The sequence below is a fragment of the Mustela nivalis genome (assembly GCF_964662115.1).
Source record: "Mustela nivalis genome assembly, chromosome: 2".
NCBI lineage: Eukaryota > Metazoa > Chordata > Mammalia > Carnivora > Mustelidae > Mustela > Mustela nivalis.
Genome location: NC_139021.1, coordinates 100,406,046 through 100,906,346, shown reverse-complemented (window position 1 = coordinate 100,906,346; position 500,301 = coordinate 100,406,046). Strand labels below are relative to the sequence as shown.

The window sequence follows — 500,301 nt, the reverse complement described above, 5'->3', positions numbered from 1 at the left end:
CACTGTAGCAGGACTGCTAATGACCAGAACCTTCTGAAATGAAGCACAGGAAGGAAGGTTTGAGTCACTTCACCAGGGAAGGAATCACAATTAGCAGAAGGGTTTGTTGAAGGCAAAAGGAATTCGGAATGAGTAGTAAAAAAAGATGGTCTTAAATGCCAGCTGTGGCCATGTGACCAATTATAGACATGAAGACTGCAAAGGTCTGAGCATTCTTTCTTTCTTTTAATATATGTGCATTAACCATGTCTTCTTCATCTCTTCTATTCCCCTACTATCTAATTTAAGTCTCCATAGGGGTTAACCCTGTTCTCAGCACTAGTTACAGGATACGTGAGGGCCTGGGAGGCCCGGCTAGAACAAGATGACCACAGAAAGGTGAATAAAGTGTTAGCATACCCTCCTTTGTTTCCATCTCACTAGGAATTGCTAAATCACACTAAGCAGATTCCTGAGCTCCCAATTATCTTGACTTGGAGCTCACATCTGGCAAAGCCCTGTGCATGTAGATGCCAGGATTACATGGGGTAGACTGCAATGACTTTGGGCTGTGTCCCCTTAACTAAGCTGTAATTCCATTTTCCAGAATTCCCAGTTCTTGTCTATTTTTATGGGTTAGCTTTGGCCTCCGGAAGCATCTCAGGAAGAAAGGAGAAGTAAAGCAGCAGCTGTGTGTTTCACCCACCAAGAGACAGTTCACAGCCCCAGACATGAGGTTAGCTATACATGTTGTCACTGATCTAACAGCTCCCCCTGTGGCTGGGCGCACAGCCAGGCCATTGTCTCCCCTGGCTCCAAGGGTCTGAGGGTATGGCTCCAAGGCAAAGGCTCCTTCCTCTGTCACCCATACCACCGAGGCTGGAGGTGGTGAGAAGCAGTGTGCCCTTGCCCTTGTCTTTGTCCAGTTTCTCTTCCCGACATCAGTCAAAGTGACCTTTAGGGATGTCAGGCTGAACACCAGGAGCAGAGGCAAACTGGCTCTTTACAGGCTCTAACTTATCCCCTTACTCTATGTCACCCACAGAAGCTTGGTTTCTTTGACCAAACTATATCTGATCCAGAAGTTGACATTATTAACGGGGTCATCTTTAAATAGAGAAGATAGAATTTGCTAGAAGAGGAAACATGCATGAGGGAACAAGAACAGTAATTGTGTGGCAGTGAGAGGTTCCCTCAAGGCCACAGAGAAAAGCATTGAGTAAGGATCTTTGTGTCAGCTGGGCCCTCAGTGAGAGTGGGTGAGAGTGTGCAAGTTCATGTGTGAGTGTGTGTGTGTGTGTGTGTGTGTGTGTGTGAGTGAAAGGTCCTTCACAAAAGGGCACAGGAAGACCATTTGCCTCTGGCCTGAAATGATCTCCTAGTACACAGCCACAGCAACACACTGGTAGGACTTGATGAAGACAGACACCATAATGGCCAACTTGAAATCATTAGCAGTCCACATCATGTGCCATGATGGTTAATGTTATATGTCAAAGTAGCTGGGCCATCGGGCCCATATATTTGGCCAAATGTTATTCTGGATGTTTTTGTGAGGGTGGTTTAAGGGCTGAGATTAACATTTAAACCAGTGGACTTTGAGGAAAAGCCAGATTCTCCTTCATAATGTGGGTGGGCCTCATCCAATCAGTTGAAGGCCTGACTAGAACAAAAAAATGAGGTACATTAAGTAAGATGGATTTCTCCAGCCTGGAGTCCTTTGGACTAGAACTGTAATACTGGCTTTTCCCTGGATCTCCAGTCTGGTGGACTACCCAGAAGATTTTTTAACTTGTTAGTCCCTCTAATGTGATTTTCTTCTGTTTCTCTGGAGAACCCTGACCAATAAACCCCTGGTGAAGTAAGGATTAATTTTGAAAAATTATTGTGATTATTTTGTGAAAAGAAGCACAGTTACATTACATTACATTTCTGTTTGAAAATTTGATTTGTTACATGTCAGTACTCTTTTATATTACATAATGTTTTATAATCCTGTTCTAATATTCTCTCTCTAGATTACTCTGGTCTAGCCATGCTAGCCTCCTCCCACTCTTCAAATATGTCCCCAAAGACTTCGCATTTGCTATTCCTTCTACTGGAAATGCTTTTCCCTCAGATACCTGCATGGCTTGCACCCTTGCTTTCTTCAGAGCATTGCTCAGATGCATGTACAGAGGCTTTCCTTACCCTCCACTCATCTGAAATAACACCCTCCCTGCCACTGGCTCCTCTGGATTCACAAAGACATCCAGAAGGCCTGCTGCTTACCATAGACATACTTTCTGCAGGTGGAAAATGACAGCAAGTGTGACTGATCATGAGATCTCGTAAAAACCAGAAGAGAAAGAATTGGCCCCAAAATGAGGATTTATCTCTCAATAATAGAATTTCCAATTCTCAATCTGTTTCATAGAGTTGCTATTTTAGAATTTAATTTTAAACACATATTAGATTAGATTTTAAACACGTATTAACTGGTTTCTACATCGATACCTGTGTAGAGCTACCTTCTATTTCTTGTCAAAGAGTTCTCCACTTGTAGAATGTCAATATTGTCTGATTAGAAAAGTGACACATTTAAAGGGCACCTGAGTAGCTCAGTTGGTTCAGCTTCCAAGTCAAGGTGGTGGGTTCCAGCCCTCAGTGGGCTCCAAGAGCAGCGCAGGGTCTGCTGGGTACGGATTTCTCTCTCTCTCCCACTCTCTCCCTCTGACCCTCCTCACTCTCTAAAAAAATAAATAGCATCTTTTTAAAAAAAGTAATATATTCAAGCCCACTTAGGGACACTGAAAAAAAAAGTGATGCATGATTTTGTAGAAAACAGGAAGATACAGTGAGAAAAATCAGTCATTGAAAATCCCAAGTATCCAGAGATAAGCAATACCAAGATTTTAATCATTCACCTTTTATTTATTTATGTTTTATTTATTTATTTCTAGACATATGTAATATGTACAGCTATCCTTTAGATTTTGTGTAGTTTTGTTCCTTTATTTTAAAAGTTTAACATGTTTTCTTAGGCTCATTAAAATTCTTCATAAGCAGGAATTTTTCCTGGTTACATGACACAGAATATTCTATATGATTCTGTCATAACATATCTAACAATACCTTTATTTTAGGAGATTTAAATCATTTCCACTTTTTCATCATAACCGATAACAATAAGGTGAGCGATTTGTTCATAAATATTTGACATGAATCCCCTTTATTTGTTTATATTTTGGCACAAGCCTCTTTAATATTTGAATACTAACCTTGCCTTTTTACCTGAAGCTAAGCCTACAAATGTAAAGAGAATTATGAAAAGAGAAAATGTCAGTGTATAGTTTGGTACTGTAGAAATATTAGCTAAATTTCCTGTCACAATGTGTCATTTTTTTCTTTTTCTTTCTTTTTTTTTCCTTCTTCTTTTTTTGCCTTTATAGATATTCTAAGCCTCAGGTTTTGCTTTTCCTCCTCCTAACAGTATTTCAGAAACAGAATTTGAGAGCCAAGGACTCCCATAGAGGCTTTCTGGTTGGACTTCCTCATGCTGCCAGTGAGAGGGGGAGGGAGGGGACACTCATCAGACCACAGTCAGTGTTAGAATTGCCAGGTTTAGCCAAGAAAAATACAGGACACTTCATTTGAATTTCAGAGAAACAATAACTTTTTAGTTTCGTAACATCTCGAATATGAAATGGTTAAAAAACAATATGCCTTGTCTACCTGTGTTTTCTAGCAAATGGGGGTGCGGGTGCATACTGCAAACCCAGGCGTCCTGCTGCCTTGGGTCACGCACTCCACATCCTGCAACACTGCATCCGGAGACACTGACCACCTTTATCCTCCAGCCCCTTCTTCCAATTCTGGGCATCTTTTCCCTAAATTTCTGTAAAGACTACAGAAAACATGGCTTCAGACTCTGTGATTTTTGTTTCCATTGCAATGCTGCTGGGATAAGTGCCCTCACTTTGGGGTTCCCCCAGGAATAATGTGGCAGAGGTGCCAGTCAGGCTTCGGGTCCTCAAGTATTTGCAGAGTCCATGACCAGGTCCTTTTTGAGGAGCTTCTGGTTCTGCAGAGACAGTGCAGTCTGGGGTGGGCGGGGAGGGGGGCGCACGGCACCCCTGGAGTCCAGCCAGGACAGGGAACTGATCTGAGGAGTGGCCATAGCCGCAGCAGAATTTTGACCGTGGTCAGGTCTGCGCGTGGGAACACGTGCCCGCGGTTGCTGCTCCGCATCTCCTCGTGCATCTCCGGTGTCCCTGTAAACTTGCAGCTGCTGTCCCGGGTCACTGCGCAGAGCCCATCTAGACCTTGAAGCCATGCCAAACCCTTCTGTACTAGCCATTTTCAGAGCAGTGACTGCCGCCGCACTGAGTGGGGGATCCAAACACAACACATTTGGATTTCAACGAAGCCCTCACAAATAGGGAAATAAAATCAAATTATCAAGTTATTCATTACAGCAAGCCAGAGGATGTCCTTTCTTCGCCTGATGCAGTGCACTTGTGGGGAATTAGAGCCCTAATTCCTGGCTGTGCCTAAACCCCACAACATTGCCTGTGTTGGTGGGGGTGGGTTGTATATGTGTACATTTTCAAAAACATTATTCATGATTGGGAAAACACCAAATATTGACAAGTATAATGATGGAAATAAACTCATTTTCCCACTTTCATCTTCACCACACCTAATTTTGGATTACTTCTTCCCAGCCATTTTTTCATGCATCCGTTTTGAATTTCATTTCATTTCCGTGTAGTTGTAATCCCATTATACTTGTAATATCCTACACTGTTCCTTTATTTTATATTACTCGGTAGTATCTTTCCATCCTATCAGTGAAAATTTTCCTGATTGCCAATGACTTAAGTGACATGAGGGCTTTACACTCTCATATGCCCTGAGGCAGGGTTGGCTCTGGGTGCCTGTGATTTGGGGGCTCATTACAAGGAGTAGGTTTCTGGTTTCTCTGCTGCAGTCTACAAACCTAGCTTCTTTCTGGCCTCCGCGTGTTCATGGGGGACTCCAGTGGGGGCTCAGGGACGACTCAGGAGGAATCTGACAGAACAGCTGGCCCTCTCTAGCCCCCCAGGCTGCAGCAGAGCAGGAAGTAATCCCCCAGACATGAAAAAGGGTATACATGCTAGGCAGCGAAAATCAGTGTTGAATTCAGGAAAACAAAAAGGGATCATGTCTGTAAGAGTGCAGCTCAGCACCTGGCACATAACACATTTGTTGATGAAATTGTGTGAGGTCTGATATTTTGCTTGGAAAAAAGCCCGAGGAGGGAAAGGCAGGTAGCAGGGGCACAGAAAAAAATCCTATTAGCCATGAGGTGATCGATAATCCCTTAAGCAGGGTTTGGGTCTGCAGGGCCTCTGATTCGACTCTCTCTACATTTTTACGTGTGTGAAATTTTACATGATGACAAATTAGAAAAGCGGGGGTGTGGGGAACAACCCTGGTGTATAAACACAAGTTTAAGAAATGCTTCATGGGGACAGTGCAAGTCCTAAGAGAAAGTGCCAGTTACATACCTAGCATGTTCCCCTTCGGGCAGGTAGGAACCTTGATTGACTTCAGCCTTTGTACAAGCTTCTCTATGAATAATCTCACATCCTTCTTACTGCACATGTGAGTGTCCCGCTGGTCAGGAATTTTATTTTTATTTTTCTGTCATGGACGCCGGGACCCAAAGAACCAGTGAGACACTACGCACCCAGAACTCCTTGGACCCACGAGCTCACACTCCACCATACTAGTCCTATTTTTTCCCACAGCTCCTCCCACCCTGGCTTCCTTGCCTCCCAGTCTGCACGATGGGGAGAATGGTCCTCCAGAGCCCTCTGTCAGCCCTTCAGACTCACTCGGACTTGAGGGAGCTATAAGAAAGGAGCGGAGTCCTGGATCTCCCAGCTGTCTGTGCCGGAAATCTCCAGCAGGAACTGTTTTCTAGGGACAAGGAGGGGACACGCATGTCCTTATCATAACCAGGCCTGGGTCGGTGCAGGGAGGAGGCATCAGAGGGAGGCCCTGGAGCTCTTCCTTTCAAGGATCTTCCCCAGCTTTTAAATTCAGGTACTAGTTTGCCAGGATTCCAGGTACCATGAAAGCCCCCATTGGACAGAAGCTCTGCCCTTGGACATGGGAGTTACTCACAATTAGTGAGGATCTGCCCCTTGGCTTGCGTCCCCTTCCCGTTCTCATCCCGTTGGCGATGTGTCCCCTGCAGTCCCACTCAAAACCCCTTCTCTGACCACCCCAGCCCTTACCAATCTCTTCTCTTTTGCCTGAGTTTCTACATACTGATTTTTTAATAAACTTAATTATGGTCAAATACACATATCACGGGATACACCGTCTTAACCATTTTTAAGTGTGTGGTTCCATGGCACGAAGTACATTCACGGTGTTCTATAACCATGGCCACCACCCATGCACAGAACTCTTTCCATCTTGGAAAGCTCAAACTCTGTTTCTGTTAAAGAGTATCTTCCACCCCCCCCCCAGCTGCTGGCAGTCACCCTTCTACATTTTGTCTCCATGAATCTTCATGAATTTGACTCTTCTAGGGACCTCATGTGAGTGGAATCATACAGTACAGTCATTGCTTGAACAACCTAGAATTGAGCTGTGCAGGCTCACTTATACGTGGATTTTTTATGGTTCAGTATTGTAAATGTATTTTCTTTTCCTTATGATTTTCTTTTTTTTTTTAATATTTTTATTTATTTGAGAGAGAGAAAGAGTATGAGTTGGGGGAGACACAGAAGGAGGAGCAGACACCCTCCTGAGCAAGTAGCAAGATGTGGGGCTCGAGCACAGGACCCCAGGATCATGACCTGAGTGGAGGCTTAACCCACTGAGCCACCCAGGCACCCCCTTATGATTTTCTTAACAACACTTTGTATCCTCCATCTCACTTTATTGTAAGAATACTGTATGCAGTATATGTAACATACAAAGTAAGCGTTAGTGGACTACTTGTGTTTTCAGTCAATAGGAGGCTGTTAGTAGTTAAATTTGGGAGTCAGAAGTCATACATGGGTATGAGTTAGGGGGTTGGTGGGTAGGAGTTAGGGGGTTGGTACCCCTAACTTTTGTGTCATTCAAGGGTGAATTCTGTTTTTCTTTTTATTTTTTCCTTACTTCATACAGCACAACGTCCTTCAGGTTTATCCATGTTCTATCACATGTTGGAATTTCATGCCTTCTGAAGACTCACTAATGTTCCATTTTGCAGACAGACCACATGGTTGATCCATTCATCCATTCGTGGATACTTGAGTTGCTTCCACCGACTCTCTGTTGTGAACAGTGCTACAGTGAACATGGCTGTACAAATCTCTCTTCAAGTCTCTGCTTTCAGTTCCTTTGGATATAAACTGAGAATGGAATTACTGGATTTGGTGGTAATTCTAATTTTTGAAGGAATTGTCATACTGTTTTCTCCAGTGGCTGCCCCATATTGTATTCCCACCAACAGTGCATGAGGGGTCCAGTTTTTCCACATCCTTGCCAACACTTGTTCTTTTCTGTTTTTGTTTGTTTGTTTGTTTGTTTACTAGTAACCACACTAATGTTATAAGGTGTCCATAGTACTGATTTTTGTACAGGTTTCCTTTTTTGTCATTACCTAATTGTGTTGAGTGTGTTGACGTGGTTTCCAAAATAGATTATATATATTTTTAGGTCAAAGAGCCTATTGTATACATGTCACCCTCTGTAAGCAGAGGTGAGAAATACAATTGATGACAATGACATTTTATTTCTTCAAAATGCCATTATGAGCAGTAAGTTGCTACCATTGATTTGTATTTCTTTCCCAAATATCTCTAACAGACATGAAGATTTTCAAAAATATTGCACTGAAAAATAAGTTAGAAACTCATTTATTTATCAAACATTTACTGAACACCTAGATGCTGGGGATAGAGTGGTGAATAAGTCTTATTCAGTCTCCTCTTTCATTTTTATTCCAGCAGAAGAGAAAGTCATTACATTAATTTAAGTAACTAATTATTCAGTTATGACTATGGTCAATGAAATGAACTGGAAGTTCAGGAAGCTAAAGGAACTATAACAGGGGCATTTGGCATGTTCTGGGGGATTGGGAATGAAGAATAAATGCTAGCTAGGGGAAGATGATAAAGGACAGAGAAATACTTTAAAATAGAAGAAATAGCATATGCAAAGGCCCTGTGACAGAGAGCACGTGATTCCTCTGCACATGTGAGAATATTTTGCACCTCCTCCCTACCAAGCAGGAGCTATAGGAAACCCATGGTTGAGTTATTTCCAGGCAGGGAAGCCAAGAAGCCAATTACTCTCAGCTCCTCAAACATGAGGGTCTATGGAACAGTAAACAGGACCAGGCCTTGAGTGCCTTCCCACTAACTCATTACTCTATCTACTCTTGCCTCTGTTTGGAGTATCATCATGAAATAAGGACTAGAGGTAGGGGTCTTCAGGTAGAGTGGGCTCTGTCTGTCCTCATCTGTATGAACATTTGCCCTATCTCACATTGGGTGACCAAAACAAGTATCCAGGATCGTTGTTTCACTAGCCAGTAGGGTGTTATTTATAAGGCGTAAGAACAGAACTTGCCTTAAAATGCCCCCACAATTACTTCTCTGTCACAAACTGACACTTCATACATCCAACCCCACTGGCTTTCAGACCACACAGGGTGTTAGGAAGGGGTGATGGGAAAGGAATCAAGGTACACTGCCCCTCTGGGAAAACGAAAACCCTAGACAAAGTCTGTCATGAAAGTCATTGTGTAACACAGGATGGTTTCAAAGCCACCAAATCTGATTCTGGTCTCACCCTTGGAATCTAAGAGTTTTCTGACTTTGGTTAGGAAAGTCACTCTTTCTCTAAGGCTTGATTTAGCTATAAAGTGAGGGTGTGACAATCTCTGCTTATAGGACATATAAAAATGCAGGGCATTAATATTGATCAAGTGTTTAGTTCATGGGTGGTCAATTTTAAGATAGTTTTAAATACATTCACAAATTCTTTAACAATTATCCAGTTGGAAGGTACAGTCTATGTCCCCCCTATGCCTCCAGGTATAACATGCCAGGACTGAAGCTGGCCTGGAAAGTTCTAGGATGGGGACACAGGTGAGTTCTCACAGTTCCATTGCTGGGTCACAAATCACCACAAATTCAACAATTTACGATCCCACTCCTTTATAAGCTAACATCTCTGGAGACCAAGAATCCAGTCACTAGTGTAGCTGGTTTTTCTGCCCAGAAGGTGTGTGTTGGGGTGAGTTCTCATTTGGGGGCTCTGAGGGAAATCCGCACTCAAACTTATCCTTATTTTCAACAAAATTCAGGGTTTTGAGGTGTGGGAGTGAGGTCACCTTTCCTTTCTGGCTTAGGGTCCACTTAAGGTGATTTCATATAAACTATATACATTGTGGATAGAGTTTGAGGGACAGGGAATTTGGGGGGTTATTTGTCCAACAAGTAGAACTGCCGCTTCTCCCCACACTACATCTGGGAGCTCCTCAGAGCAATTCTTCTAGCCAGTGCACTGGCACTCCCTCCCCCAATCAACCTCTATAATTTCAGGTGACCTTGGCAAAGAGAGGTAGATGGATGTGTTTGACCCTAATGGGGTACTACAGAGCTGTGACTGGGGCTTTCTAGTGGGGCTTTGCTGTCCCAGTACTTAGGGACACTAACCAACCCCATCATCTGTATTAGGATGTGAGTGCCCTGTCCAACTTGGTCACGCAAAATCTTGTGACTACTACAGGGATATTACTACCTGAGCATGACTGGTCAATATTACCTCAATTACACCAACTCTGCAAGACTGGGAAAGCCTGTATGACTCTCCTGCCCCTCTGCCATTGCTCTACTCCTTCCTTGACAGGCTGGTGCTGTCTGTGGGAATGGCATTCTTATTCACTCACTTACACAAAATAAAATAAAATAGAATAGAATAAAATAAAATAAAATAAACCATCTACCAAGCAACTATTTTATGGGTCAGTGAACACATGATCATTTCTCATTTGAATTGTTACAGTAGCCTTCTGACAGTCTCCCTGCTTCCACCCTGCCCATCTGCAGTCTATTTTCCACACAGATGTCTGAGGATCTTCTTCTAAAAATAACTTAGATAATGCTACTCCTCTGTTCAAAACCCTCCAGTGGCTCTCCCACTCTGCTACAGTAAAAGCCAGAGTCCTCACCAAACCCTATAAAGACTGAACGATCTGGGCCCCCACTGCCACTTGGACTTCATCTCTGACCCATCTGTCTCTCCCAGTCTTCTCCAGCCACACTGGCTTTTGCTGTCCCTTCTTCAGCCAAGCACTCGTGCCTCAGGACCTTTGCACACCCTGATCTGTCTTTCTAAACTGCCATCCCCCAGACTCCTTCTACAAGGCTTGCTTCTTTCAGAGCTCTGCTCAGGAAGTATCTTCTCAGGGACATCTTCCTCGATCACCCTCTGTAAAATGCATACACACCCTTAGCATTCCCCATTCTTAAAAATTTTTTTTCCAAGCGCTTACCACCTCATGGCTTTCTGTCTATATATCTTGTCTATTTTTTTGTCTCTCCACACTAGAACATGACTTACACCAGGACAGATTCTGTTTTCTTTACTGCTGTGTCCCCCAGCACCTAGAAGAGTTCCTGGCACTCAGTGGGTGGGGGAATGTGCTAACTACTATATGGCATGTTGTGTATAAAAAGAGATGGATAAGAAATGATCCCACAGGATCTTGCCTTTTAGGTGGAAGGAGAAGAGGCGTATATAAACAGATCCTTGTGGTTTCACGACATGGGGTGCTCAGGGAGCCCTGGTGAGGGGCCAGGTGAATCAGAAAAGCTTTCCCTGAGCAGGGACATTGGAGCCTGTCTTGCACGGTAAGAGTTCACTGCGGAGAGAGGGAGGGGTCCCCAAACCATCCCTTGTCCTTCTGCTTCAGTCACACTGGCTGGTGGCTGTCCTCAATCCTGAGGTCCAGGGAATGACCCGGCTAAAAGGAAGAGGAACACGTCAGGTAAAAGATTTAGGTTTATGTGCCTCTGGGTTAGCTAGGATCATGCGTTTCCTGGAACCAATCACTGAACGAGAAAGATGGAATGCTCTCATTGGCCAGGCCCGAGTCACGTGCCTCTGCCCCACCCTCCCACCTGGTGGGAAAGGGTGGGGAAGGAAATCAACTTTTCAGTCCTGGGGACTGGGCATGCAGAAGCCCTGGTGCCAAGAGGGTAGATCAGGTGCTATTTCCATATGGGGAAATACATGCTGGGCGCAAAACATGGTTACCACTTTTGATTTAACCACTTTGTTCTTTTCACATCCCCGGTAGCCTAATCTGTGTTCTGTTCTCAGTTTTCTTGTGCTCAGGACCCATCACACACTACATGCCGGAACCTTTGTTCTGTATCCAGGCCGGGGAGAGGCCCCTGGACACCAGTGTGAGGGTGTGTGTGTGTGATGTGGGGGAAACATCTGGTCATGCTGGGCAGGGAGAGCGGGTGTTGAGGGTGTAAAGCCGTCCGGGGTCCTTATAGTGAGGAGGCCGGGAGTACCAACAGAGCAGGCTTTACCTACAGACTGTTAAATAGGCTTTTCAGTTATTTACTGACAAGGTAAGTTCTTCTGGAATAGGATCCTATGTTCAGAGCAACTGAACTCTTAAAGAAGAAAACAGCTTGCATAGTGCCTTAGTCTGTTACCTTTGCTATAACATAACACAGACTGGATGACTTATAAATAATAGACACTTCTCACAGTTCTGGAAGCCGAACGTCTGAGATTAGAGTGCCATGATTGGGTGAGGGCGCTCTTCTGGGTGGTAGACTTCTCTAGGGTCCTCAAGAGAGTGAGGGAGGGACTATAGGGGAAGGGACTAAGCATCTCTCCGGGGTCTCATTCACAATCTCATTCACAAGGCCTCCACCTTCATGACCTAATCGCTTCCCAAAGGCCCCACCTCCTAACACCATCACTTTGGACATTAGTTTTCAACATATAAATTTTGGGAGGACACAAGCATTCAACCTTTGCTTTGCCCTTTGCTTTGCTTCTTAAATGCCCCTCTGTCCTTCAGCTGTAGAACAACCAGCCATCCTGGTTTGCCCAGGACAGAAGGGGTTCCAAAAACAGTTTTAAAACTAAGACTGTCTCAGGGCACCTGGGTGGCTCAATGGGTTAAAGCCTCTGCCTTCAGCTCAGGTCATGATCCCAGGGTCCTGGGATCGAGCCCGGAGTCAGGCTCTCTGCTCCACGGGGAGCCTGCTTCCTCCTCTCTCTCTCCCTCTCTCTCTGCCTGCCTCTCTGCCTGCTTGTGATTTCTCTCTGTCCAAAAAAAACACAAACCTAAGACAGTCTTGGAAAAGCAGAGCTATGAAAACAAATAAACAAACAAAAACACCTGTGGTTTTAGGACTTTCAGGATTCTGAAATCATGGAAAATTTAAGCATGTACCTACAAACTGCTTTAATAAAGCACTCTACTGCATCTTGCCAAAAGGGAGACCACTCCTAGGTGTCGCAGGAAGAAAGAATTGAAATCACCTGTTCCTTAAGTAATTATCCCATGATTCAATTGTAAGCAAAAGTTAGGCTCAGCACAATAATCACCTATTTATTCTGAAATATGTTTCTAATTATTCTCTAATATAAATTATTTAATGTTATTGATGTATAACACATAGAGGAAACTGTACAATCAAAAGACTCAAATCAATGGATTATCATGAAGTTAAGACACCATGTAATCACCACCCAAATAAATCGTTTTTAGTGGGGAAGAACCCACATCCAATTACAGAAGAATATTCTTTTTGTTCTCTAAGACATCAATTCTCTACATCTGGAAACTGTATGTTCTTTGAGCTACTGAAACTGATGCCCATTATTAGTTACCAGAATGCCAGGTAGAACAAAAGAAAAATAATCCAACTCTTAGCAATCCTTATGAATTATAAATGGTTTTCCAATGATGGAAATTTTTACATAATTAGCATTTAACATTTAAGTGTTTCTGATTGAATGTTTTTTTATAAAAATGGATGTATTTATGACAGTGTACATGTTTCCTTTCTTTTGGAAACTACTGCTATGGGTTTACTTGGCTACATCAGCTGTTCTTGATTCCAGTTTGCATAGTTTAAAGATAAATGTAGTTGAAAGGCCCTACATTATGAGTGATGCAGCTTTTTAAATGTTGCCAAAATGATGGTAAGAGCTGCACAGTACAATTCTTATTTTTTAGATGATTACTTTTTTAATAGCTAAAAAACTGAGACCATCTAACTGATGTATACAGCAGACTAAGGGGAGCCCTGGAGGGCCTGTGTGGGCACAAACCAATTAAGTTGAGCACTCAGTGAAATTGCTTTCTTGGCCAGGATGGAGAATGATTGATCACAAGTCAAATCGTACACATGTCAGGCTGAAAGAGTTTACAGGTAAATTTGGCCCAAGGCCATTGCCACTTCATTTCTCGGGCTGAAACACTTCAAGTGGTTAAGTGAGTGGGGGGAAAGCCACTTAATTCTTTGTACAGCGAGACCCTCCAGCTGGGTCTTGCGTTGGTTTTCCCTTAAGGTACAGAGGTAAGAAAGACCAACTTCTGGTGTTCATATGCACAACTGAGGTTGGGAAGTCTGCCTGATCAAGTGGTTCTCAACCCCACTGGACTTGAGAAATTGCTGGGGAGTTCGAAACAACGAAAAAGACCCAGATATTCAGGACACACCCAAGATCAAACACTCCAAATTTTAGGGATGTAGAGCTCAGGCATCAAAGCCGTTTAATCGGGTAATTCTACTGGCAGCTGTGGTTGACAGCGCTGGGCAGATTCGAATGGGTAAAAGCCTTTTCCCTTTGAAAGAAGGGTCCTGAGACCAAACTTGTAGAAGGGACTGTCCCCGCAGCCTGGGGGAATTTCAGCTCGCAGGTCTGGAGGTCAGCGGCAAGGGATGGCGCTCAGGTGCCGCAGCACCGCTTAGTGATAGACATTCTCGCGCACGTCTCCTTGGAGTCACCCTGCATGAGCCAGACATTGAGGCTCAAACCCATGAACCGGGAGAGAACGGGATCACCAACCTCCCGATCCTTCTAGGAACCGACATTTGCGCGCGCCAAGACCGAGAACCAAAAGCATTCGGGTAGGATGAGCTCAGCGGAGGTACAGGACCTGACCTAAGCAGGACCCTGAGGCGCATGCGCAGTCGTGAAGGTGTCGCTTCCGGCCTTCGGAGGCGGGGCCTGGGTTCCGCTGGGGGACGGGACCCAGGCCGCGACCCCGACCCCGATCCAGGCCGCGACCCCAGCCCCGACCCCGACCCCGACCCAGGTCGCGACCCCCCTGTGGGCCCACCGCTATGGCCCGGCGAGTGCTCCTGACGGGGCCCCCAAGTAACCCCGCCCAGGTGTTCGCTTCCGGGGGACCGCGGGGGTAGGCACGGGGGGCGCGCGGGGTGGGGGCGACCCGTGCTCTCGGGGAGGCGCGGCGGGCTGCAGGGCTCTGGCTGCGGCCGCTGAAGCTCCCGACCGAAATTACAGGCTCATGAGCGGAAGCCTGCGTGCCGCTTCCCTGAAAGCGCGATTTTCAGTACGGAAGATCGGATTAGAAACGAGGCGGGCGCTGGTTAAGAAGAAAGTTGCGGTTGGGTGGCGGGCGGCCTTCTCCGTGACGGTGTGGGAGAGCGGGCCGCGGCGGCAGGGTCGCCCCGTGGCACCCAACTTGCGGTGGGCGCCAGCGGTGTTTCAGGCCGCCTGCCGCGCCGGCACTGACAGGACAAGGCCCGTCTCTGTCGGTATCGCCGGTGCGCGCTGCAGGTGCTCGGGTCCGGACCCCACTCAGGGAGGGAAGCGCCGGTGTTCCGCTGAAGGGTAGTGAAACCCAAGAGGAGACCTGCCCCCTCCCAGGCTCCTGCAGGGGCGAGGCTGCAGGGTGAGAAGCCCGTCTCAGATCCTGTGTCCGTGCCAGGCCCTCCTGATGCCAGTCTTTGGCAAAGCCCTCAACCCTGCGGGGCTGCGAGTGGATGGCATTGTGTTCCTGCAGAGGAGCCTGGAGGAGGAGGTCATTCCGGGCCTGGAATTGTCTTTCACGTGATTTTAATGGTTACGTTTTGCCTTAAGCAGGAAAGGCCACACTTAATAATATCATAGACTTTGGAATTTTATTGTTACAAGCGGAGGGGAAGCCGTGAGGAGTGCGGTGGTGGTTGGAGGAATGGCTGACATCCAAAGGACTCCCTGACCTGGCACAGGACTGTCTTTCGACTTATTTGTCGGTCCTTTATTTGAAACTGGGAATGGCATTTGCTCAGCAGGCTGGCCCCAAGACACCTACGTGTTTCATAACAAAAGTGATCTGTTACTGTGTTAGCACCTGCCCTGGGTCCTGCAAGTGACTGGGGACAGAGGTTGGCCAGGTCAACGTTGGCTCTTCCTGTTTCCTTTTTTTATAAAAGCCTCGTGTGCACACAGTTGAAAGACTCAAGTAATTCCACAGTATAGCTCTCCTGAGCCTGTGTTAAAACCTGGTCACCCTCTCCATCTTCCTAGTGCAGTTATTTTGTAATCTTTATTAGCCCAGTACATGTAAAAGCTAATCCCAGAAAAGCCATGTGGAGAGTAATCTGTAGTTTTCTTTTCCTTTTATGTACAACTTTTTTCCCCCTTTGGAGTTACTGTCAGGTTTTTTTTGTTTGTTTGTTTGTTTTTTAAGATTTTTATTTATTTATTTATTTGACAGACAGATCACAAGTAGGCAGAGAGGCAGGCAGAGAGAGAGAGAGAGAGAGGAAGCAGGCTCCCTGCTGAGCAGAGAGCCTGATGTGGGGCTCAATCCCAGGACCCTAGGATCATGACCTGAGGCAGAGGCTTTAACGCACTGAGCCACCCAGGTGCCCCACTGTCAGGCTTTTTAAAATAGTTTCTATCACCAGCTCCCTCTCAGCCTCTGCCTGCTGTCTAAATCGAATCTGTACACTCAGATCATTAGATAATGTATGTTCTCAAAGTGGCCTCTTTTCTCTATGTTGTCAGTGCCCCACCAGTGTATCCTTAGCACTTAGCATTCTTTCCCAACTTCCAGCTGTCCAACTTGTGACCAATCTTGGAGGACTTTCTCTGGTCACTAGATTCTGCTATACCAGTGCACAGAGCAGGCCTGAAGGGCCAGGGAATTCCTGTCCCCTAGGAGCAGCCTCGAACCCATGACAGATGGAAGTTGGTGGCTGAACTCCCTACTTCCTCCATCCTCGGGAGAACTGAGTCCTGCATTTAAACTGCAGTATCCCCCAGTGGGATTAGCTACCCACATGGGTAACTTGCTTGATAATGCAGTTACTTCCCTTAGGGTCATGGGGTCACTTTCCAAATTAAACTTCCTGCAGTTGAATCTTTATCTCACGGTCACTCTTCTGAGAGAACTAGAGCAAAAAGGGTTCTAGAGCTGTCCAACCTGCTCGTCTTGCCTGTGTGGTGTGTGGAACTGTCATTTTGGGGTTTCCTTCAGCATCGGTTACCTCTTAGTGTAGACAGTGCGAGGGTAGCGGCTGAATGGATGGAGATGAAAAATTAACTGAAAGAAGATTCTAGAGCTTAGGAGGAAGGGTCTTGAGCCAGTGCCTCCTCTTACTTCCCCGTGTCCTAGCCAATATGCAGGACATGCAGAGCCTTTTTTATTACAGCTGCTCTGGTTACCACCTTCAAAATGCAGTAACTTTCTTTCGGTTTTTGTTTTTGTTTTTGTTTTTGTTTTTGTTTTTTTTTACATTTAGAGTAAAATCCACTCTAAGACCAAAAAAAAAAAAAAAAGAAAGAAAAAGTTTGACAGAAGAATGTGAAAATCACATGGAATTGCTATGTACAGAAATAAGTGCTGTGACCCTTTCCAATTCCTTCTCGACATTTCCTTGTGTAGATACATATACTTTACTTTTTTTTTAAGCTTAATGGATTACCACTGTATATGCCTGCTGTGTCTTAACCTGCTCTTTCTCCATCTGCCCACATATTGTGGTCTACTTTCTGTGCTGATACACATAGGTTAAACAATATCTCTTTAATGGCTGCTTGGCTTTCCTGTGTGTTTTATGCATGTAGTACCATAATTTAACACTCCCTTACTGATCAGCATATAGATTGCTTTCTGTATCTTGCCATTACAGTGAATACTGACATAAATACCCTTTCAAATATCTTTGTGCTGTGGTCAAATGTTTGTGGAGGGAATTCACAACGATACAATTGCTGTGTGCTGTGGAAGACATATTGAAGCTGCCGTTCAGAAAAGTACGAGCTTACTTACCCACCAGTGCCACTGGCCGGCATTAACCAGGTTCTTCAGGGACTTTCCAAAGGCAGCAGTTACTGGGGGATGGAGCTGGGATGAAAAACCTACACCATTCTCTTCCAACCCCAGGGAGCATGTGGCTGGGTTACTGTTCATGTTCCAGAAGGTCAGCCACCATTGTCTGCTGGTTTGAAGTTGAGAAGAGAGATTTATTAAAGAACAGATCATCATTTATCTCAAGGAAGCTTAAAAGGGTCCTTGAGGAACCCTGATGACTGTGTTGGCAGACGTAGAAATAACATGATTTACAACTTTGTGGTGTCTCAAAATAGTCTCTTGCAGACTTGCCAGAGGTTTCCCCTTTATCTGTGTTGGGTCATCATGATGCCATTGCCTTCAGTGTGGATGGAACAAGGCTCATGGAAACGAAGCCATGGGGACACTCCAAGGTTCCTGTTAACATGCATGATCCTTACTAGTTGTGTAAGCCTGGATAAGTTACCTAGCCTCTCTGGGCCTCATCTATAATCCAGGAACAAGAATGGTGACTGCCTGAGAGGGGGAGTTGTGAGGATTTAACCAAGGAAATGCTTGTGGAGTGCGCTAGAACAGTGCCCGGCTCCTCAAGTCTGGGTTACTTTATCAGCTCGCACCTGTTGGTGCTTGTGAACACATAGCAAGAGCCGGTCAGAGTAGTTAACAGGCCAGGTGGATGAGGGGGTGAAGGTGCAGAAGCTGTAATTTGGGGAAGGTTGGGGGGCAGGCCAGGGGAATGCTTAGGGTCGCTGGCGGAGGTCATAGATGGGGTTGCCAACCTGCTAGGATTGCTCTTGTGAGAAAGTTTAAAACTGCTGTTTCTTGTGGTGTTTGTGGTATTTAAGAGACACTTTTTTGGGAGACAGAGTAATTTAAGTCCATGAAGGAGTGTAGGGATCTTCCCACAATTAAATATAGGCCCAGGGCCTCCTGGGTGGCTCAGTGGGTTAAGCCTCTGCCTTCGGCAGAGGTCATGATCTCAGGGTCCAGGGATTGAGCTTGGCATCTGGCTCTCTGCTCAGCGGGGAGCCTGCTTCCCTTCCTCTCTCTCTACCTGCCTCTCTGCCTACTTGTGATCTCTCTCTGTCAAATAAATAAATAAAATCTTAAAAAAAAATAAATATAATAAAATCTTTCAATATAAATAAGTATAGGTCCAGAGTGTTCCAAAGGTTGAAATCCCAACTTAAGGTGCCCAGCATTTGACCCAAGTATGACCATGTTTACCTCCTCGTGAATGAGTGTGGCCACCCATGGAGGCAAGTAAACCTAGTTCTAGAAGCTTGTCTCAGAGGATGCAAATTTTGCCTGTCACCACAGAGCTACTTAGTTGGTCCTGGTATCATATATGTGACAAAATTAACAGTGTCTCGGAGGAATTTTAAAATCAGACTTTAAGATCCCATTCATATTTTTATTATGCTTGAAATTAAAAAGTTTTAACACTCTGGAACAATCAGAATTGAAGTGCAGTTAATACTCCTAAAACTCAGGTGCAGCCCGTTTCACTCCCCGCCAGGAAGGCTCTTGGAGTTGGTGAGTGCTGTGTGTCCTCTGGCCAAGGAGTGGTTCCTAATGCGCTATTGTTTTTTTTTTGTTTGTTTTTTTGTTTGTTTGTTTGTTTGTTTTTTAGGAGTTGGAAAAACAGTGCAGATCCAGAAAGCCAGTGAGGTGTTAAAATCTTCCCGAGTGCCTGTGGTTGGATTTTACACAGAAGAAGTCAGTCAGGGAGGGAGAAGAACAGGATTCGATGTTGTCACGTTATCTGGTCTGCGGGGAGTTTTGTCCAGAATTGGGTACTGATATTTCCGTTCTGTAGTGTTTTATTCCCCCTGGGTACAAGATTAAGCCAAATGATACCTTCTATCTTGAAGAATCTGGGGCCTTTACAGATTTCTCAGAGAAAGAAAACAGAGATTGAAACCATCACATGAAAAACAAAGTATAAAAATAGCATATTTCACTTAAAACTCATTCCGCCAAGTAATAAGTGTTTAGCATTTTGTAATTCATAGTCCTGTTTCCTGTGAGCTGCTTTTCTGTGGCGCAGCCCCCCTGCAGCTTCAGGATTGGCCTCCAAGGTCCCTGCCAGGCCTGGTGGTGGCGGTGGTAGTACGCACTCCAGTTGCTAGCCCTGATGTCAGGCATCAGGTTACATGGCATCAGGTTAGCTTAGTGTACCTGGGTGATTTTTAAAGGTGATTTAACCTACGTGGAGGGCCAGAGGCCCACTGGAGTAGCTACAAACCAGAAATCAGTACGGGGGTCTTTCAGCAGAGAACCCTCTCTTTTCATTCAGGTCAGAGCCTCCACCTGGAAAACGTGAATGCCGGCTGGAGAGTACATGGTGGATATGACTTCCTTCGAGCACTTGGCACTCCAGTCTTGAGGAATGTAAGTATGTGATTTCTGCCTCTTGAGCCCATCTCTTCTTAGTGCATTGGGGGAATTGCTTGCCCTGGGAACAGATTGGTTTCACTCCAAAGGAGTGGCCAGTTTTGCATTTGACAATTGGAAGGTTTTCAAGTGATTGAGCCTTATAAAGGATGTATGCACCATAATTTGATGTCACTCTGAACTACACAGAAATTCCTTGTTACACATATTCAGCTCATGAAAATAATTTTATTCTGGGAGGGCTCTGATGCTCAGCTACGAAGACTCCAAAAGTTAAATCTTTCCTCTGCCTTCCTCTCTTTTATATTTTACCCTGTTTTCACAGCACAACAAATAAACATTTAGGAAGGCAAATGTCATTATATAAATATAATGGTAAGCACCTCACATATTACAGATATTCCTCAACTGACTGTGGGTTTACCTCCTGATAAAGCCATCGTAAGTGGAAAGTCTGGTAAGTGGAAAACACATGTAATACACCTAACCTACACACCATTACCCCTCAGCCCAGCTGACCTTCAGCGTGCTCAGAACACTGTACGATTGGGCAAGATCATCTCACACAAAGTGTATTTGATAATAAAGTGTTGAGGATCTTATGCAGTGTACTGAACGCTGTACTGAAAGGGAAACACGTAATGGTTGTGTGGGTGCAGAATGGTTATTAATGTATTGGTTGTTTACTTCCATGATCTCATGGCTGCCTCAGACCTGGGACTCCAGCTCCTGCCAGCGTTGTGAGAGATCATCCTGCATGCTGCACCTAGTCCAGGAAAAGGTCAAAATTAAAAATCTGACCTATGATTTCTATAGAATCTGTATTGCTTTCGCACCGTCGTAAAATTGAAAAATCATCAGTTGAACCATTGTAAGGCACAGACCATCTGTGATATATCGTATATCACTGTATTACCTGCTGTTGTTGTTTTTTTAACAGCTTATTGAGGTATAATTCACATACTGTACACCTCACCCATTTGAAATACACAGTTTAACTTTTTCTAGTATATTCACAGGAATGTGCAATCATTTGTCACAAGCTAATTTTAGAACATCTCCATCCTTGCAGAAGGAAGCCCCATACATACTTCATTCTTCTGTCCCTCCCCACACTTGGCAACCACTACTCTACCTTCTTTGCCTGTCAATTTGCCCATTCTGAGCATTTCCTGAAAAGGGAATCATATAAAATGGGGTCTTTTGTAACTAGCTTATTTCACTTGGCACAGTGTTTTCAAGGTTTATCCACACTTCAGTACGTATCATTCTTTTTCATGGTTGAATAATATTCCTTTGACTGGATACAACACATTTTGTTGATCAGCGGATCAGCTGATGGACATTTGTATTGTTTCTACTTTTTGGTTATTGTAAGTAATACTGCTCTGAACATTTCTGTGCAAGTTTTTGGGAAGATGTCTGTTTTCATTTCTCTTGGGTTACACCTAGGAGTAGAGATGCTAGGTCATAATGGGAATTCTGCATAGATCTTTTTGAGGAATCACCAGACTGTTTTCTAGACCAGCTGCATATTTCCACCAGCAGTGGATGAGGATTCCAGTTTCTTCACATCTTTGCCAGCACCAGTTACGGTCTTTCTATTTTCATCCATTCTAGGAGGTGTGAAGCATTATATGAATTTGATTTTGATTTCCCTGATGACTAGTGATGCTGAGTGTCTCTTCATGTCCTTATTGGGCGTCTGTATATCTTCTCTGGAGAAATGTTTATTCATTTGCTTTGCCCATTTTTAAATTGGCTTAGTTGTGTTTTTATTACTGGGTTATGAGATGTCTTCATAAGATCTGGATACCAGTCTGTAATTAGATACATGATTTGCCAGTATATTCTTCTGTTCTGTAGATGTGGTCACTTTCTTCATGGTATCCCTGAAGTTTGAACATTTTTGAGAAATCCAGCTTATCTGTTTTTCTTTTGTTGTTTGTGCTTTTTGGTATTGTATCAGAGAAGACTTTGCTGACCTAATTTCATAAAGATCAACTCCTGTGTGTTTTTCTAGGAGTTTTACGGTTTCACTGTTACATATAGGTCTATAGCCTAAAATAATTTTTGTGTGTGCTGTTAGATATGAATCCAAATTCTTACTTTCACAGATAAGTATCCAGTTCTTTCAATACCATTTGTTGAAGACTCTTCTCTTTCCATATAATTTCCTTGGGACTGCTCTTGAAGTCATTTGAACATAAAATACAAGGATAATTTGGATTCTGAATTCTGTTCCATTTATCCTTATGTCAGTTCCATCTGTTCTTAGGTCAGTACCTCACTGTCTTTATTACCAAAATTAGGATTTTGATAGGGACTATATTAGGGAATATTGCCAGTATTAAGTTTTTTGCAGAATATTGCAGTAGGAAGTCTTTTGATCCATGAATACAAGATGTCTCTCCATGTACCTAGGTCGTCATCATATTTTTTTTAAAGATTTATTTACTTAAGAAAGTGAATGTCCACGTGTGAGTACAGAGGAAGAGGGAGAGAATCCAAGTGGACTCCCTGCTGAGTTCAGAGTAAGATGTGGGCTCAGTCTCAGGACCCTGAGATCATGTCCTGAGCGGAAATCAAGAGTTGGACACTTAAATGACTAAGCCACCAAGGCGCTCCTACCTAGATCTTCTTTAATTCTTTTTTTTTTCTTTTTAAGATTTATTTATTTTAGAGGGAGAGCACACACAAGTGGAAGGGGCAAAGGGAGAGGAAGAGAAACTGAGAGTCGGAGGTGCCCCTTCTTTAAATTTTTTTCAACAATATTATTTTGTAGTTTCTAGTCTCTACATTTTACAATTTAAAAAAAAATTATACCTTAGCATTTTATACTTTTTGACACTATTGTAAATGGAATTGTTTCCTTTATTTGACTTTGGAATTTATCATTATGAATGTATGGAAACACAAGTGGTTTTTATTTGAAGATCTTGTATCCTGTAACCTTGCTAAATTTGTTTATTTGTTCTAAGAGTTTTTCAGTGAATTCTTTAGGGTTTTCTGTGTACAAAATTGTATCATCTAAAAATGGATATAGTTTTACTTTCTTTCTTTAGACTTTGGATCCCGTTTACTTCATTTTCTTGCCTAATTTCCTCGGTTAGAACTTTTAATTCAGTGTTGAATAGAAATGGTAAGAGTGGACGTCGTCATCTTGTTCCTTATTGTAGGGAGAAAGCATTCAGTCTTCTACCAAAAAGTATGACATTGACTGTGAGTTTACGATAACCATTACCAGGTTGAGGAAGTTCCTTTTGTTCCTAGTTTGTTGAGTGTTTTACAATGAGGAGGTGTTGGAATTCGTGAAATCCTTTTCCTGCATCTATAGCGGTGATTATGTGATTGTTATCTTTCATCATATTAATGTAGTATATTATGTTAATTGATTTTTGGATGTTAAACCAACCTTGGTTCTTGGACTAAATCCCTCTTGGTCATGGTGTATGATTATTTTTATATATTGATGGATTCAAAAGGATCATATGCAGATCCTTTTATGTATGTATTGCTGGATTTTGTAAAAATAAATAAAAAATTGTTTGCAAGTATTTTGTTGAAGATTTCCACATCTGTATTCCTAAGGGACATAGTCTGTAGCTTGCTTGTGTTATATTTGTCTGATTTTGGTAGCAGGGTAATATTGGTCTCAGAATAAGTTGGGAAGTGCCGCATCCTCTTTTGATTTTTGGAAGTTTGTGACATATTGGCATTTATTTTTTCTTTGTCTTTGTTTTTCTTTGTTTGATTTACCAGTGAAGCCCTGTGGCCTGGGCTTTTCTTCACAAGAAGCTTTTTAGTTATGAATTTAATTTCTTTGCTTGTATAGGTCTGCTAATTTTTTTGTTGTTGTTGTGACACTTGTGGTAACCTCTCTCTTTTTTAAAAAAAAAGATTTTATTTATTTATTTGACAGAGGTCACAAGTAGGCAGAGAGGCAGGCAAAGAGAGAGAGAGGAGGAAGCAGGCTTCCTGCTGAATAGAGAGCCCATTGCGGGACTCAATCCCAGGATGCTGAGATCATGACTTGAGCCGAAGGCAGTGGCTTAACCCATTGAGCCACCCAGGTGCCCTGGTAACCTCTCTTTTAGTAATTTGTCTGTTTTATTTATCTCATCTGTTGGCATACAGTTCTTCATATATTCCCCTATAATCCTTCTTATTGTGGAGGTCAGTGGTGTTTTCCCTTCTTTTATGTCTTATCTTAATCATTTAAGTTCTCCCCCCTGCCTTTTTTTAAGCCAGAAGAAGGGAGAGGAAAATAGGAAAAAGTTTGTCAATTTAGTCAATCTTTTCAAAAAACCAACTTTTGCATTTAGATTATAAATATATAATTTTTTATGTTCATTCATCAAATATTTATCAGATCCTAGATATGTAGTTGTAAACAAAACAGACATGTTTTCTCCTCTCTCGAGACCCTCGGTCAAGGGGGAGATGTAGATATTAAGCAAGTAAGTGTATGTCATAAGCGCTGTGAAGGAGACCACTGGGGTGCTGTGAGAGGTGTGGAAAGCTGACTTTAGATCAGATGGCTGGGAAGGAGCTCTGGGGAGGTGGTGTGTAGCTGAAATGGGAGGATGAGAGGGCACCTTCACTTCAGAGAGTCAGTACTGGGTGTGTGTGTGTGTTGGGGGGAGTGGGGGTGGATTCTGTGGACAACATTATAGATGAGGGGAACAGATAAACTGTGGCCCCAGGGTCCTGGGGCAGAACATGAGGAAGAAGGTGTGGCTTGTAGGGTGGGTGGGGCACGTGGTCACGGTCTCCTGGACTGTATTAAGTACTCTGAGTGCCTTTAATCTGTGATAGATGTACTACTTGGATTAATTTTTGTAGAAATCCATTGGTGACAACCTATCTCACAAGACAGGTCTAAACCTTCCAGAGAATCTGTTCCACCAGTAGGAAGGTCCAGGGTTTTTCTCATGGCCTGGTGGGCCCGATGCAGTCTGGCCCGCTAACTTCTGGCCGCCTGTCACCATTCCCCAGTCTTGCTAGCTCAGATGCATTCCCCACAACATTGCAGAGCTGGTGCCGTACCAGCCGTTGGCTCACAGCCCTGGCGGTTTTCTTTGGTGGGTGTACTGTTATCTTTGCCTCTCTGTTCTTCTTTGACATTCGGGGCTGAGCAGAATGGTGTTGTTGAGGGCTTTGGTAGCTGCCCAGGTGTGCTGGAAATTTAACCACAGCCCGGGGAGGGCGGTTGCTGACTTCAGAGGGCAGGCAGGGTCTTGCGTTCTGTTCTTTGCGGGCTGCTGCTTGCCAGAGCCCACCTCCTCCTTTGCTTCCTCCCGGTTGCCTGCTACTCCCACCTCTTGCCTCTTAGAATGTTCCCTCCATCCCGTGCTGGGTCTGTTGTGGCCATTGTTTTGGTGTGAGCAGTCAGAGCACATGATGTTTTTCTCTCTGTTTTTTTCCCATCAAATGCTTAACTTTCTACTTAACTGTTCAAAGGGCAGGTGAAATACTTTAAATGAAACTCCAGGTGAAGACTCTGGCTTTGGGCCCTGGATCAATACAAAGAATTTATTTTTACTCACTTGGCTCAGAACAGACGGAATCCTGGGGGAGCAGTGCGTACATACATGCATGCTGTCTGTCTGCGAAATTATGCAAGAAGTCATACATTGACTAGAATAGAGCTTAACTCTCTTTTTAATTAAAAGATAGAGGAAAGCAGAACTTCCCCCAATTTCTTATACTTTGGATACCAAACCCAGACACACCCATATTTTAGGAAGAGTTCCCAGGCCATAGGTTCTTACATAGTCCAGGTCACAGACTTTTTTTTTTTTTTTCCCTGAAGAACAAATCTTTCTCCCATCTCTTACTGGAATGAAGAGAAGTAAAGGAATTAGTGTTTTGCCTTTAGAAAGAAAAAATGGTGAAGTAGCTACACAACGAAAACAGAGGAATATGAAGAGACAGTTGTTATTACTGACAAGTAAACAGAAAGCTCCAGCAACCACATCTAGGCAGAGGAGAACCTTGGTGCAGGTAGCATGTTAGGGTCTCATGCCCAGGATGTCTGAAAACGCTCTCTAACTTTAAGTTCAGAAATATATATTAAGTGCCTCCTATGTGTAAGGTATTTCACCATGGATGAAAAACACTGTGAGTCATAAGATGGAAGGGAGCTAATCCTTGGGTCAAACAGGGCCAGCAGGGGTGTGGGCCTGTGGTGAGCTAGGTCAGAGCCCACGGGACTGGAGCCCAGAAGGGGCTGGAGGCCAAGGCAGGGCTAGAGGAGAAGTTGCAGTAAGGTTCTTAGAAAGTCCTTTCATAGGGTTGACTGCAGTGGACTTTTTTCATTCTACTGGTGATGACTTCCCTTATTTGACAATGTTTTTATTGTTTTTCTGAGTATGGACACTCTCTACTCAAGGTAGTGAATTTGTAAAAAATATGAATAAAAATGGAGGACAAAGGGAGATGGAGAGGAGAAGGAAGTTGAGGGAAATTGGAAGGGGAGGTGAACCATGAGAGACTATGAACTCTGAAAAACAGTCTGAGGGTTTTGAAGTGGCAGGGGTGTGGGAGGTTGGAGTACCAGGTGGTGGGTATTATAAAGGGCATGGATTGCATGGAGCACTGGGTGTGCTGAAAAAATAATGAATATTCTTATGCTAAAAAAATAAAAAATTAAAAGAAAAACAAAAAAAATGAATAAAAACAAAGAAGAAAATAGGAAAAAACTCATAATCTTATCACTGGGTTAACCACTGTTAGTGTGTTTGTTCCCTCTTTCTGCTTTGATTCCCTCATTCCAAAATGGGGACAAATACTGCATCTGGTTTTATAGGTTTGGCTTTTCCTGTTAATATGATCCAGTGACATGGGAATGGCCTACTAGGGGATGATCATCACAACTGTGATAATGTAGTGATTGCACAGTGTTTCCTGGCATGGGTTTTAAACTCAGACTCAGTGGTGGGTGTTTATCACCATCACAAGGACCCTCATAGCGAACCCCCTTTGCACAGCCAGCCTTTCTCCCCAGTGGTGGAGCTTTCCTGGGGGATGATCTGAGAGTGAGTTCCTAGGTGAAGAGCTGACCTGGGTTATCGCTGGGTGCTGTTGAGGTGCTTCTGTGACTAGTCTGCCAGGTGAGGGCATGTTCCTCTCCCTGCACTGTGGCCAGCAGGATCCCTATACCCTATACCCGTCTTCTATAGGGAAACGGGCTTCTTCGCTTTGACTCCTGCTTTTAAGTTGCTAATGAGGTTAAATGTTTTTTAGCTTGAGTATTTTTTGATCTAATTATTTCTGTTTATCCCTTTTCCCATTTTTTCCCCTTTTGGCTTAAAAAGATCTTTTATAAGACAAGTGACCTTTTTGTATTTATTGATTGCACTTTTCTCAATTTGTCCCTTTGGTGATTTCTGTCCGTCCGTCCTTCCTTCCTTCCTTCCAAACTTCCTTCTATCCTTCTTTCCTCTTAACATTGACGCAGTCTCTGTATTCCACGTTAACACAGAATTTCATTCTTCTTCTATAGTACTGTAGTACCTTTTTTTCCCCTTTTAACATGTTTTTAATCCATCTGGATTTATTTTGACTATAATATACAATGAGACTATGAGTTGATTTCTTTCCAAATACTTAGCAAGTTTGCCAAAGGCATTTGTTAAATAACCCATTTCTCATTGGTTTGTTATGCTTTATTAATTATAAGAAATATGTGGATGTATAATGTTCTAGGGTTGTCTGTTCTCACCCATTTGAATCTCATGTCAGTACCATGCCATGTTAATTGCCATGTTATCTTCTTTTTTTTTTTTTTAAGATTTTATTTATTTATTTGACAGACAGAGATTACAAGTAAGCAGAGAGAGAGGAGGAAGCAGGCTCCCTGCTGAGCAGAGAGCCTGATGTGGGGCTCGATCCCAGGATGCTGGGATCATGACCTGAGCCGAAGGCAGAGGCTTTAACCCACTGAGCCACCCAGGCGCCCCGCCATGTTATCTTCTATTTTAAAAGTTGTCTTACCCATTCTTGTTTGTTTTTCCACACTGTAGTGGTATTGGGGGTAACAGTGCTAGGGGTAGGGACAGTAGTGCAGGTTGTCAACAGCGATCCAGTGCGAACTGTGCTATGCACAGGCACACTTAGTCCTCAGAGTGATTGTAGCACTCTCTTCCTGGTTTATAGAGGAGGAAACTGAGCTATAGACTAGAGGTTAAATTGCCCAAAGGCCCACAGCCTATAAGTGGCAGAGCTGGCATGAACTGTAGAATCAAGACTCTATTATCCACCACAGAAGTCTTACTTGGAGGGATTGGAACCATATAAAATTACAGTTATTTAGATTCAAGGAGCATCTTAATTTTTCAGCTCATAGTCTTCATAGCCAAAACCCCGATTATCTCTGCTTGCTTGCTTGCTTGCTTTCTTTCTTTCTTTCTTTCTTTTTTTAAATTATTTTTTTGGCAGGGTTATTTATAGGTCTCTTCTACTTTCTGATTCTCCTGTAATTAGGATTATTTTTCCAGTTTTTTAGTGACCAGGGCTGGCAGGGTAACACTGTCCTTTTTCCTAATGGTCTTTTTGACTGCTTTATTAGAATTTGTTGCAGTATGGGATTAAACGTTTTGTTGGCACCCCACCTCATGTATCTCCTACTTACACAGAAAGATAACAATAGATTATAATTTTTTAAGAACAAAAAGTGTCTACTCCAAGCTGTTTTTTCTAGACTCACCCATGTCATTTTTAATTAAGATCCATGAAAAGAATAGGCAGCTGGAACCAGGACGTCTGATGAAAATCAACACAGTAGTACCTCATTTTGATCAAAAGAAGGCTTTTGGTGTATATTTGTTTTCAAGAGCAGGATCTGCATTTGATTCTGAAATGAGATTCTGCTTCAGATCTTTGAAACTTCATTTGAAGGTGAGAGGATTCCTGGCTGGGGAAAGTTCATCTGTTACCACTTGACCTGGAATTGCTATTTCATATTTCGGGCCACTAGGCTTGAGAGAGAATTTGGAAAAATCAATTTCTAGTCAGGATCCATTCTTGAAAGGTTGACAGGAGCCCAAGCATTGCTTTTGAGTTTCCTTCATCGTTAGCAAATGTGACATTTTTTTTTTCTTTGTTCCTCCTCACTTCCTATTTCTGGACCTCACGATCATATATATGCACTGAAAGATCGGCCAGGGAAACAAAAAGCTGTCTGGTGCAAACATAAGAATTAATTTAGAGATTGTCAGTGGAAACATTTCTGCAGTGAATCAGAAGAGAAAAATGAATGGAGAGTTCCATGTAGGGTTGAAGCTGCCCGTTATCATGTAGGATTTCTGGGTCTGCAACCTTGTCAGGAGCTTCCAGGTGAAATGCAAAACCAGCCCCCGCTTTGTTGGGAGGGCGGAGGGAGACCAGAAAGAGGCAGGCCACTCCAGGCTGGGAGGTGGCAGTTGTACTAAGCAGCAGGAACTTACGTGTTGGATACAGCAAGATGAATGGGGCCACCTCCTGCCCACCAAATCTTAAGTCTGTATGGAGAGAGGTCTTAACTGTTTTTTTTTTTTTAAGATTTCTTTATTTATTTGACAGACAGAGATCACAAGTAGTCAGAGAAGCAGGCAGAGAGAGAGGAGGAAGCAGGCTCCCTGCCAAGCAGAGAGCCTGATGCGGGGCTTGATCCCAGGACCCTGGGATCACGACCTGAGCTGAAGGCAGAGGCTTTAACCCACTGAGCCACCCAGGTGCCCTGCCTTAACTGGTTTTAGTCACATAGGCCATGTCATTGTTCTCAGCACCAGGTCATTATCGCGAGGCTGTGTCCTGAGAGCAGTCTCTGGGGATTAGAAAGGCAAGTGGAACCCACACGCCAAGGGGTTGGGATGGGCAGTGAGAAACCTCTGATTGCCGGGGTCCAGCTCATGGAGCAGCTGGTGGTCTGTCTTTTCGGTGACATTCCCCAGGAGTCCCCCTCATTGCCCTGGCAGGTCTGATGCTCTGTTACTTCTCCCTGCTGGCCTGTGGTTCTGTGATTTAGAGGCTGAGCTGGCCTCTGCCTTGGGTTCTTTACCTTCCTGCCATTCTCACAGCCCACTCCCCGGAGGCCTCGTGGAGGCATGTGCTCTGTGAGTGGGGCTGGGGTAGAATCTGTGTCATCTGCTCCTTCCTCCCCGTTACGCTTCTGCTCTGTCCCATTTCCAACATGTGCCATGGGCTGCCTCTCCCCGGACATGGCAGTCCAGGACCTGCTCCTTCGGAAGCAAGCTCACACGTTCGTGATGAGCTGGTGGTTTTTTCAAACCTTACACCAAGAAAATGTGTATGGGTTGTTCTTTTTTTGTATTGATTCTAGTTTTTTGAACTTTATTTGGATACACTTTGACTCTTAGAGAAAACAGGAATAAGAATAATGCCAGACCACCCATATACGTGTTACCCAGAATCATCTGTTTTTCCTGTTTGCCCTGTTGTTTGTCTATCCTCTCTCTCTGTGCGTGCATGTGTGTGTCTGTTCGTAACAACATACCAGTTTAAAGAGGGAGCCATTTGAGTATATTGCAGTCACTGGGGTTTTATTCAGTATATTTTTCAGTATATTTATATATATACTGAATGTTTATATTCAGTTATTTATAAACATAAGTGTATATATTAAACATATGTATTTATATAAAATAAAAGTATATTGTAAGTAAAATATATTCAGTGTATTTATATATAAAGTTCAGTATATTTTTCCAAAGAATAATCATATGCTCTTATGTAATTGGTACAGTTCTGAACCTCAGTACATTTTTACACCAAGAAAATACTATTGGGGGCACTTGGGTGGCTTAGTCAGTTAAGCATCTGCCTTTGGCTCAGGTCATGATCCCAAGGTCCTGGGCTTGAGTCCCATGGCTGGGTCCCTGCTCAGTGGGGAGTCTGCTTCTCCCTCTGACGCAGCTCTCTCAAATAAATAAATACAATCTTAAAAAAATAAAAAAGAAATACTAATAATCTTCCATTCCCAGGCCTGTTTTGTCAGTTGACTGGACGATGTCCCTTGTAGCAGGTTCAGGGTCAAGTGTTGGGTGTAGCTGCCATATCTCCACAGACTTCTTCAATCTGGAACATTTCCTTAGCCATCCTTTGTCCTTTGTGACCTTGACATCTTTGAGAAATACAGTTCTACTCTAATGGAACTTTCCTTTTGAAAACTTTTCTGCTTGTTTGCGGTAACTTCAGTCAGAATGCTACATAAGCCGTGACACATGTTTCTTGGGCATCTCATCCAGAGGCACTCTGTTTGCTGATGTTTGTTTTGATTACCTGAGCGAAGAATTGTCGTGTCCCCACTGTGCATTTACTCTTCTTTCCTTTGAAATTCATAAGCAATGAGTGGGGAGACACTTTACGACCATGGACATCTTTGTCATGAAAATTCTCCTGGTTCTCCTTCTTTTTTAGCATTCTTAGATTATTTGGAAGTAATACTTTTCATGGAGGCTTTATCTGGAAAGCCAGTATAACTACTGCCTTTTGGAATACTTCCTGGAACAGGGTGAGTAGTAGCTAAGAGTAGGATGGCTGTGCATCGGAAAGGCAAACTACAAGAGCCATAATGGTTGATTTTTCCTCATCAGAGCTGTGCCTGCTTATTTGTCTCCAGCCTCCTTGTTAGTTAGACAAGAAGTCATCACTGTTTTCCTGTAGCTAAAACATTCAACCTTCTCTCTTCTGAGCAGTATGTAATAAAAGGATATCAGACCTCAAAAATAACTTGAATGAAAAGTTTAGGGGTACCTGAGTGGCTCAGTGGGTTAAAGCCTCTGCCTTTCGCTCAGGCCATGCTCTCAAGGTCCTAGGATTGAGCCCGGCATCAGGCTGTTCACTTGGTGGGGAGCCTGCTTCTCTCTCTCTCTCTGCCTGCCTCTCTGCATACTTGTGATCCCTGTCAAATAAATAAGAAAATCTTCAAAAAAAAAAAGTTTAAATACTGAGTGAGATTTTTACTCAGTAAGAGGAATTATTATAAGCGCAGCTACTGTTAACACCGCTAGCTGATAAGGAAGTGGCAGGAGTGAGCACCCCTGGAGGTGCCTGGTCCTGTCTCGCTGTGTGTAAAGGAGGGAGGCCTGCTCCTGTGGTGGGGTTGGGTGGGGGGAAGTCACATCTGCCTACTAAAGCAGGCCATACTCTGTCCTGGATAAAATGATGTCGATGACATGAATTGTTCTGCTACCCCAACTATGTCATCCTTTTTGAGAAATTAAAATAATGTGGTTCCTCCAGAAACAGATGAGGGTATTTGTGGCTCTGCCTCCATAGCCCCTAGAAACTGAAGTGCTCCTGCTTCTCATTGGAGAGAAAAGTCCTTACAGGACTTACTGTCCTGTAATGAATTCCTTCATTTCTTTCTTTAAGCATCTTGGATCCTTTCCTTCCCTTTCTTTCCTTCCTTGGCTTGACAATGTGCAGGCGGTATCGCATGTGGGGATGGAAGGGAGCTCTGGCATCAGGTGATCTTGGCTTTGACTCTGAGCTCTCACTTGGGAGCTCAGTGACTTTGTCTGAATCCATTGTGCTCCTCCGTAAACCAGGCAGATAGCTGTGGGGTGGAGTTATTAGGACTGAAAGCAACACTGTTAGTAAAGCGTGTGTGTCCCGGGCGGCTAGGGGGTGCAGATAGGGACAGGTGTACTTATCTCTCTTGAGAAGGTGAGCAAAGTGATGGGTAGGAGTACCTTAGGAGGAGCCTCACATTAGCAGTTTGCCACAAAGCCCCCCGGGGGCCAGAGCAAGCCGTAGGTCTGTCACAGAGACCCACAAGCTCAGATGTCCAGGCTGGTCCCAAGGTGCTGGGATCTCAAGGGGTAGTGGGTTCTCCATGCACAGGGCTGACTTTCAGCCAGCAGATGCTGTTTCAGTCCTGGGATAGTTCTCGTAGCTTGCAAGATAGCATCGGTGCCATCTGGTGCTCTATGATCAGGTGCTCACGTGGGTGAGCCCCAGGGAGGCCAGTTAGGACATTCGGGCAGAGCCTCAGCCCTGGTCTGCTGGGCCCTGGGGTAGGAATCTCTGGCATTTGGGTGGGCACAGCTCCTGCCCAGAGCACGCCCAAGGGGAGAAGGGCTGGGCTGCAGGGTGCGGGAGGCCATCTAGACAACTCACCCTGGCTACCAACTGGTGCCTTCATCCCTGGGGACACGAGATCCACATGCCACCAAACTGCTAAGGGGATCTGAAACTTGAGGTTTGAAATAAGCACACAGAGAGGTCTAATTGGAGCCCTTCACTTTTACTTCCTAACTTCAGACGGTTGAGCAGTTGTGGGCTTGACGGTGGCCGCTGTTCCCACCACATGCTTTCCTGGCCTCCCAGAACCGGTGCGTTTGCGGGGAAGGGCCCTAGTTCTGCTGCCAGACTTCTGGCAGATGCTCCCCAGTTCTTCCCCATGACTTTTGATACCTGTTGTCCTAGATAGGCCAGCTCAGAAGCTGGTCCATGTGTGTGATACTTAAAAAAAAAAAAAAAAAAAAAAACTAAGACTACCAGAAATATTTATTAAGTAAATAATTCACAATAAGGCAAAAGCCACTTTAAATAGCTTTTCCTTGGATCAGTATTTTGGTTAAATGAAATTGCCTCCATTCAGTATTTCGTTAAATGAATTGACCACTTTGGTTAAATGAAATTACCTTTTCTTTCGTGTTCTTAAAAGTACATGTGAAGATTAAACAAAAACAAAATCACAGTTTTCAGGTCTCTGGCATAATTGGTACACAGATAATTTGTTGTTGCGCTAAATCGATTTAATCTTTTCAGAAAGCAAACTAGCTGAGTATAAGCAAAGCTATAAAATTATTCATAGCTTCCCTTACCCCTGGCTGGTCAGTTTTAAGACCATATCCTGAAGAAATCTCTTCTCCCTCAGAACAAACAGAAGAGGTAAAATCTGCTTTGCCCCAAGTGTTTCTCCCTTTCCGAGACTGTGATAGTGGATGGATAGTCCTGTGACCTGAAGGCCTGGCTGAGGAGTGGTGCGTGATTCGTGCCCTCCCGTTGCCTCATGGTACCCTGCAGAGAGAGGTGGTGCTGTGGAGAAGGGCCACACCCCAGATGTGCACATAGTGATGTTCGCCTGCGGCCCAAGGCAGCTCGAGGTGCTGCACGAGCACCTTACTCCATCCCTTCAATACAGGCTCTCCAGGGTCTCCTTCTGACTTCCCCGCAACCAGCACCCGGGAGTACTGTGGGGCTTCCTGACCGTTTTCAAACCTGGGCCCTGGAGCTGTCAGGTTGCGTCTTTATGAACTGAGAATTTGGAACAATGTAAACATGGTATGTGCTCACTGGCTTGTTTTTTGTTTGCCTGTACAGTTGCTTGACATTCTATAAAAACAATTTTGAATATGATAGTGGTCCGTTTTTATTTCTTTTTTAAGATTTAATTTAACTTTTCTTTTTCTTTTTTCTTTCTTTCTTTCTTTCTTTCTTTTTTTTTTTTTTTTTTGAGAGAGAGAGCAGGAGCAGGGGTATGGCAGAGAGAGAAAGAGAATTGAAAGCAGACTTACTGTTGCACACAGAGTCTGACACAGGGCTCAGTCCCATAACACTGGGCCCATGACCTGAGCAAAAGACAAGAGTTGGACACTCAACTGACTGAGCCTCCCAGGCGCCTCGATACTGGCACTTGTATTTCACTCTTGTATGTATGGTCCTGAGTTATTTAGAAAAACCAGTCTTGACAGGCTTCTCAGTGGCTTAGCATCTGGTATCTGCCTCTTACTCGAGCACCAATAACAAATTTTTCATCAAAAACTCCAGGCTTATTTTTGAGATTCCTACAGTTTCTGGATGATAGAAGTCCCTACTTTTGGACAGAGAGGATTTTATATAAACTAATGTTTTAAAGTGAACATGTCCAATTGGTAGAACAGAACGTATGCATGTGTGTCCAGATATCTTTGTGCAGGTGCTTAATGTTGTGAGCGGTCATGGGTGAATGTTGTAGAGACTCCAAGGAAGGGTGGTTTTGGAGCCTCATGCTTTATGTTTGTATCTACTCGTGTGTATTTACATACATGTCTGCGTTCACTACCTCCCCACATACATAGACCCAAATACATACATATACACAGGCAAACACACGTGATTTTTTTTAATTTTTATTTTTAAATTTTTATTTCATTTCAATGTTCCAAGATTTTGTTCATGCACCACACCCAGTGCTGCATGCAATATGTGCCCTCCTTAATACCCACCACCAGGTTCACCCAACTCCCCAGCCCCCTCCCCTCCAAGACCCTCAGTTTGTTTCTCAGAGTCCACAGTCTCTCATGTTTCATCTCCCCCCTAATTTCTCCCAGCTCACCTCTCTCCTTCTCCCAGTGTCCTCCGTGTTATTTCTTATGTTCCACAAGTAGGTGAAACCATATGTTAATTGACTTTCTCTGCTTGACTTTTTTCACTCAGGATAATCTCTTCCAGTCCCATCCATGTTGATAGAGAAGTTGGGTATTCATCCTTTCTGATGGAGGCACAGCACTCCATAGTGTATATGAACCATATCTTCTTGATCCATTTGTCTATTGAAGAGCGTCTTGGCTCTTTCTGCCGTTTCGCATTTGTGGCCATTGCTGCTATAAACATTGGGGTACAGATAGTCCATCTTTTCACTACATCTGTATCTTTGTGGTAAATACCCAGTTGTGCAATTGCAGGGTCCTAGGGTAGCTCTATTTTTAATTTCTTAAGGAATCTCCACATTGTTTTCCAAAGTGGTGGCACCAACTTGCATTCCCACCAACAGTGTAATAGGATTCCCCTTTCTCCACATATTCTCCAACACATGTTGTTTACGGTCTTGTTGATTTTGGCCATTCTAACTGGTGTACGGTGGTATCTCTGTGTGGTTTTGATTTGAATCTCCCTGATGGCTAGTGATGATGAACATTTTTTCACGTGTCTGATGGCCATTTGTATGTCTTCATTGGAGAAGTGTCTGTTCATGTCTTCTGCCCATTTTTTGACATGATTATCTGTTTTGTGTGTGTTGAGTTTGAGGAGTTTTTTTTATAGATCCCTTTGTCTGTAGTGTCATTTGTGAATATCTTCTCCCATTCTGTGGGTTGCCTCTTTGTTTTGTTGACTGTTTCCTTTGCTGTGCAGAAGCTTTTGACCTTGACAAATTCCCAAAAGTTCATTTTTGCTTTTGTTTCCTTTGCTTTTGGAGACGTGTCTTGAAAGAAGTTGGTGTGGCCAATGTCAAAGAGGTTACTGCCTATGTTCTCCTCAAGGATTTTGATAGATTTCTGCCTCACATTGAGGCCTTTTATCCATTTTGAGTTTACTTTTGCATATGATGCAAGAGAATGGTCGAGTTTCATTCTTCTATATATAGCTGTCCAATTTTCCCAACACCACTTATTGAAGGGACTGTCTTTTTTCCACTGTTTATTTTTTCCTGCTTTGTTGAAGATTAGTTGACTGTAGAACTGTGGGTCCATATCTGGGCCCTCTATTCTTTTCCACTGGTCTATTTGTCTGTTTTTGTGCTAGTATCATACTGTCTTGATGATCACAGCTTTGTAGTAAAGCTTGAAATCAGGCAACGTGATGTCCCCAGTTTTGTTTTTCCTTTTCAACATTTCCTTTACAATTCAGGATCTCTTCTGTTTCCATACCAATTCTAGGATTGTTTGTTCCAGCTCTTTGAAAAATGCTGGTGGAATTTTGATGGTAATGGCATTGAAAGTATAGATTGCTCTAGGCAGTATAGACATTTTAACAATGCTTATTCTTCCAATCTATGAGCATGGAATGGTCTTCCATCTTTTTGTGTCTTCTCTGATTTCTTTAATGAGTATTCTGTAGCTCCTCAGGTACAGATCCTTTACCTCTTTGGTTAGGTTTATTCCCAGTTATCTTATGGTTCTTTGTGCTATATAAACAATCGATTCTCTAATTTCCCTTTCCGTATTGTCATTGTTAGTGTATACAAAAGCAGCGATTTCTATACATTGACTTCATATCCTTCCACTTTACTGAATTGCTGTATGAGTTCTAGTAGTTTGGGGGTGGAGTCTTTTGGGTTTTCCTTATAAATTATCATGTCATCTGCGAAGAAAGAGAGTTTGAGTTCTTCATTGCCAATTTGAATAGCTTTTATATCTCTTTGTTGTCTGATTGCTGTTGCTAGGACTTCTAGTACTATGTTGAACAAGAGTGGTGAGAGTGGGCATCCTTCCCCTATTCCTGATCTCAGTGGGAAGGCTGTCAGCTTTTCCCCTTGAGGGAAAAACAGCCAAAAATCATGCAACCCCCCCAAAATACCTCTGCAGTTCACAACCATGCCCTTTCCCTAAGATCAGTTATTTGGTGCTGCCTCCGTATTCCGAACCCAGACAGTCACCATTCACCACCGTCTGTGGCAGCTAAAGGGAATTTCTGCAAAGCTGTTTGCCGGGATGACCCAACACCAGAGCCAGCCACTAGGTGGCAAAGTCGACTCGAAGAACAAGTTCTGTGGGCAGGTGAGGAGAGGCAGAGAGTTTCCCCAGACTGGGGACAGGGAACCTCTGCTTAGCTCAGTCACACAGTTCGTGGAGGATATCAAAGAGGGTCAGCAAACCCTCTGCAATCAAACGTGTCTTTTAAGGGAATCCAGCCTTTGCAGACTCGCACAGTCAGAACCAAACTCTGTGAACTGAGCTCTTGTTATTCGTTCGAGCTGCCAGAAGGAAAGATGTGCCCTAATATGGAGCATTTGCTCATGTCACGAACAGAACATTCCAGAATGCCAAAATGGGAATCAAATTCCACTTAAAAAAAAAAAAAAGACAAAGCTTGTTTTTAAAGAATCGATGTATCATGCTGCCTCCCTTGGTTGCTGTCTTTCAGAGGTTTTTATGCAATTTGACCACAGAAATGAAGGACGCTTGTTAAAGTGTTTGCATCTCTGCTGTTTATGCACAACAGTGGCTGTTGACATCACAGGGTTTTACCTCAAAACCAAAAGTCTACATTGGACCCACGCTCTGCATCAGCACTGTCAAGCCCCAAACCTTTTGTTAATAGAATTTCCAGCAAAACAGCAAGAAAGAGAAATCAAATGAGAAGTAGTTCTAATTGAAACACACATCAAGCCTCTTTACCCTGAGGGGCCAACTCCTTACCCCCTTACTGTCCTTACTCTTTTCTCAGGGAAAACGAGGGAAGAAGTGTGGCCGGATCCTGCCCACAGCAGACCTTCAGGATCGAAGATTCACTTATGATTTCTACGATCAATGGGTAAGGAACAGTGCTTGAGAACTGAGATCAAAGCTAATATAATTGCAGAAATAATGCTGATGAATAAAAATCTAGTGAAAGCGGTCATTTGGACTATGTATTTCTAACATGTACACTGCAAGGACAGCTGGCAAAGGACATTCTTTCAGCTTGATATTTATGTTTTAAGATTGCTTGAAGGTAAGCTAGTTATGATTTCTTTTCAAGATCCATATTTATCAGAGTATTTTTATATCAACATATTTCCTATATCTGATCTGCTTTTAGCCTTCAGCCTATTTGCATGTCCCCTTGTGTCCCCCAGTTCCCACACGTACTGAACACTGCAAAGGGGGCAGCAGTCACTAGGAAGGCATGCAGACAAGGGTGCCCCGAGTCTTTCACATCAGAGTCAGGAGACAAGCCCCTTCTGCCCTGTGAGCAGCTGCCTGAGCCCTGGGATCCTGCTTCCTCGTCTATAAAATGAGAATTATCCTAGTTGAGAATTAGATAGAATGTGTAGAAAACACTCAGCATAGCCTGACTGGCCTGGTAAGTTTCTGTGGTTGTTCGCTTGATTTTATAGAACGGCTTTTTCAAGGCTAAACGAGAGCCAAGCTTTGTTGAGTTCTAAACCCAGGGCGAATTTGCCCCCACGGGATACTCGGCAGTGTCTGGAGACATTCTTCTTGTCCCCAGTTGCCGACAATGTGCTCCTGGTGCCTAGGGGGTGGGAGGGAGATCACAGATGCTGATACACCCCCTACAAGGCACCAGATTCTCCCTGCACCCGGGGAGAATTACCCGGCCCAAGAGGCCAGTAGGGATAACAGAGATCCAGAAAACTGGAGCATCCCATTTTCCAAGAAAATCTGGACCCTGTCCTGGCCCTTAACCCAGCGTACTCCCTGGCAAAGTCTCTTCAAGCATCAGATGACGTTTAATTCCTCTGAAAATCACACTCTCCAACCTCCCCTCCCCTGCACCCCACCCCAGCAGGAACCAACCTTGTCCTACTTTGTTCAGCTGTGATCTGAGACAGCCCACACATTTGAGTGCTTACTGCATGCATCAGGCTGGGGACACAGTTCCTGCTCCCCAGAAACCACTGGTTGGAGACACCATCAACTACGCTGTCGTAGCAACAGAAGGACTACTGTCCATGATCATCTTTGCTTGAGGCATCGAGGAGGTGGCCAAGCAGAGGATTTCTGACACATCTCAACAAGTAAAATGCCAGGCTGCCAAGCAGGAGAGAAAGAGCACGGCATTCCAAGTGGTGGGAACAGCCTATGCGAAGTGTTGCAGGCATACACCCACCACATTCCCATCAGAGTGCAAGGTGTTTCAATTTTTCTCTCTCAATACACCTCCTTGGGGGAAGGTTCCATCTTATCTCACTTGAGGTTTTACTCTGAGATCTGCCACAGTTTCTTTCCCCCAGCAGACCCAGAAGTGTTGCCTCCACTCCCACATAACTGGGATGAACACAGTTATACTTAGGGCAGGAGAGCTGGTGACGGGAGGGCTCCAGGAGGGGATCAGGTGCAGGGCAGGCAGGAAGGCAGAGACTGAGGCTGCATGGTGAGCGGCTGCTGGAAGGGAAGGCAAGCGGCGGGCTCTGGAGGCGGTGGCAGGGAAGGCTGAGACAACACTCGGCACTCTCATGGCCACCTCGACCACTCCCAGTTCTGTGCCACTCGGCGGGGATAACCCAACAAGATACACAATCCGTGCAGTCCGGTTTTTGGGGACAGGAAGGAGGTGTGGCTGGGAAAGAGGAGTCCCCATCATCAAGGGGCTGAGCTGCTTCTGCTGTGGAGAAAGAGGAATTCTCAGCCACCCTGTCCCTTCAACTGTCCCTCTGTCATGGGCACAAGGCAAATCCAGTCTCTTGGGAAAGCAAGCACCACAGATCATTTTGTGACTGTCCTTTTGCTGTCCCTGACCATACTCTGGGCCTCACAGAGGTGACATTCCTCACATCCCTTGAAGGCGCTGGGAGGGAGGTGATTGGGTGTGGGTCCTGCCTTGTCATTTCTGAGTGTGGGACCTCCGAAACCCTCAGGAACCACAGCAGGAATAATAACACTGCTTGGTCGTTAAGCACATTCGAGGAGAAAATAAAGCAAGGGATACAACTGCCATCACCCAGCAGGTGTGTAAAAAGGGGGCCTTTCTCTCCGACTACATGGTCACACCCAGACCTGAAGTCCCAGGCACGCACTGGTCACTGATGGCCACTCAAACATTTGATGTGTCGTTTCTTGTATCTATACATCTTCATTTTACTACTAGGTTGTAAATTGTAAATTCTTGGGGGCAACGTGGAAAGACTTTTTTTTTGGTTTCCAAGTCTTAGAATTCATAACCATGATAGAATTGTAAAACGGATCCTCTGTAGGTAACACATTCAGTGGGTCAATATTTGATGCATATGGTCGCATTAATAATATTCGCTTTTTATCATTATTAAAAAGACTTGATTTTATTTTTTTATTAGAGGAAGAGAGATTGAGCAGGGGGAAGGGCAAAGGGAGAGGGAGAGAAAGCCAGACAGAGAAGCAGGCTCCCCGCTGAGCACGGAGTCCAATATGGGGCTCGATCTCAGAAGCCTGGGATCCTGACCTGAGCTGGAGGTAGACACTTAACCAACTGAGTCACCCAGGTGCCTCTCACCTTTTCTTACAAAAGCAGATGAGGCAAGAGAAAGACCTAGCAAAATTGTGATTCCTCTCAGTAACTTGAAAGCAAAAGCCCCTTAAGATCAAATGAATTCTACAAAGCAGAGCAAGAGAACGGAGAACGGGGAGAGTTAATCTCCAGTTACAGGAAAAAAGCGAACACGCTGGCAAGACGGCTCTGGGATGCTCGGTGAAGAGTGCACGCATGGCCGAGACATTCCCAGGCATTGCGGGAGGGAGGAGACAACGGAAAGGAACACAAGACCCCACAATTTTCATTGAATTTCTACTGTCATTTCAGGGACTTGCCTTCTAAATTCTCTCAAGGCTTTAAAGACAAACATCCTAATGACACAGGGGCTGTGGGTTTTTTTTTTTTTAAGATTTTATTTATTTATTTGACAGAGAGAAATTACAAGTACACTGAGAGGCAGACAGAGAGAGAGAGAGAGAAGGAAGCAGACTCCCTGCTGAGCAGAGAGCCCGATGCAGGACTCGATCCCAGGACCCTGAGATCATGACCTGAGCCGAAGGCAGTGGCTTAACCCACTGAGCCACCCAGGCGCCCCGTGGCTGTGGGTTTTGACCTCCATTTCCTCCAACTCCTGCCATGGGGACCGTCTGTCCGTTAGGGGGCCAGGTGCTCCGGCAGGTGTGGGTGTACAAACTCTTGTATCCCTCAGGGTCATCCCAGGGGGGCGGCGGGCCTTTCACCTGAAGCTCGAGGAAGCACATGCACTTGCTGGTGCAAAGACTTGCCCGGGTCCCCCAGCTAATTGCAAGATGCAGATGCGGCCAGACCCCCATCTTTTCCTAGCCTCAACCCTCCTAGTGGGCCTGTTACGAGCAGGCAACTTCCAAATAAGTGTATAAAGCATAAATCTGGTCCTCTTGCCCTTGTCTCTCTTGCTCCCAGACCCTAGAGGTAACGACTTAGGTCACAGTTTATTTAGTAAGTTAGATGAATGAATGTGTCCTTCCAAAATGTGTTCACTTGTGAAACTATAAATATATTTTTTTAAGCATTTACTGTGTGTGAGGCTCTGCTCTCTATGTTTATACATATTTGAAGCCATTTAATCCTCATGACAATCCTGTGAGTTAAGAGTCTTATATTCAGGGGTGCCTGGGCAGCTCAGTCGGTTTGGTGTTTGCCTTCGGCTTGGGTCATGATCCCAGGATCCTGGGATCGAGCCCCGCATCAGGCTACTTGCTCTGTGGGGAGCCTGCTTCTCTCTCTGCCTTTGCCTGCCTGCCTGCTGCTCCCCCTGCTTGTGCTCGCTCTCTCTTACTATCTGTCTCTGTGTCAAATAAATAAAATCTTAAAAAAAAAAACTCTTTTACTTAAAGGCCAGCTGAGAAAATGAGTGTCACAGAGAGGTTAAGTGAGTAGGACAGGGTCACACAGCCTCTAGGTGACAGAGTTAAGATTTGAACCCAGGCAGTCTAACCCAAGATAATGCTCCCAGACCCCCAGTGTGTATTATGTTGTCTGTCTTGCTATTTTTTTCATTTAACAATATGTCATGGATACCTTTCTTGTTCAGTGTAAACGTATCTATGTCACCAGGCTTAAAAGGAGCCCAAGAACATAAAGAGGGACCATCTGGGATTCACTCACACCTATGACCTTGACTCAAATAGAGTTTTCAGAGCAGGAAAGTGCATGAGACACAGTGTCTGCTGAAGATCCTAACTCCTTTTAAGTGAAATGTTGCAGAAAGCAGTGGGAGTGTGGCTAGTGCAAAGCTCTAAGATCCCCTGGGAAAGAACATGGCTGTTTCCAGACTAATTTTCCCCAGTTGCTCCCCTGGAATCCTAGTAAGAAGACAAAGGGCCCTGTGTCCTCGCTTACGGCCCCTGGCCACTGACTGTCCGGCCCGCGTCACAAGGCCATGCAGAAAATCACACTGATGAACAGACACAGGAGGACCCTGATGGTGAAGATGCAGGGGCCTCGGAAACACCGACCCCCAAGAACAGAGGCAGATAATGCTGATGAAAGAAAATGGAAATTAAATTCTTCAAGTACATAAAGCATAGAAAAGGAACTGCTATGTTGAAAGTACTTCCTTTCTGTGAAAATGAAACAAGGGGAACAGAAACTGTGAGAATTAAATAAAGTAGCAAAATGTATATTTTGGCAGAGCCCAGACAATTAAATATTAGAAAACAATGATCTCTTGTTTGGATTTCCTGAAACCAAATGGAAAGTAGAAATCATATCACTATTAATTCTGGGTCTCCGTTGAGCATGGGCCTTGATTCCAGGACCCTGGGATCATGACCAGAGCCAGAGGCTGTCTCTTCACCGACTGAGCCACGCAGGTGCCCCGATTGCAGACTATTTTAAACTGAAAGTCCTCAGTCCCAAGTGCATATTAGGATCCCCCTGTGGGTGTCACCCCCAGACTTTCTGGTTCAATAGGTAGCACCCAGGGACCTGCACTTCTAGCAAGTTCTCAGGCAACGCTGGTGCTGCCAGACCACCCTTGGGAAGCAGAGCTCTGAGATCACAGCTCAGTAGCCTCCATCACTCATTCAGACTGGGCTGTGCTTTCCAGGTTTTATCAGTTCAGTGTTCCCATCCACATGTGACCTCAGAAACCATCTTTGCATTGCTTATGTTTACTAAGACATCCATAAATCTGTCAGGTTTCCTTTTTTTTTTCTTTTTTTCTTTTTGGTCTGAAAATTCCCCTGGCAAGGAAGTAATGAATCATGGAATTGAAAATCAGGTTCATGGACGAACCAGCCGGTCCAGGCACAGTGCCACCGGCTGGGGTAGTCAGTGTGCAGATGCCTGTCCAGCCCCCACCCACCCACCCCAAGATCTGCTGGCCGGTCCCGAGCAGAGCTGGTCAGCCACACGTTCTGCCCGCCTCACACACAGCTTCTTGTCTGCTGGGTCTGCTTCGAGAAAGATCTCTCCTCCCCAGTCTGTGTCTGGGGGCCATGAAAAAAAAAAACGGGTAATTTCAAACATCAGCTTGTTGCTCCTAATTTGTATATGCCTGAGCATTCACTGGAGGAAACCAGAAATCCTAGTTTTCAGCCGAGGCAGCGGAGGGTAAGACACTTAGGAATAATGGCAGCAAGCAAGCACCAGAGAAAGGAGTGGGAACCAGAAGGGAGCTGGTGCTGGTTGATAAAGCTACTGCCAACGGGCCTAACAAGGAAAGTAGGAGAGGGGGGAGGGGGGAGAGGATGAAAAAAAATGGGGGAAATAAACAGACGCATCTCTATTTCGGGCTCCATCCCTAGATACACCATCTTATCCTTGCGGCGATTGTCAGTGCCCTCACCCTGCCCTCGAGGGCATTGTCCCCAAAGCTTCCAACATCCTAAATCAAACAGAAGAATCCACATCTCCAGATTTTACCTTAATATTCCCAGGGTTCTTTCCCAAGCCACTGACTTGGAACTCACACTCAACCATCTGCTTCCTATGACCTTTGAATAACTATTTAAAGTAAGTTGTTTGAGCTTGAGTTGCACCAATGGAAGAAAACCTTTTTATGGTTCTTCCCCTGCAAGGCAGAAGAGCTGGACCATTAGCGGAGCCCAAGAGAAACAGCAGTGAGGAATTTAGAAACAGTTCTACAAAGTTACAGCTAGAGAACAACTCATTACCTCCATTGTCCTCATTTTACCCAGGAGAAACAGAAGCCCAAGGGGGGAAACTACTTGTCTAAATCGTATGCTAATTAGTGCAGAGCAGTTCCTATGTGTGGGTGACCCTTAGTTGTTTTCTTTGCTTCTACTTTGTTGCAAATTAAGTTTTCCTGGTGATATTAGTCATAACTATAATCATTTAATACCTGGTTTTTGCTACAAACTAGACACTGTTCAGAATTCATGTATTAATTCATTCGATCCCAACACAATCGTATGAAATGGGTGCTATTATCTGTCATCTCCTCTTTGCTTCCTGGGAAACTGAGGCACATAGAGATCTGGTAACTTAGTCTTACACATCCATATGTAGGAGAAATGGAGAGGGGCTCAATTGCTACCTGGAATGGGAGCCGTAAGAAGGCAAATTTAAAGGAAAGCCTCATCCATGCTGAATTATAACCGAAATATATCTTTATAATAAATGTGTCTGTGACTACCAGGCCATGTAGCCTAGTGCTTTGTCATAGGCTGTGAGCTGCTAGGAAGCAGGTCCCTGCACCCCTGGTGTGTGGGGCACGTTGGCTACACCCACTAGCAAGAATCTAAGAAACCTGTAATAAGGTGACATTTACTCATGGTTGTGATTTCTGTTCATGGAGACCCCACAGCTCGGAGGCTACTTTGTGCATAGAAAAGATTCTCCTCTTCAAGATTACTGGAGGATGGTCCCGCCACAGCAGTTAAGGAAATAGGTATCCAAGGGTTTCCCTTTTCCTGCTGGCTGAGGAGAATTTCCTGTCTGTTTCCACCCTCTGTAAGGCTACTGTTCAAACATACAAATTATAACAATGAATCAGTTACTCAGGAGAATGAGTGCCCCCCCTTTCAGACCCATCATTGTAAAGTATAAAACAATTAGTCTTATCAAGAAGCAACATCTCAGCCCCTCATGCTGCTTCCCCCCACTTTCTGCGTGGCTCAGCTTGATTGTCAACCTTGGCAGAAAGCAGTGCCCGCCTCATGTTTTCTAAAATAGGACCCCCCCATCCTGTGTATCATTTAACCCACTAAAGAGCCTGTTTATTTCCTTTGCAGGACCTCAGTTGTGTTCAGTTTATTTTTGGAAGGATTCTCTTTTCTCCTGGGATGTAACCTTTTGTTTGTCTTGTTCATCCCAAAAGTCAGCTCAGAACCTGGCACGCTTATTTTCTTTATTTAGCAAATAGTACCTGTTCCCTAGGTACCCGGCATTCTGAGTGCTTTATTAATTTAATCCTCTTTACAATCCCACATTTAGGGACTACATTTTACAGATGAAGACACTAAGGCACAGAGAGATCAAGTAACTTTCCTAAAAGTCACAAAACGGGTACGTGGGTTTGAACCCAACAGGTTCTAGCTCTGGGTTTGTATCCAGCCATTCCTTTTAATAAATACCTACACACTTGATTCTTACTTGTAAGGCATATGAATAATTTAAAGAAATGCAGAGTAAGGAGCAGAGAATGAAATGTCTCCTACTTAACTGTATCTGCTTTCCTGCTGCTTTACTTCTTAACAACTTTATATTTACCCTCCACCTCTAATCTTGTCTTCTTTTCTTCTTGAAGCATTATCGAAAGTGCTCCTCTCCTTGTAAAATCTTTCTAATACAAATGAAAAACCCGCGCTGGCCAAGCTAGAGTTACAAAGGAAATATATGTATCATAGGAAAAGGGAAACCCATTGACAAACCCTCACGTCCTCAGCTCTGCACTTGATCACAGTTCTGTTCTCGGGAGGGCTACCCTTGCCTGTTTTATGTTTGCAGCCGACAGCCCTCACAAGACAGGTCCGCGCCCTCATCTGCCTGAATCTGTGAAATGTTACCTTAGCTGGAAAAAGGGTCTTTGCAGGTGTCATTCAGTTCAGCTTGAGCTGAGACCATCCCGGATGCTCTATGCGGGTCCAGTGACAAGTGTCCTTCATAAGACATTGGAGAAGGTGAGAGAAGGCAGCGTGACCTTCGGGGTAAAGGGACCAGTGCGGCCACGAGCCAAGGAGTGCATGGAATGACTAAAAATGGGAGAAAACATGGGAAGGATCCTCTCTTAGAGGCTCTGGCGGGAGTTCAGCCCTCAAATACCCTTATTTTAAAACATGGAACCACTGGGATAGTGAGAAAATACATTTTTGCTGTTTTAAGCTGCCCTAGTTGTGACTGGTTAAGGCAGGCACCGGAAACTAACGCATGACCGTGTGAAGACTAAGCGCTTCTCAGTTTCATAATGAAGCAATTTGGTTCATCTCTCCCATATAAGCAGATAACAAAGAGTTAAGAAAAATAGCTTACCTCGCACATCTTGACATAACCTTTTTCTTCTCCTTACTCTAGCTTTACTGAGTGTGCCTGGGGATGGATGTAGTGGCAATCCAGCATGTGTGTGGCACTTGCGACTATGTTTTATTTATTTTTTTTTGAAGACTTTATTTATTTGACAGAGAGAGATCACAAGAGAGGGAGCATGAGCAGGGAGAGGGTGAGGCGGAAGGGGGGGGAAGCAGGCTCCCCACTGAGCAAGGAGCCCGACACAGAGCTCGATCCCAGAACCCTGAGATCATGACCTGAGCTGAAGGCAGGTGCTTGCTGACTGAGCCACCCAGGCACCCCACTACTGAGTTTTAAAAATTTCTCTTCCTGGGTTGGCTTGGAGCAGGTCCGTGAAGAAGGTCTGCCCTGGCCCCTCACTGTACTGGGCGTTGCAGAGGGAAAGTCAAGTGGGAGCCTGTCTGTAACTTTAATCTTTTAATTGTTTCCTTCTGCTCAGCTGGACTGTAATTCCTTGAGTTTAAAAACATGCCACGAAGTTTGCTAAATATCCCTCAAAGCCTTGGGAGGCTATATTCGTAGGTGCAGAGTGAATTCTTGCTGAGCGGCTGGTAGAAAACAAGGGTACTATACTTAGCCACCAGCAACAGATGTCTTCCCAGATAAGAGACGTGAATCATGCTGCTGGTCTTGATTCCTTCTCGCTGCCACTGCCAAAGAACTTGCCGTCCGCTATCTGTATAGGATCTGATGGGCAGGAATTGGGGTTGGGGAGGTGAGCAAGACAAATGCCTGAAGAGGATGTTTCGAGATCACTGCAGGAATTGTAACAGGCAGATGTCTTAGTAGAAGTGGAACACAACTGCTGTCCTTGAAACACTGCTAAGCTCCCCAGTAGGTGTCTTGATTCTGCTAACAGATGAGGTAGAAGACACATGCCAGTCGTCCAGGACAATGGTTCTCGAATGTTCACACGCTTTAGAACTACCCGGAAGGCTTGTTAAAACATGGATTTCTCCAGAATTTCTGGTATAGGAGGTCTGCAGTGGGGGCCAAAAATTCACACGTCTAACAAGTTGATGTTGATGCTGCTGGTCCCGGGACCACACTTGGACGACAGCGGTCTAGGAGATGCATGTGGGGGAAGGGTACACTCGTCTAATTAAACTGGCTGGCTTACTGCACGTACTTGGGATCCCTCGTTATTCCCTGAGAGAAATAGCCCTACCTGGTTCGTGCTCCAGCGCTGTCTCCTTTTCACAGCAGATCTGTTTATCTGGTGACGACTCTGGTAGCAAACAATGACTGTGTGATGGAGACTCCAGCGGCCACATCAGGAGAGGGCACAGCTGCTCCCTGCTTCCCACGTACATATGGTGACGAAGCCACAACCGCTACAGGGGCTTTTCCCTCACAGGCCCCCAAGGGTGTCTTGAGCTCGTCCTCGGCCTGTTTCAACAAAGTGCAAGGCCATTCAGCTCAACAGCTGACCGGTCCGAGTGCCCTGGATTAAAATGGTTCCTCCTACCCTGATCTGTCCCACGGAAGCTAACCTCTCTCGGATACCTCCCTAGAGAGTTGAGGGGAATGTGATTCAAAAAGGCTTTCACAGCGATTTCTCAGTGGTCTTGTGGTTATATCTCATCCATCAACAAAATTCTGCTCAGATACTGAGTAGCACGTAAGCTGCTCCCCTAATTTCTCATTGGGTGTGCGTTGTTACTCCTCGCCAGTCACGTGGCATTAACATTTCTGAGGAAGCAAGTAAGACAGGTTTGGCTCCTGATGTTTGTTGAGGCAGAAACTAAGCCTTGACTTCATCTTCTCTGGTGCCCAAACCTTGGTGAAGGCACAGAGTCTTGGGTTTGAACCGTAGGCAACACCCTGCAGCCCCTGAGTGATGGACGGCTGGCAGAATGGGACAGGAGATGTGCCACAGACCAGTGATTTGGGGTATGAGCCTGAGGGTTTCCAACCCTGATGGATATATATTCTAATGTTCACAGCCGTGGAGAACTGGACAACTGAAAGAGAAGTCTAGAAAATCCTCTGATAGAAGAAACACCTTGGAAATACATGGTTTTTGAAGACATAAATAAATCCAATGATTTTATGCTTTATAAAAATATAAGTAAATGAGTAAGATAGTAAAGGTCCAGTTACATATGTCAATCCCTTAGGTTATGGGAAATACTTCTGAAGACATGTTCTTGTCTCAGTTACCAAAATAATTTCCTTTCTTCAAAGACTTGCATTGAAATGTGTATTCCAGCAGTTTTCTGCATGGCCCTGGAATTCTTGTTATCAGAAATCAAAGAGGGAGGCTTCGATCAAACTGAGAAATGGCCATAAATGCATCTGAAGTTATACACTCTGAAAACACCTTAAACATTTGAAACGCTGAAGACAATCTTGAGCTGATGTTGAACTTAAGTGAACCTTGACACCAATGACAAGCTGACTCAGCAACAATAAATTCACAGGTACAACAGAACCACTGCTATATTCACAATAGAGATGTGTTTGTGTAGATACAAACACTGCTTCTTACAAACACAAACATCTGGCAAAATGTGTTCTTTACCAATGTATCTCATGATACATTGGATTTAGAAAATCCAACCACTTGGGGAAAAGCTTTGTTGTTACAATTTTTAGTCTCCTTAAACAAAAGTCAACAAACTCCCAAGTAGTACAACTGTGCTTATCAAGTTTGTCTGGTTTTAGAAATGTACTTTCATTCCCTTGCTTGTAAATCCAATGAGTCATTTGAAAAGTACTTCACTTCTGATTTCCACGTGTTAAAACCAATAACATTGTTGTATTATAACACAGAATACAGAAATAATTTGTGCCTCGCAAAATACTTTAGACATTAAAAAGGAGAAAAAGCTTATCTATTTCCATGCTTTACAATACTTTCTCCTATCTCCCATGCCTGAATCACTAACAGCTTAAAGGGGGAATCACATTAGTATTATGGAAAATACCTAAGAACACCATTTCAGTGGCAATATACAGCAGTAAATAATGAACCTGCTTAAGAGTGGATTGGAACATCAGGGTTTAATTACAATTCTGAAGATTTATTTATACCTTAATGGCAAGTGATGTTAAGTAAGGGTTATAGGTGCTAAGGATTGCTTTTGAACAAGATTATAATCAACCGTGGTAATATGTCAGATGCATTAATGACTTCTGCTTTCCTTGGGCCTGAATGAAGGTCTCTCTATCAGTGGTGTTTCCTGAAAGATTGACACTCTATGTTACCTTACTGGATTCTTCATAGTGTTATTCATCTTTTACCTTGAATCACCCCGGGGTTGTGAACTTTCACTAGTGGTGAAATTCTGAGCCTGATAAAAAAAGTGTATATTCTCTTCAATGAGGTTACAAAGAGGCAAAGAGTTGAAATTGCTATCTTTTGTATATTAGTTGTTTCATAAGTGCACAATTTTAGAGGAATTAGCAGAAATAAGAGAAAAGATAGAAAGCTAGATGTTTGTCTTTGAAAATGGGAGCAGGGAAACGTTTAGGAAAGCTACTGAAATTAATATAGTTGTTACATTTTTAACATAAATTAATAGAGTTTTCCTAGATAATATGGACTCAATATTGAAAATTATAATAGCCTGCTAAACAGATCACAGAATTGATATCAGGAAAATGAAATAAAATATTTGAACTTTATCATTTTTTTAAAGAATGGTCTAAAGTAAGAAATAAATATCAGGCAAATCCAATTATTACTTTGGCTGACACCAAAACAGATTTTAGAAACTAAAGGAGAAATCAAGGCCTTCAGGCATGAGAATGAAGACCAAAACAAAAACAGAAACAAAAAACCTGACAATTTCTGATGAGGAAAAGAAGCAGCAGGTATATTACAGATGAAGAATAAAAATGTTAGTTTCCAGGTCAGTCATGGTAGATCACTTCATACTCAAATAATTGTAAATGGTACATCTTTCTAGACTCGCTATATTTTTGAGAGTAAAAGGGCAAAATCTCTTCAGTGTAATGAAGTTTTCTAAGAGTTTACTTTTCAATGCAGTCATGTCACTATAATGTCCAGGACACTATGGAATATACTGATGTCACATATCAGGGACTACATATATTTTTAATGAAGACATGGTGTGAAGCCTTAATTCAAATCAATGAGCCCCATGTTTTCCAACGAGGCAGATGTTAGAGCAGTGGTATAAAAAATGGATTTAGGCCTTCCAAGGAGAAGAGCTTGTCACAGGGAAGGAAGAGTGGCTTGGTTTCAGAGAACTGATTGAGACTTTTTGAAAGTGAGGAACTGATGAACAGTTAAGAGTTGTTACAAACTAGACCATGCTCAGCCATTGGTGGAAACCCACATTCAAGACGGAGGCTGGGGCTAGTCTAGAGATAGTGTGTAGATGGATGTCTTCCTCACACAGAGCTTTCGAGTATTCTGAATGTGACACACAGAACCAAACCGATTATTTTACATTTCCTCTCTGACCGGTGCCTGGGATAATGAGCTTAATACTTCCTGTGATGTGGAGACGGTTTCCATCAATGGTAGCTTGAAGTTGGGATTTTTAGCTGCTAAAATCCCACAATGGGCTTCTACGGAAGTTTGTGGCCAACCGAATTCTTTAGACCTTTTCATTTTTCATGTTAAGTCAGTGCTTCTCTTGTCTTTTATCTGTAAGATAACATTTTTAACTTAAATATAGGATTTTATGTTTATTCCTGTTATATTTAATCTTTTTGGTTTTGATCCAGCAATTCAAATTCAGCCTGCCAAAAATTCAGATTACTAAATAAGGGATACCAATCAGCAGTTTTCTATCTTCCCTGGAGAAACCAAGGAACTTCAAGTTAAAAATGCATTCTGAAGAATCTGGGTAAGAAATAAAGAATTTCTTAAAGGAAGGTCAGAGAAGCTAGAATAGATACAGGGAAAATTTTTGGCCTCTACTTTGTAAAAACTTATCAGTGCCCTTTTTTTAACTATCAAGTTGCATCTTATTAAAAGTGGTTAAACCATAATGCCTTAAGTCAGCTTTTATCCCTGTCTCCAAGAGTATTGGTTACCCTCTCTCTCTCTCTGTGTCTCCAATGTAGCTCATGTTATATGTAGATCATAATACTGTTAAAGAGCACTGGCCTTCTTTGCCCTCTGGTCTCCTTTTTATGGTCAACTCTGAAGTTCTTGTGGCTAAGAATCATATCTTATTGGTCCTGATATTCCCAGATACATAATGGTCATTTTTAATGGTTTTTAATGATTTTTAATAATTTTTAATGATTGACTTAATAAATAACTGGATGAACTGAAGGTAAAGTATGAAGGTCAAGTAGGGAACACTCAGCATTTACTGTATTTCTGGTTGAGCTAGAGATCCTCATGGACAAGTCACTGCTTGGCTTCCTGAGGAGATGAATGGAGGAAGGGAGTCAGACAGACTAGATGATCTATGAAGGTGACCTTGAGTCTCATGGATTCATCACATCCATAGTTTTAGGTCTAAATCCCTTTACATACAAACATTATAATATGCATCAGAAAGAAATATAAAATAATAGAAGATTTTTTAAAAACGAATAATACTTAAAATGTGGGTTTTCACATAAAAATCAAAGATCCTATTATTTTGTATTTATAACTAAGGCATTCTATGACATTTGTAAATAAATGGTCTTACTTCTAAAGTCATGCATTTAATGGGGATCCCTATAGTCCTTTAGAAGCAAAGTCAGAAATACAGTTTTATGTAATTTTCATGTACTAATATATGATTTTTTTTTTCATGAACAGTGCTTGCATTTGGTACCTTGAATCATCTTTGGCAGAGAGATGTCTCCAAACGTAGGAGGCTATTTTATTCAGCAGAGTGATTTAGTAGATATTCAATTTGGTTCCTCATTGAAATCAGTAGATTACCTATTCATAAGTTATTACATTGTTTGGTTCTTATATAATGCTGCTTCAATAACTCATTAAGAGAACACTTTTGCTTTTTCCTAATACCTGAAGGTCTAAGATGTGCTTATAAACCCACTTCTTTTTCTACAAAATTGTCTGAGCATTTATGAACTATCACATACATGTGCATATATGCATTCCACTTCTTTACCCAGATAAGCCTATTTTTTTTATTATAAAATGTGTATAGGCAGCATTTCTCCCAGCTTGTGCATCCAGAACTGCTCATATTCTAGTTCCTCTGTCACAGAGCAGGACACTAGGGCACAAGACAGCTGGAGATATACATGTACATATATATGCATATGTGTATATGTATATATATAATACATATAAACTTTTTTCAAGGTTGGCTCAGTGTCCTTCCTTTTATTTTCCTTTTGTCTTTCAAAATCATCTTTTGTTCACAAAAGAAAGATGATTGTCTGTTGAAGCACTGCAGTACAACATCTGACAATGGAAAATGAAAAGAACAAGTGAATGTTCCTAGTGGGGGCTTGATTATAGTCACACATTAGTAGATGGTCATTGACTCAGACAACAATTGCTCGTGGAGCTTTCTCATTTGCCATGCACTAGGCTACCTCTTGGAGGTTTGTGAATTATACAGACAAATACTTGGTTAACAATAATACAAATGCCTCCAAATAATAGAGAGACACTCCCAGACATGGGACTTGGTCTCCAAAGACCAATGTCAACTGGACAGTGGGAAGGTTGATGGATATTCCAGATTATAGTTTCATAAATATTATCTCCACGCTCATCTACTCCCTGGGAGCTGCAGGAAGGGTATTTTAACTAGCAAAAGAACCAATCTGCATACATGCTTAAATCAAGTTTGTTTAAAATTAGAAAATGGCATAATGTATTCAAAAGTTTTTGTGCAGTATTCACATAGAATTAAAAATATGCTACATGGTTTGCATTAAGAGAGCAGAGATTTGTAGATCAGCTATGGGTCTAATAGAATGCTCAAAAACCAAACTCAAGAAACCTTTGTGCATGTATAAAAATAGGAGAATAAAAAAGTAGGAAAATAGAATGCACAAGCTTATTTACTGGTCTAATAAAAATATACTTAGCAAGAGAAAGCTACATGGGCTATTCAGATATGTACAATTTAAGTCAATATAAAGCTTCTTTTGTTGCTTAGCACAAGAGAAAGTTTCTTTATAAATGAATCTGAGAAAATGTTTCTCTTTGCCAGAACACGCTTTTGTAACTGTGGCTATAATTCCTGAAATAAGCCCTGGAAAAATGACTTGGTCGCTGTTTAAGGGTTAGAGAAATGGAGGAAGGAAGGCAGTGTAGGACAGAGAGACAGGCCGATAAACAGAAAAATAAAATAAAGACTAGTGTCTGTAGGTAATTTAAACAGTTTTGCCAACCTCACTATTTTAATTGCATAGCTGGCTTAAAATTCCCCAGGGCACTGACTGCGTGGGCCACCCTCTGCTTCCCCATGTCCTAACGTGGCCTATAAACGATGGGATTTCTTGATGAGAAGAAAAGTCCTTTCTGGTTCGTGTGTTGGGGGGTGGGATGAAGTAGGAGGAGGAGATCCTCCTTCTATCTCCCTTCCCACCGTAGTTTCCATCAAAAGGAAAGGAGCTGCGGTCAACTGGTAAGAAACTGGCCTCTCTGGGGTGTGTTATTTACAAGATGGAAGACCGAGCTCTGCTCAGGTGGGAACTAGAGACATGTCATGTCTGTCTGTGGCAAGTGCCACAGCTTTGTAAGAAGAAACCAGGACCCAATGGTTGCTCCATTCAACACATGTGGGCAAGGCTGAGGGCCCACCTGCCAGAGGGAGGTCGGGAGGATCATCCCAAGCTGACTGTTGTCTGCCTGTGACAGAATGTGGGAGATACAGCTGAGGTTACTCCTCTACTAGTTGAGGCAAGAGGACATGCCCCCCGTTTTCTCTACACTGGAAAGGTACAGCCCTGAGAAGTCAGTAGGAGCCCCATTATTGCACACTGGTCATATTTTCAAATCCAACTTTACCAAAAAGATCTGTGTTGAGAGATGCCTCTATCTATCCTAAATGAAAGTGAAACATCATCCCTGCTTTTCCTCCTCATCGCTCCCAGAGGGAACCTAGAAGGAACAAGAGACAATAAACCAGCACCCCAAACTTCCAGCACCAACCCGAGAACTGGCTGGAGCTCATTATGTGTCTCAGAAAGTGCAAGGAAATAATTTTAACTTTCTCCAAAAATTTAAGAAGCCTCCTAGCACATTTTTCCCTTGAGTGCCAAAGTTAAAATCTGCACATAGAAATAAGGAAGCGTGCAACATATCTGCTTTATAACATCCCTAAATATATAATGAAAAGAACTGAAGTGTTTCTCAAAGAACACCTGAATAATTTATAAATAAATTAATGGTGAATTTAAGAATAAGCTCCCTGAGACATTGAAGAATGGGAAGGGGATTATTTTTTAGCCTTTAGTTTTGGGTTTAGGAGGTATCTAAAATTTTATTTCTGTCCGTGTTTTGATTCATGAGTATCCAAAGCCCTGACATTTGCTTTGAGAAACTTCCAGGCTGCCACAAATAGACTGTAGTCCAAGCTGACCTCTGCAGTTTTCACAAAAAGACGTTTATGGCTGCATGGTCCACAGTTATATATTAAAAGGCTTGGTGGAATTCCAGAGCTAAAATCCACTAAGAGACAACAACAAAAAACCTATATAACTTTCCATCAGTCCTGACTCGCCTTGGCCTCAGATACTGTCTTATGAAGAATCTAAACATCTTTATCACATCAGTTCACAGAGATCAGCGTTCTCTGGGGCTGTCTGCTCCCTGGGCAGAGCAGGAAGATAGAAATGTTTCCATCAGAGAGCATGGCAGGCAGACAGAATGCCAACCCATCGGATCAGGATTTGCATCATGATTGATTAGTTGAGTTTCCCTAGAAAGACTACATTCCTGGGCCCAAGTATTCTCATCTCTAAAATGGGAAGGACAAATAAAATCAACATCATAGAGGAAGATTTTTTTTTTTTTTTTTTTTTTTTTAGAGTGGAAGCAGAGAGTTGGGGCAGGAAAAGTGCCCCCAGGAACATCGAGTTCTTTAGCAAGCTGAGCAAAATTTGATGTAAGATGGTGACTGCAGTTTATAGACCACGTTAATCTTGATATGGACATTTAGAATTCCCATTCTGTCTCTTCAACCCTCCAGTGGCTTTCATAACATTCAGCCTGAGAAAGAAAGTAGGGATCTGCCTCCCAAGTATTTACAGCCACACCAAACTGCCATCATCCAACACAGGCGACAGGGGACCCATTCAGCTCAGTGTTTACCCTTGAACACTTCTGTTTTGGGAAAGGCTGATTCGGGGGCTTTTGATGACAGAATGATCAAGCAAGGTGTTTGTCCTCCACACCTTTGAACTACAAAAGGTTACCAGGGTCCCCTTCCATGAATGTATCACATCTTATCTTGCTGTAATCATCCCAAACCTTCTTCTAATGTTAGATACAATGCTCAAAATCATTGCCCAGCTTCAAATATCTCTCTATTATCACCAAATGAAATAACCTGCTCTCCTGACCAGCTGGTTGTCTCTTATGAAGGTCCCGAACATCTTTTTTTTTTCCCCCTAGATAACACATTCCTCTTCCCCCCCCCCCTAGATAACACATTCCTCTTTCAAGAGGAAGGACAACACTTCTTACTCAAATGAAATATCTAGATTATTGTCCTTTTAGTATCAAACTTTTTAGACATCTGCTTATACATATATGTCTGAAAGCTTGTAAAGATTTGTATATGTTCACCATATCTCCAAACAGCCATTTATGTCATTCAAGTTTTATTTTGTTGTATCATGAAGAACTATCACCACTTACCACTGCAAGTCATGGGCCTATTTGAATTATTCCAACCAGAACCGAGTGCACATGTTCACAAAATAATTTGACCTGATAGACTCAAACCCTATGACTCCATTAGATAAAGAAGCCTTCACTAAGAGACAAGATCTTCTTCACCCCTTGACAATGACCTCCTGGCCACAGAGCCCCCTCACCTCCTTCCAGACCAGGCTCAGCCCCAGAATGTCAGTCATGTTGTGTTTTTCTCGGGTTTGATTGGATTAACCCTCTGGATGGCTAAGATACAGGACACAAAAACACAGGTGATTAGTGTCTATTTCAAATTCTTGGGCTCTTAAGGTGTTTTTAAAATAGCCATTATTTTATAGTTTTTTAAAGCTGAATTGAAATATTTTAGAGGTCAAATATTTTAGAGGTCAAATGCTGATATCTCAGTCATGAATTCCAGGTTTTCCTGAGCTTCTAAGTAGCAGGGAAGACAATTTAGATACTACTGGTCAACACAATGTCCACACAACCAACAGATTCTTTTCTAACTGGCATTTTGAAGGAATTATGAGGAATGCATCCTGAGCTGAAGAGAGAAGAGGTCATCACACCTGGCACTTCGTGGAGACTAGATCTGAACAGTAACGAGAATCTTCTAAACCTAGACCTTCCTGACTCTCTTCTCAACACAAGGTTTTAGCCACTCTCAACAGCTCTCAAAGATTTAGTTTATATCATAGCATTTCTTAAGACTATTTCATGTTTACTCTTACTCTCATTTTTCTCTTCTTATATATGCTCTTAAACAATTACTAAAATATTTCAATTCAGCTTTAAAAAACTATAAAATAATGGCTATTTTAAAAACACCTTAAGAGCCCAAGAATTTGAAATAGACACTAATCACCTGTGTTTTTGTGTCCTGTATCTTAGCCATCCAGAGGGTTAATCCAATCAAACCCGAGAAAAACACAACATGACTGACATTCTGGGGCTGAGCCTGGTCTGGAAGGAGGTGAGGGGGCTCTGTGGCCAGGAGGTCATTGTCAAGGGGTGAAGAAGATCTTGTCTCTTAGTGAAGGCTTCTTTATCTAATGGAGTCATAGGGTTTGAGTCTATGGTGTGTTCACTGGGAAGCAGGCTAGAAGAGAACCCATAATTTAAAACAATTTTTTTCTAAATAGTCACAAGATTTTTACAAAACTTCCCCAGCTAGAGTAAATAAAAATGAATGATTAGTAACCATTCTGACAATAAAAATGTGCTGGGTGATAAAAATTAAAACAAAGTCCTCTTATGGTGATTACACTGATGACTTTATACTGTCATGATGCCAAATGAGGGGAATTAAATAAATCTTACATTTCTGCTCAGAAAAGTGGGTGTAAGGGAGGAGAAAAGGGAGAGAAGAGCAAGTCAGAATTAGTGAAATTACTTTCCAAGTAATTCTTAGCTAAGCAATTAACCAGTAAAAATAGATTCTGGAGACCTAGTATCCCCATACTAAATTGACCTACATTACCATAGTCCTTGTGTCTGTGTCCTATCTTCTCAGCTAAATTGTCTTAAACTTCAAAGACACACAGTGTGCCTTATACTTTCTATATTTAGCAGAGTTCCAGACACAGCAGAAACATTTGCTAAGTATTTTTTGGACAAATGCATTCTTTCATGTGCCTATCATTTAGTAAGCACTTAGTAAATACAAGCATTTTTTGAGACTCAAGATGTATTTGACTATTTCCATATTTTATAAACTCAATGAATCATTTACCATTAAGCTATAAACAAATACATATGCACAGTTAATACAAAATACTACAAATAGTGTTAACATACCTGCTTCCCGTATGGTTCATTCATACATGAGACCTGCCCTCCTAAAATTTCACTCTCCGAAAGAAAATAGACACTAAACTGTGAACTAAAGTGTGGTGCGTAGAGGTATGGGATAGTCACATGGTCCAGGGTGAAACTCACTGAATGATTGACGGGGGGATGTCAGCGAGCCTAGTCAGTCAGCTTGAGTGAGGACAAGGGGATGAGTGAACTCTCATCATCAGAGGAGGCCATAGGCACACAGCCTGGTGGGAGGCAGCAAGGAAAGAGAGAGTGGCTAATGATGACTCTGGAGAGGCTTGGAAGAGGTCTTGGAAATCAAATAAAAGCCATCGTACTTGATCCCCATGGAAGACACTCAAGGGTTCTGAGTGAACACGCTACTTGATCCCATCAGAAGGACCCATGTGACCTTGGAAAGTTGCCATTAGTCATTGTGCAGAGAACAGATTCTAGAGGGCCGAATTTCGTTAAGGAGCTTAGTGATGGCTATGGTGCTATTTCAGTAACTCAGATGACAGAGAATGGCGCCATGGATAGGATGGCATTGGAAAGATGACTTTGAGAGGACCGAAGGAAAAGCATATTTAGTTTGAGAAAGGGTGTGTTTGAGATGCCTGAGCACACAAGAGGGGATGTACAATAAAATAAATTAGACAATTTAGATACTACTGGTCAACACAATGTCCAAAAACCAACAGATGCTTTTCCAACTGGCATTTTGAAGGAATTATGAGGAATGCATCCTGAGCTGAGGAGAGAAGAGGTCATCACACCTGGCACTTCATGAAGACTAGATCTGAACAGTAACGAGAATGTCAGATGTGCTGTTCTGGAGCCCGGGACACTTCCGCTGTCCAGAGAAATGGGGAGCAAGGAGTACATGGCTGGTGACGGGAGGCAGAGTGTGTGTGAACTCTTGGGTGGGAGATGTTACCATTCGATGGAACAATGTTGCCATAGGTAGAAAACTGAATTTGTGGTAAAATAACTCAAATGCTCAAAAGGTACGTATTGCAGACTTATTTTACACAGAGATGGTTCATCTTCTTAATAAGGCAATAATATAGATGAAAAGTAAGTATTTTAGCGAAGTCAGTCTGCTAATTCTCTAAGCCGACAGTGCAGCCCAAATCCTCTTCAGTTTGACATTTTCAGGGTAGCGAGAGCACAGAGGAAAATGTCACAAAGGTTAGCAGACTGCATAATTTGTATCGCCCAATAGTATCCCATGCTTGTAGCACGTAAATGGTCTCACTCAGCACACAGTTTAGCTTCCCTGTGCTCTCTTATGAGAAATTCAAAGGTTTAGTTCTTTAAATGGCACCTATTTGCAAAGCACTTGGGCGAAAAAGTCTTGCAAATATCAGACCGTGGTATGTTTTCATTTATATGCATTTTCCTATAGTATTGTCACAACATTACGGCAGAGATGAAGGAGGACAAAAAGAAAGATACCACGAATCATTCATGGAACTTGTTTTCCTCTGCTCTGTCTCTAGCTGAACGTATGAAACTATTTCTAGTAATTTCTTTTCAGAAGAGCGAACAGACATAGAATCCATGTGAAGTCTCTGGAGTAAGGAGATCTAAGTTCATGTCGTGCCTTTTCCATTCACTTGCTAAATGACACTTTCACGTGCCCTTCTAAACTTCAATACCATCATCGGTAATACGGAACATCACCTACGTTTTAGGATTACTTGTGAGCATGAAATGAGCTAACATAACTAAGGCTTTAGAGCAGAGCAGTGCTGGCCACCAATAAATTGCTCAACACGTGGTTCAGCACACTGAATTGTGTTCCCTTAGTGACTGGGCCTTAATCATGGCAGCACCCACAAGGCGACCAGTACAGGGAGTCTGGCTTTGCAGGTCCTCAGTACATATTTGCCCAGTGGAAACTCTGGGAGCATTTGATCCACACACATATGCATAAACAGACAAATCTCAGTAGTAACCTCCCTAGGAAGAGAGAGTGTTGGTATCAGACAGTCCTGGGTTCACATTCTAGCTTTGCCACTTACTAGCCGTGTAAGGTTCAACAATTTCTAACACCCCGCAAGCTTTGATTTCTCTATCTGAAGCAGAAGGATAACAATATCCATCTCTTAACAATGTTTGGGGATTTAAATAACTTTTTTCTTATAAGTCCTTAACATATTCCTCCTCTCCCTTCTCATTACTAATACTCTCAGTGGAGACAAAACCACCCCTGGAAGGGCACACATTTTGTCATGGCTCATACGGTAACTTCCTACCAAAATGTCCTTAGTTAAAATGAACATCAAGAGGTGTATTGATAGGGGTGTCTGGGTGGCTCAGTGGGTTAAACCTCTGCCCTTGGCTTGGGTCACAATCTCAGGGTCCTGGGGCTGAGCCCCACATCAGGCTTTCTGCTCAGTGGGGGCCTGCTTCCCCCTCTCTCTCTGCCTGCTTCTCTGCCTACTTGTGATCTTTGTCTGACAAATAAATAAATAAAATCTTAAAAAAAAAAGAGTTGCATTGATAGGGTTTAAAAAAAGGTGAAAAACGGAGCCTCTGGACTACCTCAAGGTCTATGTAAAGGGCCATGTCCTTGGGTCACTGCCAAGTACTCAGAGTATGACCTAAAGAGCCTATGTTTGGTAGTCAGACGCCCTAGAGGATAACAGTCCTATATTGTATTCCAGCAGTGGAGAGATGTGCTCAAGAAGCAATGTCACTGAAAACTTCTGCATCTTAATATCACATAAAATTTCTTAACTTGTATATAATGAATATGAGTATATATATGTATATATACATATATAAATTTGGCAAAGTGATGTAGCTGAAATCATGTAAAGTAACAAGTGGAGGGAACCCGGGTGGATATTTTGACACTGGGTCTGAAAATCAGAGCAGAAAAAGTAAACTGTACTGTCAGTTTTGATAAATTCTCGATGACCACAAATCAATCACTTAACACTTTTTTCTTTGGTTGAGGGAGAGTAAGAGTGACTTTGCAGCAAGGCATAAACAGTTGCTAAAATTTTGCCAAAATAAAAGATTATATAAATAGTCGAAAAGTGTAAACAGCATAGGGGAATTTTAGTTTCCTTACTTGTTAGATAATAACACCTTAACAATTCAATTAGAAAAGAAAATATGGAAACTGATCATATTACTTAGTTAAACAATATTTAGTCCATTTCTTTTCAACTAACGACGTCTCTGTGTGTGTGCACGTCAGTGTGTGTTTTCTGAAGAGCACACAGTCTGGTTCCAGGACACTTGGGAAAATATGGGGGGAAGTAATGCCATCTATATATTCATAAATCCTCTTGGTGACAGAGGAGGGAGTAGATAACTACAGGGACCATGTGGATGCGTATAGAACTCTTGACTGAATTCCTACAGTACCAAACTACGAACTAAAGATGTGGACAATGGCACGTAACTGAAGACAGCTAAGTAAAGAGGCAATCTGCCATCGTGGTTAAGAATATTAGAGTCAGGCTGCTTGAGTTCAAATACCTTGAGATGTAGGACCCTGAACAAATTACTTAGCTTTTCTGTGCCTTGGTTTCCCCCTCTGTAAAATAATGACAACTGCCACGTGTTCCTGTGAAGATTAATAAATTCAACTATACATAGAAATACTTACAGCAATGCTCGCCATGCTGTGGGGACAAAATATTAACAATTAGGAAAGACTGACAAAAAAAAACATTGTAAAAGATCTAACAGTCAAATAAAGTTAGAGGGCACAACACTGATTAAAGGCAAGAAGGATTATTTCAGGAGTAAAGAAAGCTCACATTGACTGCTTTTGGGCAATTAAGTTTATGTTCCTGGATGAAAAGGGAAAGTGAAAGAGTCAGAAAATTCTCCATGTTTTAACATATTTTTTTGTCTTCTCTGTCAAGAAAAATGAGCTCCTGAGTGCATGGGAAGTTGTTAAAATGAAATCCAAATCCCAGTTACATGAAAGCAGGAATTACACAGGGGCTTCTGGAAGGGAATTCCAATAGCCTTGCCTCCAAAAAAATAGCTTTATAAGGTACTGAAAGAATCCACAAGCAAGACTACTTAGCTCCGACTGGAGACTTTTAAAACCATATACAGATTATGAAGAGTTCCTGTAATTCTGGAAAATGTACCTGATGTCCCAATTTCCCAAAAGCAATGTCATTTCTAGATATTGAGACCAATGTGTTTGATATTTCTGAAAAGATTCTGTAATGGATTAGCATAGTAAAGGACATCAAGAAAAGAGAATGGGGAATCCCTAAGGATCACTACGAGTTTAATAAAACCAGTCTATGTCCAACTAACTTCAACATTTCCTTTGTTAGCATTGGCAGCTTGGTAATTTAGGGAAATGTGAGATATAATAAAACCTGGAGTCAGAAAGACATTGAAGAAGATTTGTCATGATACCTTCATTCATGCACTTTATCACTCATTCAACAGATATTTCAAAAATGCTTAAAATATGCTAGAATAGAATTTGATTCCCTTATTTGAGAGAAGTGGTGAGACTTTCATGCTCATAAATATAATAATGGTACAATGAGAGAATTTAAAATGTAAAGTCGGGGTGTCTGGATAGCTCAGTCCCTTAAGCGGCTGACTCCTGATTTCAGTTCAGGTCATGATCTCAGGGTCCTGGGATGGAGTCCTGCTATAGACCCTCTGCTCAGCAGGGATTCTGCTTGAGGATTCTCTCTCCCTCCCATCCCCCATTTACACTCCCCTCCCAATAAATAAGTTTAAAATGTAAAGTCATTAAGATCTCGTTACTTAATAAAACAGGGATGAAGAACTTTAGAATCACTCCAAGTTTTCTGAACAGGGTAACTGTACATTAACGGTTCTCAATGCTCCCCAATAAGGGTTCACCCGGTTGCATAGAAACCACTTAGGGAGCTAATTACAACTATGCATCTTGTGGGGGAGACCAGGAAATTCTGGGTGAGGTCTCTGGGCAGAGTCCTGGTGATCTCTTAGTGTAAAACGCTTTTGGGGTGGTTTTGATATTCTTCTGGGCTTCGGGACTACTGAAAAAAAAAAGGTAATTAATAAAGGGGTTAACCAAGGATAATGAGATTCATTTTATAAAAACTCAGCACATTCCTCTCTGCCCATTCTGGTAAGTCAGTTCATTTCAGAAGAGTCACAGAAGAGGTTATATACTAATTAAAAAACCAGTATCAGTTGATTAAAACACGATAGAGTGCCTCTTCTAATGCCTTTAAGATTCTGTATGTAGTGTAATCTTCTGAATGTTGATGATAGTGGTAAATTTTGACCTTTATTGATAGATTCGATTTTTGGAAAAAGTCCCATTATCCAGAACTAAATAATATCAGTAAGATGCATAATTAACTTAATTTTCCTGAACAAAGTGATCTCACCAAAAGTTATGTAATATATATCTTAGTAAAACTCAGGAAATATTTCTGGTAAATATAAAAATATGAAATATCACATATGAAATACAAAAATGTACACACACATTTCTTGTGCCAGAAACTGCAAGGCCACAAGACACAGATTCAGAAATGTACTCACTATAATTGCACACGTAAATGGGGCTAGAAATGACTGTAACCTGCAAAAGGTCTAGCTGGCCTTCCGTAAAAACAATCATCTGTGTTATCTGATTTCAGTGGAGTCAAACACGAAAGTCAAAACACAGCCTCCAACACACAAAAGGAAGTCTCATTTCTTTGGTTCACTGTAAATATTCAAAATCTACCTGCAAGTGTGCTATTCCACAGGCTTCAAGCATTGACCATTATAAAAATGTACATGCCCTTGGGAAGAATGACATAATAGACCCTCACAGATATTAATGTCTTCACATTAATAAGTCTGTCATTTCCTTCATGAACAGGGTTTTGCTAGAGCAGTAATGGTTCTCAGGAGGGATCAGAATGCCCATGATGGGCACTTCAGAGAAATGTCATTGACAGGGGAAGTGAGGATGCTGTAAACAGGACCTGCCCCTTCAGGATAATGCACGACTTGGGCATATTGGAAATGGCAACCAATACATAAATCTGACAGGATGCAAGATTTGGGGAAAAAATTAGAATTTTGCATTCAAACATAGTGCATTTTATGCAGGATTTTTATAATGGAATAAGTAGCAATGAAAGATTGTTAAATAGTTTGTACTCAGAGCAATCATTATTCCAAAACCCAACAGCAAGTGCATGCTACTAAGAGTTTCAAGAATTTATATAACCCATCGTTTTGCAACTGTAAGACAGGGGAGGGGGCGATGCGTGTACTGGTAATGACACCTACCGTGTGCCCCATGCCTTACATGAGAAGATCACATGTCAGTCCCAAGTGGGCTGACCTACAGGTTGGCCCATCCTACCCTCCGATGTGAGAACTGCTCTATCATGAATTTTCTCTGAACAACTTGTTTTCCACTACTGTTTTCAAAATGTATATGAACAAAGGATTTCTCATTTTAAAATAAAATTAGAAAGAGATACTGTGAGGGGACTAACATAATAAAAATTATAAAAAATAAGTAAAATCAAACTGAAAGGTCATAACCTAACCTTATCATTGGACAAATATGGAATGAAAGAAAGAAAGAAAAAAGAAAGGGAGGGAAGGAGGAAGGAATGAGAAAGAAAAGGCTACATAAGACAAGACGAGAACAACATCTAATTGGAGATTTATTAGAAGCCTCTGGATTCGAGACCTTTACAAATTTAGAGAAAGAATCACAAACAGATGACATTTCTAATATTTCAGTTTCAATTTAAAGATGTCAAATGATCTTGGAAATTCTGGACTCTGCGATCACTTTTCTCTGGAAATGTTTTTATATGGAGAATAAGTAACTCAGCTTGAAAGCTAAAATCTCTGTGTGTGTGTGTAATCTTTCCCCAGAAAGATGTTGCTCCTGGGTGTTCGTGAGCACAATGGGTGTTTTTCAGAGGGCTGCGATGAGGAGCTGTTGGTTTCTTTGCTGTGAAGAAGCTCTTGAGAGTGGCAGGAAATATGCAGAAGTGGTGAACTTCCATTACTTCCTCAACACGGACCAAATTGCTCACCAGTTACTTCTCTCAAACTTGCTTTAAAATAAGAGTCTTTCTAATATCCTGTCTGATGACCCTTTCTGAGTAATCTCAAGTACCTCTTCTAATCGTGATTATTTCATTTAAAATTGCCATTAGCTGTAATTCCTGGGAGAGGAGCATAGGATGAGGGGCAAGGTCTAGCCTCACGGGATGAATGGATAAACAAAATGTGGTGTATCCACACAATGGAATATTATCTGACTCTAAAAAAGGCAGAAAATTCTGACATGGGCTACCCACGGATGAACCTAATGGCCCTCAAGCTACGTAAAACAAGTCCATCACCAAAAAAGACAAAAACCGCCGCCGCTCGTCGCTCGCCGGCCGGCGGCCTCGCGAGGCCCTCAGCTCCGTGGCGGCGGCGGCGGCGGAAGGCGGCCCGGGCCCTCGCAGGCCCTTGGCGGCGGCCGCGGCGCTCCCGGGCGCGGGCGGGCCTCCCGCGGGCGGCGGGGCCGCGGGCGGCGGGGGCGCGGGCGGCGGGTCCCAGCCGGGCGGCTGGGCCGTGGCGCGCCTCGAGGGCCGCGAGTTCGAGTACCTGATGAAGAAGCGCTCGGTGACCATCGGGCGCAACTCGTCGCAGGGCTCGGTGGACGTGAGCATGGGCCACTCCAGCTTCATCTCGCGGCGCCACCTCGAGATCTTCACGCCCCCGGGCGGCGGCGGTCATGGCGGGGCGGCCCCGGAGCCATCGGCGCAGCCCGGGCCCGACGCGGGCGGCGACTTCTACCTGCGCTGCCTCGGCAAGAATGGCGTGTTCGTGGACGGCGTATTCCAGAGGCGCGGGGCGCTGCCGCTGCAGCTGCCGCGCGTGTGCACGTTTAGGTTCCCGAGCACGAACATCAAGATCACGTTCACTGCCCTGTCCAGTGAGAAGAGGGAGAAGCAGGAGGCTCCTGAGTCCCCGGTGAAGCCTGTGCAGGCCCACATCTCACCCCTGACCATCAACATTCCAGACACCATGGCCCACCTCATCAGTCCCCTTCCCTCCCCGACGGGAACCATCAGTGCTGCAAACTCCTGCCCATCGAGTCCCCGGGGAGCAGGGTCTTCTGGGTACAAAATGGGCCGTGTGATACCAGCTGACCTCAATTTAATGGCCGACAACTCGCAGCCAGAAAATGAAAAAGAAGCTTCTGGTGGAGACAGCCCAAAGGATGATTCAAAGCCACCTTATTCCTATGCACAATTAATCGTACAAGCAATTACGATGGCTCCTGATAAGCAACTTACTCTAAATGGAATTTATACTCACATCACTAAAAATTATCCATACTACAGGACAGCGGACAAGGGCTGGCAGAATTCAATTCGCCACAATCTCTCTCTGAATCGTTATTTCATCAAAGTACCATGTTCCGAGGAAGAACCAGGCAAAGGCTCATTCTGGAGGATAGATCCTGCTTCTGAAAGCAAATTAATAGAGCAGGCTTTTAGGAAAAGACGGCCTAGGGGCGTGCCTTGCTTTAGAACCCCTCTGGGACCGCTCTCCTCTAGAAGTGCCCCAGCCTCTCCCAATCACGCTGGAGTGCTGTCTGCCCACTCCAGTGGTGCCCAGACCCCCGAGAGCCTGTCGAGGGAAGGTTCGCCAGCCCCCCTGGAGCCTGAGCCCAGCGCCTCACAGCCCAAACTGGCCGTCATCCAGGAGGCACGGTTTGCCCAGAGTGCACCAGGCTCACCTCTGTCTAGTCAGCCGGTTCTGATTGCCGTGCAACGGCAGCTGCCGCCGACGATCAAGCCCGTCACCTACACGGTCGCCGCTCCCGTGACCACCTCGACCGCCCAGCAGCCTGTTGTGCAGACCGTGCACGTTGTCCACCAGATCCCTGCGGTGTCCGTCACCAGCGTGGCCGGCCTGGCCCCGGCGAGCACGTACACGGTCGCTGGCCAGGCCGTAGTCGCTCAGGCAGCCGTGCTAGCCCCCCCTAAGGCAGAGCCACAAGAGAACGGCGATCACAAGGAAGTCAAAGTGAAAGTGGAACCTATTCCTGCGATTAGCCACGCCGCGCTGGGTGCTGCCGGCCGGATCATTCAGACGCCACAGACCACGCCTGTCCAGACGGTCACCATAGTACAGCAGGCATCTCTGGGGCAGCACCAGCTGCCAATAAAAACTGTAACACAAAATGGGACTCACGTGGTGCCAGTCCCCGCCGCCGTCCATGGCCAGGTGAACAATGCGGTGGCAAGTCCCCTGCACATGCTGGCCACGCATGCGTCGGCGTCGGCGTCCCTTCCCACCAAGCGCCAGAACGGCGACCAGAGGGAGCCGCCGGAGCGGAAGCGGGTCAAGACGGAAGACAGCGAGAGCATCGTCCTCGCCCTGAGCGTGGACGCGCCGCCAGCCGCCGGCAGGGAGAAGGGCGTCCAAAACTAGCGGCTGGGACGGCTTTGCTTACTTGAGTATCAACTCTGTGGTGCCAAAAGGAGACACTGCCTCTCACCGACACTTGGAGCGCGCGGTCTCGGTGGGTAGAGGGCCCTGCGGTTGGACTTCACCTCAGCACTGAAAACCCGAAACCCAGGTGGCCTTAAAACTCCTAAAAGACAGAAGTCACACCTGAACAAAACCACGTGCAACAAAACCTGCTTCTGGCGGCGCCTCCCCACCCCGAGCTCAGCTTGTCCCTCCACAGCGGAGCTGCCGGCACAGGGCGGGGACCGTCCCTGCCACCCTCCCAGGACCCTTGGGGCCGGCACTGGTAGATGAGACAGTATTTTGTTGTTCACATGTGGAATTAGAATATTTTGAGGTGTCCTTTCTTTATGAAATAACGGGGTCTTTGACATTTCCGATCGCTCCATTTCTACTCTGGAAACTTTGGAATCACACAGGACCTTCCGGGTCGATTTCTTTGGGGAAAAGAAACAATGTAGTTTTGTTTTCGTTGTTTGTTTTCAGCCTATGGAATGATTTCCTTTTTTCTGTCCTGTTACCGTTCAGCCGGAGCCGCAGGATGACGTCTGCGGGTTTTTCCGTGGTAGAGCAAGTGCCGGCTGCATCTAGGATGGATGGACAGACAGGCTAGACAGACGGACGCCCACGCTGGGCCGCATGTTAACCATGACTGAAAGAACTGGTGGACTCACAGAGCTGCACTTAACTGGGTCTCTTTCCTGCTACTTTCTGTTGTTTGTTCCTTTGTGTTGACTTTGTCCCTGGCATAATTTTTCCACTCTAAGTAAAACAAACCTCCTAAGTGTTGTGTGTGTTTAAAATGAAAAAAAAAAAAAAAGACAAAAACCACATGTTTCCACGTACACAGGGTTCTTAGAGGAGTCTGACTGAGCAACGCAGAAAGTGGGGGTGGTGCTGCAGAGGCAGGAAGGAGCGGGGGATGGGGAGTTACTGTTTCATGGGGCAGAGCTTCATTCTTGCAGGATGTAACATTCTGGAAGGGTATGGAATAACACTGCGAGGGTACATAATAACACTCCGAGGGTACATAATAACACTCCATTGTACACGCTGAATGGTTAGGATGGTAACTTTAATGCCATGTGGGTTTTTCATCCTAACAAAGATAATTAAAATATGAGTGTGTGTGTGTTCAAAAAACTGTAAAAGGTACACAGCCCATGGGACTACGCACACATTCCAGGGCCAGGATGTCATCAACCAGCCATCCGGCTCCAGCCCTGACAAGTGGCTGCCTGTGGGTGCTGTCATTGAGGTCGCTGAGCATGGCCACCTGTGCTGGACTGGCCACCTTCCTGGTTCTGACAGCTTCTAGTTCTTCCAGCCTCTAGAAAGCAACCCTAGTTTAGCAGAGAACCCAGAAGATTCACGCTAAACATGAATCCCTTAACAAGACACCACAAACCATTCGGGACTTTCAACCCACACTGATGTCTGCCAGTGACTTAAATCAGGAGTCAGAATGAACTCTATGTCCTGGGCATGATGCAAAGCTAGCATTTACTCTCAAAGGTATTCTACTTTCTCTAAAAAGTGAGAGGTGGTGAGATCCAACAAATTCAGAAACACAGTAAGTCAAAAAAGACTCTGGAACACTGAAAAGAAATACAATAAAATAAAATGGATTAAAAAAACCACTAAAGTATATAACAATTAAAAAAAAAAGACTTAGGCCCTCCTTGGAGATTCTTAGAAGGTATTAGGATTAAAATAGTATGAATTATTTTAGTTGTCCCTGGGCTTTACTAGGATTTTCTGTTTGTCTCTCTTCATTCACAGCAGACGATGATGACTTCAGTTAACCAGAGGTGTAAGAACCTTTCCTGCTTTCTGTTCTTTACTCAAAGAGTTCTGCCTTTTAAAAAGATTAAATGTGAATAGAAAGAGAGAATCTTTGTTTTGAATCTTTGTTTTGAATCCATTTTCATAAAAGGAGAAATTTGGCCACAAAAATAATATCCCAGTTGGAAAAACAAAAACAAAAATTTGGGGCTCCTTAATTAATTTAATTAATTAATTTTTGAAAAGATTTTATTTATTTGCCAGAGAGAGCGAGTGCACACAAGCAGGCAGAGAGGCAGGCAGAGGTAGCGAGAGAAACAGGTTCCCTGCCGAGCAAGGAGCCCAATGTGGGACTCCAATGCGGGACTCGATTCCATGACCCCCGGATTCATGACCTGAGCCGAAGGCAGCAGCTTAACCCACAGAGCAACCCAGGGGCTCCTGGGGCTCCTTAATTTAAATCCCTTAATCCTTTCCTTTGGACATAGAGGTTTAAGGAATTGCACTATACTGACATTTATTTTACATCAGAATCAAGGCATGGCTCCTTCCTTCCTTCCTTTCTCTCATTCATTCATTCATTTTGGTTTCAGAGGTAGATGTCTGTAATTTATCAGTCTCATATACTACCCAGTGCTCAGTACATCCCGTGCCCTCCTTAATGCCCATCACCCAGTTACTCCATCCAACCACCCTTCTCTGGGATGCCAGGAAACCTCAGTTTGTTTCCTATGATTAAATCTCTTACAGTTTCTCTCCCTCTTTGATTTCATCTTGTTTTATTTTTCTCTTCCTTCTCTTAGGATCTTCTATTTTGTTTCTTAAGCTCCACATATGAGTGAGATCATATGATAATTGTCTTTCTCCGATTGACTTATTTTGCTTAGCATAATACCCTCTAGTTTCATCCACATCACTGCAAATGCAAGGCATAGTTTCTGACCCTGTAAGATTAGTACTGGGAATTCGGAAATGGTGTCCTCTATTCTAAGGATAACATGAGGGCCAAGTTGCCCATTGGGTTAGACCATTACTTCTAGTCAACAAATATTTTTGAAGACCCACGATGTGGCAGGTATTGTTCTGGGTGACGATGATGAGAAGCACCATGATCATAGCCACACTATGAAAATCATTTCATCGTGTGGGGGTTTCAGCTCAGGGATATGCTCTGAATGTAAATGATGGCAGAAGGAATAAGACAATAAATAATAAATCCAGTAAAAAAAGTAAATTCCAGAGAATGCTAAAAAATGACATGAATGTGGCAAAAAAAATATGGGGGTGGGGCATAAATAAAGTGAGCTGAGAGTGACAGGAAGTGTCCCAGTAGTGTAGGCATGAGGGACAGCTTGTTCAATTGTGCAGGACAGTCCAGGAGGGCCTGATAAAGGAAGTGAGATTTCGTCAAAGACCTGACGGAAGTGAAGGGGTCGTCCCAGCACGTATCTGGAGAAGAGTGCTCCGGGCCCAGAGCCAGAGTGCGGGCCGCATGGCGGAAGCATGTGTGACACCAGTGAGGACCAGCAGGGACAATGAGCTGGAGAAAGGTGAGAGACAGAAGAGGAGGCCGGGTGGGAGCTGGGCATTCAACCATGCAGCGTCTTTCAGACTCTGTAAAGACTGTGGCTTTGACTCCAGGAAGGGAGGAGCCAGGGAGGGAGATGAGGAGAGAAATAGTGTGTTCTGGCTTATGTTTTACAAAGATCACTCTGGCTGCTCCGCTGAGCACCAGCTGACATGGGGCAAGGAATGGGAAACCGACTATCTCTTCTGCCTACTGAAAGCTCATTGTGTGTGAATAAAGGACTAACTCTTGTTGGACTGTTGGGTGGGTTGGCGTGGACTGCTCTCGGATGTGATGACAGCAGGGTCGTCCCAGCATTCTTCAAAGACCATTCAACCAGGAGACAAGAGACTAGACCCAGCCTCCAGCAGGAACTGAACAACTGGAATCTTTCTCAGGGGTGGTGGGGACCTGGTATGGAAGACGAGGTCCAGAATATTAAAGCTCTTGGAGTTACAGGAAGACTGGGGGGTCTAGAAATGAAAAGTTAATAGAAGAAGGAGATTAATATAACTCCAAAATGGGGGTTTCAGCTCAGGGATATGCTCTGAGCAAAATTTAGAAGAAAGCAGGACAACTGCGGAGTGAGGAGATTTAATGGGGAACCTGATGGCCAGTGAAAGGAGATCCTTGACCAGAAGAGCTGCTACCCACAGAAGAATTAAAGCTGATAAAAAAGCATGGCTTATGGGGACCACTATTGCTTCAGTCTGTGAGATTACAGGCACTCACAATGGGCTGTATTTAATATAGTTATGTGCATTGAATATAGTTTTGTTCTCATCCAATAACCCTTCACCATGTAGTTAAATCATTAAAAGACTTTGGCAATCACCTGGGGAAGAATATGGCTTAAAGAAGAGAATTTCTGGGACACACCAGAGAGCCACGGCCAAGTTTTGACCCTGGGATGGATCAGTGTTAAATTAATCAAGGTAATTTTCTAGAGAATCTTCTTTCCATGATATTTCAATATATTATTACTCAGCAGCCTCACCTTTGTGAGATTAACCTCACAGAAGGGACTTACCAGAACTGCCCAGTGAGGCAATTGGCAGAGCAGAAGGATGAAGGAAGAATTAGAAGGGAAGAGGTAAGTGAAATTCAAAGTTGGGAGCAACTTACATTGAACAGCAGTAGGAGAAGAGGTGATGCCAGATTGTAAGTGTTGTAATGGAAAGGGATATGGAAAGAAGAAAAGATACGGGGGTCTCCGTGCTCTATATGCCTACAGGAGACAAGCATCAGGCCAAACCCCTTGGAATGCCAAAGTACCCCTGGAAGCCTGGCCTGAATGAGAGAACAAGCACCACCTGCTAAGCAAAGCAAAAGGTAAGAATGTTCTGGAGAAGGAGGAGTATTGGAAGTGAAAGTTCAATTCCAAGAGGGATATAAAGAATCGCGAACAAGGGAGGGTTAGGTTTCGGAAGTTTAAAATCTCATTTTCCTCTCTGTGTACTTTGGAAATGTTTTGTGTCATCCTTAATAACATGATTTTATTCCTCTTAAATAAAAATAGTTACTTTAAAAGAAATTTGAGACAATGGATATGTGCAAATAACAAACATCCCAGATCACACCCACGAGGACCTGGGACTCCTTGTCACTTTACTTAACTATTTGGCCAGGAACACATTACATCAAAATGATGCATAAAAATCCAATAATCCTTGAGACCTAAGATTTTATGTATGAAGTACTTAATGGAAATAGAAGGCTTCATTTAAATAAACTGTTTAAAAGAGAAGTGGAGACAAATAAAAATGTATGAATTTGGTCATTGCTGATGATTATTAATTATGATGCACACTTGCGGAAACCATGCACATTATCCTGATACAAGTTTACACTGAATTAGGAAGTCTTATTCAATATGACCTTCATCAGTGTCACATTTCTAACAACAATTTACCGATATATAATCTAGAAAAGAAAAGCTTCTCCATTTCAGACAGAAAATTAGCAGTATCTCTGATCCACCTAAGTGCTTGGAAAAGAGGACTGAATTTTTGAAAACTTATGTATTGGCATCTTTTTTTCATTTCATCAAGGTGGTCCAGGATCTTCAGCATTCACTGCGGGAATCCCCCAGGCCTCAAAATCATTCAGGATGAAGGAATATTACTCCCAGCACCCGCATTGGTACTCCCGTGCACATGTGAAGTCCTAGGGGGCAAATTATAGGAGCTTTTGGAGGCAAAATGGCTAAAAATAGACTTAGGTCAAATCCAAGTTAAAATGTAAAATGTTGTTACTTCCCTATAGGATGCTTGTAAGAGTAATTTGACATTATATGCAAATTACTCAGCATGGTGTCTGGCACATGGTACTTTTTTAAATTAAATGGTAACTGACAGGACAAAGTAGCTGAGGCGGAGCTTGGAAGAAGAAGTCAAAAAAGTCAAGGTCTCCTTCAACACAGTAGATCAGTATCTAGAGATCGAATTCCAGTGGGAAGAAAGGTGCTAATACTCAATGCCCATGTATCTATTTGCATTTATAAGTCAGTACAATGATTACTTGTAAGAGAAACAGAACTGGAGCTTTAGCCACTTCCATTTGGAGCTGGGCATTGCCGAGATTTCTGACATCCTGGGATGGCCCTGATGGAGCAGGAGAGAGTAATAAGATGTGTGGATAGAAATCACTAAGAATAAAAGAAGTCTGAATCCACAGAGCTCACATGGAATGTTACTGTGGGAAGGGACCGCTGGGTGACCATCTTCACCCAGCCATTCTCAAACAGGCATATGTCCATGGTGGTTCCTTGGGAGGTCAGGGAGCACCCGTCTTGGAGATTACTCAACACGGAAGAGCAGGGCTCCAAGATGTTTGAAATTTCATGGTCATGTGCCCCACAGTCAATATTTTTTTTTTCCCCAGAGTCAATCTTAATTCATTCAATTGCAGGCCAATCACAAGCTTCTTCAAGCTGGAGACGTGTGTCCTTCAGTTTTGAGAAATGTTTTTGTACTGTTTGCTTGTTAAAATGTTTCCCTGCGGTTTTCTGGGTACTGTGTTTCTGGAACATTTCTGTTAGAGGCTTTCCTCAAATAGCTTGTGCTCCTTGGTAGTCTGTTCTTAACATGCAAAGCCCTACAAGCTCATGGGAAAGCCTGGTCCATTGGAGAGGTCTGTCCACTTCATGGCAGGGAGACTGCAGGCCTGGTCAGTGGTGGTCCCTTAATTATTACGATCTTTAGGTTATTTCTCAGGGTAGACTCAGTATAGCGAGAGAGAGCTGTCCAGCATCCCTATTCAACAGCTGCTGTCATGTAGAAATTGGCATCATGGTCTCCAATTCCCTGTAAACTTTCACATAAATCCCTGAATTTAATCCAGCACCTGCCCTCTTCCCGTTTTCCTGGAATTTTTTCTACTATCAGAGAAAATGGAGATTGAGTTTCTTTCTTTACTTTAGTGTGCAAGTGATTAGATGAAAAGGAATGGGAACATCTTTACTCCAAGCTAGGGGTTCAGATCATCTGAATCTGCCCCGTGCACTAAAGGGACCTCTAGCCAAGTCACTTGGTTCTCTCCAGAATGTATTTCCAACCCCACATTTCTGAACAAGATACATGATTTAAGGGAACATCTTTTATCCGGTTCACTGTATTTTTTTTTTTTTTTTAGATATTGTTGTCTGTTGATTGTTAGAGTGTTGCCTGCTCAAAAGTTGGATATTTCACAGGTTTTTTTTATTATTACTTTTATTAACATATAATATATTATTTGACCCAGGAGTACAGGTCTATGAATCATCAGACTTACACATTTCACAGCACTCACCATAGCACATACCCTCCCCAATGTCCATAACCCAACCACCCTCTCCCTACCCGCTCCCCCCAGCAACCCTCAGTTTGTTTTGTGAGATTAGGAGTCTCTTATGGTTTGTCTCCCTCCAAGACACTTGAGAATCACTACAGCAGGCCCCTCCCCCAGAAGATCAACAAGAAATCCAGCAGAGACCAAGTTCACCTACCAAGGAGTGCGGTTTCAATACCAAGGAGAGCAGCAGAATTCCAGAGGAGGAGAAAGCAAAGCACGGAACTTAAGGCTTTTTCCCTGTGATTTTTTTTAGTCTTGCAGTTAATTTAATTTTTTTCTTTTTCATTTTTTGCTTTTTTTTCTCGTCTTCTGGTAAAATTTTTTTTTAACTTTTACCTTTTTCTTTTTTAACATTTTTTAAACTAGTTTATCTAATATATATATATTTTTTCTTTTTTATATTTTTCTTTATTTGTTTTCTTTTTTAAATTCTTTTCTTTTCTTTCTTTCTTTCTTTTTTCTTTCTTCCTTTTTGAACCTCTTTTTATCCCCTTTCTACCCACTCACGGTTCACTGTTTTTATTTGAGAAGCACCCTCAACAATCAATTATTTGAAACAATGGACGGATCAAGCAAATACAACTGACCTGCAAGTGTTTAGAGATTTGAGTGTGTAACAATCTGGCCATTCGCAAGTCACCACACCATTTGATTCTGGTAAAATCTCAAAGTAAAGGGAAAAGATTTTCTACCTCTGGGACGGCTCTTCTCCCCTCTCCCAGGGAGAGCAGGAGCTTTTCTGACCTCTCTTTGTTCTGTGGTTGTGTTTTTTAAAGGTAAAGCATGTCCTTTCTGATTTCCTAGGAAGGGAGTAGCTAGACAATTTTAGATGTATCTTCAGAAATCAGTTAAACTGCTAAAATAACACATGGTGGGGGAAATCATAAACCTACAGAAGTATTTAAAATACAAATATCTCAGGGCTAAAGTGAGCTGCCTCTGTGTCCCTCCATTCTTGATGTTCCTATGAACGGATTCCAGCCCTGTGGGGGACACTGGACTCGATCCAACTCTGCTGTCCAGGTCTGTATGATGTTCAGTATTGGGAAACCAGCTTTAACACCCACATAAACCAATGCTTTCCTGCCTTGACTTGATTAACAATAAAGGTGATGTCTTGTTCTTCCCTCTCTCAATTATTCTTTATTTCTCATTAGAACCAGGACTCATGGTATGAAGGGTGGTGGATTTCTTCAACCCCGATGGATATAATCACCTTCCAAAGGCGTAGGTTTGACGAATTGATTAAAAGTACTAACCTACTACCAATACATAAATGTATTTCCTGATAATTTACCTTGCCGTTGTATTTACATTTTTTCTTAGTTTAAAATAATTTCAAAGGCTCCTTTGGTAGACTTCCAAACTTACACAACGAGTTAACTGTGCCTGTTTGTTAAATGACTCTGAGTGCACAATCAAAATCATGAAGACTTCTGTATTGAAGGTTCTTGAAGCCTGTACCTATCATTTCAGCTGCTAAACCCTGTTGGCCATTTTTTAAAAACCACCCTACAAGTGATGTGCTTTTACAGCCCTATCTTAGTTGCAAACCAAGGCTTACAGAATGAAGCTAATTTCTTATTGTCATATAACCGGCAGGTGATGAGATTGTTCTATTTACCTATGTATGGATACACACATCACATCCATAAGTATTAGAGATAACGTGATCATAAATAATAAACCACTATCTTCTATGTTTTCGCCTTTAATGATGTTCCAATGTAGCCCTTCTTTTTTGTCAAGGGTACTAAAATGGAAAGAACCTGGTTCTCTCTAGCAGGGGACAATGAGAGCCAGGCATGATGCGTAGAGAGCAGTCTTGCTGAATTCCTGTTGCTCTCATTTAGTTTGCCAAGAGCTAAGTGGATGAGTACTCGGAGCCCAGATATCCTGGGGAGTAGAGATCATGCCCCTATTTTTCTTAGGGATTAATGGTTAGGCTTTTATCCATAAGAAGTATATGATCCAGGAAAAGCTGCCTTTTATGGGTCCTGGGGAAGAGTGGACTAAGAGGGGAGGCCCAGGAAAAAGGAGAGAAGGGAAAAGGGTAAGGGGTATGCATGTGTTCCTATTTTGTTCTTTCCGCGTTGTACATGGGATGGGTGGGGGACAGGTTATAGTAGAGAATGCAAAGCAAAACAAAGCAGGGCTTTTGTCTCACTTCCCTATCTTGGACTCTGGAAAGAGGCTGCCCACACCAGCCTGGGGTGTAGTCCCATGAACAGGAACTCAGCTGCCCAGCATGACTGGTTAGGGGAGACATGCAAATTCCATTTCCTAGCCTGTCTCCATTCCCAGAGATGGAGACAGGCTCAGAAGTGGCTGAGGGGTGGTCAGCAGACTGGCCAGAGCAGGCCATCACAGCAGGGGGAAGGGATGAAGAGTGTGAGCCCCAGCCAGAGCAGAATGAGATACAGTGCAGACCCCCCAGGGCTTAGTGAGAACCCACCTGCTGGCACAGACTCTGTGCCAAAACAGACCCACCTTGAGGTTACTACTTATGCAGATTTCATCATTAAATGCCAGAGTACAAGCAGGGCAGAGGACATAGGGGCAGCATCCTGGAGCCCTGAGCAGACAGCCTTGTGCCCAGTGATGTGGATCACATGCTCTGTGACATAATGGAAGCCCCGCATTCATCTCCACGTATATAAGTCATCGTCACCAGTAGGAATGGTGGGTGACTTGAAGCAGATTATGTCCCTAAACAATGAGCAGTATCTAAGGCACTGTTTGGATTATTGCTTAAAAATAAATTCTGAAAGTGTTTTAGGGTTAGAATAAAGGAAATGTATTTTTTCTGCATATGTATGTTGTTGCACTGAGAGTGAAAATTTTAACTACAGCACCAAGAGGATGTCAAGTTCTTTTTTTTAAATTAGAGAGAAAGTACCTCAAGAGAGCTTACTGGTTTTAATAAGGTCGCAGGAAGGTTGAAAGCCCCTGGCAATAATTCTTAAATATTTCTTTGATAGGATACTATTACATTGTTTACAATTAAGAAAGGGAAATCATGAAATTGTGGCAAAGAATTAATTTTAAGTTCCTGAGATCCCTAGGAATTATAGGTTACTACATTCAATCCTTCCAGTGCAATTATGTGATTCTTAGAATGCTCTTCTAGCCATCCCCATCTGGTTGATTTCATTCTACACAAATTTGGTACATTTCTGCAAAGAGTTTTAAATGTATCATTGTGAATGAGCTTGCACCTGACACATTGTGAAAGGAATTGTATTTGTTACCAAGTAAGAGTTGCACTGGGTGGGCACCCTTTCTTCTCACACTACCTCTCTGCCACCAGACCTACTGTTCCATAAGGGAGGAGCCTGGAGGTGCTGAAGAACCCGCAACTCGGTAGCTGACCTGCCAATATTTCCCCATGAATGTGGGGTCAAGGGAGAGCAAGCAAGTTTTTTCAAAGTTCCCTTCAAATCTACATTCCTGGGAGAAATTTTCATGCCCCATTAGGAATTCAAGTTCCACTTTATTTGACAGCAATTGAGAACAAAAGGCAAATAATTAACCTGGCCCTGAAGAGTCCCTCAAGGTAATAAACATACACAGAAGAACCTGAATGAAAAGGAACTGAAATCAGGCATCTAAGTCAAGATGAACAACTCTGATATAAAAGATATACTATGTTTTAATAACCACAGCTTCTATTTCCATTAGCAGGTATAATTGCTGCCACTTAGGGAACTAATATGTCTCTCCTGCCTCTTATTGCTATGATAAATTGCTAGTGAAATGCATTCCAAAGTGAGTAATGTCTTGCTGGACATTGGTAATTCACTTAAACTAATTCACATAGTAAAAGATACAATGACATAATCTCCGGATTCATATTAATTGTCTATAGCTTGGTCTGCTGTGGCAGACCTGCAGCTAAATCAAAATTAGGATGCTTGGGATGAAAACAGTGTTTTGTTAACATGGTGTTTTAACACGGATCATTTTCCCAGTTGAACATGCTATAAAAAAAGATCAGATCAAGCTGTTTTTTTTTTTTCATCTTAATTCCTTTACCATGAGAACAAATTTCCTGAATGTGAGGAAACAATCACTAGAAAACAGGAGAGTTCACTTAACTACTATGTTTTAAAATGCCTAATACCAAGTATTCTAATGTACTTTCAATATACATCAACGAGGACCATGTAGGCAAAATGTGGCAAGAAACTTGGGAAAATAAATAAATTGTACTGAAACATTTAAAACTTGATTTCTGTAATATTTAATTAACACAGAATCATAGAGCTTCGTAGGATGAGTTCAGTAATTGATAACAGAATAAGTATTTGGTGTAAAAAGTAATTTAGGTACAAAGCTATTTTTTTTCAGCCCAAATCCCTGCTGTCCTGTACTAATACAGCTATGATAGCTTTGATTAGTTTCATTTAACAGAAAGCTGTAGTTAACACCTATATTTTAAAAAGACTTTTTTTTTTGACAGACAGAGATCACAAGTAGGCAGAGAGGCAGGCAGAGAGAGAGGAGGAGGAAGCAGGCTCCCCATTGAGCAGAGAGCCTGATGTGGGGCTTGATCCCAGGACCCTGGGATCATGATCTGAGCCAAACAAACGCAGAGGTGTTAACCCACTGAGCCACCCAGGCGCCCTGACACCTGTATTTTAATATGTTCCACAATAACATTAGACTTAATAGAGTAGATAAATAATGCCCTTCCAGGAGATGTCAGGCCTTAATCCCCAGAACCTACACATGTCATCCTATTTGGAAAGAGTCTCTGCAGATGTGATTATGTTAAGAATCTTGAGATTGGTAGATTATCCTGGATTATGTAGGTGCCCCTTAACTGTGTTACATGTGTAAGAGGAAGGCCAAGGAGAGCGACCCATATGGCATAGGAGCCGATGTGATGTGAAGATCCAGACAGAGGTAAGAGCGATGAGGCCACAAGCAAGGAATGCAACCAGCAAGAAGTCTCCCTAGAGCCTCCATGGAGGGGAGCAGAACAGCTCTCTCACCGTCTTGATTTTGGACTGATGTCCTCCAGAACTGTGAGCGATTAAACAGTTTGTGGTAATTATTTTTTAAGATTTTATTTATTTATTTAAGAGAAGAGAGAGAGAGAGAGAGAACACAAGCAGGGGCAGTGGGAAAGGAAGAAGCAGGTTTCGTGCTGGAAGCCTGATGCAGGGCTCAAACCCAGGACCCTGGGATCATGACCTAAACTGAAAATTCCTATGAAAAATGCATTTTGTTACTTAAAAATATAGTTAGTTGTGGTGGCTAACCACTGCAGTGAAATCATATATACTAAGATATATATCTCATATATTCACCTTATAACTGCAAGTTTATATCCTTTAACCAGTATCTCCCCATCTTCCCCATCCCCAGCCCCTAGTAAGGGAACTTTTAAAATTCTTTTTGTGTGTGATTTATATAAAGAGATTCCACGCAAATCTCTTGGAATGAATTTTTTAAAAAGATAATCCTACCCTTAGGTTGTTAGTTGCATTAAAATGTTTTTCCAAATACCTGTTTCTTTCTTCATCTACTTAAGCTCTTTGTATTGTTTGGGATTCCAAGTACTATTTATACCAGTCCTACTATGTCCTTATTTGGAACAATTAACAGTAGTTTAATAAAATATTACAAATATTCTACTTTACAGGGGATCTTTGGATCATTTTCTCAATGGTTAGCTAAAATCTTCATTATTCTATGAAACTGATTCTAAGTGTTGAGTTCAATCAAGTACACATTTTATGAATGACATAAGCAGAAATTTGTTTCCTTTTATCCTTACTCTATTTGAAACATCTCCATTCTAGGATAATTTCCGAGTAACTAAAGTTAGAAATATATTCATTGTCTCATTAAAGAATCCCCAAAATGGCTAAGAATTGAGCTTCTAAAACTCATTTTTTGCTATTAAAGTTTTACAGAAATATGTTAGAGGAAAGTCAGCATGCTTTTTGAGTCATTTCCTGTCCTTGTTCCAGTACTCATGAAAAAGAGGAATGTTTTAGATAAACCAGCTGCTGGATTGCCTAGAATAGTAAATTATTCTAACACTCCTATTTGATGTGATCCTGTCACACTTTTTTTCCCAGCAGGATTTCCTCATTTTTCACAACTATTTGTTTCCACTCGAAATTAGCTTCCTACAAATAGCCTCTTGTCAAACGTGTACTGAGCTAAGTGCACAGAGTTACCATAAAAAAAAAAAACTCTAGTTCATTATGCCCACCTTCCTTTAATTTAAAAAAAAAACACACAAAACATACCTTTTTCATTAAAATATTGCCTCCTTATCCCAAAATAGATCACTGCTATATAATAAAAACTTAGAATTCTGTGAACCCATTTGGAATTTTTCACAATTATTGAATTATATTGCTAAATGTTTGGGATGAAAAAAGAACACCATGAAAAAAATGTCATTCATACATCTGAAGAACTAGAATAAAAATGATTCAAACCTCTTATTTATTTTTGGGGGGCCATAAGCTGTTCTTAAGTCTTCTACTTTTTTTTTTAAAGATTTTACTTATTTATTATAAGTCTTCTACGTTTTAAGGACCCAAACATTGGTTATTTTGTGACATTCTGAGCTCTCTTTCTGAAGTTAGCTCTCTGGGGAACTTCAACAATTTCATGCATGCTCTAAACTGACCTCATCTTCCTGATTGAAGCCATTTCTCTGATGATCTACTTATTCTTGGAAACAAATAAATATTCATAATTTTGATTATATAATCTAAAGAAAGGGTTTGCACCTGGATGGATCCCTTCACAGTTTCTTGCCTTTTTGCTCCACATCAACCTTGGAATAAAGGACACACTACCCTTTACGAGAAGGGAGGTAAGTGTCTGCACCTATAAGCATGTCTAGAATATGACATAAATCCCATCTGCACCAATTCTGATGATGTGATTTTATTAATGCATAAATAAAAGGTTTGCTGAAATTTGCAATAGCAGTTTATCCTTTCTTTGCCTGTATAAATGGTGGATTCCAGTATCTTCCATTTCCCTCTCTGCAAAACTTTCCTTTCTAAAGTAAATCAGATACGTTTGAGTCTGTGGAAATGTTCTAAAGGAATGACGCTCGTTTCTTTTAAAAATGCTCTGAATGAACATGAATATCCAGAATCCACACTAAAACTTAATGATTAAGACTCAGAAAGTTTGGAGGATAGACACAAACCATTTGTTTTTATGATGTTGCATTAACGGTTCGGGCATAGGCACCGGCCAGACTTGGGCATACATTTAAGTCCTACAGCCTGCTGGGTCCACGAACCATAATCCTTCAGAGAACATCTATTCACATGGATAAAAGGGATAATTTTCTATTTTTAGGGTTGTCATGAGGATCAAATGACTTATATGTAAATACTTAAATGAAAACAAGTATGGTGCCTAAGAGAATCTCATTAGATGTGTCCCCATTTAAGTTAGGAAGTTAAGGAAGTTAGGGAAGTAGAGTATCCTTTACTTCCAGACATCATCAAATATTGTGGTCTATATGTACTGGGCCAGAAGTGAGGAGGTGCCTGGGTGGCTCAGCTTATTAAGCGAGTCCCCTGGTCTCAGCTCATGATCCCAGGATCTAGGGATCAAGCCTTGCCCTGGGCTCTCTGCTCAGTGGGGAGTCTGTTTCTCACCCTGACCTTACCCTCTCCCCACCAGCTTGAGCTTTCTCTCTAACACAAATAAAATCTTAAAAAATGGGAAAAAAAAAAGAGAAGTGTGTGGACTTCTAATGAGAAGGATTTTCAAATTTCAAACTTTTGGACCCCATCAGTAGAAACTGTCATGAAAATTTTAAAGATGGGTTAAATACTGTATACTGGCAAAGCAAAATTATGTATACACTGTTGGATCTGGGACAGTGCGGTAAATTTAGCCCTGCCATATAATGGGTAATGGGAAAGAAAACTGGTATTTTGGAGGTATGGGGACTAAAAGATTGAGAAGCAAAAAGTTAAAAAGAAATTTTTTACTAAGAAATTCTATTTAATACAAATTACAGTAATACATCTCCATGGATTTGTTCTTTTAGTAAATATTTAGTCTCCACCACACAGTAAGCACTCTTCTTGGTTCTAGGGTTAGGGCTATGGGTGAAGAAGACAGATCTTTTCTTGGCTTCCACGGAGCTTACATTCTGATGAGGAGATGTATAATAAACAGATACATGAGTATTCAAGAAATAATACACAGAGGCAGGAAACAAAATGTGGATGTCTGTTTGAAAGTGGTTGGGGCGCCTTTCCTACGCACTGGGCAGGAAGCCACTGAGGGCCATGGCACGTCCGCTGACCTGTGAGCGAAAAGGAAGAGGCAGCTTGAGTGTGACAGGAGGGGATTTTCTACGAGGCAAAAAGAAGCCAGCGTGGCAGACAAAGAGCCAAAGAGGAAGAGGGTGGTGGAAGATGTGGGGGAGCTCCGGCGGGCGACTGTCATACGAGCTCTGGCTGCTACAGTATTAAGAGTCTGGACTTGATTCAGGTGTTCTGAAAGCTCCTGCAGGACAGTGAGCGGAAGAGAGGTGTGACAGGTGTCGAGAACAGTCACAGGGAGAGCTGCCTGGGAAGTGGCAGGCGACACGGCCCGGGCGTGCCCAGACAGGATGGGCGGTTCTCCTAGAGTGGGAGCACATGCACTGAAGACCAACGTAGTAAGAGGTACTGGTGGGGGCGCCTGGGTGCCTCAGTGGGGTAAGCCGCTGCCTTCGGCTCAGGTCATGATCTCCGGGTCCTGGGATCGAGCCCCGCATCGGGCTCTCTGCTCACCGGGGACCCTGCTTCCCCCTCTTTCTCTCTGCCTACTTGTGATCTCTCTGTGTCAAATAAATAAATAAAATCTTAAAAAAAAAAAAAAAAAGATGTACTGGTGAATTACATGTGGGAAATGAGGAAAGAAGAAAAACAACACCTAGGCTTTGCCTGGTTCTCCTGGGAAAGGAGTAGAATTTGGAAAAGGGAAACAAGACAGATGGGGGAGAAGCACATTTGGGGTGGAATGGGGGAAATCCACAGTCCAATTCCACACGTGTTAATTTAGAATATCTGTTAGGCACTCACGTGATGACAGCATCTTTGTTACATGGAGTCTGATCTTCAGAGAAGGGCTTAGGGCTGTCCTAGGACCCAGACGTAGTCAGACATTTTTATCAATGGATGTTTAAATTTTTTTTTTCAAAAAAGTTTATACATAGAATGAATAAAAATGAATGAAATGATCACTAATATGGAATAAACACATTATGGTACACCCAAAGACACAATGTTATGCATCCTTAACTTATCTTTAAGAATCATATTTAGAAGAAGAAAAATGGGAAAATGGGAATGTATTATTAGATTATAAAGAGGAAAGAGATATGAGTTTTATAATCCCACATTGGTGTAAAAGTAGGTAAATTTTAATAGTCTAGAATATAGGGATGCTTAGCTGGCTCATCAGTGGACTTGTGTGACTCTTGATCTCAGAACTGTAAATTCAAGCCTCCATGTTGGGTGAAAGATTACTTAAAAATACAATTTTAAAAAGTCTAGAAGATAAAAATATTTGAAGTTCCTTCAGAGTTTTTGATTAGAGGTATTCTGTATTACTTTTTTGTATCATTTTTTGTATTTTCAAGTGTATAAAAATACGGAGAAATTAATGACCATAAAAACATCAGTTAGCCTCTGAATTACAATAAAACAGCAGAACATATTAAAGAAAGAGTCAGCAAAAGCAGTTTAACAGTATTTCCTTTCCTAGTATTACTATAGATTTATTAACAGAAGTAGAAGTATTGATACATTTTCTAATTAATGTGCTTATATAAAGGTATTGTTTAATTTTTTTACAACACAGAACATTTCTTAATATTTTTTTCTTGTTCCTTGCATACATAAAGTTTTGGCCCCAGAGAATTGTTGCATACAAGTCACTATACTTTACTATTTGCACCTTTCCTTATGAATAAATGGTATAGAGTTAGTCTATGCATCACTGTTAAATTTACTTGGAAAAATGCAATGTGACATCCACTGCTGTTTATTCCAAAACAAAAGGGCCACGAAATGTTTTGTTTCTCCTTAATGGTCAATTTGGATGACACATTGGAAATGATCAATTGTTTAAGAACTGAGCTCTGCAATGACAAGAAGAGGAAAAATGTGAGTAAGGCACATCACAGTCACTGGAACAGTATACACACACACACACACACACACACTCACACAATTATAAAACCAATGCAATATTTTCCCTTATTAAACTAACACTATCATGGCCATCTAGTGAAATGTATCAATGTCATCAACTCAGGCACAAGAAGTGCTGATTAGCTTCCTGCAACAGAAATGTCTTCTTTACCGAATTAAATCAGGCACTACTCTTGAAATTCTTCCTAACTTTCCCTGAATCTTAAAGAGAAAATCTTATATTTAAAAAACTCAGCCCCTCAAAATTTGATGTTAAAAAATTTGATGCTGTGATCAAACTGTCAGTTGTTGGCATTCAACTAAAAACTTTTCCTTATCACAAAGCAATTGGGGAAAGTGTGTTGTATAACAGTCTTCTAGGTCAAGGTTACAGTCAAGGTTAAGCTGAACCCCAAGATCTGATTTTATTTATATAAAAAAATTTTTTTAAGTTTTTATTTATTTATTTGTGAGAAAGAGCATCTGCAAGAGAGGGGACAGAAGCAGGGGGACTGGGGAGGGGCAAAGGGAGAGGGAGAAACAGGCTCCCTGCTGAGGAGGGAGCTAGATATGGGGCTTGATCTCAGGACCCTGAGATCATGACCTGAGCTGAAGGCAGACACTTAACCTACTGAGCTACCCAAGGCACCCCCTACCAAGATCTGATTTTAAACGCAAGTATTTAAATAAATGTTTGTACCATACTGGAACATATTTTTAGGAAATATACTGTAGGAACATAAACTGGTGAATCCACGTAAAATGATCTCAACCCAGGTCCAGAATATCAAGGTGTTTCCACGGACTGTGAATAATGGAGACATACCTCTTTCCTTATACAACCTTTTCACAGATTATAAAACTCACAGACTTAGGGAAAGTGATGGAGAAGGGTTATTGTGAATATCATTTGGTGTCATACTTATGAGTCTAGCAAGCATGATACCGGTATACAGTGGAGACAAGAGGGTAAGGAAGACCATATCAGCGGAAGAGTTCTGGTGATGTTTCTGGCACAAGAATTCACTCAGTCTATATGGACTGAGTATCCCCTCAGTGCTCAGCACTGTGACAGGTTCTGTCTTGGATTACAAAGGGGAATTGGCAATACAGATGTAAGAGGAGCTCAGAGCCCAATTAGGGACAAGAAGATGAATATAGAGGCAATGAAAGATTTGGTTCCATAAATACTTAATAATTAATGGCAGAGAAGCTGACTCAGGGGACTCAGAATTCTTTTTTTTTTTTTTTAAGATTTTATTTATTTATTTGGCAGAGAGAGAGATCACAAGTATGCAGAGCAGCAAGTAGAGAGAGAAGGGAAAGCAGGCTCCCTGTCAAGCAGAAAGCCTGATGCGGGGCTTGATCCCAGGACCCTGAGGTCATGACCTGAGCCGAAGGCAGAAGTTTAACTCACTGAGCCACCCAGGCACCCGGGACTCAGAATTCTTACATGAGGTCAGAAACTCAGACCAATACGTTAATGGTTGTATAGACATTTTCCAGACATAACAGAAGGTGACGACATTCTAGGCAAAGAGGAGAACATAGGTTAGTTTGATGGCCCAATAAGAAGATTGTAACATGGGCAATAGCTCAGAATACAGACTCACGTTCAAATGTTAGCTGTATGAGTGGGTAGGGCTGGACATTTTTGGAGAATTTCCTGCAGTCAGATACACTAGAGGGCCTCTTCTTCTCACTGAAATGTGTCTGGATTTTAATCTCAAGACAAATGGAGTGTGGCTAAGGGAAATGTTTTCCCAAAGAGTAAAATATTCATATTTGTGTGTTAGAAAGGATTCCAACAGCAAGAGAAATGACCCACCAGAAGGCAGTAATGCTGGAGTGAAGAGTTTATTACAATGTTAATTATAATAGTTTGGGTATAAAATCATAGGACCAAATAGTTGTCATGGCAAGGTGAAGAACAGGGTTGGTTGTGTTTGGTTCTAAAAGAAAGAGAGAGGGAGGGTGCGTGTGCACAGGGGTTTGGGAGGCCCAGGAAAAGGGAGAGAGAGAATCCTAAGCAGGCTCCTCTCGCAACGTGGAGACTGACACCGCGTTCCACCTCAGGAACCTGAGATCATGACCTGAGCCGAACGCTTGCCTGACTGAGCTATCCAGGTGCCCCAAGAACAGGATTGTTTTAAAGGACATTAGGTGATAGAATTGTCTGGATTGATCAGTCACTTTGGTTAAAGAGGCAAGGAAACTGGGAAAACGACTCAAAAATTCCAATGGGCAGTGATGATTACCAGGAGTCATAACAGGGATTAAGGGAAGAGAAAGAGTGGGAATAAAAACTAAGTTCAAATTCAGATGTACAAAATTGTAACTGCTGTTAGAATGCCGTTAACTCATTACTTCAGACGACATTTAGAGAGCAGTCTGGGGGCTCTCTATATGATAGGTCTGCTGTGATGAGGGAGATACTGAGGAACCAAGGAGCTGTCTACAGGGACATAAAGGAGGTACTGAAATGAAGATTTTGAAAATGGATGAACTATAAGGGACAAATTAAGAAGACAGAATTTAGAAAAGTAACAGTGGTTTTCTTTTTTTTGACCATGGCACCTAATCATAAACACACTTTATCTCTGACCTGACACCACTATATACAAATACACATGAAACAAAGGCTTTATAAAAAGTGAGGATGGGAGATACTCTTTCTTTTCTTTTTCTTTTCTTTTTTAATTTTCTCGTGTTTCATTTAAAAATGCTGTTGGCACTCTACTAAGCTGATTTTATGATTGATTCAGAGGTCACCCTTGAAGTTTGAGCAACGCTGACAGGGAACTCCGATGGAAAGACTGGCTTTGTTCAGTGTCAGCTGAATGCAGAAGTCTGAGTGTCAGAAGCAATGTGACTGAGTTGCCCTTCTCATTAGCAGGCTAAAGAGTATCTGAACAAAGCAGAGGCTCTCTACTAAATGGCTTTTCCTTACTCTACGGCAGTCCCCGAGGCTCTCCAAGCCCACAGCATCAAGGAAAGAATGAGATTAAAGTCCATGAGTCAGTTACTTTTCAAAGTTTAAAAAAAATAAACACCTTTGGTAATACAGTCTAAGGGTGTAGTTGATCTCTCAAAGAAATTGGTAAGCAGGGGGATCATTCAACTCAACTAACATTTATTTGTTTCCTCCTCTGTGCCCTCCTTTGTGTTAATTTCCCACTGAGAGTTCTAACAAAACTGAAACAAACAACTTGGAATTTCTATACAATGAGATCTTTCTTGCCTGAGACTTACTGTCTTGCAAACTAATCTTATGTGCTTTTTCCTTGAGAAAGCTAGATATCCACCTTAATTTAAAAAAGCTCTAATATATCTTTTTTTTTATTTTTTAAGATTTTATTTCTTCGAGAGAGAGAGAGAAAGAGAGCACGCACACACATGAGCAGAGGGAGGGGCAGAGGGAGACGTAGAGAGAATTAAGCAGACTGGTCTGAACGTAGAGCCTGAATCAGGGCTCCATCTCATGACCTAAAATCATGACCTGAGCTGAAACCCAGAGTGGGACACTTAACCAACTGAGCCACCCAGCAGTCCCAAGACTGATATTTCTACAACTTGTTTAGTGCATTTTAGTAGACAAACACTAGGAGTATTAGATACGGAAATGCAGCTATAATTTCTCTACTATTAGCATGCTACACCTGGAAGGTTGTTAGTACATAGGATGGGGACTTAATAATAAGTACTTTGTGGGCGCCTGGGTGGCTCAGTGGGTTAAGCCGCTGCCTTCGGCTCAGGTCATGATCTCAGGGTCCTGGGATCGAGTCCCGCATCGGGCTCTCTGCTCAGCAGGGAGCCTGCTTCCCTCTCTCTCTCTCTCTGCCTTCCTCTCTGACTACTTGTGATTTCTCTCTGTCAAATAAATAAATAAAATCTTTAAAAAAAATAATAAGTACTTTGTCAACAATTTTTACTTTGGCAGAAATCCTTTGCTGTTGCACTCTCTATGGAGTAGTGGAAAAAAGCAAAACTAGCCCTGATGAGCTATTCCTGTTCCTCCACCTCAGCCCTGTTTTACTCCATTGTCAAAAAAGCCATTAGATATTATCTTTTGACTACATTATTTTTGAACCTAGGTTATGTTAAAAAGATACATTTAAAAATCCACTATCAAGAAAGGCTGCCAAATATTTTCTGCCCATTTTGTACCAAACATGGACTTTTACATCAGTGGCAGGAAAGATAAATGATCTTGGTTTGGGAACACCACCAAAATCATGTAGTCAGAAAACCTAGAAAGTATGTAAGTTTTCAAACATGAAGCTGTGCTTCAAGAAAAGAAAAGAAATATATTTTTAAAGGAATGCAGAGCTAGGATGTTTCACATCTTCCCCAAAAGGAAAGGGTGGGTTAACTTTCAGCGAACGCTTCAGTCCAAGTAATTGGAATTTAATATCCATTTATTTGTTCAGCTTAAGAGGTCATTATATGGCATACAAAAATCACCAAAAATGATTGAATCATTTTCCACTTGCAAAACTGACTCAACACAGTGTATGGATGACATTTTTTTTTAAAAAAAATATTTTATTTATTTGACAGCCAGAGAGAGACAGCCAGAGAGCGAAAACAAGCAGGGAGAGTACAGAGGGGCAAACAGGCTTTCTGCCTAGCAGGGCGCCTGATGTGGGGCTCGATCCTAGGATGCTGGGATCATGACCTGAGCTGAAGGCAGAGGTTTTAACCAACTGAGCCACCCAGGCACCCCGATGACACTTTGTTTATCTAATTTTTCGCTTGCTCCTTTCCTCACAAATTCTAAGTACACACTCAGTGCTACATTTCTAATTAAGTAATGTCTATGGATCAATGACTCTGGTTCTACAACCAACGCTCACAAGCTTAACCTGTCCATGATACTCCATGCTTCAGCAGAGAGAACTTCAACTTCAATTGAAGAACAAAAAATTGGAATTCCTTCTCTCTTCTCTGTTATTTTTTCGCCCCTTGGGTCTCACGGTGTGTGAGTTTTCTGTCCCCATTAGCCCCTATAATTCCCCTTGGTACTATCGGATGTTGCACAGAATAGCCTTGAAGACTTCTCCTTTAGATTCTGGAGCACCTACGAATCATCTCACAATGAATAAAGAAAACAAGAGTGGAAACACATGAATGATGTTCAAACAAAGACTGATTGTTTATCAAAAATTTCATTTCTGGAAATGATCAAAGTAGGGAGTTTTGATGAGTAAGAATGTCCAACTTTATAATTTAAAACTACACTTTCTAGAAAGTTCAAAGAAAGTTTTTTTTTTTTTCCTGATATAAAAAGCACCTGCTTGGCGTGCCTGGGTGGCTCAGTCATTAAGCGGCTGCCTTTAGTTCAGGTCATGATTCCAGGGTCCTGGGATAGAGCCCAGCATTGGGCTCCCTGCTTGGCCGGAAGCCTGCTTCTCCCCCTCCCACTCCCTCTGCTTGTGTTCCCTCTCCCGCTTTGTCTCTCTCTGTCAAATCAATAAATAAACCTTAAAAAAAAAAAGCACCTGCTTTTATGTAAAGTTAAATTTATTGCTATTTGTATATACATATATTTAATGATATATATCACTATAAATAAGTTATATATAAATAAGTTATACACACACACACACACACACATTCAACTCCCTCCTCCATACCTCCTGCTCCCCACTCCCCACTGGCTACCTAGAAAACTCAACGAGGACAAGAATTTGTTTCTTCTTATCAGGGCCTACTGCATAGAGGCAGGTCCGGAAATATTTGTTGAATGCATAAAGAGAATACTTGAGTTCTCCAGCCTCAAATATTTAACTAATGCAATTTAAATCATGATTTTTCTTTCAGATTATTTAGTCCCCTTAGGTTTTAAATGACTCCAATATATTATAAATATCTTCTCTATTTAAAAGCAAGTGTTAAAACCACTGCTTCTTCAAAACTATCTCTGCTTCCCAAGCTTATCTTTTTTTTAATTACATTTATGTATTCCTTGTTGGGAGAAATAGATCCATTGAGTGCACATCTAAGGGAGAGTGAAGCAGTGTTAATATCTGTCCATCGGAGTGAGAGGCAAAGCATAGACAAATCAACAAAATTCCTTTCAACTGATTGAGTTGAAAAGAGAGAATTAATGTGAGAGCCTTTCGTGAGGTGTACAGAAGGTATTTGTTGAGACCAAGAATTTTAGGCTCAATTTTGTGGAAGCAATCCACTTCTCTATGAAACACATGCTGCTTTCATGGCATTTATACTGACCATTCTTATGGGAAAAAAAAAAAAGACCTAAGAAAATAGGTCAAGTAAGATTTATTTAATTTTAAGGATAAACTGTCCAGTCGTAAATATGCATTTTTCATGCATTTTCTGAAAAACACCTGCTTGTATCTGTCACTGAAAACACATCTCACATAAGTGCAGGTTCTCATTTTTATTCATATCAGTTGTTGCAGAAGGATAAAAGGGGAAAGCTTTTATAATTATAAAATTATAATTTTATAAGCTATTTATTATCAAGAATGTGAAATAGATATGGCCGAAAACCTGAAGTGCAGTCTACTTTCAAAATTAATTTTATTTCAAAAATTAAATTAATTTCCTATATTCATAAAATATGATATTCCTCCATAGGTATGTGGCCATCTTGTATCAAAGAGGCTGTTACAAAGTTTAGATTATGTAAGTTCGCATGTGAATCAGTAATGTACAATGTTTATTATACATTTCCTTTGTAAAAAGAAGGTGATAAGGCTGTCCCTGCATAGGTTTTGTGAAGATGGCCTGATGATGTGGCACAATTTGAGATGAAACCCAATTGCGTAGTCACTGGCTCGGTAGATGGTCATCACCATTATTATTACTCTATTTCAACATACAACAATAAGTTCTTTAGCTAAAAAGAAAATAGTCACTGAGATGTTCTAATCTTCAAATACATAAAATAAAGACTTAAAAAGTTATCTGGAAACAATCTGGAAATCTTCCAAGTGTTACCTTTGGGAATTACAAAAACCCACTTCTTTCAATAATGTATTATTCTTGCTGTATTGTGCTCTGCTTACTGGAGCCTATCAAAGCTTTAATATTGTGATTACATTCATCTTATACTTCTACATTAGTCCTATGTTTCTGCTTACACAACTAGATAAATATTCATCAGTCCTACATTAGTCCTATACTTCTACTTACACAACTGGATGAGTATTCTTGATACATGATTCATTCAAACATTATCCCTTTTTGCTGGAAGCACGTCAATCTAAAATAGCTCATGCATTTTTCTCTCTTAAATACATCTTGACTGGCTTAACGTTTTCCACTTGCCTACCTACAGTCATCTGTGAATGCTGAATGGCTTGAGATACCCTGTGTCACTGAGATCAAGTTTGCCATAGTTAACCTGCACTGACTCCTCTTTATATAACTGATGTACATTAGGAAACAAAGATGAATGTTGAGTGTTAAAATACTGGTTTATAGTAACCAATGGTCTTTCCTGTAAAATGGTACTATTCAAGAATCAACATTAAACTAAATTATTTGAAGTCTGCTTCTAAAATAAGTTTTCAGATAAAATTTCTTATGGCTACATCATGAGGGTTTTGTTTACTGACTTACAGATTATTTTTGTTTGTTTGCTTCCCCTTGTATTTCTTTTCCTATTCTCTCTCTTTTTTTAAAGATTTATTTATTTATTTTAGAAAGATAGAGCATACATGTGCATAGGTAGAAGCAGAGGGAAGGCGAGAAAATCTTCAGGGGACCCCAAGCTGAGTGCAGAGCCTGATGCAAGACTTGATCTCAAGACCCAATATCATGACCTGGGCTTAAACCAAGAGTTAGATGCTTAACCAACTGAGCCATCCAGGCACTCCCATCTCTGTATTTCTTAAAAAAAAAAAAAAAGCTGAAACCTACAGGAATGTTGAATTACTCAATATACAATTCCACCTTCCCCTGTTCTGATTAGTAGTACTTATCTTCCACAGATGTGTATAAAAGGACACTCCTAAAGCCACCCAAAAGTTTTGAGATAGACATCACAAATATATTATGGCTGGGTAAATAAGCAGGACACCATGAGAACCCATTTGTTTAGATGAGCACCTTGACTCTGGTTTTTCTTTTTATTACACCCTAAATCCTAATACAAGACTTCAAGATGTGAATGTTGACCATGATGAAAGATTCAAAGTATGGAGAGATACAGAGCCCTGTGGAAAGAGGTCAGAAGAAGCACCAAGGTCATCTGTCACCCAGGTCCCCAAGCACACATACATGGAACGTGGGCTGTTAGCTAGGAATTCCCCTCCAAAACTTTACACTCAAAAGCCTCCTCCACCCCCAAGACTGTCCTTATCCTGGGAAAACTCTTAAAAGCTAACCCTACTGCAAAAACAAATAGGAAGGATAACAGAAGGGTACAAAGCAAATACTGAGAATATTACAATCTGAATTATAAATAAGTCAGGTTAAATTTATGTATGAAAGACTCTCTGGGTGCTGGGATGGACACAGACCTGGACTGACCAAGCACCATCACTGCTCCAGATGGTTTATAATTAACATGTGAGGCAAGGAGACTTGGCTTTCCATTCTGAGTGCTACACGGCAGTCAGGCAATTAGCTCTTGGCTCAGATCACTGTCCCAAATTATCAGTATTTCTCACCTTGGGGGAAAAAATGATGATTCGTTTGAAATATGCCACCCAGTACAACCACTGAATTTTGTCCAATATGAGCCCAATGGACAATACCTTAAGTTTATTCATAACAAGAATAAGCATAAAATATGGATTAGACACCATGATCATGGAACTGAAAAAGCAAGCCCTTCCTCCCCATCGTTTTGTGACACATGTTCTGCATTTCCACCTCTTTTCTTCTTTTTTCCCTATTTTTCTAGAAAAGAAAATCATTTTAAATACAGTAACAGCCCAATCTTTGTAACAAATTAAACATTGGTTTGATATGCCTGATAGGCCTTAAAAGGCTAATGAGTTTTGTTTATTTTTTAAGTCAGGATGCCATATATAAGCTCTGTTTGCATTGTATGATTCGATTTAAATTATTCGGTTGTCTCTTTTGAAATTCTGGATTTAACAAAGTAAGTCTTATAATTGGGCACATTTCTAAAAGTCCCCTAAATATAACATATGGCAAGAAGGACATTTTCAGAATCAGATAATCTCTGGTTTAAATTACTTCAAAACATTACATAATAATTTGTGATTCTATCTTCACAGGTATTGGCTAACATTCCTTGCCAGATGCCCTGGTAAACCATCCTAACCAGTATGAAGTATATTTTAATTATTTCCTTTCTTCCCCCCAAAAGAATGAGACTTCAAAAGGTTCAGTGACTAGGTTCCACCGTGAATTAATAGTTTTGAACCTAGGGCTTTCTGATTCCAAAATCTGTGGTGGTCACCATAATCCCACACTTTTCCAGTGAATAATCACCATTAAGACTGATTAGTTACTAAGCATCACACAGAGCTCCTAAGCACCTGACTCTACTAACTCATGTAATCCACACAACAACCCTATGAGATAAAAGTTCTTATTATTAGACCCATTCTACAGATGAGCAAACAAAGGCAGATAGAGGTTAAGTGACTTGTCCAATATTGCAAAGCTGAAAAAATTAAAGAATTGGGCTGCAACCCCAGGCTGACTCTAGATAGCCCCCCCCCATACTTAAGGACTATGCTACAATACAACCAAGCGAATATATGCTACCTGTTATTAAGGATTTTGTTTCACCTAAATGCAAACACTTTATTCATGTAATAAATCATTGCCCTTTCAGTAATAATCATCTACAATTTCTGGAGAATAGTTTGGAAACCACTCTCATTGCATTGGACTGGTTATATAACAACTCATTTAATTTTAGTGAAAAAGTCTTTCTCAATCTTACTAAATATATTTGCTGAGATTCTTATTTTCAATCTTTTACTTAAACTGAGTGGCTGTGTTCTGTTAGCAAAAGAGAATAGGCAGATGAAGTAGTGAAGAGATCACAGTGAAAAGGAATTAAATGTAATAAACCAAATGAATAATTCCTGATGGAATTTCTGTATCATTTCCTTAGTATCCTGAAATGAAGCTATACATAAAAAGGATCTAACGTGTCTGTTCTCCTCAAAGTGTAAATACCCCAAATTAAGTCTAATAAGAAAGTATCCTGGAGATCAAGATCAGAAACCCAATTCCTATGGCTGGTGGGGGCTGGTGTTTGCAGTGTGCCTGAGAAACATGTTTCTCAAAATTTAAACATAATTTTCTCAAATATAAGAAATTCATTTTAGTGATGAATTAAAATTAAGTATGAGCTTATCATTTATGATTTAGGGGAATAACACACAAGATATCAAACTGTATTAACCAACTTAAAAGCAGAGTATATGGGGATTAAGGAAGGCACTTCTTTTTTTTTTAAAAGATCTTGTTTGTTTATCTGACAGAGGGAGACATAGTGAGAGAGGGAACAGAAGCAAGGGGAGTGAGAGAGGGAGAAGCAGGCTTCTTGCAGGCAGGTTGACGTGGGGCTTGAACCCAGGACCCCAGGGGATCATGACCTGAGCCAAAGGCAGATGTTTAACTGACTGAGCCACCCAGGCACCCCAAGGAGTGCACTTCTTATGATGAGCAGAAGGTGATGTATGGAAGTGCCGAATCATTACATTGTACACGTGAAACTAATGTTACAATGTATGTTAACATGACTGGAATTTAAATTAAAAAAACTTAAAAAACAAAAAACAAAAACAAAATATGATCACAACTTTTATCCAGTTCCCTAGTTGAAATATGAGTCAACCACAACCATACCATTTTTATGGGGTTTGCAACTAACTAATAATTTTACAGTATTAACTCACTGGACCTATAAAGTAATCTTATGAATTAGGTAAAGCAGAAATTCTCCCTCTCATTTTGCAGATTGAGAAAACTGAAGCCTGGACTATACATGGTTATAGTATATCTTCGTGTTATATGGAACTGGTCAAATAAGAAGATCAAGGTTTTCTAATAGTATAATTCCATTTCCATGGCACCATAAACATCATATGTCAATTACCATATGGCAGTTGGGTAAGCGAAAGCATTATCAGATGTGCTGTTGGTTAAAACTACAATAAAATCGAACCATTTCAAAACATTCTATTTGGTGAAATTGTTATACTGCCAGATTACATGACATTAAAGAACCAAAAGACATTGCAACTTCCCAGTGACATTTTTCACTCAGTTAAAGGAGAGGTAAAGTTCTGTTCTTCTAAACTCTGCTACGGAGATGTGTATGTACTATCTTACTAATAGACATGCACACGTAACAGATACATTTTAACGGGTTCTTTCATTTTGCAATAGGTTGGCACAAACCAGAATAAATCTAGCCATATTCACAACATCAACACGAACATATGTATCTTACACGTTTTTCATTGTAAGTTTATACTCTATTGAAGATCTCATTGTAACCACATAAATGATACTGAATAGAAAATACCTACTAGTGAAGGGTCTTCCAGGTGTACATCACAAGGACCCTCATAGTTCCGTCAATCCACAGCTCACTGAGCAACTCGTAACTGAAATGTGTGCCATCACCGTTCAGATCTAAAAAGAAACACAAAGAGATAGCAAAGTTAATAAATGTTTTTCTATATAATTCATAGAAGAGTAGCTTTCCAACCTACAGTATTAAAAAAAAAAAAGTGTTTGACAATCCAACAGAGGGGCCTTTATTCACCTGTCTCTGCTTTCCTCACAATGCACAGTATAGCTGTGCCTAGCTGCACTGGGCAGTCAATAAATAAGTCCAATTAGGAAGTAGTAAACTTAGTAGTAAATTGGTTTAACATTACTGGAGGGTTATACAATTATCAATAAAGAACAAAACAGGGGCGCCTGGGTGGCTCAGTCAGTTAAGCATCTGACTCTTGATTTTGGCTCAGGTCATGATCTCTGGTTGTGGGATCGAGCCCTGCGTAGGGCTCTTTGCTAAAGGTGGAGCCTGCTTAAGATTCTCTATCTTATCTTATCTCTGTCCCCCACACCCCCACCACTTTCCCTCTTGGGGAAATAAAAAAAGGTACAACGGGGTGCCTGGTGGCTCAGTGGTTGGACCTCTGCCTTCGGCTCAGGTCATGATCTCAGGGTCCTGGGATTGAGCCCCATATTGGGCTCTCTGCCAGGGGGGAACCTGCTTCCCCCTCTCTCTTAGCCTGTCTCTCTGCCTATTTGTGATCTCTGCCTGTCAAATAAATAAATAAAATCTTTTGAAAAAAAAAAGAAAAGAACAAAACAAAGAAAAGGTATATTTGACATCCTTGGATATAGAATTTTTTTAGGGTCTACATGCTGAACATTCTATCAGGCCTGTGTATGGCTTTTTTTCAGTCTTCACAACAAAGCTGCAACACAGTCTTTTTCATTTACAACATTTAAGATCAGAAAGTAGAGCTACTGGCCCCAGATTCTGCCCTCCAGAGCCAGGCTCTTTCACTCCACTTTCACCAGCATGTGGAGTGTACAGGCACAGGCATGGTCTCATGCCTACTTGGATCTTTGGACCCCATATATCCTCCAATATGAGTAACAGATACAAAGAGGACCAAAGGAAGCTGAACCCCCTTGACCTCTGCACCCCTCATGCCCACAGTCCCTGGACAACAAGCATAATACTCTGCTCTTCACTGTGGGGAGAGCTATAAAGTGAGCTTTCATTTTAGGATTCAGGGTTGGCCACATGTAAATACTTGCTGAGTAAGTGAATGAATAAATGGCAAAAACCAGGAATTGGTGTATTTTTTTTGTCTAAACACATATTCGGTTTGATCAATGCTTTCATTTACTTGCCAACGTTATCTTCCTATTTGCAACACAAACTCAAGAGAAGAAAGGTTAGGATCAATGATCTGAAAAATCATGGGAATTAAGGTCAAATACATATACTCAAAGAATTACAAAGTGATGAATAATCAGTTTAATATACTTCATTGCAGAGGTTCCTGAAAACAGCAAAAGGTTAACAAACAAATAAATTTTCCAGAGAAAAAGAATTCGCCTTTTACTCCCAGATCAGATATCAGCTAGTGAACAGAACCTCGCCACCTTCCCTTATGACCAGATCCTATCGTGGGTCTTCCCCCGCACAGAGACAGGAGCAAACAAAAATGACTAAAGGCTCCAGGAAGGAAGTGGCAAAGCAGCTCTGGATTGGAGACTCTCATGAGAGAGCTACATCAGACACTCCAATGGTCAGACCCCAGCTGACCCCAGGGAAGAGGGAGGGAGTGCTGTTGGTGCACTGTCTGTCTAGAGCAGAGACTGACAGACTGCAGCCTGCCGCATGTTTGTGAGCTAAGAGTGGGTCCTACATTTTTAAATCGTTGAAAGGAATCAAAAGAAGTCTGCAAATTATTTGAAATTCAAATTTCGGAGTCTATAAATAAAGTTTTATTGGAACACAGCCACAGGCATTCATTTCCATCTTGTCTCTGGCTGCTTTCATGCTACAATGGCAGAGTTGAGGGGTGGTGACAACTAGCATGACTGGCAAAGTCTAAAATATGGACTATCTGACCTTTTATTGAAATGGCTGGCTGGAAGGATCATCGCCTTTTTGGAGGGGATGCTATTAAGGATACAGGGTGCTTTCGAGCAGACTGGAAGCAGGGGGTGGGAATCTGATCCTCCCAGAAGATGAAGAGTCCCAGAGGCAATGCAACAGCTGCAGGGAGTATGGTCAGGCTTGCTGGGGGACAGCGGGGCTTTTCCCTGGGGGAGGCGCCAGAAAGGTGAGACTCAGCCACACTCAGTGTGGCACACAGGCTGGGCAGTTGAGGATGGATGGAGTGTTGTCCTCCAATAAGCTGAGATGTTCTCACTGGCCATATCTATAGATGGATAAAGGGGTGATAAAGGTAAGCAAAATAGAGCGTAACAGCTATAAAAAAGAATCTGTTGTGATGGGCACTGGGTAGTGTATGTACGTGCTGAGTCACTAAACTCTACACCAGAAACCGGTATTACACTGTATTGTTAACTAGGTGGCATTTAAATAAAAACAAAAAATAACAAATAATTTAAGGATCCTATTAAAAAAAAATCTGTTACATAGCACAAGGAAAACCATGCTGTCTTTATGAAGAGGAAACATTTACGTTTGAAAGACACCAAAGAAAGTGAAAATAAGTTTTGTAGAACATCTATTTTGTACTCTCAATGAATTCTGAGACAACACAAAACACAATCCCAAAGATTTCTCTTCACAGAATTAAACCCAAATAAATGCAAAGCCATTTAAGTGGTTTCCCATTTAACTATTAACTGCATCCTGGTGAAGAGAAGAGGGGTTCTGATTTCAAAGTCTTGGCCCTGAACACCAAATCGACCATGCGCTTGCTGTACGACCTTGAACAACTTTGTATTCAAAGTCTCATTTGCATCATCTCTTTTACAGGGTCATTCTAAAGATTCTAAGAAAAATACACACAAAATGTCCATACTGCTTGTCACATGGGAAGTATGTGATATTTTCACCAGCTTCCTATCTTCTTTCAGGGCTCGCCCTGTTCACCGGCCCACTCTCCTGTACTAATACTCAGCCACCCACCATGCAAATTATAGTTATAGGAGAATGGCTGTTGCATAGGTAGGTCTCTCCTGACTTTGCATTTTCTGCTTTCTTTGGGTAGATTGCAATTTTTAACACTGAGCCCTTTTCTAATCATACTGATAAATTGGTATTCACTTGGAAAAATGTTTAATTCAGTAGTGAATTTTGTAGCCCTCCTTAATCACCTGGGCAGAATTATACAAGCCCAACTTTTTGTGCATAAATCTATTATTATAAGTCATAGTGTATTCTTTTTTTTAAGATTTTTATTTATTTATTTGACAGAGAGAGATCACAAGTAGGCAGAGAGGCAGGCAGAGAGAGGAAGGGAAGCAGGCTCTTTGCTGAGCAGAGAGTCCGATGCGGGACTCAATCCCAGGACCCTGAGATCATGACCTGAGCCAAAGGCAGTGGCTTAACCCACTGAGCCACCCAGGCGCTCAAGTCATAGTGTATTCTCTATTAACATGTGTCTTTCCCAGAAGGCTGTATCTGCAGCATCTTCATTGATAAGGTATGCTGTAATATCAAAAGGACCAACTATAGCCTCATGGAGAAGACAAACAACACTCAGATGACCGTGCGTGTGCATGTGTACACACATGTACACACACACACACACACACACACACACACACACACACACACCCCACATTCACTTCTGCCTATTACTGGCCTAGCAGTGTAGACCACACCCAAGTCTTTTGACTCTTGCTGAACAGACAACATCTCCTTCATGCCAGCTGAAACCTGAGTGTAACGGTGACTTCAGAAATGCTTGGTGCAGAGGGCATCTGTTATTTGTTGAAAGAATAAAGAAGAATGAACACAAGAAGAATGTAAAAGCAAACCCAGTAAGGATCTGGTGTATAAGAAATGAATACTTAGCCTATTCTTGAGGACACCGACTGTTTACACAAAATTTTATACATCTCTTCAGTTTATCAAGTTGGGCAAATCAACTTCAGGAGTACTTCTCAATGATGATCTTCCCCACTTTTTGAACATCTACTATGTGCCCAACTCTAGTGGGTACATCCTCAAGGTCAGCTATTTCCAGGCATTTTTTTTTGAAGATGAGGAACTTAAAGGTGAGCAGTGTAGGAAGTTTTTTCTTGATTAATGTCACACAAAGAGTAGAAACTTAAGTATATCAAATTCTAGGCATTTCCATATAACAAACTAAGCTCAGTGTCTACTTCATTGAAAGAACCTTTTAACAGAATACTCACTGTATAAACAGTCAATAAGTGGTGGTTATTGTTACTACTGTTATTATAACCCAACAAAAGGGAAACAGTTTATCACTATGGAATGGTATACTGTAAAACTTATATTATGCTTTGTTTGCTATAAGAATTATGGAATTTATGCTACCATAAAGATATGTGTCTATAATACAGAATATAAGAAGCTATGATAGACTCATTAAAATCATAGGCAATTTCATGTAAAGGAAATAATAAATATTGGAAGACACTATGGCAAAAATAAGACAGGATTGTAGCTAACTTATTTGAAGTTCATCAATTTATTTGAGAAAAGTGTGAACTTGCTTGAGTTCAAATTTATGTTTTAAAAAAAGCAGACATGACTACATTTTTATGAGTGGTGGTAACATCTCAGACTTCTCCACATTTGAAATCTCACTTTTTCTGTCAGCAAAGGAAATGCTTACTGTAGTTTTACAAAGAGCTATTTGTTTGTCTATTTATTTTGCTGTTGGAGATGGAATCATTTAGAAGCAGATTTAAAACACACACTCACACATACACACACACACACACACACAAATTACTGAAGCTAAGTTCTCTCTGGAATGGATTCATTTAAACCACCTACTCTACTTAAAATAGACAAGTTTACCTTGATATTTGCCAATTAGCATAAGCAATCAACACACTGATGCTGACTCCTGCCCTTGGAGGATGGATGGATGGAAATATATATATATATAGATAGATAGATCTATATATATATATCAATCACATAGAAAGCATGCTGTTTTAGTAAAACCACATCAAACATAATGACAAAAGTCATTGCCCACAAAGGGAGACAATATTTGACAAGAGCAACAGCTGAGACTCAAAACATGTTGATTTGTGCTCAGACAGGATGGGGAAGCTAACTGCCACAGGACACCCCGCTCACAGCTCATCTGTGTCTCAGACTTTGATCTGCAGGCAGTTCTCACCTCTGCCCCTCACTCATGAGGCCACTAATATTATCTTATTCTCATTGCATTCTAAAAGAACAAAGCCAAAACAATGTAAAGAATATTTGTTTAATCAAAAGCATCTTCTATGAAAGAAAGTACCAAAAAGTGACCTTGATTGTATAACAATGAAATTGTGTAACAATGAAATCTGATCATCTGAGAATCAGAAGCAGGTCCTTCTGTGTGAGTAGGTGGCTTTTCTCCCATACAATGATTAGGACCAGAGAGCCAAAGCTGATATATACATGGTTTGAGCACAGTAATGGTTATGCCCAGGTTACACAGTGACCTTCTACATGAAAATACACATTCTAGCTAGGTTTCCCACTATCTAAAGGATAACCTGATGGTTATTTCTCTTTCTCTGTTAAGACTCTAAAGTTAATTTTTGTAAGAATTAACTATTTTAGTAACTGCATTAGACAGCTACAGTGTTAAGGTAGGAAATAATAAATCAAAAAGAATGACAGCCTTGGTGGAAAAGTCTCAGGCATAACCAAAGGAGGAGGTGTATTTCTAAGTTTATTTTAAATTGCTAGTGGGTAGGTTGATACATGTTTACGTCTGTAATGAGACAATTGCCAATCCATCTTTACATTTATTGGCTATTAAACTTTAAAGACAAGTGGTACCCCAAATTAACTTCTATGTTTATGCCACATTTGCTTTCCTGATGTTCCAAGTAGTCTTCTGTATTAATTTTAAGTAAGGACTGTTAAATTGACTAGAAAAAAATCGGGAGATTTTTTTTCATATGTAATTTACAAAGCAGAGACATCAGCTTCTAACTCTTCAATTATAAATCTAACCCCAATATTATCTGATTGGGCTGAGATATCCATTTAGCAGGCTGTGGAGAAAGAGCTCCCTTATGAATCAAGAATGTCATGATGGTAGACAAGTGGCCGAGCCTTTGGATGGAGGGGCACTGTGGAGGTTAGCTAATGCAGAGAGGCAGTCGAAAGATAGGGCAAAGGGCCAGCAGAGATAAGGTGAGAAGCACTTTCTACTGGCATCTTCTTGAAAAGAGAGAGAAGGGAAAAATAAAAAAAGGCTTTTAGAGACTCGCATCACCTTATGTGATCACACTGAAGATGAGAGCTATTACATTCAATGAAGAGAGACTTGGAAAAACCCTCCCCCAAACTATGGTACATTCTAGAATCTCATTACTCCAACCATTCCATGGCCCTCCTCTTCTCTTTCTTCTTTTCCTCCTATGCGTCTCCTCCTCTTCTCTCTCCCTGTCTTTTTTAGCAGAAGCATTATAACAGTTAGCATTACACATGCATCTACTTTGTGTCAGGCTCTTTGATGGGTACTTTACATGTGGATTTGTTTTCTTTCCACAATCTTCCCAAACTGTTGCTACTGGTATTTCAAAGAAGCTGAGGTTCTCACAGACTGAATTTCACAGCCAAATAGCCATGAGTAGGCAGAGGCAGAAACCAAACCCAATCTAACAAATTCTTTTACGAAGAAAAGTTAAGCTTCCTGGGAGTAGAGCTCTGCATAATGCAGAACTCACTGCAACATCACAGACCCTAAGCATATAAGGAATTACGATGTGATTTGGGGTGGGTAAGGATACTGGGAGTTCAATTAAGTTACCCTTCAGAACCTAACTCCATATCACAACCATAGAGTAAGTCCTTAAGGAACAAATGGGATTAATGTTTGAATCCTTATGTTAAAAGGGACCATGATCCATGCTAATGTACCAGGGAATTTATGGATGATAAAAGGGAAGAAAAATAATTGTTATTCAACCAAGAGATGTTTAGACTGGACGAGTAGTTAAAGGGTTATTCCTTTATTGAACTGCAACAAAATTAGCAATCTATGAAATCAGTCATTTGATTGATATCTGCTAGGGATTCCAGAGTGAAGCCCAAGGAAAGCAAACTTAAGAGTCATCTCTGAAGCCTAAGAAACAAAAGGAAAGGGAGGGAAAAAAAAAAAAAGCTCAGTTAGGCTCTTAAAACATAATGGAACCCACTACTGGAATGTGGAAGATTTCTACCAGAATAGATCCACAGAGGCAAAGTATGCATTTATCTCTAAATGGGAACAGCTTCCTTACAAATTCTTACATCGCTAGAGTTCAGGTTCACTTTCCAGTACTGAGAAGCCAGTGCCCCAGAGATTCTGACACCTGGAAAGGCCTTGGTTTCCTGGAAGCACAGTAAGAAAAAAGGCAGCCAAGAGAACACAGAAATTAATGTTGGGGTTTTCTCTTTTCATCTTACCAGCCTGGATATTTAGATGGTTATCTTTGCAAATGCCTTTAGACACTTTCCTAGTTTTGTCTTGAAAGGAAGTGATTTATGACTACCTCCCATGAATATTACAGTTTTCAAAAAAAAGATGATGGTTTACTAGTATTTTGGGTAAAGAGATGTGTCAGGTATACTTTGGAGTCAGAATATTTACAAACCTAACAAATGCCCCTTAGTCTTTGGAAGTGATAACGCTTCTTAATTCCAGGGCCCAGGGCAAGACAAACGGGGAAGCATTCTTTAGTGCTGATATTCAGCATTCTCTGGACTAAGTAAGGAAGACTAGAACAAACATTTAGGGCAATAGGATACTGTGCTCTTGGGGCAGAATGAGGGTGCACTTATGGCTTAAGAGCAGCAGCAAGGTTTGCTTATGGCAAAATGCATTCAGGATCGCAGTGCACAGCTTCACCCAGCTGTCTCTTCGCACAAGGCAGCTCTCCATCCAACACATTTAAGCAAGGAAAGTAGCACTCTAAATGTAGATGAGAGGAAGGAGTTCCACTACATTAGAGAAAGTAGGTTTCCAGGCCACATACAAAGTGAGATCCAGGACAGGATTAAGATACAAAGGACAAGCAGCTGTCTTAGGGTATACAGGTATATGGCTCACATGATTAAGCTGCTCTAGGAGTGTGCATTTTATACAAAGAACACACCCATTCTGATTATTAACCTCTGGACAGGGGTCTCCTGGATTCAAAAAGCATACAGCTTCCTGCTGGACACAGGAACACAGTGGCGGGCAGCCTCTCCACTAACCACCGAGGCCGGTCAGTGGGATGCACCCTCTTCCCTCGGTCATAGCTCCTAGTATTAATCCTGAAACTGTGCTCTCCATCTCAGTAGAGATTGTTTGTCGTAGGAGCACGGTGGCTTTGGCCAAAAGAAAACTAGTTGCCATGTCCTCCAGCTGGAACATCGAAATAAACGGTTGAGATTGAACGGAGAGCACTTGAACCTCATGCTCCTCAAACACCCTGCACTGTGGGAACTGGAAAACCAGAGCCAAAGTGAAAATTTCAATACTTAAACTGAAAACCATGAGGATTAGCCATGTAAGTCCGGTGTTCGTCTCTCTGCCAGGACTCTGAGTGGAGAGTGGAATGGGGAGGAACAGACATAATAGGGCCACACCAAGACTCGGTCCTAAGAGAGTAATGATGGAGTCTCAGCAGTCCTTCATGGGTGCAGCAGGTTTGCAGTTTGAACACCGTGCACACTGTCCATTCAGCATGCTTCTAATAGTCTGCTGCATTAGCAATTCTGGGCTAGGTGGCACCTCTCTGGGTCACGGTCAAACTGCAGCAGTCTGTACCCAAAAGCCCAGGGGACAGCCAGATTTACAGTCCTCATCTCACAGGAGCCTGAAGAACTGCCTGACAAGAACGTGAAAGTGTTTTCACAAGGCAGATCCCACACTCAGTGTGGCTCTGGGGTGCTAGAAACACAGGGCCCAAAGAGGGAAGGAGAGATGTAAAGGACTTAAAATATACACTAGATGGAAAATAAGGGTCTCTTAAGTAAGACCTAGTGATGGTCTGCACTCAGAGTTCTCAGCATGGTAACACAGAAACAACAGGATGAATTCTCCCTTTTGGAGAGAAGAGATAAGATGCATTAAGAGCTTTTTGCCTCAGGTGGGCTGAGAGCATAATTCCAATATTAAACATGACAAGATTGCTCTCAACTGAGCTTAATTTCACAGCATGCAGACGCTAGGTCACTGGCATTGACGAACGGGCATCCTGGGCAATGCCACGTTGAACTCTGTCCATCCTCCTCACCTCAAAAATTCCTCGGTGCTGAATGAATTCCATCACTGAGGTTCTGATAAAGGTACAATCATTTGGTGGAAGAAAGTTGCAGAAGCAGTCCAGGCTGAACATGCTAAGGGAAGCATGTACACAGTGAGCTGAATGAGAGCAGAGGCTCTTTCTCACCTCTGGATCTCCAGTGCCTAGCACAGTGCCTGATGCATACTGGAATAGTTTCCAATGGATGCACATCCTTACGGAAAGATAGGATCTTCCAAATAAGCCATTCCTGAAGCTCAGCAGCCACCAGCATACAAGATCCTTTGATTAACGAGGGCCTTACTACTACTACAGATCATTATTTTTATTATACATGGCTAATTTTTGGACTAGGGCAAATGCTAATTGTTCCCAATATGGACTGTGTCAGTTAATCCTTCTTACTACCTTGAAAAGGTACATTAGCTCCATTTTACAGATGAGGAAACTGGTGATTCATACTTACGTTGTATTATGCCAAATTTCATTTGCCTTCCACCATACGATAACTTAAACTTTTGTTTACTTTCTGTTTCAGGGAATGTCCCTGAAACTGGAAATGATAGGTAGATGTCTACAGTGAAAAGTCGTGCTAATTCTAGCATCAGCATGTAGTTAGGTGACAGTGAGCTAGTTTTGGGATCCATTTCCCAATCTATTACATGGGATAAAATAGAGTAACATACACATGAAAATTCTTTGGAAGTTAAAGACCTATCATTACAAATCAGAGTGAGCGCACATGTGTGTGTTGTGTGTGTGTGTGTGTGTGTGTGTGTGTGTTTGTTTGCCTAAAATGAACACGACCATTCTGACACACATATAATGGTAAGGAAAGGAAGCAGGGGCCTCTGACTACATAGTGGGGCCTGTTGAGTCAACTCACACTCAGTGGAGCAGCAGAGGAGGTGACCAGATTAACCTTATCATGGATGCGCCCATTTCCCATCATGGAAAGTTTGGCTTAGGTATGGGAGCCTTAATATGTTTTATTACCATGTTCACACAAAAATGGAGGGAAAAAAGGATTACAATGCTTTTCTTCCCTAAAAACGTGGAAAAATTTGACCTTTTGTTTCCTCTCCTAACGAAGAATGAGAATAAGAATAGTTCAGAATATGTATTTCTATCAGAGTGCTCAGAATAGTTCAAGGATGCCCCAGAATTATTTAAAGGTTTTAATTAGGGGCACTTTGCAAAAATAAAAAAAAAATTCAGGAAACTAATGAGTTAGAGTAAAAATCGACTTAAAAACATAAATAACATTTTGGGGCACCTGGGTGGCTCAGTAAGTTAAGTGTCTGCCTTGGGCTCAGGCCACGATCCTGGGGGTCCTGCGATTGAACCGCATATCGGGCTCCTGCTCAGCTAGGAGCCTGCTTCTTCTTCTCTCTCTCCTTCTCTTCCCCTTTTGTGCTCTCACTTTCTCTCTTCCTCTAAATAAATAAATAAAATCTTAAAAAACAAAAAACAAAAAAAGTAACGTTTTAACAGAATCTGTTTTGGTCATTTTTGTTCTCATTTTCTTAAGAGGTGATTATGCCTAAATTTGGAGCAAGGATTATATTAAACATTCTTCTCTCTTAATTATTTTCTTTTAACACATTCTTTTTTCTAAGTTTTTATTTTAACTCCAATTAGTTAACATAACAGTGTTATACTACTTTCATGTATATGATATAGTGATTCAACAATTTCCTACTTCATTTGGTTCTCATCACCTATTTCCATCACCTAACCCCAGCCCCCCACCCAACCCCACTTCAATAACCATCAGTTTGTTGGCTACAATTAAGAGTCTATTTCTTTTTTTTTTTTAATATATATATATATATATATTTTTTTTTACAGAAAGAAATCACAAGTAGACGGAGAGGCAGGCAGAGAGAGAGAGAGAGGGAAGCAGGCTCTCTGCTGAGCAGAGAGCCCGATGCGGGACTCGATCCCAGGACCCTGAGATCATGACCTGAGCCGAAGGCAGTGGCTTAACCCACTGAGCCACCCAGGCGCCCAAGAGTCTATTTCTTAATTTGTCTCTCACTCCCTCTCCTTTTCCTTTTGCTTGTTTGATTGGCTTCTTAAATTCCACATGTGAGTGAAATCATATGGTATTTGTCTTTCTCTGACAGACTTATTTAACTAACATAATACACTCTAGCTCCATCTATGTCATTGCAAATGGTGAGATTGCATTCCTTTTCATGGCTGAGTAATGTTCCATTGTATACATATGCCCCATCTTCTTTATTGATCCATTACTCAATAAACACTTGTGTTGCTTTCATATCTTAGCTATTGTAAATAACACTGCTATAAATACAGGAGTGAATGTATCCCTTTGAGTTAGTGTTTTTGTATTCTTTGTGTAAATAGTAATACAACTGCTTGACTGTAATGTAGATCTATTTTTAACTTCTTGAGGATCCTCCACACAGCCTTCCACTGTAGCTGCACAAGTTTGTATTCCTACAAACAATGCAGGATGGTACATTTTTCTCCACATCCTCACCAATATTTGTTGTTTCTTATCCTTTTGATTTTAGCTAATCTGACAGGTGTAGGTGATAACTCGTTGTGGTTTTAATTCGCAACTCCCTGATGATGAGTGATGTTGAACATTTTTCACATGTCTGTTGGCCAATCTGTATGTCTTCTTTGGAGAAGTGTCTATGCACATCTTCTGCCCCTATTTTAATTGGACTATTTTTGGGGTATTGAATTTTGTAAGTTCTTTATACATGTTGGATACTAAACCTTCATTGGATATGTCATTTGAAAATATCTTCTTTCATTCCATAGGTTGACTTTTGGTTTTGTTGATGGTTTCTATTGCTGTAGAAAACCTTTCTATTAGGATATAGTTTATTTTTGCTTTTGTTTCCCTTGCCTCAGGGGGCATATCTAGGAAGAAGTTTCTATGGTTAATGTCAAAGAGGTTACTGCCAGTGTCATAGGATTTTTATGTTTTTAGGTCTCACATAGAGCTCTTTAAACCATTTTGAATTTATTTTTGTGTATGGTGTAAGAAAGTGGTTCAGTTTATCTTTTTTGCAATGTTGCTGTCCAGTTTTACCAACTCCATTTGTTGATGAGACTGTCCTTTTCCCATTGGATATTTTTTCGTGCTCTATTGAAGACTGACCATAAAGTTGCAGGGTTTATTTCTGGGTTTTCTATTCTGTTCAAATGGTGCTGGCATTTGATAAGGATTGCATTAAATATGTAGACTGCATTGGTAGTATAGACATTTAAACAATATTTGTCCTTCCAATCCATGAGCATGGAATGTTTTTCCATTTCTTTGTGTTGTGTTTCATTTCTTCCAACAGCGTTTCATAGTTTTTAGAGTTCAGGTCTTTAATCTCTTTAGTTATGTGTATTCCTAGGTATCTTCTTGTTTTTGGTGCAACTGTAATTAGGACTGATTCCTTAATTTTTCTTTCTGCTATTTCATTATTGGTGTATAGAAATGAAACAGATTTCTGTACATTGATTTTGTATCGTGCCAGTTTACTGAATTCGTGTTTCAGTTCTAGTATTTTTTTTCGGGAGAGTCTTTCATGTTTTCTATGCAGAGTATCATGTCAACTGCAAAAGTGAAGATTTTACTCCTTTCATTACCAATCTAGATTGTCTTTTATTTCTTTTCTTTGTCTGATTGATGTGACTAGGACTTCCAGGACTATATTGAATAGAAGTGGTGAGAAAGGACATCCCTCTCTTGATCCTGAACTTAGTGGAAAAGCACTCGGTTTTTGCCCACAGAGGATGATGTTAGCTGTGGCTTTTTCTTATTTGGCCTTTATTGCATTGAGGTATGTTCCCTCTATACCTACTTTGTTGAGGGTTTTTATCATGAATTGATATTGTATTTTGTCAAATGCTTTGTCCACATCTATTGAAATGAGCATATGGTTCTTTCCATGTCTCTAACTGATATAGTATATCATGTTGATTGATTTGTGAACACTGAAGCACCCTTGTAGCCCAGAGAAAAGTCCCACTTGATCATGATGATGATATTTTTTTTAATGATTGTTGAATTTGGTTTGCTAGTATTTTGTTGAGGATTTCTGCGTTCATGTTCATTAGGAGTATTGGCCTGTAGTTCTCTTTCTTAGTGGTGTCTTAATACCAGGGTAATGCTGGCCTCATAGAATAAATTTGCAAGTTGTCCTTCCTTTTCTATTTTTTGGAATATTTTATTTATTTATTTGTTTGTTTATTTATTTTAAAGATTTTATTTATTTATTTGACAGACAGAGATCACAAGTAGGCAGAGAGACAAGCAGAGAGAGGAGGAAGCAGGCTTCCTGCTGAGCAGAGAGCCTGATGTGGGGCTCAATCTCAGGACCCTGGGATCATGACCTGAGCTGAAGGCAGAGGCTTTAACCCACTGAGCCACCCAGGAACCCCATAGTTTTTGGAATACTTTAAAAAAACACAGACTTAAAAGTTGGTAGAATTCACATGTCAAGTCATCTGGTCCTGGACTTTTTTTTTTTTAAGATTTTATTTATTTTTATTGACAGAGAATCACAAGTAGGCAGAGAGGCAGGCAGAGAGGGAGAGGAGGAAGTAGGCTCCCTGCTGAGCAGAAAGCCCGATGCGGGGTTCGATCCCAGGACACTGGGATCATGACCTGATCTGAAGGCAGAGGCTTTAACCTGCTGAGCCACCCAGGCGCCCCAGGTCCTGGGCTTTTGTTGTGAGTTTTTGATTACTGATTGAATTTCTCTGCTGATTAGTCTGTTCAAGTTTTCTGTTTCTTCCTGATTTAGTTTTGGTAGGTTATATATTTCTAGGAATCTATCCATTTCTTGTAGGTTGTCAATTTGTTGGCATAGAGTTTTCATTAATACTCTCTTATAGTTGTTTATATTTATATTTTTATATTTATATTTTATTTATAATTATATTTTATTATATTATTTATATTTATATTGGTTGTTAGTCCTCCTTTCTCATTTGTGATTTTATTGAGTCCTTTCTCATTTTTTCATGATAAGACTGGCTAGAGTTTTATCAATTCTATTGATTGTTTTCTAAGAACCAGTTCTTGCTTTTATTGATCTGCTCTATTGGTTTTTTAGTTTATAATTTATTTCTGCTCTAATGATCATTATTTCCATTCTTCTGCTGGTTTTAGAGTTTATTTGCTGTTTTATTTTTCTAGCTCCTTTAGGTGCAAGGTTTGGTTTTATATTTGAGATTTTTCTTTCTTCTTGAGGTAGGTATGTATAGGTATATACTTTCCTCTTATGACTGCTTTTGCTGCATCCCAGAGGTTTTAGACCATTGTGTTTTCATTTTCATTTCCATGTAGTTTTTTGTTTCTTCTTTGATTTCCTGGTAGACCCATTTATTGCTAAGTAGCATATTATTTAACTTCCATGTATTTGTGGTCTTTCCAGATTTTTTCTTGTAGTTTATTTCTAGTGTCACACCACTGCAGTCAGAAAAGATGCATGATATGACTTCTGTCTTCATGACTTTGCAGAGGCTTGTCTTATGGGCTAACATGGGATCTATTCTGGAAAATGTTCCATGTGCACTTGAAAAGAATGTCTATTCTGCTGTTTAGGATGGAAGGTTTTAAATGTATCTCTTAAATCTATTTTCCAGTGTGTCAATCAAAGCCATTGTTTCCTTGTTGATTTCCTGTTTTGATGACCTTCCATTGATGTAAGTAGGGTGTTGAAGTCCCCTACTATTATTGTATTATTATCAAAGGGTTCCTTTATGATTGTTATTGTTTTTTTATATCTGGGTGTTCCTATGTTGGGTGCATACATATTTACCTTTATTATACCTTCTTGTTGGATTGTCCCCTTTGTGATTATGTAGTGTTGTCTCTTGTTACACTCCTGGTCTTAAAGTCTGTTTCTTCTGATATAAGTATTGCTATTCTGGCTTTCTATTGACAGCCATTTGCATGACAGATGTTTTTCCATCCCCTCACTTTCAATCTGCAGGTGTCCTTAGGTCTGAATGAGTCTCTTATAGGCAGCATATAGATAGGTCTTTTTTTTTTTTAATACATTCTGTCATCCTATGCCTTTTGATTGGAAAATTTAGTCCATTTACATTTAAAATAATTATTAAAGTTTATTCTGTTGACTAATTTGTGAATACTGAAACACCCTTGTAACCCAGGAATAAATCCTTGAGTGGCTCAGTTGGTTGAGTATCAGACTCTTAATTTTGTTTTGAGTCATGATCTCAGGGCTATGGGATCAAGCCCCCAATCAGAATCTGTGTTCAGCAAGGACCCTGCTTCTCTCCCTCTCCCCTGGCTTTCTCTCTCTCTCTCTTTCAAATAAATACATCTTTTAAAAAATCAAATAACTTTTTTTTTTTTAACTTTTTATTTTTTATAAACATATATTTTTATCCCCAGGGGTACAGGTCTGTGAATCACCAGGTTTACACACTTCACAGCACTCACCAAAGCACATACCCTCCCCAATGTCCATAATACCACCCCCTTCTCCCAAACCCCCTCCCCCCAGCAACCCTCAGTTTGTTTTGTGAGATTAAGAGTCACTTATGGTTTGTCTCCCTCCCAATCCCATCTTGTTTCATTTATTCTATTGAAGATATGTATTTATTGTCATTTTACTACTTGTTTTATGATTGTTTCTGAATATTTTCTCTCCTCCTTTCTTGTCATTCTCTTCCATGGTTTGTGAGTTTTGTTAGTGATATATTTCCTATTTATTTCTCTTTACTCTTTGCATATTTATTAGTGGTTTTTGATATATGGTTACCGTAGGTTTGTACATAACTTCTTCTGCAAATAGTGGTCTGAACCCATGCTTTACTCCTCTCTTTCTCATATTTTAAGTATATGTTGTTACATTTTTATCTTTTTATTTTGTGAGTTCCTTCACTGATTTTTTACAGAAATCTTACTGCTTTTGTGTTTCCTACTTCTATACTGTCATTTGGGGTCTCTCCTTTCAACTCAAAGTGTCCTCTTTAATATCTCTTGCAGAGCTGGTTTAGTAGGCATAAACTCCTTTAGTTTTTGTTTGTCTGGGAAGCTCTTTATCTCTCCCTCTATCCCAAATGACAGCATTTTTTGGATAGAGTATTCCTAGCTGCAAATATTTCTCATTCAGCACTTTGAATATACCATGCCACTCCCTTCTGGCTTAGCATATTCTTATTTTCATACTTATCCTCTCAGTTTTCATTATATTGCTTTTCTTTCAGAAACTACCTTATCAAATGGAACCGAACTCCTACATACCTTGTAAAAAAAAAAATTCTTAATCTTAGAAACCAATTGTGCAGACATTCTTTTCTACAAGACAAAATGAATAATAGACATAGTTTTCCTTAGAATTAACCAAGTTTATGATACCTTAAAATACTTAATTCAGAATAGTTCCATTTTAAGTAGAATTACAGAGTGCTACTCTCTAACATTTTAGGAGTAATGACATGATCTAATTATATGATTTATACTTAATCTCTTAGTACAGTTATTGGCTGTCATTGATCTATTTTTAAAATTTTCTGATCAGATGTTCTCATGATCCTCTAACATTTTTAAATGTAATTTTCCTCATCTAAATTCATCATCTCTATCACATATATAGGCTTTTCTTTATTTTTGTCCTCAAAACTTTAACAGTGTTCAACTGAAATAACACGAAACAAGTTCTGAAATGAGACCTATTCTTTTATTATCACTATCAAACCATTAACATGGTAAGCATAGTACAAAACATAATTCTAGGTGCCATCAAGCTCACATGCTCTGGTTGCAGAAAATCTCACTTCTTCAAGAGTATATTTAGCAATGCAATGAGATAAATCTTGATTTAACCTTATGACATGAATAAGAAGAATAATTCAATATATAAAAGAAATCACATAGGGCGCCTGGGTGGCTCAGTGGGTTAAGCCTCTGCCTTCAGCTCAGGTCATGATCTCAGGGTCCTGGGATCGAGTCCCACATCAGGCTCTCTGCTCAGCAGGGAGCCTGCTTCCTCCCCTCTCTCTCTGCCTGCCTTTCTGCCTACTTGTAATCTCTCTCTCTGTGTCAAATAAATAAATAAAATCTTAAAAAAAAAAAGAAATCACATGTACATAAATTTTTGTACATTTTAACAGGAAGTGTTATTAAAGATAATGTCATGATGTGGATGCCAAACTGGTTTGATTGAGAAAAGCTTCCCACAAAACATCTATCTGAGCTTGGACTGGACAACACAGAAACACAAGAAATTATGGCCTGTTATATGCATGGGCGATAGCTCCTGGTTAGTGATGACAAGTCAACTGGTCTAGTATGGGGAACTAAATCCCGTCCATTAGAGAATAAAGCCTATTTAGCAGAATCAGCAAAGGTCAAAGTAATGCACTTTATTTGAATTTTCCATCTTTGAAATGGCAAAAACAGAAAAGACAAAAACAAAGAGAAATCCACAACTTTCAGTTGATATTTTCAATATTTTAAGATAAAGAATGAAGAAAATTAACACAAAATTATGTGGCAGTCACATAACTGTTTTAAAGATAGTATTTCCAATAATTGAGAACCATATAATACTTATACATGGAAGCTATTGCCACTGCATTAAAAAAATATATTTTATTTTTTTATTTGTCAGAGAGAGAAAATGAGCACAAGCAGGGGGAGTGGCAGGCAGAGGGAGATGCAGACTCCCTGCTGAGCAAGGAGCTCAATGCGGGACTTGATCCCAGGATCCTGGGATCATGATGCAATTTGAAGGCAGACACCCAAGTGACTAAGCTGTCCAGGGGTCCCACCATTGCATTTTAATGAAGAGAAAATGAGTTTTTCAGCTAGTAAGTGGTGGAAACTAAGTTCCCAAACATCACTGTCCTTTGGTTCAAAGGTTTATGCTCTTTTAACTAAATTGGCAGTGTTTACTAACATATTGTTATAAATACATTCAGGATGTTCTTTTTTAAATTTTAAAATTGAATTTGTTTAGAAATAATTTTCATATAGTAAGATTAGCCCCCATTTTAGTGTATGGCTTGTTGAGTTTTTGCAAATGTTCATAATACAATAACCATGCCAAGCATCACAATATACACTCCCATCACCCTAACAAGTACCTATGTCCCTTTGTAGTTAGTGTCCTACTACCCCAGCCCTGGCAACTTCTGCTCTTATTTCTGTTTTTTAAGTTATTTCAGAATGCCATACAAATGAAGTCCTACAAATAGCCCTTCCTATCTGGCTACTCTTAGATATCTATAATCAATGTATCTGTCTTTATGCTATTACACTGTTTTGATTAATGTAGTTTTATATTAAGGTTTAAAGTCAGGAAGTATTAAGTTCTCCAACTTTGATTTTCTGTTTCAAAATCATTTGCTTATTTGGGATGCTGGGAATTCCCAAATAAATTTTTGGATGAGCTTAGCACTTCCTGCAAAGATTCTAGAGAGACATTGATAGGATTTTTTTTAAAGATTTTATTTATTTATTTGTCAGAGAGAGGGAGAGTGAGAAAGCGAGCACAGGCAGGCAGAGGCAGAGGGAGAGGCAGGCTCCCTGCTGAGCAAGGAGCCCGATGAGGGACTTGATCCCAGAACGCTGGGATAATGACCTGAGCTGAAGGCAGCTGCTTAACCAACTGAGCCACCCAGGCGTCCCTTGATAGGATTTTTTGAATCTATTGATGAAGTTGGCAAGAACTGCCATATTAACAATACTGAGTCTTTCCATCCAAGACCATGAAATGTCTCCCTATTTAATTAAATCTTCATTAATTTCTCTCAGCTAACATGTTCTTTCTGTCAGCAGTGCTTTAAATTGTTGATGGTAACTATTGTACTTCTTTTGCTAAATGTATTCCTACATACTTAATTTTTTGTGAATGAAGTTATTTTAATTTTATTTTCAGAAAATTCATTGACAGTATGTACACATGCAATTGACTGTCCTTATTGATATTACATACTCTGGCATTGTTGAAAACTTTTATTAGTTCTAACAGTAAATTGCTTAGGATTTCTACATACAGGATCACATCTGTAAATAAAAACAATCTACTTTTCTTCTAATCCTGTTGCCTTTGTTTAATTAATTTATTTATCTGAAAGATTTTATTTATTTACTGAGAGATACAGAGAGAGAGAGAGAGAAGCACACTTATGGGGGGGATGGGGCAGAGGTGACAGACGGAATCTCAAACAGAATCCACGCTGAGCACGGAGCCTGACACAGGGCCCAATCTCACAACCCTGATCATGAACTGAGCTGAAATCAAGAGGTGGACACCCAACCAACCAAGCCACCCAGGCACCCCTTTATTTACTTTATTTAAATTTAATTTTGGTCTTATTGCAAGCAGTCAGAATGTCCTATACAATGGTGAGAAGAGTAATGAGACTGGATATCCTGACTTGTTCTCTATGATAGGGATAAAATACCACTCTCTCATTCTTTAGTAATGTTGGTTGTACATGTTTCTGTAAATGCCTTTCAACAGACTGAGAAAGTTCTGTTTTATCTGTAGTTTGCTGAAAGTTTTTTGTTTTCGTTTTTGCTTTTAAATCAGGAATGGATATTGGATTTTGCATCTTTTGGGGCTTTTTTGTATCTTTTAAGATGATCCTGTATTTTCCCTTTTATTTTATTAATTTGGTATATTACATTAATTGATTTTTAAATATTAAACTAATTTTGTTATTAAACAAAAAATTATTTAATTTACACATGTTGGTCAATTTACAACATTGACCTGGTTTGCTATTTTGTTGATGTTTTTTGCATTTATATTTATGAGGGATATTGGTTTAGTTTTCTTGTGATGTCTTGTCTGGCTTTGGCATGACAATGATATTGGACTGAAGGAAATATAAAATGTTCTCTCCTCCTCTTAATTTTGAAGAGTTTGTAAAAGAATAGTATTATTTCTTCCTTAAGTATCTGACAATTCATCAAAGAAGCCATGTGGGGCTGGGCTTTCCTTTATCTGGAAATTTTAAATTGCTAATTATATTTTTTTATTTATTGGCCATTCAGATTTTCTTCTTCTTCTTCTTTTTTTTTTTTTTTTGTCAGTTCTGGATTTGTATCTTTCTAGGTATTTGTCTATTTCATCAAAATTGTCAATGCTGGCAAAAAACAGTTCAAAGTATTTCCTTACAATGCCTTTAACTTCTGTAGGATTGGCAGCAATGTCCTCTCATGTTCCTGATTTTGATAATTTGTAACTTTTCTCTCTCTCTTTTTTTTGTGTGTGTGTGGGAGAGGATCAATTGATCTAAAGTTTGTCCATTGTGCTGACCTTTTCAAAGAGCAAACCTTTTGTTTTATGTATTTTCTCTATTTTTTTATTAGTTTTCTCTCCTGTTTTCCCGTTTTCTATTTCATTGATTTCCACTGCAATCCTTATTATTTGCTTCCATATTTTCATTTTTCGTTGTTCCTTTTTTCCAGTATTTTATGATGAAGCTTAGATTATTAATTTAAAATTTCCCTTTATTATATTGTGGGAACTTGAAGATACAAATTTACTGTAGCATTGTGTTAGCTGTACCTCACAAATTTAGGTATGTTATATTTTCTTTTTCATTCATTCAAAATATTTAGAAATTTTCCATGTGATTTCTTCTTGACACATAGGTTGTTTTAGAAGTATTCTGTTCCATGTTTAATACTTAGGGATTTCCTCAATTTTTTTTTTCTTATTGATTTCTAATTTAATTTTGTCATGGTGAGAGAACACGGTTTATGTGAATTGAACATTTCTAAGTTTATTGAATTTTATTGTATGGGCCTAGCATTTAATATATCTTGAAAATGCTCTATCTGCATTTGAAAATAATATATATTTTAGTGTTTGGATGGAGTGTTCCACAGATTTATTTTATTTCAAATTAGTTGATAGTGTTGTTCAAGTCTTTATATCCTTGCTGGTTCTGTCACATTATTCTATCAATTGTTAAGGGTAGAAGTCAAAAACTACTCTTGTTGAATTGTTCCTATTCATTTCAATTTTGTCAGGTTTTGCTTCCAATATTTTGGAGCTCTGTAGTTAGGTGTCTATATGTTTTTAAATTATTTATCTTCCTGATAGATACTTTTAGCATTATAAACATCTTTGTCTCTATTAAATGTCTTTGTCTTTATGTTAGTCTGTTTTAAAAATTTTATCTTTGTTTTGTCTTTCAAAAATTTGACCATGATGTGTCCAAGCATGGATCTCTTTGCATTTATTTAACTTGAAGTTTTTTGTTTTTTGTTTTTTAAGATTTTATTTATTTATTTGACAGACAGAGATCACAAGTAGGCAGAGAGAGAGGAAGGGAAGCAGGCTCCCCACTGAGCAGAAAGCCCCATGCGGGGCTCAATCCCAGGACCCTGGGATCATGACCTGAGCTGAACGAAGGCAGAGGCTTTAATCCACTGAGCCGCTCAGGTGCCCCTGAAGTTTGTTGTGATTCCTAGATATGTAGATTAATATTTTTCATAAAATTTGGAAAGTTTGACCATTAGTTTTGCGAATAGTTTTTGTTTTTTCTGCCTTCTTCTGGAACTCCTCTATGTTGGTACACTTGATGCTCTACCACAGGCCCTGATGCTCTGTTCATTGCCCTTCATTCTTCCTGGTTTCATGAATTATTCCCATTCATAAATCTTCAAGTTCATTGCTTACTACTATCTCAAGTCTACTTTTGAGTTCCCTCTAGTAAGCCTTCTATATATATATATATTTTTTTTTCTTCTTCTTCTTCTTTGTTGATATTCTCTATCTGGTGATATGTCATTCACATACTTTCAATTCTTTAAAGCACAGAATCCTTTAGTTCTCTGAACATACTTATCATAGCTGCACTGAAGTCTCTGTATGTTCAATTTCACAACTGGACCTTCAGATTGATACTTTCTATCAAATGCTTCTTCTTTTTTATTTTTCTTGCGTATGGGTCACACTCCAAAAGTCCAATTTTCTTAAAATTTTTAATTATTAATTTTTACAAGCACACTATTTAGAGCTGTTCACTGTTTTAATGTCAACATAAATTTTACTGGATCAATCAATATAGATAAAAATGTTATATTAGTTTTAGCTCATTTATTGGGATAGAAATTTGAAATTGAGAAATTGGGAAATTAGTAGCTAATTCAATTGTACAATTTAATTTAATCTATTTGTGGAGAAGTTTATTATCAAAAATAATGAGAGACGTGAGAGCTTGCTAGCGTTGGAGACAAGGTTTAAGAAAAGAATTTGTTCATCAAGGGACGCCTGGGTGGCTCAGTGGGTTGAGCTGCTGCCTTCAGCTCAGGTCATGATCCCAGCATCCTGGGATCGAGTCCCACATCGGGCTCCTTGCTCAACAGGCTACTGCTTCTCCGTCTGCCTCTGCCCTCTGCCTACCACTCTGTCTGCCTGTGCTCACGCTGACAAATAAATACATAAATAAAATCTTAAAAAAAAAAAAAGAATTTGTTCATCAATTTAAAGTGTTACTATTAGAAAAACAGGGGTGAGACCAGCACCTGAAGTTACCATTGAACCTGTAAAAGGTAGTCTCTGAAGACGAATGACGGTTGGGTTGATGTAAAGATGAATGATACAGGGACAGAAATGGGAGAATGCATAATTAATCAAGTAAAGCAACAGGTAATTAACAAGACATCTCATAATGTATTAGCTATTTAAATTTAAAAATGAAAGACATCTGAAATTAGCAATTCATGTATTCACTTCTCCGACTACCACATCAAAGCAGCTGATAATCACTAAACTGAAGTATGCTGTATTCTATGACACGGAATATTCTCTGCAAACAAAGCAAGACTTGCAAGTGTTTCTTCAGTGCAATTTTTTAATCGTATTTTCTTTCTTTAAAGGCAACCATTGCCAAAACAATTGTTCAAAAAGACATCATTGTGTTCAGAAGTAAATGGAAGGTTGGAAGGGGGATCCATTAAGTAAAGATTGCTCTTTTAAGACTGAATAAGATGGGCACCTGGGTGGCTCAGTTGGTTGGACGACTGCCTTCAGCTCAGGTCATGATCCTGGAGTCCCGGGATCGAGTCCCACATCGGGCTCCCAGCTCCATGGGGACTCTGCTTCTCCCTCTGACCTTCTCCTCACTCATGCTCTCTCTCACTGTCTTTCTCTCAAATAAATAAATAAAATCTTTAAAAGAAAAAAAAAAAAAGACTGAATAAGAAGGGGCGCCTGGGTGGCTCAGACAGTAAGCGTATGCCTTTGGCTCAGAGCATGATCCCAGGGTCCTGGGACCAAGACCCACATCAAGCCCCACATCGAGCCCCACACAGAGCCCTGCATATGACTCCCAGCTCAGCAGAAAACCTGCTTCTCCTTCTCCCACTTCCCCTGCCTATGTTCCCTCTCTCACTCTCTCTCTCTGTCAAATAAATAAATACAATCTTTAAAAGAAAGAAAGAAAAAAAAACTCAATAAGAAAATAAATCTCCATACTGTTTTGGGGAGATATTCCGGAAAAAAAGATTTTGATATCGTTTTCTCCATCCCAAACTAAATTAATGTCTTTTTATTTCCCTCTCTAACCTCTGCTGGCACAGGATCTTTAGGTTCTACTTGTAACAGAAATTGCCAGGTACCTATTCAAGTCATATTTTGGCATTTACTGTAGATGGATTGCTACAATTTACAGAAGGGCACTTTATTTCCTCTGTCACCATTATATCCTACACCTTCAAACAGATGAAGCCCCATGCAGAATAGAAAGGATCCATGGAAAGTGCTTATCTTATGTCAGCAGAGACATTCATGAAGCAAGACTTACCAGGTCTCTCATTGATCAATAAAATACTCCCTGGATGACAGCATGAGTAAGTCCTGTTGCATATTAATAAGACAAAGTCTCAAGACTCGTCATATCCCATCACACAGAGAGATCTATCTAGGAGGCAGCTGACATGGACAGCTGTGATTTGCCATCATCTCAGTATAATAAATAGAACCAGCAACACGAAAGAGTTTTACTCCTTCCTGAATTCATCCTCCACTTATTCAGACTTATTACATACTGATAGTTGCTGACATTTATTAAGGGATTTCCATGCTAATCGTTTAACATTCTCTCTTAATCCTTATATAACCCTATAGGGTCTTCATTATTGAGAGATGGAGGAGTTCGGTAACTTGCAAGAGCTCCCAAGTCTATTGCGTGTTGAGCACTTTGTATAATGTGGAAATATAAGATATCCATCACTGTTCCCATCCTTATAGAAAATAACTATATAGGGGCACCTGGGTGGCTTAGTGAGTTAGGCCTCTGCCTTTGGCTCAGGTCATGGTCTCAGGGTCCTGGGATCAAGCCCTGCATCGGGCTCTCTGCTCAGCAGGGAGCCTGCTTCCCTTCCTCTCTTCCTGCTGCTCAGCCTACTTTTGATATCCCTCTCTCTCTCTCTCTCTGTTAATAAATAAAATCTTTAAAAAAAGAAAGTAACTATATAGAATGAGAAAACAGATTTTTAAGAAACTGTGTTATGATGAGATGGTAATAAAAATAGTTAATATTTTAAAAAATGCTAATAATGATACAATATGCTGTTAAGTATCTTAAATTCATTATGTCCAATCATCCTCATAAGACTCTGACATGGGATCTCTGATTAACTTTATTTTTGTAGATGAGGAAACTGAGCCTTACAGATGTTAATTAAATCATAAAAAATTATTAACTAGTCAGTGAAGAATGTTATGATTGAGGTATTTACCATATGCTGTAAGAACACGGAGAAAAAGAGCAAATGAACAACTTGGGAGCTCAGTTAAATTTTCACACAAAATCATCTGATATTTGAATTGAGGCTTGAAAATTGTAAATGAGCATTCACCTTGAAAGAGGGAATAAAATGTCTGAGCTAAGGAACAACATGGAAAGACATACCATGGTCACAGTTAGGGGACAACCAGTAAGTCAGAAGGCTTGAGGAAAGGATAGGTAAAGACAACAGTGAGAAAATAAAAGGATATAAACAGAGCTGGACAACAGATGTTTTGAAGGTCTTGCGTATTTTTTAAGAAGTCCAGTTTTTACTAGATCATGGGGAATACCTCAGGCTCTGGGAACCCATCACTCCTAGCTTGGATTCTCTTAGCTCTGTCATTTATCAGATATGATACCTTGCCCAAGAAACTTTATCTCACCCATGGTTTCTTCATCTGAAAATCCGAGTAAGTATAGTAATTATTTCGTAGGCTGTTACAGCAGCAAATGAGATATAAAACTTGTAAAAGAATTTTCAGGATGTGGAGATGTAAAAAGAAACCGATGAAAGTTATTTTCATCATTGTGGTTATTATCATTATGGATGAGACAGACTTGGTTTGCAACTGGTAGAAAATAAGAGTAAGAATAAAAAAAAAAGTAAAAGCCTAATAAATGAAAATGGGCTCTTTTTCCTTACTCTAGGAATTGGTCTTATTAAATACAGCAAAAACTGCTGTATTTCACTTGCACTTAATTGTGGCAAAGGAATAAGAGCAGGAGTGTGTTTGCTGAGACCAGAAAATGTCCTTCTCATTAAAGCTTTGGGAAGGCCAATGCAGCCGGGGGCCTCTAGCAAGTACTGGTTCCCAGGCCAGCAGCATTCATATTTACCACAGAGGTCAATCCAGTATGTCCTTAAATTACTGGGTATGTAATGAGGTATGTCCTAAAATTACTGGGCTGAAAGAGGGTTATTGTGACCCTTCATTAATATAAAAATGTCATAAAATATCAGGTATCCTCTGAGAGAACAATTTCAGATGGGTTTGGAAGTTCAGGAAGCAAGACTTAGCTCTGCAGGGAAAAGCATAAGAAAAAAGCATGCAAGTAGTCAGATGTGGTACCAGTCACACAGAGTAAGGTGGGACTAATATATGGAAGACCTGTCTCATAGGCCATTCCAGTATGAAGAGACTAGACAAGAAAGGATGCAAGCAGTAAGAGGAGATTCAGGGTCAGGTAGGGTTTGCTTCAGCAGACTAGATCCAAGCAGGGCAAGAAACACTACCTAATTCTGACTGACCGAGCTAAGGCTGCTGCCTCTTTCTTCCCAGTCCCCCATCATCCCCAGATGCAACTTCATTACCAGGTTAGCCCAGGGCTTCCCAAATGTGGTTACCCAATGGAATCACTTAAAAAGCTTTAAAATTTACAGAAGCCTGAGTTCCATTCCTGAGGACTCAGATTTAAGTGGAAATGGGGTATTGTGGGCATCAGGGTTTCTAAAAGTTCCCCAAGTTGCTGGTACTATGCAGGCAAGGCGGAGAACCATGGGTCTACAATATGCTGTGAACCATATCTCATTCCCCTTTATTCTGCATAATGATAAAAGAGAAAATTGTACTGTGGAAGAAATGCAAAACCCTGAGTAAGGTTAAAAAGCCACAAATTAAGTCAACTTTTAGGCATTACAACAAAAAATTTAAGCTGTCATGAGATAGTGGATGGGGGAAGTTGAAGTGGTATATACACACATGTTTCCAATTAATTTGTTCTTTTTCTCAAAAAAAAGAGAAGAATCTGGGAATATGTTATAATTTGTATTATTCAACTTCACTTGAACTGTTCGGTGAACCCCAAATAAACAGCCTAATCTGTATATATGTATTTATACTAAATGTGATTTAAAGGTTTTATAAAAGAAGGAGTAAAGGAAACCAAACTGCTTAACAGTCCAATAGCTGATAATCGAGTTAAGATACAGCAACATTGGGGGTGCCTGGGTGGCTCATTGGGTTAAGCCTCTGCGTTTGGCTCTGGTCATGATCCCAGGGTCTTAGGATCGAGCCCCCCATCGGGCTCTCTGCTCGACAGGGAGCCTGCCTCCTCCTCTCTCTCTGCCTGCCTCTCTGCCTACTTGTGGTCTCTGTGAAATAAATAAATAAAATCTTAAAAAAAAAAAAGATACAGCAACATGGGATCATATGGCTAGGAAAGTAAAAATTAGGTGGAGTATCTTAGAACACAAAAACTTGTACAAGAATAATAAAGCAAAATGCATGAGAGTATATTCTGGACAGTATTATGTAACAGATGTGCATGTGAACAGACTGGGATGCTTGAATTCCAAATATATATTTATATACACTATATAAATATCATTACAATAATATAACATAATATAATATTATATAATTCTATAATAAGTATAATATAAAATATACACTTATTTAACATTTATATACAATTTATATTCTATTCCAAATATATATATATTTATATATGTATTATATAAATATAAAATATTTTTTAAAATCTGTGTTTATCCAAATATTGAAAGAGGGGATAATTAAATTTTTTTTCTAGAAGATGATGGATCTAAGAAAAATCAAAGAGTAGTATCTGGAAGCAGACTTTGTTGATCAGGCCTTCTGACCTAAGCCAGACTTAACACAGAAGGATGAAGAAACTGCAGCTCAAAAAATCACTTTGATGTTACCGTTGCCTCCTTTCAAGTTTTTTTTTTAAATATTTTATTTATTTGACAGAGAGAGAGAGATTACAATCAGGCAGAGAGGCAGGCAGACAGAGAGGAGGAAGCAGGCTCCCTGCTGAGCAGAGAGTCCGATGAAGGACTCGATCCCAGGACCCGGAAACCATGACCTGAGCCGAAGGCAGAGGCTCCACTCACTGGGGCACCCAGGTGCCCCGCCTCCTTTCAAGTTTTTTATTTAATCATTTAATTTTCTTTATTTTTATTCCGGAGGTAAGACATGGTTCAGCCTGATTAGAATTCACAAATGGAAGGGAGGGGCACCTGGGTGGCTCAGTCGGTGGAGCATGTAACTCTTGATCTCGGGGTGGTGAGTTTGAGCCCCATATTGGGTGTAGAAATTACTTAAAAATAAAAATAAAATCTCCAGAGAGGGAGACAAGCCATAAGAGACTCTTAATCTCACAAAACAGAGGGTCGTTGGGGGGGTTGTCGGGAAAGGGTGGCTGGGGATGGACACTGGCAAGGGTATGTGCTACGGTGAGTGCTGTGAAGTGTGTAAGCCTGATGATTCACAGACCTGTACCCCTGGGGCAAATAATACATTATATGTTAGTAAAAAATAAAATAAAATAAAATCTTAAAAAATTAAATAGAAATGGAAAAGAAACCTGATTCTCATGCTCAGGGTATGAATTCGGTCTGTGGCATTCATTGATTATATTTAACTGAAAATCCCTTATGGTAACACTTCTCTTAATTACATTTATCACATTTTAGCCAGGTATGCCATGCGCCAAAGTTGCAGATGGGCTTGGCAACAAATAACTGAATGTTCCATCCATGGTTTCAAGAAAACACCAAAGAGATAGAGAGCAATTTCCCTGGGTAGTTACCTCAAGTACTACAAACTGGAGAATAAGTTACTTAAATCAAATGCCAGATTGCTGGAAAGAACAATGACAAGGAACTGTCTTCGTGAAGAGATAAAAATATAGGCTGTCAGTAAAATTTGCAGAAGGCCTGTTTTGGGGGGTAAAAAAACAAACAATATTATGAGAAACTGGTACATACATACTCTTTAAGTCAGTAGGAATCTAGAATTATAAATTGGGTGGGGCTCTTGGGTTTTCACAACTGTTAGAAAGGTTTTGAGTGTGCTTAGTACTTAAAAGCTGAGAAATATGACTTTAAATTTTATCAGTCCTCTAGAACTCACACACTTGGTTCTCAGTTCTCAGTTCCACCCTATAGATCTTACTTTTCTAAACGACTTCATGGATTTGACAGAAAAGGTGTGACACAGAGTCACAAAAAATCCAAACAAAAATGTTTGAGTTGACACTACCACACTGCTTCTTCCCATTACTCTCCATCTTACCTTCTGTCCTCCAAGCTATACTTTACGTCCCTCTGAACATACTGTTCTACCAAAACACACAATAGTTTCTTGCTAATTGTCACTGGAGGACTCGATGGCACCATTTATGTTCCTGGCTCTATTCTGATCAAGGAAATAAAGTGAAATCAGGATTTCCAAATTACAATATGATAATAACAGAGAGACATCAGATGGGAATTAAAAAAACATTTTCACATATGGGGGACAAAGGATTCAGATGCTATTTTTGTTTTAAACCACATCTGTCACCCCGACTATCTACATTCATCAGCTTATCTGTAATTTTTAAATTATATTTTCATTTGCAAAACATCACTGCTCAGAAATTAATTTCCTGTTGCAGCGCTAGCATCTAGAGTAGTGGCGTATGAGCTGGACGCCTAGCTTGGACATATGTCACTAATGTTATGCTAACCTGGGCATTATCTCTAACCTCTAAGATCTGTACCCTTAACTATTAAATGACAGAGCAGAACTCACAAGGTGATAAAGGCTACTTCGGTCTTTAAGATCCTATGATTCAAGAATTCTCTCTATGCTCTATCTTCCCTTAGTGAGAAGGAAGAGGATAAACCAAAAAAAGTGCTTGAATTATTAGAGAATATTGTAAGATGACCAGTTGATGAAACAACAGACTCAAATAAAAGCTAATCATTCATTAATTCACTAAATATTTAATGAGTACCTACTGTGTACCAGGAGCTATGGAGAGATCAGTAAATAAAATGCACAGAGAATGACATATTAGTAGGGAAGGCAGACAATACCCAAGAAAATAAATATATCAACAGGGACTCACACTGTGACACTGTCTAGGAAGGAAATAAATGGGAAGGAGGCAATTAAGCAGTGAGGGATGGATGGGATGGCTTCTGGTGGATAGTTAGGACAGTACTTTCAGGGGTTGGGGTGTGACATCTGGGAAGGATCCTGAGGATGACAGTGAAATGCAGAGGTGGAGGGAAAGCTTTCCAGAAAGGGCAATTTGGTACTTAAGAAAACTGTTAATCAAGATAAAGAGTCATATTGATATGAATACACTAATCGTAGGAGATCTTAACACGCCTCTCTCAGAAATAGACAGATCATCGAAGCAGAAAATCAATAAAGAAACAAGAGCATTGAATGACACATTGGACCAGATGGACCTTATAGATATATACAGAACATTCCACCCTAAAACAACAGAATACTCATTCTTCTCAAGTGCACATGGAACCTTCTCCAGAACAGACCACATACTGGGTCACAAATCAGGACTCAACCGATACCAAAAGACTGAGATTATTCCCTGCATATTCTCAGATAACAATGCTTTGAAACTGGAAATGCTCAATGCTCAATCACAAGGAAAAGTTCAGAAGGAACTCAAACACCTAGAACCTAAAGACCAACTTGCTTAAGAATGCTTGGATCAACCAGGAGATCAAAGAAGAACTGAAACAATTCATGTAAACCAATGAGAATGAAGACACTTTGGTCCAAAACCTATGGGATACAGCAACCTAAGGGAGAAATACATAGCCATCCAATCCTCCCTCAAAAAAAAGGAAAAATCCAGAACACAGCAGCTGTCTCTACACCTTAAAGAACTGGAGAATCAACAACAAATCAAACCAACTCCACACATAAGAAGGGGAATCATCAAGATTAGAGCTGAGATCAATGAGGTAGAAACCAGAGATACAGTAGAACGTATCAATGAAACTAGAAGCTGGTCTTTTGAAAGAAACAATAAGATCGATAAACCATTGGCCACACTAATCCAAAAGAAAAGAGAGAAAGCCCAAATTCATAAAATTATGAATGAAAAGGGAAAGATCACAACTAACACCAAGGAAGTAGAACCAATCATCAGAAGTTATTATCAACAGTTATATGCTAAAAAGCTTAGCAACCTAGATGAAATGGATGCATTCCTGGAAAACTATAAACTACCAAAATTGAACCAGGAAGAAATCGACAACCTGAATAGACCGATATCTAATAACGAGATTGAAGCAGTGATCAAAAACCTCCCAAAAAACAAGAGCCCAGGACCTGACGGATTCCCTGGGGAATTCTACCAAACCTTCAAAGAAGAAATAACACCTATTCTCCTGAAGCTGTTTCAAAAAATTGAAGCAGAAGGAAAACTTCTAGACTTTCTATGAAACCAGCATTACCCTGATCCCCAAACCAGGCAAAGACCCTACCAAAAAGGAGAACTTTAGACTAATATCACTGATGAATATGGATGCTAAGATTCTCAACAAAATCCTAGCCAACAGGATCCAACAGCACATTAAAAAGATTATCCACCATGATCAGGTGGGATTCATCCCTGGGCTACAAGGATGGTTCAACATTCGCAAATCAATCAGTGTGATACAACAAATTAATATGAGAAGAGAGAAGAACCACATGGTCCTCTCAATTGATGCAGAAAAAGCATTTGACAAAATCCAGCATCCATTACTGATTAAAACGCTTCAAAGTATAGGGATAGAGGGAACATTCCTGAACCTCATCAAATCTATCTATGAAAAGATAGACCCACAGCAAATATCATCCTCAATGGGAAAAAGCTTGCAGCCTTCCCGTTGAGAACAGGAACAAGACAAGGATGCCCACTTTCACCACTCTTGTTCAACATAGTATTAGAAGTCCTAGCAACAGCAATCAGACAACAAAAAGAAATAAAAGGTATCCAAATTGGTAATGAAGAAGTCAAAATCTCTCTCTCTTCGCAGATGACATGATTCTTTATATGGAAAACCCAAAAGACTCCACCCCCAAAATACTAGAACTCATACAGCAATTCAGCAACGTGGTAGGATACAAAGCCAATGTGCAGAAATCAGTGGCTTTCTTATACACTAACAATGAAAATACAGAAAGGGAAATTAGAGAATCAATTCCATTTATGATAGCACCAAGAGCCATAAGATACCTGGGAATAAACCTAACCAAAGAGGTAAAGGATCTGTACTCGAGGAACTACAGAACACTCATGAAAGAAATTGAAGAAGACACAAAAAGATGGAAGACCATTCCATGCTCTTGGATCGGAAGAATAAACATTGTTAAAATGTCTATACTGCCTAGAGCAATATATACTTTTAATGCCATTCCGATCAAAATTCCACTGGTATTCTTCAAAGAGCTGGAGCAAATAATCCTAAAATTTGTATGGAATCAGAAGAGACCCCAAATCGCTAAGGAAATGTTAAAAAACAAAAATAAAGCTGGGGGCATCACGTTACCTGATTGCAAGCTTTATTACAAAGCTGTGATCACCAAGACAGCGTGTTACTGGCATAAAAACAGACACATAGACCAGTGGAACAGAGTAGAGAGCCCAGATATGGACCCTCAACTCTATGGTCAATTAATCTTCAACAAAACAGGAAAAAATATACAGTGGAAAAAAGACAGTCTCTTCAATAAATGGCAATGGGAAAACTGGACAGCTATATGTAGAAGAATGAAACTCAACCATTCTCTTACACCATACACAAAGATAAACTCAAAATGGATAAGACCTCAACGTGAAACAGGAATCCATTAGAATCCTAGAGGAGAACATAGGCAGTAATTTCTTCGATATCAGCCACAGAAACTTCTTTCAAGATATGTCTCCAAAGGCAAAGGAAACAAAAGCGAAAATAAACTTTTGGGACTTCATCAAAATCAAAAGCTTCTGCACAGCAAAGGAAACAGTCAAAAAAACAAAGAGGCAACCCACGGAATGGGAGAAGATATTTGCAAATGACAGTACACACAAAAGGTTGATATCCAGGATCTATAATGAACTCCTCAAACTCAACACACATGAAACAGGCAAACATATCAAACAATGGGCAGAAGATATGAACAGACACTTCTCCAATCAAGACATACAAATGGCTATCAGACACATGAAAAAATGTTCATCATCATTAGCCCTCAGGGAGATTCAAATTAAAACCAGATTGAGATATCACCTTACTCCAGTTAGAATGGCCAAAATTAACAAAACAGGAAACAACATTGTTGGAGAACATGTGGAGAAAGAGGAACCCTCTTACACTGTTGGTGGGAATGCAAATTGGTGCAGCCTCTTTGGAGAACAGTGTGGAGATTCCTCAAGAAATTAAAAATAGAACTTCCTTATGACCCTCCAATTGCACTCCTGGGTATTTACCCCAAAGATACAGATGTCATGAAAAGAAGGGACATCTGTACCCCAATGTTTATAGCAGCAATCGCCACGGTCGCCAAACTATGGAAAGAACCAAGATGCCCTTCAACGGACGAATGGATAAGGAAGATGTGGTCCATATACACTATGGAGTATTATGCCTCCATCAGCAAGGATGAATACCCAACTTTTGTAGCAACATGGATGGGAATGAAAGAGATTATGCTGAGTGAAATAAGTCAAGCAGAGAGAGTCAACTATCATATGGTTTCACTTATTTGTGGAGCATAACAAATATCATGGAGGACAAGGGGTGTTACTCGAGGAACTACAGAACACTGTAGGGAGTGGGGGTAAATTGGAAGGGGAGGTGAATCACGAGAGACTATGGACTCTGAAAAACAATCTGAGGGGTTTGAAGTGGTGGGGGTGTGGGAGGTTGGGGTACCATGTGGGGGTTATTATAGAGGGCACGGATTGCATGGAGCACTGGGTGTGGTGAAAAAATAATGAACACTGTTTTTCTGAAAATAAATAAATTGAAAAAATTAAAAAAAAAAAGAAAGGGCAATTTGGACAAGTACACAGGCTCATTTTTCTGTGTCTCTGACCCTACATTCCCACCATTGCCATGGAACTGTCAGATCTCATGGAAGGTCCCAGATTTAAAGTCTCATGAATGTTGGCAAAAATAAGTGGAAAAGGAAAAACAACTGGGTGAGAAGAACTACACATACTTTCTTAGTAGAATGAGCTGATCCCATTTGATTCGCTCCATGTAGAATGGGAGTGAGAGTCTCCAAACAATACGTGTAATGTACAACTCTTAACTTTTCTAAAAGTTATCTTCTAGCACACCTGTGAAGGCCAATTATGAGACTACGAAAAGCAGTGCTGAAACTGCTGGAAAGCAGCCACCATGGTCTTCACATCAAACAGCAAGACACATCGCTCAACAGCACTCCAGTTTTTCAACCACAGAATACACGTGAGGTGAGGTTGCTGTGACAAATTGCTGGGCTGTTTTACCTGCACTGTGTAAAGCTATTATCCTGGGTTTTGCTATTAAAATTTTTTGACAATACTGACTCGCATTTGCAATCACTACAGAATGAAAGGTTTTTGATCAAATAATCCACTAACAGCAAGCGGACATATATAAGAGAGATACCCTATTCTCCAAACAGTAAAACTAAATAACATAAACCCTTTTTGATAATTCTGCATGAACTTCAGGTGACCATTAAGAATGTGTCATTACCGGGGCACCTGAGTAGCTCAGTGGGTTAAAGCCTCTGCCTTCAGCTCAGGTCATGGTCCCAGGATCCTGGGATCGAGCCCCACATTGGCCTCTCTGCTTGGCGGGGAGCCTGCTATCCCGCTCTCTCTGCCTGCCTCTCTGCCTACTTGTGATCTCTGTCTGTCAAATAAATAAATAAATAAATAAGCAAATCTTAAAAAAACAAAAAACAAAACAAAACAAAAAACAAACAAACAAACAAAAAAAACCCACCACCACAACAAAATACCCACCCAGAATATATCATTGCCAATCTCTGCTCAGATAACAGTCATGGCTATGGAATAAGGTGTTGTCTCTATAATTTACCCTCTAAAAGTTAAGCCTAGGTATTGGAATGATTTTGCTACAAAACTTCATTACATATGTTTTGAAATGTAGTCAGCCCTTCCACTGTTATGTTTTGGATGCCTGTTAGGTACTAGGCACATTTATATTATAGAGTTTTTGTTATTAGAAAAACTAATGAACACCATTATTTCCTGATGTTATGTGCTATACATTTCTAAGGCAGAGCCTCCCTGGGCTCAGACACCTGCAGGGGGAGTAACATTTTCTACTCAAGTAAGGATTCTGCCAGGTCTGAGGAGCTCCAATTTTTTGCCAGACCACCATTTTTTCTTCTTCTGTAGGCTTCCATCACCTTTCCAGAGGGACTTAAATTGATAATGTATGAACTCTTTGTAGGGCAATGTGTAGACACATTGAGTTTCTTTTTCTTATATCAAGCTCAGCATCTGCAAGGCCATGTATTTCTTGGAAGTGTGTTCAAAGTTGAAAGGCCTCTGTCCAGACTGTATCTCCCTCCTGATTTTCAGCAGCCAGAAGACTCATTTCCCCAAATGCACAAAAGAACATATAATAAACATGTATGCCTAACCAAAATTAATGCCTGCTATCTGTCACCATAAAGTCATCACCTGAAAACATGGGGGCTCTTCCTCATGCCATTTCTGTTGGACAGGAACTTTGGAAGGTGTGACTGGGTAAGTCTACTTTAAGGTCTTTCATGGCAGTTCTAGTCGTGGGTTGGCTAAATCTGGAGGATCCATTAAGAGTTTGGTTGGGGGACACCTGGGTGGCTCAGTCAGTTAAGTGTCTGCCTTTGGCCCTGGTCACGATTCCAGGGTCCTGGGATTGAGTCCCACACAGGGCTCCTTGCTCGGTGTGGAACCTGCTTCTCCCTCTGCTGCCACTCCCACTGCTTGTGTTCTCTCTCTCTGCATGTGTCTCTGACAAACAAATAAACAAAATCTTAAAGAAAAAAAAAAAAGAGTTTGAGTGGGGATGAGGCATTAGCTTCCCAGGAGGTTTTTCAAAAGTTTAGCAGATTGGTACAGGCTGGGGGTTGAGGGCATCAGCCCCTGTCCACATGGCCGGCTCTCTCCACAGGGTGGCTTCGAACTCTTCATGACAGGGCACCTGCTTCCCTAACTGCAACAATTTAAGACAGCAAGATGGATGCTGTAATATCTTTCATGACATGGCGTGCAAGTCAAACATCTTATTCCAAGCGTTGTCGCAGCAGCAACACTTCTGCCCATGTTCAAGGAATGAGAGCACATTCCCATTTTTGACCAAAAACCTTCAGTGACACACTGTAATACCAGTACTATGAGCAAAACAATATATCTCTTCCATGTATAAAACATATAGTAAACCTGTATGTCCAGGTGTGCAATGAAATTTCACTATCTTCCTGTAAAATTAATGCAATGCTGAAATCCTCTGACAACTCAGCCTAATTCATGTGGTATATTATTTCAATATCAGAAATTGCTTCATTTAGTGAAGAACCACAAAACGCAGAGTGCATAGGCATTCTACCTATGGGGAGCTGTCATTCCTATGTCAACACTTGAGAATTTCAGGGAATTATGTGGAGCACAGATTTTCAGTGAATAATTCTGAAGATGCCTTCCAGGAGCATGACAAAGATCCACTGTCTTGTATCACTCAGAGTCAGTGTCTTCACAAAGACACCCATGGCTTCCTTGGAGCCTTAAATCTAAAGGCTTAATGGCCAGAAAAATTGTTTGTGTGTGTGTCCCAAGGGAAGCAGACATTGGGCCACACTTATATCAGCAATGACCATCTGTTGATCACTGGTGAGCTTCAAAATGCTATGGAATGACTACAAAGGAGGATCTTTAGTCTTTGATAGGTGAAGTCTAGGTTTGATGCTCTGGATGGTACTACAGCAATGTGGGAGGAACACCTAATCCAATTATTTTTAATACAAATCTGAATAATAAAATACATTCTAAAGGATTTCCTGCATGTCTATTTTTGCACTCTTACTGCCAACCTTGATTCCTTCAAGTTCTTCTCGGGTCAAATCTCTGACTTTTCTGTGCTCTATAATTACGTAACTAGAAAGAGACAGGAGTTTTATTAGGATGCATTTGAAAGCCTTCATAAGATTGCACTAACAGTATGCCATGTATGTACAAATGCTTTGGGTTGAAGTTGCCTTTTGAATGCCTCTGCAAATACATGAAAGTGTTCCTAAAAGAAGGTCAATATTAGGTCTGCTCAAAGGAGATGAACGCTGTGAAAGCCCTGAAGAACCAGAAGAACCTGGTCAGGATGTTGTTTTAGTTATTGATTTGACTGGAATTATGCCCTTGCCTTGCTGTTATAAACAAGAGTACTTGAAGATCGTAAAACATTCCCATTCCCCGAATATCCCTGATTTCAACTTATAATACTTGTATGCATTTCTTGGATGCCAGAATATTAATACATTGTGGGAATTTAAAAAAACAGTTTATTTTACCAGCAATAATTGGGCACATTTAGAGTTAAAACATTTGGTATTTGGGGACACCTGGGAGGCTCAGTGGGTTAAAGTCTCTGCCTTTGGCTCATGGTCATGATCCCAGGGTCCTGGGATGGAGCCCGACAGAGAGCCTGCAGAGAGCCTGCTTCCTCCTCTCTTTCTCTCTGCCTATCTCTATGCCTACCTGTGATCTCTATCTGTCACTAAAATCTTAAAAAAAAAAAAGCACTTGAACATGAAACAGTACATTTTGAACTTTAGGAGATAGGGAAAGCGAAAGAATAAGAACCAACTAGCCAGTTTTTTAACCATGTGAAAATGGCAAGTGAGTTCAAATGGCAAGGAGCATGAGAGAATAATTCTTTTATGGAGAAATATTTGAGGAGCCAAAATAAAGTAAATGAACATGGAATATTCTCTCCATTAAAAATCTCTGCTAACAATTTGTTTAGACTTATTTTAAAGTAGGTCTTCTTTGGATGACATTAACCCAATTGATGAACTGCTTAATTTATGAATCACGGAGAACTCACATGGAAAACACAGAAAATTGTTATTTCTAATACCAATGAAAAAATTATTTAAAAAAAAGTTTGCAAGTTAATTTGGGTATGTCTTAAAACATGTAGAAGATGATATATTTCTTAATACTGCTTCACAATGGATGGCTTTATTTGAACTATAATAGACAATGTTAAAATCTGAGTTTAAATTACTACAAAGGAGAATCTGTAACAATTTTATTTATCTAGATACATGTGTGCCACACACTGAATTTTTCTATTCTTTACATTGAAGAATTACGTTCAAAGTCTCCCTAAAATATACTCAAATAAAAATGTAATACACAATGGAATACTATGCAGCCATCAAAAGAAATGAAATCTTGCCATTTGCGACAACATGGATGGAACTAGAGCGTATCATGCTTAGCGAAATAAGTCAAGCAGAGAAAGACAACTATCATGATCTCCCTGATATGAGGAAGTGGTGATGCAACATGGGTGCTTAAGTGGGTACGAGAAGAATCAATGAAACAAGATGGGATTGGGAGGGAGACAAACCATAAGTGACTCTTAATCTCACAAAACAAACTGAGGGTTGCTGGGGGGAGGGGGTTTGGGAGAAGGGGGTGGGATTATGGACATTGGGGAGGGTATGTGTTTTGGTGAGTGCTGTGAAGTGTGTAAACCTGGTGATTCACAGACCTGTACCCCTGGGGATAAAAATATATGTTTTTAAAAAGAAAATATATATATATATATATATATATAAAATGTAAGCTGACAATCTTTCAAAGTCAAATTGTTAGGCTACAAAGACCATGAGTCCATTATTCTGTGGTGACAGGAGCATTTGTAGCAAAAATGCACTGTGCTATAACGAGAAAGAGAAGGAATGAATAGCTCAGATCACTCTAGACAGGAAGGCTGTGTCTGAGCAGCTCAATCATTACCTCTCTGTCTTTTAGACAAGAGGATTCATCTAGAATAGCTACACATAAACTTTCTCCTCATAAATACTAGTGTACAGATTTTCCCTTCATGACCCTAAATCATGCTATTGTCCTCACTGCATTTACAGGTTAAATTCTAACGCCAGTTAACGTCCTGGAAATAGCTTCAGCTTTCTGCGTTCTCCCCTGCTCCATCTAGATTTCTGACTTTGAAAAATGTCAAACCTATAGCAAATTTAAAGAGCCTTCACCCAGGTTGACAGCTTACATTTGGCCATATCTGCTTTCTCCATCACCCACCAAGGGAACACCTCATGGGAAGTCTTTTTTGTAGACCTCAGTGGGTAGACTATATAGCATAATGTCACTGAAATAATATTATCCATCCAGTCCAGTGGTATAGTTGATAATGACTTGGGGTAACAGAAGAGGGGTAGTGGGTTAACTGATCATTGAACTGAGAGAGGTTCAAATCCACATTCACCTGATTCTCTTCTATAAATGGGACAAAGTCTTCATTTGTATTTACTGTTTGCCTGCATATATTTAATGACCTGATTACTTCTGGTTATTACACATAGCTTGGAACATTCATTTGGCTATTTATGCTTCCCTTGTGCTCCCTTTTTAAAATTATTATTTCTTTTAAATATTGTATTTATTTATTTGACACAAAGAGAGAGCACAAACGGGGTGGGGGGTGATGGCAGGCAGAGGAAAAGGGAGAAACAGGCCCCCTGAAGAGCAGGGGGACCCTGATATGGGTCTTGATCCCCAGACCCCAGAATCATGACCTGAGCCAAAGGCAGTTGCTTAACCAACTGAGTCACCCAGGTGTCCCACTTGTGCTCTTTAAAAAGCAATTAAATTAAGGGCTCCTGGATGACTCAGTTGTGGAACATATGACTCTTGATCTCAGGGTTGTGAGTTCAAGTCCCACACTGGGTGTAGAGATTTCTTTAAATACATGAAGATTCTTTAAAAAGGCAATTAAATGAAAACATGTGTAAATTGTCTTTACTATTTATTCCCAGTTTGACGGAGTTAGTTTTAAAGTAGAATATACAAAATGAAGACAATCAAAATAGTGCTTCCTAAAACGTGTCCATTGAAAATGCTCACTCCTAAAGATACAAGTAGTCTCCAGAGAAAAATAAAAAATAATTCATATGTTCCATTTTCTTAAATACATGATTCTGCTGGAAGGTCTGAAAAACATTTTGTATAGCTATCATTGATGCTACTGATAATTGGCCACCTCATGTATTCCACTAAATTCTGGAACAAATTTATAAGGTATATTATATCAATGATAAAATCATGTTGTTTGTTGATGGTCTAAATGCAAAGCACAGCAAAGGCAACAGATGTCAAAGCAATGGGAAGTGGGGAGATCCACATTACTCATCCACTGAGTATCGCCGTCCAGCAGCGATAATAACAACCCTCAGTCCGGTTGGGTTTCAAAAAAGCGGGCTTCTTTTATTTCATATCGCCATCGCTTATATAGGGGAGCCGAGCCAATCAGCATAGACAGCGATATGCATCCACCAATCTTAAGCTTGTTACCAAGTAACCACAGCATAGCAATAGTTCAACAGCCAATAGGTAGTACTTCCTGTTTACAATCAGTCACTCTAGACACACCTTCTGGCAAATCGCCAGGCGCCATTTTGTAAAGCTCTGCGGTTGACGGATCTCCGGGCCCCTGGAGCATCCGCCCTCAACAACTGAGTGAACATGGGCAAGTGATTTGCCTCTTTTTACCTTGCTCTTACAACCAAGGAATACAGAGAAACAACGAATGCTAACCCAAATGCCAAGTTCTGAGCTTTCAAGTGATATATTGTCAAGGCTGTAGACACTACTTGCAAATAGCATAATTCTTTCTGCATAACTACATACAATGCATCCCCTGCTAGGAAGTCCCCTCTTTCATGGGGTAAATTCCCTCAAAAAAGGAGGTGGAAATATTACATTAGAAAGACTAGACTACAAATGGTTGTTGCAAATAAACAAGAAATGAGCTCTCCATTTTCTGGCAATACAGACAGAAGAAAGGGGAAAGCAATGAGTTATCCACCTCTTCATGGCTATTAAAGGGAAGATTACACGGCGTAAGATTCCCATGGTTCTATTCAACAACCAAACCAAAACGCAGCACTCTTAATTTCATAGTTCATGTTCCTAAAATTTCCCCAAAGTTTTTGATGAGGCTTTTAAAAAATAAACAGAAAACTCATAAGAATATAAAAATATAGTGTTATTTTGGGTATCCAGTTATTAATGGAATTATACTTTTACTTATTCATGAAGTACATAAGTCACATCTTGTAATACCTTGACAAAATGATGACAGTTCTGCATATGTCCTCACATTTTACTCATTCCAGATGCAGATTTCTGCCTGCCTAAAAATATGATGCAAGGGGTTAAATACATCGTCACTTTTCATCTCTCAAGATAGTCGTTTGCCTGCCATGTTTTTTAAGTCATGTAGCATGCTTCTAGTTACAGTCCAGAGAAATAATTCTCTCTTTGTTTATGGTGGAAAAAAACAGGTTTGCAACAGACATTGCTCTTCTTCAAGTATAAATATTGTGAAATTCTTCAACCTAAGATAAAGTTTTACCTTACCCCATCCTTATCCCAGAATTTTAAAAGGACAAATGAATGATTCTAAATTATTCTAGATGTCCCATTAAAAGTTTCAATTATATGATGTATTTTCTGCCTTTCAGTCATGTATCTATTTTTAACTTACCCAGTGCTAATTGGTAATATCAATAGAAGATTTAAAAGCCCGAGGGACTCATTCTGGATATTAGAAAAAAAAAATTGTACATATTATTTTACTAAGCATTTTTTTCAAGATTTCCTTTGTTTATTTGACAGATAGAGATCACAACTAGGCAGAGAGGTGAGCAGAGAGAGGGGGAAGCAGGCTACCTGCTGAGCAGAGAGCCCATGTGGGGCTCCATCCCAGGACCCTGAGATCATGACCTGAGCCCGAAGGCAGAGACTTTAACCCACTGAGCCATCCAGGTGCCCCTTTACTAAGCATTTTAAAAAGAGTCTGAATTTAAAGTTTTAGTTAATTTATAGGGAAATATATACAGTTATCAAGCACTGGCAACATTTTAAGCATTAAAAATATGACCAGTAAATACAACTATTGATAAAGAAAATCAGTATTTTTTTTCTTATACGGTTCAGCATTACATTTACCAACATGTATCTTATTTCTATAAATGTAGAGGACATTAACAAATGAAAATATCTTTAAGTTCTTAAATATTCAATGAGGTAATTTTAATTTTTATTTCTATAGTGATGTTTGGATTTAGAGAGGATTTTATGATGAACTGAGTCCTGAAATTTTTAAAAATTTATTTCTGCTGTTGTCCAACACTTAGTAATGAATACTTTCACTTGCAAATTTTCTTGTTAATCAAGTTCAGTAGACAGTAATCAGGATGGAGCACTGAAATAAGTGATGCATGTAAAACACTTAAATTCTGCACAAAGAAAATATTTGAAACAGTAAGCTTAAAAAAGACATCCTTAGGGCACCTGGGTGGCTCAGTGGGTTAAGCCGCTGCCTTTGGCTCAGGTCATGATCTCAGGGTCCTGGGATCGAGTCCCGCATCGGGCTCTCTGCTCCGCAGGGAGCCTGCTTCCTCCTCTCTCTCTCTCTCTTTGCCTGCCTCTCTGCCTACTTGTGGTCTCTCTCTGTCAAATAAATAAATAAAATCATAAAAAAGGGGGCATCCTTAGAAGAAACAAGAAGCTTCCCCAATAAGACAAAGAACAAGGAAAAGATGTTCCCTCCAATCATGCCTTTCAACATTCCACTGGAAGTCTTAGCTAATACAGTAAGTAAAGAAAAGTAAATTAAAACATATACAGATTGGGAAGAAAGAAATAAAATTGTTTTTGTTTGCAGATGACATGACTGTCTATATAAAAAACTAAAATAATAATTTAACTCCTGAACTAATAACTGACTATAATAGGTTAATACAAAAAAAAAAAAAATCAGTTGCTTTTCAGTTTTCCAGCAATGAACAAGTGGAATTTGGAAGTAAAAAACACAGTATCATTTATAATAACACCTCAAAATGAAATTCAGGTATAAATTTACCAGAGAAGTGCAAGATCTACATAAGAAAATTATTTTTAAAAGTCTATAGGTGAATAAAATGAAGAGGAACTAAAGAGAGAGTTACTGCATGTTCAAGGCTAGGAAGAAACAATGCTGTTAATTTGTCAGTTCTTCCAAATTGATCTATAAAGTTGAAGCAATCCTGATCAAAATCTCAGCGAGCTATTTTGTAGATACTGAAAAACGGATTCTAAAGTTCACACATGGAGAAACAAAAGACCTAGAATACCAACTGACTATTGGAGGAGAAGAACAAAGTTGGATGACTGACACTACTGGACTTCAAGATGTATTGTAAAGCCAAAGCAACGAAGACAGTGTGGCTCTGGGGGAAGAAAGGACAGAGAGAGCAAAGGGGCAGAATAAAGAGTCAATAGACCAATATATAGTATGTTGACCTTTGACAAAGTAACAAAGGTAATATAATGGAGCAAAGATGGTCTTTTCAAGAAACAGTGCTGGAACAGCTGGAGAGCTACTTAAAAAATAAATAAATAACATAAAATAAAATTTAAAAATATACACACAGTCCTTACACCCTTCGTGAACTCAAAATGGATCATAGACCTAAATGCAAAATGCAAACCTATAAAACTCTGGAAAGTTAACACAGGAGAAAACCTAGATGACCTTGGGTATGGTGATAATTTTTAGATAAAACATCAACATTTTTTAGATAAAACACCACTTTTTAGATTAAAAAATAACACTTTCAGGCATGAAAGAAATAACTGATATGCAGGACAGTTCATTAAAATTAAAGACTTCTGCTCTGTGAAAGACTGGAAAAGTATGAAAAGACAAGCTACAGACTAGAGAAGATAGTTGAAAAGACTTGTCTGATAACAGATTGATATCTGAAATATATAAAGAACTCTTAAGACTCAACAATAAGAAAATGGTCAATGAAATTTAAAAACAGGCAAAAGATTTTACCAGACACCTCACCAAAGGTGATATACAGATGGCAAATAAGCATTTAAAAAGACACTCAAGAGGTGCCTGGGTAGCTCAGTGGGTTGAGGCCTCTGCCTTCAGCTCAGGTCATGATCCCAGGGTCCTGAGATAGAGTCCCACATCAGGATCCCTGCTCAGCGGGGAACTTGCTTCTCCATCTCTCTCTGCCTGCCTCTCTGCCTACTTGTGATCTCTGTCTGTCAAGTAAATAAATAAAATCTTTAAAAAAAAAAAAGAAAAGAAAAGACACTCAACATCCTATGTGTTAGGAAATCGCAAATCAGAACAATTAGAATAGTCAAAATCCCCAAACACTGACAACACAAACAGACGATAAGGATGTGGAGCAACAGGAACTCTCATTCATTACTGGTGAGAACGTAAAACATAAAATGAACACTCATTCATTACTGGTGAAAAAGTAAAACAGCCACTTTGGAAGACAGTTAAGTAGTTTCTCACAAAACAAGGTACTCATACCATAGAATACCACACAGATGTTTATAGAGGCTTTATCTATAATTGCTAAAATTTGGAAGCAAACAAGATGTCTTTCACTAGGTAAATGGATGAATTAGCCATGATCCATCCTGCCAATAGAATTCAATGATAAAATTCAGTGCTAAAAAGACAAGAGCTATTAAGTCATGAAAATACATGGAAGAACCTAAACTGAATAGTACTGAGTGCAGGAAGCCATCTTATAAAGTTACATGCTATATGGTTCCAACTATATGACATGCTTGAAACAGTGTAACTAAGGAGAGAAAAGATGATTGGCTATCAGTGGTTAATAGAGGAGAATGAAGGATAAACAGGCAAAGCCCAGATTCCCACGTCAGTAAAATTACTCTCTGTGATACCATAATGGTGGATAAATTATACATCTGTCAAAACCCACAGGATGTATAACCCTAGTAGTAAACCCTACTATAAACTAAAGACTTTGGAAGACAATGAAGTGATTCATTGATTATAACAGATATACCTCTCTAGTGGGGGGGTGTGAAAGGGGTAGTGCATATAAGGAGGCTGTATTTTCATTCATTTTTGCTGTGTAAACTTAAAACTTCTCTAAAAATTAATGTCCAACTAAAAACAGGCACATTGTACATAAGCTATAGTTTAAGGCAGTTTCCAACAGTATCATTATTTTCATTCACAAAACAGAATCTCCTTGAAAACAAGTAAATGATGTGTTTGCTCCAGAAGAAAGGAAGTGCTGTGATATCAGGAAGTTCCCTGATAACTAACTTTCCAATGCCTCAGGCAGTATCTGCCCGCTACCATGAATTGGTCATTTGTCAAATAACTAATTATCTGACCAGATTAGTTAATTAATATTTCAAATATTCGTAGCATGGCTTATAAAAAGATAATTCAAAATTTTAGAATTTTGTATATCTCATTTCTACTTCCGATTGTTAGAACATTTATAAAGTTTGTAGAAAACCAGAAAACAATCCAATCAATGTATATATAAATAAATAAAAATGTTATTTAAAAAAAAGGAAAAAATTAAAATCAACAGATTTAAATTAACTGAAACAAAATAAAAAGGGGGGGAGGGATCAGGTTAAGATGCCAAAAGAATAATAGTACCCTTTTGTTATCTTCTATTTTGTTTTTATAGTACCCATAAAAACGTTTAAAACATATTAGGAACCCAGTTGATATTGTACTAATTTCCTAAATCTAGATTTCTGATACCAGAAATAAGACCTAAAACAAAAAAGCCCTTTCTTTCTTTTTTTTTTTAAGAATTTATTTATTTATTTGAGAGAAAGAAAGCATGAGCAGGGGTGGAGGAGCAGAGGGAGAAGGAGAAGCTGGCCCTCTGCTCTTGGAGCCCAATGTGGGGCTCCATCCAAGAACCCTGGGATTATGACATGGGCCAAAGGCAGATGCTTGACAACTGAGCCATCCAGGTGCTCCATAAAAAGCCCTTTCAATATAATAACATTTATCAATGCTAGAGGTGAGGGGGCATGGGAACAGGCATCTCTCAAATGCATGGCATACCCCAAAACATGAGAGAAATCAACAGAGTGAGCCAAGAGAGAAGGGGAAGCTGACAGCTGGACTGGTGAGTTGGCACAGGACCTATAGCTACTTTGGGCTATTTGCCTTTCTGCTCAACCAATGGTCCTGAGTCTTAGAATTTTTCTTAGGGGAAGAGGTTAAGACTGGCACCCACACAAAGTACGGAATTGAAACTTCCACCTACAGCTAGGTTCTTTAGAGGGTTAGAAAGAAGGAAGAAAGGTAGGGAGGGAAAGTGGAAGAGAAGGAGGGAAGGAATTACAAGCTTCCAGATAGAATAAACTGGCCAAGTTCTCCTAAAAAACAATACTCCAAAGTTAATGTCAAACTATGGTGAAATCAACAAAGGAGACTGGGGATAGAGATTCAGGAACACAGTGTGGTGATGCTTGAGTCACTGCTGCCTTCACATGCCTTCACTTTTAGCCACTTGAGATCTCCTATACAGACTAGGCTTTCATTCAGGTAAAATTTCTTGAAAGGAGTTGAAATCCTGTGGCTATCACTAGAGCCCAGATGGCTCCCCCAACTCCCTGAGCACAAACCTGACCAAAGCCCTGAGTTCTACCCGCAGCCTGAACACTCAGACTTGACGATCCCACTTTTCCATACAATGACTGTCTAAGAGTGAATTGGGCATCTCCACCAAAACCGCACGTGCTCTGGACTGCCCTTTTCCTGGATTTGTAGTTCTCTGTTGACTCATACTTCTTCAAAGACAATCCTTCATCTTTCCCACAGCTTCCATAGTCCACTTGCTATGCCAGCGTCCTAGCCCAAACCCTCAACTAGAATAAGTAACTCCTTCCAGCTTTCTTCTTTCAGCCTTAACCCTCCAATCCATGTACATATCATAACCAATTACTATTCCAATAATATCCTTCTCTTTGCACAAATGAATTTAAAATGTACTTGCAATAAAAATATAAAGTGCTCATTCATTACAATTTCAATTACCTTACAAAAAGTGTATTTTGTTTCCTTAATCTACTGATTTGGCAATGGTAGGATTTTCACTTTTGTTCTCTTTCTCTTAATTTCCCATGAAACATGTTTCATTCCAATCAAGAAGTGAATGTGAAAGTAAGTATCAGTCTGTACTTCATGGAATTAAACTTAATCAGAAATAAAGTTTTAATTTGCTACATGTCAGACAAAAAATCTCCAAACTCTTCTCCTAATATAATCTGGGACAACTCCCAAATTAATTGAACCTGATTTGTTTTTTAAATCCCATAGAGTTGAAATCATTTAGCAAAATAATGACAAAAATGGAACAGACATATCTAACCTCTTTGAAAATTTATTTTTAAGGAGAAAAATAGTCAGAGAAATCAATCTTGACACTGCCATTTTTAAAATCTTTTAAAACACTTAATTCTACTGGAAGAAAGTGAACATCTACTTTCAGTTACAGAGTAACAAAATTATAACAAATAATAAATCTCACCTTTATCATACTTTGATCTTAAATACATTTACAAGGTAACAACCATGAGAAAACTGAAAATAATAACCAATAACCACACAACTACAGATAATTTGTTTACTCTGTGTTTAATTAATTTTTTAAAGATACCATTAGTACTGGAAAGTAACACCCACAGTTCTAGATAGTTTTCATAGCCGTTAATAAAATAAAACTCTGCAATTTGATTAATATCTCTCTCTGATTCTTGCATTAATTAGATTGTATAACTTGTAACCACGACATGGGATTGACGAACCTTATTCAGTTCTTCACATCTTTGTTAATTAGCCCTTGGGCACCGCATTCTTTTCTTATATAGAGGTGTTTCTGTCTTACTTTAATATTTTATTTCTCTTTATTGCTATAGTTGCATTTATTTCTTCTGGACAATTCTATTTCACTCCTAGCGTGTATCGATTCTGTATCTTTTCATAAGTAGGTAGGGAAAAAAACTTCAAACAAGCTAAAACTTATTATCTCACGATACAAAAGTCTAGAGGGTTAGCATGGACTTCAGGCACATTCTAATCCAAAGATGCTACTAAAGACAGTTCTTCTATACCACACATATTGAGAAATATTCTTTCTTCTTATGCACTCTCTCCGGATATGTTGTAAAAAGAAATTTTGGGGTTTTGGTGCCATTAGCTTCTCAGAGATGGTCACAGTATGGTGGCTGCATTTTCCTACCTCAATACCCAGAGAAAGAAGACAGATCAATTTGTTCTCATTTCTCTTTCTAATGAACAAGAAAACTGCAGAAGTCCCAAGACTGACTCTGCTCATGTCTCATAGACCTAAATTACTGCACATGCTCTTTTCTAAATCAGTATTTGGTAGGAAAAAAAAATACGAAGACTTTGTTTGGCTTAGACTAACAATCTGGGAGTAGATATATTTTGAGGGGAAAAAAACTCATTAAGAACTACGGCTTCTTTTATGATATCTCAGAATTCTTATGCAGGGTAAATAGTTTTTACCTCTTAAAACTTTTCGGTTGTTGACTAAGAAAATAAAAAACTCATCAACACAATTCCAAAGTCAAATTCAAAATTCATGTTCAAAAGGCACACATAAATATCTTTACACACGGAATTTAGTCTAAAACATGTAAAAATACATAATGTTATTCTTATAGACACACAATAGCAGAAATATAGAAAGCTTAGGACAGCTGTCACTCTTAAAAAAGCATTTCTCTCTGCTACCTACAGCATCAGCATTTCTATGTAAAGAGGCATGGAGGGCTTCACATGATCCCAGAAGCTTGTGATTTGCTGGCTGGAAACAAATCAACCAGATCACATGGAAACCAACTCTGTCTGCACCTTGGGGAAAAAACTCAGCTAGTGTTTTATACACAGATTTTACCAGAGTCAAAAGCATAAATGCTCTTGGACGGGAATTCTAGGTTAATTTCCTCTTTGTATAAAGGGAAAAAGCATATAACTGGGTATTGCCATTGATGGAATTTATTTTAAACATTGTCAAGACCACAAGAGCGCATGCAATTACTTGATAGTAAAAAACAAAAATTTCTTTTTACAACATATCCAGAGACAGTGGATAAGAAGAAAGAATATTTCTCAAGAAAAAAAAAATCAATCAAATATATTTACCAACACCCTGAACATTTTCATTAGATGGTTTATTTAAATCAAGAAAATAAAATATAGGGGAGCCTGGGAAGCTCCATCAGTTAATCACCTGATTCTTGATTTTGGTTCAGGTCTTGATCTAAGAGTCATGAGATGGAGCCCTGCATCAGGCTCTGTGCTGGGCATGGAGCACACTTAGGATTCTCTCTCTCCTCCTCTCCTCTACTTCCCTCTCTTGAAAGAAATAAAAAAAGAGAGAAAGAAAAATACAGACTATGGCCATACCATTCTGAATGTGCCCCATCTCATCTAATCTCAAGCAGAGTCAGATCTGGTTAGTAGTACTTGGACAGAAAAAGTAAAATACCATCTAGATTCTGAAGAACTTCTATTAGGACTAAAGTGAAAAACTCTGTATCTTTATAATACCTGGTTTAGATAATGTAGTAAGTGTTTGCTGGGCTGGAGACACTTGACGCAGTGTAACATGGATACCTAGTCCTTCCTCTTGTATCCAGGATATTTATTTGAAATCATTTCTTTTTGAAATAAAAGTCCTGCTTCCTAGTCTTCTCTATTGCTTACAATTAATGCAAAGCTGATTTTCCCCCCACATTTTCCAAAACATCACTTCACAATATATGGCTAAAAGGGCCTTCAAGAGCACCTAGTTCAAAAGATTTAAAAAGTCTAATTTGAAGGAGGCTGAATGAGTTGTCCCATGTCACAACTTTAGTATCACAGACAGAGCTGAAACTGAACGGTGCTTGCTTGAGACTTGATTCATGGTTCGATTAATCAAAATTATGTGTTGAACACCCACTATGTCAAAAGCATTTTGTTAAGACTTAGGGCTGATTCTAAAACCATCATTCGGGGCTCCGGGATGGCTCAGTCTGTTAAGTGTCCAACTCTCAGTTTCAGCTCAGCTCTCGATCTCATGACCATGAGATCTCAGGACCAAGCCCGTGCTGGGCTCTGTGCTCAGTGGGGAGTCACTTCAGAGTCTTTTCTCTTTCTCCCTCTGCCCCCCACCCTTGTGCATGCTCTCTCTCTCTAAAAATAAGTCTTTTTTAAAAAATTAATAAAGTGGTTGACATAATTCTTATGGCCTTTGTTCATAAGAGGATCCATCTAGCAAGCTCTAGAAATAAGTATCAATATGGGAAGCATTCTAGACTTCTCTGTAAGCATCTAGTCCTTTCCATAATAAGGTTCCCATTATGGAAATTATAAATAGGAGGTTACTGGTGATTATACTTAAAGCAGAATCCTCAGGGCAGAATCAAGACTGCAGTGAGTTGAGAAAGAGAACAGAGAACAAAGATGTAGAGTCATCTGTACCCTAAACCTTTGAAGAGGGAAAGAATATCACAAATAAACATTCATATTTTCATAAGAACTAATTTTTCAAAAAAGATTTTATTTATGTATTTGACAGACAGAAATCACAAGCAGGCAGAGAGGCAGGCAGAGAGAGAGGAGGAAGCAGACTCCCTGACGAGAGGAGAGCCCCATATGGGGCTCAATCCCAGGACTCTGGGATCATGACCTGAGCCAAAGGCAGAGGCTTTAACCCACTGAGCCACCTAGGTGCCCCCATGAGAACTTCTGATATTCATGATAACCGACTGAAATTCCAGAAAATACTGAGGTAAATAGTTTGAGGTCTCATTTCATTATACAGAACTGTGCTTCCATTGTCAACTATCAACTGCTCTTAAATCAAAAATGCATAGTTTCACTTCTCCTTTTTCTCTGAATACTAACTTGGGGAGAGTCAATCTAATCTTTTTCTTTGGAAAATAGATCTGCACATGATTAATGGTCATTTCCAATGACCTCAAGATTTACAGGAGAGGCTTGTCTGGCGCCATCTTCTCTGCAAACTACCCTCCTTCACCCCGCCCGTCTTCCTCGTCAGAAGTAGTATTACCAGTCTCAGGCTCTGTATCATTGTGCTGGAAATGATTACTGCCTTCTGCCTTGGATTCTTATCAGCCATATACCATGGAGATTCTCTCCAATTCTGTCTTGAAATATCACCCAAATCTCTGTTTTTTTTATAAGCACAAAGCTCCTATTTTCAGGGATTTCTATACAAATTTTGGGGATATGCCCCTCACATCCTAAATCCCAGAAGGTCCAAAATAGAATTTTATTTTTTTCACTTGAATGTCTGTTCTTTGGCAGTCCAACAAGCACAGCTGTGCTTGACATACAAAAATAAATGAGACCAGTTCCCTGAACTCAGTGAGTTTTAGTTTTCTGTTCACATAAACAGGCCCATAAATACATAATTGAAAATATAATACAGTAAGCACTTAGCCCACAGAAAGGTGATCTCTGGATGTTTTTGTCCAGCTCATCAGCATTATCAAGAACTACCATCATCTGGGTGTCTGGGAGGCTCAGTAGGTTGAGCCTCTGCCTCTGGCTGAGGTCATGATCCCAGGGTCCTGGGATCGAGTCCTGAATTGGACTCTCTGCTCAGCAGGGAGCCTGCTTCCTCCTTTCTCTCTCTGCCTGCCTCTGCCTACTTGTGATCTCTCTCCTGTCAAATAAATAAATTCTTAAAAAAAAAAGAACTTCCATCATCAGCATCATCCTTATCATCACAGCAAATAACTACTGTGTCCCAATATGTCTCAGGTTTTTTTCTGTATGTTAATTCCACTTACTTCTCACAACAGTACGAGGTAAGTACTTGTAGGATCCCCAGTCTTTAAAGGCTGAAGAAACCAAGGTCAAGGGAGGTCAAAAATTTTTCCAAAATAGTGAATAGTGAGTAGTGAAGTCTTTAGTTATGATTACATTGTAATTTATTAATATTATCAATTATACTACTGTGTAAGCATTAACTATTTATTAATGTTATATAAGAAAAAATTACCCAATATAAATTATAGGTAAAATAAATGCAGGATATAGACTTAGTGATTATATTGATAATATAATAGTCAAAAATAGCTATCAAACTCCACTGTAATATGCAGTTATAAATACCCACAATCTGTATTTTGTCCATAAGTCTGCAGTTTGGACAGGGCTCAGTGGGGTTGCCTCATCCCTGGGGGAGACATCAGATGGAGAAGCTCCACCGTAAGCTGAGAGATCTGCGTTCAAAATACCCATTCACAGGGCTGGCAAGGGGGCTGCTGGCTGCCAGCTGGGAGCATGGCAGGGGGTTTGGGTTCCTGTCCACATGGGCTCCTCCTTAGTCTGCTTTGAGGATTCTTCACAAGATGGTGGCTGAGTTGCTAAAATGTCAAGAGAGCCAGGTGGCAGGGCATGCCATTTTCAGGCATGAAATGCCTCAGAAGTTACTTCAACTTTATCCACTGGTCAAAGCAATGATAAAGGTCTCCCCAGGTTCAGTGGAAGGGGACACAACTCTACTTCTTGATGGTGATGGTGGTGGTGGTGATGGCGGTGGCCCAATTCAAGGAGGGCACATGGAATGGGAGGCACTGTTATTTCACTCTTTTTTTTTTTTACATTTTTTAAATTACTTGACAGACAGAGAGCACAAGTAGACAGAGAGGCAGGCAGAGAGGGAGGGGGAAGCAGGCTCCCTCCTGAGCAGAGAGCCTTGGGCTCGATCCCAAGACCCTGGGATTGAAAGACCCTCGATCCGCACCCAAGAAGCAGACACCAAGCCTCCACTGGATGCAAGTAGCAAGGGGTTTATTGATTACACAGGCGCCTGTGGACGCATCAGCCTTTGTGGGCTGAGCACGCAGGGCTAGGTTGGGGAACAGATTATATAGGGCAAGGGTTGGGGTGGCAGGAAGAGGTCCTACAGAAGCAGATGCATGGTTACAGGGATCTGATTGGTTAATTAGTTAGGCGTTGGGTTTAAGGCAAGGACACAGCCGTTTGTTCTGGCGGGCCTTGCCTCAGCACTCTGGAAAGTCCCAGGTACACTCTACTTCTCATTTGTCTTTTCTTTTGACAGACTGGGTGATCACAGACATCCTGTTTGTGCAGGATATGTGTTGCCATCCGGCTATGGGAATAATAGGTTACTTAAACAGGCCTTTAGCAAGGGGAGAGGGGTCTTTCATTCCCCCCTTTTTCTTTATCATGGATAGAATCCTATATCCATTCGCTTTGTTCATGAAGTAAGTCAGTTTGAGATCGAGTCTGTTTAATTAGTTGATATTGCTGTGTCAGTACCATTGTCTGGATAACTGACAAGCGATCTTTTACAAACTGTACGAGTTTATTTAAGATACAAGGGCTGATTGAAAATTGGGTTATTGATAAGGTAACTTCTTTGTTGTAATTTCAAGGACATTTGCAAACCAAGGGAGGCACCTGTCTTGCAGGATTGTGATCTCAGCAAGTCAACTATTTATCATTTTATGGCAGTCAGGGGTGCCTGAGGAATGCTACACATATGGAGGGGAGATGGTGAGGGTGGAAGGTCTCATCTATAACTTCTTCATGCTGAATAGGGGCGTAGAGCTGTCCCTACCTACTGGGGTTAATATTGATCAGGGTAGGAATGTATAAGGGAGTTTTGAAAGGTGGAGGCAGTTGAATCCAGCGCTGACAGTAAAGAGGTGTCCTTGCGCGCGACAAGGATCGTCTGTCGTGGTGTAGTCATTGTAGTAATGGAGTCTTGGCACCAAGTAGAGAAACATGGAACAAAGCAACATATTAAGGTAAATAAGGCGATAAAAATGAGAAGCCCGAAAAGGAGATTCGGCCATAGTCCTCCTTCAAATCAGGAACTTAACCATTCACTGAGAGGGAGAGGGATCTTGTAGGGCCTTAATTTGGGTATTCATATTTTTTATTAGTCCTGTGACATTTTTGTGATAGTATGGGATGTACATACAACATTCTGTCTTGATAATTGCACATGTGCTACCCTGGGCTGCTGTCAGAACATCTAAGGCCATCCTATTTTGTAGGACTGCCTTGCGTATCTGTGACACTTCAGTATTAAGCTGGGAGATGCTATTTAGTGAATCATTGAGTGCCTTTGTAGTATATTTATTAAGGACTTCTACATGCCACATGACATCCCCTAGTCCCGCAGATGGAACAAAAATGGATTCTAAGTGATTATACCTTTTAAAAACAGATTGTGTTCATCTTTGTTTTAAGTTGGAGAGATTATCTGGAGTTGTAATGGTTTTAGTAATGTGCCCATGATTCCAGGAAAATCCCCTTTCCTTCCAAATAGCTCCATGGGCATGTGGTACCAGGAAGGCATATTTGGAGTCAGTATAAATGTTAATTCTTAGGCTTTGGCAATTGCAAAGTGCTAGTGAGCATTATGGCACATCTAACTTTTCTTCTTCTTTCTATGAAAACTATTTTCATCAGAAAACCAACTGTCATTCGTAATTTTAACAGGGGCATCTTAAACCTGGCCATATAGAATAAGCTAGATTAATAATCTCTGAACATTTTTGCTCTATAGAGAAAGAAGTACAGTGCTCAGGTTCAGGCATACAGGTAACTAGGTTTAAAGTTTGACAAATTTTAAGTTTTATTTCTGGAATCTCTGTTAGTGTAGCCCAGTATTTAATAAGTTGGCCTCCATTATCCATTGGTGGCCTTTGGCTACTAAGACAAATCTGGACCTGATGTGACATTATTACAGTTAGGGACTGTCCCATAGTGAGCTTTGAGGCTCTTTTATGTGGGCTGTTTTAGGTTTTGATAAAGCATCTTTTTGAAGTTGCACCTCAATGGAGGTGGCCTCTAGATAAATATGACTAAGGGATGAAACCAATAAGAAGACCTTTGAGTGGTCCAATCTTAACAATATCCTGATTACAGAGGATCATTGTCAAGTGGGAGAAGAGTGTGGTATGCTGGCATTTAGGCAATTTTATTATTCCAGTTGTTTAATCATGTGCCGTGGGGTCTGCTAATATCCCCACAAAATAATAAGATTGACTAAAGAAGCTATTGTACAACTTCTCTGAAGTTTACCTCAAATTGTTTAGCTTAGGTAAACAAACATTTAAAGACAATCAAATCTAGAATTTAATATCCATAAAGGTGTGTTATTAAAACAGAATTTTTCTCTCTAAAATAACCCTCATTTACAGAGATAGCCAAATCAGGACTAATCCACTTGTGAAACAAGTTCAGTTTTAACAAACTTGGCCTATTATTTACATAAGCTCAGCAAGAACAATGAGTGTGATCAATAGATCTTTTAGCATCTGCTTTGCTGGAACTTTTAATAAGGAATCTCTAGGTTGAACTTTTAGTAGCCTCTCCGGGCCAGAAGCCAAGCCCTGTACTGGCCATCAGGCATGCCTGCAATACCTGTCGATTTGGGTGAATTCCTCAGTGGGCGAATTCCTCTTCTGAGACCGCACCTACCAAGGAGTGACATTCTTTACTCACCTGGTGAGGCTGCTGGGAACTCTGTAAGCAAGGTATCAGGCCAACAGTCCCAAGGGGCTTTATGGCTCAAGGTTTTATAAAGTCAACCTTAGTTCCTTTAAACTGTCTGGTTATATCCGAGTCTTTTCAAATATGACCTTCCAGGGAAAGCCTTGGTAAAATAACCCGTGTTTCCAATTCTTTCCTGTTACAAGTAGATCAGATTCTTATTGGACTTATGCAAATGACTGATTGCCATGGGAGAATGCTTATTTACTGAGACCTTTTGGTTTCAGAGGGTTCAGATAGAGAGAAAAGCTTGAATGCTTTGAGCTCTTTTATAAATGAGCACTTTTACATCTCTATAAGTTACAGATAACTAGGAGGAAGTATCCCTAGTCTGGAAGAGCAAACATTAGAGAGAACCAGAAATTTTTAAAGTAAGACAAAACATTAAGATATATAACATTATAATTTTTTAGTTCATTTAGTCCCATGTTACCAAATCTGGTGAATGCGGCTTTAGTTAGTTTTGGAAATTTTTACCCATTTCAGTTTTAGGATTTTCAAGTATATCAAATATCTGTATTTTTCCTGAAAGTCCTTTATAGGAATCTCCTTGAAAATAAAACTCATTTTACAAGAGAATTAAAACAACTATAAATGACAAAAACTCAGAATGGATATGGTTAAAGCTAAAGAGACACGGGAGTTTACAATTTAATTGCAAGGAAATCAGGTTATTTTTTTGATACATAACATTTCCATAATTATAGTATCAAGCAATGATCTCTCAAAACATTAAAACTTTAGGTAGTGCGTAGAATATCTAGAATAGTTATAGTATTTTCCCAAATGTAATCCAAGGTTTATCATTGGTTCAGTAGTATTTCATGAGCAACTTTATATATCAAGGAAAGTCCTGAGTTAAAGAGATTTTACAATTTAAATCTTGTCAACATTTGCTAATATCATAGAAAGTTTTGAAGCACATGCCTAAATATAATAAGGGATGTTAAACATATGATAAAACAAAACATAGAAACTGGTTTTTCTGGGCAGGCAAAGAGAAAATCATTTACATTTTTGTAACAGGAGATCAATTAATCTAAGAAAACTTTGTCCTTTGAACAGAGAATTTCAGTCTTGTACTAATGTAATGTACCTTTAAAACCCATTCATTTAGTCTATCTTAGTCTGTCCTGACCATCTACAACTTTTCTTTGCATTCAGGTTTTGTCCCAAACCATTTTCTTTTAAACAATCATCTCATTTAGGATAAAATTACCTTCAACAAAATGTATTCCCATTCCTTAAATTTTTCTTACATTTTTCTTATTTTCCTACATACAGAGTTTTCCTTATTTTCATTAGTCTCAGTTATACTAAGCAGAACTTTGTATTCTTAGAAACACCGTTAGTTATTAACTAATTGTGAACTGTTACAACAGAATTCTTCAGGTGGCAAATTTATGAATCAGTTAAGTGGCAAACAAGTTTACCAATATATTTAAATATTCTTAGTTTCTTTGCAGTAAGAAGTCAAAAGCACAAACCTATATCCAGTAATTAATGATCTAGCATTTTATCCTGCTTGGTTAAGACCTATATGTCCATAATTCAATTTTATTTGTCATCCAAGCAAAACTTTAAAGCTTTCAGATTATCAAAGACTTTGAAAGCTACTTCAGCAATTACCCATTAGAACTTTGAGACAGACAATTAACCACCAGTTTAGTTATTTCTTTGCTAACAAATTTTAATAAATAACATGAGTTTATTTGACCTTTAGTAAACTTCGAAGTTTCACATTTACTGCTGATAACTTAAAAGACAGGTCTTATTTTAATTAAACCAACAAACTTAACTTAGTTCCAACATTGATTTACGTTCCACCTGGACCCACTCCACTTTGAATGTTTACCTGAGACATGGTTGGGAAGATCTGGAGTGAGGGGGTGTTAGGTCCAGGGGGTGCTCTTCTTGCTCCTTGACAGTGAAGAGAGAAGGAGCTGTGGTGCATGATCTAGAGGCCAGTCATGCAGGCTGCACACAGGTTGGTACAGAAATAGGAGAAGAGGGAAACAGAAGAAACAAGGTGCTGCCAGGAGGCAGAGAAAGGATTCCCAGTTTTGGAGCTCCTAAGGCCCAATAGAGGAGCAGACATCATGCTTTCCCATTAGCCAGGGGGGAGGGGTTAGGCAGTCTAAGTCAGGCTGGAGAACACAGGGAAACCTCCCCGAAACAAAGAGTTTCAGCAGCTGCTTGGGAATATTCCCTATAGTCTCTGTCTCGAGTTAGACCAACCCCAGTTGGCTCCAGTTATAGCCATTAACACAGGAAGTGAGTGAGGGAGAAGCCCCCACATCTATTAGGAGAAACAGAGAGAAATAGAGTCAGAGTCTCCTTTGCTAGGGATGGCCCAGCAACCTGGGATTACTAAAAGAAGGCTTATTTACATAATTATCATCCAATATGTCAGGAGGAAATTTACTATCTGACTCATTGAATCTGGTTTTAGCTCTTAATACCTATCTCTTATATTCCCTCCCGATATGTACGATGTTGCAGACAAGGGGAGAGGGATCTTTCAGGTGCTGTCCTGCTTGCGTCCCTCGCGGGAACTTAGGAGCATCTTAGCTAAGGTCTATCCGTATAAATCCCGGACCAGGCTACTCCATGGAGTAGATGACCGTTATGCTGTATGACGCTCCGTGAGACTCAGGGTGCAGCCCACTCAGACTCCATAGCCGAAGGCGGTGGAGGCACACAAACATTCATACAGTCAGGCATTCCTCAGATTCAAACAGGTCAGACACCCTCCCTTTAAACAAAATGTAACCTTTATGACCAGTGTAAGTAACATATAACCACATTTAAAGACATTAATAGGATAATTTACACATTAGACATAGGAGACAAAAACAGATAACTGATTCGGACAGTCAGGAGGATCCTTCCTGACTCACAGACGGTCAGGAGGATCACAGAGGCTCCCTCCTGAATCACAGACGGTCAGGAGGAGCACACAGGCTCCTTCCTGACTCACAGATGGTCAGGAGGAGCACAGAGGCTCCTTCCTGACTCACAGACGGCCCAAGATAATGGACCTTCCTAGACCCCCGAGGCGTCCCCCTGGGGTGGCAGGGGAGAAGTCTGAGTTCGTCAACTCCTTCTCCAGCTGCCCACAAACACATATCAACTACGTAGTTGCTGAAAGGTCGCGGTGCAAGAACATAAAAACAGACAAACAGAGAGACAGAGACACAGATGCTGGCCAGCTTACCTCCCAGTGGGGATTGGCCGGGGTCTTGGGTGGGATTCCAAGAGATCTCGGTGGGACCTCCAAATGAAAGACCATCGATCTGCACCCAAGAAGCAGACACCAAGCCTCCACTGGATGCAAGTAGCAAGGGGTTTATTGATTACACAGGCGCCTGTGGACGCATCAGCCTTTATGGGCTGAGCGCGCAGGGCTAGGTTGGGGAACAGATTATATAGGGCAAGGGTTGGGGTGGCAGGAAGAGGTCTTACAGAAGCAGATGCATGGTTACAGGGATCTGATTGGTTAATTAGTCAGGCGTTGGGTTTAAGGCAAGGAAACAGCCGTTTGTTCTGGCGGGCCTTGCCTCAGGACTCTGGAAAGTCCCAGGTACACTCTACTTCTCATTTGTCTTTTCTTTTGACAGACCAGGTGATCACAGACATTCTGTTTGTGCAGGATATGTGTTGCCATCCGGCTATGGGAATAATAGGTTACTTAAACAAGCCTTTAGCAAGGGGAGAGGGGTCTTTCAGGATCATGCCCTGAGCTGAAAGCAGAGGCTTAACCCACTGAGCCACCCAGGTGCCCCTATTTCACTCTTTTTAAAGGTAATAAAGATAATCCTCTTTTGAGAAGTTGTAAAGTTAAAGGCTCCTGAATGCAAGGCTCCTCACGTTTACTAGGGAAGGAGGATCTACATAGGAGAGAGTATGATAAATAAGATGAAATTTGTAGAGCATTCCAGGGAGGAAGCATAGCTCAAAGTATGTCAAAGGTGTAATTGTATAGCAGCTTGTAAACGCCTACAAGCAAGAACTGATCTATTAAAATTTTATTAGCTATCTAGCAGGACAAGTATTTTACATGCAACTCTTGGAAATTAGTTTACACCCAAAAATAGATCAGGTTTTGACAGACACCTACATTTCAGCTTGGTAAGGTGATGTCCATTACAGTGTTGATGAATAAATTCACTTATTAGTGAGAGATGGTATTCTTATAAACTCTGAGAAAGTCTACACTTATGGTTTATGTTTCCTTGTTTTACTTATTAGTAAAGCAAAGTGTTTTTCTTCTGGAGGTCCACCTGCCTCTTAAATAAACTGAGGTTCCACACAGAAAAAGAGATATAGGATTCACCAGGTAGAAACTTAATTTTATTTATATCAAATTCATTTTTTCATTGAACAGTCTATTTCTTGCCATCCCACTTTTGTAATTACTAAGTTATCTTGATAACAAATACAGTGACAACAAAAACCAAGAAAGCATGTGACTAATAATCACATTTAATATGCTAGGTATTTCAAAAATCTCTAAATCATTTGCATCTTTATAAATTGAATTCTTGGGACACCTGTGTGGCTCAGTGGGTTAAAGCCTCTGCCTTCAGTTCTGGTCATGATCCCAGGGTCCTGGGATTGAGTACTGCATCGGGCTCTCTGTTTAGTGGGGAGCCTGCTTCCCCCCCTCTCCCTCTGCCTGCCTCTCTGCCTACTTGTGATCCCTCTTTCTCTCTGTCATATAAATAAATAAAGTCTTAAAAAAATAAAAATAAATTGAATTCTTATGGGTTATAGTAAAAACTCAATCCTTACAAGATTTTTAGTTCTACAAGGCAAATGTCTTGATATGCTCTTATGCATGACTAATGAAAGGTTGAATGACATTGACAGAGAATTCCCCCATATCAACGATGCTCAGTTTCCACATTTGACTAGCAGTTTCCACCCCTGAGACCTCAGGCTTGTTCCACCAGCAGCCGTATGACAGATACTCACAGCAGATCATAAATTATTAAGACTTGTTTGTGTTAGTTGGTGAATAGCTGCAGATGGACTCAAACATCCCCGTTGTCCCCTGGCTGCCCAGAGAGGCCTGGCTCATATCCTAGACACCTTGCACTTTTCCACTGGAGAGCTAGTGAATGGCATGGTAGGCTCCCGGCTCCAGCAACATGGCCACATCCAGTCTGGTTGGCTGCTGCCACTATTCCAGTTGTTTTAAATTGTTCACAGCTCCCTCAGACCCAGTGTCTTCTCCTGGTCTTCTCAAAGCATTGGCCACGGCCTCATGCCCTATTGGGTCCAACAACCATGACTCTGCCCTAGCCTCATACTGCCATTGAACCTTTCTTTTGGCACCTCAAGAAGAAGAAAGAAAGCACAAAAAGTGAGTATCTCTAGTCTTTCGACCTTCTATGATTCTTTAAAAATAGTAACTTCCAGAGAAGCAGAGAAAGACCTAGGACAATGCTATGACTTGCTTCTACTTCATCCAAGTGAAGGGCTAGAGAAATAGTTCATAAGCAAGCAAAGGAGTAAACCCAAAGAATAAGCAAAAATAGGCATTAGAATAATGTCTTCAGTATGTTGTGGGGCTTAGTGACACTCAATTTCTGGTTCCTCTGCCTTTATTACTACTCCAAGGGAAATTATTTACTGATCTGTTTGTTCATTTATTTTCTCCAAAGTCAGCTGAACTTAAATGTACATTAGTCTTTTTATTGTCCTGGGAAAGCACTGAATAAAATGAAATGTAACTGCAAAATTGAGGCATTGAACTCCTATCCCAAAGCATAAAAAGAATGACCATGAGGATCCCCATCATCTTTGCCAACAATCTTCTATAAGTGTGATCCCCATTTCACGTTCCCTGGAATAGCATTTCTCTCTAAAGTTACTCTCCAAAGCCATGACTCTGGTTAGTATCTTCAACAGCCCAGATTTGGGAACTTAGATGAAATGGCCCTTTCTGGGTCTGTCTAGTTATGGTAGCACACATCCAACCCCAAATACCCTCACTAGAAACATAAGAGTCTAGCTCAGGATCTGTGTTTACATACACACATATAAGAAGACTGGTGGGGGAAAGGGGTATTTTCTGAAAGCAAGGGTGAGGCCGAGAGAATGGGATGAGCAGCAGCTTCTCTTCAGCCTGAAACATCGGGAATTCATTAAGACAGGGCCCAGACTGCCCTGTTTATAGGTTAAAAACAAACAAAATGAAATTTTTAAAAACTTTCAGACTGTAGAGGTGCCTAGGTGTTTCAGTCAGTTGAGTTTCTGACACTTGGTTTCAGCTTGCATCATGAACCTTGGATAGAACCCTGCACTGGGCTCATGGAGACTGCTTGGGATTCTCTCTCTGCCTTTCCCTCTGCTCCTTCCTGCACTCCTGTTCTCCCGACACCACACCCCCCAATGCCCAAATAAGTAAATAAATAAATATTTTTTTGGGGGGGAAGAGCCAAACCTTCAGGCTTTAGAATTACAATATACATGTAAAAGTTGTGTGAAATAATGTTCAAAACACATCACCCAAACTGGAGAATTCTAAATATTGACACAAGGAGCTACTTTCAAAGTTCATTTGAGGTGCGATCTGGAGAGATGAGAAAGAGCTGTCAGTGCAGAAAAGTTCATGGTACCCATATTTGTTGAGACTTAGAAAGTTCCACTCATGAAACCAGCATAGGTAGGATTGGAATTTGAATGTAGGTGCTTGGTTCAGTGTCTCTCTCCAAGCCTGGAATCCTCACATATCAGGGGGAGGTAGTATAGTGGTCCTGTGGAGGGCATCTCCTGCTGGCTTGCCCTCTGGTGACACCAACACGCATGCGGTTTTCATCTAGTTTGTCCCTTTGATGATTTCTGTACTATATACCCAAGAAAGAGAGACACAAAGAGGCATCTGAAAATAAAGAGTGGTCAAGGTATTATTGGTACAGAATCCCTCTCCCATACACTATACCCCATTACCCTCTTACTCCGGTGTTTTCATAGGTTGCCAAAAGTGGGAAGAAAAGGTAAGAAATTAAAAGAAAGTCGGTTTTCTTTTGAGTAGAAGGGAATTCTGAGATGGGGTATGCAAGAATGAGCAGTGAAAACAGCAGCAGTGAAAATTAATAATAATAGCTAATATCTATGGAGAGGTTACTTTGTGTTCAAAACTTGATAGATAGTTTCATTTACTCATCAGTATTATAATAGCCATTATAATTATCACCTCCATTTTATACATGATGGTCCTAAGCAGAGCATACTAGTGTGAGGGCTCATGGCTGGTGGAAGGTAGAGCTCTATTCAGAGGGAGGTAGACTGATCTCAAGTGGGACCTGCCTGTTGCTCATGCTGCACCCTCTCCCCCATTCCCCTGTGAGAACAGAGCATGACTCAGACCCCAGAACAGGGATGGAGAGGCACACAGAGGTGTTTCACGGATGGACTGAGAGAGTGGTTCAGAGAAAAGACAGCCAAATTTGCATGGGATCTGGGCTGAGGGGGTCTGGTGGTGGGAAGGCAGGAGGCTAAAAGGAAGGTTAATTAGAGAGGATAGGGAAAGGTCTACAGGTCCACTGCCTGCCTGTTTCTTGGGCTGCTTTCTTGCTCTTCCCTTTTGCCTGACAGTTGATGGTTTAATGTGGAGAAAACCCAAACATCTATATGAATTCCAATGGGTTTAATTCTAAAGACACTGATGGAACCTCATTCTTCTATGACTAACCATTAACTAAGTATGTGATGAGTCTGGGTTCTCATATCTGAATTTCCAAAAATTATAAGCAGGCGCACTAAGAATTGTCTGCATTAGAATGAGACGTGGCCATATAAGGAAGTGAGTGTCCCAATCCAGACAGACATGAGAAATGAAATGCTGAAAAATACTAAATGCTTTAATACGAAGATGATTACAACAGAAGACCCAGAAGAACCCAGACAAAGGTATTATTTTACCTACTTGGGGGAAAAAAAAGTTTTCCCTAGAAAGAAGAAAATGGAGTAAAAATACAAACTATACAAATATTTTTGGCAACTTGTTTAGCTGCCATATATGTAAACATCCACACATATATTCATTATCAATTAACTGTCCATTGAAGTGAACATTAGTATACAGTTTGTATTTAAGAATGCTTTTGTGGGGGAAAGGGGTAGGGAGAGGGTGGTGGGGTTATGGACATTGGGGAAGGTATGTGCTATGATGAGTGCTGTAAAGTGTGTAAACCTGGCGATTCACAGACCTATACCCCTGGGACTAATAATAAATTATATGTTAATAAAAAAATTATAGACACAAAAAAATAACAACAATGAAAACCTAGCTATTACTATCTTTGTTACTGTTTCAGTAAGGGAGCTGAAATCTGATATACATATAAATACATACATGAACCATTAAAAAAAAAACAAATGCTTGTGGGGGCACCTAAGTGGCACAGTCAGTTAAGCACCTGCCTCTTGATTTCTGCTCAGGTGGTGATCTCAGGGTCATGATATCGAGCTCATGCTGGGCTCAGAGCTCAGCTTAGAATCTGCTTAAGACTATCCCTCAAACCCCACCCCTCCCCTCCACCTGTTCTCTCTCTCTCTCTCTCTCTCTCTGTAGAATAAATAAATCTTTTTTTAAAATACTCCTAGACATGATTAAACAGCAGTACCTGGACTAGTGGACTTTAACCAAGCATAAATAACACCCAGGGTCCGAATTCCTGTTCCTCCTTATACACCGTTAGAGAGTTAAACCACATTGCAAGTTGGAAATTTTAATTTTATCCTCAGTGGTAACCTATTAACTAAGTACAAAGCTCTTACATTTATTATTAGCCTACTGCTTTTGAAATCCCTACTGTGTGTTTGGCGTAGTATCCAAATAATTTTTGAAAGCTATTTTTGAACAAAGTTTTCAAGAAACTTTAGCCATAAATATACTTCCATCTTACAAATATGTGATAAGAGCAACTTCCCACAGAGATTAATTTAGCTGAGATATTTTCAGGACAGGAGGGATAGAATTTTTTTAAAAAACTCATCTGATAGGGCTGCATAACTAAAGGGACAACTCGGCAAGCCCAGCGGTGAAATGGAGTTCTTCAGCTAATAACTGGGGTCTCCCAGGTGCACGCTGTAGATCTCACGAGAAACCGCACTGATCAACTTGCATGAATCAACACAAAGTACTAAGACATCTGCAATAGGTAACTCCATCAGTTGAGTATCGCTAAGATTTAATTTCATTAAAATAAACGTAATTCCTAAAGTCTTTGGTTTTTCATATTAGCTTTTCTTCCTTGCAGAATCTTTTGATTACAGGACCAAATCTGCATCCCAGCTTCAGTTCAGCTATTATCTCAAACTGTGCAAGTTTACTTCTTTGAACCTCAGTTTCTTTACCTATAAACTGATTATGCTTGCACTGGTGAGTTCTCAAGATGAATGCAGTTCCTAAACAGTGTGGTATGGAGTTCTGAGCAAACTCCCCTACATCAGCTCTCATCTCAGATGAGTTTTGGACAAAGGAGCTGTAAGACCAAAGAGTCAGCAAATCCCCTTGAGTCTGATGACAGTTGGTCTGGAGAAGGGGCAGACTCAGGTCAACTTCACTCATCTCCCTGGGGGTAGCCCTTAGACAGGCAGGCCCCCTCTGCTAGGTCAGGGACTGAACCCCCATCTTCCCAGCCTGGCCCATGGCAGCAAAGGCCCTGCTCTTTGCAGACTGGCAGAGAAAAGACGGTGCTGCTGATCAGAGCATGCCAGGTTATTCTGTCACCATTTCTGCTACAACATTTTTCCACGCGGAGGAGGGAAGACTGAGGGATTACACCGACACCACCTGTGTTTGGGCAAAAATATCTTCCAGGAAAACAGGAATAGAAAAAGAACATTTCACTTAAAAAAACAAAAAAACAAAAAAACAAAAACTAAAACATGCTTCTTGACACTTCCAGCTCTGAGGCAGGAGGTCCTGAAAATATATAAAGGTTTAGATTACATTCATAACAGGCAGATGAATTTGATACCCAGTAATGAGAAGCTGGGCTGTTACGAACCTACTCAAGCATTTTCCTTGCTCAAAAAAGAGTAGTCAGAAATTGCTTCCTGCCTTTCTCTACCTGCAAAGTATCAGGCAAAACCTGATAATCTTTATTTCCAACCAGATTACAAAAGCAAAACACGAATAAATGGAAAACAGACAGGTACAAATTTAGATGTATTTAATATTCATTCCCATATGATCTCCTAACCTGGTATCTAGAAGAAACTACAGACACTAATTTCTTACCAATTCTTCTAAAATCTCTGTGTGCTTTAGGTGCAAAACAATTCATGGAGGAGAAATGGTAACAGAAACAGCCTACAGCTTGCTTTGTTCCCACCTGTGTTTTGAAGCTTGTCCTACATCTACAAAGGATGTAGATGCTTGTTCTAGCATCTACAAAACTAGGTAACTCATTTTAACAACTACTCAAGGAGTCCAAAATAGGGATTTATCATAATTTGATTGGTAGCCTATCAACGAGCATTTAGGAATGACTGCTGGGATTTCGATAATACTTTTCTTATCTTTACAAGTACCGAAGTAGAAAATTCTTCCTACAAGAGGAATTTGGCTCCTAAGAGTAGTCAAAGAGTATGTGCAATTCACATTTTGAAAGTTTGCCAAATTGCACAGTGACGGTTCTAGACGAGTTACCACTCCCACCCAGAGGACAGGAAGAGTACCCACTTACCAACTTTACTTCACTGAGATTATCTTTTTTATCTTCTATCCTTCTAGGCTAAAAAGTACCCATTTTAATATGCATTTCTCTACTTAGCAAAGAGGTGAGCTTCTTTTTTCCCATATGATAACTGTCTATTCATTTATATCTCTTTGCATAATTTTCTACTACATGGTTTCTATTCATCTGTTTGTATTTTAAGGATATTTCTCCTTTGTCTATCTTTCCATGTTGTGGGATTTTTTTGGGGGGGGGGCGGCAAATATTTAAGCATGTTTCAGTCATTTGGTTTTTTGTATTTAGTAGTACAGATTTTTTTAAGGAATATTTTTCCTTTCTAGATTAAGATTTTTAAATTTGAAAGGATTGATAAATGTGCTATCATCTTAGATCTATTTTTCTCATATGCTTGTAAGCACTCCCAAGATAGTCTTTTGTTATTTTGACTGGAACACAATGTAGTTATAGACTAATTTATGGAGAATTGACATTTTTACACCACCACAACTTCCTATCTAAAAACATGCCATGTGTTCAATTCCATGAATTCAGTCATTCTTTTATGCCAAAAGTGGAGAGGTTTGAAGTTTTTCATGTTGGTCTGACACATTTCTGACTGAATTTCTTCCTAGATAGGTTATTCTTTTTGTTGATATTGTACATGAAGGCTCTTCTTCCAAAATTTAAGTGTTTGTTTGTTGTGTGTATGGAAACTTACTTAGGCCAAGTTATATACAAAGTTTTTTAAAGTAGAACCTTTACTAAATTCTCTTTTTTTTTTTCATTTGTTTTCCCCGAGATCTTCAGGACTATAACAGATAATGTTATCTGAAAATAATAACAACATTATAGTTCATTTGAAAGGCTAACAAGGGGGAGGAGTCAAGATGGCGGAGAAGTAGCAAGCTGAGACTGCTTCAGCTAGCCGGAGATCAGCTAGATAGCTTATCTAAAGGTTGCAAACACCTGAAAATCCATCGGCAGACGGAAGAGAAGAAGAACAGCAATTCTGGAAACAGAAAAACAACCGCTTTCTGAAAGGTAGGACCGGCGGAGAAGTGAATCCAAAGCGACGGGAAGATAGACCCCGGGGGGAGGGGCCGGCTCCCGGCAAGCAGCGGAGCAACCGCGCACGAAATCAGGACTTTTAAAAGTCTGTTCCGCTGAGGGACATCGCTCCAGAGGCTAAACCGGGGCGAAGCCCACGCGGGGTCAGCGTGGCCTCAGGTCCCGCAGGGTCACAGAAGGATCGGGGGTGTCTGAGTGTCGCAGAGCTCGCGGGTATTGGAACGGGAAAGCCGGCTACAGAAACAGAGCCGACAGTAAGCTCACAGCTCGATGTTACCTTGAACCGATCGCAGGCTCGGTGAGCTCGGAGCGCGGCCGGAGGTCAGGCAGACGGGAATAACTGGGCGCTGTTCTCTGAGGGCGCACTGAGGAGTGGGGCCCTGGGCTCTCGGCTCCTCCGGGCCGGAGAACAGGAGGCCGCCATTTGTATTCCCGCCCTCCAGAACTCTACGGAAAGCGCTCAGGGAACAAAAGCTCCTGAAATCGAACCCGAGCGGATTACTCACCCCGGCCCCGGGTAAGGGCGGTGTAATTCCACCTGGGGCAAAGACACTTGAGAATCACTACAACAGGCCCCTCCCCCAGAAGATCAACAAGAAATCCAGCCGAGACCAAGTTCACCTACCAAGGAGTGCGGTTTCAATACCAAGGAGAGCAGCAGAATTCCAGAGGAGGAGAAAGCCAAGCACGGAACTCATGGCTTTTTTCCTGTGATTTTTTTTTAGTCTTGCAGTTAATTTAATTTTTTCTTTTTCATTTTTTTTTTCTTTTTCTTCTCGCCTTCGGGTAAAAATTTTTTTTTTAACTGTTACCTTTTTCTTTTTTAACGATTTTTTACTAGTTTATCTAATATATATATTTTTTCTTTTTTACATTTTTCTCAGGTGTTTTCTTTTTTAAAAAAAAAATTTTTTTTCTTTTCTTTTTTTTTCTTTCTTTCTTTTTGAACCTCTTTTTATCCCCTTTCTCCCCACTCACGATTTTGGATCTCTTCTAATTTAGTTAAAGCATATTTTTCTGGGGTTGTTGCCACCCTTTTAGTATTTTACTTGCCCCTTCATTTACTCTTATCTGGCCAAAATGACAAGACGTAAAAATTCAACGCAAAAAAAAGAACAAGAGGCAGTACCGAAGGCTAGGGACCTAATCAATACAGACATCGGTAATATGTCAGATCTAGAGTTCAGAATGACAATTCTCAAGGTTCTAGCCGGGCTCGAAAAAGGCATGGAAGATATTAGAGAAACCCTCTCGAGAGATATAAAAGCCCTTTCTGGAGAAATAAAAGAACTAAAATCTAACCAAGTTGAAATCAAAAAAGCTATTAATGAGGTGCAATCAAAAATGGAGGCTCTAACTGCTAGGATAAATGAGGCAGAAGAAAGAATTAGTGATATAGAAGACCAAATGACAGAGAATAAAGAAGCTGAGCAAAAGAGGGACAAACAGCTACTGGACCACGAGGGGAGAATTCGAGAATTAAGTGACACCATAAGACGAAACAACATTAGAATAATTGGGATTCCAGAAGAAGAAGAAAGAGAGAGGGGAGCAGAAGGTATACTGGAGAGAATTATTGGGGAGAATTTCCCCAATATGGCAAAGGGAACGAGCATCAAAATTCAGGAGGTTCAGAGAACGCCCCTCAAAATCAATAAGAATAGGCCCACACCCCGTCACCTAATAGTACAATTTACAAGTCTCAGTGACAAAGAGAAAATCCTGAAAGCAGCCCGGGAAAAGAAGTCTGTAACATACAATGGTAAAAATATTAGATTGGCAGCTGACTTATCCACAGAGACCTGGCAGGCCAGAAAGAGCTGGCATGATATTTTTAGAGCACTAAACGAGAAAAACATGCAGCCCAGAATACTATATCCAGCTAGGCTATCATTGAAAATAGAAGGAGAGATTAAAAGCTTCCAGGACAAACAACAACTGAAAGAATTTGCAAATACCAAACCAGCTCTACAGGAAATATTGAAAGGGGTCCTCTAAGCAAAGAGAGAGCCTACAAGTGGTAGATTAGAAAGGAACAGAGACCATATACAATAACAGTCACCTTACAGGCAATACAATGGCACTAAATTCATATCTCTCAATAGTTACCCTGAATGTGAATGGGCTAAATGCCCCTGTCAAAAGACACAGGGTATCAGAATGGATAAAAAAACAAAACCCATCTATATGTTGCCTCCAAGAAACTCATTTTAAGCCCGAAGACACCTCCAGATTTAAAGTGAGGGGGTGGAAAAGAATTTACCATGCTAATGGACATCAGAAGAAAGCAGGAGTGGCAATCCTTATATCAGATCAATTAGATTTTAAGCCAAAGACTATAATAAGAGATGAGGAAGGACACTATATCATACTCAAAGGGTCTGTCCAACAAGAAGATTTAACAATTTTAAATATCTATGCCCCTAACGTGGGAGCAGCCAACTATATAAACCAATTAATAACAAAATCAAAGAAACACATCAACAACAATACAATAATAGTAGGGGACTTTAACACTCCCCTCACTGAAATGGACAGATCATCCAAGCAAAAGATCAGCAAGGAAATAAAGGCCTTAAACGACACACTGGACCAGATTGACATCACAGATATATTCAGAATATTTCATCCCAAAGCAACAGAATACACATTCTTCTCTAGTGCACATGGAACATTCTCCAGAATAGATCACATCCTCGGTCCTAAATCAGGACTCAACCGGTATCAAAAGATTGGGATCATTCCCTGCATATTTTCAGACCACAATGCTCTAAAGCTAGAACTCAACCACAAAAGGAAGTTTGGAAAGAACCCAAATACATGGAGACTAAACAGTATCCTTCTAAAGAATGAATGGGTCAACCGGGAAATTAAAGAAGAATTGAAAAAAATCATGGAAACAAATGATAATGAAAATACAACAGTTCAAAATCTGTGGGACACAATAAAGGCAGTCCTGAGAGGAAAATATATAGCGGTACAAGCCTTTCTCAAGAAACAAGAAAGGTCTAAGGTACACAATCTAACCCTACACCTAAAGGAGCTGGAGAAAGAACAAGAAAGAAACCCTAAGCCCAGCAGGAGAAGAGAAATCATAAAGATCAGAGCAGAAATCAATGAAATAGAAACCAAAAAAACAATAGAACAAATCAACGAAAGTAGGAGCTGGTTCTTTGAAAGAATTAATAAAATTGATAAACCCCTGGCCCGACTTATCAAAAAGAAAAGAGAAAGGACCCAAATAAATAAAATCATGAATGAAAGAGGAGAGATCACAACTAACACCAAAGAAATACAAACTATTATAATAACATACTATGAGCAACTCTACGGCAATAAATTTGACAATGTGGAAGAAATGGATGCATTCCTAGAAACATATAAACTACCACAACTGAACCAGGAAGAAATAGAAAGCCTGAACAGACCCATAACCAGTAAGGAGATTGAAACAGTCATTAAAAATCTCCAAACAAACAAAAGCCCAGGGCCAGATGGCTTCCCGGGGGAATTCTACCAAACATTTAAAGAAGAACTACTTCCTATTCTCCTGAAACTGTTCCAAAAAATAGAAATAGAAGGAAAACTTCCAAACTCATTTTATGAGGCCAGCATCACCTTGATCCCAAAACCAGACAAGGATCCCACCAAAAAAGAGAGCTATAGACCGATATCCTTGATGAACACAGATGCGAAAATACTCAACAAAATACTAGCCAATAGGATTCAACAGTACATTAAAAGGATTATTCACCACGACCAAGTGGGATTTATTCCAGGGCTGCAAGGTTGGTTCAACATCCGCAAATCAGTCAATGTGATACAACACATCAATAAAAGAAAGAACAAGAACCATATGATACTTTCAATAGATGCTGAAAAAGCATTTGACAAAGTACAGCATCCCTTCCTGATCAAAACTCTTCAAAGTGTAGGGATAGAGGGCACATACCTCAATATCATCAAAGCCATCTATGAAAAACCCACCGCAAATATCATTCTCAATGGAGAAAAACTGAAAGCTTTTCCGCTAAGGTCAGGAACACGGCAGGGATGTCCATTATCACCACTGCTATTCAACATAGTACTAGAGGTCCTAGCCTCAGCAATCAGACAACAAAAGGAAATTAAAGGCATCCAAATCAGCAAAGAAGAAGTCAAATTATCACTCTTCGCAGATGATATGATACTATATGTGGAAAACCCAAAAGACTCCACTCCAAAACTGCTAGAACTTATACAGAAATTCAGTAAAGTGTCAGGATATAAAATCAATGCACAGAAATCAGTTGCATTTCTCTACACCAACAGCAAGACAGAAGAAAGAGATATTAAGGAGTCAATCCCATTTACAATTGCATCCAAAATCATAAGATACCTAGGAATAAACCTAACCAAAGAGACACAGAATCTATACTCAGAAAACTATAAAGTACTCATGAAAGAAATTGAGGAAGACACAAAGAAATGGAAAAATGTTCCATGCTCCTGGATTGGAAGAATAAATATTGTGAAAATGTCTATGCTACCTAAAGCAATCTACACATCTAATGCAATTCCTATCAAAGTACCATCCATCTTTTTCAAAGAAATGGAACAAATAATGCTAAAATTTATATGGAACCAGAAAAGACCTCGAATAGCCAAAGGGATATTGAAAAAGAAAGCCAACGTTGGTGGCATCACAATTCCGGACTTCAAGCTCTATTACAAAGCTGTCATCATCAAGACAGCATGGTACTGGCACAAAAACAGACACATAGATCAATGGAACAGAATAGAGAGCCCAGAAATAGACCCTCAAATCTATGGTCAACTCATCTTCGACAAAGCAGGAAAGAATGTCCAATGGAAAAAAGACAGCCTCTTCAATAAATGGTGCTGGGAAAATTGGACAGCCACATGTAGAAAAATGAAATTGGACCATTTCCTTACACCACACACAAAAATAGACTCAAAATGGATGAAGGACCTCAATGTGCGAAAGGAATCCATCAAAATCCTTGAGGAGAACACAGGCAGCAACCTCTTCGACCTCTGCCGCAGCAACATCTTCCTAGGAACAACGCAAAAGGCAAGGGAAGCAAGGGAAAAAATGAACTATTGGGATTTCATCAAGATCAAAAGCTTTTGCACAGCAAAGGAAACAGTTAACAAAATCAAAAGACAACTGACAGAATGGGAGAAGATATTTGCAAACGACATATCAGATAAAGGACTAGTGTCCAGAATCTATAAAGAACTTAGCAAACTCAACACCCAAAGAACAAATAACCCAATCAAGAAATGGGCAGAGGATATGAACAGACATTTCTGCAAAGAAGACATCCAGATGGCCAACAGACACATGAAAAAGTGCTCCATATCACTCGGCATCAGGGAAATACAAATCAAAACAACAATGAGATATCACCTCACACCAGTCCGAATGGCTAAAATCAACAAGTCAGGAAATGACAGATGCTGGCGAGGATGTGGAGAAAGGGGAACCCTCCTACACTGTTGGTGGGAATGCAAGCTGGTGCAGCCACTCTGGAAAACAGCATGGAGGTTCCTCAGAATGTTGAAAATAGAACTGCCCTATGACCCAGCAATTGCACTATTGGGTATTTACCCTAAAGATACAAACGTCGTGATCCAAAGGGGCACATGCACCCGAATGTTTATAGCAGCAATGTCCACAATAGCCAAACTATGGAAAGAACCTAGATGTCCATCCACAGATGAATGGATCAAGAAGATGTGGTATATATACACAATGGAATACTATGCAGCCATCAAAAGAAATGAAGTCTTGCCATTTGCGACAACATGGATGGAACTAGAGCGTATCATGCTTAGCGAAATAAGTCAAGCAGAGAAAGACAACTATCATATGATCTCCCTGATATGAGGAAGTGGTGATGTAACATGGAGGCTTAAGTGGGTAGGAGAAGAATAAATGAAACAAGATGGGATTGGGAGGGAGACAAACCATAAGTGACTCTTAATCTCACAAAACAAACTGAGGGTTGCTGGGGGGAGTGGGTTTGGGGGAAGGGGGTGGGATTATGGACATTGGGGAGGGTATGTGCTTTGGTGAGTGCTGTGAAGTGTGTAAACCTGGTGATTCACAGACCTGTACCCCTGGGGATAAAAATATATGTTTATAAAAAATAAAAAGTTAAAAAAAAAAAAAAAAAGAAAGGCTAACAAGATCATGATTGGGATTCTGAATGTCCTTCACCCTAATAGTTAAAAAAAAAATAGTTCATTCTTTCATACTTCCATGTCTTAAACAAGGCCCTTTTTCTTATATTTACTTCGAGTTTATTGACTTTATAAAGTTCAATATATGGATGGTTTCAATTTACCTTATTGGTTTTCATATTTGAATGGAAGATTAGCACACACATGAAAAGTATTTGGTCTTCCCTGAATTGGTGTTCATTGCTTTTCTCAGTAAGTTCTATCTACAAGTTGGTATTTGCAGTATATAACAAAAGTTTGAAATTTCAGTGACATAGAGCAAATGGTTCTTCATTTTTTCATTTAACCAACATTTGGTACAGAAGATAGAAAGAAGAATGACATCTGGTCCTCTCCCCAGGGCTCTGCTATCTTGTTATGGAGGTAATCAAATTATTACAGCAGACTAGTAGTAGAGGTAAACGCCACAGATCAGAGATCAGAATTCTTTTCTAGTGGTAATAATGAGAAACCATCAGAGCAGAAAGTTGAGGAACACAGAGGTAGGGGAAGAGATTCCAAGTCAGGAGTCAGTAGACTACAGCCTGTTAGTCACTTATTTGTAAATAAAGTTTCACTGCAACATGCTCTCTCTTTTACATATTATCTAGCTGGTTTTACACTACAGTATTTCCACCAGAGATCCTATATAGCCTGCAAAGCCCAAAATACTTACGTTGTGGTCCTTTACAAATAAAATTTGCCAATCCCTTTTCTAAACCATGTCATGACTAAGTTCCCACAGACAGAATGGAACTACATAGTTTCCACGGTTTGTGTATGTGGGTAGGACAGTTGGAAGTAAATGGGACTGAGAGCAGACTGGGTTTATAGAGAAGCAATTTGAGAGCTAAAGCCCATGGCTGCCATGTCTGTAGCAGGCACTGTGATAAACGGAGCCTCAAGTACAGGATAGATCAAAGCTAGACTGAAGAAAGCCTTGAGTGTCGGGCTAAGAAGGTCAGAATGCATTTGGTAGCATTTATAGATGCTAGAAGGTGGGACATGATCAGTATAGATACGGAGAAAGATAAACCGGGTGTCTGTGTCAGAGTATTTGCAAAAAGAGACAGCTGAACAAGAACCACTTCACACGGTGTCCAAGACACAGAGAGGAAACTAAATTTCTCTCCTTGAATGAATAAAAATAGAAAATTTATTGAAATAATTGGAAGAATGGCCCACACTGTGCCCTGTGTATACACGCTAGTGACAAGCAGGAGATGTGCAGGAGGTTCCCCTGACCCCCCAGGTATAAGCATGGCTCCCTAGTATGCCCCGGCCCTGCCACTCCCCCTTGCATCTCAACACTGAGGCCAGATGTGATCTGCAAGCAATCAATGAGCTGGACAAAAATTTTTCTCTTCCCACATCAGAAGAAAGAAAGATTAAGATAGGCCGAGATTGTTACACCTTTCGAGGAAAGAAATGGGAGGTAGCATATTATCTGAGACTGAAAAGACTAGCCTTGCCAATTTAACAGCAACCCCCTGGCCCACTATGTGACTCCTGTAGACATTTGAGCTTTTGTGCACTTGTCCTCTTCATGCAAGACGCAACAAAGAAATGGCCAAGAGCTGGGTTCTCAGGCATTCTAAGACAGCTAAACTAATCTATGAAGTTTTCATAGCTTGATGGGCCAGAGTATTAAGAAAATACTATGGCCCCAGAGGAACCTGAAGGTGATAGTGAATGGAGAACTGTTCTGTAAAAATCAGCTTAATTTCAAGATTGTTATAATGGAGGTATGCACTACTTTCCCCTGTCCAACCAAACTGGATAGCTGAACACAGAGGTTTCTAGAAATAGATAAGTTAGAGTTTATATATTATAGAAGGCTTTGTCATAAGATTCTCTCTAGTTTTTATCTTTGCTTTCTCAGAACACAGTCACCTGAGAATCTATCAGCTTCACACTGTGACCTTCACACAATACCCTTGCCTCCATCAACACAGAATGCCCAGCTCTACAACAGTGTCCACACCTGTCCCCTATTCCCATGTCTGGATTTCTTCCATTCTAATCACTGTGTTCTGCATGGTAGAATTATATCCTAGAAACGACTTATAATGAAGATCTTTTGGAGATCTTGAAGGGCTGATTCAGAGCTAAAACGCCTACACATGTATTTCGTTAATGACATTCTGTTATTCGACAAAGTCCACTGCAGTGAAATCGCTTCCCTTCCTGCACAAAATAAGCATCCGAAGAAAGATAGTTAAACTGATAGCTGTATTTGAAGTAGACCATACCCTGGTTGTATAAAACCTATGTTTGCTGTGATACCAAACCGGCTTTCTAGCCAATTTAAGGGTGGACAAAATGTAAGGACAATGGCTTCCCCATAGCTTACCTGAACAGCCAAAAAGGAGGCATAAGTTGACTCTACTTTATTCAGTCTAACACCACCTTCTGTTGATGTAGACTCTGTCTCTGAGGTGCTCACATAATTTTTCAGACAGTATCCAATTAATCTCTTGCTACGTAGGTGGCAGCATTTCAGATTAAATTATCTTCCAGTCACTCCCTCATTAAAAAAAGAAAAAAGATGTCAAGCATGTGACAAAGCATCTTTTCAAAAACAATTTCACAGTTAAAGAAGCTTTGCAAAAGAAGGGCGAACCACTCCCATTTGCTCCTGCAAAGCCAAGTTTCTGCCACAACTCCATCTACTCGTTTGAGAGCTTTATGGTCTTGGATTACTTGGGCTCCATCTTACTAGGGAGTCCACTGGGGAACAGCCTCTTTCAGGGTGGCATGCAGGAAATGGAGAACCAACACGGGGAACCCCAGCAGCAGCATATGGTTAGTTAATTTTACAAAAGCCTTGGAAGAAACCCTTTAGAGTTATAATGGGAGCCTAGCTTCTCAACAGCTTCTGGGGAAATGCATTTTTCTACTGGGGTAACATTCCTGAGCCTCTTCTCCATCACGATAGCTCGAATACCTTCCTGTATAATGAATATTAGAATAATGAGAATTTATGGGGCGCCTGGGTGGCTCAGTGGGTTAAGCCGCTGCCTTCGGCTCAGGTCATGATCTCAGGGTCCTGGGATCAAGTCCCACATCAGGCTCTCTGCTCAGCAGGGGGCCTGCTTCCCTTCCCCTCTCTCTGCCTGCCTCTCTGCCTACTTGTGATCTCTCTCTGTCAAATCAATAAAATCTTTAAAAAAAAAGAATAATGAGAATTTAGAAAATGTAGAACAGACAAGTAACAGTTGTAGGTTTTTCAAACACTTTGACAAAGCTGTTAATTATTGCTGTGTTAACACTAGCATCTTCGAAACACTCCCTTTACCTCTTTCAAATTTACTTAGAGAGGGCCATACACCAAAAGAGAGACCCTGAAAGATCCATTTGATTCAAACAGTGCCTTCTACCAACATACTTTGAAATTAGTGCGAATATTATGGAGTATCTTTCAAGGTAGGGAGGGGAAACAATGCTTTAGGATGACATGAATACCAAAAATATTGTGGATAGGAAAGAAGTTCTGAAGGAGTTCAGTGTCATGAAAACAATGAAATACCTCCCTATATTTTCTATCATGTGATTCATTCATGCACTGGACAAATATTTACTGAGAGTTTACTAAATTCCAGCTACTAAGCTAGTACTGGCCATAAAAGATGAATATGACAAATACGATACAAAGCAGAACGAAATTTATGGCTCAGAGGATAATATAAACAGGCAACTGCACCTTAGGGTAGTAACAACATTACGAAGCTCAGGGAGCTTTACATGGGCAGCCCCCGGTGGGATGTGGGTGGGATGCCGGGGAAGACTTCCTGCAGAGAGGGCTATCTAATCTGATACATGAAAGATGACCAGGGGTTAGCCGGGTGAATTAAGGGTGAGGGGCCACCCTTTCTAGGCAAAAAAAGTTATCTTGTTTCACAGAGAGGAGAAACTGTCCTTCAGGTAGGGTATGTGCCTTTCCAAGCTCAGACCAGTTATTTTGGGGAACAGAAACATGCAAATGGTCCTTTTGGTCTTCAGCCCTATGGTTGTTTTTCTCCCTGAAAGGGCCAGTGTTTCCCATCACAGTTGCATGTCCATGTGGACAGAGGTTAAGATAAAACAGAGATGCAAAAAAAGAGAAATGCTATAACCAACGGGAATGTGAGAGAATGCTTGCTCTATGAGTCATCCGAGCAGCTCCAAAAAGCGTGAGGGTGTCACCAGGCTGTTACCGCCAAGCCCAAGCTGGCACAGAAGGGCCAGAGGGAGAGAGGAAAGAAAGGGGACGTGTAGCAAAGACACAGCAAGATGGGGCTGAAACAGAAAGAACATGAGACAGTGGAAAAAGAAAGCCCTTATAATGGCAAAGAGGATTGCCTTCACAATTTGCCTGAAAGAAAGACTTCCTCACCAGTTTAACCTTCCTAAAGAACTGTTGTGTCTGAGGTCCAGAACCCACTGATGATTCCCCTACCCCAACCCTTCGCCCCACAGTATGGCACCAATCTATCTTGCTCTCCTCATTATTTCTCAAAAAACACTGCACTTCACCAAAATATATCTGCACTTTTGGCCTTCCCTACCTACGAATCTATCATTCTTGCCTAAGGTGATATATGTGATAGATCTTGTTCTTCAAACCCCAAAATAATGCCCAACCAGTATCTGTTCAAATAGTACCTTCTACAGTATGTGTTATTCTTTTTTTTTAAGATTTTATTTATTTACTTGAGAGAGAGACAGTGATAGAGAGCATGAGCAAGGAGAAGGTCAGAGGGAGAAGCAGACTCCCCATGGAGCTGGGAGCCCGATGCAGGACTCGATCCCGGGACTCCAGGATCATGACCTGAGCCAAAGGCAGTCGTCCAACCAACTGAGCCACCCAGGCATCCCTACAGTATGTGTTATTCTAAGCAGTCCTATTTTTGTGTGTTTGTCTCATACCAGTATTTCAAAGAATATTACTCCAATATTACCAAAATCCTTCTAATTGAAATTTCAACCAATATTGATGCCTATATGCCATGGCATTATACAGGGTAAAAAGGAAAAATGTAGATTAAAAAAAATGACCTCTGTCCCTAATAAGCTCATGTTGTGAGTCTTGCACCTTTAGTGCAGTGAAATGAGCAAAACTCTGATTTGTTTAAAACCTGGGCTTTACAAAACTGAAAAAAAAAATATCCAAGTATGTAGTTAAAAAATATTGCTAAAGATTTATTTATGAGAGAGAGAGAGAGAGAGAGAGAGAGAGAGAGAGAAAGTAAGCAGGAGGAGGGGCAGAGGGAGAGAGAGGGAGAATCCTGAAGCAGACTCCCTGCTGAGCAGGAAGCCCAGCATGGAGCTCAATCCCAGGACACTGAGATGACCTGATTCAAAATTCAGAGTTGGCTGCTTAAATGACTGAGCCACCCAGGGGCTCTGAAGTATGTACTAAAAATTTTAACAATATCAAAAATGAGTAGATCTAAATGTGCTGACCTGGGACGGTATCCATGACATAATGCAAAGTGGGAAAAGTCAGGTTGAATATCACAAGACTGGGTTTTTCCATGTGTATGAATAGGTGTGCATACTTTTATGCTTTTATGTACAAACACGTCTGCACATACATACAGAGAGAAAGACTAGCTTTTAACAATACATAAGAACTGCTGAGAGTTTTTGAATCTTAGAAAGACTTTAGAGGGGCGTCTGGGTGGCTCAGTGGGTTAAGTGTCTGCCTTTGGCCCAGGTCATGGTCTCAGGGTTCTGGGATCAGGCCCTGCCTCTCTGCCTACTTGTACACACACACACACACACACACACACACACACACACACACACACATGCTCTCTCTGTCAAATAAATAAATTAAATCTTAAAAAAAAAAAGAAAGAAAGACTTTAGAATGTATCTCAAAAGAGATACCTCTTTAGTACTCATTTTTGGTATTGTTAAAATTTTTAGTACATACTTCAGGGCCCCTGGGTGGCTCAGTCATTTAAGCAGCCAACTCTGAATTTTGACTCAGGTCATCTCAGTGTCCTGGGATTGAGCCCCACGCTGGGCTTCCTGCTCAGCAGGGAGTCTGCTTCAGGATTCTCCCTCTCTCTCCCTCTGCCCCTCCTCCTGCTTACTTTCTCTCTCTCTCTAGAATAAATAAATCTTTAACAATATTTTTTAACTACATATTTAGATCTACTAACCATTTTAACAGCGATATAATATTCCATTAAATGGAAACACTGTCATTTTGTATCAGTTTCCTTTTAGTAGAATTGAGTTATTTTCTGTGTTCTTTTCATACAAAACATGTTAAAACTTGTTCACGCATTTTGGAATGTATGAGCTCAGTTCTCACCTGGCAGCGGAGTGGCTGGGAGTGTTAGGCAAGTTACTTCAGTCATCTGAGCCTGCATTTCCTAGTTTATAAAAGAAGGGCTCTAAACCTGAGTTTAAATGTATGAAGTATGGTACCTGGCACACAGGATGTATTCAATAAATTATAGCTTTTTATAAGATTGTATTATTATGAGATTTTGCTCAGATGCTTAAACCTCATGGTGTATTCCTATATATAAACTCTGAATAGGTAATAAGTTTTAAAGATAAATGCACAAACACGTGTATGTAAACAAAAACAGTCCTTTGTTTTATCTACAAACTTATCCTTTTTGTTGTTCTTCATTCTTTTGTATAAATCTGAACTTTCATCTGGTATCATAACCGAAACATAAACCTTTCAGCTTAAGTCACACCCTTTAGTATTTCATTTAGGGAAAGTTGCCTGTCATCAAATTATCTTAACATTTGTCCACCTGAAATTTTTTATTTAGTCCTTATGTTGGAAAGATATTTTTTCCGTGATGTAGAATCATAGGTTGACAGATGCTTTTTCCAGGGCTTTGAAGATATTCCATTGTCCCTCCAGCCTCCATCATATCTTACAGGAAGTTAGCTGTTTTTCTTACCTATGTTCTCTTGTAAGTTTTCTATTCTAGCAGCTTTTAAGGTTTCTTTCATATCTTTGGTTACAGCAGTTTGAATGTAGCACATATAAGTATGGTTTTCCTTATATCCACCCCATTTAGGTTTACTCAGTTTATTGGATTTGTAGATGGCAGTCTTTCTTTAATTTGGGGGGAGAGAAGGCCATTATTTAGTCAAATATTTCTTCTGCCACAGTGAGTTTCTCCTCTCCTAGAGGGATTTCAGCTACTATTGTCCCATAGTTCTCAGGTATTTTATTATATTTTTTTCACTTTTTATTTTCTCTTTATGTTTTAATTTACATAATTTCTATTTATCTTTCTTAAAATCCACTGATTCCTTCTTTTGTTTATTAAAGAGTTTAAAAAAAAAACTCTATTGTTAAAATCCATGGAATTAAGCCTTCAAATCTTATATTTTGCAAGTACAGTATTTCCATTGTGTGTCTTTTTTTTTTAATATGTCTCTATTTGCTCTACTAAAATTCCACATATTAATTCACATTGTCTACCTTTTTTTATTATATCTTTTGGAATTTCCTTTACAGGCATTCTAAATTCTTTAACTACTAATGCTAGTATCCATAGCATTTCTTGGTCTGTATCTATTGACTGTTCTACTTTTGACTGTTAGTGACCTTTTCTTACTTCTTAAACATTTTGCCATTGTTCCTTCTATGCTAAATATTACATGCAAAGAACAATCAGGACTGCGGGTAGTAACATCTTCTTCCAGAAGGTAGTAACATATTCTTCCACTGACAGACTGCTAGTGTGGGGATGAGTCAGTCTTATCTGAATTTGACCTTTGTTTGGGCTTTTTATATCTTCATTCAGTTAACCACTGAGGGAAGAAACAGCACTTCCCTTTCAACAGGACTTGAGAATTTAACACCAGAAATAGGCTAGATGTTCAGTTTTGTTTACACACCAGCCACCTGGTTTCCACACTGTGCAAGCTCTTTCTCTGCCTTAATAACCTCCCCTCCAGCTCTTTGTTTCACTGAGGACTTCACCTTCTTTCCGATTCCTGGTGTGCTGTGCTCTGGGAGCTTTCTGTTCCCCCCCAGCTTCACACAGCATCTGCAATGCATGTAATAAAGGCCCAGAGAGCCTCAAGGGAATGTCCTACTCGTTCCAAAGTCTTGAGTGGTCACTACTTGCACTGAAGTGCTTCCAAAAGGATTCTCTCAGCTTTCCTGCTCTTCCACTGCTTTACACTCAACAAAAGACCTCAGTTTTACAAGACCAGTGCTCTAACCCCTGAGCTATAGGGCCAGGAACTCAGTTTTATATTGGTTCCCTCCTCCCTACTTCAGATGTCCCAAGCTTTGCAGCCAAGCTAGGCTTTGTACTTGCAAAGGCTACTATGTAATCAGTGAAGGCCCACAAGAAAAAGTTGAGGTGTGGTAGATACAGACTTGTTCTATAGCTGGAATTCCTCAGAATTCTCAACTACCACATGAGCTCTCATGCAGAGGTTAAAAGTTTATTAAAATTAAGCTGGTTTCTTCTCACTCCCACAATGGCAGACTCTTCTTTCTCTTGCTGCTTCTGTAAGATTAAGAGCAGCTGGAGGCGGGGTCGGAGGGGGGCTGCCTCTCTTTATCGCTTTTTGGATTTTCAGTTCATTTAAGTTTCTTTGCTTCCTCAGCATCTTGGGTGGATTTAAAAACCCTGATTTTATAGCATATCTAGATTGTTCTCATTGCTAGGATGGTAACAGCAGTCTCTTACAATTTTCTAAATCTTTCCTTTATTTGGCAATTCCCCAAGCACACATCTAAGTGCTATTACTCCAATGTTCATGACTTTATGACCCTCAATTTTAGAGTTGGAAACTGAGTCACACAAAGATTAACTTGCTCAATTTACACAGCCAGTTGGTGGTTGAGTCAAGATATTAAGTGAAAGAGACTAATGTAATCTCTTATTCTCTTTGTTTTAACCAGACCTTAAGTTATACAGGATTGGGTGGGGTGGGTAGTTCTGTGGGTTTGCCATGGTACTTTACCCCAGCACCTGTGCACATCTGTTCAAAGCCTACATTGCCCTCCACTGAAGAGCCTGCAGGTCTAACTCCTACTCATCTTTCATTCTTCTTCCAATACCTAAATTCCTCATCTAGTCTTCTGAGTAGCCCTTTATATCCTTTATATCCTCCACTCCTTTGAAAATTGTCCTATTTTTCCCTGTTTCCAGACTTTTTGATTGGTTGGTTCCATGCATATTTTCTCAGCATAACAATAGGACCAATTGCTTTAAGTTTAGAGGTACCTCTCCTGAAAAGAGATCTGGAAGTTGAAAAACCCATATTGAGCATATTATTTGAAAATGTAATCAAGATACTTTAAAAAAGTGATTTGATTCTACATAATGCCAGATCTGTATCCCTTGACCAATATCTCCCATTTCTTCCTCCCCCAAGCCTCAGGAACATAACCACTACTCTCCACGTCTGTGGGTTCGACTATGTTAGAGGCCACATACACACTTCAAGTTTGCTAAGAGAGTTTAGTACTCTCACAACCACCACCACCACCACAACAAGAGAGAAAGAAAGGAAGGACAGAAATGGTAGCAAGTGAGGTGATGAATATACTCATTAGCTTGTTTGTGGTAATCATTTTGCAATGTATACATTTCTTATTACTGTCAATATTAATATAACTAACAACGTTTAAAATTCCTTTTGCACTGACATAGTTCTTATTTTTTCATGTCACTTTCTTACTTCTGTATATCCTTCACAGATACAACATGGATGGGTTTGTCTAACTTAATTAATTCTTAACCACTCTGTATACAATTTGGTCAACTTAGCAGTTAAATCATCCCATTTTCCTAATTGTTTTGTTGTTTTTCACATAACTTCCTCTTAACAGTGTCTATCCGTCTGGTACTTTGGTACTCCAAAATAAATATGTAAGTAAAAATTAATGATTCTATTGAAGTCCTTCCTAATACTATTTTTTCTCTGTTATTTTCTTCAGAGTAACCACTACACTGAATTTGGTATTACCACAAACCATGTATACATAAATAATACATGTGTCTTAACAATACAGAAATAGTATAATACTGTATGTACACTGCTAAAAATTCCTCTTTATTTGACTTGCTTTCACTTAATGTATTTAGGAAATATGTTTATCCATATTGATTTCAAAGCAAGCATGCATTCATTTATGTTATTTATTTTATTCCACTGTATAGGAATACCACGGTTTATTTGTTTTGTTATTGAGTTTCATTTAGATTGTTTGCATTGTCTCATTATTATAAACAATGTTTTCATTAAAATATGAACATCTGCAAATAAAACTGCTTTATTATGTGTTGTCAAATTTTAGTCTAAATTAATTATACATATTCTTCACCCATCAACCCTTCTTCCTTCCTTCCTTCCTTCCTTCCTTCCTTAGGAGAGAGGGTTAGGACAGAGGGAAAGGGAGAGAGAGACTCTTAAGCAGGTTCCATGCTGAGCATGGATAGGGCTTGATCTCACGACACAGAGATTATGACCTGAGCTGAAATCAAGAGTCAGAAGTTCAACCAACTAAGTCATCTGGGGGCCCCTCACTCGCCAACACTTCACAGAGGCTCTGTTTGCTTCACATTGTTGCAACCATTTGGACCATGTCTCATGTGAACTGCCTATTCTTATCTCCATTTTTTTTATTTAGTTAACTTTTTCTTGCTGTATATAAGAATTTTCTGTATACCATAGTTGTAATAACCATCAATGGGTGACGATATGTATAGCAGATGAATTTCCAGAATCTGTGACTTGTTTTTCACTCTTTTGCGTATCTTTTTAAAAATTTTGCTCATGCTTCAATTAATTAAATGTTTCACCCTTTCTGCTTATATGTTTTTGGCATTTCAGAACTTATGGATTTTCCTTCACTCACAAAAAGATTCTTCTATATTATTTTCACATTTTAAAATTAGTGTCTAATGGTCCTGGGATTTACTTTTAAGTTGGTTCATTTGTCCTTACATATACCCATTGATTCCAGCTCCAATTTTTGAAAAGTTATCTGTTGTTTTTAATGTCAATTTATCGTACATCAAGATTTCTTTCAAAAGTGAGGCTTCTTTTTAAAGATTTATTTATTTATTTATTTATTTATTTGGCAGAGAAATCACAAGAGGCAGAGAGGCAGGCAGAGAGAAAGAAGGATGGAGGCTCCCTGCTGAGCGGAGAGCCCGATGCGGGCCTTGATCCCAGGACCCTAAGACCATGACCTGAGCCAAAGGCAGAGGTTTAACCCAGTAAGCCACCCAGGTGCCCTGTGTTATATTTTCTTGATTTATTGTTTATAACTGCACTGATACCATAATATTTTAATTAGTATGGGTTCCTAATTTGGTATCTGTAAAAGGAAACTGTTACCTGCTCTTACTTTTAAAATAAATGTCTCATCTCCCACATTTAAAGAGAATTGACCTATTTTGATACTGCATTTTGCCTGCTGTCAATGAATATGGCCTATCAGTCGGTTCATTCTTTTCAGGAGTTTCTCACAATGAGAGTTTCCTATAGAGGTAGGCTACAAGAAGCAGGAAGAAAAATCACAGAATGTACAATATAAGGTTACCACAAGCACCAAATCCATGGGAAAAATAAAATCGTTATAGAACCAAAATAAGATGAATGACAAGACAAGTTCTCAGTACCCATACCTAAAGATAAGAAAAGGACATCTGGGGTTGTCTATAAGAAGATGGGCCAGAAATGGAGTCATTAGAACAGTAGAGGGATGCCTGGGTGGTTCAGTTGGTGGGGTGTCTGCCTTCAACTCAGGACCCATGATCTTGGATCAAACTCAGGGAGTCTGCTTCTCCCTCTCTCTCTGTCCCGCATTTCAGTTTGTGTGCTCTCTCGCTCTCTCAAACAAATAAAATATTAAAAAAAAAAGGAGAACAGTAGAGATACATAATAAGCTATCTTTACACATGGTGCTCATAAGCTTACTTGTGTTCCTTCCATCTAGGAAGTGATGTTGGACATAGCATAATAAATGCATAGAATTCCAAGAAGCGATTTGAGGAATATTTAGTTATCCTCTTTGACTTACTGGGGTGCCCCTCCTAATGGACATAACAAAACCAAACCACTTGAGGAACTGGGCTTTTGGCTAAAACCTGCGTGTGATTTCTTCAGAACTGACCACAGGCAATTATAAAGGCTTTTCCTGGCAGGTGTCGTGGGGGGTGAAGCTGCCTGCTCCACACCAGACCTGGGCAGAGACAGTGTGCACGGAAAGAGGGAAGGTGCAGTCAAAACTCTGGACCCTCACCCTCCACTCTTCCACCTCCTGTCTCTTGCTTGTCATGCTCTTACATGTTTGCACAACTAGCTCTGGTGCCTTCGTTCCCAGATCTCTTTATCTCAGGTCCTGGGCCGAGGTTTTCTTCAGGGCCCTCTGCACAAGGCCCCCTTAAGGGAAGGCGAGGGGAAACACATGAAGACACCTTTCCCCACCCTGACTCAGTACCTAGTACTTTTCCACTAGGAGCTTTTACCTCCCTTGCTCCCCCCACCCCCGTCCTGCCAGGCTTGATAAATCTGTGGCAGCCTTTTGATCAGGGCTGTCTCTACAGTGAGACTTTTGGGCTGAACCTACCTGACCACCAACCTGGGTACCATTTCATGGGGGCAAATGGAGTGGGGGAGCTTGGCACATCCTCCAGTTTTAGACTGCTGCCTATATCACCTCAGTAAGTAATTAAAGTTTTAACTCTTTCGTTCTTGGCTTGCTGCCTCAATTATTCCACCTCCGCCAACACTTGGCAGCCTGGCTTTCCCTCTCTCTCTCAGCTGAGCTCCTGACACCACTCTTTGGTAGAAAAAGGCAGTCTAGCAACAATGAAATACTAACAAAAATTTAGTCTGGTAAATATGTAAGTTGTTCTGAGATTCTTTAAAGTACAATTAATGACTCATTGACTGACATAATCAATGTAGTGAATTTATACCCATTTCCTAGGACTATGGACTAAAGAATTAAAAAATATATAAACTTTATATCTAATTATAGGAAATCTTACTGTTTATATAAATGATATAGTTGCCTCCAGGCCAGGAATTTGACCCCTTAAGACTGTTTCCCTCAAAGACTATTTCTATTTCACCAAGAATTTTTCAGTAAGTTAATTCAGTAAACAATAAGACTTCTTTCAATTCTTCAACTTAATACAACCAATCTCTTAGCTAAATCTTGTACAAAGCAGGGCCTGAGGCAAGTATTAAAATACTGACACTTTGTGAGGTGCAATTCCACAGTGGTGAGGACGAAGAAAAGAAGGAAGGGAGGAAGGAAGTGTTCCTATAAGAAGAGCAGTCATGAATATAGGGAGATGATCTCATCTCAAGTTCCATAACTAAATTACACCCACAAAGATGCTATTTCCAGATAAGGTCACAACCACAGGTACTAGTGGTTAGAATCTGGACAACACTATTCCATCTCCTCCAGGCTGAATGGTGCAGGTAAAGCTCTGTGGTTGTGGAGCAGAGGCTACACAGCCCCCCGGGCGATGAGCTCAGATTCCAGCCTCTTAAGAGAGCTTGACAAAAGCAGGGGTGGGCACAGTCCCAGGAACAGGTGGTGCTTTTGGAAAGAAGGAGGGCACTGAAGGAATCCAAAAGAGTGCTCAAAGTTTGTGTCCAGGAAATGCACTACATTTACTTAACACCCGGGCTGAAGATTTTCACATCATGGTAATGGTTATGCAAATAGTGCTCATTCCTTCAATCATACATTTACTAAGAATGTTCAGTGTGTCAGCAACTAGAGACACCAAGATGATTCACAAAGAGACCTTAAAGAGCTTACATTCTAACAGGAAGAGAGACATGTAAAATAAAAGGGCAGAATAAACTGCATGTCCCAGCCATGGAAGAAACAGGGGCAGAGCCATAGGTAGAAACAGTCAGGAAGGTGCAAAGCACTTTAACATACTGTGCCCTCCAACACTCCACAGAAATCCTGCAAAACAGGCTTTTTTGAAGGGAGGAAACCCTGAGACCCATGCTGAATAAATTACCCAGATTTCCTTGTAAAGTAGATGAGAAGTATCAACTAACACTCAGGTCTTTTGACTTGGAGTCTAATTTATATTTTTCATTATGCTTGCCTTTCATAGAAAGTAACAACTTCTGGTCTTCCCTTACTAATTTGGGCTTTTAGATTTCCAAAACAATTTTTCCTTCTATAGGAATATGTTAGTAAGGTGATATCATTTACTAATTATGCCCTGTTAGTGAATTTACTGGCCCTATCTTTCCTAATCTTAACACAATAGATGTTTAAGTTTCACTGTTTGCAATCTGTGTCTGAAGAACTGTTTCAATGTATTTTGTGCGTAAGAATATACAGTCATTACACATTGATCATTTAAAGCATATTATGGCACTAAATTCTAAGATAGATACATAGGAATGAGGTCCAGTTCCCCTATTTTCAATTTCAGTATGTCAAAGGTTAAATAGTACAGTGACATTGTTTCAAATACCTGAGTGTGACACCCAAAGCAAAGAATTTAAAAATCCCGACATAAAGATTTTAGTGCTGTTTGTGGGAGCTAACAAAAATCACTCCTAAAACAGCAAATTTTAGTCATATGGAATTGGCACCTATCACTCTCATTTCAGAAATATCATGCCAGACATTAACTTCAATAAGTGTAATTTTCCAAAGAAGGAAAAACTATACTTTAAAATTAGTCCATATTGACTATTTATAGGAAAAAAATATATTTAACATTGGCATAATGGTAGAAATAGACTACAGTACCAAAAGCAGCTGAAGACTTATCCTTGTCGCCAAAAGTCAGAAGAAAACTTAGTAAGAATCTTATAACTTGAAATGCTTCGTTTCCCTTATCAAGAGAGTTACTCTTAGCATGGTCACCTTTTCTAGAAGCCTATTTAATCAGCATTTCTTAGTGACTGATCTGAAATGGACATTTTGCACTCTGGCAAAAGAGCAGTGAGTCAGAATAGGGAGAAGCAAAGATATCTTTATGTGTTACTCAAGAATAGCAAAGTCTATTCCATTACTAAGCCTAAGTTTGGGAGCTTTTTAAAGAAGAAATTATAAGGGGCCATGTGCTTTTTAGCATAATTCCATCTGTTTTACCACTCAGAACTCTTTAACACCCTCAGACTCCAGGAGACAAATGATCACATTTTGTCATCTTTTCTTCTTGGAATAAAGTTGGGAGGGGGTAGGAAACATTGGTGGAGAAAATGATGAGTTCTATTTTAAGGATGGCACTCTGGGACATACAGAAAATAAAAGTGATCCAACCCCCTCAGCGAAAGAAGAGAATGATGTTCATCATAATTCCCTTTAACCCAAGCAAGAAACTATATCAGCAAGTGTCACGTGCTAGTCAATGTTAGCACTAGAGCTGCGTACTTTGAAATGAAGCCAACAGGTGAAGCTTATAATAGATCCAGTGCCGCAGCAATCATCTAGCCCAGATACTTTTTTCTTAAGGTCTGTGTCTGCTCGCTCTGGTTCTAAAGGCATTTAAAGTCATTCACCCATCACTGGAATGTGTCCATCATTGAGAATTTTTTTTAAAAACAAACATTCTTCTTCAAGGCATGCAGTGCGTGTTTGAGGTCCTGAGGGATGTAGTGTTTCAAGTGACAGGGTCACTTTCTTAATTGCTAAGTATGCCACACTGAAGAAAAAAAAAATAAAAAAATAACCAGAAGACAAAATCCAGTATATTTCATCACCTATTTAAAGAGGGCAACAGTAAAACGGTTCTTTATTAACCTTAGAAACTGCATTACTCTTTCTTCAGGATTCCAAGTACCTTTTAGAGGGATGAGAAGAGACAGACAAAGAAAAAGACCCAACCATTATAACATGCGCCTCCGTCCTGCACCCGCTGAGATAAAGGACCATGAGAAGCTGAAAGAAACTGTTCACATCCAGTTTCTTCACGTGTCTAGTACAGATTGTATCATCCTCCTGCCCATATAAGGAGATTTATAGGAACCCAAATAATTGGCATCGAGTTGTAATTTATAATTTCAAATAATAAATGTTACATAATACGAAGCCAAAACTGGAAGCCAAGACTCCTTGTTCTCAGAAACATATCCCAGCAGCCAGACTGGAAGGTCTGGGAATTACACAACACACCTAAGCATTACCTGAATTTAAGGTCCGGGCTTATCCCCGAGGCAGTGGGGGACGCAGAAGAATCAAAAGCGATCCTTAACCTTACACATGTCCTAGCTTGGCCACGGGTGAGAAGACAAGGACGGTTCTACATACCGACAGCCAGCACAGGCAAGAGTCCCCAGAAGGAAACTGAGGAGCAAAGCACCATTGACAGCCCATCGGTCTCCTGCTCAAACACCCTCTTTTCTGTGTCAGAAGCTACTTTGTCTGTGCTCCTTTCCAGATGTTTGCTTTTCTTTATGCCAGCCCAGAAGCCTGGGAGGCTCTCTGTTACCTTGCCTGGCTCCAGACTAGTCCAGAAACATAGATTTCACTAACAGACTGTGAGCTGAGAGACAGGGCTGCACTGTCCCCGCTTCTGTGACAGGGGCACAGAGACGCACCTGGTTCTCATGCGTGATCAGTACTGAATGGTCGCTGGGGGAAGAAAAGAAACTCTGATAACACCAAGTCTCCACTTACACCCTTTGATATTCCTACGAAACTTTTATGGAGAAGAATGTGTAGGCACCTAAAGAAATGGAATTTGATTTGGGGGGGGGGAATAAATCAAATTAGAGGCGTAGCTCTAGAATTCTGCAAGGGGAGGATTTGGCTCACACTTCTTTATTTGTGCATTCTTCACTCCAGGGATTTGCAACACTGCATGGAAGTAAAGGACTGCTCTTCTTTTAGGGTACATATGTATGCAGGTATACACACAGGATGACTTTTATTTTTTTTTAAAGATTTTATTTATTCATTTGACAGAGAGAGATCACAGGTAGGTAGAGAGGCTGGCAGAGAGAGAGAGAGAGAGAGAAGCAGGCTCCCCGCTGAGCAGAGAGCCTGATGCGGGACTCGATCCCAGGACCCTGAGATCATGACCTGAGCCAAAGGCAGCGGCTTAACCCACTGAGCCACCCAGGCGCCCCTATGACTTTTATTTTGATAGACTCCTGGACGTTGAACTTGTTAACAGGGCAATTTTTTTCATTAGAAATATTTATGCATATGCCTCAAATAGGTGTGTATTTATACATAAATCACAGCCACATATGACACATTATATATTGCTAAAATAGAAATGATGCACCAAATAGAAATCTTAAAAATGCAGCAAAATGTAAATGATATTTAATTCCTAGACCCAATAAATTGTCTTTTACACTGTTTCCAGTGGGAATGTCTCCAATAAAAATATAAGTTAGAGTCAAGAACCCATTGCAGTCATTTCTTTAGAACCATCTCAAGGTCGTCAGACTTCTTATAGGGAGGCTTAGGGAGTGGAGAGTGAGCGTTCCAGGAGAAAAGAAAGAGAAGCTGCCCGTCTCTCAAGGCTCTGTACTGGAAGCCAGCAGAGAGTCTCTTCTGACATAATGTGTTGGTCAGAACATTACAGAACCAGCCCATGTTCAAAGGCAGGGGACGCAGATATCACATCTCAGTGGGAAGAATGTGAAATCATTTGCAGTCATCTTTAATCCACTGCAGCCAGAAACAAACCCAAAGGGCAAGTATGCTTACAGTATGGCAGGATAAAGTATCACACAGCTTTGGGGATGAAAAAAGAGCACATTCCAAAGGGAGAAAGTCTCCTGCAGAAAGTGACCCAGGAATGAGTTCACAGGGATGGGAAGTCAAGTCTAGCACAGGAGGAAGATAAGCCAGACGGAAGCAGAGAAGGCGTGCCAGCGAGAAGAGGGGAAGCCAGACACACGGGTCTTGAGACTGTCACTGTAAGAGCAGATAGGTAACAGCTAAACTTCTACTCGCTGAGAAACAGCGTGGTGGGAGTAACAGTTAAGATGGATGAAGGTGGCAGTGACAGACTCAGAAAGCTCAGCTCCGGAGCGAATATGGAATCACAGAGAGGGAAGCAGAGCGCCAGGAAGAGAGCAAAGGAACAGGCAAGGAGGAGCCAGGAGGATCCGAATGGACGGACGTTGTCACAAAAGCCTTTCAGGGCACACCCTTTCAGAACTCACCAGAAGGGATGAAAATCAGACCATATGTGGGAACAAGTTTGACTTGGGCTTGAAAATAGTGTCTCACAAAATTGCGACTCAGCTATAAATCGGCTGTGGCTCATCTCTCTGTGTACTCGCTTCCTGATGACTTCCTGTCCTCTCTCCACACCGGACTCTGTGCCGGGGATGACATGATGTCATCGCGTCACTAAGCCCTCGATATGCTCCACGTCAAATCTATGTTGCTCAAAGCTAGTGAAGGCATCGCACATTAGTGCGGGATAACAAAAAACGTAGTTATGTATTTTAGCTGCAGAAAAGTGAACTCCTTTTTCTAGAAATCATGACTCACATCTTATTCTCTATTCCTCTCATCATATATTTGCTGACTGGTGATCAGAAAATTAATTTTGTCAACCTGATGGAGAAGAAACATAACACTGACTGTCTAAAGCTGATTCCGTCAAATGTCTGAAAAGAAGTTTTTTTCACAGTGTGGAATTTTAAAATCCGACGTTAATGAAATACATCTATCAAGGAATGTTTCTCAACTAAACTTGAGATACAAATTCTAAAGCTCCCAAGATCATTTTTATTTTTTTGCTTTTTAAAAGATTTTATTTATTTATTTGACAGAGAGAGATCACAAGTAGGCAGAAAGGCAGGCAAAGAGAGAAGGGGAAGCAGGCTCCTCGCTGAGCAGAGAGCCCAATGTGGGGTCCATTCCAGGACCCTTGGGATCACGACCTGAACCGAAGGCAGAGGCTTTAACCCAATGTTTTACTGTTTTAAACCACTTTAACACAGGTGTCCCCCAAGATCATTTTTAGTGTCAAACACAATATATGTACATAAAGTTTATTTAAAACTAATTTACATATTTTTAATTATCTCTATTAGAGCATTTGTGAGTAGTTTAACATCAATTATCTATTTTGCTTTCTTAATCTGCCAGAAAAGTGAACTTGTAGTCAAGTTATTTTTAAATATACCCTGCAAGCAGCTGTAAAAGTGTGAACGTACAAAATAAAATTATGTCTGTTTTATATATCCCTGGGATGCATTATATTATAAAAACAAAATCAAAGAAAAGCCTTTATGATCTGGCACAAGAATGTAAGTGGAGAAAAGTTCTTTTTTCTTTTGACCACTGTGGGCTTTCAGAATCATGACTTTTGAAACAGATCAACTTTGGGTCACAAAAACAGCTTTCTGTTAATAGGACTAGTCCGATTTTACCCAAGGTACAGTATTTATATACCCAGTGATATAACAAATGGTAAACACTTCTGCTCCCATAAAACCGCTTGAAGGAAATACAATGAAAGCCCCCCTTCATTCCCAAATTTAGTAACTATCCCTAAGTCCCACCTTTTCCACTTTTAAGCAAATTAAGCATTCATGCATTTTTATGTTTCAGAAAAAAAATCACAATTATTACTTGTTTAAATTCATGCAGAAAACTGAAATTCAACTCAAAACTAAATCAAGCATAATTTTAAAAAGTTAAAATTTCTACTCATCTGTGAAGCAAAGCGATTATTACTTGAGGATAGAGAAGCCAAAGGGCGGGCTCCACAGAAGGTTGTTTTCCTGTGACTCTCCTTTATTTACTTTTGAAAATGGGACATTATTGGGAATGTGAAGGAAAGAGAGCTTGTAGGAACCAACATGGTGAAGAAAATGGAGTGTCAGGGAGTCACAGTGTAGCCCATGATGTCCCCAGGGGAGACAGGAGGAGACAGGATATGCGGGGTCCCAACAGCAATAGGGAGTGAACTGGGGAGTGGGGGTAAGTGGGGAGGGAGTAGAGGAGTGGAGGGAGGTTGGCAAAAATGGTATTAGTTACCTCTCAGGGAAAAGAGCATATGTTTGCTTGTGTTGGGTAGAACCACACTGCCAATCAACCAGAAATACCACTTAAAGAATTCATTCTGTCAAGGGAATGATATTAATTTTTGTGTGTCTACAAGAGACAAGCACATTCTCTAAAGTTTGCTTGTATAGAATCTGCATTAGACAAACACAGAACAAAAGGAACATAAATGTAAAGGAATTGTGACAGGATATAGGAAGCTAATCCTCCCACAGTATAATTTGTTTTAAAAAATCCAATCAAAAAAACAAACAAATAATATCAGCTGTTGCAAATCCTGTCACCTTTGAATTCTTTCTCCCTGAGATGACAAAGGATTCAAACACCATATCTTCTGTGTATACTTTACAAAGAATGCATCAGTTTATACCTCCTCTCAGAAGTTATACACAATTCCTAAATTTTAATGCTTTCATTCTATAGTAAAGAGAAAAAGACCATTTAAGAAGTAAACCGATCAGAACCTATAACCCATCAAGTCACTCCTTGGTTTGCACAGCATATCAATAACAAAGCATTTGTCAAAGAACACAATCTTAAACTTCCTTCTCTATGAATATATTAAATTAGGGGGTGCTGAGGTGGCTCAGTCTGTTAAGTGTCTGACTCTTGATTTCAGCTCAGGTCTCGATTTCACAGTCGTGAGTTCAAGCCCTGACCTGGGTTCCATGCTGAGTGTGGAGCCTATTAAAAAAAAATCATATTAAGTGTTATCTTTGAATCAAGCCAAAATAATAAAGAACTACACACAACGACCACATCACATTTGATCCTTAACAGAACTGCATTGGTTGGAGATTTCTTTGATGTTAGACCACAGACCTAGTGAAGGCCATGTTTACAAATGGCTCGACGATTTCATTTTTGGATTTACTCTCTTGGTATCATAGAGGCTGCTCATCATATCACATGATGTCTCTGCATCAGGAACCATGAATGTCTTCCCTGAAGCACAAGGATCACTACGCTTTTCCTATGAGTCTTTTTTTAACCCAAAGAACACTGCACTTTACTTTTTCTTTTCCTTTTTGTGTTAACTTCCCCAAAACAAAGTACATCTTGTTTCCCAGAGTACCCCTGAATTGATGTTACCTTACTGCTAGTCCACTAAATTTTTTCTGTCACTACTTCCCTTACTGATCTCATTAAATTTTATTGTGCTGTAATCCTAGTATTTTTTAAATAATTTTTAAAATTTTTTATAAACATATAATATATTATTAGCCCCAGGGGTACAGATCTGTGAATCGCCAGGTTTACACACTTCACAGCACTCACCATAGCACATACCTTCCCCAATGTCTGTAACCCCACCCCCCTCTCCTCTCTAAAAAATTGAAATAGAATGTATTTATTAAAATACATACTTTCATTTCAGGTATAATTATAATTCATAATTGAAAAAATACAGCATGGGGCACTTGCATGGCTCAGTGGGTTAAGCCACTGCCTTTAGCTCAGGTCATGATCTCAGGGTCCTGGGTTAGAGCCCCGCCTGCTTCCCCCTCTCTCTCTCTGCTTGCCTCTCTGCCTACTTGTGATCTCTCGCTCTGTTAAATAAATAAATAAAATCATCAAAAAAATGTACAGCATTCAAAGAAATTCATTCAATATTATCCTGGTAATATCCTTCTAAAAATCTAGTGCTTAAGACAAAATAAAGATCATAAGGACAAGAAGAATCTGGAAAATAAATGAAATATTTAAAAAAACCAACAACTTATGTTCTGGGGGAAAATTCCTATACACAGAGTGTAGAAAAAATTAAGAGGATTAAATAAACTCTTATAAACAGTTTCAAAACAATATATTTTATACATATTGTGTTGTAATGTGAATAAATAGAAAAATTCAGTGAAACTAATATAACTATTTTTTCTTGTAAGATTTCTTTCTTTCTTGGTTTTAATTAGGACTATCCTATGGAATTACTGGGATGTAGAAAAGATTCAACTCATGCAATAAAAAACAAAATTCAGGTACTTGAGGAAACAAGAAGAAAATTAATACTCTCTGTTCTCTGAGCCCTATTGCAATCTCTTTGAATAAGCTTCAGTCCATTCAAAAGACTCTTAGTGTTTTTTAAGGCTTTACCCACTTCCAAGAAACTCCTCTTCTGCACCTGACTTGCTGATTAGGTTACAGACCATCCGTTTGGCTAAGTAGAATCTGATAATAGACACAAATCTTTCCTTCTACTAGAAAGATGCCCACCCCTGGCAAGTCCATATGGTGGGGGAGGGGGAATCCCAATCCCTGGGACTTCAACTATATGGTCAACAAGGCTCCTGTAGTGTAGGTTCAAATAACCAGAGGTTGAACAGTTATTTCTTTTAAAAGTATCAGATTAGAAAAAAAAAGTATCAGATTAGTATAGAGGTTCCTCAAAAAGTTAAAAATAGAGTTACCCTAGGACCCAGCAATTGTACCACTAGATATTTACCCAAAGAAGCAATGTCCACAATAGACAAAATATGCAGAGAGCCCAGATACCCATCGATAGATGAATGGATAAAAAAAGATGTGGTGTACACACACACACACACACACACACACACACATACACACAGTGGAATACTACACAGCCACCAAAAAATTGAAATCTTACCATCTGCAACAATGTGCATGGAACCTGAGGGTATCATGCTAAGTAAAATAAGTCACTCACAGAAAGACAATTATATGATCTCACTCATGTGTGGACCTTAAGAAACCAAACAGAGGATCATAGGGGAAGGTTGGGGAAATAAAGCAAGAGGAAATCAGAGAGGGAGAAAACAGTAAGAGAGTCTTAATCATAGGAAACAACTGAGGGTTGCTGAGGGGAGATGAGGGAAGGAATGTGAAACTGAGTGATGGGCATTAAGGAGGGCATGAGATGTAATGATCCCCATGTGTTGTTCTATGCAACTCATGAATCACTGACATTTACCTCTGCAATTAATACTACACTATATGTAAGTTAATTGAATTTAAATAAATTTTTAAAAAATAATAAAATTAAACTTAAACTAAAAAAAATAAATAAATAAAAATACTTGATTCGGGGGGTGCCTGAGTAGCTCAGTCAGTTGAGCATCCATCCGACTCTTGGTTTCAACCCAGCTTATGATCTCGGGGTCCTGGGATAGAGGTCCGCATGGGGGTCTCCATCAGCGGGGAGTCTGCTTGAGGATTCACTGTGCCTCTCTCCCCTATCTCAAAAAGAAGTGAATGGACCTTATTTTTTAAAAAATTAAAATAGAAAAATAGAAACTACCTGATTTCTCCTTTACATTTGTGGTGAGGGAAGGACCCCAGACTCCAGATGATAAATTTCATCCTGCTTCATCAGAAATACCTCTAGCTGCTAGCCAACATTACAAAATCCCAGCTAAATCATTTTGGTATTACAGGAAACCCTGAAGCCCTGATACCTAGCTGGGGAGGACCAGCTAATTGGAGGGGGAGGAAGACACCTAACGACAGTGGAAAACAATTCTTTTAAAGTACCTCCTGGCAGCTCTATTCAGCCTAATATGCCATTTCTGCATGAAGGAGATAAAGAAGGCCACATATCCAAAGCACCAAGTATCCAGAACTGCCCACTGATGGTACTTCTCCTGACTCTTCTTCCTGCCTGCTGATTACCCACAGGGTCTTATTTGATTGATTGATTGATTGATTGATTTTATTGAAGTACAGTTGACACACAATATTATATTAATTTTTTTAAAGATTTTATTTATTTATTTGAGAGAGAGAGACAGTGAGAGAGAGCATGAGCAAGGAGAAGGTCAGAGGGAGAAGCAGACTCCCCATGGAGCTGGGAGCCTGATGTGGGATTTGATCCTGCGATTCCGGGATCATGACCTGAGCCGAAGGCAGTCGTCCAACCAACTGAGCCACCCAGGCATCCCTTATATTAATTTTTTAAAGATTTTATTTATTTATTTGACAGACAGAGATCACAAGTAGGCAGAGAGGCAGGCGGAGGGGGAGGCCGGGGGGAAGCAGGCTCCCCACTGAGCAGAGAAAGCCCAATGCGGGGCTCAATCCCAAGACCCTGGGATCATGACCTGAGCAGAAGGCAGAGGCTTTAACCTGCTGAGCCACCCAGGCACCCAATATTATATTAATTTCAGGTTGTACAATTAAAAATTTTTGAGCCTCTGGTCTGTATTTCCAGAACAGTACCAAGTAATTCCTTACTCTGTGTGATGAGAACCTTGCAAAAAAATAAAATAGTATACAATATCAATACAAGCTAAAAACAGTCACCGTCTAAATCAAGGGTTTGCAAAATTTGGGAATTCCTTCCAAATACATTCAAGAATGATAACCCTTTGCATTTTAAGGCTTGTATATTTATGATATCTTATGGGATTTAGGCATAGTATGTATGCTTATTATTTTAATTATCCTGTTTCACCTTATCTATTTTTGGTCCTGTATTAATTTTAAGTACTATGTATTTAAATTTATTGCTTTAGTACCAGGACAGTAGGGACTTCTGTTTGGGAAGAAGTTAATATATTACTTTTTATCTGCCAGATTGTTGTATTAACTAGAACCACACCAAAAAAGCCTGGATCATGCATTTAGCTTTGCTTCACAGCCCCATACCACATCCCTGTACTCAGCCAGGCATTTTAAAAATACGGGTCTCGAGACCAATGGCTTGAGCATGCCTGGAAAAACAGTCACAGTTGATGGTAAATCTTGTCATCTTAAACCCAAGACCTTCTTCTTAGCTTTATTTTTTCCATAGGTTTATCACCGCCCAACATAATCTATAGTCTCCTCTTTCCTTCTACAGTTTCTTATTATATATATATATTTTCATCTCCCAACTCTAACACAAGCTTCCTGAGAACAGGTTTCTTTTTGAGGTCCCAACACTCGACTGCCTCTGTAGTATGTAATTTCCCAGACAAAACACAAGGGCAGCATAACTGAAACTTAACTGACACCCACAAATTTATACTTTCAAATGAGAAGCAATTTCTGTCCCTGTCAGGAGCAAGTGATAAAACAGTTTCACAAGTCACTTGGTCTGGGTCCACACGAGAAGCTACTGTATTCTATCCTACTCTTTATAGTCTCTTTCTCAATCTATTTTACTTGTCTCGTATCTATCAAGGGTACTCTCAAGCAGTTAATTTTGTGCTGAGCATTTCTCACAAAGCAACCAAAGTAAGGGAAGAGCTGTGTCATTTATTTTTAAAGATTTTATTTATTAATTTGTCAGCGAGAAAGAGAAAGCACAAATGGGGGGAGCAGCAGGCAGAGGGAGACGCAGACCCCCCTGCTGAGAAGAGAGCCTGACTTGGGACTTGATCTCAGGACCCTGGGATCATGACCTGAGCTGAATGAAGGGAGGCACTTAACCAACTGAGCCCCCCAGACCCCCTCCTTTCTTGATGAGTAAACGTAGCACCTCGGAACTGCAGGTATGTTCCTCTTTGTCCAGACAAGGGGCGTGCTTCCTTTTATCCAGAAGCCTTCCAGCCATCAACATTTATTTTTGTTCCCCAGAAATATGAAATCATAGTACTCATCGTGGGCCTCTGATTTTGCTTGCCAATAGACAAAACATCACATTTAAAATCCACCGCACTAGACAAGGCCCCGATTTGGTATTTTATAGATCTCTGACATCATTTCTTCTATATTTTACATTACCCTGAAGGACACAATCAGAGCTTTCAAAACAAAGCTGGTCCACTCAAGTGGAAGTCATATATATAGCAACTCAGATATTTCTGGGTAAGACTATGAAACATATAGATAACAGAAGGATACTCAAAAATTGCAGTCACAATAAAGATCGCTAATGTTTTGGGGCACTTACCATAAGCCAAGCATCATATTAAGTGGTTCATGTGTGTTCTGTCATTAAATCCTTAAGTTCAATACTCCATATTCTTCTACCCAGTTTATAGGGGAGAAAAGTGCGGCTTAACAAATGTAGTAACCTGCCTATGATTGTACAGAAAATGCCAGGTGGACAGCTGAATCTAGACCCCAAAGACTCTCTGGTTTGAACTGAGGAAGCATGACACAGACACCAAAGAAGCAAAGGGTGACCTTTCTGTGGGGTAACGGGAGCAAGCTGGTTAACCTACGGCCAAGTCTTCAGAATCAGGAGGGCTGGAGCTAAGAAAGCAAACCCCAATGTGAAAAGGCATATCTATAAACAGATAAAAAGCCAGTTCGAGGTAGGTAAACTTCCAAGGGCTGCTTGTGTGTCAAGGTGAATTGTTACTTTTTCCGTGGTGGTCGGCAAGATGGCCCCAGCACTCAGCTCTGAGCTCCCTTCAAAGGAACCAGCTTTGGGGAGGGAGGCTGCCTGGCAGCTTCTAGTCGCTGTACCTTCTGATCCACTGTGGTATTTCCAGGGGGCCACATGCCCTTCTGCCAGGCCCAGGCCCAACCACCCCACTCCCGTGGCTCTAAGCCAGGAGTCAAGCAGCCAGAGTCAGCTCTCCTGGCCCAGCACTTAGGTTCGGAGACTTCCTCTGAGCCACTGCCCTCTGAGGCTCCTGTGTCCCGACGTTCCTTCCCTGCTCCCATGAGAGATGCCAGACCCGTACTGTGGTTTGGACACTCTCCCCACCTTGTCCCACTTCCTGCCCCTTCACTATCAAAGGCGTCTCCCCCCGCCCCCAGTGAATCTCTTGTGCACCTAAATCCAGCTTCTGAACTGACACATATTTGCTCATGGGAGTAATAATACCTGCGTCAGAATCTTTGCAGTTATCTCAGATTATCTAACAGAATGCACAATGAGGGTGTTGTCTAATGCGGGGCATAACTTATACCTATGGGCACCCCTCTGTTTTTAATTACAAAACTGGTTGATTTCTTTTGGAATATATCTTTGTTTGTTGTGAGGAAATATACATGAGCAACATCTTGTTTATAACATGACATAGCACGTCTGCACGAAAACTGTGCAAAATTTTACAACGTACCTTTGTCATTTAACATGTGACATGGATGTTATTATAGACATTTGCATATGTTTATATGAAACAGCATTAAGTAATAAATTTCCCAAAGCAGGCATATTAACTTAGCTTTGGCTGCAACACGTGGGATAGCAACAAACCCATCTCCATTTATTATTCTGAATTAGCTGTAGTGACATATTGATAAAAATTGTAAGGTAGGAATAAGAGATTAGTAGTTAAAATTAGATTTTCCTTTTCTCGTTTCTCAGAAGCAATGCTGAAATAAAATGGAGAAGTTAAATTATCTTCATGACAGCATACTGAACTTGAAGTTTTCAGGCTTTTGGGCTGATTCTCCTCCTCTTGGTCTCTTTTATCAACACTACCCCACATCATTTAATTAGAAGCAAGCCTAAATTCAGAAAGAATCTGTTTCATCTTTTTGATTTTCCCTGCTTTCTGGAATAGGAATGGCTTTCTTTTTAAAGTAACTGTCAGATATTAATCTGGAGTTTTGCTACAATTTACACTCCCTTTCGGTAATCTGATACATCGATTAATTCTTTGTTTGCTGACATCAGGAACTGGACTCTGACTGATCCTATGTTATCATGGTGAACTTAACCTTCGTGAAATATCTTGGCTACAGTGGAAATTAGTATTAGAAATATTGGAGCATATTTAGTAGCTCAGTGGTTCTTCTGGCAGAGACTCTTAAAATAGGATGCCACCTTTAAAATCTGGGCTTAATGAGGTAATTAATTTCTAGAATTCCTGAGGTCTTTTTTTGACTTTAGGATCCGACCCCCTGGAAATACCATCAGCCACTTATTGCTATAGCTATTCATGGATGGGGAATGAGAATACTGTCGTCTAATAGTAAGCTATATAAACTTTTTAAAGAAACAGATTATAATTAGCTTCTATGAATGGCCAGTGACTTCTGCTACATTTATGAAATCCAAACCTAGGTTAAAAATAACTCAAACACATGTACTCACAATTATTTTAACATGTGAATTTTCTTTCCTTCATGTGGCCTAAATCAGGGTAGAATGTAAGGTATTTGAATTATAACATGTGGGCAATGGTTTGTGTTACATAGAGATGGGAAATGGATAAACACCATTTTTTAAAGGATGGACATAATATTTTATGGAAACTATATTTAAGCAAGAATGTTGTATAACAACAAAAAAGTACATGTATAGTGTATTTAGATCTCACATTCTCTTTTATTTCAAAATATACTGCATGTTAATCAATTAATGATTTTATTTCTAAAATCTAATAGAAAATAAGTATTCTAAAATATAATATTCAACTTGAAAAGGCAATATAATTTAGGAAAACAAGATCAAATATTTTATGCATTATGTTCATTCTGAACACCTTTCCTCATACATTTTGCATTGTGAAGTGTATTTTATTTTTCCTATCTCTTTGCTGGATGTTTTCCTGCTGGCTACCAAGTTAGGTTTATTAAAAATATCTTCCTGGGTGGTTCAGTTGGTGGAGTATCCAACTCTGGATTTCAGCTCAGGTCATGATCTCAGAGTCCTGGGATGGAGCCCTGTGTCTGGCTCAGCTCTTAGTGCGGAGTCTGCTTGAGATTACCTCTCTCCCTCTGCCCCCGCCCTCTCTCTCTCTCGTAAATACATACATAATCTTAAAAAAAAAAAATCTTCCTGCGGTGCCTGGCTAGCTCAGCAAATAGAGCATGCAACTCTTGATCTCAGGGTCATGAATTTGAGCCCCAAACTGGGTATAGAGATTACGTAAAAATAAATTTTAAATATATATATATATATATATGTCTTCCTGAAGTTCACAATCCTGCTTCAGTAGAAAATCTGATTTAAAAAAAGATGTTCCAGGCACTGTTAAAAGTGCCCCCATACATGTGTGAATTTGTTTAATCTGAATGAGATCTGTGAAGTGGTACTATTCTTATCCCCAAATGCCAGGGAGGAAACAGAGGCACTTTGGAGTAAACTGCCTGTGGCCCCACCCAGTGAGATCTCAATCTGGGTGGTCCATTCCTGAGCCTGTGCTCTCTGAACTCTGAGGGCCAGCCCTCCACATTCTTGACTTAATTGGTCTTTTCTTGCCTAAATACTCATTCTTGGCAACAGTCTTGGTCTTTTCCAATATAACTTACAAATCCAATTCTGCAGAATTTTATAAAAGATAGGCTGCTTTATTTTCATTCAAATTTAGACTATTGTGGTGGGTTTCTTTGACTCAATAAGCACTTCCTGGATCTATACTTAAAATGCCTAAATTTGAAATTGATATTGCTACCTGAATTTTTCATCTATCAATTCACACTAGAATGAGATTTTTAGGATCAGATCCACAAATGTTCTAATTTTGTAAGTAATACTCTGATACTGCCTTGAGGAGAATCCTTAAAAGGATTAAGTAACTAAAGATAAATTTTTACATCTAATTCCACAGGATACAAACCAAATATAGAACCAATGTGGGCATGTGTAAGTCTGAGTTACCTGGGATAATCACAACAGAGCATGAAACTCCCTGCCTTGCCAAGAAAGTCTATACTTTTCTCTCCAAAGATGTTTTTATATCTAGCTTCTAAAGACTTTTCTGCTAAATACTCCTAATCAAAAGTGGACTAGCTACAAACTCACTTTTCATGACCCTATTTATTCTCCACACAACGAAAGCTGTGTAGGAGATGATATCTCCTGTTGCAGGATATAACACAGCCAGCCCTAAATTTAACATCCTGAAATCACAGGGTTGCTCAAGGAAGTGGCAGAAGTGGCAGAAGTGGCAGCATTTCCCATTTTTTAATATCACGGACAATTAGAATCAATGTATAGAAAAAACATGACAATGCAGACACAAAAACTAGAGAAGCATCATTCATTTTACAAATTAAAAAAAATTTAAAGATTTTATTTATTTATTTGACACAGTGAGAGAGATCATAAGTAGGCGGAGAGGCAGGCGGGAGTGGGGGGGGAAGCAGGCTCCCCGCTGAGCAGAGAGCCTGATGCGGGGCTCCATCCCAGGTCCCTGGGATCATGACCTAAAATGAAGGCAGAGGCTTCAACCCACTGAGCCACCCAGGAGCCCCTCATTCTACAAATTTTAATGCTGCACTTCTTTTTCTGTGGCCGGCACGAGGCCCTGGACTCATAATGAGTAAGATACAGCTCCCATCACCTCGAAGTTTGTAGTCCCGGGAGTGAGTGACACAAGTAAATAAATCATTACCATACAGCACGATGAGCACTGCCCTTCCAGGAAGAGCACTGTGAAAATCAGCACCACGGCTCAGAGCTTGCTGGCAGAAGTGCAAAATGATGCAGTCTCCCAGGGGGCCCATTTGGCAGCACATTTTAAAAGTATGAAAAATGTACATACCCAGGAACTCTTGTTCTAGGAATTTGTCCTACAGAAATAATATTAGATGTGCACAAGACTGCTTTGCTTTTAAAGCAAAATATTCTAAACAGGCTCGAAAGACAACAGGAAAGGAACTATTACATTAATTATACTCTCCCTGTATGATAGCCAATTACAAAGGTATTAAAATCATGTTTTCTAAGAATATTTAGACACATGATTGAATATTAAGTGGAAAGGAGAATATAAATTATGTGCATACAAGTTCCTGAGCAGGTTTTGTTGCTATTGTGATTGTCTGTGTTTTGGAGGGGTTAGAGTTAAATATGAGGTGTTTTGGAAGGGTTAAATAGAGTTAGAGGTAAATATGCTAAAATAATACAATATTTGGGGGACTTGACAAGATAAATTGTTTTGTCACAAGCCCTCCTAACCAACTCATTTATTTAAGTGGATTGGCATAAAGTTAAATTGACAAAAAATATATGAAAATACTAGTGGTATTTATCCCTTCATGGAGTTATGGTTCATATTTATTTTCACCTTTTTATTTCTGTATTTTAATGCAATGTGCTTATATTAACTTTAGAAGCTATTAAAGTATTTTTAAAAACATTTTATTTATTTATTTGACAGAGAGATCACAAGTAGGCAGAGGCAGGCAGAGAGAGTGGGGGAAGCAGGCTCCCTGCTGAGCAGAGAGCCAGATACAGGGCTCAATCCCAGGACCCTGGGACCATGACCTGAGCCAAAGGCAGAGGCTTAACCCACTGAGCCACCCAGGTGCCCCGAAGATATAAAAGTTTTTAAAACAAAATAAGAGATAAGTAAAAGTACCCCAGAGAAAAACTTTAGAATGGAGGGGACATTTGAGATGGGCACAGAAGGATGACAAGCTCTCCCCTGGAGGGAAGCAGGAAAGCATTCTTGATAAAGGAAAGAGGTTGTGCAAATGCAGAGCCATGGGGTGCTTAAGACAAGGGGGATCTACCTGACTGGAGGGAAATGTAAAGAACAGTGGCTTGAAAAGGCGCAAAAGGTATAATATGCAAAAGTTCCCATATTACTAATAGGCCCAGAGCACTCATATTTACCATGTAACTCTGAATTAACAGATTAGAGTCTTAACCAAGCCCCCAATAATTTACTTGGCTTAAAGGGTCACCTACAGAAGATGTGGCATGTATACACCATGGGCTATCACTCGGCCATGAAAAAGAATGCAATCTTGCCGCTTTCAATGATATGGATGGAGCTAGAGAGTATAATGCTGAGTGGAATACATCAGTCTGAGAAAGGCAAATACCATAGGATCTCACTCATATGTGGAATGTAAGAAACAAATGAGTAATGAAAAAAAAAAAAAGAGAGAATACAGAGAACACATTGGAGGTCACCAGACGGAGGGGGGTGGGGGGATGGGGCAAACATGTGATGGGGATTAAGGAGGGCGCTTGTGATCATGAGCCCGGGTAAAGTATGGAAGTGTTGAACCACTATACTGTACACCTGAAACTAACATAACAGTGTTTGTTCACTATACTGGAATTAAAATAAAGACAATTAAAAAAAAGTGGCCACCAACCTAACACATGGTTGAGTTACAGACCTGAACTTAGGTCTTCTTACTCCAAATCCATGCCTCTTCCCATTCCATGCTGCTGTTCTGCCTCTCTACCCTAAATTTTACACACACACACACACACACACACACCAGAAAATGACAAGTCATCTTAAATAATAGAGAACTAAGAAAATTAAGTCTGGTTAAGTAAATACTGTAATTAACTCAATTCCTTGTCTTGGTGGCATCTATTCCACTTCCTGTAAAAGAGCACTTGGAGCCGTCTGCATGTTCCACACCACACCCCCTCCAATTCCCTCACTTTGACCTTGGGTCCACACCCAAACTGAGTCCTAGATCGACCTGTAGGAAGGAGCATGAAAAACTATTTTAGTAAATTACACATTTTTCCATTTTTAAAGTCTCCTTCAAGCTCATACAATGACCTTTATATTCACTTATTGTGCATGTTCTAAGTATGTTGAATTGTATTGTTCAGGTTTTCGTGCAGTGATTTTTTTTTTGCTCTTTTTTCCCTAAATAATCAGCTAAAACATACTTTCCTTTACAAAAGAAAATGGTTAAGATTGCATTATTAAATGTGCTAGACTTATACTAATAATGTGTTTGGGGTTTGACCAGATAAACTAAATTGAGCTGTCATAAGCCCTCTTAATTTATTTGCTCAGCAGAATTGTAAATGCAGCAGAAAACAGCTTACTGTAATGTAAACAGAGCTTTCCATGTACTGCGCACAGGACACGTTTATTTAATGTAATATATTACACTCACCCATCATTGCTACCTTTCAGTTTATACTTTTATGGTAACAAACGGTTATAATAAACAGAGCCGTTGTGTTAAAAATCAAATAAAAGGCTCAGGGTTCGTCCTGTAGTTGAAAAGGATTGGATAGTCCTCAAGTTCCTCCTTTGTGATACTAAAGATTCACAGACCAGAGTATTTTGAAACTAGAAAGACCCTCAATTCCTAATATTGATCCATGGGGAATTTTGGTCTGGATTTTTTTTTACAACTAGTGTAATCCTCAGTATCTTTTTTCATGGTTTAGCTGATCTTTAAGCAGATTAGGAAAAAAAAAAAGACTATTTGCCTAAAATAACATTTAATTGTATTAATTGTTACCAATACTTGTGCCTTCCTTTAAAATTATCTTGTTACACCAGTGATATTTTAATCACAACAAAAAAATCTGCTAGTATATCATTTTTAGCCTCTACAAAGGAACACTACTTCCTTTTTAGACAACTTGAGTAACTTTTTCTTGTTTGAGGTAAAATTAGTCTCCCTATTGCTACAAACTTGATAAAGTGTCCATGTTCTAAAAATCCATTAACTTTGATTCACTAAATTTGAGATATCCTTTAATGAAATATATGGTAGGCTCCAACCTAATGTATTAATAATTTACCAAATATGTTATTCTACATATAATACTTTTAAATTAAATCTAATGATTTGACTAAAAAGCCTAAGACTCTGATCTAAGAAGTAAATTACATAGGAACATTGTATCCACTTTCAGAACCCAGAGACAGTAACCCACACTTTGACAGTGGCTGCTTTAGGAAAGATACATTTCACCAACTTTTCTTGAGTGGTAGATGCTTTCTAGATTTTTCCCCATGTTCTTTCATTTAATTCCCCCAAATCACTTTCTAAGGTGGCAGTCTTTGGTTTCAAAACCAAAACAATACAAGAACACAGGGGCTCAGAGAGTTTGACGGATACGCCCAGGATCTGGTAATGGTGAAATGGAAGAAATCAGACTGGAATCTGGATCTGTCTGATCTGAACTGCCACTTTTTTCAAGGACTAGGTGATGGGCTGGGTTTACAACCAATGGTGTGGCTGGGATGGATCTACCATTGAAAAATGACAGGCCAAGCCCTGTCAAAAAACAAAAAGATACTAAAAGGCATGTAGATGCCAAGAAAAACACTCTATGCTGTCGACTGAAACAATGCCTTTCAATAAAAGGATTCCAATTTTAAGGCCCTTCGACCTGGACCCAAAGCTCTTGCTATATCAGCATTTATAAATTGTTTTTTTGTTTGTTTGTTTGTTTTTCCTGGCACTCAGTTGTTTCTGAAGAAAAAAAAATGCATGCATTTTTTTCCCTCCAGAACTTTCTGTACACTTCCTTCTCTCTTACCCCAAATTCTTAGAACAGTCTAAGAAAATAAATAGGTAAACTAAACTTAGGATTTTACTTTCACTTAAATCTTTTCCTTCTACTTTTTTTTTTTTTGTATAAAGATTCTTAAGACTTTTCCCAAAATATTTTTAATATTGGGCAGTCATGAAATCCTCTTTCTTAATCTCTAAAAAGAAAAATATATATTACCTATCTAACAAGTTATTCTGAAAAATCAAAGTGAAATCATTCAGTGAACATTTTAAAATGCTAATTAATTTTAAGTTGGTGATGGAATTGATTGCATACATACATTTCCACAAACTAGACTCTAATTAAAAATAATTTGTAAAATGTGAAAAATATGGAAAAAGTTACTTATAGACTTGTATCCCAAGACCCAATATAACCACAAAAATATATCCTCTCTCTCTATTTTAATGTCTGTACTTTTACATACATTAATTTTTAATCTGCTTTATTTATTTATTTTTGTTATATGGACAATTTCCATGGTGTTAAATTACATTACTAAATATCATTCTAAAAGGTCCCTTAGAACCCCTGTTACCTAATAACTCCCCATGTCTAGATGAACATTTGGATTTCTCCAATTTTGTCTTACTGTATTTTTAAAAATTATTTATTTGAAAGAGATAGAACAAGCAGGGGAAAAGGCAGAGGGAGAGGGAGAAGCAGACTCCCCACTGAGCAGGGAGCCCAATGTGGGGTTCAATCCCAGGACCCTGGAATCATGCCCTGAGCCGAAGGCAGACGCTTATCCCACTGAGCCACCCAGGCGCCCCATCCTACTTTAAATAGTACTGACTTGCTGGGATGAGTGCTGGGTGTTGTACATAAGTGATAAATCACTAAATTCTACACTTGAAAGTAACATTATACTATATGTCAACTAAAAAGTAAAAAAAAAAAATAAAAGCAACATATTTCATCAAGAAAAAAATTTTAAAAATAAACAGTGTTGAAACAAAGATGCACCTTGCTCTGCTCTCACCATACTTAATCATATTTCACTAGAACAGCCCATTCAGGCTCATGCATTGCTAAATTATTTGTTCAAGGGATTATACCACTTATACTGTTGTTGGTAATGCATGAGTTAGCTCATTTTACTGCACATTGACAATTACTGAAATATCCTAAAATTTGGACCTGACAAAGGAATAGTTAGGTCATAAGTTGGTTTTGTTCTTGTTTAGACATGTCAATTATTCTTTAGTAAATGGCTGGTAACTTACATTGATCACCAATCTATGGGGCGTTCACTAATTTCTTAACAGTTTAATTGCTATTATATACCAAAAACAGTTTCTCTTTATTTTGCTACAAGTCACATTCACAGCTGAGTCAGCTCTGAATGTAATTTCTTACTTTGCATAAAGGTTATAAACACTACTGTGTTCAATTCTATTTGCCTTTGCCATTGCTTCCGTCTTCAAACCTTAGTAAGTGTTTACCACTTAAGATGTGTGGTAATTAACTCCACTTTTTTTTTTTCTTTTAATGGATCAGTACCCTCTGTAGTTGGCTGTTTTGCATTCTTCCCTCCACTGGACTGCTTCTTAATGGCAGGTTCTTTCTTTCCTCCCTGAGTTCTCTGGTGCCTAGAAAATAACACTCCATATTTACTGGTTTTATATATGGATGCATGGGTGGATGGGAGAGAACAGTAATAACAATGACTAATGTTATTTGACTTCTTCAGCAGGGTTCCAATCACTTTATAAATATTAACTCCTTGATGCATTAAAGTTTCTATTCTTAACCACATTTATATAACAATCTTAGAAAGAGAGAGAACTCCACCTTCAGTAACCTGCTTTTCTCATGAAGGTGCATTAGAGGATTGTTGTCAGACTTCTCCTTGCATCCAGTCTCTTACACGACGGCTGCACTGTCCACCCGCAGTAAAATAAAGATGACTGCAAAGTGCTACAGAACACTGATGACATCTCCCATCCCTTCCAGCTCCTGGGGTGAATGCATTCTCTCCCTGCTAAGCTCAGATGCCTTGGTCTTTGGAACAAGTCTGTCTTATGGACGATCACTCTCCATTGACTTCCCTATGTCTTTTCTCCTTAATCAGGAGAAAGAACATCAAAATGCAATCTCCTTCTGCTATGAAGAGGAAATGGGAACATACTTAAGGCAGTGCCTGGCACCTGAAGGACCTCAATAACATTTAGCCATTATCAGCAACATCATGATTGTCAGAGCAACCAACATCTCTCAGATTTTCATTCCTTCTCCTCTGCCAAGCTAGTCAAATGTCTGAAAAAGAACTATTTCATACCTTTATAGTTCAACTTCCTCAACTTTCCTATATTCTCCAGCATTACAATTGAATTTCCATTCATGAAGAGACTTACTCCAGCGTCCATCATCTCCTGATTGCTAAGTCTGCTGGTCTACTGCACAAAACAAAATCTATTGCCCTAAAACTTTGAAACCTTCTATCCTCCCTATCACGAATGCCAGAGACCTCAGTATCATTCTCCCCCTCCCCCCGCCCCTACATGTATATAATCATCCACAAATATCCATCAAATCCAATCTCTCTGCCATGGCGAGCCTCCCTTCCTTTCCACTCTCTCTCTCTGAGTGCACATCACTCCTGGAGGCGACTGTTCCCTTTAATTTGTATTTTTCTCTCCCCTAAGACACTCTACATTTTTTTAAATCAGAGTTATCATTCAAGTTCTATCATCCAGTTCATTTTTTCTCTCAAATTCTCTAAAATCCACCAGACTGACACACCATTCCAGGTCACATGATTTATTTCCAACCTCCCTTTCCCATCTTCCCTCTTTCCTCTCTAGTCTCTTCTTCTATGTGAGCTCTCTCCTTGAAAAAGTTCTTTTTCTACCCACCTTTCACATCCCTGCTCATCCAGCAGAGGTCTGTCTTTCTTATTAATTCTAGCACAAATTAAGTGTTTCATCTTTTATAAATTCTTAGAAAGTTTTATATTCCTCAGTGGATCTAAAACATTCTTTTTATTTCAGTTGTGTATGAAATGTCTCTCTCTCCTATCATACTGTAAAATTCCTTATTTATCTTTGCAGGACACGTACCCATTAGAGAGAGAGAGAGAGAGAGGAGAGAGAGATAGGTGTTATTATTTAACTCTTCTGGGTCCTGTTTTCTTTTTTAAAAGGGAAAACAATTTGAAAGACAGAGAGAGAAACTAAGTGGAATAAAATATAATGGGCTTTCATATTTTCACTGGGACATAAATATTATGTGGCTGTTGAGGGAAGGCCCACAACCAGCCTAAGGTGTTGTTTTCTCATCAGCAAAACAAGAATACTGTTGTTTAGCTGAAGGGTTCTCGTAAGAACCAGAGAAAACATATGACGTGCTTGGCGTGGTGCTTGCCTCTTAGTAATCAAGGTCACGATAGCAATTATAAAAAACAAATGCCTCATAAGTTATTTTTTGGTAGGCATTACATAACAATAAATGGAAAAGGATTTTGAAAACTATAAATACGGAGTATTTACAAAAGGGAGCTCAAATAATATAATTAGGAGAAGAGGAAGGTCTCAACAAATGTTTAATAGAATCTTTGTTTACTCTCTCTCAAATTCTCTGTGACGACTGAAGTTTCTTTCACTCAACCAATTCTGGGTATCTCTAACCTCCAGTGAGTCAAAATATTACAATGACTAATGCTCAAGCAAAGAAAATTATTTTTCTTCACATTTTCACTTCCTAAGCATTTCTTCAGATTCTTCATCAAAGTAAGTACTTTCCAACAAAATACTCCAGATTTATTATACACAGCTTCTAACGTGACAGTCACCTTAAACAGCTGGAAAAATCTTATCCTACCCGCGGTTTTTCTTCACAGACACAGATATGATCTTTGCAATTCTGACTTCATTCTTGCTTACATAAGTGTAGTTTATTGGCAACTTTTTTCAGATTTGAGGTTCTCATAATTATTTCTTTTGAAAAACTTATATCAATTTCGTATTAGTCACACTGCAAAAAGCAGCTTTCTTTAGTAAACTGCAGAAGACTTCACCAAGAGACATTCGTTTTAATACCGTATTAGGATACATGACTCACGACAAATTACACAATCATCAATTTACCCCTCAAATACAGGACTATTCCATAAATGACTTTCATCCTCTATGAACACCAAAAACTGCAAGTCATGTATGGGGGGGGAGAAGGATTCTGTAAATTCACTTCAAATATTTTTATAAGTGAGAACAATTACCTCAGACTTCTGTAATTCACTATTAAATGGAATAAAATAAGCTTTGTTATCTCACAATAAATTAAACACATAAAACCACCAAGTAGCCATACTTTGTGCCATCAAATGAAAATGTTAAAGATAGGTGGGCCTATTAAAATTGATATTCTTATCCTTATTTGTAAATACATTTTGAATACCTAAGACTTGATTACAAGGATCTGTGTACCCAAACAGCACAGGTGTCCACCTCCAGGGATAGAAAGGCAACCAGCACAGAGAATTCACCAGAAAAGAAACTAAACAGATTCTAGCTATAAAATGAGTATTTTGATTTTCTCTTCCTACGTCTGTTGGCCTTGGGAGAAAGTTTAAGTCTCTGCCACATCTGGTCCCCTTCTAAAGGAAAAAATAAAACCCGTCACAGGTTTAATCAACTTTAAACACCTCCCTGCTTATAATATTCTTTTTCTACTTCTCTAAGCAGAGCAAAATCAAACGGCACAAGTCTGCACTCAGGGCCACCTCAAAGGGTCCAATCCACAGATGGTCCCCACTTCTCAAGTTTCCCCTAACAGGTAAAGAAATACAACCTGTACCCTGCTCCAGACACATTTGTGTCCAGAGACAGTGCATAATCTCTCAGCCTGAAAAATTCATTACCTAAAGAACACACACACACACACACACACACACACACACACACAAGTTGTCTCTGTCTATGTATCTATCAAGAAGGAGCTCATACTTAATCGGTCTTTAATGCTAAATGACAAAATGTGAGACAACCTGATATTCAACCCTGCTATTTGAAGGGAAGTACTTGAGAAAACACACAATGATATGCCCTTTGAAGATTAACATATGGGCTGTCTCTTTTTAGGTATACAATGAAATATGATTCGCACCATATGCTAAAAAATGATGTAATTTTATCTTAATTTCTGTTAAACATCTCTTTGTTATCAAGGATTTTAAGATTCTTCATCTGGGCATGGCAATAGGAGGCAGTAGTTCAACCAGTAAGAAGTGCATGAATTCTTAACCACGCAAACACCTTTACAAACAAATGGGTCAGGCAAGATCTGAAGAAGAGTTTTGTTTTACTTAAAATTCTTAGTTGTAACCGTGAAAAATTAGCAAAAGCTTTAATCACTTGGGAAGTGTTTCCCAGTCTCTCCTAAGGACTTATCTGAAAGGATATTCACAGCTTTCCTTTATGCCAGGTCACAAACAACTTCACATTGACATTGTCTGTGGACCTTCTCAAAATGTGCTGGCCATTGGTTTGAACCATCCCCCTCGTGTCCATCCTTCTCCCTGACTGAACAAGGCCAGGTTTGCCGAAAGTGTGGCCCAACTATAAATCTGCTAATTCCCGTACCCTCCCTTTGTAGATTCAATTCTGCTCACATGCAGAGAAATACTAGAAGGTCTAAATGAAAAATGAAGCAATGAAAATGTCCACTCACCCCCTTGGACTTTCTAAAGGGACAAGAGATGTTTGAATGTCTTTGTGGATACTGATGGAAGACACAAGTGTCTAAGACCTTACTTAGAATAGCACAGAAAATCACTGGAACTAACTCCCATTTAGGTAGTGGTCGGTTTTGTTTGCTTTTTCGTTTTGTCTTACTTTTGCTTAACTTGGCCAAGAACCAACAGCTCTAATAACTTTTCCAATTATAAATGTTCTTTCACATTTTTGTTCCCATTTTGGATCCATGCACCAGCACGTGCTTACAATAATAATCAATAATTTTGGAAAACTTTGTAAAGCCCTCCACTAGTTAATAACCATTATCAGGAAAATTTACTTTGCACTTTGCTTATTTTTCCATTTCTGTCCTCAATCTGCCAGCTTATGAAATTAGCTGTCAAAGCTAAGAGTACTAAATAGTCAAAAGACTATCAAAGAAAAACACCACCCAGAGTAATGTCTGCCTTACAAAGGAACAGTAAATGCAGATTCAATCACCCAGGGGAGACTGAGCTGTCTATGGAGTTGAACCATAAAGATTTGAGCTAGTATCACAAGTTTCTGGGCAAGGATTAAGAGATTATTTAATTAGGTACAATTCTGGAGCCATCTTTAGTGTGCCATATTAGCATTATTGTAAAGGAAACATCTGTTAATTCACTGAAGAACAAGAGAGCATTGAGACCTGTTCTCTGACAAAAAATAATACACGTCAAATACTGCTGTTGATGAGAACAAAGGGATTTTCTGAGTGACAGAGCTGAACACCACTTTGATGATAAATATGTTCTCCATCCCCCAAACTGGAAGAGCTTCACCCAGAACGCAGGGTTAGCCATGACCTTAATACTAGTATTTCTCATAAATGGGATATAGATACTGTATAAGACCACCAGGTCAGCTTTCTGGTTGGATTTTCTGATCTTTTTTCTCTCGTTTTTTCGCCACTCACTCTCAAGAACTACCTTCTACACTTTTCAGCCATGTCTAGACTTGCCAGCCTCCTGACCCTGCAGTGAGGTCTTTTAAACTTCCTGATATCACCTTCTTGCACATTATTTCCTAAAAGCTAACAGACTGATGCCCTGGCCTAACAAAAGTTACAATGACTGTCTTCTGCTTCTTCCTGACCATGCTCTGTACCGACAGTCCCACTCTATGTCCTAGACCCATTTAGTCTACACCATTCAGGTACAGAGACCTGGCTGGGTACAATGACATTGAAATGACCACAGCAGATCTTAATAAACCAATGAAATCTAAATTGGAAGAGTTCTAACAACTTGTACGTTTATCAACTTTTTGTAGTATGTTGAATGCCTTCTCCATTATTCTAAGAAAACTAACAAAGAGTTAGAATTTGTCCAGCAAGCCCTCTCTGATCCTTCTTTGTGACCTATTTCAATTTCTCTGCTTTATGCCCCTTACACATCTCTAGGTGTCCAGTGTCCTGGTGCTGATCCTGGTGCAGAGTTCAAAGGTGACCTTAGTCTCCCATCAGCTATAGTTCTCAGAAGTACCTCAAATGCCAATATTAGTTCTCTCTCCCTAACACTCTTTACATTTTCCCAGGAGTGACTAAATGTATAAGCTATGGAGTGTTATTATTACTATTTTTTTTTTCAGAAGCTCATCACTACTGAAAAATCCTGTATAATAACTATGTTTTTCATAGATTGCACACAGAATCTGGAAGCCTCAATGTTCTTTAGAAGATATGCATAACTGAAGAAAGGGAACATCACCTCTTCTAACACACACATCGCTTAAAGCTTTTGCAACTCAGGAAAGCTTTTCAAATCTCAAATATTGAGTCATTATTGTGACTGACACAATAGTTCTATCAAGTTTACAGTAACTACGGGTTTACTGGGAGTCCGTGCCATATAGGCAATTAGGAGGAGAAGATTATATAGGAGGCTTTGGTGTATGAACGTAAAACACAGAAACAGACTCCTTCAGGTCACGATGCCAAGATAAAACAATAGAATGCCATGTCTAAAGCTTGGTCAAATCAAAGCAGAATCTTGTCCTTAAATAGTTTATAGAGTACAAGTCCATTTTCAGATGGATATGCGTTTGAAAATACACTCAGAGTTAGCTTTACTTAAATATGTATCCCTATGCTTATGTATGTGTCAAAAATGAGCACTATTTATAGATAACTTATGTAAGTTTTATGTCTCAAGACTTTAGCTATAGTTGCCGAGAGCAAATCTTTTGTGACTATTAAGAAAGCACCCTGGGGTGGAAATGAGTGTAAATGTACTTATAGTATCATGAAAGAAGATTTAGGTGAGAACTTCAGCATGTTTTGTCACACTTTAAAATGTGATGTGCTTATAGCCAACGAACAAGAAGTCATTAATGGACTTTAAGATCTCTCCGAGTTATGCCTGCCACTTCTCCTCCATGTGACCTAGACCCTGTGATTCCTCCGTTCCCTCCTTCAGTTACTCCGGTGAAAATCACAGCTCCACATGAGGCAAAGCATTAGGGACATAAGAAGACATTAAAAACTTGCAAATATTATTCAAAAATGCCTCTAAGTTTTCATTTAAGCAGATAAAATCTTTGTTCTGTTAGGAGAGCTAACAAACCCTGTCAGGGGTCTCTGGTTTCAGGTTTCAGTCCTAGATTCCCTGAGTTGTTTGGGGAATCTTTAGGACTGTATTTTGTCAAGTTTCTTTTTATTTCTTTTTTTTTTAAGATTTTATTTATTTATTTGACAGACAGAAAACACCAGTAGGCAGAGAGGCAGATAGAGAGAGAGGGGTAAGCAGGCTCTCTGCTGAGCAGAGAGCCCGATGCGGGCCTCAATCCCAGGACCCTGAGATTATGACCTGAGCTAAAGGCAGAGGCTTTAAACCACCCAGGTGCCCCATTCCCTTTTGTTTTTTTAATATTTTATTTTTTTATTTAACAGAGAGAATATGGGTGAGCACAATCAGGAGCAGTGGCAGGCAGAGAGCGAGGGAGAAGCCATCTCCCCACCAAGCAGAGAGCCCAATGTGGGGCTCAATCCCAGGACCCTGGGATTATGACCTGAGCTGAAGGCAGATACTTAACTGACTGACCCACCCACGCACCCATATTTTGTCACTTTTCATCTTCTGCTATTTCTATGGTGTCTGTAAGTCCAATAAGAAAGTCCTCTCGGGGTGTCTGGGTGGTTTAGTGCGTGAAGCTTCTGCCTTCAGTTCAGGTTACGGTCTCAGAGTCCCGAGATCAAGCCCCACACTGGATCCCTGCTCAGTGGGGAGCCTGCTTCTCCCTCTCTCTCTGCCTGCCTCTCTGCCTACTTGTGATCTCTCGCTTTATCAAATAAATAAATAAAACCTTAAAAAAAGAAAGAAAGAAAGTACTCTCCATGCCGCCACACTCCTGGGGTTCGGGGTTCCCCCAGGTCACAAAGGGGAAGTACACAGGGCAGAATCCCAAAGCAGAGACGCTGATGTTATTTCAAAGCTCTGAAAGAGGCAAGACCAAGCAACAGGAATTACTTAACTGGAAGAGAAATAAACATTTTCCTGACCCACTAGGTTGTAAACTAGGTGAGGCCACTTACTTAAAAAACAAAAGAGTTCATGTGTGAGATACGTGTGGAGAGTGAGCCATTTGTGTGCAGTTCTGGAATTGGAAATCCCATGAGAGGTCACTTCCTTGGGGCATCCTTAATGAGAAGATCAAACAAAAAATGGGGAAGCCAAGGCATAAAACTCCCAATAAAGGTGGAAAAATAGCTCAACTCCAGTCAGAGTTTTATCTGGGAGAGCTGGGAGGAAACAAAACAAAACAAAACAAAAAAACACATGAAGGCATAGAAGTAAAACCCTACAATGCTACTAAAATTAATATGTTTGCCCTAGAAAAAAATAACTGTGTATTATTCTGAGGTTTCTCACTGCAAAGTCTCTCAAGGCAGAAGGTGACAAAGAAACACCCCACAGAAAACGTATCTGAGCAGCATTAATGAATGTGAGAGACATTCATACAGCTCTCCAACTTTGGATCAAAATAAGGGCAGGTCCCTCTCCCCAGCCAGGTTCTGACAGGTTGGTGAGTTAGCTGAACCAGTACAGCAGCAGATACAAAGGAACAAATAAAGCCGTGTTATCTCCGGATGGCAGACACCACTGGGCTGCCCACAGTAAAATGCTAAGGGGCAGGGGCAATCTGCCCGTTGATTTCGTAATGGGTCTGGTGAGAGCAGCAGCACTGGACACAGAGATCTGTTGACCGTCAGGAAAGAGACTCACATCCTGAGGTCCCTGCCCCAGAATGCTCAGGGCCAAGTGTACATGGCCAACTCCAGCTTCTGTGTGGCTTGTGTCCCTCACACTCGCAAGCTTAGAAATGCCTTGACTGGCCAAAATGGGGATCTTTGAAATTAATGTTTCAAGTCTGCTGGGAGACATCAGAAAAAACTCTCCCTAACCACCCCACTGCCACTTAGAATACTAAACTAAAATAGCCAAGACTTCTTTCCCTTTCTTTCTTATGTGTCCAGGATCGATCTCTCTCTCTGTCTCTCTCTGTCTGTCTCTCTCTCTCAATCTCTCTCTGACACACACACACACACTCATTTTTCTAAGAAATTTGTCTCCCATTATATTTAATTTCTTTCAAAATTATTATTATTTTTTTAAATACCATATACCTTGGGGTGCCTGACTGGCTTACTTGGTGGGACATATGACTCTCGATCTCACGGCTGTGAGTTCAAGCCCCAGGCTGGGTGGAGAGATTACTTAAAAATAAAATTTTAAGAAATACTACATATCTTTTTTTTGCCCCTCACCATAGCATAGAATAGTATCCTCCCCCTCAATACTATGTATCTTTAATTTTCAAAAAAGAAGTGTGATCCTCTAAACAATGCCTTATAGCTGCTAGCCCTGCAGTGCAAAATATCACACTATGGAAATGTTGAAAAATAATGGTATAAAGTGCTTTCCAAGAAAATCAAAGGTCCATCTGAATACAAAGTTTAATATAGACACTGTACAGACATGGTGGAGTTCATTACCTCTAGACATTATCTAGAAACAGAAAACCTGGAGCATATTTTTTAAAGTATGGACTCTTAAAAAAAAGAAAAAAAAAGCATGGACTCTTATCAAAAATAAGAAACTTCCCGGGTACTGGGTGGCTCAATCGGTTAGACGCCTGCCTTCAGCTCAGGTCATGATCCCAGGGTCCTGGGGTCAAGTCCCCTGTGAGGCTACCTGCTCAGCGGGGAGCCTGCTTCTCCTTCTGCCTACTCTGCCTGCTGCTCTGCCTATTTGTGCTCTCTCTGTCAAATAAATAAATAAAAACTTAAAAAAAAAAGAAAATTCCAAATGCTTAGCCTACCTTAGATATTGATTGGTAGGAAAGCTGCTGATATAAACATTCATTCACTTACTCACTCTTTATTTGGGATAATACCAAGTGGCAGTCCCACTGGTAATCGTGAGAAAACCTTTTATTGAACCCTGAAAGGCACTGAGCATTATTCACAAGTGTTTTTATTTCTAAAAAAAATTAATTAGATAACTGTTCATATAATTTTTTCTACCCCCAAGTTGTATGATACATTTGACATTAATTATTAGGAAAGAAATGGGAACAATACTGCCATCCACAGGCAGCAGAGTCCTATAATGAAGTCCTAAAGCAACAGACAGTATGAGGGGAAACAAAACAAAACAAACAGAAACTCCTGAAGAGATCTTAAGAAGTTTGCTTCCCTTTCGCACCCTGATATTTGGGTGCGAAACCAAACTCCCAACCAAAATACCCATTCTTATTTCCTCTCAGAGCAATTATAATCCCATAATTTAATCTATGTATCCTTCTTTCCCACCTTCCTTCCTTCTTTCTCTGTTCTCTCTCCTTCTCTCTCCAGACCAAGCAAATATTATATGTTAGAATATGAACTCATACGTACAGGTATTTCTTTCTGTTCACTGTCTTATAAGCACTAAGAGCCTAGCACAATGTAGGTGCTCGGTATTTGTTGAATTGAACTGAATACACCCATTACTGGGAAAAGAGCAAAAAATAAGACGCAGTTTCGGCTCTCAAGGCAATGACTATATATCTGCAAACAGACAAGATTATGATATAAACCATGTGTCACGTGGTAATGATAGCAGACATGCACAAAATGCTCCTGGAATGCAGAAGGGCAGCATAGTAATTCTCCTTGATAGAGATGGAGTCCTCTTGGGAAAGAGCCAAGTGAAGACAACGCTTATCTTAAGTTAGGAAAGAAGAGCAAGAGTCAGCTAGATATACAAGGCAAGAAAGGGCCTTCCAGGTAGAAGAAATAGGGCACGTAAAGGCATGAAGTATGACATCACAAGGCACTGCCTGCCCAGCTAAGGAGAAGCGTGGATAGAGGCTTCAAGGCTCAAGTGTAACAGATGGGAAGCCACTGAAGAATTTCAAACAAGAAAAGTAATTGGATCAGACTGTGATCTTCAGAAGCCAGTGCTGAGGGTCAGGGAGGAGGAAACACAAAGAGATGGAGGACTAAGGCCTAATTAAGGACGAATTACATTTGTTTAGGCCAGAGTGTGGTGAGGAGGGTGAAGAAGGGGGCAGAGCTCAAAAAAATAATTGCTGAATTAATGAAAGGTCCAGAAATAATACCTTAAGAAGTCCCAGTATTTGGAAATAAGCCTATAAACTCAGCTGAGAAAGCCACCATTATCTGTTAACAGACATATTATCTTCAGGTAGAAAATGCATTTGACCATATTTGAAAATTTCTCTTTAATTCTGAAGGACCAGAGAAAACTGAAACGTCTCTCTAGATTATTAAATGATACCATATTTGGTTTTCATGCATTTTGTTTTCAAACATGCTTATCACATCACACTTTCCGACAATGAACCTCAAAATCAACTTTTCAGGGTAAACAAAGCAGACGTCCCAGCATAGCACTTGCAAATGACATATCGTGGGGTCAGTGCAAGCCCAAATCAGTCCACTTTTGCAAAAACATAATCTACCTATAGAACATCTTCCCTACCCACTCGTCATATAGCAAATTACAGCAGTAGCAGTGACAGCTAATTAAGTAAGATTAAACATAAATGAAATCCAGATGACTGAGGAGGAAGATTAATATATCTCGATGGAAATACAGAATTTGAATGTCATGTCAAATTTATGTGCACAGACCAGCTCATTTTATACCCCTGAGAAGTTACCAATCAATAACAAAATGTCCCCAAGATTTTCTCAGGAGATAGCAAAATTGTTTATGAAATGACTGAGTACATAATCGCCAGACATTTCCAGATGGGTGCTGCATTGGAACCTCTGTTTATCTTTCTCCTCTGCCCCACCTAGACCTCCTTTGAGGGAGGGAGATGGTTACAGAGAAAGGGTGTCAGGGTGTGATGAGCAGCAAGGTGAGTCCTGTTCCCCACTCTCCCCTAGAGTAGGGGTGTGCTGAGTTTTTATATCTGGTCACGGAACAGTGTTTAGCCCTCTAACAAACTGACCTTAAGCAGGCAACTTCCTGCAGGGTGGGGGGGGGGGTGGGGGACGCGAAGTCTCTAGACCCAGTAAAATGGGAATGAGAGCAGTTTAGGATTGGAGTCCAGAAGTTTAGTTAGTTAATTACCATTTCAAAACCACAGGGGAGAAAGGAATTCTTGTTAGCATAATTTCTTCAAAGGGTGTGATACATTGTTCTCCAACTCTCTGGATCTCTCACAGTACTTAATATGCTCATAGTACTTAATCCACTAAATGAATGAAATGAATCACTGTACACTCAATTGGTAACCAACACTATCCTTGACTGAAAGTTACAGAGCATGGGAAAGAAAATCAGGGAGCTTCAGGAAATTTAGGCTAACAGTCACTCATCTCTTCAAAAAGCAGTGCCTGACCTTGAACTCTGTCTGAGTTTATTTTGCTGTGACCTAGGTCTGTACATAGTAACTTTCAGGGATAATATTTATTTCCTTGTTAGTAAAGAGACTATTTTGTCATGTAGAGCCACTGAACCTTGTTAATTTCATTATTTGGCAGACTTAGTTCTATCCCTAGGCATTTTAATTGTTCTTTTATAGCCCTTAAAAACCATTTTCCTGATAATGAAAATCAGTGAAGCAGATTTGATAATTTGTGGAGAGTGGATAGAACAAAAAATTGTTGTGTGATCCTTATGTTCCTTATAAATTTATTTCAGGGAGGAAATAAACTGGGTTGCGTGGATTTATTATGTAAATAAATTTTACTCCTTCTGTAGCCCACAGCATTTTATAGGCATAGAAGTTGCCTATAAAAATTTCATGAACAAATGAATAAATGAGTTAATTTCATTAGATTGTTCAATATATAAGGATTATGAAGATCACATTCTATCATTCACAGGAAAAGGTTTGGCACAATACTGTAATATATGGATCAGAGGCAGGGACTGTTATAAAAGAAAATCTAGGAGGTAGCTGGCTGGCTCAGTTAAAAAAGAATGTGACTCTTGATCTCAGATACATGAGTATAAGCCCCACACTGGGTGTAGAGGTCACTTAAAATAAATAAATAGGGGAAACCCGCTCGGTCGAACGCCGCACCTGCAGCCCGCGTCCATGCCGCCCCGCCGGCAACCGCCGCCCGCGTCTGGGCCCTGGGGCCCGCGCCCCGCCGTCCTGCTGCTCGCGCCCCTGCTGCTGCTGCTCGCCCTGCAAGGGGTAGCGGCGGCACCCGCGGGGGCCGAGGGACCGGAGGACTCCCCCGGGCTCCAGGACGCGGAGTTCCCGGGCGGACTCCTGCAGCAGGCGGCGCGCGCGGCGCTGCACTTTAACTTCCGTGCGGGTTCGCCCAGCGCCCTGCGAATGCTGGCCGCCATGCTGGAGGGCCGCTCCACGGTTAATCCAAAGAAGGGATGTCAGGTGGACCTGGTGTTTACCACAGATCACTATAACCCAGAGGTTGGTGAGGAGCATTTGGGAAAATGTTCTGCTCGAGTATTTTTCAGGAACCAGAAACCCAGACCAGCTATTAATGTGACTTGTACACGGCTCATTGAGAAGAACAAAAGACAAGAAGAGGATTACCTGCTTTATAAGCACATGAAGCAACTTAAAACCCCCCTGGATGTCACCAGCATACCTGATAGTCACGGACATATTGATCCCTCTCTGAGACCCATTTGGGATTTGGCTTTTCTTGGCAGCTCTTACGTGATGTGGGAAAAGACAACCCAGTCTTTACACTACTACATGGCACAGATCAGCAGTGTTAACCAATGGAAAACCAATGACGACACAATTGATTTTGATTATACCGTTCTGCTCCATGAATTCTCGACACAGGAAATCATTCCCTGTCGTATTCACTTGGTCTGGTACCCTGGTAAACCACTTAAAGTGAAGTACCACTGTCAAGAGCTACAGACGCCTGAAGAAGCCTCTGGAACCGAAGAAGGTTCAGCTGTGGCACCAACAGAGCTTAATAATTTCTGAAAAGAAAAAAGGTTCTGCTTATACCAAATTCTAAAGTGAGGATATTTAAATAGCCTAAATAATTACTCTGGTAAAATAGGTAGGGTAGTCTAATAATTGAGAAAGCCTGAAAATACAATACTCAGAAATTAAAAATTAATGAAAAGATGGGGTTTTGTTGTTCGATTAGTTTGGTTTATTTAATTCAGGCAACATAGGCATACAGTGAAAACTGTGTTCAGTGCTTAACAGTTTCCTCCATGGGTTTCTCAGGGTTTTAGCCCTAAAATGTAAAAAACACTCAGTATATGCTATAATTAGATCAATCAGTACTTAACAACACAGAACAAAACCATTGATGGTCTCACCTCTGTTTTTCTCATTACTTTGAACGAAGTGTAGCCAACTATTTTCTAATGCTGAATTCCTTCTACCTAGGATGTAAAAAGGATAATATAGCTCAAAGAAAGCAAATTATGGGGAAAATGTTATCAATTTAGAAGGAATTTTACTATTTTTTATCACTTCAAGCAAGTATTCTTTTTTGATATCTACTTTTAAATAAATGTTTACATTTCTATATAAAATGTGTTCAGTATGTGGAGATTTATATACATATGCAAAATTTGTGCTAAACTCTTGTGAATTAACTCTTAATATTGCTTAATTCAAATATTATAAATAAAAGTGTTTCACAGATAAAAAATTAAATAAATAAATAGAACTTAAAAAGAAACTCCAATATCAACTAGAAGTAACAGATGTTATGATTTTTAATATGTTGAAAATATTTTTCAATTTTTCACTTAATATTAGATGTAACTAAGATCTCCTTAGGCATTATTTCCCTCTCATGCTCTGAAAACTCCTATCTTACAAAAAAATCTACTTATTATGGAAAAATCAATATACCAAGGAACATGTCAAAGCAAAAAAAAAAAAAAAATGTTTACAAGAAAACAGCAAAGAATTAAACTCCTATCAGCCATTTGATATATGTGTTTAGGGATGTGTGTGTATATGTGTTTTATCCCATATATGGGATAAAAAACTAGTATGATTTTAGGTATGAAAATAGCTCTTTTAAATTGAATCTACTCTCTACACCATGTCATCAGGTAGATACAAATTAAAACAAAAATGAGATATCTACCTCCACATACTGATTAGAATGGCCAAAACCAAGTACAATGACACCACCAAATGTTGATAAGGATAGAGAACAACAGGAACTCTCATTTTCTGCTGGTGGGAATACCAAATGGTACAACAATTTTGAAAGACAGTTGGTTCGTGTCTTACAAAAGAGGATACTCTTAGTCTATGATCCAGCTCCTTGGAATTTACCCAAAACGGCTGAAAATGTATGTCTACACAAATGGATGTTTGCAGCAACTTTTGTCACAATTGCCAAAACTTAGAAGCAACCAAGTTGTCCTTCAGTTGGTGACTGAATCAGTGAGTGATGGTACATCCAGTCATGGAATTATTCAACAATAAAAAGAAATGAGCTATTAAGCCATGAAAAGATACGGAAGAAACTCAAATGCATATTATTAAGTGAAAGAAGACAATCTGAAGTGGTTATATACTGTATGATTTCACCTATATGACCTTCTAGAAAAGGCGAAACAGTGGACACAGTAAAATCATCAGTGGCTTCCAGGAATTAGGAGCACAGCAAGGTATGCGTGGGTAGAGCATAGAGGGTGTGATACTATAATGAGAGATACACATAATCATCTATTTGTCTGAATATACAGAATGTATAATAAATACCAAGAGTGAATCATAATGTGAACTATGGACTTTCCATGATTAACAACGTGTCAGTGTAGGTTCACCAATTGTTAACAAATATACCACTCTGGTGGGGGATGTTGATAGTGGAGTAGGTTATGCATTCTGGGAGGCAGGGGAGTATTTGGAAAATCTCTTCTCTGAGGAGAAAACCTTTCTTCTCAATTTTGCTGTTAACCTAAAACTCTAAAACACAAAATCTCAATTTTTAAAAATTGAGTCTACCATGTTTAATGCTAGCTAGTTATCTATAGCAATGTTTCCCTAAAATTCAGCTGAACATGGTTTTCTTTTTATTATTCTGGCCAATGAGTGAAAAAGTATCTAGCAGTCACATGAAAATTATACCTATTGTTTTATAAATGTTGAACCTATCTTAAGCAGATACATAGCGGTAGTTTGTGAGGGTTTGTAAAATGATATGTATTTTAGATATTTACTTGCTTAATTTAAAATCCAAAGTGAAAATTTAAAAGACGTTAAATTATGAACTTCACCTATTTTCATACGGTGCAAGAAATATTTAAAGAAATGTCTGGGTGCTTATTTACTTAAATGGTTTTTATCCTCTGAGCATATATTTTATTTAATTGTTATTAAATGCTTAATAAAATAAGAGGTAGTAAGATGGCAAAACCCATGTGCAGGCAGTTTGGGAAAACATAAAAGAATTATCACTGAGTTGTTAGAGGAGAAAAACAATGATAACAAAGATGAACAGAAAACTGTGACAGAAGGGGAAAAATAATTAAATGCAAAGAGAAGAAAAATGCAATCAGACAAACCAGATAAAAACACCAGATACAAAAAAATCAACACATTGTCAGAAGTGTAAAAGAGCAAAGCACAGAAAATATGTGCCATACACTTGAGTTCTGCAGTATAAAATGATAGGGCAAGAGTTAAAAATATTAAGAAAGTATTGGTGTGTAACAATCACATCCTGGTTTTACAGCATATGTTATATTTGGTATGAGTACGAAGTCACAGCTAGCTTTTTTGATCTAGTTTGAAGCTAATCTTAATTGGATTGAAATAAATCACCCATAATGACTTAAGAATCATGTATTAAAACCTTACTCACCAGATTCAAGTCAGTTTAATATTTGTCATCTTACACATTGTATTCAAGGATGATGGGTTTTAAATCACTTTGTTAATTTTCTTCTTACACAGAGCCAACCCCATGAGCATTTTGCAGGCCTACAGATACAAACCACTAGGTTTATTTAGTTGAGAGTGCTGTTAGATACACAAAATGCTGGAGATACTGAATGTGTATTTTCAAGGGCAAACTTAAGAAATAGTAGTATCAATGTGCCTTAAATTGCATCAGGATCCATGACAATGTTTTTGCTCTTGGATCTAGTAATTAGATTTCAGGAAATTTAAAAAAGATTTCCTAAGAAAACAACCCAAAACTCAGTGGGAAGAATTCAGGGTACAAAATCCTTGTTATAATATACATTTATAAGAGTGAAACACATGAAAAATCATCAGCACCTAGTAACAGGACAACAGCTAAGAAGACCATCTTGCATCTTTCAAATAGGATATTATTCAGCCACTAAAAATGACAAATGTTAGTAACATGGAGAACCCCATCATATAAAGCTAACTGGGAAACACTATATGTAATATATGTAAATACACATGTAATATGCAGGGGGAAAGGCATAATACAATAATCTTGAAAGAAATTTTTTAAAAAGATTTTATGTATTTGTTTGACAGAGAGAGACACACCGAGAGAGGGAACACAAGTGAAAGAGGGAGAAAGAAGCAGGCTTCCCATTGAGCAGGCAGCCCAATGCAGAGCTCGATCCCATGACCCCGGGATCATGGCCCAAGACAAAGGCAGATGCTTAATGACCGAGCCACCCAGGTGCCCTTCTACCAAGTATTCTTATGACTAAATTTTTAAGCATCTCTCCAAGTTTTCCTTTGTTTTATTCAACATGTATTTATGGAATGTTTACTATGTATTGTGCCCTTCTCCATATGCATTTCACTTATACTTCCAAAGTGAGAGTCTCCTGACATTTCCTACTGAACACAAGGACTTCATCTTTTTTTCTTTAAAGTACTCTCTGTAATGATTTCTGACTCCTTGTCAAATCACGACCAGGTCATATGTTGCATTCTGAAATATCACTTCATACTGTGCCAAAGATTGGAACTATTAATCACTTACGTAAAATAATCTACTACCATTTCTGAAATGGAAAACACTGAACTTTTGCTCCTATGTCTGCCACTCTAAGAGAAGTGTCAGACTGCAGTGGGTTCGGAAAACAGGAGGCTCCTCCTTTCTTGTTGCTGGCAGTAGCCACTGCCCTCCTTTCTTGGACAGCGGCGTTGTGGTGCATCGAATTTAATCATTACCCGCCTTCCCTCACTGCACCTTTCAGAGCCTGTGCTTGGAGGGTCAGAGGCACAGATGGTACAGGCGTACGGGGAGGGAGGAGGCCACTTCTGAGGGTGGTGAACGCTCCTTCACCTGTGTGATGCAAGAACAATGGCACTCAATTTTACAAATCTGTTCCTGTGGCCACCACCAATTTCATAAGCTTATTTGGACATGTTACACTGTGAAACAAATCCAGTGATCAAGGGCCCTCAAGGACTAATTTCCTGGGCATGCTTTGGCCTTTTGTTCTTAGATTTTTCTCCTGTATATGACAGCATGGATCGTTCCCTCTTTCTTATGACGTTCTCCTTCCTTTGAACAAAACCATCCTCTCCTGGTTTTCATCTCTTCCTTTCTGGATGCAGTTTCTCAGGCTCCTTCTACCATTCCTTTTAGTGTTGGTGTTTCTCAAGCTTCTGTCCTGTCTCAGCCTCTTCAGAGGTTTTCTGCTTGCCAGTGCAAGTCCACAGTCCCACTGTGCACTTTTCCCTACCCTGCTCTGTGCCCAAGGAAGACGACCTCTGTGGACTCTCCAAGCATTTCCCTGGCCTTTGGTTTCACTGTGGATTTGGCCAATGGGAGGCCAATTTTCAGATGGTGGGAGTGGAGGGAGGTGTGTATCTCCCCAGCCTCTTTTCCTGCCCAGTGACTTGTGGCAGTGGCCAAGTTTCTCTACAAGTACTATTAGGCAACTCTCTCCTATAGCCACATCGACAGATTTCACTTCTGCTTGTCCACATTCTGTGTTCCTTCCCTTTGCCTCTCCACACCTAAGAGTGATAATGGCTCTCTGCTGTTGCTAGTCACAGCATGTTTTATCAACCCAGTTGGTTTCCTTAACCTGCCCATATATGAACCATCTTATCATCAAATGCTCCTTGATTACTCCATTTGAGTATGACACCTGCTTCCTGCTGGGATCTTGACTAATACTCCATCTTGTTCTCTCTCAGCTTTGATGACTGCCATAGTGGGTAGTGACTTTAAATTACCACCACCCAATTTCTTTCCAAGGTATTCTAGGTATTCTAAGTATTCTAAAATAACATCTAGGTATTCTAAAATAACATCAGATTAACAGAGCCTAAATTAAACCCAACCCCTTCACTGACATCTGCCAGCCCCATCATCTCCCTACCCATTTCTCAGTCCATAATTTTCATTTTGTAGACCGATGATTGTCTACCCACCTGCATAATCTAGAAAACTGGAAATTATCTTCCAGTTCTCACTCTCTCTGGCCTGTTATCAAGTACTTTCAGTTTTCTCTCCTACATAGGTCTTTTTTTTTTTAAAGATTTTATTTTATTTGACAGAGAGATCACCAGTAGGCAGAGAGGCCGGCAGAAAGACAGACAGAGAGAGAGAGAAAGAAGGCTCCCTGCTGAGCAGAGAGCCCGATGTGGGGCTCGATCTCCCAGGACCCTGAGATCATGACTTGAGCTGAAGGCAGAGGCTTAACCCACTGAGCCACCCAGGTGCCCCTCTCCTACGTAGGTCTTAAGCCCCCTTCCTTTCTTTCTATATGCATGGCTTCTACTTCAGTCCAAAGTCCATCTTCATTATGCTGTGCAGGCATCCCTGTTATCTCCCACCAAGTGGCTATGATCAGTTTGAGGAAAAAGACAATTGCTTTCTATTGTCACCAGTAAGAGCATTTCTTGAATGAGCGAATAAGGTGCAAAATAAGATATCAATAAGAGAATTTTCACTTTTTCCCATGGGTCTTACAAACAGTTCCAAACCACCTCAACCTCTGTGTATATGTGTGTGTGTGTGTGTGTGTGTGTGTGTGCGCACACACACATGTTTAGGAATTAATGTAATCCACTAATCTTAATTTTTTTGTTTGTTTTTAGATTCAAAGCAGTGGTGTGCTAGAAAGTAACTAACTGCCAGCTTTCTGAGGGAGAGGCCAAAGCTCTGATTTGTAGCACTTGGCAGTTTCTGTGGTGGAAATACTGTCATCATTGCCAATTTAAAGCTACCAAAGCAACATCACTGGATAGGAGAGGGCGCATCAGGCTTTCCTGAGTTGGAAAGCTGGGACACGCTGGTCCGGCATAACACTGAAAGCCATGTTTGTCAGAGGGTAGGTCAGATTACCCAACTCAGCAGGGATTTCTGAAAGAACACAATTACAAAGAATGGGGTGTTTTAAGACTCAAAATGAAAAAAAAATACAAATTAATAGTCATTTGCCAGGAAAATAATAAAAATAACAAATAAAGGTAGGAACATCAATGGAATCTGATCATCATTTGGGGACCATTTAGTTTTGTTCTATAGAAAACTTCACTCCTTTGTTTTCTTCAATTTATTTTAACTTACTCCAATAAGCATTTACCATGTGCCTATAGTTTGTGGGTCTCTGCTCCAGTGGGAACAGTGGGAGGAACCATAAAAGAAGGTCTTTGTCCCTACTACTGATCAAGCAGAATGCCTTGCTGCTTTAAAGCTGTGGCATTTCTACCTGGTAGAAAGGTGACTGAAGGCTGCTATTTCTAACTGGGAAGACCCACAAAGTGGTCTTGGGGAAATAGGTTGGAGCTGTACTTTGGTAAGAAAAATTACAACACGTTGAGAGACATAGGAAGGGGAGACTGAGGTTAGCAAGGATACTAGGTTTTGTGTGGACACATGGTAGGCACACTGTAAGTACTGAGTGAGTGAGTGAATAAGTCAGTGACTTGCTGAAGAAATGATTGAGGAAATGAAGTAAAGATAAAGGCAGAGATGTGAAAGGTCATCTGATTTGGGTTTGACCCCTTAAGGTTGCATCTTTCAGCTCCTGTCCCAGTAGAAACAATTCAACCTTAATTCTTGTTACTCCTAAATCACTTGTAGTGAGGTTACCAACCCTTCTTCGTCCCATCATCCTACTACTCTGTCTCCATCATTAGCACTCCTGTCCAAGCCTCCGAGGGACTGCAAACGCCTCCCAGATCCTCACCCAGAATCCACTCTGGCCGTGTCCCCCTGCATCACCCATGCCGCAGCCAGAGTCAACTCTTCAAGATGCCACAATGAAAGTCTGATTCTGATTTCTGCCACCCCTTCACTGCTCATGTAAGACTTAAGACTTCTCAATGGTTTGGACTGTTCTTACAAGAAAGTCAGACCTCTATAAAGAGTCCTCTAGAGCACTAAATGGCCTGGTCCCCACTGCCTTCTGCAGGCTAACACCCACCACCCTCCGCCTCATTCTCTTGGACCGGCCCCACAGCCTTCTTTCAAATCATCACGTTGTGTCTGCAACACCGTTCTATGTGGTAAGAATCCTTCCCCTTCCTCTTGTCACCGCATTGCACATAATACTCTGTCCTCTGCAACTAGGTCAGACGCTGTCTTAGAGCTCCATGTACCTCTCCTTTGTGGAATTTATCACAGCTACAAATGTGTACTTACTGTCATGACTGTTTGATTAATGCTGATCTCTCCCACTAGCCTGTACGTTCCAGAGGGAGAGGATATCTCTGTTTTTACTCAAGTGCTTGGCACCAAATAGATGTTTAATATGTGTTTGATGAATGAATGAATGAAATTACATGCTCATTTCAATCTCCACATCTTTAAAGATTGTTCCCATTCCTGAAGATACTTCACCCGTGCCCCACCCCATGTCCTGCCATGAACAAAAATCTAAATTTTCATCCATGCCCACCTCAAAAACCATTATTTAAGTCAACAAACAGTCATGAGTGAATTCTTATGTTCCAGGTCCTGGGTTATAAAGACATGAACTACACGGTTACATAAGATCCTCTCAACTCCCCTAGGAACACCTGGTCTACCCAGAAGGATACACCAGCAACTGCCATATTATGTGGAAGGAACACCAATATAGATAGGGCTGAAATCTATGGATGCCTCATAGAGAAACAGGTTAACAGCATCTGGATATTCAATGCAGCTTCACAACGGAAGAGGCATTTGGCCTGAATTTTTTTTTTTTTTTTTGGCCTGAAGTTTTAAAGCTTTCTTCTTAAATGTTTTTCCATTTCTTAGAGGAGGAAAAAAAATCACAATAATATATGTGACTTTTAAACCTACTCTTCATTGGGCTTCTACACAGTACCAGTCATTCTGATCAAACCTTTTTATAAATTCTTCAATTTAATCCTACTTCATAAACTTTTCTGACTCTACACTTTTGTAACACAGTTTTATGATAACATCTCACTCAAGTATATACTGATTAATTGTTAAATAATTTCACTGAGAGTCTTGGATTCCCAAATACTGCTCCAAAGCTATGATCAGAGATTGTCTTTTGTCTTCATTCCTGCTCTCTATCCTCCTCCACGATGCTGCCCCACACACAGGCTAAGTGGTTAATGCATACTTTTGGAGAAACGGAATCCAGTGGTCTTTGAGCTTACATGGTAAGGAGCTTCTATTCCAGTCAAAATGTTCCATAAACAAGTTAGCATCACCACGAGAGTTTTAACTTCTTGATTGCATAAGATTTTCTTTTAAATACAAAAATATGAGGATCAACATCGCACACCTGCTGTACATGTATTTTTTTTGACACATGTCCTAAAAAGATGAAGAAACACTGAGGAAGAAATAAGGTGGAATTTCAATCAATTTCCCAAGATTTCTGCAGGTATAGGTGCCCTGCAGGTGAGTCTAACACACTTTGGCTCATTTTACCCTGGCTCCAGCCCTTCGAGATGGACAGGCTACCTCTGTTTCACAGCTAAGAAGACCAAGGACCAAACAAAATTTAGGCAACTGTGTGGAAATCAAACTGGCGGGGCATGCACACCTTCTGATCTTGAGAGCCATTCTCTTAGTTACAAAACTCCCATAATGCCTTATTTTATGTGATCACTGCCTTCATGTGTTACATGGTCTATATTCTTGTCAAAGGATTTCATCAACAACTTGTCATTACAAAACCTTTGCCTTCTCAATGCTGAGACTGTCTTCTGCTTTTTACTTATTTATTTATTTAGATTGTCCTTTAAAAATAAGTTTGGTGAGTGCTGTGAAGTGTGTAAACCTGGTGATTCACAGACCTGTACCCCTGGGGATAAAAATATATGTTTATAAAAAATAAAAAATTAATAAAAAAAAAAGGAAAAAAAATAAGTATGTGAAGCTTAGCATAACACAATTGTAATCCACACTCTTTCAATGATGGTTCTGAAGAAGCAAAGGAACACAGCAAACAGCAACAATAATGAAATAAAGCAAAAGATGATTTACTGACTTCGCATGGTGAAAAGTCACTTTCTCAGGATTTGGAGGGTCTAGAAGAATGAAGTTACTGAACACGGTAAAAGTCTCAAACTTCAGTGGAAGTCCACTATAGGAAAAATGCAGTCTCTGTCCAAATTCTGAAATCCCAAAGCTTCCTTATGGACCTAGAGATGGTCCCTTATTTTTGCATCAAAGAAAAACATTTTGTAAAATATAAAAGAAAGGTAAACTCCCTCCTTTTGACCATGATTGGTAAGCAGCTTCTGGCTTTATTTATACCATCTTGGCTAAGGTGTCACTGTACCTTCATCTCCATGAGTGTTATCTGTGTTATAATTTAACAATGGAGACAAGTTAGCTACAGAGGATAATTACATCTATGTGCCTTACAGTTATTGTATTATGCACGTTCCACAGTGGAATATAAATTATAATGTTCATTCTTCACAAGATAAAAAAAAAATTTAAGCACATTTGTTAGTCCAATAAAAAATCTGGCGTCAGTATGGTGTGGTGTGGCAACGAAAACCAGAGACTGAAAAACTAGCTAATATAGAGAAATGGACAGAGGAAGACCACATTAAACGTGATGCATTCCACAGGATAAATTTCACACGGATGATTGGAATTTCTCAATAAAAGGGTAAGAGAACTTCATATTTCCTGAACTATGTTTTGGAGGTCAAATCAAGAATGACCAGTTTATGTATTTGGGGAGCAAAGAAATTCTCTTTATAAAGAGCAAGTCGTACATACGTGAATATATGGGAAAACAATACATAAATGGGATTTTTTAAAATTTGCTGAGCATCTTAAAGGGGAGTTTTAGATTTAACAAATACTTAAATGATAGATATTAATGAGCAGAACAGTAAGCTTATATAATTAAATGCAGGTTGATAACACCTCAAGTCACTTTAATAAACATTCAGTACCCCCCAAATAAAAGGCTAAAAACAAGGTGGCATTTTATATAAAGAAATCAGAAAATAAAATGGGCATATGAGAATACTAATTGTCACTAATGGCACAATGTTTCCAAGAATTCTTCTTTTTTCTTTTCTTTTTTTAAATTAAGTAGGCTCCAGACCCAACATGGGGCTCGAACTCATGACCCAGCGATCAAGAGGCACATGCCCTGCTGACTGAGCCAGCCAGGCACCAAGGAGGAATTCTTCTTAACAAGCATTCTAAACATATAGCACAGTTTTGCTCTTTTATGATAACGAAACATACAGGATGTGTTATAGATACTTAATAAACATTTGTTGAATTATTATAGAAAGCTGGTGCATCTTTAAAAAAAAATCAATGAATTGGAATGCATTCTTATTCATTTCCTTTGAAAAGATCCAACTCTACCTACCATATTTTACAGAGGTTTTATTTTGCCATTTTCCCCACTAAAAACGTGAATTCTTTTTAAAAAGCAGAAAAGCTTGTCATAAATTATAGTTATTAAATGGCCACCAGACCTATAGGTCAACTAGGAGAAGCGAAAACAATCTGCACGACAGAGCTCTGGTGCTTCAATGTTTTAACATCACAGGAGGCTTATAAAACAGTCATTTTTTAAATGTGTAGATTGCTTTAGGTAGCATAGACATTTTCACAATATTTATTCTTCCAATCCAAGAGCATGGAACATTTTTCCATTTCTTTGTGTCTTCCTCAATTTCTTTCATGAGTACTTTATAGTTTTCTGAGTATAGATTCTGTGTCTCTTTGGTTAGGTTTATTCCTAGGTATCTTATGGTTTTGGATGCAATTGTAAATGGGATTGACTCCTTAATATCTCTTTCTTCTGTCTTGCTGTTGGTGTAGTGAAATGCAACTGACTTCTGTGCATTGATTTTATATCCTGACACTTTACTGAATTCCTGTATAAGTTCTAGCAGTTTTGGAGTGGAGTCTTTTGGGTTTTCCACATATAGTATCATATCATCTGCGAAGAGTGATAATTTGACTTCTTCTTTGCCGATTTGGATACCTTTAATTTCCTTTTGTTGTCTGATTGCTGAGGCTAGGACCTCTAGTACTATGTTGAATAGCAGTGGTGATAATGGACATCCCTGCCGTGTTCCTGACCTTAGCGGAAAAGCTTTCAGTTTTTCTCCATTGAGAATGATATTTGCGGTGGGTTTTTCATAGATGGCTTTGATGATATTGAGGTATGTGCCCTCTATCCCTACACTTTGAAGAGTTTTGATCAGGAAGGGATGCTGTACTTTGTCAAATGCTTTTTCAGCATCTATTGAGAGTATCATATGGTTCTGGTTCTTTCTTTTATTGATGTGTTGTATCACATTGACTGAAATGGAACAAATAATGCTAAAATTTATATGGAACCAGAAAATACCTCGAATAGCCAAAGGGATATTGAAAAAGAAAGCCAACGTTGGTGGCATCACAATTCCGGACTTCAAGCTCTATTACAAAGCTGTCATCATCAAGACAGCATGGTACTGGCACAAAAACAGACCCATAGATCAATGGAACAGAATAGAGAGCCCAGAAATAGACCCTCAAATCTATGATCAACTCATCTTCGACAAAGCAGGAAAGAATGTCCAATGGAAAAAAGACACCTTCAATAAATGGTGCTGGGAAAATTGGACAGCCACATGCAGAAAAATGAAATTGGACCATTTCCTTACACCACACACAAAAATAGACTCAAAATGGATGAAGGACCTCAATGTATGAAAGGAATCCATCAAATTCCTTGAGGAGAACACGGGCAGCAACCTCTTCGACCTCAGCCGCAGCAACATCTTCCTAGGAACAACGCAAAAGGCAAGGGAAGCAAGGGAAAAAATGAACTATTGGGATTTCATCAAGATCAAAAGCTTTTGCACAGCAAAGGAAACAGTTAACAAAATCAAAAGACAACTGACAGAATGGGAGAAGATATTTGCAAACGACATATCAGATAAAGACTAGAGTCCAGAATCTATAAAGAACTTAGCAAACTCAACACCCAAAGAACAAATAATCCAATCAAGAAATGGGCAGAGGACATGAACAGACATTTCTGCAAAGAAGACATCCGGATGGCGAACAGACACATGAAAAAGTGCTCCATATCACTCGGCATCAGGGAAATACAAATCAAAACCACAATGCGATATCACCTCACACCAGTCAGAATGGCTAAAATCAACAAGTCAGGAAATGACAGATGCTGGCGAGGATGCGGAGAAAGGGGAACCCTCCTACACTGTTGGTGGGAATGCAAGTTGGTGCAGCCACTCTGGAAAACAACATGGAGGTTCCTCAAAATGTTGAAAATAGAACTGCCCTATGACCCAGCAATTGCACTATTGGGTATTTACCCTAAAGATACAAATGTAGTGATCCAAAGGGGCACGTGCACCCGAATGTTTATAGCAGCAATTTCCACAATAGCCAAACTATGGAAAGAACCTAGATGTCCATCAACAGATGAATGGATCAAGAAGATGTGGTATATATACACAATGGAATACTATGCAGCCATCAAAAGAAATCAAATCTTGCCATTTGCAACAACATGGATGGAACTAGAGCATATCGTGCTTAGCGAAATAAGTCAAGCAGAGAAAGACAACTATCATATGATCTCCCTGATATGAGGAAGTGGTGATGCAACATGGAGGCTTAAGTGGGTAGAAGAAGAATAAATGAAACAAGATGGGATTGGGAGGGAGACAAACCATAAGTGACTCTTAATCTCACAAAACAAACTGAGGGTTGCTGGGGGGAGGGGGTTTGGGAGAAGTGGGTGGGATTATGGACATTGGGGAGGGTATGTGATTTGGTGAGTGCTGTGAAGTGTGTAAACCTGGTGATTCACAGACCTGTACCCCTGGGGATAAAAATATATGTTTATAAAAAATAAAAAATTTAAAATATATATATATATATATTTTACATACAAAGCCCTTATTAAAGATATCATTTTTAAATCTTTAAAAAAAAAACAGTCATTTTTTTTTCTTTCTTAAAAAGTAATTTTCTTACATTTAAACTTTGACCATTTGTATGAAACTTATTAACTAAATAAAATAACTGGGAAAGCTAACAGAGTCATCCCAGGAGATTTATACTGAAATCAATACCTATTTACCAGTCTCAAAAGATAGTGTTTTTAATAATTTTACTCAGAGTGAAAAAAAAACCTCATTAAGATTTCTTATTAAGAAACTCATTTTTAGAAAAGAATTTAAATGTTCCTTAATTAAAGTGTGTCGACGCTATTAGATTTACAAAAACATAATAAATATCCAGCTCCATTGGCTTTCAACTCCGCTATAAATCAGAATCCCCCGTGAAACTTTAAGTATCCATGGAATCAAAATCTCCCAGGTAGATTCAGAACACCCCTACTTCTTTAAAGCTTCACAAGACCTTTAGGAACCCCAGTTAGGAGTCTGATCCTATCCTTTGGCATGTGTCTCCTGATACCCAAGTATATTCCTGATGGTGTCTACTCTACAAGGTGTAGGGAAAGCAAGGATGTTGGAAATATTATATCCCCATTAAGGAGGGGAAGCACTTAGTTACAATAAAGTGAGGTAAGTGTTAGACAGAGGTAAACACGCAGAGTGCTCTGGAGCAATGATGAAGAACCCCTGAACCAAGAGGCTATGTGAGAGCTCTCATGTCTCCAAAAATGAGAAGCCTTCATACTCCCTTCTTTTGCCTACCAACCTTGCTCCTCAAGAAACCTGAGCCAGCAAAGGAATGATTCACTCTTACCCCATGTTAGAATGTCGACCATTGGGTGGAGTATACAGTCTAATTACTAAATCGAGTCTGGGGTATGACAGGAGGACCAGAAAGTCACAGGGCTGTTAACTTCCATACAGGGGCAGGGGAATGCTCAGCCCTACTGAGATGACAGGAAGAGGCACTGGGAGAAAGACACAAATTCAGCTGCTTTACACTCACCCCATACGAGCTGAACTTGTTCAAGGTCCCCTCGATCAAGTGCTGTATAGCAACACCATGACGAATGACGTAATCTAGAGTGAAAGGCTGAAGTTATCTTATTTCTGATCTTTTAATACAAAAAATTGCTCCCCATTTGCATTCTGATGGTTATATGTGAACATTGTTAACATTTCCTTGGACTCCTCACATCCAAAAGCTTTCATCATATATGATCTGGTCCTTTTAACTATTGTCCTTCAAACATCCTTCAAGCAGAGAGATAAAACTTAACAGTCTTATAAAATTTTTCCCTTGTGATTTCCTAACATTAGATCCTAAATCCAATGTACATGTTGTTATAACTTAAAGAACAATCCAAATGTCAAGGCACATTATATATCCACATGGTCAAAGATACAAAAAGCATAACACTCCCATTCTAACTCTTCCAAAAAAAAGTTAATCCATATGGAAAGGTTGGGTGGGAGCTCACAGGACTAAAATTTGTTTGACTCTAGTAAGTACTTACAAGAACTCTCTTGAGAGCTGGATATCTAAAGTCAGAACAAGTCAAATCCACAAATTCACTGAGGCAAGACAATGGATTAAAGAAAGAAAGAACAGATATATGTGCCTTCAAAACCATGACGAGTCAGAGAGATGTATACCATATAGAGATCAGCAGTAATCAGGACCCTTAGACTAGAACATGGCTGTGTCTTGTCTTTCCCTTCCTCCCTTCCTGCTTTTATCCTAAGCTTCAGACAAAATGGGCCATGCAACCAGCCTCCACCCCAAATGTGGCTACCACACATCCCAGCATACACTCTATAAACATCATTTCTGCTTCAGAAATCCTATAGATCCTTCAAGGTCTATTTCAAAGACATGTTCATGCTGAGCCCACACTGGATGTGTTCTTTCCCTCCAATGAGCTCCCATCTCATTAAAGAACAAAGTCACCAACCACATCCCATGAAATAGCAATGAGGAAACCAACCATCAAATGACTGATTATCATGGATGTTACCTTCCCTCTCAAGCACTATACTTTGTCCTACTTCAATGCCAATATCAGCATGATTTCTCCCTAAGAGACATCCAGAGGAGGAGGAAAAATACATAGGAACTTCAGCTCCTTCATCAAAAGCAAATGGATTTTTGAAATATGTTATTTCTTTAAAATTATTTTATTTATTTATTTGACAGAGAACACAAGTAGGCAGAGAGGCAGGCAGAGAGAGAGAGAGAAGCAGGCTCTGCACTGAGCAGAGAGCCCGATGAGGGGCTTGATCCCAGGACCCTGAGATCACGACCTGAGCCAAAGGCAGAGGCTTTACCCACTCAGCCACCCAGGCACCCCTGAAATATGTTATTTTTAATAATTAAAATCTTTCAAGGTTTTCAATAAACGAAAAACATAACCATGAAAAGAAAACCACATACACAAACGTCGGGGCACCTGGGTGACTCAGTTAAGTGTCTGCCTTCAGCTCAGGTCGCCATCCAGGGGCCTGGGATCCAGCCTGGTTTCAGCAAGGAGTCCGCTTCTCCCTCCCACTCTGTTCCTTCCCACCCTCACCTCCCACCCCACGCTTGGTGCTCTCTCTCTCTCTCATGCTCTTTCTTTATCAAACAAATAAAATCCTAAAAAAAACCTACAAATGTCTCCCTAATGCATGAATTAATGGACTCAAAATCACAAATGCTTCTAAGACGCAGGTTAAAATTCAAGTAACAGAACACTGGCATGTACTAGTATGGCCCCCACACAAATATTTGATACAAACATCACGAGATGTCTGCCCACTAGCTATACCTGATCCACAAACATCTTTCATTGGCTCATGAAAATTTTTTAATAAAAAAATATATAAAGCCACATCTAAACATCAGTAAGAGTAATGTTAAGAAACTTCAAGCATCTCTTACACATGTAACAGATCTGGCAACAGAAGGTAAACTTCGTCTTGTTGCAAAGACAGGTTCAGAGCCAGCAGTGTGTGATCTGCAGAGGGGAGCGAGACATCTATTTGTCCAGAGTAGATTCCCTTCCGGGGGGGGGGGTACATTTGCAAATGCACTTGACCCACTACCTCCCTGACGTAAGCAATCAGAGTTTAGCACCACTGGTTCAATGCCTAAATGTCCATATGCTTCAGGAAACGTTTATGAAAACATTTTGTTAAAAGAGCAGGCGTTATAGTCTAAAAAATCTGCTACTTAGTCTGCTTTATTTATTAAGATGTACTAGCATCCTATCTTATATAAATTTTTAACTGAGAAGCAAATGTTTGACGATGGTAAATAAAAAAAAATGTCGAAAAAGAAAAACAAATCTGTTACAACTGGCTATCTGCTCTCAAATAGTTACAACAAAATTCATGACCCAATTGTTTATTTTCTTCATTGTATTCATCTGTCTAGGGGTGAAAACTTGTGCTATTTCTTCAGATGGTCTTTAGTCGAAAGGGACATCTATAGAACTCAAAATTAGTATGTCCTGTCGACGTCAAAATATTAGGAATATCTAAAATAGCTGCCTTTAAGCTTAAAGAACTATGCATATATATGTGTAAAATTATGAAAAAGCAAAAAATAATTAAAACTTAATTTAATATTTCATATATTAGTTTAAAACATACTTTATGAGTATCAAGGACAATAGCCATACCACCATGAGATTTTTTTTTTTAATTTATTTGACAGACAGAGATCACAAGTAGGCAGAGAGGCAGGCAGAGAGAGAGGAAGAAGCAGGCTCCCCACTGAGCAGAGAGCCTGATGCAGGGCTCAATCCCAGGACCCTGAGATCATGACCTGAGCCGAAGGCAGAGGCTTTAACCCACTGAGCCACCCAGGCGCCCTACCACCATGAGCTTTTAATTTATTGTTCATTAAAAAGTTAACCTTTCATCAGCTTCTATAGCAATATTTTGAAAAACTGAGTTTGGAGCAGTCTTCTTTCTCTTTTCTTCAAAGAACCAAATGGAACAAACTTAAAGTTTACCCAGAAGTGCAGACCACTTGTTCTAAAATATACTAGACTAAATTCTTTATTCTATCATGAAGTCTATGAATTTCACATCTTAAAATTTTCTCCATTCACACATTTTTTCTTTTGAAAACAGCATGTGTGAGCAACACATATTCACAGCTGAAATTGTTTTCTTTGCATCTTAGAAAGATGATGAAAAGTTCACATGCATCTTCTTTCCCCAAATTCAGAAACAGATGGTTGGGTGATTGCAAAATCACCTAGTCAGTCTGTTATTAGGCAGCCTCTGGTACCATAGGATTCTGTTCTCACAGATCTTTTTTTCATCCTACAAATGAAACCCCGAATTCCCATAATGTTATAAGCTTATTCCCTTGTGCTTGCTCTTGCTCCATGAATTGCAAAACAATTTCAGCAACCACTTTCTTTCCTAATGGTTTCTCCCTCCTCCTTCTACATCAGCAGTGGTGTGACCCAGCCCCTCCTGCTCCCCAACTACACATCCTCCTATCTGATGAGAGAGTTAAAGCAGCTTATTAAATAGCAGTAAGCTGGGCTGCCAAACCATATCCCTGGGAGAGGATGAAGAGTATATATAAACCCTTCCAGAAGGTCTTCTCACCTACCAACCTGCAATGAGTCTGAAAGGTAAGGGCATAGTTCTTGTTAGATCTTACACTTCTTTATTTCAAACTCCCCCCACCACCACTGTCTTGACATACAAACTAGAAATCCCTGAAATCATCTTCTGAAAAAAAGGAAAATATTAATTGGCAGCAAAAAGAACACATAGTTCACAACTGCTTCTGATGCCTCATAGTCATTAGTACAGATGGATGTATTTTATTAGAAAGAAGATACAAATACAATTCATTCTAGTTCCCATTCCTGACCATTTATTAATATATATATATATATATAGATAGATATAGATATAGATATATATTATTGCCAGTGAGTCATTCTGTAGTGGGAGGGTCATTCCTATACCTACTGGCATTTCTACTACTAGCCCTTTGTTCCACAAAGGCAGAAGCTCCCAAGAAACTGATCATAAAATAAAATTTTCTATTCAATTCTACCCTATAGTCATATACAGCCTATTCAATTTCTACTCTATATATTGAAAGAAGCCTCCTTGTTCTCAGCTGAACTGAATTTAAGAAAATACATGAAATTAGGCCTGCTATTTATGCTTGCCCATTTTCCTAAAAAATATGTTTGTGATCTAAATGAATTTGTCCTGTTCCAGGTTTTTTTTTTTCCTACCTGCTTTGGAGCAAACTATAAGGTTGAGGCTGAGGTTTGCTGAATGTCCCATAACAGGAGAAACTTGGAAAGTGTATCCAAATAACATCAAACTGTTGTAAACAGTTGCTGTTGGTAGATGCAACCCACGTGAATATGAAAAGCTGCTTAGGTTTGTTACAATCTAAGTGAGGAAAGGGATGAATACCTTTAAAAAAAAAAAAGTAAGCCACTTGTGTGACTCATTGTGGAATTCTTCTTTCGATGTATGTCAAAGACAAGGACTCAGCTGTCACCACAGCAAGTGTGCTCGATACAGAATTACTTGTGAGTCGCAAAGAAGCCAAGGATTAGATGGAACAAAGAGCAGAGCAGTGATGAGGCGGGCTGGGCCCCAACACTCACTCAGACACATTTGGCTTGTCAGCTGCAGACACACACCTGTTTGCCAACGACTCACCCAATGACCCCAGGAAGTTTCACAAAGGACGAGGTCTTAGGCAAGTCTGAAACTCAAATTCCCTTTGTCAAGAACCCTCATTTCTTTTCAACAAACACTTCCCCGCCTTGGGTTTATATAATTCCGATATCGTTAATGTGATTTTAAAACCACCAAAGCAAATGTTTGCAATGGAAATCATCACGACAGAAAACAAGCTGGTGTTTACTTTTTAAAAGAAGCATCTGTGTGTCTGTGTGTATGTGTATGTGTGTGTGTGGGTACCCTCCACACCCCAAAACCACCCTACCTGCAAAGCAACTTCTAAATCCACTCGATTTTGAGTCTCTCCATTGAACAAATTAATTAAACAGCCTGTACGAGTGAGTTCTCTATTTGACAGGGCCATTTGTGCTTTTAGGTTGTACTGTTTCGCTCATCCTAATGTTAAAGCATGTGGACTGAAGTTCACAAAAATGTAGGAAACTATAAGAAGACAACACCATTTGATTTCAATTCAGATTATGGTTCAGTTCTAACCTTTACAGAAAATGGGCCTTTCTTAGGAAAGCCAGAGAACAGGGAGGTAAGACCAGCAATGGCCAACCAGCAACCCTCAGCCAGACTGAAAAGAAGCACCTCTCTCTCCTCCAGAGAGAATCTGGTCTGATTTACCCTTGGAAGACATCTACAGGGTGACAGATCCTTAATAACTGTAATAATTATGATTATACAAGCACTCCGCAAGGCCCTTAACCTATTCCCCTGTCATCTCCTACTCTAATCATATCATCTCATAGAAACTAGGCGATGAGACAGGTACAATGATAATAGAAAAGTAACAATAAAACAATATATATAACAGCAATAATAGCAGTTATTGTCTTTAGGGTGGTAATGACGTGAAAAGTCCACTAAATGCTTACACATACAGTCATTCAATCTTCTTGATAACCAGAAGAAACAAGTACAGTAATTATCCTTCTCATGCTACAGCTGATAAAATGGTGGCATTCTGAGGACAAGGGACAGTGCAGGGAGGAGGATAGTGAGGGAATCCCAAAGAGTGCAGGTAAGTGGTAGGTCTAGAGGGCAACGGGTTCTGGAAGACTCCTGAGAAGATGGAAGAGGACAGGAAGGTACAATGGGGAGGGGAGAAGAGGGGAGGGGAAGGGAGGGAAGGGGAAAGGAGAGGGGAGGGAAGGGGAGAAAGGAAGGAAAGGAAAAGAAGGGAAAAGAAAGGAAAGGAGAACATGAGACAAGTATTAATTATGAGAAAAAAAAATACAAAAAATGAAAATGTTGTCATTCACTAAATGGTTTAGTCGTGAGTAAAATTTACAGTCAAAACACGTTAATATGGAGTACTAATATGACCAAAATTTTAATGTGATTGTCTTGGGTGTATAAGGAAGGAGATTTTCTATAGTGGGAAGTAGATTCTAAAAGCCCAAAAGCAAGACACAGAAGGCTAAGCATGGTGTTTAGAAATAAATTGGAAGTAAATAACAGGGGGGAAGAAAAAACTGGCGTAAAGAGTGGAAAATGCTTGCCTTTCAAGAGTGGGAAGCTGGGAGGCACAGGGTGCTGACAACTGCTCTGATTTAATCACAGTCTTGGGAGCCATGTGATTCTCTAAAGGACTGATGTATTACAAAAACTTCAAAACTCTTTGATGACACAGGAATGCAACAACTGTGTAAATCGTATAAAAAAAAATCAGCGGCTCTATATAGGCTGTCTTTTATCTCTACTGTACTTTGGTGTTGAGATTTGCCAGTCAGAACAAAGCCAGTTTAAGTACACCCACAGCCACGAGGCTGACAAACAAGACAGTAAGAAGCTGGAAAATCAAAAAAATTGTACTTGGATTTTCTTATTTTGCCTCAGAAAAACATATTGGACTTCTTGACTGCTTAGAAACCCAGTATTAAGGGGCAAGAGTGTGGGAGACGTTTTACTGGAAATCCTTCTTGACAGAGAGCAGATGAGACTAGTCTAGAGTAGAACCAGTCCTGGAGAATCAGAAGATTCCAACTAAGAGATGGTGGAGGAGGGATGCTGACTGCTTACACGAAGGAATCACATCAATGGTACCAAACTTTTGGGCAACGACAAAGGGGACTTAAGGCACAGTGAAGTGTGAGGGGACACAGAATCAATTCCACCTTCTAGAGACTGTCCTGGTAAATGATGAAGGTACACACTCTGTGTGGGTGAGATTACCCCCTAGGGGGTAAAAATGGGTTCTTACAGGGCAAATAAAAGTCATGGAGATTGCATTGATTTCCAACTCGCCAAATGGCCACATTTTAAAAACAGATTAACAGCAAGTATATGCTATTAAATTTTCATGGATTAGATAGGATATTAGGACCAAAACAAACAAACAAGCAAAAACCAAAAAACAAACACTGAAATGGCTCCTTAGGAGGGTGATAATGAGGAAAATCCAGATGAGAAACACTGAATTCAAAGAAAATTAACAGAAAAAGAAAGGCTGGAGAACTTTGGAATGGAAATCGGTGAAAATTGAGAAGGACCTTACAATTCTGGGAGCACAAGAGAATTTTGCGGTTAAAAAAACATAGACAAGGTTAATATCAGCCACCGAATAACACACACCAAAACAGTCTTTAAAGTATTAGAGCGGGGTGCCTGGGTGGCTCAGATGGTTAATTGGCTGCCTTCAGCCTAGGTCATGATCCCAGGGTCCTAGGATCGGGTCCTATATCAGGCTTCCTGATCAGTGGGGAGCCTGCTTCTCCTTCTGCACCCCTTCTGTTTCTCATGAATAAATAAAATCTCCAAAAATAAATAAATTAATAAACAAATAAATAAATAAAATTAAACGTGAGAGACGTAAATAACCTCAAATCAGACTACTCTAGTACCTAGACCAATGAGCCTGTTTTAACAAAAGATATTCTTTTGTTCTCCGTGAACTTCTTAATACCAATCCCATGCATCTCACTGCCTTTTAGAGATCAGTAAGTCAAGCTCATGACAACTTAAAAATCTACTGGACAATGACTTCGATGTGATCCCAGTAAAATATCTTCCTAACATTCCAAACACCTGCTTTGAAGCCACACTTGTACAAACACTGTTTCCCACTTGGATTCAGAAGCTAGACAAAGTCTTTCTTCTACATGTCTGGTTTCAAGACCTGAGAAATGGGAAATATTCAGGCCCCACCGAGTTCTTGGCGCCGCTGAGACAGCTCCTACACTAGAATGTGTGTGTGCATTTGGATCTGCAGTATCCAGAGAAACAGCGTCTCTAGCAAATGCCTTCTATCCAAACATCATCAGAGCAAAATGTACAGTATTAGGAACGTTGGTCTTCCCCTGACTATTCCCATGGATCAGCACCCTTCAAACCAGATTACTTACTATAATATTTGTTAAAGCTACTTCTCAATAGAAGAAAAATTAGTTGATCCACTTAAGCCTCAAGCTCCACGAGGGCGAGACCCTGTCTTCTTTCTCTGACACTCTTTCCCCAGCCTGGATCAGCGCCGTGGCACGAGCGACTGCTGAAAACTAACTGAGGGATGAAAAATATAGAATACATTCTCTTCAAGTATGTTTACCAATGTTTTGAGATCTAGATTTTGTTGTGAGAAACCTAATAAAATATAATACTTAATATATTTTCAAGAGCCTCCAAATAACCAAATCATTGGAAATCATATTAGCCAAGTAATGTAGAAAATTAAGGATCTTGTGACATTTCAAGAGCATCCCAGGCCAACATACACTTGATCATCTGTCACATTTTTGTATCGTGGACACATAATAGGTACTCACTCTCGATTCTTAGTGTAATATACAAATTCAGAAAACTCCATTTTCATCATCCCCTTCCATTTTATAACCTAAGAAACTTCCTGACTTCCTTTTAAATGCATATGCTCATTTACTTAATGATAAATAAAAATAGGATTTTTAAAAATTAGAAGGTAGCAAGTTACTTCCCTCACGGAGTTGTAATAGGAAAATAGAGGAAAATAGCATTACTGGAAAAGAGGCTAGGCAGACTCAAAGTAAATGTGAGTGAATGTGCTAGTTTGTTTTATTGTTTTTTCCAGTCTGGAATCCTGTAGTTCACTGTAAGTAATGCTACCAGTGATGATGTTAATATGAGTGTACAAAAGAGAAGGTCATGGTCCAAAGAACAGCATGTGGTGGGTTTTTCGGGTTTTGCTTCTGTAACAAGAAACACAAAAGCGGCACTGAATTCATTTATTCAGTTAGTGTTTGTTGTGAGCCTACTGTGGGCCAGGTAGTGTTCTAGGAACCAGAGATTTAAAGATTAAAAAGAAAAAAAAAAGATCTGGGCCACCTGGGTGCCTAAGTCAGTTAAGCATCTGCCTTCAGCCCAGGTCATGATCCTGGAATACTGGGATCAAACCCCACGTCGAGCACCCTGCTCAGCAGGGAGTCTGCTTCTCCCTCTCCCTCTTCCCCTTCCCCCACTCATGCTCCCTTTCTCACTCACTCTGTCTCTCAAATAAATAAATAAATAAAATCTTTTAAAAAAGGATCGAATTCTTGGTTTCAGAGAGCTCATGCTGCAGTGATTATAAGCCGACAATAAGTGAAAAGGTAATACACAAGATGTCAGGTGGTGATAAATGCTATGAAGAGAAAGACGGCAGATTGAGAGGGTGAATAATGGAAGAGAGTGCATGACATTTCAGATGAGGGTGTCAAGGCATGCCTGGTCAGGTGACCCGGGAGGAAGACCTAAAGTAAGTGAAGAAGCAAGCTGTACTGATTTCTAGGGAGTGTTCGAGACAGAAGAGTTCATGCAAAGACTCCAAGGTGGAATGTTCCTGTATAGACAAAAAACAGCAGAGTCTCTCCATGTCAGGTAAGTTTTGCCTCCCCAGCTTGCTTTGCATCTCCAGCTCTTTAAATCTTACTGGCCCTTTAAAGTATCTCTCCAGTGAAATGCCTGCAACTAAGAAGTTCCTGGAATCCCTCCAAAAAGATCGGGTTCTCTACCCTTTGAATCCCAAGAACAACTTGGCTCCAATAACTCTATTTTACAAATTAACATTTTTGTACATTATAAACACTATCTAGGGGCAAGACTTGCAACAATTTATATAGGCCCTTCTGGACCTAGCTGCCCTAAAACAAACATGTCCAAGCTGCTTAGAAAGTCGAAGACAGCATCTACAGTTGGTGTGAGATTTCTCAATTCTGAAGAGTCAGTGAGTACTCCTTCTTTATAGGTTGGTCTGGTTTGGACCTGGAAAACACACAAGATGCCACCCTCAGTCTTCTAAAAGACATGCTGAATTTCAGGCTCTGCCTGATTACTTCTGTGTTGAAAAGAGGATAGATAGGTGGGATCTTCATTAGCAGGATCTGAGCCAGCTTTCCACTCTGTAATGGTAATGTTAAACTTGGTTTACACATAAGAGTTGCCCAATATAACTTCTGTTCATGTTTCATTTTCTTTGGATTCCTGCAACCAATAGTAGATGAAATGAAGTACAGGCTGGGTTTCTAGCATCTTTGTTTTTTCTTTCACCACAAAAACAAAAACAAAAACAAAACAAAACAAAACAAAAAACTTTGTTTTTCACACAAATAGTAGCACTTTCCCTAGATCCACCACGTGTGTTCATCGTGTGTTCATCTAGATCTCAACTCGTGAAGTCTATTTTAACTTTTTTAAATTTATATAAAGAGAACACTGGTCAAAGTATGGCAGAGAATTTCTATTCTAGCTCTTATCATATCTCATATCTTATAATGTAGATATTATAAGGTATTATAAATAAGGTACTGTAAGGCAATATCTTACATCATAACGTCAGCAATATATGTGACTTTCAAAAAGGGTTCCAAAAACAGGTTGTCCTATGTTTAAAAGGAAACAGAGCAGGGAGTCACATTAAAAACTAAATGCCAGGGCACCTGGGTGGCTCAGAGGGTTAAAGCCTCTGCCTTCGGCTCAGGTCATGATCTCAGGGTCCTAGGATCGAGCCCCACATTGGACTCTCTGCTCAGCAGAAAGCCTGCTTCTCCCTCTCTCTCTGCTGCCTCTCTGCCTACTTATGATCTCTCTCTGTCAAATAAATATCTTAAAAAAAAAAAAAAAAAAAAAAACTAAATGCCAAAACAAAAAGCAAAAGACAAACTAAATGCCAGGGAGAAAAGAATGGTCATATTTAAAGCATGAAATCTATGGAATATAACAGCAACCCCTACTTCTCACTCATATGGAACTAACAACCTTTTCTCATGACCAGTGGCTCATTTTGAACCTCATTTTAATTTTTCAAGGTTTGACCCATTCACTGGACACAAAAATGCAGATGTCTGCCATCTAGTGGCCAAAATCAGTATCAGCAGACTAATTTTTCTAGAAAACACTCAATATTTTTTTGAGAACAATCTTAGTCCTAAGTTTAAAAGGTAAGTATCTGTTCTTGACACTAATTTAAGGGAGGCCTCATTAGAACCCCTTGGGATGGGGCATCTGTGTGGCTCAGTGGGTTAAGCCTCTGCCTTCGGCTCAGGTCATGATCTCAGGGTCCTGGGATTGAGCCCTGCATCTGGCTCTCTGCTCAGTGGGGAGCTTGCTTCCCACCCCCACTCTCTGCCCGCCTCTGTGCCTACTTGTGATCTTAGTCAAATAAATAAAATCTTACCAAAAAAATAAAAAACAAAAAACAAAAACCCCTTGGAACTAGAGATCTTAGGAATTTTCACAAAGATAGAAGTTCCATGAAGGCAGTATCTTGTCCTGTTTACTCATCCATTTATCTCTAGCACCTAGAACAGTGCCTGAAACAATTAAGGCACTTAATACATTTAATGAACTAGTGAATGACCAGCGAAGGAACTGGAGACAGACCAGACTGTGGGCTGCCTACCATAAAAATTTCTACAATTCTAAAGAACAGCACGGTTGATAATTTTATTTAATTCTCTTAAAAATTAATACTTTGAAATTGCAAAATGCTATCAATTGTATTATACATGCTTTTTAAAACTTACTTATTTCTAGATCTATATAGAATGTCTTCTAATCAATGAACAGAATGATTCTATGCCTATTTTTATGAATGTCCATAACTGTATTATTAGGCACACATGCAGCAGTTCTAGACTACTTTGTCTCACTTTCTTGACATTGTGTTCTTCATATCAATAATATATGTGATATACTTGCTCAGAAAGGTAGTCCTTAAATATAGCAATACAAACATGCACAAAATATGGTCTGCTTATTATAGCTCCAATAATACAATATAATCAAGAAACAAAAAAATTGTTGAGGACTGCTTATATTTGAAATAAGAACTTCAATTTTTTTTCTTAAAGATTTTATTTATTTATTTGACAGATAGAGATCACAAGTAGACAGAGAGGCAGGCAAAGAGAGAGAGAGGAGGAAGCAGGCTCCCTGCTGAGCAGAGAGCCTAATGTGGGGCTTCATCCCAGGACCCTGGGATCATGACCTGAACCAAAGTCAGAGACTTAGCCCACTGAGCCACCCAGACACCCAAGAACTTCTATTTTAATACCACCTATGAACACATATCCATATTTTTAAAAAACCACAACATATATTTAGATGCAATGGAGTATATTTGATGAAAAGAGTTCCATCTTATTTCTACACCTGAGATCTCAGTCCTTGCTCGATTGTGTTTAAATTCCAGTGGAAAAGAGCACTCCACCCTTCCTCAAAGCCTGAGAAACACCCTAAATTGAATATGATTCATCTTACCAGAGTGAACAGCCTAAGATAATGTACCCTTTGCCAAACCAGCTACTCAGAATCTACTCAGGAAAAAAACAAAACAAAACAAAACAAACAACAACAGTAAATGTATCTCTCTCTCTCTCTCACTGTTAATCTTCAACTAGTGGGTCTTAAAATTTAGCAAGCAGAAATAACATTCAAGGTATTTATTTAAAATGCAGACGGACAGAACCTGACCCTATTCTGATTCAGCTGGTCTGGTTTTAATCCCCAAGGCTGCATTTTTAACAACCACCCCAGATGATTCTGGTGCACTGGATCTCAGGCTTTACATGGCTTTAGACACATCACTACTTAAAATTTTTTTTTCTCTACCAATCATCTTTTATTGGGTATTAATTCCTTTTTTTTTAAAGATCCTATTTATTTATTTGAGGGAAGTGGGAGCACTGAGCTGTGTGACCTGGTGGGGGGAGGGGCTGGGGGACAAGCAGGTATTGGATCCCAGAACCCCAAGATTATGACCTGAACTGAAAGCAGATGCTCAACCAACTTAGCCACCCAGGTGCCATGAAACATCAACATTTCTAAACCTTTCTGGCAGTTACAAGAATCCTTCAGGATGATCAACCAGTAATGACTACTTCAAAAATATAATTAGTTGGTGAGAGGAGCCATATGTGGAGATTGTTACCTGATAGGACTATGCCTCTTAAAATGTTAGGGTCACCAGTGTAACCATTATATCTACACAGACAACCCTCCAGGCAAGTGAAACTCTGAGCCTGACCTGGGATAATTATGTTCTGTAGGATACTCAACATGAACTGCTTTACTGTTTATTAATATAGAAAGCATTTTGTCATTTATCAAGATACACTGAAACCTGCCACACCTCGTATTTAATTTTCCTCTCCAAAAGGAGTAGTAAGTGAGAATTCACTCAACAACAAATACATAATGAAAGTCTATTATGTGCCAAGTCCTATTTTTGGCCCATGGGATCTATCAGTGAAAAAAAACAGAACATCAAACTCTCTGCCCATACAGGGGCAGATTTCATGAGCTTCTCATTCAGATTTTACACCATGATGTCCTAGGTCTAGAAAAATAAGTAATGGTGGCTCCTGATGAGACACTGAAAATCTAAAGGAAAAACCTGCTATTGACATAATTTGGTTCCAGTGCAAACAAGTCCAGCAAAATGTTAGAGCAGACACGGGAACAGTACAGTCGAGGAGTGTGAGGATTGGAAAGGTGAATTTTCTCTGGGAAGGTGGGCCCACAGCCCACTCACAGTCAGAGCAGGGCTGCCGCTCAGGAAGCATGGGTGTCTGGATGGACCCCTGGAGGCAGCCAGAGCCAGGCCCATGCAAGGAGCCTCCAGCCGGCTGTCGGGGCCGCAGTGCCACAGCAGAGGGAGACAAGCAAGACGGAACTGAAATTTGGGTCAAGTGAAACTGGAAATGACTGTGACCTCCTTACAGAACAGTGAAAGGGAAAAGCAGACAATGCGGGAAGACATGTTCAAGGCCACGGGGGACTGTGCGAGGGGGAGGCTGGAAACGCCTGCCTCAAGGAAGAGGCCGCAGCAAGAGGAGGGAAGGAATGAATGGGACAGCTCAGGAAAATCCATCAGGATGAAGAGACTGGGCCAGAACGGTGAGGGCATGGAGGAAATACAAATTCAGAAGGTTCGAACCTGAAATCCCAGGGTTGTTGTGATGCAATCAATTAATACAGGAAAACAGGAGGCATAGCATATTTTGAGGACAGGTGAAGGGTTTCAATGTCCAAACAGAACATTAGAGGGGCCCAGGTGATATTCTCTGTGGAAATGTCCAAAAGAGTGCCAGAAACAATGTCCCACACTCAAGGGAAGAGAATTGGGTCTGCCGTCACCAAAGCCCCAAGTACAGTTGAGATCTCCAGCTGGAGAAGGCAGACAGAGAGCAGGCAAGATGACTGCCTGGATGAACACAGAAACCCAGACGTGGAGTCCGAAGATCCAGGCTTACTAAGTTTGGGTGAATCACTTAATGTCCTGGGACTTTGGTTTCCTCAAATATAAGACATAAAATGTAGAAATGAATTTCATACAACTTCACTAACTCAGACCACAGCAGTCTCATTCATCTCCAAGAGTTGGCCACTTCTTGCCTGCCAACAGACTCCACCCTCCCACTACCTAGGCAAATGAGCTTCTGCAATTCTACCACAAAACTGATTTTTCAAAAATTGAGAAATATGGTAGCAGTGGCAAACAGTCATCTTTATTAAGAGTTGTCTATCCAGGGGTACCTTGATAGCTCAGTAGGTTAAACCTCTGCCTTTGGCTCAGGTCATGATCTCAAGGTCCTGGAATCAAACCTCGCATCAGACTCTCTGCTCAGTGGGGAGCCTGCTTCCCCCTCTCTCTCTCTGCCTGCATCTCTGCCTGCTTGTGATCTTTGTCTGTCAAATAAATGAATAACATCTTTAAAGAGAGAGAGAGAGAGAGAGAGAGAGAGAGAGAGAGTTTTCTCTCCAAAATTCTGTTTCTAGACAAATTTTGATTTAGACTTCTACAGAATTTTCTTCTGAACAAATGCCTTTTAGTGTGCATTCACTTATTGACATTCTAAGACATAGTACATATGACCTTTAGTTTTTCCTTGGTACTTCTCCCTAAGTTGCAGTTTTGTTAAATATACAAAATGATTTTGTTAGATCTTTGTTAAAGATTTTCTGGTTCTTTTTCCTCTAAGTTTAGATTCACTCATGAAACAAAAACTAATATATGTGTATATACATGTATGTTAGATAAATAAATATCGTCCACATTGAGAATTCAAAATGAATCATCCACTCTTTACAGATCTAAATTATGTGAAAGTTTAAATTTCAACATAAAATTCAGCTATGTGAAAGTACATGTCATCAAATATGATGACTGTAATCTACCATTAAATACGAGTGACCATTATATTTCCACCAGTCCACCAGCCAACATTAGCCTGAAGGTATGAGAGTAGTTTGTGCCTACTGGGGAGTATTATGCCTTACTCTTACAAATCCTAGGTGTCTAGGGGCGCCTGGGTGGCTCAGTGGGTTGGGCCGCTGCCTTCGGATCAGGTCATGATCTCAGGGTCCTGGGATCGAGTCCCGCATCGGGCTCTCTGCTCGGCAGGGAGCCTGCTTCCCTCTCTCTCTCTCTCTCTGACTGCCTCTCCATCTACTTGTGAGTTCTCTCTGTCAAATAAATAAATAAAATCTTTAAAAAAAAAAAAAAAAAAATCCTAGGTGTCTAATCTTGGGGGCAGAGAAAGTGCTGAATAAAAACATGCTGATCAGAATTTCAAAGCAAATGTATTTCTATACTGCTGGGACATCTGAAGTGGATTGATTTTTATGCAATGAAATCAGTAGACTTCATGGACTTTGCTGCAGATTAAAAAAAATAATAAGGAGGTTGATTTACAGTTAAAGTTAGGTCACAAATCGATTATTATCTCAGTTTTGTATAAAGTAGATGTGAGGGTGTATATAGAAAAATATGAGAGGGCTGGTGTGCCTGGCCGGCTCAGTCAGGAGAGCTTGTGACTCTTGATCTCGGGGTCATGAGTGCAAGCCCCACATTGGGTGTACAGCTTACTTTAAAAGAGTATCAGAAATCATACATCAGTTAACTGTAGTTTTCTTATGGGGGCACTGGGTCATGACACACTTTTACTTTCAACATCATACATATTGTTGTAATGTTTGATTTTTAGTACAATCTCTATTTTACCTTCATAATGAGAAAACAGCCAATATACTATATTTACATATTTTATATGTAATTGAGCATACTGAGCATTTATAGAAAGACTCTATATAGGGTCCTTTAGGGCAAACAAGGACAAATGAGACATGGCATTTTCAAGGACTTTGCACTCCAGTGTTTGAAATAATTTACACACACAAATGAGCAAATGTGGCCAGTGATGAAACTGAAAATCCCATAAAGTACTAAAAGATGAATTCATAGTAAGAAATGTCAGTTCAAGAATTCCTTGACAAATTGCTAAAATCTGGGCCCATGAGGATGTGGAAGAAAGAGCATTCTATGCAGCATAAGAACACATGAAAGTCATGAAAATGGCAGAACATATACAGAACAGCAAGTGCTAAGGGTAAAGTGAAAGGCAACCTTGAGACTTGGAATTGAATTTAAAATGTAAATCCAAGCTACAGAACAAGTCAAATGCCAGCCAAATGCGGATGTAATAGATTTAATTGTCATTCAGTAATAATAGAAGGGGATGTCAAAGAAGTTTTTTGAGGATAGGAGGGAAAAAATGATCAGATTCTGTATTCAATAACAGTGATCTGCAGCAAATGGATTAGTAGAAGAGGGCACAGTCACTGAAATCATCTGGAAATCAGTAGACTTCATGGACTTTGCTGCAGATTAAAAAAAATAATAAGGAGGTTGATTTACAGTTAAAGTTAGGTCACAAATCGATTATTATCTCAGTTTTGTATAAAGTAGATGTGAGGGTGTATATAGAATAGTGTGTGAGAAAGGTGTACAGAAGGCAGGACTCGGGTCAGCTTCTCCATCACCTGCGCTTGTTAGAGATGTAGATTCTCGGGATCCAGCCCAGACCTCCTGATTCAACGTCTGCCTTTTACCAAGATCTCTATGTAATCTGAATGCACACTAAAGTTGGAAAAGCAATAAATCAAGGTGCTGGTAATAGGAAAAGAAAAGAAGCCAAAAGAAAGAAGAAAGAGATATTAAGGAGTCAATCCCATTTACAATTGCATCCAAAACCATAAGATACCTAGGAATAAACCTAACCAAAGAGACATAGAATCTATACTCAGAAAACTATAAAGTACTCATGAAAGAAATTGAGGAAGACACAAAGAAATGGAAAAATGTTCCATGCTCCTGGATTGGAAGAATAAATATTGTGAAAATGTCTATGCTACCTAAAGCAATCTACACATTTAATGCAATTCCTATCAAAGTACCATCCATCTTTTTCAAAGAAATGGAACAAATAATGCTAAACTTTATATGGAACCAGAAAAGACCTCGAATAGCCAAAGGGATATTGAAAAAGAAAGCCAACGTTGGTGGCATCACAATTCCGGACTTCAAGCTCTATTACAAAGCTGTCATCATCAAGACAGCATGGTACTGGCACAAAAACAGACCCATAGATCAATGGAACAGAATAGAGAGCCCAGAAATAGACCCTCAAATCTATGGTCAACTCATCTTCGACAAAGCAGGAAAGAATGTCCAATGGAAAAAAGACAGCCTCTTCAATAAATGGTGCTGGGAAAATTGGACAGCCACATGCAGAAAAATGAAATTGGACCATTTCCTTACACCACACACAAAAATAGACTCAAAATGGATGAAGGACCTCAATGTGCAAAAGGAATCCATCAAAATCCTTGAGGAGAACACGGGCAGCAACCTCTTAGACCTCTGACGCAGCAACATCTTCCTAGGAACAACGCAAAAGGCAAGGGAAGCAAGGGAAAAAATGAACTATTGGGATTTCATCAAGATCAAAAGCTTTTGCACAGCAAAGGAAACAGTTAACAAAATCAAAAGACAACTGACAGAATGGGAGAAGATATTTGCAAACGACATATCAGATAAAGGACTAGTGTCCAGAATCTATAAAGAACTTAGCAAACTCAACACCCAAAGAACAAATAATCCAATCAAGAAATGGGCAGAGGACATGAACAGACATTTCTGCAAAGAAGACATCCAGATGGCCAAAAGACACATGAAAAAGTGCTCCATATCACTCGGCATCAGGGAAATACAAATCAAAACCACAATGAGATATCACCTCACACCAGTCCGAATGGCTAAAATCAACAAGTCAGGAAATGACAGATGCTGGCGAGGATGTGGAGAAAGGGGAACCCTCCTACACTGTTGGTGGGAATGCAAGCTGGTGCAGCCACTCTGGAAAACAGCATGGAGGTTCCTCAAAATGTTGAAAATAGAACTGCCCTATGACCCAGCAATTGCACTATTGGGTATTTACCCTAAAGATACAAATGTAGTGATCCAAAGGGGCACATGCACCCGAATGTTTATAGCAGCAATTTCCACAATAGCCAAACTATGGAAAGAACCTAGATGTCCATCAAAAGATGAATGGATCAAGAAGATGTGGTATATATACACAATGGAATACTATGCAGCCATCAAAAGAAATCAAATCTTGCCATTTGCAACAACATGGATGGAACTAGAGCGTATCATGCTTAGCGAAATAAGTCAAGCAGAGAAAGACAACTATCATATGATCTCCCTGATATGAGGAAGTGGTGATGCAACATGGAGGCTTAAGTGGGTAGAAGAAGAATAAATGAAACAAGATGGGATTGGGAGGGAGACAAACCATAAGTGACTCTTAATCTCACAAACCAAACTGAGCGTTGCTGGGGGGAGGGGGTTTGGGAGAAGTGGGTGGGATTATGGACATAGGGGAGGGTATGTGATTTGGTGAGTGCTGTGAAGTGTGTAAACCTGATGATTCACAGACCTGTACCCCTGGGGATAAAAATATATGTTTATAAAAAATTAAAAATTTAAAAAAAAAAAAGAAAAAGAAAAGAAGCCAAGAGGTTTGAGCTATTACTTGGTTGAATTATTACAATTTGGCATCTGCCTAAATGTGGGAGGCCATGGAAGAGAATAAATCAAGATTACTCAGAAATGTTGAGCTGTAGGATGATCAGTCATGCTATTCATAGAAATAGGAAACCCCAGGAGAGCAGGATGAGGAAGAAACAGACGAAGGCTCTGTGGTCCAGCCAGCTCATAGAAATGCTCCCTCCAGGAGCCAAGCCAGGCCTGGAGATCATGAAATGAGTGTGATCCACAGGGAGTACTCTTGGAAGCCATAAAAATAAACACAGTTACAAAAGGAGGAGGGGGTGAGAAAGGTGTTTGGGTCAACCGCGGAGAAATTCTTAGCCCTGAGCTGCTCAGGAGATGTGGTGGGGGGAAGCTGGGAGGAGGCAGAGGAGCCACGGGGAAGAGAGCCAGGAAGCATGCTGCTTTGAAAAATAAAGGGAGGGGTAAGGTTAGAGACTAAAGGGGACACCTGAGGAAGGACCACTCGTTTTGTGACTCAGAGGTCACAGGTGACATGGCAGAATGGTTTTTGTGAACCTGGTGAGGATGAAAGCCAGAGATCCAATGGTTAGAGTCTAAGGGTAGTGAAACTGTGTGTGTGTGCATGTGCGTGTGCGTGTGCGTGAGCAGACATATGGAGGTGGTGGGGGAGGTCGGCGGTGGGGGCAGGGAGAGCGTGGGAGGGGTGGGTTGGATCTTAGGCACTATGTGCAAATGAATACATTAAGAATAAAGGTGAAAATTTCAAAGGGGCATAAAATACCAGGTTTCATTATCTTTAAGCTGTTGAACTTTAAGGATTTTCTTCTGGAAGAAAGATCAGAAGTATTTTCTTCATAATTCTCAGAATGATTAGGAGGGCAAACAAGCACAGTAGGAATTAGATTTTTGGCTCAAAATAAAGAGGATCTTCTCCTCACTGTTCTCTGAAAAGGGAATAGGCCGCCTTGTGAAGGTTAATTTCTCAAAGCCTCCAGACCACACAATGCTATAGGGGATCACAAAGTAGAATGTTGTTCATCAATGACATCTGCAGCTGGCTAACTGATGGCTTCTCAAACTACATGTCCATATCCTAATTCCCCAAACTGGTAAATATTACCTTATATGGTAAAAGATGTGACAGTTAAGGCTTTTGGAAGGAGGAGCTTATCATGGATTTTCTGGGTGGGTCCTAAAGACAATCACATGTATCCTTATAAGATGGGCACACAGAGAAAGAGACACACGGACAGAAAAAGAGGAGGCAATGTGACCACAGAGGCAGAGACTAGAGGCAGGCACAAGTGAAGGAATGTAGACAGCCATGGGAAGCTACAGGTGACAAGGAAGGATTTTCCCCAAGAGTCTTTGGAGGCATTGCACACCTGCCCCCACCTTGATTTCAGACTTCTTATCTCCAGAATTATGAGAGAATATATTTCTTCTGTTTTAGGCCATGGGACATCAAAACAGCTCTTGACATCACCTTCCAAGTCTTAGATTTCTGGAGCTGCTCTCAACTCAAGCAGATCGTAGGCTCCTGGTAGGCACATTCGTGGTTCACTCTCGTGTGAATCCAAAAAAGGATGTCCGTGGCGCCTGACACATTAAGAAACAGTGAACAACGTCGGGGAGAGTTATCACAGAAATATACACTCACGTGTGTAAGTGAAAAGGAGAGATGGAAACACACAGAGAGTCAATAGATAAATGTTAGGTCGACAGGTGGGCACATGGCCAGACAGACGTATTCTACTTAGGTAAGTACATTAAAATTTACTTATACTCTCATGAAGTTAATTTCATAAATACTACCTGGGCTATCCTTTATTGTCACATTTACTCATAAAGATGGTACAACCAAAATTCAAAGGACACATGGCTTGTAGTAACTTAAATGTTCAATTTCTCACAATTAAATGAATTAAAGGTTTTAAAATGATTTATCCCAAGAAAAGCGAAAGGATAGTTGTACTCAAGGGAAGTTGGAAATGTTTGGCTGGGGATTTGGGGGTAAGGAAGGAAGAAAGGAGGGCTCCCTATGAAGGACTATCGTGGCAGTTCTAGTTTTCCCCCATGTCTCCCTTCCCACAAGGTGATGTACTTGGCATGTGTTATTACCACGTGAGGACTCATAGGCAAACAAGGCAGGAGAATCTCCTCATCCATTCTATAGATGAGAACTTCTTTTCAATGCAGGCAATTTGAGGGATCACCACATGAGAGAAATTGTGCTTTCAGACTATTCTGAAGTAAAAAAAAAAAAAAAGAAGAAGAAGAAGAAAATCACCCAAAACTCGCTGTGTTCATTAACACCTCTCAATGAATAGACACAGATACAGATAGATAGCTATATAGAAGCACAGAACCCAGTAATATTCGAAATTTGTGTGGGTTCTTGGAATCTGGCAACTACAACTGGCTAGTTGAAACTCCTAATGGTTGTGGGTAAGAAGTTGTTCTTAGTTGAGTAGTAACTGCGTTTCTCTTCAGGCTGTGTCCCATGGGCAACTCCAGTGAGAAACCTCCTCCAAAGTGATAAGTTTAAAAAAAAAATGGACAAAGGCTGTCAATGCATCCCTTCTCCTAAAGCTCACTGGCAGGATATTCTGGGAATCTAATTCTGGGGCCATAGCTACATGTCATAAATTAGAAGGCTTTAGCAGAAGAACACCCCACAACCATAAATGCATGTTCTTTTTTTTTTTTTTAATATAATTTTTTATTTTTTATAAACATATATTTTTATCCCCAGGGGTACAGGTCTGTGAATCACCAGGTTTACACACTTCACAGCACTCACCAAAACACATACCCTCCCCAATGTCCATAATCCCACCCCCTTCTCCCAACCCCCCTCCCCCCAGCAATCCTCAGTTTGTTTTGTGAGATTAAGAGTCACTTATGGTTTGTCTCCCTCCCAATTCCATCTTGTTTCATTGATTCTTCTTCTACCCACTTAAGCCCCCATGTTGCATCACCACTTCCTCATATCAGGGAGATCATATGATAGTTGTCTTTCTCCGCTTGACTTATTTCGCTAAGCATGATACGCTCTAGTTCCATCCATGTTGTTGCAAATGGCAAGATTTGATTTCTTTTGATGGCTGCATAGTATTCCATTGTGTATATATACCACATCTTCTTGATCCATTCATCTGTTGATGGACATCTAGGTTCTTTCCATAGTTTGGCTATTGTGGACATTGCTGCTATAAACATTCGAGTACACGTGCCCCTTTGGATCACTACGTTTGTATCTTTAGGGTAAATACCCAATAGTGCAATTGCTGGGTCATAGGGCAGTTCTATTTTCAACATTTTGAGGAACCTCCATGCTGTTTTCCAGAGAGGTTGCACCAGATTGCATTCCCACCAACAGTGTAGGAGGGTTCCCCTTTCTCCGCATCCTCGCCAGCATCTGTCATTTCCTGACTTGTTGATTTTAGCCATTCGGACTGGTGTGAGGTGATATCTCATTGTGGTTTTGATTTGTATTTCCCTGATGCCGAGTGATATGGAGCACTTTTTCATGTGTCTTTTGGCCATCTGGATGTCTTCTTTGCAGAAATGTCTGTTCATGTCCTCTGCCCATTTCTTGATTGGATTATTTGTTCTTTGGGTGTTCAGTTTGCTAAGTTCTTTATAGATTCTGGACACTAGTCCTTTATCTGATATGTCGTTTGCAAATATCTTCTCCCATTCTGTCAGTTGTCTTTTGATTTTGTTAACTGTTTCCTTTGCTGTGCAAAAGCTTTTGATCTTGATGAAATCCCAATAGTTCATTTTTTCCCTTGCTTCCCTTGCCTTTTGCGTTGTTCCTAGGAAGATGTTGCTGCGGCTGAGGTCGAAGAGGTTGCTGCCTGTGTTCTCCTCAAGGATTTTGATGGATTCCTTTTGCACATTGAGGTCCTTCATCCATTTTGAGTCTATTTTTGTGTGTGGTGTAAGGAAATGGTCCAATTTCATTTTTCTGCATGTGGCTGTCCAATTTTCCCAGCACCATTTATTGAAGAGGCTGTCTTTTTTCCATTGGACATTCTTTCCTGCTTTGTCGAAGATGAGTTGACCATAGATTTGAGGGTCTATTTCTGGGCTCTCTATTCTGTTCCATTGATCTATGGGTCTGTTTTTGTGCCAGTACCATGCTGTCTTGATGATGACAGCTTTGTAATAGAGCTTGAAGTCCGGAATTGTGATGCCACCAACGTTGGCTTTCTTTTTCAATATCCCTTTGGCTATTCGAGGTCTTTTCTGGTTCCATATAAATTTTAGAATTATTTGTTCCATTTCTTTGAAAAAGACGGATGGTACTTTGATAGGAATTGCATTAAATGTGTAGATTGCTTTAGGTAACATAGACATTTTCACAATATTTATTCTTCCAATCCAGGAGCATGGAACATTTTTCCATTTCTTTGTGTCTTCCTCAATTTCTTTTATGAGTACTTTAAAGTTTTCTGAGTATAGATTCTGTGTCTCTTTGGTTAGGTTTATTCCTAGGTATCTTATGGTTTTGGGTGCAATTGTAAATGGGATCGACTCCTTAATTTCCCTTTCTTCTGTCTTGCTGTTGGTGTAGAGAAATGCAACTGATTTCTGTGCATTGATTTTATATCCTGACACTTTACTGAATTCCTGTATAAGTTCTAGCAGTTTTGGAGTGGAGTCTTTTGGGTTTTCCACATATAGTATCATATCATCTGCGAAGAGTGATAATTTGACTTCTTCTTTGCCGATTTGGATGCCTTTAATTTCCTTTTGTTGTCTGATTGCTGAGGCTAGGACCTCTAGTACTATGTTGAATAGCAGTGGTGATAATGGACATCCCTGCCGTGTTCCTGACCTTAGCGGAAAAGCTTTCAGTTTTTCTCCATTGAGAATGATATTTGCGGTGGGTTTTTCATAGATGGCTTTGATGATATTGAGGTATGTGCCCTCTATCCCTACACTTTGAAGAGTTTTGATCAGGAAGGGATGCTGTACTTTGTCAAATGCTTTTTCAGCATCTATTGAGAGTATCATATGGTTCTTGTTCTTACTTTTATTGATGTGTTGTATCACATTGACTGATTTGCGGATGTTGAACCAACCTTGCAGCCCTGGAATAAAACCCACTTGGTCGTGGTGAATAATCTTTTTAATGTACTGTTGAATCCTCTTGGCTAGTATTTTGTTGAGTATTTTCGCATCTGTGTTCATCAAGGATATCGGTCTATAGCTCTCTTTTTTGGTGGGATCCTTGCCTGGTTTTGGGATCAAGATGATGCTGGCCTCATAAAATGAGTTTGGAAGTTTTCCTTCCATTTCTATTTCTTGGAACAGTTTCAGGAGAATAGGAATTAGTTCTTCTTTAAATGTTTGGTAGAATTCCCCCGGGAAGCCATCTGGCCCTGGGCTTTTGTTTGTTTGGAGATTTTTAATGACTGTTTCAATCTCCTTACTGGTTATGGGTCTGTTCAGGCTTTCTATTTCTTCCTGGTTCAGTTGTGGTAGTTTATATGTTTCTAGGAATGCATCCATTTCTTCCAGATTGTCAAATTTATTGCGTAGAGTTGCTCATAGTATGTTCTGATAATTGTTTGTATTTCTTTGGTGTTAGTTGTGATCTCTCCTCTTTCATTCATGATTTTATTTATTTGGGTCCTTTCTCTTTTCTTTTTGATAAGTCGGGCCAGGGGTTTATCAATTTTATTAATTCTTTCAAAGAACCAGCTCCTATTTTCGTTGATTTGTTCTATTGTTTTTTTGGTTTCTATTTCATTGATTTCTGCTCTGATCTTTATTATTTCTCTTCTCCTGCTAGGCTTAGGGTTTCTTTCTTGTTCTTTTTCCAGCTCCTTTAGGTGTAGGGTTAGATTGTGTACCTGAGACCTTTCTTGTTTCTTGAGAAAGGCTTGTACCGCTATATATTTTCCTCTCAGGACTGCCTTTGTTGTGTCCCACAGATTTTGAACCGTTGTATTTTCATTATCATTTGTTTCCATGATTTTTTTCAATTCTTCTTTAATTTCCCGGTTGACCCATTCATTCTTTAGAAGGATGCTGTTTAGTCTCCATGTATTTTGTTTCTTTTCAAACTTCCTTTTGTGGTTGAGTTCTAGCTTTAGAGCATTGTGGTCTGAAAATATGCAGGGAATGATCCCAATCTTTTGATACCGGTTGAGTCCTGATTTAGGACCGAGGATGTGATCTATTCTGGAGAATGTTCCATGTGCACTAGAGAAGAATGTGTATTCTGTTGCTTTGGGATGAAATGTTCTGAATATATCTGTGATGTCCATCTGGTCCAGTGTGTCGTTTAAGGCCTTTATTTCCTTGCTGATCTTTTGCTTGGATGATCTGTCCATTTCAGTGAGGGGAGTGTTAAAGTCCCCTACTATTATTGTATTGTTGTTGATGTGTTTCTTTGATTTTGTTATTAATTGGTTTATATAGTTGGCTGCTCCCACGTTGGGGGCATAGATATTTAAAATTGTTAAATCTTCTTGTTGGACAGACCCTTTGAGTATGATATAGTGTCCTTCCTCATCTCTTATTATAGTTTTTGGCTTAAAATCTAATTGATCTGATATAAGGATTGCCACTCCTGCTTTCTTCTGATGTCCATTAGCATGGTAAATTCTTTTCCACCCCCTCACTTTAAATCTGGAGGTGTCTTCGGGCTTAAAATGTGTTTCTTGGAGGCAACATATAGATGGGTTTTGTTTTTTTATCCATTCTGATACCCTGTGTCTTTTGACAGGGGCATTTAGCCCATTAACATTCAGGGTAACTATTGAGAGATATGAATTTAGGGCTATTGTATTGCCTGTAAGGTGGCTGTTACTGTATATGGTCTCTGTTCCTTTCTGATCTACCACTTGTAGGATCTCTCTTTGTTTGGAGGACCCCTTTCAAGATTTCCTGTAGAGCTGGTTTGGTGTTTGCAAATTCTTTCAGTTGTTGTTTGTCCTGGAAGCTTTTAATCTCTCCTTCTATTTTCAATGATAGCCTAGCTGGATATAGTATTCTGGGCTGCATGTTTTTCTCATTTAGTGCTCTGAAAATATCATGCCAGCTCTTTCTGGCCTGCCAGGTCTCTGTGGATAAGTCAGCTGCCAATCTAATATTTTTACCATTGTATGTTACAGACTTCTTTTCCCGGGCTGCTTTCAGGATTTTCTCTTTGTCACTGAGACTTGTAAATTGTACTATTAGGTGACGGGGTGTGGGCCTATTCTTATTGATTTTGAGGGGCGTTCTCTGAACCTCCTGAATTTTGATGCTTGTTCCCTTTGCCATATTGGGGAAATTCTCCCCAATAATTCTCTTTAGTATACCTTCTGCTCCCCTCTCTCTTTCTTCTTCTTCTGGAATCCCAATTATTCTAATGTTGTTTCGTCTTATGGTGTCACTTATCTCTCGAATTCTCCCCTCATGGTCCAGTAGCTGTTTGTCCCTCTTTTGCTCAGCTTCTTTATTCTCTGTCATTTGGTCTTCTATATCACTAATTCTTTCTTCTGCCTCATTTATCCTAGCAGTGAGAGCCTCCATTTTTTATTGCACCTCATTAATAGCTTTTTTGATTTCAACTTGGTTAGATTTTAGTTCTTTTATTTCTCCAGAAAGGGCTTTTATATCTCTCGAGAGGGTTTCTCTAATATCTTCCATGCCTTTTTCGAGCCCGGCTAGAACCTTGAGAATTGTCATTCTGAACTCTAGGTCTGACATATTACCAATGTCTGTATTGATTAGGTCCCTAGCCTTCGGTACTGCCTCTTGTTCTTTTTTTTGTGTTGAATTTTTCCGTCTTGTCATTTTGTCCAGATAAGAGTATATGAAGGGGCAAGTAAAATACTAAAAGGGTGGCAACAACCCCAGGAAAATATGCTTTAACCAAATTAGAAGAGATCCAAAATCGTGAGGGGGGAGAAAGGGGATAAAAAGTGGTTCAAAAAGGAAACAATAAAAAAAAAAGGAAAAAGAGAAAGAAAAAAAAAAGAATTTTTTTAAAAAAGAAAACACCTAAGAAAAATATAAAAAAGAAAAAAAATATATGTATTAGATAAACTAGTAAAAAATCGTTAAAAAAGAAAAAGGTAACAGTTAAAAAAAAAAATTTTACCCGAAGGCAAAAAAAAAAAAAAAAAAAAAAAATTAAATTAACCGCAAGACTAAAAAAAATCACAGGGAAAAAGCCATGAGTCCGTGCTTTGCTTTCTCCTCCTCTAGAATTCTGCTCTTCTCCTTGGTATTGAAACCGCACTCTTTGGTAGGTGAACTTGGTCTCGGCTGGATTTCTTGTTGATCTTCTGGGGGAGGGGCCTGTTGTAGTGATTCTCAAGTGTCTTTGCCCCAGGCGGGATTGCACCGCTTTTACCTGGGGCCGGGGTGAGTAATCCGCTTGGGTTTGCTTTCAGGAGCTTTTGTTCCCTGAGCGCTTTCCGTAGAGTTCTGGAGGACAGGAATACAAATGGCGGCCTCCTGGTCTCCGGCCCGGAGGAGCCGAGAGCCCAGGGCCGCACTCCTCAGTGCGCGCCCAGAGAACCGCGCTCAGTTACTCCCGTCTGCCTGACCTCCGGCCGCGCTCCGAGCTCACCGAGCCTGCGACCGGTTCAAGGTCACCCTGAGCTGCGAGCTTACTGTCGGCTCTGTCTCTGTAGCCGGCTTTCCTGTTCCAATACCCGCAAGCTCTGCGACACTCAGACACCCCCGATCCTTCTGTGACCCTGCGGGACCTGAGGCCACGCTGACCCCGTGTGGGCTTTGCCCCGGGTAGCCTCTGGAGCGATGTCCCTCAGCGGAACAGACTTTTAAAAGTCCTGATTTTGTGCGCGGTTGCTCAGCCGCTTGCCGGGAGCCGGCCCCTCCCCCCAGGGTCTATCTTCCCGTCGCTTTGGATTCACTTCTCCTCCGGTCCTACCTTTCAGAAAGTGGTTGTTTTTCTGTTTCCAGAATTGCTGTTCTTCTTCTCTTTGATCTGCTGATGGATTTGCAGGTGTTTGCAATCTTTAGATAAGCTATCTAGCTGATCTCCGGCTAGCTAAAGTGGTCTCGGCCTGCTACTTCTCCGCCATCTTGACTCCTCCCCCCAGTCTATCACCTTTTAACAAAGCCATAAATGCATGTTCTGCAGTAGACATCAGGTAGCCCCATCCTCTCTGAAACAGGCTGGTAACATTTTACTTTGGCTTAATCTTACCTGAATTTTATCTGAACAGCAGTCGTTGGAGGATATCCTGCCTGACCCAGGATGTCTAGACTAGCACTACTTCCTGCAGCAGAGGTGACTGAAGGTAGAATATGTCATGGCTCAGCTGGTGTGCCAGATTTCAAGGGAACACTGGGGACAGGAAATAAGCTAGGGCTAGGCTAGAACAAATGACCTAATGAAGAATTAATTCTGTAGTGGATAGTCAGCAACTCAAATTACAGTGGCCAGGAGGAGTGTGGAGAACTGAGATTTGATACTGCCAACAATGACACACACAAGGAGATTTTATTTGTCAAGTGGAACTTGGCAGCACAGGTCTCCAGGCAAAAATTATACACTGTCAGGAGGGTGGCTATACCTTAGGCCTGGGGGGTTGTCCATGTTGGGGTTGCATCAGAGACTGAGAAGAAAAAGTATGCAGTCGTGCTCCTGGAGAGAAGTTCTTGGTGAGGGTGAGGCTCACGGGCAAGGTCATTGCTAAAGTCCTTCCAGGCAAAACTTTAGTACTAAATATGCAAACATAAAAGAAGTCTAGCCTAGGAGATGGCAAATAGGACAAGAGTTAAGAGAAACTGAGGCCAACGGGGCATGGCAAACACTAGAGCTCACTAGGGTTAGGGCAGGTGCACCGACCTCACACTCCCTTCCATGGAGTTCACTGGTGGAAGACTCTGGAAGCCCAGCTTCCCGGTCTCTCGCAGCACAGGGCTGGGGCAGGCCAGAGTGCAAAAACCCCATGCATCTGCCCGCTACTGCTTGTCAAATTTTATTTTCCCACTTTTCCCCACCATTGTTTTTCCTCAAAGTGTTCACATTCTAGCTGGCTTCAGGACGAGCTCGTGCAGTCGGTGAGAAGAAGATGGCAGGAGCTCAAATTGGCTTGCCGTCACCACCAGTGGATCCCACGTTTGTGTCAATGTGGGGAGCTGCGGCCTCGGCAGAGAAAAGTCTAAGAAGGGGCATGCCAGCCAGAGTACTTGGCCTTCAGGAATGGATGAGAAGGAAGTTTCAACAGGTGGGACAGCAGACCTGCCAGACTGCAAGGGAGAGCCTGCCAGAGGCTGGGGAATCTACCAGCTGCCAAAACGTGTGGACAAAAAGGAACACAAGGCAGCCAACTACCGAGCCAGAGGGAAACCTCCACTCTGGTTCTCTGTGCTCCACGTCAAATCATATTAAGGGTCTAAATCGTGCACCATATTTAATAGCGCTTTTGAGATAGTTCAAAAGTCACGTTCACATGTATCATGGCTTTGGACCCTCAAAAGCACTCTGCAATGTGCACAGGGAAGAAATGCTGGGAGAGGAAACATCATTTTCCTATAAGGCCCATTGTGAGTCAATATTTTCAAAAGTTTCATGGCAACAAAACTGTCTTTATTTCCTTGTTTGAAGGAAATGCTAGTGCAGATTTAGGCTGTCCAGGATATGCACTTTTTAGGGACTGGAGAAGTCTAAGGGAGCCCTCCGGATGCAAATGCGGGGTTACAATTGAATGGGGGTGCCTCTGGCTCCTGTACAGACTTTCTGTGGAGTGCTGGTGGAGGGAGAAGGGCCAAGAGTACTGATTTAGGATTCAGAGAGACTACTTTTGATCAATCTGAACAAGGACCACTTCCTTAATGGAAAAGATAAAGTCCATCAGACACAAGAAATTAACTTCCAACCTGACAGGCTTCATCTCTTGTCAAATTTATTAGATGATCTCTTCAGCCTTCTCCCCTAAAATCAAAACTTTCCACTGAGGCTGTAATTCTATCCCAAAGTTCTATTAAGACTGATAACTAGGGGGGCGCCTGGGTGACTCAATGGGTTAAAGCCTCTGCCTTCGGCTCAGGTCATGACCCCAGGGTCCTGGGATCAAGCCCTGCATCCAGGTCTCTGCTCAGCAGGGAGCCTGCTTCCTCCCCTCCTCTCTCTACCTGCCTCTCTGCCTACTTGTGATCTCTATCTGTCAAAATAAAATCTTAAAAAAAAAAGACTGATAACTAGGATAGGGATTCCACTGCACTAAATGAGGTGGATAGGTAAAAAGACCTATGGCATATTTCATGGCCATCACACTCATCACATTCCAGGATTAAGCATAAGGCACAATTTATTAGCCAGTTAACTTTTTAAAATAACCATGGTAGAGGCATTTGACTGATTTTTTTTAAAATTGGAGTCATGTATGTCTTTTTAAGAGTCTCCTGCAAGAAAACCATATTTTAAATTAACAAATGTGTTGTATAAAATAAAACATTTCTGGTTATTCACTGAATACTTCAGAACCACAAGGTAAAGCTTATGCTACGGGTCACAATATATTATGACATAAAATTAAGTTCCACAAGTGAAGGACAGGTGCAACTTTCTGCATGCCCATCAGAGGCTCCATGTTCATACGACTCACAATTCATTCATCTCATATCTGAAGTTCCACTACATCAAAGCTGTTCTCAATATAAACTTCCCTTCATTGCAAAGAAGACCCAGTTTCCTAGTAGTTGCACTGATGATGCCCAGGCCATTAAGGATTAGGCAGGTAATTCTTTCAATGTTAACAACTTTGTTAGGCAAGAACAGAATGTTGGCTCGGGAAGTAATGGAAGAAATCTTAGGTAAAAATATGAACAAAATTATTACTTTATAATTTGCAATTACACAAGGGAATTTTGCTTTTTGTTACTTCATTTAATTTTCTTTCTATTAAATTTACTGGTGTGGATTCGAGAAATGCCAATTTTGTGAATTTTATGTGTTTTTTTTCCAGGCTCATTTTAAACAGGTTGCCTGTAATTAAAAGCTAAAATGCTGTTAAAAGAAAGTTCATACTTGTACACACCATAGCTTAAACAACACATTTTCTTTCAGTGAGAAAGTAAATCATTTGTCTTTATAAGGAAAAGAAAATGCGTGTATCCTCAAGAACTCCAGTATTCCAGGGGCGCCTGGGTGGCTCAGTGGTTTAAATCCTCTGCTTTCAGCTCAGGTCATGATCCCAGAGTCCTGGAATCAAGTCCCACATCGGGCTCTCTCCTTGGTTGGGAGCCTGCTTGTGACCACAAGACCACTTGTGATCTCTCTCTGTCAAATAAATAAAATCTTTAAAAAAAAAAAATAAAAGAACTCCAGTATTCCTAAGTCATCTTCAGAAATAACTAGTACTTTTGAAATGATATTTTCCCCTAAAAGAAAAATAATGTGCATTCTTATAATTCTCTAAAGTTTCCTAAAAAAAAAAAAAAAAGTTTAAATGTAGGTTTAATGCAGAACTACTATTACAACACTGTTTTTTTCTATATGTTGACCAATTCCACACACATTTCCCCTTTTCCCAAATTAAACTTTTGTCTTACAATAATTTTCCATGCAAAGGATATCCATTGTCAAAGACTTTTTCAAAACCTTTTAATCTCTTTTTCTTTTAAAAATACATCTATTTTAAAAAATATTTGCTGTGATTTAAATAAATGGCATTTTAATACGACTATTTTCATATTAAACTCAATCTTCTAGCACCTCCCCAGTTTATAAAAACAGTCTAAATCAGACCTGCAACTTAATTAACTTTAAGTTAGTCATTTAAGATAAAGTTATATTTCCATATGGAAACCCATTTTAAAATAACATGCTTTCTAACTCAACAATAGCTAATTATACATTAACCTAATTAAGACAAACCATGTAAACAAAATCTCAAGATAGGCTATTCAGTGATAGGAGTGTATGATTGAAACCACAATTCTGTGTCATGTTGAATGCACATTGGAGAGGCAGGCATGTTCAATGTGTTCTTCGCAATACCAGCTTCCATAACAAGATGGTGTAACCAACGCCATATCTATCCCACCACATTTGGAACAGAAAGACCTCAATTTTTTTTTAATTAATACATGACTACTACAGTCTTGTCTCTATGCACATATTTGTTCTAGGTTCAGCTCTCCCCTTTCTTAGGTATATATTCTTAGGCAGGGTCTCTTTCAAATAAATACAGGAGCATTGTTTTAAACACAGGAAATAGTGATGAATGTTTCATGCAATTTAATGATCTCACAATACGAAATTACTTGGGACTACATCATCAACAAATACACTTTAAAAAAAAAAAAAAGATTATTTTTCACGTAGTAACCCAGAAAGACCTAAAATGGGAGATTAGGCTGTTCTGTTGTAACTCAGAGGTCAAGAGAGAAATGAAAGGTCTGTGCAAGGCATACAGTGACATAACCAGAGTCCTTAACAACATAAACGCCCGGATAAAATCCATTTACCTCCTAAGAAGAGCCATCCTTTTTACATCGCAACACAGCCGGAAGAAAGCATATCCTTACAGCCATCAGGCAGGTTCAAACAACACTTGCAGACCAACGAATGTTTGTATTAACATTCGTTGTAATAATCTGTCCATGCGGATGCAATTCCCAAACCCCTGCTTCCTCTACCACTTCCAACCTGCGTGCGAGGAGAGTTGCACACACGCACACCCAACAGGGTCACAATTCCAACACGCACAGCGCGAAGAAGACAAGTGAATTTTGCTACTCAACTGCCCCCGCCCCTCACATCATTTAAAAACACGCAGAAATCAACCCAGCTGTCAGGAGTCTGTTCTGGAAGAGGGATCCAGAGAGGAGATCCGGTGCGGTCCAATGATCCCTGCTCCGCGAGTGTAGACTCTCTCCGGATCAGAGAAGATGCGCACCCAGCCTATCCACCTTGGCCCAGGTGTTACACTACGTTTCAAAATTTACCTCTTCGCCCCCTGAAACGCAATCCGAACAAGCCACCCCGTTTGGAGGTTGGCGGGGGCCGTCCTTAGCCTTCTTAAAAGCGGTAGGAAATCGTATGGGGGAAGCCACACACGCACATCGCACACGCGCGCGCATAGAAGCACACACCAAGCCGAGTAGTTCCTCTGGTCCGGACACTCCGTGCCTCAGGTCCGGCATTCCGGAGACAGAATCCAAGCTGAGGAGAGCCAGGTGGGGCGTCCCCGCTCTCTCCTGGCCCGGCCACCGCTCCTGTTACTGCAGTCCTTTTCCCGACCCTTGCTGTGACCCCGCATTCCTCACCCTCGGTCCCAGGCTCCAAGTCTGCACACGATCCTGCTCTGCGTTCAAGTTCCCACCACCACCCCCCAAAATCGACAGACCAGCTCTCCGACCCTCTCCAGTACCCTCTGTGCATTCCCCAAAGCAAAGACATTTCCTACCCAGGCCGAAAACTTTTTCCTCCCTTCGCAGCGCGACGAGGCAAGAAACCAGGTCAGCCGCCGCCACCACCCCGCTTTGCCCAGCGCCCGGGTGGCAAGCGCCATCTTTACCTGGCCGCTGCGCTCCAGATGACTGTCCCACGGGCGGTCGCCCGCGCCTCCCCGACACGCGGGAGGCGCCCCGTCCGCCGTCCCTTAGTCGCCTGCTGCTCGGAGCTCACGGAGAGAGTGTCCGAGGACCACAAGCCCATGCCCGGAGCCGCCCTTCGGTTCATCGCGCTTCTTTGCAGAAGCGAGGCTGCCGCCGGCGAACTCACAAGGAGCGTGGGGATCCGGATGGCACCGACTTGCCCCGCGGTGTGCGCTCCCGGGTCCGAGAGCGCTCCGCCCGTGGGCAGCTGCGGCCGCGTCACATGCCGCCTCCAGGCAGCGGCCCGGCACCTGTCCAAGCGGCAGCGCTCTTGGCTCGGCAAGGCCGCCCCCGCGCCTCAGGCTCCCTGCACGCACCGGCCTTCACTGTTCTCCTCTTTTTCCCCCCCGCCCCGTCTCTCTCCCTCCTCACTTTCTTCCCCCTTCTTCTCTCCGTCTCCTCCTTTATCCTGTATTCTCTTTTTCGAAAGCAGACACCAGGCGCTCCACGTGGGAGGAGGGTCTTTCCCTCCTCACGAACTCTTCCTCTGCCTGGTGGTGGCGATCGTGGCTACCGCTCACCGCTCCTCCTCTCCTTCCTCCCGCGCTCCTCCTCCTCCTCCCAGGACTGTGAGCACGGGTGTAATGCTCAAGCTGCCTGCTGGAGACCCAAACCTGCCTGGCTTCTGAGCATGCCCAGTTGCCTTGCTGGCGCCCTGCTCAGCTCCCACGTGCGGGCTTGGCCTGCATTCTGCGCCTGGGGTGGGGGTGGGGGGAGTCGAAGGAACCTGGCTGCGGGAGAGCCCGAGGCCTCCTGGATACCTCGTTGAGGCCCCACTTGCCCCCAGCTTGCGTGGCCCTGGCACCTCAAGGACAGATTTCTGTTGGTCAGTTAGTTTTGCTGTCCAAACTGCTTTGCTTGGACTCCTTAGAAGGATTGAAAGAAAGTGGATTCTTGGACACAACTTATGGCTGCAAGAACCCCGGCTCAGTTACAATAAATGACACTGTTGAAGACCTTTCCTTAGTGAGCAGCCTGATGCCTTTTTTTTTTTCTCTCCTTTTCTTAGTTTTCTTTCTTTCTTTCTTTCTTTCTTTCTTTTTCTTGAGAGTCTCTTCATGAAGAACAATGTTAATAGAGAGAAGAGGACCTGGCTTTTCCTCCTTCAGAAGTTGACACCTCAGGAGTGAAAGAAAAACATGCATTTAAAAAGACGCACTTGTGTGTGTGTGTGTGTGTGCGCACACACACACTTTTTTTTTTTGAATCATAAGATAAAAGATACGATCTTCCTAGTCGGGCTTTTAAATTTTATATTTAGCTCAAGAGGAATGAGAAGCTACAAAGAGAAAGAGGGAAAGAAAAACGGAGATGAAAGAGGTAGGCAGGGAAAAGTAATGTCTTACTATACTCTTTCAGCAAACCAAATAAGGAAAAGGTGGAAAGATGCCAGAGTTGCAGAGACACCAACAAGGCTGCTGCACAGCACTCTGAAGGTTTTTTAAAGATCATGTAAGGAACATTTACAGGAGAACCCCATAAGGAAGGACAGACAATAATGGTAACTCTTGTGGGGGGGGGGGAGAAAAGAAAAAAAAGGAGTAAGAGCATAGTATGAAATGAAACTTTTAATAAAAAGGAAAGAGGCAAAATGATTTCATTAATCTATTTGGAGCAAGAAAATAAACAGGAAAGTAGCTCTTCTTTGAGAAAATAAGTCATGTTAAGAGAGAAATAGAAGTATACAATTTCCATTCTGAGTCTACATATTCTTTTCTAGGTAGAACAATCTTTAGAAGAAAAGACACTAGACATTGCTTAGAGAAAATAAAGGTCACAATAGGAAAAATCTGGTGAAAAACCACTTGGCTACTTAAATCCAAATATCCAAGCTCAGGTGAATTACATGCTAATATAGTAGTAGCCATTTGTTTGGATATCTCTCAGATGGAAATGTAATAGTTGTCTTTATATATTTCCCTAATCTTCAAAGCAAACATTCAAAGAAGTATTTTACCCCCATTTAATAAAGGAGGACAGAAATTTAAAGGACTAGGTAAATCACTCATTGCATAGCTAGTAAGATATATTCAAATTTAAAATATATTTTGCATCACATAGAATTGCTATTTGCCAGTGGGAATGGGAGTACCTTTGATCATGAAATGAATCATTTGCCAGTAATCTGAAAACAAAACAACTACAATTTAATGGAAATATTTCACCAGACTTGCTTCATTTTACTTTCTTCATTAAACTCATACATGTAGCATTTCCCAATTTCATCTAACTTTCCCATTATTTTTATGGACAAGGTAAATGTAAATTGCATATCAGCATTGAACAAACTGAAACTAACAGTTTGGACAGAGCTTCCCCAAATGTCTTGGTAAGTATGTTCATTCTGGATCAGAATAGTGTTTAATTTTGAGATATATATATATATATATATATATATGGAAAATATAAAAGGAATACTTATTAGATCTGAGAATGAATCAAATCAGGGGCAGTGATAATTTATGATGCTAAGAGTCAAACCCAAAGAGTTCTTTATTTTATTTTTAAAGATTTTATTTATTTATTTGATAGATCACAAGTAGGCAGAGAGGCAGGCAGAGAGAGAGGAGGAAGCAGGCTCCCTGCTGAGCAGAGATCCTGATGCTGGGCTCCATCCCAGGACCCTGGGATCATGACCTGAGCCAAAGGCAGAGGCTTTCACCCACTGAGCCACCCAGGTGCCCCAAGAGTTCTTTATTTTAGATGTTGATCCTAAAAAGAAGATAAACTAGAGATAAAAACATTTTGAAATCTTACTTTTTAGGTTTAAGAAAAAAAAAAGCAACATGGTTGCATCTTTAGGTAGTGGATGAGACTCTTGATCTCAGGGTTGTGATTTCCAGTGCCACTTGGGTCTGGAGCCTGCTTAAAAATAAACAAACACACACAGAGGATAAGCATAAGATTTATTCATGTATTCAATTATTAAGTAAGACTGGGGAGGGGGCTGGGTGGCTCAGTTGATTAAGGGTGTACCTTGGGCTCAGGTCATGATCTAGCCCCATGTCTGGCTCCCTGCTCAGCTTGGAGCCTTCTTCTCCCTCTCCCCACTCATTTTCTCTCTTCCAAATAAATAAAGTCTTTAAAAAAATCAATAAAACTATGGTTATGGACAAGATAGCACACTTACCTTTCTACCATAAAGTAACTACAAAATATGGACAGACTATATAAAACGACATGTTCAGCTATTAACAGCAATCAACACAAGGCTGCACAGTCCAAGAGGAGGCCCTGGAGGAGTTATTCCCACAGATTATTTCCTCTGGGCCTTCTCCCCCCACCCCACTCCCTACGATAAGGGCCACGTTGTCCGGTTCAAGATGGCGACCTACAGAGAGCTAAGCTAAGCTCCTGCAGAACCACCGAATTCAGTTATATATGCAACCATTTCCTCCCAGAAAAACCTTAAAACTGGCGGAGCTGCCCCTTCGCGTCAGCAAACCGGAGAGAAACCACGCGGTCACAGGTAGGAAAAGTCAGAGTCTCACCCTAAGGGCCAGCCCTTGCACAGACCCAGAAGGGGGAGGTCATTCAAAACTTGAAGCTTCTCCCTGAGGCACTAAGGGTTCCTGTTTCTCTTGGACTACCCCAAGTTTAAGAACAGCACCTGAAGGACGAGGCCCCAAAACCTGTGACTTTGCAGACCAGTGGGGCTCCCAGGCAGGGGCCACAGGACGCTGTTGCAGACTGAGAAACTGCTCTGAAAGCCACCGCATGCAGGAGCGCCCAGCCAGGGCCCAGCACAGAAGCTGCCCTTTTTCAAAGCGCCCAGACTTCTTGAGAAAGGGGCTCATTTGGTAATTTAGAGGCGAGCATTGGCCTGAGGGGCAGCGGGTGCTGGGAGACTCACCAAGACCGAGCTCACGGGAGTCACCTTTCCTGCTCACATCTCCCCTGCTTCCCTAAAGCCTCGTGCTTTTTTGGCGAGCCTTTTTTCTGTGTTGTTTTTTTTCTTTTTTTTTTTTTCTTTACTTTTTTCATTTTACTTATTTTATTATTTTTTTTCTTTTCCTTTTTTTCCTTTTTTCTTTCTTTCTTCCTTTTTTTTTTTTTTTTTTTTTTTTGGAGGCACCATCTTTGTTTACACTCCCTTTCCAGCTGGTTCCGGTCAGTGGGAAGCTCGTGGGGCTCTTGCTCTCACACACTCCAGAGCACCAGCCTCATTTGAAAGAAAGTGTTTCCACCTGTCCCATACCCCAGTTTTTCTGTCTGGTGCCCCGGGGTTTTTGCCCATTTCAGCAAGCAATATGACGACAGTGCACAGTGATGATTTCTGCCTACAAATAATAGTATTCTGTTGATGGGATAGTTGTGCTTAAGTAAACCAACAGGAAACAAATTTATGCTCCCATAGCTGGAGCCAATTTAAAGATGTAGTTTTAAGCGAATCAAGTATGGTTGGACCATGAGGACACTATATTTGTGATGGAAGTCTGTGAAGGCCTCTATATAAACTTTTAAGATTCTGGCAGGTGGGTACAGAGATCTGGCTTGTGGCCAAGACAAGCCTCATGGGTAATTCCCCTTGCTCATTAAAACTACCACCTACCAATCTGGAGTCCTTTGTCTCTCTTCGGACTCTCCTTGTCCTCTGTGTATTGAGGCCATTTCAGAATTTCACCTGGGGACTCCCAAGTTTGTCCATCAACATCAGACCCTTGGCTCAGAAGGAATGTCTCGATAAGAAATGAATTCTGTCAGGCCCACCCAAATGTGCCTTTTTCTTCTCGAGATCTTTGTCCCTGAATCTAGATTGCACTGAGAGCTGTTTAATGTCTTTAATTTTTATTTTTGAATCTATAATTTTTAGTTGTTCTCTGTGGAAGAGTTGTCTTGATTATTATGGATGTCAATAATGGAGAGTTGCATTTGGAGGCTACATGTTAAACAAGTCTAAGGACATTTTAAGTGAGTTATAATTGCAAAGGGAAGGCTGGAAATGGAGTTGTGTCAGTACTCATCAGGGACAGTGTGTCAGGTCAATTTTTTGACTCTTAGCTGAACTTGTTATTCTCTTCCTATATGGGTACTTTTAGGATTAAATGTTATATATATGAAATAAAACCTCAAATTAACCTCAACATTAGACAAGATGGAGGCTTCTTTAGCTCAACCTAAAAACAATATCCAACTATGGTAACACTGCAGCCCCCAGGGGAGGCATGTTCCTTTTAGCTTTTGCTTCACCAGAAATTTGTAGAGATTTTGAAGCTCTCTTCATGGTCTGTGATAGCTGCTAGGGTTCCTATAATAATGTCTGTGCTGAAAGCAAGTATAAGGAGGGCTTGGTAAGAAGGGAGGATGAAAGGGATAATCTCTAGCCTGGGAGAGCCCACTCTATGGTCAAAAAAGGATCCGTCTACCCTGTTAAATCTCATTGGCAACTCCATTTGCAAAAGAGGCTTTGAAATGTGTTCCTTGGTCAGTATATAATTGTGGAGATTTGTAAATAAGAAATACAGGGCAAGTGGATATAAGAAAAAAAGGTTAACAATCTCTACCACATTTTCCCTTGGCTCTTAAGATTAATGTATAACATATTTTGAAGCCTTACCTCTTTCTAGCTGTGACAGAGTCTCCAACTCAGATAATTTTATGCACCTTTTTATAATTCTACTCTAATCTACATCACTGCCTGTATCACTGTCTTCATAAAATATATTAATCTGTATAGCTGATTACATTGTTATTTATACCTATCTATACAATCCTAAACAAACCTGATCTAAGACTGAATTCAATTTAGCTGAGAACAAATGGAAATAAAGACACTCAAGGCATTTACCTCTTCTAAACTTTAGGTTCCTTATGAGTAGAAAGTAAGTTTTATTAGTTTACATACTATCAAAATTTGGTCAAAATTTAACAATAAAATAGGAAAACAGTGGAAGTAGTCAAAATGGATAAATGAGAACACAAGTTACTTGTTAAAGGGCTGTCAGAAGCTATAGAGCAATCCCTGATACTGGCAACCTGCCTTACTTTATTTATTTTTTAATTTTTAATTTTTTTAAGTTTTTATTTTAATTCCAGTTAGTTAACATACAGTGTTACGTAAGTTTCAGGTGTATTAGCAAGCTGACTTAAAACCTAATTAGTTCATTGTTTTTTAGCTCCATCTTTGTACCTTTTGCAAAAGACTGGGTATGCTTTTAACAAGTGTATCTTTTAGTAAGTTTATATGGCTCCATATGGTTGTTTTCCTTCAAACCAAAGATAACGCAAAGTACACAGACCCATGCAGTCAATTTCTTATCTCTAGACTCTCAGAGCTCAGGGAGGGCATTCAGCTTCAGGATTCACAAATACTGTTGGCATTAGAACTCACCCCACATCATTCCTTCACCTTAACTCAAGTTCTTTAACTTCCTTTAAGTTTGGTTGTATCTTTAAGTTGTTACTAAGTCCATTTAGATATTATGTCTTCACCAACATTTCAACTACATGACAATTTTCATTTGTCAGTCTTTTTTTCCTCCTCTCTACCAACTCCAAAACTCTATAGACGGCATAGTCTTCTGATATATAAGTCAGCAAATAAGTAAATAAGTAATGATTTCAGTAATTTAGAATGATCTGTTCTAAATCTTAGCAGGCAAGCAGCAGTTATCTAGAAAAATAAAATAAGAAAGAGAATTTGAGGCAGGAAGGATAATGGTAATAATAAAATGGTAGCCCACACTCTCCCTATTTCTAGGCTATTCCACCTACACTTCCACGTCATGCGCTCCCCCAACAAAATCTTCTTTCTCTTATTTTAAAGAGAAAGGGGGAAAGAGGAGATGTGTCTGTGCTGCTTATGCGATACACTGGTCTTATTCACCTGCATTTAGTCCGGCCGGACCCGGGCCTCTCCCAGGCTGGAGGCATACACAGTGTTAGGGAGTCGGCAAGTGTTTAAGCCTCCCTGGGCATGAGAAGTCTCATCCCGGAACAAGGGAGGAAACGGGTGTGAATCACTACACACTGGGTCACCTCAAGATGTGGCTAGAGAAGCAGCGTGTTGGTTCTGTGTAACGGTTGATAACAGTATACAAGGCAACTGTTATCTGCTTGATAATATGAAGTAGCTTTGCCAGAATATTCTGTACTGACCAAACCAAGTTTTGGATATTTCCAGTATTTGGACAGTTTCCCTTCGGCGACAAGAAAGTATTTTAGCACCCACACGCACACGTTTGTGTACAAAGGCTTGCAGAACTTCAGCTAGTTCCTTCAAATGCTTGCTAACCAAAATACATAAATAAGTGAGATGCTCCAGTGAGAACATCACCAGGAAGACCTCCAGGCTGTCTTGGACAGCTCTGGGTGGGACCTGCCTCCTCCCCTTAGATTGCTCACATCAGCAGCCACGGTGCACTTGATCCAAAATCCTTCCTCAACAAGTGTCGTCCTGTAAATTCAGCATCAATAATCCTAGCACAATACTCTTGGGAGCACTTGTGTTGTGTTTAGGCTCTTAATCTAAACAGGGTTCAACTGTAAACTGTCACATACGAGCAGGTACACATATCCCCTGTCAAGAGCCCCACATCAAGTCTTTCCACAGAGAGCCATCAGATTCACACGCCACCTTCTGGAGTGGCCTCAGCGAGTGGCAGGAGAGCTTTGCAGTCCTAAAGGAAGGCCTGCCACTTCCTGGGGGTGACTTAACTATTTTGGTGAACCACGTGCCTCATAGACAAATAAGAATGAAAAATTCTGCTTAGTGAAATAAACTGTTGAGAACTTTAACCTAGAATTCAATAGTAAGTGGTCAAAGAGACTTTGTTTTTCACTGAAATGTTTTAATATATGTCCGGGGCTTAGTACGGAGCCTGACACAGAGCAATGTGCGACAGAAGCATCGCGTCTATGTTATCTTACTCCTCTTCTTCTTGAACAATGAACTCACTTTGCTCTGGCTTTCAGGATGCCCAAAGCCCAACACAGTGCAATAATAAGTGATCCAAAGAGAATATAGATCGGACACTTCCTACGTGACAGACATTGTGCAAATCACCACATGCTTTATCTCATTCAATCCTTAAAATAATCACATTTTATGAGAAATGGAGACACGGAGAGTTAAGTAATGTGTCCAGAGATCAGGCCGATGCATGAGGGAGGAGGGGGTAGAGATTCTCACCCAGATCATCTCGAGCCCTCCCACTCTGAGTCGCACTGTGATGTTTCTCTAACTCTCCACCGGTCTATCCAGATGCCGCATACAACTAGCCTGTTCCAACTGGCTAAAATGTGTTATCTGCCTCCTTAAAGTAGAGTTAATGTTCATTAAAAATTAGATGAGATTCCATTTGTCATCTAAAAGATGAGCAAAATATAAATGATTGGAGGCAGGCAGTGTGGACAGGTGTGAAGGACAGAATTTCGTGGTCGTGGCTACAGTGTAAATTGGTCGACAATGTGACAGGTGATTTAGCAGCATCTGTCAGAATCATGCACAAATTCCCAGATCCCAGGAGCTGATGCATGTATGTGAGGTACTTATGTATTGTGGGTGTGTGTTTACCTACACATAAAATACCTAAGTGGTTGGACATACACAACATGCACATATAATTTTATATAAAATTACATACATATATACACATATATATTTACTTCAGCACTATTTGAAAATAGCAAAAAAAAAAAAATAGTCTAAATATTCTAACATATTGTTCTGTTACAGAAAAGAACACCTGTATAATCCAGAGATGAAATTCCCCACAAGGCACCGATTTCCAATTATGGGTGATGGATGGGGTTTTCTTCCTTACTTCTTTTCACTCCTGAGGGTTTTGTTGGGGCAGTCAACTTGCCGTTACCTCTAGCTCACTCCCACCGAGGACTGTCTGTATTTGGGAAATGCTACATGCTGTTGGGGTACTGGATTGCATTGAGGGTTTCTTCCCAGATGCAAATGCAGGGTATCTATCTATCTCTGCCTCCACCTGCTTCCCAGGTTCCCACAGTCCCTACAGGGTGTCTGCCCATCTTCCCCGTCACACCTACAGCTACACGGATAGAGGAGAACAGACCCGTCTGAAACCAGACACCTCAGCTTGAAGTCCTGTCCTTGAGTTTAACAGCCACTTCCTCCTGGGGAGGCGAGGTGTCCTCCCCCACATGTGCCCATGAGTATTACCTTTCTCCTTCCTATGACCACCCTTAGTCCTGCATTTCTCTCTGATCTGCCCCTTAGCCCTGCCAATCTTCTACACACCTCTGGACAGCTTTCTCTCCCCAGTGTCTTTCACTCCAAAGCTACGAAGCTTCCTAGACATAGTGGCTTGTCCATGCTTGGTTTGGACTGTGACCCATACTACATTCTTCCCTCCCTCCCGCCTGCTCCCTGATCCGGCCCCTGGGGTGTGCTCTGAATCTCACATGACCTCCCACAACACCTTTTAAAATTCTTTTTTTGTTTTAAATTTTAAATTTTTTAAAAAGATTTTATTTATTTATTTGACAGAGAGAGATCATAAGTAGGCAGAGAGGCAGGCAGAGAGATAGGGGGAAGCAGGCTCCCTGCCAAGCAGGGTGCCTGATGTGGGGTTCGATCCCAGGACTCTGAGATCATGACCTGAGCCAAAGGCTGAGGCTTAACCCACTGAGCCACCCAGGTGCCCTAAAATTCTTAAAACACCTCCTAAGTCTCTGCCATCCTGTCCTGTGATGTTGATCATGTTCTGTTGACTAACTTTCACAGCTCCTGCCTTGCCGATTTTCTTATAAATAACTGTAATGGCCAGTAATCCCAGTGCTTTATGTTTGTGTTGATGATGCATCTCCTTTCCTCTTTGTTCTTCTTGTCAATGTCAGACAGTGGGTGTCTGCTCTTTGTCTTTCCTTCAGCCATCCTTTTGGAAATGCCCTGTCCTCCACAGTAAGCATTTCTGGAAGGGCATCCAGTACACGGTCCCTGACTCCTCTGCCTCAGCAGTGGGCCTGAAGAACATGCCAGAAGGAGCGGTAAGTTAAGGAGGGGAGCTGATACAGATTTGGGAAAGAGAGAGGGGAACTCTATGTTCTTGGGATTTTTAGGCACTGGTAACCCATTTATATGCTCGTGGAAAATCTGAGAAGCAAGCAAATGTAGAGGAGAGAGACGGCAGGCAATGTGGAGTGTGGAGACAGCATGACCACACTGTCTTCTCAAAAAACCTGGACCTAGCAACTCCTGAAGTCAATTTCCCCCTTGACTTTGCAGGTTATGGGAGCCAACCATTTCCTCTGTTGCCTTCACTTCTGAGGCAGGTTATTGCCATCTGCCGCCCAAACGGTCCCAACTAACATAACCGCCACCCTCAACGTCAGCACCTCTCACAGAACCACTGGTAACTTTAGGTCATTTGCACCGGTGCCACTGAATTCGGGAAGTCAGGACTCTCCCCTCCACAGACTTACCCCATAGATGAGATATGGCATCTGAATATAATAGTTTTTTAAAAGCACCACGTATTTTAGGCAATGTCAAATTGTTCAGTACAAATTACACACAACATGTCAAATCACATTATGTGTGTAAGAATACAAGAGCCAAGTAATTTTCTCAGCTGACCAATGTCAGTGAAGATTGTAAGTAGGGATTTTAGAAACATGCTTTAGAGCAATTCTTTTCTTTTGGTTCATTTCATGCTGTGATTCTGTAGAACACCACAAATTATGCAATATTCCATTCCAATTATCCCTTGTGATAACACAGAATATAAAAGAAACCAGAGTTGAGTCCTACCCATGGGTGGGACCAGCTCTCTGTATTGGGTTCATTAGATACCCGCTCCGGGGCTCCTGGAACCTAGCGGCTTCTTGGCTAATCACTAGAAACTCTGTGAATCACACACTGTTAGCAGGTGATCTTTGACCTAAATTCTTTGGCATGTCTACCAGTGGCCATTGTTCTCTTTATAATTCAAAACCAATTCAATATCAAATACCCCACAAAATTTCAGATAGGTGCTTTTTCTTATTTTAAAAATATTCCCGTTTCCGTCCATCATACCACAGATATAGACTGTGAAATGAGCAGGATTTTTCCTGTTGCAAAAGGACCCTTCAAGGAGAGTGACCTGTCATCCCCCCATATGATATACCATCCAAAGTACAATAATTAATAAGTTAATAGTTAATGATCATTCATTCACTTCAGATAACTATAATTGTCTCCTGATACCTTCATATGTGTGAAAGCAAAAAGGAGGATGTGAATCTGGTAGGTGAACATGTCATTGAAGAAAAAGCCTTCTGAGTAGGAAGTGGAAATTATGGGCAAAGGCACATTATTAAAACCTGTTATGACTTATAGGTACAAGGGGAGAAATGTCTAGGAAATCACGGGCACTCCTGTGATGCTATAAGACAATGAGATGCATGGAAATCACTTCTGTTAATAAATACGAGGCTATGGGTGCCTGCGCGGCTCAGTCATTAGGCGCCTGCCTTTGGCTTGGGTCATGGTCTCAGGGTCCTGGGATCCAGTCCCACATCATGCTCTTCACACAGCAGGGAGTCTGCCTCTCCTTCTCTCCCTCCTACTGCTTGTGTTCCCTCTCCCACTGTCTTTCTGTCAAATAATAAAACCTTAAAAAAAATGAAGCCGGTATTTTCATTAATAACTTTTTATTGGAAAGCAATGAAAGGTAGTTAAGAACCATGGTCTCAGAACCTGTTTGTTTTGGGTCTGAGTTTGGGGTTGGCTGAGAAGGAGGGAAAATTTGGCCAAAGGCCTAACTTCTCTGAGACCACACTTCTTACTCCGTAAAAATGGATTACCTATATGGAACCACAAAGGACCCCGAAGAACCAAAACCATCAAGAAAGAAGAACAAACCTAGATAAAACACAATCCCTGATTTAAGTTTTTTAAAGTTGTTTTTTTTAAAGATTTTATTTATTTATTTGATAGAGATCACAAGTAGGCAGAGAGGCAGGCAGAGAAAGAGGGAAGCAGGCTCCCCGCTGAGCAGAGAGCCCAATGCGGGGCTCGATCCCAGCACCCTGAGATCATGACCTGAGCCGAAGGCAGAGGCTTAACTCACTGAGCCACCCGGGCGCCCCACAATCCCTGATTTTAAAAAAAGATCACTAAGCCATGGTAATTAAGAGTATGAAACCGGCCTAAACAGACACACAGACCGGTGTCATCAGAAAGAGGGCTTACAAACATCCGTGTATATACGGTCAATTGATCTTTGACAGGGGAAGCCAAGAACACAACAAGAAAAGGACAGCCTCTTCCACAAAGGACCCCGGGAAGACCGGACAGCCCCCGGAGAAGGAACGAAACTGGACCCCAGTCCTATACCATACACAAAAGTCAACACAAAACCAACACAAATGGACACAAGACTTGCACATAAGACCTGCGACTATAAAGCTCTCCTGAGGAAACACGGAGGAGGAGCTTCATGAAAGTCCTTGGCCACGCTTCCACAGAACTTAAATGAGCATCTTCGAGTGCTCTCAGCCCTCCCCTGTCCATTGTAGCGCTCTCAGACAGTAGCCGAGACAGAGAAACAAACTAGACATTGACGGACGGACGGACGGGTGAAGGAAATGCAGTGCGTGCACATGCGGACTACTTCTCAGCCTTCGAAAAGGAAATGTGACAATATGGGGGAACCCAAGGACGTGGTGCTTCGTGAGATAAACCAGTCCCATAAGGGCAAATACCGCATGAGTCACCTATGTGGGGCGTCGGAAACAGCAGTACGCAGAGAAGCGGAGAGTGGATGGGCCTAGCCAGGTGTGGCGGCAGCGAAGGACAAGAAACCCCGTACTCGGGATACACGTGATGCAAGGTGAGTCCGGGCCTCACACGCCAGCACTGTATGCAGCTAAGAGACCTGCAGTGTGTGGTGAAATTCTTTTCAGGAGGTAGGTCTCATGTTAAATGCTCTTATCACAAGAAAAACAAACGGGACCCCGGGAAGGCCACCCCCGCCCCCCCGTGGGTTATGAAGAGGGCAAGAAACATGTGGTGAGCTAATTCTTGGAAGTCTTCCCTGATCGGCTGCCTGTCTTCCACCACGGCCAACCTCTCAGGTCCTCAGCATAGGGTTGTAACTGCAGGAACTCAGGGAGACCGTGCTCAAAGTTTGCTTTTTATTGTATTTATTTGAGAGAGAGAGACAGAGACAGAGGGAGCAGGGGACAAGCAGATGCCCCACTGAGCAGGGAGCCGGGCATGGGGCTTGATCTCATGACCCTGGGATCATGACCTGAGCCGAAGGCAGAGGCTTTAACCTACTGAGCCACGGAGGCCCCCATTAAAGTTGGCTTTTTAAAGTTGACTTGAAACACTCTGGTAGAGACAGAGCTTACAACACTAGAGTCTTTAAACACCAAGAAACGGTGTACTGGCCCAAACATTAGGTCAGTAAAACAGGTGCCTCCTCACCCCATTAAGGAAAATGCACTGCTACGACTATGAAAAGGTGACTCAGCTATCAATCCCATGGAAAAAGTCTGTGCACCACAAGCTAGCAATTTAATCTCTAGGTGTCTGTCCTCTAGAAAATCTTGCATATAGTCATATACAAGGGGGGTTACGTAGGATGTTTGCTGAAGCATGTGTTGTCATGACAAAAATCAGGAAAAGAGCATCAGTTTGACAGTGGCTTAAAAAAATCTGGTAATAAAGGGAAATACAGCAGAAAAAAAGCTAATTTACTGATCAATCATCTATGTATCTATCAATCATCTATTGACTTAAACATAAGCCAATATGTTTCTCATGAAGCTATAATTTCCAGAAGAAAACACAGGGGATAAGCTTCATGACTCTGGTCTTGGCAATGCTTTCATGGCTGGATACATACATATACAGAAAGTTACAGATGTACACATAAATAGGAAAGTTTCAAAAGCTCTAAAAATATGTTGCTGAATAAGAAAAAACAAGTTGTGGGGTTATGAATAAACATGATATGATTTAGGTAGCAACAAAACACATACAAGAACAGCGTGTATCATATATAGATATTTGTGTGCTTGAAAGTCCCATAAAAAGACAAGGATGCCAATCACACATTGGCGGTGACATCTTGGATGGGGAAGATGACAAGGGTGAGGAAGACGGACAAAGAGGGCTTCAGCTTGAACTGTAATGTCCCTGAGGAGAAAACTACACGTTTCCAAAGCCAGAGGGAGGCAGGGAAGAAAGCGGAGGGGAAGAGCCTGGAATCTTGCCCTCCACCCGAGCCTGGTTCTCCAGGAGGACAGGCGATGGTAGATAGTAAACGGATGTAGTAAACCGTTAAATGTGTGCTGATTCCTGGTGTGATAGGGACAGGTGTACTGATCTCTCTCGAGAAGGTGAGTAAGGTAATAGGTAGGAGAACCTTAGGAGGAGCCTCACATTAGCAGTTTGCCACAAAGCCCCCCCGGGGGCTAGAGCAAGCCATAGGTCTGTTACAGAGACCCACAAGCTCAGATGTCCAGGCTGATCCCAAGGTGCTGGGATCACAAGGGGTAGTGGGTTCTCCATGCACAGGGCTGACTTTTAGCCAGCAGATGTTGTTTCACTCCTGGGATAGTTCTCGTAGCTTGAAAAATAGCATCAGTGCCGTCTGGTGCTCTATGATCGGGTGCTCATGTGGGTGAGGCCCCGGGAGGCCAGTTAGGACATCCGGGTGGAGCTTCAGCCCTGGTCTGCTGGACCCTGGGGTAGGAATCTCTGGCATTTGGGTGGGCACCACTCCTGCCCAGAGCACATCCAAGGGGAAAAGGGCTGGGCTGCAGGGCACGGCAGGCCGTCTGGACAGCTCACCCTGGCTACCAGCTGGTGCCTTCATCCCTGGGGACACGAGGTCCACATGCCACCAGACTGCTAAGGGGATCTGAAACGTTAGGTTTGAAATGCACACAGAGAGGTCTAATTGGAGCCCTTCACTTTAAGTTCCTAACTTCAGACGGTTGAGCAGATGTGGGCTTGGCGGCGGCCGCTGTTCCCACCACGTGCTTTCCTGGCCTCCCAGAACCGGTGCGTTTGCAGGGAAGGGCCCTAGTTCTGCTGCCAAACTTCTGGCGGATGCTCCCCAGTTCTTTCCCATGACTTTGATACCTGTTGTCCTAGATAGGCCAGCTCAGAAGCTGGTCCATATGTCTGATACTTTAAAAATAAGCTAAGACCACCAGAGATATTTATTAAGTAAATAATTCACAATAAGGCAAAAGCCACTTTAATTAGCTTTTTCTTGGATCAGTATTTTGGTTAAATGAAATTGCCTCCGTTCAGTATTTCCATTAAATGAATTGACCACTTTGTTTAAATGAAATTACCTTTTCTTTCGTGTTCTTAAAAGTACATGTGAAGATTAAACAATAACAAAATCACAGTTTTCAGGTCTCTGGCATAATTGGTACACAGATAATTTGTTGTTGCGCTAATTCGATTTAATCTTTTCAGAAAGCTAACTAGCTGAGTGTAAGCAAAGCTATAAAATTATTCATAGCTTCCCTTACCCCTGGCTGGTCAGTTTTAGGACCATATCCTGAAGAAATCCCTTCTCCCTCAGAACAAACAGAAGAGTTAAAATCTGCTTTGCCCCAAGTGTTTCTCCCTTTCCGAGACTGTGATAGTGGATGGATAGTCCTGAGACCCATAGGCCTGGCTGAGGAGTGGTGCATGATTCATGCCCTCCTGTTGCTTCATGGTACCCTGCAAAGAGAGGTGGTGCTGTGGAGAAGGGCCGCACCCCAGATGTGCACATAGTGATGTTCGCCTGTGGCCCAAGGTGGCTCGAGGTGCTGCACGAGCACCTTACTCCATCCCTTCAAATACAGGCTCTCCAGGGTCTCCTTCTGACTTCCCCACAACCAGCACCCGGGAGGACCGTAGGGGTTCCTGACCATTTTCAAACCTGGGCCCTGGGGCTGTCAGGTTGCGTCTTTATGAACTGAGAATTTGGAACAATGTAAACATGGTATGTGCTCACTGGCTTGTTTTTTATTTGCCTCTACAGTTGCTTGACATTCTATAAAAACAATTTTGAATATGATAGTGGTCCTTTTTTATTTTTTTTAAGATTTAATTTAACTTTTCTTTTTCTTTTGTCTTTTTTTTTTTTTTTTTTTTTTTTTGAGAGAGAGAGAGAGCAGGAGCAGGGGCATGGCAGAGAAAGAAAGAGAATTGAAAGCAGACTTCCTGTTGCACACGGAGTCTGACACAGGGCTCAGTCCCATAACACTGGGCCCATGACCTGAGCAAAAGACAAGAGTTGGAGACTCAACTGACTGAGCCACCCAGGCGCCCTGATACTGGCACTTGTATTTCACTCTCGTATGTATGGTCCTGAGTTATTTAGAAAAACCAGTCTTGACAGGCTTCTCAGTGGCTTAGAATCTGGTATCTGCCTCTTACTCGAGCACCAATAACAGATTTTTCATCAAAAACCCCAGGCTTATTTTTGAGATTCCTACAGTTTCTGGATGATAGAAGTCGCTTCTTTTGGACAGAGAGGATTTTATATAAACTAATGTTTTAAAGTGAACATGTCCAATTGGTAGAACAGAATGTATGCATGTGTGTCCAGATATCTTTGTGCAGGTGCTTAATGTTGTGAGCGGTCATGGGTGAATGTTGTAGAGACTCCAAGGAAGGGTGGTTTTGGAGCCTCATGCTTTATGTTTGTATCTACTCGTGTCTATTTACATACATGTCTGTGTTCACTAGCTCCCCACATACATACACCCAAATACATACATATACACAGGCAAACACACCTGATTTTTTTTAATTTTTATTTTTAAATTTTTATTTCTTTTCAATGTTCCAAGATTTTGTTCATGCAACATACCCAGTGCTGCATGCAATATGTGCCCTCCTTAATACCCACCACCAGGTTCACCCAACTCCTCATCCGCCTCCCCTCCAAGACCCTCAGTTTGTTTCTCAGAGTCCACAGTCTCTCGTGTTTCATCTCCCCCTCTAATTTCCCCCAGCTCACTTCTCTCCTTCTCCCAGTGTCCTCCGTGTTATTCCTTATGTTCCACAAGTAAGTGAAACCATATGTTAATTGACTCTCTGCTTGACTTACTTCACTCAGCATAATCTCTTCCAGTCACATACATGTTGATAGAGAAGTTGGGTATTCATCCTTTCTGATGGAGGCATAACACTCCATAGTGTATATGAACCACATCTTCTTGATCCATTTGTCTGTTGAAGAGCGTCTCGGCACTTTCTGCAGTTTGGCAATTGTGGCCATTGCTGTGATAAACATTGGGGGTACAGATGGTCCATCTTTTCACTACATCTGTATCTTTGTGGTAAATACCCAGTTGTGCAATTGCAGGGTCATAGGGTAGCTCTATTTTTAATTTCTTAAGGAATCTCCACATCGTTTTCCAAAGTGGTGGCACCAACTTGCATTCCCACCAACAGTGTAATAGGATTCCCCTTTCTCCACATATTCTCCAACACATGTTGTTTACGGTCTTGTTGATTTTGGCCATTCTAACTGGTGTACGGTGGTATCTCTGTGTGGTTTTGATTTGAATCTCCCTGATGGCTAGTGATGATGAACATTTTTTCATGTGTCTGATGGCCATTTGTATGTCTTCATTGGAGAAGTGTCTGTTAATGTCTTCTGCCCATTTTTTGACATGATTATCTGTTTTGTGTGTGTTGAGTTTGAGGAGTTTTTTATAGATCCCTTTGTCTGTAGTGTCATTTGTGAATATCTTCTCCCATTCCGTGGGTTGCCTCTTTGTTTTGTTGACTGTTTCCTTTGCTGTGCAGAAGCTTTTGACCTTGATGAATTCCCAAGTTCATTTTTGCTTTTGTTTTCTTTGCTTTTGGAGACATGTCTTGAAAGAAGTTGGTGTGGCCAATGTCAAAGAGGTTACTGCCTATGTTCTCCTCAAGGATTTTGATAGATTTCTGCCTCACATTGAGGCCTTTTATCCATTTCGAGTTTACTTTTGCATATGATGCAAGAGAATGGTTGAGTTTCATTCTTCTATATATAGAGTCCAATTTTCCCAACACCACTTATTGAAGGGACTGTCTTTTTTCCACTGTTTATTTTTTCCTGCTTTGTTGAAGATTAGTTGACCGTAGAATTGTGGGTCCATATCTGGGCCCTCTATTCTTTTCCACTGGTCTTTTTTTCTGTTTTTGTGCTAGTATCATACTGTCTTGGTGATCACAGCTTTGTAGTAAAGCTTGAAATCAGGCAACGTGATGCCCCCAGTTTTGTTTTTCCTTTTCAACATTTCCTTTACAATTCAGGATTTCTTCTATTTCCATACCAATTCTAGGATTGTTTGTTCCAGCTCTTTGAAAAATGCCGGTGGAATTTTGATGGTAGTGGCATTGAAAATATAGATTGCTCTAGGCAGTATAGACATTTTAACAATGCTTATTCTTCTGATCCATGAGCATGGAATGGTCTTCCATCTTTTTGTGTCTTCTTCGATTTCTTTCATGAATGTTCTGTAGCTCCTCGAGCACAGATCCTTTACCTCTTTGGTTAGGTTTATTCCTAGGTATCTTATGGTTCTTTGTGCTATAGTAAACAATTGATTCTCTAATTTCCCTTTCTGTATTTTCATTGTTAGTGTATAAGAAAGCAGGTGATTTCTGTACATTGACTTCATATCCTGCCACTTTACTGAATTGCTGTATGAGTTCTAGTAGTTTGAGGGTGGAGTCTTTTGGGTTTTCCTTATAAATTATCATGTCATCTGCGAAGAGAGAGCGTTTGAGTTCTTCATTGCCAATTTGAATACCTTTTATTTCTCTTTGTTGTCTGATTGCTGTTGCTAGGACTTCTAGTACTATGTTGAACAAGAGTGGTGAGAGTGGGCATCCTTCCCGTATTCCTGATCTCAGTGGGAAGGATGTCAGCTTTTCCCCTTGAGGATGATACTCGCTGTGGCTTTTTCATAGACAGATTTTATGAAGTTGAGGAATGTTCCCTCTATCCATGTACTTTGAATATTTTTAATCAGGAACGGATGCTGTATCTTGTAATGTTTTTTCTGTATCAATTGAGAGGACCATGTGGCTCTCTCTTCTCTTACTGATTTGTTCTGTCAGACTGATTGATTTGCAAATGTTGAACCACCCCTACATCCCAGGGATAAATCCTACCTGGTCAAGGTGGATAATCTTTTTAGTGTGCTGTTGGATCCTATTAGATAGGATCTTGTTGAGAATTTTGGCATCCATATTCATCAGTGATTGGTCTGAAATTCACCGTTTTGGTGGGGTCTTTGCCTGGTGTGGGGATCAGGGTAATGCAGGCTTCATAGAAAGTGTCTGGAAGTTTTCCTTCTGTTTCTATTTTTTTGAAACAGCTTCAAGAGGATGGGTAATATTTCTTCTATAAATGTTTGGTAGAATTTCCCTGGGAACCCATCAGGTCCCAGACTCTTGTTTTTTGGGAGGTTTTTGATCACTGCTTCAATCTTGTTATCAGATATTGGTCTATTCAGGTTGTCAGTTTCTTCGAGTCAGTTTTGGAAATTCATACGTTTCCAGGAATGCATCCATTTCATCTAGGTTGCTTGACTTATTGGCATATAACTGTTGAGAATAATTTCTGATGATTGTTCCTATTTCCTTGGTGTTAGTCTTGATCTCTCCCTTTTCATTCATAATTTTATTAATTTGGGCCCTCTCACTTTTCTTTTGGATTACTTTTGCAATTGGCTTATCGATCTTACTGATTCTTTCAAACAACCAGCTTCTAGTTTCATTGATGTGTTCTGTATCTCTAGTTTCTATCTCATTGATCTCTGCTCTAACCTTGATTATTTCCCTTCTAGTGTGTGGGGATAGCTTAACTTGTTGATTTTCCAGTTCTTTAAGGTGTAAAGACAGCTGGTGTGTTCTGGATTTTTCAGTATCTTTGAGTGAGGCTTAGATGGCACTGTATTTCTCCCTTAGGACCACCTTTGTCAGATCCCATAGGTTTTGGACTAATCACACACATTCTTCATATGGTTTTTCTTTGTCTGAATTGACTGCTTTCAAACTGTCATTTTCATGTGCCAGATAGAGTTCTGTCTGGCTTCTGGATGGTGCCCTGTGGGAAGATGACATCCACCATTAGTCCCAGTTTCTGGAGGCAGCAGAATGCCCCAAATACTCCTTGGTCAGAGGTCATTGGAATGCCTTGCTCTTTTGGGATCATCTGTTTTTATGCTGATGAGCTGGTACCTGACCATTTTTTAAATTTCTCCCAATTTTGGCATTCATTTTCAAAGGAAAAATTTGGAAATGACAGTGACTGGTTCCATAGGTGCTCACCTCTCCTCCCTCACCCCATCAGTGGGGTGCGCTAGCTGCCTTGGCTCAGCTTTGCATCACTCAGTTCCGTGGGAAAGAAAAAGATGAATATGACCTTGTCCCACCCCTGAAGGGGAAACGTCATAAGTGTGGGTGTGTGTGCGTGCGTGGGTACATGCCCGCGTGTATATGTGTGGGCATGCATGTGTACCCCTCTCCACACACACAGGATACAATTTAAAGTTAAAAATGCAGTACATTAAAAACACGGAAGTTTGAGTAAGTATAGAGACCAGCTCTTGGATGACTACAGTGGGTCCCTTCCTGGCCTTTCTGCTAGTGAAGTGAGTGGGAAAATAGGTGTGTGATACTAAGTCGGCAGATGAGAAGAGTGCCCCTTACAACCACTGCTCTAATGCTTCCCTTCAGGAACTGCCTCAGACTGGACCCCATAGTCTCACATCGTCTGTTCCAAAAGATTCCCCGCTTGTCCCTGATGCCACACAGCTAGCAGCCTTTCAGGAAGAACCCGTGACCATCCTTGGTTTAGCATCCCTCGGCTGTTGGATAGAACGCACAGCCCTCTGTGTCCCTTACAGGCTTCAGGGCCTGCCACTCAGCCCTGTCTCTCACCGGCTGCCATGTGTACCCCGCCAGCCACACCACACTCTAACTGCAGGATTCTCAGTTGGAGACAGATCTGGTTGAACTCAGCCACACATTCTGAGAATGAACTGATGTAATTATTTATGGAATCTAAGAACTGGAGTAAAAATCAGCTTTAGAGTTTTCAGAGTCATCATTTATACAAAGATACATAAAATGTGTTGTCACTCAGCATTCACCAAAGAGTTACATGTTCTTTTGTGTCCCCACTGCCTCAAGACCATTCAGAGTCCTGTCAGCTTTCTCTGGGAAGGCTTTCCAGGGAAGGCATGGATGTTAGTGGTCAGTGGTTATGGAGCAAATGGCCGCAGAACTGAGGAGTTTAGAACCATGGGCTTTATCTTACATGGTTTTCCTGGGTCAGGAGTCCAGGAAGGGCTTAGCCGGGTGGTTCAGGCTCAGGCTCAGTCATGAGGTTACAGTCATCCCATGCTTGACTGAGACGTTCCACCTCCCAGCTCACTCTCATGGTTGTCAGGAGGCCTCTGTTCCCTACTACGTGCTTTCTGAGCATGCTTACTTACACCATGGCGCTCGCCTTCCCCAGAGGAAACGATCTGAGAGAGAGATTGAGACCAAGCTGGACGCAGAGGTCTTTTCTACCTAATTTCAGAGGGGGACATGCCATCCCTTCACCATTCTGCTTATCACAGAGACCAGCCCTGGAACTGTAGGAGGCGTCAGAGCAAGGGTGGGAGCCAAAGGAGCTGGGAGGCCCTGGGGCCTGTGGAGGCTGGCTGCCGCACCTGTTCCAAGAGGGGCTCAGAAGGAAGGAGAGGGATGAAGTCGTTAGAAAGGGAATCTGCAGTTAAAATGGCATAGTCCTGCTCACTTGTTTTTCTTCTAAGCAGGACCCCTTTCCTTTTACCATTCAGTTCTCTCCACCAGCCCTCGCAGTGCACACTGTGAACCACACAGGCATTTGCATGCAGCGGTTACGTCCTCCAGACAGGGAGGCTCCCGAAACTCAGAACCACACACAAAAAGAGGCCAGTTTTACTAATAAGGGCTCCCAGGCTTGCTGTCTCATTTCTTTTAAACCTGAGGCATGCGGGTGCTGCTTATTTCCTGGGTGTATATAAATACAAAGCTTGGTTATTACTGGAACCATTCTAGAAGAGTGAAAATTGCCAGGAACCTGGGTTGCTTGGGGAACTGAATTTTCTGATTGCTGCGGTTTCCGAGGGAGTTCCCCCAGATCTGTTTGCCAGCGAGTCCCCTGTAGTCTGAGAGGTCGTCTCCCGCCTTGCAAAGCTTAGTTGGTGAGTGACTGGGGAGTAGGACCCCGGGGCCCTTTGCTTATTAACATGACTTGGGTGTCTTTGCCATCTTCAGGCAGGTTCCAGCAGTGGCCCAGAGCACAGAGTGTGCATCATCAATGAGATCGGGAAGATGGAGCTCTGCAGTCAGCCTTTCATCCAGGTTGTTCGTCAGACACTGGCCACCCCAGGGACTGTCGTTCTGGGCATGATCCCAATACCGAAAGGAAAACCGCTGGCCCTCATGGAAGAAATCAGAAACAGAAACGACGTTCAGGTGTTCAGTGTGAGTACAGCTGGTTTCCTGTGCCTATAAAAACGGAGCAGGTGGGGCGCCTGGGTGGCTCAGTGGGTTAAGCCGCTGCCTTCAGCTCAGGTCATGATCTCAGGGTCCTGGGATCAAGCCCTACATCGGGCTTTCTGCTCAGTAGGGAGCCTGCTTCCCTCCCTCTCTTTCTCTGTCTGCCTCTCTGCCTACTTGTGATCTCTGTCTGTCAAAATCTTAAAAAAAAAAAAAAATGGGGCGGGTGACCTCAGACATGGGGGAGGCTTTAAAATGTACCTTTGCTTTGAATTACCATCCCCCCCCTTCAGAGGCTAGATCCAGGTGAGTCTGATTTTCTAGGAATTTATAGAACGTGCATTTTGCCTGTCCTCAATGACAAAACGCACTTCCCTGTGGCCCCAGCATGGAACACAGCCTCCAGCTGCTGGAGAGCAGCACCGCGCAGTAGAATGGCCAGTGAGGGTGGAAATGCCCCGTCCGCACTGGGTGGTAGCCATCAGCCACCTGTGACTCCTTATGCTTAAATGAAAAACGCATTTCTTCAGTCACTCTGCCTTCCTGGGCAGAGCCAGGGCAGAGTGCGTCAGGCCAGGTGATAGAGGCAGAGCAGCTGCCCAGGCCTCACCTGCAGGTCCAGGGGACACACGGAGCTGTAGGCCCGCCCTGACCTCACGAATGGGGCCCTAGGCCTGGGCCCAGCGGTGTGCTTTCACAAGCCTTCGTGTGGTTGCCCGGTGCCCGTTGGTGGGTGGGTGTGTGGTGGAGCATGTGTGAGTGAGGGCAGGCTCCGTCCTGCCAGCTGGTAGCCATGTCCAGAGCCAGCACCTGGGCCTCTGATAGCACTGCTGGCACTTGGCCCACGTACATGATGTCCTTTCCCCTTTGTCTCTCCAGGTCCTTCTTAGCTCCTTGTTTTGTCCTGAGCCCCTTCATCTGTGTCAGGGAGAGAGCCACGTTCCCAGCTGAGCCCGGCCTGTCACCGAGCCCCACTACCAGTATAACAGCTCACAGGCCCACAAGCACCTTGAGAGCAGGTCGGGCTGGCTGGGCACCTCCACCTGGACATGGGGAGTGAGTGCCAGCTGCCCGGTACCACAAACACCTTATGTCACTGGCTAAAATGCTACCACTGTGGCTCGCCCGCCCTGTGGGGCATCCACGTGTCATCACCAGCATATCCTGGGGTGCTCTTGTGGCAGTAAACCATGTTAGGGTTTGAGCAGCCAGACTTGGAAAACTTTGTGCCTGTCTGCCTTCATTTACTCAGTAGGAAGTGAGCAGTACTGTGTGCTAAGTGGTGATGCTGGCAGGGAGTGACCAGGTTGGTGCCCTCTGGAGTGCGCAGTCTAAGAGGGGCTCGGCCCACCAGTGTCAGCTAATCACCACAGCATGTATCGACAAGGGCAAAGAAAACCACTACTGGGGTGATGTAGCCCTTGGGCTAGAGGCCTTTGGGAAGGGAGGTGCTGACCCCGGGGGGAGTTGCCCAACGTGCTGAGAACCCTGAAAAGTCACATGACATCTCCAAAGTCTGTGGGTCCTTCAGAGTTTCATGTTGCTCACGCCATCTCTTACTTTACATGGCCTCAAGGTTAGAGTTTTTGGTTGTGATTCTAGAGTTTCTGTGGAAGTAGAGGGAGAGAGGAGGAAAGACCATTCATCTTCAGGCCAGGTGGCTTCCAGGCTGGAAGGTGGGGGCGTTGCTGCCCTTCAACTCCGGAGACTGGCGGTCCCTGCAAACCAGTGTCATTTCCAAGTCCTAGATGGGATTGAGGGGCTGCGGCTGCTATATCCAGGAAAAAGCGGTGTATCTTAAGATAATAGTTCATTTTCTCTTAGGACTAGAAATTATTCTCCAGGCAAGGTAATCATTGCTCCAAATGATGTATAAATAAAGTGACTACCTTTGGGTTAATTATGTAAGAGATAGGGGCTCACACGCCCATTGTTCTTATCTGTTTTATGTTCCTTTTAGGCTGGTGTGGGCTTTCTCTTCCCCTTCTTATTGCAAGTCCAGGGGTGGGATTAGCTATTTCCTGGTCCTTTCACTGGCTGGGAAGTGCAGCCAGAGGACAGCACAGCAGACACAACTGAACATCGCCTGTCCTACCAAGCACCAGGACAAGCAACTGGAACAGAACAAACATCAGCACATGCCAACAGTAAGGAGATGGAGATGTTGGAATTATAGGATGGGGATCCTGAAACAGCCGTGACGAAATGCTTCAGTGATCAGTTACAAAGATGCTGGAAACAAGTGAAAATAGGAAGTCTCAGTTTTAGCAAAGCTATAGAAGACATAAAAATCAAAGAAAAACTTTAGAACTGTAACATACAGTGACTGAATGAGAAAGTCTGTGGAAGGACTCCTCAGGAGAATGGAGATAGACAAAGGGAATATTCGGTCAAGTTTGAAGGTAGAACAATAGAAACTGCCTGAAAAAGAGCAGACTTGGGGGAACCCCCCCCCCAAAAAAAAAAGCCTCAGGGACTTGTGGTACTATAATAAAAGATCTAACATTCATGTCATTGGTGGATGGTTTTGGTAATTTAGGAGCTTCTATTATCATGGTGTGGGTATGGGTATTGACAGTCCTCTTCCTGGAAATGTTTCTATTTCAGAAGTTTGGTTAATTTTGTTTCTAATGTCTCATAGAGTTTACTGGTCTCTAAGTGGGGCCACTGAAAAATGTTTTCAGTTTATTTCACATTTGTTTGTCTGAGCATAATTATGTGAATGCTGTAGAGGCAAGATAGAAAGCCCGTCATGGATCAAGATGACTAGAAAGAGCTGTGTGCACTGTTTCCCTGGTTCTGTAGCAACATGAAGAAAATACCTGTGCTGGCCCCTTCCTACCACAAGCACGCACAGACGTGTGAAAACGTGCACACGCATATACAGACACAAGTTCTGTTGTCGTAGTGGCATTTAGAAAGCTTGTCTCATTTGATTTCCTTTGAAATACCTGCTTGCTGGAAATGCTGGCAAACGTTATCTGCTGAGGGCCCAGAAGGGACAGCTAGAGCCTGGAGCCTTGACTTAGATGCCACTGTGGGCACCAGGCACTAAGCACCTGGACTGAGGTGCTGTGCTTGGTCCAGGAGATCACCAGGGCACATAGACCTCACAGTACCTGCTGAAGTAGAGCTGCAATCTAGTGTTTTATCAATGAGAAAACGCTGCACAGTGTGTCCAGGGTCTTCAGCTAGGAGGTGGCACAGCTGGGACTCAGACTTCTGTCTGTCCGTCTGCACGGCCTGTGCTCTGGCACAACCCTTTTGGTGATATGCCGGGATGATTCAGATGATTTTGCTAAAAATATTTCATTGCTAGAAATTATTTGGATTTTCTACTTTATAAAATTTTACTACGACTGCAATCTCTTCCACTGTGAATTCAGAGCCATTTATACTTCTTTTTTTCCCATAAAGCAGTTTTTATGCTTTTACTTTTTATTTGTGGATTGCAAGATCACAAGAGTAACAGGAACTGGGTCCTGATTTCCTTCCAGTTTGGGCATTCGTAGACCTCTGCTTTCTCATTCCTGCCATGGGTATTTTCATCAAGCCAGGCATAAAGCATTTTTATCTCACCAGGAATTCGATGCTGTCCTGGGGGTCTGTGGACTTCTGTAGATAGCAGGAGTGAGGGAGGGTCTGTTAAGCTCTGCTTCAAAAGCCAGCAGGGTGTTTGTGTGTGGAGAGCCATGCAGCAGAAGCTAGGAGTCACGTACTAGGCGAGGCTTGAGGAGAAGGGCAGGTGAATGTTTATGTGGGGGCGCTCAAGGGTGACGCACAACCTGTACTAAAGTATTGGGACTAGTATAAGATTAACCAGGGATCATGGGAAAGGCACAGGAGTAAGTGAACAATAAGTTTCGGGAGCTCACGTCATTAGACACGAGCACCCTGCATGTTCCGGACTGAAGTCATCTGTATCCCTTCTGATTGGATGTTATACTAGTCGTGTTATGTGGTGATTGGGTGCTTTCTATCCGCTGTGTTCTATAATTTGGGGCTATAATCGTTGTACGGGGTCCCGGGGCTGAAGATTGTCAATAAAGAAGTTTGCCACTCACCTCGTCTGCGGGTCGTTCTTGCGGACCAAGAGCGACATCTGGTGCCGAAACCCAGGACCCGAGACGCCGGACGCAGAACGAGGATTGGGGTAAGAGCAACGATTTGGAAAGTGTGCGCCTATTTCCTGTCTTAAGACGGGGGGATTCTCTGAGGACGATATTAAGAGGCTATACTTTAAGTTCCTCAAGAGGGTAAGGTTTCCGGCATGGGAAACGAATTAGCCAGATATAGGATGGAAAGTCCATTGAGAGATATACTGAAAGCCAATGGTACCCCTTTAAAATCTAAGACTGCTCGTGCTTTTCTGAAAGAGGTAGGGGAGATTGCCCCTTGGTTTATAGAAGAGGGACTTCTGAATGTGCCTCAGTGGGAACATCTGGGAGAGGATTTGAGGCAAAGCCCCACCGTTACTGCCGGAACTCTTGCCGTGTGGTCCCTTGTGAAAGTATGTTTACAGTCTTCCCGGGAACGACTAAAACAGGTGGTGCAGCAAGGAGGGGAGATCTTAGAACAGTTAAAGGAAGAGTCGCACAAGGGGTCCTCCCGGGGTTCTGATGCTGACAGTGAAAGTTCGGAGGAACTCTCAGACGAAATAACCCAAAATTTAAAAGGGGGTAAAGAGAAAAAGAATCCAGAGGCTCTTGGCTTACCCACTGGGGCAAAGCCTATAGCTGTAACGCAGTCGGTAGCAAAAACAGACCATGCGCCGACTCCTCATTCCAGCCCCACGGCGCCACCTTATGAGTGGCCCCCGCCATATCGGTCAGGCTGTGCGAGAGTCTGCCATTGCTCAGACTGCACCACGGCAAACTGCAGAGAGGTCTTAGGCCCGGAAAAAGGGTTTTTTCCAGTACTAGAAGATCAAAATCAGCGGAGGTATCACCAGCCACTAGATTTTAAACTGGTAAAGCAACTCAAGGAAGCAGTTAGTGCCTATGGACCCCAAGCAGCTTTCACAGTATCCATTGTGGAGTCATTAGGGGCACTTTTTCTTGTCCCCGAGGATTGGACTAATTTAGCCAGAGCAGTTTTGAGTGGAGGGCAATATCTGGAATGGAAAATTCAAAATCAAGACAATTGCCAGGATACCGCACGCAGAAACACTGCTGCTGGAAATCCTCAATGGGATTTAGATATGCTGTTAGGCATAGGACCATATCTTGGGGCTCAGGCACAAAGCAATTACCCTCCTGCGGTCTATCAGCAAATTGCTACCGCCGCCATCCGAGCATGGAAAACTTTAAGGGGTGTTGGAGACCTACAGGGTCAACTTTCCAAGGTTGTTCAAGGACCGAATGAGCCATACGCTGACTTTGTGGACAGGCTGATGCAGGTGGCAGGCAGGATGTTTGGGGACGTGGAGTCAGCAATGCCACTAGTTAAACAGTTGGCATATGAAAATGCTAATAAATGGTGCCGGGAAGCTATCAGGCCTTGGAAGTCTAAGGATCTTTCTGCATATATTAAGGTGTGTAGGGATATCACGGGACCAGTAATACAAGGACAAGTAATGGCCGCTGCTTTTGCACAAGTTATGCAGGGACAAAAGGGCACTCGCCCTAGAAAATGTTTCCAATGCGGACAGGAAGGTCACATAAAGAGAGATTGTCCACAGCGAGGGAAAACCTCCTTTAGTCGTTCACCTGAAAACATCAAGCCCCAGCTATGCCCTCGATGCCGAAAAGGAAATCACTGGGCACATGAGTGTCGCTCCGTAGCTGATATTGAGGGCAACCCCCTACCATCTAATAATTGGGGGAGTTCAAAAAACGGGAGGCAGGGCCCAGCCCCCCGGGGCCCCAAGCAAATGTACGGGGTGGCAATGTCTCTGCCTGTCAAACCACGATGGGCCTTTCCACCTTCCGAACAAGGGAGTCAAACCCTGCAAAACCCAGGAGAGCCACAACAGGCTCCGCCGGACTTGACGTCTGTGCCACCACCCGAATGGTCTTAACACCTGAAATGGGGGTGCAGGCTGTGCCATCTGACCTGTCTGGAGGGCCTCCAAGAAAAACGGTGGGACTCCTTCTTGGTAGAAGCTCTTCCACTATGCGGGGACTTCAAATCCATCCGGGAGTTATTGACCCTGATTTTGAAGGGGAAGTTAAAATTCTGATATCATCTCCTAAGGGAATCAATATTATAAATCCAGGGACAGAATTGCACAGCTTTTGATTTTGCCTAGTAATCATGAAAAATATCCCTCTACAGGCCAGACTAGAAAAGGTGGCCTGGGATCCACAGGATCTTCCCTCGCATGCCTTACTATGAGCATGAAAGAGAGACCTATGCTTAAATTAAAGATTAGGGGTAAACTATTCTGGGGGCTCCTAGATACAGGAGCAGACAAAAGCATTATAAATTGTTTAGATTGGCCTAAAGCCTGGGTTCTAGTTAAAGCCAGCCAGACCCTCCGAGGACTAGGGATAGCTACCAGTCCTGATATTAGTGCTGCATCTTTGGACTGGGAGGATGAGGAAGGACATAAAGGCATTTTCCAACCATATGTCTGTTCCACCCCTGTTTCTCTGTGGGGGCGCGATGTGCTGGAGCAGATGGATATCAGACTTACTACTGAAAAACTATATAGTGAGGCCTCCCAAACCATGATGAGAAACATGGGATATAAGCCTGGCCAATGACTCGGAACCAAGGGTCAGGGAGATCTCAATCCGCCTTCCATGGGAGGTCAGGTTTTTTCCTAGCGGCCACTGAGGCAATTTGCATAACTTGGAAAACACAGGAGCCGCTCTGGGTGCCTCAGTGGCCTTTAACAAAAGATAAATTACAAGCGGCAAAAGAGCTAGTCCAAGAACAACTCAAAGCAGGACATATTCAAAAATCCACGTCCCCGTGGAATACACCCATATTTGTAATAAGAAAGAAATCAGGCAACTGGCGATTGCTACATGATCTGCGACAGATTAATGATCAAATGCAGGTCATGGGACCCATTCAGTTAGGGCTTCCAGTCGTGACGGCGCTGCCAAAAAACTGGCCTTCTATTGTAATTGACATCAAAGACTGTTTCTTTTCCATTCCACTACACCCTGCAGATACAGAGCGCTTTGCATTTACTCTGCCATCAATTAATCATGCTGAGCCAGATCAAAGGTATGAATGGAAAGTACTCCCTCAGGGGATGGCCAATAGCCCCACCTTGTGTCAGTTATATGTAAGCCAAGCACTAGAGCCTTTCCGAAAAGCATTTCCAGACTTGCTTTGTTATCATTATATGGATGATATCTTGATTTGTGGACCAAATGAGAGGTCTCTTCCTTCAGCTCTAACCTTCCTACAGAAACAGTTAGCAAAATGGGGTCTAACTATATCCCCTGAAAAGATCCAAGCAGGAGACCTACAAAATTACCTTGGTATGCAGCTCTCTAAAACGTCAGTAAAGCCTCAGCTAATTCAAATCCGTAGAGATCACTTGCATACACTGAATGATTTCCAAAAACTTTTAGGGGACATTAACTGGATTCGACCATACATAAAAATTACTACTGCAGAGCTGAAACCTTTATTCGATATTCTGCCTGGGGACCCTGCATTAGACTCCCCAAGAGTACTCACTCCAGCTGCTATTAAATCATTACAGTTAGTTGAAAGCAGGCTAGCTTTAACAGCAGCAGATAGGTGTGACCCGGAAAAGCCTATAAGTGTCATAATTATCCCATCCCCTGGATCACCCATGGGGGCCTTATTGCAAAGAGGACCCCTACTATGGATTTATCTACCCCATAATCTTAGCCGAGTCATCACCCTGTATGCCATGGCTGTAGCTACAGTGGCAAATAAAGCCTTTAAAGCCAGCATACAGGTCCTCGGGAAACTGCCCGATGTTTGTATAATCCCTTATGATAAAACCCAAATAAGCATTTTAACGCATGAAAATGACGATTGGGCCATTCTAACAGTTGCTTATCCTGTTACATTTGATAATCATTATCCCTCACACCCTCTCATTGAGTTTTATAAGAATACACCCCTTATTTGGCCGAAATCCTGTCGATTGGAGCCATTAATCGGGGCCCTCACAGTATTTACAGATGGCAGTAAATCAGGAACTGGCGCCTATGTGGTAAAAGGAAAAATAATTCCTGTTATTGTGCCCTCGACTTCAGCTCAGAGAACAGAATTATTGGTGATTATGTGTGTTTTACAAAGGTTTCTAAATCAACCTATTAATATTATCTCAGATAGCAAATATGCAGTTGCAGCCACCAGGTCTATCGAAACTGCTATTATCTCAGCCAGCCAGTCAGAAATTTCCTCCCTGCTGGCTGAATTGCAACACCTTATACTCTCCCGTGGTGTCCCTTTTTATATTGGACATCTTAGAGCACATTCAGACCTTCCAGGACCTATGGCTGAGGGAAACCGAATGGCTGATGCAGCTGCGCGCTTTTATGTTTGTAGTGCTCTAGAAGATGCTAAGAGATATCATGATAAATGGCATGTGAATGCCCAAACATTAAAGGCACACTTTCATATCTCCAGAGCTGACGCACGAGATATCGTAAAGTCTTGTGGCAATTGTGTGGTACACTTGCCCATGCCCTCCTTAGGGGTAAACCCTAAAGGGCTATTGCCCAACCATTTGTGGCAGATGGATGTAACACATGTACCTTCCTTTGGGCAACAAAAATACGTTCATGTGAGTGTGGATACTTGCTCAGGGGTCGTTAGTGCAACCCCCCTGCGAGGAGAAAATGTTAAAAACGTGATATCTCATTGCCTGCGCAGCTTTGCCTGCTGGGGAGTGCCTAAACAGTTAAAAACAGACAATGCTCCTGCTTATACTTCTAAAAGCTTTTCAAACTTTCTAGCCTGTTATAATATTCACCATGTTACAGGCATTCCTTATAACCCTCGAGGCCAGGGTGTCATAGAGCGCACTCACCTGACCTTTAAAACTACCTTGCAAAAAATACAAAAAGGGGGAATTGGAGAGGAGCATCACACGCCTACAGACCTTACCAACTTGACCACTTTTATTTTAAATTTTCTTACGCTTGACAAGGATGGCGTTTCAGCCGCGGAGCGCCATTGGGGCCAACAGAAAACGCAGCAATCTATGGTGAAGTGGAAGGATGTCCTTACTGGTTCATGGAAGGGCCCTGACCCGGTGCTCTGGTGGCACCGAGGTTCTCTTTGTGTTTTCCCGCAGGATGCGCCCGCCCCACTCTGGGTGCCGGAACGCCTCACCAGGCTGGTGGCCACAGAGCCTGTGGAGGATGCTGGTGATGGTGATGATAGCGACGATGACTGTCCTGCAGCCTGTTCCCATGAAGGCGGAGCCGGTTCAACTGTGGCCGAGACAAGAGACTGCCCAGCTTCAGACCCTTCTTCAAATGGCTCAGCATAGAGTGCATTCTTCTCACCCGAACTCATGTTTGCTACTGACGCTTATTTTAATGCAACACGTGTTGGCAATCCTCCTCATGCCGAGTTAACTGTTGCTCAGCTTGCTGAAAGCTTCGTGAGCTCTTTGTTCTCTCACTTCCCTTCCCTATCACGTACTTGGTATGCTATAGGCTCTATTGTAGGAGTGTTAATACTTATACTTTTATTCATGTGCCTCTTTCCCTGTGTGGTGAAATTCATGCTTACAGAATTATATAAAGTGCGAGCTATTGTGCGTAATCAGCAACGGGCTGTCCGTGACAAAACTGCACGACAACCCTGATTATGGGGTGCTCCCACCATAGCTAGTACCCTGCTGCCTCAAGCGTCTCAAAACTGGCTTTGCTGCCTAAAAGGAGCTAGTAATTGATTCCTCCCCCTGAATATGGCTCTGTATGCTGGGTCGGTAGCCAAAGACGGGTAAGACTGATCCCTCACCTTAGCAACCTAAGACAGGGGCTCCTCGGTGAAGGGGAGTACCCGATGACGGGTAAACATGTGTGTTGAGGATTGGCAACCTAAGACAGGCACGATCCCTGCCATATAAAAATACAAAAAGGGGGAGCTGTGGAGAGCCATGCAGCAGAAGCTAGGAGTCACGTACTAGGCGAGGCTTGAGGAGAAGGGCAGGTGAATGTTTATGTGGGGGCGCTCAAGGGTGACGCACAACCTGTACTAAAGTATTGGGACTAGTATAAGATTAACCAGGGATCATGGGAAAGGCACAGGAGTAAGTGAACAATAAGTTTCGGGAGCTCACGTCATTAGACACGAGCACCCTGCATGTTCCGGACTGAAGTCATCTGTATCCCTTCTGATTGGATGTTATACTAGTCGTGTTATGTGGTGATTGGGTGCTTTCTATCCGCTGTGTTCTATAATTTGGGGCTATAATCGTTGTACGGGGTCCCGGGGCTGAAGATTGTCAATAAAGAAGTTTGCCACTCACCTCGTCTGCGGGTCGTTCTTGCGGGCCTAGAGCGACATTTGTGGATGCTGACAAGCAAGCGAATCCTAAAATGCATGCGGACATGCAGAGGACCCCACTGAAACGGTCTTGGAAAAGAACACTGTTGGGAGACTCGTGCTTCTGACTTCAGAACTTCCCACAGAGCTACAGCGATCGTGATGGTATAGGACTGGCCGAAAGCTAGACACATAGATGCATGATAGTCCGGAAATAAATCCTTATATCTAAGATCAGTTCATTTTCGGCAAGAGGGCCAGAACAACTTAATGAGGAAAGAATTGCTTTTTAATAAATGGTGCTGGGAGACTGGATATCCACGTGAAAAGGAGGAAAGTTGGTTTCTTACATCGTACACCAGAATTAACTCAAAGTAGATCCAAGCCTAAACGTAAGAACTAAACTCTACAGCTCCTTTTTTTATTCTTTAATTAATTTATTTATCTGAGAGAGCAAGCATGCAGGGAGGGGCAGAGGGCGAGAAGCAGACTCTGCTAAACTCTGTGCCTTGTAGAAGAAAATACAGGAGTAAATCTTCGTAAACTTGGGTCAGGCAAAGTCTTACTTGACACAACACGAAAGTAATTTTTGGTTTGGAAATTAACCTTTGTGGAAAAAACAGAGCTAGAGGGACTGGATTCAGGAATCCGCTTATTTTTAGGTTCAATAAAATAAAGACAGCATGAAATAGGCTAGTAATAACTTTTGATATGTGTTAACTTACAATAAGCATTGTCAAATTTCTTTCTGTAATCCTGTGCTTCTTAGGAATTTGTCAAGGTCCTTCCCATAGTTTCAAGGAAAATAGGCGGTTTTGTTTTGCTTTCTTGCATGTTGTGTATAGGCACTTAGGGGCATTTTTTTCCTGCGTATGCCTGTGTCCAGAGAGTCACAGCTTCTCTGATGTCCTGGTGCCCAGGTTATTGACTGGGAGCTCTCAGGCCCTCCCGTGGCCCCTGCAGACAGCACAGAGCAACTTGGATGCTTGAGATGGTCAGGGCCTTCATAATCTGTCTTTTACCACTCAGCTGTATTTCAGAGATAATATTCAGATATTTTCAGAGATCGGTTAAGCTTAGATTTTAATAAACATTTCCTGAGCTACCACCCTCTTGCCCCTGTGTGCCAGACACAGGATGAATGAAATGCCCTGGTCCCCATGGAAGTCAGGGTCTATGTGTCACCAAGTCACCGAGGGCCACCGCGCTGGGCAGGGGCTCAGCTTTCCCTGGGCTTCCAATCATTCTCTGGAGGCCACAGTGCGGAGGGGAGGGCAGATCAGCTTCCTTCCTTGTTCTCTTCCTCGCCCAGTGCCCTCTCATGGCCAGTCTCTTGGGAAGGACTTTCTGCAGAACCAGATCCTTGGTGGTTGACTACAAGACGGGTTGTGCATGCAGAGAAGGGCCCCTGGCAGGCCAGGTGGTGCTCTGCTCGCTCTCGAGTTCAAGAACTTGGCTTTGGAGTACAAGCACATCTGTAACTGAACACTGTTGACAGTTTCAAGTACACCTCTAACTGCTGTGATTCTCAGAAATCGTCTTAGGGAAATCAAAGGTGGTGACGGCGGGGAGTTAGCCAAATATTAATGTAGTTTTGCATTCATTAATTTTTAACATGAAAACATTCCCAAAATGTATCTTTCTCGGTTGTTATTTTTTTCTGTGGAACCGAGGCTTGGAGAGCATCTGTGCATACGGGATGCCCCGCCGTTGCCCAGAGCCCTCAGCTCCCAGTGGTGGGGCAGGGGCTCACTTCCCCCTGGTGAGATGGAGGTGGCGTGTCTCACCTCAGGCTGGGTCCTGAGACTAGTTGCCGCCTGATTGTCGTGGTGCTGATGGAGAGGACTGGGCATTTCCTGGGAGCACGGGATGGTGCCTGTGTGGCACGTGAGTGCTCCTCGGGGCTCCTCTTGATGACCTCTACAGCCCCACACCTGTGAAATCGCACCCCTCTGCCGGCTCCACGTCTCCTTCGTAAATGTTGAGTTTCTGGAGGCAGTGAGGAGCTGTTGAGAAGGAAAGTGACCTCAGATGCCCCTCACCTGGGAGGCCTCCTTCTGAGGCACACAGTGAACTCCCAGACCCTGTGGGTGGAGCCTGGTGTCCTGCTGAGGTCGGGGTTCAGGGAAGGGAACTAGTGGCCCATCTGCTCTCTGCTGCTGAAGCCACAAGCCCCACAACAACCCCGTTGAGCTCCCACCAGGATGATGGGAGCTTACCTGTCTCCCCCTTTCCCCCCTTCACATCCGCATGCACTTCCTTGAATGCAAACAGCGGAAACAAACTTTGGATCATTTGAGCAAACACAGCAACAAAGAGCCTTGCCAGGCCGTGTGGTGTTTTCTCGTCAAACTGGAGGCAAAGCTGATGGTTCTCATTTCAGTGGGACCAGAGCTGCCAGGGAGCGACAGGGTGAGGACAATTTAACTAATGCCCTTCTAAAAGCCCAGGATATACATCAATGAACAAGAAAGTCAAGAATGTAAGCTGGGCTTACATTCAGCGGGGAGGTTTAGAGATAAGGACCACAGAGGAAGAAAGGATGCAAATAAATTAATCCTATAATTTCAGGTCATGCTAAATGCTGTGAAGGGTTTTAAAAACCAGAAGATGAGATGATAGTGATAGAGGGTATTGGGGATAAGTAGACTGTTTCAGCCAAGTGGCCAGGGGTACTCTCTTCAAGATTGTATATGGAAAGGACCTAAATTACATGAAAAGTCTTGACAGCAAAGATATGTAGAAGAGCATTGCTGAGAGAGGCAGGAATGTCCTGGTCAGGAGCACCCTGGACTCATTCAGTCAACAGCAAGATGGCTAGTGTGTTTCTGTCACGACAAGCACAGTGAGCAATGGCATGAAATAAAGTTGGAGACACCAGCATACACTTGATCTTGAAGTTCTAGGCCATGCTGCAAAATTTGAATGTTCTTAAAATAAATGGGGGTCCATTGCAGGTTTTAGTAGTGAGAGAGACTATAATATAACCAAAGGGAAAAAAATTTTGGGGGGCTCTTTCCCATGGTTCCTGGCACATAGTTCCTAAAACCCTTGGAATCTCTGGCATGAAAAGAGTGTCTTTTGTATACTGAAGTATTGATGGCTGGGGGCCGCGAGATCACTTCAGGTGTGTGTGGGGGTGGCCATCACCAGTGGCCAGTGACTTAATCACTCAAGCCTAGGTAATGAAACCTCTCTAGGAGCCTCTAAACAACAGTTCAGGAAGTTTCAAGAGGTGTGTGCCAGAGAGGGTGTAGGAGTTCCACATACCACACACGTCCCCAACCCTTGCCTATATATCTGTTCTCTTTGGCTGCTCCAGAATTGAATCCTTTATAATAAATTGGTAATATAGGGGCCACCCAGGTGGGTCAGTTGTTAAGAGTCTGCCTTTGGCCCAGGTCATGGTCGAGCTCTGCATCGGGCTCTCTGCTGGGAGGGAAGCCTGCTTCTCTCTCTCCCGATCCCACTGCTTGTTTCCCTCTCTAACTTTGTCTTGCTCTCAAATAAATAAATAAAATCTTTAAAAATAAAATAAAATAAAATAGCAATATATAAGTAAATAGTTTTTTGGGGGTTTTTGAGGTGTTCTAGTGAATTACTAGTCTGAGGTGAGATGGCTAGTCATGGGAACCCACAGTATATAGTCAGAAGCCCTAGAGGCAAAAAAAAGAAAAAAACATTAATAGTCCCTTCAGCTTTCTTGTAATGTCTGTGTGGTGTATCTTTTTCCTTCTTCTTACTTTTAATCTATTTATATTTAGAGTGGGTTTCCTATAGATAATACATGGTTGGGTCTTTTTTAATTAATGTGAAAATCTCTCATGTTTTAATGGGAATATTTTAACCACTTAAGTGGATGCCCTGTGGGATACGATACCTTCAGACTATGACAGTCTGATTTCAAATGACGTCATGCTATTTTATAAGAAGCTTACAGTGTTATAATAATATGCTTCTGTTCCTCCTCCCATTCTGTGTGATATTTTACTTCAAACCCCACAAGGCATCAAGCAGCTCTTTCTGCCCACAGGTCATCTTGTGCAAGATGTTTTCTGTCAGTACGGAAATCTGGATCGACACTTTTCTGCTCATACTTGATTCACTTCACTGTCTTCTAGGCTACATACTACCTTCTCTGATTTTTAAATCTCTGTTTTTCCGTATTTAATATTCTGTTTTCTCTTGTTGCTGTCAAGATTTTTTTTTCATCTTTGGTTTTTAGCTGTTCAACTCTGTTGTTTCCAGATTTACCTTTGTTTTATTTAGTGCGGGGGGTGGGCAGGGTGGGTTTCCTGGTTATTTTTCTTGTTGTCTTCTCGGTTTCCTAAATAAGTGGTTTGATGTATTTCATTCTTAATGTTTTCCTGGGACTCCAGTTCCTTATGTGTAGCTGTATTTGATACTGTTCCCTAGTTCTTGGATCTTCACATCAGAATTTCCTCAGTGTCTGTGCTCCATTTTCAGCTTTTGGCTGCCCATCCAAGCCTGTGTCACAGAGGGTTTATTTCTTTATTCCTGTTTCTCTTCCACCAGTCAGCTGGGCTCATGCTGCTTCTATGAGAAATAAAGCCAGCCACCAGTTAACAGTGATAGATACAGATTTTATTCAGTAACTGTTGGTATAGGGGGTTAGAAGTTTCAGTAAAACCGAGCTCAACTCCACATACTGCTAAGACAGCTAGGGACTTACAGCAAACAGGCAGAGTCAGGGGAATCACTGGATAGAAGATTACTAAGAGAAACACCAACAGTAGGGGGATTCTTGCTGAATGCAGATCGGGCACTAACCCATCAGGGACAGGGTTTAAGGAACTTGATCAGATATCAAGGGTGAAGGGACTGTCACTAGACTTAAAAGGGTTCTTGCGGAAACTGAGCTCAGCCCGGATAGACCTGGAAGACCAAGTCAAGGCCTAGTTGAGCACAGGGCTCAGAGGACACTAACTGAGGTTTAGTCAACAGGGGAGTTCATCTCAGAGTATCATTAAATTTGCGTTGGTAATGAAATAAATTATAGCAGCTGTACTTTTAATTGTGTAATTTCATTGTAAAATTCTAATGGACATACTACAGGAAAAGAAAATGAAACCCAAAAGAATGCTGGAGAGGAGTGGCAAGTGATCAGTCATGACAAAACACAGAGGTGAATCTGAACAAATGGGTGTGTAAAACAATTATAATACTAATATGTAGGGCTAAAAAGCATACACAGAGCACTAACTGTATATAAATGAGGTGAGAAATGATCAAATTGAGCTTGATGCTTCTGTTCTTCAGAAAGGGAGATCTAAGATATTGAATTAGTCTAGATTTTAAGTTAAATATTCATGGTATGATGTGATGGATAGCCCCTTAAAGCTGAGAAACAGATGTGTATAACTTCTAAAGTTGTAAGGAAGAAAAAATGGAAAAGATAAGAAATTATTTCAAAAAGGAGGAAGAAAAGTACAATAGAATTGGTAGTAAATTGTGACAGATATAAAGTACCAGGTAAAATGTGAGAGATGACTTGATATATTTCAGGAATCACCATAAATAGCAACAGACTACATTTACCTGTTAAAGTACAAATCGTCAAATTGCATTTTTGAAATAAAATAATACCTTTCTATAGCTAAGATAAGAGGTTTTCATTTATTCTGCTAACTGCATATTTATATTTTTAAATTTGTTTAAAGATTTTATTTTATTTATTTGACAGAGAGAGATCACAGGTAGGTAGAGAGGCTGGCAGAGAGAGAGAGAGAGAGGGAAGCAGGCTCCCTGCCGAGCAGAGAGCCTGATGGGGGACTCGATCCCAGGACCCTGGATCATGACCTGAACCAAAGGCAGCGGCTTAACCCACTGAGCCACCCAGGTGCCCCAATATATTTTTAGCATCATTTGCCCACTTAACATTCAGTGTTATACCTGTGTGTACACAGAAGATACAGGATATCCTGATCCCTTCAGTGTAGGAAGAAGTAATATCACAGTCAGCATTTACAAATCATAAATTTTCCCCACTTCATTTGTTACCTCCTGTGAATCTTCTCTTGTAACTATGTCCTTGTGTCATTTTACTTTTCTGTCTTCCTTTCTTATTAATGTTAGACCACTATTGTTATATTTTTGTAAACTTTAAAAAAATTATTTTTATAATCTCAGTATGCGCTGATACCACCCAGAACACTTGGGCATACTGTTTTCCTTTTTGTTCTGATTCCTAAATGCAGTTAGACTTTGCCTGCCGAAGCATCTAATTTATCATGTTAGTATCTTGAGTTGTCTTTTGCCCAATACATAATACAGCAAATTTATGTTTTTCTCATTTAATTACCCTTAATCTTTTTTACCCTGTGAAAAAAGATTTTATTTATTTATTTAGAGCAAGCACACATGAGTTGGGGGAGGACCAGCAGAAGAGGGAAAGAAAGTATCTCAAGCAGACTGTGTTGCCTGGGTGACTCAGTCATTGGGTGTTTGCCTTCAGCTCAGGTCATGACCCAGTGTCTTGGGATTGAGCCCTGAGTTGGGTTCCCTGCTCAGCAGGGAGCCTCCTTATCCCTCTCTCTTTTCCCCTGCTTGTGTTCCCTCTCTCTTTCTCTGTCAAATAAATACATAAAATCTTAAAACAAACAAACAAACAAACAAAAAAACCTCTGCTAAGCATGGAGCCCTACACAGGGCTTGATCCTCACAACCCTGAGATCACAATCTGAGCTGAAATCCAGGAGTCAGACATGTAACCACCCGAGCCACCAAGGTGCCCCAGTTACCCTTAAATATGGCTAGGTTTCCTCTGTATGGCACAGAACTGGTGCTAATCCTTCTTTTTAGGATTACCCACAGATATGATTTCCTGCCATATAAGTCTACATTTCATTCCTAACATACTTGGGGATTTTTGTGAGTTAATACATGAAAAGTACCTGGAACAGTGCTTGGCTCATGGTAATGGTTAGTTTTCCTGTTAACTTTTCTTGTTGTTAATGTCATTATCATTGGTTTTAAGCACATTTTCAAATTTAAGCTCAGCTTTCCACAGCTTTTAAAATGTTCCTTCATTCCTTTAATTTACGTTATCTACTATAGAATCTGGTTCCTGGTAGTGTATGGATGTTGAATGAAGAAGCTATTCTCTGGATTATAATTTCTTCAAAGAGAGCATATCTTACTTTGTTATATAACATATAGTGGCTATTCGATCATTACTTAATTCATTAACTGTGCCTCTTGATGAGTGAGAGAGCCCTTATATTCAGAAAATATTATAAGGAATTAATTTCTAAATGGGGCTTTTGGGTTATAAACCTGTAAGTTCTTGTTCAAAATTACAGATTTGTAGAAAACTTGAACTTTATTTTGAAAAAGCACACCATCTGTTAAGGACCATTACTTTCATGATCACTCAGGTGTATTCAGAGGAAATCAGATATAAATACTTGCCACACACCATAGATTGTAGATGGAAAAAGAAAAAAGATTACCGAGTATTTCAAATTTCGGCAGTTAACGGGGTATGTTTATTTTTCAAGGGAGTATTAGCCAACAGATTTTTTTTCACCTTTTTACATTTTTTTAATTTTTTTAAATTTTTTATAATTTTTTATTTTTTATAAACATATATTTTTATCCCCAGGGTTACAGGACTGTGAATCACCAGGTTTACACACTTCACAGCACTCACCAAAGCACACACCCTCCCCAATGTCCATAATCCCACCCCCTTCTCCCAAACCCCCTCCCCCCAGCAACCCTCAGTTTGTTTTGTGAGATTAAGAGTCACTTATGGTTTGTCTCCCTCCCAATCCCATCTTGTTTCATTTATTCTTCTCCTACCCACTTAAGCCTCCATGTTGCATCACCACTTCCTCATATCAGGGAGATCATATGATAGTTGTCTTTCTCTGCTTGACTTATTTTGCTAAGCATGATACGCTCTAGTTCCATCCATGTTGTCGCAAATGACAAGATTTCATTTCTTTTGATGGCTGCATAGTATTCCATTGTGTATATATACCACATCTTCTTTATCCATTCATCTGTTGATGGACATCTAGGTTCTTTCCATAGTTTGGCTATTGTGGACATTGCTGCTATAAACATTCGGGTGCACGTGCCCCTTTGGATCACTACATTTGTATCTTTAGGGTAAATACCCAATAGTGCAATTGCTGGGTCATAGGGCAGTTCTATTTTCAACATTTTGAGGAACCTCCATGCTGTTTTCCAGAGTGGCTGCACCAGCTTGCATTCCCACCAACAGTGGAGGAGGGTTCCCCTTTCTCCGCATCCTCGCCAGCATCTGTCATTTCCTGACTTGTTGATTTTAGCCATTCTGACTGGTGTGAGGTGATATCTCATTGTGATTTTGATTTGTATTTCCCTGATGCCGAGTGATATGGAGCACTTTTTCATGAGTCTGTTGGCCATCTGGATGTCTTCTTTGCAGAAATGTCTGTTCATGTCCTCTGCCCATTTCTTGATTGGATTATTTGTACTTTGGGTGTTCAGTTTGCTAAGTTCTTTATAGATTCTGGACACTAGTCCTTTATCTGATACGTCGTTTGCAAATATCTTCTCCCATTCTGTCAGTTGTCTTTTGATTTTGTTAACTGTTTCCTTTGCTGTGCAAAAGCTTTTGATCTTGATGAAATCCCAATAGTTCATTTTTTCCCTTGCTTCCCTTGCCTTTTGCGTTGTTCCTAGGAAGATGTTGCTGCCCGTGTTCTCCTCAAGGATTTTGATGGATTCCTTTTGCACATTGAGGTCCTTCATCCATTTTGAGTCTATTTTTGTGTGTGGTGTAAGGAAATGGTCCAATTTCATTTTTCTGCATGTGGCTGTCCAATTTTCCCAGCACCATTTATTGAAGAGGCTCTTTTTTCCATTGGACATTCTTTCCTGCTTTGTCGAAGATTAGTTGACCATAGATTTGAGGGTCTATTTCTGGGCTCTCTATTCTGTTCCATTGATCTATGTGACTGTTTTTGTGCCAGTACCATGCTGTCTTGATGATGACAGCTTTGTAATAGAGCTTGAAGTCCGGAATTGTGATGCCACCAACTTTGGCTTTCTTTTTCAATATCCCTTTGGCTATTCGAGGTCTTTTCTGGTTCCATATAAATTTTAGCATTATTTGTTCCATTTCTTTGAAAAAGATGGATGGTACTTTGATAGGAATTGCATTAAATGTGTAGATTGCTTTAGGTAGCATAGACATTTTCACAATATTTATTCTTCCAATCCAGGAGCATGGAACATTTTTCCATTTCTTTGTGCCTTCCTCAATTTCTTTCATGAGTACTTTATAGTTTTCTGAGTATAGATTCTGTGCCTCTTTGGTTAGGTTTATTCCTAGGTATCTTATGGTTTTGGATGCGATTGTAAATGGGATTGACTCCTTAATATCTCTTTCTTCTGTCTTGCTGTTGGTGTAGAGAAATGCAACTGATTTCTGTGCATTGATTTTATATCCTGACACTTTACTGAATTCCTGTATAAGTTCTAGCAGTTTTGGAGTGGAGTCTTTTGGGCTTTCCACATATAGTATCATATCATCTGCAAAGAGTGATACTTTGACTTCTTCTTTGCTGATTTGGATGCCTTTAATTTTTTTTGTTGTCTGATTGCTGAGGCTAGGACCTCTAGTACTATGTTGAATAGCAGTGGTGATAATGGACATCCCTGCCGTGTTCCTGACCTTAGCGGAAAAGCTTTCAGTTTTTCTCCATTGAGAATGATATTTGCGGTGGGTTTTTCATAGATGGCTTTGATGATATTGAGGTATGTGCCCTCTATCCCTACACTTTGAAGAGTTTTGATCAGGAAGGGATGTTGTACTTTGTCAAATGCTTTTTCAGCATCTATTGAAAGTATCATATGGTTCTTGTTCTTTCTTTTATTGATGTGTTGTATCACATTGACTGATTTGCAGATGTTGAACCAACCTTGCAGCCCTGGAATAAATCCCACTTGGTCGTGGTGAATAATCTTTTTAATGTACTGTTGAATCCTATTGGCTAGTATTTTGTTGAGTATTTTCGCAACTGTGTTCATCAAGGATATCGGTCTATAGCTCTCTTTTTTGGTGGGATTCTTGTCTGGTTTTGGGATCAAGGTGATGCTGGCCTCATAAAATGAGTTTGGAAGTTTTCCTTCCATTTCTATTTTTTGGAACAGTTTCAGGAGAATAGGAAATAGTTCTTCTTTAAATGTTTGGTAGAATTCCCCCAGGAAGCCGTCTGGCCCTGGGCTCTTGTTTGTTTGGAGATTTTTAATGACTGTTTCAATCTCCTTACTGGTTATGGGTCTGTTCAGGCTTTCTATTTCTTCCTGGTTCAGTTGTGGTAGTTTATATGTTTCTAGGAATGCATCCATTTCTTCCAGATTGTCAAATTTATTGCCGTAGAGTTGCTCATAGTATGTTCTTATAATAGTTTGTATTTCTTTGGTGTTAGTTGTGATCTCTCCTCTTTCATTCATGATTTTATTTATTTGGGTCCTTTCTCTTTTCTTTTTGATAAGTCGCGCCAGGGGTTTATCAATTTTATTAATTCTTTCAAAAAACCAGCTCCTAGTTTCGTTGATTTGTTCTATTGTTTTTTTTTTGTTTGTTTCTATTTCATTGATTTCTGCTCTGATCTTTATGATTTCTCTTCTCCTGCTGGGCTTAGGGTTTCTTTCTTGTTCTTTCTCCAGCTCCTTTAGATGTAGGGTTATGTTGTGTACCTGAGACCTTTCTTGTTTCTTGAGAAAGGCTTGTACCGCTATATATTTTCCTCTCAGGACTGCCTTTGTTGTGTCCCACAGATTTTGAACCGTTGTATTTTCATTATCATTTGTTTCCATGATTTTTTTCAATTCTTCTTTAATTTCCCGGTTGACCCATTAATTCTTTAGAAGGATACTGTTTAGTCTCCATGTATTTGGGTTCTTTCCAAACTTCCTTTTGTGGTTGAGTTCTAGCTTTAGAGCATTGTGGTCTGAAAATATGCAGGGAATGATCCCAATCTTTTCATACCAGTTGAGTCCTGATTTAGGACCGAGGATGTGATCTATTCTGGAGAATATTCCATGTGCACTAGAGAAGAATGTGTATTCTGTTGCTTTGGGATGAAATATTCTGAATATATCTGTGATGTCCATCTGGTCCAGTGTGTCATTTAAGGCCTTTATTTCCTTGCTGATCTTTTGCTTGGATGACCTGTCCATTTCAGTGAGGGGAGTGTTAAAGTGCCCTACTATTATTGTATTATTGTTGATGTGTTTCTTTGATTTTGTTATTAATTGGTTTATATAGTTGGCTGCTCCCACGTTGGGGGCATAGATATTTAAAATTGTTAAATCTTCTTGTTGGACAGACGCTTTGAGTATGATATAGTGTCCTTCCTCATCTCTTATTATAGTCTTTGGCTTAAAATCTAATTGATCTGATATAAGGATTGCCACTCCTGCTTTCTTCTGATGTCCATTAGCATGGCAAATTCTTTTCCACCCCCTCACTTTAAATCTGGAGGTATCTTCGGGCTTAAAATGAGTTTCTTGGAGGCAACATATGGATGGGTTTTGTTTTTTTATCCATTCTGATACCCTGTGTCTTTTGACAGGGGCATTTAGCCCATTCACATTCAGGGTGACTATTGAGTGATATGAATTTAGTGCCATTGTATTGCCTGTAAGGTGACTGTTACTGTATATGGTCTCTGTTCCTTTCTGATCTACCACTTGTAGGCTCTCTCTTTGCTTAGAGGACCCCTTTCAATATTTCCTGTAGAGCTGGTTTGGTATTTGCAAATTCTTTCAGTTTTTGTTTGTCCTGGAAGCTTTAAATATCTCCTTCTATTTTCAATGATAGCCTAGCTGGATATAGTATTCTTGGCTGCATGTTTTTCTCGTTTAGTGCTCTGAAAATATCATGCCAGCTCTTTCTGGCCTGCCAGGTCTCTGTGGATAAGTCAGCTGCCAATCTAATATTTTTACCATTGTATGTTACAGACTTCTTTTCCCGGGCTGCTTTCAGGATTTTCTCTTTGTCACTGAGACTTGTAAATTTTACTATTAGGTGACAGGGTGTGGGCCTATTCTTATTGATTTTGAGGGGCGTTCTCTGAACCTCCTGAATTTTGATGCTCATTCCCTTTGCCATATTGGGGAAATTCTCCCCAATAATTCTCTCCAGTATACCTTCTGCTCCCCTCTCTCTTTCTTCTTCTTCTGTAATCCCAATTATTCTAATGTTGTTTCGTCTTATGGTGTCACTTATCTCTCGAATTCTCCCCTCGTGGTCCAGTAGCTGTTTGTCTCTCTTTTGCTCAGCTTCTTTATTCTCTGTCATTTGGTCTTCTATATCACTAATTCTTTCTTCTGCCTCATTTATCCTAGCAGTTAGAGCCTCCATTTTTTTTTAAAGATTTTATTTATTTATTTGACAGAGATCACAAGTAGGCAGAGAATCAGGCAGAGAGAGAGAGAGAGGAGGAAGCAGGCTCCTGCTGAGCAGACAGCCCGATGCGGGACTCGATCCCAGGACCCCGAGATCATGACCTGAGCCGAAGGCAGCGGCTTAACCCACTGAGCCACCCAGGCACCCAGAGCCTCCATTTTTGATTGCACCTCATTAATAGCTTTTTTTATTTCAACTTGGTTAACTTTTAGTTCTTTTATTTCTCCAGAAAGGGCTTTTATATCTCTCAAGAGGGTTTCTCTAATATCTTCCATGCCTTTTTCGAGCCCGGCTAGAACCTTGAGAATTGTCATTCTGAACTCTAGATCTGACATATTACCGATGTCTGTATTGATTAGGTCCCTAGCCTTCGGTACTGCCTCTTGTTCTTTTTTTTGTGTTGAATTTTTACGTCTTGTCATTTTGTCCAGATAAGAGTAAATGAAGGGGCAAGTAAAATACTAAAAGGGTGGCAACAACCCCAGGAAAATATGCTTTAACCAAATTAGAAGAGATCCAAAATCGTGAGTGGGGAGAAAGGGGATAAAAAGAGGTTCAAAAAGGAAGAAAAAAAAAAAAGAAAAATGAAAAAAAAAAAGAAAGAAAAGAATTTTTAAAAAAAGAAAACACCTAAGAAAAATGTAAAAAAGAAAATATATATATATTAGATAAACTAGTAAAAAATCGTTAAAAAAGAAAAAGGTAACAGTTAAAAAAAAAAAATTTTACCCGAAGGCGAGAAGAAAAAAAAAAAAAATGAAAAAGAAAAAATTAAATTAACTGCAAGACTAAAAAAAATCACAGGAAAAAAGCCATGAGTTCCGTGCTTGGCTTTCTCCTCCTCTGGAATTTTGCTGCTCTCCTTGGTATTGAAACCGCACTCCTTGGTAGGTGAACTTGGTCTCGGCTGGATTTCTTGTTGATCTTCTGGGGGAGGGGCCTGTTGTAGTGATTCTCAAGTGTCTTTGCCCTAGGAGGAATTACATCGCCCTTACCCAGGGCCGGGGTGAGTAATCCGCTCAGGTTTTTTTTTCAGGAGCTTTCGTTCCCTGAGCGCTTTCCGTAGAGTTCCGGAGGACGGGAATACAAATGGCGGCCTCCTGGTCTCCGGCCGGAGGAGCCAAGAGCCCAGGGCCCCACTCCTCAGTGCGCCCTCAGAGAACAGCGCCAGTTACTCCCATCTGCCTGACCTCCAGCCGCGCTCCGAGCTCACCGAGCCTGCAACCGGTTCAAGGTAACATTGAGCTGTGAGCTTACTGTCGGCTCTGTCTCTGCAGCCGGCTTTCCCGTTCCAATACCCGCAAGCTCTGCGACACTCAGACACCCCCGATCCTTCTGTGACCCTGCGGGACCTGAGGCCACGCTGACCCCGCGTGGGCTTCGCCCTGGTTTAGCCTCTGGAGCGATGTCCCTCAGCGGAACAGACTTTTAAAAGTCCTGATTTTGTGCGAGGTTGCTCCGCCGCTTGCCGGGAGCCGGCCCCTCCCCCCGGGGTCTCTCTTCCCATCGCTTTGGATTCACTTCTCCGCCAGTCCTACTTTTCAGAAAGTGGTTGATTTTCTGTTTCCAGAATTGCTGTTCTTCTTCTCTTCGATCTGCCGATGGATTCTCAGGTGTTTGCAATCTTTAGATAAGCTATCTAGCTGATCTCCGGCTAGCTGAAGCAGTCTCAGCTTGCTACTTCTCCGCCATCTTGACTCCTCCCACCTTTTTACATTTTTATTTATATATTTATTTTAATTTCTTATTTCTCTTCAGTGTATCAGTATTCATTGTTTTTGCACCGCACCCAGTGCTCCATGCAATCCATGCCCTCTCTAACACCCACCACCAAGTTTCCCCATCCTCCCACCTCGCGCCTCTTCCAAACCCTCAGATTGTTTTTTGTTTTTCTTTTCATTTTTTATTTTCAGCATAACAGTATTCATTATTTTTACACCACACAACATAATGAGATGTATAGAATGCAATTAATTTTTTAAATTGATGCATAAGTAGGACTTGAAATGTTGGAGATGTTTGTGAAGACTTATTATGAGACAGTGTCATTTTCCTAAAGAGCGAAGTTCTGAGCAAGTCCAAAATGGGAATGTAAGCCAGCTGAGTTGAAAAGTCTTGCTAGAACGTGAATGATTTTTGACAAATTAGTAGTCTGGCATTTCTACAAAGAAGACATGATGGACTAGTGAAGCGATCACTTGAATACCCAATATGTATGTAGTTGAGGACACGTTCCCCCTCCACCCAAGCATTATAACTGCAATACATTTCCTTTAATGGTGCTTGGAGACAATGGGCTTTGAAGAGGTTTTTAAACAGGGTCATCATTGTTACATTGTATGTACGGAGCAAGAAGCTAATGTGAAATATAGCTGAGAATTCCTAGGGTGAATAGATAGATCATTGAGTATTTGGGGTCAGGTCTTCCATGGCTATACATACACATAAAACCAAGAAATGTAGAAATACGGGTGTAAAAGAAAAATTCTTACTAATAATATGTCAGAGAGAGTTTATAGTGGGGAGAAATTAGCATTTGGTGGTAGGCTATCTGACCAAATAAGCTTGAATATACCACAACAAAAAACAACGGAAGGATTTGATTGTCTTTCCGTCTTCTTCCTCATCTTTTTAATTTTACTTTTCCTGGTAGACATTGTATTTTTTATAAGTAACATGAAGAGAAGGAAAGTTAGAAACTACATTACAGGACTCTCTTCATAGGCACCAAGAAATCAGTGCTTCCAGAAATTTAATGTGGTATTAACAGTATACTAAATTAATGTATATATAACAAAACAGAAGTAGTTTTAAAGGGGGGGAGAATGAAACTGGAAACATGTAAAGTTTAGAGAGAATTTAGGTGCACTAATGTAAGTATGAGAGGAAAATTATGTAAAGTCTGATCCTTCTAAAGGATACCAAATTGTTCCTCTATTTCTTTAAGGCACTCTTTTTTTAAAAATATATTATTTATTTATTTGACAGACAGAGATCACAAGTAGACAGAGAGAGAGAGGAGGAAGCAGGCTCCCTGCTGAGCAGAGAGCGCAATGTGGGACTCGATCCCAGGACCCTGAGATCATGACCTGAGCCGAAGGCAGCGGCCTAACCCATGAGCCACCCAGGCGCCCATCTTTAAGGCACTCTTATCTACTAAGTTTCATGGCCTCTCTGGTCTCTACATTTCCCCTTCCTAGAAGAGCCTTTTTTTTTTTAAGTCTTTTCTTCACCATGCTTTATATTTATTTGTAACGTACATATTAAGTCTTGAAGTATGTATTTGTAAATTACCAAATGTAGATGTGTGTGTTCTAAGTTTTTAATCCCCTTTTCTACCCTTTCAGGTTTTGTTTTTCTAATCCAAACGGATGGGGCAATATGACTGTTTGGATCACTCTTATTTCACAAAACTAAGTCAGTGACGTAGAAGGGCATTTGTTTTAAGTGTAATTTCATCATAATTAAGACACGATTCATGGCTTATGGTTTGTTGGTCTTTGTCATCTTTAGAAGTCTGCAAAATTGATAGCCAAGCAGAAGAGACTCAAGAAACCCAGGACAGACGTTTCTGGCAAGCTCCATTTATCAACAACAAAACACTGACTGTGCACAGAGGTAATGTATTAGGAAAAATTTTTAATTTCAGCACAGACACAGTTCCTTCCATAAAAATACCGTGTAGGTGTGACTCTTGTGGTATGAATTTGAAATGTATTTCAGAATTAATTATTAATAAGAAAACCTTTTTAAGTAAGAAGGCTGTTGGCCTCAATACAGTAAGGAACAATCGTTTCTTCAGATTAACCATGAACAACCTCAAATGGGAAAGAAACCTTGTGAATTCATTCAAAATGGAAAACACCTCAGTCATAATGATGATTTAATCCCATATCAGAGAACTAAAAATATAGAGCAATGCTTTATTCAAAGCAATAAGGAATACAAGGAATGTGGGAAAGCTTTCCATGAGACGGCAGTTGTCATCCCATATAACCAAGCTTACATAGGACAGAGTCCTTGTGAACATAATGAATCTGATAAAACATTCTGTAGTAATTCAACCCTCGTGCTCAGTAAGATGGCACAAAGAACAGAAAATCTTTATGAGTTTCAAGAATATGCTACAACTTTTGAGAAATCATCTCTCTTGGAACACAAGAGTTCATTTAGAGGTGAAAGGTTATGAGTATATTAAAGAGTGGATAATTTCAATGGGAGATCAGACTTTCTTGGCACAGGAGAGAGAATATTTGAATATAACAACTTGGGAGAACCCTTTGGGGAGAAGTCAGTTCTTAATATAACTCAGAGAACACACATAGGAGGCAAAGTCTATCAATGTAATGAATATGGAAAAACATTCTGCAAAGAGTCAAAACTCACCAAACATCAGAAAACACATACAAGAGAGAAACCCTATGAATGTAAGGAATGTGGGAAATGCTTCTCTCGCAAATCTCTCCTCAGTATACATCAGCGAGGCCACACAGGATAGAAACCTTATGAATGTAAGGAGTGTGGGAAATGCTTCTCTAGAAGTTCACACCTCATAATTCCTCAGAGAACTCACACAGGAGAGAAACCCTATGAATGTAAGGAATGTAGAAGAAGCTTGTATCATAAGTCATATCTCACAGTAAACCAGAGAATTCACACAGGGGAGAAGCCATATGAATGTAATCAATGTGGAAAAACCTTTGTAAGTAACTCAGTCCTCACAGTACATCAGAAAACACACACAGGCGAGAAACCTTATGAGTGTAATCAGTGTGGGAAATTCTTCTCTAGAAACTCCTACCTCAGAGTACATCTGAGAACTCACACAGGGGAGAAGCCCTATGAATGTAAAGAATGTGGGAAGTTCTTCTCTAGGAATTCATACCTGACAGTACACCACAGAGAACTCACACAGGAGAGAAACCCTATGTGTGTAAAAAACGTGGGAAGACCTTTTGCCATAAGTCAGACTTTACAATACATAAATGAACACACAGAGGGGAGAAATCATACCACTGTACTCAGTGTGAGAAAGCCTTCACTTGCAGCTCAGTCCTCAGATCACATCAGAGAACTCACACAGGTGAGAAGCCCAATGGATGTAATCAGTGTGGGAAGTCATTTTCTGAGAAATCAGTTCTCACAGTACATCAGAGAATACAAACAGGAGAGAAACCTTATAAGGGTAGTGCATGTGGGAAGTCCTTCTATAATAAGTCAGATCTCACTAAGCATCAGAGAACACATACAAGAGAGAAACCCTGTGAATGTAATCATTGAGGGAAAACGTTCAGTTGCAACTCGGGCCTCAAAGGACATCAGAGAAGACACATAAGAGAGAAACCCTGTGAATGTATTGAGAGTGATAAAACCTCCAAGAAATCAGTTATCACAGTACATCCAAGGTTACATACAGGGGAAGAAAATTTATAAATACAGCAGTGAGAGAAATCTTTCTCTTGTGATCCATACCTCTAAATACCACTGAAAATTCACAAAGGACATGATCCCTATGAATGTAAAGAATGGCAAATTTTTACCCTAATTCATCTTCCAAAGTAAACAAGACAATACTCGTAGTGGGAAATACTCTGAATTTGTCGAATGTCTGAAAACCTGTTGAAATAAGACAAATAAAATGACTGTAGAAGAAACCCTATTAATGCATGTAGGAAATACGGGGGATTATTATGAAGTAGAACTTATTAAATAAGGAACTTACGTAGGAGATAATCCTGTCAATCAAACAGATGTGTGAAAATATTCTTCCAGAATTTGGCCTTAAATAACAATCATAGCACACTTGGGAGAAAGTGTCAACATCTTGTATACGTTTGAGACCTTTATACACAAGTTGTACTCAATGTATGTCAGGGAAATAATAGGGAAGATACCCAAAGAATGAACAAATCTGGTTCAGCCTTTATCGAGAAATGCCATTTTGTTGAGCAGGACAGTTGATATCAGAAGACATCGTAAAGATGTTTTGAGCATGCACGCTTAAACAAAATTTGGACTTTCTTATATCTGAAGATTGTATTGAAGGAAGAATGTCTTTAGGAAATACGGACAGAAATTTTCCTTTAGCTATATTATCTCTGATCTCAAAATTTTTAATAGAAATAAAACTGAAAATAGACATGTATAAAAACATTAACTGTGGAATGTGAAGCTTTTTGAAAAGAACAGATAAACGGAATATTCTTCTCAGACCCCAATTTCACTTTTGGAGAGACATATGTCACTCCATCCCCCGTCAGAGGGTTTTTGATTAGTCTGTCCCCAACCTATGCTGATACTTCTGCAAATAATGCTTGATGGTCTGGTTTATCCTGGAATCTACTCTGGGGGTTCTCCTCATGGACTAGAGCCAAATCAGAATGTACACTGCCATCAGCCAGGGACAGTTGAGGATGTGTCTGCTTCTTCTTCTTGGGCTCAGGAACCAGAAGTAACATTGAGTGTGTTAATGAAAGTAGAGGGCTGCCTAGAGTGCCGGGACTTCTGTGTCCCACCTGAAATTTACAGGAAGCTCCTCATGGCTTAGCTTTATTGAATTCAGGCCTGTTGACCCAGGGATAGCCCGCCTTTCCAGGGAGAGAAACTTGGTGGTGTTTTAGTGAAATATTTCATATATCTATCTAATTATGAGGCATATCTTAACCATTGGTGTGTCTGCCGCAGGTTGGAGGTAATGTAGTACAAGAATAGTTGAATATCTGCATACCATCCTCAAATCCATTCCATACCCAATAATTAGTACCACCTTCCGCACTTTTCTAAATTTGGTTAGTATTGATCTCAGGTCTTAACTAGTTTTACAGTAATATTTCACATATATTTCTCTGTGTGTGTGTGTTTGTGTGTGTGTGTGTGTGTGTGTGTGTGTGTGTGCGTGTAACATTTTTTTGCTAGTATATCAGTGGGAACTCATGTTTTGCAACTTATTTTTGTCTTGAAATGCATGGTTTTGCTATTTATACATACTGATATATTTAGCTTTAGTTGATTCACTTTAATAAAGCTTAATATGTGACCATAATGATATTGTCTCTTTTCCTGTTAATGATTTTTAGAATTTTAAGTTCTTTGTTATTAAAATAATAGTGCTTCCAAATTAAAAAAAAAAAATCAACTCTGGGCAGTAATTGAGATGTGGTTAAATAGACCCTATTTAAGTCACCAACTTGAGTTTTTTTTTTTTTCTTTTTTTTTTTTTAAAGAATTTATTTATTTATTTGACAGAGAGAGATCACAAGTAGGCAGAGAGGCAGGCAGAGAGAGAGGAGGAAGCAGGCTCCCTGCTCAGCAGAGAGCCCAATGCGGGACTCGATCCCAGGACCCTGGGATCATGACCTGAGCTGAAGGCAGTGGCTTAACCCACTGAGCCACTCAGGCGCCCAGTCACCAACTTGAGTTTTAAGAATAAGAGTATACTCATACGTATGACTCCTACAGTTAAGAGGACACACCCATTACCCAGAAAGGTTTCTCAATCTTGGGACTTCCCCCTCCCTCCCTCCTGGCCTCTGGCAACCAGTGATTTGCCTTCTGTAGCTAGGTTAGACTGATTTTTTAAAATACCATTTCACATAAATGGAGATGCACAATATGTCCTCTTCCTTATCTGTCTTTCATTCAGCCTGATTTTGAGATGCATCCGTGTTTTAGTATCTGTCAGTAACACCTTCATTTTTTGATTAAGTCATATTTTATTGTATGTTTAGTACTACGGTTCTGTTTACCTATTCCCTTTCCAGTTTTTGATTATTACGAGCAGAGCTGCAGTGAACTTCATGTGCATTTTAGTATAGGCCTATTGTTATTTCCCTTGGCTGGATACTTAGAAGTAAAGTTTCTCGGATTGTAGGATTAGCATACGTGGTATCAGACTTTTCTGAAGTGTTTGTTCCATTTTATATTTCTGTCACCAGTGTGTAAGAGATGTATTATTTCATGTTTTGGTCAATACTTGGTATTGTTACTTTTAATGTCACCATATTAACGTACATAGTGGCATTTCCCTGTGCTTTTTCATTTGCATGTCCCTGATAAATAATGATATGCATCTTTCACTTACTTATTGGCCATTTGTGTATCTTATTTTGTGAAGCATCTATTTAAATCATTTGCTCACTTTGTAGGTTGTTTGGCTTATTTTTGAGTTAGAAGGATTTTTTTTAATTTAATATTTTCCCCCAATCTGTGCCTTTCCCCCCGACCCCCTAGTTTGTGGCTTTTTAGAAGAAGTTTTTCATTTAGATAAAAGTCCAGCTGACCAGTTCTAATCTTTTCTAAGAGATCTTAACAATAGTATCAGAGATTTTCCCCCTTGTTTTCTAAATGCCTTAGTTCTGTGTTAGGTATAGGATCTCTTTGGAATACATTTTTATGTATAGTGTTTTAAGGGTTGAAATTTATATCATTCCATTTGAGCATTCAATTTTTTCAGCACCATTTGTTGAAATGACTGTCTTTCCTCCATCAAATTACCTTGGCACCTTTTAAGACCCCCAATTGATTATTTGTCTTTGTGTGTATTGGGTGTGGTTTCTACCTATGACCCTTTACTCTGACCCACTGATCTGTTTAGCTTCTCTGTGTTGTCTGTATTCCCATATCTTTGTTAATAAGTCTTTAAATGAAACTGTGTAAATTCTCCAACTTTGTTCTCTTGTCCAAAACTGTTTTGGCCCTTTCAAATCTTTTGCATTTCTGTGTATATTTCAGAATGAGCTCGTCAGTTTCCAAAACCAAAACAAAACAAAACAAAGATTACCTTAATATTGCTTTTAGGATTTTATTGATTCTGTATGTCGGGGAAAGTTGACATTTTAATAATACTAACTTTTCTGACCCATGAATATGATCTATCTCACCATTAAATCCAGTCTTTCTCTCAGCAGCATTTTGTATTGCCCAAGTAATATATATGTAATATATATACTGTTATATTAATATTATATATAATACATATACTGTTAATATTAATATACTTATATATTATATATATTAATATAATGTTGTATTAATTAATATAATATTATATTTATGTTATATATATAAGTATTATATTAATATTAACAGTATATATATTATATATAATATTAATATAATAGTATATATATAATATAACAGTATATATTATATATATAACATATACTGTTTTGTTAGGCTTATCCCTAAACCTTTCTTGCTTTGAATGCTATTATAAGTAGTATTATTTACATAATTTCACTTTTAGTAGTTTTTTGTTAATCTGTAGCAATATGGTTGAACCTTGTGTATTGACATTGTTTTCTGTAATCTTGATAAACAAACATCGTCTTGGTAGCTTTTTTGACTCCATAAGATTTTCTGATTGTATATGATCATGTCACCTGTACTTGCTTCTTTCTTTTCAACTTTGATGCTGTTAACATTTTTTTTTTCCTTTTCTGCATTCTCACTACAATGCGGAATGAACTGGTGTCAAAAGACATCCTTGCCTTACTCTGTCTTAAGGGACAGCACTGAGTCGATTATTGTATGTTTCATGTCAGCTGTGGGTTTCTCAGGTACAGAATGTTGTTTTTAATTCGAGTTTGCTCAGAGTTTCATCATAAATAAATGTCAATATTTTTTCTTTTGGCCTTTTAAGCACAAAATCTAATAATCATATGATTCCTTCTGAAATTCTTCTGATGCAATTAATTACACTTACTTATTTCTAAATGTTCAAACAACCTTGTATTTCTGTAAAAATCTACTTGGTTATGATCTGTCCTTTATATATTGCTGAGTTTGATTTGCAGATTCTGTGTTAAAGACGGCTGTGTCACTATTCATAAAGAATGACGTCTGTATGATCTGTGCGATGGTTGCCCCTCGAGTTTTTACATTGGTAATTTGTTTTCTCTCTTTTCCTTCCTTGGTTTGCAGGAAATTTATCAGTTTTACTGATTACATTTTTCAAAAGAATGAACTTTTGGTGTCACTGATTTTTCTCTGTGCTTTTTCTATTTCATTGACTTATGTCCACTTCTCTACTATTTTTATCTTTTCCTTCACTCTGGGGTTGGTTCTTTTTTTAACTTCTTAAAATGAAAGCTGGGTTTTCATTGGCTTTAATAATGTTTTCATTTTAATTATAAGTTTTTTAAAGTTCTGATTTTCACTCCAGGATCTAGAAATTCTGGGAAGTTATGGGTTCATTTTCATTTAGTTAAAAATATTTTCTAATTTACCTTAAGGTCTCTCCACCCACCCTACCATGAGTTACTTAGAAAAGCATGTGTGATTTCTACATATTTGGAATTTTTTCTAGATACTCTTTTCTTTTCTTTCTTTCTTTCTTTTTTTTTTTTTTGAAGATTTTATTTATTTCACAGACAGAGATCACAAGTAGGCAGAGAGGCAGGCAGAGAGAAAGAGAGAGGAGGAAGCAGTCTCTCTGCTGAGCAGACAGCCAGATGCGGGGCTCGATCCCAGGACCCTGGGATCATGACCTGAGCTGAAGGCAGAGGCTTTAACCCACTGAGCCACCCAGGCGCCCCTAAATACTCTTTTCATTTATGACTTGTTTGGTGTTCAGAGAATATAATCTTTATGGTTTTCCTTAAGTTTATCTTTCTTGGTGAATATTCCATGTGACTTGGGAAGACTGTACTCTGCTGTTACTGCACAAGATGTTCTAAAATGTCAGTTGGTTGATAATGTTTTGCAGCTTATACATATTCATGCTTCCTTTCCCTTTCAGTTGTTTTATCAATTCCTGAGAAAGGTATGTTGAAGTTTCCAGGTGTAATTGTGATTTTGTGTTTTTTTGTTGTCCGTTTCTCACATAACGAAGCTCTCATTTAAGGTACAGTTGCGTTAAGATTGTTGTATCTTCTTTCTCATTGTGAAATTTTCCTCTTTATTCCTGGTGAAATTCCTTTTCCTGAAATCTTTTTTTGTTTTTATTAGTATAACTACGTCAGCTTCTTATGATTATTGTTTGTATGGTATATCTAATTCCATCTTTCTGTAGTTTATATTTCTCTTTTAATTTAAAGCCAATTTTGGGGGCGTCTGGGTGGCTCAGTAGGTTAAGCCGCTGCCTTCGGCTCAGGTCATGATCTCAGGATCCTGGGATCGAGGCCTGCATCGGGCTCTCTGCTCAGCAGGGAGCCTGCTTCCCTCTCTCTCTCTCTGCCTGCCTCTCCATCTACTTGTGATTTCTCTCTGTCAAATAAATAAATAAAATCTTTAAAAAAATAAAGTCAATTTTTTTTATACGATAGAGTTGACTCTTGCTTTCTTATCCTTTCTGATCATCGCTAGCTTCTATTTTAATGCTTTTATTTGGAGCAAGTTCTTAGGTGAACTACCATCTTGGTAATTTTTTAAATTGAAATACTTCTTTTTATGAGATGACTACAGATTCCAGTGCACTTTTAAGAAATGATATATGCAAGTCCTGGGAACAGTTCACCCAGTTTTCACTAATGGTAACATTTTGCAAAACTGTTGTATAAATATCATATCCAGAAAAAAAATATATATCATATCCAGGATATTGACATTGATAAAATTTTGGGGCCTAAGAAAGATCTATCCAGTTTTTCTTCTCTTCATTTGTTTGCATACATTTAGTACAGTACAACTTTGTCACTTGTGTAGGTTTTGCGTATCTGCCCCATAGTCAAAATACTCTATAGTTCCATTATCATAAGGACCTCTACTGTTGGCCCTTTTATAACCACAGCCTCTTCACTCCTGTGCGCTCTGCCACTGTCAGTTCAAATGTTACATAGATTTGTATGTATGTCACTTTGGGATTAGTTTCTTTCCCTCGACATAACACCTTGAATATTCATCTAAGTTATTCTATCAATGGTTCATTCCTTTTAGTTGCCCATTAGTGTTCCATTTTATCTGATTTATTTATTTATTTATTTATTACAGAGTTTATTTTTAAGAGTCATGTATTAAAACAGGGAGATAATTTTAACCTTATTAGCTAAAAGATGTCTTGAGCAAATGTATTAATTCATGTACTTAGAACAAAAGTACTGAGGACGAAACAAACTCTTCTCTTTTTTAAACAAAATTACTTGTTAGAGTAACATTTTTTAAATGAGATAAAATTCTTTCAATAAGCATAAGGAAATTTTGATCTAGGTATGCTATATACCTTTTTGTTACTAATGGAAATGAAGTAATGGTAAAAATACTTTGTAAATGTGTGCATCTATGTTTTTTGAAAACTGAAGAAGCAGTCTGACATCTGGATAGTTTTCATGGGCTAGTTGTAGGAAATTTATGGAAAATAAGAATCAGCACACCAAAAAGTCTGATGCATTTTCACATATCTAGTTTCTGTTCACTATGATCAGGATTATAGGTAATACTGTAAAATACACTCACGTGCTGGTTATTAAGGCTATTTGGATTCTTTTTAATACTGAAAAGGTCACACAGATTGTGATTACTGTGTAGTGTCCAAGAACTAAGTTTTGCCATCTGTTACTCAAATACAGGAAAAAGTTAAGATAATCTAGTGATATGAGTGGTTTTGACATTTCTGTTTTTTGGAATCATCTATTAATTATAGTCTTTAAAGACTAATACCAAATTTTAAGCTTTTGCAAAAATAAAGCTTAGAGGTTATGCCAGTGTGTATATTTTTCTTATAAAATGTGAAGATATGGGATGCCTGGGTGGCTCAGTTGGTTGGACGACTGCCTGCGGCTCAGGTCATGATCCCGGAGTCCCGGGATCGAGTCCCGCATCGGGCTCCCAGCTGCATGGGGAGTCTGCTTCTCCCTCTGACCTTCTCCTCGCTCATGCTCTCTCTCACTGTCTCTCTCTCAAATAAATAAATAAAATCTTTTAAAAAAAATGTGAAGATATTGGTTGAGAACTAAAGCTTATGTAATGGAAGTCTGGCTTTTAGTCATTTAGTTTTACAAGATTATTTGGATATTTAAGTGGGAACACCATGTTTTATCTTGAGATATTAAGTTATATGAGATTTTGATAGTTTTAAGCTGTAATTTTCCTAAAAGTTGATATATAGGAATTCATTATTATGGAACTTCATCAGGGAACTGATTTAATATGTATTCCTTAAATATTTGCTTTAAATATTTTTCAGGTCCTCTGCTTTCTTGTACAACTCAGTTCTTGTCTTTCTGCCGTGAAGTGATTTTTCCCATTTAAAATTTTGCTTTTTCAAGCTACAATATATAAGTTGTTTCTGTAACATAATTCCTTTTCACACCCTCCCTCACCCACCCCAAGAACTGGTGTTGCCAGGTTGGATAGATGTCTTTAAAATTGCATATTGGGCTTAATAGGGTCTGATTAGTTTTAATCTACTTTATTTATTGATATTTTTACTGAGAAGTTTGTTATGCCAAATGATTAATATGATCAGGCATACTATTTCATGTAGATAGGATCTAACTTTGTGTTTAGGGCCTCTATTTTTTGTGTAAGAATCATCTTGCCAATTTAAAACTCATGTCTGATGAAAGTAGATTGTTTGACAAGCATCACTTTATAGAATTTGTTCGGGTCTGAGTGGTAGGTCATGAAGAGAATGGTGCCCTTTTGGATAAACAGATAATATGTGTGTAAATTCTGTCTCTTATATTAAGTGAGGGAGCATGTATTTAGGTGAGATTTTTATCCAAATATTCAGTCTTTACCTGTTTTGTTTGCCTAATAGTATTTAAAGGGTGTGATGTGTTATGAGCTCCTTTCCCTTGTTTTCATTTCTGTCCCTCCCATCTAACTGTTGGTATTTCTGTTTTTCTGTATGTTGACCTTATTATGTTTTTCAAAAGTTTTTTGGTTGACAGAGTTATCTCCCTTTTTATCTTTCATGTTTCAGCTTAATAATTTTCGAAGTTTTTCTGTATATTCTCCTTTGCATATGAAGATTCCACAACTAATTGATTAGTAATTGTGCTTTTTTCCCCCAATTGTGATAATTGGATTTATACTAAAATGATACTTGCTTTAGGAACAAGCATTTATGGGTTGCTGACTAAAACTAAAAGTACTGCCTTTTCAAACCAAGCAGTAGACTTGCTCTCATATTTTTTAGTATATTTAAATCTGCATATTACTAAAATTTAAAATATGAATTTGGGCTAGTATTTTAGTATATGTAATTTCAGAGGTTTTTTTTGATGATCCACTTATTCAAGTGATTATAAAGTTGATATAATGATAAAAATATCCTCAGTGAGAATATAAATCATGTTTTTCAGTATTAGAACCAAGGCAGTTTTCATAAAATCAGTAATATGATTCTTATTAATGTAGTAATAAATGACAATATCTGTGCCTTAATATTTTAAAGTAGACCTGTATTTCTAGTTTATATTAGTATAAACCCTTCCAGGATTAAAATACAGCAGTTAGGCAAAACTATTTTTGCCACTTGGAAAAAAAAAAAAAAAGCAAGTCATTTCTAGATGATGATGTCCTGGCTTAGATATAAAATAAAGAGATTTGGGTCTGTTATATTAAAGCCAAATATAAAATGAAGCAGCCTAGCACACACTTGTTTGGAGCTTTCTTCCATTAAAATGGTTCAAATTAGCAGTGGTTTCATTGAAAGGTAAATTTGATAGAAGTAAATTTAGAAATTTTACAGTTTTAGCTTAATTAGTAGGAAAATGAAAACCCACTTGCTGGCGATACGTTTTGTATTGAGCTTTTTTCCTTCGTATTATGTATGTGTAGTAGTTTTGAACATTAGGAAATTTGTGCACGGCTGCATCTAAAAGATCAATAGAGTTGGAAATGTTGGAATCTGTTGTGTTTTTTTTTTAATGTAGTTTACTAGTATTGAGTAAATTTGCACTAAATATTATTAGGCCTTTGTTTTCAAACTATTGATACATCCCTTATCATCTTTTTTGTCTTACATGTTGGAATGTCTTTCTTTCTGTGAAAGTTAGTGACCTTAAAGAGCAGCCCAAACCTAGTGTTTTAGATAGTTATCTCTGGTAAATTAAATGATAAAAAGCATGCCTTTTATAATGAAATGAACTACAGAAGTACCATAAACTTAACACTGAATATAAAGATTAGAACGTAAAAGATACACTCTTATGTACTTTACAATAATGCTGGATTGATGTCATAATTTTAAGTTTTTTAATTTTTCATATACTTTATTATGATTTCGCTGTAGAAAATTAGGTTAGCGTTTGGCTTATAGTTCAGGTATATAATGCTGACAAGTATATCTAATGCATATTGGACTGATGATCTTTCTGAAAGTTGTTCTGTAAGTTACAACCATATTTTATTTGATTTGTCATTGGTAGTCAATCTTGGATGTTTGTTAGAGGGAGCAGAACCATGGCATGGAGGGGGCGGGGTTTACGTGTGTGTATTTTAACAGCAGCAGAGTTCTGAAACAGGAAATCTGCCTTATCGTATTCGTCCAGAGAGCTAGGAAGGAGGTAATTGTTTCTTACGCTCGTTAAAAACTAGTTAGTTGGGCAATTTAAATTTTAGAGATTCACAGATGTAGGTTTGAACAGTTGTAGATACATTATTTCATAACAGCTCTGAAGAAAAATTGATTAAATTTGTTGAGAGGAATAATCCCTTAGCTAATACACACAAAAATTGTACTTTGGGTTTTAGAGCATTGCTAGCATTATCAGTGACTTGATTGGATATTTTTCTGTGGTTATGGTTTGCTTACATTTAAATAAAGTTCAGAGGGCCTTCATTGTTCCTTTAAAAAGTATTTGTTTAAAACTGTAATATTCAATTTAAACATGGAAGAAGTTGATTCTGTGTCAGGTATTTGTCACTGGAAATTATCATTCCCTCTTTGTTAATGTGTTTATGCTCATAATTACATTCTTAGGTATTCACAGCTTAATTTTTATCTGTCAGTGGTTATTTGTCATTTTTAAAGCTATATAGGTAGCATTTCATTGGGCTAAATATCAGGCATTGCTTACTGTGCTGTGTTAGGATTATTTCCATTTTTTCCATTTAAAAACAGCATATTGTGACTATCTTTGCATAGTTTACATTGTTTTCTTAGTGCACATTGTTAGAGTGGGGTTTCTGGAATAAAAGGTAAAACAGTTTCATAGTTCTTTGTTACAGATTGCAGATTTTGTGCCAAATGAACCAATTTATGGTATTGCTACTAAGTAGAAGAATTACCTGCAATTCTTGATGTTACCTTTGAAGAATGTGGTATTTTCCTTCAGAAAGTAAGATCTAAGCCCGGCTCAGTTGGTAGAGCATGGGACCCTTAAACTCCAGTTTGTGAGTTCAAGCCCTGTGCTGGGCATGGAGCCTGCTTAAAACAAACAAAACTACAACAGCAACAAAAAGAACTCCACATAGTGACATCTAAACTTCTTTTCAAAGCAAAAATGTGTATAAACTCTTCAGTCAAGGCAAGTTGGTATAATGTAACAATTTTAGAGGAAGTTGTGAGGTCCTAATTGTTTGGAGGAATAGAAAGCTCCAGTAGAGCTCATAAATTACTTGGCAGTCAGTTTTCCTTTCTGGTTTGCTATTGTGGGCAGCTAATTTAGAAGTGTTAAAAGGAACCTAAAATTTATGTTAAAGTGGATTTAAGTGAATATATTGGAATTCTTTTCTTTTATAATTTGTTTATAAAAACATCATATTGAGTTGCCTTGTAATGAGACATTGAAACTAAAATTAAATAACAGGATATTTCTAGTCCATGCAACCTCAAATCATAACAGCTTCTTATTACAATTCTAATAGTTTATAGTTTTAAAGATATTTCCAGATACCGCATTTGATCCTTGAAACAATCAATAAAGAAATTACATTAGGTGTTAGGATCATCATTTTGCAGAAAAAAGAAACAAAAATATTTGAGGTCCAGAGACTTAGTAACTTACCTGCAGTCATAGGCTTTTAAGTTGCAAAGCTGAGAATGGAACTTTGGTCTTCTATTTATTAAATGACACTATGCACAATGAATCATGGAACACTACATCAAAAACTAATGGTTTACTGTATGGTGACTAACATAACATAATAAAAATAAATAAACAAACAAACAAACGACATTATGCATGAAGTATTTTAATGCAGGCTTGGCACCTTGGGAATATTTGAACAAATGTTCCTGTGTCCTGTGCTGTTTCTGACCACTATGCTTTATTCTTAAAAATCCCCAATTTTTTTGGAGCAATATTTTTAATATTTTTGTATTTTTCTGTATTTTTTGAGAAATATTTTTAATATTTCTGTAGTTTAGGCTTTGGTGCTTACGCACCCTTTTCACTTTATAAAATTAGATTTTAGGCAGCATTAATTTGCTCTGTACAGGAATATTTATATGCTTTATATGTTAGGACAAATCGTTCTCAAATAATGCAATTAGCACTTTATCAACTGGAAAAGTCAGCATCTCCTTCTTCTGCTTTCCTACCAATATGAATCTTCAATTTAGAAACCAGATACAAACATTTTACACATTTAATAGAGAAAAAGAATACCTAGTCAGAAAAGAAAAATCTTGCATTAAATGAGACTCCCGTATAAGTCTATGAGTGGCAGTTGTTTAAAGCATAATTTGATTAGTGAAGTTGCTAATATGGATATAACTGTGACATACATGGAAACTCTTTGTTAATTTTAAATTTGTTAAAATTTGTTGGAAAAAAATGTAGACCTGATGTAGCTTATGAATCAGTGGCTGAATTTTTTTCCCCTCACCTGATCCTTAAGCATCTGTTGGTTGATAGCCCTGACAGAAAGCAGGGGAAAAGCTCCAGAAATTCCTGGAAAATAGAATTAAATGGTGCAGTCTTGGTATTTACTAACTAGCTTTCTATTCTTCTTGTCTCCTCTTGTTAGTCTGACTTTATTCCTTTATCCTGCTGCCGATTCAGCTCAACGTCAGTTCCTCTTGTGAGCTAGGCAACTTCAGGTTTGCTCTTACTGCTTTTTGATCACTACCTCTGTAATCTACATGTCACTTTCTATTTGCCATGTGCGTTCCATGTATGTTACCGCTTCCAGTTAACTAGAATTTTTAAAATAACTTATATGTGATCTGTGGAAGTAATTTTTCTTAAAATAATTGTGGCAGAAAAAAGGTGTTACTGGTTTGAATACTAGTACTGTACACTGGTATTTTAGTTTATAACTTGTTTGGGGATAAGTATATCTATATATTATGTTGAGTAGTACTACAAAGAAACTTCAGAAGTGCTTTATTTTTAATAATTGTACTTAAAATAAGACTGTCTATATTCAGGGACACATAAAATAAGGCTTAAGGAGCTATTTTTGGTTATTCTCTATTTGAAAATTCTAGTTAAATTTGTAGTGCAAATGACATTAATTTGGGTACAAGTAAAATTTTGAGACAAGATCAATATGAAATCTCAGCTCACATGTTTTTTTCTAAAGGCATTTTGTTAATTTGGTGTAACTTAGAATATCCTTTTAGTGTTTTAAGTCAGGATTGGATGTTAAGAACAACCAGTAAAAATTGAGTTAGCTCATATACTAGCTGCATCATTTTATAGTGTGTCAGTTCTGTTATTGGTGAAATTGACTTCTGTGGACAGGCTTTAGAACTTAATTATCATTTATTATTTTCTTTCTTGCAGTCAGCATTCTATGTTTGAGAGGGGATTGTTGCAGCACTTGAATCAAGACTCTCCAACATGATATATATGATTATCAAAACTCATCAATGAATCACTTAAGATCTTGTATTTTATTGTATGTAAATTATACCTGAATTAAAACAAAACAAACTGAGCATGTTTTCTTAGAGGTGGGGTGAAAGGTCATGTACTGAACGTCATATGTCTGTGTCTGCAGATCTGCCATAGCAATGGTAGCTGTCCCTCTGAGGGCCGACAGAAATTCCTTCTACCTCTCTGCTTACTTCATGTAGCCACTGATAACAAGGGGAAAGCAGTCTTTTGTTTGGTTCCCTTTGGGAAATTTGGGAATATTTTACATTTGTTCTGAAGTTAAATACTTAAAAGGCAAATTGCTATAGTCAAGATTTCAAAGAGTTAAGGTTTCTATTAGACTTTGATGCTCTTTAGAAGGATTAGGTTATTCAGTAAAGAATGTCATTGGAAAAAAAAATATCCAAATCGTTACAGTAAGCCCTAATGGTATAGGTCTGTCCCATTTGTTTAACTGATAGACAGCTATCACTATGTTCTAGTTGTTTTCCATAGGTTAATGCATTTAATCCTTATCACAACCCTATGTGATAAGTACTTTTTTTTAATGAAGGTAACACTTTCTTTTCTGTTTAATTTTTAATTCAAACTTTTATTTAAATTCCAGTTAGTTAGTATACAGTTAACTACATGCAGTTAATTTCTACACCTGGTTAATTTCTGTACCTGTAATTAATATTATACTGTATGTTAACTAACTGGAATTTAAATAAAAGCTTGAATAAAAATTAAGCAGAGAAGAAAAGAAAATGTTACCTCCTACCAGTCCCATTTTACACAGGGAACTGAAGATGGGTAACTTGCAAAAGATGATTTAGTAAGTGAAGCTAGAGTTCAAATCCAGGCAGCTTGGCTCTTGGAGCATATGTTCTTTTTTTTTTTTATGATTTTATTTATTTATTTGACAGAGATCACAAGTAGGCATAGAGGCAGGCAGAGAGAGAGAGAGGAGGAAGCAGGCTCCCTGCTGAGCAGAGTGCCCACGCGGGCTCTATCCCAGGATCCTGAGATCATGACCTGAGCAGAAGGCAGCGGCTTAACCCACTGAGCCACCCAGGTGCCCGGAGCATATGTTCTTGACCATGTTGCCACATTGCCTGCGATTAGATCACTAGATGGCAAAAATATTTGGCTTCCTGCAGTGATCTAGTTAGTATAATTCTTTATGCGCAGCATTTATAAGTAATAAGATGAGAATTTCATATGAAACACTCTCGTTATTTGAAAGTATATCCGGTAATTGCAAGTTAACACTATTCCATATTAGAATATATATATATATATATATATATATATATATATATATATATATATAGTTTTCTCAGTTATTTTTATTTGGTTTAAATTGTCCAAAAAAAGTATGTCAGAAATTTTAACATTAGGAAGCAAAAAAGTCAAATTGGACATGCATTGGTATAATTCTTGTCATAAGAAATATGTGTCTTATAATTCATTACTCAGTTTTGGAAATTCCAGTGATTCTGTATTGTCTTTTAAAAGTTTTTCAGCTTTAACATTTGATTAGTAAATTCACTTTCATTTTAACCTGCTTCCTTTGAAGCTTTTATATTTTTGTTACTGATTTGGAAATATAAGGAACTCTTAATCTTTTATGAGGCAGCATGGTATAAAAAGCTGGGTTTGTACCTAACTGGTTTGAATCATAACTCAGTACTTACTGGCTGTGGAACTTAATGCAAATTACCCAGTCTTTTTGACCCTCAATTTTGTCATTCATGAAATGGAAATATTACCTTGTAGGGTTGCTAGGATTAAATGGGAATGTATTTCCTGTAGTGTGTCACATGTTCTCTGCATCTTTCTAACTTATGATGGAGGTTAAAGTCTTGGGTAAAATCTAAAACTGTGAATAAGAAAGGTGAGGATCTGTGAAAAATTAAACCTTCAGAAGACTGGATGTTTAGAATCTGTGTAAAAGAAGCATTGGATTGTTGCTCTGTCAGAGACCCCCATGCCGATTCTGGCCTTTGACTCCTTATATGTCTGGTTAAATTGGACTCCCTCTCACAGCTTCCTTCAAACTAAATGCAGTCTTTTGTCCTGCCTTCTCCATACAGCTCTGTGTGTGAGCCACACTGGCCTGCTTGCTGCTTCCTAATGTTGTATGTATTTCCACATCCCTGTTCTGTTCCCTGCCTGAAGTGTTCTGATTGCTTGTTTGTTCTTCTGTCTACTGATGTCTGACTGACTTCTTAAGGATTTTCTAACATATCACCTATTTTGTGAAGCTTTAATTAGAATTAGCCCCTCTCTCTTTATCTCTTAAAATATTTCGGTCTTATATTTAGTAGAATATAAGTCATGTGGCACCACTGCATGTCTGTGTGTCTATCTGTCTTTCCTGACAGAGTAGGGACTTTTCCAGTGCAGTAGTCTTTGCTTACTTAGCCTCTGCTCTCACTGCCCCTTGCATGGAATGTTCGCTGTGTGTTTGAATAATTAAGTGAATGAAAGGGGGCCAACTGAGTTTACTTTAATGAGTATATAACATTCCTATTTATGTATAATTAGAGACAAATGGTTTTGTTTAAATAAGGTACCCAAGTCCTTTGCAACTTTAACTCCTTTATTAGTATTCATAGTGCAAGGATACATTGGAGTTTAGTCCTGGTTAAAATGACTGCATTTCAAGGGGCATTGTATTATTGTGCTTTTCTGTAAGGCTGAAAATCATACTAGTGTCTTTACTGAAATTAAGCATTCAGTTGGAAAGTTCATTAGGAGCAGTAATTACTATTACTTTGAATAAGAAATATTTTGCTGTTGCATTGCTCAGAAAAATTCAACTTAAATTTTTTACTTATATCTATTTACAATATTTTATGTAGGAATTCTGGATTGGTGGAAGCTGCCACTGCTTTGGGTCCCTACTGCTGCCTCATTTGTCTTCTGAGTGTTATTTTCTATATGTTGGTGCTCCCAAGACAGGGTTACAAAGTAAAGATTATTCACTTTCAGGAATTAATACTGCTGTAGGCTTGATTTGAGCCTCCAGTCTCTCTCTCTCTTTTTTTCTTTCTCATGAATGGACATAATACCCAAAATATTTTGATAATTGAACATAGTTCTTTGAATGAGCTATGTTTTAGGTGGAACTACTTTCTTAGGTGAGAATAATAGATGACAGCTATTATTTGTAATGTGTGATAATCCTAGTAGTTTTGGAGTCTCCATAGTAGAAGAACCCTTTGAGATTGGGGGTGAATTTATATATTCTTAAAGTAACAAAATTGCCACATAGTAAATGCTACTTAAATCTTTTTTCATTACATATTTGTGTGTATGTATGTGTATATACATATATATATATAGATAGAAATTCATCATTTTTTAAAAACTAAATACAGAGCTGAATTTAAGTCACGTGGGACAAAACAATATTTTGTCATGATACTTGGTAAATAGACCTGGAGGTAATTATAAAGCAAACAATTTTTAAAAATCTGTTACAGAAATAGTGCAGGCATTGTATCAACAACAGAAAATAAAAAACAAAAATGAGAAAAATATATATTTCCACCTCCTAGAGATGATTACTTTTAGTACCTTAGTTTGTAATCTTTTTGTCTACATATGGCTATATGGGTATATATGCATTCTTATTCGATTATGGCATAATGCTGTGTATTCTCTTTTGAAACCTTTTTTTTTAGTCAGTAATGTGTGCTTTTCCATTTAAGTCATTTTTTATCCCATATAATGCCCAGATCATTTTCAAATTTCTCTAGTTGGCTCAAAAATGTTCTTTATGGCTTGTTCGTCTAGAACAATATCCAGATAGCATTGTACCTATGAATTTGGCTCTTAGAATCCTTGTTTTTTTTTTTATTTAAAAAATGTTTTGGAAGATTTTTATTCACTTATTTGACAGAGAAAGGCGCAGTGAGAGAGGGAACACAGCAGGTGGAGTGGGAGCGGGAGAAGCAGGCTTCCTGCTGAGCAGGAAGCCTGATGTTGGCCTGGATCCTAGGACCCTGGGACCATGACTCAAGCGGAAGGCATAGGCTTAACGACTGAGCCACCCAGGCACCCCAACCCCTAAGTCTTTTAAAAATAAGGGATACCCATTCCTCCCCTCCTTGCCTTTTAAAAAGACATTTGAGCAGATACTGGGTCATATGTTTCAGACCTTTTGATTTTGTCCAGTTTATTCTCATGTCATTTAGCTTGTTTTTCTATCTCTTATATTTAATGTAAATTAAAATTTATATCTAAATACTTGGTTGAGTCTCAGGTTGAAGATACCTTGGATATCATAGGTGATGTTGTGTTCTTCATATTGTATCACACAGAAAGTTACAGGATCTCTGCTTAACTTCCTTGGTGATGCCCAGATTGACCACTGAAATTGGGTGGTGCCAGTCTTTTCTGCCCGCTGTTCAGTTACATTGGTCTCCTTACATCAGAAGGTATTTTGGGTGGTGTTGCTTTGGCTCTCTTAAGAAAAAAAAGTTCAGTTGTCATCATTCACTAACCTGTTGGTTTAGAACCAGTTGTTGATCCTTGCCTAAATCAATAAATTTATTAGGGTTTGCAAAATATGATTTTTTAAAGTTCTATTCTTTTGTGTTTATTAACACAATGTTTTTCTGTAAAGTAGATCTTTACTGTATGAAATGGTGCTATTTGGTTGTCGTGAAATACAGCACCTACAGGAAAAGTAGCATAAACACTTAATCTCCCTCTTTTTCTACTTTCAGAGTAGAGAAAGAACTGTTCTAACAGCCACTTCAAAAGGTGATAAATGAAAAATAGTTTGTTCTTATTTTCCTTTGAGAGGCTTTATCTAGACTCAAGGGTTTTAATTTTATTTAGGGTGTTTTAATTTACTACCATTTGAATTGTTTCTTTGTTACTCAGTTTGTTAGAGCTTTGGGTCCTGGGATGTCCTTCATTTTAGCTCCTATATCTGTCTGATAGAGATCATTATCTCTTGAGTACCTTCCTTGTCTCCTGGCACAGAAAAATATTCCAGACTCATCTTGTACCTTCCTGCCACAGACCTGGCATCCATTGTAGTTCCAAGTTTAGTACCTTTTAATATATTAAATACTAGAGATGCAGTCTGGGTCCATCTAGGGATTGTTTGCTGCTAAGATTGATATGCTTTTAGGCCATTTCAGTGAAAAGACCTAGAGAACATAGATTTTTATAAACATGAGTTCATATTGATATTTCTAATTAAGGTTTTTACCTGATTTCTTAATTTTATACCTATAATCATAAATCTTAAAATCATTAGTAAAATTTCATTTTTTTGTACAATATAAAGAAGAAAGCTTGAGGATCTCAATACTGATAATAGTAAAAACAAACTTGCAGAAGAAGTTTAAAATTTCTTTGTAGATCTATTTTTTTAAGATTTTATTGATTTGAAAGAGAATGGGCATGAGAGAGAATATGAGCACAGGGAGAAGAGAAGCAGACTCCTCTGCTAAGCAAGGATCCCTGTGTGGGGCTCGATTCCAGGACCCTGAGATAGATGTGTAACCAGCTGAGCCACCCAGGAGCCCCTCTTTGTAGTTCTTTTAGTTCTTACAGTGCTTCCTACCAAGAAGTACAGTAAACTTGCAGTAGCCAAATAACTCCTGTGAAATAAACTCTATCTCCTGGTTACCAATTTGATATTTAATTGGATTTATTTGTTGCTGGTTTTAGTGTATGTTTTTCCCCTTTGCCACCCCTTCTCTATGAAGCAAACATGTTTATTGGTTTCTCAGTTATCATTTGTGTGTGTGCAAATGCACATGTGTGCTGAGAAGTTCATATTCAGGCAAATTGTGTGTAAATCTTACTCATTTTATCCAAAAAGAAAATATTTTTTGTACAAAAGGTAATATATTGTATATGCTATTGTGTGAGGTCTTTTTTCTTTTAATGAAAGGTTTTTATTTTTATTTTATTTTTTAAATTTTATTTATTTGAGAGAGAGAGAGAGATGGAGACAGATAGTGAAAGAGCATGAGCAGGGCAGAGGGAGAGGGACAAACAGAGTCCTGGTTGAGCAGAGAGCCTGATGTAGGGCTCTACCCCAGGACGCTGGGATCATGACCTGAACCACAGGCAGATGCTTAACCGACTGAGCCACCCAGGTAACCCTGTTTTTTTTTTTTTCCCTTAAAATATTTTTAGGTCTGTCCAATCGGTGTGTGGTAAAACTATGGATAAAACCTTTTAAAAAATAATTTTAAAAAGCTTTTAGTAACTTGATAATTATTTTCAATTGAAAATAATTCCGAAATTAACTCAATAATGTGAAAGCAGCCGAAAGTGATGAAAAAAGATCTACAAAAAGGCACTGGATTTGGTGAATTTTGGATTGTACTTGAAGATCAAATGGGGTCCAGGAGTAGGTAGGTGGAGAACTTCAGGGAGGGTGTTGAAGGGAGGCTTGGGGCAGATCAGCTTGGCTGTTTTGGAAGGTCCATCTCAGAAAAATCACGAGATTAGAGAGAGGAATAATGGTACTCGGGAAGAAATGAGGTCTGCCACTATTGACAAATGCATAGAAATGTAGATTGGTTGGTATTTTTTGTTTTGTTTTTTTAGTTTGATGCAGATTCTTCTGGAGCACAGAAGTTTGTTTTTATGCTGACTACAGTGTGTAACATAAGTAAATAGAATGGCATGCTAAATGTTGATTACCTTGATGGTGAATGAGGAAAGCTTTCTATCTTAGTTCAGTATTAATAAGTCACAAATACCAAGGACTTGGATGAGATCATTGTATTTGTCTCAACCTAATGTTGTGGAGTAGGAAATTTAAGCCTGGAAAGATGAAGTCATGTCCAGGTTATACAACGGGATGGCGGCATAAGCCAGGTCTTAAATCTGGCTTCCTAATTCTTAATTGTCTCTACTTTTCTCTATGCTGTGGTGCCTTTTGTAACAGTAAAAAATGAGAAGTTGTGTAGCTTTTTTTGTTTTTATTTTGATACTTGGTTTTTGTCCCAAGGTAACTTCAGTTCTGATTTATAGTCTGTGGTTTTTGTTTTCATGTTTGTGGGCCTAAATAGTGTAAATGTAGAAGTTACTTTTTTTCTTAATTTTTATGTACTTACTTTTAATGTACTAGGTAAAGAGATTTGAAAATTATTTTGCCATATAATTATTTTGAGAATTTTTTTGGGAATTAATTTAATGTACCTGTGTTTCTTAATTACACATGATGGTTTATAGATAAATACATTTGACATCCTTTTACTAGCATAGGTATAGTGATTTTTATAATCAGCTAATGTTTTACAAAATGTACATGTAGTTTGCATTGTTGTATATTTCAGATGTTTCCTTAACTTAAGTACTCAGATATTTATCCCAACATTATTGCTATGGGGTTTCCCGCAGAAAGACTTGAAGGCGTATACAGGAACAATATTGATGATGTAGTAAGGTAAGAACTCTTAATTTTCTGTTGCAAATATTGATGTATTCATGCTATATTTTTATTTAGAGAAGATTTCTAAGTCTTAGAAAATGATGTGCTTTGTGATGTGAACTCTTTTTATTATGTTGGTGCTCTATAACTGCTTTTTGTTTGTTTAATGGACCTCAATGGGATACAGCTCATTGGATAAGAATTAACCTTTGACATGGTTAGGTGTATGTAATAGGATTTCCTGGATTCCTTTTAAGGCTTCTTACCAATTTAAGTCCTGGATTCAGTTACACTATGGTTTTTGTCTTTTATTTTACAATGGGGGATTAGATTTAATCCTTGAGTGTATTCAGTCACTTAAATTTATTCATTCTAAGGTAGAGATAACTGATACCATGTATTTTTTACATAGAACAGTTTATAATGGAGCATAAGTATACTAAGCATTTGAAGAAGTAATTTGGTACAGAGAATCTGGACAGGAATTGCTGGGCAAACCAAGGCCTGACTTTGTCTCTTTTATAAACTTGCATGATTTTTTAAGTGTAATTATTATCCAGCTTGAAACCGTATTTCTCAAGACTGATTTAAATAATTTTAACACATGTATAACCTAAGAGTATGTGATATATTTTATGAGAGAAGGAATTTGTTTCTGTTGTAGTCTTAATATATTTTCTCATTTCAAAGAAAAAATATATATGTATGAAAAATTAACTGTAAACATCAGAAAATTTAATGGCTTTTAAAGTTTAAAATTTTGGATTATTTTGTTTATCTTCTTAGAGAAATCTCTTTCTTGGAGACTTTCAATTTAAATATTTGATTAGAATTAATGTTATCTTGAATGGGAGCACACTTTGTAAAGCATTATGCAAATGTAGAATCCTTATATAATTGAGTATATGAATTGTCTGTGTCCTTATTATGAGCTAGCCATAAGTTGTTTTGTTAAGTGGTTAATTTTTAACAATTTGCTTTGAACCAATGTATATATTTACATTTTGCAGTGTTGAGTTGTGTCCAGTTGGACTGTTGTTTTTAAATTGTTCAGAATTTTAAAATCAGTATCAGTATCTACAAAAAGTACAGAAAAACCAGACTACTTTTTCGTAGTTTTATTACAGTTAGAGGTACATGGGGCTGTCAGAAGTACTGTTTAAGAATTTGAAAATAGGGAAATAAATGTGTCTTCTCATGGTTGGGCAGGACACAGTTGGAAGGATGCATAATATCAGATCCACGAGAGCAATAGCCTGATATGGCTTAGTCAGTGATAATACACATCTACAGAAAACACAGTGGGTAATGGAAAACAGAATGACGGGTGTAAATTTTGCATCGAGAGAGATGGAGAATCTGGAAAATAAGCAGTGCATCTCCTGAAGTGCAGGAGTGTTAATTAAGCCCCCTTAGGACCTAGATGAAATACCTTGCAGGTTGATCTGTTTTATATTACTGCTACATAATTCTGTATTCAACCAAGTACTAGTTAACCAGATCAGATTAGTACTCATGTGGAAAAAGAGTATGAATGCTATGGATAGAGGACAGGTTTTTGGGTCACTGTAAGGGCCTCCTTGTGGTGGGGTTTACCTGGGGTGCTTGCTCCCTTTGCTCTCTTCTGACTGTGAATAAGTCACTGAAGCTGATTGATCATCTTTAAGTTACTGATAAAGTTCGGTTTCTGGATCAGCACATTTCATTTTCAGACCTTAAACTGATACTCCCACCAAGAAAATACTGTGCTACCAGTGCTTTGATCTTTCATCTTCCAACTTTGCAACTCCTGCCTTTAAGCCACTGAATTAAGATTCACAAATTTAATTTGTGAAATAGTAACCAAAGTTGAAGTTTATTCTATCCACTTTAATGTATCTATTTTATCTAGCTTTTGTCTTTTTCAAATCTGTTATTCCTTAAAAAGATTTATGTGTATGGTTTGTTATTTAGCCAGTAGTTGCTTTAGCCAAATGATCTTGTCACCCTTTGGCAAGGGTGGTAGCCTGTAAATGACGAAGAATGATCTGCTGAGTAGAATAGCTAGGGTGTGCATGCCTGGCTTGTCTTGCCCTCCTCCTCCCCTCCAGTTTTGTGACTGGGGATATATATGACTATTGAGGCTTTCGTTGGCTTCATTTGCTCACTCCACTCCACTTCTCTTATGAGAAAAAGGAGGAACAGTCACCAGGAAGGTAGCTGTAGCTTTTCCTCTATGAAGTAAAATAATTTCCAAGAAGAGGATTAACTTCTCTAAGGGATTGGCTGTCTCTAATACCTAAATGATTCATTTCCTTGATTGGTTCCCACAATATGGGAAATAGTAGTAAGAAGCAGTAGTGATTTCTTTTTGATTCAAAGATGATAAAGTGATAATGGAAAGCGTGTCTTTTTATCTTCTTACAAGTTTTCTCATAAATGTATTTCCATTTGGACTTTCCTTTGCCCTATCTATTTGAATTTTTACTTCTCTAAATCCATGTTTTTTTCTATTATTTTCCCCCAAACAAGAAATATTGTTCCAGGTTCAGGTTTTGTTGGTGTTGTACATCTTTGCTCTGAGTAAAAGAAACTGAAATTGCAAATGCCTTTATGCTTAAATTATGCAGTATTTAACTGTTTTGGGATATGGATTGTTATGGCAACGTGAAATTTTATACTTAAGGTACTCAAGTAACAAATATTTAACTTCTCCTTTTGAGGTTACCTCCTAGGGTTAGGAATTAATGTAAAAAAATAGCAAGTGGGGGAGAAGTGAACCAAGTTGGAATCTTTTACTATTTTAACTGCAAATGTTAGGCTTAATAATCAGAATTGACATGTCAGGACCAGGACATTTCAACAAAGGAAGATGAAGAGGTAACTCTTCCCAGATTGTTTTTTCTTCTTTTCCTCTTAGTCCTACCTTCTCTTCCCCTCCTTTATTTCCATTAAGCTCTTGCTCTGACCAGCTGGCAATTTGAAACAATGTTTTATTCAGATAATTGATTTTTCTTGGATATGTGAGGTAATCTTATCCCCCTGGGCTAATATTGAAATTACCCTAATTTATATGTTATCTGGTATAAATCTAAGCAGCCTTTAACAAAATGAAGCTTTGTGGTAGGGCTCGCGTGTTCTGCCGACCGCGTGGCTCCCATCCCCTCACAGGAGCTAGAACCCACGCATTCTCGGACTAAGACACGCTGGCGGCTTAGGGACCAAGACCTGGTTTCTCTGCCGCACTCTCTCTGCCTCAGCACCAGGGAGGCTGTCCTGGGACCGGGGACTTAAGCCCCTGCCCCTAGCCACCCCAATTCCCACAATTTCCCCCCGTGATCCTTTGCTCTTTTGGAGTGCTTTCAACCAGTCTCCAAGTTAATGCTGGTCCCCAGACGCAGGGCACTCTCACTAGTATTGGGGTATTACTTTCCAACCTGTCACCTCTGGTGGCTCCCTCCCACTTTTGTTTATCTTCCGATATCAGTCCACCGTTCCCATTCTGCTTTACCTGTCCACTGGCTTCTTCTGCCCCTGTAGAGATCCAGACATGTATAATTCTGATCTCAGGCTGATTTCATGGGTGATCGGAGTTCTTTGGTAGGTAATCAGCTCACTTTGGGGTACCAGCTGAAAAGGTGTCTCCTCCTACTCCCCCGCCATCTTGCCCTCCCAAGTATTTTATTCTTATACATATTAATTTTTAGTTTTTTTTTAATTTATTCTAGTTGTGGATTTTCTTTGTTTTTTTTTATTTATTTTTTATTTATTTTCAGCATAACAGTATTCATTGTTTTTGTACCACACCCAGTACTCCATGCAATCCATGCCCTAATACCCACCACCTGGTTCCCTCAGCCTCCCACCCCTGCCCCCACTTAAAACCCCTCAGATTGTTTTTCAGAGTCCATAGTCTCTCATGGTTCACCTCCCCTTCCAATTTCCCCCAACTCCCTTCTCCTCTCTATTTCCCCATGTCCTCCATGCTATTTGTTATGCTCCACAAATAAGCGAAACCGTATGATAATTGACTCTCTCTGCTTGACTTATTTCACTCAGCATAATCTCCTCCAGTCCCATCCATGTTGCTACAAAATTTGAGTATTCATCCTTTCTGATGGAGGCATCATAACTCCATAGTGTATATGGACCACATCTTCCTTATCTGTTCATCTGTTGAAGGCCAAAATTAGCAAGATAGGAAACAACATGGATTGGAGGGGATGTGGAGAAAGGGGAACCCTCTTCCACTGTTGGTGGGAATGCAAGTTGGTGCAGCCTCTTTGGAGAACAGTGTGGAGATTCCTTAAGAAATTAAAAATAGAACTTCCTTATGACCCTGCAATTGCACTCCTGGGTATTACCCCAAAGATACATATGTAGTGAAAAGAAGGGCCATCTGTACCCCAATGTTTATAGCAGCAATGGCCGTGGTTGCTAAACTGTGGAAAGAACAAGATGCTTTTTGTTTTTTTTATATTTAAGTCTTTTGATTTTAGAGTTATTAATTACATTTCACTTATTTTATTTTAAAAGGTAAAGTAGATCAACTGATTTAGTTAATTCAATCTTCTCTGCTAGGTTAAAAAAAAAAAAAAAAGCGGGGGAAGATCCCAGGACAAAGAAGCTTATGCTCTTAGGCAATCTTACCTGTCATCCTGAGTCAGCAGGTAGATGCTCCATGATATGGGGAAAGGAGGTGGTAGATTCAGGTCATCTTAGCTTTCCAAATTGAGTATTAGATAATTGCATTTCAGGCCAGGGGAAAGACAGGTGGGGTTTTAGTATTTCCATTGCACCACCCAAGGGAGAGCCTCCTCCAGAGTAGGGCCTCAGTGGTAGAAAGAACCCTATCTCTTGGCCACACTTGCCAGAACCTTCCCCTTGACAACAGGCAGCCAGGGTCAAGGATGAGAAAGACTGTCATCCTGCCTCTCCCAAGAGGATGCTGTAACCCTTGAACTGGGAGAGATACATGCTCCCCTGAGAGAGTTATAAAGGCCCGGCTGGGGCTCTTTGACCCGTGCCATTGTTTCAAAGCCTAAGCTGTGCGTCCCAAACTCTCCCCTGAAAGAGGTGCACAAAAGCCCAGCCTGGTGCTTGCGGACCAGCGCCCCATTCTCAGTGCCCGAGATGCGCACCGGACCCATAGCCGCCTCTGAAAGAGGTGCGCGCAAGCCGGGCACTCCCTGCCCAGGCCAGCGGCAAAATCTCAGTGTGCAATTGCTGCTTGGAACCTCTCTGGCGGTCGGGAGCTCCCAGACAGCCACCACTGCCTTGGCTTTGGGTACAAGCAAAAGATCCTGTGCCCCCAAGGTCTGCATCTTGGAACTTGCTCTGCCAGCGGCCAAGGGGGTACGTATTTAGGCTCTGCACCCAGACTGAGGCTTCTCTCTGAGAGGGTGATCAGGGTGCAGTTTGTTTTCCTCTAAAACTACAAAAATCATCAAAGGTGGTCAAGGTGAGAGAAAAAAAATGTGAACAAACATAAAAACCGCCAGAGAACAAAAGCCTGAAAAAAAAACAGTTTCCTCGGAGCCCACCCCCTTGAGGGGGGCGGGAGGACTTAACTCAGGAAACATCATTGACTGACAACCCACGTGGCAGGCCCCTCCCCCAGAAAACAAACCAAGAAAGAAAAAAAAAAGAGGAAAAAAAGAAAGGACTACAAGAGAACAACCACTACTTCATAGGAAAACTTGTATTGTTCATTCGTTCCCACTATTCTGGTTAATTTTTTTTTGTTTTTTTTTTGTTTTTTTTACACATAGGTAAATTTTTTAACCTATTTACTATCACAGCGAGCTGTACAGTATATCAAATTCCATAATACCTTTCTAACCTGAACTTTTTGATACATACACCTATGTTTTTCTTTTGCATTTTTATTTTTTGAATTCCTTTTTTTTAAATTTTAGTTTAGTTTAGTCTAGTTTATTTCTTTTTATTTTTATCCTCTAATATTCATATAGAGTTAAACTTCAAAGTAATCCCCTTTCCCCAATCAATACTAACCCTATAAGTAAACCAATTTTTAATCCCGTTTATCTTAGGAAAGTTGAGTCCTTTAACAAAGATATCAAGATACATCCAGGAAGAATCAAAAGAACCTTCCTCGCACACACTGAGAAATTGTAAGAACTCTCCCATCTTCTTCCACCAGTGTTTCTGTGTTTTCTGTGTTTGTTCTGATAGCATATAAATTTTACACTTGTGGTTCTTTTTGACGAGGTTCTTTCTTTATTTGCATATAAATATATTTTTTCTCTTGTCATATACTTGTATTATTCTTTTTATCTCTTTTTATTTGTCTACTTCATAAATCTTAACTTGGGGCCCATCTGGGCTGAACCTTCTTTTTCATCTTCCCTTTCTTTCCTGTCTCTCTCTCTCTCTTTTTTTCTTCTTTTCTTCTTTTTTTTTTTCTTTTGGCTCTCGTTTGGGTGGGGAATCCTGATTGCTCAGAAGTGTTCCAGAGTGCACCTTGACTGCACCACAGTTGATACATCCAGCTACATCTGTTCAGTCATCTCCCACCAAAATGACTAGGAGGAGGAATGCCCAACAGAAGAAAAATACAGAGGATGGACCTTCTGCAACAGAGCTAATGGCTATCAACATGGACAGTATGTTGGAAAGAGAACTCAGGCTAACAATTATCCAGGCAATAGCTAGGTTGGAGAAAGCCATGGATGACCAAACAGAATTGATTAGGGGTGAACTGAAAGAGACCAGACAGGATGTTCACAATGTTAGGGCGGAGCTTAAAGCTACCAGGGAGGAGGTTCACAATGCTCTCAATGAGTTCCAATCTAATCTAAACTCTCTCAAAGCTAGGGTAACTGAGACAGAATGTAGAATTAGTGATCTGGAAGACAAACAGAGAGAATGGAGCAGGAGGAAGCCTGGAACAAACAGCTTAGAAACCACGAAAACAGAATCATGGAAATAAATGATGCCATGAAGCATTCCAACGTCAGAATTATTGGAATTCCTGAAGGGGAGGAGAAAGAAAGAAGTCTAGAAGATATAGTGGAACAAGTCCTTCATGAAAATTTTCCCAATCTCACGAATGGAACCAGCGTTCATGTACTAGAGGCTGAACGGTCTCCACCCAAGATTATACATTCCAAAAAAAAATCACGACACCTGATAGTCAAATTGAGGAATTATAATTGTAGGTATAATCACTTGAAAGCAGACATGGCAAAGAGGCTCCTTACTTACAGAAGGAAACCCATCAGAATAACGTCAGACCTGTCCACAGAGACCTGGCAAGCCAGAAGAGGCTGGCAAGATATATTCAGGGCACTAAATGAGAAGAACATGCAGCCAAAAATACTTTATCCAGCAAGACTGACATTCAAAATGGATGGGGAGATAAAGAGTTTCCAAGACCAGCAAGGCTTAAAAGACTATGCAACCACCAAGCCGACACTGCAGGAAATATTAAGGGGGGTTCTAAAAAGAGGAAAAATCCCAAGAATAGCATTGAACATAAATATAGAGACAGTCTACAGAAAGAAAGACTTCAAAGGTAACTCGATGTCAATAAAAAGTATCTATCAATAATCACTCTCAATGTGAATGGCCTAAATGCACCAATAAAATGGCATAGGGTTGCAGATTGGATAAAACGACAGGTCCCATCCATATGTTGTCTACAAGAGACCCATTTTGAACCTAAAGATAAACGCAGACTGAAAGTTAAGGGATGGAGAAGCATCTTTCATGCCAATGGGCCTCAAAAGAAGGCTGTGGTAGCGATTCTCATATCAGATAAATTAGACGTCCAACTAAAGACTGTAGTCAGAGATACAGAAGGACACTACATAATCCTTAAAGGGACTATCCACCAAGGTGATCTAACAATTGTAAATATCTATGCTCCCAATATGGGAGCAGCCAATTACATAAGAAAACTGTTAATCAAGATAAAGAGTCATATTGATATGAATACACTAATCGTAGGAGATCTTAACACGCCTCTCTCAGAATTAGACAGATCATCGAAGCAGAAAAATCAATAAAGAAACAAGATCATTGAATGACACATTGGACCAGATGGACCTCATAGATATATACAGGACATTCCACCCTAAAACAACAGAATACTCATTCTTCTCAAGTGCACACGGAACATTCTCCAGAATAGACCACATACTGGGTCTCAGGACTCAACCGATACCAAAAGACTGAGATTATTCCCTGCATATTCTCAGATCACAATGCTTTGAAACTGGAGCTCAATCACAAGGAAAAGTTCAGAAGGAACTCAAACACCTGGAAGCTAAAGACCACCTTGCTTAAGAATGCTTGGAGCAAACAGGAGATCAAAGAAAAACTGAAACAATTTATAGAAACCAATGAGAATGAAGACACTTCTGTCCAAAACCTATGGGATACAGCAAAGGCGGTCCTAAGGGGGAAATACATAGCCATCCAAGCTTCCCTCAAAAAAATGGAAAAATCCAGAACAGAGCAGCTGTCTCTACACCTTAAGGAACTGGAGAATCAACAACAAATCAAACCAACTCCACACATAAGAAGGGAAATCATCAAGATTAGAGCTGAGATCAATGAGGTAGAAACCAGAGATACAGTAGAATGTATCAATGAAACTAGAAGCTGGTTTTTTTTGAAAGAATCAATAAGATCAATATACCATTGGCCACACTAATCCAAAAGAAAAGAGAGAAAGCCCAAATTCATAAAATTATGAATGAAAAGGGAGAGATCACAACGAACACCAAGGAAGTAGAAACAATCATCAGAAGTTATTAACAGTTATATGCCAATAAGCTTAGCAACCTAGATGAAATGGTTGCATTCCTGGAAAAATTTAAACTACCAAAATTGAACCAGGAAGAAATTGACAAGCTGAATAGATCAATATCTAATAACGAGATTGAAGCAGTGATCAAAACCCTCCCAAAAAACAAGAGCCCAGGACCTGACGGATTCCCTGGGGAATTCTACCAAACCTTCACAGAAGAAATAACACCTATTCTCCTGAAGCTGTTTCAAAAAATTGAAGCAGAAGGAAAACTTACAGACTCTTTCTATGAAGCCAGCATTACCCTGATCCCCAAACCAGGCATAGACCCTACCAAAAAGGAGAATTTTAGACCAATATCACTGATGAATATGGATGCTAAGATTCTCAATAAGATCCTACCCAACAGGATCCAACAGCACATTAAAAAAATTATCCACCATGATCAGGTGGGATTCATCCCGGGGCTACAAGGATGGTTCAACATTCACAAATCAATCCATGTGATACAACAAATTAATATGAGAAGAGAGAAGAACCACGTGGTCCTCTCAATTGATGCAGAAAAAGCATTTGACAAATCCAGCATCCGTTCCTGATTAAAACGCTTCAAAGTATAGGGATAGAGGGAACATTCCTGAACCTCATCAATCTATCTATGAAAGACCCACAGCAAATATCATCCTCAATGGGAAAAAGCTTGCAGCCTTCCCGTTGAAATCAGGAACAAGACAAGGATGCCCACTTTCACCACTCTTGTTCAACATAGTATTAGAAGTCCTAGCAACAGCAATCAGACAACAAAGAGAAATAAAAGGTATCCAAATTGGTCATGAAGAAGTCAAACTCTCTCTCTTCGCAGATGACATGATTATTTATATGGAAAACCCAAAAGACCCCACCCCGAACTACTAGAACTCATACAGCAATTCAGCAATGTGGCAGGATACAAAGTCAATGTGCAGAAATCAGTGGCTTTCTTATACACTAACAATGAAAATACAGAAAGGGAAATTAGAGAATCGATTCCATTTACGATAGCACCAAGAACCATAAGATACCTGGGAATAAACCTAACCAAAGAGGTAAAGGATCTGTACTCGAGGAACTACAGAACACTCATGAAAGAAATTGAAGAAGACACAAATAGATGGAAGACTATTCCATGCTCTTGGATCGGAAGAATAAACATTGTTAAAATGTCTAAACTGCCTAGAGCAATATATACTTTTAATGCCATTCCGATAAACTTCCACCAGTATTCTTCAAAGAGCTGGAGCAAATAATCAAAAAATTTGTATGGAATCAGAAGAGACCCTGAAACGCTAAGGAAATGTTGAAAAACAAAAATAAAGCTGGGGGCCTCACATTACTTGAGTTCAAGCTTTATTACAAAGCTGTGATCACCAAGACAGCACAGTACTGGCATAAAAACAGACACATAGACCAGTGGAACAGAGTAGAGAGCCCAGGTATGGACCCTCAACTCTATGCTCAACCCTATGTCAATTAATCTTCGACAAAACAGGAAAAAATATACAGTGGAAAAAAGACAGTCTCTTCAATAAATGGTGCTTGGAAAACTGGACAGCTATATATAGAAGAATGAAACTTGAACATTCTCTTACACCGTACACAAAGATCAACTCAAAATGGATAAAAGACCTCAACGTGAGACAGGAATCCATCAGAATCCTAGAGGAGAACATAGGCAGTAATCTCTTTGATATCAGCCACAACAACTTCTTTCAAGATCTGTCTCCAAAGGCAAAGGAAACAAAAGCGAAAATAAACTTTGGGGACTTCATCAAAATCAAAAGCTTCTGCACAGCAATGGAAATAGTAAAAAAAAAAAAAAAAAAAAAAAAAACACAAAGAGGCAACCCATGGAATGGGAGAAGATATTTGCAAATGACAGTACAGACAAAAGGTTGCTATCCAGGATCTATAATGAACTCCTCAAACTCAACACACACGAAACAGGCAAACATATCAAAAAATGGGCAGAAGATATGAACAGACACTTCTCCAATCAAGACATACAAATGGCTATCAGACACATGAAAAAATGTTCATCATCATTAGCCCTCAGGGAGATTCAAATTAAAACCATGTTGAAATATCACCTTACACCAGTTAGAATGGTCAAAATTAACAAAACAGGAAAAAAACATGTGTTGTAGTGGATGTGGAGATTCGGGAACCCTCTTCCACTCTTGGTGGGAATGCAAGTTGGTACAGCCTCTTTGGAGAACAGTGTGGAGATTCCTCATGAAATTAAAAATAGAACTTCCCTATGACCCTGCAATTGCACTCCTGGGTATTTATCCCAAGGATTCAGATGTCATGAAAAGAAGGGCTATCTGTACCCCAATGTTTATAGCAGCAATGTCCATGGCCGCCAAACTATGGAAAGAACCAATATGCCCTTCAACGGACGAATGGATAAGGAAGATGTGGTCCATATACACATACTGATGGAGCATTATGCCTCCATCAGAAAGGATGAATACCCAACTTTTGTAGCAACATGGACGGGACTGGAAGAGATTATGCTGAGTGAAATAAGTCAAGCAGAGAGAATCAATTATCATATGGTTTCACTTATTTGTGGAGCATAACATCATCGAGGACAAGGGGTGTTAGAGAGGAGAAGGGAGTTGGGGTAAATTGGAAGGGGAGATGGATCATGAGAGACTATGGACTCTGAAAAACAATCTGAGGGGTTTGAATTGGCGAGGGTGTGGGAGGTTGGGGTACCAGGTGGTGGGTATTATAGAGGGCACGGATTGCATGGAGCACTGGGTGTGGTGAAGAAATAATGAATACTGTTTTTCTGAAAATAAATAAATTGAAAAAAATTAAAATTATTTTTAAAAATTTACTAGTTAAAAAAATTCATTAGTCACCATTACAGGTTGTAAAAGTGCAATTCAATATGCTTGATAATTGATGATAATAACAAAGAGAGAGAATTAAGTATTAAAATACATGCCCTGGGGGCACCTGGGTGGCTCCATGCATTGTGTCTGCTTGCAGCTCAGGTCATGATCTTGAGGTCCTGGGACTGAGTACCACATGGGGCTCTCTGCTCTGTGGGGAGCCTGCTTCTCCCTCTCTGTCTCTCTGTTGTTCTGTCTACTTGTGCTCTCTCTCTCTTTCTATAAAATAAATAACTTTTGTAAAATTTTTTTTAAAAAGTAGAAACAAGAATAAATTACTTATTAAAAATAAGCCTAGAAGAAATTCTAGAATGAAATAATTTAAACACATGTACATATTTGACAATCACTTTAATGTTAAATGAATCTGAAAATAGATAACCATGTAAAAGAGTGGCTATAGATTGGGGGAAGATAAAGGCAGTTGTCCCTTCTAAGTTATATAGGCTGCTCACTACATTAAAGAACAGAACCAAAATGGCGAAGGACAGTTGCAGTAGAAGTAGCGAGAGAGCAGACCCCAATGAATGAGTGGTAGGGGGATACATCTAGAAAATCTCCAGAACCAAGCCGTCATGGATTTGAGCATTTCAGAGCAACAATAGGAGAGAGAGATCTCTGTGAATCTAGAGGTCTGCTTAAGACGTACTGTTTTCTACAAATCCAAGAAAACAAGTTTAGCGCCAGAAAAATAGTGCTATGGACTCCCAGGCTGTAAGAGGAAAGGGGAGTACCTTCAGAATAGCTCCACTGAAGAAAATGAAGGCATAAATTCCTGACAAACTTCATCTACTTTCATGTGCTTTTTTCCCCCAAATGAAGAAAAAGGCATTAGGGAAATGAAACAGGATATTGAATGACACCATAAATTAGAGTTAGAAAAACTCAGTGAGGAAAGTACAGACCTCAGGGAAGAAGCAGCAGCATATCGAAACATTACTTCCTAAGTGAAATGGGAAGTAGTAAAAAAGGTAGCAGACAGTGCTGTATGAGAATGGGAAGTGAGAAGAGAAAAATGCTAAAAAAGAAACTAAAAAAAGAGACTACAATATTTGAGAGAAAATACTAAAATGTGAAGTTACGGACAGGAAATGAGTATCTGGAATGCCTCTGGGAAAACCAAAGCAAAGACACAAAAACGTTAAAAGTCATAATACAGAATTTTTTGTAAACACAATAAATGCTTTCAAACTGTTTATTAACAGAGTACCCTGAACACTGACTCAGAATAACAAATAAAAGTTTAGTAAAATCATTGAGAGAAAAATGAAATTAAAATTGAAATGCAAAATTTAATTAAAATGTTAAGAAAAAAATGAAATCCTTGGTCATCTAGGGAAAAAGGTCATCTAGGGAGCAGATGACATATAAAGGAAAGGAAATGAGAATGTAATCCACATTTCTGAATGCCGTATTTTGTACCACAAGAAAATGGAGTAATGTATTGAAAGACACTGAAGGGAAGACACTGTGAACCATGGATTTTATAGCTAGAAAACCTGATTTATACGGAATAAAAGTCTTGGCATTAAAGTCATTATGCAAGAACTCAGGCTATATTTCTCCCATGACCACTCGAAGAGGGATGACCAAACATAGGATAAGAAATGCCTTGAAAGAATGTAAGGACAGATGGTTAACCGGCAATCTATGATGACTTTGCATCACTAAGGTTCTGTGAGAGGAAGAATGACCTCAGTGGCAGTCCCTAGGGTAATTGTTTCATAATAATCCAAGAGCTTTCTTGGATCAGAATGCTTTTTATTTTATGTAAACATATTTTTAAAACAGCTGGAAGTTGCTTAATATAGACAGCTTATGTTAATTAATTGATTTTACATTTAAAAAATAGTAAACTTCCAACATTAAGTGTAATGGTTATTCAACATAATGCATTCCAAGTCCACACAATTCAGGAAGGAAATAACTGGCACTACATGAGCTGACTTGGGAGAGAGGAGTGTTCATGGGGGAGCCAAGAGGCAGCTCTCTTGTTGGCCTCGTGGCTGATGGAAGGCCCTGGAAATGGGCAATCCCCAGCCCCTCCAAGGCCCAGGCTGGCTGCTCTATTGAGCAGTGATAGAATCTATAGAACTAGCAGGAATCCACAGGTGTCACAGTGATGGATGGAAGAGGGACTCAGCAGGGTGGGTGTGTGGGTACCTGTCAGGCCCTTGAAGATGACCTTGAGCCCTACAATGCCCAAGGGTCAGATGCATAAGGTACTGGGGCCTGTTTGCTGCTCTGTGCTGAGGGGGTGATCTGTCAGCACACAGAGTCATTTCACCTGGGTGACAGGCAGGTCAGCTTTCAGGATCAGGTCCTCTGGACGGGAAAATAATGCAAAGGGAAGGGGAAGACTCTAGGTTCTTAGAGATGAACAGTCTGAGTTCCACAGATGTGGGCCAAGGGAGGAGCTGGTTGTCTCGGGTATCATGGAAAGGAGTGGAAGATGACCCTTTCTTTTCCCCCACTCCTCCACTCAAGTCAGTCCTGTCCTGAGATCTGCACCTCAAAAGTGGGCAGCTTTCTGGAAGACTTCCGTTTTGCTCTAATAAAGATTTTTATTGCTAGCACAACCACTAAACTTTGCCTATGCTTTTCAATTAAAATATCAAAAATTCAAAAAGAAAAAAAAAGAGAAAAGATAAAAAATTATTATGCAGTGGTATTAAAAACATAGGAAAGCAGCAAAGTATATGTGAAACTTAACTTGCCTTCTCTGTTTCTTCTGCACACCTGTTCCACATGTCCATTTCCTCTACTTTATCATGCCGTGGAAGTTCTAGCTCACCAATCAGCCAACAAAAAGAATAAAAGGCATCCGAATCAGCAAAGAAGACGTCTCTCATTCTTTGCAGATGACATGATAATTTATGGGAAAACCCGAAAGACTTCACTCTAAAACTGCTAGAACTCATACAGGAATTCAGTAAAATGTCAGGATATAAAAGCAATGCACAGAAATCAGTTCCATTTCTATACACCAATAAGATGGAAGAAAGAGAAATTAAGGAGTCAGTCCCACTTACAATTGCACCAGAAACCATAAGATGCCTAGGAATAAATTGAACCAAAGAGACAAAGTATCTGTACCCAGAAATACTGAGTACTCTGTATTTATACAGTACTCGTGAAAGAAATTGGGGAAGACACAAAAAATGGAAAAACGTTCCATGTTCATGGCTTGGAAGAACAAATATTGTGAAAATGTCTATTCTACATAGAGCAATCTACACATTTAATGGAATCCCTATGAAAATACCATCAACTTTTTTCAAAGAAATGGAACAAATAATCCTAAAATTTATATGGAACAAGAAAAGACCCAAAATAGCCAGAGAAATGTTGAAAAAGAAAACCAAAGATGACGGCCTCACAATTCTAGACCTCAAGCTTTATTACAAAGCTGTAATTATAAGATAGTATGGTACGGGCACAAAAACACACACACAGATCAATGCAAGAGAGTAGAGAGCCCAGTAATGGACTCTCAAGTCTATGGTCAACTAATCTTTGAATTAGTTGAATGTCGAATAGAATAGAATAGAATAGAATAGAATAGAATAGAATAGAATAGAATAGAATAGAAAAGAATAGAATATCCAATTAATCTTTGAATTAGTTTGAATGTCCAATAGAAAAAAGACAGTCTCTTCCATAAATGAAGCTGGGAAACTGGACATCCACATGCAGAAGAACAAAACTGGACCATTTCCTTATACCACACACAAAAATAGACTCAAAATGGATGAAAGACCTCAATGTGAGACAAAAAATCCCTCAAAATCCTTGAGGAGAACACAGGCAGCAACCTGTTTGTCCTCAACCACAACAACTTCCTCCTAGAAACATCGCCAAAGGCAAGGGAAGCAAGGGCAAAAATGAACTATTGGGAGTTCATCGAGATCCAAAGCTTTTGCACAGCAAAGGAAGCAGTCAACAAAACCAAAAGACAACCAACAAAATGGGGAAAGACATTTTCAAATTACATATCAGATAAAGGGCTAGTTTCAAAAATCTATAAAGAACTTATTAAACTCAACACCCAAAGAACAGATATTCCGTTCAAGAAATGGACAGAGGACATGAACAGACATTTCTGCAAAAAAGACCTCCAAATGGCCAACAGACACATGAAAAAGTTCTCAACATCACTCAGGACCAGGGAAATCCAAATCAATACCACAATGAGATACCTCCTCATACCAGTCAGAATGGTTAAAATCAACGAGTCAGGAAACAATAGGTGTTGGTGAGGATGTAGAGAAGGGGGAATCCTCCTAAACTATTGGTTGGAAATCAAGCTAGTGCAGCAACTCTGGAAAACAATATGGAGTTTCCTTGTAAAGTTGAAAGTAGAGCTACCCTATGACCCAGCAATCCCTCTACTGGATATTTACCCTAATGATAGAAATGTAGTGATCTGGAGGGGCATGTGCACCCGAATGCTTATAGCAGCAAAGTTCACAATAGCCAAACTATGGAAAGAACCTAGATGTCCACCAACAGCTGAGTTGATTAAGAAGATGTGATATCGATATCTATATCTATATCTCTCTATATCTATGTATCAATTATATATTTAGATATATCTGTATCTATATCTATATCTGCACACACACATACACATACACTTTTTTTTCTTGGGGTCCTGGGATTGAGTCCTGCATCTGGCTCTTTGCTCAGCAAGTAGCCTGCTTCTCCTCTCTCTCTTCCTGTTTCTCTTCCTAAATGTGATCTTGCTTTGTTAAATATATAAATAAAATCTTTAAAAAAATAAATCCTTTAAAGAAACAATTAGGTTAAACTAAATCATAATTAAGTAGCTTAAATTAAATTATAATTAAATCCTAATCCAATCCTAAATCAATAAGTCAGGTGTCCTTATAAGAATGGGAAGAGACACCAAGGATAGACCTGCATAGGGAAAGACCATGTGAGAACACAGCAAGAAGGTCCAGTCTCCAAGCCAGGAAGACAAGCTTCAGGAGAAACCAAACCTTCTGATACCTTAATTTTGGAACTTCCATCTTGCAGAATTCTGAAAAAATAAATTTCTTTTGTTTAAGCCACCCAGTCTTGTGGCTGGCATTCTGTTAACACAATCCTAGCAACCTATTGGACATTTTGGCATTGAGAAGTAGGGAGCTGCTGTAACAAATACCTGCAAATATGGAAGTGACTTTGTGGAAGTGGGATGGGGAAAGGCTGGAAGAGTTCCAAGGTGTATGTTAGAAAAGTCTACTTTGAGGAAAGAGACTGTCAGTAGACGTATGAACCTTTAAAGGTGATGCTCATGTGGTTTCTGATGGGAATGAAGAATGTTATCAGAAACTGGAGGAAAGGAGATCTTTGTTATAAAGAAGTAAAGCACTTGGCTGAATTGTGCTTAGTGTTTTCTGGAAAACAGAACATATTTGTGATGAGCTTGAATGATTACCTGAGGAGATTTCTAAGAAAAAAAAAATGTCAGGGGTGCAATCTGGATTTTTGTTACAGTTCATAGTAGAGTGCAAGAGCTTAGAGATGATTTTAACAAGGAATTGTTAAATAGTTGTTAAGGAAAAAGGAATCAGACTTTGAATACTCAGAAAACTGTTAGCCCATCCACACTGAAAAACACAATAAAAGCATCATCTGGAGAGAACAAGAATTGTTGGCTGGAAGAATACTTCGCTAAAGACATTATGGGTATGAATCCTGGCCAGCAAGATAGGAATGTGCAATGTTGAAATTTGAACCAGGGATCCCCTTCTGGAATTTCAGCTTTTAACTCCAAACCTCCCAACTTTCACACTTTCTTATTCACAGAATCTACCTCTCTACCCCGTACACTACACACACACACCCACACACACACACACACACACACACACACACACACACACACATTACATGGGATACAAGTTTGGTACTTTCTCCATTCCCCTGTGGTACAGATTTTAAAACACAAGACGGGAAGTTTAAGAGGAGTGATAGTACTATAAAAATCACAGTACCATACGATTTCAGTTATATGTGGAATCTGAAAAACACACAAAAACCAAACTCTTAAATATAGTGAACAAACTGGTGATTGCCAAAGGGAAAATGGGTAGGAGAATGGGAAAAACAGATAAAGGGGATAAAGAGGCAAAATGTTTTCAGTTACAAAATAAATAAGTTACAGAAAATGTAAAGTACAGCATAGGGAATATGTTCAATAATACTGTAACAATGCAGTGTGGTGACAGATGGTAACTATGTTTATCATGGTAAGCATCAAGTAATGTACCGAATTATCAAGTCACTCTATTGTACACCTGAAACTAATATAACTAGTATGTTATGGATACTACAGTATTTTTTCTAAAAAAATTAAAAATAAAAACAACAATACCAGTGCTATGGGTGACTGGAATGTCAAAGGGACATTTCTTAGCCTAATGAGTTTGTATCTATAAACGTAATGTGGAAATGTTTGGGATCTTGTGTTTTCTGGAGTGAGTTGAGCAGTAACTTACATTTGCTAGAAAGGTGGGATCTCCCCATCCCACTGTCAATAGAGTTTTCATGTATGAGGGCTAGGTATCATTGGAAAATGCAGATATCTGAAATAACTAAAAACTGAGAAGAAACATTTTATCTGTGGTAAGCCCATTGGCAGCTTCTAAGAAAGGCATTTATTTCAGTTGAATGTTAAGAAAGCTCCAGCTGACTGGAGCAATGTGTTAAAAGACACTTGTCAGATTTTCTTTATGAAAAAAAAATGTGTATTATGGGGCACCTGGGTGGCTCAGTTGCTTAAGCATTCAACTCTAGGTTTTAGTTCAGGTCATGATCTCAGGGTTGTGAGATCAAGACTTATGTGGGGCTGCCTGCTCAGCATGGGGTCTGTTTAGATTTCTGTTCCTCTCCCTCTGTCACTGCCCCTCCTCTAACTCATGCACATGCACATCCTCTCCCTTCTTCTCTAAAATAAAGGAAAATCTTCTAAAATGTGTTTTTTCATTTTTGACATTTTGTACATCTGAATTTTCCTATAAAATTGATAATTTTAAATGTTGGGAAGTAGTTAACATTTAAGTATGTTGAAGGCAAAGAAAGGTGTCTATGCACTGAGACCCAACACCTCATTTGTAATCTCTGGCCTGCACAAAGTGATGAAGAAGAAAAGAGTAACAAGTCTCATTACACACCAGCTAAGGCTGGATAACAAAATGTTTAGTGCAGCCAGTAAGCTAGGTCACAATTAGCAGTATGGGATTGGAAGAAAGGAAATAGATAGTGGTCACCAACCTGGAAGTTTTGTTATGTGGGTTTGGCAGGCAGTCAAGAGATGGAAAGAAATCTGTGTATGAAAAGAAGGACATTCATGACCCTATTGTTGGCTAGCTGAAATAGCCTGGAGGTGCACTAATTTCTCTTTCAAGGTAAGTTTATAGAAAGAATAAATAATATATAAATTAACAGAGATACCAGAATGAGACAAGTGAGGCCCCTAGGGTACAAAATTGAAGGGGGCCACTCACTTACAGGATTATGAGAGTTCATGGGTGAGGCTTGTACAAACCTAGGTATGAATGTCTCCTGACATCGCGTGTTCTGGATGCATCACTTGCCTCTTCTTAGTGTTGGTTCTGGTGTTTACACTACATCAAAACAATTATTCTTTTCTCAGATGATATGGCTATTTTTCAATTTGGGGAACAGCAAATCTTAGTGAAAAACAGTAATGAAAGAGTAGTGAAAAGAAAAAAAAATCTGGACACTAATGGCCGATTTTGTGATGACGAATTTGCAACCATTTGCTCCAATAAATCAAATTTTATTTTGTCTTTATAGATTTTCAATTGTACTTCCAAACTCTGATACAACTTCATTTTCTTGGTTTACATATTTATTCATTTCAAGGTATTTATTGAGTTTCTACTTAATGTGTCATTGTGCTAGGCAATTGATTATATATTGGTGAATAAAACAGAAAAGGTGACTGCCCTTTTGGAGTTGACAAGTGAGAGAGAAAAAGACATTTAATATGTATATAACTAAATTAGTAAGTACTTATTGTGGTAAGGACAATAAAAGAAACACGATGCAGGAATGCTTACTCTTTTCTTAAATTTTTTTAATTTTTTATTTTTTATAAACATATATTTTTATCCCCAGGGGTACAGGTCTCTGAATCGCCAGGTTTACACACTTCACAGCACTCTCCAAAGCACATACCCTCCCCAAAGTCCATAACCCCACCCCCCTTCTACTAACCCCCCTCCCCCCAGCAACCCCACTCCCCCCAGCAACCCTCAGTTTGATTTGTGAGATTAAGAGTCACTTATGGTTTGTCTCCCTCCCAATCCCATCTTGTTTCATTGATTCTTCTCCTACCCACTTAAGCCCCCATGTTGCATCACGACTTCCTCATATCAGGGAGATTATATGATAGTTGTCTTTCTCTGCTTGACTTATTTCGCTAAGGATGATACACTCTAGTTCCATCCATGTTGTCGCAAATGGCAAGATTTCATTTCTTTTGATGGCTGAATAATATTCCATTGTGTATATATACCACATCTTCTTTATCCATTCATCTGTTGATGGACATCTAGGTTCTTTCCATAGTTTGGCTTTTGTGGACATTGCTGCTATAAACATTCGGGTGCACATGCCCCTTTGGATCCCTACGTTTGTATCTTTAGGGTAAATTCCCAGTAGTGCAATTGCTGGGTCATAGGGCAGTTCTATTTTCAACATTTTGAGGAACCTCCATGCTGTTTTCCAGAGTGGTTGCAGAGCCTGCATTCCCACCAACAGTGTAGGAGGGTTCCTCTTTCTCTGCATCCTTGCCAGCATCTGTCATTTCCTGACTTGTTTATTTTAGCCATTCTGACTGGTGTGAGGTGATATCTCATTGTGGTTTTGATTTGTATTTCCCTGATGCCGAGTGATATGGAGCACTTTTTCATGTGTCTGATGGCTATCTGGATGTCTTCTTTGCAGATGTCTGTTCATGTCCTCTGCCCATTTCTTGATTGGATTATTTGTTCTTTGGGTGTTGAGTTTGCTAAGTTCTTTATAGATTTTGGACACTAGTCCTTTATCTGATATGTCATTTGCAAATATCTTCTCCCATTCTGTCAGTTGTCTTTTGATTTTGTTAACTGTTTCCTTTGCTGTGCAAAAGCTTTTGATCTTGATGAAATCCCAATAGTTCATTTTTGCCCTTGCTTTCCTTGCCTTTGGTGGTGTTCCAAGGAAGATGTACTGCGGCTGAGGTCGAAGAGGTTGCTGCCTGTGTTCTCCTCAAGGATTTTGATGGATTCCTTTCTCACATTAAGGTCCTTCATCCATTTTGAGTCTATTTTTGTGTGTGGTGTAAGGAAATGGTCCAATTTCATTTTTCTGCATGTGGCTGTCCAATTTTCCCAACACCATTTATTGAAGGGGCTGTCTTTTTCCCATTGGACTTTCTTTCCTACTTTGTCGGAGATTAGTTGACCATCGAGTTGAGGGTCTATTTATGGGCTCTCTATTCTGTTCTATTGATCTATGTGTCTGTTTTTGTGCCAGTACCATGCTGTCTTGATGATGACAGCTTTGTAATAGAGCTTGATGTCCGGAATTGTGATGCCAACAACTTTGGCTTTCTTTTTCAATATCCCCTTGGCTATTTGAGGTCTTTTCTGGTTCCATATAAATTTTAGCATTATTTGTTCCATTTCTTTGAAAAAGATGGATGGTACTTTGATAGGAATTGCATTAAATGTGTAGATTGCTTTAGGTAGCATAGACATTTTTACAATATTTATTCTTCCAATCCAGGAGCATGGAACATTTTTCCATTTCTTTGTGTCTTCCTCAATTTCTTTCATGAGTACTTTATAGTTTTCTGAGTATAGATTCTGTGCCTCTTTGGTTAGGTTTATTCCTAGGTATCTTATGGTTTGGGGTGCAATTGTAAATGGGATGGACTCCTTAATTTCTCTTTCTTCTGTCTTTTTGTTGGTGTAGAGAAATGCAACTGATTTCTGTGCATTGATTTTATGTCCTGACACTTTACTGAATTCCTCTACAAGTTCTAGCAGTTTTGGAGTGGAGTCTTTTGGGTTTTCCACATATAGTATCATATCATCTGCGAAGAGTGATAATTTGACTTCTTCTTTGCCGATTTGGATGCCTTTAATTTCCTTTTGTTGTCTGATTGCTGAGACTAGGACTTCTAGTACTATGTTGAATAGCAGTGGTGATAATGGACATCCCTGCCGTGTTTCTGACCTTAGCGGAAAAGCTTTCAGTTTTTCTCCATTGAGAATGATATTTGCGGTGGGTTTTTCATAGATGGCTTTGATGATATTGAGTTATGTGCCCTCTATCCCTACACTTTGAAGAGTTTTGATCAGGAAGGGATGCTGTACTTTGTCAAATGCTTTTTCAGCATCTATTGAGAGTATCATATGGTTCTTGTTCTTTCTTTTATTGATGTGTTGTATCACATTGACTGATTTGCGGATGTTGAACCAACCTTGCAGCCCTGGAATAAATCCCACTTGGTCGTGGTGAATAATCCTTTTAATGTACTGTTGAATCCTATTGGCTAGTATTTTGTTGAGTATTTTCGCATCTGTGTTCATCAAGAATATTGGTCTATAGCTCTCTTTTTTGGTGGGATCCTTGCCTGGTTTTGGGATCAAGGTGATGCTGGCCTCATAAAATAAGTTTGGAAGTTTTCCTTCCATTTCTATTTTTTGGAACAGTTTCAGGAGAATAGGAATTAGTTCTTCTTTAAATGTTTGGTAGAATTCCCCCGGGAAGCTGTCTGGCCCTGGGCTTTTGTTTGTTTGGAGATTTTTAATGACTGTTTCAATCTCCTTACTGGTTATGGGTCTGTTCAGGCTTTCTATTTCTTCCTGGTTCAGTTGTGGTAGTTTATATGTTTCTAGGAATGCATCCATTTCTTCCAGATTGTCAAATTTATTGCCGTAGAGTTGCTCATAGTATGTTCTTATAATAGTTTGTATTTCTTTGGTGTTAGTTGTGATCTCTCCTCTTTCATTCATGATTTTATTTATTTGGGTCCTTTCTCTTTTCTTTTTGATAAGTCTGGCCAAGGGTTTATCAATCTTATTAATTCTTTCAAAGAACAAGCTCCTAGTTTCGTTGATTTTTTCTATTGTTTTTTTGGTTTCTATTTCATTGATTTCTGCTCTGATCTTTATGATTTTTCTTCTCCTGCTGGGCTTAGGGTTTCTTTCTTGTTCTTTCTCCAGCTCCTTTAGGTGTAGGGTTAGGTTGTGTACCTGAGACCTTTCTTGTTTTTTGAGAAAGGCTTGTACCACTATGTATTTTCCTCGCAGGACTGCCTTTGTCATGTCCCACAGATTTTGAACCATTGTATTTTCATTATCATTTGTTTCCATGATTTTTTTCAATTCTGCTTTAATTTCCCGGTTGACCCATTCATTCTTCAGAAAGATGCTGTTTAGTCTCCATGTATTTGGGTTCTTTCCAAACTTCCTCTTGTGGTTGAGTTCTAGCTTCAGAGCATTGTGGTCTGAAAATATGCAGGGAATGATCCCAATCTTTTGATACCGGTTGAGTCCTGATTTAGGACCGAGGATGTGATCTATTCTGGAGAATGTTCCATGTGCACTAGAGAAGAATGTGTATTCTGTTGCTGGGATGAAATGTTCTGAATATATCTGTGCTGTCCATCTCGTTCAGTGTGTTGTTTAAGGCCTTTATTTGCTTGTTGATCTTTTGCTTGGATGATCTGTCTTTTTCAGTGAGGGGAGTGTTAAAGTCCCCTACTATTATTGTATTATTGTTGATGTGTTTCTTTGATTTTGTTATTAATTGGTTTATATAGTTGGCTGCTCCCACGTTGGGGGCATACATATTTAAAATTGTTAGATCTTCTTGTTGGACAGGCCCTTTGAGTATGATATAGTGTCCTCCCTCATCTCTTATTATAGTCTGTGGCTTAAAATCTAATTGATCTGATATAAGGATTGCCACTCCTTCTTTCTTCTGATGTCCATAGCACGGTAAATTCTTTTCCACCCCCTCACTTTTAATCTGGAGGTATCTTCGGGCTTAAAATGAGTTTCTTGGAGGCAACATATAGATGGGTTTTGTTTTTTTTATCCATTCTGATACCCTGTGTCTTTTGATTGGGGCATTTAGCCCATTAACATTCAGGGTAACTATTGAGAGATATGAATTTAGTGCCATTGTATTGCCTGTAAGGTGACTGTTACTGTATATTGTCTCTGTTCCTTACTGATATACCACTTGTAGGCTCTCTCTTTGCTTAGAGGACCCCTTTCAATATTTCCTGTAGAGCTGGTTTGGTGTTTGCAAATTCTTTCAGTTTTTGTTTGTCCTGGAAGCTTTTAATATATCCCTCTATTTTCAATGATAGCCTAGCTGGATATAGTATTCCTGGCTGCATGTTTTTCTCGTTTAGTGCTCTGAAAATATCATGCCAGCTCTTTCTGGCTTGCCAGGTCTCTGTGGATAAGTCAGCTGCCAATCTAATATTTTTACCTTTGTTTGTTACAGACTTCTTTTCCCGGGCTGCTTTCAGGATTTTCTCTTTGTCACTAAGACTTGTAATTTTTACTATTAGGTGATGGGGTGTGGGCCTATTCTTATTGATTTTGAGGGGTGTTCTCTGAACCTCCTGAATTTTGATGCTCATTCCCTTTGCCATATTGGGGAAATTCTCCCCAATAATTCTCTCCAGTATACCTTCTGCTCCCCTCTTTCGTTCTTCTTCTTCTGGAATCCCAATTATTCTAATGTTGTTTTGTCTTATGGTGTCACTTATCTCTCGAATTCTCCCCTCGTGGTCCAGTAGCTGTTTGTCCCTCTTTTGCTCAGCTTCTTTATTCTCTGTCATTTGGTCTTCTATATCGCTAATTCTTTCTTCTGCCTCATTTATCCTAGCAGTGAGAGCCTCCATTTATGATTGCACCTCATTAATAGCTTTTTTGATTTCAACTTGGTTAGATTTTAGTTCTTTTATTTCTCCAGAAAGGGTTTTTATATCTCCCGAGCGGGTTTCTCTAATATCTTCCATGCCTTTTTTGAGCCCGGCTAGAACCTTGAGAATTGCCATTCTGAACTCTAGGTCTGACATATTACCAATGTCTGTATTGATTAGGTCCCTAGTCTTCGGTACTGCCTCTTGTTCTTTTTTTTTTTTTTTTTGTGGTGAATTTTTCCGCCTTGTCATTTTGTCCAGATAAGAGTATAGGAAGGAGAAAATAAAATACTAAAAGGGTGGCAATAACCCCAGGAAAATATGCTTTAACCAAATCAGAAGAGATCCCAAATCGTGAGGGGGGAGAAAGGGGATAAAAATAGGTTCAAAAAGAAAGAAAGGAAAAAAGAAAGAAAAAAAAAGAATTAAAAAAAAGAAAACGAATAAAGAAAAATATAAAAAAGATAAATATATATATTAGATAAACTAGTTAAAAAACGTTAAAAAAGAAAAGGGTAAAAGTTAAAAACATTTAGCAGAAGAAGAGAAAAAAGTGAAAAAGAAAAAAATTAAATTAACTGCAAGACTAAAAAAATCACAGGGAGAAACCCATGAGTTCCGTGCTTTGCTTTCTCCTCCTCTGGAATTCCTCTGCTCTCCTTGGTATTGAAACCGCACTCCTTGGTAGGTGAACTTGGTCTTGGCTGGATTTCTTGTTGATCTTCTGGGGGAAGGGCCTGATGTAGTTATTCTCAAGTGTCTTTGCCCCAGGCAGAATTGCACCACCCTTACCAGGGGCCGGGCTGAGTAATCCGCTCAGGTTTGCTTTCAGGAGCTTTTGTTCCCTGAGCGCTGTCCGTAGAGTTCCTGAGGATGGGAATACAAATGGCAGCCTCCTGGTCTCCGGCCTAGAGGAGCTGAGAGCCAGGGCCCCACTCTTCAGTGCGCCTTCAGAGAACAGCACCCAGTTACTCCCGTCTGCCTGACCTCTGGTCACGCTCCGAGCTCACGGAGCCTGTGGTCAGTTCAAGGTAACACCGAGCTGTGAGCTTACTGTCAGCTCTGCCTCTGTAGCCGGCTTTTCCATTCCAATACCTGCAAGCTCTGCGACATTCAGACACCCCCAATCCTTCTGTGATCCTGCGGGACCTGGGGCCACGCTGAGCCCGCGGGCTTAGCCTCGGTCTAGTCTCTGGAGCCATGTCCTTCAGCGGAACATACTTTTAAAAGTCCTGATTTTGTGCTCCATTGCTCCTCAGCTTGCCGGGAGCCGGCCCCTCCCCCTGGGATCAATCTTCCTGTCGCTTTGGATTTACTTCTCCGCCAGTCCTACCTTTCAGAAAGTGGTTGTTTTTCTGTTTCCAGAATTCTTCTCTTCTCTTCGATCTGCCGATGGATTTGCAGGTGTTTGCATTCTTTAGATAAGCTATCTAGCTGATCTCCTGCTAGCTGAAGTAGTCTCAGACTGCTACTCCTCTGCCATCTTGACTCCTCCCCCCAGGAATGCTTACTCTTATTGGTTCATGTTCAGGAACACAGTCAAGGATCACCTCCAAGACCCTTGGTGATGTAGTGTGGTTGAGGAGAATTCCTGCCAGAAGTCCTAAGACATTTGAGAAAGTAAATTATATAACTTCTTTTATTTCAGAAGATAAAATTAAAAGATAAAGACAAAAATGAAATAATTCATGCATGCTTTAAAAATAGTAAGATATTTTTTCAAGTGTTTAGAATAAAAACAAAACACATTTGGCCATACCACAAAGATACTACTAACAAAGTAATTTATTTCTTTCTAGTTTTGTCTCATGCAACACTTTAGTAAAATTCATAATACTTCTCGACTACTCTTCCTCTGCTCTTGTTGTTTTTGTTTCTCTTCCTTCTCCTGTTCTTTCTTTCAATTCTTACATACTTAGGATTGATCTAATTTTAATTTCTTCTCATTTAAAGCTATTCTTGGAGGGTAGCCTGGGTGGCTCAGCTGTTGAGTTTCAGCTCAGGTCTTTTACTTTTGGGTCCTAGGATCCTGCTCAGAGTTTGTCTCTGTGCTCAGCAGGGCGTCCATTTGAATATTCTCTGCCTCTTCCCTACACGCCCCCCCACACTCTCTCTAATACAAATTCCTTAAAAAGAGATGAAAAATAAGAAAAACCTGAAAAAAATAAAGGCTACAAAATAAAAATACAAAGAGTGCTACTTAGTGTTTTCCCTAAGCTCTGAAGCTTTGCAGCTCTCTATTATCAGCAAACTTGAGAGGAGTGAGTTTTTTGTGATGGTCTTCTAGGGAAGGGATCCCTTGCCCTGATCCTCAAGTGTACTTCAACTAGCGCAGAAGCAGCTCTCCTCAGGAACAGAAACAGGCCTCCATGTAAGCAGCTCTGGATTCCAGTATACGATGCTGCTTTACTCCCTGAAGGCTTGCAGTGTCAACAGGTGAGATGAGTATCACTGCACCTGGCTTTCTACCCAGGAAATGAAAATTTGCACCCCAGTCCTTCAGTGAGCCCTCACAGAAGGAAAAAAAAAATCAAAAAACAAAAAACAAAACAAAACAAAAAAACCAATCTGAACCACCAAGTCAGAACCAACTCCTATTTCTATGGATTCTTGTGGCACAGACCCACACCATACCTGCAGTGTGATGGAGGTCTTGCCATGGTTCTGTTTTTTGCTGGACCCCTCTCAGGAAAGTGAATGCCCTACCATGCTGTGATTCAGAGTATAGGGCTACACATCAGAAAGCCAGGATCTATCTTCGTGGTTTTCAGCCATTTTCCCCCAACTGATGTCTGGAAACTCTGAAGCCTTCGGACCCCACCTGTTCTTCTTGTGACCCCTAGGACCCTGGGATCATACTGTGACACCTGGGATTCCACCCAGCTTCACCACTTGAACACTTTTTAAGCCAGGAGTGTCCCCCACAGTAGTAGAATCCTAAGTGTTTCAATAATACACTTCATTGCCGTAGGCATCTCCAGATAGGTGCCTCCCCTCTGCTGTATCCACAGCCATATCATCTGCACAACTTATTCACACCCACGCTACTCGAGCTCTGAACCTGCCACAGGTACCACAGTGGGAGCCAGAGGTAGCTCTGAGGTGGTTCAGGATCTTCTTCTGGGGCTGCTGCTGTAGGTCCAAGAGAAAAGTATCATCCCCATGACTGACTTTTTGTGTCCCTCCCAAATAAAAGAAACTTTTCCCACAATTCAGTGTTCCCTGAGTCCATGAAGCAATCCCTGCAAGGTCTCCTCTGATGGCAGGACATGGGCACAGGGATCTGAGTGTACTCACTACCTCCGGAATACCAGTCGATGGAGGCTTGCTCTGTGGGGCCTAAGCTGTTCTCTCCAAAGGTCTATATCAGAAACACCCTGTTCTCCTCACCTCAGCATCTCTCTGGTTCCTCTCCTTCTGCTCCTCCCCCTCGTGCTTGTGCTCTTTTCCCTCTAATAAAGAAATAAAATCCTAAAAAAATAAAAACATGATTGAGTGTAAAAGTTTACACTTAGGCCTTCAAGACCTAGCTGGAAACACCCTCCTGTGTGTTTTTCTTTGTCATCTTTTCTCTTGTGTTGATGGCATCAGAGGTGCATCACAGCCCAGGGAAGTGAAAATGCCCATGGTGGAGGGACTCCATGTTCCTGAAAGACCACATAAAGGATTTCAGTCTCCTAATCTGAAAAGTCCCTCAGCACTGTCATGGGGGGAAATCTGTGGCAAGATACCAAATTGAGGGAGTTACTTGATAATTTAGCATAATGTAACATACCTACAACATGTTGAAATCACCAAGTAAACTTCAATAGTTATCAGCCTAAAACCTTTAAAAATGACCAAAGAGGCACCTGGATTTCTCAGTCAGTAGGATACTTGATCTCAGGGTTAGGAGTTTGAGCCCCACATCAGGCATAGTTAATTTAAAAAACAAAAGAAAAGAAAACAAAAGGACTTACACATGGCCAAAATGAATGAGGCTCAAACAATGGAGCTGGTCGGTATTGGGATGGATCCTGTCTCCAGTTCATTCAGCCACTGGGCACTGCCCACTCAGATGGTGCCCGTGCTTATCAGCCAACCAGGTTCTCCTTCTATAAGCTCAGGGACTAGAGGAGAAGATGGAGAAACAAGAAACAAAAATGTGAATGAAAAGAGCAATTGTGTGTTGTAGCTGTCCTTTTAACCATTGCTGGTTCTCTAATGTTTGCTCTTCCAGACTAAGGACACCTTTTTCTTTAGATGTCCATGACTTATAGAAATTTAAAAATATTTATTTATAAATAAAGCATTCAACTTTTCTCTGAAAAAAAAAAAAAGTAAAGAAAAGAGCAATTGCTCCATAGGAAAAGAGCAAGGGACTACAACTAAGTCCTGAGCTCCACCAGGTGAGGGGTATGACAAGGCTATGCTGAGATGACATTGAGAAGTCCTGTGGTAAGAAAGGAAGGAGACAGCCCTGCATGAATCTGAGTGTATTTAGTCTTGCAGAGGGCATCATGCAGCAGAGGATTGGAGGCAGAATTTGATGTTCCCAGAGGGGAGGTTAAAAAGGAGGCCAGGGTGGACAGAGGAAGCTGAGGAAGAGAGCAGAGATGGAGGGTAGGAGGGCCACGGCCCAGGGAAGTTTGACAGTATCAGTGCCCTTCTCCCAGTGCTGTGTGACCACATTTCCCCACACTCAGTGTCTGAACCCACAAACACTGTCTCTCGGTCTTGGGGGTGTCAGTAACTAGCAGTGCTCGGCTAGTTGGGGCTTTTGACAACACTAAGAGAGGACCTGCTTCACTGAGAACCTGACTCACTTAGGGGCACTGGCCAGATACAGCCCATCTCAAAGACCTGAGTTCTCTCTGTTGTTGACCCACAGTGCTAGGCCACGTGCATATGTCTGTGCTTGTACTCCAGTGTGAGGATCTGAGAGAGAACATGTGTCAGAGTCAACAAGGGGCTAGGCAATGGGCTTTTAAAAATAAATCTACACAGGGCCTTTGGGTCATGTTGCCATGTTCTGTGGAATGGAAGTGAATCACTAAATTCAGACCACACTCAGGGGAGGCGGTTGCAAAAAGATGGATACCAGGAGAGCCTCTTCAGGGAGAAGGTGATGATTCCTGCAGAATCCATGCCTTGCCCAGTATCAGGCTGGTAGGAAGGATTACTAGGCATGAACCCAGCTCTTTGAGCTTCCTCAAATGTGGGGTCCTGGATGTACCTAGTCATTCACTGGGGGCTCTGGAAAAGATTGTCTAGAAGGAAGTGGCTGTAGACATGGAAATGGTATTGGGCTGAGGGTTATCATTGATGTCCTACATAGGAGACATCTCTCCATGTTCTTGTATGAGGTGGACCCCAGGTCATGGCAACTCAGTGAATGTACACCTATCAGCATCACACCATTTGGAAAGGAGGTAATGGCTTTTCTCACAGGACAGGCAGTCTCTAGGGGTAAGGGTGGTTTCTGACCATCAAGGGCCAAGGCTCCAGTCCCTTCTTTGGGGTTTGCATTGAAAATTAGAAGCTTAAGGTCTTGGGAAGCTATTGCCCACCCCTCTGTAGGTGGGGCTGCCATCTTCTGGGACTCCAGAATGTGAGAACTGATGATGAACACTTGCATTCACACAGGAGCGAGTGTGCATGTGCACACAAAAACACACAAACCAGTTGGGACTGTGGGGTGGGATCTGACTAGAAGCAGATTCAAAAAACTTGATAAGAGGAAGGAAGTTTGGTTGGAGATATTTCCTACAAGTGACACTAATCCTCTAACATCATAGATATTATCCAATCTATGCTTGTGGATATCTGGTAGAAGGGCTTTTTAGAATCATCTGTATTTTACAGAGAAGACCATTCCAGTTAGGCAAAATGTAACTGGAATCTAATTCCAGTTAGAGTCAAAACCAGGTAAGAATAGAGACTTGTGCCTGATACCAGGTGCGTTTCCAAGCTGAGGCCCTGGCTGCACCCAGATCTTCCCTGGGGGCCTGTGGAGAGGGATGTGTTGTTATCACTGTTTACAGATGTGGCCTTGCATGCAAAAAGGGTATGAGGAGATGGCAGACCAGAGCATTGTTTGTGTAGGTGCCAAACAAAGAGTGGACTCCAGTAGGGGAGCCCAGGCAGTGATGTCACTTCCTTGACCAGAGACCCCAAAAGAACCTGGTACCCCTGCAACCAGGCAACCACATTCTAGTGTAGTCCAGTATCAGAGTTACTTTGCTGGAGACATCTGATATGGAAAGATGTTCTCTTGCTTCTTGCCTACTTCCCGGGGCTCTGGCTCCCAGAAACCCCAGGGGAATGGCGTCTTACATGCTGGGGACTTTGGCTCAAACCTCGACCCCAATGCCTCAGGGCATTTGGCAGGAGGGGCTATAAGGTACTTAATACTGAGCAGACTAGGCGATGCCCACCTCACTGAACCATCCAAGGGCAGCCCCATTACTTCTTCTTAAGTTTTAGGGAAAGAGAGCTATGTGTGGTTTCCCGCCCATGGCCTGGGGGACGTTGAGCACAGTGGATGCCCTGGTGATCTCTTCTTGTTCACACCAATGTCATGGTAGGCAGGGTGGAAAGAGGATTCCTGAGGTGACTTTTACCTGTGCCAGAGCACACCCAAGGCCCTGAAGCTGTGCCACGTTTCTCTCTCCTTGGTGGAGGTGTGTGCATACTGGGGTGTGGTGTGTCTGGAATAGAGTTCCTGAGATCTGAAGACCAACAAAGCCATCTGGACAGGGCTCTGAGGCCTCCTGCCTGGCTGCCAGGCACTGCCTCTGTAGAGGTCTACAAAGGAGATGAGGCAGAAGCTGAATGATGAGATCCCCTGCTCTACCTCCTTGAAGGACAAGAAGGTGCCCCACACTGCCAACAGAATCCAGTGCTGGCTCAGGGTGAGTGCACCTGAGTGCAGGTGCTAGGGAGAACTGACCCCCAGGGCACTGATGCAGCACAAAAGGCCCCACTTCCTAGAAGCCAGCCTGAGCTCCTCGAGCCCTGTACTCCCATGAATATGCATCCCATCTCTTCCCCAAACTTGCCCTCATGGTCCTGCCCATGCCTTGGATAGAAGCAGAGTCACTGTCCACATATTTATAGGAATAGAGACTTATTAAAGAGACTTTCAACCATGTCCCATCCCATTTATCTAGAATCCTTTTGCACTGTGCTATGAATTTTCCCACTGTGCTCCCAGGTGTCCCCATTGGCCCAACAGTCCTTCCCCAAATTCTGCAAATCTTTCAAATGATCATGGTGAGTTGGGAGACTTTTATCCAAAGGGACCTCTGGCCCATGGTACTATGTCTCTTGCTCTGCCCTTTTATTTTGATGGAACACATCTTTGCCCCCCCCCAGGGTCAGGAAGAGGGACCTCACTGCACTGCACCCTATTCTTGAAGGCCAGTCATTTATCACAGCCATTGAGCCCTTTACTGATGCAGGACTTTGATGTGATCCCCTTCTGTCACCAACACACAGTACTGCATCCTACATCCTCCATGCCTTAATATTCTAAGCTCGATCACCTAAAACATCTCTGTGTTCTCATCTCAAGAACGGGATATGTTATCAGAAATCATAGGATCCATGCCATTCATGCAGAGAGTTTCTATCAATACTCAGTTCACAAAGTGACCTGAGATACTATCAAGTTCAGACATCATTTCCTTCAATTCCTTTAATAGATGCCAAGAACATTTTTTTTCTTTTTCCTTAAAAGTTAACTAATTGATTGGTCGATTGATGGATTTGAGAGAGAGGCAGGGGGAGAGTGGGGCGAAGCAGAGGGAGAGACAGAATCCTCAAGCAGAGACTGCCCCATGTACACAGCCCTATGAGGAGCTCAGTCTCAGGACATTGAGACCATGACCTGGACCAAAACCAAGAGCCTTACATTTAACCCAATGAAACACTGAGTCACCTTATTCTTTTTAGGACTGTGGGCTCTCTTGTCCCACCTCTTGCCACAAGTCACTGAGATCTGGGGGTTCAGTCTTCCCTCCAATCCCCAACTCTCCTGGTGGCTATAGCACTGACTCATGTCTCCCCTGATTCACTTCATGGTAAAAATGGATCCAACTGGAAGGGAAATGAGACCTCCATGCTATGGACCAACTGGGCCAACACGCTAGAGACAGAAATAAAACACCTGGTGCCTGCCTCCCTAAGAAGAGATCTTAAGTATGTCTACATATTCTTGAGTACACACTGAGCCTTTGCCACCACCCAAGATGTGCTGGACCTCTTATTTGCAAGATGAGCATTCTGCCCCTAACTGCCAAGTGTGATTGGGCCAATGCCTGGTTGTGAGACTTTGGCATGTCCCCAAACTTCACAAAGCCTCAATTTGCTCCTACCTGGGGCAGATTTATTACAGGGACTCAGTGGGGTCTTGTGGGGAAAGTACACCTAGGTGTCTGCTCCTGTGGAAAAGTCTGCTAGAGGGCCTGTGGTCAGGAAATTTTAGCATTCTTCTGCTACTCATGATGAAACCTCTGCCTCATCCTTCACTATCACTATGTTCTTGCGCTGGGCTGTTTTGCCATTTAAAGGGAGATCTGAGACTCCATCTGGGGATCGTGGGTGTGAGTAAGGGGCCAGGCCCACTCACATATCTGTGATGGCTGTTTGGGGCCCCTTCATTCATCAAGCATTCAGGAAGCTCCACTCAGTAGAGGCATTCATCTAGGAGCTGAATGGTATCCCTACAGAGAACAGGCAGCACCCCAGGGCTACAGAGTAGTAGTGTGTCAGATGATGAGATGTAGCATTCACAAAACATTTCATGTGGTGTCCCCTGGCCTCCTCTAGATATGGGTGCATTTTCTCCAGCTATTATGAGGTTGGCAGAGCCCAGGAGAAGCGGAACATATGAGTGAGCTTTAGCTGATAAAGGAGGGCCTTCCCTCTCCACCGCACAAGTGAGGTACTGAAAATTAGAGAGGCTGCTGGACCTTCAACCACACATCTGTTATTCGTGCTTTAGGTAAAGGTCTGAGAGCTTCTTCTGGAAAATGGGAAGTTGTCCTGGGGGAGATGTGGTTGGTATGTGAGCACTATGGGAGAGCATAGGGGAATGGAGGACATCTTGAACCCCTAAGAGGGTCATTCTCCATCCCTGCCCTCTCCTGGCCTTATCACTACCCCAATTCCGGGACCCTGAACTGAGGATTTAGGAATCATCACACAGCATTCTGTTGGAACCTGGACACTGGGTTCTCAGATGATTCTCAGGAGACCCAGGGAGTCTAAAGGAGCAGACTTACCACACTCTGTGAGATATTAGTGTCAGTGGAAGGAGACCCACTCATGGTACCTAGTGAATAAGGCAGCACATGCATACAGGAGGGAACGTTTGAGGCATTGGGAGGGTCCTGGGAAGGCCTGGCTAGAGACAAAGTCCCTTAGTTTACTCCTTGGTGGGATCTTCACAGAGCAGTGGCATGTGCAGTGAGGGTAATTAGGAGGCCAGACACCACCCCTCCTCGGCACCAGCAGTTGAATTCAAGTGGCAGGTGGGCAAGGAGAAAACAGGGGAGCTGGACACACTCCTCGGTCTAAGGACAGAAATGGTCACACCGTTAATCAAAGACTCCCACTCACAGTGCCTTTTTGCCAGCCTGCTGTCTGTGACCAGGCCTGTCTCAGTCAGGACTGCCATATCACAGGTGGACCAGGACTAGGACTGGACTCTGACAGGAACTGGATACCCAGGGGCCCAGTTTTCCACAGGGGTTCCCTGGGATATTGGTTAGGATGGGTGCCCTGTCCTCTGACGTCTCTGCTTACCTGTCTGTCCCTAGGGCACTCTATTCCATCTTGAGCACATGGCTAGAACCATATCTTGGGGATCTTTTCCAGCTCCCAGAATTACCCAGCCTGAATATGCTGCTGGCATACCTGGGGCTTAATATGCCAGGCTCAGACCTGGAATGCCGTGTCCAGCTTCTGCTCTCACAGCTGCAACAGCTTGAGCCCACAGAGCCAGAGCCTGGGGGTGAGGAGGACTGGGGGTGGCTCATGGGAGCCTGAGAAGGAGACAGTGTGGGCTACAGGTTGGGCCGAGTGGAGTGAGTAGTCTCAGATCCCTGTCCCCATGGGCTTCAGTTGGGGAGACCTTCCAGGAATTGGGTCTTGAAAGCAGACCACACTGAGTGGTGGGAAAAGTTTCTTTTATTATAAGGCAAAAGGGAAGTGGGTCGTGCTGATGATACTTTCTTTTCTTGGAGCTACAGTACCAGCCCAAGAGCAAGGTCCTGATCCACCTCAGGAGCTGGTCCCAGAACATGCTCTGGCACCTGCTGCAACTTTGGAGCCTGAGCTGGCCCACCCCATCCCTCTTGCTGTGGCTTACCCATCAGGAAAAGCAGTGACAGCACTTGCCTTGTTGGGACCAGTGCAGGTGGTAGTCAGGGCTCTAATTCACTCTCCTGAGATGGAAGAGCCATCAACCCCTTTGCCTGACCTGGAGGTCCAGCAGTGTCGGAGGCAGGTCCCTGGCCATGGAGGCCTCCGCCATTAAAAAAGATGGCGCCTAGCTAGTTGCCAGGTTAGGATTGCCTCGTGAGACTAAATGGAACGCCCAAAGAGGAAGCAAACAGCATTGGTTTGCTAGTGAAGTTGTTCGTTTAGGTGCACAGCGTGATTTGCTCCCTCCTGTACCCTGCTCGCTGATTGGTTATGTAAACGTATATAAGTGTGTAGACTTGCAGAAATAAAGAGAGAAAAGATACACCTGAACTGGGGCTTCTTGTCGTCCTTGCGGTCGAAGGCGATAACTGGTGCCGAAACCCGGGAACTAAATAAAGGAATCTTGCAAGGTAATCCGCAGGAAAGTGGGGAGTAAAGGTCCGCAGTAAGCGGGGACATTAGCCACGTCCAAAAGTGGGAATTCCGCGGTAAAGCGGGGAGTAAAAATGGCACGTTCAAAATTGGGAATTCCGCGGTAAAGCAGGGAGTAAAGGTCGACTGAAGTATATGCGTGTAAAAAGCTAATGTGCTAGTTAGTGTCTTTAACGTCTGCGTCTGTTGTCTGTGTGTTCATAATGGGATCTGAAGTATCTAAAGTGCACTTGGAAGGGTCTTTAAAAGACCTGCTGAAAGCCAATGGAACTCCACTAAAAACAAAAACTGCTCAGGCCTTTTTGAATATAGTGGAAAAGCGGCTCCATGGTTCCTAGATGAAGGCTTGCTAAACATACCTCAGTGGGATCACCTGTGATCCAGGGTTTGGCCCCTGTGAAACCTATTAATGCCTCGGGGCCATATCAACCTTTTAAGTTGCCCAGGTGCACCAATAACAGGGTATGGCCACTGGAGTGGTCTGGATGTCAGAGTACCTTGCGCTCAGTTTACATCAATGAAATGCATAGCTTTACATTCACTCCACGCTTTCCTACTTATAAAAATAATACCTTTACAGGGTACAATTGTTCCTTTCAAAATCCTAAGCAAGGCAATCCCTCCTCTTCCTTTGATGCATGGCAGGTCTATAACTTGCTAGGAGCATGCACTGATATCTCAGCAGTGTCCATGTTAAATGGTGGCAAATTCCTCAAGTGTTCTTATAAACAAAATGACTCTAGTATTTTTGAGACAACAGTTAATGGGTCTTGTCCCAATAATATTACTTATCAGCCCACTCCCATATGCGTCTCGCCACCGTTCCTTTTCCTCGTAACAAATGCTAGCGAGCTGAATGATACATTGAATTGCACTAAGAATTGCTATCTTTCCCAGTGCTGGAATGTCACGGCCTACAAGCTGGCTGTGATTATGCGTATCCCTACCCATGTTCCTATCCCAGTTTCCATTCCAGAGCACAAGTTACCAGTAGTGCTATCCAGAAAGAAGAGAGATTTTGGTATCACAGCCGCCATTGTGACAGCACTGGCTATATCTACAGCAGCTGCCATGGCAGCAGAAGTCTCGCTTGCTGCAACAATACCCACTGCGGAAGCTGTGGACACCCTTGCAGAAGGAATGGCGGCTGCCCTTCAAACACAGACTCAGATCTATGCACATCTGCAAGCAGGAATCCTGATAGTCAACCAGAGAGTGGATTTGGTTCAAGAACAAGTGGACATATTGGGGGCCCTATTGGGACTGGGATGTATAGCACCCTTCCCGGCAATTTGTGTAACTCCCATAGCCTATACTAATATGAGTGACTTACAGAATGTCTACCGACAGCTCTCCCAATACTTGCGGGGAAATTAGCCCGCAGAATTCCAAAACTACACTCAGCACCTGCTACTAGGAATAACAAGGATAAATAACACCAGAGTTGAGCTTGCAACCCTCCCAGAGATAATCAAAATATTGCAAGATGTGTTAACCTTTACAAAACAATGGGCTAGTGTAATTGGTCTGATGACAATCCTCATAGTGGGCTTGATTCTACTAGTAAGGAAACTGCAAATTTGGAGGTGACAGCAACCTAGGCAACAGCAAGCCATGGTGCAGGCCTTGTTAGCCATCGAGGCTGGAACATCCCCCCAAGTGTGGCTAAGTATGCTGGATCGGTAGTCAACGACGGGTAAGATTGGTGGGGGAAATATACCAACCTAAGACAGGACGCAGATCATTGATATCTACCATCTGATGACGGGTAAGGATATCCCCCGCCACTGACAACCTAAGACAGGCACGATCCCCGCCATAATAGAAAAAAGGGAGAGATGTCGGAGGCAGGCCCCTGGCCAGAGCGGCCTCCACCATTAAAAAAGATGGCGCCTGGCTAGTTGCCAGGTTAGGATTGCCTCGTGAGACTAAGCAGAACGCCCAAAGAGGAAGTAAACAGCATTGGTTGCTAGCGAAGTTGTTTGTTTAGGTGCACAGCGTGATTTGCTCCCTCCTGTACCCTGTTCACTGATTGGTCATGTAAACGTATATAAGTGTGTAGGCTTGCGGAAATAAAGAGAGAGAAGATACACCTGAACTGGGGCTTCTTGTCGTCCTTGCGGGTCGAGGGCGATACAGCAGGGTCCTGCCCCTGCTCCTGGGGTTCCTGAAGAGCCCTCAGTGAAGCAACCAGCCTTAGACCCCAAGCATTAGCTGGTGAAGGCTGCAGCCCCCCAAAATGCCTTCCCCTCCCCTGTCATTGCCTTCTTTATAATATTTGTGTTTTGTATACAACTGTGTAATGCCTTAATAGTTTTTGTTCATTAAATAAGTAGAATTTGAGTTTACATAAAGTTTTACTCACATATTTTTCAATGGTATATTGAGGTCCCATTAGGTACATTCAGAGTTTGGCACAATCACTTACTTCTACAACATTTCTATCAGAGACACCTGTGCTACTGATCACTCACTGCTCACCCCAGTCCCTGAAACCACTCTTTACCTCGTCTTGGTTTTTCATGTGCCTGGAATCCTACAATACGGGCATCTGTGTATGTCTGCAGATTATAAGAATGATTCACATTTTCTAATTATTTTATACAAATTACATTTTATTACATAGGAATGTTCCTGAAAGAACAAAGATCACAGGAATCCCCCAAATGAACTATTTTCATTATCTGTGATAGGGTTCCCTTTTACAAGGATGCCTTGAAAAGCAGAAAGCACAAGAGAAATGTCTGGGTCCATGAGACAACTTTCAATTCTTTCATTTTCCTGGATAGTCTACATTTAGAGTATTCTAATGGGCATATTATAAAATATTAAAATTATATCTTAAATATTCTCATTTATTGCTAATAAGTTAGGTAATAAGGTAAATAGTTCTTTAGGTGTTATCCAGACTATGTTTACTTAGTAAATAATGATTTAAATATGAAAAAAGTCACATTCCTTCTACCAAGAAATAATTGCCCATAAGACACAGTGACACAGTGTCCTTCTTCCCTGCCTTCCCCTTTAAGGGTAGTGTGTGTGTGTGTGTGTGTGTGTGTGTGTGTGTGTGTCAGAGTGGGTCAGGGAAGCTTCCAGGACTGAGCTCTTGTTCTACCATATGTCCCCACAGTGGACAGGCACTGTCACTGCTGTCCCCTTGGGCATTCTCAGTGACAGCATTCAGCAGACATATCATTGAATAACTAAGCCATTTCCAATTATTTGACTCTCATAATGTAACTGATAAGCATGTCTGTGCTATAAATCTCTGTTTCTTTAGGAATGATTCCTATAAACACCAATACTGAAGCACACTTTAACCACATTTTGGGGGGACTGGCTGCTGGCTCCTCTATGCCCTCTTTATTAAGGAGAAGAATTGCTTTGGAAAGGAAGGATCCCAGGTTCTATAGATGAGAACTGAAACATGAGGAGGACAAGCCAACAGTGATGCCATCAGGGTATTGGTAGTGACCATAGAGCATGGAAGAGCCTGCGCACAATGCCCCTCATATGTCCTCTCCCACAGGTTTCCTTGCCTTGTGTCCTGGAACACACCTCATCCATGCGCTGTCTGGTGACACACTCCAGCCCCTCCAGCCCCTCGTGCTTTGTATCTCAGATTCTAACTAGAGCAACCACACCCTGCTCCAGGCCAGCAGAGGGGTTCAGGCCAGACCACTCTTCTCAGCTTGATCCCTGTTCTTCCTGCCTAACCCCATCCTCTCAGGGAGGAACCTCTAAGGACAGTGCATGTCAGTTGGTTACAGACAAGTGTTCATCCAGTTGTAGTTTTAGTGGCAACAGCAAGAACCACTTGAACTTGTGTGAGCAAGAGAGGCCTTTACAAAACACATTGGCTGCTCATGGAAGCTGCAGGATGGACAGAGCCTTAACTAGGGGATTTGGCACAGGACACAGCTCATTAACACCACTCAGGATCCTCTAGCTGTGACCCCCGACCCTTCCAACCCCAAACTTGGCATCCCTCAAGTTGAGCCTGTCTGAGAGAGGGGGCTGTGCTTCCTGCTGGGACCCCCTTTTCTCCCACAAAGTCTGGTAAAGGGGAGTCCACTTGATCTGATGCTGTAATAGAGACCATTGTCAGTAATTCCTGTCTTCTCTGCCATAACATGGAGCTAACCAGGCACAGAAGGTACATCTTCAGAGAGAGGACATTTGGGGCTCTCTCTGCAGGAAGAGAGAGAAACACCAGTGAGTGGGACTCAGTGAGAAAGGAGAGCTCTGAGCACTAAGGGAAGGGCTGCTATGGGCTGGGCACTGCCATATTGGTCTATGGCACAGGCATTGTGTTGGCTTGTAGGGAGTAGCCAGGCTTCATCCTACTAATAGGTCCAACAAAAACCAAAATAATGCCCATAAAATACTTTCAACTCCAACTACAAAAAGGCTCTGGAACCCAGGCATCCAAGGAAGCCCAAGATGCTACGTACAAATGATTACACGGTGCGGGAAAAGCGGGACTGTCGTGATGGAACTGAGAGAAGCTCATTTCCTCTTTGGGGAGAAAGAGCCCCATCACAATGCACCCCAATATTTGTTCCAAAAACGGGTAACAGCTGTGGGGGCTCCTTCCTGCCAGTCTCCACCATGAGGATTGTCCATGTTCCGGACACAAGCTCTGGGTGACATCTGGTCCCAGGGCTGGCCTGGGTCTGATGGATGAGCCCCAGTGTTGTGGGATCCCATACTGGAGGGGATGAAGGCTTTCTGGAAGGACAACTGAGTCAGGGGAGCCTGGACTGGCAGGCTGAAGGGACAAGGTAAGGCAGAAGCCCAGAGCCCATGACAGCAATGTTCTCCCAGTGGGCTAATTTTAACAGGCAAAGCTAAGGATTACTCAGTATCTTTTGAGAGAATGAATCATGTCAGTCAATCACTCTAACAATTCCATGAGGAAGGTAGAAATGCTGTCTCGGTTTGATGAAGGAAACAAAGGTTTTAAGAAACTGCCCCTTTCCATGCTCCACATTGAGTCCCAGGCAGGATTTGAACCCAGGGCTTCCAGCATTATGGGCCTGACCTCACGAGAAAGTTGCATGCAGATGCTTCAGAGGAGACTTCTCAACTCTGAGGTTACATGAGCCTTTATACCCAGGGAGAAACCTCCTCTTACCCAGACAAAAGCTGGCTGGTACTGGAAGAGTCCTTAGTGCCAAGGCACAGCATCATCAGACAACAGATGCGGGACAAGCCCTAGTCAGAGGTGGCATCGCTGCCCCTTGGATTCAGTGAGGTCTCCAGGCCTGTGGAGCTTTCTGCACTCTGAGTTCCAGGAGTGAGTTGTGGATGGAACACAGAGTCCAATAGCAGAGAGAAAGCTGTTCTAGCCCCTGCTCAGCCTCTTTGTCGCTGGGTGACCCCAAGCAGGGCTCTGAAGCTACATACCTCTTCCCTAAATTGGAGAATGTAATGGGTGCTGCTAAGTGGTATGTAGAAAGAAATGACTCCTGTGGTTCCTGCCTGGTGCCTGGGAGCACGTGTGGAGCCCAGAAGGAAGGCATTCTTGTCAGTGACCAATTTACCCATGCACCTGTCCTTCCACTTGTTGATTCTGGTGTCGTCCTAAGAATCAGATGCCAAAGCTAAGGTCAGGAATATTTCTTCTTAGGCATTCTTCTCTGAGGTTTATAGCTTTAGCTCTTAAATTAAAATTGTGACCCATATGGGGTTCATTTTGTGTCTCCTCTGAGGGCAGGGTCCATGGACCTTCCTTCAGTCATTTATAATTTTATGTATTTGTATGTGTAAAAAGGGACTGGTCAATAGATCCACAAGAATTTGTAGAATAATATTTATTCTATCCTTGAAGAAATTCGCTGAGATTGTGAAAAGGAGGTTAACTTGTATCTTGTGTGGAGGTGGAGCAGTGTCCTTGTTAAGAGCACACTCCCCCCTCTGGTGGCCACAAGAGACATTGCAGGAGTTCCCTGATGTGTCTGCAAAGCAAGCCACAGTCAATGTTGGGCATCTTCAAGGATTCAGAGACATCCAAACAGTTCTGTAAAATTCAGTGTCTTGAAGGGTGTCTTCTAGGAAATCTGTGAAAAAAGTTCACTATTTCGAGAAATATTTTCTGAGAAGCCTAAACAGGCCCTGAGTTCAGGATAGGAAGTAGGGAGAATGGTGGATGCTTCCCAAGAGGCACAGGGTGTACGGTGGGGTAGTGTGGAAGATAACTGGTCTACACCAAAGCTCTGTATATCCAGTTGAAAGAAAACAAGCCATATTTATGGATTCCTGTGCTTACATTAACCATAATACATTTTAGAAAAATTGAAAACTATCACTCAGCATATCTGTATCCTCTTTTCCCAGTTAGATGACATCACCCTATATTCCCAGCTAATTTTTTACTTATTAGAAGAAGATGATGCCATATATTGAACCCTTAATGACTCTACAAAAACCCTTGCAGAACTAACAGAGGGATTAAGTCCTAAACTTATTGACACAGATTTAATATACAAAAATGAGTTTCATCTCTATACACGAATAACGTGCTGTCAAGAACAGAAATTAAGAAAATAGTTTGTAATTGATAATCACTCAAAAAGAATAAGATACATAGGAATTATTTTCACCCAGAGGTGAAAGACCTGCATACTGAAAACTTAAATCATTAATGAAAGAATTTGAAAAAGCCAGAATTAAGTCTGAAGACACCCCATGCTAATGGATCCCTAGAATATATGTAATCCAAAGGTCCACAGTGTGCAAAGCAATCTAAATATTTGGTGAAAACCCCATCAAGATCTAATGGCATTTTCAGAAATAAAACCAATAATCCTACAAAGGGAATAGACAAAGCCATCTGGGGAAAGAACAAAACAGGAGGCATCATGCTTTCAGAGCAGAAATTCCAGCAAAAAAACCCACACATATGTAGTCAATTAATTTAGAACAAAAGCTCCAAAAATATAAAACAGGGAAGCAATGGTCTCCACCAAAAGTGGCTTTGGAGGACATGGGGAGGTAGAGAGAAGTGGGTTGGGGTAAATTGGAAGGGGAGGTGAATCATGAGAGACTATAGACTCTGAAAAACAATCTGAGGGTTTTGAAGTGGCAGGGGGGTGGGAGGTCGGGGTACCAGGTGGTGGGTATTATAGAGGGCACAGATTGCATGGAGCACTGGGTGTGGCGAAAAAATAATGATACTGTTATGCTGAAAATAAATAAATGAAAAAATAAAATAAAAAATAAAATAAAATAAAATCACACAAAAAAGTGGCTTTGGAAACACTGGGCTACCTCAAGTAAAGCAATGCAACTGAATGTCTATCCCACCCGATCCACAACAACAAAGTCACAATGTGTCAAGGACTTCAACAAAACAGCTACACCCATGAAATACGTAGCTGAAAATTGGGCAGAATGTTATTAGCACCCCTGATTTTTTATAATAAATTTCATGAACAAAATTTGAACACCAGATTCTGAGATCAAGAGTCAGATGATGTGCTAACTAAGCCAGCCAAACGTCTATTAAAACAATGGGGCACAGAGGAATCGGCAGAGATCTATTCATTTATCCCCCTTAACACATTTTTTTAGAAGAATGTTTCTTGACGTCCCTCTTGACACTGATTTTTGGATTTGACATCAAAAGCAAAAGTTACAATGAAAAATAAAATGGGACTGCATCAAACTAAAAGCCTTCTGTACAGCAAAGGAAATCTCCAGTCATGAACACACTGAAAAAACAGCATTCTGAAGAGAAGAAAATACTTGCAAACTACCTAGTTGTTAAAGGTCTCATATCCAAAATATTGAAGAACTCATATCATCAGGGAAATGCAAATCAAAGCCCAAAATGATGTCACCTGTCACCTGTCAGAATGACTAGTATCCAGTAGACCACACAAGAAGGTTTGCCAAGATCTAGAGGAAAGAGAACTGTGCTCTTTTGGTGGGACTGTAAACAGGCTCTGTTGTTAGGACTGTAAGTGGGCACAGCCACTAAGGAAAAAAGTATCAATTTTTCTAAAAAAAAAAATTCACAATAGGGGCACCTGGCTGACACAGTCAGAAGAGTGAGAGACTCTCAATGTCATGGTCATGAGGTTGAGCCCCACGTTGGGGGTAGAGAGTACTTTAAAAATGGATATAGAGCAACCATATCATCCAGCAGTTCCCTTACATATTAGAATGAATCCAAGTCTTCTTTCTTCTAAAATGAAGGTGTATATGGGTGCCTGGGTGGCTCAGTCATTAAGCATCTGCCCTCAGCTCAAGTCATAATTATAGGGTCCTGGGATCGAGTCCAACATTGGGCTCCTTGCTCAGTGGAGAGTCTGCTTCTGCCTCTCCCACTCCCCCTGCTTGTGCTCTCTCTCTCTCTCGCTAGCTGTGTCTCTCTCTCTGTCAAATAAATAAATAATCTTTTAAAAAATAAAATAAAATGAAGGCATATAGTTTTATGTGCCCCGCTGTTTCATTCCAGCACTGAGAGTCTCTGTTCCTTTGAAGTAGACTGTGAAGGGCCCTGGCCGCCAAGGCTCAGGTAAACTTCCCTTCAGAGCTCTACTCAGATTCTGACAAGTTAGCTCTCAGTCTATTCCCCTTGTACCCACAGCTCTGCCTTCCCAGTTTTTCAAGACCCAGCCCACCATCCCCTGGGAACTTGACATAAGTTTGTGGTTTGACTCACCCAGGACTTGCTGAGTCAGCCCTGCCCCAAAGCTATGTCCTGAGCTGCCCCCTATAAACATGCCTGGGTTTCAGGAACTTACTAACTACTTAGCAGAATGCTCTCACAAGCACAGGTTCCCAACCTGTATACTTGCTGATCAGGGAGCACGTCCTGGCCATTGCTGTGTCACTGTATCCAATAAGCCATAAGGTGTTCTGTGCAAATTCCTTCCACACTAGTCCCTCAAGCAGCCAAGTCAGATGCACATGATCACCAAAATGTTTCTGGCTTTAAGTCTTCTGCTACTCATGCAGCTATTTCCTTCCTACATCAGCAGTATCTGGAAGTGAGGACACTCTACCGAGTCTTCTGATCTTGAAACCTTAGACCCTTCATCTACCTCATGGTCTGATGTGCCTGGTGTCTTCCTTATGCTCTCAGGAATCTTTTTCTTCATAAGGTCCAGTCCTTGGCTCTGAGTGCTGCATTAACCCATGGAGTCCACCAGGTAAACTTCATGATCCTTAGAGTCTCCCTGTTTATGGCTTGGGAACAATAATCTGGAGTTTATGGATTTCTAGGAGTTTCTGGAGTGAATAAGTGATATGTATCAGTCTAGCTGTCTCAGGTTTTGTTTTGTGGAGGGAAACATTGACGCTGACAGGGTAAACAAAGTCCATTCAATTGCAAGATATTTCATACATATACATGATCAAAAAGGAAAATTCAAACCGTAATTTGTCTTATTTTATATTTATTCAAAATGATGACCTAAGTTTGTTTCCTTCAAAAGGTCCACATAGGGGCGCCTGGGTGGCTCAGTGGGTTAAGCCTCTGCCTTTGGCTCAGGTCATGATCTCAGGGTTCTGGGATCGAGCTCCATATTGGGCTCTCTGCTCAGTGGGCAGCCTGCTTCCTCCTCCTCTCTCTCTCTCTCTCTCTCTTTCTCTCTCTTTGGCTGCCTCTCTGCCTACTTGTTGTCTTTGTCTGTCAAATAAATAAGTAAAATCTTAAAAAAAAAAAAAAAAGGTCCACATAAGCAAGCAAGAGCCTATTTTAAGTGGTCATTTCGGCAGAAATCTAGGTGGTGTTTTTCCTCTCCCATCACTGACCTTTTCTTCGTCCAACTTGCAGCACATAGCCCATTCTTTGTTCCTCTTGGTAAGGAAGCCAGGTGCCCACCTTAATGCTCAATCCCTGAAGAATAGGGTCTTCTGATAATCACACAGAAACAATGGCTGGCCTAGTTGAAGAAGACAGATTACCCAAAAGTCAACTGCATTTCCACTTTTGGCAACATTATCTGAAGTGAAATGTTAGATCCCAATTGGGGAAATTTGGAGCGAATTTTCCTCAACTCCTTCCAGAGGTAAATGTGGGATGTGACTGCCCCAGGGCCTGACTGCCACAGCAAGGAACACTGCTCCAGAACTCCAGACTATGAAGACTATGGGAGGATTAACTCTGAAAATGCCTGTAATCAAAAAAGAGTTTGTGAGTGAGGGAAGGAGAAACAGTGAAGCATCAGTGTGGGAAATACCCACTGGATGCTAAACGTACTTGAATGCTGAGCAAGAACTGGACCTGATGTCTTGCACCTGGCATGTATCCCCACAGGAGGCTCTCTCAAGCAAGGACTAAAGCCATAGTTGATGCCAAACTCAGTAGAAATTTACAGTCCCTTCCAGGCAGTGGAGATGTGGAGAGAAAGTGCTTGGGCTTTGGAACCAGGGCACCAAAACTTCAGTGCCCAGTTTCTCATTTAGTAGTCCTCAAGTCTCTGTTCCTTCACACAGCATACAAAGATCATGATGGTACCTTTTCTTTTCTCATGCTTGTTTAAATGCCACGAGGGAAATCTAAAGCCTGCTCAGAGGTGAGGTTTATTGCTAGATGAAGTTATTATTGACTCATTAACAGAGATTCTGAAGTGTGGTTTTGTTCATTTACCACCCTGTGAACATGTTTTTCAGTGGTGATGACATTTCCCCCCAGGTTTATTGAGGTGCTACTTGGTGTACAAGAAACTGAAGCCCAAGAATCAACAGGCTTCCCTCAAGAGAAGGCACAGTGTCCAAGTGGATGCTCATTGCTCACAATCCTTGTCTTGACTTCTGGGCGTTACCTGTAAGACTTTCCATTGGGGAAGTACAGTCAACATGAGTTAAAAATTTGCCATACTAGCATTTGTAGAAACTTTCACATGATGACCCCATGCCAATGCTTATGTGGTTCTTTAGATAAACAGAAAACAGAAGGAAAATAAATAGAAAAAGAGGTAAATAGAAAGAGAATGAAAACTTCTCATCTCTGTCTATGAAGCCGGCATTAACCTGGCCCTCAAACTAGGCAAAGATCCCATGAAAAAGAAGAATTTCAGACCAATATCCCAATGAATATGGACACCAAGATTCTCAACAGGATCCTAGCTAATAGGATCCAACAGTACATTGAAAGGATTATCCACCATGACCAGGTGAGTTTGATCTCTGGGATGCAAGGGTGGTTCAATACTTGTAAATCAGTCAATATGACAGAACAAATCAATAAGAGAAGAGAACCACATGGTCCTCCCAATTGATGAAGAAAAAGAATTTGACAAAATACAGCATCTGTTCCTGATTAAAATGCTTCAAAGTATAGGGACAGAGGGAACATTCCTCAACTTCATCAAATCTATCTATGCAAAACCCACAGCAAATATCATCCTCAATGGGAAAAACCTGACAGCCTTCCCTTTGAGATCAGGAACACGACAAGGATGTTCACTCTCACCACTCCTGTTCAACATAGTACTAGAAGTCCTAGAAACAAGAGACAGTAAAAAGAAATAAAACGTACTCAATTTGGGAAAGAAGTCAAACTCTCTCTCTCTGCAGATGATGTGATACTTTATACCCCAAAGACTCCACCCCCAAACTACTGGAACTCATATAACAATTCAGTAATGTGGCAAGATACAAAATCAATGCACAAAAATAACTTGCTTTCTTACTCACTAACCATGAAAATACAGAAAGGGAAATTAAAGAATTGATTCCATTTACTATAGCACCAAGAACCACAAAATACCTTGGAAAAAACCTAACCAAAGAGGCAAAGCATCTGTACTTGAGGAACTAAAGAATACTCATGAAAGAAATTGAAAAAGACACAAAAAGTTGGAAAAGTATTCCATGCTCATGAAACGGAAGAATAAACATTGTTAAAATGTCTGTACTGCACAGAGCTTTCAATTCCATCCTGGTTCCATGGAACTTTCAATTCCATCCGGGCCAAAATTCCACCAGCATTGTTCAAAGTGCTGGAACAAGCAATCCCAAAATTTGTATGGAACCAGAAAAAATCCCAAATTGCTAAGGATATGTTCAAAAAGAAAAGCAAAACCAGGGGCATTATGTTGCTTGATTTCAAGCTTTACTACAAAGCTGTGATCACCAAGACAGCATGGTACTGGCACAAAAACAGACACATAGACCAGTGGAACAGATGAGAGAGCCCAGGTATGAATGCAAAACTCTATCATCAAATAGTCTTTGACAAAACAGGAAAAAATATCCAGTGGAAAAAAGACAGACTCTTCAATAAATGGTACTGGGAAAATTGGACAGCTGTATATAGAGAAGAATAAAGCTTGACCATCCTCTTACACCATACACAAAGATAAACTCAAAATGAATAAAAGACCTCAACGTGAGGCAGGAATCTATCAAAATCCTAGAGGAAATTAAAGCAAGAATGAATTTTGGGGACTTCATCAAGATCAAAAGCTTCTGGACAGCAAAGGAAACAGTCAATAAAACAAAGACGTAACCCACGGAATGGGAGAAGATATTTGCAAGTGACAGTACAGACAGAGGGCTGTTATCCAAGATCTATAAAGAACTCCTCAAACTCAACACTCAACACTCAAAAAAGCAGATAAACCTTTCTGACGGAGGCATAATACTCCATAGTGTATATAGACCACATCTTCCTTATCCATTCGTCCATTGAAGGGCATCTTGGTTATTTCCATAGTTTGGCGACCGTGGCCATTGCTGCTATATACATTGGGGTACAGATGGCCCTTCTTTTCACGACATCTGTATCTTTGGGGCAAATACCCAGGAGTGCAATTGCAGGGTCATAGGGAAGTTCTATTTTTAATTTCTTGAGGAATCTCCACACTGTTCTCCAAAGAGACTGCATGCACCTACTTGCATTCTCACCAACAGTGTAAGAGGGTTCCCCTTTCTCCACATCGTATCCAACACATGTGGTTTCCTGTTTTGTTAATTTTGGCCATTCAAACTGGTGTAAGGTGATATCTCAATGTGGTTTTAATTTGAATCTCCCTGAGGGCTAATGATGATGAACATTTCTTCAACGGACAAATGGATAAGGAAGATGTGGTCCATATACACTATGGAGTATTATGCCTCCATCACAAAGGATGAATACCCAACTTTTGTAGCAACATGGATGGGACTGGGAGAGATTATGCTGAGTGAAATAAGTCAAGCAGAGAGAGTCAATTATCATATGGTTTCACTCATTTGTGGAGCATAACAAATATTATGGAGGATAAGGGGTGTTAGAGAGGAGAATGGAGTTGGGGTAAATTGGAAGGGGAGGTGAATCATGAGAGACTACGGACTCTGAAAAACAATCTGAGGGGTTTGAAGTGGCGGGGGTGTGGGAGGTTGGGGTACCAGATGGTGGGAATTATAGAGGGCACGGATTGCATGGAGCACTGGGTGTGGTGAAAAAATAATGAATACTGTTTTTCTGAAAATAAATAAATTAAAAATATACACATAAAAAAATAAATAAATAAATTTGCATTCCCACCAAAAAAAAAAAAAAAGCAGATAATCTCGTCAAAAAATGAGTAGACAGGAACAGACACGTCTCCAAAGAAGACATACAAATGACTAACAGACACATGAAAAAATGTTCATCATCATTATCATCAGGGAGATTCAAATCAAAACCAGTTTGAGATACCACCTTACACCAGTTAGAATGGCCAAAATGAACAGCACAGGAAACAAGTGTTGGAGAAGTTATGGAGAAAGGGGAATCATTTTCCAGGGTCCTGTCCCTCGAGCTCTCCAATTGGGGAACCCTGAGTTACACCCCACAAGTCCCCCTGCCACCCATGCCTTTCAGAGCTGTGGAAAAGCCTCAGAATGAGAGAAACCTTTGTGACCCAACAGGACCATATCCAAACTCTGGCGCTACGGCGGGTCAAAAGTTGGAGGCTGACGCCTGGCCACAACCCCTCCCTCAACTCTGCTCCAGGAAAGCTCCTCTGCACTGCGGCCCCCGGGTGGGCCCCGTCGTCTCCACACGTTTTCCAGATGGCCGAGACAGGCCCTAGGCAAGAAAGTGCTCTAGGCCACAGGGGACAGGGCAGTCTGAAGGGTTGCCCAACACCAACCAATTCTCACGAGTTTTCTGCAAAAATCTTTATAAATTTGGGCAGAAAGCTCGTGAGAATTGGCCAGAAAACCCCCAGCAAACTCTCTTCATGTGACGCATGTCTGCCGGGCCGGGGATCTCGAGTTGTCCTGGCTCTAACCCTGCCAGAAAGCCCTCTGTGAGTCAGGTGCAGGCGAGGCCAATGCCTCCTGCTCCTCAGCCTCCAGGGGTCCCCTCCCTGGCGCTGGCAGATGGGGCCTGCCATGCCCCAGGCCCAAGCCTGAACCCTCACCTGGTTTTTTAGTCTTCCATTTCCAGGGTCCTGTCCCTCAAGCCCTCCAATTGGGTAACCCTCAGTCCCATGCCACGAGTCCACCTGCGACCAAGCTAGAAATGGTGACTTTCAGAGCTGCAGAAAACCCTCAGAGTGAAAGAAACCTTCATGCCCCCACTGAGGTTATCCCCAAACGACGGTGCCACAGCAGGCTGAAAAGTGGAAAGATGACACCTGGCCAAAAGCCCTCCAACAACTCTGCTCTGGGAAAGCTCCACTGTGCCTGGATTCCAGGTGGGCTGCATTGTCTCAGTGTGTTTTCCCAATGGCTGAGACATGCACTGAGCGAGAAAGCTCTCTAGGCCACGGGGGACAGGGTGCCCAAATCAATTTGGCAGAAAGCTCGTGAAGATTGGGCGGCATTGGGAGGCCCTCTGGACCGCCCTGTCCCCCATTGATTTGGGTAGAAAGCTCATGAGAATTGGCTGGTGTTGGGCAGCAATTGGGACTGCACTGTCCCCTGAGGCCTAGAGCAATTTCTTGCTCAGTGCATGTTGCAGCCATCCAGAAAATGTGCCGAGATGACCCTGCCCACCCAAGGGACGCTGCCCAGGGGAGCTTTCTAAGAGCAGAGTTAAGGGAGGGTTTGGGGCCAGGTATCAGCCTCCAACTTTTCCTCCCAGTTTGGTGTTGACTGTTGGGGATGGCCTCAGTGGGGGCATGAAGTTTTCTCTTGCTCTGAGGGTTTTTGTGCAGCTCTGAAAGGCAGCGTTTCCTCTTGGTGGCAGGGCCCTGAGTCATACCCAATTGGAGGTCTCGAGGAACAGGATCCTGGAGAAGGAAGACTGATAAACCGGGTGAGGGTCAGGGCCCTGGCCTAGGGACATGGCAGGCCCCATCTACCAGTACCACCAAAGGTACCTCAGGAGGCTGAGTAGCAGGAGGTGGTGGTCTTGCCTGTGCCTGACACACTGTGGGCTTACTGGCAGGGTTCAAGCCGGGACAACTCAGGATCCTGTGCAAGGCCCAGGGGGTGGCCCTGCAAACATGTGGCTCATGAAGTGAATTTGACACAGGTTTTTTCAGCCAATCCTCACGAGCTTTCTGCCCAAATTGATATCGGTATCGATTTGGGCAGAGAGCTCGTGAGAATTGATCGGCGTTGGGTGACTATTCAAACTGCACTGTCTCTCGTGGCCTAGAGTGCTTTCTCGCTCAGTGCATGTTGTGGCCATCTGGAAAACACGCCGAGAACACGCTGCCCACCCGAGGGCCCCTGCGCAGGGGAGCTTTCCGGGAGCACAGTTGAGGGACGGAGTATGGCCGGGCATCAGCCTCGGACTCTTCAGCCCAGTGTGGCACCAATGGTTGGGGATCGCCTCAGTGGGGACGTGAAAGTTTCTGAGGGTATTCCACAGCTCTGAAAGGAACCATTTCCTCCTGGTTGACATGGGGACCCATGGGGTGTGACTCAGGGTTCCTCAACTGAAGGGCTCGATGGACAGGACCCTGGAAAAGGAAGGCTGAAAATCTAAGTGAGTGTGAGGGCCCAGGTCCCATCTGCCTGAGCCAGGGAGGGTACCCCAGGAGGCTGAGTAGCAGGAGGTGATGGCCTCACCAGTTCCTGACTCACTGAGGGCTTTCTCACAGGGTTCAAGCTGCTGGAACTCGGGATCCCAGGCCAGGCCCAGAGGGCAGCACTGCAGACTTGTAGCACATGAAGCGTGTTTGCTGGGTGTTTTCCGGCCAATTCACAGGAGCTTTCTGCCCAAATCCTTATCTCTTCACAGATGACATGATGAGAAGTAAGGTGTTTAATGACCTGACTATGTAGAAAAATGAGACTGCTAATCCACCGTGGAGGAAATGGAGGGCATGTCTGTAGTATAAGAGATTCCTTTGATCCAGCAAGCCCTGGTATGAAAGTCAGTGAAAAAGGACAGCTGCCCAATCCAGGCAGAACTACTGGTAGTCCACAAAACTCAGGAGTGAAAGGTTGGGTCACTCCACCAGATAAAGAATCATGACCAGCTGAGGTGCTTGTTCACGGTGAATGTAATGAAGAACGAGCAGCCAAAGTAGCAGGTAGAATACCAGCTATGACCATGTGACCAGTTACAGAAATAAGGACTCTAATTCTTTTTTTCATAAGACTTTGTTCATTTGTTTCTTTGTTTGGAGTGCAAGTGGTGGGTGGGACAAAGGCAGAGGGAGAGAGAATCTCCAGCGATTCCATGCTGAGCACAGAGCCCCATGTGGTGCTCAATTTCACGACACTGACATCATGACCTGGGCCAAAACCAAGAGTCGGAAGCTTAACCAACTCAGCCACCCGGGCATTCCAGGACTCTAATTCTTATGAGTATTTCTTCCTTATTTTGTTATGAGCATTTTTGTGTTGACGCATCTGTTTTCTTCCTTCTCTTGGTCCCTTATCAGAGAATGTACGATGCACGTTTGTGATGGTTAATTCTATGTGACAAATTATGTAGGTCAGAGGATCCAGATAGTTGATCAAATCCATGTCTGGATATAACTTCAGAGGTATTTTTTTATATGTGATTTTCACTTAAATTTTGAGAAAAGCAGATTAAGCTCCATAACGTGTGTGGGCCTCATCTAATCAGTTGAAGGTCTTACAAGAAAAGATTGAGGTCCCCAGGTGTGAAGGAGTTCTGCCTCCAAGCAGGGATCAGACTCAAACTGTCACATCAGCTTGGTCTGCCACCAATCTGCCCAATCTGCAGAGTTCAAACATGCCAGATTTTACAGTCAGTAAATTCTTTAAAATAAATCTCTCACTTTCTCTGTCTCTGCCTTTCTCTTTTTCTCTCCCAGTAAACACACACACATTCTACAACCCTACTACAGAAAGTACTTCACATTTGTAATTAAGAAAATGATGAATAAGGAATGGAAGATGGGCATCATATTTACTCAGAAATTATTGGCATGTGCCTTGGCTATTAATTATAAAAATTCTACCAGAAGTCTCTAGTAAATTCTCAGCAAACACCTTCAAAGAAAGTATAGAAAAGGACTAGGCTATCTACCGAAACCCAGGGAAAAAAAAAAAAAAAAACCAAAAACCAAAATGAAAATCCAGTAACTACATAAAGTAGTAGGCGAAGTGATTGTAAGAATAAAATTAATCAAATAAGAAACATACACAACTGCAACTAAGAAGGGACATATAGCCAGACATCAACAAAACATGAGCATGGGATTTGCTTCTCCTGGAGGCAATGGAGCCAGGATGCTGGGTTTCTCCAAACTATGAGCAGGCCAGTCTGGGTTTGATCCTCTGGCAGAGAGCTACCCACTGAAGAACTAGGTGTGGTTTTCTTTCCTTCAGAGAATTGCTGACAGACCATCTGTCACACACTCAGCCTGAGCCTGAGCATAAAGAATAGCAATGTCAGCCACAATTGTGATTCTTAAGAATGACTCTCACCCCCAACCTAGTGCAGTATTTTCTCACAGAGAAGAACCTGGTTAGGAAGCTTGGAAGCCAGGCGACTCACATTGGAATTAACACTGGGCGCATGGTTCTGGGGTCAGCTGTTCCGCAGACAGGTTGGGAGATCTGACTAGCTCCTTGATCAGCGTTAAGAAGTGGGTCAGATTGAGCAGGGTGGAAATGCGTAACAAAAAATAAATGTGGACACCCGTGGCTGGCTGATACTCAACCTGGATGGCTCAGTGTGTAAAGGGCCTGACTCTTGATTTCAGCTCAGGTCAGGATCAGGATCTCAGGGTCAGCTGGGCTAACCAGCACTTAGCAGGGAGTCGGCTGGAGTCTTTTCTCTCTCTCTCTCTCTCTCTCTCTGCTCCTCCCCCTGTTGTACTTTCTATCACTCTCTCCCAAATAAATATATAAATCTTAAAAAAAAAAAAGAATGATAAGAAAGGCTGCAGGGCTAAACAAAGTGAAAGGCCAGTTAGTCATCATGGCATCTCAGATTTCAAAATGATAATGAAGAAAGTGGAGAACAACCCATCCTCCAAAACATGCCAAACTCCGGGGGGGTGGTGGTGGTGGAATCTGTTGCCTTTAAAAAAAATGTGCCCTTGGAAAATATTTCCAAGGACATCTTCTGTTACTCACTCATTGGGCTTCTTATGAATATTTATGGCACATGTATGGAATGAATGCTGTTACATAGAGCATGAACATGGAAACAGGCAGAAGCCATGAACCCGGCATCAGAGAATGCATTGCTAAGGCAATTTCTGGTGCTTCAGGATTTCTTGTCAATTTGGCTGTGACTGTAATGGTATCTGTGGGGTGCTGTATACTTATGGACACGGCTCAGGGGCCAAGCCGTGGACTACAGCTTATCTTCCCAGGTCTGTTTAGAGAGAGGGCCAGAGCTCAGTATTGTTAAGTAAATCGCACATTTTTATTAAAGCAATAATCTTTGAAGAGTTTAAGTACTATTTTCCATTTCAGATGTTATGTACCACCTGAAGGGACAGTCAGCACTTAACATCATGGGAAAACTGGGGGTGACCCATGGGTTAATGCTGTTGAATAAAGGTGCAAGAACCTCTAGGAGCTTCAGAAAAGCACACATTTGCTCAAAATAATTTTTTAAGTGAAACTGTATTAGGAACTAGTTTCAGTCCCTTTCTGGCTCACATTGGCCATTTTAAAAAAAGGGGTAGAGGGAATGTAGCCACAGCACGGATTTATCCATTTCCACACCAGACCTGGGGAAACTCACGCTCTGCATTCTGTGTTCTCCAGAGAAGGACGAGCACCACTGTGATCCACAAAGCGTGACCACACAGCATTCCCATACTTTCATGTAACCAGTGGCACAAGTGGAAACACAGGTGACCAGCCAGTCAGGCAAGTGACTGTAGCTGGGGTCGCTGGGGCCAGGGAGTTAGTCTGAGTCAAGTCAGCCCACAGAAGTGCTTTTATATATATATTTTATTATTGTTTATTTTTCATTTATTTATTTTCAGCATAACAGTATCATTATTTTTTCACCACACCCAGTGCTCCATACAATCCATGCCCTCTATAATACCCACCACCTGGTACCCTGGCCAGTGCATTTTAAAGGAAACTTGCTGTAATGGGGTGTAAACATTGGCAGAGAGAGGAGCCCTGTAGACTTCCTGCTCCTGCCGCCTACAAATACCAATGACTATCTCACTGTCAAGGAAGAGCCATGCATCATCTGTTTTCTTGTAAATGGCAGAATCAGAATCTACAAGTGCCTTTGTGTAACAGAACAGGTCTTATCAACTTGACATTCAGCACAATCCAATGTCCTAGTATAGTCTGCTTCAGATTCACTTCAACTTGCTTGGTCTTTTGAGGATCCAAGAAGCTAATTAGTACCATTTCATAAAAATTTCCTAATGGGGGGTCAGGGCTCAGATGATTAAGTGTCTGCCTCTGTATGATCTTCAGATCCTGGGACCCAGCCCTGTGTTGGCATCCCAGCTCAGTGGGACGTCTGCTTCTCCTTCACCCTCTGCCTGTCCCCTTGTTTGTACTCTCTGTGTCTCTCTGAGTGTGTGTCTGTCTCTCTCTCAATTGAATAAATAAAATCTTAAAACAAAAACAAAAACAAAAAACCCCTCCCAACATCATATCTGGGGAGATACTGTCACTTCCTTGTCAATTAAAGATGACAATAACCCAAATTGTTGAAACTTTTGTGCATATCCCTCTCTGATCATAGGATAATTTGGTAGGTTGTCTTCATCATGTTGATGGTTTCCTTTCCTGTGCGCCATACTTTTCAGTGCTCAGAGAACATGCATGTAAGCCCATTTTTTAAATTCAATAGCTCCTCCTGGAATATTCTGGAGTGGATGACCACCACTCACACCTCACCAGCATATATGAGAGCACCTGTGATTCTGCTCCTTCCCCAGCATCATTTTTAGCTTAGCCAATCTGATGATTGAAACACATTATCCTATCCTCCAATGTGTGCTGTTCACTCTGTCGATGGAAGACTCAGGTAAGAGGCAAAGTAGTTGCAACTTCACTAATCCTAGAAAGCTAAAAGGCTAGAGCGGATATGAGGCAGGAGCCTCCTCTGTGTAGTGAAAGGGACCACAAAAATCCTTCAGGTCTCACTGAACTGGCTTTATTTACAAAAATATTTATATTGGAAGCTAAATTCCTTCTCTAGATACTAACATAAATATTAAGAAGGTTTCATTGTAACTCTGGGAGATATGCAGAACCATTTGGGAGTTCTTGTCTATTTCAGGGAATGTTCTATAATCTGGGGCTTGTGTCTCTCTCCACCCAGCGTTTGGGCAGGAGGACCTCAACTGACCTTCCCGGATTTGAATAGATGACACTGAGGCACAGATCTGCTCAGTGCTACCACCTGGGCTCTTGAGTGAGCACTCCCAGGTAAAACATTTCTCAAACCTTGGCATTCATCACAGAAAAGGCAGGGTGGTCCTGTGTTCTAGAACACAGAATAAATAGATAGATAGAACACCCTGTGTTCTATCATTGGAGATTTTATTATGTATCAGGTGAAGCACAAGGGAGAGGAAAACAGGAGTGGAATCCATCTCTGTGAGCATCAGTGTCATGTAATAGTGCACTTCAGATGTCTGCCCAGTCTAAATACATGGAAACACTGCTTTTCTTACAAAAAGATACATACTACACATAAATATGTAGATCAGTGTTTATAACTAAACAACCAAAATGTTCCAAACATGAGAGCCCCATCTAAATTTCTCCAAAAGCTGCTATATATCTCAAATGTTTACTTTTCCCTATGTTTTATTTATGAAAAGCTCCTTTTTTTCCATCACTTGGCAAACTCAGGGCTTGTTAGCTTGAATGTCCCTGGCCTATATTCAAACACATTTTCCCTCCTCTTCTTTGCTTTAATAAAATCCATCCCCAAGTGTGAGGCCTGGTTCTGTTTTCTGTTGCATCACAGTCACCTTGTTCCACGAGCTCTGGTGGTGGGCCAGCCAGACCCAGGCCCTGCTGCCTGGCACAGTCAGAATGCAGCCTGCTAACAGCCACAGCCCAATACCTTCATTTACTGCTGAAAATTTCGAGCCAGGAGGAATCAAATACCATCCACTGAGAATCAAAAGCCTGCATTTTCTTTTAGGTTTGGGAACCATCAGAAAGTGATCTTAGCTGGAATCAGCTTGTCATAAGAAGGGCACTGGGGAGGTTTCAAAACTGAAAGTCTCACTGGGATCTTTAAGGTCTTGGCAGCAAAGACCCTTGCCGGGCAGAAAGCTTCTTACGATCAGTTTTTCTCCTCCCTTCCTATCGGGCATTTAATTTTTGTTATGTCTGATTTTATTTCCAAACGGGTTGTTTACATTAGAGTGTACCTCAGTGTTTAAAAGCTACAAGCTGACATTCATGAATTATATAGAAGATGTAAGGAATAAGGAAAAGAAGCCCATACACATCCCAACCATTTTAAGAAATGCGGTATCATCCACATCTTTGGAGTCGTCCTGTACATCCCTCCCCCTGTCTGTCCAACAGTCCTGCTCACTATTCTCTGTGTTTACCTTATATTTTTACCAAAGTAAATGCATTGCTAAATCATATTTGATTTTGTATAGTTTCGAAACTAGAACAAATGCAACCATCCTGCACAATTTTTCTGCAAGTCGCTTTTATCTCTTCCTCAATAGCATGTCTAAGTAATGTACACTTACGATGTTTCACGGTAGTTCTCTGTAACTTGAGCATGCTACTGCAGAGCACATACCTTCCACTCAACAGGACTGTGTTGGCCCCTGTTTTTTATTACTACAAAATGGCAGGTTTTCTCTAGCTCTATCAGTAGAATAACTCTTTCAAAAGGCCTGCTCTCTTCAGCCTGGCCCAGGTCCTGGTGAAGCATTTTCAAAAGCGATGGCTCTAACTCACAGCCCTACCACAGTCAGAACCCATGGGCAGAGGCATGACATCATCACACAGGCAGCTTTCCGTGGTGTCAGTAGAACACTCCATACCGAAGACATTCTCAGAACTGAATCTACTTTCTAGACAGCACCGTGAATGTTGAGAAACTTGGGCTGCTGGGTAGCAGTTCGCTGCAAGCCTGGGAGAAATGTGAACTCATTTGGAAGCCCTTACCTACTTCCTCGGCTTTGTAAATTTTGAATAATCATTAATTTTCTAAGTCCCTCTAGCTGAAGTTCGTGAAGATTAATTGAAATAAAACATCTTAAGATGTTTTCAAAATGTACATGGCTAAAGAAGCACAAAAGAAGTTTGAGTTTCTTTTGTACTAGGGTGATGCAAGGAAAGAACATATTATGTGGGGAGACTGGAGCTGCGCACAGAGGACAAACGTTCCTGGAATTAAACAAAATTCCAAGGACAACTCCAGATTTTTTTCTTTTTTTTTTCTTCCTTTTCAGCGGAACAGTATCCATTGTTTTTGCACCACACCCAGTGCTCCATGCAATACGTGCCTTCCCCAATACCTACCGCCTGGTTCCCCCAACCCCCCACGCCATGCTCCTTCAAAACCCTCAGGTTGTTTTTCAGTGTCCATAGTCTCTCATGGTTCACCTCCCCATCCAATGTCCCTCAACTCATTTCTCCTCTCCATCTCTCCATGTCCTCCATGTTATTTGTTATGCTCCACAAATAAATGAAAGCACATAATTGACTCTCTCTGCTTGACTTATTTCACTCAGCATAATCTCTTCCAGTCCCGTCCATGTTGCTACAAAAGTTGGGTATTCATCCTTTCTGATGGAGGCATCATACTCCATAGTGTATATGGACCACATTTCCTTATTCATTCATCCATTGAAGGGCATTTTGGTTCTTTCCATAGTTTGGCAACCGTGGCCATTGCTGCTATAAACATTGGGGTACAGATGGCCTTTCTTTTCACTCCATCTGTATCTTTGGGGTCAATACCCAGTGGTGCAATTGCAGGGTCAGAGGGAATTTCTATTTTTAATTTCTTGAACAATCTCCACACTGTTCTCCAAAGTGGCTGCACCAACTTGCATTCCCACCAACAGTGGAAGAGGGTTCCCCTTTCTCCACATCCTCTACAACACACGTTGTTTCCTGCCTTCCTAATTTTGGCCATTCTAACTGGTGTAAGGTGGTATCTCAACAGATTTTTAAAAGCTATGAAACTGATGGAACACAACTGGAGATCTCAAGGCGAACTTCTTGAGCTTCGCGCAGGATGAAAGGCAAATTGACAAAGGTCTGTCTAGCACGGTGAGCGGGTAGCAGTGTCAGGCCTGGGCGGGTGGAGAGATGACAGAACTACAGGGCTGGCGGTGGAGAGAGGAGGTGGTCCGGCTACTTGTGTCCCTTACCTGCCCTCAAGGGCCCTTTGTGACCAGACCACAGCTCTGTGATGTGGGCATGAGGCTTGTGTCTGCATGGACACACCCAGAGCTCAGTTGCCAGAGGGCAGCAGTGCGATCGGTCACTAACTCTCAGGGCTCAGTTACCTGAGGGCAGCAGTGCGATTGGACATTAGTACTTTCTAGAGGGAAGAGATGGAGAATTATCTCTTCCCTCAGGAATTCCTTACTGATGGTTGGCTGAGCCCCAGTCCCACTCTCTGGGCCGTTAATGCCATCTTTGCCTTTGTGTGTGGACTGGGGCTCTTCGTCTTTTTACTTTCCTACTTCCACCCTGATCCGTCCTCACCACAAGGCAAGAAACACAGGAAGAGCGGGAAGGTAAGGAACCCTTGGCCCAGACCCAACAGAGTGTAACTCGATCATCTTTTCTATTATTCTTTCCACTTTTCCAAGTCATTGGAAAGACCCCTGAAATGGGAAAGAATAGAATGGTTATTCTCAGGAGGGAGTAGACCACCCCATCCATCCATGATAAGCCAGACCAGGCAAGGGTTAGAGGGACATGAGGTTTTCTCCCTGAAGATCTCGGGCCGGAGTCCAGGTGTGGTGGAGGGGTTCAGGGCAGCGTCCCAAACACAGTGACCGGTGGCCAAGAACTGGAGGTTAAGAGCTGCCTCTCTAGCGGAGGTCAGGCCCCTGAGCACTGGGTCATCTGCTGCTGGGGTGGGGGTCCCAGCCTCCCCGTGTTCTCTTATCTCAGTACCAAGTGGAGCCACGGAGAAGGAGCAACAGAAGCAAAAAACATCAGACCGTGAAAGGTGAGTGTCCGCCACTCACCCCTGCGTGCCCCAGTTACAATGTGTCCCCCGCTCTGAAGGCCCAGTCCCACTGTCTCCAGGACACAAGGGCCTGAGCCCATCCCTCAGGAAACAGAGCCCTGGGTGGGGGTCGGGAGCTCTGAGGAGGGAGAGTGAACCCGGAGGCTTCCCAGATTGTGCACCAGAGTGAAGCCCTGAGGGGCTGGAAACTGGTATTCCCTAACCAGGCGCTTCAGGGCCTGGACTGGGGGCGGGACCTCCCGCTCCCACTGTGGACAAGCTGTTCAACTCTGCTTAGATTCCTCTGGAGGCTACAGTAGTCCTTCCTCCCCCAGCAAGGTCATGAATGGGGAAGCACTTTGGAAAGACAAAGCGATCCCCATCATGAATCCTGTAGTCACCATGCGGGCATGTGGCCTTGGACAGTGCTATTTGGGGCTCCCGAGTTCAATCCCCCAAAGGTCTCCCCTAATGGGACATTGTACCCAGCCTCCCGTAAGATCCCTGAACCCTGTCTTCTGCTGTGACCCGGTCTCCTGTTTCCAGGTTTCAGAGAATTTCTGAAGAATCTAGAAGAGGTTCAGGACCTGTTCTCCTTTCTGGAAAGGTAAAGAATCTGCCCCTTCTCCCCTGGGTTGGCCTTCCTGAGTCTATGGTGTGACCCCTGGGCTGCAGGTAACAGCCTCTGGGGCTGTTTGTGGGGGCTGGGAGGAGCCATGGGGACAGACTGTGACCAAAGACTCAGGGTGAGGGACAGCAGGAGCATTGTGATGTGGGTGTGGGGCGTGGACGGCCGTGGGGACCGCTCCCGGACCCAACTGCTACAGCGGAATCTCATGCCTCCTGTCTCCCACAGCCACCTGGAGAGGCTCTCTGACCAGGGGGGCTTTCACCAGTTCTTACATCAAGCAGCCCCTGGGCAGGTACGGCGAGGGGAGCCAGCTGGAGCCCGTCAGCCATGCAGGGAGCCTCTGCAAGATGCTACTCCCGCTGTGGCCCCATCACCTGCCCTAACTCCACTGACGGGGTCTCCTCGGCCTCTGGCCTCCACCCTGCCAGCAGGACCAATGACCTCAATTTCTGTTGCTTCACACTCCTCCCTGACTACTTCCTGGCTAGTAGAGCCTTTCCTCCCCCCGGATGGCTTTCCAAACCAGCCACTTGCTCTTCCCCCTTCCCCGTCATGTCTCCCTCCTTCAGAGGCCTGCCCTGGGCCTCTGACAGCCTCTTTGGCCCCAGAGCGGCCAGACTCTCCTTTGACTCTCCCTCAGTGTGACTCAAGGGCACCCCTGCCGTGCCCCATCCCACAGAGCTCGGCTCTGCACACGCCTTGGTCAGCTGACAGGTCAGCTTCTCCTGTCCCAGCCATCTCGGGCCTGGGCCGCTCACACTGCCCCATTTCGGCCCTGTCCTGGTGGCAGGCAGCTGCCAATGCCTGGAACCTGTCCACCTCAACATGCTTGGAGTCCCGTCAAGCGCCTCTGTCCCATGGCCCACCAGAAGCCTTGTTCTGGGGAGACCCCACACCCAGACAGGAAGAGACTAGGATCCCCCCTTCCATCAACCCAGAAGTCCAGAAGCTTCTGGAGATACTCACTGCCAAGAGAAAAGAACTAAGGTCTTGGAGGGAGAAGGACAAGAAAGAAAGGTCAAAATACCAGCTGACCTCTTTCGGGAGAATGTTCAAGTCCCCAGGGGACGGGCAGGACACCATGGGCCGCCCGTCCTTCTGGAGCATGAGGGGCAAAGCAAAACAGCTGCTTGGTCCTGAGAAGCCCCCATGTCCCAAGATTCCAAGGGGCAATTTAGAGCAGAAATGCCTCCAGCTCTTCTGGGGTCTCCCCTTTCTGCACAGCGAGTCCCTGGTGGCCACTGCCAGGGTGACCGATCCCCCATTGGAGTTCCCGTCTGTCATATTCAATGAGCTCTCTCATGCCTTGCCACTCCAGATTCAGGGCAACGTGGTTCCACGCCTCTCCCTGACCCATGACTTACATGACCCTTCAGCCAGGCCCCAACCCTTGACCCTGAGATTGTCCCAGTCCCTGCCCCTTCCTCCATCTCAGCCCAAACCCCTCCCTCTGACTCAACCCCAGCCCCTCCCTCTGACTCAGCCCAAGCCCCTCCCTCTAACTCAGCCCCTTCCCCAGCCCATCCCTCTCACTCAGCCCCAGCTCCTCCCTCTGACTCAACCCCAGCCCCTCCCTCTGGACTGGCCCCTGCCCCTGCCCCTCCCTCTGACTCAGCCCCAGCCCCTCCCTCTGACTCAACCCAAGCCCCTCCCTCTGACTCAGCCCAAGCCCCTCCCTCTGACTCAGACCAAGCCCCTCCCTCTGTCTCAGCCCCAGCCCCTCCCTCTGACTCAGCGCCAGCCCCTCCCTCTGACTCAGCCCAAGCCCCTCCCTCTGACTCAGCCCCTTCCCCAGCCCCTCCCTCTGACACAGCCCCAGCTCCTTCCTCTGACTCAGCCCAAGCCCCTCCCTCTGACCCAACCCAAGCCCCTCCCTCTGACTCAACCCCTGCCCCAGCCCCTCACTTTGACTGAGCCCAAGCCCCTCCGTCTGACTCAGCCACTGCTCCAGCCCCTCCCTCTGACTCAGCCCAAGCCTCTCCCTCTGACCCAACCCAAGCCCCTCCCTCTGACTCAGCCCAAGCCCCTCCCTCTGACCCAACCCAAGCCCCTCGCTCTGACTCAGCCCCAACCCCTCCCTCTGACTCAGCCACTGCCCCAACCCCACCCTCTGACTCAGCCCCAGCCCCTCCCTCTGACTCAGCCCAAGCCCCTCCCTCTGACCCAACCCAAGCCCCTCGCTCTGACTCAGCCCAAGCCCCTCCCTCTGACTCAGCCCAAGCCCCTCCCTCTGACTCAGCCTCTGCCCCAGCCCCTCCCTCTGACTCAGCCCAAGCCCCTCCCTCTGACTCAGCCCAAGCCCCTCCCTCTGACCCAACCCAAGCCCCTCCCTCTGACTCAGCCCAAGCCCCTCGCTCTGACTCAGCCCCAGCCCCTCCCTCTGACTCAGCCTCTGCCCCAGGCCCTCCCTCTGACTCAGCCCAAGCCCCTCCCTCTGACTCAGCCACTGCTCCAGCCCCTCCCTCTGACTCAGCCCAAGCCCCTCCCTCTGACCCAACCCAAGCCCCTCCCTCTGACTCAGCCCAAGCCCCTCCCTCTTACCCAACCCAAGCCCCTCCTTCTGACTCAGCCCAAGCCCCTCCCTCTGACTCAGCCCCTGCCCCAGCCCCTCCCTCTGACTCAGCCCCAGCCCCTCCCTCTGACTCAGCCCAAGCCCCTTCCTCTGGATCAGTCCCATCTCAGGGCTCTAACTGAGCCCCAGACCCAGGCAGGCCTTGCACCCTCTGTCCCAGTTGGACTCTCGTCTCTGCCACCCGTGATGGGGAGGTGCCAGGTGTCTTGCCCTGTAGCCCAGAAGACACCGTCTTACACGCCAACTGCTTTTCAAAACCTGGAATATCACTTTCTGGAGAAGCAACTAGAAAGGGGCAAGGTAACCCCTGTGATGAAAAGATCTCCGCAAGTCTTTAGCCAAGGTCCTCCTGACCTTCTGCAGGGTGGCCAGGCCCCCGAGGGCCATGGATCAGTCTCTGTCCTTCCTGGAGAATTGATCGACTCTGAGCTCTGGGAGCAACTGGATTGGCACCTTTGGAAGAGGCTCATGAAGCAAGGAAGGGGCCCGTCCTGCAGGATCCAGCTATCCCTAGAGATACAGCCTCACCAAGAGTTCCAGAAGGTGCCCCAGGCACACAGCTGGCACAGTCCCAAGGCCAAGTCTGAGTCTACAAATGGAAGCTGCCAGGCCACACAGAAGACTGGGTCCAGGTACCCAGGAAGGACCGTGCCAAGAAAAAGACTGGGCAAGGATTCAAGGTCCAGTGCAGGGAGGATCCAGAAAGATCTACACAGGGGCTCAGCGAGCTCTCCAGAGAAGGCTCCAGGAAGAAATCGTGAGGAGTCAGACACAGACATGAAGCCCTCCACAAGCAGCACAGACGAGAAGCTCCTAGAGAAGGACCTGAGAGCCCATTTAAGGAAGTTGGGGCAGTTCAGAGAGGGTCAGATGCCTTTGGATGTTCATCCTTCCAGGCTTGCTGCCCACCACTCCTCGGACCTTCCCAGAAAGCCAACCCCTCACGGGAAACCTGGAAAGCCAGCGCTTTCCAAGTGCTGGGAGCCCTCCCACAATTTTTCCATCCTCAGTCCATATGCTCAGCGGATGCTAGAAGCACATATCAAAAGGCTCAGGGTGAAGCACCGTTGGGGCCTCCCCCTCAAGGTTCTCAAGACAATAAACCTCTTCAAGTTAAAGAAGGGCTTCCTCCTCTCCCAGTCCTTCCCTTCCCTTTCAGCCACCTGCATATCCAAGGCTGGCTTGGGCACCAAGTTCGTGGGAAATCCTTCTCAGCCCTATCAAGGAGAGGTGATGAAAGAGTCTTACCCAACTTGTGGGGGTCCCCTCGGTGCTCCCCAGCCTACGTGTGAGGAAATCCAGCAGGCTCTGGAAGGGACCTCACCTGGGGGTGGCCCTCTAGCTGGAGAGGGGCCCAGGTCACCTTCTCGGACCTTCACATACAGCTTTGTGGGCAGAATCTGGCACAGTGAGACTGTCTCTAGGACTCTTATGAACAGCAGCTTGGAGTCAAGTCCAAGTCCAGCAATGGCCACAAAGGAGCTAAGGAGGGTGAATTGGGGTCGGGCCTCACGGGACATGACCATGGTAGAGCTCAACTTAGAGCACCAGAATCTGAGTGCCAAAGAGCCCGGGGAGGTGGGGGACTTCAAGGAGGCCCCTGCCTGGGGAGTCACCTTAGAACCCCGTGTGCTGGCCAACAACCAAGGCCTCCGTGGCAAGCTGAGAAGATCAGGGTCTGCAGAGAAAAGTGACAGTCCCTTGCAACGTACAAAGTTGGTCACCCGAGACCTCGAAGAGCTACGCCTTGAGGCACGGCACAGGGGATCAGAGCCCCAGAAGTTGATGGAGTCAGAGAACCGGCTTCGTGATGCCACCCCCACCGTGTGCCTACAAGACTGTGAAACTGGGGTCCTCCTTCAAGACTGTGAGACGGAGAGTCTCCTTCAAGACTGTCAGTCCAACATGTTCCTTGCTGCTGACATCTTGGCTTCTCAGGGATCTCTGTCTAGCTTCCAGAGCAGGTCCAGTGAAGACACATCTACTTCTGAGGTGCTGCATGGCCAAAGATCCCGTGGCCAGAGCCCCCACAGGCAGCCAGGACCCCTGGGACTGGAGCACCAATGTAAGAGCCTGAGCAGTTCATGTGTCCCCCCCGTGGAGATAGAGAGCTCCACAAGGTCCCCCTCGAGAGAGCCCGCCACGGAGTGGTCAGAAATGAAGCTCCTCCAGATCAGTGAGGTGAGACATCCAGTCCAGAGCAAGGAGTCAGGAGAGGCCTCGGGAAGCAAGGCCGGTGAGATCTTGCTGAAGAAAGAGGAGGCGCCTCCGGAAAACTACTTCAGGAGAAGGATGACGCACTTGCTCCAGTGGTTCTTTCCCAGTAAAGGCAGAGGACTGGAAGATTCCCTTCAAAAGGGCAAGTCTTCATCATCCCAGGGCCGGGGACAAGTCATGGGCAGGTCAGCCATGGACAGGGCTTCTGCCGAGGCTCAGATGGTCGTGAGGGCTGTGGAGCAAATCCTAGAGGAGAAAATGTTGCCCAACCAGGGACTCAGGGTCCCTAAGGTTGACTGGTGCAAAAAGGATCTCCAGGCTTCAGCAGACCCCAATGTCTGCTATCACAGGGTTCTCTCCTACCAAGAGCAGAGGAGAGTCATGAGGGAGACAGCCAGTCCACAGGGCACCCCCAGGGGCCACAACTATGCCAACAAGACCGAGTGGATCGGGTGGCCCTTCCCCACCAGGGTGCCAGAGTGCCCGAGCAGACCCTGCCAGAACGGGTCCCTGGTAAGGGGCCCTTCAGGCCGCACCCTACAGGCCCACTGCCCCAGGCGCTGCCTCCTGAAAAAAGACAGTTCACCTGGCCAGCCACTGTGTGCTTCTCACGCCTTTCCTGGCAGAACAACTTTCCCCCAAGAAAAAACGCAGACAGTGGAGAGAAAAACTTTTTGTTCTCACACTAGTACATCATCTATGGGCTAATGGCGTCTTCATGCCACAGTTACTTTGCTTCCCCGAAATAAATGTGATTTGTTTTTGTTTTTGTTTCCCCCCCCCCCTCAAGAGTGGTGCTGGCCTCTGTGTGTGTCCTGCTGCGGTGGGAGGGAAGGATCAGGGTCTGCTCTCCCCGAGGACCTGCTTTGGTTTCCAGAATGAATGGGGCCTTGGAGGATGGTTTATCTCGGGGTCCACCCCCACCCCCTTCCTCCCTCTCCTTCAGTTTCCATGACAAGGTGAACAAGACCCAGACTGGGACCTCTCCTGCTTTCCATCCACCTGGAGCTTGTGTGGCTTTAGGGAGGGTTTGCGAGGCAGAAATCCCGCGGAGGCTTTAGGAAGACGGAATCCTAGGTCAGAGTGGGGCCCGCAGTTGGGAGACACAAGATTGGCCTTGAGGGCAGAGGTGAGAAATCCTGTCCCACTCCCCGCAGTCTCCTGTGGGGAATAGAGGAGGGCCACCCCCGGAGCCTTCTCACCCCAGGGAATCCCGTCTTAGCTCCCTTAGCCCCTCTTCTCACACTCAGATCCACAAGGGACAAGCTCGAACCCGGTACTGAGGGGGTGTGGGGCGTGCCACAGAGATCCCCAGGGTCCCACCTGCCCAGGCCCAGGGCACTGAAGGGGCCTGCCCACCTGCACCCCCTTCCCCTCTTGGGGGATTGAGGGAGTGTGGCTGTGGGCAGGGGCCCCTGTACTTAGGGTGGGACGCCAGGAACGAGGCCAAGTGACAGAGTGTGCCCATGCCTGATGTGACGACTGAAGATCCTTGGTGTCCCACTGCCACCTATGGGCCCAGAGGGGAGAAGTTAGAGGCCCTGGGGCTGTCCCCACAGGGTCTGTGCCCCACTCCAGCTGCCAATCCCAGGGGTGAGGGGGTGGGGGTAGTGGGGTGGGGGTTGTACAGAAGCCACCTGAGCTCCCACACAGACGGCCAGGTGCCCAGAGGCAGCAAAGCCTTCAGGCAGAGAAGTGAATTTCTGCACAATTTGATAAGCTTGTAGGACTGGGGTGCCCAGACGGACTCGTGATCTGTGACCTTTACATACACGTGTGGCCCAAGGAAGGCTCCCAGGGGACTGGTGGGGACTCAGAGGCCAAGGGACTGGCCTGGCTCCTGGTCTTGGTTACCCCAGAGCCTGGAGGGGCAGGAGGCCCTCAGATGGGGCTTCTCCCATCCCCGGCTGGAAGGGATGTGTCCAGAAGGAGGGTGGAGTCTAGGAGGGCACCCCCTGCATGTCCCGCGCCCAGCCCAACATTGTCCTCCAGGGTCCCCCACACATCGCTCTGATGCGAGACCCACACAGAGACCCAACACAGAGACCTCTGACAGAGACCCACACAGAGACAGTGCACAGAGAGCTCTAACAGAGACCTCTGACAGACACCACAGAGACTCCACAGAGAACCCTCAGCACGACGCTACACAGAGATCTCTGCCAGAGACTCACAAGGGCAGGGGCTAAGTTTCTGCTTATCATGATACCATTACTTATGATCATGCACGTCGTAGACTGCAAGGCCTTCTCAGAAACACCCAGAGACCAAGCCCATCCCATACTGAGAGATACCCAGCAGCTGTTGCTGTTGGACTGTGACAAACACCATGGCAGGGGCCACGAATGCCCTGGTGTGAACAGGGGAGTGGGGAGGGCACCCTGAGGGCAGGCATCCCGCACGCCGACTCCTATGATGGGGATCTCCCCCGGAAGCTTGTGTGCACACAACTACGGACCATGCCTCTCCCCGTGACAGAGGAGCTTTGCTACGCATCCTCGCAGTCCATTTCCGATGGTGTTTGGCCACTTATGTAATGGAAGACCATCGGTTTCCAAAATTTCATGAAATTTACATTAACTGAAAATTTTGTTTTCTAGACTCTATCTATTGGGAGGGGAGGGGCAGAGGGGGAGGAGTAGAGGAGGGAGGGAGAAGGACAAGCAAATTCCACACTGAGCGGTGAGCCTGGGCCCACCGGTTCTCAGGACCTGAGATCCTGACCTGAGTTCAAACCGAGACTTGGTGCCTTAACTGACTGAGCCAGCTGGTGCTCCTGAGATTCTTGAACTAACTTTTGAAGTACGCAAGAGAGGAGAAAATACGTTACCAAAGTATTCAGAAAATGGTAATGATGGTGATGTTCTGTGCTTGTGGAGGGTTTCCTCCTCATGAAGCCCCGACTCAGGACCTTGGCTTAGAGCACCTCGCTAACAACCCTAACCCCCTCCTCTAACCCCTCCCCTAACCTCTCTTCCAACCACTTGTCTAACCCCTCCTCTAGCCACTCCCCTAACCACTCCCGCCTTCCCATGAATCAATCCATGTAACTGATGAAGAGCAGGAAAGTTTGTTGCCGTTGTCTGCTTTGTAAAGCAAGGTTGCTTGTTGCCACCTCTCTTCTGGATTATTTCACAGACATTAGATGAAGCTTTAGAAGAAAGTTCTCCCTCATCTAGGAGAGTGGGTCTTCCCACGTTTTATCACAAACCTTTCCTACAAACATCTCAGAAATGCCAATATAATACATAGTATTTTCTACAGATGAACAAAAGCAAAGATTTATCTCATTCATGTAAATGCTAAGAAAGCAAGACAGCAAATTAGTGATTGAAGCCTCACACCTGAGGCTTAAGCAGACGAGCAGAGACCTGCAATCGATCAGCTACAGAGAAGGACGAAACACGTAAGCGACCTCGACTTTGCAATCACGGGGAAAACTAGGGTGTAGGATTTGAAAAGTCCTAGAAATGGTCACTGCCTTTCAAAACATCGCCCCTATTCTTCCCCACAGAGTCCGAGAGGCCGGCAAGGCCTCAAACTTTTGATTTACCATGAGTCATAAAAGCTTTTCAATCTGGAGAAGTCCCTTTCTGAAATGGAAACACCCTTTTGTGGCATTCTTTTAAGTCAGGTTCTTTCCTTCATTTCTTCATCCAAATGTATTGGTTGAACAGGGTAGACATGGAGCCTGGAAGAGGACCCCCCATCAGTCTCTCTGCTGGCTTGAACCACACAGAGAGACAACTAAAGAAAAGGGCTCACCTGTGATGAGATCTGTTTCTAGGACACTAAATGTGATTTTTTTCATAAGCAGGATCTCAAGAAATCCATGCGTTGACCCTGTGTGTTAAGGTTAATCAGGCTGTTTTTTATGGAAAGAAAGAAAAACAGAGGTTGCGGTCTGGAAAGTTTCTTGGCCAAGGGGTCATCCCCCGAGAGGCCTGCCCCTGAGACTGAGGGTGGGAGGTTTCTGGAACAATGTCCCCCACACTAGGGCATGTGCTGGGAGGAATCCACTTACTGACAGGAGGTTTTATCTACACATACTCCTTGGTTTCCCTACCAAATAGGACTGCTGAGTCATGGAATCACAAAGTAGGAATTCTCAGGGGAAACACCAAGAAACAAACATCAAGACTAGGGTGCTGAGTGACTGTCTGTCTTGGGTCAATCCTTCATCGGTCTCATGCCTTCAAACTACCCTTTGTCTCGTGCCACAGCTACCCATGTCAGCATGTGGAGGGTTCGGACAGATGGGCTTAGAAGCCCTACAAACCCTGACTAAAAGAAAGACCCCATGGCAAGATTTCACCAATGCCCAGGAGTTTAAAGGACAGCAGAGAGAGCCAAGATTCCACATCCGAAGAAGCCAGGGACATCTGGAGGAGAAAGGTACAGCTTAGCCCCTCACAGGCCTGCTTCACATGGAAAGAAAGGCAGAAAATTCTGGCACTCCTTCCTGTGAGCATTGAATGACCATCCTTCTTTCATTCAAAACTTACCACCCCCCTAAAAAAAACAAACGAACAAACAAACAAACGTAACATGTGAAAAGGCTGAGCCAGGGACAGTGGTTTCTGCCCCAACTATTCCTGAGTTAGTATTATGGTCTTACAATACCTCACTTTTATTGTTTAACTGTCTCTGCTCTGAATACATTTCAGAGAAAATTCTGAAGTAAGCATCCAAGTGAAGCCATAAAAATGTTCTGTACTATGATCAAGTGGGCATTTTAACGACTTATAGTTTTGCTTCTAATGTAGGAAACGCTCCATACCTCCCAAACTAAGCTTGTTAGGGGTCAGACAGATTCATGAATGTGTGCAGTCTCTCTTAGATTTCTGTCCTGGGTTGTTTTTCTTCTAAATGTTTATAGCTGCTTAAGCAGTGATTTAGAAAAAAATACTTTGACTACTTTTTTTCACTCTATGAACCCACCTCAAGTATTGTGGAAATCTTAAAAGATATAATTCTCTCATTCCATTCTCATGCCTCGAAGCCTTTAGTTTGTGTTTTTGAGAACACTTGCACTGAACGTGATGTAAGTGTGCTTGGGTGTCCTGATACAAGGGTGGTGTTTTACATTCAATGCCTGTTTCTCGAAGGTTCACTTCAGCCCAGAGGAGCTGCTGACATGTTCTGTTGCTTCTGTGGGGGTTCTGCCTGTCTCATCCCTGGGCTTACTGCCCTGCTCTGTGCCACCAACAGGTTACCAAACTGCTGGGGGTCTGTGTTCTGGGATCCTGGCTTCTCAGCTGGACCCACTGGGAGAGACCTGGAGACCACATGATCTGCCCACAGAGTCCTACCATGGCCCATGGTAGTAACAGGGAAGATCAAGGGCTGTGAGAATGCTTGGCACTGCTTCGCCTGGGCTCCCTGCCCCCTCTCGCCAGGGCAGCACCCCACCTCAGCCCCTGGCCACCCACTCCCAGGACGCAGTGGTGGCTGCTACAAACTAGGGTTGTAAAAGCCTTCTGCCCACATGTGGCATACATGTCATCTTAGTGAAGCAGTGACAAACCAGGGAAGAAAACAGTATCTGTTAATGAGCTCTAATGCAGAGTTCGACTGTCCTGCAGTGTCCGTGCCTACATCTTTGACTCTTCATGGACTTCCACTCTTTCCATGCAAAATCGAAGGGACAGTGATGCCCTGGCTAGCCCCCACCATGGAGGAGGGAAGGGGTGCTTGTGATTTATAGACTAAGAGGAAAGCACAGGAATCCCATGGGCAAAATAGTGTGGGGGACATTGTTCCAGAAACCTCCCACCCTCAGTCTCAGGGGCAGGCCTCTCGGGGGATGACCCCTTGGCCAAGAAACTTTCCAGACCGCAACCTCTGTTTTTCTTTCTTTCCATAAAAAACAGCCTGATTAACCTTAACACACAGGGTCAACGCATGGATTTCTTGAGATCCTGCTTATGAAAAAAATCACATTTAGTGTCCTAGAAACAGATCTCATCACAGGTGAGCCCTTTTCTTTAGTTGTCTCTCTGTGTGGTTCAAGCCAGCAGAGAGACTGATGGGGGGTCCTCTTCCAGGCTCCATGTCTACCCTGTTCAACCAATACATTTGGATGAAGAAATGAAGGAAAGAACCTGACTTAAAAGAATGCCACAAAAGGGTGTTTCCATTTCAGAAAGGGACTTCTCCAGATTGAAAAGCTTTTATGACTCATGGTAAATCAAAAGTTTGAGGCCTTGCCGGCCTCTCGGACTCTGTGGGGAAGAATAGGGGCGATGTTTTGAAAGGCAGTGACCATTTCTAGGACTTTTCAAATCCTACACCCTAGTTTTCCCCGTGATTGCAAAGTCGAGGTCGCTTACGTGTTTCGTCCTTCTCTGTAGCTGATCGATTGCAGGTCTCTGCTCGTCTGCTTAAGCCTCAGGTGTGAGGCTTCAATCACTAATTTGCTGTCTTGCTTTCTTAGCATTTACATGAATGAGATAAATCTTTGCTTTTGTTCATCTGTAGAAAATACTATGTATTATATTGGCATTTCTGAGATGTTTGTAGGAAAGGTTTGTGATAAAACGTGGGAAGACCCACTCTCCTAGATGAGGGAGAACTTTCTTCTAAAGCTTCGTCTAATGTCTGTGAAATAATCCAGAAGAGAGGTGGCAACAAGCAACCTTGCTTTACAAAGCAGACAACGGCAACAAACTTTCCTGCTCTTCATCAGTTACATGGATTGATTCATGGGAAGGCGGGAGTGGTTAGGGGAGTGGCTAGAGGAGGGGTTAGACAAGTGGTTGGAAGAGAGGTTAGGGGAGGGGTTAGAGGAGGGGGTTAGGGTTGTTAGCGAGGTGCTCTAAGCCAAGGTCCTGAGTCGGGGCTTCATGAGGAGGAAACCCTCCACAAGCACAGAACATCACCATCATTACCATTTTCTGAATACTTTGGTAACGTATTTTCTCCTCTCTTGCGTACTTCAAAAGTTAGTTCAAGAATCTCAGGAGCACCAGCTGGCTCAGTCAGTTAAGGCACCAAGTCTCGGTTTGAACTCAGGTCAGGATCTCAGGTCCTGAGAACCGGTGGGCCCAGGCTCACCGCTCAGTGTGGAATTTGCTTGTCCTTCTCCCTCCCTCCTCTACTCCTCCCCCTCTGCCCCTCCCCTCCCAATAGATAGAGTCTAGAAAACAAAATTTTCAGTTAATGTAAATTTCATGAAATTTTGGAAACCGATGGTCTTCCATTACATAAGTGGCCAAACACCATCGGAAATGGACTGCGAGGATGCGTAGCAAAGCTCCTCTGTCACGGGGAGAGGCATGGTCCGTAGTTGTGTGCACACAAGCTTCCGGGGGAGATCCCCATCATAGGAGTCGGCGTGCGGGATGCCTGCCCTCAGGGTGCCCTCCCCACTCCCCTGTTCACACCAGGGCATTCGTGGCCCCTGCCATGGTGTTTGTCACAGTCCAACAGCAACAGCTGCTGGGTATCTCTCAGTATGGGATGGGCTTGGTCTCTGGGTGTTTCTGAGAAGGCCTTGCAGTCTACGACGTGCATGATCATAAGTAATGGTATCATGATAAGCAGAAACTTAGCCCCTGCCCTTGTGAGTCTCTGGCAGAGATCTCTGTGTAGCGTCGTGCTGAGGGTTCTCTGTGGAGTCTCTGTGGTGTCTGTCAGAGGTCTCTGTTAGAGCTCTCTGTGCACTGTCTCTGTGTGGGTCTCTGTCAGAGGTCTCTGTGTTGGGTCTCTGTGTGGGTCTCGCATCAGAGCGATGTGTGGGGGACCCTGGAGGACAATGTTGGGCTGGGCGCGGGACATGCAGGGGGTGCCCTCCTAGACTCCACCCTCCTTCTGGACACATCCCTTCCAGCCGGGGATGGGAGAAGCCCCATCTGAGGGCCTCCTGCCCCTCCAGGCTCTGGGGTAACCAAGACCAGGAGCCAGGCCAGTCCCTTGGCCTCTGAGTCCCCACCAGTCCCCTGGGAGCCTTCCTTGGGCCACACGTGTATGTAAAGGTCACAGATCACGAGTCCGTCTGGGCACCCCAGTCCTACAAGCTTATCAAATTGTGCAGAAATTCACTTCTCTGCCTGAAGGCTTTGCTGCCTCTGGGCACCTGGCCGTCTGTGTGGGAGCTCAGGTGGCTTCTGTACAACCCCCACCCCACTACCCCCACCCCCTCACCCCTGGGATTGGCAGCTGGAGTGGGGCACAGACCCTGTGGGGACAGCCCCAGGGCCTCTAACTTCTCCCCTCTGGGCCCATAGGTGGCAGTGGGACACCAAGGATCTTCAGTCGTCACATCAGGCATGGGCACACTCTGTCACTTGGCCTCGTTCCTGGCGTCCCACCCTAAGTACAGGGGCCCCTGCCCACAGCCACACTCCCTCAATCCCCCAAGAGGGGAAGGGGGTTCAGGTGGGCAGGCCCCTTCAGTGCCCTGGGCCTGGGCAGGTGGGACCCTGGGGATCTCTGTGGCACGCCCCACACCCCCTCAGTACCGGGTTCGAGCTTGTCCCTTGTGGATCTGAGTGTGAGAAGAGGGGCTAAGGGAGCTAAGACGGGATTCCCTGGGGTGAGAAGGCTCCGGGGGTGGCCCTCCTCTATTCCCCACAGGAGACTGCGGGGAGTGGGACAGGATTTCTCACCTCTGCCCTCAAGGCCAATCTTGTGTCTCCCAACTGCGGGCCCCACTCTGACCTAGGATTCCGTCTTCCTAAAGCCTCCGCGGGATTTCTGCCTCGCAAACCCTCCCTAAAGCCACACAAGCTCCAGGTGGATGGAAAGCAGGAGAGGTCCCAGTCTGGGTCTTGTTCACCTTGTCATGGAAACTGAAGGAGAGGGAGGAAGGGGGTGGGGGTGGACCCCGAGATAAACCATCCTCCAAGGCCCCATTCATTCTGGAAACCAAAGCAGGTCCTCGGGGAGAGCAGACCCTGATCCTTCCCTCCCACCGCAGCAGGACACACACAGAGGCCAGCACCACTCTTGAGGGGGGGGAAAAAAAACAAAAACAAAAACAAATCACATTTATTTCGGGGAAGCAAAGTAACTGTGGCATGAAGACGCCATTAGCCCATAGATGATGTACTAGTGTGAGAACAAAAAGTTTTTCTCTCCACTGTCTGCGTTTTTTCTTGGGGGAAAGTTGTTCTGCCAGGAAAGGCGTGAGAAGCACACAGTGGCTGGCCAGGTGAACTGTCTTTTTTCAGGAGGCAGCGCCTGGGGCAGTGGGCCTGTAGGGTGCGGCCTGAAGGGCCCCTTACCAGGGACCCGTTCTGGCAGGGTCTGCTCGGGCACTCTGGCACCCTGGTGGGGAAGGGCCACCCGATCCACTCGGTCTTGTTGGCATAGTTGTGGCCCCTGGGGGTGCCCTGTGGACTGGCTGTCTCCCTCATGACTCTCCTCTGCTCTTGGTAGGAGAGAACCCTGTGATAGCAGACATTGGGGTCTGCTGAAGCCTGGAGATCCTTTTTGCACCAGTCAACCTTAGGGACCCTGAGTCCCTGGTTGGGCAACATTTTCTCCTCTAGGATTTGCTCCACAGCCCTCACGACCATCTGAGCCTCGGCAGAAGCCCTGTCCATGGCTGACCTGCCCATGACTTGTCCCCGGCCCTGGGATGATGAAGACTTGCCCTTTTGAAGGGAATCTTCCAGTCCTCTGCCTTTACTGGGAAAGAACCACTGGAGCAAGTGCGTCATCCTTCTCCTGAAGTAGTTTTCCGGAGGCGCCTCCTCTTTCTTCAGCAAGATCTCACTGGCCTTGCTTCCCGAGGCCTCTCCTGACTCCTTGCTCTGGACTGGATGTCTCACCTCACTGATCTGGAGGAGCTTCATTTCTGACCACTCCGTGGCGGGCTCTCTCGAGGGGGACCTTGTGGAGCTCTCTATCTCCACGGGGGGGACACATGAACTGCTCAGGCTCTTACATTGGTGCTCCAGTCCCAGGGGTCCTGGCTGCCTGTGGGGGCTCTGGCCACGGGATCTTTGGCCATGCAGCACCTCAGAAGTAGATGTGTCTTCACTGGACCTGCTCTGGAAGCTAGACAGAGATCCCTGAGAAGCCAAGATGTCAGCAGCAAGGAACATGTTGGACTGACAGTCTTGAAGGAGACTCTCCGTCTCACAGTCTTGAAGGAGGACCCCAGTTTCACAGTCTTGTAGGCACACGGTGGGGGTGGCATCACGAAGCCGGTTCTCTGACTCCATCAACTTCTGGGGCTCTGATCCCCTGTGCCGTGCCTCAAGGCGTAGCTCTTCGAGGTCTCGGGTGACCAACTTTGTACGTTGCAAGGGACTGTCACTTTTCTCTGCAGACCCTGATCTTCTCAGCTTGCCACGGAGGCCTTGGTTGTTGGCCAGCACACGGGGTTCTAAGGTGACTCCCCAGGCAGGGGCCTCCTTGAAGTCCCCCACCTCCCCGGGCTCTTTGGCACTCAGATTCTGGTGCTCTAAGTTGAGCTCTACCATGGTCATGTCCCGTGAGGCCCGACCCCAATTCACCCTCCTTAGCTCCTTTGTGGCCATTGCTGGACTTGGACTTGACTCCAAGCTGCTGTTCATAAGAGTCCTAGAGACAGTCTCACTGTGCCAGATTCTGCCCACAAAGCTGTATGTGAAGGTCCGAGAAGGTGACCTGGGCCCCTCTCCAGCTAGAGGGCCACCCCCAGGTGAGGTCCCTTCCAGAGCCTGCTGGATTTCCTCACACGTAGGCTGGGGAGCACCGAGGGGACCCCCACAAGTTGGGTAAGACTCTTTCATCACCTCTCCTTGATAGGGCTGAGAAGGATTTCCCACGAACTTGGTGCCCAAGCCAGCCTTGGATATGCAGGTGGCTGAAAGGGAAGGGAAGGACTGGGAGAGGAGGAAGCCCTTCTTTAACTTGAAGAGGTTTATTGTCTTGAGAACCTTGAGGGGGAGGCCCCAACGGTGCTTCACCCTGAGCCTTTTGATATGTGCTTCTAGCATCCGCTGAGCATATGGACTGAGGATGGAAAAATTGTGGGAGGGCTCCCAGCACTTGGAAAGCGCTGGCTTTCCAGGTTTCCCGTGAGGGGTTGGCTTTCTGGGAAGGTCCGAGGAGTGGTGGGCAGCAAGCCTGGAAGGATGAACATCCAAAGGCATCTGACCCTCTCTGAACTGCCCCAACTTCCTTAAATGGGCTCTCAGGTCCTTCTCTAGGAGCTTCTCGTCTGTGCTGCTTGTGGAGGGCTTCATGTCTGTGTCTGACTCCTCACGATTTCTTCCTGGAGCCTTCTCTGGAGAGCTCGCTGAGCCCCTGTGTAGATCTTTCTGGATCCTCCCTGCACTGGACCTTGAATCCTTGCCCAGTCTTTTTCTTGGCACGGTCCTTCCTGGGTACCTGGACCCAGTCTTCTGTGTGGCCTGGCAGCTTCCATTTGTAGACTCAGACTTGGCCTTGGGACTGTGCCAGCTGTGTGCCTGGGGCACCTTCTGGAACTCTTGGTGAGGCTGTATCTCTAGGGATAGCTGGATCCTGCAGGACGGGCCCCTTCCTTGCTTCATGAGCCTCTTCCAAAGGTGCCAATCCAGTTGCTCCCAGAGCTCAGAGTCGATCAATTCTCCAGGAAGGACAGAGACTGATCCATGGCCCTCGGGGGCCTGGCCACCCTGCGGAAGGTCAGGAGGACCTTGGCTAAAGACTTGCGGAGATCTTTTCATCACAGGGGTTACCTTGCCCCTTTCTAGTTGCTTCTCCAGAAAGTGATATTCCAGGTTTTGAAAAGCAGTTGGCGTGTAAGACGGTGTCTTCTGGGCTACAGGGCAAGACACCTGGCACCTCCCCATCACGGGTGGCAGAGACGAGAGTCCAACTGGGACAGAGGGTGCAAGGCCTGCCTGGGTCTGGGGCTCAGTTAGAGCCCTGAGATGGGACTGATCCAGAGGAAGGGGCTTGGGCTGAGTCAGAGGGAGGGGCTGGGGCTGAGTCAGAGGGAGGGGCTGGGGCAGGGGCTGAGTCAGAGGGAGGGGCTTGGGCTGAGTCAGAAGGAGGGGCTTGGGTTGGGTAAGAGGGAGGGGCTTGGGCTGAGTCAGAGGGAGGGGCTTGGGTTGGGTCAGAGGGAGGGGCTTGGGCTGAGTCAGAGGGAGGGGCTGGAGCAGTGGCTGAGTCAGAGGGAGGGGCTTGGGCTGAGTCAGAGGGAGGGCCTGGGGCAGAGGCTGAGTCAGAGGGAGGGGCTGGGGCTGAGTCAGAGCGAGGGGCTTGGGCTGAGTCAGAGGGAGGGGCTTGGGTTGGGTCAGAGGGAGGGGCTTGGGCTGAGTCAGAGGGAGGGGCTTGGGCTGAGTCAGAGGGAGGGGCTGGGGCAGAGGCTGAGTCAGAGGGAGGGGCTTGGGCTGAGTCAGAGGGAGGGACTTGGGCTGAGTCAGAGCGAGGGGCTTGGGTTGGGTCAGAGGGAGGGGCTTGGGCTGAGTCAGAGGGAGGGGCTGGGGCTGAGTCAGAGGGTGGGGTTGGGGCAGTGGCTGAGTCAGAGGGAGGGGTTGGGGCTGAGTCAGAGCGAGGGGCTTGGATTGGGTCAGAGGGAGGGGCTTGGGCTGAGTCAGAGGGAGGGGCTTGGGTTGGGTCAGAGGGAGAGGCTTGGGCTGAGTCAGAGGGAGGGGCTGGAGCAGTGGCTGAGTCAGACGGAGGGGCTTGGGCTCAGTCAAAGGGAGGGGCTGGGGCAGGGGTTGAGTCAGAGGGAGGGGCTTGGGTTGGGTCAGAGGGAGGGGCTTGGGCTGAGTCAGAGGAAGGAGCTGGGGCTGTGTCAGAGGGAGGGGCTGGGGAAGGGGCTGAGTCAGAGGGAGGGGCTTGGGCTGAGTCAGAGGGAGGGGCTGGCGCTGAGTCAGAGGGAGGGGCTGGGGCTGAGACAGAGGGAGGGGCTTGGTCTGAGTCAGAGGGAGGGGCTTGGGCTGAGTCAGAGGGAGGGGCTTGGGTTGAGTCAGAGGGAGGGGCTGGGGCTGAGTCAGAGGGAGGGGCAGGGGCAGGGGCCAGTCCAGAGGGAGGGGCTGGGGTTGAGTCAGAGGGAGGAGCTGGGGCTGAGTGAGAGGGATGGGCTGGGGAAGGGGCTGAGTTAGAGGGAGGGGCTTGGGCTGAGTCAGAGGGAGGGGCTGGGGTTGAGTCAGAGGGAGGGGTTTGGGCTGAGATGGAGGAAGGGGCAGGGACTGGGACAATCTCAGGGTCAAGGGTTGGGGCCTGGCTGAAGGGTCATGTAAGTCATGGGTCAGGGAGAGGCGTGGAACCACGTTGCCCTGAATCTGGAGTGGCAAGGCATGAGAGAGCTCATTGAATATGACAGACGGGAACTCCAATGGGGGATCGGTCACCCTGGCAGTGGCCACCAGGGACTCGCTGTGCAGAAAGGGGAGACCCCAGAAGAGCTGGAGGCATTTCTGCTCTAAATTGCCCCTTGGAATCTTGGGACATGGGGGCTTCTCAGGACCAAGCAGCTGTTTTGCTTTGCCCCTCATGCTCCAGAAGGACGGGCGGCCCATGGTGTCCTGCCCGTCCCCTGGGGACTTGAACATTCTCCCGAAAGAGGTCAGCTGGTATTTTGACCTTTCTTTCTTGTCCTTCTCCCTCCAAGACCTTAGTTCTTTTCTCTTGGCAGTGAGTATCTCCAGAAGCTTCTGGACTTCTGGGTTGATGGAAGGGGGGATCCTAGTCTCTTCCTGTCTGGGTGTGGGGTCTCCCCAGAACAAGGCTTCTGGTGGGCCATGGGACAGAGGCGCTTGACGGGACTCCAAGCATGTTGAGGTGGACAGGTTCCAGGCATTGGCAGCTGCCTGCCACCAGGACAGGGCCGAAATGGGGCAGTGTGAGCGGCCCAGGCCCGAGATGGCTGGGACAGGAGAAGCTGACCTGTCAGCTGACCAAGGCGTGTGCAGAGCCGAGCTCTGTGGGATGGGGCACGGCAGGGGTGCCCTTGAGTCACACTGAGGGAGAGTCAAAGGAGAGTCTGGCCGCTCTGGGGCCAAAGAGGCTGTCAGAGGCCCAGGGCAGGCCTCTGAAGGAGGGAGACATGACGGGGAAGGGGGAAGAGCAAGTGGCTGGTTTGGAAAGCCATCCGGGGGGAGGAAAGGCTCTACTAGCCAGGAAGTAGTCAGGGAGGAGTGTGAAGCAACAGAAATTGAGGTCATTGGTCCTGCTGGCAGGGTGGAGGCCAGAGGCCGAGGAGACCCCGTCAGTGGAGTTAGGGCAGGTGATGGGGCCACAGCGGGAGTAGCATCTTGCAGAGGCTCCCTGCATGGCTGACGGGCTCCAGCTGGCTCCCCTCGCCGTACCTGCCCAGGGGCTGCTTGATGTAAGAACTGGTGAAAGCCCCCCTGGTCAGAGAGCCTCTCCAGGTGGCTGTGGGAGACAGGAGGCATGAGATTCCGCTGTAGCAGTTGGGTCCGGGAGCGGTCCCCACGGCCGTCCACGCCCCACACCCACATCACAATGCTCCTGCTGTCCCTCACCCTGAGTCTTTGGTCACAGTCTGTCCCCATGGCTCCTCCCAGCCCCTACAAACAGCCCCAGAGGCTGTTACCTGCAGCCCAGGGGTCACACCATAGACTCAGGAAGGCCAACCCAGGGGAGAAGGGGCAGATTCTTTACCTTTCCAGAAAGGAGAACAGGTCCTGAACCTCTTCTAGATTCTTCAGAAATTCTCTGAAACCTGGAAACAGGAGACCGGGTCACAGCAGAAGACAGGGTTCAGGGATCTTACGGGAGGCTGGGTACAATGTCCCATTAGGGGAGACCTTTGGGGGATTGAACTCGGGAGCCCCAAATAGCACTGTCCAAGGCCACATGCCCGCATGGTGACTACAGGATTCATGATGGGGATCGCTTTGTCTTTCCAAAGTGCTTCCCCATTCATGACCTTGCTGGGGGAGGAAGGACTACTGTAGCCTCCAGAGGAATCTAAGCAGAGTTGAACAGCTTGTCCACAGTGGGAGCGGGAGGTCCCGCCCCCAGTCCAGGCCCTGAAGCGCCTGGTTAGGGAATACCAGTTTCCAGCCCCTCAGGGCTTCACTCTGGTGCACAATCTGGGAAGCCTCCGGGTTCACTCTCCCTCCTCAGAGCTCCCGACCCCCACCCAGGGCTCTGTTTCCTGAGGGATGGGCTCAGGCCCTTGTGTCCTGGAGACAGTGGGACTGGGCCTTCAGAGCGGGGGACACATTGTAACTGGGGCACGCAGGGGTGAGTGGCGGACACTCACCTTTCACGGTCTGATGTTTTTTGCTTCTGTTGCTCCTTCTCCGTGGCTCCACTTGGTACTGAGATAAGAGAACACGGGGAGGCTGGGACCCCCACCCCAGCAGCAGATGACCCAGTGCTCAGGGGCCTGACCTCCGCTAGAGAGGCAGCTCTTAACCTCCAGTTCTTGGCCACCGGTCACTGTGTTTGGGACGCTGCCCTGAACCCCTCCACCACACCTGGACTCCGGCCCGAGATCTTCAGGGAGAAAACCTCATGTCCCTCTAACCCTTGCCTGGTCTGGCTTATCATGGATGGATGGGGTGGTCTACTCCCTCCTGAGAATAACCATTCTATTCTTTCCCATTTCAGGGGTCTTTCCAATGACTTGGAAAAGTGGAAAGAATAATAGAAAAGATGATCGAGTTACACTCTGTTGGGTCTGGGCCAAGGGTTCCTTACCTTCCCGCTCTTCCTGTGTTTCTTGCCTTGTGGTGAGGACGGATCAGGGTGGAAGTAGGAAAGTAAAAAGACGAAGAGCCCCAGTCCACACACAAAGGCAAAGATGGCATTAACGGCCCAGAGAGTGGGACTGGGGCTCAGCCAACCATCAGTAAGGAATTCCTGAGGGAAGAGATAATTCTCCATCTCTTCCCTCTAGAAAGTACTAATGTCCAATCGCACTGCTGCCCTCAGGTAACTGAGCCCTGAGAGTTAGTGACCGATCGCACTGCTGCCCTCTGGCAACTGAGCTCTGGGTGTGTCCATGCAGACACAAGCCTCATGCCCACATCACAGAGCTGTGGTCTGGTCACAAAGGGCCCTTGAGGGCAGGTAAGGGACACAAGTAGCCGGACCACCTCCTCTCTCCACCGCCAGCCCTGTAGTTCTGTCATCTCTCCACCCGCCCAGGCCTGACACTGCTACCCGCTCACCGTGCTAGACAGACCTTTGTCAATTTGCCTTTCATCCTGCGCGAAGCTCAAGAAGTTCGCCTTGAGATCTCCAGTTGTGTTCCATCAGTTTCATAGCTTTTAAAAATCTGTTGAGATACCACCTTACACCAGTTAGAATGGCCAAAATTAGGAAGGCAGGAAACAACGTGTGTTGTAGAGGATGTGGAGAAAGGGGAACCCTCTTCCACTGTTGGTGGGAATGCAAGTTGGTGCAGCCACTTTGGAGAACAGTGTGGAGATTGTTCAAGAAATTAAAAATAGAAATTCCCTCTGACCCTGCAATTGCACCACTGGGTATTGACCCCAAAGATACAGATGGAGTGAAAAGAAAGGCCATCTGTACCCCAATGTTTATAGCAGCAATGGCCACGGTTGCCAAACTATGGAAAGAACCAAAATGCCCTTCAATGGATGAATGAATAAGGAAATGTGGTCCATATACACTATGGAGTATGATGCCTCCATCAGAAAGGATGAATACCCAACTTTTGTAGCAACATGGACAGGACTGGAAGAGATTATGCTGAGTGAAATAAGTCAAGCAGAGAGAGTCAATTATGTGCTTTCATTTATTTGTGGAGCATAACAAATAACATGGAGGACATGGAGAGATGGAGAGGAGAAATGAGTTGAGGGACATTGGATGGGGAGGTGAACCATGAGAGACTATGGACACTGAAAAACAACCTGAGGGTTTTGAAGGAGCATGGCGTGGGGGGTTGGGGGAACCAGGCGGTAGGTATTGGGGAAGGCACGTATTGCATGGAGCACTGGGTGTGGTGCAAAAACAATGGATACTGTTCCGCTGAAAAGAAAGAAAAAAAAAGAAAAAAATCTGGAGTTGTCCTTGGAATTTTGTTTAATTCCAGGAACGTTTGTCCTCTGTGCGCAGCTCCAGTCTCCCCACATAATATGTTCTTTCCTTGCATCACCCTAGTACAAAAGAAACTCAAACTTCTTTTGTGCTTCTTTAGCCATGTACATTTTGAAAACATCTTAAGATGTTTTATTTCAATTAATCTTCACGAACTTCAGCTAGAGGGACTTAGAAAATTAATGATTATTCAAAATTTACAAAGCCGAGGAAGTAGGTAAGGGCTTCCAAATGAGTTCACATTTCTCCCAGGCTTGCAGCGAACTGCTACCCAGCAGCCCATGTTTCTCAACATTCACGGTGCTGTCTAGAAAGTAGATTCAGTTCTGAGAATGTCTTCGGTATGGAGTGTTCTACTGACACCACGGAAAGCTGCCTGTGTGATGATGTCATGCCTCTGCCCATGGGTTCTGACTGTGGTAGGGCTGTGAGTTAGAGCCATCGCTTTTGAAAATGCTTCACCAGGACCTGGGCCAGGCTGAAGAGAGCAGGCCTTTTGAAAGAGTTATTCTACTGATAGAGCTAGAGAAAACCTGCCATTTTGTAGTAATAAAAAACAGGGGCCAACCCAGTCCTGTTGAGTGGAAGGTATGTGCTCTGCAGTAGCATGCTCAAGTTACAGAGAACTACCGTGAAACATCGTAAGTGTACATTACTTAGACATGCTATTGAGGAAGAGATAAAAGCGACTTGCAGAAAAATTGTGCAGGATGGTTGCATTTGTTCTAGTTTCGAAACTATACAAAATCAAATATGATTTAGCAATGCATTTACTTTGGTAAAAATATAAGGTAAACACAGAGAATAGTGAGCAGGACTGTTGGACAGACAGGGGGAGGGATGTACAGGACGACTCCAAAGATGTGGATGATACCGCATTTCTTAAAATGGTTGGGATGTGTATGGGCTTCTTTTCCTTATTCCTTACATCTTCTATATAATTCATGAATGTCAGCTTGTAGCTTTTAAACACTGAGGTACACTCTAATGTAAACAACCCGTTTGGAAATAAAATCAGACATAACAAAAATTAAATGCCCGATAGGAAGGGAGGAGAAAAACTGATCGTAAGAAGCTTTCTGCCCGGCAAGGGTCTTTGCTGCCAAGACCTTAAAGATCCCAGTGAGACTTTCAGTTTTGAAACCTCCCCAGTGCCCTTCTTATGACAAGCTGATTCCAGCTAAGATCACTTTCTGATGGTTCCCAAACCTAAAAGAAAATGCAGGCTTTTGATTCTCAGTGGATGGTATTTGATTCCTCCTGGCTCGAAATTTTCAGCAGTAAATGAAGGTATTGGGCTGTGGCTGTTAGCAGGCTGCATTCTGACTGTGCCAGGCAGCAGGGCCTGGGTCTGGCTGGCCCACCACCAGGGCTCGTGGAACAAGGTGACCGTGACGCAACAGAAAACAGAACCAGGCCTCACACTTGGGGATGGATTTTATTAAAGCAAAGAAGAGGAGGGAAAATGTGTTTGAATATAGGCCAGGGACATTCAAGCTAACAAGCCCTGAGTTTGCCAAGTGATGGAAAAAAAGGAGCTTTTCATAAATAAAACATAGGGAAAAGTAAACATTTGAGATATATAGCAGCTTTTGGAGAAATTTAGATGGGGCTCTCATGTTTGGAACATTTTGGTTGTTTAGTTATAAACACTGATCTACATATTTATGTGTAGTATGTATCTTTTTGTAAGAAAAGCAGTGTTTCCATGTATTTAGACTGGGCAGACATCTGAAGTGCACTATTACATGACACTGATGCTCACAGAGATGGATTCCACTCCTGTTTTCCTCTCCCTTGTGCTTCACCTGATACATAATAAAATCTCCAATGATAGAACACAGGGTGTTCTATCTATCTATTTATTCTGTGTTCTAGAACACAGGACCACCCTGCCTTTTCTGTGATGAATGCCAAGGTTTGAGAAATGTTTTACCTGGGAGTGCTCACTCAAGAGCCCAGGTGGTAGCACTGAGCAGATCTGTGCCTCAGTGTCATCTATTCAAATCCGGGAAGGTCAGTTGAGGTCCTCCTGCCCAAACGCTGGGTGGAGAGAGACACAAGCCCCAGATTATAGAACATTCCCTGAAATAGACAAGAACTCCCAAATGGTTCTGCATATCTCCCAGAGTTACAATGAAACCTTCTTAATATTTATGTTAGTATCTAGAGAAGGAATTTAGCTTCCAATATAAATATTTTTGTAAATAAAGCCAGTTCAGTGAGACCTGAAGGATTTTTGTGGTCCCTTTCACTACACAGAGGAGGCTCCTGCCTCATATCCGCTCTAGCCTTTTAGCTTTCTAGGATTAGTGAAGTTGCAACTACTTTGCCTCTTACCTGAGTCTTCCATCGACAGAGTGAACAGCACACATTGGAGGATAGGATAATGTGTTTCAATCATCAGATTGGCTAAGCTAAAAATGATGCTGGGGAAGGAGCAGAATCACAGGTGCTCTCATATATGCTGGTGAGGTGTGAGTGGTGGTCATCCACTCCAGAATATTCCAGGAGGAGCTATTGAATTTAAAAAATGGGCTTACATGCATGTTCTCTGAGCACTGAAAAGTATGGCGCACAGGAAAGGAAACCATCAACATGATGAAGACAACCTACCAAATTATCCTATGATCAGAGAGGGATATGCACAAAAGTTTCAACAATTTGGGTTATTGTCATCTTTAATTGACAAGGAAGTGACAGTCTCTCCCCAGATATGATGTTGGGAGGGGTTTTTTGTTTTTGTTTTTGTTTTAAGATTTTATTTATTCAATTGAGAGAGAGACAGACACACACTCAGAGAGACACAGAGAGTACAAACAAGGGGACAGGCAGAGGGTGAAGGAGAAGCAGACGTCCCACTGAGCTGGGATGCCAACACAGGGCTGGGTCCCAGGATCTGAAGATCATACAGAGGCAGACACTTAATCATCTGAGCCCTGACCCCCCATTAGGAAATTTTTATGAAATGGTACTAATTAGCTTCTTGGATCCTCAAAAGACCAAGCAAGTTGAAGTGAATCTGAAGCAGACTATACTAGGACATTGGATTGTGCTGAATGTCAAGTTGATAAGACCTGTTCTGTTACACAAAGGCACTTGTAGATTCTGATTCTGCCATTTACAAGAAAACAGATGATGCATGGCTCTTCCTTGACAGTGAGATAGTCATTGGTATTTGTAGGCGGCAGGAGCAGGAAGTCTACAGGGCTCCTCTCTCTGCCAATGTTTACACCCCATTACAGCAAGTTTCCTTTAAAATGCACTGGCCGGGGTACCAGGTGGTGGGTATTATAGAGGGCATGGATTGTATGGAGCACTGGGTGTGGTGAAAAAATAATGATACTGTTATGCTGAAAATAAATAAATGAAAAATAAACAATAATAAAATATATATATAAAAGCACTTCTGTGGGCTGACTTGACTCAGACTAACTCCCTGGCCCCAGCGACCCCAGCTACAGTCACTTGCCTGACTGGCTGGTCACCTGTGTTTCCACTTGTGCCACTGGTTACATGAAAGTATGGGAATGCTGTGTGGTCACGCTTTGTGGATCACAGTGGTGCTCGTCCTTCTCTGGAGAACACAGAATGCAGAGCGTGAGTTTCCCCAGGTCTGGTGTGGAAATGGATAAATCCGTGCTGTGGCTACATTCCCTCTACCCCTTTTTTTAAAATGGCCAATGTGAGCCAGAAAGGGACTGAAACTAGTTCCTAATACAGTTTCACTTAAAAAATTATTTTGAGCAAATGTGTGCTTTTCTCAAGCTCCTAGAGGTTCTTGCACCTTTATTCAACAGCATAAACCCATGGGTCACCCCCAGTTTTCCCATGATGTTAAGTGCTGACTGTCCCTTCAGGTGGTACATAACATCTGAAATGGAAAATAGTACTTAAACTCTTCAAAGATTATTGCTTTAATAAAAATGTGCGATTTACTTAACAATACTGAGCTCTGGCCCTCTCTCTAAACAGACCTGGGAAGATAAGCTGTAGTCCACGGCTTGGCCCCTGAGCCGTGTCCATAAGTATACAGCACCCCACAGATACCATTACAGTCACAGCCAAATTGACAAGAAATCCTGAAGCACCAGAAATTGCCTTAGCAATGCATTCTCTGATGCCGAGTTCATGGCTTCTGCCTGTTTCCATGTTCATGCTCTATGTAACAGCATTCATTCCATACATGTGCCATAAATATTCATAAGAAGCCCAATGAGTGAGTAACAGAAGATGTCCTTGGAAATATTTTCCAAGGGCACATTTTTTTAAAGGCAACAGATTCCAACCCCCCCCCCCCCCCCGGAGTTTGGCATGTTTTGGAGGATGGGTTGTTCTCCACTTTCTTCATTATCATTTTGAAATCTGAGATGCCATGATGACTAACTGGCCTTTCACTTTGTTTAGCCCTGCAGCCTTTCTTATCATTCTTTTTTTTTTTAAGATTTATATATTTATTTGGGAGAGAGTGATAGAAAGTACAACAGGGGGAGGAGCAGAGAGAGAGAGAGAGAGAGAAAAGACTCCAGCCGACTCCCTGCTAAGTGCTGGTTAGCCCAGCTGACCCTGAGATCCTGATCCTGACCTGAGCTTAAATCAAGAGTCAGGCCCTTTACACACTGAGCCATCCAGGTTGAGTATCAGCCAGCCACGGGTGTCCACATTTATTTCTTTGTTACGCATCTCCACCCTGCTCAATCTGACCCACTTCTTAATGCTGATCAAGGAGCTAGTCAGATCTCCCAACCTGTCTGCGGAACAGCTGACCCCAGAACCATGCACCCTGGCCCAGTGTTAATTCCAATGTGAGTCGCCTGGCTTCTGAGCTTCCTAACCAGGTTCTTCTCTGTGAGAGGATACTGCACTAGGTTGGGGGTGAGAGTCATTCTTAAGAATCACAATTGTGGCTGACATTGCTATTCTTTATGCTCAGGCTCAGGCTGAGTGTGTGACAGATGGTCTGTCAGCAATTCTCTGAAGGAAAGAAAACCACACCTAGTTCTTCAGTGGGTAGCTCTCTGCCAGAGGATCAAACCCAGACTGGCCTGCTCATAGTTTGGAGAAACCCAGCATCCTGGCTCCATTGCCTCCAGGAGAAGCAAATCCCATGCTCATGTTTTGTTGATGTCTGGCTATATGTCCCTTCTTAGTTGCAGTTGTGTATGTTTCTTATTTGATTAATTTTATTCTTACAATCACTTCGCCTACTACTTTATGTAGTTACTGGATTTTCATTTTGGTTTTTGGTTTTTTTTTTTTTTTCCTGGGTTTTGGTAGATAGCCTAGTCCTTTTCTATACTTTCTTTGAAGGTGCTTGCTGGGAATTTACTAGAGACTTCTGGTAGAATTTTTATAATTAATTGCCAAGGCACATGCCAATAATTTCTGAGTAAATATGATGCCCATCTTCCATTCCTTATTCATCATTTTCTTAATTACAAATGTGAAGTACTTTCTGTAGTAGGGTTGTAGAATGTGTGTGTGTTTACTGGGAGAGAAAAAGAGAAAGACAGAGACAGAGAAAGTGAGAGATTTATTTTAAAGAATTTACTGACTGTGAAATCTGGCATGTTTGAACTCTGCAGATTGGGCAGATTGGTGGCAGACCAAGCTGATGTGACAGTTTGAGTCTGATCCCTGCCTGGAGGCAGAACTCCTTCACACCTGGGGACCTCAATCTTTTCTTGTAAGACCTTCAACTGATTAGATGAGGCCCACACAGGTTATAGAGCATAATCTGCTTTTCTCAAAATTTAAGTGGAAATCACATATAAAAAAATACCTCTGAAGTTATATCCAGACATGGATTTGATCAACTATCTGGATCCTCTGACCTACATAATTTGTCACATAGAATTAACCATCACAAACATGCATCATACATTCTCTGATAAGGGACCAAGAGAAGGAAGAAAACAGATGCGTCAACACAAAAATGCTCATAACAAAATAAGGAAGAAATACTCATAAGAATTAGAGTCCTGGAATGCCCGGGTGGCTGAGTTGGTTAAGCTTCCGACTCTTGGTTTTGGCCTAGGTCATGATGTCAGTGTCGTGAAATTAAGCACCACATGGGGCTCTGTGCTCAGCATGGAATCGCTGGAGATTCTCTCTCCCTCTGCCTTTGTCCCACCCACCACTTGCACTCTGAACAAAGAAACAAATGAACAAAGTCTTATGAAAAAAAGAATTAGAGTCCTTATTTCTGTAACTGGTCACATGGTCATAGCTGGTATTCTACCTGCTACTTTGGCTGCTCGTTCTACATTACATTCACTGTGAACAAGCACCTCAGCTGGTCATGATTCTTTATCTGGTGGAGTGACCCAACCTTTCATTCCTGAGTTTTGTGGACTACCAGTAGTTCTGCCTGGATTGGGCAGCTTATGTGACTTTCATACCAGGGCTTGCTGGTTCAAAGGAATCTCTTATACTACAGACATGCCCTCCATTTCCTCCACGGTGGATTAGCAGTCTCATTTCTCTGCATAGTCAGGTCATTAAACACCTTACTTTTCATCATGTCATCTGAGAAGAGATAAGGTTTTGGGCAGAAAGCTCCTGTGAATTGGCCGGAAAACACCCAGCAAACACGCTTCATGTGCTACAAGTCTGCAGTGCTGCCCTCTGGGCCTGGCCTGGGATCCCGAGTTCCAGCAGCTTGAACCCTGTGAGAAAGCCCTCAGTGAGTCAGGAACTGGTGAGGCCACCACCTCCTGCTACTCAGCCTCCTGGGGTACCCTCCCTGGCTCAGGCAGATGGGACCTGGGCCTTCACACTCACTTAGATTTGCAGCCTTCCTTTTCCAGGGTCCTGTCCATCGAGCCCTCCAGGTGAGGAACCCTGAGTCACACCCCATGGGTCCACATGTCAACCAGGAGGAAATGGTTCCTTTTAGAGCTGTGGAATACCCTCAGAAACTTTCACATCCCCACTGAGGCCATCCCCAACCATTGGTGCGACACTGGGCTGAAGAGTCCGAGGCTGATGCCCGGCCATACTCCGTCCCTCACCTGTGCTCCCGGAAAGCTCCCCTGCGCAGGGGCCCTCGGGTGGGCAGCGTGTTCTCGGCGTGTTTTCCAGATGGCCACAACATGCACTGAGCGAGAAAGCACTCTAGGCCACGAGAGACAGTGCAGTTTGAATAGTCACCCAACGCCGGTCAATTCTCACGAGCTCTCTGCCCAAATCGATACCGATATCAATTTGGGCAGAAAGCTCGTGAGAATTGGCTGAAAAAACCTGTGTCAAATTCACTTCATGAGCCACATGTTTGCAAGGCCACCCCCTGGGCCTTGCACAGGATCCTGAGTTGTCCCGGCTCGAACCCTGCCAGTAAGCCCACAGTGTGTCAGGCACAGGCAAGACCACCACCTCCTGCTACTCAGCCTCCTGAGGTACCTTTGGTGGTACTGGTAGATGGGGTCTGCCATGTCCCTAGGCCAGGGCCCTGACCCTCACCCGGTTTATCAGTCTTCCTTCTCCAGGGTCCTGTTCCTCGAGACCTCCAATTGGGTATGACTCAGGGCCCTGCCACCAAGAGGAAACGCTGCCTTTCAGAGCTGCACAAAAACCCTCAGAGCAAGAGAAAACTTCATGCCCCCACTGAGGCCATCCCCAACAGTCAACACCAAACTGGGAGGAAAAGTTGGAGGCTGATACCTGGACCCAAGCCCTCCCTTAACTCTGCTCTTAGAAAGCTCCCCTGGGCAGGGGCCCTTGGGTGGGCAGGGTCATCTCGGCACATTTTCTGGATGGCTGCAATATGCACCGAGCAAGAAATTGCTCTAGGCCTCAGGGGACAGTGCAGTCCCAATTGCTGCCCAACACCAGCCAATTCTCATGAGTTTCTACCCAAATCAATGGGGGACAGGGCGGTCCAGAGGGCTGCCCAATGCCGCCCAATCTTCACGAGCTTTCTGCCAAATTGATTTGGGCGCCCTGTCCCCCGTGGCCTAGAGAGCTTTCTCGCTCAGTGCATGTCTCAGCCATTGGGAAAACACACTGAGACAACGCAGCCCACCTGGAATCCAGGCACAGTGGAGCTTCCCCAAAGCAGGGTTGTTGGAGGGCTTTTGGCCAGGTGTCATCTTTCCACTTTTCAGCCTGCTGTGGCACCGTCGTTTGGGGATAACCTCAGTGGGGGCATGAAGGTTTCTCTCACTCTCAGGGTTTTCTGCAGCTCTGAAAGTCACCATTTCTAGCTTGGTCGCAGGTGGACTCGTGGCATGGGACTGAGGGTTACCCAATTGGAGGGCTTGAGGGACAGGACCCTGGAAAAGGAAGACTAAAAAACCAGGTGAGGGTTCAGGCCTGGGCCTGGGGCATGGCAGGCCCCATCTGCCAGCTCCAGGGAGGGGACCCCTGGAGGCTGAGGAGCAGGAGGCATTGGCCTCACCTGCACCTGACTCACAGAGGGCTTTCTGGCAGGGTTCGAGCCAGGACAACTCGAGATCCCCGGCCCGGCAGACATGCGTCACATGAAGAGAGTTTGCTGGGGGTTTTCTGGCCAATTCTCACGAGCTTTCTGCCCAAATTGATAAAGATTTTTGCAGAAAACTCGCGAGAATTGGTTGGTGTTGGGCAACCCTTCAGACTGCCCTGTCCCCTGTGGCCTAGAGCACTTTCTTGCCTAGGGCCTGTCTCGGCCATCTGGAAAACGTGTGGAGACGACGGGGCCCACCCGGGGGCCACAGTGCAGAGGAGCTTTCCTGGAGCAGAGTTGAGGGAGGGGTTGTGGCCAGGCGTCAGCCTCCAACTTTTGACCCGCCGTAGCGCCAGAGTTTGGATATGGTCCTGTTGGGTCACAAAGGTTTCTCTCATTCTGAGGCTTTTCCACAGCTCTGAAAGGCATGGGTGGCAGGGGGACTTGTGGGGTGTGACTCAGGGTTCCCCAATTGGAGAGCTCGAGGGACAGGACCCTGGAAAATGATTCCCCTTTCTCCATAACTTCTCTAACACTTGTTTCCTGTGCTGTTCATTTTGGCCATTCTAACTGGTGTAAGGTGGTATCTCAATCAGGTTTTGATTTGAATCTCCCTGATGATAATGATGATGAACATTTTTTCATGTGTCTGTTAGCCATTTGTATGTCTTCTTTGGAGACGTGTCTGTTCCTGTCTACTCATTTTTTGACGAGATTATCTGCTTTTTTTTTTTTTTTGGTGGGAATGCAAATTTATTTATTTATTTTTTTATGTGTATATTTTTAATTTATTTATTTTCAGAAAAACAGTATTCATTATTTTTTCACCACACCCAGTGCTCCATGCAATCCGTGCCCTCTATAATTCCCACCATCTGGTACCCCAACCTCCCACACCCCCGCCACTTCAAACCCCTCAGATTGTTTTTCAGAGTCTGTAGTCTCTCATGATTTACCTCCCCTTCCAATTTACCCCAACTCCATTCTCCTCTCTAACACCCCTTATCCTCCATAATATTTGTTATGCTCCACAAATGAGTGAAACCATATGATAATTGACTCTCTCTGCTTGACTTATTTCACTCAGCATAATCTCTCCCAGTCCCATCCATGTTGCTACAAAAGTTGGGTATTCGTCTTTTGTGATGGAGGCATAATAGTCCATAGTGTATATGGACCACATCTTCCTTATCCATTTGTCCGTTGAAGAAATGTTCATCATCATTAGCCCTCAGGGAGATTCAAATTAAAACCACATTGAGATATCACCTTACACCAGTTTGAATGGCCAAAATTAACAAAACAGGAAACCACATGTGTTGGATAGGATGTGGAGAAAGGGGAACCCTCTTACACTGTTGGTGAGAATGCAAGTAGGTGCATGCAGTCTCTTTGGAGAACAGTGTGGAGATTCCTCAAGAAATTAAAAATAGAACTTCCCTATGACCCTGCAATTGCACTCCTGGGTATTTGCCCCAAAGATACAGATGTCGTGAGAAGAAGGGCCATCTGTACCCCAATGTATATAGCAGCAATGGCCACGGTCGCCAAACTATGGAAATAACCAAGATGCCCTTCAATGGACGAATGGATAAGGAAGATGTGGTCTATATACACTATGGAGTATTATGCCTCCGTCAGAAAGGTTTATCTGCTTTTTTGAGTGTTGAGTGTTGAGTTTGAGGAGTTCTTTATAGATCTTGGATAACAGCCCTTTGTCTGTACTGTCATTTGCAAATATCTTCTCCCATTCCGTGGGTTACGTCTTTGTTTTATTGACTGTTTCCTCTGCTGTCCAGAAGCTTTTGATCTTGATGAAGTCCCCAAAATTCATTCTTGCTTTCATTTCCTCTAGGATTTTGATAGATTCCTGCCTCACGTTGAGGTCTTTTATTCATTTTGAGTTTATCTTTGTGTATGGTGTAAGAGGATGGTCAAGCTTTATTCTTCTCTATATACAGCTGTCCAATTTTCCCAGTACCATTTATTGAAGAGTCTGTCTTTTTTCCACTGGATATTTTTTCCTGTTTTGTCAAAGACTATTTGATGATAGAGTTTTGCATTCATACCTGGGCTCTCTCATCTCTTCCACTGGTCTATGTGTCTGTTTTTGTGCCAGTACCATGCTGTCTTGGTGATCACAGCTTTGTAGTAAAGCTTGAAATCAAGCAACATAATGCCTCTGGTTTTGCTTTTCTTTTTGAACATACCCTTAGCAATTTGGGATTTTTTCTGGTTCCATACAAATTTTGGGATTGCTTGTTCCAGCACTTTGAACAATGCTGGTGGAATTTTGGCCCGGATGGAATTGAAAGTTCCATGGAACCAGGATGGAATTGAAAGCTCTGTGCAGTACAGACATTTTAACAATGTTTATTCTTCCGTTTCATGAGCATGGAATACTTTTCCAACTTTTTGTGTCTTTTTCAATTTCTTTCATGAGTATTCTTTAGTTCCTCAAGTACAGATGCTTTACCTCTTTGGTTAGGTTTTTTCCAAGGTATTTTGTGGTTCTTGGTGCTATAGTAAATGGAATCAATTCTTTAATTTCCCTTTCTGTATTTTCATGGTTAGTGAATAAGAAAGCAAGTTATTTTTGTGCATTGATTTTGTATCTTGCCACATTACTGAATTGTTATATGAGTTCCAGTAGTTTGGGGGTGGAGTCTTTGGGGTATAAAGTATCACATCATCTGCAGAGAGAGAGAGTTTGACTTCTTTCCCAAATTGAGTACGTTTTATTTCTTTTTACTGTCTCTTGTTTCTAGGACTTCTAGTACTATGTTGAACAGGAGTGGTGAGAGTGAACGTCCTTGTCGTGTTCCTGATCTCAAAGGGAAGGCTGTCAGGTTTTTCCCATTGAGGATGATATTTGCTGTGGGTTTTGCATAGATAGATTTGATGAAGTTGAGGAATGTTCCCTCTGTCCCTATACTTTGAAGCATTTTAATCAGGAACAGATGCTGTATTTTGTCAAATTCTTTTTCTTCATCAATTGGGAGGACCATGTGGTTCTCTTCTCTTATTGATTTGTTCTGTCATATTGACTGATTTACAAGTATTGAACCACCCTTGCATCCCAGAGATCAAACTCACCTGGTCATGGTGGATAATCCTTTCAATGTACTGTTGGATCCTATTAGCTAGGATCCTGTTGAGAATCTTGGTGTCCATATTCATTGGGATATTGGTCTGAAATTCTTCTTTTTCATGGGATCTTTGCCTAGTTTGAGGGCCAGGTTAATGCCGGCTTCATAGACAGAGATGAGAAGTTTTCATTCTCTTTCTATTTACCTCTTTTTCTATTTATTTTCCTTCTGTTTTCTGTTTATCTAAAGAACCACATAAGCATTGGCATGGGGTCATCATGTGAAAGTTTCTACAAATGCTAGTATGGCAAATTTTTAACTCATGTTGACTGTACTTCCCCAATGGAAAGTCTTACAGGTAACGCCCAGAAGTCAAGACAAGGATTGTGAGCAATGAGCATCCACTTGGACACTGTGCCTTCTCTTGAGGGAAGCCTGTTGATTCTTGGGCTTCAGTTTCTTGTACACCAAGTAGCACCTCAATAAACCTGGGGGGAAATGTCATCACCACTGAAAAACATGTTCACAGGGTGGTAAATGAACAAAACCACACTTCAGAATCTCTGTTAATGAGTCAATAATAACTTCATCTAGCAATAAACCTCACCTCTGAGCAGGCTTTAGATTTCCTTCGTGGCATTTAAACAAGCATGAGAAAAGAAAAGGTACCATCATGATCTTTGTATGCTGTGTGAAGGAACAGAGACTTGAGGACTACTAAATGAGAAACTGGGCACTGAAGTTTTGGTGCCCTGGTTCCAAAGCCCAAGCACTTTCTCTCCACATCTCCACTGCCTGGAAGGGACTGTAAATTTCTACTGAGTTTGGCATCAACTATGGCTTTAGTCCTTGCTTGAGAGAGCCTCCTGTGGGGATACATGCCAGGTGCAAGACATCAGGTCCAGTTCTTGCTCAGCATTCAAGTACGTTTAGCATCCAGTGGGTATTTCCCACACTGATGCTTCACTGTTTCTCCTTCCCTCACTCACAAACTCTTTTTTGATTACAGGCATTTTCAGAGTTAATCCTCCCATAGTCTTCATAGTCTGGAGTTCTGGAGCAGTGTTCCTTGCTGTGGCAGTCAGGCCCTGGGGCAGTCACATCCCACATTTACCTCTGGAAGGAGTTGAGGAAAATTCGCTCCAAATTTCCCCAATTGGGATCTAACATTTCACTTCAGATAATGTTGCCAAAAGTGGAAATGCAGTTGACTTTTGGGTAATCTGTCTTCTTCAACTAGGCCAGCCATTGTTTCTGTGTGATTATCAGAAGACCCTATTCTTCAGGGATTGAGCATTAAGGTGGGCACCTGGCTTCCTTACCAAGAGGAACAAAGAATGGGCTATGTGCTGCAAGTTGGACGAAGAAAAGGTCAGTGATGGGAGAGGAAAAACACCACCTAGATTTCTGCCAAAATGACCACTTAAAATAGGCTCTTGCTTGCTTATGTGGACCTTTTTTTTTTTTTTAAGATTTTACTTATTTATTTGACAGACAAAGACCACAAGTAGGCAGATAGGCAGCCAAAGAGAGAGAAAGAGAGAGAGAGAGAGGAGGAGGAAGCAGGCTGCCCGCTGAGCAGAGAGCCCAATATGGAGCTCGATCCCAGAACCCTGAGATCATGACCTGAGCCAAAGGCAGAGGCTTAACCCACTGAGCCACCCAGGCGCCCCTATGTGGACCTTTTGAAGGAAACAAACTTAGGTCATCATTTTGAATAAATATAAAATGAGACAAATTACGGTTTGAATTTTCCTTTTTGATCATGTATATGTATGAAATATCTTGCAATTGAATGGACTTTGTTTACCCTGTCAGCGTCAATGTTTCCCTCCACAAAACAAAACCTGAGACAGCTAGACTGATACATATCACTTATTCACTCCAGAAACTCCTAGAAATCCATAAACTCCAGATTATTGTTCCCAAGCCATAAACAGGGAGACTCTAAGGATCATGAAGTTTACCTGGTGGACTCCATGGGTTAATGCAGCACTCAGAGCCAAGGACTGGACCTTATGAAGAAAAAGATTCCTGAGAGCATAAGGAAGACACCAGGCACATCAGACCATGAGGTAGATGAAGGGTCTAAGGTTTCAAGATCAGAAGACTCGGTAGAGTGTCCTCACTTCCAGATACTGCTGATGTAGGAAGGAAATAGCTGCATGAGTAGCAGAAGACTTAAAGCCAGAAACATTTTGGTGGTCATGTGCATCTGACTTGGCTGCTTGAGGGATGAGTGTGGAAGGAATTTGCACAGAACACCTTATGGCTTATTGGATACAGTGACACAGCAATGGCCAGGACGTGCTCCCTGATCAGCAAGTATACAGGTTGGGAACCTGTGCTTGTGAGAGCATTCTGCTAAGTAGTTAGTAAGTTCCTGAAACCCAGGCATGTTTATAGGGGGCAGCTCAGGACATAGCTTTGGGGCAGGGCTGACTCAGCAAGTCCTGGGTGAGTCAAACCACAAACTTATGTCAAGTTCCCAGGGGATGGTGGGCTGGGTCTTGAAAAACTGGGAAGGCAGATCTGTGGGTACAAGGGGAATAGACTGAGAGCTAACTTGTCAGAATCTGAGTAGAGCTCTGAAGGGAAGTTTACCTGAGCCTTGGCGGCCAGGGCCCTTCACAGTCTACTTCAAAGGAACAGAGACTCTCAGTGCTGGAATGAAACAGCGGGGCACATAAAACTATATGCCTTCATTTTATTTTATTTTTTAAAAGATTTATTTATTTATTTGACAGAGAGAGAGAGACACAGCGAGCGAGAGAGAGAAAGAGCACAAGCAGGGGGAGTGGGAGAGGGAGAAGCAGACTCTCCACTTAGCAGGGAGCCCAATGTTGGACTCCATCCCAGGACCCTATAATTATGACTTGAGCTGAGGGCAGACGCTTAGTGACTGAGCCACCCAGGCACCCATATACACCTTCATTTTAGAAGAAAGAAGACTTGGATTCATTCTAATATGTAAGAGAACTGCTGGATGATATGGTTGCTCTATATCCATTTTTAAAGTACTCTCTACCCCCAACGTGGGGCTCAACCTCATCACCATGACATTGAGAGTCTCTCACTCTTCTGACTGTGTCAGCCAGGTGCCCCTATTGTGAATTTTTTTTTTTTAGAAAAATTGATACTTTTTTCCTTAGTGGCTGTACCCACTTACAGTCCTAACAACAGAGCCTGTTTACAGTCCCACCAAAAGAGCACAGTTCTCTTTCCTCTAGATCTTGGCAAACCTTCTTGTGTGGTCTACTGGATACTAGTCATTCTGACAGGTGACAGGTGACATCATTTTGGGCTTTGATTTGCGTTTCCCTGATGATATGAGTTCTTCAATATTTTGGATATGAGACCTTTAACAACTAGGTAGTTTGCAAGTATTTTCTTCTCTTCAGAATGCTGTTTTTTCAGTGTGTTGATGACTGGAGATTTCCTTTGCTGTACAGAAGACTTTTAGTTTGATGCAGTCCCATTTTATTTTTCATTGTAACTTTTGCTTCTGATGTCAAATCCAAAAATCAGTGTCAAGAGGGACGTCAAGAAACATTCTTCTAAAAAAATGTGTTAAGGGGGATAAATGAATAGATCTCTGCCGATTCCTCTGTGCCCCATTGTTTTAATAGACGTTTGGCTGGCTTAGTTAGCACATCATCTGACTCTTGATCTCAGAATCTGGTGTTCAAATTTTGTTCATGAAATTTATTATAAAAAATCAGGGGTGCTAATAACATTCTGCCCAATTTTCAGCTACGTATTTCATGGGTGTAGCTGTTTTGTTGAAGTCCTTGACACATTGTGACTTTGTTGTTGTGGATCGGGTGGGATAGACATTCAGTTGCATTGCTTTACTTGAGGTAGCCCAGTGTTTCCAAAGCCACTTTTTTGTGTGATTTTATTTTATTTTATTTTTTATTTTATTTTTTCATTTATTTATTTTCAGCATAACAGTATCATTATTTTTTCGCCACACCCAGTGCTCCATGCAATCTGTGCCCTCTATAATACGAACCACCTGGTACCCCGACCTCCCACCCCCCTGCCACTTCAAAACCCTCAGATTGTTTTTCAGAGTCTATAGTCTCTCATGATTCACCTCCCCTTCCAATTTACCCCAACCCACTTCTCTCTACCTCCCCATGTCCTCCAAAGCCACTTTTGGTGGAGACCATTGCTTCCCTGTTTTATATTCTTGGAGCTTTTGTTCTAAATTAATTGACTACATATGTGTGGGTTTTTTGCTGGATTTTCTGCTCTGAAAGCATGATGCCTCCTGTTTTGTTCTTTCCCCAGATGGCTTTGTCTATTCCCTTTGTAGGATTATTGGTTTTATTTCTGAAAATGCCATTAGATCTTGATGGGGTTTTCACCAAATATTTAGATTGCTTTGCACACTGTGGACCTTTGGATTACATATATTCTAGGGATCCATTAGCATGGGGTGTCTTCAGACTTAATTCTGGCTTTTTCAAATTCTTTCATTAATGATTTAAGTTTTCAGTATGCAGGTCCTTCACCTCTGGGTGAAAATAATTCCTATGTATCTTATTCTTTTTGAGTGATTATCAATTACAAACTATTTTCTTAATTTCTGTTCTTGACAGCACGTTATTCGTGTATACAGATGAAACTCATTTTTGTATATTAAATCTGTGTCAATAAGTTTAGGACTTAATCCATCTGTTAGTTCTGCAAGGGTTTTTGTAGAGTCATTAAGGGTTCAATATATGGCATCATCTTCTTCTAATAAGTAAAAAATTAGCTGGGAATATAGGGTGATGTCATCTAACTGGGAAAAGAGGATACAGATATGCTGAGTGATAGTTTTCAATTTTTCTAAAATGTTTTATGGTTAATGTAAGCACAGGAATCCATAAATATGGCTTGTTTTCTTTCAACTGGATATACAGAGCTTTGGTGTAGACCAGTTATCTTCCACACTACCCCACCGTACACCCTGTGCCTCTTGGGAAGCATCCACCATTCTCCCTACTTCCTATCCTGAACTCAGGGCCTGTTTAGGCTTCTCAGAAAATATTTCTCGAAATAGTGAACTTTTTTCACAGATTTCCTAGAAGACACCCTTCAAGACACTGAATTTTACAGAACTGTTTGGATGTCTCTGAATCCTTGAAGATGCCCAACATTGACTGTGGCTTGCTTTGCAGACACATCAGGGAACTCCTGCAATGTCTCTTGTGGCCACCAGAGGGGGGAGTGTGCTCTTAACAAGGACACTGCTCCACCTCCACACAAGATACAAGTTAACCTCCTTTTCACAATCTCAGCGAATTTCTTCAAGGATAGAATAAATATTATTCTACAAATTCTTGTGGATCTATTGACCAGTCCCTTTTTACACATACAAATACATAAAATTATAAATGACTGAAGGAAGGTCCATGGACCCTGCCCTCAGAGGAGACACAAAATGAACCCCATATGGGTCACAATTTTAATTTAAGAGCTAAAGCTATAAACCTCAGAGAAGAATGCCTAAGAAGAAATATTCCTGACCTTAGCTTTGGCATCTGATTCTTAGGACGACACCAGAATCAACAAGTGGAAGGACAGGTGCATGGGTAAATTGGTCACTGACAAGAATGCCTTCCTTCTGGGCTCCACACGTGCTCCCAGGCACCAGGCAGGAACCACAGGAGTCATTTCTTTCTACATACCACTTAGCAGCACCCATTACATTCTCCAATTTAGGGAAGAGGTATGTAGCTTCAGAGCCCTGCTTGGGGTCACCCAGCGACAAAGAGGCTGAGCAGGGGCTAGAACAGCTTTCTCTCTGCCATTGGACTCTGTGTTCCATCCACAACTCACTCCTGGAACTCAGAGTGCAGAAAGCTCCACAGGCCTGGAGACCTCACTGAATCCAAGGGGCAGCGATGCCACCTCTGACTAGGGCTTGTCCCGCATCTGTTGTCTGATGATGCTGTGCCTTGGCACTAAGGACTCTTCCAGTACCAGCCAGCTTTTGTCTGGGTAAGAGGAGGTTTCTCCCTGGGTATAAAGGCTCATGTAACCTCAGAGTTGAGAAGTCTCCTCTGAAGCATCTGCATGCAACTTTCTCGTGAGGTCAGGCCCATAATGCTGGAAGCCCTGGGTTCAAATCCTGCCTGGGACTCAATGTGGAGCATGGAAAGGGGCAGTTTCTTAAAACCTTTGTTTCCTTCATCAAACCGAGACAGCATTTCTACCTTCCTCATGGAATTGTTAGAGTGATTGACTGACATGATTCATTCTCTCAAAAGATACTGAGTAATCCTTAGCTTTGCCTGTTAAAATTAGCCCACTGGGAGAACATTGCTGTCCTGGGCTCTGGGCTTCTGCCTAACTGTGTCCCTTCAGCCTGCCAGTCTAGGCTCCCCTGACTCAGTTGTCCTTCCAGAAAGCCTTCATCCCCTCCAGTATGGGATCCCACAACACTGGGGCTCATCCATCAGACCCAGGCCAGCCCTGGGACCAGATGTCACCCAGAGCTTGTGTCCGGAACATGGACAATCCTCATTGAGGAGACTGGAGGGCAGGAGCCCCCACAGCTGTTACCCGTTTTTGGAACAAATATTGGGGTGCATTGTGATGGGGCTCTTTCTCCCCAAAGCAGGGAAATGAGCTTCTCTCAGTTCCGTCACGACTGTCCCGCTTTTCCCGCACCGTGTAATCATTCGTACGTAGCATCTTGGGCTTCCTTGGATGCCTGGGTTCCAGAGCCTTTTTGTAGTTGGAGTTAAAAGTATTTTATGGGCATCATTTTGGTTTTTGTTGGGCCTATTAGTAGGATGAAGCCTGGCCACTACCTACAAGCCAACACAATGCCTGTGCCATGGACCAATATGGCAGTGCCCAGCCCATAGCAGCCCTTCCCTTAGTGCTCAGAGCTCTCCTTTCTCACTGAGTCCCACTCACTGGTGTTTCTCTCTCTTCCTGCAGAGAGAGCCCCAAATGTCCTCTCTCTGAAGATGTACCTTCTGTGCCTGGTTAGCTCCATGTTATGGTAGAGAAGACAGGAATTACTGACAATGGTCTCTATTACAGCATCAGATCAAGTGGACTCCCCTTTACCAGACTTTGTGGGAGAAAAGGGGGTCCCAGCAGGAAGCACAGCCCCCTCTCTCAGACAGGCTCAACTTGAGGGATGCCAAGTTTGGGGTTGGTAGGGTCGGGGATCACAGCTAGAGGATCCTGAGTGGTGTTAATGAGCTGTGTCCAGTGCCAAATCCCCTAGTTAAGGCTCTGTCCATCCTGCAGCTTCCATGAGCAGCCAATGTGTTTTGTAAAGGCCTCTCTTGCTCACACAAGTTCAAGTGGTTCTTGCTGTTGCCACTAAAACTACAACTGGATGAACACTTGTCTGTAACCCACTGACATGCACTGTCCTTAGAGGTTCCTCCCTGAGAGGATGGGGTTTAGCCAGGAAGAACAGGGATCAGGCTGAGAAGAGTGGTCTGGCCTGAACCCCTCTGCTGGCCTGGAGCAGGGTGTGGTTGCTCTAGTTAGAATCTGAGATACAAAGCACGAGGGGCTGGAGGGGCTGGAGTGTGTCACCAGACAGCGCATGGATGAGGTGTGTTCCAGGACACAAGGCAAGGAAACCTGTGGGAGAGGACATATGAGGGGCATTGTGCGCAGGCTCTTCCATGCTCTATGGTCACTACCAATACCCTGATGGCATCACTGTTGGCTTGTCCTCCTCATGTTTCAGTTCTCATCTATAGAACCTGGGATCCTTCCTTTCCAAAGCAATTCTTCTCCTTAATAAAGAGGGCATAGAGGAGCCAGCAGCCAGTCCCCCCAAAATGTGGTTAAAGTGTGTTTCAGTATTGGTGTTTATAGGAATCATTCCTAAAGAAACAGAGATTTATAGCACAGACATGCTTATCAGTTACATTATGAGAGTCAAATAATTGGAAATGGCTTAGTTATTCAATGATATGTCTGCTGAATGCTGTCACTGAGAATGCCCAAGGGGACAGCAGTGACAGTGCCTGTCCACTGTGGGGACATATGGTAGAACAAGAGCTCAGTCCTGAAAGCTTCCCTGACCCACTCTGACACACACACACACACACACACACACACACACACACACACACTACCCTTAAAGGGGAAGGCAGGGAAGAAGGACACTGTGTCACTGTGTCTTATGGGCAATTATTTCTTGGTAGAAGGAATGTGACTTTTCATATTTAAATCATTATTTACTAAGTAAACATAGTCTGGATAACACCTAAAGAACTATTTACCTTATTACCTAACTTATTAGCAATAAATGAGAATATTTAAGATATAATTTTAATATTTTATAATATGCCCATTAGAATACTCTAAATGTAGACTATCCAGGAAAATGAAAGAATTGAAAGTTGTCTCATGGACCCAGACATTTCTCTTGTGCTTTCTGCTTTTCAAGGCATCCTTGTAAAAGGGAACCCTATCACAGATAATGAAAATAGTTCATTTGGGGGATTCCTGTGATCTTTGTTCTTTCAGGAACATTCCTATGTAATAAAATGTAATTTGTATAAAATAATTAGAAAATGTGAATCATTCTTATAATCTGCAGACATACACAGATGCCCGTATTGTAGGATTCCAGGCACATGAAAAACCAAGACGAGGTAAAGAGTGGTTTCAGGGACTGGGGTGAGGGAATGAGCAGTGAGTGATTAGTAGCACAGGTGTCTCTGATAGAAATGTTGTAGAAGTAAGTGATTGTGCCAAACTCTGAATGTACCTAATGGGACCTCAATATACCATTGAAAAATATGTGAGTAAAACTTTATGTAAACTCAAATTCTACTTATTTAATGAACAAAAACTATTAAGGCATTACACAGTTGTATACAAAACACAAATATTATAAAGAAGGCAATGACAGGGGAGGGGAAGGCATTTTGGGGGGCTGCAGCCTTCACCAGCTAATGCTTGGGGTCTAAGGCTGGTTGCTTCACTGAGGGCTCTTCAGGAACCCCAGGAGCAGGGGCAGGACCCTGCTGTATCGCCCTCGACCCGCAAGGACGACAAGAAGCCCCAGTTCAGGTGTATCTTCTCTCTCTTTATTTCCGCAAGCCTACACACTTATATACGTTTACATGACCAATCAGTGAACAGGGTACAGGAGGGAGCAAATCACGCTGTGCACCTAAACAAACAACTTCGCTAGCAACCAATGCTGTTTACTTCCTCTTTGGGCGTTCTGCTTAGTCTCACGAGGCAATCCTAACCTGGCAACTAGCCAGGCGCCATCTTTTTTAATGGTGGAGGCCGCTCTGGCCAGGGGCCTGCCTCCGACATCTCTCCCTTTTTTCTATTATGGCGGGGATCGTGCCTGTCTTAGGTTGTCAGTGGCGGGGGATATCCTTACCCGTCATCAGATGGTAGATATCAATGATCTGCGTCCTGTCTTAGGTTGGTATATTTCCCCCACCAATCTTACCCGTCGTTGACTACCGATCCAGCATACTTAGCCACACTTGGGGGGATGTTCCAGCCTCGATGGCTAACAAGGCCTGCACCATGGCTTGCTGTTGCCTAGGTTGCTGTCACCTCCAAATTTGCAGTTTCCTTACTAGTAGAATCAAGCCCACTATGAGGATTGTCATCAGACCAATTACACTAGCCCATTGTTTTGTAAAGGTTAACACATCTTGCAATATTTTGATTATCTCTGGGAGGGTTGCAAGCTCAACTCTGGTGTTATTTATCCTTGTTATTCCTAGTAGCAGGTGCTGAGTGTAGTTTTGGAATTCTGCGGGCTAATTTCCCCGCAAGTATTGGGAGAGCTATCGGTAGACATTCTGTAAGTCACTCATATTAGTATAGGCTATGGGAGTTACACAAATTGCCGGGAAGGGTGCTATACATCCCAGTCCCAATAGGGCCCCCAATATGTCCACTTGTTCTTGAACCAAATCCACTCTCTGGTTGACTATCAGGATTCCTGCTTGCAGATGTGCATAGATCTGAGTCTGTGTTTGAAGGGCAGCCGCCATTCCTTCTGCAAGGGTGTCCACAGCTTCCGCAGTGGGTATTGTTGCAGCAAGCGAGACTTCTGCTGCCATGGCAGCTGCTGTAGATATAGCCAGTGCTGTCACAATGGCGGCTGTGATACCAAAATCTCTCTTCTTTCTGGATAGCACTACTGGTAACTTGTGCTCTGGAATGGAAACTGGGATAGGAACATGGGTAGGGATACGCATAATCACAGCCAGCTTGTAGGCCGTGACATTCCAGCACTGGGAAAGATAGCAATTCTTAGTGCAATTCAATGTATCATTCAGCTCGCTAGCATTTGTTACGAGGAAAAGGAACGGTGGCGAGACGCATATGGGAGTGGGCTGATAAGTAATATTATTGGGACAAGACCCATTAACTGTTGTCTCAAAAATACTAGAGTCATTTTGTTTATAAGAACACTTGAGGAATTTGCCACCATTTAACATGGACACTGCTGAGATATCAGTGCATGCTCCTAGCAAGTTATAGACCTGCCATGCATCAAAGGAAGAGGAGGGATTGCCTTGCTTAGGATTTTGAAAGGAATAATTGTACCCTGTAAAGGTATTATTTTTATAAGTAGGAAAGCGTGGAGTGAATGTAAAGCTATGCATTTCATTGATGTAAACTGAGCGCAAGGTACTCTGACATCCAGACCACTCCAGTGGCCATACCCTGTTATTGGTGCACCTGGGCAACTTAAAAGGTTGATATGGCCCCGAGGCATTAATAGGTTTCACAGGGGCCAAACCCTGGATCACAGGTGATCCCACTGAGGTATGTTTAGCAAGCCTTCATCTAGGAACCATGGAGCCGCTTTTCCACTATATTCAAAAAGGCCTGAGCAGTTTTTGCTTTTAGTGGAGTTCCATTGGCTTTCAGCAGGTCTTTTAAAGACCCTTCCAAGTGCACTTTAGATACTTCAGATCCCATTATGAACACACAGACAACAGACGCAGACGTTAAAGACACTAACTAGCACATTAGCTTTTTACACGCATATACTTCAGTCGACCTTTACTCCCTGCTTTACCGCAGAATTCCCAATTTTGAACGTGCCCTTTTTACTCCCCGCTATACCGCGGAATTCCCACTTTTGGACGTGGCTAATGTCCCCGCTTACTGCGGACCTTTACTCCCCACTTTCCTGCGGATTACCTTGCAAGATTCCTTTATTTAGTTCCCGGGTTTCGGCACCAGTTATCGCCTTCGACCGCAAGGACGACAAGAAGCCCCAGTTCAGGTGTATCTTTTCTCTCTTTATTTCTGCAAGTCTACACACTTATATACGTTTACATAACCAATCAGCGAGCAGGGTACAGGAGGGAGCAAATCACGCTGTGCACCTAAACGAACAACTTCACTAGCAAACCAATGCTGTTTGCTTCCTCTTTGGGCGTTCCATTTAGTCTCACGAGGCAATCCTAACCTGGCAACTAGCTAGGCGCCATCTTTTTTAATGGCGGAGGCCTCCATGGCCAGGGACCTGCCTCCGACACTGCTGGACCTCCAGGTCAGGCAAAGGGGTTGATGGCTCTTCCATCTCAGGAGAGTGAATTAGAGCCCTGACTACCACCTGCACTGGTCCCAACAAGGCAAGTGCTGTCACTGCTTTTCCTGATGGGTAAGCCACAGCAAGAGGGATGGGGTGGGCCAGCTCAGGCTCCAAAGTTGCAGCAGGTGCCAGAGCATGTTCTGGGACCAGCTCCTGAGGTGGATCAGGACCTTGCTCTGGGGCTGGTACTGTAGCTCCAAGAAAAGAAAGTATCATCAGCACGACCCACTTCCCTTTTGCCTTATAATAAAAGAAACTTTTCCCACCACTCAGTGTGGTCTGCTTTCAAGACCCAATTCCTGGAAGGTCTCCCCAACTGAAGCCCATGGGGACAGGGATCTGAGACTACTCACTCCACTCGGCCCAACCTGTAGCCCACACTGTCTCCTTCTCAGGCTCCCATGAGCCACCCCCAGTCCTCCTCACCCCCAGGCTCTGGCTCTGTGGGCTCAAGCTGTTGCAGCTGTGAGAGCAGAAGCTGGACACGGCATTCCAGGTCTGAGCCTGGCATATTAAGCCCCAGGTATGCCAGCAGCATATTCAGGCTGGGTAATTCTGGGAGCTGGAAAAGATCCCCAAGATATGGTTCTAGCCATGTGCTCAAGATGGAATAGAGTGCCCTAGGGACAGACAGGTAAGCAGAGACGTCAGAGGACAGGGCACCCATCCTAACCAATATCCCAGGGAACCCCTGTGGAAAACTGGGCCCCTGGGTATCCAGTTCCTGTCAGAGTCCAGTCCTAGTCCTGGTCCACCTGTGATATGGCAGTCCTGACTGAGACAGGCCTGGTCACAGACAGCAGGCTGGCAAAAAGGCACTGTGAGTGGGAGTCTTTGATTAACGGTGTGACCATTTCTCCCCTGTTTTCTCCTTGCCCACCTGCCACTTGAATTCAACTGCTGGTGCCGAGGAGGGGTGGTGTCTGGCCTCCTAATTACCCTCACTGCACATGCCACTGCTCTGTGAAGATCCCACCAAGGATTAAACTAAGGGACTTTGTCTCTAGCCAGGCCTTCCCAGGACCCTCCCAATGCCTCAAACGTTCCCTCCTGTATGCATGTGCTGCCTTATTCACTAGGTACCATGAGTGGGTCTCCTTCCACTGACACTAATATCTCACAGAGTGTGGTAAGTCTGCTCCTTTAGACTCCCTGGGTCTCCTGAGAATCATCTGAGAACCCAGTGTCCAGGTTCCAACAGAATGCTGTGTGATGATTCCTAAATCCTCAGTTCAGGGTCCCGGAATTGGGGTAGTGATAAGGCCAGGAGAGGGCAGGGATGGAGAATGACCCTCTTAGGGGTTCAAGATGTCCTCCATTCCCCTATGCTCTCCCATAGTGCTCACATACCAACCACATCTCCCCCAGGACAACTTCCCATTTTCCAGAAGAAGCTCTCAGACCTTTACCCTAAAGCACGAATAACAGATGTGTGGTTGAAGGTCCAGCAGCCTCTCTAATTTTCAGTACCTCACTTGTGCGGTGGAGAGGGAAGGCCCTCCTTTATCAGCTAAAGCTCACTCATATGTTCCGCTTCTCCTGGGCTCTGCCAACCTCATAATAGCTGGAGAAAATGCACCCATATCTAGAGGAGGCCAGGGGACACCACATGAAATGTTTTGTGAATGCTACATCCCTCATCTGACACACTACTACTCTGTAGCCCTGGGGTGCTGCCTGTTCTCTGTAGGGATACCATTCAGCTCCTAGATGAATGCCTCTACTGAGTGGAGCTTCCTGAATGCTTGATGAATGAAGGGGCCCCAAACAGCCATCACAGATATGTGAGTGGGCCTGGCCCCTTACTCACACCCACGATCCCCAGATGGAGTCTCAGATCTCCCTTTAAATGGCAAAACAGCCCAGCGCAAGAACATAGTGATAGTGAAGGATGAGGCAGAGGTTTCATCATGAGTAGCAGAAGAATGCTAAAATTTCCTGACCACAGGCCCTCTAGCAGACTTTTCCACAGGAGCAGACACCTAGGTGTACTTTCCCCACAAGACCCCACTGAGTCCCTGTAATAAATCTGCCCCAGGTAGGAGCAAATTGAGGCTTTGTGAAGTTTGGGGACATGCCAAAGTCTCACAACCAGGCATTGGCCCAATCACACTTGGCAGTTAGGGGCAGAATGCTCATCTTGCAAATAAGAGGTCCAGCACATCTTGGGTGGTGGCAAAGGCTCGGTGTGTACTCAAGAATATGTAGACATACTTAAGATCTCTTCTTAGGGAGGCAGGCACCAGGTGTTTTATTTCTGTCTCTAGCGTGTTGGCCCAGTTGGTCCATAGCATGGAGGTCTCATTTCCCTTCCAGTTGGATCCATTTTTACCATGAAGTGAATCAGGGGAGACATGAGTCAGTGCTATAGCCACCAGGAGAGTTGGGGATTGGAGGGAAGACTGAACCCCCAGATCTCAGTGACTTGTGGCAAGAGGTGGGACAAGAGAGCCCACAGTCCTAAAAAGAATAAGGTGACTCAGTGTTTCATTGGGTTAAATGTAAGGCTCTTGGTTTTGGTCCAGGTCATGGTCTCAATGTCCTGAGACTGAGCTCCTCATAGGGCTGTGTACATGGGGCAGTCTCTGCTTGAGGATTCTGTCTCTCCCTCTGCTTCGCCCCACTCTCCCCCTGCCTCTCTCTCAAATCCATCAATCGACCAATCAATTAGTTAACTTTTAAGGAAAAAGAAAAAAAATGTTCTTGGCATCTATTAAAGGAATTGAAGGAAATGATGTCTGAACTTGATAGTATCTCAGGTCACTTTGTGAACTGAGTATTGATAGAAACTCTCTGCATGAATGGCATGGATCCTATGATTTCTGATAACATATCCCGTTCTTGAGATGAGAACACAGAGATGTTTTAGGTGATCGAGCTTAGAATATTAAGGCATGGAGGATGTAGGATGCAGTACTGTGTGTTGGTGACAGAAGGGGATCACATCAAAGTCCTGCATCAGTAAAGGGCTCAATGGCTGTGATAAATGACTGGCCTTCAAGAATAGGGTGCAGTGCAGTGAGGTCCCTCTTCCTGACCCTGGGGGGGGGCAAAGATGTGTTCCATCAAAATAAAAGGGCAGAGCAAGAGACATAGTACCATGGGCCAGAGGTCCCTTTGGATAAAAGTCTCCCAACTCACCATGATCATTTGAAAGATTTGCAGAATTTGGGGAAGGACTGTTGGGCCAATGGGGACACCTGGGAGCACAGTGGGAAAATTCATAGCACAGTGCAAAAGGATTCTAGATAAATGGGATGGGACATGGTTGAAAGTCTCTTTAATAAGTCTCTATTCCTATAAATATGTGGACAGTGACTCTGCTTCTATCCAAGGCATGGGCAGAACCATGAGGGCAAGTTTGGGGAAGAGATGGGATGCATATTCATGGGAGTACAGGGCTCGAGGAGCTCAGGCTGGCTTCTAGGAAGTGGGGCCTTTTGTGCTGCATCAGTGCCCTGGGGGTCAGTTCTCCCTAGCACCTGCACTCAGGTGCACTCACCCTGAGCCAGCACTGGATTCTGTTGGCAGTGTGGGGCACCTTCTTGTCCTTCAAGGAGGTAGAGCAGGGGATCTCATCATTCAGCTTCTGCCTCATCTCCTTTGTAGACCTCTACAGAGGCAGTGCCTGGCAGCCAGGCAGGAGGCCTCAGAGCCCTGTCCAGATGGCTTTGTTGGTCTTCAGATCTCAGGAACTCTATTCCAGACACACCACACCCCAGTATGCACACACCTCCACCAAGGAGAGAGAAACGTGGCACAGCTTCAGGGCCTTGGGTGTGCTCTGGCACAGGTAAAAGTCACCTCAGGAATCCTCTTTCCACCCTGCCTACCATGACATTGGTGTGAACAAGAAGAGATCACCAGGGCATCCACTGTGCTCAACATCCCCCAGGCCATGGGCGGGAAACCACACATAGCCCTCTTTCCCTAAAACTTAAGAAGAAGTAATGGGGCTGCCCTTGGATGGTTCAGTGAGGTGGGCATCGCCTAGTCTGCTCAGTATTAAGTACCTTATAGCCCCTCCTGCCAAATGCCCTGAGGCATTGGGGTCGAGGTTTGAGCCAAAGTCCCCAGCATGTAAGACGCCATTCCCCTGGGGTTTCTGGGAGCCAGAGCCCCGGGAAGTAGGCAAGAAGCAAGAGAACATCTTTCCATATCAGATGTCTCCAGCAAAGTAACTCTGATACTGGACTACACTAGAATGTGGTTGCCTGGTTGCAGGGGTACCAGGTTCTTTTGGGGTCTCTGGTCAAGGAAGTGACATCACTGCCTGGGCTCCCCTACTGGAGTCCACTCTTTGTTTGGCACCTACACAAACAATGCTCTGGTCTGCCATCTCCTCATACCCTTTTTGCATGCAAGGCCACATCTGTAAACAGTGATAACAACACATCCCTCTCCACAGGCCCCCAGGGAAGATCTGGGTGCAGCCAGGGCCTCAGCTTGGAAACGCACCTGGTATCAGGCACAAGTCTCTATTCTTACCTGGTTTTGACTCTAACTGGAATTAGATTCCAGTTACATTTTGCCTAACTGGAATGGTCTTCTCTGTAAAATACAGATGATTCTAAAAAGCCCTTCTACCAGATATCCACAAGCATAGATTGGATAATATCTATGATGTTAGAGGAGTAGTGTCACTTGTAGGAAATATCTCCAACCAAACTTCCTTCCTCTTATCAAGTTTTTTGAATCTGCTTCTAGTCAGATCCCACCCCACAGTCCCAACTGGTTTGTGTGTTTTTGTGTGCACATGCACACTCGCTCCTGTGTGCATGCAAGTGTTCATCATCAGTTCTCACATTCTGGAGTCCCAGAAGATGGCAGCCCCACCTACAGAGGGGTGGGCAATAGCTTCCCAAGACCTTAAGCTTCTAATTTTCAATGCAAACCCTAAAGAAGGGACTGGAGCCTTGGCCCTTGATGGTCAGAAACCACCCTTACCCCTAGAGACTGCCTGTCCTGTGAGAAAAGCCATTACCTCCTTTCCAAATGGTGTGATGCTGATAGGTGTACATTCACTGAGTTGCCATGACCTGGGGTCCACCTCATACAAGAACATGGAGAGATGTCTCCTATGTAGGACATCAATGATAACCCTCAGCCCAATACCATTTCCATGTCTACAGCCACTTCCTTCTAGACAATCTTTTCCAGAGCCCCCAGTGAATGACTAGGTACATCCAGGACCCCACATTTGAGGAAGCTCAAAGAGCTGGGTTCATGCCTAGTAATCCTTCCTACCAGCCTGATACTGGGCAAGGCATGGATTCTGCAGGAATCATCACCTTCTCCCTGAAGAGGCTCTCCTGGTATCCATCTTTTTGCAACCGCCTCCCCTGAGTGTGGTCTGAATTTAGTGATTCACTTCCATTCCACAGAACATGGCAACATGACCCAAAGGCCCTGTGTAGATTTATTTTTAAAAGCCCATTGCCTAGCCCCTTGTTGACTCTGACACATGTTCTCTCTCAGATCCTCACACTGGAGTACAAGCACAGACATATGCACGTGGCCTAGCACTGTGGGTCAACAACAGAGAGAACTCAGGTCTTTGAGATGGGCTGTATCTGGCCAGTGCCCCTAAGTGAGTCAGGTTCTCAGTGAAGCAGGTCCTCTCTTAGTGTTGTCAAAAGCCCCAACTAGCCGAGCACTGCTAGTTACTGACACCCCCGAGACCGAGAGACAGTGTTTGTGGGTTCAGACACTGAGTGTGGGGAAATGTGGTCACACAGCACTGGGAGAAGGGCACTGATACTGTCAAACTTCCCTGGGCCGTGGCCCTCCTACCCTCCATCTCTGCTCTCTTCCTCAGCTTCCTCTGTCCACCCTGGCCTCCTTTTTAACCTCCCCTCTGGGAACATCAAATTCTGCCTCCAATCCTCTGCTGCATGATGCCCTCTGCAAGACTAAATACACTCAGATTCATGCAGGGCTGTCTCCTTCCTTTCTTACCACAGGACTTCTCAATGTCATCTCAGCATAGCCTTGTCATACCCCTCACCTGGTGGAGCTCAGGACTTAGTTGTAGTCCCTTGCTCTTTTCCTATGGAGCAATTGCTCTTTTCTTTACTTTTTTTTTTTTCAGAGAAAAGTTGAATGCTTTATTTATAAATAAATATTTTTAAATTTCTATAAGTCATGGACATCTAAAGAAAAAGGTGTCCTTAGTCTGGAAGAGCAAACATTAGAGAACCAGCAATGGTTAAAAGGACAGCTACAACACACAATTGCTCTTTTCATTCACATTTTTGTTTCTTGTTTCTCCATCTTCTCCTCTAGTCCCTGAGCTTATAGAAGGAGAACCTGGTTGGCTGATAAGCACGGGCACCATCTGAGTGGGCAGTGCCCAGTGGCTGAATGAACTGGAGACAGGATCCATCCCAATACCGACCAGCTCCATTGTTTGAGCCTCATTCATTTTGGCCATGTGTAAGTCCTTTTGTTTTCTTTTCTTTTGTTTTTTAAATTAACTATGCCTGATGTGGGGCTCAAACTCCTAACCCTGAGATCAAGTATCCTACTGACTGAGAAATCCAGGTGCCTCTTTGGTCATTTTTAAAGGTTTTAGGCTGATAACTATTGAAGTTTACTTGGTGATTTCAACATGTTGTAGGTATGTTACATTATGCTAAATTATCAAGTAACTCCCTCAATTTGGTATCTTGCCACAGATTTCCCCCCATGACAGTGCTGAGGGACTTTTCAGATTAGGAGACTGAAATCCTTTATGTGGTCTTTCAGGAACATGGAGTCCCTCCACCATGGGCATTTTCACTTCCCTGGGCTGTGATGCACCTCTGATGCCATCAACACAAGAGAAAAGATGACAAAGAAAAACACACAGGAGGGTGTTTCCAGCTAGGTCTTGAAGGCCTAAGTGTAAACTTTTACACTCAATCATGTTTTTATTTTTTTAGGATTTTATTTCTTTATTAGAGGGAAAAGAGCACAAGCACGAGGGGGAGGAGCAGAAGGAGAGGAACAAGAGAGATGCTGAGGTGAGGAGAACAGGGTGTTTCTGATATAGACCTTTGGAGAGAACAGCTTAGGCCCCACAGAGCAAGCCTCCATCGACTGGTATTCCGGAGGTAGTGAGTACACTCAGATCCCTGTGCCCATGTCCTGCCATCAGAGGAGACCTTGCAGGGATTGCTTCATGGACTCAGGGAACACTGAATTGTGGGAAAAGTTTCTTTTATTTGGGAGGGACACAAAAAGTCAGTCATGGGGATGATACTTTTCTCTTGGACCTACAGCAGCAGCCCCAGAAGAAGATCCTGAACCACCTCAGAGCTACCTCTGGCTCCCACTGTGGTACCTGTGGCAGGTTCAGAGCTCGAGTAGCGTGGGTGTGAATAAGTTGTGCAGATGATATGGCTGTGGATACAGCAGAGGGGAGGCACCTATCTGGAGATGCCTACGGCAATGAAGTGTATTATTGAAACACTTAGGATTCTACTACTGTGGGGGACACTCCTGGCTTAAAAAGTGTTCAAGTGGTGAAGCTGGGTGGAATCCCAGGTGTCACAGTATGATCCCAGGGTCCTAGGGGTCACAAGAAGAACAGGTGGGGTCCGAAGGCTTCAGAGTTTCCAGACATCAGTTGGGGGAAAATGGCTGAAAACCACGAAGATAGATCCTGGCTTTCTGATGTGTAGCCCTATACTCTGAATCACAGCATGGTAGGGCATTCACTTTCCTGAGAGGGGTCCAGCAAAAAACAGAACCATGGCAAGACCTCCATCACACTGCAGGTATGGTGTGGGTCTGTGCCACAAGAATCCATAGAAATAGGAGTTGGTTCTGACTTGGTGGTTCAGATTGGTTTTTTTGTTTTGTTTTGTTTTTTGTTTTTTGATTTTTTTTTTCCTTCTGTGAGGGCTCACTGAAGGACTGGGGTGCAAATTTTCATTTCCTGGGTAGAAAGCCAGGTGCAGTGATACTCATCTCACCTGTTGACACTGCAAGCCTTCAGGGAGTAAAGCAGCATCGTATACTGGAATCCAGAGCTGCTTACATGGAGGCCTGTTTCTGTTCCTGAGGAGAGCTGCTTCTGCGCTAGTTGAAGTACACTTGAGGATCAGGGCAAGGGATCCCTTCCCTAGAAGACCATCACAAAAAACTCACTCCTCTCAAGTTTGCTGATAATAGAGAGCTGCAAAGCTTCAGAGCTTAGGGAAAACACTAAGTAGCACTCTTTGTATTTTTATTTTGTAGCCTTTATTTTTTTCAGGTTTTTCTTATTTTTCATCTCTTTTTAAGGAATTTGTATTAGAGAGAGTGTGGGGGGGCGTGTAGGGAAGAGGCAGAGAATATTCAAATGGACGCCCTGCTGAGCACAGAGACAAACTCTGAGCAGGATCCTAGGACCCAAAAGTAAAAGACCTGAGCTGAAACTCAACAGCTGAGCCACCCAGGCTACCCTCCAAGAATAGCTTTAAATGAGAAGAAATTAAAATTAGATCAATCCTAAGTATGTAAGAATTGAAAGAAAGAACAGGAGAAGGAAGAGAAACAAAAACAACAAGAGCAGAGGAAGAGTAGTCGAGAAGTATTATGAATTTTACTAAAGTGTTGCATGAGACAAAACTAGAAAGAAATAAATTACTTTGTTAGTAGTATCTTTGTGGTATGGCCAAATGTGTTTTGTTTTTATTCTAAACACTTGAAAAAATATCTTACTATTTTTAAAGCATGCATGAATTATTTCATTTTTGTCTTTATCTTTTAATTTTATCTTCTGAAATAAAAGAAGTTATATAATTTACTTTCTCAAATGTCTTAGGACTTCTGGCAGGAATTCTCCTCAACCACACTACATCACCAAGGGTCTTGGAGGTGATCCTTGACTGTGTTCCTGAACATGAACCAATAAGAGTAAGCATTCCTGGGGGGAGGAGTCAAGATGGCAGAGGAGTAGCAGTCTGAGACTACTTCAGCTAGCAGGAGATCAGCTAGATAGCTTATCTAAAGAATGCAAACACCTGCAAATCCATCGGCAGATCGAAGAGAAGAGAAGAATTCTGGAAACAGAAAAACAACCACTTTCTGAAAGGTAGGACTGGCGGAGAAGTAAATCCAAAGCGACAGGAAGATTGATCCCAGGGGGAGGGGCCGGCTCCCGGCAAGCTGAGGAGCAATGGAGCACAAAATCAGGACTTTTAAAAGTATGTTCCGCTGAAGGACATGGCTCCAGAGACTAGACCGAGGCTAAGCCCGCGGGCTCAGCGTGGCCCCAGGTCCCGCAGGATCACAGAAGGATTGGGGGTGTCTGAATGTCGCAGAGCTTGCAGGTATTGGAATGGAAAAGCCGGCTACAGAGGCAGAGCTGACAGTAAGCTCACAGCTCGGTGTTACCTTGAACTGACCACAGGCTCCGTGAGCTCGGAGCGTGACCAGAGGTCAGGCAGACGGGAGTAACTGGGTGCTGTTCTCTGAAGGCGCACTGAAGAGTGGGGCCCTGGCTCTCAGCTCCTCTAGGCCGGAGACCAGGAGGCTGCCATTTGTATTCCCATCCTCAGGAACTCTACGGACAGCGCTCAGGGAACAAAAGCTCCTGAAAGCAAACCTGAGCGGATTACTCAGCCCGGCCCCTGGTAAGGGTGGTGCAATTCTGCCTGGGGCAAAGACACTTGAGAATAACTACATCAGGCCCTTCCCCCAGAAGATCAACAAGAAATCCAGCCAAGACCAAGTTCACCTACCAAGGAGTGCGGTTTCAATACCAAGGAGAGCAGAGGAATTCCAGAGGAGGAGAAAGCAAAGCACGGAACTCATGGGTTTCTCCCTGTGATTTTTTTAGTCTTGCAGTTAATTTAATTTTTTTCTTTTTCACTTTTTTCTCTTCTTCTGCTAAATGTTTTTAACTTTTACCCTTTTCTTTTTTAATGTTTTTTAACTAGTTTATCTAATATATATATTTATCTTTTTTATATTTTTCTTTATTCGTTTTCTTTTTTTTAATTCTTTTTTTTTCTTTCTTTTTTCCTTTCTTTCTTTTTGAACCTATTTTTATCCCCTTTCTCCCCCCTCACGATTTGGGATCTCTTCTGATTTGGTTAAAGCATATTTTCCTGGGGTTATTGCCACCCTTTTAGTATTTTATTTTCTCCTTCCTATACTCTTATCTGGACAAAATGACAAGGCGGAAAAATTCACCACAAAAAAAAAAAAAGAACAAGAGGCAGTACCGAAGACTAGGGACCTAATCAATACAGACATTGGTAATATGTCAGACCTAGAGTTCAGAATGGCAATTCTCAAGGTTCTAGCCAGGCTCAAAAAAGGCATGGAAGATATTAGAGAAACCCGCTCGGGAGATATAAAAACCCTTTCTGGAGAAATAAAAGAACTAAAATCTAACCAAGTTGAAATCAAAAAAGCTATTAATGAGGTGCAATCATAAATGGAGGCTCTCACTGCTAGGATAAATGAGGCAGAAGAAAGAATTAGCGATATAGAAGACCAAATGACAGAGAATAAAGAAGCTGAGCAAAAGAGGGACAAACAGCTACTGGACCACGAGGGGAGAATTCGAGAGATAAGTGACACCATAAGACAAAACAACATTAGAATAATTGGGATTCCAGAAGAAGAAGAACGAAAGAGGGGAGCAGAAGGTATACTGGAGAGAATTATTGGGGAGAATTTCCCCAATATGGCAAAGGGAATGAGCATCAAAATTCAGGAGGTTCAGAGAACACCCCTCAAAATCAATAAGAATAGGCCCACACCCCATCACCTAATAGTAAAAATTACAAGTCTTAGTGACAAAGAGAAAATCCTGAAAGCAGCCCGGGAAAAGAAGTCTGTAACAAACAAAGGTAAAAATATTAGATTGGCAGCTGACTTATCCACAGAGACCTGGCAAGCCAGAAAGAGCTGGCATGATATTTTCAGAGCACTAAACGAGAAAAACATGCAGCCAGGAATACTATATCCAGCTAGGCTATCATTGAAAATAGAGGGATATATTAAAAGCTTCCAGGACAAACAAAAACTGAAAGAATTTGCAAACACCAAACCAGCTCTACCGGAAATATTGAAAGGGGTCCTCTAAGCAAAGAGAGAGCCTACAAGTGGTATATCAGTAAGGAACAGAGACAATATACAGTAACAGTCACCTTACAGGCAATACAATGGCACTAAATTCATATCTCTCAATAGTTACCCTGAATGTTAATGGGCTAAATGCCCCAATCAAAAGACACAGTGTATCAGAATGGATAAAAAAAACAAAACCCATCTATATGTTGCCTCCAAGAAACTCATTTTAAGCCCGAAGATACCTCCAGATTAAAAGTGAGGGGGTGGAAAAGAATTTACCGTGCTATGGACATCAGAAGAAAGAAGGAGTGGCAATCCTTATATCAGATCAATTAGATTTTAAGCCACAGACTATAATAAGAGATGAGGGAGGACACTATATCATACTCAAAGGGCCTGTCCAACAAGAAGATCTAACAATTTTAAATATGTATGCCCCCAACGTGGGAGCAGCCAACTATATAAACCAATTAATAACAAAATCAAAGAAACACATCAACAATAATACAATAATAGTAGGGGACTTTAACACTCCCCTCACTGAAAAAGACAGATCATCCAAGCAAAAGATCAACAAGCAAATAAAGGCCTTAAACAACACACTGAACGAGATGGACAGCACAGATATATTCAGAACATTTCATCCCAGCAACAGAATACACATTCTTCTCTAGTGCACATGGAACATTCTCCAGAATAGATCACATCCTCGGTCCTAAATCAGGACTCAACCGGTATCAAAAGATTGGGATCATTCCCTGCATATTTTCAGACCACAATGCTCTGAAGCTAGAACTCAACCACAAGAGGAAGTTTGGAAAGAACCCAAATACATGGAGACTAAACAGCATCTTTCTGAAGAATGAATGGGTCAACCGGGAAATTAAAGCAGAATTGAAAAAAATCATGGAAACAAATGATAATGAAAATACAATGGTTCAAAATCTGTGGGACATGACAAAGGCAGTCCTGCGAGGAAAATACATAGTGGTACAAGCCTTTCTCAAAAAACAAGAAAGGTCTCAGGTACACAACCTAACCCTACACCTAAAGGAGCTGGAGAAAGAACAAGAAAGAAACCCTAAGCCCAGCAGGAGAAGAAAAATCATAAAGATCAGAGCAGAAATCAATGAAATAGAAACCAAAAAAACAATAGAAAAAATCAACGAAACTAGGAGCTTGTTCTTTGAAAGAATTAATAAGATTGATAAACCCTTGGCCAGACTTATCAAAAAGAAAAGAGAAAGGACCCAAATAAATAAAATCATGAATTAAAGAGGAGAGATCACAACTAACACCAAAGAAATACAAACTATTATAAGAACATTCTATGAGCAACTCTACAGCAATATATTTGACAATCTGGAAGAAATGGATGCATTCCTAGAAACATATAAACTACCACAACTGAACCAGGAAGAAATAGAAAGCCTGAACAGACCCATAACCAGTAAGGAGATTGAAACAGTCATTAAAAATCTCCAAACAAACAAAAGCCCAGGGCCAGACAGCTTCCCGGGGGAATTCTACCAAACATTTAAAGAAGAACTAATTCCTATTCTCCTGAAACTGTTCCAAAAAATAGAAATGGAAGGAAAACTTCCAAACTTATTTTATGAGGCCAGCATCACCTTGATCCCAAAACCAGGCAAGGATCCCACCAAAAAAGAGAGCTATAGACCAATATTCTTGATGAACACAGATGCGAAAATACTCAACAAAATACTAGCCAATAGGATTCAACAGTACATTAAAAGGATTATTCACCACGACCAAGTGGGATTTATTCCAGGGCTGCAAGGTTGGTTCAACATCCGCAAATCAGTCAATGTGATACAACACATCAATAAAAGAAAGAACAAGAACCATATGATACTCTCAATAGATGCTGAAAAAGCATTTGACAAAGTACAGCATCCCTTCCTGATCAAAACTCTTCAAAGTGTAGGGATAGAGGGCACATAACTCAATATCATCAAAGCCATCTATGAAAAACCCACCGCAAATATCATTCTCAATGGAGAAAAACTGAAAGCTTTTCTGCTAAGGTCAGAAACACGGCAGGGATGTCCATTATCACCACTGCTATTCAACATAGTACTAGAAGTCCTAGTCTCAGCAATCAGACAACAAAAGGAAATTAAAGGCATCCAAATCGGCAAAGAAGAAGTCAAATTATCACTCTTCGCAGATGATATGATACTATATGTGGAAAACCCAAAAGACTCCACTCCAAAACTGCTAGAACTTGTAGAGGAATTCAGTAAAGTGTCAGGACATAAAATCAATGCACAGAAATCAGTTGCATTTCTCTACACCAACAAAAAGACAGAAGAAAGAGAAATTAAGGAGTCCATCCCATTTACAATTGCACCCCAAACCATAAGATACCTAGGAATAAACCTAACCAAAGAGGCACAGAATCTATACTCAGAAAACTATAAAGTACTCATGAAAGAAATTGAGGAAGACACAAAGAAATGGAAAAATGTTCCATGCTCCTGGATTGGAAGAATAAATATTGTGAAAATGTCTATGCTACCTAAAGCAATCTACACATTTAATGCAATTCCTATCAAAGTACCATCCATCTTTTTCAAAGAAATGGAACAAATAATGCTAAAATTTATATGGAACCAGAAAAGACCTCAAATAGCCAAGGGGATATTGAAAAAGAAAGCCAAAGTTGTTGGCATCACAATTCCGGACATCAAGCTCTATTACAAAGCTGTCATCATCAAGACAGCATGGTACTGGCACAAAAACAGACACATAGATCAATAGAACAGAATAGAGAGCCCATAAATAGACCCTCAACTCGATGGTCAACTAATCTCCGACAAAGTAGGAAAGAAAGTCCAATGGGAAAAAGACAGCCCCTTCAATAAATGGTGTTGGGAAAATTGGACAGCCACATGCAGAAAAATGAAATTGGACCATTTCCTTACACCACACACAAAAATAGACTCAAAATGGATGAAGGACCTTAATGTGAGAAAGGAATCCATCAAAATCCTTGAGGAGAACACAGGCAGCAACCTCTTCGACCTCAGCCGCAGTACATCTTCCTTGGAACACCACCAAAGGCAAGGAAAGCAAGGGCAAAAATGAACTATTGGGATTTCATCAAGATCAAAAGCTTTTGCACAGCAAAGGAAACAGTTAACAAAATCAAAAGACAACTGACAGAATGGGAGAAGATATTTGCAAATGACATATCAGATAAAGGACTAGTGTCCAAAATCTATAAAGAACTTAGCAAACTCAACACCCAAAGAACAAATAATCCAATCAAGAAATGGGCAGAGGACATGAACAGACATCTGCAAAGAAGACATCCAGATAGCCATCAGACACATGAAAAAGTGCTCCATATCACTCGGCATCAGGGAAATACAAATCAAAACCACAATGAGATACCACCTCACACCAGTCAGAATGGCTAAAATAAACAAGTCAGGAAATGACAGATGCTGGCAAGGATGCAGAGAAAGAGGAACCCTCCTACACTGTTGGTGGGAATGCAGGCTCTGCAACCACTCTGGAAAACAGAATGGAGGTTCCTCAAAATGTTGAAAATAGAACTGCCCTATGACCCAGCAATTGCACTACTGGGAATTTACCCTAAAGATACAAACGTAGGGATCCAAAGGGGCATGTGCACCCGAATGTTTATAGCAGCAATGTCCACAAAAGCCAAACTATGGAAAGAACCTAGATGTCCATCAACAGATGAATGGATAAAGAAGATGTGGTATATATACACAATGGAATATTATTCAGCCATCAAAAGAAATGAAATCTTGCCATTTGCGACAACATGGATGGAACTAGAGTGTATCATCCTTAGCGAAATAAGTCAAGCAGAGAAAGACAACTATCATATAATCTCCCTGATATGAGGAAGTCGTGATGCAACATGGGGGCTTAAGTGGGTAGGAGAAGAATCAATGAAACAAGATGGGATTGGGAGGGAGACAAACCATAAGTGACTCTTAATCTCACAAATCAAACTGAGGGTTGCTGGGGGGAGTGGGGTTGCTGGGGGGAGGGGGGTTGGTAGAAGGGGGGTGGGGTTATGGACATTGGGGAGGGTATGTGCTTTGGAGAGTGCTGTGAAGTGTGTAAACCTGGCGATTCAGAGACCTGTACCCCTGGGGATAAAAATATATGTTTATAAAAAATAAAAAATTAAAAAAATTTAAGAAAAGAGTAAGCATTCCTGCATCGTGTTTCTTTTATTGTCCTTACCACAATAAGTACTTACTAATTTAGTTATATACATATTAAATGTCTTTTTCTCTCTCACTTGTCAACTCCAAAAGGGCAGTCACCTTTTCTGTTTTATTCACCAATATATAATCAATTGCCTAGCACAATGACACATTAAGTAGAAACTCAATAAATACCTTGAAATGAATAAATATGTAAACCAAGAAAATGAAGTTGTATCAGAGTTTGGAAGTACAATTGAAAATCTATAAAGACAAAATAAAATTTGATTTATTGGAGCAAATGGTTGCAAATTCGTCATCACAAAATCGGCCATTAGTGTCCAGATTTTTTTTTCTTTTCACTACTCTTTCATTACTGTTTTTCACTAAGATTTGCTGTTCCCCAAATTGAAAAATAGCCATATCATCTGAGAAAAGAATAATTGTTTTGATGTAGTGTAAACACCAGAACCAACACTAAGAAGAGGCAAGTGATGCATCCAGAACACGCGATGTCAGGAGACATTCATACCTAGGTTTGTACAAGCCTCACCCATGAACTCTCATAATCCTGTAAGTGAGTGGCCCCCTTCAATTTTGTACCCTAGGGGCCTCACTTGTCTCATTCTGGTATCTCTGTTAATTTATATATTATTTATTCTTTCTATAAACTTACCTTGAAAGAGAAATTAGTGCACCTCCAGGCTATTTCAGCTAGCCAACAATAGGGTCATGAATGTCCTTCTTTTCATACACAGATTTCTTTCCATCTCTTGACTGCCTGCCAAACCCACATAACAAAACTTCCAGGTTGGTGACCACTATCTATTTCCTTTCTTCCAATCCCATACTGCTAATTGTGACCTAGCTTACTGGCTGCACTAAACATTTTGTTATCCAGCCTTAGCTGGTGTGTAATGAGACTTGTTACTCTTTTCTTCTTCATCACTTTGTGCAGGTCAGAGATTACAAATGAGGTGTTGGGTCTCAGTGCATGGACACCTTTCTTTGCCTTCAACATACTTAAATGTTAACTACTTCCCAACATTTAAAATTATCAATTTTATAGGAAAATTCAGATGTACAAAATGTCAAAAATGAAAAAACACATTTTAGAAGATTTTCCTTTATTTTAGAGAAGAAGGGAGAGGATGTGCATGTGCATGAGTTAGAGGAGGGGCAGTGACAGAGGGAGAGAAACAGAAATCTAAACAGACCCCATGCTGAGCAGGCAGCCCCACATAAGTCTTGATCTCACAACCCTGAGATCATGACCTGAACTAAAACCTAGAGTTGAATGCTTAAGCAACTGAGCCACCCAGGTGCCCCATAATACACATTTTTTTTCATAAAGAAAATCTGACAAGTGTCTTTTAACACATTGCTCCAGTCAGCTGGAGCTTTCTTAACATTCAACTGAAATAAATGCCTTTCTTAGAAGCTGCCAATGGGCTTACCACAGATAAAATGTTTCTTCTCAGTTTTTAGTTATTTCAGATATCTGCATTTTCCAATGATACCTAGCCCTCATACATGAAAACTCTATTGACAGTGGGATGGGGAGATCCCACCTTTCTAGCAAATGTAAGTTACTGCTCAACTCACTCCAGAAAACACAAGATCCCAAACATTTCCACATTACGTTTATAGATACAAACTCATTAGGCTAAGAAATGTCCCTTTGACATTCCAGTCACCCATAGCACTGGTATTGTTGTTTTTATTTTTAATTTTTTTAGAAAAAATACTGTAGTATCCATAACATACTAGTTATATTAGTTTCAGGTGTACAATAGAGTGACTTGATAATTCGGTACATTACTTGATGCTTACCATGATAAACATAGTTACCATCTGTCACCACACTGCATTGTTACAGTATTATTGAACATATTCCCTATGCTGTACTTTACATTTTCTGTAACTTATTTATTTTGTAACTGAAAACATTTTGCCTCTTTATCCCCTTTATCTGTTTTTCCCATTCTCCTACCCATTTTCCCTTTGGCAATCACCAGTTTGTTCACTATATTTAAGAGTTTGGTTTTTGTGTGTTTTTCAGATTCCACATATAACTGAAATCGTATGGTACTGTGATTTTTATAGTACTATCACTCCTCTTAAACTTCCCGTCTTGTGTTTTAAAATCTGTACCACAGGGGAATGGAGAAAGTACCAAACTTGTATCCCATGTAATGTGTGTGTGTGTGTGTGTGTGTGTGTGTGTGTGTGGGTGTGTGTGTGTAGTGTACGGGGTAGAGAGGTAGATTCTGTGAATAAGAAAGTGTGAAAGTTGGGAGGTTTGGAGTTAAAAGCTGAAATTCCAGAAGGGGATCCCTGGTTCAAATTTCAACATTGCACATTCCTATCTTGCTGGCCAGGATTCATACCCATAATGTCTTTAGCGAAGTATTCTTCCAGCCAACAATTCTTGTTCTCTCCAGATGATGCTTTTATTGTGTTTTTCAGTGTGGATGGGCTAACAGTTTTCTGAGTATTCAAAGTCTGATTCCTTTTTCCTTAACAACTATTTAACAATTCCTTGTTAAAATCATCTCTAAGCTCTTGCACTCTACTATGAACTGTAACAAAAATCCAGATTGCACCCCTGACATTTTTTTTTCTTAGAAATCTCCTCAGGTAATCATTCAAGCTCATCACAAATATGTTCTGTTTTCCAGAAAACACTAAGCACAATTCAGCCAAGTGCTTTACTTCTTTATAACAAAGATCTCCTTTCCTCCAGTTTCTGATAACATTCTTCATTCCCATCAGAAACCACATGAGCATCACCTTTAAAGGTTCATACGTCTACTGACAGTCTCTTTCCTCAAAGTAGACTTTTCTAACATACACCTTGGAACTCTTCCAGCCTTTCCCCATCCCACTTCCACAAAGTCACTTCCATATTTGCAGGTATTTGTTACAGCAGCTCCCTACTTCTCAATGCCAAAATGTCCAATAGGTTGCTAGGATTGTGTTAACAGAATGCCAGCCACAAGACTGGGTGGCTTAAACAAAAGAAATTTATTTTTTCAGAATTCTGCAAGATGGAAGTTCCAAAATTAAGGTATCAGAAGGTTTGGTTTCTCCTGAAGCTTGTCTTCCTGGCTTGGAGACTGGACCTTCTTGCTGTGTTCTCACATGGTCTTTCCCTATGCAGGTCTATCCTTGGTGTCTCTTCCCATTCTTATAAGGACACTTGACTTATTGATTTAGGATTGGATTAGGATTTAATTATAATTTAATTTAAGCTACTTAATTATGATTTAGTTTAACCTAATTGTTTCTTTAAAGGATTTATTTTTTTAAAGATTTTATTTATATATTTAACAAAGCAAGATCACATTTAGGAAGAGAAACAGGAAGAGAGAGAGGAGAAGCAGGCTACTTGCTGAGCAAAGAGCCAGATGCAGGACTCAATCCCAGGACCCCAAGAAAAAAAAGTGTATGTGTATGTGTGTGTGCAGATATAGATATAGATACAGATATATCTAAATATATAATTGATACATAGATATAGAGAGATATAGATATAGATATCGATATCACATCTTCTTAATCAACTCAGCTGTTGGTGGACATCTAGGTTCTTTCCATAGTTTGGCTATTGTGAACTTTGCTGCTATAAGCATTCGGGTGCACATGCCCCTCCAGATCACTACATTTCTATCATTAGGGTAAATATCCAGTAGAGGGATTGCTGGGTCATAGGGTAGCTCTACTTTCAACTTTACAAGGAAACTCCATATTGTTTTCCAGAGTTGCTGCACTAGCTTGATTTCCAACCAATAGTTTAGGAGGATTCCCCCTTCTCTACATCCTCACCAACACCTATTGTTTCCTGACTCGTTGATTTTAACCATTCTGACTGGTATGAGGAGGTATCTCATTGTGGTATTGATTTGGATTTCCCTGGTCCTGAGTGATGTTGAGAACTTTTTCATGTGTCTGTTGGCCATTTGGAGGTCTTTTTTGCAGAAATGTCTGTTCATGTCCTCTGTCCATTTCTTGAACGGAATATCTGTTCTTTGGGTGTTGAGTTTAATAAGTTCTTTATAGATTTTTGAAACTAGCCCTTTATCTGATATGTAATTTGAAAATGTCTTTCCCCATTTTGTTGGTTGTCTTTTGGTTTTGTTGACTGCTTCCTTTGCTGTGCAAAAGCTTTGGATCTCGATGAACTCCCAATAGTTCATTTTTGCCCTTGCTTCCCTTGCCTTTGGCGATGTTTCTAGGAGGAAGTTGTTGTGGTTGAGGACAAACAGGTTGCTGCCTGTGTTCTCCTCAAGGATTTTGAGGGATTTTTTGTCTCACATTGAGGTCTTTCATCCATTTTGAGTCTATTTTTGTGTGTGGTATAAGGAAATGGTCCAGTTTTGTTCTTCTGCATGTGGATGTCCAGTTTCCCAGCTTCATTTATGGAAGAGACTGTCTTTTTTCTATTGGACATTCAAACTAATTCAAAGATTAATTGGATATTCTATTCTTTTCTATTCTATTCTATTCTATTCTATTCTATTCTATTCTATTCTATTCTATTCGACATTCAACTAATTCAAAGATTAGTTGACCATAGACTTGAGAGTCCATTACTCTCTTGCATTGATCTGTGTGTGTGTTTTTGTGCCCGTACCATACTATCTTATAATTACAGCTTTGTAATAAAGCTTGAGGTCTAGAATTGTGAGGCCGTCATCTTTGGTTTTCTTTTTCAACATTTCTCTGGCTATTTTGGGTCTTTTCTTGTTCCATATAAATTTTAGGATTATTTGTTCCATTTCTTTGAAAAAAGTTGATGGTATTTTCATAGGGATTCCATTAAATGTGTAGATTGCTCTATGTAGAATAGACATTTTCACAATATTTGTTCTTCCAAGCCATGAACATGGAACGTTTTTCCATTTTTTGTGTCTTCCCCAATTTCTTTCACGAGTACTGTATAAATACAGAGTACTCAGTATTTCTGGGTACAGATACTTTGTCTCTTTGGTTCAATTTATTCCTAGGCATCTTATGGTTTCTGGTGCAATTGTAAGTGGGACTGACTCCTTAATTTCTCTTTCTTCCATCTTATTGGTGTATAGAAATGGAACTGATTTCTGTGCATTGCTTTTATATCCTGACATTTTACTGAATTCCTGTATGAGTTCTAGCAGTTTTAGAGTGAAGTCTTTCGGGTTTTCCCATAAATTATCATGTCATCTGCAAAGAATGAGAGACGTCTTCTTTGCTGATTCGGATGCCTTTTATTCTTTTTGTTGGCTGATTGGTGAGCTAGAACTTCCACGGCATGATAAAGTAGAGGAAATGGACATGTGGAACAGGTGTGCAGAAGAAACAGAGAAGGCAAGTTAAGTTTCACATATACTTTGCTGCTTTCCTATGTTTTTAATACCACTGCATAATAATTTTTTATCTTTTCTCTTTTTTTTTCTTTTTGAATTTTTGATATTTTAATTGAAAAGCATAGGCAAAGTTTAGTGGTTGTGCTAGCAATAAAAATCTTTATTAGAGCAAAACGGAAGTCTTCCAGAAAGCTGCCCACTTTTGAGGTGCAGATCTCAGGACAGGACTGACTTGAGTGGAGGAGTGGGGGAAAAGAAAGGGTCATCTTCCACTCCTTTCCATGATACCCGAGACAACCAGCTCCTCCCTTGGCCCACATCTGTGGAACTCAGACTGTTCATCTCTAAGAACCTAGAGTCTTCCCCTTCCCTTTGCATTATTTTCCCGTCCAGAGGACCTGATCCTGAAAGCTGACCTGCCTGTCACCCAGGTGAAATGACTCTGTGTGCTGACAGATCACCCCCTCAGCACAGAGCAGCAAACAGGCCCCAGTACCTTATGCATCTGACCCTTGGGCATTGTAGGGCTCAAGGTCATCTTCAAGGGCCTGACAGGTACCCACACACCCACCCTGCTGAGTCCCTCTTCCATCCATCACTGTGACACCTGTGGATTCCTGCTAGTTCTATAGATTCTATCACTGCTCAATAGAGCAGCCAGCCTGGGCCTTGGAGGGGCTGGGGATTGCCCATTTCCAGGGCCTTCCATCAGCCACGAGGCCAACAAGAGAGCTGCCTCTTGGCTCCCCCATGAACACTCCTCTCTCCCAAGTCAGCTCATGTAGTGCCAGTTATTTCCTTCCTGAATTGTGTGGACTTGGAATGCATTATGTTGAATAACCATTACACTTAATGTTGGAAGTTTACTATTTTTTAAATGTAAAATCAATTAATTAACATAAGCTGTCTATATTAAGCAACTTCCAGCTGTTTTAAAAATATGTTTACATAAAATAAAAAGCATTCTGATCCAAGAAAGCTCTTGGATTATTATGAAACAATTACCCTAGGGACTGCCACTGAGGTCATTCTTCCTCTCACAGAACCTTAGTGATGCAAAGTCATCATAGATTGCCGGTTAACCATCTGTCCTTACATTCTTTCAAGGCATTTCTTATCCTATGTTTGGTCATCCCTCTTCGAGTGGTCATGGGAGAAATATAGCCTGAGTTCTTGCATAATGACTTGAATGCCAAGACTTTTATTCCGTATAAATCAGGTTTTCTAGCTATAAAATCCATGGTTCACAGTGTCTTCCCTTCAGTGTCTTTCAATACATTACTCCATTTTCTTGTGGTACAAAATACGGCATTCAGAAATGTGGATTACATTCTCATTTCCTTTCCTTTATATGTCATCTGCTCCCTAGATGACCTTTTTCCCTAGATGACCAAGGATTTCATTTTTTTCTTAACATTTTAATTAAATTTTGCATTTCAATTTTAATTTCATTTTTCTCTCAATGATTTTACTAAACTTTTATTTGTTATTCTGAGTCAGTGTTCAGGGTACTCTGTTAATAAACAGTTTGAAAGCATTTATTGTGTTTACAAAAAATTCTGTATTATGACTTTTAACGTTTTTGTGTCTTTGCTTTGGTTTTCCCAGAGGCATTCCAGATACTCATTTCCTGTCCGTAACTTCACATTTTAGTATTTTCTCTCAAATATTGTAGTCTCTTTTTTTAGTTTCTTTTTTAGCATTTTTCTCTTCTCACTTCCCATTCTCATACAGCACTGTCTGCTACCTTTTTTACTACTTCCCATTTCACTTAGGAAGTAATGTTTCGATATGCTGCTGCTTCTTCCCTGAGGTCTGTACTTTCCTCACTGAGTTTTTCTAACTCTAATTTATGGTGTCATTCAATATCCTGTTTCATTTCCCTAATGCCTTTTTCTTCATTTGGGGGAAAAAAGCACATGAAAGTAGATGAAGTTTGTCAGGAATTTATGCCTTCATTTTCTTCAGTGGAGCTATTCTGAAGGTACTCCCCTTTCCTCTTACAGCCTGGGAGTCCATAGCACTATTTTTCTGGCGCTAAACTTGTTTTCTTGGATTTGTAGAAAACAGTACGTCTTAAGCAGACCTCTAGATTCACAGAGATCTCTCTCTCCTATTGTTGCTCTGAAATGCTCAAATCCATGACGGCTTGGTTCTGGAGATTTTCTAGATGTATCCCCCTACCACTCATTCATTGGGGTCTGCTCTCTCGCTACTTCTACTGCAACTGTCCTTCGCCATTTTGGTTCTGTTCTTTAATGTAGTGAGCAGCCTATATAACTTAGAAGGGACAACTGCCTTTATCTTCCCCCAATCTATAGCCACTCTTTTACATGGTTATCTATTTTCAGATTCATTTAACATTAAAGTGATTGTCAAATATGTACATGTGTTTAAATTATTTCATTCTAGAATTTCTTCTAGGCTTATTTTTAATAAGTAATTTATTCTTGTTTCTACTTTTTAAAAAAAATTTTACAAAAGTTATTTATTTTATAGAAAGAGAGAGAGAGCACAAGTAGACAGAACAACAGAGAGACAGAGAGGGAGAAGCAGGCTCCCCACAGAGCAGAGAGCCCCATGTGGTACTCAGTCCCAGGACCTCAAGATCATGACCTGAGCTGCAAGCAGACACAATGCATGGAGCCACCCAGGTGCCCCCAGGGCATGTATTTTAATACTTAATTCTCTCTCTTTGTTATTATCATCAATTATCAAGCATATTGAATTGCACTTTTACAACCTGTAATGGTGACTAATGAATTTTTTTAACTAGTAAATTTTTAAAAATAATTTTAATTTTTTTCAATTTATTTATTTTCAGAAAAACAGTATTCATTATTTCTTCACCACACCCAGTGCTCCATGCAATCCGTGCCCTCTATAATACCCACCACCTGGTACCCCAACCTCCCACACCCTCGCCAATTCAAACCCCTCAGATTGTTTTTCAGAGTCCATAGTCTCTCATGATCCATCTCCCCTTCCAATTTACCCCAACTCCCTTCTCCTCTCTAACACCCCTTGTCCTCGATGATGTTATGCTCCACAAATAAGTGAAACCATATGATAATTGATTCTCTCTGCTTGACTTATTTCACTCAGCATAATCTCTTCCAGTCCCGTCCATGTTGCTACAAAAGTTGGGTATTCATCCTTTCTGATGGAGGCATAATGCTCCATCAGTATGTGTATATGGACCACATCTTCCTTATCCATTCGTCCGTTGAAGGGCATATTGGTTCTTTCCATAGTTTGGCGGCCATGGACATTGCTGCTATAAACATTGGGGTACAGATAGCCCTTCTTTTCATGACATCTGAATCCTTGGGATAAATACCCAGGAGTGCAATTGCAGGGTCATAGGGAAGTTCTATTTTTAATTTCATGAGGAATCTCCACACTGTTCTCCAAAGAGGCTGCACCAACTTGCATTCCCACCAAGAGTGGAAGAGGGTTCCCGAATCTCCACATCCACTACAACACATGTTTTTTTCCTGTTTTGTTAATTTTGACCATTCTAACTGGTGTAAGGTGATATTTCAACATGGTTTTAATTTGAATCTCCCTGAGGGCTAATGATGATGAACATTTTTTCATGTGTCTGATAGCCATTTGTATGTCTTGATTGGAGAAGTGTCTGTTCATATCTTCTGCCCATTTTTTGATATGTTTGCCTGTTTCGTGTGTGTTGAGTTTGAGGAGTTCATTATAGATCCTGGATAGCAACCTTTTGTCTGTACTGTCATTTGCAAATATCTTCTCCCATTCCATGGGTTGCCTCTTTGTGTGTGTTTTTTTTTTTTTTTTTTTTTTACTATTTCCATTGCTGTGCAGAAGCTTTTGATTTTGATGAAGTCCCCAAAGTTTATTTTCGCTTTTGTTTCCTTTGCCTTTGGAGACAGATCTTGAAAGAAGTTGTTGTGGCTGATATCAAAGAGATTACTGCCTATGTTCTCCTCTAGGATTCTGATGGATTCCTGTCTCACGTTGAGGTCTTTTATCCATTTTGAGTTGATCTTTGTGTACGGTGTAAGAGAATGTTCAAGTTTCATTCTTCTATATATAGCTGTCCAGTTTTCCAAGCACCATTTATTGAAGAGACTGTCTTTTTTCCACTGTATATTTTTTCCTGTTTTGTCGAAGATTAATTGACATAGGGTTGAGCATAGAGTTGAGGGTCCATACCTGGGCTCTCTACTCTGTTCCACTGGTCTATGTGTCTGTTTTTATGCCAGTACTGTGCTGTCTTGGTGATCACAGCTTTGTAATAAAGCTTGAACTCAAGTAATGTGAGGCCCCCAGCTTTATTTTTGTTTTTCAACATTTCCTTAGCGTTTCAGGGTCTCTTCTGATTCCATACAAATTTTTTGATTATTTGCTCCAGCTCTTTGAAGAATACTGGTGGAAGTTTATCGGAATGGCATTAAAAGTATATATTGCTCTAGGCAGTTTAGACATTTTAACAATGTTTATTCTTCCGATCCAAGAGCATGGAATAGTCTTCCATCTATTTGTGTCTTCTTCAATTTCTTTCATGAGTGTTCTGTAGTTCCTCGAGTACAGATCCTTTACCTCTTTGGTTAGGTTTATTCCCAGGTATCTTATGGTTCTTGGTGCTATCGTAAATGGAATCGATTCTCTAATTTCCCTTTCTGTATTTTCATTGTTAGTGTATAAGAAAGCCACTGATTTCTGCACATTGACTTTGTATCCTGCCACATTGCTGAATTGCTGTATGAGTTCTAGTAGTTCGGGGTGGGGTCTTTTGGGTTTTCCATATAAATAATCATGTCATCTGCGAAGAGAGAGAGTTTGACTTCTTCATGACCAATTTGGATACCTTTTATTTCTCTTTGTTGTCTGATTGCTGTTGCTAGGACTTCTAATACTATGTTGAACAAGAGTGGTGAAAGTGGGCATCCTTGTCTTGTTCCTGATTTCAACGGGAAGGCTGCAAGCTTTTTCCCATTGAGGATGATATTTGCTGTGGGTCTTTCATAGATAGATTGATGAGGTTCAGGAATGTTCCCTCTATCCCTATACTTTGAAGCGTTTTAATCAGGAACGGATGCTGGATTTGTCAAATGCTTTTTCTGCATCAATTGAGAGGACCACGTGGTTCTTCTCTCTTCTCATATTAATTTGTTGTATCACATGGATTGATTTGTGAATGTTGAACCATCCTTGTAGCCCCGGGATGAATCCCACCTGATCATGGTGGATAATTTTTTTAATGTGCTGTTGGATCCTGTTGGGTAGGATCTTATTGAGAATCTTAGCATCCATATTCATCAGTGATATTGGTCTAAAATTCTCCTTTTTGGTAGGGTCTATGCCTGGTTTGGGGATCAGGGTAATGCTGGCTTCATAGAAAGAGTCTGTAAGTTTTCCTTCTGCTTCAATTTTTTGAAACAGCTTCAGGAGAATAGGTGTTATTTCTTCTGTGAAGGTTTGGTAGAATTCCCCAGGGAATCCGTCAGGTCCTGGGCTCTTGTTTTTTGGGAGGGTTTTGATCACTGCTTCAATCTCGTTATTAGATATTGATCTATTCAGCTTGTCAATTTCTTCCTGGTTCAATTTTGGTAGTTTAAATTTTTCCAGGAATGCAACCATTTCATCTAGGTTGCTAAGCTTATTGGCATATAACTGTTAATAACTTCTGATGATTGTTTCTACTTCCTTGGTGTTCGTTGTGATCTCTCCCTTTTCATTCATAATTTTATGAATTTGGGCTTTCTCTCTTTTCTTTTGGATTAGTGTGGCCAATGGTATATTGATCTTATTGATTCTTTCAAAAAAAACCAGCTTCTAGTTTCATTGATACGTTCTACTGTATCTCTGGTTTCTACCTCATTGATCTCAGCTCTAATCTTGATGATTTCCCTTCTTATGTGTGGAGTTGGTTTGATTTGTTGTTGATTCTCCAGTTCCTTAAGGTGTAGAGACAGCTGCTCTGTTCTGGATTTTTCCATTTTTTTGAGGGAAGCTTGGATGGCTATGTATTTCCCCCTTAGGACCGCCTTTGCTGTATCCCATAGGTTTTGGACAGAAGTGTCTTCATTCTCATTGGTTTCCATAAATTGTTTCAGTTTTTCTTTGATCTCCTGGTTGCTCCAAGCATTCTTAAGCAAGGTGGTCTTTAGCTTCCAGGTGTTTGAGTTCCTTCTGAACTTTTCCTTGTGATTGAGCTCCAGTTTCAAAGCATTGTGATCTGAGAATATGCAGGGAATAATCTCAGTCTTTTGGTATCGGTTGAGTCCTGAGACCCAGTATGTGGTCTATTCTGGAGAATGTTCCGTGTGCACTTGAGAAGAATGAGTATTCTGTTGTTTTAGGGTGGAATGTCCTGTATATATCTATGAGGTCCATCTGGTCCAATGTGTCATTCAATGATCTTGTTTCTTTATTGATTTTTCTGCTTCGATGATCTGTCTAATTCTGAGAGAGGCGTGTTAAGATCTCCTACGATTAGTGTATTCATATCAATATGACTTTATCTTGATTAACAGTTTTCTTATGTAATTGGCTGCTCCCATATTGGGAGCATAGATATTTACAATTGTTAGATCACCTTGGTGGATAGTCCTTTTAAGGATTATGTAGTGGCCTTCTGTATCTCTGACTACAGTCTTTAGTTGGACGTCTAATTTATCTGATATGAGAATCGCTACCACAGCCTTCTTTTGAGGCCCATTGGCATGAAAGATGCTTCTCCATCCCTTAACTTTCAGTCTGCGTTTATCTTTAGGTTCAAAATGGGTCTCTTGTAGACAACATATGGATGGGACCTGTCGTTTTATCCAATCTGCAACCCTATGCCATTTTATTGGTGCATTTAGGCCATTCACATTGAGAGTGATTATTGATAGATACTTTTTATTGACATCGAGTTACCTTTGAAGTCTTTCTTTCTGTAGACTGTCTCTATATTTATGTTCAATGTTATTCTTGGGATTTTTCCTCTTTTTAGAACCCCCCTTAATATTTCCTGCAGTGTCGGCTTGGTGGTTGCATAGTCTTTTAAGCCTTGCTGGTCTTGGAAACTCTTTATCTCCCCATCCATTTTGAATGTCAGTCTTGCTGGATAAAGTATTCTTGGCTGCATGTTCTTCTCATTTAGTGCCCTGAATATATCTTGCCAGCCTTTTCTGGCTTGCCAGGTCTCTGTGGACAGGTCTGACGTTATTCTGATGGGTTTCCTTCTGTAAGTAAGGAGCCTCTTTGCCATGTCTGCTTTCAAGTGATTATACCTACAATTATAATTCCTCAATTTGACTATCAGGTGTCGTGATTTTTTTTTGGAATGTATAATCTTGGGTGGAGACCGTTCAGCCTCTAGTACATGAACGCTGGTTCCATTCGTGAGATTGGGAAAATTTTCATGAAGGACTTGTTCCACTATATCTTCTAGACTTCTTTCTTTCTCCTCCCCTTCAGGAATTCCAATAATTCTGACGTTGGAATGCTTCATGGCATCATTTATTTCCATGATTCTGTTTTCGTGGTTTCTAAGCTGTTTGTTCCAGGCTTCCTCCTGCTCCTTTCTCTCTGTTTGTCTTCCAGATCACTAATTCTACATTCTGTCTCAGTTACCCTAGCTTTGAGAGAGTTTAGATTAGATTGGAACTCATTGAGAGCATTGTGAACCTCCTCCCTGGTAGCTTTAAGCTCCGCCCTAACATTGTGAACATCCTGTCTGGTCTCTTTCAGTTCACCCCTAATCAATTCTGTTTGGTCATCCATGGCTTTCTCCAACCTAGCTATTGCCTGGATAATTGTTAGCCTGAGTTCTCTTTCCAACATACTGTCCATGTTGATAGCCATTAGCTCTGTTGCAGAAGGTCCATCCTCTGTATTTTTCTTCTGTTGGGCATTCCTCCTCCTAGTCATTTTGGTGGGAGATGACTGAACAGATGTAGCTGGATGTATCAACTGTGGTGCAGTCAAGGTGCACTCTGGAACACTTCTGAGCAATCAGGATTCCCCACCCAAACGAGAGCCAAAAGAAAAAAAAAAGAAAAGAAGAAAAAAAGAGAGAGAGAGACAGGAAAGAAAGGGAAGATGAAAAAGAAGGTTCAGCCCAGATGGGCCCCAAGTTAAGATTTATGAAGTAGACAAACAAAAAGAGATAAAAAGACTGATACAAGTATATGACAAGAGAAAAAAATATATTTATATGCAAATAAAGAAAGAACCTCGTCAAAAAGAACCACAAGTATAAAATTTATATGCTGTCAGGACAAACACAGAAAACACAGAAACACTGGTGGAAGAAGATGGGAGAGTTCTTACAATTTCTCAGTGTGTGCGAGGAAGGTTCTTTTGATTCTTCCTGGATGTATCTTGATATCTTTGTTAAAGGACTCAACTTTCCTAAGATAAACGGGATTAAAAATTGGTTTACTTATAGGGTTAGTATTGATTGGGGAAAGGGGATTACTTTGAAGTTTAACTCTATATGAATATTAGAGGATAAAAATAAAAAGGAATAAACTAGACTAAACTAAACTAAAATTTTAAAAAAAGGAATTCAAAAAATAAAAATGCAAAAGAAAAACATAGGTGTATGTATCAAAAAGTTCAGGTTAGAAAGGTATTATGGAATTTGATATACTGTACAGCTCGCTGTGATAGTAAATAGGTTTAAAAAATTACCTATGTGTAAAAAAAAAAAAAAAATGAACCAGAATAGTGGGAACGAGTGAACAATACAAGTTTTCCTATGAAGTAGTGGTTGTTCTCTTGTAGTCCTTTCTTTTTTTCCTCTTTTTTTTTTCTTTCTTGGTTTGTTTTCTGGGGGAGGGGCCTGCCACATGCGTTGTCAGTCAATGATGTTTCCTGAGTTAAGTCCTCCCGCCCCCCTCAATGGGGTGGGCTCCAAGGAAACTGGTTTTTTTCAGGCTTTTGTTCTCTGGCGGTTTTTATGTTTGTTCACATTTTTTTTTCTCTCACCTTGACCACCTTTGATGGTTTTTGTAGTTTTAGAGGAAAACAAACTGCACCCTGATCACCCTCTCAGAGAGAAGCCTCAGTCTGGGTGCAGAGCCTAAATAAGTACCCCCTTGGCCGCTGGCAGAGCAAGTTCCAAGATGCAGACCCTGGGGGCACAGGATCTTTTGCTTGTACCCAAAGCCAAGGCAGTGGTGGCTGTCTGGGAGCTCCCGACCGCCAGAGAGGTTCCAAGCAGCAATCGCACACTGAGATTTTGCCGCTGGCCTGGGCTGGGAGTGCCCGGCTTGCGCGCACCTCTTTCAGACGCGGCTATGGGTCCGGTGTGCGTCTAGGGCACTGAGAATGGGGCGCTGGTCCGCAAGCACCAGGCTGGGCTTTTGCGCACCTCTTTCAGGGGAGAGTTTGGGACGCGCAGCTTAGGCTTTGAAACAATGGCACGGGTCAAAGAGCCCCAGCCGGGCCTTTATAACTCTCTCAGGGGAGCATGAGGGACGTGCGCGGGTATCTCAAGCTTTGTGGTAGGGCTCGCGTGTTCTGCCGACCGCGTGGCTCCCATCCCCTCACAGGAGCTAGAACCCATGCATTCTCGGACTAAGACACGCTGGCGGCTTAGGGACCAAGACCTGGTTTCTCTGCCGCACTCTCTCTGCCTCAGCACCAGGGAGGCTGTCCTGGGACCGGGGACTTAAGCCCCTGCCCCTAGCCGCCCCAATTCCCACAATTTCCCCCCCTGATCCTTTGCTCTTTTGGAGTGCTTTCAACCAGTCTCCAAGTTAATGCTGGTCCCCAGACGCAGGGCACTCTCACTAGTATTTGGGTATTACTTTCCAACCTGTCACCTCTGGTGGCTCCCTCCCACTTTTGTTTATCTTCGATATCAGTCCACCGTTCCCATTCTGCTTTACCTGTCCACTGGCTTCTTCTGCCCCTGTAGAGATCCAGACATGTATAATTCTGATCTCAGGCTGATTTCATGGGTGATCGGAGTTCTTTGGTAGGTAATCAGCTCACTTTGGGGTACCAGCTGAAAAGGCGCCTCCTCCTACTCCCCCGCCATCTTGCCCTCCCAAGTAATTTATTCTTATACATATTAATTTTTAGTTTTTTTTTTAATTTATTCTAGTTGTGGATTTTCTTTGTTTTTTTTAATTAATTTATTATTTATTTTCAGCATAACAGTATTCATTGTTTTTGTACCACACCCAGTACTCCATGCAATCCATGCCCTAATACCCACCACCTGGTTCCCTCAGCCTCCCACCCCTGCCCCCACTTAAAACCCCTCAGATTGTTTTTCAGAGTCCATAGTCTCTCATGGTTCACCTCCCCTTCCAATTTCCCCCAACTCCCTTCTCCTCTCTATTTCCCCATGTCCTCCATGCTATTTGTTATGCTCCACAAATAAGCGAAACCATATGATAATTGACTCTCTCTGCTTGACTTATTTCACTCAGCATAATCTCCTCCAGTCCTATCCATGTTGCTACAAAATTTGAGTATTCATCCTTTCTGATGGAGGCATCATAACTCCATAGTGTATATGGACCACATCTTCCTTATCTGTTCATCTGTTGAAGGCCAAAATTAGCAAGATAAGAAACAACATGTATTGGAGGGGATGTGGAGAAAGGGGAACCCTCTTCCACTGTTGGTGGGAATGCAAGTTGGTGCAGCCTCTTTGGAGAACAGTGTGGAGATTCCTTAAGAAATTAAAAATAGAACTTCCTTATGACCCTGCAATTGCACTCCTGGGTATTACCCCAAAGATACATATGTAGTGAAAAGAAGGGCCATCTGTACCCCAATGTTTATAGCAGCAATGGCCGTGGTTGCTAAGCTGTCGAAAGAACCAAGATGCTTTTTGTTTTTTTTATATTTAAGTCTTTTGATTTTAGAGTTATTAATTACATTTCACTTATTTTATTTTAAAAGGTAAAGTAGATCAACTGATTTAGTTAATTCAATCTTCTCTGCTAGGTTTAAAAAAAAAAAAAAAAAAAGAGCGGGGGAAGATCCCAGGACAAAGAAGCTTACGCTCTTAGGCAATCTTACCTGTCATCCTGAGTCAGCAGGTAGATGCTCCATGATATGGGGAAAGGAGGTGGTAGATTCAGGTCATCTTAGCTTTCCAAATTGAGTATTAGATAATTGCATTTCAGGCCAGGGGAAAGACAGGTGGGGTTCTAGTATTTCCATTGCACCACCCAAGGGAGAGCCTCCTCCAGAGTAGGGCCTCAGTGGTAGAAAGAACCCTATCTCTTGGCCACACTTGCCAGGACCTTCCCCTTGACAACAGGCAGCCAGGGTCAAGGATGAGAAAGACTGTCATCCTGCCTCTCCCAAGAGGATGCTGTAACCCTTGAGCTGGGAGACAAAGAGCCCTGTGTCCTTGGCTGCAGCCATCTGGAGTGGACTTTGTTTCATATTGAGCTTGGGTTGGGGAAGGGAGGAAGAAGGTTGTGGTTCAAATGTCACAGACTCCTACCATTCTTACTAAGTAGGTTTCCTTGAATACATTTTCTTCATTTGCTATATGTACATAGGGCCATTTGTGGATCCTCTCATTTTAAAAAAATCATCTTCATCACTTTCACTGGACAGTAGGTCAAGAGACCCATGATGGAAATGATAGTCCTAGCTGGTAGTTTTGAGATCGTTTGTTATTCAGTAAATGAAAGTGAATGCAATTGCATTGAGTAGAGATATTTAAAAACTAACAGACATAAGGAAATGATTAGAGGTCTATGAAAAGTTTGGCATTTACAAAGTCTGAAATCTTTGTCCATTTCTGCTTTCTCTTGTATCTACTGCTTCTTATTTCATGAGCTTTGTTTCCTTTCTTTTTCTTTTCTTTTTTTTTTTTTTTTTGCCATATGCTGGTTTTTATTCTTGGAAAAACTAACTACAGTAATTTCCTTAACCAAGAATGACTGTATCCTCTTTTAGAGCAGCTCAGTATTTGTGTCTGCCATGAGGCTGGAGCCTTATCAGTCACAGACCACCTCAAACCACATTCATAGCTTGATGTTGGTTGACAGATCCCTAGCTAGTCAGACTGCAAGGGCACATCAGCCTGTTCCTTTGCTGTCTCCGTTCCACTCCTTCCCTGCAGGCTCCTGAGTTTGAGGAGAACAGTATGTCTAATCTTGTCAGGCTCCTTGGGGTCCCAGAGTAATATGTGCAGAATTCCCCATAAATTTCTTGTGATGGTTAATTTTGTATATTGACTTGGTTGATCTCATTGTGTCCATACATTTTGTCCAGCGTTATTCCCAGATATTTCTGTGAGAGAGTGTTTTTTGGATGTGATTAATACTTGAAACAATGGGCTTAGAGTAAAACATAGGACTTTCCATAATGTGGGTGGGCCTCACCTCATCAGTCAAAGGACTAACTGCCCCAGAGGAATATGGTTATTATCCCAGCAGACCGCCCCAAACTTGAACTGCAATATTTTCTCTTCCTAGGTCTCCAGCCTAAGGACATTTGTACTTTGTGTTAAAATACCTGTGGGATTTTAACTTATGGAGGTGACTGTGTGATGACACAAAGATGCAAATGGGACTGAGGAATTTTTGTTATTTTCATTTCCCCAGAAGAGGGGGTGTGCCACTTCACACAGGAATCTGGTCAAGAAACAGAAGAGGGAGTGAGGTGAAAGCATAGCCCAGAGACTTTACAGGGGTTTCCATGGGCAAAGCAAGACAGAGCAGGGGAAACAGTCTAGGACTGGCCAGTTTGAATAATGTCAAGCATCTTTATGTATAGGGTGGCCTTTAGTTGTCTGACTCCTACCTTTGCTGTGATTTAGAATGAGGTAACTATTGATTTTAGTTTGTGAGAGTGAGATAAAGGAAGTGTTGAGGTAGGGCCTTGGGATTGGTTGGTTTGGATATAAAAGATATGTAACCAGGTGATTATTATCTCCATGAATAGAACAACTTCTCCTGGCTTCCTTATCTTCTCCTTTTCTCCAGAAAGATGTCTCATCACCATAAAAAAAACAGAAAATGAAAAACACGATTAATATAGCCTTGAATTGCAATATTAGCTCTTCCAGGGTCTGAGCCTGCCAGCCCAACCTGCAGATTTTGGATTACTACTCTCTATAATCATGAGCCAATTTCTTAAAATAAAACTCATTCTCTCTCTCTCTCTCTCTCTCTCTCTCTTTCTCCCTACCTCCCTATAGATATATAGATATAGACATAGATAAAGATGCTATATATTTACTTTTAGACACCCAATTGGTTCTCGGGAGAACTCTGACTAATACAGCTACCTTCCTGTGGCCTTTGCAGATATCTGTTGAAGGCCAGGAATATCCTTGCAGCAAAAAAAAAAAAAAAAAAAAAAAAAAAAACTTTGGGAATCAGATACTCTTATTTTATTTCAAGTGCAGGCTTTCTCAGCCTTTGGCCTTCTACATTCCTCCTCTCTTTCTTCCTCTGCAATTCCTTTATGTAGACATTTTTTTAAGGGATTTTTTTAATTGTTTGTTTTGTCTTGTGTGTATTTATTTAAATTCTGGTTACTGAAAGTACAGTGTACTATTAGTTCCAGGTGTACAGTAGATTCAACACTTCAATACAAAACCCTGTGGTCATCAAACAGATGCCATCTTTAAACCATCATCTATTGAACACATGACCCACCTGTCCTCTGGTACCATTCTATAATGGTTTGCTTGTTCTCTATAATTTTGTTTGCTCTCCATAATTGAGAGTTGGCTTTTAGGTTTGCCCTTCTATACAAGTTTTATTTATTTATTTGTTTCTTTGTTTGTTTTTGCTTAATCTCTGTGCCTAATGTGTTTCTCAAACTCACAACCCCAAGATAAAAAGTTGTATACTCCACTAACTGAGCCAGCCAGGTGCCCCATGGAAATTATTTTAATGAATGCTTTTAATTTCTTTTTTTTTTTTAAGCATCAGAGTGGAATCTAGTAATTTCGACCCACCTGCCCATAGCAGATACCTCCTGTCTGTCCCTAAAGACACAATATCCACCCATCCCACCCCTTCTGTGGTGTGGAAGTGGTAGATAGAAAGGCTTGACAGTCATCTATGCTCTCTGGCTGGGTTCAGCCTGTGGGGAGCCCCAACGGAAGATCTGAGGAAGGGATTAGAGTGGCCCCATTTTATTTCCATGAAAATCCTATTCGTGGGGCTTCCTCAGTCAGTTGTGTCTGTCAGCTGCTAATCTCTACTTCTCATTTTCCTTCCACTGTCCATTAGGATTAGCAGTGGTGGGGGAGGTTGGGACAGTGAGGAAGGGGGTGAAAAGGGCATGGGAGACATGACAAAAGCTCTGTTGCTGCTGCTTATGCCAGGATCCTGCACCAGCTTCCACTTCTCCGTATCCCCAACCATATCTCGCTAATTAGTTCTTCGGTACAGAAATTGCACAAATGGTCCTACCGTAAGTTTGCCAGCTCCAAAGTTGATACTTCTGTTATGTCCACAGACAGTACCAACTGCACACCTCTTTGATCTGTGTTTATCCTATTATTTACCCTATCTATGTGCAATCTAATTCAACCATTCTATTCTTCATATGCAATATTTTGACATGGTTCTTTCCTATAGTTTTCTTGGGTCTTATTGCTACTGATACTTTCCTATATCCAGCAGGATAGATTAATTTTGTTTATTAATTTTCTGGAGTCTGTCTACTCCAATAATTCTATTTTAAATGATATTTAATGTTCATTCTGTTGGATTTCTTATGTGGTCATCGTACATCACAGGTGTATAGTAATTCTTGCATGTGTGTTCATATTTCCCATGGGTTCACAGCTATTCTGTCACTGGTACTGTGCACTGGAGAAGGACAGAAGTCCTGATGAATTCAGAGGGGAGTGAAGGTGATCCCAGAGCAGATGGACTCAGGCACCACAAAGCCAGTCTTCACCTCTCCTCCTTACTGCCACCTGCCACTCATCTCCTATGGCAAGTGAATCAACTTTAAAGGTCTTAGAAGAAATCACAGAGGAAAGACCAAGTCTCTTCAGGTAGTACTCGCCCTGCAAGAGGGGGTTGAATGGAGGCACAGGGGTCACACAGATGGCTGTTTGGACCTACACGCTAGTTGACATGGCCACCCTGCAACATACTGGCACCTGAAAAATATTAGGAAGCATTTGTCACAGAGAGCAGAGTAGTTGAAAAGACTTCTTCAAGACCATCCTCTTGCCACCCTACCCTTTTCCCCCAACTACAGGCCACGTCAGGATAGCCTTTAGTTCCACCAGGTTTCATCAATGACTCTACATTTTCTTCTGACATCCTCTGCTCACCCACCATTTCTCTGGAGATGTGAGCCAGCAGCCCATGGGGAGCTCCTGATGGCAGGCCTGGTGAAAACCACTGCAGTGGCACTCTCAGCCTGTCCCCCAGGTGGAGACTCACAGGCCCTGCAGACCTGCTCTGCACCCTGACATCAGTCTTGTTTCTTAGGATCTTTCCTTGCCACTGACCAGGGCTACATTTGGGACAGTCAGCCCACACCTCTCATTATACTTCTCACAGGTAGCCAGAGAAAGGGAAACACACAGGGCCTTGAGGTGCCTGAGAATGGCCTGCATTAGAGTAAAGACCTCTGAGCATCTTGAGGAGATCTGGGTTGGAATTTGTGTTCTACTATTTACTACCCACATGATGTCAGACAAGTTAATTGACCATGCTAAACCTCAGTTCAGATCTGTAAAAAGACATCAGTCCTGGATAATAATACAGAGCATTGACGCTTGCCGTGGGTAACAGGGTACTGGGCTGAGGTGGAGCTGTGCTCTGGCCGATCTGCAGAGTGGGCGGGAAATGAATTTGTATCTATGAGTTAGGGCATTGCAACACTTCATGGAGGAACAAGTAGTCACACCACTCCATGCTTCACACAGAAACATACCTACTGACAGACAAAACAGAAGTCTCTATTTGAGAGAAATCCAATACAGAGTTTAGGAACGTGGCTGTTTCAGGGTCAGCAGGTGGCTAGTGCTCCAAATCTGAGCTAAGTGCTGACTCCTACCTCAGGGCTCAGCAACCCGGGGCATGGAGCCCCATAACTGCGTCTACTTGCAGGGAGGGTTTTTTTTTTTTTCTCACTTCCAGATACTGCTGAGCTGGGAAGAGGTAGCAGAGGCCTTACTCCAGTAAGATGCTGGTGATCATGTGCCTGTGATTTAACCTGTTCTCACCGGCTGATGAGAGTCTAGTGTGGGACAAAAGTGGAAGGAATTTGCACAGAACACCTGATGGCACATTGAATCAGTGGGTCTGTGGTGGTTGGGGGATGCTCCCTGATCAGCAAGTATTCAGGTTGTTGGCCTTTGGTTGTGAGACCCTGCTGAGCTTTCTGCTAAGTAGTTAATAAGTTTCTGTGACCCAGGTATGTTTGTAAGGGGCAGCTCAGGTCATGGCTTTGGGCTCAGGGTCAACCAAACCACAAGTTGTGTCATATTCCCAGGGGTGGTAGGCTGGGCCTTGAGAGACTGGGGAAAGACAGAGCTGTGGGCACAAGGGGAATGGACTGAGGACTAAATTCTGAAGGTTTGAGTAGAGCTCTGGAGAGAAGCTGACTTGAGAATTTATACCTTAACCTGTGGCTAGAGCTCTTTACAATCTGCTTCAAAGGGGCAGAGACTCTCAGTGCTGGAATTAAACAGCAGGGCACATCAAACTATACACCTTCATTTAGGAGAGAAGACTTGGCTTCTTTCTAATATGTAAGAGGGGTAATTGTGGATGATATGGTCATTCTTCTTTTTTTAAATTTTATTTATTTATTTAAGAGAGAGACAGTGAGAGAGAGCATGAGAGAAGAGAAGGTCAGAGGGAGAAGCAGACTCCCCATGGAGCTGGGACCCCAATGCGGGACTCAATCCTGGGACTCTGGGATCATGACCTGAGACGAAGGCAGTTGCCTAATCAACTGAGCTATCCAGATGCCCATGATATGGTCTTTCTATTTCTAATTTTTTCAAAGTATTTTCTACCCCCAATGTGGGGCTCAACCTCTTGAACCTGAGATGAAGAATCACTATTCTAACTGAGCCAGCCAGGTGCCCCATGTGGATTTTTTTTTTTTTTTAGGAAACTTGATACTATTCTCCATAGTGGCTACACACATTTACAGTCCCACCAACAGAGCACAGTTCCCTTTCCTCCACAGTTTGGCCAGTGCTTGATATTTCTGGTCTTCTGGATATTAACCATTCTGACAAGTGTTAGGTGACATCACTTTGGCCTTTCCTTTTCATTTCCCTGGTGAAGAGTAATGGTAAACATCTCTTCTTGTATTTGTTGGCTCTCTGTTGTGTTTTCTTTGGGAAAATATTCTGAACTCTGCTGATTTTGTAACTGCTATTTGTGTTTGAGTTACTGAGTTGTATGAGTTCTTTAATATTTTGGATATTCAACCTTTATCAGTGAGGGAGTTTGCAAATATTTTCCCTCTTCAGTATGTTGTCTTTTTGATGTGTTGATGATTGAACATTTCCTTTGCTGTGCAGAGGCTTTTAGTTTGATGGAGTCCCAGCTGTTTATTTATTTTATTATGCCCTTTGCTTCTGATAGCAAATTACAAATATCAGAGTCAAGAATGATCTCGGGTGCCTGGGTGGCTCAGGTGGTTAAGAAACTTCCTTGAGCTCAGGTCATGATACTGGAGTCCCAGGATCGAGTTCCCTATTGGGCTCCCTGCTCAGTGGGGAGTCTGCTTCTTGCTCGTACCCTCTACCCTCTCATACTTTCTTTCTTTCACATTATCTCTCTCAAATAAATAAATAAAATCTTTTTTAAAAAGAATGATTTCAAGAAACATTCTTCCAAAAAAATTGGGTTAATAGGGTTAAATGAATAGATCTAACACCTCTGTGCTCCATAGTTTTAAAAGGTTCTTGACTGGTTCAGTCAGCAAAGCATCTCTTGATCTCAGAATCTTGAGTTCAAATTTTGGTCTTGGAGATTATTTTTTTTAAAAATTGGGGGTGTTAATAACATTCTGTCCAGTTTTCATCTAGGTATTTTATGGGTGTAGCTGTTTTGTTGAAGTCTTTGTCGCATGTTGACTCGGTTGTTGTGAAGGGGGTTGGATAGACATTCAGTTGCAATGCTTTACTTGAGGTTGCCCAGTGTTTCCAAAGCCACTTATTGTGGAGACAGCTGCTTCCCTATTTTATATTCTTGGAGCTGTTGTTAGAAATGAATTGACTACATATGTGTCAGTTTCTTCCTGGGATTTGTACTACGTTCCATTCATCTGTGTGTCTGACTGTATATCAATACTATACCATTTTGATTTCTACAGCTTTGTAATACACATTGAATTCAGAGAGCATGACACCTCCAGTTTTGTTCTTTCTCCAGATGGCTCTGGCTATTCAAGGCCTTCCATGGTATTATTCACTTTGTATGATTGCTGTTCTTATTTCTGGAAATGCCATTAAATGCTGATGGGGTTTGAACTGAATGTTTAGATTGCTTTTTGCAGTGTGTACTTTTGAATTACATATATTCTTGGGATCCATTAGTACGGGATGTCTAAAGACTTCATTCTATCTTCTTCAAATTCTTTAATTTATGGTTTTCAATATACAGATCTTTCCCTTATTGATGAAAATACTTGATAAATATTTTATTTTTTAAGTGATTATCAATTAAACATTCTTTTCCTTCTCTCAGTGATAACTTGTTATTCATGTATAGACATAAAACTCATTTTCATATATTGAATCTGTGTCCTTAAGCTTGAATAATCCATCTATTAGTTCTATGAGGATTTTTGTAGAATGATTCTGGGTTCCATATATCATATCATGTTCTCCAATTAAGTAAAAAACTAACTGGAATATAGGTTGATGTCCTCTAACTTGAAAAAAAGAATACAGGTATGCTGAGATACTGTTTACAAATTGTCTAAAATGTTTTGTGGTTAATGTAAGCAAAGGAATCCATAAATCTGGCTTGTTTCTATTTACTGTTTTCTTTCAACTGGATATACAGAGCTGTGGCTTAGACCAGTTATTCCCCCACAGTTTCCCACCCTACAAGCTGTGCCTCTTGGGAGTCATCCACCATTCTCCCTACTTCCTGTCCTTTGACCCAGGGCCTGACTCAGCTGCTCAGAAAATACTTCTTTAAAAAGTATGCTTGGGGGGCACCTGGGTGGCTCAGTGGGGTAAGCCACCGCCTTCGGCTCAGGTCATGATCTCAGGGTCCTGGGATTGAGTCCCAGATCTCTGCTCAGCAGGGAGCCTGCTTCCCTCTCTCTCTCTGCCTGCCTCTCAGTCTACTTGTGATTTCTGTCAAATAAATAAATAAAATCTTTTTTTTTTTTAAAGTACGCTTGGGAAGAAGCCCATTTTTTCATAGATTTCCTAGAAGACATCCCCCCAAACACTGAATTTTACAGAATTGTTTTTGATCTCTCTGGGATCCTTGAAGATGTTGAATGTGGCTTCTTTGCAGACAGGTCAGGGAGCCCTGCGGTACTCCTGCAATTCTCCTGTGGCCACCAGAGGGGGTGTGTGCTCTTATGGAAGACATGGCTCCACCTCTGCAGAAGGTAAAAGTTAGCCTCCTTTAGGACTTCCCTCACAATTTTAGACAACTTCTTCAAGGATTATTTACTGTAAAGATTCTTTGGGATCTACTACAATTCCCTGAAAGTGACAACCTAAGGTACTGGAGTGACTAAACGGTGTCCCTTCTTGCACATGCAGATATATAAGTTATAAATGACTGAATGAAGGTGGACCCTCCCCTGACATGAGACACAAAATGAACCCCAAATGGGTTACAGACCTAAATTTAAGAGCTAAAACTATAAACCTAAGAGAAGAACACCTGAGAAGAAATATTCTTGACCTTAGGTTTAGCATCTGTTTCTTAAGGATGACACCAGAATCAACAAGTAGAAGAACTGATACATGGGTAAATCTGTCACCAACGCAACTGCCTTTCCTGTGGGCTCCCCACGTGCTCCCAGGCACCAGGTAGGAACTATAGGAGTCATTCTTTCTACATCCTGCTTCGCTGTACCCATCACTATCTCTAATTTAGGGATGGAGTCTGTAGCTTCAGAGCCCTGCCTGGGGTCACCCAACTTCAAAGAGTCTGAGTAGGGGCTGGAACTGCTGTCTCTCTGCCACTGGCCTCTGTGCTCCATTCACACGGTCCTAACATGGAATTCAGAGTTGTGAAAAGCTCCACATGCAAACCCCAGGCCTAGAGACCTCACTGAACTCAGGGGACAGTGGTACAACTCTAGAGCTTGGCCTGGGTCTGTTTTATGACAATGGCAGGTCTTGGCACTGAAGACTCTCCCAGTTCCATCCAGCCTTTGTCTGGGCAGGATGAAGTGTCTCCCTGGGTACCAGGCACAAAGGTTCATGTAAACTCAGAGTCGAGAAGTCCCTTCTGAAGCATCTTGAATGCAGCCTTCCTGTCAGGTGGGGCCAACAAAGGTAGGCAAGGCCTGTGTTCAAACCCTGTCTCTGCCTCACTGTGGAGTATGGAGAGGAGCAGTTTCGTAAAGCCTTGGTTTCCTTATTCATCAAACAGAGACAGCATTTCTACCTTCCTCATGGAATTGTTACAGAGATTGACTGACATGATTCATGTTCTCAAAGGACACACAGTCATCCCTAGCTCTACCTGCTTAGATTACCCACTGTGAGCCCACTGCTGCCATGGGCTCTGAGCCTCTACCTTACTCTGTCCCTTCTGCTTGGGAAGCCTGACTCCCTCTGACTCAGTTGTCTTTCCAGAAAGCCTTCATCCTCTCCAGTATGGGCGACCTGTCCCTCAGCTGGGATCCCACAACACTGGTCCTCATCCATCAGACCCAGGCTAGCCCTGTGTAAGGATCTCACCCAGAGCTTGTGTCCTGGACATGGACAATACTCAGTGTGGAGACTGTGAGTCTGGAGCTTCCTAAATTGTCATCTGTTTTTGGAACAAATGCTGGGGTGCCTTGTGATGGAGATCTTTCCCTCCAAAGCAGGCAAATGAGCAGCCCCCACTTCCATCACGACTGTCTCCTATCTCACCCTATCATATAATCATTGGTACATAGCATCTTGGGCTTCCTTGCTTGCCAGGATACCAGAACCTTTTGATGGTCAGAGTTGAAAGTATTTTCTGGAGGCAAATTGGTTTTTGATGGACTTTTGGTAGGATGAAGACTGACCACTCCATACAAACCTACAGAGAGCCTGTGCCCCTGACCAATAGGGCAGTCCAGCCCATAGCAGCCCTTCCCCTAGTGCTCAGAGCTCTCTTTTCTCACTGAGTCCCCATTCACTCGTGTTTCTCTCTCTTCCTGTAGGGAGAACCCCAGGTGTCCTTTCTCTAAGATGTACCTTCCGTGCCTGGTGAGCTCCATCTTGTGGCAGAGAAGACAGGGATTACTACCATGGTTTCTCCAGAAGCTTCAGATTATGTGGACGCCCATTATGCAACAATGTGGCAAGAGAGGGATCTCCCCCTTCTTCTCACATGGTGTCTTGAGCTGGAAGCACAGCTTCCTCTCTCACACAAGCTGAATTTGAGGGATACCAAGGTTGGGGCAGGCAGGGATATGGGGCCATGGCTAGAGGAGCCTGAGGGCTGTGTCAAAACCCTTTGTAAATGCTCTCTCCATCCTGCAGTCCATGAGCAGCCCATGTGCTTTTAAGGGCCTCTCTTGTTCACACAGGTTCAAGTGGCTTTTGCCATTGCCAATAAAACTACATCTGGATGAACACAAGTCTGTAACTCACTGACCTGCGCTGTCCTTAGAGGCTCTTCCCTCAGAGGATGTCATCCAGCCAGGAAATACAAGGAGCAACCTGATAGGAGTGGCCTGGTCTGCACTCCCCTGCTGGCCAGGAGCAGGCCGTGGTTGCTCAGGTTAGAATCTGAGTTATAGCAAAAGGGTCTGGAGTGGCTGAAGCATATCACCAGACAGGGCCTGGGTGATGTATTCCAGGATATGGGGCAGGGATGCTTGTGGGGGATGACACATGAGGGGGGTGTGGGAAAGCTCTTCCCTGATCTATGGTCACTCCCACTACCAATGGCTCACTTCTGGTTTCTCCTTATGGTTTCAAGTCTCATCTATAGACTCCAGATTCCTCCTTTCCCAAGGAAGGCTGCCACTGGATTAAGAGAATGTAGATGGAGGAGCCTGAAGCATGTCTTCCAAAAATGTGGTTAACGTGTGTTCCAGAAATGGTGCTTATAGGAATCAGACATAAAGAACAGAGATTTGTGACACAGATGTACTTATTATTTTAATGATGTGAGTCAAATAATTGGAAATGGCTCAGTTGTTCAACAGATGGTGCTTTGAGTGCTGTCACTGAGAATTTCCAAGGGGACGGCAGCGACCGTGCCTATCCACTGTAGGGACATCAGGTAGAACAAGAGCTCAACCATAAACTCTCCCTGCCACACCCCCACCCAGTCTTTGCAGACACACATGCGTGAAAGCAAGCACACACGAAATCCAGAGGAAAAAGCATGGAAACTGGACACCATCCATTATGGGTGATTATTCCATGGAAGAAGGAATGTGTCTTCATTTATTCATATTTAAATCATTATTTTACCACATAGATATAGTCGGCCTAAACATAAAGAACTATTTACTTTATATCCTGACTTGTTAGTAAAAAATGGGAAGATTTAAGATGTAATGTTAACATTTTTATAATGTGCCCACTAAAATAGTTTAAATGTGGCCTACGCAGGAAAATGAAATGATTTAAAGGTGTCTCATGGACCCAGACATTTTCCCGGTTTCTGCTTTTCAAGGTGTCCTTATGAAAAGGAACACAATTCCTGGTAACGAAAGTAGTTCATTTTGGGGCTTCCCATGATGATTGCTGTTTCAGAAACATTCGGTGTAATAAAATGCTTTTTTAATAAAAAATTGAAAAAAAGATTTTTGTATCTTTCCTATGTTCTGTAGCCAGACAGAGAAGGCCATAATGTGGGATACCAGGCACATGAAAATCCCAGATGAAGAAAAGTACCAAAGACAGAGAGAAAAGCAGTGGTTGCCAGGACTCCAGTGAGGCAATGAGCAGTGAGTGATACATAGCCCAGGTTTCCCTGTGATGGAAATATTTCTCAAGTAAAAGGTTGTGCAACACTCTTAAAGTGCTTAATGGCACCTCCATATACCACTGAAAAGGATCAGAGTAAAATTTTATGTAAACTCAAATTCTACTTTATTTAATGAACAAAATCCATTAAGCCATTACAAGTGTATCCAAAACACAAGAATTACAGAGAGCAATGACAGAGGAGGAGAAACCATCCTTAGGGTTCCAGTCAGAAAGAGCTGCTGCTTGGGGGCTGAGGGTGGTGGTTCCACTGAGACAGGTGCTGGCTCAAGCCCTTCTCAACCTCAATAGCAGGGGCTAGACCCTGCTAGACCTCCAGGTCAGGAAAAAGAGCTGGTGGCTCTTCCATCTCAGACGAGTGAATTAGAGCCCTGACTACCACCCACACTTGTCCCAATAGGGCAGATGGAGTCACCACTCTTCTTAACGTGAGAGCACCAGCACCAGGGAGGGTTAGGGCCACCTTTGTCTCCAAAGATAAAGCAGATGCCAGAGTGTGAGTTGGGGCGAGTTCCTGATGTAGGATGTTGCTCCGGACATGGTGCTGTATCTCCATGAAGAAAAAGTATCATCAGCATGATTGAATTCCCACGTCCCTTCTAAATAAAGGAAAATTTCCCCACCACTCAATGTTGCCTGCATCCAAGAACCAATCCCTGTGAAGTCTCCATGACTGAAGACCACCGGGGCTGGGATCTGAGACTATTTACTGCTCTCCGCCCAACTACACTCTATGGAGGCTTGCTTGGTGTGGCCTACCCTGTACCCTCCTCAGGCCCACATCAGTCACCACCAGTCCTTCTCACCCACAGCTTCTGGCTCCGTGGGCTCAAGGTGCTGCAACTGTGTGAGCAGAAGCTGGGCACGGTGCTCCTGGTCTGAGCCTGGCATACTGAGCCCCATGTATGCCAGCAGCATATTGAGGCTGGGAAATTCTGGGGGCTGTAAAAATGTTCAGAATATTTTTCTAGCCATGTGTCCAAGATGGAGGAGGAGATGCTTTGGGGATAGACAGTTAGGAAGAGGAATCAGGGGACAGGGAACCCTCCCAAATGAATATCCTAGGGAACCCTGTGGGAACCTGGGTCATTGGGCATCCAGCTTCCATCAGAATCCAGTCCTATTCCTTGTCCACATGTGATCTGGCAATCCTGCCTGAGACAGGCCTGGTTACAAACAGGCTGGCAAGAGCCTCAATGAGTGGGAGATCTTGATGAATGGTGGGACCATTTCTGTCCTTCATGGCAGATCTGGACACACTCCTCAGTCGGTCTCCTTGTGCACTTGCCACATGAACTAAACTGAATGTGCCCAGGGAGGGGTGGCGTCTGGCCTCTTAATTACCCTGATTGCACACACCACTGCTTTCTGAAGATCCAACCAAGGAAAGAGCAAAAGGATTCTGTCTCTAGCCAGGCCTTCCCAGGACCTTCCCAATGCTTCAAAAGTTGCCTCCTGTGCCCATGTGCTTCCTTATTCACTAGATGCCATGAGTGGGTCTCCTTCTACTGACACTAATCTCCCACAGGGTTTGGAATATCTGGTGTCTATCCTCTTACTGTGTCTCCTGAGCACCCTCTGAGCACCCAGTGTCCAGGTTCCAACATATTGCTGAGTGTGCTGGTTCCACAGACTCTCTTCTAGGTCCCAGGATTGGGATAAAGACACAGGTGTGTGGGGAGGTGCGATGATGGGGAATGACTCTCTTAGGGACTAAAGCTGTCCTCTCTTCCCCATGCCCTCCCACAGTACCCACACCCACAGCTCCCCTGGGCCCCTTCCTTTCTCCAGAAGAAACTCTCAGACCTTCACACTTAAGGAGGAATCACAGATGTGTGTGATGAGGATCCAAGAATCCCTCCAACTCACAGTCCCCTTGTGTCGCCCTTGGCCCGCAAGAACGACAATCAGCCTGGTATGGTGTTAATGCTTCATCCCGTTTATTTCATCAACTTCCCTAGTTTATATGCGGCAGGGTGACCAATAAGGGGCAAAGCAATGGGGAGAGCCAATGAGAGTCCTGTTACTATGCTGATTAAATTTGAAACAGCCAATGACTATGTCCTCCTTTAGGCGGGCTTCACCAGAATGTTTGTTGTTTACTTGCAGCGTATTTTGCTGGCAGTGAGCCAAGTGCCATCTTGTAATGGCGGGGACTTTCCCGGCCGGAGGCAGTCCCCGACACCCTTGCTGCTCTGGTGGAGAGGGAAGGCCCTCCTGCATCAGCTGAAGATCACTCATGTTTCACTGCTCCTGGGACATCACAGCTGGAAAAAATGCACCCATATCTAGAGGAGACCAGGGGGCATCACATGAAATGTCCTATAGATGCTACCTCTCATTGTGCCCAATATCACAGTGACTCCTGACTACTCTGGAGACCAGGGCTGCCGTCTGCTCTGCACAGCATTCTCAGTCAAGTCCTAGAGATGCACCTGCACCTAGTGGGGCTTCCCGAATACTTGCTGAATGAAAGGGCCCCAACCAGCCCGTCACAGGTATCTCAGTGGGCCTTCGAACACCTCTGAACCCTGGGGATCCCCAGACACAGACCCCAAATGGAGTCTTGGATCGGTCTTTCAAATGGCAAAACAGCCCAACTCAAGATCATAGAGATAGTGAGGGATGAGGCAGAGGCTTCATCATGGCAATCAGGACAATAATAAAGGAGTACAACCACAAGCTCTCTAGCACACCTTTGCACAGGCCGAGGTACCCAGGTGCACTTTCCTTTCGAGACTTCGTGAGTCCCTAACATAACTCTGACCCAGTCAGAAGAGTAAACTGAGGCTCAGGAAGTTTGGGGACATTTCCATGACTCACAGCAAGTGGTGGCCAAGCCCAACTGGGCCATTAGGGACAGGGTGCTCACCTTGCAAACAGGAAGTCCAACACCTCCTGGGTAGTGGCAATGGCTCGTTATGTGCCCAGGAACATGTAGGCATAGCTGAGGTCTCTTCCTAGGAAATTAGGCACCAGATGTTGTGTTTGCTTCTTAAGCAGGTTGGCCCGGTTTGTCCATAGCACACAGGTCTCACTCCTCCTCATCAGTGATCCTATTTCGCCTGATGTGAAACAGAGGAGACATGAGTCAGTTCTGTAGCCAGCAAGAGGGTTAGGGCTTGGAGCACAGATCGAAACCCCAAGATGCCAGTGTCTTATGGCAAGAGGTGGGACAAGAGCTCCCACAGTCATAAAAACAATCAGGTGACTGGGTGGCTCTTTGGCTTAATCCTAGGAGTCATGGTTTTGGCTCAGCTCATCATCTCAATTTCTTGAGATGGAGCTCCTTGTAGGGCTGTGGACTTAGGGCAGAGTTGGCTTGAGGATACTGTCTCCCCCTCTGCTTCTCCCCACTCTCCCCTTGCCTCTCTCAAATAAGTCAACCAATCAATCAATTAACAGATCTTTAAGGAAAAAGAAAAACCTTTCTTGGTAGACATACAAAGAACTGAAGTCCGTGAAGTCTGACCTTGATAGTATCTCAGGTCATTTTGTGAACTGAGTATTGATAGCAACTCCCCGCATGAACGGCATCAATCCTTTGGTTTCTGATAACAGATTCCATTCTTGAGAGGAGAACACAGAGACATTTTCTTAAGTGAGACAGCTCAGGATATTATGGCATGTAGGATGTTCAGTGTAGCACTATGAATTAGCAACAAAAGAGAAGCACATCAAAGTCCTGCATCATTGAAGGGCTCAGTGGTTGTGATAAATGAATGGCCTTCTGGAATGTTGTGTAACACAATTAAGTCCCTGATCCTGACCCTGGAGGGTCCCCAGGGATGTGCTTCCTCAAAACCAAAAGGCAGAGCAAGGGACATAGTACCATTGGCAACATGTCCTTTGGGTAAAAGTCTCCCAACTCACCATGATCATGTGCAAGACTTGCAGAACTTGGGGAGGACTGTCAAGTCAGTGGGGACACCTGGGAGCACAAAGATTCTAGATGAATGACATGAGACATAGTTTAAAGTCTCTTTTCTGGTATTGTTACAAATATGTGGACAATCACTCTACATCTGGCCAAAGTAGGGACAGGGCAATGAGGGCAGGTTTGAGAAGGAGATGTTGATGCAGATTCATGTGGGTTCAGAACTGTAGGAGGAAGCCCACGGCAGTATTAGGCTGGCTTCTGGGACATGGGTCCCTTTCTGCTCCCCTGGGACGCTGTGGGATGGATGTCCCCAACTCCTGCACTCACCCTGAGCCAGCACTGGACTCTGTTGGCCCTTGGGGTACCTTTTGTCCTTCAAGGAGGTAGAGCAGAGGAACTCAACATTCAGCTTCTGCCCGATCTCCTGTACGGAGCTCTGTAAAGACAGTGCCCAGCAACAAGGCAAAAGGCCTCAGAGCCCTATATGGCTGCCTTTGCTGGTCCTCAGACCCAGGGCACTACATTCCAGACACACCAAACTCCAGTATGCACACAGCTCCACCAAGGAGAGAAATATGACACAGCTTCAGGCCTTGGAGAGCTCTGAGAGAGGTAAGATGCACCTCAGGAATCCTTTCCACCCTGCCCACCATGACTTTGTTGTAAACTTAAAAGGATCACCAGGGTATCCATTATCTTGCAACCCCCTCCATCCCAGTGGCAGGAACCCCACATATCCCTCTTCACCATAAATTCCAGAGGAGAGGACGAGGCTGCCCTGGGATGGCTCAGAAGTGTGGCTTGGCCTGGCATAAGCTATTCTGTATTACCTTATCGAACCTTCTGACAAATGCTCTGGGGCTTTGCTCATGAGGTTTGAGCCAATATATGCAGCATGTGAAAAAGTCATTCCCCTGGGTTTTTTGGGAGCCAGAGTCCTGGGAAGTAGGCAAACATCAGGAGAATACCTTTCAATATTGCATATCTCTAGCCAAGTTACCATGGTGCTAGACTACACTAAAATGTGGAGGCCTGTGTGCAGGGGTTCCAAATCCGTTGGAGACTGTGGTCAAGGAAGTAACTTCACTGCCTGAGATCACCTACCCAAGTCCACTTGTGGATTGACACCTACACAAACAGTGCTCAGAGTTGCCGTCTGCTCATCCCCATTCTGCATGCAAGGCCACATCTGTACAGAGTGACACCAACACACCCCTCTCTCCACAGGCCCCTAAGGAAGGTCTGGGAGCAGCCAGGGCCCAGCTTGGAAACACACGTGTCTTCAGGAACAGCTTTCCAAGCTTACCTGTTTTTGCCCCTGGATAAGACATTATTCCTGTCAGGGGTGGTCTGCATCTTCTCCTCCTCACCTCAGCAACTCTCTGGTTATATGGACTGGAACAGCTTGGGCCAAACAGCAAGTCTCCACCAACAGTGGTAGGCCGGGAGTAATGAGTAAACTCAGATCCCTGTGCCCATGACCAGCCATCAGGAGAGACCTCCCAGGGATTCCTTTATGGGCTCAGACAACATTGAGTGATGGGAAACGTCTCCTTTATTTAGATGGACACAAAAAGTCAATCATGGTGTGGGTACTTTCTCTTCATGAAGCTACAGCACTAGCCCCAGAACAAGATCCTGATCCACTTCAAGAGCTGCCCCCATCTCCTACTGAGATGCGTGCTGCAGCTTCAGAGTTTGAGTGGCATGGGTGGGAGTAAGTTGTGTGGGTGATACAGCTGCAGATAGAGCAGAGAGGAGGAACCTGGGCTAAGGAGGCTACCACAAAGTTTTACCAGCAGAGAAGTACACAACTGAAACTTTTAAGTTTACTACTGTGGGGGATGTTCCTGGATTAAAGGTATTAATGTGGTGAAGCAAGGTAGAATCCCAGGTGTGGCAGCATGAGGATCCTGGGGCTCACAAGAACAGTTGGGGCCTGAATGCTTCAGAGTCCTCAGATAACATTTGGGGAAAGCTGGCTGAAAACCGTGAGGCTAGGTGCTGGCTTTTTGCTCTATGTAGTCCTAAACTTCAAATCACAGCATAGTTGGGCAACCACATTCCTGGGAGGAGTACACAAAAAAAAAAAACAAAACAAAAAAAAAAAAAAACAAACAAACAAAAAAAAAACGAAAGAAAAGAAAAGAAAAAAGCAGAAGCATGGCAAGACTTCTAACTTCCAGGAGGTACAGCATGACTCTTTGCCACAGAAACCCATAGAAATTGGAGTTTGAATTTGTGGAGAGCCATGCAGCAGAAGCTGGGAGTCACGTACTAGGCGAGGCTTGAGGAGAAGGGCAGGTGAATGTTTATGTGGGAGCACTCCAGGGAACGCGCAACCTGTACTGAAGTATCGGGACTAGTATAAGATTAACCAGGGACCATGGGAACGGCACAAAAACAGAGTGAACAATAAGTTTCGGGGGCTCACGTCAGTAGGCACGAGCTCCCCGCATGATCTGGATTGAAGTCATCTGTATCCCTTCTGATTGGATGTTATAGTAGTTGTGTTATGTGGTGATTGGTTGCTTTCTATCCACTGTGTTCTATAACTTGGGGCTATAATCGGTGTACGGGGTCCCGGGACTGAAGATTGTCAATAAAGAAGTTTGCCACCCACCTCGTCTGCGGGTCATTCTTGCGGGTCGAGAGCGACATCTGGTGCCAAAACCCGGGACCCAAGACGCCGGACGCAGAACGAGGTAAGAGCAACGAAAAGGAAAGTGTGCGCACCCATTTCTGTCTTAGGACAGGGGAGGTTCTCTGGGACGAGTATAGACGTAGCTATTAAGGTTCCACAGAGACTAGAGTAACAAAAGATTTCCAGGATGGGAAACGAGCTTGCTAGATATAGGATGGAAGGTCCTTTAAAAGATATTCTCAAAGCAAATGGCACTCCTTTAAAATCAAAAACAGCCCGTGCCTTCTTGAAAGAGGCAGGAGAGATTTCCCCTTGGTTTATAGAAGAAGGACTCTTGAACATATCTCAGTGGGAACATCTGGGAGAGGATTTGAGACAAAGCCCCACTGTTGCTGCCGGCACTCTTGCCGTATGGTCCCTTATGAAAGTATGTTTGCAGTCATCTCTGGAGCGACTAAAACAGGTGGTACAGCAAGGAGGGGAGATTTTAGAACAGTTAAAGGAAGAGTCGCACAAGGGGTCCTCCCAGGGTTCTGATGCGGACAGTGAGAGTTCGGAGGAACTCTCAGACAAAATAACCCAAAATTTAAAAGGGGGTAAGGAGAAAAGGAATCCAGACGCTCTAGGCTCACCCACAGGGGCAAATCCTATAGCTGTAATGCAGTCGGTAGCAAAAACAGACCGTGCACCGACTCCTCATTCCAGCCCCTTGGCGCCACCTTGTGAGTGGCCCCCGCCATATCGGTCAGGCTGTGCGAGAGTCTGCCATTGTTCAGACTGCACCACGGCGAACTGGAGAGAGGTCTTAGGCCCGGGAAAAGGGTTTTTCCCGGTACTAGAAGATCAAAATCAGCAGAGGTATCACCAGCCACTAGATTTTAAACTGGTGAAACAACTCAAGGAAGCAGTTAGTGCCTATGGACCCCAAGCAGCTTTCACAGCATCCATTGTGGAGTCATTAGGGGCACTTTTTCTTGTCCCCGAGGATTGGGCCAATTTAGCCAGAGCAGTTTTGAGCGGAGGGCAATATCTGGAATGGAAAATGCAGATACAGAGCGCTTTGCATTTACTCTGCCATCAATTAATCATGCTGAGCCAGATCAAAGGTATGAATGGAAAGTACTCCCTCAGGGGATGGCCAATAGCCCCACCTTGTGTCAGTTGTATGTAAGCCAAGCACTAGAGCCTTTCCGAAAAGCATTCCCAAACTTGCTTTGTTATCATTATATGGATGATATCTTGATTTGTGGGCCAAATGAGAGGTCTCTTCCTTCAGCTCTAACCTTCCTACAGAAACAGTTAGCAAAGTGGGGACTAACTATATCCCCTGAAAAAATCCAAGCAGGAGACCTACAAAATTATCTCGGTATGCAGCTCTCTAAAACGTCAGTAAAGCCTCAGCTGATTCAAATCCGTAGAGATCACTTGCATACATTGAATGATTTCCAAAAACTTTTAGGGGACATTAACTGGATTCGACCATACATAAAAATTACTACTGCAGAGCTGAAACCTTTATTCGATATTCTGCCTGGGGACCCTGCATTAGACTCCCCAAGAGTACTCACTCCAGCTGCTATTAAATCATTCCAGTTAGTTGAAAGCAGGTTAGCTTTAACAGCAGCAGATAGGTGTGACCCGGAAAAGCCTATAAGTGTCATAATTATCCCATCCCCTGGATCACCCACGGGGGCCTTATGGCAAGGAGGACCCCTACTATGGATTTATCTACCCCATAACCTTAGCCGTGTCATCACCCCGTATGCTACGGCTGTAGCTACAGTGGCAAATAAAGCTTTTAAAGCCAGCATACAGGTCCTCGGGAAACTGCCCGATGTTTGTATAATCCCTTATGATAAAACCCAAATGAGCATTTTAACGCATGAAAATGACGATTGGGCCATTCTAACAGTTGCTTATCCTGTTGCGTTTGATAATCATTATCCCTCACACCCTCTCATTGAGTTTTATAAGAATACACCCCTCATATGGCCTAAATCCTGCCGATTAGAGCCATTGATTGATGCCCTCACAGTATTTACAGATGGCAGTAAATCGGGAACTGGAGCTTATGTGGTAGAAGGAAAATTAATTCCTGTTGTTGTGCCCTCGGCTTCAGCTCAGAGAACAGAATTGTTAGTGATTATGTGTGTTTTACAAAGGTTTCTAAATCAACCTATTAATATTATCTCAGATAGCAAATATGCAGTTGCAGCCACCAGGTCTATAGAAACTGCTATTATCTCAGCCAGCCAGTCAGAAATTTCCTCCCTGCTGGCTGAATTGCAACACCTTATACTCTCCCGTGGTGCCCCTTTTTATATTGGACATCTTAGAGCACATTCAGACCTTCCAGGACCTATGGCTGAGGGAAACCGAATGGCTGATGCAGCTGCGCGCTTTTATGTTTGCAGTGCTCTAGAAGATGCTAAAAGATATCATGATAAATGGCATGTGAATGCCCAAACATTAAAGGCACGCTTTCATATCTCCAGGGCTGACGCACGAGATATCGTAAAGTCTTGTGGCAATTGTGTGGTACACTTGCCCATGCCCTCCCTAGGGGTAAACCCTAAAGGGCTATTGCCTAACCATTTGTGGCAAATGGATGTAACACATATACCTTCTTTTGGGCAACAAAAATACGTTCATGTGAGTGTGGATACTTGCTCAGGGGTCGTTAGTGCAACCCCCCTGCGAGGAGAAAATGTTAAAAACGTGATATCTCATTGCCTGCGCAGCTTTGCCTGCTGGGGAGTGCCTAAACAGTTAAAAACAGACAATGCTCCTGCTTATACTTCTAAAAGCTTTTCAAACTTTCTAGCCTGTTATAATATTCACCATGTTACAGGCATTCCTTATAACCCTCGAGGCCAGGGTGTCATAGAGCGCACTCACCTGACCTTTAAAACTACCTTGCAAAAAATACAAAAAGGGGGAATTGGAGAGGAGCATCACACGCCTACAGACCTTACCAACTTGACCACTTTTATTTTAAATTTTCTTACGCTTGACAAGGATGGCGTTTCAGCCGCGGAGCGCCATTGGGGCCAACAGAAAACGCAGCAATCTATGGTGAAGTGGAAGGATGTCCTTACTGGTTCATGGAAGGGCCCTGACCCGGTGCTCCGGTGGCACCGAGGTTCCCTTTGTGTTTTCCCACAGGATGCGCCCACTCCACTCTGGGTGCCGGAACGTCTCACCAGGCTGGTGGCCGTGGAACCTGTGGAAGAGGCTGCTATCGTCCTGCAGCCTGCCCCCGTGAATCCGGAACCAATCCAACTGTGGCCGAGACAAGAGACTACTCAGCTTCAAGCTCTTCTTCAAATGACTCAGCATAGAGTGCATTTTTCTCTTCCGGACTCATATCTGTCACTACTGCTTGTTTGTATGCAAATATTGTCAGCTCAAGGTTCTGTATATTGGGCATACGTGCCTGATCCGCCTTTGTTGCAACCTGTGAGTTGGGAACTGAGCTCTGTCCCTGTTTATGATAATGACACTGCCCTGTTAGGACCGCCTTCCTCGGTACATCTTCAGCCGCAGCAGGCAAACATTTCTTATAAGGGCTATTCTGACATGTATCCTATGTGTTTCTCCATGAATGGTAGACGATCACATTGCTTGTGGGTGTTTACACTAGTTCAATATGATGATGTAACTATAGCAGGGGTAACTGCTGGCCGCGCAACATCAATAGGTAAGATTCCCCGGGATATCCCATTATGTGCAGCTCAGTTGGGAATATCTAAAGGAATAGACGTTCCCTGGAGGCTATGTGTGGAAAAGAAGGCCACTGCTTACACCCTTGAGGAGGGATTTACACTTTTAGATTGGGGACCTAGGGCACCTACCCGGTTTTTTAAGCCAAAAGTACCTCCTATACTTGCTCCGCCAAGGGGGTATCCAGTACAAACGGAATTATGGAAGCTTTTAGCCGCTTTTGGTAAAGCAGTTCATTGGAACAAGGGGCCCCAGGATCCAGAGGATAGATACCCTCAAGCGTGTGTGCCTAGACCTTTTATGCTGCTAGTGGGGAATCTCGCTATTAAAAAAGATGAAGCTACATATCACCTGCTCTGTCAGAATTGTACTTTAACTAACTGCATTCAGGGTGTCTCGGTAGATGATAGTGTATTAGTAGTTCGACAACCCCCCTTTATCATGCTTCCTGTTAATATATCTAAGCCATGGTACTCTAACCCTGGGTTGGAATTGTGGGATCGGGTACAGAATGCCCTTAGTCGGCCCAGACGAGAATTAGGTTTGTTGATCTTAGGTATAGTTTCTCTTATAACAATAATTGCTACAACTGTTACTGCATCTATTTCTTTAACTCAAGCAGTGCAAGCTGCAGATACTGTAGATCATCTGGCACATAATACTTCTCTGGCCTTGGGAACACAAGAGGATATAGACAAAAGGGTTGAAACCAGACTAAATGCCTTATATGATGCTGTGAAGTTTCTGGGGGACGAACTTCAAAGTTTAAAATTGCGAACTAGGATCCAATGCCATAGTGACTACCACTGGATCTGTGTCACCCCCAAGCGCTATAATGTCACAGAAACTTCCTGGGGTCGAGTGTTGTACCACCTTGAAGGGGTATGGTCTAACTCTAATGTGTCCCTTGACTTGCTGCAGTTACATCAAGAGATTTTGAATATTGCAGAAGCTCCGCATGCCAAGCTGCCCGTGGCTCAGCTTGCTGACAATTTTGTAAATTCGCTATTTTCTCATATTCCTTAGCTATCACGTACTTGGTATGCTATAGGCTCTATTGTAGGAGTGTTAATACTTGTGCTTTTATTCATGTGCCTCTTTCCCTGTGTGGTGAAATTCATGCTTACAGAATTATATAAAGTGCGAGCCATTGTGTGGAATCAGCAACGGGCTGCTCGTGATAAAACTACACGGCAACCTTGATTATGGGTTGCTCCCACCATAGCTAGTACCCTGCTGCCTCAAGCGTCTCAAAACTGGCTTTGCTGCCTAAAAGGAGCTAGTAATTGATGCCTCCCCCTGAATATGGCTCTGTATGCTGGGTCGATAGCCAAAGACGGTAAGACTGATCCCTCGCCATAGCAACCTAAGACAGGGGCTCCTCGGTGAAGGGGAGTACCCGATGACGGGTAAGCATGTGTGTTGAGGATTGGCAACCTAAGACAGGCACGACCCCTGCCATGCAATAAAAATAAAAAGGGGGAGCTGTGGAGAGCCATGCAGCAGAAGCTGGGAGTCACGTACTAAGCGAGGCTTGAGGAGAAGGGCAGGTGAATGTTTATGTGGGAGCGCTCCAGGGAACGCACAACCTGTACTGAAGTATCGGGACTAGTATAAGATTAACCAGGGACCATGGGAATGGCACAAAAACAGAGTGAACAATAAGTTTCGGGGGCTCACGTCAGTAGGCACGAGCTCCCCGCATGATCTGGATTGAAGTCATCTGTATCCCTTCTGATTGGATGTTATAGTAGTTGTGTTATGTGGTGATTGGTTGCTTTCTATCCACTGTGTTCTATAACTTGGGGCTATAATCGGTGTACGGGGTCCCGGGGCTGAAGATTGTAAATAAAGAAGTTTGCCACTCACCTCGTCTGCGGGTCGTTCTTGCGGGCCGAGAGCGACAGAATTCAGTCACATGCCTGAGATAAAAATGCTTTGTCACTAGCTGGGTGAGCACAGAATTCTGACAGAAACCAAGGAGATAAGACTGATGGAATGCTTTCCTGTGAGAGCTCACTGAAGATTTGGGGTGCAAATTGTCAGCTTCTGGGTAGAGAGCAGGGTGAAGCCATATTCATCCCACCCATTGGTGCTGTAAGCCATCAGGCAGTAATACAGGGGCACATACTGGAATCCAGGGTGGATTACCTGGAGGTCTGCCTCTGCTTAGGAGAGGTGCATTTGCTCCAGCTGAGGCATACTTGAGAATCAGGCGACAGACCCCTCCCCCAGAAGACCATCACAAAT

The 500,301-nt window shown here is 41.9% G+C and overlaps 4 protein-coding genes, 1 long non-coding RNA gene and 1 pseudogene across 6 annotated transcripts; 5 read left to right on the top strand and 1 right to left on the bottom strand.

The window, feature by feature from the left end:
* Positions 1-14,173: 14,173 nt before the first annotated feature.
* LOC309859742 lies at positions 14,174-338,693 on the top strand. Its single transcript, XR_014308868.1, has 6 exons — positions 14,174-14,416; positions 19,602-19,696; positions 20,097-20,156; positions 289,479-289,688; positions 316,087-316,191; positions 338,588-338,693. It is a non-coding gene; the product is annotated as an uncharacterized lncRNA (long non-coding RNA).
* Positions 65,717-68,445, top strand: LOC309859726 (forkhead box protein K2). The gene has a single exon (XM_082720812.1). It carries the CDS (start codon positions 65,787-65,789, stop codon positions 67,620-67,622), a length of 1,836 nt encoding a protein of 611 aa, XP_082576938.1. The 5' UTR covers positions 65,717-65,786; the 3' UTR covers positions 67,623-68,445.
* Positions 218,392-219,872, top strand: LOC309859727 (retinoic acid receptor responder protein 1 pseudogene; annotated as a pseudogene). The gene has a single exon. The product of its transcript is annotated as a retinoic acid receptor responder protein 1 pseudogene (transcript).
* Positions 338,694-397,904: 59,211 nt separating the features above from the next.
* LOC309858730 (spermatogenesis-associated protein 31E1-like) lies at positions 397,905-401,252 on the top strand (the record flags this gene model as incomplete). Its single annotated transcript, XM_082719049.1, has 5 exons — positions 397,905-398,217; positions 398,600-398,657; positions 399,204-399,264; positions 399,514-401,154; positions 401,228-401,252. The coding sequence occupies exons 1-5, from the start codon at positions 398,032-398,034 to the stop codon at positions 401,250-401,252; spliced, it is 1,971 nt and encodes a 656-aa protein (XP_082575175.1). The 5' UTR covers positions 397,905-398,031.
* Positions 401,253-401,266: 14 nt separating this feature from the next.
* Positions 401,267-404,843, top strand: LOC309860455 (spermatogenesis-associated protein 31E1-like). Its single transcript, XM_082722585.1, has one exon. It carries the CDS (start codon positions 402,047-402,049, stop codon positions 404,783-404,785), a length of 2,739 nt encoding a protein of 912 aa, XP_082578711.1. The 5' UTR covers positions 401,267-402,046; the 3' UTR covers positions 404,786-404,843.
* An 8,266-nt stretch (positions 404,844-413,109) lies between these two features.
* Positions 413,110-419,990, bottom strand: LOC309858729 (spermatogenesis-associated protein 31E1-like; the record flags this gene model as incomplete). Its single annotated transcript, XM_082719048.1, has 5 exons — positions 419,678-419,990; positions 419,238-419,295; positions 418,631-418,691; positions 416,752-418,381; positions 413,110-416,361 (listed from the first exon to the last, which is right to left on the bottom strand). The coding sequence occupies exons 1-5, from the start codon at positions 419,861-419,863 to the stop codon at positions 413,110-413,112; spliced, it is 5,187 nt and encodes a 1,728-aa protein (XP_082575174.1). The 5' UTR covers positions 419,864-419,990.
* Positions 419,991-500,301: the final 80,311 nt, after the last annotated feature.

Excerpts from the sequence above, each read along its gene's own strand:
- LOC309860455 (XM_082722585.1), top strand. The coding sequence starts at position 402,047 with ATGGGGAGGTGCCAGGTGTCTTGCCCTGTAGCCCAGAAGACACCGTCT.
- LOC309859726 (XM_082720812.1), top strand. The coding sequence starts at position 65,787 with ATGAAGAAGCGCTCGGTGACCATCGGGCGCAACTCGTCGCAGGGCTCG.